Genomic DNA, 574,799 nt, shown 5'->3' with positions numbered 1-574,799 from the left:
CTGCCTGAAAATAAATTTGTATTTCTTTTCTTAGTGCCACTGAGTATCTTCTCAAATATATATATATATATATATATATATTTTTTTTTTTTTTTTTTTTTTTTTTGATACAGACTCTCACTTTGTCACCCTGACTGGAGTACAGTGGTGCAATCTCAGCTCACTGCTACCAACTTCCGCCTTCTGGGGTCAAGCAATTCTCCTGCCTCAGCCTCCCGAGTAGCTGGGATTACAGTCACCTGCCACCATGCCCAGCTAATTTTTGTATTTTTAGTAGAGACTGGGTTTAGCCATGTTGACCAGGCTGGTCTCAAACTCCTGACATGTTATCTGCCCACTTTGGCCTCCCAAAGTGCTGGGATTACAAGCGTGAGCCACCATGCCCATCCTTATGTGATTTAAGAACCACTTGGATGTGCTTTTCTGTGAATTATGTGCATGTTTTTGGTCTGTATTACATTGGAGTCTTTATTAGTTTGTAGAAGTGCCATTGAAGAAAGGATCCCTCTGTCTGCTGTTTATGTTGTAAATATCCTACTGTTTGTTATTTGGATTTTGACTAGGTTGGTAGTATTTTCAGCCATGGAGAAAGTGTTAGTCTTTATGTAACCAGATTTATAATTTTGTTTCTTTTATGTGTTCTGGATTTTGTGTCATACTTACAATTTCTTTCCCACCAAATGACTATTATAATGGATGGGTGAAGAGGGGATGACCAGAGTGAGCACAGGGGTCTTTATATACCTGTTATATCAAGCTCACTAATTGTATTATTCAAATCTTCTATACACTTACCAATGTTTTGATCTGATTGATCTCTATTAATTACCAAGAGAGAAATGTAAAAATCTTCCAATGTGATTATAAATTACCAATTTCTTCTTAAAGTGCTGTCCATTTTTGCTTATATATATGTATAAGCAAAATTGCATATATATAGGCCTGTTGCAGTGGCTTACACCTGTAATCCCAGTGCTTTGGGAGGCCAAAGCAGGTGGATCATTTGAGGTCAGGAGTTCAAGACCAGCCTGGCTGACAAGGCGAAACCCCATCTCTGCTAAAAATACAAAAATTAGCCAGGTGGTGATTGTGCATGCCTGCAATCCCAGCTACTCAGGAGGCTGAGGTGGGAGAATCACTTGAGCCTGGGAGGCAGAGGTTGCGTTAAGCCAAAATCATGCCACTGCACTCCAGTCTGGGCAACAGAGTGAGACCCTGTCTCAAAAAAAAAAAAAAAAAAAAAAATATATATATATATATATATATATATATATATATACACACACACACACACAAGCAAAATTATACATATATATGTATATATATATGTGTGTGTGTGTGTATACTTTTTTTGTAGAGGTGGGGTCTCACTATGTTGCCTAGGCTGGTCTCAAACTCTTGGGCTCAAGCAATCCTCCCAACTTGGTCTCCCAAAGTGCTGGGATTATAGGCATAAGCCACAACGCCCAGCCTCAAGTCTTTTCTTGATTTCCATGTCTGTCATAACACACATATTTACCTACACCAGCATTTTTTTGTTACTTAGTCTTTATTCATAATCATAAACTTAACTCAACTCTGCAATCCAGCTAGGCATGGAAGGGAACAAGGAAAACATGGAACCCAAAGGGAACTGCAGCAAGAGCACAAATTCTAGGATACTGCGAGCAAGTGGGGTAGAGGGCGCTCTCCTGAGCTACAGAAGGAATGGTCTGGTGGTTAAGATAAAACACTAGTCAAACTTATTCGAGTTGTCCACAATCAGCAATGATGATCTTCCTGCTGGCTTTGCCATTCCGGGACCCAAAGCAGTCCATGGCCTCCACAATATTCATGCCTTCTTTCACCTTGCCAAAGGCCACATGCTTGCCATCCAGCCACTTGTTCTTGGCAGTGCACATGAAAAACTGGGAACCCTTTGTGTTGGGTCCAGCATTTGCCATGGACAAGATGCCAGGACCTGTATGCTTTAGGATGAAGTTCTCATCATCACATTTCTCCCTATACATGGACTTGCCACCAGTGCCATTATGGCACGTGAAGTCACCACCCTGACACATACACCCTGGAATAATTCTGTGAAAGCAGGAACCCTTACAACCAAATCCTTTCTCTCCAGTGCCCAGAGCATGAAAGTTTTCTGCTGTCTGTGGAAACTTGTCTGCAAATAGCTCGAAGGAGACGCAGCCCAAGAGCTCGCCCTTGACGGCAATGTCGAAGAACACGGTGGGTTTGACCATGGCTGGTACTACAGGGCTCCAGGTGGCAGTGGCATCTGCAAAGCCTACATGAGGATTTTTATCCCTTTCCCAAATAATACTAGAATTTTAGCATTATAACTCGTCGTTCTTCCCATATTCAATGTAGGTGTCCAGAATCTAATCCCATCTCTTGTTACACCCCCAGAGTTAGTCATAATTGTTTTATTCAGTCAATGGGTGTTTTTCATATATAGTCTTCCCTATGTATCCACAGGGGACTGCTTCCAGGACTCCTCTGAATACCAAAATCTTCAGATGCTCAAGTCCCTGATATAAAATGGCATAATATTTGCATGTAACCTACACACAACCTCCTGTATACTTTAAAGCATCTCTAGATTACTTATAATAACTAATACAATGTAAATGTTATGTAAATAGTTGTTATACTGAACTTTTTAATGGAATTTTTAAGATAATTTTTATACAAATAAACATTACAATTATGAAAATTTTTTTTTAAATTTTGAAAGTTGCAGTTATAGGTAATAAAGGTTCTCAAAATACAACTACGATGATATTATTGAGTAAGGCATTTTGCTCTGGATTTTTTCCCCAGTGAGGATTGTGGATGAATTTGCACTGAGACAGCTATTCCACTTGTACATGACACACTATCTCTACAAAATAATCTGGGATTAGGACCAAGTCTTTAAAAGGGAGCTGTTCTTCCAGAAATCACTCGTGATTACAGATTACTTAGTACTTTGCTTCAAGGCCTTAGGCAAGCCAGGATGGATAACGGGTGTCACTTCCTTAAACATAATTATTATTTTTTATTTTTTACTTTTATTTCCATAGGTTATTGGGGGACAGGTGGTTTTTGGTTACTTGAGTAAGTTCTTCAGTGTTGATTGGTGAGATTTTGGTGCACCCATCACCCAAGCAATATACACTGCAGCCTATTTGTAGTCTTTTATCCCTCACTGCCTTCCCACTATTTCCCCCTAAGTCCCCAAATCCATTGTGTCATTCTTATGACTTTGTATCCTCATAGCTTAGCTCCCACTTCTGAGTGAGAACATACGATGTTTGGTTTCCCATTCCTGAGTTACTTCACTTAGAATAATAGTCTCCAATCTCATCCAGGTTGCTGCAAATGCCATTAATTCACCCTTTTTGTGGCTGAGTAGTATTCCATAATATATATACACCACAGTTTTTTTATCCACTCATTGATTGATGGGCATTTGGGTTGGTTCCACGTTTTTGCAATTGCAGGTTGTGCTGCTATAAATATGTGTCTGCAAGTATCTTTTTCATATAATGACTTCTTTCCCTCTGGGTACCCCATTGGTGGGATTGCTGGATCAAATGATAGTTCTACTTTTAGTTTTTTAAGAAACCTCCACACTGTTTTCCATAGTGGTTGTACTAGTTTATATTCCCAACAGCAGTGTAGAATTCACTGTTCACCACATCCATTGCCAACATCTACTATTTTTTTATTTTTTTAATATGGCCATTCTTGCAGAAGTAAGGTGGTATTGCATTATGGTTTTGATTTGCATTTCCCTGATTATTAGTGATGGGGAGCATCTTTTCATATGTTTGTGGCCATTTATATATCTTCCTTTGAGAGTTGTCTATTCATATCCTTAGCCCACTTTTTGATGGGATTGTTTGCTTTTTTTCTTGTTGATTTGTTTGAGTTCATTGTAGATTCTGGATATTCGCCTTTTGTCAGATGTACAGATTTTGAAGATTTTCTCCCACTCTGTGGGTTGTCTGTTGACTCTGCTGGCTGTTCCTTTTGCCATGCAAAAGTTCTTTAGTTTAATTAGATCCCAGCTATTTATCTTTGTTTTTATTGCACTTGCTTTGGGTTCTTGGTCATGAAATCCTTGCCCAAGCCAATGTCTAGAAGGGTTTTTACAATGTTATCATCTAGAATTTTTATAGTTTCAGGTCTTAGATTTAAATCTTTAATCCATCTTGAGTTGATTTTCATATGAAGTGAGTGATAAGGATCCAATCTCCAACATATGGCTAGGCAATTATTCCAGCACCATTTGTTGGAAAGGTTGTCCTTTCCCCACTTCACGTTTTTGTTGCTTTGTTGAAGATCAGTTGGCTGTAAGTATTTGGGTTTATTTCTGAGTTCTTTAATTTGTTCTGTTGGTCTATGTGCCCATTTTTATACCAGTGCCATGCTGTTTTGGTGACTATGGCCTTATAGTATAGTTTAAAATTAGGTAACATGATGCCTCCAGATTTGTTCTTTTTACTTAATCTTGCTTTGGCTATGTGGGTTCTTTTTGGGTTCCATATGAATTTTAGAATTGTTTTTTCTAATTGTGTGAAGAATGATGGTGGTATTCTGATGGGAATTGCACTGAATTTTAGATTGCTTTTGGCAGTATGGCTATTTTCACTTATTGATTCTACCCATCCATGATCATGGACTACATTTCCATTTGTGTCATCTACAATTTATTTCAGCAGTTTTGTCGTTTTCCTTACAAAGGTCTTTCATCTCCTTGGTTAAGTATATTCCTAAATGTTTTATTTATTTATTTTGCAGCTATTGTAAAAGGGGTTGAGTTCTTGATTTGATTCTCAGCTTGGTCATTGTTGGTATATAGAAGAGCTACTGATTTGTGTCTAGAAATTTTGCTGAATTCTTTTATCAGTTCTTGGAGCTTTCTGGAGGATTCTTTAGGGTTTCCTAGGTAAACAATCATACTATCAGCAAACAACAGTTTGACTTCCTCTTTTTCAATTTTGCTGCCCTTTATTTCTTTCTCTTGTCTGATTGCTCTGGCTAGGACTTCCAGGACTGTGTTGAAGAGGAGTAGTGAGAATGGGCATCCTTGTCTTGTTCCAGTTCTCAGAGGGAAGGCTTTCAACTTTTCCTCATTCAGTATTATGTTGGCTGTGTGTATGTTGTAGATGGTTTTTATTATATTGAGGTCTGTCCCTTGTGTGCCAATTTTGCTTAGAGGTTTAATAAAGGGATGTTGGATTTTGTCGAATGCATTTTCTGCATCTATTGAGATGATAATGTGATTTTTGTTTTTAATTCTGTTTATGTGTTGTATCACATTTATTAACTTGTGTTTGTTAAACCATCCCAGCATCCCTGATATAAAACCCACTTGATCGTGGTGGATTATCTTTCTGATATGTTACTGGATTCAGTTAGCTACCATTTTGTTAAGAATTTTAGCATCCATGTTCATCAGGGATATTGGTCTGTAGTTTTATTTTTTGGCTATTTCCTTTCCTGGTTTTGGTATTAAGGTGATACTGGCATCGTAGAATGATTTAGGAAGGATCCCTGCTTTCTCTATCTAATGGAATTGTGTCAGTAGGAAAAGTACAAATTCTTCTTTGAATGTCTGGTAGAATTCTGCTGTGAATCCATCTGGTCCTGGACTTATTTTGTTTGGGAATTTGTAAATTACCATTTCAATCTTGCTGCTTGATATTGGTCTGCTCAGGGTATTTAATTCTTCCTGACTAAGCTAGGAGGGTTGTACCTTTCCAGGCATTTATCCATCTTTTCTAGATTTTTCTAGTTTATGCATGTAGAGGTGTTCATAGTCACCTTGAATAATCTTTTGTATTGCTGTGGCGCCAGTTGTAATATCTCCCATTTTGTTTCTTATTGGGCTTATTTGGATTTTCTCTCTTTTCATGGTTAGTCTTGGTAATGGTCTGTTAATTTTATTTTTCTTTACAAAGAACCAGATTTTTGTTCCATCTATCTTTTGTATTGTTTTGTTTGTTTGTTTCAACTTCGTTTAGTTCTGCTCTGATCTTGATTATTTCCTTTCTCCTGCTGGGTTGGGTTTGATTTGTTTTTGTCTCTCTAGTTCCTTGAGGTGTGACCTTAGATTGTTCATTTGTGCATTTACAGACTTTTTGATGTAGGTGTTCAGGGCTAGGAACTTTCCTCTTCGCACCACCTTTGCTGTGCCTCAGAGGTTTGATAGTTGTGTCACTATTGTCGTTCAGTTCAAAGAATTTTTAAATTTCCATCTTGAGTTCATTTTTGACCCAGTGATGATTCAGGAGCAGATTATTTAATTTCCATGTATTTGCATGGTTTTGAAGTTTCCTTTTGGAGTTGATTTCCAGTTTTATTCCACTGTAGTCTGAGAGAGTGCTTGATATAATTTCAGTTACTTAAATTTATTGAGGCTCATTTTGTGGCCTATCATAAGGTCCATCTTAGAGAAAGTTCCATGCGCTGTTGAATAGAATGTATATTCTACAGTTGTTGGATGAAATGTTTTGTATATATCTGTTAAGTCCATTTGTTCCAGGGTATAGTTTAAATCCATTGTTTCTTTACTGACTTTCTGTCTTGATAACTGATAGCTAGTGCTATCAGTGGAGTATTGAAATCCTCCACTATTATTTTGTTGCTGTCTAGCTGATTTCTTAGGTCTACTAGGAATTGTTTTATAAATTTGGGAGCTCCAGTTTTAAATGTGGAACATTTAGGCCATTTACATTCAATGTTAAAATTGAGATGTGAGGTACCATTCCATTCATCATGCTATTTGTTGCCTACATACTTTGATTTTTTGTTTTTGTTTTTTTAATTAGATTTTTGTTTTATAGACCCTGTGGAATTTATGCTTTGAAAGGTTCTATTTCGATGTGTTTCCAGGATTTGTTTCAAGATTTAGAGCTCTTTTTGGTAGATCTTGTAGTGGTGGCTTGTTAATGGCAAATTCTCTCAGCATTTATTTGTCTGAAAAAGACTATCTTCCCTTCACATATGAAACTTAGTTTTGCTGAATACAAAATTCTTGGCTGATAATTGTTTTGTTAGAGGAAGCTGAAGATACAACTCCAATCCCTTCTGGCTTGTAGGGTTTCTGCTGAGAAATCTGTTAATCTGATAAGTTTTCCTTTATTTTTTTTTCCAAGAGACTTAAATCGTTTATTGATTACACATGATAATGGATGATACACAAGCTTCATTCTCATCTATAATTTTATCTGGTACCATTATTCAATTTAAATATATTGCATAGGATGTGCCAACAATCATCTTTATAACCAATAATTCCATGATTTTTGCTTGGGTAATTCCTTTTAATCATGAACTTCAGGTCACAACAGTAACTATTAGTTCAACTACACCAAGGTTTCTGAAGACATTGGCTTCTCCACCCAAGCATGTTGTATATAAATTCCAAATAGAACCTGGCATCACCCTGAAGAAATTCTAACTTCACACTGTTGGGGAAATTTACCAAGATGGCTTCAGAGTAGACTAACTTTACACAGCACATTAAAAAAAAGACATTTATTCAGCGTCACGATCAGACTATTACATTTAGCAATTAACAGCATGGGTGCAAAAAAAAAAAGAAAAAGAAAAAATCCACATTAAAACCCTTTGTTGGAATGCTTTACAGTTTCCACAGAACAGAAACTAAAATAACCTGTTATACAATTAGTCACAAATACAGTCCTCGAGTTTTTTGCCCATACACAGGAATATTTGTCTAAATCATGTCTTCTTTGTAGCAGCTAGGCCCTGCCACCACTGCGCTTGGCTGAGTTCACAAGTCCGCTGTAACCTGTAGCTTCCCTGTCACTTCTCTGGCTCTCCTCTCCTGCTAAGCTTTGTTTCCTAATTAAAATCTTCTGCCACTGCCATAGCTACTGCTGCTACTGGAACCGCCATAGCCACCTTGGTTTCATGGTTTGGCAAAGTATTGGCCGCCACCATCATAGGGGGCCAGAGCTTCTGCCTCCAAAGTTTCCTCCCTTCATGGGTCCAAAATTTGAAGACTGATTGTTGTAACTGCCAAAATCATTGTAGCTTCCACCACCTCCAAAATTGCCTCCGTCATTACCAAATCCATTATAGCCATCCCCACTGCCACCATATCCACCACCACCACGGCTGCCACCAAAGCCACCATGACCACTGAAATTTCCTCTACGACCAAAGTTGTCCTTCCCACCGAAACCACCTCCACGCCCACCACCAAAGTTTCCAGAACCACTTCGACCTCTTTGGCTGGATGAAGCACTAGCCATCTCTTGCTTTGACAGGGCTTTCCTAACTTCACAGTTGTGGCCATTCACAGTATGGGATTTCTGAATGACAGTCTTATCCACGGAGTCATGGTCGTCAAAGGTTACAAAGGCAAAGCCCCTTTTCTTGCCACCGCCTCTGTCCGTCATGATTTCAATCACTTCAATTTTTCCATACTGTTCAAAATAATCTCTTAGGTGATGTTCTTCAGTGTCTTCTTTAATGCCACCAACGAATATTTTTTTCACAGTTAAGTGGGCACCTGGTCTTTGAGAATCTTCTCTTGAGACAGCTCTCTTTGGTTCCACAACTCTTCCATCCACTTTGTGTGGCCTTGCATTCATGGCTGCATCCACCTTCTCCACAGCTGCATACGTGACGAACCCAAAGCCCCTGGAGCGCTTGGTGTTTGGATCTCTCATTACCACACAGTCTGTGAGCGTTCCCCATTGCTCAAAATGGCTCCTGAGGCTCTCATCGGTTGGTTCAAAGCTCAACCCTCCAATGAAGAGCTTCCTCAGCTGTTCTGGCTCTTTAGGAGACTCTGACTTAGACATGATCGCGGGGAGAAGAGAGACTTTAACGATGCTGCTTCGGCGGCGTCCACGGGCAGAAAGGAGCAAACTCAAGTTTTCCTTTATAGGTTACCTGGTGCTTTTGTCTCACAGCTCTTAAGACTCTTTCCTTCATCTTAACTTTAGATAACCTGATGACAATTTGCCTAGGCAATTATCTTTTTGCTATGAATTTCCCAGGTGTTCTCTCTGCTTCTTGCATTTAGATGTCTAGGTCTCTAGCAAGGTCGAGGAAGTTTTCTTTCATTATTCCCCCAAATATGTTTTCCAAACTTTTAGATTTCCCTTATTCCTCAAGAGCACTGATTATTCTTAGGTTTGGCCATTTAACATAATCTCAGACTTCTTGGAGGCTTTGTTCATAATTTCTTATTATTTTTTGTCTTTGTTGTATTAAGTCAAAGACCTTATCTTCAAGCTCTGAATGTCTTTCTTTTACTTGTTCAATTCTATTGCTGAGATGACTTTCCAGAGCATTTTGCATTTCTATTAAGTGTGTCCACTGTTTCCTGAAGTTTTTAATGTTTTTATTTATGCTATCCATGTCATTGACTATTTCTCCCTTCGCTTGTATCATTTTTTGGATTTCCTTACATTGGGCTTCACCTTCTCTGAAGCCCAGGATTCAGGTGCCTCCCTGAATTCTTTTTAATAATTCTGAACTTTAATTCTTTTTAAGGTAAATCAGGGATTTATTCTTGGTTTGGGTCCATTGCTGGTAAGATAGTGTGATTGTTGGGGAGGTGTTAAAGAATCTTGTTTTGTCATATTACCAGAGTTGGTTTTCAGGTTCCTTCTCATTTGGGTAGGTTCTGAGGGAGGGTCTACAGCTGAAAGCTATTGTGCAGGTTGTTTTGTCCCATGGGGTGTTTCTGGATGTAGTACTCTCCCCCTTTTCACCATGGATGTGGCTTCCTAAGAACCAAGCTGTAGTGATTGGTGTCTCTCTTCTGGATCTAGCCACCCAGAAAGTCTACCAGGCTCCAGGCTGGTACTGAGGGTTGTCTGCAGAGTCTTGTGATGTGAACCATCTTTGGGTCTCTTAACCATAGGTACCAGCATCTGTTCCAGTGGAGGTGGCAGGGGGTGAAAGGGACTCTGTGAGAGCTCTTAGCTTTGGAGGTTTAATGCACTATTTTTGTGCTGGTTGGTCTCCTGCCAGGAGCTGACATTTTCCAGAGAACATCAGCTGTGGTAGTATGGGGAGGAACAGCGAGTGGGCGAGGCCCTAGAACTCCCAAAAGTATATGCCTTTTGTCTTTAGTTACCAGGGTGGGTAGAGAAGGACCACTGGGAGGGGGCAGGGCTAGGCATGTCTGATCTCAGACTCTCCTTGGATAAGTCTTGCTGTAGCTGCTGTGGGGGATGGGGGTGAGGTTCCCAGGTCAATGGAGTTATGTTCCTTTGGATTATGACTGTCTCTATTGTGTCATGCAGGTTGTCATGGAAGTGGGGGAAAGCTGGCAGTCACAGGCCTCATCCAGTTCCCATGCAATCTGAAGGGCCAATCTCACTCCCTTCAGGGTGTGCACCCCTCAACAGCACCAAGTCTGTTTCCGGGGAGTGGGCAAGCAGGGCTGAGAACTTGCCCCAGGCTACCTGCCTCCCAGCTGCAAAAGCAAATATGGCTTTCCTTCTGCCTATGAAGTCTGCACACCAGATGCACACCCTCCCCCAAGTTCTGGGCAGGAGGCTTCTCAATCAGGTCAAATTGTTACAGAGTTCAGCTGGAGATTTCCCTCTCCCCACGGCCTTTTCCTAGCACCTCTGGCCACCCTCCGGAAGGACTCCTGTGAGGCCAGGCAAAACTGTCTTACTAGGAGACTCAGCAAGCTCCCAGGACTTTTCTCGCTGCTTCCTCTACCCCTGTATTTTTCTTGGCTCTCTAAAGTAACTCAGCTTCAGGTAAGTCAAAATATTCTCCTGTAACCTAGGCCTTCAGTTTCCTCAGTGGGAGTGTGTGTTCAAGGGCAGATGATCTCCCTTTTCCACTTCCACTGTTTGGGCACTCACAGTATTTGGAGTGTCTCCCGGGTCCTGCAGGAAAAATCCACTTCCTTCAGGGGGTCTGTGGTTTCCTCCCAGGTTTCCTGATTTATTCCTGCAGTCGTATTGGAGCAAAAATTCACACTGCTCTGTCTGTACAAGTCAGAACTGCAGTCTATCCCTAAATACACTAGATGAAAAAAAATAAAAATTAAATTAAAAAAAGAACTGCAATCTAATTTTGCCTCCCATCCACCATGATCTGACCATAATTATCTTTTATTGTTGTATTTTTTTGCATATTTTTTATCTACAATTAGTTAAATCCACAAATGCAGAATCCTCAGATACAAAGCGCTCAGCATTTGTTTATTGATTTCTTTGTTAATCATTTCTTCTTGCATCTTAATTCTTCCTTTTCAATTTTATTCTTCCTGAAGCATATCCTCTTTCAGTGAATGTGTTAGTGTCTCTCAGTCTTTGTTCTGAAAATGTTTTTTATTTTGCACTCACTCTTTTTTTTTTTTTCAGATGGCATTTCACTCTGTCACCCAGGCGGGAGTGCAGTGGCACGATCTTACCTCATTGCAACCTCCGCCTCCCAGGTTCAAGCAATTCTCCAGCCTCAGCCTCCCAAGTAGCTGGGATTACAGGTGCACAGAACCATGCCCAGCTAATTTTTGTATTTTTAGTAGATATGGGGCATGACCATGTTGGCCAGGCTGGTCTCAAACTCCTGGCCTCAAGTGATCCGCCTGCCTCAGCCTCCCAAAGTGCTGCTATTACAAGCATGAGCCAACATGCCTGGCCTGCACTCATTCTTAAATGATAGTTTAGCCAGGTATAAAAAGTTTTTTACCAGGATTCTGAACATTTGCTACGTGATTTTCAAGCTTCCATTATGACTTTGGGAAGTCTGATGATAGTCTAACTGTTCTCCCCTTATAGAGTGCTCTGGTTGCTTTTAAAACTTCCTTTTGGTCTCTGAGGTTCTGCATTTTGACTATAATGTATCTAGTTGTTATTTCATTTAACTTATTCTGCCTGAGACCCCTGTGATTTCTGAATCTATGACTAATGTCTCTCATCAACTCTGGAAAATTATCAGCAACTACCTCTTTAAATATTGACTTTGCCCCCACTGTTTTTATTTTTCTTTCTGGAAATTCCATTAGATACATAGCAAACATTTTTAGTCCATCCCTCATGTCTCCTAACATCTTTTTTACATTTATATATTTTTCGAACCTTTGTGATGAATTCTGGACAATTTCTTTAGCTCTAGATTTCAATTTATTTATTTTCTATTTTGTGTAAACATACTGTTTCATGCAATATTATACTTTAATTTTGGTACTTATATTTTTTATTTTATATGCCTGTCATTTTTTCACCATATTTTTCTTGAATTTTTTATTATTTCATTTATGTCTTCAATCTTTTTGAGCATATACTTTTATGAATTCCTATCTAGTAGTTCCATTCTCAGAAGTTATTAGTCATGGCCACTGACACACACTCATGATAGATTGTTTCCCAGTTAGTTTTAAATTTTGAGCCACATCCAGCAGAATCTCATCTGTGGAAATCCTTTAAAGCCAGGGATCAGGGTGTGTCCTTCCAGTGGGATTTTGTGTTTGCTGCTGCTCATCTCTCCAGGGCTGTCAGGAGTGTCAGCCTCAGGACACTTGAACATTAAAGTCTCAGCTGAAGGATTCCTGGACCACCCAGATAGTATAAATTAGAACCAAACTCAGCCAAGGTACAGGCTGTGACTACAAATTCTCAGGGGCTCCTTCTTCCCATCCAGACCCAAGTCATAGCAGATAGGCCTCTTTGCTATCACCTTCTGCTGGTGAATGGATGTACATTATTCCATTACTTTACTGTGCATGAGGCCTGCAAATGATTCTAACTTTAAGCAAGAGCCTTAGTTTCAACCCCTCTGCCTGAAGCAGGCCCAAGGCTGTGTCCCCTAGATGGTTCAGACCTAACCCCTGGCCATCACCAGGTCTGATAACAGGCCATGCTCCTACCAGGGCTGCCACAGTCTCTGACCACATTTTACAGTTTACTCTTTAATTTCGAACCTGGGAATTTGTTTTACTTTCTAACAAGTTCAGTTATATGTTTAAAGGTCTATTTGTTATATCATATTTAGGATTTCCGGTTGTTTTGTAGCAGAATTCCCAAATTATATTAGTTCACCATATTGACAAATTAATGTCTGATCCTCCACCAAATTAAAGGCCGAGGCAGGAGGATTGCCTGAAGCCAGGAGTTTGAGACCAACTTGGGCAACATAAGGAGTCCCTGTATTTACAAAAAAAATATATTAGCTGGGCATGATGGTGCATGCCTGTAGTCCTACCTGCTCAGGAGGCTGAGGAGAAAAGATCTCTTGAGCCCAGGAGGTCGAGGCTGCAGTGAGCTCTGATCATGCCACTGCACTCCAGCCTGGGAGAAAGAGTGAAACTGTGTCTAGAATGATTGAATAAATAAATGAATAAGCTTCCTCATTGTTCATTCAGACACTTCATGACCTCATATTAATAAGTTTATTGCCTCTCTGGGCAACGCGTCAGCCTCAGTTTCTTTCTGTTAAAACACTCCATTTTTAAAATTCAAATCTCTTGGAATAGGTACTTGATTGGACCAGCTCACCACATCTAGGCAGAGCTTCTCACCCCAAGACTCCCACAGGCCATAGGCAGCCCATGAGTTGGCTGCTTTTGAGTCAGGTCCAATCAAGTCCAGCTGAAGGAAGAATAAGTCCCATAGTGCAAAACACCGTGGCTAATGGTGCCTCCACCAGGACCATTTCCTTAGAAAGGTCTGTGGACACAGAAGGCACTGCCAGAGACAGTCCTCCTCCCAAGCACCACTGGGGAAAGATACCACCATCTCCTGAACAGCATAGATTTTATCCATGAACAAATGAATAAATGAACAAACAGCAAGTTGAACAGCCCATAGCCAATTGTGATGGTTTGTATAGGTTTCCGTTTGAAAAGCAGTCACTAATGAGCTGCTTGGTCAACATTTTTGTCAATTATTTAGACATAGAGATCAAAATCAGATTATAGGTTGGACACGGTGGCTCACAGCTATAATCCCAACACTTTGGGAGGCTGAGGTAGAAGAATTGCTTGAGCCCTAGAGTTCAAGACTGGCTTGAGCAACATAGGGAGACCCCATCTCTACAAAAAATAAATTAGTGAAGTGTGGTGGCCTGTGCCTGTAGGCCCAGCTACTTGGGAGGCTAAGGCAGGAGGATCGCTTGAGCCTGGGAGTTCAAGGCTGCAGTGAGCTATGATTGCATCACTGTGCTCCAGCCTGAGTAACAGAGTAAGACTCTGTCTCTAAAAAAAAATGTTTAAGAAAAAGAAAAAAAAAGTCAGTTTATACATTTGATGCATGACACAAAGTTGAAAGGGATAGATAATGCTTTCCAAAAATGAGGTTCAAATGGTTTTGGCTAATTACAATAAACAAGATTTAATTTAGTAAGAATTAGGGAAACTCCTAAAGTTATGTCCAAAATTCCAATGGTGAAGCACAGGATTGTTGTGTCCTGACTTGGCAGCAACTGATAGATCAAGAATCTGGGAGTTTTAGCGACTGTCATTTCAACCCAGTCCTGACTAGTCCTGCTCAACTCCTACCCAAATCCTCTGGGCCCTGGTGAGACACATGGGGCCCACAGAAAAAGAGCTCTCCATGGTGGCCCTGCCTCTGTGGGCTTCAATCCTAACTTACCTGTCTCATCAGCCTCACACTTAGCTCTGCCACTGCCCATTCTCTTCTGTACCCCAACATAGCCTCCTTAATTTTATGCACAATTTAGTTTTCTGGGCCCGTTTCTTATCTATCTGCTTGTTAGTCATTTTACTTACAGTCTTCTGGGTCTGCAATTCATACTAGGAACTTCAGAAGAAATGAAGGATACATTTCTCCTAGAGAAGAGACTATGGGAAGCATAATGAGGACCTTCAAATGAAAGAGAAGGTGGACAGGTCCTGCTTTGCTGCAACCAGCACTGTCAGAACTAGAAGGCAGAGAGTTGAAAGAATCAGATGTCTGTTCAATACAAGCTACTTGGCTGGGCACAGTGGCTCACATCTGTAAGTCCAGCACTTTGGGAGCCTGGGGTGGGAGGATCACCTGAGATCAGGAGCTCGAGACCAGCCTGACCAACATGGAGAAAGCCCAGTCTCTACTAAAAATACAAAATTAGCTGAGCGTGGTGGTGCATGCCTGTAATCCCAGCTACTCAGGAGAATGATGAAGGAGAATTGCTTGAACCCAGAAGGCAGAGGTTGCGGTGAGCTCGGATCATGCCACTGCACTCCAGCCTGGGTAACAGAGTAAAACTCTGTCTCCCAAAAAAAAACAAAAAAAATACAAGTCACTTATTGTTTCAGTCAACATGTGTGAGCACTTACTATCTGCATGGTGATAGATGGTTGGGGCCATCCAAAGGAAGGACTTGCCAACAGATGGAATGCATTCTGTTGCACCCTAGTGTGGAAGGGGGACCCCTGACCTACTATTGAGATGCTGCAGAGTTGATTTCTACATTGGTAAGGAGACTAGACTCACCCAGTGGCAAAATTCTGGATCTAAAATGCCATCTCCAAGCCAGGCCTTTCTCCCAGAAAGGCACTGACAAAAATGAATCCTTTTGAATGCAGAGGAAGTAACAGAGCACAGACTGTAATTTCAAAGGGGTCAGAATGACCTGCAGAAAAACCTGCAAATATTTCCCTACCTGTCTGTGTGCTTCTGACCCTTTAACTTGGCCAAACCCACTCCCAGGGTGTACCTGCAGAAGATGAAGGGTAGCTGAAAACAGCCACGGGTGTGCAGAGCAATTTCCCAGAACCTCCATTCTCTGATTTGGCTCAGATTTCATCTTAGCTTCCTCCAATCTCTGGGCTCTGACTTCGCCTTGGTTATTTGAAACTTGGCTTGACTTATCCTATAGACCAGAGAAGTTTTCAGACTTAAGCTAGCATCAGAATCACCTGTAGGACTTATTGAAGCCCAAGCTGCTCATCCCCAGAGGTTTTTTTTAATTTTTAATTTTTTTGAAGCAGGGTCTCATTCTTTTGCCCAGGTCACAGCACCCTGGACCTCCCAGGCTCAGGTAATCTTTCCACCTCAGCTTCCCAAGAAGCTGGGACTACAGGCACGCGCCACCATGCCTGGCTAATTTTTTTAAATTTGTTGTAGAGATGTTGTCTCACTATGTTGCCCAGGCTGGTCTCAAATTCCTGGGCTCAAGTGATCCTCCTGCCTCAACCTCTCAAAGTGCTGGGATTATAGGCGTGAGCCACCTTGCACAGCCCAGAGTTTCTAATTAGGTCAGTCTGGGATGAGCCCAAGAATTTGCAGCTCTAAGAAGTTCTCAGGTGAGATTGATGCTGCTGGCCTGGGACCAGACTTTGGAAACCACTCTAGACCCAGGTGCAGCTCTCTCCTCTGTGAGAACCTCTAGTCTAACCCAGCCCCGCAGAATACTAAGGAGACCTCTGTCTCCTAAGCTATCACAGCCCCAGCCATTGCTCCGGTGCCCAAGGGGGGACTTCGGATGCTAGCAATGAAACGATGCCTAAAGTTTCTCAGCATTTGATTCCTGAAATCCAGGGTTTCTTGATCTATTAATATGCAAGTGCCCCAGAAGGTACTTTGCCATGGTTTTATAGAGATAATAATTTAAAATCTTCTGGGAATGGTGTTCCCTCACTGAAAGTCAGCATGTAAAAAAAAAAAAACAACTCTCCCAAATCTTCCTAAATCACAGGGGACCCAGCTGGTGGCCTTAGAGTTGCAGACTGAAGTACTGAAGCATACAGCTGCAGGGAAACAGTCAGGGTCAAATATTAACAGCTAGCACTAACATAACTCATATTCTGTGCCAGGCTGTGTCATAAACACTTTATACATTAAATACATTTATTTATGTATTATTTAGTTCCTCATAACTTATAAAGAAGATTTTCTTATTATCCTCATTTCACAGATAAGAAAACTGGGGCACAGAGAGGTCAGCTAACTAGACTAAAGTCACACAGCTGGAATATGAGAGAGCCAGGACCAAGCCCGCAAGTGGAGCCTTCAGGTCTATGCCTTCCCCACTGCACCGCACAGCCTGGGGTAACTTACACAGACTCTGAAATCTGTGTTCTGGATCCAGCCCCCTTTTTCTGCTGAAGTATTTACCCCCTAGTTGGGATCCAATGTTCAGGTGCCTGAAGTCCCCCACCCTTTCCTTACCACCCCATTCAGCTTGAAAGAGAAGTGTTCCCTTGTCTAAGAATTTCATTTCAGGCATTGGCGATCAGAGAAATTTGCGAGAGTCACTGGGGAGGGCCCAGACCATACCAAATCTTAGCTGGCCGCAAACATACATCTGACTTTCATTAGGTTCTTGACTATTTTTCAGCAACTTAGTGGAGGTGGGATTGATGGGAGCAGTCCCCAGGGGCTGTCCCTTAAATGTGAGGCCCTTCTGGAAGTCATGGTAGGTCCAGGCCACTTCCAGGTTTTGAGAATATCTCCAAAAGAAGGGTTTATAATAAATGTGTATATTAAGCAAATAGACACATTTAACCCCCCCAAATAAATATAGTGAGAATATACAGTCGATCTTTAAACAACAAACGGGGTTGGGGCACTGACCCCTTCAGATTGAAACTCCTGATCAGGCAAAGTGGCTCACACCTGTATTCCCAATACTTCAAGAGGCCAAAGCAGGAGGGTTGCTTGGGCCAGGAGTTCAAGACCAGTCTGGGCAACATAGTGAGACCTCGTCTCTACTTTTTTAAATTATAAATTTAAAAATAAAAAATGAAAAGAGTCCTGTGAATTCAGTGCATCCCGCCGTGTGATGGCATGGCAGTCTGTCTTCTGAGGGCTGTGGAAGGAAAGTTTTCCCTGCCTTTTGGGAAGCTGGTGGCCCATCTGCAGAGAACACCCACGATCCAAAGCTGAGCATCCCCTATCTGGCCCAGGGGTCACCCCTTCCATCTGTGACAGGCCTTGCTGGAGGGGCCTAGCACTGGGGACCCTGGCTTCATCTCTGGTTTCTCCCAGAGCCCAGACTGGCCTGTCCAGCACTGTCTACCAACTGGAGGTCTCTCTCTGCCTTCTTGCTTCCTAAGCTCCAGCTGCATTCTCCCAGCCTCACTCACCGCTGCCCTAAAACTGAAAATTCGTAATATTCTGGCTCATTGACCAATATTTTAATAGGCATCTAATGGGTCTTTTGCTTCTAAAAATCCCTTACCTCATATCCTGGAGCACAGCTCTAAACCTCTATATCATTTCCACCTCTGGCTGTGGAACTTGACCAAATGCACAGAGTCCTTGGCCTGGTTCTGCTTTATTAAAAGAAGGGACATAGTTTTGTTTTAAGTTTGCCCCTTTAGCCTTTCAGAAGGGCTGTAGGTCCATGTAGACACCGTTCCCACCCTGTGTCCCTATGCAAGACAACTGTGGTACCAATACTGGGTTGCCTGGGCTCCATTTCGCTGCTGTAGCAACAGCCAAACATTCCCAAGAGTGGGTGCATCTCAGCGTAAAGATAGGGTAGGCAGATAAGATGCATGATGCCCAGTTAAATTTGAATTTCAGATAAACAACAAATACTTTTGTAGCATAAGTATAGCCCACTCAATTTGAGGGATATACTTACACTTAAAAAGTATTAGTTGGGCCAGGCACAGTGGTTTGCAATGTAATCCCAGCAATTTTGGAGCCCAAGGCAGGAGGATTGCTTGAGCCCAGGAGTTTGAGACCAGCCTGGGCAACATAGTAAGACCCCATCTCTCCAAAAAATGAAAAAATTAGCTGGGTGTGGTGTCTTGCACTTGTAGTTCTAGCTACTCAGGAGGCTGAGGCAGGAGGATGGCTTGAGCCCAGGAGGTCAAGGCTGCAGTGAGCTATGATCATGCCACTGCACTCCAGCCTGGGCAACAGAGCAAGACCTTATCTCTAAAAATTAAAAATTCAAATTATCAGTTCATTTGAAATTCAAATTTAACTGGGGTGCTGCATTTTTGTTCACTAAATTTGGTAATGCTAAGCTGGCATCAAATAATCCAGTTTAATAAGAGTTCTGTGAAAATGTTACCAGTAAGTACAGGCAGCCCAATGGCCTCACTAAACTCAAGGGCCCACTTTTTGCCTATGGACCAGCAGGCATCTGATTATTGATCAAAACTGACCCAGCGTCCAGTAGAAAATAGGTAATACCCCAAAAGATCATTGCAATGCTACTTGAAAAGAAAATGAATTGAAAATACTCCACAGTCAAAAGTTAACAAGGTCTACCATAATTAGCCTTTCTTTTTTTGATGGTGGGGGACAGAGTTTCACTCTTGTTGCCCAGGCTGGAGTGCAATGGTGCAATCTCAGCTCACCACAACCTCTGCCTCCTGGGTTCAAGCAATTCTCCTGCCTCAGTCTCCCGAGGAGCTGGGGTTACAGGCATGTACCACTGTGCCTGGCTAATTTTTTGTATTTTTAGTAGAGACAGGGTTTCTCCATGTTGATCAGGCTGGTCTCAAACTCCCGACCTCAGGTGATCTGCCCACCTTGGCCTCCCAAAGTGCTGGGATTACAGGCGTGAGCCACCACCCCCGGCCCATAGTTAGCCTTTCTAAGGATGATGCAGGGTGAGGTTGATAAAGATAGATCTCTCTTCAATCATAATTTTTCCAAAGGTACTAACCTAAAAAGCAAAAGGTCCTTGCCTTATTCCAGGACTGGTCGTTGTAAGACTGGGGATAAAGACCATGATAGCAACTTCCACCCCATCCTCAGTGCCTCAATTTCACCCTAGACACAAGCAGAGATCATCTGAAGGCACTCAGAAGAAAAGTATGGGATGGAGTCAAGGAAGTCTTCCGGCATTTGAATAAACAGCCACAGTGAGGTAGCTCTGCCCCTCCGATGAAAAGGGAGGAAAATTGCCTCATTAAAAAACATTTTCAATAAAAAATTTTCATCAGAAACATTCGCAAGAGGGTTTTGGTCAAATGACGCAATAATTTTCAGGCAATAATAACCATGCTTTTGAAAGTCAGTGCTGATTACCAGGTGTATTGAAAATGGCCTTGGGGAAATCTCTGTGCAAATATTTCCTTTCTAGTTTAATTTCAAAGACTACTTAAAAGAAGAAAGGGAGGATGTCTGCAGTAATAAAGGAGCAATCATTTGCACCTGGACAGGACTATGCTTCATCCCAGAATCTGGAGCGTTTTGTGTACAGACGGGAGAGCCCGGGTGTGCAGTGGAGGCTGCGGGGCTGGGAAGGGATATGGCAGAAAAACAAGGTACCTCTACCAAGGTCACACGGAAACACAGGTGGACTCGATAGCACGGCTCCCACCTGATTACAATCACACAGCTTCCCTGCTCTAAAGAGAACACCGATCACGTGATGGGAGGTCCCTCCTCGCTTCAAGATCAAAGCCTCTGCAGCTGCCATGAAGCTAATAAGGCCATGGCCAAGTTTACTGAGCATCTGTTACATACACAGCCCGTTAGGCACCACGGGAGAGAACGAAGAGGGATAGACCCTGATCCTGCCAGCAAGTGCCAGACGAGCTAAGGAGGCAAGACTGGCCTGCGCTGTGTGCAGAGTGGCATAGTACTCTCTTTACGGAGAGATGGTCTGTCTGTCAACGAGAGTGTAAGGGGGTTTATAGACCTTCCTCAAGCCTCCAAGCATAGGAGAGACTTCGAAATGTGGGACATTGCAAAATGTTTCCTAATGTCTTATAGTCTACCCCTCTCTACTAGAAAACTGGAGAGTGCCTGCCTTTTCCCAAAGAAATGCAAAATAGACTTCAGGCTGGTCCCAGGCTGTTTGCAGAAAACCAGACATTGAAGGTCTCTTCCAAGAAGTTCAAAAGGGGTTCTGGTTAGTGTGTCCCTTCTCTATTTGCGTTTTGCTGGTTTCCTGCCCCACCCAGTCCTTTATTTGCTCCTCTTTTCTTCTTTTCCTTCCCACAAAAGAAAAACTCGTAATGAGACCACAAGACAAGGACAACAGAGACACTCCTGGATTCTCACCCATTTTGCTGAACTCTTAGGGGAGCAATCGTTTCTTTTAGGGCTGAGCCATGGTCCAAGCTGGGAGGAGGGTCACACTGACTAGGACAGGACCACTGGTGGCCACACTCCCCCTATCCACTACATGCTTGCAGAATAAAGGATTAGACAGGTCAGCAGAGAGCCTCTTCCAGAGGGAGCCGCCGTCATTCACTACAAGACTGGCCACCAAGCAGCCTGGATGTTCTAGAATAGTTTCCATTTCAAATGATATATTGACCCTATAAATCATCCAAATGGCCTGGAAATTATAAGATTTCAGCATCTAAGCTACAATTTCAACAGTGCCCCCCCCCCCGCCCCCCGCCCCATTTGGAATCACTACAAAAATCTTCCATCAGCCCAGATTTCCTGGCTGGGTTTCAGAAACTAGGATCGCTGCTTCAGGCTGGTGGGAAAGTACGTGTATTCGGCCTTCATGATCCCCACACACCCTTTTAGCCACCTGTTCCCACGTGCTGTCCACCCAACTCCACCCTCCCTCTACCCCTTTTTGGTGAAAACCTGCCCCAATTAGCATCTGGCAAGCACACACCAGTGAAAAGACTGAGGAAGATGTTTGGATATTTGCATCCTCACAAGAGACAGTGTCTTGAGACAAAGGGATAAAATCCTAATAAGGAATTAGGGGGTATAAGCAAACTGTAAGAGAATACAAGAAAGGCTGGGCTTGGTGGCTCATGTAATCCCAGCACTTTGGGAGGCCAAGTTGGAAGGATCGCTTAAGCCCAGGAGTTCAAGAGTAGCCTGGGCAACATAGCAAGACCCTGTCTCTACAAAAAAAAATAGATTAAAAAATTTAGTCCAGGATGGTGCCACACTCCGGTAATCCCAGCTACTTGGGAGGCTGAGGTGGGAGGATCACACGAGCCCAGGAGTTGGAGATTGCAGTGAGCCATGATCGTGCCACTGCACTCCAGCTTGGGAGGCAGAGTGAGGCTCTCTCTCTCAAAAAAAAAAAAAAAAAAAGAGAGAGAGACAGATGAAGAAAGAGACTATAGGGGGAAGGAAAGTAAGGGATCTCTGTGGAACCCCTTAAAGCTGCCCTGCCTATTTGCCATGTTAAGTCTCCTGTGTCTGAATGGGGTGGGGAAAACAGCAACTGCTGTGATTGATGGGAATGGTAGGCACCAAGCAGGACTGAGAGCCCCTTCATGAGTGGCCAAAACTGGACACAGCCCAGTGGCTGCACACACTTCTGAAGAAGGGGCCACATGGCAGGAATAAGCTCCTTGATGACCTGACTACGAAGCCACTGGGCACTGGTTGGAAGTCTGGAGGTAAATCCTGTCTACTTTTTGCACTTCTGCATCCAGGATAACATGGACCCTGCTCAGTGCCATACGGTGGCTAATACCACATGAAGCACTTCGCTCACTGCTGTGGGAGGTGCTAGACTAGCCACTGTTGGTGGTCGCTATGTCCCAAGAGTCACAGCCCCTGGGGAGCCTGGGTCACATCTCAGCCAGAAATAGTGTGAAACAGAGGCTATTCTGGTCATCTGCAGAATGGGAGCCTGAATTCTGCCCCAAACATGGTCTCATCCAGCAGGGTGCATCTTGTCACAGCCCACCTAAAAGGCATACCCTAGGCTGCCCGGGTTGGTGGTCTATGTCCCCTGGGCTCACCTGTCTTCTCTCTGTTCCCTGGTGACCACTGTCTCCCTTCTTTTCCCTCCCACACCTACAGCGGGGACCTGACTGCTGCCTCCCCTGACTGAGGCCTGACTCTCAGCCTTCTTATATCTGATTCCTTGCCTTTTGCTGTGATACTTCCGTGGGCAGATCTCATTGTCATGACCATCTTTGGCAAGCCCTGGGACATACCTTCCCTATGTAGAATCCCCACAGGGAGGTGTGTGGGATGAGCCAAGAGACAATCCATGCTTGAAAAATCTCTCCTCTTTGTTCTTCCGGCCGCCTGCAGAAGATGGGTAAGCTTCGCCCTTTTCCAATCCTCTAATCAAAGAAGATGCGTGAAAGTCTTTAAAGAAAATCTCTGCAGAAGGCTGATTCACCCGCAATTTTTTTCTCCGCCTTCTCCTCCTATGGCCTGCAATTTCCACAATTAGAAATTAATTCCTTTGAAATTTTTTCTGCTAAAATACATATAAGCATGGGAAAGAAAACAGCAGTTGTATTCCAGAGCAAATGTACTTATTCTGAAAGAGTATTTTGATAAGAAGAGAAAGAATTTAAGAGTTCCTGGGAATGAAGGAGTTGGGAACACTTAAAAGGAGCCTCAAAGAAAGGAGCAACAACTTTGGAATGGAAAGATTCCGTCGGGAGGGGCCCAAGCCAAACTGTTCCTCTCTCAGAGCTTTGCACAAGCCAAGCAGGTCAGAACCAGGTCTCCAATCAGCAAAAAGGGGTAAAAGGTTGGGGAATATGGGAGCAAGTTCAGGTATTGGCTACAAAGGCTTCCTTGAGTCTAGGAATTGTGCAGGCACCAAGGGTGCAGTGAAAGGTAAGACCCAGCTCCTGCCCTCGGTGTAGAGTTCACAACGTAGTTGGGAGAAACACAAGGAAATCAGTACTCTTCAGTCGGGCTGAGGACCTTGGATGTTCTGGCCACACAGAGAGGAGGGCCACAGTTGACAGGCACCTGATGTAACCTGGGGAAAGGGGAGGATGGGACACATAGACTGGCTATAAAAAAAAAAAAAAGACAAGTTAGAAGTAGCCTAACCAGGTGGCTTACACCTGCAATTCCAGCATTTTGGGAGGCCAAGGCAGGAGGATCACTTGAGGCCAGAAGTTTGAGACCAGAATAGGCAACAAGACTCGACGAAAAACACCCAAAATTAGCCTGGTATGGACCTGTGGTCCCAGCTACTTGGGAGGCTGAGGTGGGAGGATCACCTGAACCAGGAGGTCAAGCCTGCAGTGAGCCATGATCACGCCACTGCACTTCAGCCTAGGTGACAGAGAGAGACCCCTGTCTTAAAAATTAAAAAAAAAAATTAGCTGAGCATAGTAGTATGCACTTTGAGTCCCAGATACTCAGGGGCTAAAGCAGGAGGATCACTTGAGCCCAGGAGTTTGAAGCTGCAGTGAGCCATGGTCACACCACTGCACTCCAGCCTGAGTGACAGAGCAATACACTGGCTCTAAAAATTAATAAAAATTTTTTAAAAAAGAAGTAGCCCACCAGGAGAAGGAAAGGCACACCCAGCAGAGGAAAGCACATAAGCAAAGGCTTGGGGGAAAGCACATTTTATGTGGTTGGAAATCTAAGTCCTTAAGGGGATGTGAGGGGATATGAGGCTGCAAAGGTGTTTGGCCATTAGAGCACTGGAGGTCATGTCGAGAAGTTTCAACTTCCTTAGGAAAGCAATCAAGAACTTCTGACTTGTAAGCAGAGGAACACATGGCAATTTGTATTTGCCTTGTTCACCCAGAAGGCAGGCAGATGATGGAACTGAGAGGAATGAGACTGGGGACAGGGGCGCCAGTTAGGAGCTGATGGTAATAGATTCAAGATGAAGGTCTCACCTGAAGCAGGTGCAGAGAGCATAGAGGAAGACCAGGAAGATCCGAGGACAAACATAGGGGCTGAGGGAATGTAAGAGGGTGATGACCAATCCTGGGACTGCCAGCAGGGCCACTGGGGAATGGCTAACTGCCCACTGAGAAAAGGAAGGCAGGGTTGTCACGCAGGGCTTAGGTTTGAAAGTTTGGATGAAAGTAAAATTTCATATGGCCAACATACACTTGAAAATCCCTTAAACTGGCCGAGCACAGTGGCTCATGCCTGTAATCCTAGCACTTTGGGAGGCTGAGGCGGGCAGATCACGAGGTCAGGAGTTTGAGACTAGCCTGGCCAACATGGTGCAACCCGTCTCTACTAAAGATACAAAAAAAAAAATTGCTGGGCATGGTGGCACACGCCTGTAATCCCAGCTGCTCAGGAGGTTGAGGGAGGAGAATCACTTGAACCCAGGAGGCAAAGGTTGCAGTGAGCTGAGATTGTACCATTGCACTCCAGCTGCCCAGGTGACAGGGTGAGACTCTATCTCAAAAAGAGAGAGAGAGAGAGAAAGAGGAAGGAAGGAAGGAAGGAAGGAAGGAAGGAAGGAAGGAAGGAAGGAAGGAAGGAAGGAAGGAAGGAAGGAAGGAAGGAAGGGGAAAGAAAGAAAGAAAAGAAAATCCCTTAAATTACCCATAATGTACATTAGAGATTATTATGGCTTTGGTTGAGTCAGATGAAGTTCCAAGGCCTTGTTAAATGTGAAATGCAGATTTTTTTCTAAGTCAGGGTCTTGCTCTGTCGCCCGGGATGGAATACAGTGGCATAATCATAGTTCACTGCAGCCTTGGATTCCTGGGCTCAAGTGATCCTCCTGCCTCAGCCTCCTAAATAGTTGGAGTTATAGGTGCGTGGCACTGCTCTCAGCTGAAATACAGATCGTAAACCCCAAAACTCATACTCAGCATGCAGAGACACTCATTGTGGGAAAAGCACAAGGAACTCCACAGAAGTAGAAGAGTCAGGTCTTCCACTCCTTCACCCCAGGGTTTCGACCATGGGTAGAATGACCAGCAGGAACTCCAAGCACTGTCTGAATCCATGATTCTCAACCTTGGCTGCACATTGGAATCACCTGGGGAGTTTGGAAAAATACAGATGCCTGGGTTTTACCCTCAGTGATTCTGATTCCACCCCTCTAGAGAATAGCTTGAGCATCTGAATTCTTAAAATCTCCTTAATGATTCTAAGGTGCAGACAAGGTTGAGACCTGGTGATTTAAGTTGTTCTCTCTCCTCACCCTTGCCTCATTTGAATTCCTATGAGTTAAAGGGCAAAGGCCAAGTTCAGTTTTGGGCTTATGGTGACTGTTGGAGATTCAAGCAAAGACACCCTCTTCCCTCCAGTAATGATCCCTCTAGGTCTTATAAATGTTTATCCAGGCAGCCCTGGGTTCAGCAACAGTTCCTGATTGATGGGTACAGTTGCTGGGATAGGGAAGAGGCTCTTCCAGACAGTAGTTCCAGACAGCTTGACTCTGAAGCACAAACAGAAAATAGTCACTCTGCCTCCCAACCTGTTCAGCACTGGGGAGGTGGCAGGGTGGGGATCAGGGGAAGATTTCAAACAAGGGCAACATTTACTAGGCTTTTCCAACCATGCTAGAATAGTTATTACTGCAAATAGCCATGTTGACTGCTACGAGTCTATAATTTTAACCTCTGAAGTAACATGTTCTCAGAGCTTCTGATATCTCGGTTTGTTGATGCAATGAGGAAAATCCAGGGATAGCACTTGGGTCCCCATGCCCCAGGTGCTAGTGCCCTAGTGAGAACCAGGCTCTGCAAGATCAGGCTCCAAGACCACGACAAGGAGCCTCCTTCAGAGTCTAGGTTAGGGCTGAGTTCTCCTTTTTCTTGCCATACTTGTAATCTGCACGCCCTCTCCTTAAAATGGTCCTTGTGTTACAGGAAAGTGGTCACAATCCAGATCCCAAGAGAGGGTTCTTGGATTTTGCACAAGAAAAAATTCAGGGAGAGTCCATAGAGTAAAGTGAAAACAAGTTTCCTAGGATAGTAAATGAAAGAATGGCTACTCTATAAACAGAGCAGCCCCAAGGGCTGCTGTTGCCCATTGTTATGGTTATTTCTTGATGATATGCTAAACAAGGGGTGGATTATTCATGACTCCCCCTTTCACACCATATGCTAACTTCCTGATGTTACCATGATATCTGTAAACTGTCATTGCGCTGGTGGGAGTGTAGCAGTGAGGATGACCAGAGGTCACTCTGGTGGCCATCTTGGTTTTGGTGGGCTTTGGCAGGCTTACTGCAGCCTGTTTTATCAGCAAGGTCTTTATGACCTGTGTCTTGTGCTGACCTCCCATCCCATCCTGTGACTTAGAATGCCTTCACTGGGAAAGCAGCCCAGTAGGTCTCAGCCTTATTTTACCCAGCCCCTATTCAAGATGGAGTTGCTCTAGTTTGCATGCCTCTGACAACTGTTTCTCCAGGCATCTTCCCTGGAGCATCTTTGAAACTCTAACTCCAGGAAATCCTGACCACCCCTCTCCCCAAGAGGCAATGAAGACCAAGTCAGTCTAACCTCGAGTCCATAGGATGGCGGCATAACTCAGTAACCAGAACGGAAGTGCTATGCCAGTCCAGAGTGGAGTCCTCCAAGCACAGCCAAAGGCTACCACCAGCCACTTTGCCTAAAACCACTGGACACTGATAGGACCTCCCCAAGAGGTCCCTGGGGAAAGAAGAGGTTCATATCAGTTCCAGCCTTTTGGGCATTCAAATTCAGTCAGTCTTCATCAAGCCCATGATGGAGGAGGCTAGACCATCACCTGAAGCCTAAGGGGAAATCCCAGGTTAGCCCTGATTTCCTGGAGCTAGTGCTTTAACACATCAAGAAGGCAGCTCTTCTGTGGAAGCCCCAGCCTAACCAGCGCACAGCAGCCAATCCAGGGCAGGCACTTCCAGTCCAGGGCAGGTCCAGTGGCCAATCCAAGGCAGGCACTTCCGTCAAGGGCAGGTCAGTCCCAGTGCTCAGCTGACATGTATTTTTTGGGTTACCCCCACCTAGGGGCCAAGAGAAACCCTTGGCCTTCTAAAGGTTCTCTGAAAAATAACTCAAGAAAAGGGATCACTTCATTCTCACTCTCCTTCTTGGACTCCCCCCAACTCTTCTCTCTAGTCTCCTAATTATGCCCTGTACGAGGGCACCAGAGTTCAAGCTTGTCTTTCACACACAACATGAAAGCAGGGTGGGCAAGATGGCACAGTCGTATAGACTATAGCCTTGTGCAGTCCCGCGTGGAGCAGAGAGAGTGCAGAGAGGCGAAGTGGAAGTTCAGAAGTAGAAGCAAGAGCCTGAGCTTTGGAGTTAGATTTCAACTGGAAAAAAGACATGTAAATTTATTTATTTTTTTTTTTTTTATTTTTTTTGAGATGGAGTTTCGCTCTTGTTACCCAGGCTGGAGTGCAATGGCACGATCTCGGCTCACTGCAACCTCCGCCTCCTGGGTTCAAGCAATTCTCCTGCCTCAGCCTCCCGAGTAGCTGGGATTACAGGCACGCACCACCATGCCCAGCTAATTTTTGTATTTTTAGTAGAGACGGGGTTTCACCTAGGATGGTCTCGATCTCTTGACCTCGTGATCCACCCGTCTCGGCCTCCCAAAGTGCTGGGATTACAGGCGTGAGCCACTGCGCCCAGCCTGTAAATTTATTTAATGTGTATATAAGGGACCCTTCAGAATGAAGACCCACAGATACAGGGGAAATTGTCCATTTTTATGCTTAGGTTCAACAAAGTATGGACAGTCAAGTAGAAATATGATTGGACTAAAAGGGAACGATCTAATGCTGATGGACTGAGTGGGGACACCCAGCAAGGTCTGTCTGTCTAGCGTCTTCTTGGCCTCTCTCAGTAACACTCCTTCCTTCTGGGTGTGGGCAGGACTCTCTCCCACAGTAGGAAATGCCCTACTGTCAAACAAGGTCGATCAGATAATTTTTCACTGTGAGTTTTTACACAGAAAAGCAGAGGAGACATTAGAGTAACATTTTTAAGTTTTATGGCTGGCTTTGGGGAAAAAGGGTCATAGTTTCTAATGACCCACCATGGAAAAGAGGGATTCTAGTTTCTCTGGCCAGCCTCAGGGGAGAATGAGAGACAGAGCCAGGAGGGCAGGAGAGGGCCAGAGGAAAACTTGTGCTTCTGAGGCCTTCAGTTTGGGGGTATTGTTTTCTGAGCCCCAGCACCCACCTTGGCTTACCCCAATCCTGCTAACAACACAGAAGACTGGGACAAGCATCTCCTAACCTGAGGGGAAGGGAGAGATTCCCATTCTCATCTTTGGAATTCCCCACATCTCTAGTGGCTTCAGTGGGTGGCTGTGAAATTCTTGAAACAAAAGCAATTCAAATTCATTTTCACTTAAAAAGAAATTAATGCAAAATCCTAGAGCACTTTGTGGGGGCTAAGAGGAAGGAAAAGATGTCACAAAATTGACAAATGTGTGTAATGTATTCATTCATCAACTCCCACCATCTGCCAAGTACTGTGCAACGTCCTGGCACTACATACATGAATGAGGCATGGCCCTGGCCCCAGCAAGGTCACGGTTTGGTTTAAGAAGTAGATGATTGTAATAGTCTGTGTTAACAGCAGCAGCAGAGGTGATGTGGCAGCCCACACGAAGTGTTGAACTCTGCCTGAAGGTGTCAGGAAAAAGTTGGGGAAGATTGGTAAGAAATCATCAGGACCTAAGAACAAGCAATGTAGGGAGAGATAGCACGTGTGAAGCCACAGAACTGTGTGAGAAGGTGGCACCTTCAGGAACCAACCTCCAAAGGCTGGGACCTCCACCTCTGTGTCCGGCCAAAGCTTTGCCTGACCAAGGAAGAGGGCTTTCGGCATCATCCTACTGAAGTATCTTCTTCACTGCACACTGGATCTTGTACATATGTCTTTTTAGCACGGGTCCAGATATGTGGCCTTGGAAGTCACATACGTCATCCTCTGCAGGATGCTAAAAATAACTAGGCCATCTGCTGCCTACTCTCACACCTGCCCAGACAGAAGTCAGCCAGGTAGGCCTTGCCAGAAACCAGGAATCAGCAGGGGAGGACTCTGGCAGTGTTGCACTTTAACTATTCACTGGTTTTCAACCATTTCAGGAGGCAAGATTTTTGCCACACAGATACACTGGACTGGCCTCTGAGAATCCCCTAAAGGGGAAGGAAGCCAGTTCTCTGGTTTTCTTTTCTTTCTTTTTTTTTTCTGAGGCAGGGTCTCACTCTGTCACTCCGTCTAGAGTGTAGTGACACAATCATGACTCACTGCAGCCTCCACCGCCCAGGCTTAAGCCTTGCAAGTAACTGGGGCTACAGGCATGTGACACCATGCCTGGCTAATTTTTAAAAAATTTTTTGTCTTGTACAGAGTCTCACTGTATTTGCCCAGGCTGGTCTTGAACTCCTGGGTTTGAGCAATCATCTCGTCTTGGCCTCCCAAAGTGCTGGCATTACAGTTGCGGGTCATAGCACCCAGCCAAGAGCCTGTTCCTGTTGAGTAGCCGCTCTCCACCAGACCGTGGGTCAGTTGCTTTGTATAAGTTGCTGTGATCTCTACTTAAAGAGGAAACTGAAGCTCTTGTGCCAGCACATAGTGAGAAGGGGTGAAGTCAAACACTACCCTAAGCCTCTATAGACCCCACAGCCATGCCTGTTTGTGCACACACATGCTCTTCCACACCTTCCCAGCAAAACCTTCCTCCAGCCAAGCCAAGGGCTTCCTTTCACCTCCATCCCCTGCCTACCGAGTTTCGAGTTTCAAGAGGCCTCTCTCCTGCACCATGATCCTTCCCTTCGGCACAACTCCTTCATCTGGGAACTGTCAGCAACAGCACACGCCGGGCAGTTTAACAGCAGGTGTTTTTAAACTTTCTGAACAATCTTTATTTTAAAAAAGTAATGGCTATATATGTATGGATCCCTGAACGGGAAGCCGATTTGTGTATTCCTTTCCTAATGAGGTCCTCGTTTGGATGCCATCAGAGAAAATGAGTAGTGACCAAAGAAACAGAAGAATCAAGCTCTGAATGAAATCTTGACAAGTCTGAGATGTAAAAATAATCCATTCATAACACCTTATTCTTCATGCAGATATCCTCGTGTGACCCTAGAGTTTGAGATCTTCCAGTGCTGGGGATGTGATATCACTAGACTCCAGCCTTGAATTCTTTCCGTCAGGGCCTCTGCCTGTCCTTGGTCTGCTGAGCACTCCCCTCCTCGGGGAACCCCTTATGTAACAGCACAATGCTACAGGACACCTGGTTTCCTTACCCACTCCCCACCTACCTGCTCTCTCCTAAAGCTGACACAGTGGGAGGCTCTTCAGAATCCAGTCCTCCAGTCTCCTGTTCCATTCAGGAAACACAGCCTTTCCCCCCATTTCCCCCAAATCTTCAGTGCCACAGAGGCTATTGTTCCTCTGGTTTTCAGAAGTCATAGCTCTCAAGCCATCACTTCATTCTCACTCTCCTTCTTGGACTCCCCTGGACTCTTCTCTCTAGTCTCCTAATTATACCTGTTCGAGGGCACCTGAGTTCACGCTGGTCTTTCACACGCAACGCGAAAGCAGGGTGCACAAGACGGCGTGATTGTATAGACTATAGCCTTGTGCAGTCACACGCAGTGTAAGGGGTGGGGCAGGAGGCACATTCAGGGGGCTGGATAGGAGAAAGTGTGGGTGACACCGTGAAGTTGGGATAGAGGTTGAAGTCGAAGTACAGAAGTAGAAGCAAGAGCTTGAGCTTTGGAGTCAGATTTCCCAACTTCTTCCTAAGCCACAGTTTCCCTTTCTGCAAAATGGGCACTATGATACTGAAATGAAAAAGTTTAATAAACAGACTAAATTTGATGCAAAGTGATTCACTTATATGACCTCGTACTGTTGTTATTCCTTTTTTTTTTTTCCAACAAGTGAAGAAATTAGAGCTTAATGCTTAAGTCACTTGCCCAAAAACACACCGTTTGCAAACAGCAGAGCCAGGAATCAGACCCCAGTTGGTCAGTCTTCATCACCTCTGCTTTTAGTCACCACGCTGCCTCACACGACCTCAGACACTCCATTTCCCAGCAGGACCACATCCTCACCTCAGAAATCACAGCTGCAGTGCCTCCAAGGAGTGAGATACTGCCCCATCCTAATCATCTCTAGGATAGGTATCCTCCTTACCAACACTGCCCCCACCTCGTCACTCTTGAGTCTGTGATAGGCTGGCCAGCAGCCTGCTATGTGAACTGCTGCCCTAACATTGCCAGCTCTGCCCACACCCTAGAAGTGGCTAGTTATAGACTCCTAGAGGCCAGCCATGCTTCTTTCCCTTCAGATCTATGTCCTCAGCTCAGTGAGACGTGTACTAAGCATCCAGTTAAATACCTGCTTGTTGATGTATGGGGTGAAAGTGTCTGCCGTTTCTAAGACAAGGACCTAGCAAAGCACTGGAGTGACACAGTTCTTGTGAGCCACCAGGCAACTGAGTTCACTGTGGGATCCGCCCTCTTGAAATGTGTCACTGGCAGACAGAGCCACTGAGCACCGTGTGAGTCCCAGATCCTGCTCAGCATCGACTTCACAGGGGACCTCGAGCCTAAAGCAGCCAGAGGGAGCCAGAGGGAGGAGCAACATGAATCATCCTCATAACATTTGTGTGAATATTATACATTTAACTTTACTCACAAGTTGTAGGCTTGATAGAAGCAATCTTTGAAAATACTGTACAGTGAATATAATTATTTTCTTACAATCCACATTAATTATGCCAACCATCAGGACACCTTCTCTTCCCTGGTACCTCTCTGTCACAATATTTACTCTCAAATCAGCTACTTTTCAAGTCATTTACTGATTTTTTTTCTCTCAAGCCCACAAGAAAGATGCAAGGATTTTTTTTTTCAAATATGAAATATCAGCTTTTTCTTGTAATAAAATTGATACCTTAAAAATTCATATAATAAAGAAATAGTACATTAAACATCCAATATCTACTCATAATCCCTTTCCCAAATATCACCATAATAGGCTGGTTTATAGCCTTCCACAGTTTCAATGTGTATGTAAATAACGTAATGTACATGAATTTGGTCATTCAAATATACTGTCCTGAAGCCCTCGTTTATCTTTGATAGTCTCTCACAGAATAACTGCTGATGGCTACACATGTAGATTTAAGCCATAATTTTAATAGCTGCTTTCTTAATATTTCATTGAATAAAACTTCCATTTTAAAAAATCAATACTATGTAAATGGATATTTAAGCTGTTTTCATGTCTTTGCTATTTTTAAACAAGTCAAAAACAGACCTTCTTCTCTGATTATTTTCTTAAGATAAATTCCCAGAAGTGGAGATGCCTGGGCAAAGGAGCTGCATAGTTTACATTTTAATGTCTATTTCTAGGCCACCTTCTAGAAAGAAGGCCTGTTGTGAAGATCCTGAATAAAGAAGTATCTTTCTTGAGTATTACAACTCTAAAGAGCTCAGAGGATGGCAAGGGGCTCCCCAGGCACCCCAGCACTCCCACTGGGAAGCATAAGTGGGAATGGCACATCTTTCCATGCCTTCTTATCTCTTACTGCAAGCAAAATCCAGGCAATTTTTAAAATTGCCTCAAATCAAGACAATTTTTTTAAATTCCTAGAGTCTTTTTCTTTCTTTCATTCTTTCTTACCTTTTTTTTTTTGAGACAGAGTCTTGCTCTGTTGCCCAGGCTGGAGTGCAGTGACACAATCTTGGCTCACTGCAACCTCCACCTCCCGGGTTCAAGGGATTCTCCTGCCTCAGCCTCCCAAGTAGCATCAGGTGGCAATACCACACCCAGCTAATTTTTGTATTTTTAGTAGAAACAGGGTTTTACCATGTTAGCCAGGTTGGTCTCGAACTCCTGACATCAGGTGATCCGTCCACCTCAGCCTCCCAAAGTGCTGGGATTGCAGGTGTGAGCCACGCACCTGACCTTGTTTTCCCATTTCTTTTCGTTTTGTTTGAGACGGCATTTCGCTCTTGTTGCCCAGGCTGGAGTGCAATGGCGCAATCTTGGCTCGCCACAACCTCTGTCTCCCAGGTTCAAGCAATTCTCCTGCCTCAGCCTCCTGAGTAGCTAGGACTACAGGCATGTGCCATCACACCTGGCTAATTTTTTGTATTTCTAGTAGGGACGGGGTTTCACTGTGTTGGCCAGGCTGGTCTCAAACTCCTGACCTCAGGTGATCCGCCCGCCTCAGCCTCCCAAAGTGCTGGGATTGTAGGTCTGAGTCACCTCACCCGGACTTTTTAATTTCTAATAATCCCTTTGCTCATACAGCCCAAAGATTTCCTGGTTATTTACAAAGTTAGATGACATTCATGACATCAGAAAATTTTTAAAATTAGAAGAAAGTGTACATTGCACACTAAGAGATACTATATATATATATATTCTTTTTTTGTATTTTCATATTTTTATGAAATACAATTTCATAAAGAGATGGGATTTTGCCATGTTGGCCAGCCTGGTCTCGAACTCCTGACCTCAAGCAATCCACCTGCCTCGTCCTCCCAAAGTGCTGGGATTACAGATGTGAGCCACCTCGCCCAGCTGAGACACTATATATATTCTAATATCAATGTGAGAATGACTTGACAGAACAAGTTACAAGAAAAGGAATAACCCTCCAAGCTCCCCAAGAGTCACTTCAGTCTTGTTAACTCCTCTTTCACAAAGCCTCGTTTTTCAAACCTGGCATTCAAGACCAATCTAGCCCCATCATAAACTGTAAAGCCTTCTATTCCCTAGACTCCATTTTTTTCTAGTATAGCAGAAATCACTGTCTTTCACTCAAACATATTGAGCTTTCCCGCTTTATGTCTTTGTAGTTAGTAATAAAAGATGTCACCCTTTACTGAGCATCCACTATATGCCACGGACCATACCATGCTGCTTTATGGGTAAGGACTCAGAAAACAATATCCCAAAATAAAGACCTAAAAAGTAAATATTTTTCTCTGATCTTCTGCTCTCCTGCCTCTTACTTAGTCCATTCCACCCTCAAAGCTAGCCATAGAAATTAAATTAGAACCTCTTTTCCCCAAAGCCAACCATAAAACCTAAAAACATTACACTAACTTTCCCTTCACCTTTCTATATAAAAACTGGCCATAAAGAAATTATCTGACCTACCTTGTTTGACTGTAGGTCATAAGACCTTCACTTTAGAGAAAGTCCTGCCCCATATCCAGAAGGAAAGAAAGCTGCTCAGAGAGACCAAGAAGAATCTAGACAGGCTTTGTCAGGTTTTCCCAGTCATAATAACTAATGTATCAGCATTAGATCAGCCTCTTCTTGTCCAATCATATTTCTGTTTATACTTCATTGAACCTAAGGATAAAAATAGACACTTAGCCCTGTATCCTTAGGTCTTCATCCTGAAAGCGCCCCTGAATACATGTCAGATACATTTGCATGCCTTTTCTCCAAGTCATCTACCTTTTATGAGTTGGATTTTCAGCAAAACTCTGTTTCCCCTACAGGGGATATTTTAGGTAAGACTTACAACAATCCTATGAAGTAGGTACCCCATTCATCCCCATCTTACATATGGAAAAATGAAGTTTAGAAAGGTTAAGTGACTTACACACAGCCACACAGCTGTTCAAAGTTGAGCCAGCATGGGAAACCCGGTCATCCTAACACTAACACGTCTGTCTCTCCAGCTCCTCACAATCCAAATCCTCAAGATGCAACTCGAAACCTATCTCTCTAATAGTGTCCCACTTTCTTCTTTTTTTATTGTTTTTTGAGACAAGGTCTCACTCTGTCACCCAGGCTGGATGGAGTGCAGTGGCGCCATCTCAGCTCACTGCAACCTCTACTCCTGGGTTCAAGTGATTATTGTGCTTCAGTCTCCCAAGTAACTAGGATTATAGGCACACGGCACCACGCCCAGCTATTTATTATTATTATTATTGGTAGAGAAAGAGTTTCACCATGTTGGCCAGGATGGTCTTGAACTCCTGACCTCAAGTAATCTGCCCACCTCAGTCTCACAACGTGCTAGGATTATAGGTATGAGCCACCATGCTGGCTTTTTTTTGGAAACAGAGTTTTACTCTGTCATCCAGGCTAGAGGGCAATGGCATGATCTTGGCTCTTGGCTCAGTGCAACCTCCACCTCCTGGGTTCAAGTAATTCTCATGCCTCAGCCTCCCAAGTAGCTGGAATTACAGGCACCCACCACCATACCTAGCTATTTTTTTTTTCAGTGCCCCACCTTCAACCAGCTGAATGCTCTCTTTCGTCATTCTTAATGTTACTGTCTGAACTCTGAAGAGCTTTTCATTTATACTCCTTGCCACCACTGTTTCAGTTTAATTCATTCAGTTGATCAGTCTTTCTTCAGTCTCATCCATGGGCCAAGACCTGCCAGGTGCCCGCAGCCCCAGTCCTCAAGGAGGTAAGGCCAATGGGGTTTCCCAACTAGATGGTGAGCTCACTGGAGGCAGTTCATTGGAGATGGGTACTTCTCTGCATCCTCTATGCACTGAGAGCCCAGGAGACCTGCAGCAAATATTTCTGGATTGATTGGTATTTTGGATGGTTGACAACTGTGCAGAGGGAGGGCTGCTTTTCTCCCCCAAAATCTTCGCATTCCCCAAGACCTGCCTGGTCTATGGATTCACCCCTTCCTGCTCGAGGCATTTCTCTTCTCACCAGGAGGCTGCTCAGGCCCGGTCATTTATCTCTGAGTCCTGCCTTCTTGGGAGAAGGACTACTCAGCAGGTGCCTGATAACAAGCCCATTAAACCTCCGACTCTGCTCTCAGCATGAGCACTCTTGCTCTCTGCAGTGTTTATCTTCCCTTCCAAGCAGCTGGGAGGATGAGCAGGGTCCACTGTTGAGAGGAGAAAGCAGGAAAGAGACTGTACCTGGAGCCGAGGGTCACGGGAACAACAAGAACTGCACGCAACAGCCCTCCCCGCACTGGGGCAGAGGTTAATAGAAAACCAAACTCCATCCCGTCCTTCCTCCTCCACCTGCTCCTCTGTCTCCAACACACACACACACCCTCCTTCCTTGCACCCTTGACATGAAAACCCAAAGCAGAATATAGGAAAGAGGAAAAGCAAAGGAAGCCACCTTTTACAGTGGGAGGTCCCTAGTCCCCAGGCTGCAATCAATTTGAGAGTATCAGGTGGGCCTAACTCCTCTGCTGCCTGTCACCAGGGCCTGAAAATTCCCATTTAGAGTTGTTCTCGTGATGGTCCCCCTTTGAGAAGTAAACACTGGGCAGCCAGGGCTGGCTCTGGGGCATTCAGAAGGGCCCCACACTCGGTTGAATGCTCTGCTGTTGCTATCTTGAGATTCTTAATTTTTTAAGGAGGAACCTTGTGTTTTCAATTTGTATTGGGCTTAGCAAATTATGTAGCTGGTCCTGTGGGCCACAGAGAGTAAGGGCCTTCAGGGACAGGATGAGGACGGAGCAGGATCTCCCTATGGGACTGTGGGCAGAGGCCGGTAAGCGCTGGCAGAGCTGTCCTGGGGTTGAGGGTCACTTCCCTCGCTGCACTCAGGCCATCGGAGCACAGGAGGCCACAGCCTGCAGCCGCTCAGGGAACCCACCTGGGGCCAGGCCAGATTCTAGGTTTTTTATCCCTCACCAGCCTTTTCCAAGTCACCATAGCCAGAGGAGCACAGAGCTGAGAGCTTCTGGGTCTCACTGTGTCTCAGGGAGGACATCAGAGGTCCCCCTGTCCCAGTTCTGAGCACACACAGGAGCCTGACGCTGGGTCAGTCCACCAGGCCCTGGGATCAACCTTCAGCCACAAATCCTTCCACATTTGCCAGAGCCCTGACAAGGCTGACTCTAAGAAAACTGGGAATGGGAACCCGCAGTTCATTAGGGCAAACCCACTCCAAAGGGAGCTCATCAGAGAGACCCTGAGAGAACAGAGTTCACTCCCCACGCCATCTCCAGCAGGGGCCCTGCTGCCTCCTCTGGGAAAAGCAGCTCTTTCTGCAGGGTTGGCAGAAGTGAGGCCTTCCTTCAGGCCAGGACTCCCTCTCTTTGCACCCGTGTCAAGCCCAGAGAAAGCGCTGAAAGAGAAATGGCGGGCGGCGGTGTGGGGGAGGATGGTGATCTAGGCATGAGTATTCAGAATGGAGCCTAGGAGACCCTCCTGTCTTCTGGTCTCCTCCAGAACAGCCTGTCGGATTCCACCAATAGGATTTCATTCCCTTTGCCTTTGGGGCTTGAGAAGCACTCATAAAATTCAGATGTCCTTGGAAATAGTCTTTCTGTGAGCTTTTTTCCATGGAGATGAAGGGTAGGTGCTTAGAGACAGTGAAGGCAGGAAGGAGGCAGGGAGGAGGGAGACAGCGAGGGAGGAAGGAGTCAGGGAGGGAGGAGGGGGAAGGAAAGGGATGACACATACAGCAGCTGCACCCGCGAGCCCTGGGCAGGAGCACAGCAGCTGCCAGAGTGGAGAGAGGCCCTGGGCGGTCACGGAGGCCACATCTGTGGTTGCTGGGCAGAGGGAGGCCGCTCCACGGGGCTCTGAGCTGCTGCTTGCTGACTTCTGCTTCTCCCAGGCTCCTTCCTGCCCCAGCTGTCTGCTGTCCTGGGCCGATGCCTCCTCACTTCCCAGGCGACCAGAAAGCAAGGCCTCCCTTGCACAGCGGGTGGGTGCACAGTGGGTCAGAGCCCCACCTCCTGGCCTCTCTTCCTTCCCCACCCCTGCCCCCAGGCCCTCTGAGCACCCTGCTGCTGAGGCTGAGGCTGCCCTGAGAAGCCTCCTGCCACATCTGACTGCAGAGCAAGGAGGAGCTGCTGAAGACGGGGGCTCTCAGACACTGAAAATCCCGAACGCAACCTCATTAAGACGGCCTGCTAGAGAGAGGATTAGGCATCACAGTGAGTCCCCATCACGTGGTTGTTATTATCAGTAGTTTCCATAATCATTGAGAACTCATAATTCAAAACTGGTGCCCTCTTGCCAGCCGCCGCTGCCCTGGGATCAGCTGATCAGAGCCCGGCTCCCCCACGCCTACATTCCCTCTTTGAACCCATAAGTACGTGGAAGTCTCAAGCACGCAGGCCTCCAGACCTGCCTAAAAGAAAGGGAGCGGCCCACCTCCTGATGGGAGTTGAGGGGAGGCACTGGTGGTCAGGGATGGCCTCGTGAGGGAGGCAGCACCAGGGCTTTGAATAGGGGAAGAGCAGAGAGGACAAACAGCTTCTCTCCTCCTTAAGCACCTGTCTCTGCTCCCCTGCTGGCACCCCTAATCATCTAGAAATTTCCCTGTATCTGTCCCAAAGGCAGATTCACTGCCCCAGAATTCTCCAGTGGACCTGGTAGTGAACCTGGTGGTGAGGAAAATAACTCCAGTTCCTCCTCACACCTGCAGCTGGTGCCAGGGACCTCCAGGGTCCTCACGGTCACTCCCTCCCACCTCAACCTGGTGAGGAGAGTCACTCCTTGCAATCATCTCCTGCAGTGACCCTAGGCATGGGAGAGCACCCCAGGAAGGCCTTAGATATTTTACAGTACCCCCCTACAGGGGAGGCTCAGCTCAGGCTGGGTGGGTTGCCACCCTCAAGACAAGGATGCCACTGCAGGGAGTGGGCTCCCAGGGCAGCACCCAGGCCCAAGCTCCAGTCCGCTCATTCCCTCATTCATTCTTTCATTCACTTGACTAACGTCCAGTTAACTCTTCCTACAGGCCAAGTGCTGAGCTGGGGACAGAGGTACAGAAGTAAGGTCCACATTGTCCTCCATGAGCTCACAGCTGGAGTGGCAGGAGGTAAAGGGTTGGCACTTTGAGGGTGGGACATCGCGGGGGAGGCTGGGGGTCTCTAGCCTCACCCTCAAAAATCTCACAGCCTCAAAACCTAACACAGGGTCAGCCACGAGAGGGGCAGCATAGAAGTCTCTCTGGACACAGGAGGGGCCCCCCAGCCTGGAAATAGCAAAAGCTCATCTGGAGAAAGGGGAGTGGGGAGGAGGAAAGCAAGCACTAAACACAGAGAGACAGCGAGGCAAAGGCCTGGAAGCAAGATCTAGAAACTTCCAGAAGGTTCTAGGGAACCCACCAAAGGGCTTCTGGCAGGGGCCATGAGTAGTCAGATGTATGTGGTAGAAAATGCCTGGCTATGGTGAGGGAGGTGACTGGAGGACACCATGTTGGAGGACCTGCCATTGTCTAGTGAGAGGTGATGGGCTTCTGAACCAAACCCGCAAAGGTGGGGATGGGACAGAGGAGCTTATCTGATGGGTTCAGGAAGGGGCATCGACAGGATGGGGTGACTGAGTGTGGAGGGCGTGCAAGAAGGAGAGTGATGCCCAGCCCCCGGCTCCAGCAGCAGGAAGGACTGCCGAGCTGTTCACAAAGGCAGGGAAGAGAAGACAAGGAGCAGGTTCACTGGGAATAATAAAACTGTTTAATTTTGAACTGGCTGAGTTTCCTGGGGGTTTTTTGTGTTGGGGGGGAACAAATAAGAGATGCTAGAAAGCTGTTAGAGGGCTGGGCATGGTGGTTCTCCCCCGTAATCCCAGCACTTTTAAGGGCAGAAGTGGGAGGATTGCTTGAGCGCAGGAGTTCGAGGCCACCCTGGGCAACATGGTGAAACCCCTCTTACACAAAAATAAAAAATTAGCCAGATATAATGGCACATGCCTGTAGTCTCAGCTACTCAGAAGGGTGAAGTAGGACAGGAGGTTAAGGCTGTAGCGACCCATGATCACAACACTGTACTCCAGTCTGAGTGACAAAGTGAGACCCTTTCTCAAAAGAAAAAAAGGAAGGGGAAGGAGGGAGGGAGGGAAGGAAGGAGAAAAGCAAAGAAGAAAAAAAGCTGTTAGATATTCCTGCCTAGACCTTGGATGTTACAGATTTGGAAGACAATGGCCAACTGCAGTCATAAATGAGGTCACCCAGTTTGTAATGAAAAGAAGGATAAGTCACAGAGGCACACCCTCATGTAACAGAAAGGGAAGGGGAAAGGAACAGTAAGAGAGAGAAGAGAAAATCAGGGCAGAAAAAGAGGGAGTACCTTAGGATTTTTCTGCATGTAACAACGAAGCCAATTCAAACTGACCTAAATAGTAAATAGATTTACAGGAACATGTGACTGACTGGAAACACACGGTCAGATCTGGCTTCAGGTTCGGTTTGATTCAATCACTCTACTAACGGCATCAAGGATCCAGCTTCTCTCTGTCCTTCAGCCCTGCCTTCTGCAGGATTAGCTTTATTATAATGCCAGTGACCAAAACACCCAGGTTTCTTACTTCCCCCTCCAAATCCAGGGGAGAGAGGCCATCATACCCAGAGACCTCCCAGTGCAGCAAGGAAATTCATCTTATCTAGAAACTGCCAATACATTTTTTCCCCAAACTGATTGTCTCAAATTCGGTAACATCTTCACCCCTGAATCAATTTCTATGGCTCTAATTGCTTATGTCAAAGCCATTTTCCCCAGACTTGGAGCACAGGATAGAGTCGATTTTCCATGAAGCACATAGACAGAGGAGTAGATTCCTTAAGTAAAAGCAGGGTAGAGGAGTTACCTTATTACCAACAGATAGAAAGACTGCGATGAGGGAGCCAATCACAATACAAGACACCACAGATGAAAGTTTTCAAGAAAGAGGAAGTAGACTACAGCAGCACAAACTAGAGAGGCCAAGGAACACCCAAATTGAATGCCTGTGTGAGGTGGGATGGGGGAGGTCCATGAGGAAATTCTTCCTGAAAAATTGCAATTCTTGAAGGGCATCAAACCATGCATAGACATCACATGTGTACATGCACATGTATGCATGCATAGGCTTTAGATAGGACACATGTGTGCATGCATAGGCATTAGAGAGGACACATGTATGCATTCACAGGCTTTAGATAGGATGTCTGTGTGCACATGTATGCATGCATGGGCTTTAGACAGGATGAGTATGATAGCATGCATGTGTTCTAGTGCATGCATCCACACCGCATACATTGGGAAGGAGGGATGCCCCCACAACAGGAGGGTCTTGTGCAGAGATCCGGAGGCAAGTCTGACAGCACAGTCTGAGAGGAAAAAGCAGGAATCCAGTGCAAGATGTGGAGGTGGCAGCTGAGGAGCCATGAGCTGAGGCCAAATCCCAGTGGCTTACAGCAGAGCCCCCCTCAGTCTCTTGGATACAGCCGTGAAGGTGGCAGAAACTGCAGGAGTGTTCCGAGCAGGGATGGCACAGCCACAGTGAAGTTTAGAAAAATCACTCTGACCTCAGAGCAGGGTGTAGTGAAGGAGCAAGAGAACATACGGGAAGAGCAATGGGAAGGTGATGGCAGGTGTCTGGGTGGCCTTGGCAAAGGTGGTGGGGGCAGGCAGTGATCAGAAGAGGACAAAGCGAGATACTTAAGAGAATGAGAGAGCCAGGCTGGGGAGTAATTGACGTGGAGGATGACGGAGAGGCACCGTGGATGTGAGAACAGGGCTGGACAGCCGCAGCCACCATCCACCAGGAGAAGGCCACCATCCACCAGGAAAAGGCCACCATCCACCAGGAGAAAGCCACTATCCACTGCAGCCACCATCCACCAGGAGAAGGGCCTGATGGAACTCTCTTTCCTCCTCCCTTCCCCCTCCCTTCATCCACCTCTGAGACACCAGTGATGTCACAATACACTCCCACAGTCAGGGTGACCACCTATGAATTATGAGAAGGAAATTGCAGGTACTCACGTGGGAAATGCTGCAGTATCCAGCTGGCTCCACAGGTGGTATGGGTGGGGAGGGGGCGCTTAAGGAGGAAGAAACTGAAGGGGAGAGAGATCTTGATGAAATGGAGATTGGCTTTTCATTTTTTTTTTTTTTAATGCAAGTGAAAAAGAATGCAGCTCCCAAGAGTTCAAGTCTCCTTGAAGGCAGCTCCCTTCATGTCTGGTAATTTTTCTTCTTTAAGGTGAAGGGTTTGTAGTCCCTGCTCCAAGAACTTAAACCTCATGTCTATTTCTTGTAGACTTTGGCTTTCATTGAATGGGAGATGCTGGAATCTTTCCTGCAGGAGACCAAAGCAAGTCATCTTCTTGGCTACACTTCCTTGGCCCTGGCTCTAGTTTTTGGGGGAAGAGGAGAGGGATGAGGAATTGATGGAGTGGAGATCGCACAGGGGGATGTGGGAGGAGGAATGGGGTTCCTCTTAAGGGCCCCTGGAAGGAAAGCCCGGAAGGAAGTGCTGGTGAAGCTGCCAATGCTCTTCCTCTGCCTTCCCACTCAGCATCTGCAGGCCTGGGGCCTGGGCTCTTGTCTGACCCCAGGGGAAGGGGAGGAGGAGGTGCTGATGCTGGAGCAGGTTTCCAAGATCTGCTCAGCCCAAATGAAAGCTACCAGTTTGGAAAACACAAGCCCCTCGCTGGCCACCACTGCCCCTGACTCCGTCCACCCAGGGAGAATTGCCCCACTCGCCTCCCCAGTACACTGTCCCCTCCAACACCAACCCACATCCGAGGGAATGAGCCGGGGACACTGCAGCCAACGGGATTAGCCATCGAGCGCCCGGGCTGGGGCTTTGGCCTTCTCTCCGTCCAAAAACTAGCAATTGAGTCCAGAAAGGGCCAAACTAGAGGCCCCCGTCTCTATTTTCAGAAGATGCTCAAGGAAATCTCTTCCTCAATCTTTAAATACCTCTCCACCCTATCGCCAGGAAGGCCACGGGGTCAAAAGCAGCAGTTTTGCTCACATCCCGCCCCTCCTTCCCCCTAGCTGAGCACCAAGAATAACTTCCTGCTGAGGATGAGGGTGGGTAAAAAAAGATTTAATTACAGCTTCTGTTTCTGACCTCGCTCCCCCACCCCTGGGAGCTGCCATGTTGCCCTGCCTGGCTGTGGTGTCACCAGGCGGACACTGGCCTGGGGACACCAACCACAGGCCAGAGAGAGCCTGGGGGCTGAGGGTGGGTTCCCTGAGCCGGCTCTGATGGTACCAGAAAACCCAGGGTTGGGCTACCAGCTAAGGCAGGGCTCCTACTGTAGCGGAGAGAGTGGGAACACCCAGAGCCAGGACGCAGAGTGGGGCTCCATGGATTGGGTTTTTTTTTTTTTTTTGAGACGAAGTCTCACACGGCTGCCGGGGCTGGAGTGCAGTGGCACGATCTCGGCTCACTGCAACTTCTGCCTTCTGGGTTCAAGCAATTCTCCTGCCTCAGCCTCCTGAGTAGCTGGGATTACAGGTGCCCACCACAACTCTTGGCTAATTTTTTGTATTTTTAGTAGAGACAGGGTTTCACTATGTTGGCCAGTCTGGTCTCAAACTCCTGACCTCGTGATTCACCCGTCTCAGCCTCCCAAAGTACTGAAATTATAGGCATGAGCCACCGCGCACGACATGGATTGTTTTAAGAAAATGGCAGGCCAAGCTCAGTGGCTCATGCCTATAATCCCAGTGCTTGGAGAGGCAGAAGTGGGAGGATTGCTTGAGGTCAGGAGTTCAAGACCAGCCTGGGCAACATAGTAAGACCCCATCAATACCAAATATAAAACATTAGCCAGGCATGGTGGTGCATGCTTATAGTCCCAAGTACGCAGCAGGCTGAGGCAGGAGGACCACTTGAGCTCAGGCATTGGAGACTACAGTGAGCTATGATCACACCTCTGCACTCTAGCATGGATGACAGAGCAAGATTTGTTTATTCACAAATAAACAAAATGACAAACTGGACATGGGAGAAATCGCTGGCTTCAGTGAGGCCAAGCTGAAGAAAAGAGAGATGCAGGAGGACACTGCCAACCAGAGACCACTGCTCTGGAGAAGTGAAGTGAAGTTTCCTAAGAGCCTGGAGAGTTCCCTACCCCCGTCATCCTCGAGCCCGTAGCGATGGTGGAGGAAGAGACCTCCGAAAGATGGGCTAGAGCCACAAGCTGCACTGTGAACCCAGGCACCCTGCACCCATGTACCAGCCTGTGGGTGTCTGAGGGGACCCCCAGTCAGACTGCCAAATTCTCCAGTGTGCCCTGGGATATGCTAAAAATTATTTCCATGATTATGAAAAACAAAACATGCCTTGTGCCCAAAGAAAAAAGTTCTAAGGCAAGATGGAAGATGCCTCTAAAAGACATGGTAATTTTCTCCCAGATGTTCTCAGGCCAGCTGTCCCCGCCTCCAATTTCCAGGTCTCACCCTCAGCCCCCACCGTATCATATTCTGGCTGCTCTGAGGCTGTTGGCCAGGATTACTTCACAGCCGTTGCTTTTTCTTTTTCAGAGACAGAGTCTTGCTCTGTCACCCAGGCTGGAGTGCAGCAGCACCATCTTGGCTCACTGCAGCCTCAACTCTCTGGGCTCAGGCAATCCTCCTGCCTCAGCCTCCCAAGTAGCTTAGGACTACAGATGTGCACCACCACGCCTGGCAATTTTTTTTTTTTTTTTTTGAAGACATGGAGTCTCCCTATCTTTCCCAGGCTGGTCTTGAATTCCTGGAGTCTAATGATCCTCCCACCTTGGCCTCCCAAAGTGCTGCAATTACAGGAGTGAGCCACAGCACCCAGTGGTCACTGCTTGTCCACATTTAGTGTTCAACAGCATCAAATAGGGCCTTGGAGTGCAGCCATCCCTCACTGTGAATGACCCTAGATGCATGACTTCTCTGGGCCCTCCACCCCCTCCCCCACCCACCCTGCCTCTGCCTTCCAACAGCCACCAAGCAAACATTTACAAGTCCATCTCTTCAGACCACAAGTGTTTAGCGATCTTCTTAAACTCTGATAAACAGGTGAGGAGGGCCTTTCTCCCCATGAAACCCCTTAAACTCCTCAGAGACCCCTTTTAATCTGGCCATCAGATGTTTTTGAAGACCAGTGCAGGGCCTGGGGGAACCATCCATGGAGCTATGTGAAAACTATCTCTCTGCTTTGGGACCTCACCCACCAGGATTCCGTTAACTGCCTTTGTTGTCCAAGAATGTGAGCTAGGAATCCCTCCAGGAGGTAGGAGGGGTGATTCCAGTGAAGAAGAGAATGAAAGCTTTTAGACGTGGTCCCTCCGTGCCAAGAACAGCTTTGGAGGTTTACAAGCGCACACAGGACCATCAAAGGGAGCCGGCGCTGATACCTCTGTTTGTTGACTAGGTGAAAATACTCTATCTCAGGGTTACTGCCATTGAAAACATCTCCTCTATCTGGAATCTTTTCTACACCAGGCATACAATTGCTGCATTCATCTCTTGGGAGGAATCTGTCACCAAATCCATAAGCTGCCTCCGCCAGCAGGCGGGGCAGGATACCAACTTGCCCGACCTCAGCCCACTGGGATGAGCCAGGATGCAGTTCCTGCACTAATAAAGCCCCAGATGTCTCTCCTACCCTGCAGCTGCACCCTCTTCCTCCCCCACCCCACCCCTCCCCGCTCACCTTCATAATCAAGGCAAGAGGAGAGGCGTGGAAGCAGGAATTTTCACCTCAGTCAATGTTTGGGGATATTTATGTAGACATAGGATGTGCTACTACATCCAAGAAAAGGAAAACTAGGCTGGGTACGGTGGCTCACACCTGTAACCCCAGCACTTTGGGAGGCCAAGGCAGCAAGGCAGGAGGATTGCTTGAGGCCAGGAGTTCAAGACCAGCATGGGTAAGAGAGTGAGATCTCGTCTCTACAAAAAATTAAAAACTAGCCAGGCATGGTGGTGAACATCTGCAGTCCTAGCTACTCAGGAGGCTGAGGCAGGAGGATCAATTGAGCCCAGGAATTGGAGGCTGCAGTGAGCTATAATTGTGCCATTGCATTCCAGCCTGGGCAACCGAGTGAGACCCTGTCTCTAAAACAAATAAACGATGCAATCCTAACACTTTAGGAGGCCGAGGTGGGTGAATCACCTGAGGTTAGGTTCGAGACCAGCCTGGCCAACAGGGTGAAACCCCATCTTTACTAAAAATACAAAAATTAGCTCGATGAGGTGGCGGGAGCCTATAATCCCAGCACTTCAGAAGGTTGAGGCAGGAGAATCACTTGAATCCAGGAGGCAAAGACTGCAGTTAGCTGAAATCGAACCACTGAACTCCAGCCTAGACAGCAGAGCAAGTCTCAGTCTCAAAAAATAATAATAATAATAATAAAATGAATAGAAGGAAAAAAGGAAGGAGGGAGGGAGGGAGGGAGGGAGGGAGGAAGGAAGGAAGGAAGGAAGGAAGGAAGGAAGGAAGGAAGGAAGGAAGGAAGGAAACAGACCTCGTATCATGCCCTCTACATGCCAGACACATGCTGTCACAAAATTGACCTGATAGTAACACACTGAGGTTGCTCTTTCATGGAGGAGAAAATTGTCCAAGGTCACAGTGGCAAAAGTGGGACTTGAACCTTAGTCCCACAAGCTGATGGCAAGAAAGTGGGCAAACCACTAAGCTGCTGAGCTTCAGGCCACCTGTCTCCACACTGGGAGTCACAATAGCACCTCCCTGACCCAGCTCCTAGCCCTGTGGGGACAGAAGACAAGTGCAAGTGCAAAGCTAATTCACAAGTGTCAGTGGGCTGGGAGGACCTGAGGACAGGGAGATCCTTCACTGTATCACAGTGTGCCCAGCACCCAGATCCACACTGGAACATCATAAGCTCTCTAACAAGTATCAGCCCTCTACCGGAGTGGAGTGAAGCCGTGCCCACACTGCGTCCCATGGAAAGCAAAGAACTCCTCTCGTGGTCCAGATGGGAGGAGTGGGGACAAGCAAGGCGTCCATCTCATGGCAGACCATGCTGAGCAGAGAACGAGCACACAGTTCTAGGGGTAGGAAGCAGATAAGGGGCCCCCCAAACTTCATCTTTTGGATCAACCAAATTCATGGCAGCCTAATCCAAAGAGCCATGTGGTCCTCTCACAAGAGCTAGGAGTTGAACTGAGGCCCACGGCACACCTCACTTTAATGTGACAGCTAAGCCCAGGTGTTGGTAATGGGGGCAGGGCAAAGGGGCTGATGGCTACCTGATGCCAACCTCAAAGAAACCACATGGCTCCTAACACAGGGGAAGACAAGCAAGGCGTGGTGGTTCTCACCTGTCATCTCAGCTACTCAGGAGGCGGAGGTGGGAGGACTGCATGAGCCCAGGAGTTTTAGACCAGCTTGGGCAACATAGCAAGACCCCATCTCAAAAACAAACAAAAAAAAAAGCAGGGTGTGTAGGGACAGACAAGACCTTGAGACCTGGGTTTGGCTAATCTAAGCGTAAAAAGGGGCCAGTGTGGTGGCTCACACCTGTAATCCCAACACTTTGGGAGGCCGAGGCAGGTGGGTCACAAGGTCAGGAGTTTGAGACCAGTTTGAGACCAATATGGTGAAGCCCTGTCTCTACTAAAAATACAAAAATTAGCCGGGTGTGGTGGTGGGCTCCTGTAATCCCAGCTACTCCGGAGGCTGAGGCAGGAGAAACACTTGAATCCAGGAGATGGAGGTTGGAGTGACTTGAGATGGTGCCACTGCACTCCATCTGGGGCGACAGAACGAGACGCTGTCCAAAAAAAAAAAGGAAAAAGGATAAAGTGCCCTCGTGATGGAGATGGCGATAAAACAAAGAATCTTCACAAAACCAAGCTAACCCCGTCGCTAGGGCATCTCCTGTCTTCTATCCTGATCAACATTAGCGTCACTTCCCCCTGGAAGCCTCCCCTGATTCTGCTGAGAGAGTTTTACACTCCCAGGGCACCTCATCGGTACCTGTGTTGCCACACTAACTGCATTCAGCCTTTTGTTGCAGGCATTTACATTCCTATCTCCTCTTCCTCTGGAACTAGGTGCAGGTTCGTTCTGGGGCAGCTATGACAGTGCCCCGGTGCCTGGGGAGTGCTGGACAGATTCAGGTTGAAGAAACAAAGGCAGGTGTAGGCAAGGAAGGGAATGAGGGGACAGAGGAAGGTCGGAATGGACCCACTGCTGTTACCCTACCCATATCCCCATCGTTCCCAGGTCCCAGCATGGCCCAGTGGGGTCCCAGACACATTGAGCGGGTGAGCAGTGGGCAGCGTTTCAGTCTAGGAGGAGGCCTTTTCCCGGGCCCTGTGGCCCCGCCCCACCGGCGGGAAGCGATATCTTGCCAAGTGATCCTGGCGATGGCATCTGCAGAACCACAATTGAGCCTCTCTCGGGTGATTCGTGTCTCAAAACCAAGCCAAGGCTGTAAATCAGGTGGTAGGAAGCTCTGTCTCCTGTTTTCCTGCTCAGCCAGACGGAGACAGAATGTGCTGCCACCGGCCCCCAAATCTGGAAAACCGAGTCTGATTTAAGACGAGATTTTTTAGCAGGCATTAGCTCGGGGCAGGGCTGGGAGCAGGGTCTCTGCCTCTCCTTCCCCGCTCCAAAGCAGAGAGAAACAGCCACCTCCTCCCTAGCTGGGGGCTGAGTGGGTGGAGAACCTGAGCGCCAGGTGCCTAACAAGCCCTGCGGTTCGGTAGCAGCTGCTTAGAGCTCCTCCCCGAGAGGCTCCGGAGGGGAATTTTCCACTGCCCGGTTCAGTTTAGCTCTGCTATACCGCGGCCTTGACTGTTTACAGTGGGGAGGGCAGGGCCGTGGAGGAGCCCTCTGAGAGTCCTCCGTGCCAGAGGGCTGCAGCCGGGATGGAAGGGTCTGCAGGGGGCCAGGTGTGGCGGAGTGGGCTTCAGGCGCAGGTTGTGCTTGTTTTCACCACGCTCCAGGTTCAGCTCACCGCCTGCACTCGGATGTTGGGGAAGTGCAGAGGCGCTGTGGGTGGGGACCAGACCCCTTTTTGGGTAGGGAGGGGAGGAGCAGGGCCCTGGCTGCGGGGAGTGGGGAGAGAAGCCGAGGCCCCCGCCTCTCTGTTCCTGCCTTTCTCAGGATGTCTGAGATGCCCGCTGTGGGTGAGTGCCCCCTCCCTCCCTGGCTCTGCTCCTCCCCGGCTCTGCTCCTCCCCCTCCCCGGAACTGCCACCCCCTCAGCCCTGAGCTGCGATGCCCTCGGGGTTCTGTTTTCATTCCATGCTGTGGATCCGGTCGTGGGAAGCAGGTAGGAAACCATGATTCTGGGGGTTAAATGAAGAAATATATTTAGTGCTCACAGAAAGCCAAATATTGGGTTAGCCGCCAGGAATGGAGAGGGAAAAAACCAAAGCAAACAGCAGAGGAAAGAAATTCCTACCAGACAAGGTCCTCATTCATCCTCCCAACCCCAGGTGCAGGGGCCTGCCCGGGAGAGACCCGCTGAACTTAAGATTCTGATCAAACCCCAAATTCGGATCCTAGGCTGCCCATGGGGCCGGCCGTCAATGTCTGGATTGGCAATAGCACCCTAGAGCTAACTAAGTTGACCCTAAAGCCCTTTGGGAGCCAGGGGTGGGGGTGGGGAAGGAATAACAAAGTAGAGTGTTCCTGGTTTGATCTGGAAAAATCAGTTTAACCTCTCTGGGCCTCATCTACGGAATGTCAGGGTTGGATTATGATTTCACGGGTCATAGCATCCTACTAGTCTGTTTCTGCCTAAAATAAGCAGCAATAAGAATGAGTGTGAGGAAGACCACAGCACCGGGACCTACCCGCTTCTGAGGCCTACGGAGATGCAGTGATAGATTTCAGCTTATTCCCCATTCTCAGGTTTCTGTACCTTGACCCTCCATTGAGTCAAATTCTTGGTTCTGAGCTGGCTCCTTGGAAACCCTAGACTCCAGGAGTGTGCTTCTAGAACCTACTCAGACTGCTACTCAGTTAACAGCCTGGCCCAGTAGGATGGCAACATCCAGCCTGGCTACCAGGCAAGCTGAAGAGGGCCTGACGATGATGTTTAGGGGTTAAGGGGTACATGGAGAGAAAGAAGGGTCAGAAACATCCTAGACCTCCTGGGATGCCTTCTGCAGGATCACAGAGAAGGTAAAATGTGTCCTCCTGACTCCAAGATGCCAAGACACATTTGTATGGAGCCACTGAATTCTCTAGCCCTCCTGTAGAGGTGACTGAGGAAGAGCAGCAGTAGCAGGCTGGGTCCTAAGTAATAAAGGATCTTTAGAAGCAGAAGGTATGGTCAGGCACGGGGGCTCACACCTGTAATTCCAGCACTTTAGGAGGCTGAAGTGGGAGGATCACGAGGTCAGGAGTTTGAGACCAACCTGACCAACATGGTGAAACAGCATCTCTAATAAAAATACAAAAATTAGCCAGACACAGTGGCACACACCTATAATCCCAGCTACTCAGGAGGCTGAGGCAGAGGTTGCAGTGAGCTGAGATCACACCATTGCACTCCAGCCTGGGCGACAGAGTGAGACTCCATCTTAAATAAAAAAAAAAGAAGAAGAAGGTGTTAGGGTGAGGACAAAGGACTGAACTCTGACCAACCAGAAGAAAGGAAAAACTGGAATTTCTTTTCCATAGGTCTGTCTTTCTCAGGGTCTCTATTTACTTGTCATGCACTTGACTGGGCTTCCCTCTCCCTCACTTCCACAAAGGGGCCCAAGCTTCAGGTGGATCTGGCACCCCCACACCTTGTGGGCAGGGAACCTGGGCATGGGCATTTCCTGTATGCTGATGAATGCCCACCGCAAAGAGCCCTGGCCTGAAGGTGGCCCTGTCTCCTGGTTATGTCCCTCCCCACCCTTATCTTCCCAGGCTCCAGCCTTCACCAGCAGGGACTCAACAAACAAGCATGTGTCTCATGAGTCATGGGACCAGAAGCTTAGAAGAAGACATGCAGAGCCAACCACGGACAAAACTGGCAAATGAAATAAATGCCCAGAAACATGCTCTGTCCCCTGCATTCCTTAAGTGTTATAAATTGCACCACGTTTCACCAGTTTTTCAGAAACTAAAAGTCATCCTTGACATCCGTCTAATCAGTCACCTCCTATTTATCTCCCAAATTCACTCTTATAATCTTGCCACCCCCATGACAACTGCGCTCATGGACTCTGGGCATGCCTCACCCAGATTACAGAAATTCCCTCCTAGCTGGTAAACCTGTTTGTGTGTGGCTCCCCTTCATTCCATCCTCCCTGGTTAGCCAGGGAAATAATTCTAAAATATACACATCCCAAAGCATCTTACTTTCCTGCATGCAATTTTTCATCATCCATTCACTACTTGGAGGGAAACATCTGAATTTATTTATTTTTGAGACGGAGTCTCGCTCTGTCGCCCAGGCTGGAGTGCAGTGGCGCACTCTCGGCTCACTGCAACCTCTGCGTCCCGGGTTCAAGCAATTCTCCTGCCTCAGTCTCCAGAGTAGCTGGAATTACAAGGCACACAGCACCATGCCTGGCTAATTTTTTTCATATTTTTAGCAGAGACTGGGTTTCACTTGTTGGTCAGGCTGGTCTCTAAACTCCTGACCTCGTGATCTACCGGCCTCGGCCTCCCAAAGTGATGGGATTACAGGCCCTAGCCACCTCACCCAGCCAACAGCTGAATTTATTAGTGAGCATACAAAGCCTTTTCATCCGCTGTACCCAGCCCATTTGCTAGCATTTCCCTGGTCTCCAGTTAGAACTAGTGACCGTCCCATAAACAGGTTCTGCTGGACTTCCAGTCAAGATGGAGTGGTGAGTTCCCTGTTCCAACCACAAAGCAGCAGTAAATAAAACATTTTCGCATATAACCCAACACACACACTGGGACTTAAAAACAAGACAAGCTTTCTGTGAACCAGAAGCAAGAACAGAGCCCAGAATCACTAAATAGGGCTGTGACCTACGTGCTGCTGGGCTCTGGGTCCCAAGGGGTTGTTAGAGAAGCCCGGAGTGCAGTTAACTTAGAAAGGACAGTGACTAAGATGAGTACCAGGGACCTTCTGGAGGCCAAGAATGTCCTTTACGTGCTCTGGGGGTTTATTACACAGGAGCATTCACTTTGCAAAAACTCATCGAGGTGCCCCTTTACAATTCATGTGCATTTCTGTATGTCTGTTATATTTCAATAGAAATGTTTACTTGAAAAATGTCCTGGCAGAAAGCCCAGAGGAAGACCCTGCACTTAGATGCTGGAGACCAGGGTAGGGTGAGGTAAGGTGGGGTGGAAATAGAGCACAGCCTCAAAGTGAGGACCTGTGCCAAGCCACCCACAGCTCCTCGTCTGGATTGGCATCATTCTGGCACAGAAGAAAGAACCAAGAAATAACACGTAAAAGCTGGCGCTGGAACAGGGGCTTAGGAAAACGGGTGGAGGCAACCACAAAACCATAAACTGTGCATTCAGAAAGAAGAAAAGACAAAAACAAAACAAAGGGGGGAAACTGCCACGAGAAATGGATCTGCAAATGAAAATTCCAAAACACGTTTTAACAATGAAAAGTCTAATACTAAGAAAGATGGTAAAATCAATAAACAACATGAATTTGTTCTAGTTGACATCAGTTTTATAGAGCAGAAGTTGTAAAATCTATCAATTTTATAGAGTAGCAGTAAAATCTACCAGTTTATAGAGGATAGGTTTTGAAGTATATATGCATTTACATTTCTCAAAGAAATCACAAAAACATGTCTTAACCATAAGCAAGAAATGTTAGATGAAAATAGGTAGAAATGGAGCAAGAACAAGTGGGACTAAAAGGGATTAGGAAAAGGCCAGGTGCAGTGGCTCATGCCTGTAATCCCAGCACTTTGGGAGGCCAAGGTGGATGGATCACCTGAGGTCAGGAGTTCGAGAGCAGCCTGGCCAGCATGGTGAAACCCTGTCTGTACTAAAAATACAAAAATTACCTGGGTGTGGTGCCGCATGCCTGTAATCCCAGCTACTCAGAAGGCTGAGGCAGGAGAATTTCTTGAACCCGGGAAGCGGAGCCTGGGCAAAAGAGTGTGAATCTTAAAAAAGAACAGACCGGAAATCTTAGACAAAATAGCCATTAAATTTTTTTAAGTCTCAATATTCGGGTTAAACTCTAGACTGAGTATAGACAGAGAAAAGATGATGAAATAAGAGCTAGTAAGCAAAAATTTATCCAAAATGAAGTATGAAGAGGCAAAGAAGGAAAAATATGAAAGACAAGACATAAGTAGATTAAGGGACTCTAGCCCGGAGAGATCTAGAAGAGAGTAGAGAAGCTGGCTTTGTGTGTTTATTTTTATTTTGTGTTTCTGTTTCTATTAGCATCTTGCTACTGCCTTCTAAACTTTTCTTTGTACCAGAGATTTGGAAGGGAGATTAGAGATGAATCATTTTCTTCCCCCAGCAGAGGCAGTGGGTGTCTAGACTCAGTCAGACATAGTTTATGTAGAGTCTGGCTAGACTTCATTACCCTGCCACCCATCAACCCCAGGGATGCAGGATAAGTATGATGACAGCAGAGATTTACTCCAGTTCTCTGACATCTATTAATAGATGATAATAGCAACTTCTAGACTCTCTGGACACTAGCTACAATTGTCAATCTGAAAGTTACAGGCATCCCCTGATTTTTCTGTCCTATGTTTTTGTTAGCACCCAATTCCCTATATTCAATCTTTTTCTGCTTGAAATACCTAGGGTAGTTTCTGCGTTCTTCACTGATAAAGGCATATTGGCGGTATTTGAAGATATACTACCCTTCCACATAAAATAGACCCCCCAAAAAAGAATTGTAAAACAGGAAGAAAAGATCAGAATATTAGAGAACAAGTTCAAGAGGCCCAACATTCAAATAATAGAAGTTCTAGAAACAGAACCTGGGGAAAAACTGAGGGAAGGAATTCAGAAGAAAAAAAAAAAAAGGCATTTCCAGAACAAAAGGACAGAAGTTTGTACATTAAAAGAGCCCACCTAGTGCACTGCACAAAGGATGAAAATGGATCCATCATGAAGCACATCATAATGAAATTTCAGGACATTAGGGATGAAAAGAGGATCCTATAAGCATCCAGAGATGGGGACAGTCATATGCTCAGAATCAAGAATCAGAATTCATTCAGACTTCACTCAAATGCAAAAATGGAATCTAAAAAATAATGAAGCAATGCCTTTGAAATTCTAAAGGAAGAATTATTTCTAACCTAAAATTTCACCCTCTGTCAAAGTTGTAATCAAATGTAAAGATAGAGAAAAAATATTTTTACATGTACTAATAATTTTTGTGATGTATTTCCTTAGTACCTGCTCTCAGAAAGTGACTGAAGGATGTGTTTTACCAAAAAAGAGGAAGCTATGGAATACAAAACCAAACCTGGAAAGAGCGGAAGAGAACTAAAGGGGACACCAGGATAAGAGCTGTATAATAAGTGTGGAAGGCAACCAGTCCAGATTACAGCAGATCAGAAGGCTCCAGGAAAGACTTCCTCAAGAAGATAAAAGTGATAAACTACTTAATGTTTGGGTGCACTGAAAGAAGATTTCTACATAGCCAGTCACAGTGGCCAGTAATCCCAGCATTTGGAGAGGCTGAGGTGGGCACATTACCTGAGGTCAAGATTTCAAGACCAGCTTGGGCAACTCGGTGAAACCCCATCTCTACCAAAAATACAAAAATTAGCCAGGTGTGGTGATGCATGTCTGTAGTCCCAGCTACTCAGGAGGCTTAGGTGGGAGAATCACTTGAACCCAGGAGGAGGAAGTTGCAGTGAGCTAAGATCACACCACTGCACTCCAGTCTGGGTGATTAAAAAAAAAAAAAAGGTTTATGTAACTTGGACTAAATTAGTAATAAGAATATAGAAAGTGAAGCAAATGAAAAAGAGAATTCGTGTTGCAATAGTCATAGTAATACAAATATTTGATATTGATCTCATCAAAATTATGGTATTGAAGGGATTAAGAGACAAAATAGTATGTGTGTGTAGTGGTGAAAAAGGGGGTGGAAGAGAGCTAAATCTTCTTTGTCTATAGAGGGAAGACCATAAGTAAAAGATAGTTGAAAAATAAACAAGCCAGGCGAGGTGGCTCACGCCTATAAACCCAGCACTTTGGGAGGCCGAGGCAGGCAGATCATGAAGTCAGGAATTTGAGACCAGCCTGGCCAACATGGTGAAACCCCATCTCTACTAAAAATTTTAAAAAGTAGCCAGATGTGGTGGCAGGCGCCTATAGCTCCAGCTACTCAGGAGGCTGAGGCAACAGAATCACTTGAACCCAGGAGGCAGAGATTGCAGTGAGCCAAGATCGCACCACTGCACTCCAGCCTGGGTGACAGTGAGACTCTGTCTCAAAAACTTAATTAAGTAACTAATTAAACAGGAATATAAGCATATTATTTACAGAGAAAGAGGTAAACAGCAAAAAAAAAAAAAAAAGAACTAGCTGAAAGAGTTTAAAAAGGAGGTGGGAGGAGCCCAGGAGCTCAAGGCTGCAGTGCACTATAATGCCTGTGTGTAGCCACTGCACCCCAACCTGGGCACCATAGCAAAACTCCGTTTCAATCAATCAATTGATCAATGAGTTGAAAAAGATTGCCTCTAAAGAAAGGGAAATGTGAGGCAAGGAGTAGGGGACTGCTGTTTTTCATAACAAGTCTTACAGACCAATTTAACTCTAATTTACATGTATGTGTGATTTCATATAAAGATAAAACTAAAACTAACATCAGAAATTAATGAAACAAAAAACAAACAATAGAAAAGATCAATGTAAAATGCTGGTCCTTGGGGGGAAATTAATAAACCAGACAAATCTCTAGCAAGCCTGGTCAATTTAAAAAAAAAAAAAAGAAAGAAAGGAGGCCAGGCATCATAGCTCACACCTGTAATCCCAGTACTTTGGGAGGTAGAGATGGGTGGATCACCTGAGGTCAGGAGTTTGAGACCAGCCTGGCCAACATGGTGAAACTGTCTCTACTAAAAATACAAAAATTAGCCAGGCATGGTGGCACATGCCTTTAGTCCCCTACCCCTCAGGAGGCTGAGGCAGGAGAATCACTTGAACCTAGGGGGCAGAGGCTGCAGTGAGCTGAGATCACACTACTGCACTTCAGCCTGGGCGACAGAGCAAGACTCTGCCTAAAAAAAAAAAAAAGAAAAGAAAAGAAGAGAAAATGATGCACTAATAAACAATATTAGGAGTAAAAAATTACTGTTTCCGCTTACACTGAAGATTTTAAATTTTGTGAACAGCTTTATGTTTTAAATTCTTCAGATGAAATGGATAATTTTCTAGACATAAATGGCCAAAATGGTGCAAAAATAAATAGAAAGCCTAACTAAACCAATTACCATCAAACTTTTTGAATTGGTAATCAAAAGTCTCTTGCCCCAGGCTGGGCACAGTGGCTCACACCTGTAATCCCAGCACTCTGTGAGGCCAGGCAGGTGGATCACGTGAGGTCAGGAGTTCCAGACCAGACTGGCCAAAACACGATGAAACCGTCTCCACTAAAAATACAAAAATTAGCTGGGCATGGTGGCGGGCACCTGTAATCCTAGCTATTCAGGAGGCTGAGGCAGGAGAATTACTTGAACCTAGGAGGTAAAGATTGTGGTGAGCCAATATTGCACCACTGCACTCCAGCCAGAGCAAGACTCTGACTCCAAAAAAGGCTCTTGCCCTAAATATCTGTCCCAGATGGTTTTAGAAACTCTTTTTCTTAAACTATTAAGGCACAAATAAACTGTTTGTTTTGAGACAGAGTTTCCCTCTATCACCCAGGCTGGAGTGCAGTGACGTGATCTTGGCTCACTGCAACCTCCGCCTCCTGGATTCAAGCCATTCTCCTATCTCAGCCTCCTGAGTAGCTGGGATTACATGCACACACCACCACATTCTGTCACCCTGGCTGGAGTGTAGTAGTACCATCATGGTACTACTGGCTAATTTTTGTATTTTTAGTAGAGATGGGATTTCACCATATTGGTCAGGCTGGTCTTGAACTCCTGACCTCAGGTAGTCCACCCGCCTCGGCCTCCCAAAGCACTAAGATTACAGTTGTGAGCCACCACACCCAGCCGCAAATAAACTCTTAAACAAATGTTTTCTGTTCCTGTGAAATTTGTCCTCCCAAATTCTTCTTCTGATAAGATTTTCTGTAGAGCACAGAATAGCCCGGCTACAGCCTGCATCTTCCAACCTTCCTTACAACTGAGATGTGTCTGACTAAATGCTCACCTTTGATGATGAGCAAATGTGCCATTTCTCCATCACTTGCTATGGAGAAATGGCATTTCCTAGGGTTGTGTAACAAAGTGTACAAACTGGGGGGTTAAACAACAGAAATGTATTCCCTCACAGTTCTGGAGGCTGGAAGTCCAAAATCAAGGTGTCAGTAGGGTTAGTTCCTTCTGATGATTGTGAGGGGAAGTCTGTTCCACCCTGTGTCCTAGCTTCAGGTGGTGCACTGGCAATCTGTGGCATTCCTTGGTGGCTCTCTGGCTTTGTGTTCACATGGAGTTCTTCCTCACGTGTGTCCAAATTCCCCTACCCCTCTTTTTTTTAAATTTGAGATGGGGTCACATTCTGTCACCCTGGCTGGAGTGTAGTAGTACCATCATGGTTCACTGCAGCCTCGACCAGGCTAAAGCAATTCTCCCACCTCAGCCTCCCAAGAACAGGTGTGTGCCACCATGCCCAGCTAATTTATTTTTATTTTAGTAAAGATGGGATCTTGTTCTGTTGCCCAGGCTGGTCTCCAACTCCTAGCAGCAAGTGATCCTCCCTCCTTGGCCTGGTAAAGTGCTGGGATTACAGGTGTGAGCCACTGTGCCTGGCCTATAATAAACTGTAAAACTTCAATTTAAGAGATAGGCCAAGTGCAGTGGCTCACACCTGTAATCCTAGCACTTTGGGTAGCTGAAGCGAGTATATTGCTTGTGTCCAGGAGACCAGCCTGGGCAACACGGCAAAACCCCATAAGTACAAAAAAATACAAAAATTAACTGGGAGTGGTGGCGTGTGCCTGTAGTTCCAGCTACTCAAGAAACTGAGCCCAGGAGGTCGAGGCTGCAGTGAGCCATGAAGGTGCCACTGCACTCCAGCCTGGGCAACAAAATAAGACCCTATCTCAAAAAATTATATGTACACACACACACACACACACACACACACGGAATAACTTACAAAAATTTAAAGACAAGACAAGGACTGGGAGAATATTTGTGCAATATACTCAATAACAAAGGGGTTAGCATCCTTATTTTATAAGGACCCCTTAAAGATCAATTTAAGAGATTGTCCAGTTCCAGCAAGATGGAGTAAGCATACACTGCCTTATCTGTCCCATGGAACACAACTATAAACCCTGGCCAGGCTGCATAGGGAGCAGCTAACTAAGCACACTAAAAAGTAAATGACAATAGGCCAACTGGGGAAGGCTACCAGAATTCAAAGTCCCACCAACCAGTGGTATGTTTACCGTTTGTTTTCCTTCAGTATCACACGGCCTGAAGGAAGCCCAAAATCCAGGAGCACACACCAGATGAGGACAGAAAGAAAAACCAAGAGAAACCTTCCTCTAGTGTGAGAAAAGATAAAAGAGAACCACTAAGAGTTAGAAAGAGTCCTCTATTTTGCTTTTGTTTTTTTCTTCTCTTTTTTTGTGCTCTCCCATTTCAGCCACCAGTTACTATCACAATAGAAGCACAATACTGGCAGGTGTCTAAAACTCAAAAGAAAACAGGGGAGCTGTGGTCTCCAAAATGTGGGGTATATTCCCATTGCTTATCACTCTCTGATCTGAATGACTGCAGATTTCTCATCAGAAACCATAGAAGGCAAAAGGGGGAGGAATAACGTTTTTACAGTGCTAAAAGGAAAAAAACTATGAACTGATAATATCCAGTTTAATGCAATTACTATGACTATTCCATCTGTACTTTTTGTGCAGAAATGGACAAGCTGATCCTAAAATGTGTGAAATTGCAAGGGACCTCAAATAGCCAAATCAATTTTGAAATTAAAAAACAAGCCAGAAGACACATATGTCCTGATTTCAAAACCTACTACAACATTACGGTAATCAAAATAGTGTAGTACTGGCATAAGGATAAACAGACAGATCAATGGACTAAAACCGAGAGTCCAGAAATGAACCCACATAGCCATAGTCAATAGATTTTTAACAGGGGTGTCAAGATCGTTCAATGGAAAAAAAATCACCCTCAACAAATGTTGCGAGGACAACTAGATAACCAGATGTAAAAGAATGGAGTTAAGCCCATACCTCACACCTAATACAAAAATTAATTCAAATTGGACCAAAGACCTAAATACAAGAGCTAGATCTATGCATCTCTTAGAATAAAACACAGCAATAAATCTTTGTGACCTTGGATTTCATATGTAGACTTTGATAGGACATTAAAAGCACAAGCAACAAAATTAAAAATTGGTAAACTGAATGATATTAAAATAAAAAACTTTTGTACATCAAAAGACACTAGATCAAGCCGGGTGTGGTGGCTCATGCCTGTAATCCCAGCACTTTGGGAGGTGGAGGTGGGCAGATCACCTGAGGTCAGGAGTTTGAGACCTGCATGGCCAAAGTGATGAAACCCCATCTCTGAAATACAAAAATTAGTTGGGTGTAGTGGCAAATGCCTATAGTCTCAGCTACTTGGGAGGCTGAGGCAGGAGAATCACTTAAACCCAGGAGGTAGAGAGCCAAGATCTCCCCACTGAGCTCCAGCCTGGGCAACAGAGTGAGACTCTATCACAAAAAAAAAAAAAAACTGTATCAAGAAAATAAAAATGCAGCCTACAGACTGGGAGAATAGAGCTAGATATGCGTTTATAAATCATATATCTAGTATTCAGGATATATAAGAACTCTTAAAACTCAACAATAGTTTGAGTGCAGTAGGTCATGCCTGTAATCACAACAGTTTGGGAAGCTGAGGCAGGAGGATCACTTGAGCCCAGAAGGTTTAGACAGCCTGGGCAACATAGGGAGATCCTACCTCTACAAAAATTTAAAATTAAAAGATAAAAATAAACCTCCACAACAAAAAAACAAATAATATCATTCAAAATTGGACAAAAGAGCCCAGGCATGGTGTCTCACATCTATAATCCCAACATTTTGGGAGGCCAAGGTAGGTGGATCACTTGAACCTAGGATTTTGAGACCAGCCTGGGCAACATGGTGAAACCCTGTCTCTACAAAAAAATACAAAATAAATTAACCAGGCATGGTGGCACACTGCCTGTGGTCCTAGATATTCAGGAGGCTGAGGTGGGAGGATCACCTGAGCCTGGGGAGATCTAGGATGCAGTGAGCCATGATTGTGCCACTGCACTCTAGCTTAGGCAACAGAGCCAGATCCTGTCTCAAAAAAAAAAAAAAAAAAAATTGGGCAAAAGACTTGAATAGACATTTCTCTAAGGAAGATATATAAATGAGGAATAAGCACATGAAAAGATGCTCAACATCATTAGTTATGGAAATGCAAATAAAAAAACAATAAAATACCACTTCACACCCCTTAGAACAGCTACAATCAAAAAACTTTGAGTATGTAGAGAAATTGAAACCATCATACATTGTTGGTGAGAATGTCAGATGGCGCAGCTGCTACAGAAAAGAGTTTGGGCCAGGCACGGTGGATCACGCCTATAATCCGAGGATGGAACACAAGGTCAAGAGATCGAGACCATTCTGGTCAACATGGTGAAATCCTGTCTCTACTAAAAATAGAAAAATTAGCTGGGCCTGGTGGCACACACCTGTAGTCCCAGCTACTCGGGAGGCTGAGGCTGGAGAATTGCCTGAACCCAGGGGGCAGAGGTTGCGGTGAGCTGAGATCGCGCCATTGCACTCCAGCCTGGGTAACAAGAGCAAAACTCCGTTTCAAAAAAAAAAAAAAAAGAGTTTGGTAGTTTCTCAAAAAGTTAAACCTAGGATGTTTGAAAATTTAAATGTATATGTGACCTAGCAATTCAACCCTAGGTATACAACCAAGAGAATTACAAACAGGTGTTCAAACAAAAACTTGTACAGGATTGCTCATGGTAGCATTATTTATAATAGTCAAAAGAAAGAAATTATTCACATGCGCATCAGCTGATGAATGGATAAACAAAATGTGGCATATTTCTACAATGGAATATTATTCATTCATAAAAAATGAGATGGTGTAAATGCACAACATGGATGAACCTTTAAAACATGCTAAGTGGCCGGGTGAGGTGGCTCATGTCTGTAATCCCAGTATGTTAGGGGTCAGAGATGGGTGGGTCACTTGAGTCTGGGAGGTCCAGGCTGCAGAGAGCTGAGATCGCACCACTGCATTCCAGCCTGGGTGACAGAGGAGACCCTGTCTCAAAAAAAAAAAGAAAAGAAAAGGAGAGGAGAGGAGAGGGAAGGAGGGGGGACAGGGGAGATAAGGACGAAGAAGGAGGGAGGGGAGGGGAGATAAGGGGGGAGGAGGGAGGGAACAGGAGATAGGGAGGGGGGAGGGAAAAGAGGGTGAAAAAAGGGGGGTGGGGAGAAAAGAACATACTAAGTGAAAGAAGCCAGACAAAAAAGGCAACCTATTGTATGATTCCATTTAATGAAATATCCAGAATAAACAAATCCATAGAAATGAAGAGCAGATGAGGGATTGCTGGGTTGGGGGAAGGGGGAAATCAGGAATGAATGATTCATGGGTACAGAGTTTTCAAGTGATGAAAATCTTCCAGAATTAGGTAATGGTGATGGTTGTACAACATTATGAAAATACTAAAAACCACTGAACTGCACACTTTAAAATGGTTAAAATGGTGAATTATATATTATGTGACTTTTTTTTTTTGAGACGCAGTCTCACTCTGTTGACCAGGCTGGAGTGCAATGGCGCAGTCTTGGTTTACTGCAACCTCCACCTTCTGGGTTCAAGCGATTCTTCTACCTCAGCCTCCTGAGTAGCTGGAATTATAGGCACCTACCACCATGCCTGGCTAATTTTTGTACTTTTAGTAGAGACAGGGTTTCACCATGTTGGCCAAGCTGGTCTCGAACTCCTGACCTAATGATCCACCCACCTTGGCCTTCCAAAGTGCTGGGATTACAGGCACGAGCCACCACACCCGGCCTATGTGACAATTTTTAAAAAGGATTTTATGTCCAGTGAAAATGTTATTCAAAAGTTAGGTGAAATAAAGGTGTTTTCAAGTGAAAAATTAAGAGAATTTGTCACTAGCAGACCTATTGAAAAATAAATACTAAAGAAGGTTCTCCAAATGGAAGAGAGGATATCTGAATGAAATTTAGAACATCAAGAATGAAGGCAGAGAAACAAAAAGGGTAAAAATATGCGTAAACATAATAGACTGTTTTTCTCTTAAATTCTTTAAAATATGTATACATTGGGGCTCAGAAAACAATACCCCAAAAGTATGGTGCTTTGGTATGCTGAACACTTTGAACTAAAATAGAAAGGACTTAGAATCAAGGCCTGTCTGGGCTCTCCTGTCTCTATGCCCCAAGCATAGGTAGAGACGTCCCCTAGAATTTCCTTATCTGACTGTCTTAAGACCCTCTTCCTAGGAATCTCATCAAATAATCAGAAAAGATTAACGACCAGAAAAGAAGAGACTAAAAGTTATCACCACTCTCACATAGACTTCTTTAGTGCTCTGAGGCAATGCCAAGAGATAACCTGGGAGGCTTTATCTCCCAGGCTAAATTTCACCCCTCACCTTCCAGTAACTTGCTGGTGTCATTTAGTTCCTAGGAGAATCATTTACAAGATAATGTCTGGGCCTCCTGGGCCCATTCATTTCCCCTAAAAATCATTAACATCCCTCAAACTGCCTACATTTTCCCCATCTCCCTCTTCCCTATGAAGAGGATCTATAAGCCTTAATCATCTGGCCCTCCTTGGGTCTCATATTTAATATTGCTCCCATGCTTTTGTATGTTAATAATTTTTATTTTATTTTATTTTGACTTTTTGAGACAGAGTCTTGCTCTGTTGCCCAGGCTGGAGTGCAATGGTGTGATCTCAGCTCACTGCAACCTCTGCCTCCCAGGTTCAAGTGATTCTCCTGCCTCAGCCTCCCAAGTAGCTGGGACTACAGGTGCATGCCACTACACCTGGCTAATTTTTTGTATTTTTAGTAGAGACTGGGTTTCACTGTGTTAACCAGGATGGTCTCCATCTCCTGACCTTGTGATCTGCCTGCCTCAGCCTCCCAAAGTGCTGGGATTATAGATGTGAACCACCACATCTGGCCCTGTATGTTAATAAATTTATAGGCCTTTTTCTCCTATTGATCTGTGTATTGTCAGTCATTTTAGCAAATCTTTAGAGAGAACAAAAGAGAAACTTTCCCTCTGCCCCTACATATGACAATTGAAAGCAAAAATTATATCATGAGACCACAAAAGCACAGGCAACCAAAGCAAAAGTGGACAAACTGGATCACATCAAGCTAAAAACCTTCTGTACAGTGAACAGTGAAGAGCACAGGAAACTAAATGAAGAGACAATCCACAAAATGATAGAAAATATTTGTGAACTACCCATCAGAAAAAGAATTAATAACCAGAATATATAAGGAGCTCAAACAACTCAACTGGAGAAAACAATCCAATTTTAGAATGAGCTAAACAAATGAACAGACTTTCTCAAATGTATGACCAACAGGCATAAGAAAAAATGTTCAACATCACTAATCATCAGAGAATTACAAATAAAACTACAATCTCACCCGAGTTAAAATGGCTTTTATCCAAAAGACAGGCAATAATTAATGCAAGCAAGGACATGGAGAAAGGGGAACCCTCCTACACTGTTGGTAGAAATGTAAAGTAGTACAGCCACTCTGGAGAATAGTTTAGAGGATCCTCAAAAAACTAAAAATAGGACTACCATATGATTCAGCAGTCTTATTGTTGAGTATCCAAAAGACACAAAGTCAGTATATTGAAGAGATACCTGCACTCCCATGGTTATTGCAGCACTACTCACAACAGCCAAGATACCAGATAGGGAAGCAACTTAAATGTCCACCAACAGATGAATAGATAAAGAAAATGTGGGCCAGTCATGGTGGCTCATACCTATAATCCCAGCACTTTCGGAGGCTGAAGAGGGAAGATTACTTGAGGTCAGGAGTTTGAGACCGGACTGGCCAATATGGTGAAACTTTGTCTCTACTAAAAATACAAAAATTAGCCAGGCATGGAAGCACATGCCTGTAATCCCAGCTACCTGGGAGGTTGAGGCGGGAAAATCACTTGAACCTGGGAGGCGGAGGTTGCAGTTAACCAAGATCGCTCCACAGTACTCCAACCTGGGTGACAGAGAAAGAAAATATGGCACATATATACAATGGAATATTATTCAGCAATAAAAAAATGAAATCTTGTCATTTTCAACAATGTGGATAAAACTGGAGGATACTACGTCAAGTGAAATAAGCCAGGCACAGATGGACAAATACCACATGTTCTCATACGTGAGAGGTTAAAAAAAAAAAAAAACTCAACAAATGGAGATAGAGGGTGAAAGGATAATGGGGAATGGAAGATAAGGCAGCCATGGTTAATGGGAGATAAGGCAGGGATGGTTAATGGGTATAAAAATACAGTTAGATAGAATGAATAAGATCTAGTATTTGGTAGCATAATAGGGTGATTCTAATTAACAATAATTTATTTTATATTCTTAAATAACAAAAAGTGAAATTGTAAAGTTTCTAACAAAAACAAATGATAAAGGCTTGATAGGATGGATACCCCATTTATCCTGATTTGATCATTATATATTGTATGCCTGTATGAAAACATTATATGTAGGCTGGGCACAGTGGCTTATCCCAGCAGTTTAGGAAGCCAAGGCAGGAGGATCACTTGAGGCCAGGAGTTCAAGACCAGCCTGGACAACATAATGACACACCGTCTCTACAAAAAAAATGTTAAAAATTAGCCAGCCAGGTATGATAGGGTGAGCCTATAGTCTCAGGTACTTGGAAGGCTGAGGCAGGAGGATCACTGAAGCCCAGGAATTTAAGGCTACAGTGAGTTGTAATCATGCCACTGCACTTCAGCCTGGGCAACAGAGCAAGACCCTATCTGTACAAAACAAAGTACTCCATAAATATATACAACTACTATGCACCTGTAATAGTTAAAAATAGGACTGGACGCAGTGGCTCATGCCTGTAACCCCAGCACTTTGGGAGGCCAAGACGGGCGGATCACAAGGTCAGGAGTTCAAGACCAGCCTGACCAACATGGTGAAAACCTATCTCCACTAAAAAGACTACAAAAATTAGCCAGGCATAGTGGTGTGTACCTGTCATTCCAGCTATTCAGGAGGCTGAGGCTGGAGAATTGCTTGAACACAGGAGGCGAAGGTTGCAATGAGTTGCCACTGCACTCCAGCCCAGGTGATAGAGCGAGACTCCATCTCAAAAATAATAATAATAACTAAAAATAAATTTTAAAAAATTATATCACGGCCAGGCATAGTGGCTCACACTTATATTCCCAGCATTTTGGGAGGCTGAAAATCACTTGAGCCTACGAATTTGAGACAAGCCTGGGCAACATAGTAAGGCCCCCCAAAAAGTTTTTTTAATTAGCTGGGTTTGGTGATGAATGCCTATTAATCCCAGCTACTTGGGAGGCTGAGGTGGGAGGATCACTTGAGCCTTAAAGGTAGAAAGGCTTCAGTGACCCATGACTGCACCACTGCACTCCAGCCTAGATGACAGAGGAAGATCCTGTCTCCAAAAAAAATAAGTATCTCATGCTTTAAAGAGTTTTTGAGAGGCCGGGCGCGATGGCTCACGCCTGTAATCCCAGCACTTTGGGAGGCCGAGGCAGGTGGATCACGAGGTCAACAGATCAAGACCATCCTGGTCAACATGGTGAAACCCCGCCTCTACTAAAATACAAAAAATTAGCTGGGCATGGTGGCACGTGCCTGTAATCCTAGCTACTCAGGAGGCTGAGGCAGGAGAATTGCCTGAACCCAGGAGGTGGAGGTTGCGGTGAGCCGAGATCATGCCATTGCACTCCAGCCTGGGTAACAAGAGTGAAAACTCCGTCAAAGAAAAAAAAAAAAAAAAAGATGGGTGGGGCAGAAGATGAGTAAAGACGGATGGGGCCAGAAGCATCAACATGATTAGGTGACTTCTTGGATGTAAATCCTCTTCCATGGCAAAGCTAAAAACAACCGTTTGTAGCCAGGCGCGGTGGCTTACACCTGTAATCCCAGCACTTTGGGAGGCTGAGGCGGGTGGATCACGAGGTTAAGAGATCGAGGCCATCCTGGTGAAACCCCATCTCTACTTAAAATACAAAAAAATTAGCTGGGCACGGTGGCACACGCCTGTAATCCTAGCTTCTCAGGAGGCTGAGGCAGGAGAATTGCCTGAACCCAGGAGGCGGAGGTTGCGGTGAGCCGAGATCGTGCCATTGCACTCCAGCCTGGGTAACAAGAGCAAAACTCTGACTCAAAAAAAAAAAAAGAGTTTTTGATGTATGTAGATATAGTTAACAATTACAAGCAGAAAGGAGGAGGGTAAAGAAACCCATGTGGTGGGAAGGTTCCTACATTCCACATGGAGGAGTAAAATAGGAATTCTAAGTAAACTGTGAAATATTAAGTATGTATATCATAATATAGAACAACCAATTTAAAAAAATTTTTTTGAGACAGGGTCTCACTCTGTTGGCCAGGCTGAAGTGCAGTGGCACAATCTTGGCTCACTGCAAACTCCTCCTCCTGAGTTCAAGCAATTCTCATACCTCAGCCTCCAGAATAGCTGGGACTATGGGCACATTCTACCAGGCCCACCTAATTTTTGTATTTTTTAGTAGAGACAGTGTTTTTCTATGTTGGCCAGACTGGTCTCGAACTCCTGGTGTCAAGCAATCCACCTACCTTGGCCTCCCAAAATGCTGGGATTGCAGATGTGAGCCACCACTCCCAGACAAAAAAAAAAAAAATTTATCTATACAGTAAGAGATACAGTCAAAACCCAACAGATAGCCAGGGGCAGTGGCTCACACCTATAACCCCAGCACTTTGGGAGGCCAAGGCGGATGGGTCATTTAAGCTTAGGAATTCAAGACCAGCCTGGGCAACATGATGCCATTCCATCTCTACTAAAAATTAGCCAAGTGTAGTGGTTCAGGCCTGTAGTCCCAGCTACTCAGTGGGCTGAGGTGGGAGAATCACCTGCCCCTGGGAAATGGAGGCTGCAGTGAGCTTTGATCATGCCACTGTACTCCAGCCTGGGTGATGAAAGACCTTGTCTCAAAGGGGGAAAAAAAACAGATAAATTAAAATTAAATGCAAAAAAAAATTCAAATAATCCAAAAGAAGACAAGAAAGAGGAAATAGGAATTTTAAAAACAGAAAACAAATACTAAAAAGGGAGACCTAATTGCAAACATATTGATACTTACATGAAATGAAATGACCCAAAATAGATTGTCAGATTGGATTTTATTGTATTTATTTTTTTGAGATGGAGTCATGCTCTGTCAACAGGCTGGAGTGCAGTAGCGCAATTGGGGCTCACTGCAACCTCCACCTCCCAAGTTCAAGCAATTCTCCTGCTTCAGCTTCCTGAGTAGCTGCTACTACAGGCGTGTGCCACCATGCCCAGCTAATTTTTATATTTTTAGTAGAGACATGGTTTTACCATGTTGGCCAGGGTGGTCTCGAGCTCCTGACCTTGTGATCTGCCCACCTTGGCCTCCCAAAGTCCTGGGATTACAGGCATGAGCCACTGTGCTCAGCCCAGACTGGATTTTAAAGCAAACAAAAACAGACCCAACTATTTACCATCTACAGTTTAATAACACAAAAACATTAAAAATAAAACAATGAGAAAAGATATACCAAGCAAGCACTAATCAAAAGAAAGTTGGAGTGGCTATATTAATATTAAACAAAAGAGACTACAGAACAAAGATAATTTCCAGAGATAGAGGCAATACATAGCAATAAAAGAATCAGCCGGCGCAGTGGCTCAGACCTGTGATCCCAGCACTTTGGGAGGCCTAAGCAGCTGGATCACCTGAGGTCAGGAGTTCAAGAACAGCCTAGCTAACATGGTGAAATGTGTTACTATCTCTACTAAAAATAAAAAGTTAGCCAGGTGTGGTGGTTGGCACCTGTAATCCCAGCTGCTCGGGAGGCTAAGGCAGGATAATCACTGTAACCTGGGAGGCAGAGGTTTCAGTGAACTGAGATCGTGCCACTGCACTCCAGCCTGGGTGACAGAGTAAGACTCCATCTCCAAAAAAAAACAGAGTCAGTTCCCCAAGAAGATGTAACAATTTTAGCTGTGTATGCACCTAACAAAAGAGTTTCAAACTACACACAGCAAAAGCTGATAGAATTGAAAGAACTGGACAAGTCCATAATTACAGTTAGAGATTTCAACACTCCTTTCTCTGTAATAGATAGGACAGGCCAACATAAAATCAGCACATATAAAGAACCAAATTATTCCATCAACCAACTAGATTCAATTGACATTTACAGAACACTACACCCACCCAACAAGAACAGAATATACATTCTTCTGAAATGCACATGGAACATTCACTATGATAGATACATCCAAGGTCATAAAACAAACCTGAATAAGCACAATAGCCTTGAAATCATACAAAGTATGTTCTAAGATCATAATAAAATTAAATTAGCAATCAATAACAAGAAGATAATTGGAAAATCCCAAATACTTGGAAATTAAACAACGTAATAATCCATTCGTCAAAGAGAAAGTCTCACGAGGAATTAGAAAATACTTTGAAGTGAATGAAAAATAAAATATAAAATTTGTGGGATGCAGCTAAGGCAGTGCTTAGAGAAAAATACACATTATTAAATGCTTTTTTGAAAAGAAAAAAATATTAAATCAATATTCTAAGCTTCCACATTAAGAAGCTAGAAAAACAAGTGCTCACCTCGACAGCACATATACTAAAAAAAGAAGCTAGAAAAACAAAACCAATATAAATAAACTCAAAACAATCAGAGGAAAGAATAAAGATAAGAGTGAAACCAATAAAATTCAAAACAAAAACAATGAAGAACATCAATAAAACCAAAGCTATTTCTTTGAAAATGTCCATAAAATTGATAATCCTCTAGCCAGATTAAAAAAAAAAAAAAAAGTGGGGAGAGGGAAACATATCATCTGTATCTGAAACAAAAGAGAGGACATCACCACAGACATTTAAAGAATAATAAGGCAATACTACAAACACTCTACACAAATACAAATTTGATGACTTACATAAAATAAACCAATTTCTTGAAAGCTGTAAAGCCAAAAACTTGAATTCATTTGTAATGAATGTTTAAAATATTCTGATAATTTCTTGGGGCAATAGAATTGTTCTGCATCCTGCTTGCTACAGTGGTGACATGAATCTACACATGCTAAACTCAGAACTAGGCCGGGAGCAGTGGTTCACACCTGCAATCTCAGCAATTTGGGAGGCTGAGGCAGGTGGATCACCTGAGGTCAGGAGTTTGAGATGAGCCTGGCCGACATAGTGCAACCCCATCTCTACTAAAAATACAAAAATTAGCCGGGGATGGTGGCACACACCTGTAACTCCAGCTACTCAGGAGGCTGAGATAGGAGAATTGCTTGAACCCGGGAGGTAGAGGTTGCCGTGAGCCCAGATCGCACCATTGCTCTTCAGCCTGGGCAACAAGAGCAAAACTCCATCTCAAAACAAAAACCAAAAACTAAAAAAAAAAACAACTCAGAGCTATACATACCCCTCCTTTAAAAAGTCAATTTTACTGTTAATTTTTTAAATTAAAAAAAATCAATTATGAAAAGTCCAAATCTATTAAGTGGACACAAGTAAACAGGACATTTCCAGAAGAAACAAACAAAACCTGTAACAATACTCAACTGTCCTAGTAATCAGGAAATGCAATGAAAATAACAATAAGAAATTATTTCAGACCCAAGCATTAAAAACAGCAAGTCTTGGGAAGATGTAGATTAACAGGACTTTCACACATTGCTCGTAGAAGTACAACTGGTCAATGCCTTTGGAGTGGAATTTAAGGAGATGATGCTGAAAATGGGCCTGCTCTTCACCCCAGCAATGCACCTTCTAAAACTTCTCTTAGGAGGCTGGGCATCGTGGCTCACAATTGTCATCCCAGAGCTTTGGGAGGCCAAGGCAGGAGGATACCTTGAGACCAGCCTGGGCAACATAGTAAGACCCCAACTCTACAAAAAATATTAATTAAAAAAAAAAGAGCAGAAGTGGGGGTGTGTCCCTGTAGTCCCACCTACTTGGGAGCTTGAGGCAGGTGGCTCGCTTGAGCCTCCCAAAGTGCTTGGATTACAGGGTCAAGCCACTGCACCTGTCCTGTTAATAATCTTTCAAATAAATGAATTTAGAATTATGTGGAATTAGGCCAGGCGCAGCAGCTCATGCCTGTAATCTTAGCACTTTGGGAGGCTGAGGTGGGTGGATCACTTGAGGTCAAGTGTTCGAGACGAGCCTGGTCAATATGGTGAAACCCCTCTCTAAAAATAAAAAAAAAAGAATTATGTAGAATTAACAAAGATAAAAATCTCAAAAATATAATGTGGAATATAAAAGCAAGCTGTAAAAATGACACTAGTTACACCAGTTTGAAACACGCAAAACACTGTTATATATTGTTAGACATCTACATATGCTTTAATAGTATAAATACATGCCTGGAAAACAGAAACAGGAATTCAAGATGGTTGTCTTGGGGTACAATACACACGGGAATTTCCACTGTGTCTGTAACTTCTTTTCTTTATAAGAAAAATGGGCTCAGCATGGTGCCTCACACCTGTAATCCCAGCACTTTGGGAGGCTGACCAATAACCTGATGTCAGGAGTTTGAGACCAGCCTGGCCAACATAGTGAAACCGCATCTCTACTAAAAATACAAAATTAGCCAGGCATGGTGGCAAGCACCTGTAATCCCAGCTACTTGGGAGGCTGAGGCGAAAGAATCACTTGAACCATGGAGATAGAGGTTGCAGTGAGCTGAGACCATGCCATTGCACCCCAGCCTGGGCAGCAAGAGTAAAACTCCATCTCAAAAAAAAAAAAAGAAAGAAAGAAAAGAAAAGAAAAATGAAGTAAGCAAGGCAAAATATAGAAATTTAGTGATGATTCATGGACCTTCATTATGTTATTCTTTGCATTTTTCTTGTTATTTTAAATATTTCATAGTCAAAACAAGAACTGCCTTTGTATACAAAAATACATCATAGTGGTTAAGACACTAACCACGAGCTCTGGAGCTGGAAAGCCTGGGTTTTTCTCCTATTTCCACCACTCGCTATCTGCTGGGCTTTAGCAAATTACCTCCCTGACTTCTATGAGCCTGTTCGTTATTCTGTAGAATAAGGATAGCAATAGCACTTTCCTTATATTTTTGTGAAGACTATGTGAGTTAAAATACAAGATGCTTAGTATTATATAATGTTGGGCACACAGCAAATACAAGTGTTAGGAATTTTTCTTGTTTTTTCTTTTCTTTTTTTTTAGATACAGGGTCTCCCTCTATCACCCAGGCTGGAGTGCAGTGGCACAATCATAGCTCACTGCAGCCTTGACCTCCTGGGCTCAAGCAATCCTCCCAGTCAGCTTCTGAGTAGCTGGGACTACAGGAGCCCACCACCACACCCAGCTAATTTTTAAATTTTTGTAGAAAGGAGGCTCACTATGTTGCCCAGGCTGGCCTGGAATTCTGGCCTCAAGCAATCCTCACACCTCAGCCTCCCACAGTACTAGGATTACAGACATGAGCTACTGCACCCAACCCTTTAAAAAATTGTTATTCTTTCTCATGCTTGGAAACTCCATTGGCAACTCCATGGTGCCTTCTCCAACACCGTCACCATATCTAATTGATTTAATTGGGCACCCCATCTGGACTTTTTACCTTGCTTAAGTGAGTAGCTTAAACATTGATCTGCCTTGATTGGCTTTTTTTTTTTTTTTTTTTTTTTTTTTTTTGAGACGGAGTTTCGCTCTTGTTACCCAGGCTGGAGTGCAATGGCGCAATCCCGGCTCACCGCAACCTCCGCCTCCTGGGCTCAGGCAATTCTCCTGCCTCAGCCTCCCGAGTAGCTGGGATTACAGGCACGCGCCACCATGCCCAGCTAATTTTTTGTATTTTTAGTAGAGACGGGGTTTCACCATGTTGGTCAGGCTGGTCTTGAACTCCTGACCTCAGGTAATCCAACCCCTAGGACTCCCAAAGTGCTGGGATTACAGGCGTGAGCCACTGCACTCTTAACTATCCTATTTTCTTATTTACCTTTATATTCCAAATGTCTGGCAATGGTAGGAATATGAGTCATTATTAACAAACAAGTGAAGAGGTGACTATCCCTCCTTTTTTTTTTTTTTAATACAGAGACAGGGTTTCATCAGGCTGGTCTCGAACTCCTGACCTCATTCCTCGGCTTCCCAAAGTGCTGGGATTACCAGCATGAGCCACCTCGCCTGGCTGACTATCCCTTCTTTCCCACAATAAACTTACCTGTGTTCTTTCTCCCCTTTCCCCCCTCCTCTTCCCAAGGCCCCAGTACTCTAACAGGCTGGCTTAAGCCCCACTAGTCATGGAAGATATACTTAGCAACACTCTTCTTGTATAATACAAGAAACCCATCTGTAGAAATCAAACTTGAAACAAAAGAAAGAGTCTCTAAGGGTGGAATCTTATATCCTAAGGCACAACGCCCACCCTGCCCTGCCCGGAATCTATTATCTCTCTCTGCTTAATGAGGGACCATCTCAACAAGTGAAAACACTGAAAGATAATGTGGGAACAGAGCTCTCAGGGAAAATGCCGCAAGTGTTCTCTTGAAAAGCTGTGAGCCACATTTTTAAAAACACAAATCATATTCTGAATGAGTAAAAGAATGTTTTTTATTTACTGGAGAAGCTGGCTTGTTAAATCCTATTGTGAATTCTTTCTTAAAACCAACGTAAGGAATTCCTTTGTTAAGTAAATATTCAAGCCCTTCCCTGCCAAAGAGCTTTTGAAATCTTCGCTGTAATAATGCTGATGTTTTCTGTGTTTATATGTCAAATGCCTGGAGCTTAATTGTTAATGGGTAAATAAGAGACGCCGCTAGGTCCCTGCCAAGAGAGGCCCAATAGCTGAAGTTGGGAGAACAATGGCTCATCGGGACTTCCCCAGGGAGGGGAGGGGGGAGAGTACGGTTAGGGAAAGAGTGGCTCCATTCTCTTGTAGACTGGGCTCTTGAAGGAGTCAAGGAAGAGACCAACCTGGGGGACGAGAACGCAGATGCACGTCCTGAGTGGAGCTGAGCCTGAACAAAGGCGTTGGGCAGAGTTCTGGCCTTGCTTCATTTCTCCTTCTTGCCAGTAGATCAGGAATTCCTGCTGCTCTCAAGAAAACCATCAGAAGCATATGGTGCTATTGGAATTACCACCCACCGGTGGGCAGAAGAAAGCTGGGGTCATAGGCTAATTTCCCCAGGCAGGGCCTGGGTTAAATTCTATGCCCATTATTGTAGGCAAATCTGCCCCGAGTCCTGCAAAGCAAAATGGGGTTGAGCGTGCCTACCCGGTAAGGGTTTTGTGAAAATTAATTCGTATTGTAGAAAAATGCTTAGAACCGTGTCTGATGCATAGTACATGCTATGTGTGTTAAATATTTAACTGAGAGTTAAGGGCAGGCACGGTGGCAAAGTAGCCTTAAATCCAAAAGCAGCAGACCAATTGTAAAGAAAGAACTAACTGGAAATTTTTGTAAGTCTGTTTGCTGAGGAAGCCTTTTCCAGATATTCCCGGGTTCAAACCATTCTCCTGCCTCAGCCTCCTGAGTAGCTGGAATTACAGGCACAAGCCACCACACCCAGCTAGTTTGTATATTTTTAGTAGAGATGGGGTTTCACCATGTGGTCTGGAACTCCTGACCTCAGGTGATCCACCCACCTCGGCCACCCAAAGTGCTGGGATTACGGGTGTGAGCCACGGTGCCCGGCGCCTTTTCCAGATTTGAAGTTGCAGGGAGAGCTGAGGATACTCACGGAGCAAGGACTTGAGGCAGGCAGACGAAGACTCAGGTCCGCTGAAGCAAGGTCATGCCTCTGGATTCTAACCCTTCAGATGTCTAGAATGAGGGCAAAGGTAAAGCTCCCACCCAAGTTGGAGGAAATAAATGCTCTCAAGGATTGCCAGACTCTAAAAGTGTCAGAGTTGAAAAGGGCATATAATCGAGCTATAAGCAGCCAGCCAGAAGTTCACAGTGTCCACATTTCTAGGCACAGGGTGTCTCAGTTCTTGGCATTGCTGGGCCAGCGTCTATACTTAGGGGAAATCCACATGGAAAGACCCCTTCTCCTCTCTCCAGGAAAACACTCAGCTCAATGCCATCTGGGTCCAGAGCTGGCTTGTTAAATCCTATTGTGAATTCTATTGTGAATATTGCTAGGGGCCTAGCAAGTCCTTGTCAGGGCCTCTTTGGTGCGGGAGTCAAGGAGGCCCTGTACCAGCTGTGGGGCTCCAGCAGGGACTTTACCCCATGTTCAGGAGAGGAATCTGCAGGTCTCCCTCAAAGACCCTCAGGCCCCACCGTGGACAGCCCCTCCACCATCTCCTCACTGCTGTTCAAATTTTCACTTTTATTTGTGTGTCACTTTTAATTTTGTCAAAGCACAGTTATGTCTACTAGCTCACCTGATCCGCGCCACCACATCTTCAGAGGACACAGAAAGGTGCTATTAAAACATGTGACAGCCAAGGAAGCAGAGACTCAAATGGTTCATGGCACGCCCAGGACCACAGAGCTACTAGCAGAGACCACCTACGCCTCTGCCCCTGGCCTGTGCTCTTCACAGCACACTCTGCCACACTCCCTCTCCTGTGTGAAGGCTCCCCCGGGAAAGAGGAAAAACAGGAGTTATTCTAGGCAAAGTAACCTTAAATCCGACAGCAGCAGATCAATTATAAGTAAGTGCAGCTCCAGGACGTGCTCCCCTATCTTCCCATCAGACCTCAGTCAGCAGCCATGGACATGGGCCTCTATCTCCTCCGAACTGCTTTCCCCACCCTAGTTCCCACTCTGGAATAGGTCCCCCCAAGAGCCAAGGCCCCCAGCCCATTATGGCATCTTTATTCTCTGTTTCTCTAGAAACAGCTGGTTCTGCTCAACTCCCAGAGATGATTTTCCAAAAACCCCAACACTTCCATTTGCCCGGGCTGCCAGAGAGAGAAAGGGCATCCTCAAAGACACTGAAGACCACCTTCTAGAAGCCACCTGCACTGTCTATCATGTGACTGGCTCTGGGTGCCCTCTGTCTTGCGAAAGGGGCTGGCTCAGATGGCAAAGATATTCCAGATCTTCCTGAAGAAGACAGAAAGAGATGCTCAGGTTGGGGAGGGAATGAGACCCCTGGGGAAGGGACTCCTCCCAGCTGAGGAGTTGATTAGAAGCAACCTTGGAGTTGGCAGGAGTCTCAGAGATTGCCTGAGTTAGTCCAAGAAGCAGGCTGAAGGAGTTTGGGAGCAAGAGACTAAAACCAGCCAAGTTTGGGACAGAAAGGAAGGAAAGGGTTGAGCGGTGAACAGAAAGACAAAGAACAGGCAGTTCCAAAGAGCCAAGAATGCAAATCATTTGCAGACGCCGCCAGCGAGAGCCTCCACCGAGGCTGCTGTGCCGGGGGTGCCTGACGCTGTGGGCACAGCCACTTCTACACGTCACGGTGAGCGTGAGTCCATGTGTGTGAGGTCCCCGCTGAGTCATCCCGCGTGTGTAATGATTGTATCAGTTGTGAGTCATCAACTGTCAATTGGGGCGGGGTGCGTGTGTGTGCTCAGTGCACAAGCGCGTGAGGGCTGCCTGTACCCAGAGTGACACTGGAATGTGAGCCAGAGAGCTTGGGGAGCTCGGAGCACTCCCAGGGGGAAGCTGTGTTTAAAGGGCACCACGCTTCATTCACACCGTACATCACACACCACATTTCTGAACACATTCCAGAGAAAGCCATCTGTGCCCGCTTCCTGCCGAAACCCCCTATGGAGCAGCAGTGCTGAATTCTTCAGGCTCACGGGGTTGTTCTCAGAGTCAGAGATGGCCACAATCTTGCAATCCTGCATTTCAAGCCCTCTGTTTTGCAGAGGGAGGAACTATGGCAGAGAAAGCTAACACAACGGTCCCAGAGTCACAGAGTGACTGGTAGAAAAGCCAGGTGTAGACCCAGGTATCTGTCGGAATTCCCTGCCCAGGACTCAGTGTGTCAGCACAGAGTGGGTCCTTTTTCCTTTTCTCAGCAGGGATGTGATGACATCACTTCTTTTAACCAAAATGTACCCAGATCCTCCCATAAAATGAAACCCTGACTTCACGTCCTAAAGGCTAGATTTGATGAATAGCCCAAAAGGAAAAGTTGGGGCATCTCTGGCCAGACGGTTCTAGACTGAGAGTCATTTGACCTATTTTCCTACAGCCTTGCCCCACCCAGTTCAGGAGGAATCCACAGGGAGACCTATTCTTAGGTCTCTAGGTCCAAAATTGGCCAGGTGCCTTGGCAGCCTTGATGCTGTGTGATTTAGAAGCTGCTTCTGAGATGTTTGCGGATGTCTCACACAGGACTCCTGACTCGTTCTCCTGCCACCTTCCTGATGGCCATTTCACAGCTCAATTTCATCTGCCCCACAACAATGAAAAAATAAATGAAAGGAGGTAATTTATTTTAGCAGTTCTCTAATTGAGTATCTCAAAGGGTTTAATAGGTAAAGAGCCTAACCCCATTAACTAGTAAGTTGAGGTTTGGGCATTATCGATGAATTTCAATTACCCATTCCATTCATTCTTCTCAGATGGCTCAAAGTCGACCTGAACTTCAAAGGGATCTCTTCAACCACCGGATTTATTGTTCTTATTTCATATTAAGTAGTTACTATATACACAGCACTGTTGCGGCCATTCAGTAGGCACAGACACTTCCCTTCATCCCTGGAGAGCAGAGATTTATTGTCTCATTTATGGGAACTTCAAAGCCCTTTCGCTCCAATTACAGCTTGTCACTGACCATGGAGGCAGCCGAGATGCTCAGGGCACATGAGGCCCGGAGAATGGGAGGGGCAGAGAAATCACTGATCCCGGCTAGATCTGGAATGAGGCTGGTCTTACATTTGGGTCCGGGTTCTACATTTATAAAGTGGTGCTTTTCCCAACAAGGCTCTGCTAAAAACATGCTGTGGGAAAGGGAGTTGAAAGGATGCCTTCTCATGTGGCAGACTGGCAGATAGAGTAAGGGTTGATGTAGTAGTGTCCTTCATATGTGACACATGAGCAAGGGAGTAGACTAACCAAATGTTTCCTTGATAAAAAAAAAATACATATTTGCAAGTGTATTTATGTCAGCATTATGTGTAATTACAAAAAGCTATTAAGGACCTGAAAAATCCATTGATAGGAGATCAGTTAAATAAATCAATCATGGTACAATCATACAATGGAAGGCAAGCAACTATGAAGAAGGAGTTAGATCTACCTACATTGACCCAAAAAGAGGCACAGGATTATTAGGTTTTAAAAAAAAGTAAAAGAAGTTGGGAAAAAGAGAGAGAGAGAAAGAGAGAGAGAAAAAGAAAGAAAAAGAAAAAAGGAAGGAACGAAGGAAGGATGGAAGGAAGGGCTCAAGGTACAGAATATGATCTTATTTTGCTTTAGAAAATTAAAAGGAGTATTCTATAAGTAAATATGTATGTTTATACATTTGCACATGTGAAAAAGAAAGTAGGAAAATGTATATAAGTGGAAAAATGTGGGAAAACATGTAGTATATAAAAAATGTAGAGGGATACACATGAAGCTGGCTATAGTGTTTACTTCAGAGGGTGGGGTTAAAATGGGAAGAACATTAATATTTTATATACTCTACATGTTTTGCCTTATCCATGTAAGTTACAAAAACTTATATGGATAAGTCAACACATATTTAAAGTTTATACATATAAACTTTGTGCTTTGTAAAGTTTATATTTACAAATATAAACATTAAATGTATTAATAAACGTATAAACATATTCATAACTTAAGAATAAATTTATTACAAATTATATTTGTATTACAAAAACAAAGAGAATAGACAAAATGGGCTTGCAGATGCTGACTGGCTGCAGTCATCCTTGGCACCTGCTCCCATGGAGGTCTCACCTACTGTGACACTTGGAGAGCTGGCAGTCATCACTCAAGAAATCAAGACACATTTGGCCTCTGCTGCAGCATCAGGGAACAAAACAAGGACTAAGGCTGTCGGCTTTCAAGAAAAATACTGATGTGCATAAACATATGTGACATAAATTTATTCAGTGACTTTGAGATATCTTACTCTAAACAGATAAAATTAATTAAAACTAGTGCAAATTTCTGCCAACGGTACTCCAACTCCCTATTATTTATCGAGGGCATTGAAAATTGGAACACATCATGGATCCTTAATTCATTTTCTGAATCAGGAGGAGAAAAGGGGAAGGAAGAGAGCACTCACAGTATGTGCCAGGCACTGGGCTGAGTGCTGTGTCTGCATTATCCCACTTGATGTTTGCCATAACCCTGCAAGGTAAGAGTAAAGGGAACACACACACATTTACACACATGCTCACACACACACATACACTCACACTCAAGCACACACTAGAAAATACAGAACAAAGCAAGCACTGGCAACGAATACAAGTATAGTACTGGCTAAGCACAGTGGCTCACATCTATAATCCCAGAGCTTTAGGCTAGGAGTTTCAGAACAGCCTGGGCAACATAGCAAGATGCCATCTCTACAAAACATTTTTTAAATAAAAATCTTCTATTTTTTTCAGACAAAGTCTCACTCTGTCGCCGTGGCTGGAGTGCAGTGGCCGATCTCAACTCACTGCAACCTCCACTTCCCAGGCTCAAGTGATTTGCATGCCTCAGCCTCCCAAGTAGCTAAGATTACAGGAGTGAGGCACCACACCCAGCTAATTTTATATTTTTAGTAGAGACAGAGTTTTGCCATGTTGGCCAGGCTAGTCTCAAACTACTTACCTCAAGTAATCTGCCTGCCTCGGCCTCCCAAAATGCTGGGATTACAGGTGTGAGCCACTACATCTGACCTAAATAAAAATCTTTTTTTTTTTTTGGAAATAATGTCTCACTCTGTCACCAGGCTGGAGTGCAGTATGCAATCTCAGCTCACTGCAACCTCCACCTCCTGGGTTCAAGCAATTCTCCTGCCTCAGCCTCCCAAGTAGCTGGGACAACAGGTGCCTACCATCAGGTCCAGCAAATTTTTGTATTTTTAGTAGAGACAGGGTTTCACCATATTGGCCAGGCTGGTATTGAACTCCTGACCTCAAGTGATCCACCCACCTCAGCCTCCCAAATGGCTGGGATTACAGGCATGAGCCACCATGCCCAGCCCTAAAAATTATTTTTTTAAAAAGAGATATAGTGCCTCAGGGCTCAGGGAAGCAATATCCCTATGGCTGCATGGTAAGCAGCAGGCAAGGCTACTATCAGACCAGGGTCGTAGTAATTCCAGGGTTCTCTGCACACACAGCCAGGAGACTGGCTAGCTCAGCACTGCCCGGGTTCACTTTACCCTTTTTACAGCGCTAAAGCTCTAGGAGGTGGGACCTAAGCCTAAAACAAAGGGACATGAGGCAGGACTCTCTTTACGGCAAGTGACTGAAACCTAACTCAATCCAGCAAGGCAGCGAATTATTTGGCTCTCATAACTAAAAATGTTCATGAGTAGATGGCTTCTGGCTCGATGGGATCAGGGGTCAGCTAATATCAACCAAGACTCATTCTGTTCCTTCATGTCTTCTGTGTTGGCTCCATTTTTCAGGCAGCCTATTTCAAGAGAGGAGCAAAGATGGCCCCAGAAATTCCATGTTACTTGCTGCCTTGCAAGTAGCTATTCCAATGAAAAGAAAGCACTTCATTTTCAGCAGTTTCAGCAAAAGTGCAGGGATGAGTTTCATGGGCCTAGGTTGGGTCACATGCCCATTTCTGATTTAACTACATGCTGATCTGATTGTCCAGGGTGGGTCAGCCTTTCCCAAATCACATGGACTAGAAATGGGGGAATAGTCCTCCCAAGAAAAAAAAAGGGGAGGAATAGTTTCAAATGAATATGGAAGGAGGCTGGGTGCGGTGCTCACTCCTGTAATCCCAGCATTTGGGGAGGCTGAGGTGAGTGGATCACAAGGTCAGGAGTTCAAGACCAACCTGGCCAACATAGTGAAACCCATATCTACTAAAAATACAATAAATTAGCTCACAATTACAGTTGAGCACCTGTAATCCCAGCTACTTGGGAAGCTGAGGCGGGAGAATCACTTGAACCCAGGAGGTGAAGGTTGCAGTGACCAGAGATTATGCCACTGTATTTCAGCCTGTGCAACAGAGTAAGACTCTATCTCAAAAAAAAAATAAAGGAATATGGGAGGGATGTTGAACAAGCAGATCACAGATGACCAACACAATGTCACATTGAATCCTACCAATAGGAGGACAAGGATGGTGACTCACACCTGTAATCCCTATGACTCAGGAGGCTAAGGAGAGAGGATTGCTTGAGGCCACGAGTTAGACAAGACCAGCCTGGGCAACATAGTGAGACCTCATCTCAATTAAAAATTAGCTGGGTGTGGTGGTGCATGCCTATGGTCTCACGTGCTCTAGAGGCTAAGGTAAAGGGATCGCTTGAGGCCAGGAGGTCGAGGCTGCAGTGAGTGCATTCTACCACTGCACTCCAACCTGGGCAATAGAGCAAGACCAAGAAAGAAGAAGAAGAAGAGAGAGAGAGAGAGAGTTGGAAACAGATGCTCAATGCTACAAAGAAAAATCAGCACTGAGACAAAGGATCTCTCAGCAAGGCAATTTTGCTTTCTGGAGAAATGGTGCTCCCATTAGCCATCTTGCCATGAGTACAACAAACAAAGGAAAAGCAGACATATTTATCCTTTACACATTTGAGATCATCCTTACTGCTGTGTCTGATCTCCATTGGTTGGAGCCAGACCTCACAATCTAAAACTGAATCTGATTGGCTAATAACTTAAAACTTTCTTGAATAGGTAAAGGCAATGGAGAACAAAAGGATAAGAGGAAGTCCAAATAAGGAAAGGACAGGAAGCTGCTTGCAAAAGGACTTAGAAAAGTAACAGCATAAATATCTTGGTTAAAGTACAAGGATGTAGAATGTACTACGTGCCTGTGAGCATGTCTAGCACAAATATCTTGGTTCAAGTACAAAGACATAGAATGTGCTATGTGCCTGTGAGCATGTCTGACAGCAGCATAGGTTAGGGCTTAACAAAGAGTTATTAGCAAAAAGCAAGAAGGCTTTGAAGAAAGTCTTTAAAACAAACTATTATTTCTAACACTTATGGTTTAGTCTTTAACAAGAAAGGAAACTTTGAAGAGGAACTTTTGTACTTACCACAGAAAGAAAGAAAGAGAGAGAGAGAGAGAGAGAAGAAAGAAAGAGAAAGAAGAAAGAAGGAAGGAAGGAAGGAAGGAAGGAAGGAAGGAAGGAAGGAAGGAAGGAAAGAGTGGGGGGAGGGAGGGAAGGAGGGAGGGAAGAAGGAAGGAAGGAAGGAGGGAGGGAGAGAGGGAGGGAGGGAAGGAAGAAAGGAAAAAAGAAAGAGAGAGGATGAACGGATGGATGGAGGGAGGGAGGAAGAGAAACCTACTAACAAATTGTAAACTGAGAATGTGAGAAGCTGGTAGGCATTAGTTTTTTGTCATTTCTTGGCCACCATAAGGCCCTAGAAAATTGTTAAACATGATAGAAGTTGTGAAGATCCTAAGAACTCTCTTTTCCCATTGCCAAGGTTAAGGATTCAGGGAGAATGTCCAAGAACTCTGTGAAAACTCTTGTCAATAAATACTGGAATCATCAGTTCCTGACACCCCACGCAGGACATGGGGACTTCCAGTTGCCTACAGAGCTGTGATAGCAGAAGCTTCTCAATGCTAAGGAGGCTAGAAATGACCTACCAGGAGCCAAGGACATAGGATTCAGCTCAAGCTCTGCCTCTAACAAGCCACATGACCTTGAAAACATGCTTAAGTGTTGAGGGGGGGTCAGAACTTTCATATGTAAAATAAAGAGTCTCGGGCAAAGCATCATGACATGTAAAGTTGTCTCCAGCTTTAAAACTCATTCTAAGTCAGAGTCACGAGTTGGAAAAGTTTATGGGTAAACTTTTACCCATAGGTAAATAACTAAATAAATAAATGAGATAACAGGAGGCAAAAAAAAAAAAAAAAAAAAAATCCACACCACACCAGCCAAATCTGACAATTTGAGAAATAAATAAATGCTAATAGTAATGGAGTATAACCCACTAATAAATAGTAATCTACAAGTTCATACTGATATCCATCCATCCATTTATGCATACATGAAAAGGTCAAGGAAAAGCTCTTCTTACAGTAAAATGTCAGCTAGTAAATTAACAAGGAATAATGACGTTAGAAAACCATCAATGGATATTTAAACCGGTGGTTAAAAGTTTGATGAGGAACAGAATATTTAAAGTCTCAAGGCATCTCCCATAAATTACTTATTAATTACAAAGAAGAAACACAATAACTTTACAGTGATTAAACCTGAAGGCTACTACCTTAACCAGTGATCAAAAGTTAACATCCGCTGGCTGAGGGCAGTGGCTCATGCCTGTAATCTCAACATTTTGGGAGGCCAAGGCAGGTGATCACCTGAGGTCAGGAGTTCTAGACCAGCCTGGCCAATATGGTAAGACCCCGTCTCTACTAAAACACAAAAAATTAACCAGGCATAGTGGCAGACACCTGTAATCCCAGCTACCCAGGAGGCTGAAGCAGGAGAATCACTTGAACCCCAGGAGGCGGAGGTTGCAGTGAGCCAAGATCGTCCCATTGCACTCCAGCCTAGACAACAAGACTAAAACTTCACTAAAAAAAAAAGCAGTTAATGTCCCCAGTGTTGAAATAGGCCAACCTTATGTGTATCTTTGATACAATGTTCTGAGAAGGTCATAACATCTCTTCTGTGTCCTGCCCAAAACCCATAACCTGAATTTTTTTTTAATGGAGTTGTGCTTTTATTGCCCAGTCTGCCAGGCTGGAACCACAACCTCTACCTCCCAGTTTCAAGCAATTCTTCTGCCTTAGCCTCCCAAGTAGCTAGGATTACAGGCATGTGCCACCACACCCAGCTAATTTTGTATTTTTAGTAGAGACGGGGTTTCTCCATGTTGGTCAGGCTTGTCTTGAACCCCTGACCTCAGGTGATTGGCCCGTCTCAGTCTCCCAAAGTGCTGGGATTACAGGCATGAGCCACTGTGCCTGGCCTAACCCAAATTTAATCACAAGAAATGTTACTTAACAATTGACCTGTACTATTTAAAATGTCAAGGTATAATTTGAACTTTTCTGTCACACACAAAAAAGTCAAGGTCATGACACACAAAGAAGGCTAAGGAATTGCCCGATTTAAGAGAGAATGAAGAGTCAATGACTATTAAATGCAATGTGTGATCCTGGATTAGATCCTGAATTGAGGGGAAAAAAAGTTGTCAAGGACATTACTGGGTGTAATTGATGAAACTGAATATGGATGATGACGTGAGCATGCATAGCAACCTGCCTGGAGCTACGGTGTGGGTAGTCCAGGGACACCAAGCCTCCAAGCTCCAACTAAGGCATTCACTCCCGAGCCTGGGGACTGTGGCACCCAGCCTCTGAAGCTTCACGGTACCAGGATTTCTTTCATCTTCTGCTGCTTTCCTCTTCAAGTTTTCTGATTCATTCATTGGCATAGTCTGCTGGGAGAGGGAGCAGGAATGTCTGAAAGAGTCTCCAGAGCCCCAACAATCTGCCACCCTCACCTCTCACATCTGCTTCAGCTCCAGTTCCCTCCCTGTCCCCACGGGGAGAGTCCTTCCTAAACAAAGAGTTGGTGACCTGATGTCCCTCAAGAACTCAGGACGTCCTGAGGCAGTGTGAGTTCAGGTCCCACTGGTACCCAAAGAGAACTTTCAACTGTGGAATCCTTTACATAGAAATATTTTGTGGAAACCACTCCTCTCCTCCCTGCTTCCTCCCATCCTGGCTTAGTGCCCAACCCTGGCTCCAGCACAGACCTCACCAGGAGGGAACACTCACCCAGTTCAAAGCAGCATATCTGCCCAAGAGAAAAAAGCCAAGTTGGCCAGGCGTGGTGGCTCACACCTGTAATCCCAGCACTTTGGGAGGCCAAGGCGGGTGGGTCACAAGTCCAGGAGATTGAGATCATCCTGGCCAACATGGTGAAACTCCATCCCGACTAAAAATACAAAAATTAGCTGGGCATGGTGGCACATACCTGTAATTTCAGCTACTCGGTAAACTGAGGCAAGAGAATTGTTTGAACCTGGGAGACAGAGGTTGCAGTGAGCAGAGATCACGCATTGCATTGCACTCCAGCCTGGGTGACAGTAGTGATCCACCTGCCTCAGCCTACCAAAGTGCTGGGATTACAGGTGTAAGCCACCAGGCCCGTTTTTTTTTTTTTTTTTTTAAGAGATGGAAATCTTGCTATGTTGCTCAGGCTTGATGTGAACTCCTGGCCTTAAGTGGTCCTCCCCACTCAGCTTTTCAAGTAGCTGGGACAACAAGTGCATGCCACCCCTCACAAACTAACAGTAGCCATTCACTGAGTACCAGCCCTGTTGTAGGCGTCATGCTGTAAGTTTTACAAATGTTTTCTTTCATCCTAAGGATGCCCAAGTTACAACGGAGGAAGCCCAAGCCTCAGAGAGATTTAAATACTTCTGCATACCTCCCACGAGATTTTAAAATGAAACCTAAATGGATTCACGATCTAACTATATTTTTCAATGAAGAAATGTAGAATATTTGTATAACTGCAGGAATTGGAGACCTGCACAGGCCAGACTCTGTATTAGAAGACATAAAAAACACAGATTTGACTATATAAAATGTAAAATACGGTAAAAGACACAATAAACAAAGCTAAAAGACAAAAAGAACTGGTAGCCCAGGCCGGGCACGGTGGCTCACGCCTGTAATCCTAGCACTTTGGGAGGCCGAGGTGGGTGGATCACCTGAGGTCAAGAGTTCAAGACCAGCCTGGCCATCATGGTGAAACTCTATCTTGAAAAAAAAAAAAAAAAAGAATTGGTAGCCCATAACATAAGAATTGATATAACAAGAATCAATATCCCTAATATGCAAAGATTGCCTACAAATTGATTAGAAAAAGACAATTCGAAAAAGAGGAGCCATGTACAGTGGCTCACACCTCTACCTCTAATCCCAGTACTTCGGGAGGCCAAGGCAGGAGGATCACTTGAGTCTAGGAGTTCAAGACCAGCCTGGGCAACACAATGAGACCCCCATCTCTACATAAATGTTTAAGGATTAGCCAAGGGTGGGGGCATGTACCTGTAGTTCCATCCACTCAAGAGACTGAGGGCCGGGCAAAGTGGCTCATGCCTGTAATCCCACCCAAGGCGGGTGGATCACAAGGTCAAGAGATCGAGACCATCCTGGTCAACATGGTGAAACCCCGTCTCTACTAAAAATACAAAAAATTAGCTGGGCACGGTGGCGTGTGCCTGTAATCCCAGCTACTCAGGAGGCTGAAGCAGGAGAATTGCCTGAACCCAGGAGGCAGAGGTTGCAGTGAGCTGAGATCGCGCCATTGCACTCCAGCCTGGGTAACAAGAACAAAACTCCGTCTCAAAAAAAAAAAAAGAGAGACTGAGGTGGGAGGATCGCTTAAGCTGAGGAGTTCAAGTCTGTAGTGAGTTATGATCGCACCACTGCACCCCAGTCTGGGCAACAGAGCAAGACCCTGTCTCTAAAAAACATTAAATTCAATTAAATGTAAATTTAAAATAAATTATGGTACAACTCTACTATGGAATATCATTCAGTTATCAAAAATATTAATGAACATGTCAATGTTTTGGCCTAGACCCTAGATTTCCACACTATACTCTTAAACTTTTAAAAAGTGCATAGGGCGGGGAATGATGGCTCACACCTATAATCCCAGTACCTTGGGAAGCTGAGGCACCTGGATGACCTGAGGTCAGGAGTTCAAGACCAGCCTGGCCAACATGGTAAAATGTCATCTCTACTAAAAATACAAAAATTGGCCAGGTGCAGTGGCATACGCCTATAGTCCCAGCACAGACCAAGGCAGGTGGATCACCTGAGGTCAGGAGTTCAAGACCATTCCGCCCGATATGGTGAAACCCTGTCTCTACTAAAAATATAAAAATTAGCTGGTCATGGTGGCACATGCCTATAGTCCCAGCTACTTGGGAGGCTGAGGCAGGAGAATCGCTTGAACTCAGAAGGCGGAGGTGGCAGTGTGTGGAGAGCGTGCCACAGTACTCCAGCCTGAAGACAGAGCAAGACTCTGTCTCAAAAAAAAAAAAAAAAATACAAATATTAGCTAGGTGTGGTGGCACGTGCCTATAGCCCCAGCTACTCAGAAACTGAGGCAGGAGAATCAATTTAAAGCTGGGAGGCGGAGGTTGCAGTGAGCCGAGATTGCACCACTGCCCTCCAGCCTGGTGCGAGAGCAAGACTCCTCAAAAAAAAAAAAAAAAAGAGAGAGAGAGAAAAATCAGCCAGGCGTGGTGGTACATGCCTGTAGTCCCAGCTACTCAGGAGGCTGAGACAGGAGAATTCCTTGAACCCAGGAGGCAGAGGTTGCAGTGAGCCAAGATTATGCCACTTCACTCCAGCCTGGGTGATTGAGACAGACTCCATCTCCAAATAATTAATTAATTAATTAATTATAAAAATTGAAAAGTACATATATAGTATGATTCAATTTTTGTTAAAACACTTGTTTAAAAGAGACAAAACTCATATACGTGTTCATATGTTTGCTTCTAATTTCCCTTATGACACATATTTAATCCCAGACCCTCTACTGGGATTACAAGTGTAAACCACTGCACCTGGCCAATTTTTGTATTTTTATTAGACATGGTATTTCACCATGTTGGCTAGGCTGGTCTCGAACTCCTGACCTCAGGTGATCCATGTGCCTCAGCCTCCCAAAGTGCTGAGATTACAGGCGTGAGGCAGGAGGCCGAGGCAGGTGGGTCACTTGAGCTCAGGAATTTGAGATGAGCCTGGGCAACATGACGAAACCCAGTCTTTACTAAAAATACAAAAATTAGGTGGGACGCAGCAGCTTACACCTATAATCCCAGCACTTTGGAAGGCTGAGGCAGGTGGATCATATGGTCAGGAGATTGAGACTATCCTGACCAACATGGTGAAACCCTGTCTCTACTAAAAATACAAAAATTAGCCGGGTGTGGTGGTGCGTGCCTGTAACCCCAGCTACTCAGTAGGCTGAGGCACAAGAATAGCTTGAACCCAGGAGGTAGAGGTTGCAGTGAGCCAAGATTTCAGCACTGCACTCCAGCCTGGGTGATAAAGCAAGACTCCATCTCAAAAAAAAAAAAAAAAAAAAAATGCCAGATATGGTGGCCTGTAGTCCCAGCTACTCAGGAGGCTGAGGTGGGAGGATCACCTGAGCCCAGGAGGTGGAGGCTGCAGTGAGCCATGACTGAACCACTGCACTCCAGCCTGGGCAACCAGAGTAAGATCCCGTCTCAAAAATAAACAAATATCTCACTGTTATACTGAAACTTACTTCATTTAATAAATAAATATAATACATAAATAAATAATACATTAAGGAACTTCTTCAAATTCAAGGATCACTTATACAGATGTTCAGGTTCAACACTGCACAAAGGATCCGGGGTGGAAGGCGTGTGTAGTATTCACATCGTACACATCGGGGAATGAAGGTATGTGTGGAGACAGCAGCCCAAGTTCCGAAGCTTCAGGGTAGAGTCCTCCCCTACTTAAAACCCACACCATACGATGGCTCACACACACACTCAGAAGAGCCTGTGTGCACATTGCTGACACTCTCATATGCACCACTGTGCCTCTCTCAGCCACACTTCAGGTGTCCCTACACTCTTGGAGACCCAATTCCTTACCCTTCCCCACTTTGAACCTGGTATAACCACTTTACTTAATGGAAGAATTCAGGTTAAAGCAAAGGTACAGGCTGCTGGGGGCATCCATGCCCTGGCATTGGAGGGCAGGGGTGGGTAGGGAGCATGAATGGTGAGAGTGTGGCATGTGTGCCCTCAGCCAGGATGACTGCAGTGCAGATGCTCAGGAAAGCTCTCTGCTGGGCACAGCCAGGATAAGGCTGCCACACACAGTTGTTCAAGCTATGCAGTAATATACTAAATTTAACACAATTTTACCTGAGCAAGGGACATTGTTTTCCAATTTGCACAGAGATGCCATATGGGCATACAGAAGCCCCACTAGTAATTGACAGAGACAGAATCCAACCCCAGGCCCTGCTCCATTATCAGCTGTATGACTTTGGAGATAAGAATTGGATCATGGATGTTATAGCACTTCTTGAAAAGTCATAAATATAAGATATCGTTATAAACAATTCTCCAGTTCTCCAGCCAACAGACTGCTGGAGATCATCTAATCTGTTCCCAATTTCTAGGCATATGAGAATACAGGCCACTGGGAGAGACTCACATCTATGGTTTCTTCAAAAACACTGCAGCCCACAGTGATCTCTCATTCTTCCATTTCTATCACATTTAGATCTGTACCAGGTATTTAGAAATCAGGGTAGTTGACTATGTCAGTAGTCTTTCTTCGAGTGGGTAAGGTTTATATGTGTGGGATATGTGTGTGTGCATGTGTGTGTCCTCAATAATACCTGAAACTCCCAGAAGACAGACATTACCCTTCTTTGCATCTCCTGTAGCACCTTACAGGTATTCATCAACTGTTTTCCCAGGTATCTTATTATTATTATTATTGAGACAGAGTCTCACTCTGTTGCCCAGACTGGAAAGCAGTGGTGTGATCTCAGCTCACTGTAACTTCTGCCTCCTGGATTCAAGCAACCCACCCACCTCAGCCTCCCCAGTAGCTGGGGCTACAGGCATGTGCCACCACCCCCAGTTAATGTTTGTACTTTCAATGGAGACAGAGTTTCGCCAGGTTGGCCAGACTTGTCTCAAACTCCTGACCTCAGGTGATCACCAGCCTCAGCCTCCCAAAGCGCTGAGATTACAGGTGTGAGCCACTGTTCCCAGCCTTCTAGGTGTCTTAACTGTGTTAAGATATCACTGCTCCTGTAGTCTAGATTTTAAAAAATGAAAGCTCTTCTAATAGAGATGAAATTAAATAACATATAGATGATGCCTAGAGAGTACGTGGTCTACGATAGATGCTTACAAATATTTATTTCTCTTTACCCTCCTATGATGCAGGAACAATAAGAACATTCATTCAAGGCCATTTGTTAAGTATCAGGCAATGTGCAGGGTATTGAGGATAAAATGATATGTAGAAGTCTTTTCTCGAGTCCTGTGGGTCATCTGGCCAGAAAAAAATGGCCTTGATTGTGAACTTCCACATTATGTGAAATTGTAAACAGGCCCTTTTGGATGGAGCACAATGAAGGGAAAATTGGATATGTTCATGATTTTCTAAGGTTGGAAGCGGATAGGAGGTGGCAGTTTGAAAGGTGATTTTTTTTTTTTTGTTTTTTGGTTTTTTTGTTTGTTTTTAGGAAAGGTGATGTTTGAACAGGTCTTGAAGGATAACTAGGAGTTCACAGAGCTGAAAAGCAACAAGAGCATTACAGATACAGGAAGCAGAATAAGAGAAGCCACTCTCAATTTTCAAAGTTACTTGGAAAATAACCACCTTCTTGAACAGAATTATGACTCAGTGCAATGCCAGGGAAATGACCCCAAATCAAAATCAGCTGAGTGGAAGAGAGAAAAGCACTTCAGACTCAGACCCTCCACCCACCATGCCACCATTATCCCACTCTTAGGTCTCTTCTGAGCCTGACACTAGCCTTTACCAACTTGTAATTTAAAGGTGTTTGTGGTTTTCTTTCTTTCTTTCTTTTTTAATGGAGTCTTGCTCTGTCACCCAGGCTGGAGTGCAGTGGCACAATCTCAGCTCACTGCAACCTGAGCTCAAGAGATTCTCCTGCCTCAGCCCCCTGGGTAGTGGGTATTACAGGCACCTGCCACCATGCCAGGCTAATTTTTGTATTTTTAATAGAGACGGGGCTTTCACCATGTTGGGCCAGCTGGTCTCGAACTCCTGACCTCAAGTGATCTGCCCACCTCAGCCTCCCAAAGTGCTGAGATTACAGGCGTGAGGCACCTTTGCCCGGTCATAAAGGTGTTTGTGGCTTTTTAAAGTATGCAAGTTATTATGTTCCTTTATCTAGAAAAGAACTGTGTTTAAAGCCGAAGACTAACAGTTACAAGCAGCCTCAGGGATTTATTTTAAAACAGAATTTTCCCGAGGCCTGGAATTTGATGTCTGGGTTCCAGACTTGGGGGTAATTGTTGGGCTCCCCTCTCAGACCCTGCCCTCCCACCCTGCACCATCTGTTCAGCAGGGCACAGCTTCCCAAAGCTGCCCAGTCCTCTCCTGGTAATCCTACCTGGGGAGAAAAGCTGCTCCTCTGACCCACCAGATCAAAGATAGAGCCCAAAGTGTTTACAGTATCAGCTTTCGCTCCCCAAAGGGAACGGCTGTATTTTTCTCTATGGCTACAAAACCTATGGTGGCTTTGTCAATGACCGGCCCTGTTGGCACCTCCAGGCACAGGAGCCCAGCTGCTGCCGCAGCCCAGAGGAGGGAGGCTGTGGACAGGACGTCCAACCCAAAAACAAAGCTATCAGCCCTATCTCTGCAGGGTACCAGCCTCGCCCTCACACCTGCCAGTCAGGGGGCCTTCTCTTTCTCAGTTAACTTCTTTGTCTGCCTGGTTCAGCACCAGGCACACTGGAGACTCCATGGGTTTGTGGTTTATTGGCAGTCTGGTTTTGTGACAAGACCTTGAGATCTGGCCTCAGGAGATCTAGGTCGAACTCTTCCTCCACCCGCGACCAGGTGCCTGTCTGAGCCTCAGTTTTCCCATCTTTAAATGATGGTGATCATCGTATCTAACCGGGCTGCCTTTCAAGGTTTTTCACTCACAAGGGCAGCATCGTGGGGCAGCAGAGGCAGCGCAGGGTGGAGGCTGAGGGCTCAGCTCGAGCTTAACAGGAGCCAGGCTGTTATTTCCTAGTTAGGTGACCCCAGGCAAGTTATGCAACCTCTCTGATGCCTCAGTGTTCCTCATCTGTAAAATGGGATTATAAGAGTTCCTGCTTCACAGGGTCATTAGGAGGATTAAATGAGATCATGTTTATAAAGAGCTTAGGACAGCATCTGGCGCATAATACAGCTTAAGCCAGCATCTACTCTGTGGAAGGTGTGTGGGGGGCAGGGGAAGGGGTTACAGAGATCAAAGACACTGAGCTCGCAGCATGGTGACCGCGAAGAGAATCAAATGAAATAACAATTGCAAAGGCAAATCAGGTCATTAACCCCGCACACACACCCAACTTCAAACATCGTGTGTGTGTCTCCACTGCATGCTGTGATACCTGCCTCTCTCTCCAGCCCCTCTGGGTCATTACCCTCCAGCCACACCAGACTCCTTTCTTGTCCTGGAACCTATCAGACTCTTTCCTGTCTCAAGCCTCTCCTGTCCTCTCTGCTTAAACAGTGGCTCCTGCAGAGAAGGCATCAGAATCTCCTGGGAGCTGATTGGAAATGCACATTCTCCAGCCCCTCCCAGACCTCCTGAATCAGAATCCCTGGGGTGGGCCCAGCAAGCCCGCTTTCTAGGGCTCAGGTGATTCTGATGTGTGCTGAAGTTTAAGAACCACTGGCCAAGAACACTCTGTAAGTTTGCTCTTCTTTTGCCTGGCCCCTCCTCATGGAGGAATTCCTTCTTATTCCTCTCTGAAGAGTGCCTGCTGCCAAAAAACGTTTGTGAGATGGCCTGGGTTTTCTTTGTTTATTTGTCATTTAGTTTGGAAGAAATTAGAAATCTCTTTAAGAAGCCAGTTTGAAACATCCGTCCCATGGGAACAGTTCTGGATGAAGTCAGAAGATCTAGAGGCAGCGCAGTGACACACATAGGTTTTTTCTCCATTCAGACATTTCAGAGAAAACAACGCACAGAGGCCTACAGCAGGTGAACTGGCTTCAGTAGAGCAAAACTAAGTCATTGGGGATATTTAGCACCTAATGTAAAGGCAGAAATGTCAAAGATGTAATTAGCAGTAATATTCTAATCTCAATAGTAGCTGAGTCCAGACTTAACCATAAGCCTGGATATAACAAAAGACCCCAGGAGAACCAAAGAAAATGTAGAAAGTTGCTGCTAAAAACATTTATGTTAGTGATACCTAGAAAGGTGGGTTTTTTCTTTCAACATGTCATCGTGATTTACAGACGACAAATGAAACTTCACCAATGTATGGCTGTTGCCTAAATAATTCGTAAACGCCTGTATATTGTAAATCGCAAGTATATTGCTAACATGTCTCAGTCTGCGTTGCCCTGGTGGACATCACCACACTCACCTGACAGGCAGCAGCTACCTTCCAGTAAAATCGAGGAATCTGAAAGGAATGGAAAAGGCTCTACACAGTGCCATTTTATAGAAGGAAATGCAACAAGGTCACAGACCAGGAGGAGAGCAGCGCAGGCTGGCTGGGCATGGAGGAAGGTCCAGGCTGTGGTTGTGCACAAACAGACCTCCTCATTCAGTGCGCCTCTGAAGACATAATGCAATTGTGCAGGGCAGAGGAGCCACAAATAGAACAAAGGGAGGAAAGGAAAAATCAATACGAAGTAAAGAGGAGCAATGGAGCCCGCCGCGATGTCTGAATCATGCTGGCAAGAAAAGGAAACAGGTGGTCTAAGTGGGCAGCCCTTCACCCCACACTGCAATGCCCAGGCATGGACCTGTTCCGTGGATCACTCACTGAGAAGTCTTCACAAAAACTCTCAACGGCAGACACTACTATCCATCTTCCACACGTTGGGGGACTGAGAGTCAGAAGCTTGTTCAAATTATTAAAAAAAGCACTGAGATTTGAGCCCAGGGTCCCAAGCTCTTTCTAAGCCACCATAGCTGCCTGATCTATGAGGCCACCCCCCGAATATGAGCCTCAGCAAGCTTGGGAGCAGATGGGACCATTTACCTGCGTTATGGAGTTGGTTTCCCCAGGCTGATCCACCTGGGAAACAGCCTCTGGGGAAACTTGACTCCTTCCCCTCCCTGCCCTGCACAAAGCGATGCTATCTCTGGAAGCAGTCAGTGGGAGAGCTGCAAGTGGCCTTCACCAGGGCCTCAGGAAAGGGACACCTTTCTCCTTAGCTCCCTGTTCCCCACTCTTCCTGGAGGGTGTGTTACAGAGAAAAGGGGCACTCCGAGAAGGAGGAAATGACAGCTTTGGGGGTGCCCAGCATTAGAATCTGCATTCATTCCTAGTTGGGACCTTCCCAGGGGAAAGTGGGGACTCCCTTTTATGGCTCCACACCCTGAGCCCCTGGGACCCAGTAGAGCCCCCCTCCCTCCTTTCCACCCTGCAGCATTTTTCACTGGAGAGTAAAACAGAACTCAATAAATCAAAGTGGTTTCCCCAGCAACCGTGGGAGAAACAGGTTTACTTACGCCAGGTAAATAATGCATGAGCTCGGGCTGAGAAATACAGTGACCAAGTTCATGTTACTAACGAGTTCACTGAACCTCCAGGCTGGGCTTCGGAGCTGCAGTCTCAGGGGATAAGGTTGCAGTTCCCCGCCAGGCCCTCCTCTCCAAAGGAATCCTTTCTGTATTCAGGCTTTTTGTTTTTTGGGTATTTTTTCCTTTTACCCTGGTCTCACTATGCTATATCCTCCTCCCTAAATCAGATTGTCTCTGCCTTCGACAGCCTAGAGACTAGGCACCCATTCTCTGAGAGGCTTCTCCTGCTTTAAAGACGGGATTTATGGGGAGAGGCTGGATTTAGCAAAGTCAGGCTGGCTCCCTTGTCTCCTTGGGTCTGTCAGAAGGTGGTTGGCTTCCAAATCCATTAGGTATACCTACCAGGTCAGCCAGGTCCCCATGCTCCCTGGCACAGATGGACTGCCAAGAAGAAATGTAAACTGAACCAAACTGTGAAACAACTTGTGTTAAAGACCGTGGGCTCCTCCCTACCCCCACGCCCCGACTGATACTGAATCTACATCTCTCTCCCCTCTCAGAGGTTTGCCTTTCTCTGATTTGTACTCTGAGAGTAAGTTCTTAAAAAAAAATCCTAAATACTAAATTATAGTATAGTGTAGAAAAATCTTTTTTCAAACTTCCCTCTCCCAATCTAACATGCCCCTGACCACGTCCCCACCCTAAAGAGAATCTCTCATTTTTAGATGACAGAAAAATTGACTGGGTGCAGTGGGTCACATCTGTAATCCCAGCACTTTGGGAGGCTAAGGCACGTGGACCACCTGCAGTCAGGAGTTTGAGACCAGCCTGGCCAACATGGTGAAACCCCATCTCTACTGAAAATACAAAAAGTAGCTGGTCGTGATGGTGCACACCTGTAGTCCCAGCTACTCAGGAGGCTGAGGCAGGATAATTGCTTGAATCCAGGAGGCGGAGGTTGCAGTGAGCTGAGATCACATCACTGCACTCCAGCCGGGGAGACAGAGCAAGATTCCATCTCAAGAAAAAAAGAAAAAAGGATCTAATTCCTATGGAGAAAAAAATTAAGAAGTTGCCTCAACACAAGCAATAAGATTTAGGCTTTTTATTCTGTCTATTCCAACATATTTATGGTATTTCAAAATGGTCTAAGAGCCGACCTTATATGCAGTATCAAAGTGTTAATGAGTAACTATCTCTGGAAATCCTCGGATTAAAAGCCTTCCTGTTCCTCAGGTGGAAAGGAAGTAATTCACATTGACAACAGATGCAGCCCCTGATGCAAAATGAGGCAAATCTTCAGGGAGTATCATAGCAACCTCATTGGTCTGTGAAAATTACAGCAGTTTCACACGAAAACCTGAAAACTGAACAGCCAAATCTGTTAGAAATGCTATAGGGGGGAAAAAGCCCCCCAATGAAATGCAAATAAGACAACTTAAAAAAACCTTCAGGTACCTGTTAAAGCAGCTTAGGTACAATCGTACGGATAAAACAAGGTCTAGCTTGTGACTGAAATAAAGTACGATGTTTGGTCAGGACTATATAGATGCTTAGTGGATTCGGGATCATGCATTCATACTAAACATTATGACAGGCCATAAGAAATGAACGTGCTCGGTAACAACCAACTGCCGAAATGACTGAAGAAATAATTGGAGGACGTGCCACCCTGTCTGCCACAGATCCTGCAAACAGGTATGTAATGATGACACAGCAGTAGTCAGCCATCAAATGTGGGCTGATAAATGGATTCACGCAATATGATAGCCCAACCTGAAGAATGCTTCAGAAAATCACCACCACAAAATGTACTGGGATTGAGTTGTAACAGCAGATCAGCAAATCCTGTCCCACTGAGCAAACAAGTCTGTTGGAGAATATGAATAATTACTGTGGAAGTTATCAACAGAAACACAAAAGTCTTATAGAACATCACAGAACTTTTTTTTTTTTTTTTTTTTTTCAAAAAATAAAACAATGCATGTCCCCAGCAGAACAGCCCTAGAGTAACTATGGAACCTGAGAAACTCTTGCAGTAAAATCTGCTATCCCTTTGGAAGCTGCAGAGGTTTCCAGACACTCACTGCCCATCTTTCGGGTATCAGGACCTAGCACATTTTGGCATCCATTCAAACGGCGGTACATCCAGACAACTGCCATATCAGCACGACATCCCTGTCCCAACACAGACTATTTCCACATTGTTAGCTATTAATCCCACACGGACAGTTACAAGTTATACAAAAACAATCACATTATACCTTAGAGTTTCACGGTATCTATAGTACTTTCAAAGCACGATTGCACTTTTATTAAACTTTTTTATCTGTTTCTTATTTTTTCTTAGAGTCAAGGGTTTCATTCTGTTGCCCAGGTTCGAGTGCAGTGCTGTGAACATGCCTCACTGCATATTTTTGTTTCTATGCTCTCATTTGACTACCCACAAGAAAACTGGGCTTGGCCAGATGCAGTGGCTCACGCCTATAATCCCAGCACATTGGGAGGCCGAGGCGGGTGGATCACCTGAGGTCGCGAGTTCGAGACCAGCCTGACCAACATGGAGAAATCCCATCTCTACTAAAAATACAAAATTAGCCAGGTGTGGTGGCTCATGCCTGTAATCCCAGCTACTCAGGAGGCTGAAGCAGGAGAATGGCTTGAACCCAGGAGGCAGAGGTTGCAGTGAGCCAAGATCGAGTCACTGCACTCCAGCCTGAGTGACAGAGCAAGACTTTGTCTCAAAACAAAAAGAGGAATCGCATGGGGCTCATAGACAGGCTCTGTCACAGCAACCCCTCCCCCAGGACAAACACATCCCTGTCTCAGTTGAGAACCAGGAGGAGACTACAAAGTCTAATGTGGGAGAATCGCTTGCTTGAGGCCAGGAATTTGAGACCACCTGGGCAACATAGCAAGACCCCATCTCTATGAAAATTAAAATATTAGCTGGGGATGGTGGCTCACACCTATAGTCCCAGCTACTCTGGAGGCTGAGGTGGGAAGATGGTTTAAGCCAAGGGGTTCAAGGTGGCAGTGAGCTATGATTGTGCCACTGCACTCCAGCTTAGGAGATAGAGCAAGACCCTGTCTCTAAAATATTAAAAATAAAATAATAATAATAATAAAACAAAAACAGAGGAAAACTTCTTTAAAGGCCAATGGGTATGGCCTGTGGCCCAAGCCTCTCAAGCGTTTTTAGGGGAGATGGGGAGGAAAAGTGGCCATCCCTGGTCACTGTCAGAGAGAATTGCCCACTCTGCTACACAGCCTCAGAGCTGGGCCCTTTCTCTACTGGGCAATCTTTGACCAGATTTCACCCACAGCCCCCAACCACCCAAGCCTGGCTCCTCTCCCAGTTTTTCCAGAAAGCTCTTAAAATATCACAAGCTTGGGAAAAAATGTTTGAAATCTACCCATCTGACAGAGGGCTAATTTCCAGAATCTACCAAGAACTAAAGCAGATTTACAAGAAAAAAACAAACCCATTCAAAAGTGGGAGAAGGATATGAACAGACACTTTTCAAAAGAAGACATTTATGTGGCCAAAAAACATGAAAAAATGCTCATCATCACTGGTCATTAGAGAAATGTAAATCAAAACCACATTGAGATACCATCTCATGCCAGTTAGAATGGCAATCTGGAAACGACAGATGCTGGAGAGGATGTGGAAAAATAGGAACACTTTTACACTTCTGGTGGGAGTGTAAATTAGTTCAACCATTATGGAAGACAGTGTGGCGATTCCTCAAGGATCTAGAAATAGACATTCCATTTGACCAGCAATCCCATTACTAGGTATCTACCCAAAGGATTATAAATCATTCTATTATAAAGACACATGCACACATATGTTCGTTGATAGACTGGACAGGGAAAATGTGGCACATACACACCATGGAATACTACGCAGTCATACAAAATGACGAGTTCATGTCCTTTGTAGAGACATGGATGAATCTAAAAACCATTATTCTCAGCAAACTGACACAAGAACAGAAAACCAAACACCACATGTTTTCACTCAGGCAGGTGATGAACAATGAGAACACTTGGGCACAGGGAAGGGAACAACACTCACTGGGCTAGGTAGGGGGTGGAGGGGAGGGTACGGGTGGGACAGCCAGGGGCAGGGAGGATGGGGAGGGATTATACTGGAAGAAATGCCTGATGTAGGCAATGGGGGTGGGAGTGGAGACAGCTAACCACCATGCCATGTATGTACCTATGCAACAATAGGATGCAGGATGTGCACATGTACTCCAGAGCCCAAAGTACAATTAAAACTACATATATATCTCACAAGCTCCAGTTCAGCTGTACTGACCCCCTGCTCAGATGCCTCCTCCCCAGACGGGCTCTGCCCCTGAAAGGAAAACCACATCATACTCTCAAACTAAGCCCCAACTTCTCAGAACCCTGCTGCCACACACTTAATCTGCCCGGCACCTAACCTGCCCCGCAGCCTTCATGGGGAGCCTGAAGCCTCTCCCAAGGCAGGAAGCAGAAGACAGAATCCTGGGCTCCAGGACCAGAAACTCTATTCTGTCTCCCCCTTGCCTTGCTTACCCCAAACATCAGTCTCACACCCGACCTCCACCTCCCACCCGGTCCCATCTCAGGGTCTGCCGAGCACCCTCCAAAGCACTGCAGCATCATCAAGGGGCCCTTCTCTTTGGACACCTTGCTTAGGTTTGTTGGAAACTGAGGCACACATTATTCTGCTCCCTATCCTTGACTTTCAGCACACAGTGACTATAAATGACAGCAGCCCAGGAAGTCAGGGATCTCCTTCCATCCTGCTTGTGAAGACCTGTGGGGGTTGGACAGGTGCCGTGGCTCACTCCTGTAGTCCCAGTACTTCGGGAGATGGAGGCAGGAGGACAGCGTGAGTTTAGGAGTTCAAGACCAACCTGGGCAACATAGTGAGACCTCGTTTTTAAAAAAATCATAAAAATTAGCTGGGTGTGGTGGTGCATGTCTGCAGTCCCAGCTACTCTGGAGGCTTTGGTGGGAGGATTAATGAAGCCCAGGAGTTCAAGGTTGCGGCGAGCCATGATCGCACCACAGCACTCCAGCCTGGGCCACAGAGAGATATTGACTCACAACTAAGGCAACAACAACAAAAAGCAAGAGCTGTGGAGGCAGTGGACAGGACCTGAACAGGCCAGAGGCAAGCCAGGGGCTCCTGAAACAGTACCAGGAGACAGTGCTGGGAGAACACAGCTCCACCCTCGACTGCATGTCCTACAGTTGGGCGCTGTGCCCGGCGGGTCAGCCTCTGATGGCACGGGTGCGTCCCTGCAACAAGTCCTCCTGAGGAAGGCTTGGGCTGCGTGTCTGGGCCTCCCGGCTTTCAGAGGCCTAATGGGATGCAAATTGGAATTTGCTCCCCTAATGATGTATTATGCATGGACTTCCTATTAGAGTTTGCTTGAAAACTCATCATCCATCACCCTGGCAGGGCCGAGACAGCCTTGGGCCTGTGTCAGCAGTTTCTTATCCTTTGGTGTCTGATGGTGAATTCATCTCCCTCAGCTGTGGGGTCCAGGAGACTCCAGAGGTTTCACACGTGGCCTGGGTGGAGCAGGAAACCACTTTCCAGCATCCTCTGAGGTTTCCTGCCCTTGCTGGAAGCGGGCAGGGTCAGAGTGGGAAGACGGAGACTGGCCTGTGGGCGCTGGACGACTTGACTTCTTACAAAGATGCCCTGGAGTTTGGAGATTCATTGGTGGAAGGAGGGAGAGGTGTGGCCTGGGAGGGAAGTGGGAGTGAGTGTTAGCACCAGGGATGGTCCCAGGACCACACTGTCTTCCACCCATGGGAGTAGGTACGGTCCTGAGTGTTCTCACAGGATCAGGCTGGGCACTTTCTTCCCTCTCACACACTCACTTGCACATGCACACACCCACATATCCACATGCAGCCCATGTCCCTGTACCCCTGCACAAACTCACACCTCCCACACAGGTTCACATATGCCTCATCCATACCCCTACACACACAGCGTACCCACCCACCCCTGCACACACCCCACTCGCATACCTACAATGCACAGACATACCCCACACACACATGCACACCACCCTCATACATGTACACTCACACGCACCCATATAACCCACACTTACACGGCACACACGGGTTTATATACATACGTAGACACTCATATCCACAGTCACATACATACCACACACAACACACACTCCTTCACACAGCCTCACTCATACACACAGGACAGACAGGCTTATACACACACATACCACATATGCACTCACACCCACACATAGCACACACATAACACACACACCCTCACTTACACACACATGCTCACACACTCATATATACACTCTCACATACATGCACACACATACACTCACACATTCTCATACACTCATACACTCACACACTATCACACTTTCACATACTCACATATACACACTCATTCTCACATACACTCACTATCACAAACACATACACTTACTACACTCACATCTCACATACACAATCACACTCACTCTTACACACCCATACACATACTCTCACATACACACTATTACACATACACACATTCATACACTCACATATACTCAAACACACACTATCACATTCATATTCACACACACTCACACAATCACACACACATACACTCTCGCACACTCATATATACACACTCTCACATGCACTCACACAATCACACACTCATACAGTCACACACACGCCAGTGTTGTCTCCCGCCACAGAGTGAGCTGCTCCTCACTCATTAAAGGCGGGGAGGAGCTCTCCAGAGTCTCTAGGATACAGACTATGTGGGCGTTTTTGGATCAATGATCAAGTTCCCTGTCGGTGTGAAGGTGGGAGTCGTGTTCCCTTCCGCAGCATCTTCCCACCGTGGAGAGGCGGCGGGGCATTCAGGATGAGCAACCTGACAGGAAGGCTCCCCTAGACTCGAGATGCAATAAACATGGGTCACCGGAGGCTTCAGCCCCTGGACTGTGGAGCTGAAATCCCATCAGCCATGGCTGCCTGAGCACCTGCAGGGGCCAGGACCAAGCCGGGGAGTCCAGGAGACCCAGGCCCCTTCCCAAGTGAGAACCCCTAACCCAGGGCAGTTTATGACCTGCCACACAAGGGCTTGCAAACCGTAAGTGCGAGTCTGGGCAGTTAGAAGACAACGTCACGGTAGGCTGGAGTGATCAGGGAAGGAGGAGAAGGAAAGAACATTCCAGATGGAGAGATTGCCGTGAACTAAGACCTAACGTAGGGTTTGGAAGGTGTGGAGAGAAGAGCCAGCCTTGAAAAATTGCATATTAAGGGTCTAGTCCCTGGGTTGCACTGAGGCTGGGAGCCTGGTTTTGAACTCACTATTGCCTCATCTGAGGAAGAAGAAAGACCTCCGCCTATCCTTCAGCCACGCTTCCACATTCACCTCTTCCACCAACCCACCCAAGAGCTCCCCTCCTCAAAGCCTGGCACATCTGTTGCCTCTAAGACTGTAATTTCTCGTGATCTCAGCCTTAGACCTGGGCAGCTCATAGTTAATGACTTTTTATGCTAACTCCCTGATATAAATGGCAGAATCTGCCTACCAGGGCAAGTCATTGAAGCTACCAGCAGCCTCACTGAGGCACATGCCCTATCTCAAACCAGAATATTAGAAGGGTTCAGAGGAGGAAGAGAAAACACCCAGATAGGCCTGTGAGGAAAGCCTGCATGGAGGAGGTGCTGTTCATGACAGGCTGGAAAGAACAGCCTGAATGTATCCCTCACCATGTGTTGACTTACAGCTGGTCTCCCACACTAGATTTCATTGATTATGGCTTATACCTGGTCATCCCTTATAATGCCTGGCACAGACATTATAGAAAAGTAGGGGTCCACAACCAGCCCACTCATTTCCAGGGAAGGTTGGAATGCTCCCCTGGGTAGCCCTGTGTCTGCCACCTTTACTCTGTAGGTCTGAGTGAGTAACAGAGTGTAATAAAGAACCTAGGAACCAGGACCTCAGAGCTACTGGTCTTTGTTTTGCTTTTAGAGCCAGGGGCTAGAGATTTTAAATAGATGTACAAAGTTCCAAAGATACTTCAATCAGATGAAACAAATCACACACTTGAAAGTGTACTTTCTAATGCCAGCACTTTGGGAGGCTGAGGCAGGTGGCTCACTTGCGCTTAGAAGTTCAAGGCCAGCCTGGGCAACATAGCAAGACCCCATCTCTATAAAAAAATTAAAAAATAAAAAATTAGCCAGGCATGGTGGTGTGCACCTGTAGTCCCAGCTTCTTGGGAGCTGAGGTGAGAGGATCTCTTGAGCCTGGGAGGTTGAGGCTGCAGTGAGCTGTGTTTGTGCCATTGGGTGACAGAGCAAGACCCTGTCTAAGATAGAAAGAAAGAAAGAGAGAGAAAGACAAAGAGAAAGAAAGAAAAGAAAAAAAGAAAAGTAAAGAAAATGTGTTTTGTAATTCACAGTCACAAAGAAATGGAATCCACCTAAGTTCTCATCAACAGATGAGTAGATAAAGAAAATGTGGTATATATACACAATGGAATACTACTCAGACATTAAAAAAGAATGAAATAATGTCTTTTGCAGCAACTTGGATAGAACTAAGGCTATTATCCTAAGTGAAGTAACTCAGGAACGGACAAGCAAAATACCTCATGTTCTCACTTGTAAGTGAGGGCTAAGCGAGGGGTATGCGAAGGCATACAGAGTGTATCACGCACATTGAAGACCCAGAAGCAGGGAGGGGTGGAGGGATTGAAAAATCACCTGCCAATCAGGTACACTGTACACTATTCGGGTAATGGGTGTACTCAAAGCTCAGGCTTCACCACTATACAATTTATCCATGTAACCAAAACCACTTATATCCCTAAAGCTAAAACAAAACAAAATCGGGCCAAGCATGGTGGCTCACATCTGTAATCCCAACACCTTCGGAAGCTGAGGCAGGCAGATCACGAGGTCAGGAGTTCGAGACCAGCCTGGCCAAGAGACCAGCCTGTCCAATATGATGAAACCTTGTCACTACTAAAAATACAAAAATTAGCCTGGTGTGGTGGCATACACCTGTAATCCCAGCTACTCGGGAGGCTGAGGGGGGAGAATTGCTTGAACCCAGGAGGCAGAGGTTGCAGTGTGCCATTGCACTCCAGCCTGGGCAACAGAGCAAGATGCTGACTCAAGAAAAGAAAAGAAAAGGAAAGAATCATGCTCTGAAATAACTTTACAGTGGAGAATCCTAACAAATGCTACGCCCTAGCCAGGTGACCCAGGTCTACATCAGCAGTGACAAGTTATGTTGACCGTCTTGGTATGACAGGCTGAAAACGGTTCTTGATACCTGCATTCCTTCTCTCCAAACCCGCAACTCCAGTCTAATTATGAGAAAAACATCAGAGATACTCAACCAACATGCCTCTAAACTATCACATTCATCAAAAACAAGGAAAGCCAGAGAAACTGTCACAGCCAAGAAGAGCCTGGGGGGACACGACAACTAAATGTAACATGGCATCCTGCAGTCAGAAAAAAAAAAGGACAAAGGGCTTAGGCCGGGCATAGTGACTCATGCCTGTAATCCTAGTGCTTTAGGAGGCCTAGGTGGGTGGATCATGAGGTCAAGAGTTCAGGACCAGCCTGCCCAAGACGCTGAAACCCCATCTTTACTAAAAACACAAAAATTAGCTGGGCATGGTGGCACACGCCTGTAATCCCAGCTACTCGGGAGGCTGAGTCAGGGGAATCACTTGAACACAGGAGGTGGAGGTTGCAGTGAGCCAAAATCATCACTGCACTCCAGTCTCAAAAGAGAAAAAAAAGACTAAGCGAAAACTAAGGATATCTGAATAAAATATGGGCTTTAGGTAATAACACTGTGTCCACATTGACTCACTAATTGTAACGAATGTACCTGTTCATGTAAGATGTTGATAATAGAGAAAATGGTGCAAGTAGGTGGGAACTCACCATTTTTGTAATTTTTCTGTAAATCTAAATGGTTCTAAAATAACATTTTTATTCAAAATAATTGTGCTTTTAAACAATAAGGGCATTCTGTCAATGTTAGTCATTACAAGTGTTTGGTTTTGGTTTGAGACAGGGTCTCCCTCTGTTGCCCAGGCTGGAGTGCAGTGACACGATCTTGACTCACTGACGATTCAACCTCCTGGGCTCAAGAGATTCTGATGCCTCAGCCTCTTTAGTAGCTGGGACTACAGGTGCACGCCACCATGCCTGGCTAGTTTTTGTATTTTTTGGCAGAGATGGGGTTTCACCATGTTGCCCAGGTTAGTCTTGAACTCCTGGGCTCAAGTGATCTGCTTGCCTCAGCCTTCCAAAGTGCTGGAACTACAGGTGAGACCTATTGTGACCAGCCTCTACAACAAATTTAAAAATTCACCAGGCGTGATGGCTTGTGGCTGTGGTTCCAGATGCTCTAGAGGCTGAAGTAGGAGGAGCCCATGAACCTGGGAGGTCGAGGCTGCAGTGAGCTATGATTGTGCCACTGAACTCCAGCCTGAGTGACAAAGTGAGATCCCCATCTCCTAAATTAACTAATTAATTTTAAAGGCTCTGGTCTGACTGCACCAGTGCTGGGTCTGATGTTTTGGCTTCAGGTCTTGTGGAGGATTTGGCCTCCCGCTAAGATGGCTCCAAGAGGGAGAGACTTGGCATGGGATTGGATATTCCAGAGGACTAGACTCTGTTTACATCTCTCCAGAGCCAATCCAAGGGATGGCTTCCTTCCTCCACAGCGGGCTTCAGTGGGTCCATGGGGACCGATGGCACTGTGGATGCTGGTGCCTTCAAGAAGTTGCCTTGACAACCCATCCTTCCAGGTGTGGCAGGGAGAGTGAGCGCCTGTGAGTTCTGAAAGGGACAGGATTGTAGGATGTTGAGCTGCCTCCAAGGGTGTTGTCATCTTGATGGGTACCTTCATTATATAATTTTCTAGGCTCGACCCTCCCTTGCCAGCCCCTCCTCTTAGGACTCAGCCTGGTGAGGGGGTGGCAGCAGCTGCTGGGCACTGGCCTGTGTGGGTTGGACAGAGCTGGCAGGCAAACACAGCACACTAAATTCAGGGGACCATTAGAGATGTCTAGACAGGAAGTCAGGCTGAGGCAAAAGCAAGGACACTCCCCTCACACTAGAGCCCAGGCAGGCTGTACCACCACTTCAGGACCCCAGAGGATCAGACCCCTGAGGTCTGGATGCCAGCCCACAGCAGGTCTTTTTTTTTCCCCTTCATTTTTTAGGGCCAGGGTCTCACTCTGTTGCCCAGGCTGGAGTGCAGTGGCACAATCGTAACTCATTGCAGCCTTGACCTCCCATGCTCAAGCAATCCACCTGCCTCCACCTTCCCAGCACCGAGACCACAGGCATGTACCGCCACATCCAGCTAATTTTTAAATTTTTTTGTAGAAACAGTGTCTTTTTATATTGCCCAGGCTGGTCTTGAACTCCAGGCCTCAAGCAATTCTCCTGCCTCAGCCTCCCAAAGTGCTGAGATTACAGGTGTGAGCCACCTCACCAGCCCCAGGGCAGATCTTTATGGAAATAAAGGGTATGTTTTGACCCAATCCCTGTACAACAAATGTGTGCAAGGTGGGGCAGGGAACTGTGGGTGGGTGGCATTCAGGTGAAAGCGGCTCACTATGGCCTTGAAGTTAAGGCCAGAAGAGTAGATCTGGCATCAGTGCTTCAGGCCTCCTCCCAGAGCCAGCATTGGGCGTGCTCTGAACATCACTTAACATCCAAGTTAAGTGTCAACAGGGAGGGCAGGGCCTCAGGGCTCTAGCTCAGCTTAGCCAGCGTCCAGCACTGGGACCTTGGACAATCAGTCTCTATCTGCCTCATGGGTTACTATGAGATGCAGATGAAACACCATGTGGAAAAGACCTATGTGAAGCGGTTGGCAGGCATGACTCTAAAGGGTGTTTACACTGTGAAGCTTTGAGGCTGCTGAGATATTCAGTTCCATTGAACTGGGAGACTCCGTTTCTTTTGGCTGTCAATGACTGAGTTGCTTAGGTTGGGAAGTCTTACAGGTCACTGAGCCCAATACGCCTGTGTTGTCCTTGAGAAAAGCTAGAGCATGTGATGCTGTGACCTCCCTTGTCCCAGAACAAGTTAGTATCTGAGGTGGGGCAGCAGCCCAGGACCCCTGATTCCCACATAGGGCTCCGTGGCTCATGCCACACGGTGTCCATGTCTGGCAGGGCCAATTCTCCTGGCGCTAAACACCTTCCTCTTGCCTTCCTCACTGAGAACCCAACAGCCATCATTTGCATTTTAGTGCACACCCGCTCCCTGCCAGCTTATCATATAACCAAAACCCATGCCAGGTTCTGGGATCTTTAAGGAAATACAAGAGTGAAAGACACAACAGAAAGATGATAACCAAGTGTTCCTTGGGCACTCTGCCAGTGTGGATCGGCAGTATGCCTGGAACTCCCGGCCTCAATCTGTTCACCAACCTGTTACTCTCCCTCATCCAAGCTGCTCCTGAAAGCCCATCTCCTCTGGGAAGTCTTCCCAGATCAACTAAGCAACTGGCAGCTTCTGTGGTTGGCTGGGTCTGAACCTCAAACTTCCCAGGGTGTCGTGCACCCGCCTTCCACCCCTGAGGGCATGTGGCCTTGTCCCCTCCTCCCAGCTGCTAGGCCCTTCCTGGCACCCTGGCAGAACGCTTCCCTTCCGGCACCCGCCAGCTCCCAGTCTGCCCTGATTCCGGTCTGGAGCTTGACATACATTTGAAGTTAGTACTTTTTCATCTCCTGCTATATTCTCCTCCTGCTTTCATTTAGTCATGAGTGCTCCCTCTCTTTGCTTCTTCACATCTATGTGGTTCATCGGAGACATTTGTAACTCAGGGAGGTCTCATTATCAAGAAAGGAGAATTGCCTACCTCTGCCCTTTGGTTGAGTCCAATGAGGGGATGAGTGGACTCTCATTTCTAGTGCTTTAAACAAATCCAAATTCTGTCTCCCCAGCTTCCACTAGCTAACTGCACTCCTGCTTCCCAGAAGTCTCTTTAACCATGAGCAACAATTCTTTGACTTTTTTTTTCATCCAAACTATGAGAGAGATAGACAAGTCCATTTATTTATCTATTTTTTTGAGACAGGGTCTTGCTCTGTCTCCCAGACTAGAGTGTGGTGGTATGATCACAGCTCACTGCAGCCTCAAACTCCTGGGCTCAAGTGATCTTCCCACCTCAGCCTTCTAAGGAGCTGGGACTACAGGTGCACACCACCACACCTGGCTAGTTTTTTAATTTTTTGTAGAGATGGGGTCTTGTTCTGTTGCCCAGGCTGGTCTCAAACTGCTGATCTTGATCTCTTCAGCTCAAGCAAGCCTCCCCAACTTCAGTCTCCCAAAGTGCTGGGATTACAGGCATGAGCCACCGCACCTGGCCTATTTTTCTTCCTCAGACTTTCTATTTACCCTGATAATTGGTTATCTGATGTAGTGTTGTTTAAGAGGGACCTGCAGAAATGCTACCATTTGTCTAAAAAGGAGGAGAGGCAGAATACACACACACACACACACACACACACACACAATCTACACATAAATATGTACGTACATATGTATGTATGTTTTTGCTGTCAAGTTTAACTTATATCGGAATGATATAAGTCTAAATTATCTCTGTAACTATATATTATCTCTGAATGAGGCACAAACATCTGAAAATATCAGCTGCCATTGGAGATTTTCATTACATGCCTTTAGAGCTTTTAAAACTTAAAAAATAATGAATTATTTAATGTATATGAAGCTTAATTAAAATGAATGTTTACCTTGAGATATAATAATAAATACTTTTTCCCCATGGAGCCACCAGCCATGCAGCTTAAGAAATGAAACCTCACCAGGTGTGGTGGCTCATGCCTGTAATCCCAGCACTTTGGGAAGCTGAGGTGGGCAGATTACCCGAAGTCGGGAGTTCAAGACCAGCCTGACCAACATGGAGAAAATCCATCTCTGCTAAAAATACAAATAATTAGCTAGGCATGGTGGTGCGTGCCTGTAATCCCAGCCTCGGGAGGCTGAGGCAGGAGAATCGCTTGAACCTGGGAGGCGGAGGTTGCAGTGAGCTGAGATCACGCCGTTGCACTCCAGCCTGGGACAAGAATGAAACATCTCAAAAAGAAAAAAAAGAAAAAGAAAAAGAAATGGAACCTCATCAGTGGTGCTGAATCTTCCTGCAGCCCCTCCCTGCTTCCACAGAGGGAACCACTGGCCTCAGTCCTATTTTCATGCTTTCTTGAAGTTTATCACAAATGTATATATTCCTAAGTAATATATCATTTTACTTTACTTGCTTTCAACTTTATAAAAATAATATTACACTGTGTGTATCTTTCTGTGACTTGCCAGTTGCTCTCATCATAGTGCTAAGATTCATCCACGTTGATGCTGGTAACTGTCTCACTCTGTTGTCCAGGCTGAAGTGCAATGGCACAATCTTGGCTCACTGCAGCCTCCACCTCCTGTGCTCAAGCAATCCTCCTGCCCCAGCCTCCCAAATAGCTGGGACTACAGGCATGTGCCATCATTCCCAGCTAATTTTTTTTTTTAAAACAGAGTCTCACCCTGTTGCCCAGGCTGGAGTGCAGTGATGTGATCTCAGCTCCCTGCAATCTCCATCTTCCAGGTTCAAGTGATTCTCCTGCCTCAGCCTCCTGAGTAGGTGGGATTACAGGCATGCCACTGTGCCTGGCTAATTTTTTGTGTTTTATTAGAAATGGGGTTTCACCATGTTGGCCAGTCTGGTCTCAAACTCCTGACTTCAGGTGATCTTTCCAAAGTGCTGGGATTACAGACATGAGCCACTGCGCTCAGCCGGCTGGCTAATTTTTGTATTTTTACTAGAGATGGGGTTTCACCATGTTGCTCAGACTGTTCTCAAACTCCTGAGCTCAAGTGATCTGCCCGCCTCTGCCTCCCAAAGTGGTGGGATTACAGGTGCGAGCTGCTGCACCTGACCTGGGAACTTTTATTCATGTGTTTTCATTGTTAACTAACATTTCATTGAGTGCATATACCCACTTTCTGGATCCATTTTCCTGATAATCCACAATGGGTTATTTCCCATCGGTGTGGCTGTGAAGTTCAATGTCTCTTCCTCTTGCTTCACACAGCCAAGAGTTCTCCAGGGTGGGCTCCAAGCAGTGGAACTGCCGGGCCAGCGGCTAGACAGACTTCCCGCTTTTGCCAAATGGCTTCCAATGTGGTTGTACCAATTCCCTCAAGCAGCATGAAAGGTTTTTTTTGCCATTTTCATCACTTGATATGAACAGACTTTAAATTTTTTGCCAATTCAGTGGGTGTAAAATGGTGCGATCTTATGAGCTTCATCCACATTTTTTTGGTTACTGCTAACATTGAAATCACCCTCTTCTGTTTATTGACATTCGTGTTTCATTTTCTATGACCCTTTGAATCCGAACCATGTAAATATATTACCTGTCCAAAATATTTCTTTATTAAAATGGGCCTGCAATGACTCATTTCTCATATACAAAGAGGCCTACCACTTTACATACAAATATCATCTCTGAACAGTGTCACAATAAATAAAATTGCTAACAATACACTGGCAAGTGTTATGAGTGTTTTGAGGAACTGTGTTCCTCAAACATTCATTTGTTAAAGCCTTAACCTCCAATACCTCAGAATGTAACCATATGTGGAGATAATGTCTTTTAAGAGGTGACTGAAGTTGAAATGAGGTCTTCAGGGGGGCCTAATCCCATCGGACTGGTGTCCTTATTAAAAAGAGGATGTGGCCAGCTGTGGTGGCTCACACCTGTAATCCCAGCACTTTGGGAAGCTGAAATGGATGTATTACAAGGTCAGGAGTTCAAGACCAGCCTGGCCAAGAGGGTGAAACCCTGTCTCTACTAAAAATATAAAAAAATTAGCCAGGTGTGGTGGCATGTGCCTGTAATCCCACCTATTCGGGAGGCTGAGGCAGAAAATTGCTTAAACCCGGGAGGTAGAGGGTGCAGTGAGCCAAGATCGTGCCACTGCACTCCAGCCTGGGCAACAGAGACAGACTCTTTAAAAAAAAAAGAAAAAAAGAAAGAAGAGGATGTTAGGACACGACACATGGACCAAAGGACAACCATGTGAAGACACAGGGAGAAGGGTCCCTCTGCAAGCTCAGAGAGAGGCCTGGGAAGAACCAACCTCACCAGCACCTTGATCTTAGACTTCCAGCCTCCAGACCCATGAGATGATACATGTCTATTGTTTCCACCACCCAGCCTGTGCATTCAGTACAGGGAGCACATTACGGTGTATGCAGTGCCTCCACGTCCTTATTTCAGTTACTTATTCCTCAACAAATTTTAACAGAGCACAGCCTGTGTCTAAGGGCACTTTTCATTGTTAAATCCTCACTGCAGTCTTTTAAGGCAGGAATAACTACTCCTGTTTTTAAAGTGAAGAAACTGGCTGGGTATAGTGGCTCATGTCTATAATCCCAGCACTTTGAGAGAGAGCACAAGGTGGGAGGCTTGCTTGAGCCCGGAAGTTTGAGACCAGCCTGGGCAACACACTGAGACCCCGTCTCTACAAAAAATTTAAAAACTAGCTGGGCATGGTGGTACATGCCTGTAGTCCTAGCTACTTGAGAGACAGAGGTGGGAGGATTGCTTCCGCCCAGGAGGCAGAGGTGGTATTGAGCCAAGATCACACCACTGCACTCCAGCCTGGGCCACAGAAGGAGACTCTGTCTCAAAAAAATAAATAAAATGAGAAAACCAAGGCTCACAATGTTTAAGTGAGTGCAAAGGAGAATAACCAGGATGACAAAGAAAGCGAAACCGCCATATAAGGGGCCAGAGAAAACTCAGGCAGATGTGGTCGTCATGTTTACATGAAGAAAGGCATCACCTGGGAGACAGCCCTTTATAGCCCTTCTTTATAGCCCTAAGGGATGGAACGATGGTGAACAGGAAGAAACCTCAAGCAGACAAATTTCACTTGAATAGGAAGAAAACCATTGTCACAGTCAGAATGGTCTAAATAGTGAGTCATCCTATAGAAACTGGACAGCCACTTAATTTGGGGTGATGTGTGTGTGTGTGTGTGTGTGTAGAGGGTGAGATTCAAGCTTCAGGTGTGAGGTTGGATGACATAACATCGACGACCTCTTCCTGTCCCAAGAGTTTGAGGCCAAGTGACAGGTAAGCAGTGGGCCAGAATCTGGACTCTGATTCCCAGGTCTCTCCACCGCACTGAGCTCCCTTTAAACAGATGAGTGGCTGGACAAAAGAGCTCCAAGGATGATAGTGCTCACTTAGCCGCCTGGGGATGGGGCACAGTGACAGGGAGTCTATACAGCTTTTGAAATGAGAGAACGAGGCTGAGAGTGGTGACTCATGCCTGTAATCCCCGCACTTTGGGAGGCCGAGGCGGTCGGATCGTGAGGTCAGGAGATTGAGACCATCCTGGCCAACATTGTGAAACCCCGACTCTATTAAAACTACAAAAAATTAGCTGGGCGTGGTGGCATGCACCTGTAGTCCCAGCTATTCGGGAGGCTGAGGCAAGGGAATCACTTGAACACAGGCAGCAGAGGTTGCAGTGAGCTGAGAAAAAAAAAGAAACGAGAGAATGAATTCCTACAGCTAGAAGCGGTAGGGAAGGAGTCGTGTTAAGAAGCCACCAAGCATCCCTGATATGCCTCCTCTTTAATTAATCTTCTGCATTCGACCCAGCTGTAAAATGACTTTTTCTATCCATTTTAGAGATGTGGAAACTGACATTCAAAGAGCCTATGGGGCAGGTACACAGTGGTTCACCCCTGTAATCCCAGCACTCGCGAAGGCCAAGGTTGGTGGATCACCTAGGTCAGGAGTTCAAGACCAGCCTAGCCAACATAGTGAAACCCCATCTGTATTAAAAATACAAAAATTAGCTAAGCATGGTGGCGGGCCCTTGTAATCCCAGCACTCAGGAGGCCGAGGCAGGAGAATCATTTGAACCCGGGAGGCAAGGTTGCAGTGAGCCAAGATTGTGCCACTGCACTCCAGCCTGGGTGATAGAGCAAGACTCCATCTCAAAAAAAAAAAAAAAAAAATGCTGGGATTATAGGCGTGAGCCACTGTCAGGCCTCCATTTTCACACCTTGCTGCCCAATGGCTAGCTGAATGCAAACAATTTGTTTTTTACTTCTGTAAATCCAGACTGCTATCCTTCAGTAAAAAGCCCAGGATAAGCAAGTTTTCTCAGAGAGGATTTATATGCCAGGAGGGGATAGGGCAGGGGCACTTCCTTCTTATTCTCTGACTCAGACAATTGACAGGTGAAGTGAATGCTTCCAACCCTGGATTCCGACCAGACGGCCGCCCTTGGGCTTCCCTCTAGTGAAATTCTCCAGGAAGAGAACTAATGCTTCTTTCTTCTGCGAATGTGGTCCTCTCTTCCTTCCTTCACTGAATACTTTTATTCCAGAATAGAGTAATGCTCCCTTCTAGCAGAATCTCAGCAGAGAAGGGAGTCTGCCCTGGCCACAGCACAGAGGCCTGAATGGGCTGGTTTCAGGCTGAATGATCTATTCAGCCTTCATTGATCTGCAGACTGGGCTGAGAGCCCTTTCAGCTGGCTAGGAACATGGCCTTGGAGCAGGGAGTGCTCTGTGCTCTTCTTCTCTACGTGTGTGTGTGTGTGTGTGTGTGTGTGTGTGTGTGTTTTGCAGGGAGAGGGGTGTGCGGTGTGCATGCACCCAAGGCAAAGTATAACTCCTATTTTAGTCTGAGCCCCACCCTCGTTGGTTAGGACACGTAAACATGGGGCTGGCAGCAGTTCTTCCAGACAGTAACAAGGCTGAGGGGGAGGATCAGGATCATTGTTTTTGCCTAAGAGCTGGAAGGCTGGATGCATCCACTCCCCAATTCAGCTGGTTCTGCCAGAGAGAGGAAGCTGGGAAGGTTCCAGAACAGGAAGGAACTTCTTCACTCTATCAGCTTTTCTTTGACTTCTGGGGGCTTCAAAGGCTTTCCTCCTCCTTCAGAGGTTGGAACCCAGGTCCTTCCCACTGCAATCCTGTCCCAAAACTGAAGAATGGGACATCTTTCAGCTCTGGGTAGGGCTGAGCTTTCCTCTCTCCTCTCAAACTGGGCCTCAAGAATTCCTCCCTCGACTGTCCCATTCCACCCCCTCCTGCACCCCTGACTTGTCTGCCATGTTATTCCCTGCGGCCAACCTTCTCAGAACTAGAACAGAGCACACTCCGTTGTTACAGATAACCCACCCAAAGGGGTGGAGCGCTAGGGAACAAAGAGAAGAAATAGTTTTTTCCCTCAGGAAGTTTAATTTAGATCAGGTGAGCACAAGGCTAAGCCACTTCAATACAAAATTTATGAGCCAGTGCCCAGCACAAAGCACATGTCTTGTGGGTCAGACCTGGGGACCGCTGCCGGGGATGGCTGGCTGGCTGGCTTGCTTTCTTTCTTTCTTTCTTTCTTTCTTTCTTTCTTTCTTTCTTTCTTTCTTTCTTTCCTTCCTTCCTTCCTTTCTCTTTCTTTCTTTCTTTATCTTTCTTTCTTTCTTTCTTTCTTTTTGAGATGGAGTTTTGCAATGTTGCCCAGGCTGGAGTACAATAGTGCAATCTTGGCTCACGGCAACCTCCGCCTCCTGAGTTCAAGCGATTCTCCGGTCTCAGCCTCCTGAGTAGCTGGGATTACAGGCGCCCACCACTACACCTAACGAATTTTTGGTGTTCTTAGTAGAGATTGGGTTTCACCATGTTGGCCAGGCTGGTCTTGGACTCCTGACCTCAGGAGATTGGCCCGCCTCGGCCTCCCAAAGTAATGGGATTACAGGGGTGAGCCACTGAGCCTGGCTGGAGATGGCTTTCATGGCTGTGTTTTAGGAATGACTTTGCAAAGGAGCCCAGAATCCACTGTCACAAAGGGGAATGCCAGGCTGCCATCAGGTTTACAGGGGGAGCCGTGGCGTGCCCAGCACTGGACGCTGTGCCCACTAAGCACAGGATCAAATGCAGAGAGTGACTGGCAGCTGGGTAGGGGGGAGGGACTCATGCCCTAATACCAGACACAGAGAGAGGAGAGGGAGGGAGAGGGAGGGAGAGGGAGGTCATCCCACTACCAAGGACCAGGTAGTGTGTGCCACATTCCACAGGCCCAGTGGCACAAAATCCCCAGAATGGGGAACGCAATGAAAATAGACACAGGCAGAGGCTGCTTACCTGCTGAGTGACCTCAAACAGCACTTGGAGCTGGCTAGGCCTCAGTTTTCTCACCTAGGTGAGGAAGGGGCTGGATTTGATCAGTGACTTCCTGAATTTTGGACCAGTCCAATTAGCTAAAAGTTTGGCGGACTAACTTTTCATACTGCCAAACAAGAATGGTTTTTAAAAAATCACCATCGGTATCAATTTTAAAAAGAAAGCACATTTCAGTACTAAAAAAGTACATGAGCCATCATCTTAGAATCCTAAGGAGAGGCCTTTAAAGACATTCAACTATATGGAAAAAACCACTACATGATTGTCCTTTTCTCATTTCATCAGAGATATTTGAAAGCTTCATTATAGAGGAAACCTGCTTCAAGAATTGGGGAACTACTAGATGATTCCAGTGGAGTTTCCTAGCTCCAAAGATTTCAAGATTTGAATTGCACCTGAGCAAATCACCTAACCAGCCTTTGAACTTCTATACAATGAGGACGGCTCAATGAGAGAATATAGATAGGGGCTGGGTGTTTTCCCAAGGCTGCAGTATAGTGATAATCCTCAGAGCGTGGTGACTGATATACTCTCTGCAGGTGATCCCTGACACCTGGAATGAAAGTTATCATTGCTCTTGTTAAGCTGTTCCAATTTCTCCTGTGTCCTGAGGCACCCAGGAAGCTTCCCCTAGGGATTTCCTGTTGCTGTGAAGGTCTAGGTAGGGTGCTACAGGCAGAAAGCTAGGAGATGCCCCCTACTTCTTGCACTGGAGGCAATAAATCACTGCGGAGGAGCCGCACCTCACCTTTGCAGCACTTGTAGGTAAAAGTCTTTTTTTTTTTTTTTTTTTTTTAAAGAAATTCGATGTTTATTTTCCATGAATCTTACATGTTGTTTAAGAGGTCACTTCAATAGGCCTGACACGGTGACTCATGCCTGTAATCCCAGCACTTTGGGACGCTTAGGGGGGATGTGGATCACTTGAGGTCAAGAGTTCGAGACCAGCCTGGCCAAGATGGTGCTATCCCATCTCTACTAAAAATACAAAAATTAGCCAGACATGGTGGCATGCGTCTGTAGTCCCCAGTTACACGGGAGGCTGAGGCAGGAGAATCACTTAAACTCAGGAGGCAGAGGTTTCAGTAAGCCAAAGATCTTGCCACTGCACTCCAACCTGGGCAACAGAGCGAGACTCCATCTCAAAAACAAAGTCTTTTAATCAACGTATGTTGGATTTCACTTCTATACTCTGAGGTCCAGAGATTCTATGCTCTACGCAAATGAAAGAGGCTGTACGTACACAGTTTTAATAGACTCTGCCCCAGGTTATGGGCTCTAGAATTTCACACCAGGTCAGCCAGGAAGGAAGGGAGGTATTCTTCCCTAGAGCTGTCATTGTGGTAACAGAAACAACTGGAGGAGCAGCTCCCCACCCAGCCCCAGGACCCAGTGGACCCAGAGACTCTGCCCTGGCTGCACAGACCACGATGGGACTGTCTGGTGAACTGTTGTCTGGAAACAATGCAGCCCATGTGATAGGCCCTAATGAGTCCCTTCTGAAATCCCACAATGGCCAAGTGGCATAGGCTGCCTGAATAGGCCGCTTTTTCAGCAGTGCCAGGGGCTATGTTGTGGCAACCTCCTCTCTTATTCAACCTCCGGCATCTCTCTTCTTTTCCTTTCGTTCTTACCTTTGTCTTTTGTCTACTTTAACTCTCCTGTTCCCTTTTGACCTCTTCCTTCTCCTCCACCCTCCCGATTTCTGTTATTTCTGTTGTTTCTTAGACTCAAAATCACCCTTCCGTTCTGCCCCGTGGTTGCCCCATTCCTGGATCACAGAGCTGAATGACTGCTGCGGCCTGTACCCCCTCTCATTCCCAGGTGTTGCTTTTATTTATTTATTTTTTTAATTTGTTTATTTGTTTGTATTTGAGATGGAGTTTCACTCTTGTTGCCCAGGCTGCGGTGCAATGACACAATCCTGGCTCACTGCAACCTTTGCCTCCTGGGGTTCAAGCAATTCTCCTGCCTCAGCCTCCCTAATAGCTGGGGTTACAGGCACCCACCACCATACCTGGCTAACTGTATTTTTAGTAGAGACGGGGTTTCTTCATGTTGGTCAGGCTGGTCTCGAACTCCTGACCTCAGATGATCAACCTGCCTCGGCCTCCCAAAGTCCTGGAATTACAGGTGTGAGCCCCAGGCCTCGCCTTTTTTTTGAGACAGAGTTTCACTCTTGTTGCCCAGGCTGGAGTGCAATGGTGCCATCTTGGCTCACTGGAACCTCCACCTCCCTGGTTTAAGTGATTCTCCTGCCTCAGCCTCCTGAGTAGCTGGAATTACAGGCTCCCACCACACACCTGGCTAATTTTTGTATTTTTAGTAGAGACGATGTTTCACCATGCTGGCCAGGCTGGTTTCAAACTCCCGATCTCAGGTGATCTGCCCTTCTCAGCCTCTCAAAGTGCTGGGATTTCAGGAGTGAGCCCCATTGCCTGGCCTGCAGGCTGCTGTTTAATCCGGCTTTCCCTGCCTCTGGGAGTGTGGAAGAGTCAGTGCATCTCTGTGACTGAAAGGAGAAGCTCCTGTTATATAAGTTGGTTGTGTGTGCTGCCCTGCCCCCAAGTTATTTTAAAGTTCTTTTAGCACCAGGAGGATGGCTTCTTTTTCTCTGCCATTATGGAGAATTTGAAAGTTCTGATCTATAAAGTGCGCAACTGAGTATGTTTGGCTTCCTGCTCTTCCTTCCTCGACTGGCAGTGACAGGAGCCATGGGCAGCAGAGGCTGAGCCAATCCTGGGCACCGGGGCCCCTCCCAGCCCAGGCCACACTTAGGGCGTCTCCTAGGCACCTTCCCTACAGCCTGGCTGGCTGGCTGGCTTCAGCGGCCAATCGGTCTGTAAGAAGCCCCATTGCTAGGTAGGGTCCCTTCTGCCACTGCAGGCTTTCCTTCACCATCCACTCGTCAGCCTGCACTCTCCACCCCTGCCCAACCTCTTTGGAACCAGAGCTGTGGAAAAATCAGCCTTGATGAATGGGGATCATGGGGCTCTGTGTGTTACAAGATGTGGTCAGGAAATGTTGAGGATCCTTCTGAGCTCACTAGTGGATTCCCTAGAGAAGGATAATGTAATTGAATAGGAATTAAAAAGAGCTTTCCAAAGAGAAAGAAGAAAGGCAGCAGTTTCTGTCCAGAAGGGGAGAAGTGGCAGAGGGCAGAAGCCAGGGCCGGAGCACTGCAGCCACTCCATCAATCTGCAGCTTTCCATCACTTCAGCCCTGGCAGTGACTCCGAGGGGAAGGGAAATCTGAGGCCAGAGAATGAGAGGCGGGAGAGCACAAGAGATTGCCAAGGAAGTTATTGAGAAAACGGGTTTGAGAATCACCAGTGTGTTTCAGGCTCCCGGATTGCTCACCCTTCTTTCTCAGCCTCAGTCATGTTTTCTTTGATATCTGTCCTTGTGAAACTCAGATGCCGGATGAAATGCTGAGTGAATGGTACAAAGGAAGACTGCTGATGAGAATAAGGAAGGCAAAGGGAGCAGGATCTCCCCACACCTCTTTTTATTTTGTATTTTGAGTGTAGTGGCGTGATCATAGCTCACCGCAGTCTTGACCTCCTGGGCTCAAGGGATTCTCTTGCCTCAGCCTCCCAAGTTGCTGGGACTATAGATACTACACACCACCCTGCCCAGCTAATTTTTTTTATTTTTTCTAGAGATGTGATCTCCAACTCCTGGCCTCAAGCAATCCTCCCACCTCCGCCTCCCAAGCACCGGGATCACAGGTATGAATCACTGTGCCTGGCCCCCACCTCTTTAGACCCAAACTGGCAGCAATCTGGGTGGCAGCTTCAGAATGGCTCTGTGGAGAGGTGAGCCTGGTACCACCCCCAAATGTCTGATCAATAAACTAGACAGTAGTTCAGGCCTTCTTGCCCATCGGTGACTCCTGCAGCTCAGGTAAAGGTGGTCCTCATCTATTACCAACCCAGCTAAAAATTCCTGAGCTTTACATTCTCATAACCTTACAAATCCATTTTACAGTTCAGGAGATTGAGGCACAGAGAGGCTTCTAAATTGGCCAGAGTGACAAAAGAAAAACTTTGTATATTGCACAGACCAATGCTTACCCAGCTCCTAAGATAATTTTGGAAAGTCAGTGAAGGAAAATGCTAAGGAGGGCTGCAGTTATTCTGTATATGTGATCAAGGAGAGAAAGATTCTCATTTAGATCCTCCAAAGGGCTTGAGAATTTAAATAAAAGGGCACCTGAAGCAGAAACAGGAATAGGAAGGTAGGAAGGAGATGTAACTGCTCTGCAGTCTCAGGACAAAGACCCCTCAGCCAGGGCCAGGGGAACAGGCCACACAGCTTTGTTTGGACAAAGTTTTGTGGGCATTTATTGTCCCAATATGTGCACCAGCGAGCCTCTGTCATCAACCCTGTTTTTGCTGCCACCAACACATGATAATCTAATCTGGAAGTTTTTTTAAAAAGGAGTGGAGTATCTGTAGAAACAAACATCATCAAACGTCCTGGCTGCCTTCCCAGGGCTTCAATAAAAATGCAGGAAGGAAGAAGCCACAAAGTGGAGTCCACGTCAGCAAGTACTTCCCGAATCTCCATTAAGTCGTTAGGAGAGGACTGTGCAGATTGCCAGGTGCTGCTGCGGAGGGGATCCTCCTGGTGAAGGAACAGGCTTCCGAATGAACAGGGGACACAGATATGTTGGGTATTTGTATTCCCGATTGTTCTCTTTTCTTTGCCCCCATATTCAACATTTTGCCATGACAGACTTTCTTCATGGCCAGGCACGATGGTTCACGCCTATAGTCCCAGCATTTTGGGAGGCTGAGGCAGGTGGATCACTTGAGATCAGGAGATTGAGACCAGCCTGGCCAACAGGTGAAATCCTGTTTCTACTTAAAAAATACAAAACAATTAGCCAGGCATGGTGGCAGGTGCCTGTAGTCCAAGGTACTTGGGAGGCTGAGGCAGGAGAATCACTTCAATCTGGGAGGTGAAGGTTGCAGTAAGCTGAGATCATGCTATTTCGCTCCAGCCTGGGGGAGAGAGCAAGACTCCACCCCACCCCACCCCAAAAAAGAAACTTTCTTCCTGATTGTTTTAATAATGTTCAGTGCATTTAAAACCTTGGTTTTGAATCAAGGTATGAAGTACAGCTCTAATTTGGGCAACTAGTGACCTGCGTTCTACCTGGGAAGCTGGGAGGTGGGGACAGGGGATCTTTCATAGAAGCAGGAAACATGACGACCAAAAAGAAAGTTTCTGTTGAGAATCTGACAGCAAAGTCAGAGACAAAACCGTTTATTTTTTTCTTTTACTTTTCTTTTTTTTTTTTTTGACATAGGGTCTCACTATGTTGCCCAAGCTAGTCTCCCACTCCTGGGCTCAAGTGATCTACCCTCCTTGGCCTCTCAAAGTGCTGGGATTATAGACATGAGCCACCATGCCCGATTAAAACCATTTCTTTAATCAGAAGACTACCTACCCCTTGCTCCTCTACTCAAAATTCTGAAAGATAGGCCTGGCATGGTGGTTCACACCTGTAATCCCAGAACTTTGGGAGGCCAAGGCAGGCGGATCATGAGTTCAAGAGATAGAGACTATCCTGGCCAACATGGTGAAACCCTGTCTCTATTAAAAATACAAAAATTAGCTGGGCGTGGTGGTGAGCGCCTATAGTCCCAGTTACTTGGGAGGCTGAAGCAGGAGAATCACTTGAACCTGGGAGGCAGAGATTGCAGTGAGCTGAGATGGCGCCACTGCACTCCAGCCTGGTGACAGAGCAAGACTCTGTTTCAAAAAAAAAAGAAAAATTCTGAAGACAGAAGGAGGGGAACTATGGGCAGAAGGCATGCAAAAAGATACAAATGAAAAATAAACTTGAAACATACCTAGCAGAAAGCACATTTGATTTGAAAGATTCTTTCCATCTCAATTCTTTGTGGGCCTATTCATAACACAGAAATACGGTTTCCTAAAATACAGTTTCTGTACGGATGGGTTGAGTCGCCCCCAAAATGCCCTCCATATCGTCACTGGCCCCAGCTTTAGCCTGAACTCAGAATTCCTGAACACCACCTCCAAGGGGGCTGATGGAACTGGAGCAGGCAGGGTGGTTCTGAAATTTAGGGACACCTCTAGTGACACTGAGATTTGGGTCCACAGGTGTCAGATTTCAGCTCTTTTTTTTTTCTATCATCCCACCTCCTCCCTCAACACACCCACACACACACACACACACACACACACACACACACACATTTTCTCTCTCTCTCTCTCTCTCTCTCTCTCCACAAGATCCTATGAGGTAGAACTGTTTTAGAAAAATGGCATTGGTGTTGATTCAAGCAGATTACTAACCAGTTCTCTTTAAAAATACATGCTTGGCTGGGCACAGTGTTACACACCTATAATCCCAGCACTTGGGGAGGCGGCCAGATCACCAGATCAAGAGATCAAGACTTCCCTGGCTAACATGGTGAAACCCCATCTCTGCTAAAAATATACAAATTAGCCTGGCGTGGTGGTGCATGCCTGTAGTCCCAGTTACTCAGGATTCTGAAGCAGGAAAATCACTTGAACCCGGGAGGCAAGGTTGCAGTGAGCCGAGACTGCACCACTGCACTCCAGCCCAAGCGACAGTGTGAGACTCCGTCTCAAAAAAAGAAAACACACTCAAACTGTTACAATTCTGTCTGGTGTGGTTTAAACTTTTTTAAAAAATAATTGAATTTTCAAAGAAAGAGCAGTTTTGAATTCCCTTCTGTAGACACTGTTAATCAAGAACAGCCTCTTTTCCCATGTGGACTGGCCGGCCGCGAAGGCTCTGGAGTCAGCCTGTCTGCTTGGTAGGTTTGCTTCCTTACGTAATGACCTGTGGAATTATGTAGCTTCAGTTTTCTCACCTGTGAAATGGGAGCTAACAATAGCATTTGTGAGGCTGAAATGTGTAAAAGCATTTACCGTAGTACCTGCTCATAGTAAGCATTCATTCAATAGTAGCTCTCATGACCTCAAAATAAAACATACCCCAAAAAAGGCTTATGTAGAGAGATCAAATCTAACACTGTGATTTGTATTTTATTTATTTTTATTTATTATTATTATTTTTTGAGACAGGATCTCCCTCTGTTACCCAGGCTAGAGTACAGTGGCATGAACACGGCTCACTGCAGCCTTGACCTCCTGTGCTCAAGTGATCCGCAGCCTCTCAAGGTGCTGAGATTATAGGCATGAGCCACCCACCACTCTGGGCCCACTATTTGTATTTTCTATACAGGCATACCTTGGAGATATTGCAGGTTCAATTACAGTCTACCACAGTAAAGCTAATGTTGCAATAAAGTGAGTCAAATTAATGTTTTGGTTTCACAGGGCATATAAAAGTTATGTTTGGCCGGGTGCAGTGGTTCACACCTGTAATCCCAGCACCCTGGGAGGCTGAGACGGGTGGATCACGTGAGGTCAGGAGTCTGAGACTAGCCTGGCTGACGTGGCGAAGCCCCATTTCTACTAAAAATACTAAACTTAGCAGGTCGTGGTGGTGTGTGCCTGTTGTCTCAGCTACTCGGGAGGCTGAGGCAGGAGAATTGCTTGAACGAAGTAGAGGTTTCAGTGAGCCAGGACTGTGCCACTGCACTCCAGGCTGGAAGACAGAGTAAGACTCAGCCTAAAAAAAAAAAGTTATGTTCACACTATATTGTAGTCCATTAACTTTGTAATGACATCATATCTAAAACAATGCTTCATCTTAATTTAAAAATACTAACAATCACCTGTCCCCTCAGTGACTTGTAATCTTTTTGCTGGCAGAGGGCCTTACCTTGTTGTTGATGGATACTGACTGATTAGGATGGTTGGTTGCTGAAGGTTTGGGTAGCTGTGGCAATTTCTTAGAATAAAACAACAGTGAATTCTGCTACATCAATTGACTATCCCTTTCACAAAAGACTTGTCTGTAGCATGTGATACTGTTTGATAGCATTTTATCTATGGCAGAACTTCTTTCAAAATTGGAGTAGATCCTCTCAAACTCTGTCATTGCTTTATCAATTAAGTTTATGGGATATTCTAAATCCTTTGCTGTCATTTCAACAGTGCTCACAGTATCTTCACCAAGAGAGTAGATTCCATCTCAATAAATCACTCTTGGCGGGGCGCTGTGGCTCATGCCTGTAATCCCAGCACTTTGGGAGGCCAAAGCAGGTACATCACCTGAGGTCAGGAATTCAAGACCAGCTTGGCCAACATGGTGAAACCTCATTGCTACTAAACATACAAAAATTAGCCAGATGTGGTGGCGCACACCTGTAGTCCCAGCTACCTGGGAAGCTGAATCAGGAGAATTGCTTGAACCCAGTGGGGGAGGTTGCAGTGAGCCAAGATCATGCCACTTTACTTCAGCCTGGGCAAAAGAGGGAAACTCTGATCCTGTCTCTACTAAAAATACAAAACTTAGCTGGTGTTGTGCACGCTTCTGATCCCAGCTCCTCGGGAGGCTGAGGCAGGAAAATCATTTGAACCTGGGAGGCAGCGAAGGTTGCAGTGAGCTGAGATCATACCACTGCACTCTAGCCTGAGCAACAGAACCAGACTCCATCTGAAAAAGAAAGAAAGAAACCACTCTCTTTGCTCATTCATAAGAAGCAACAAAGCAACTCCCCAGTCATTCACATTCGGTCATGAAATTGTAGCAATTCAATCACATCTTCAGGTTCCACTCCTAATTCTAGTTCTCTTGCTATTTCCACCACATCTGCAGTTACTTCCTTCACCGTAGTCTTGAACCCCTCAAAGTTATCCACGAGGGTTGGCATAAACTTCTTCCAAACTCCAATTAATGTGAATATTTTGACTTTCTCTTATGAATCACAAATGTTCTTAATGGCATCTAGAATGGTGAATTCTTTCCAGAAAGTTTTTCAGTTGACATTGCCCAGATCCATTAGAGGAATCACTATCTAACACAGATATAGCCTTATGAAATTCATTTCTTGAATACTAAGTTGTGAAAGTCAAAATTACTCCTTGATCCATGGGCTGCAGAATGGATGCTACGTTAGCAGGCATGAAAACAACATTTATCTCCTCGTACATCTCCATCAGAGCTTTTGGGTGACTGGTCCATTGTCAATGAGCAGTAATACTTTTAAAGGAATCTTTTTTTTCTAAGCAGTATGTCTCAGCAGTGGGCTTGGAATATTCAGTAAACTGCTGGGCACCATGGCTCGCGCCTGCAATCCCAGCACTTTGGGAGGCTGCAGTGGGTAGATCATGAGGTCAGGGGATTGAGACCATCCTGGTCAACATGGTGAAATCCCATCTCTACTAAAAATACAAAACTTAGCTTGGCATAATGGCGCTTGCCTATAATCCCAGCTACTTGGGAGGCTGAGGCAGGAGAATCGCTTAAACCAGCGAGTCCAGGGTTGCAGTGAGCCGAGATTGCACTCCAGTCTGGCAACAGAGTTAGACTCTTATCTAAAAAATAAAAAACTTCAGTAAATCACACTGTAAATAGATGTGCTATCATTTAGGCTTTGCTATGCCATTAACTGAACACAAGCAGAGTAGATTTAGCATAATTTCTAACAGCAATAGGATTTTTGAAATGGTAAATGAACACTGGCTTTCACTTAAAGTTCCCAGCTGCATTACCTCCTAACAAGAGTGTCAGCCTGTCCTTTGAAACTCTGAAGCCAGACATTGACTTACCTGCAGCTAGAAACGTCCTAGATTACATCTTCTTCTTCCAATAGAAAGCTGTTTTATCTACATTAAAAAATCAATGATCTTAGCTAATCTTCCGGATAACTTGCTGCGGCTTCTACATCAGCATTTGCTGCTTCACCTTGCACCTTTATGATATGGAGATGGCTTGTTTCCTCAAGTTGAAGCAGGCTCTGCTAGCTTCCAACTTTTCTTCTGCCATTTCCTCCCCACTCTCAGCCTTTATAGAATTGAAGAGAGTTAGGGCCTTTCTCTGGATTAGACTTTGGCTTAAGGGAATGTTATGGCTGGTTTGATCTTCTAACCAGATCACCCAAACTTTTTCCATATCAGCAATAATACTGTTTTGCTTTTTTATCATATGTATGTTCACTGGAGTAGCACTTTTAATATATATATTTTTTGACATGGAGCCCCACTCTTTCACCCAGGCTGGAGTGCAGTGGAGTGATCTTGGCTCACTGCAGCCCTCGACTCCTGGGTTTAAGCAATTCTCTTGCCTCAGCCTCCCAAGTAGCTGGGATTACAGGCAATCGCCACAACACCTAACTTTTTTTTTTTTTTTTTTTTTTTAGTAGAGACGGGGTTTCTCCATGTTGGCCAGGATGGTCTCAAACTCCTGACCTCAAGTGACCTGCCCATCTTGGCATCCCAAAGTGCTGGGATTACAGGCATGAGCCACTGAGTCCAGCCTTTTTTTTTTTTTTTTTTGACAGTCTCACTCTGTTACCCAGCCTGCAGTGCAATGATGTGGTCTCAGCTCACCGCCACCTCTTAGGTTCAAGTGATTCTCTCGCCTCAGCCTCCTGAGTAGCTGGGACTACAGGTGTGTACCACCACACCTGGCTAATTTATTATTTTTAGTAGAGATGGGGTTTTGCCATGTTGGCCAGGCTGGTCTTGAACTACTGACCTCAGGTGATCCAGCCACTTTGGTCTCCCAAAGTGCTGGGATGACAGGCATGAGCCACCTCGCCTGGCCTCACTTTTCATTTTTTTTAAGAACTTTTGGGTGTGGTGGCTCACACTTGTAATTCCAGCCCTTGAGAGGCCAAAGCAGGCAGATTACCTGAGGTCAGGAGTTCAAGACCGGCCTAGCCAACATGGCGAAACCCCGTCTCTACTAAAAATACAAAAATCAGTGGCTGGGCGTGGTGGTTCATGCCTATAACCCCAGTGCTTTGGGCGGCTGACACAGGCAGACTGCCTGAGGTCAGGAGTTTGAGACCAGCCTGGCCAGCATGGTGAAACTCCATCTCTACTAAAAATACAAAAATTAACCAGTCATGGTGGCAGGCGCCTGCAATCCCAGCTACTCAGGATGCTGAGGCAGGAGAATCACTTGAGACTGAGGTTGCAGTGAGCTGAGATCGTGCCATTGCATTCCAGCCTGGGCAACAGACCGAGACTCCAACTCAAAAAAAAAAAAAAAATTCTGGGCGCAGTGGCTCACGCTTGTAATCCTAGTACTTTGGGAGGCCAAGGCAGGTGGATCAAGAGGTCAGGAATCGGAGACCAGCCTGGCCAATATGGTGAAACCCTGCCTCTACTAAAAATACAAAAATTAGCTGGGCATGGCGGTGCACACCTGTAGTCCCAGCTGCTCCAGAGGCTGGGGCAAGAGAATCGCTTGAACCCAGGAGCGGAGGTTACAGTGAACCGAGATCACACCACTGTACTCTCGTCTGGTTGACAAAGCCAGACTCCGTCTCAAAAATAAAAAGAACTTTTCTTCTGCATTCGTAATTTAGCTAATCAGTTTGGCACAAGGGGCCTGGGTCTGGGACTATCTCAGTCTTTAACATGCCTTCCTCACTAAGCTCAATCATTTCTAGCTTTGGATTTAAAATGAGAGACATGGAATTCTTCCTTTCACTTGAACACCTAGAAGCCATCGTAGGATTATTAATTGACCTAATTTAATGTTGTGGTATCTCAAGGAATAGGTAGATCCAAGGAAAGGGAGGGATGGGGACAGCCAGTTGGCAGAGGAGTTGCAACATACATTTATTGATTCAGTTCACTGTTTCATATGGGGATGGTACGTGGTGCCCCAAAACAATTACAATAATCATGTCAAAGATCGCTGTTGACAGAGCACCACAACAGATATAATAATAATGAGAAAGTGTGAACTTTTGCCAAAGTTACCAAAACGTGACCCAAAGACATAAAAGTGAGCACAAGCTGCTGGAAAAATGGCACCGATGGCCTTGCTCGACCCAGCGTTGCCACAAACCTTCCATTCTTAAAAATTGCACTGTCTGGGAAATACAATAAAGCAAAGCAAGGCCCATCTGTCTCAGAAAATAAGCTCGCATGCTTGGAAACCTACCAGAACCAGACAAGCAGTGTTAGGAACACTAGCAAATTCTTGGCCTCTATCTAGTCTTAGCAAGAAACATCCTGGAAGAACTAAGGGGACTCAACACCTATGCAGATTACTTTCTAGATAGGCCCGAGAAATCCACCCTAGCTAACTCAGCGAAGAGATGCCTACAGACTCCCCTCAGCTGCTAACCAAAACCCTATATGGGCTACAGGGCAACGTCAGGGTATGTCTGGCTTCTCCTGGGCTGGGCAGGCCTCACAAAGGTGCACTCACTGGCATGGAGGAAACTAGGTTTTGGTGAAGACAGGCAGTCAGAGGCATCTCCAGCCCTTCCAGAACCTAAACCATTCTTTAGTCATCTGAGATATCAGGAGATTGGCTTTCATGTTGTCCCTCTTTCTCTTTGGATGACTGAAAAGGCTTATTTTCTTTCCTTTTTGTTTTTTTGAAATGGAGTCTCACTCTTGTCACCCAGGCTGGAGTGCAATGGTGTGATCTCGGCTCACTGCAACCTCTGCTTCCCATGTTCAAGCGAGTCTCCTACCTCAGCCTCCCAAGTAGCTGGTATTACAGGAGCGTGCCACCACGCCCAGCTAATTTTTGTATTTTCAGTAGAAATGGGGTTTCACCTTGTTGGCCAGGCTGGTCTCAAACTCTTGACCTCAGGTGATCCACCAGTCTCGGCCTCCCAAAGGGCTGGGATTACAGGCTTGAGCCACCACACACCGCCAGAAGGCTTATTTTCTGTAAGCCTATCTTATTTCCTGGGATGGCTAAGGTTGTGGTCACTATAGGTGAAGGATTAGGAGTGTCTTGGGAAGGCTTGAGAGTTCTCAGAGCAGCTTCAGCAAGTCAGGGGAGGGAAGGTCTTTATTGGGTTGGTGTTTTTGTAAATAACCCTTACTCTTTCCTGTTAAATGTTGTCTGAATGAACTTACATGCAGCAGGGCATTTTTTCATGACCTTTCTTCTTGCTGAAAGATAAAATCCTATTACCCCATATATGTTTGCTTTTTAAAAATACGTCATTACTATTATAATTATTTTGCTGATTAGAAAACTAGTGCATGTTCAGGGCCAGGGTGCCTTGGAGTAAGTTCAAAGGCCATTTCCTCTGGGCAGAGGCAGCCTGGCAGTAGCACACAGGATTCTAGCCCAGGACACAACCTGCTCAACCACATGGACAGGCCCATGAAAAAAACTCCTCTCAAAAAAGTCAAACAATGTAAAGGCACATAAAAAATGGGCCAGGCGCAGTGGCTCATATCTGTAATCCTAGAACTTTGGGAGGCCAAGGCAGGGAGATCACTTGAACCCAGGATTTCAAGATCAGCCTGGGCAACATAGCTAGACCCTGTCTCTACAAAAAATTAAAAATATTAAAATTGGCCAGCCATAGTAGCATGCACTGGTAGTCCCAGCTACTTGGGAGGCTGAGGCAGGAGGATTACTTGAGCCCAGGAGTTCAAGGCTGCAGTGAGCTGTGATCATACCATTTCACTCCAGCCTAGGCAACAGAGAGAGCTGGCTCAAAAAAATAGAGCCTGGCTCAAAAAAAACAAACCAAACCAAAGTATAAGCCTCTTATAAACACACTCCCAAAGAAAACCACTATTAAAAATTTGGATAGGCTGGGCGTGGTGGCTCACACCTGTAATCCCAGCACTTTGGGAGCCCGAGGCAGGTACATTACCTGAGGTCAGGAGTTTGAGAAACCAGCCTGGCCAACATAGTGAAACCTCGTCTCTACTAAAAATACAAAAATTAGCTGGGCATGGTGGCAGGCGCCTGTAATCCCAACTACTTGGGAGGCTGAGGCAGGAGAATCACTTGAACCCAGGATGCGGAAGTTACAGTGAGCCAAGATCATGCCATTGCACTCCAGCCTGGGCAACAACAGCAAAACTCTATCTCAAAAAAAAAAAAAAAAAAGGTTAATTACTTTGTTTTGTTTTGACAGGATAATAAAATTCATTTAGGGGGAAATGGGAGAACACTGTCTATTTTTAAATTCTCTTCCTCTCTGACCCTACCCAGCCCAGTACTACCAAAGGTTCATCACAACCCAGAAGTCAGCGGCAACTTTGCTAGCATATCCTTGGATGGAAGCCACTTCAAAGTTGAATCCTCAATTATCTCCGTCTAACCCTGATACTTTGATCTTTGTCCCTAGGCAGAGCAAAGCCTAAGGAACTGGGTCCCTCACTCCTGGGGGTGAAGGGAGGGGAAGAGGGGGCCTCAGAAATGTAAACTGTTCACTGTTCTGCCACTGCCTATCTGTCATCTCTCCAGACCCCAGCCCTTGCATGAGTGGCTTTAACTGGGAGAGGGTTTACAAGTCTGGGTCAGAAAGAGGAGAGCCTTGGGGAACCCTGAAGAAATGCAGAGGACAAAAGACCAGCTTGTTTGCAGTTAGTATTCTGGAGGGAGTCAGAATCCTAGACCAGTGACCATAGCTAGAAGGATTCTCGCTGAGGATTTACAGGCTCCCTTAGCTCCCCCATATGTGTTCTTGTTGTTTTTCTCTTATTTCACAGTAAAACCTAAAACAAAAGGGCTGTTTATCTTGGGGTGCAGCAAGGAAGAGGGAGATGAGGGTGAAAAATACATCCTTTTCTGCAGCTAGTGTTGGGGAACAGAGAATCTGAGGTGGAGGTGGGGGTAGAGGTGGTAGGTACATAGTAAAGCCACAAAGAAGGCTGGGTGCAGTGGCTCACACCTGTAATCCCTACACTTAGGGAGGCTGAGGCAAGTGAATGGCTTGAGCCCAAGAGTTCAAGACCAGCCTGAGCAACATAGGGAGACCATCACCTCCACAAAAAAATATAAAAACGAGCTTGGCATGGTGGTTCATGCCTGGAGTCCCAGTTGCTTGTAAGGCTGAGGTGGGAGGATTGCTTGAGCCCAGGAGGTCGAGACTGCAGTAAGTCAAGATTGCACCACTGCACTCCAGTCTGGGGAACAGAGCGAGGAACACTGTCTAAAAAGAAAAAGAAAAAAGCCACAAAGATACCCAGGCTCCAGAAGGTGTCTTCGGTCAAAGGAAAGTTCTTGGGCTTAGAAAACAACAACCACAACAACGACTACCATTTATTGAGCATTTACAATGTGCTGGGCGCTTTGCCAAGAGCATTACATGCATTTTCTCATTTAATCCTTTCAACGGTCCTGGGAAGAACAGTTAGCATTGTTATCTTCATTTCACCATTGAGCAAATGCAGTGGAGCTCACTAGCTTGCCCAGGATCACACAGCGAGCAGTAAGTGGCAGAATCGGGACCCATGCTCAAAACTGTTTGACCTCAGAGACTAAGTTCATCCCTCCAGAGCAAAATAATTCCATGCTTCAGTGACTACAACGGCCGACCCTCACCCCTACCCCTCGCCATGTACACTCCAGGCTTGCTTTCCTCAGTTATTCCAGATGAGTTTCTGGATTTTCACGTTGTTCTCGTTCAAGATTCAGGCATTGCTTCCCCTAAGTCATCTTCTTTCCTGGTCTCTCTTCCCACAGCACCCTGCAGATGGCCCTGGGTGGCACCACGTGTCATGTTTGGTCTCCCCTACAAGACAAGTGAGGTCCCCCAGGCTGTGCCCCCATCTCTTTCATCTTTGGATCCACTGTGCCTGACACAGCGCCTGACACACAAGAAGTGCTCCCTGGCACCCATGGGCTCCATAGAGCTGTGGCATTCAGGCCTGACAGAGCTGAGCTGCCATACAGCTCGCTCCCTTTCTCACTCCAAATTGGCAGGAGGGAGTGAATGTTATTTACAAAAACACCAAGCCAAACAAGACCCTCCCTTCCCTGACATGCTGAAGCTGCTCTAGGAACAGACAGGGGTCACCAAATGGTAGCCAGATGGTGACTGACTGCTGTTCCCTAACTCCAGGGGCCTGGGGCAAAAGGCTGGGCTGCCCACCTGCTCCCAGGACCTGTGAACGATCCACTTTGTAGAGAAAAACCCAGACAACTCCCTCCTCCCAAATCCCCTTCCACAACCAGCTCTCAGAGTGGAGACTCTGCCAGCTCTCACCACATCCTGGGGACTCTTAAAGCCTGGGCTGGAAGTTCTGCAACCTCACCCCATATCAATGGCACTTACCTGACCTGACTTCTTCCATAACAGGGAGGTGTTAATTCTGCAGTATCCATCCAGGGTAGTGGGGTGATTATCCCTGGTAAGCACAGCTGAGCCCTAAAATAACTGAACCCAGACAGAGCAGGGAAGACCTGGGGCAGAAGGAACATGGGGAGAACAGAAGAGAAGCTCCTTTTTCCCTGGGAAAACTCTGAGGACACAAGAAGCTGGAGAAGCAGGGAAGAGATTTCCTGCAGTGTTCCCAAACAAAGAGAGCTGGCCGGACTTTGGGGAGAGCTCCGTTTCCCTTCATTTCATTCAGCAGTGGTCTCCTCCTCCCACAGATGTGGGAGGCAACAGGCCCCCAACTGGTTATCAGGCCCTCCAGCATGAGGGCCTTTGTCTTCCTGTAGACATCTAGCTGGCAGGGCGAAGGGCTGACAAATCCTCCCTGACCCTCCCAGCTCTTTGTTATCTCAGAGGGAAGATTACATTTCTGTATGGGGAGGCAAGGTGCCAGGAGGCCTCGGCAGGACAGAGACAGGCAGAGCCACCGGCTGACCCCCCTTGCCTGGAGCAGCTCAGGGCTGTCCTGGGGACACTCTCCCTCCACTGGCCGGGGGCCCTTCCAGAAATGGGAGGGCTGCATTTCAGAAAGAGGCAGGTAGAGGAGTGGGACAGAAGGGGAGATGAGCTGGAAGGATAAAAGCAGCCAACTCTCAATTATTCAGAAGTGTGTCTGCGGTCTGTGGACAGCTTATGCCTTCGCTGAGTTTCTCACCTTCTCCATTCAGCTGCCATCAGCTCTTTCCTGAGAGTGGAGGAGGGAGCCCTGGCAAGTTGGCCACTTGCTTTCATTTTGGTTTCTTGATGAATCTACAGAGGATTTTTCAGCAGCAGGCCCATGTCCCTCAACACCAAACAGGCATTTAGATCATTCTCTTTCTGTTTAAATCAAGAACGCATTCTTTAGCCTCTTCTTTGGGGATCAAGATACTCCTATAATGGTTCCAAATCATAAGGAAAAGTGGCTTGATTTAAAACCCCTTGTTTTAAGCCAGATGTGGTTGCTCACACCTATAATCCCAGCACTTTGGGAGGTCGAGGCAGGCAGATCACCAGAGGTCAGGAGTTCGAGACCAGCCTGGCCAACATGCTGAAACCCAGTCTCTACTAAAAATATAAAAATTAGCTGGGCATAGTGGCAGGTGCCTGTAATCCCGGCTACTCGGGAGGCTGAGGTAGGAGAATTGCTTGAGCCCGGGAGGTGGAGGTGAGCTGAGTGAGCTGAGATGGTGCCACTGCACTACAGCCTGGGCAACAAGAGCAAGACTCCGTCACAAAAACAAAAGAAAAAAACACTTGTTTTAGAAGAATTACGGAGAGAAAGGGCGATACACACTCCTATAGGAATAAAGTGGGAAAATAGTAGCTGGGTATTAATATTAAATGCTGGCTTTTTTTCATGGTTTGCCTTCCCAATCATATTCCCTCAAATTATATTTCCTCCTCTGGTAACCCAGGTTTGCTACACTTAGCAAGTCCATCAACAGCAAAGATACATGGAAAACCTCCTGAGTGGCATTAGTCAGACGCCTAAATGAGATCCTTGCCATAAAGCGGTTTAGAAGCCAGCTAGAGAGAAAGCAGAGTAAGGAAAATCACTAACAAAGCTATGGTTAAGTATCAACTTGGCAGATAGCCAGAAAGTCAGTAGGGGATCCAGGGACTGACAAGGCTGGGATGGGCAAGGAAGGCCTCTTGGGGGTAGGGTGTGAGTTTGGCCTTCTTACAAGCCTGTGATGACGATTAATTAAAATGTAGGAGGCCTAATGGGCGGGCAGCATATATAGGAGTATAAACCAAGCCTGACCAGGAGCTTGGTTTAAAGGGTGAGGTTTAAAGGAGCTGATTAAAGGGTGGCTTGTAGGGGAAACCCCTATAAACAATGGCTGAAGTTCATTTATTTATTTATTTTTAGTAGAGGTGGAGTTTCACCATATTGGCCAAGACAGTCTTGATCTCTTAACCTCATGATCCGTCTGCCTTAGCCTCCCAAAGTGCTGGATTACAGGCATAAGCCACCATGCCCAGTCTAAAGTTCACTTATTCAACAAATATATGAGTTCCTGTTTCTAGTCTTTTCTTTTGTATTATTTTGTTTTGAGAAAGGGTCTTGCTCTGTTGCCCAGGCTGGAGTATAGTGGCTCGACTGCAGCTCACTGCAGCCTCAAACTCCTAGGCTCAAGCCATCCTCCTCTTCAGCCTCCAACTCCAGCTAATTTTTAAAATTTTTGCAGAAACAAGGGCTCACTTTGTTTTCCAGGCTGGTCTTGAACTCCTGGCTTCGAGTGATCCTCCTGCTTCCGCCACACAAAGTGCTGGGATTACAGGGGTGAGCTGTAATTTAGTTGTTTATTTATTCATTTGCTCAACAAATACTTATTGAATATTTGCTCTTTGGCCAGTCAAGGAATTTCATGAGCATCTACTATGTGAACAACACTGTATTGGTCACTAGTCTGTCACCTACTAGTAGATGAGAAAAATAGGCCAGGCACAGTGGCTCACGCCTGTAATCCCAGCACTTTGGGAGGTCGAGGCAAGCGAATCACGAGGTCAGGAAATTAAGGTCATCCTGGCCAACATGATGGCCGTCTCTACTAAAAATACAAAAATTAGCTGGGCATGGTGGCACTTGCCTATAATCCCAGCTACTCAGGAAGCTGAGGAGGAGACTCGCTTGAACTAGGGAGTGGAAGATTGCTGTGAGCTGGGATCGCACCACTGCACTCCAGCCTGGCGACAGAATGAGACTGTCTCCGAAAAAATAAAAAAGAGAAAAGAAGGGGGAAAAAAAGGAAAAATAATGTGAGGACCCATTTCTTAAATTAACAGGGGTGGGGTGGGGAGGAGCAGTGGGTGGGATGGGGGAGGAGTTGCGTGGGGGATCTCATTCAGTATTCAAACTCTTACAAATTTGGGGGTTGAGGTGGGTGATGGTGAGGGAACAGGCCCTGCCACTAACTTACATAGTGACATTTATTTGTGTAATATTTTTGGCACACTGATGCCTATTATTGTATTTGATTCTTATGACCATCTTGTGAAGGAGTAGCAACAGATACCCCTGTTTTGATTTTATCAGATGCATGACTTGTCCTGCATCAAACTTCATAAATGGACAGAATGGAGGAATCCTTCAGCCCTAGAGCTTCCTGCTTCCCACCCTAACAGTGGCCTCAGCCTGGGCTCACATCATAGGCCCCACGGAGCCTTGGAAAAAACATAGATTCTTGGCTCCTTCCTGGGACAGCGCGATTCCTCATGTCTGAGCAGGCCCATGAATTTGTATTTTTCAAGAGTTCTTTACAGGACCCGTGTCCATTTGGATTAGGGAACCACTAGATTATACCATTCCACGGAAGACTCAGGGGGAAGCATTTTAGCCACTTTCCCAGGTTCCATAGTATTGGAGGGTGTTCTGAGTGGGCTGTGATTAATTTCCAAACCAACCACACCTCTCCCCTCAACTCCCACTGCTTACTCTTTGCTTCCTAGACGTTCACTGCAGGCTGGAGACTTCCGGAGGCCAACAACATCGCTGAAGAATTTACAGAGTCCAGTTCCCGGTGGACCACAAAACCTAAATTATGTGGCTGGGGAAAGCTGAGATCCAAAGGAAGGGTTTGAGGAGGGGCTGACCTTCTCAAGAATAAAATCAGCTTGTATTTATTAAGTGTTAACTATGCGCCAGGCCCTCGTTGACGCCTCAACTCTATACGAAAAGCACTATTATTCCCCTTTTACAGATGGCAAAACCGAGATTAGAGCGCGAAAATCATTTCCCCAAGGCGCACAGACTCCAAAGGCCACGCTACCAGGTACAACCTCAGGGCTGCAGCGTCTCTTCACCTGGCCCCCCACGCGGCTGCTGTGTCTAGGGCCTGAAATCCCGGCGCCCTCTGGGACGTGCTCAGATGCAGCGGCGCGAGCGCCAGAGGAGACCAGGCTGCGGGAAGGGAAGGGCCGAGCGGAGGACAGCTTGGCCCGCTCCCCCTCCTCGGGGGCCGCGGCTCGGGAACTACAAGGCCCAGCAGGCAGCGGCAGAGGGCGGAGGCGGAGGAGGGACCAGCGCTGGTGGGAGTGAGAGGGCGAGCCCTCGCGCCTCGCCGGCGCACAGCGCTCGGAGCGCTCCTGCGGCCACAGGCTCGGCGGCCTCGGCGGCGGGCGGCAGGCAGCGGGAGCCGGGACGCCGGTGCAGCCGCAGGGCGCGGAGGAACCCGGGCAGTGCCAGGAGCTAGGCGGCCACGTCCGGACCGGACCGGACCGAGAGTCCGCGTAGCGCATTGCGGCGACCTCGCCTTCCCCGGCCGCGAGCGCGCCGCTGCTGGAAAAGCCGCGGAGCCCGAGGACTTTTCTCTGCTCCGAGCTCGGGGCGCCCCGCAGGACGCACGGTACCCGTGCTGCAGTCAGGCACGCCGCGGCGCCAGAGCCTCCGCGGGGCGATGGATCCTGGTCTGCAAGGAGCGTGAGGCGCCTCCGCTGCGTTCCGGAGAAGGGGGGCGCAGGGTCTGGAGACCCGGGCAGCGGACGGGAGCCCTCCCCCCGCCCCGCCTCCGGGGCACCAGCTCCGGCTCCATTGTTCCCGCTCGGGCTGGAGGCGCCGAGTACCGAGCGCTGCCGGGAGTCGAGCGCCGGCCGCGGGGCTTTCGCGACCCCGCCAGCACCCGAACAGAGCCCGGGGGCGGCGGGCCGGCGCCGGGGACGCGGGCACACGCCCTCTCGCACAAGCCACGGCAGACTCTCCCGAGGCCGAACCTCCACGCCGAGCGAGGTAAGAGCCGCGGCGCCCCCGATCCGGGGCGGACTAGCGTCCCGAGCAGCCCCAGGCGCCGGAGCCTTCCGGCTGCGCGCTTCGCCCGCCGCAGCCCAGCCGGGGCCGGCGCCTCCCTCCGCTCGCCGCCCGCCCCCTCCACCTCCCGGCTCCCTCCCCGGCAATCCGCGCCCCCCTTGGGTCTCCCCTCCCTTCCCTCCGCCCGCGTCGCCTTCTGCGCCCCCTCCCTGCGCTCGTCCCGCCGGTCTTCCCGCCGCCCAACTTTTCCGCCAACTCGCGCTCGGGAGCTGACGAGGCGGCGGCGGCGGCTACTCGGTGAGTCCCGGGAGGGACAGGGCTGGAGTGGGCGGCGAGGGGGGCGGTGTGTGTGTGTGTGTGTGTGTGTGTGTGTGTGTTGCATTCCGCTCCATCTCTTCTTAGTCCCCTTTTGGGGATTCACCCCAATTCAGCAGGTAGCTTTGGGCTCAACGCTAAAAATCCGTGACATTCCTAAGTCCTTTTCCACCCCCGGGAAAGTCTGGGGTCCGGGTGGGGGGCGAGTGGGCGGGGGGATGAAATGCGGAGGACGTGGAGAGCTAGGTTAGCTTCTCTTGGAATACGTTTTAAGGAGGTGTCGTCACCAAATGGCTGAATCTGCTTGAGCTGAAAGCGAAAAACGACTCCCCTTTCCAGAAGGGGTGATCTACTTGGACGGTCTCAGAAAGGGTCGGAAGTTTGGGGAACGGGAGGACGACCCGCGGTCGTTAAGCCGAGGTATGGGGCGGGGGCAGGGGCTGGGGCTGGGGCCGGGGCTGTTCCGTCCCAATCTGGTTCTTGGAGGTGGAGGAAGGGATGTGGGTTTTGTCCGGTGCGGTTCACTCGGCTGCGATGCGTGTGCTTGTCTAGCCCAGACCCCTCTGCGCTCCGCGTCCCCTCCCGTTATGTTTGGTGTTGGTAGAAAGGGAGGCTACGACCCACGTCGGCAGAGAAATTTGTGGACGTTGTAGATGGGGTTCATATAGAACACCCCCTGTGAGGCAGCCAGACACTTTGTGTGGTGGTGGTGGGGGAGGGAGGGTGAAGCCTGTTTCTTGTTCTGGGCCCAGAAGCTATCAGCCCGTTTGAAGAACATTTCCACGGTGCGGTTCTCCCCTAGCCCTCCCCCATCCCCATTTTCCAGATGTGGCGGCCGCATCTGGTTCCGTTTCACCCCACACGGGTACACCGCAGCCGCATTATTAACTTACCTCTTCCTCCCCTCCCCCTCCCCCAAATTAAAACTCGGATTCTTCAACTCGCCTTGACCACCTCTCTCCTCATCATTTCTGGAGACTTGGAGATGCGGCATTGAGATTCAGGGGAGAAAAGAAAGTTCCCTTGAATCCCGAGTTATTTAAGTTCCCACCAAGTTATTCGCCGCCGCTGGTGGGTGACGGCGGTCGGGGTGCTTTCTGGATTGCGCAGAAAAGAGGCATCTTGGGAGATGGGGCCAAGGTTTTAGGGGATAGCACTTGCGAACGGTTCATCCGCTAGACTAGGGGGGCTCTTTGGCCGTGCGTCTGGCCAGAAGTGGCCTTGACGATGGAAGTTTCTGGAACCAAAGCATTGCTTTCTTTCCCTTGAGTTACAGTTGGAGTTGCAGGAGCGCCTGCCCCGCCCGGAGCCCGCGGTCCCCTCTCGGCCGCCCCGCGGTGGCGTCACGCGCCCCTTCTTCCCCTCCCGGAGCGAGCCCGGTGCGCAGGGCCGGGGGGCGTGGGCGGCTGTTGCCAGAGGTGCTCTCTGTGTTTTTAAGGATTGATTTGGGCCACATCCCCGGAAGCTAAGTGGGACATTTTACCGTTTAAATAACGGCCACAGGTTTGAAAGCGGGGGTTGGATTGTCAAGTTGTGTTTGGTCATAGTCTTTGAGGCAGGAAAGCACCTTGTGGTCCAAAGTTGCAGGAGGGTGGGGAGAGTCGGGAGAGTCGGTCTCTCACCCGCTTCTTTCCAGTCTCTTTCAAATTGAAAACACTTCTCTGGTTTCCTTCTTTGGGCGGTAGTTTTGGAGGCTGTAATGAAATCGCACTTTCTCTAGACGTGGTAATTAAGGTGACTGTTTCCTCCGCAGATGTGCCCTGCCCTTTGCACCTCCGGACCAGCGCTTTTTTTGGAATACCACCTAAATGGGAAAACCTTAGCCTTGAGACTGTTGAGCAGAAAGTGGCCATTTTCCTCCCTTGGCTCGGGCTCCCGGTTTCCTCCCTGAGGCTTCTTTAAAAGCGAAGTAGCAGGGCCCTGTGGGACCCACGTTGGCCTGGGTCATCCACCGTTCTGTCAGAACCGAGGTCTAGCAGCCTCTGCCATTGCCGGCCGTCAGTCCCGATGACCTGCCTCCCTAATGACTTGTTTACATATCCTCCCCACAGTGGGTTAGGAGAAGCTTGGGGCTGCCTCTGACCCTTCCTCCGGGTGCAGGGTGTTTGGGGACAGGGAGGCTGCTGGGGCCTGACTCCAACTGGGAGGGTTGTGAACTGCATCAGTGACGAGCTCCTTGAAATATCTGTTGCATTTGCTGTTAGTCATAGCTGGGTGTCAGGTTTTTAATGAGGTTCGTCCAGATTGAGAGCCACTTGGACCGTGTACTTTCACTGCCTGCTTTTCCAAACATGCCTGCAGAAATGCTCATTTTCGAGGTATTTTTCCCAGTGGGGATTCGAGCCAGAGTGGGTACCACTTGGACAGTCTAAGCGTGCTTCTTTTCCTTGGCCTCTGGCCATGAGGATGTTAGAAGGTTCCATTGGGTGGCCCTTTGATAGCAAGGGAAGCAAAAGTTCAGGAAGAAATGGAGAAGTGACCCCACTCCCTGGGGGAAGAGGATTAGATACATTGGTACATCCCTCAGGCTGGGCTAGCTTTATTCCTAGTAGACTCCAGAGGGCAAGAAAATTTAATTGAACACTGGGTAGGCAGATTCAAGCCTTAGAGACCAAGGAAAACCCATGGGTTTTGCTTTTAGTGGTGTGCTCTTTGTTTTCAGTATTGACCTGAAACAAGACTCCTAAAATGGGAGCTTTGCTCGTGTGAACTTTGGGTTTTAGCAGCCGGTTCTCCAAAGGCTTTTTTCTTGCCTCTGTTTTTAAAATGTCTTTCATCAAAATGGCTGTCAGTTAAAGAGCATCCTAGCAAAGTTTGAGCCTGTGCTGCTGGTGGAAAAGAAGTTAGAATTGATTCGAATGTCTTGTTCTGAAAGGGCCTCACATCACTTGATGAGTTTAATTTCCTCCTGGGAAATTTGTATCTTGCTTTTGTCTTCCCCAGAGGTTGGTAAAAGGCCTGAACGCACCAGGGACTGGTGGGAGCCCAGATGCAGAGCTTTAGAGAAGATTCTGGTGTTTCTAGAGAGGATGAAATGTCAGACTTGGGCTAGGATATTTGTTTTCCCCTAAGAGTGCATCTACTTTAAACAAATTCTCTCCTCACCACCACCTCTCTCTCCCCTGTGATGAAAGAAACTATGTTTAGGGCCCTCTCCCCCATTAAATAGCACTCACCTAGATGAACCATTCCAAGTATTTGGTGGGGTTCCACTCGTAGTACATCCTGTCTCCAAGAGCAAGATTTTCTTTCTTTTCTTTTTTTTATGAGATGGAGTCTCATTCACCTCCTGAGTTCAAGCAATTCTCCCTAGTAGCTGGCATTACAGGTGCATGCCACCACGTCTGGCTAGTTTTTATATATTTTTTTAGTAGAGAGGGCTTTCACCATGTTGGCCAGGCTGATCTCGAACTCCTGACCTTGTCATCTATCCACCTTGGCCTCCCAAAGTTCTGGGATTACAGGTGTGAGTCACTGCAAGAGCAGCAGATTAATGTAGCAGTTCATGTTTCACTTATTGCTAATTTGTTTTTGTTTTTGTTTTGAAACGGAGTCTTGCTCTGTCGCCCTGGCCAGAATGCAATAGCATGATACTGGGTCACAGCAACATCTGCCTCCCCGGTTCAAGCGATTTTCCTGCCTCCGCCTCCTGAGTAGCTGGGATTACAAGCATGCATCACCACACCTGTCTAATTCTTTCTATCTTTAGTAGAAATGGGATTTCACCATGTTGGCCAAGGTGTTCTTGAACTCCTGACCTCAAGTGATCCACTGGCCTTGACCTCCCCAAATGCTGGGATTACAGGTGTGAGCCACCATGCCCAACCACTTACTGCTAATTTTTTACATACCTCTACTCCCAAGGACATTTGGACACCTTTTTTTTTAAACCGAGACTTAAAAGATTTGCATTTTCCTTGGACCAACTAAAATTTTGCAAGCTGAGCTGAATAACTTTCTCCATATGTTATTAAGTACTTGCCCCCTGCCCTCTCAACATGCGAGTAGAGAATGGGGAAAGCAACCATTTCTGCTAAGAAATAAGTCTTATTCCCATCTGAATGTTTTGGTGTTACTTCCTCAATTCTGAAGAACCAAGTTGTCTAGAAATTTTCTCAGTGTTCCTTGGACTAGAGTTTGGCTGGTTAACAAGAGGTACTAGCTAATTGCTTTTCTCTGATACTCTCAGCCTCTTTTCTGGAGGAGTATCTGTGTCAGTTTCTTCTCATCTGCCTTTTCTTTTTCTTCATTCACTTACTGATCCAGTTAACAAACATGTTGGCCTCTGCTGTGTACATACTAGGTGTCAAGCGTGTTAGTAAAGGTCAGGGAGGCACAAACCGTGCTCCAAAGGAGCCTGCAGTTTCATGGGGAGAGAAGAGAATGAACATAAATAACATGCATATAATATGACCTAAGCACCACGTGAGAGGGGCCAGTAATGTGGTTTGCAAATTGGAAAGAATGAAATCCTCCAGCTAGAAGGCCCAAGAAAGTTAAAGTGGGGTTCAGAGACAGGGGAAGACCTGGCATGTTGCAGAACAAGGAAGGGCAAAGAAGAAACTCTTGTATAGAGGCATGGAGGTTGCTTCAAGCTGTGCTGTCCTATAGAAATAGAACTCGAGTAGCTGGGCTTAGTGGCTCACGCCTGTAATCCCAGCACTTTGGGAAGCCAAGGCAGGCGGATTGCTTGAGCCCATGAGATGGAGACGAGCCTGGGCAACATGGTGAGACCCTGTCTCTACCAAAAAGTACACAAATTAGACAAGCATGCTAATTGTACTGGTAGTCCCAGCTATTCAGGAGGCTGAGATGGGAGGATCACTTGAGCCTAGTAAGCAGAGGCTGCAATGAGCTGTGATTGCATCACTACTCTCCAGCCTGGGGGACAGAGGAAGACCCTGTTTAAAAAAAAAAAAAAAAAAAGAAGCCAGGCTCAGTGGCTCTCGCCTATAATCCCAACACTTTGGGAGGTTGACGTGGGTGGATCTCCTGAGGTTGGGAGTTCAAGACCAGCCTGGCCAACATGATGAAACCCTGTCTCTACTAAATATACAAAAATTAGCCAGGCGTAGTGGCTCATGTCTGTAATCCCAGCTACTCAGGAGGCTAAAGCAGGAGAATCTCTTGAACCCGGGAGGCAGAGGTTGCAGTGAGCTGAAATTGCGCCACCTTACACCAGCCTGGGCAACAGAGCAAGACTTTGTCTCAAGGAAAAAAAGAAGAGAGAGAAAGAAATATAACATAACATTGAAAATGTGAAAGTTTTCACATTTTCTAGAAGCCACATTGGAAATTAAGTAAAAAGAAACAGGTAAAATTTGTTTTTTAATTAACTTGTTTCTTTAGATTTTAATTATTTAATATAACTATATTTCCAAAATATTATCATTCAAACATGTAATCAATATAGAAATTATTGAAGAGATACTTTATTTTTATTATTATTTTTTTTTTGAGACATAGCCCTACTCTGTCACCAGGCAGAGTGGTATAATCTTGGCTCACTTCAACCTCCGCCTCCCAGGTTCGGGTGATTCTCCTGCCTCAGCTTCCAGAGTAGCTGGGACTACAGGTGCACACCATTACACCCAGCTAATTTTTATATTGTTAGTTTGTTTTTTGTTTTTTGGTTTTTAAAATATTTTTAGTTTTTATTATTATTATTTTTAGATGGCGTCCTGTTCTGTCGCCCAGGCTGGAGTGCAATGACACAATCTCAGTTCACTGCAACCTCCAACTCCCTGGTTCAAGCAATTGATTCTCTTGCCTCACCCTCCTGAGTAGCTGGGATTACAGGCGACCACCACAATGCCTGGCTAATCCTTTCATATTTTTAGTAGAGACGGGGTTTCACCATGATGGTCAGGCTGGTCTCGAGCCCCTGACCTTAGATGATCCACCTGCCCCAGCCTCCCAAAGTGCTGGGATTACAGGCATAAGCCACCACACCCAGCCCGCATTTTTTTTTTTTCCAATAACAAGTTTTTAAGGTGCAATGTATACTTTTTACTTCTAGCATATCCATTAGCACCAGCCACATTTCACAGTTCACTAGCCACTGTATGGGCCACAAGTATAGAATATAAGACATGAAGATGGAGAGTGAGAACTGCCTTTGGAAAGTTTGGAAGTTCCTGTCTTCCTGCTACCAATTACCGAATCTCCTGAGAGTGCTATCAAGGAGTGACTCAAAGCACTATACAATGAGAATTATAAATATCTTAATATTATGTATGAAATACAAATATATAATTCTTTACATTTGGTTAGTACTTAGGAGAGAATGGGCACGTTAACCCACACCACCCATGTGAGCCTCATAACCACCTGTGATGTAGCTTCCTCTCAGTAGGAAACTGAGGCTCAGAATGGTTAAGTGACTGTCCCAGAGTACAGGATCATAAGTGGAAGGGCATGAATTCATACTGTCTCCAGCAGGCAAGAATAAAAAGACTCAGGCTGGGTTCGGTGGCTCATGCCTGTAATCCCAGCACTTTGGGAGGCCAAGGTGAGTGGATTGCTTAAGCTCAAGCGTTCAAGACCAACCTGGGAAACATGGTGAGACCCGTCTCTACTAAATATACAGAAAATTAGCCGGGCATGGTGGTACATGCCTGTGGTCCTAGCTACTTTGGAGGCTGAGGTGGGAGGATCACTTGAGCCTGGGGGATGGAGGTTGTAGTGAGTTGAGATTGTGCCATTGCACTCTAGCTTGGGTGACAAAGGAAAAGAATAAAAAGACTTGGCCAAGAATTCGTCAGCTAGTTTTCCTTACATGATTTTTGAACAAGATCTGACGTTCATAGAAGGTTTTTCTCTTAGAACTGGGCGAGCTGCAAGGTCACAAGGTCCATCCAGCCCCCGCTATCTCACCAGACACTGTCCACCCCTTATGTTGGATCAGTACTCCAGTGAGAAGACAGCAGGCACTTTCACCCATGCAGCCCATTCAGTCTTCATAACCACTGTGATGGAGGCAGGGCAAGTTTCAGCCCCCTCCAATGAGTGGGAAACTAAGATGTTACGCCCCCTCTCTGCTCCCCACCAAGGACCTCTGCATGCAGGCGTGAATCCCAGGAGCCTGGCTGATATTGGAGAAATGGGGCGGGGGGAACCAGCTGCAGGGTCTTGGCGGACGCTGCTGTGTACACCTGCAAGACTGCAGATCACATCTGTCAAGCAGTGAAGGAAGGAAGCTGTTCCTGAGGGATTGGAAAAATTCATTAATTAGTAGAATGAGAAACTGAGGTGACGGAGGCAGTGACAGGGTCCCAGACAGCATATGGACTAGTGGCCTGTGTCACTACGTTTTTTGCAGGCGGGTAGCATTGGGTGTGTGCCCACTTCTTATTCCGGAAGTTGGTACCAGGAGGCCAGGTTTCCTTAACATCCTTGTTTTACAGATGTCAAATGTGAGAGCCAGAGGAGTAGGAGAGGAAGAGACTTTTGCACCTTTTTTGGGAAAGAACAAGAGGGAAGCTGGCAGATGAATTTGAAGTGCATTGACCAGGGAGCTGAGAGGGGCGGTCTGCAGCCAGCCCACACCTGGGAGGAGGCGGCAGGCTTTTCTGGGGACAGAGTGGCCGAGTGGAAGCAACCTTAACCATCTCAACATGACACCACTCTTTCCTGTTGGAATCTGAGAACTCGTTCAGTACTCTGGCAGTTACCATGGGACCTGGGTTTTCTTGGTCAGGTATGCGTTTCTGGGTGACAGGCCTGCATCAAGTATATCTTTGGGATGTAGTAAGATGTGGAATGTGGCTTTAGGCATATCCTCCAGCAAGTACTGCTTCTATCCCAGATCTGTGAATGTGCCCCATGCAGTGTCGTAGATGGCCCATCTGTGGTCTGCTTCCAAGGGTCTTTCTTTTATTTATTTAGTTAGAGTTAGTTAGTTTTGAGTTATTGCACTCCTTTGGAGTGCAGTGATGCAATCTCAGCTGATTGCAACCTCCACCTCCTGGGTTCAAGCAGTCCTCGTGCCTCAGCCTCCTGAGTCGCTGGGATTACAGGCACGTGCCACCACACTCACTTAATTTTTGTATTTTCAGTAGAGACAGAATTTCACCATGTTGGCCAGGCTGATCTCGAACTCCCGACCTCAGGTGATCCACCCGCCTCAGCCTCCCAAAGTGTTGGGATTACAGGTGTGAGCCTCTGTGCCCTGGCACAAGGGTCTTTCTTTTGATCAACGGAATTGAAAATCAAGGCTCTCTTGTTACCGGAGATACCTTGGATTTGCCCTTATCTACTTGGTTTGGAGAAATTGAGTTTGCATCAGATAGAATCAGGTTTGGTCAACCCCTTATTTACTTCCTCCTCTAACATTCAAAACCCCCTTATTTACTGTCCTCTAATATCCAAAAGCCTCAAGGCACTATTACATGCTAGCTACATTTCCTTGGGTAAAGTACTTAACCTCTTTGAGCCTCAGTTTCTCCATTGCTTAAAAGGAATCATAATTCCTATCCCCCATAAGTTTCTAGTGAGGAATAAATGAAGCTTTATAGTTCTAAGTTAATTCTACCCAGGGCATCCTTGTTACATAGGGGGTTCAGTATTCATTCATTTTGTCTTTTCTAGTTCCTTTCCTAAATTTAGTAAAATGAAAGAGAAATGCTTACTTCTTTTTTGATTTGCAATCATTAAAACATTTCAGTAAGCCTTGGGAGGGAGCTAGTGGTATGGCATGCGTATCCTGCTGGCCAAGCACATGTGAATGAAGCCAAGAATCCAGGGGCTTTTCTGCCAGCCAGCACTGACTCACTCGTGAGGGGCCCTGCCTGGCCCCGGGGAGGCAGGGCTGAAGTACCACATTAGGGCATGTTCCGGGGAAGTGGATTCTCTGAATAACTTGGATGGCTCCCTGGAGCATTTAGGACAGAAGCCACCTGGAAGACAGAGATGGTCACCCCCACATAGCCCTGACAGTGCTCAGAAAGTCTTGTCACTTGGTAAATGTTAACAGCTATGATCCGTTCTTTAAGACCCTGGGGAGTTTTAAAATTTACCACTACAGACCAGAGAAGGGTAAAGGGCTGCAGATTCTGTTCTTTTAACTGGGGCCAGTGTGAGCCATCTTTGACTCGTGCTTGCAAGAGCCCTTGATTGCGCAGTGGGACCTCCCAGGCCCTCTTGCCCCCTGCAACTTCTGGCCTTATATCCGTCAGACATCACTTGTCACCTTCCAGCATCAGGGAGAACTGGCTCCCTCCTCGCTCTGAGGCTCTTTGTAAGTAGTTGGTGAGGGTTTTGTTCTCTCTGCGAGGGAGGCTGGTAGAACTACGGATGTGATTCATACAATTTTAGAGACAAAGAGAAAGTACCCACAAGGTCATTTATTTCAGCTGCTTCTTTGCACAGGTCGGGGAGTTCAGCATGGAGTCCAGCAGTTACTAACTAGTTATCTCTGTACTTGGCTTCTATTTCCTAGTCCTTAGCTTGTTCCACGATTCCCCGCCACCCCTTATTTCTCACCAGAGGGACTGGTTGGCCCTAGATGGATGGTCTTTTTTTTTTTTTAATTTTTAGAGACAAGAGTCTCGCTCTATCACCTAGCTTGGAGTGCAGTGCTGCAATCTTGGCTTAGACAGAGTGAAGTCTTATGCTGGGGGAGCCCAGCATGCTCAAGCCCCCTGCCATTGTAGCACACTTTGTAAAGCTGTTTCCCACAAAGGGGCAGAACTGTTTGGGACTTTGGTGAGACCATTCACTTTGTAACACACACTACCTTGAAGCTTACAGGAAAACCTTATGTTGGTATTCCTGGACTTGCAGATAATCTGCACTCGAAACATAACTGTAGAATTGAACTAAAGCATCCCTTTGTCCAATTAAGATCTATCACCTCTTTTTTTGAGACAGAGTCTTGCTCTGTTGCCCAGGTTGGAGTACAGTGGCGCAATCTTAGCTCACTGCAACCTTCGCCTCCCAGTTCCAAGTGATTTCTCCTGCCTCAGCACCCCCCAAGTAACTGGGACTACAGGCATGCCTGGCTAATTTTTGTATTTTTAGTAGAGATGGGGTTTTGCCATGGCAAGACTGGTCTCGAACTCCTGACCTCAAGTGATTCTCCTGCCTCAGCCTCCCAAAGTGCTGGGATTACAGGGTGTACCACTGTACCGGCCAGAACCTATAACCTCTAATTCCTTGTTTGGGTAGGGTCACAGTTTTCTTCTGGAGACCTTAAGGAGTAAGTCCATGCTTGAAGCAGCCACCACATGGCATGCTTTACCTTCTGTTTCTTCTTGCCCCTCCCCTACCCAAACCCTCCTAACTTTGGGGTTTTTTTCTTTCCCCAGGGTCAGCTTGAAAAGGAGGATCGAGCTCACGGTGGAGTATCCATGGAGGTGTGGAGCCTTGTCACTAACCTCTAATTGCAGAACTGGGATGTGGAGCTGGAAGTGCCTCCTCTTCTGGGCTGTGCTGGTCACAGCCACACTCTGCACTGCTAGGCCGGCCCCGACCTTGCCTGAACAAGGTAAGGTGCTGGCGGGGGGCAGCCTGGACTCCTGGGCCACGGGAACAGTGTGGGCTGGGAGGGAGGTGTTATGGTTGGAGATAATGTGGTCAGCAGGGAAGAAGGCTGCTTCCCAGGTGGAACAAAGGGCTCCCTTCCTGTAGGGGAGACTCTCAAAATACCTGAGCTGGTTCTGGCCTGGTTATAAACATAACTGACTTCATCAGAGGTTGTGAAGGCTGGTGACATCCATTTACCGGAGGTGATGTGTTTGGGGGTTATTTATGCTTTTCTCTTTCTGAAGAAAGAATATCTGATTGGGATCCTAGTGTCACTCTTTAACTTAGGTGATGTAGAAAATGCAGCTGGGTGGTGCAGTGGGGAGAGAATGACCTTTGAATTTGGGGGTAGAACTTGGGTCAGAGTAGAGGGGTTGGTATAGGAGATGGGAGCTTGCTAAAGACCTCTGGCTTCTAGAAAATCGTTCCAAAGCCACATCTTCTCTAGGCATGGTGGGGTCACACACGTAATCCCAGCCCTTTGCGAGACCAAGGCAAAAGGATCACTTGAGGCCAGGAGTTCAAGACCAGCCTAGGCAACATAGAGAGACCCTGTCTCTACAAAAAAGAAGTTAACTGGGTATGGTGATGCACGCCGCTAGTCCCAGCTACTTGCCACTCAGGGAGACTGAGACGGGAAGATCACATGATCCTAAGAGTTGAGGCTGTATGAGCTGTGATTGCACTACTGTGCTCCAACCTGGGTGAAAAAAAGGCACATCTTCTACAACGATTGGCAGTCATGGCTGCATGCCTGCATTTTCCAATCCTTAACTGTCTCACAGGCTCTGTTTGGGAGCCTGCTGAGCAGTTTGCTTTGGATAGGTACTGTTTGAGGGATTTTAAAGTGATTGAGACCAAGGAAGTGTAATGGGGTGTAGAGACCTATGGCGTATTAGAAATTTGGAGCCATCATCTGTAACAGGAAGAACTTTCCTGAGCATTCATGGGATTTGTGTAACCTGTGAAAAGGGTCTTGGAGATTGCAGGTACAGCATACCTGGTGGCTTTCAAGGGACTTTGAGAACTAATAAATGGGCATTTCTGCTGCCAGAGGATAGTGTGGTTTGTGACTCTGTGGCTGGTCATACAGAGAAGATTGACATGCAGTGGGTGGAAGGTTGGGAGTGCAAAAGGCTGCCATTGAGCTAGTCAGGGACCCGTTTGAATAATGAGTGATGGGTGAGACTATGTGTCCCTAGGTGGAGTTGGGGAGGGAACAGGGAAAGTTGTGTGAGACTTTCTAGAAGGTGCAGTGGTTAGAGCAGGCACATTCATGTTGCTGTCAGTAACAGAACTGAAGGCAAGATCTGAGCTGGAGCATGGTAGAGACCCAAAGTGGGAGAGACTGTCTGCCCACAGGGAGTTTATGGTCGGAAGGGGACAGGAAGTACAGGTATAAAGTAACACAAAGCAGACTGTTTAAACCACGCAGTGGAGTTACAACCAAAAGTGGTAGAAATGCAGAGGAAGAGGGGAGCAGAGAGCACCTGACATGGGCTTGAGTTTGGAAGGGGAAAATGAAGGGCCTTCCAGGTGGAACAGCATGAGTGTTCAGAGGTAGCACGTATATGGTTTATGGAGAATGGTTTGCCTGGTGAGTAGGAAGTTCTGAGAAGCAAAACCTGGAAAAATTGGATTGAGTTAGCATATAGGAGGCTTAATGCCCTGCTAAGGAAACTATACTTAGGCCAGGCGTGGGTTACGCTTGTAATCCCAGTACTCTGGGAGGCTGAGGCAGGAGGATTGCTTGAGCCAAGAAATTTGAGACCAGCCTGGGCAACATAGTGTCTATAAAAAAATAGAAAAATTAGCCAGGTGTGGTGGCACATGCCTGTAGTCCCATCTACTAGGGAGGCTGAGATAGGAGGATCACTTTGAGCCTGGAAGGTGGCGGTTGCAGTGAGCTATGATCACACCACTTCACTCTAACCTGGGTAACAGGGTGAGACTCTGTCTCAAAAAAAAAACAAAGAAAACTAGGCTTAATTGGGCAGATGCTGGGAAACTTGAAAAGTTTTGAGCAAGTAGTGACACGATCAGCTTTCAGAAAGTTAATTTGGCAGCTCAGTGTGGATGGCTGGGAGGAGAGTGAGGTGCACCTGTGTTTGCGCCCTGCTCTGCCATCTGATGGCTGCATTATTTACTTCAACAAACTACTCAAACATGGTACACCACAGTTTGCTCATCTGTAAAACAGAGACAAATACTAAAGGGTTATGTAAGATGTTAGTAGTTGTTACCGCTGCCACTGCTACTGCCAGGAGGATGAGGTTGAAGGTTCTTTTGAGTGCCTAGCTAGAGGAAGTGCGGGTACTGACCAGGGTGGGGACTGGGAGATGATAAAGGAAGGAAATAGTAGGAAAGACACTAAAGGAGTAGCATCTGTGTGTTTAAGTAGGTTGGGTGTCAACTGTGGGCGACTGGAGACAAAGATGAGATGAAAATGTAAAGGGAGTGAGTCAGAGTGGGAGGTTTGAGGGGAGTAGAGATTTGAATCCGCCAATTGTATACAGCGGGAAAGGAGTCTAAGAACAGTGAGGACCTGGTTGAGGTTTGAGAATGTGAATTTATGATGGACCCTAAAGTACTTTCTTTTTTTTTTCTTTAATTTGTTTTGGTTTTTTTTTTTCTGCAGCCCAAGAAGGGAGGTGTGGATCTTGGGCCTGGCTGCTTGTGAGCCAGTCCGATGGGATGCGGATAAGGAACTTTAGGGCCAGGATGGCAGTGCTAGTAGAGGAGGGGGTCACGGAAGCTGCTGGGACAGGAACCAGAGGCAGGGTGGAGGCTGGAACCTGGAGGCTGAAGGTCTTGATGAGGACGAAGCACAGGCCCAGTGAACAGAAGACAGGGAGTAGGAGAGGTGGATGGGGCTCTTAGGAGGCCATGTACCCAGGAAGACTGACATTAAGTGACCATTTTAAAAAAATCAACTTAATTGGCCAAGGCACAGCGGCTCACACCTGTAATGCCAGTACTTTGGAAGGCAGAGGCAAGAGGATCACTTGAGCCCAGGAGTTTAAGATCAACCTGGGCTGGGCACAGTGGCTCATGCCTATAATCCCAGCACTTTGAGAGGCTGAGACGGGTGGATCACGAGGCTAAGAGATCAAGACCATCCTGGTCAACATGGTGAAACCCCATCTCTACTGAAAATACAAAAATTAGCTGGGCAGGGTGGCGCACACCTATAGTCCCAGCTACTCGGGAGGCTGAAGCAGGAGAATTGCTTGAACACAAGAGGCAGAGCTTGCGGTGAGCTGAGATTGTGCCATTGTACTCCAGCCTGGGTAACAAGAGTGAAAGTCCGTCTCAAAAAAAAAAAAAAAAGATCAACCCGGGCAGCATAGCAAGACCTCATCTCTACAAGAAATAAAAAAAATAGCTGGTTATGGTGGTACATGATACTAGTCCCAGCTCTTCAGGAGGCTGAGGCAAGAGGATCACTTTAGCTCAGGAGTTTAAAGCTGTAGTGAGTTGTGATTGCTCCACTGCATTCTAGCCTGGGTGACAGAGCAAGACCCTATCTCTAAAAAAAGCTGAGTGTGTGTGTGTTGCGGGGAGGGGGGTTGTTTTTTCTTTGAGAGAGAGTTTTGCTCTGTTGCCCATGCTAGAGTACAATGTCATGATCTTGGTTCCCTGTAAACTCTGCCTCCTGGGTTCAAGCGATTCATCTGCCTCAGCCTCCTAAGTAGCTGGGATTAAAGGCGCCGGCCACTATGCCTGGCTAATTTTTATAGTTTTAGAAGAGATGGGTTTTGCCATGTTGGCCAGGCTGGCCTTGAACTCCTGACCTCAAGTGATCCGCCCACCTTGTCCTCCCTAAGTGTTGGAACTATAGGTGTGAGCCACCGGACCTGGCCAAACCAACTTAATTTAGGTATAACTTAATACCCACTGTAAAATGCAACTGTTTGAAGTGCATAGTTTGACGTGTTTTGATAAATGTCTACACCCCGTGTAACTATTACCCCAATCAAAAGATGAAACATTTTTATCACACCCAAAAATTTCCCTCAAGCACCTTTGTAGTCAGGCCCCTATTTGTTTGGGTCACCTGTATTTGGGTCATTAAGAATTCTGGCTGTTATTCAACTACTGTGAACCTTCATGTGCAGGCCTGTGTGGGCACACATTTTCCTTGGGACTGCCCTGGTTTTGATTTTGGCTCCCCACCTTACAGATTCTTGGCTCTTGGAAAAGTTCTTCTTTGTGCCTTTCTGTAAAATACATTGATAATGAATGTGTGCTCATTTTAAGGTCATTGTGAATATCAGATGAGAATGTCTGCAGAACTCACAGGACATTGCCTGCTCCATAGGCCATGAGCAGTCAGTGGCAGTTGCGGGTCCCTTTTCCAGAGACTCTAGGGGAGACAGCACATGGCGAGGGGCATGTTGTTTCATGGGACACAGCAGCAGAAAGCCTCTGCACTTGGAGAACAAGCCCCAGATCTCTGCTTGGTGGAGTAAGCACCTGTCTTAACGTGAGTGTGGTGCTTTTACATAGCCTGTCTCTCATGAGCTTTGTGACAGAACAGAGAACTGCTGGGCCCCGGACGTCTTAGGGGGAGATCTGGCTTCATGCTTTGTAAGCCGTAAGGAACCTTGTCAGCGTCAAGAATATTGCATAGTCTTGGGCCTGCTGATTATTAAATAATAATGTTGCTATTGTTTAAAAAAAAAAATAGGTTGAGCACAGTGGCTTACACCTTTAATCCCAGCACTTTGGGAGGCCAGGGCAGGAGGATTGATTGCATGAATCAATCAATGGAAGGAGTTCCAGACCAGGCTAAAAATTTTTTAAATTGGCTGGGTAGGCCGGGCGCAGTGGCTCACACCTGTAATACTAGCACTTTGGGAGGACGAGTCAGGTGGATGGCCTGAGCTTAGGAGTTCCAGACCAGCCTGGACCACATGGTGAAACCCCGTCTCTACTAAAATAAAAAAAATTAGCCAAGCGTAGTGGCGTGTGCCTGTAGTCCCAGATACTCGGGAGGCTGAGGCAGGGAATTGCGAGAACCTGGGATGCACAGGTTGCAGTGAACTGAGATTGCGCTATTGCTGGGCAACCGAACGAGACTCTGTCTCTTAAAAAAAAATTAGCTGGGTAACATGGCACACATCAGCAGTCCTAGGTGTTCAGGAGGCTGAGATGGGAGAATTGGTTGAACCCAGGACTTGGGGCTGCAATGAGCTATAATCAAGCCACTGCACTGCAGCTTGGATGACAGAGACCCTGTCTTTAAAAAAAGAAAAAACACATTACAATCTACATATAAATCTCTGTCCAAAAGGTGACAGCAAACCACCCAAAACCCTGTTCATGCTGAGTTTTCCCCATTTGAAAGGCCTTGCTGTGAATGTAATTGTGTGCGCGTGTGTGTGTGTGTGTGAGTGTGTGTGTGTGTGTGTGTGTCAGGAGCCCCTCCCCACCGAGCACAGTCTGCTAGTGCTCCTGAGGGATTGGGGAGGGCCTGGAGTTTCTGGCTGTCCTTGGAAAGTTGATTTAATAAGGGTTCCAGGAAAACCAGCCTCCCTCCCCTCTCCCTCTCCTTCCCCTCCTCTGGTTTGGGATCTTACACAGCCTCAGCTTGTTTCAGATCAGGCTCTGAGAGAGGTGAGGGAGTTGTGTGGAAAGACTGAAGCCGGTTTCAGATGATAAGCACCAACTTTCCGAGCTTGAGGAGGGTGCAATTGTCCATCTTTTGCAATAAGTCTCGGTGGGGAAAGCCAGCGCATGAGTGCCACACTCCTTGGGGGTCCTGCCCCCTTTTCAGCAGTACTGTAGGTTAAACACCCCAGGCCCCCTGCACTTCCCTCTGTGCTCAGAAAACCTGCAGCTCATAAGCGATTTAATGGCTGGGTTTTACAGCTCCTCCCACCCACCCAGATTTGAAGGAGTCTGGTGGCCTGTTAGAGGGGGGAGAGGTTGTACTTAATGGAAAAACCGCACATTTCCATTTCTGGCCTCAAGCCCCCTGGATGCCCTGTGTGTACCACAAAGCAGGGCTTTGTCTCTGTTTTGCAGAAATCTGCACCTATGGGGGAGAGGCTGTGCGTGGTGCCAGAGCCATTGCCAAACCTCAAATCACAGGGCCCTTGCAGCTCATGCATCCCTGGGCATCTGCAGCTGCCTTTGGCCCAAAGGGGTGTGCATTTCAGCCTAGCTGCAGGGAGGGTCTCAAATAGGTACTACATGTTCGGTAGTGGGACACCCTCTGTCCCGCCACCAGTCTAGCATCTACACTGGTCCAGTGTCCCAAGGCTGCCCTTGGACACAGGCAGGACCCTCCCCTACTCCCACCCCATCTCCAGCAGAATTTCTTCAGGTGAAAAGAACTTGTTTGCTTCTCATTCACACTGGATGGTAAGAGGAGTTTCTTCATCCCCTGCTGGAAGGTGAGTGGAATTCCATGGAGCAAAAGGTGATATCAGATGACCCACTTGAGAACAAGGGTGGAGGATTTAGGCCTCTAGAAATCTGCAAGGTGCTAAGCTAACAGCTTTCTCCAGAGGATCAGCTCTGTCCCACTTCCCCTGGAGAGGTGGTTCCAATGCCTTGGAAGGGATGTTTGCAAGTGTTTAGAGCCAGACAGGGAGGACCCAGCCCTCGGCCTGTGAGAGAATGTGAGGACGCTCACGTGGCTGGCTCTCTTAACCAAGCTGGGGCGAGCGCAGCAAAGCCACTCCGAGGCTGTGTTCTTGGCTCCAGCTTCTGCATTGCTACACCATTAGCTTCACTGATTTTCCACTCTGTCTCTGCCAGGCCCACTCCCTGAAGTCAGGCAGGAGGAATTTCTCAGGGAAGAACAAATGGCTGTCCAGAAAACTCGCTGCCAGTGGGGGAAGGGAGGGCTCCCAAACAAAGACGCTGTCTAGTTTCCATCACCTGGTTTCTGTGACTACCTGGAGTCGGGTCAGCAGGAACTGGAGAGGCGGTGTCAGGGATTCTTTGGGAGCCTGTGGCCCCAGCCCGGTGGGGTGTTTGCTCTGGGCCAGGCAGAAGCAGTGAGTGATGGCTTGTGTCTGGGCGGTGATGGATGGCCCTAGGAGAAGTGAGTGCTGGGGAGTCATTATCCTAGAGGGCGAGGTCTGGGGTCAGGGAGCCTGACCAGCAGCTGGCCCTGTTTTCACAATACCTCGTTCCTCCAGGGCCACTGGGGGCTCCAGCTCACCCTGTAGACACCGCCTTTGCCTCTTTCTTCCTTCCGTGAAGCTTGGAAATGAGACAACTGTTTCCCTGCTGACCGGGGAAGTCCAGCTGCTCTCATCCTCCTGGGCTCCTGAATGGGGTAGCCCAGGCCTTCCTCCTGAGTCCAGCTTGTTCACAGACTTGCAGGCACTGCTTCTCCCCACCCACCCTACTCCCTAGCCCCACTGCACCCTAAGTGATTAAGCTGAAAGCTTACTGCCCTACCTGGATCTCAAAGGCCTAGGCTAAATCCCAAACTGTTTCCTCCTAGGAGAAGCCTGCCGGAGTCTGGGCCACTTCTGGCCTTGGGTTTGCTCTGACTTCCAGCTGGTGGCAGCCAAGTAGCAGGGCCGATTGCCCAAACCTCTCCTCCCTGGTAGCGGGCCTGTTGCCTCCTAGCGTTGCCAGTGTGGCACCAAGAGACGTTGAACTTCGGCCCTCAGAGTTCCCTCCCTTCTCCTGTTTCTTGGCTCACAACAACTCTTGCCTTTCTGCTTGCCAAATGAGGTGCCCACTGCCTTCATGTAAAGGATTTGTGCCCTGCAAACTAGGGGCTGTGGGGTGACGGATCTATTTAGTTGGTTTCAGGCGCTGAGAAAGATCCACCCTGGCAGAACTTGAAACTCCCCACTCTCTTTCATATGTTGTGGTGTGGCTGAGCCTCCTGGAATGGGTTATGTAAAAGCAGGAGGATGGTGGGGTGGGGGCTGTGCCATTTGTGTTCCCAGGCCCTGGACATGGAGACAAAGGGAGCCTGAAGTGGGGAGAGGGTCAAGTTTTGCAAATACTGGACTTAGTAGTTATGAGCTTGGGCAGGGAAAGAGGTCAGAAACAGCAACACTGAGGTTTCAAAGAGTTAACCAACACTGAACATTGAATTCAGAGCTTGGCCCTTCCTCACTTTTCTGTAGGAGGAAAAACTAGCTCCTGGCTCACGGTCCATTCAGTCACCGATTTTTTTCACTCACTCATTTATTCATTCATCCAGTCAAGCAAATTTCTTCCTTTTTCCATAAATACAACATATACGTTATATATTGTTTATCCTGGTCCCTTAGCTGTAAATGTCTGTTCCATTCCTTTTCTTCCTTTTCACTTTTTATAATTCCTGCTCAAATCTTAGCTTGGGTTTCAATTAAGGCTTAACTTAAGGGCTACCTCCCTTTTGAAGCCTTCCCCTATCTCCAAATTAATCACCTCATTTTTTCTTTTCTATTTTTTATGTATGTATTTATTTATTTATTGAGACATAGTCTTACTCTGTCGCCCAGGCTGGAGTACAATGGCGAAATCATGGCTCACTGCAGCCTCCGCCTCCCAGGTTCTAGTGATTCTCCTCCTTCAGGCTTCCGAGTAGCTGAGACTATAGGTGTGTGCCACCATGCCCTGATAATTTTTTTTCTAAAATATATATATATATATTGGTAGAGCCAGGGTTTCATCATCCTGGCCAGGCTGGTCTTGAACTTCAAGTTATCTTAGAGAGTGAGTCTCACTCCGTTGCCCAGGCTGGTCTTGAACTTCAAGTTATCTTAGAGAGTGGGTCTCACACCGTTGCCCAGGCTGGTCTCGAACTGCTGATGTCAAGCAACCCTCTGGCCTCAGTCCCCTAAACTGTTGGGATTACAGGCGTGAGCCATTGCACCTGGCTGCTTTTTAACTTATATTCTAACACTTATTTTACTCTGCCTCACATTATGTGGAGTTTTTAATACATGTCTGTTTATTCCACTAGAGCAAAGTTCTGTATAGTCAGCAAGTATATCTTTATCTCTCTTTTTTAAAACATTAGTGTTTAGGCTGGGTGTGGTGGCTCATGACTGTAATTCCAGCACTTTGGGAAGCCCAGGCAGGTGGATCACCCAAGATCAGGAGTTCAAGACCAGCCTGGCCAACATGGCAAAACCCCATCTCTACTAAAAATATAAAAATTAGCTGGGCTTGATGTGGTGGCAAGCACCTCTACTTGGGAGGCTGAGGCAGGAAAATGGCTTGAACCTGGGAGACAGAGCAAGCTGAGATGGCACCACTTCACTCCAGCCTGGGCAAAAGAGCAAAATTCTGTCTCAGGAAAAAAATGGTGCTTGATATGTAGTCTGGGTTCATCTTTCAAACGTTAGAAAATTCAGACTTATAAAGAGGAAAAGGAAAACTCCTATATTTCTACCATGCAAAACTAATCACTGTTAATGGAATTTATTATTTTAGACTTTTTTCTTGCATTTATCTAAATCTGACTTTTTAGAATTGGGATTTATGCTGTATGTATGTTTTGTAACTGATGTCAGCATTTGTAGCCATACCAAGAATATATTTCATAATGCTTAAGAACTACATAATATTCCATTGTGTGGGTATAAAAAAAATTATCCAGTCCTTTACATTTGGGCATTTAGGTTATTTTCAATACTTTGCATTCAATAGAACGTACTCTTACAAATAAAATCTGTCCATGTATCCAAGGATAGTTACATTTTTTTTAAGTTTTGATTATATCACTATTATATCACTATACCAAATTGCCCCCAAAAGATTATACTAGTAAATGCCTTTTTTTCTTTGTTTGTATTTTTTGCTTTTTTTTTTTTTTGAGATAGAGTCTTGCTCTGTCACCAGGCTGGAGTGCAGTGGCGTGATCTCAGCTGACTGCAGCCTCTGCCTCCTGGGTTCAAGTGATTCTCCTGCCTCGCCTCCCTGCAACTGGGACTACAGGCACATGCCACCACACCCAGCTAATTTTTGTATTTTTAGTAGAGACAGGTTTTCATCATGTTGGCCAGGATGGTCATGATCTCTTGACCTTGTGATCTGCCTGCCTCAGCCTTCCAAAGTGCTGGGATTACAAGCTTGTCTGTTAAGTGTCTTTTAAAATAATAATAAATACCAGCCAGGCACCGTGGCTCACACCTGTAATCCCAGCACTTTGGGAGACTGAAGCAGGAAGAGCACTTGAGGTGAGAAGTTCAAGACCAGCCTTGGAAACATGGCAAAACCCCGTCTCTACTAAAAATACAAAAATTAGTCAGTCGTGGTGGTGGCCACCTGTAGTCCCAGCTACTCAGGAGGCTGAGGCAAGAGAATCGCTTAAACCTGGGAAGTGGAGGTTGCAGTAAGCTGAGATTGCACCATTGCACTCCAATCTGGGCAACAGAGCAAGGCTCTGTCTCCAAAGTAATAATAATAATAAATATCGTCACCACACTCTGCATGCTTGACATTTTCCCATTTTTACAATGATTCCACAGACATAGGTTTTATGACCGTAATCAGATGACTAAACTGAGGTTTTGGGGGGTTAAGTAACCTATCTAAGTTTATATAGTGTGTGAGGGGTAGAACTAGGATTTAAACTCAGGTGGTTCAGACTACAGTATTTTTTTCCCCTGTTGTATTGCACTAAGTTTCTATATCAAATTGGGTTTCCCCACAAAATCCATGTGGACCAACTTCTCAAGGTAAACATTGCTGACTCAGTCCCCTTTGTCTCACAGGAGTCTGGTGTCCCCTTTCTTTGTTGGGTTGTGTGTGTGTGTGTGTGTGTGTGTGTGTGTGTGTGCAGTAATGTCTCTTGTGGCATTCTGTAGGGAGGTTACACAGTAACAGGTCTGTGAGCTGCCTTAATGAACAAGGTCCCTTAGCCTAGAATAATCGGTGGAACAAAATCCCCATTGATGCTGCCATTTTCACTGTTGCCAGAGACCTACTTGGAGAAGGTCTAGGATCAGAGGTTGCCAGCATGTTAGATCCCACACCTGAGTTTTCTTCATAAGTCACAGTTAGCCTAGAATGTATGGCATGGGTATTGCCTGGACACATAAACTAGACTGCTTCTAATATGGTTATTGTCCGACAATGTCTGATGGTGGAATTAAACATATCAAAAGTTTTAGAGGCTGAAGCATTAACATTTTTTTTGAGGTTACTAGTGGGTTTTCTTTTTGTTTTTTTGAGACGAAGTCTTGCTCTGTCACCCAGGCTGGAGTGTAATGGCTCTATCTCAGCTCACTGCAACCTCCACCTCCCAGGTTCAAGCAATTCTCCTGCCTCAGCCTCCTGAGTAGCTGGAATTATAGGCACACGCCACCACGCCCGTTAATTTTTGTATTTTTAGTAGAGGTGGGGTTTCACCACATTGGCCAGACTGGTCTCGATCTCTTGACCTCAGGTGATCTGCCCACCTCGGCTTCCCAAAGTTCTGGGATTACAGGCCTGAGCCACAGCACCAGGCCGGTAGTGTATTTTTTAAATAAGAAGGGCCAGGCATGGCAGCTCACCCCTGTAATCCCAGAACTTTGGGAGGCTGAGGTGGGTAGATAGAGTGAGCTCAGGAGACCTGCTTGGGCAACATGGCGTAAACTCCTCTACCAAAAAAAAATTAGCTGGATGTGGTGGTGGGCGCCTGCAGTCCCAGCTACTCAGGAGGCTGAGGCAGGAGGATCACCTGAGCCTGAGGTAGAGGTTGCAGTGAGCTGAGATTGTGCCACTGCACTCCAGCCTGGGGAACAGAGTGAGATCCTGTCTCAAAAGGTAAAATATATAAATAATGAGGAAATGCAAAAACAGTAGGGAGTTCTGAAATTTTGTTTATCTTAGTGTTGAACAAATTAATGTTTTAAGCAAAAAATATATATATATTACAATGCAGTTGAGACAGGATTTCACTCACACTTGGGCCAGGCACAGAAGAGCTACACAGTTTGTAAAGTGTGTATTAAATCCGAGGTGTGGACTACCTGCAATGCCCCAAGAGCAGAATGCAGATCTACTGAAAGTCGTTGGGCTTTTCTTCCAGTTCTGTTCATTGACTTCGAGAGGAAAAACATCAAAAGTCTTGGAGGCCCCGCTTGAATGCTTGTATTCGGGGCCTAGGACAAATGCTGTTCTCCACCCTCTCACCACAGGTTAGGTCCAGCACTGGCCAGTGTTAAAGACATATGCAAACACAATAAATGACTCATTTAAGAAGTGTCATATAAGCACACAAAATCCAGGTTATGAGGACATCAGAAACCACAGGTGGGGGAAGGTGGGGTGAGGGATGAGAAATTAGTTAACAGGTAATTTTAAAATAATAATTTTATTTTAAAATAATATATATACCCAATATATCCATGTAGCTCCTACATTTATACTAATTAAAAAACAATTTTTTTTAAGGCCAGGCATGGTGACTCATGCTTATAATCCCAGCATTTTTCAAGGCCAAAGTGTACAGATCGCTTGAGCCCAGGAGTTTGAGACCAGCCTGGGCAACATGGCAAAACCCTGACTCCACAAAAAATAGCTGAGCATGTTGGTGGGCACCTACAGTCCCAGCTGCTGGAAGACAGGGTGGAGAATCACCTGAGCCCAGGAGGTCGAGGCTGCAGTGAGCTGTGATCGTGACAGTGCACTCCAGCCTAGGTGACAGAGTGAAACCCTGTCTCAAAAAATAATAATAATTTTTAAAAACCCACTGGTGATGGTTTTTTTTCCAAAGTGAGGGGACAGATTGATCATCATTTGTTGGGGCTACAATGCGTGTGTGTGTGTGTGTGTGTGTGTGTGTGTGTGTGTGTGTCCGTCCGTCCGTCCGTTACATATTATCTGCTCAATTAATACTTTTTTTTTTTTTTTTGGGAGACAGAGTTTCGCTCTGTAGCCAGGCTGCAGTGCAGTGGCGCAATCTCAGCTCACTGCAACCAACCTCCACCTCCCGGGTTCAAGCGATTCTCCTCCCTCAGCCTCACAAGTAGCTGAGACTACAGGCATGTGCCACCACACCCAGCTAATTTTTGTATTTTTAGTAGAGACAAGGTCTCACCACTTTGGCCAGGATGGTCTCGATCTCTTGACCTCGTGATCCACCTGCCTCAGCCTCTGAAAGTGCTGGGATTACAGGCGTGAGCCACCACGCCCAGCCAGTTTATATTTCTTGAATAAGTAAATTCACAGGTAAGTAACAATTCATTTTCTTTCTTTTTTTTTTTTAAGATACCTAATATTTCTAGCTTTAAAAAGGAAATGCAAGGAAGAGAACCTTTTTCAATAGGAAGGTAAGGAAGATAGGTGAGAAATCGTTATTTCTTTTTTTTTTTTTGAGACGGAGTTTCGCTCTTGTTACCCAGACTGGAGTGCAATGGCACGATCTCAGCTCACCGCAACCTCTGCCTCCTGGGTTCAAGCAATTCTCCTGCCTCAGTCTCCCGAGTAGCTGGGACTACAGGCGCACACCACCATGCCCAGCTAATTTTTATATTTTTAGTAGAGACGGGGTTTCACCTTATTGACCAGGTTGGTCTCGATCTCTTGACCTCGTGATCCACCCGCCTCAGCCTCCCAAAGTGCTGGGATTATAGGCGTGAGCCACCGCACCTGGCCGAGAAATAGTTATTTCTATCATGTATTGAGTATCTCATGCAGTGGCCCCAGGTTTCCATGGCTCAGTGTCACCTGGAGGGGTTATGAAAATGCCCAAGCTTGACAGTTCTAACAAGTTCCAAGGAATGCTGATGCTACCAGTCCAGGGACCACACTTTGAGAATATCTTGTATCAATTAATTCTCATCCCAAGAAAGTCTGTCAGACACTATTTCCATTTAACAGTTTAGAAAACTGGCTGACAGAGGTAAAACAAGCAAAAACTTGCCAAGGTACAATAGCTAATAAATGGTGGAGCCAAGTCTCAGGTTATCTAAACTCTAATCCCTGTCCTGGGTGAGGAGGATGGAATGTCAGAGTCTAGGAGAAGAAAGACAAAATAGGTGGGAAAGGGCTGAGTCCCTTTGCCTTGGAGGCATGAGGGAGGAGAAGGAGTGGGACAGGGAAGTGATCTAAGAGCTTTCCTAGGAAGGAAGGACACCCTTTTCCTGGCATGCTGGCCTGCTCTGCCACAGCTTCTGGTCAATTATCGCTGCCTTTACAATGCTGATCAGTGCTCCAGCCCTTCAGAAGTGTCCTTTCTCGCATTCAGAAAATTCTGCTCCTCTGTTGTCAAACTACAGAGTTTACTTTTAGAATTAAGGTTTATTTTCCTTAGGTTTTAGGAATTAGCTTTTGAACCTTAGAAGAATCAGATTCCTTTGCTAACTCCTGAATGAAGTTCTCCTTTAGACATTCAAAACTTGGAATGTCATGATTCAAGTGTCAGTTGTGGCCAGCCACTGGCTCACCTGTAATCCCAGCACTTTGGGAGGCTGAGGCAGGCGGATCACCTGAGGTCAGGCGTTCAAGACCAGCCTGGCAAACATAATGAGTGTCTCTACTAAAAAATATATTTTTAAAAAAATTAGCCAGGTGTGGTGGCAGGGCCTGTACTTCCAGCTATTCCAGAGACTGAGACAGGAGAATCACTTGAACCAGGAGGCAGCGGTTGCAGTGAGCTGAGACCCCACCACTGCACTCCAACCTGGGCAACAGAGTGAGACTCCATCGCCCCCAAAAATGAAGTGTCAATTGCATATGCTATGTGCAATCAAGGCTATGAATGCCTGACATGCACTTGAAGGTGACGTTTATTTTACAATTTTAGCCATTCTTCACTACCCCCAAATTCCCAATGCATTTAAAAAATGTACCTAGTCGTTCTGGGGTAATATATCATGACCATCAAAAGATGACAAAGTGAATCCTCCAAGTATAGCTGGGCTTTCTGCCAGTCTTAGATTCTCGAGAAGCACCCCAAGCCATGGAGAAGGGATGAAGAGGAGAAGCATTTATTGAAGGTGCTGGTGGCCAGAGCCCTGGGACCAACACAGAATCTTTTATTCTGAAAGACAGTTCAGTTGAGGACTCTTCACTTCCCTCACATCCGAGGGAGCTCTGTGCTCACAGTGGGCACGGGAAGGGATGTCAGCAAGCAATACCCCCTATCATCTCACAAGACCCAGCTGAAACAGGGGACATTGGTTAGGGCTGGAAGGGACACGGCCAGTCAGCCTTCTCATTTCACAGTGGAGGAAACCAAGGCCTGAAAGGGGAGGTGACTTGCCTGAGGTCACACAATAAGTGATCAGCTGTCACCTGAGTGGCTTCTTCAGGTGCTCTCTCTGGTAGTGCCCAGCCAGTGACATCACCTGTGGGACTAAATGGTTTTACAAGGACCTCAAAGTATATTCTCTCTCTTCCAGTAGAACATGGAGAACAGTGACTTTGCCAAGAGTAAGGCTCTTTCCCCAGGATTGTTCTAGATCCCCAGGTCACTGGAGCCCTAAGCATAGATACTAGGTTTTAGCTTCCTGGCTACCACAGAGCCACACCCTCTCAGGTAGAAAAATCTGAAACTGACTGGGCACCATGGCTCACGCCTATAATCAATCTTAGCACTTTAGAAGGCCCAGACGGGCAGATCATCTAGGTCAGGAATTCAAGACCAGCCTGGCCAACATGGTAAAACCTTGTCTCTACAAAAAAATTAGGCGTGGTGGCACCTTCTGTACTCCCAGCTACTTGGGGTCTGAGGTGGGAGGATCACTTAACCCAGGGAGGTGGAGGCTGTAGTAAACTGAAATTGTGTCACTGTTCTTCAGCCTGCATTACAGAGTGAGACCCTGTCTCAAAACAAAAAAATCCCCAAACCATGGTTTTTTTTTGAGATGGAGTTTCCCCTTGTTGCCTAGGCTGGAGTGCAGCGTCCCAATCCTGGCTCACCACAGCCTCTGCCACTTGGGTTCAAGCGATTCTCCTGCCTCAGCCTCCGGAGTAGCTGGGACTATAGGCACATGCCACCACGCCCAGCTAATTTTGTATTTTTAGTAGAGATGTGGTGTCACCATGTTAGCCAGATGGTCTCAATCTCCTGACCTCACGATCTGCCCACCTCAGCCTTCCAAAGTGCTGGGATTACAGGCTTGAGTCACCATGCCTGGCTTTTTTTTTTTTTTTTTTTTTTTTTAAGCTGGAGTCTCTCTCTGTTGCCCAGGCTGGAGTGCAGTGGTGCAGTCTCAGCTCACTGCAGCCTCCACCTCCCAGGTTCAAGCAGTTCTCTGCCTCAGCCTCCCGAGTAGCTGGGATTACAGGCCCCCGCCACCACAACCAACTAATTTTTGTATTTTTAGTAGAGATGGGGTTTCACCATGTTGGCCAAGCTGATCTTGAACTCCTGACCTCATGATCCACCCACCTCGGCCTCCCAAAGTGCTGGGATTAGAGGCATGAGCTACTCCACCTGCCCATGTTTTTAATTTTTTTAAACTGAGAGTACTAAATGCTCAGTATTCATACTGTGTGCATAAAAGCGAGACTGAAGGATGAATATGTGGTGTGTGGATGGATGGGATATGAATGAAGCAGTCTCTGGGTATGTGCTCTCCTGGAAATTCATGGAACAGACCATTGGTCCCAGATTTTTAGATTTCATGGGCCAGCAAAATTTCCCCCCAAATTTTTGGAACCAACAAAGGATTACCAACTTTTTTGCCAAGTAAGAACATTTAAAATAAACTAATGCTGCCTCCTACCATTGCCATCTAATTCTTTCATTGCAGTAAAATATATGTAACATAAAATTGACCATTTTTATTTTTTTAAGTTTATTGATTATTTTTTTGAGACAGGGTCTCACTTTGTCACCCAGGCTGGAGTGCAGTGTTGCACTCTCAGCTCACTGCAGCCTGACCTCCTGGGCTCAAGAGATCCTCCCACCTCAGCCTCCTGAGTATCTGGGACTACAGGTACATGCCACCATGCCTGGCTAATTTTGTGCTTTTTTGTTTTGTTTTTTATTTTTTTTTGGATATTTTTTGGTAGAGATGAGGTCTCACTTTGTTGCTCAAGCTGATCTCAAACTCCTGGACTCAGGTAATCCTCCCACCTCAGCCTCCCAAAGTATTAGAATTAGAGGTGTCAGCCACCATGCCTGACCAATTTTTAAATTTTTAATTGATGTATAATGGTTATGTATAATCGTGGGGTACAGTATGATGTTTTAATCCACACACGCGTTATATAATGACCAAATCAGGGTAATTGGCACATCTATCACTTTAAATATTCATCATTTCTTTGTGGTAGATTTTCACTATTTTTAAGTGTACAGCTCTGTGGCATTAAGAGGCACTAAGCTTATTCACACTGTTGTGCAGCCATTACCACCATCTATTTCCTGAACTTTTTTACCTTCCTTGATGCCCCACTCGTTAAATACTAACTCCCCCATCTCCCCTCTTCCGGCCCTTGGTATCCACTATTCTGTGCCTTTTCATTTTCAAAGGATTATTCATTGTCTCAGTCTCATCGTGTAAAACCATAAGAATTTCTTTACGGTGGAAAAAAGATAACTTTATGAAGCCCATTCCTTTCTCCACTCTGAGTGGGCTGTGACCCAGCTCCACCCTTGCAGGGATGAGATGGGATTGGGGGAGATGGCAGACGTTTGGAGCACTGAGAGTCCAGGTGAACTGTGGGCTCAGCCACCCATGGCAGGCTTGGGGGGCCAGAAGGCACATCCTGAAACAGATGAGGCCTCTACTAATTCATCAGCAAGTTTAGGGAGCAGCAACTTTTCCCTGCCCAGCTGCCCGCGTTTCCTTCCCCATACAATTTCTGCTGAGCTTGGGGGAGGGGAGGTTGTTCGAGAGGCCCAGGCCGGGTGAGGTGGGGGGAGGGTGATACATTCTTTTCTTTAAGGAACCTGACCGAACTTTAAGGTCAGAGCTCAGTGGAGAGTGGGAGCTGCAGGGTTACCTCTTTGCCATTGATTCATCTCTTTACCCTCCCCCGCTCTTAATGATCTTTCCATTACAGAACCCAGACCAGGAAGTACATGACAGGTCACAGCTGCAGACACATGGCTGGGAGGCCTGGGCTCTGGGCCAGTAGTGGGAGGGTCTGAACTCCCCTGCAGCAGTGGGACCCCTACACACACACACGCACACACACCACTTTAGCTAGCAACTTGGTGGAAATGTTCTTACGTGCTGTCACAGGTGATTTTGAGTTGGACTTTGCTTTGGGTTTAGGATGTGATTTATAATAAAGGCAGGAGAAGACCTCCCCAACCTAAGTGTTTAGATCCCCCCAACTTTCAGTCTACCTAAGTGGTCCTTACCAGATCCTGGGAGCTTTCTATCATTGTGCAGATGCCCCAGCTTATTTTCCCAAAATGGGACCCACCCAATATGGCCTTAGAAGCTTCGCAAGGTATCCGCGGCAGTTCCTAGTCACAGTCTTAATGCCTCCAAAATAGTATGTTTTCCTCTCTTTGGTTCTATTAAAATACCAGGCCCAAAACTTGTTTTTGGTGGAGGTCTGGATGCAACAGCACAGCCTTTGCAAACACAGATAGACGTGGGTTCAAGTCATAATGGATAAGTTGAGCCTCTTTCATTTTTCAGTCTTCACTGGGGATGGCTCTTTCCACTCACAAGTTGTTCAGGAAATGTTAATTGACCCTAAACTGTGTCCTAGGGGGCAGTTGTCACACAGGAGTTTCTGTCTCTACCGCCAGCTGTGTCATTGGCTCTCTTCCCTGAATCTGCCAAGGCTGGATTCTGGTGCCAAATGTGAAATGGTGACACAAACTTCTAGGAACTGTGAGCGTGGACCGCGCTCCTCCCATAGCTGCAGGGCGGCTACCTTTGCTCCTCTCGGATGAGTGAGTGAACTTCCCTCTTTCCAGAGCAGTGCTTTCCTCCTGGTTAGATTGGAGGGAGAGAAGCAAGGTGTGTTGGGAGGAGGTTGAGCGAATGGGTGTAGTAAGAGTTTTCGCTACAGCTCTGTTCTTAATGCATCAGTAAACAATGGGGTGAGAACTTTTGCTGGGGAGAGAGGAAGGAGGGAAGCTTCATTTAAGACAACTCTTGGGTGCATTCCTTTGTTAATCACGTAATTACAGTGCTTCTCCCAGCACAGGTGGGGAGGAGGTGGGGGTGCTGGTGCCCCTCGGTCATTGGAGAAAGGTGGCAAAATCCCTAGAGGAAAAAAGTACAGATTTGAAGGAGGCATCAGATGAACACGTGCACAGAAGCTCCAACCCCAAACTCAGTTCTGAGGCTCCTTAAGCACCCAGAGACCCTTGCCTCTTAAGATCCACACGGAGCTCTCCAGGCCGAGAGTGCTTTCCGCCTGGGGTTCCCAAGTGGGGTTCTACACGTGTCTTGTGGCTGAGCTAGGTGGGGGGTGACCTGTTTTTGGGGGGGTCTTGGGGCGGTCGCAGGGCCCGGGTTGTGACTTTGGCCAGCGCTGGCGGCTCCGCAGTAAATTACAGTGATGAGGTGGGACACACAAAAGGCCGAAATCTTTTTTTAATAAAAACAAAACAAAACTCCAGGCCCCAAGCCCCTGGGCTGCTGAATGGCCATGGCTTCCTGTCAGGATTAGCCAGGCTGCCTGGGCCTGTGTGCGCGGCCTTTCTCCTCAGGAAATACCTTTAGTAAGCCCCGGTGGGGTCCCCATGGCAACGCGAGGGGGGACCTGCTGGCAGGGGCCATTCAGCCCGCCATTGTCCCCCGGCCCCTTTGTTGTGAGCTTTATTGCCGGCCCTCTGGCAAACACAGCAGTTTGCACCGTTTTGTCAGGCTGAATGTGGAGTTTTTACATTTTAATAGGCTCTTCTGGCAGTGGCCCATTTGCATGCAAAATGTCCCTTCTTACTCTTTTCACTTTCTTCAATTTAAAAAAAAAAAGCACTTCTCCAAATCCCCCGGGTCGGGGCCTGGTGGACGCCAGTGGCCCTGGGTGTCAGGCCTCACTAATTGATTTGGTGCTCCCGGCTCTCCTTCCACACATACCTGTGCACCCCATTTTTGCAGCTTTCCTACTTGTGGACTCCATGAGTTGAGGGAAACACATGTTTCAGGCTCCTGTCTCCACCCCTGTAGGGTGGTGGCTGTGACCCAGGACTTGGCGAGATGCTTCTGCACTCTGGCCGGGTCCTGCCAGCCGAAGGTAAGTTTTCAGTTCCATTTCAAAGCCAAAATAAGGTAATAAAAAAACCTCTGCAGAGGGCCCCCGGAACCCTGCTGTGCCGTTCTGTGCTCCTTTTAAGTTGCTTTCAAAGCCACCCCGAGTTCCTCCCCCAGCCACAATTGCCCCCTCATTTATCTCTGGGGAGTTTGTACCAAGACTGTAAACATTCCTGGACCACCAGTTCCGCCATGTTGCTGAGGAGTTCAGCCTTTCTCTCCTAATTTTGTTAACCCAGAAATCCAGAAATCAAAAAGATGGAACAGGGGTGATAGAAATGGCTGCCCTGAGGCATCATGCTACTGGAGAGGATGCCTTGGTTTTGTTGGGGGCCAGTTATCGAAGCCCTAGGCCCTTTGGGGTACAGAACGTAGAGTAGGTAAGACAAAGACCTCCTGGCATTCCAGCAATACGAGGAAGTGCGAGACACGGCCACGGGCATGTTCAGGTCTAGGGGAAGGCACATTCAGGTTGCTGGGAGGTGGAGAATGTAGTTGGGCCAGTCTCAGAAGAGTGAGTTTTAAGGCCTAGGAAAGTGATGGAGATTATTGCTTGTTGGAGAGAGAGAAGGAGGAAGGCAATTAGGAGAAGAAAAGGGAAATCAAAGGGGCAGTAAGGATATTGGCTCCACCGGGGAGGTGGAACTAGGGCAGTGGCTCTACCAGGGGCAGAAGAGGAGATGATTGAGAGGCTCCAGACAACTTGGGGCTCTCATGGAGTGTTGGGGGGACAGGAGGCAGCAGGCAGGTCTGGAGCCATCAGGGCTTGAGAGCCGGGACCCCTGTGAGCTTGTGCGGTCCAGAGGATGTGGCCTAGGGGGAGGGTTGACCAGCTCCTTTGCCCAGCGTTCTTCATCTTCTCAGTGGTCATGAGGGGTCATCAGCTGTAATCTGTAATTAAGAGTGAGGGATTCAAGAAGAGAGAAGGTGTCAGGTGACTGCTGGGGATTGAGCTGAGGACAGGGGAGGCAGGGTACTGTCTCCTATGGCCCAGACAGAGCAGCACAGATGTGGAGTGGGCCACCCCTCATCACTCTGTGTGCTGTGACAGTGCTTGCTGGACTGAGCCCTGGGAGAGAAGCTGGACACAGTGGAGGGGACCAGGACTCAGCACATGCAGCCTCTAGAGCTTGTCCCCGTTTTGTGACTTCGTGAGCCATCTATCTCCCAAGCTCCATTTTTCCATGTTTAAATGGGAAGGAACATGAGTTACCTGGACATGAAGAAGCAGGCCCTATGAAATATTGAGTGCGATGCCAAAATGGGGCATTATTCCTGTTCCTGAGTCTGCTCCTATCACAATGAATAGCTCCCCCATTTCCTCCCCTGCTGCATTTGGACAGCTGAGCCTGCTGGACTCGCAGGGGCAGGAGAGTGTGTTTTATAATTAAAAGCACTCAACTGTAAGGTAATGATTGATGTAAGCTATGGGCTTGAGGAAATGAGGGAGGGAAGGGAGGATAAGGCCAAAGCAACCAACTTCAGAATCTCGCAGGAGGAGGTAGGTTGTAGAGGTGCCATTAGACAATCAAAGGGCTGAGCCAGAAGGGCTTCCTCACCTGGGGAGGTCACGACACCACGAAGGTTGAGGCTGCTTTGTAAAGCTGGACTCTGGATGTGTGTGGATTCTGGAGAACCAGGCTACCTGTGTTTGAATCCCAGCTCTGCTACTTACTACCTAGCTGAGCCTGGCTCTGTTGCCCAGGCTGGAGTGCAGTGGTGCAATCTTGGCTCACTGCAACCTCCACCTCCCAGGTTCAAGTGATTCTCCTGTCTCAGTGTCCCAAGTAGCTGGGAGTGCAGGCGTGCACCACCACACCTGGCAAATTTTTTGTATTTTTAGTAGAAACAGGGTTTCACCATGTTGGCCAGGCTGGTCTTGAACTCCTGGCCTCATGTTCCACCCACCTCAGTCTCCCAAAGTGTTAGAATTACAGGCATGAGCCCAGGCAGTGCGCCCAGCCTGAAGATAGTAATTCTAACTTTTTTTTTTGAGACAGGGTCTCACTCTGTTGCTTAGGCTGGAGTGCAGTGACACAATCTCAGCTCACTGCAACCTCTGACTCCTGGGTTCAAGCAATACTCCTACCTCAGCCTCAGCCTCCTGAGTAGCTGGGATCACAGGCACAGGTGTCCACCACCATGCCCAGGAAATTTTTGCTTTTTTTTTGAAACGGGGTCTTGTTTGCTGAGGTGCAGTAGCGCAACCTCAGCTCAATGCAACCTCCACTTCCTGGGTTCAAGTGATTCTCCTGCCTCAGCCTGCCGAGTAGCTGAGATTACAGGCGTGCGCCACCATGCCTGGCTAATTTTTGTATTTTTAGTAGAGACCAGGTTTCACCATGTTGGTCAGGCTGGTCTTGAACTCTTGTCCTCGTGATCCGCCCACCTCAGCCTCCCAAAGTGCTCAGATTACAGGCGTGAGCCACTGCACTTGGCCAAGAATTCTAACTATTAAATACTTCACAGGGTTTTAAGTTAACACATACTGAGAACTATGCTGGTGTGTAGTAAGCCTCCACATCATAGGATAGGAATCACAATAGGATCAATCTCATAAGGTTCCTCTGAGGATGAAACGGGAGGGTCTGTGTTCAAAGCTTTGCTCGGCCTATGGGATTTAGTGAGCATGCTGGAAATGTTGGCCAGTAGTAGTATTGCTGTTTACTCAGATGTTGATGGATCCCTAGATAATATATGGGAAGGCACCTGGTAAATTGCAGAGTGCTATGCAAATATGTTGTTATTCTTCACCCGGTTCCTGTTAAGTTGTGGGGTTTGGGGATGGATGACTTCCAGACCAGAGTGGCTGCCATGGGCCCAGGCTGGTGAAGTGATATTTCAGCATGCATTTTCAGGTGCATTTGTCCATGTGACATGAATGGCCTGCATTCATAGTCTCTGCAGAGAGGTGTGTTCCCTGGGGTATCTGGTGGCTCTGTTCTATCCCTCAAGTACAAATTGAAAACATTATTTGTTACTGTTTTCTCCCAGCCTGGCCTGGTTTCCCACTGCCCCTCAGACCAAGGCACAGCCATGCCTATAAGCACCTCATTCTCTTTCGTTCCCCACAGATGTTTTACTTCCCATCTAAATCCTCCCCCTCCCTTCCCTACCATTTTGTCCACCCTCTGCTCTCACTGCCAGTACTTTGTGTTTCATGACCTCAGAGCCTGTGCGGAACCTGCCTGTGCTTGGTCCTGACATTCTCCACTTGTCTTATAAAATCTTCATGCATATCAAGGCACTATGCAATTCTTAGTGCCCCGGTTAGGGCAAGATATATGTCTTCTGGGCCTTGCACAGTGACAAGGGCTCCCAGAATCACCTAATAGTAGCTGTGTTGAAGAAAGTTCCCTGTTTTTGCCTTAGATTTTTGAGAACTGGGGTCTCATTTTTTCCTAAGAATAGCAAGGTTTGTATGGGTTTGGGCTTCTTCATGGTTCCATTCCCACACGCTTTATAGAGCCCATGGCTGGTGGAAGACACAGATTTAGAATCAACTGGGAGGCCAAGATGGGCGGATCACTTAAGGTCAGGAGTTCAAGACCAGCCTGGCCAACAGAGCAAAACCACATCTCTACTAAAAATACAAAATTAGCTGGGCATGGTGGTGCTCATCTGTAGTCTCAGCTACTCAGGGGACTGAGGCATGAGAATCACTTGAACCTGGGAGGTGGAAGTTGCAGTGAGCCAGGATTGCTTTTTAAATGACTATGGGAGATTTTTGTCCAGTCCTGCCAGAAGCAAAATGCCGCACACATTGGGTTGTTGGGAGTTACAAGCCTGCAGTATTTGGGGGGAAAGTAGGAAGGGAAGAGGGCCTCATTATCATTCATCATGTTCCTTAACTTGAACACACCATGGGAAAGTCCCCTCCCATCCTGCCTCTGTCCTTTCTAGCTGCTTCATTGAGGATGAAAGGACCCAAAAAGTGTGGGTCTCTGGTGGGCTTCCAATTTCCTCTTAGGGTACAGAGGCACGTTAAAGAAGCAAGGTAGGTTTGATGTGTGAATCCCTGTCGCTTGCACTGAAAGGAGCACTGGTTGCAGCCTGCACAAATTCCCAAGGTCCACCCACCACCTGCCTTGACCCAGGAACCTGCATGGTAATGAGATCAGCACCTTGAGTCCTCTAACGATGTTCCAGTTAAACCCTAACCCTGACCTTCCCACTCCTATTGATGAGAACGCTGATTCTGTTCTATTGTCATGGAAGCATAAGGCACCTTTTTGTTGTTGTTGTTGTTGAGAGAAGGTCTCACTGTTGCCCAGGCTAGAGTAAAATGGCATGATCATAGCTCCTGCAGCCTTGAGCTCCTGGGTCACGGGATCCTCTCTCTTCAGCCTCCCAAGTACCAGGGACTACAGGCATGCACCACTATGCCTGGCTAATTTTTTTACTTTTCTCAGAGATGGGGTCTCGCTGTGTTGCCAAGGCAGGTCTTGAACTCCTAGTCTCAAGCAGTCCTCACACCTTGGCCTCCCAAGAGGCTGGGATTACAGGCATGAGCGTCTGCACCCAGCCCACAATGCACTATTAACACATGGCACCTAGAGCCTGTAATAGTGAACAGCCAGCCTTTTCCAGCCTCAGGCTAGGTCATGGGGAATCCAGATAGCAGATGCCCTCCAGCCTCCATTCCCCACCTTGTCTCTCAGGAAACAAGATGCATAAAATGCATAAAGCAAGTGTTTTGGTGCCGCTTCCCTCACAGCTTCCCCATTATGCATTTTGCGGACAACCTTTGTATCTGATTCCAATTAATCGGGTTCTCCAAGAGTTGAAATGTTGGTTTCAAGTGACTGAGCGATCAAGTGGCGTTATTTTCTTCATCTTTCTTGGGCAGCCCAATAAAAGTGTCAAGTAGCTTTACCCTTTGCTAATGGACACCTAACAACACCCTGGCCTATGGGTCTTGACCAGAGAAAGGCCGGCTCAGGGCAGCCGGAGCTGAAGATGCAAGGACCTTTCTAATGAAGACATAAGTGAGGGATGCTGGAAAGACCAAAAGAGAATGGAAAGTACTGACATGATAGTTGCAGGGTGCCAGTGCGCAGTCATGCCCCTGAATCAGCCACCTTACATAGCCCAGGGTCAGGACCACTGCACGGGGAGGGCCTGGTAAGCGTACAAGCAGTTGGTTCCATCTCTTCCTATAAGAAAGTGGCATCGGCCAGGCGTGGTGGCTCAAGCCTGTAATCCCAGCACTTTGGGAGGCCGAGGCGGGTGGATCATGAGGTCAAGAGATCGAGACCATACTGGTCAACATGTTGAAACCCCGTCTCTACTAAAAATACAAAAAATTAGCTGGGCATGGTAGCGCATGCCTATAATCCCAGCTATTCAGGAGGCTGAGGCAGGAGAATTGCTTGAACCCAGGAGGTGGAGGTTGCGGTGAGCCGAGATTGCGCCATTGTACTCCAGCCTGGGTAACAAGAGCGAAAGTCCGTCTCAAAAAAAAAAAAAAAAGAAAGAAAGTGGCATCATCCCTGCTTTGTAAACAGACCCTGACACACACCAAGGGCAACTCCTAGCCATGGGGAAAAGCCACTAGAACCCAAGGGTAGGCTGATTTTTGGTTCCTCTGAAAGTTAGCTTTTGCTGGACGCCAGTTTCAGTTCTGGCCTTATTCAGTAGTCTCTGGGTTTCTGACATTGTTAGGAACCAAGGGACAATTATGATAGGTACGTCTGCTCTGAGTTGCTTGCTAATTTCTAGGAGAGACTTGGACACTTTGGACAACAAAGAAGCAATACAGGCCGACAGTGGTGGCTCACATCTGTAATCCCAGCGCTTTGGGAGGCCAAGGTGGGTGGATCACCTGAGGTCAGGAGTTTGAGACCAGCCTGACCAACATGGTGAAACTCCATCCCTACTAAAAATACAAAATTAGCCGGGTGTGGTGGCACATGCCTGTAATCATAGCTACTTGGGAGGCTGAAGCAGGAGAATCACTTGAACCCAGGAGGCAAAGGTTGCAGTGAGCCGAGATCGTACCATTGCACTCCACCTGGGCAACTAGTTTGAAACTGTCCCTCAAACAAGAAGTAATCCAGTTCTTTAAGATGTGGTCATAGGTGGTGTGGAGCTGCAGTCTGCCTGCTCCTTCTCACTCAGCACTATTCCGAACAAGTCAGTCAGGAAGCCGCGCTGGAGCCATGGCTTTTAAGGATACCAAAAAACACGTGTGAAGCTGGAGGTGGCCATTCACCAAATTCGAATCTCTCTAATGAGCCGCAATATAAAATCCCTGGAGAAAGCGTGTGCTGACTTGATCAGAGGAACAAAGAGAAGGAATCTCAAGGTGAAGGGACCAGTTAGAATGCCTGCCAAGACTTTGAAAATCAGTATAAGAAAAACTTGTGGTGAAGGTTCTGAGACGTGGGATCATTTCCAGATGAAAATCCACAAGCAACCCACTGACTTACACAGTTCTTCTGAGATTGTTATGCAGTTGGTTTCCGTCAGTATTGAGCCAGGAATTGAGGCGGAAGTCACCATTGCAGATGCTCAAAGTCAACTATTTTAATAAATTGATTACCAGTTGTTAAAAGCAATATGGGCTAAGGGTGGTGGCTGACGCCTGTAATAGCAACACTTTGGGGAGGTCAAGGTGGGTGGGTTGCTTGAGTCCAGGGGTTCAAGACCAGCCTGGGCAACATAGTGAAACTTTATCTTATTTTTTTAAAAAAAGAGAGGAACAATACATCCAATGTCTGTCAATTGATGACTGCAGTGTGGTATGTCTATACAATGGAATAGGCCATTAATAAGAACAGAGTGCTTGACCGGGCGCGGTGGCTCACGCCTATAATCCCAGCACTTTGGGAGGCCGAGGCGGGTGGATCACGAGGTCAAGAGATCGAGACCATCCTGGCCAACAAGGTGAAACCCCATCTCTACTAAAAATACAAAAATTAGCTGGGCATGGTGGTGCGTACCTGTAGTCCCAGGTACTTGGGAGGCTGAGGCAGGAGAATTGCTTGATCCCAGGAGGTGGAGGTTGCAGTGAGCCGAGATCGTGCCATTGCACTCCAGCCTGGGTAACAACAGTGAAACTCCGTCTCAAAAGAAAAAAAAAAGAACAGAGTGCTGATTCCATGCTATAACATGAAGGAAGCTTGAACACATGCTAAGTGAAAGAAGCTAGTCACAAAAGATCACATATTGTAGGATTCCACTGATATGAAATATCCAGAATGCCTAAATCCATAGACAGCAGATCAGTGGTTGCTTAGACTGGGGATAATGGATGGAGGAGTGACTAGCATGGGTCAGGTTTTTTTTTTTTGGGAGGGTGGGGGGTTGAGGATGGTTAAAATGTTCTAAAGTTAGACTGTGATGAATGGTTGTACAACTCTGAATATACAGAAACCACTGAGTGGATGAATATTATAGCATGTGAATTACCTGTCTGCTGTCTAAAAAAATACAAAATGGAATGTAATCGAGTATGAATTTGTATGGTTTAGACGGTAACTGTTTTACAGAAAATTAGAGATGAGACATTGGTATAAACAAGGCTTCATAGTTTTTTTGTTTTGTTTTAAGACAGGGTCTGGGGTGCAGTGGCTCACACCTGTAAACCCAGCACTTTGGGAGGCCAAGGCAGGCGGATCACTTGAGGTCAGGAGTTCGAGACCAGCCTGGCCAACATGACAAAACCCTGTCTCTACTAAAATACAAAAATAAGCCAGGTGTTGTGGCACACACGTGAAGTCCCAGCTTCTCCAGAGGCTGAAGTGAGAGAATGGCTTGAACCTGGGAGGAGGAAGTTGCAGCAAGCTGAGATTGTGCCACTGTACTTCAGCCTGGGCAACAAAGCAAAACTTCATCTTAAAAAAAAAAAAGACAAGGTCTCTGTCATCCAGGATGGAGTGCAGTGGCATGATGGTAGCTCACTGTATCCTTCAACTCCTGGGCTTAAGTGAGCCTCCTGCCTCAGCATCCCAAAGTGCTGGGATTGCAGGCATAAGCCACTGCACCCAGCCCCTGGACATTTTGGATGGTGGAATTGGTTTGGGGCAGGAGGACGCTGGAATGGCACTGACAGTCCCCAGGAAAGGAGTAAGCTTTGCTATGCCAGGGAGGATGCAGTCGGGGCTGAAAGCATCCAGCTCGGGGAGGGACAGGCAAGCCCTGGTAGAAAAAACGGGTCTAGATGGAGAGAGTGGAAGCCAATTGCAGGGAGCCTTAAAGGTGAGGCAGGGATGTGGATTTTATTCTGTACACAGGGTAGATTTTGATTAGGAAAATAATGTAAAGCACATGACTACTTGGAAGCATCAGGGAAAGTCAGAACTGCAGCCCCAGGGAGGCCATTTAAAAGATTATCCCAGCTAGGCGCAGTGGCTCACGCCTGTAATCCTAACACTTTGGGAAGCCCAGGCAGGTGGATCACAAGGTCAGGAGTTTCCAGACCAGCCTGACCAATATGGTAAAACCCCATCTCTACTAAAAATACAAAAATTAGCTGGGTGTGGTGGCTTGTGCCTGTAATCCCTGCTACTCAGGAGACTGAGGCAGGAGAGTCGCTTGAACCCAGGAGGCTAAGGTTGCAGTGAGCCAAGATCGTACCACCACACTCCAGCCTGGGTGAGAGAGCAAGACTCCGTCTAAAAATAAAAATAAATTATATTGAGATGGTTCTGGGAAAGAGAGAGGACAGAGCATACCTGAGCCACATTTGGAAGGGAACCAGCATCTAAGCTTGCATCAGAGGCAAGCGAGCTGGCTCTTGAGGCTTTTGGAGATCACGTATGGTGGAGTTTTGTCTGCAGGTTCTGGTTGGGATGGGCAGAAGTTATGGATCCAAGCTGGTATCAGTTAGAGCGGGTCTCACCAGGGCCAGTGTTCCTTTGCTGTTTTCTCTTGGAGGGAAATAAATGCCCGGGGGTTCTCTGCTACATTTTTGTCTTTGGGGGCTGCTTTTTTTCTCTGGGAAAGGCTGCAATAGGCCTTGTGATGCCAGAGGGTAAAAATTCAGCTTGCACAGATCACAATCTGCGAAATAATTACTCAGGTCATTTGAGGGAAATGAGATTTGATCAATAGGAATGTCTGCTCTGTTCCTTAAGAGTTGAGTCTAAACTGCTTTTCTCCTACCTTCATTTGGCAAAACCACAGACCATTAAAAATGGAAAGAATAACTTTTTCTAAGGCCCACAAAAGCTTATTTTAATCGGTTGTGTGGTCTACTCACCTTTGTGGTGTTCCCCTTGACCGGACTCGCAAAAATAAACGTATGCAAGCCTAGTGGCTTCTGAGCTCTTTTAAAGCTGCCCTCCTATTTCTGATGACTCCTATTTAAGATAAAGCACATGGGTGGATGCGGGCTGGGCCTGCAACCTCGGTCCCCCCGAGGGAGAAACCACTGTCAGTCCCTGGTCACTTCTGATGCTCAGGACACCCATTTTCATTTTTACTGTTTCTAGTGGAAGCCTGTTGAGCACTTCCAAAAGACCTTTAAAATGATGGGGAGTGAAAGAGAAAAGGAAGACGAGAAAGGAAGGCAGTGAAGGGCTGAGGTGACTGCATGTGTGCTATTTATTGAGCAAGCATTTACTGAGCAACTCCTGAGTACCCGGCATCATAGCAGGTGCTGGGGATTTGAAGTACCGATGACACATCCCCATGCTCAGGTTCAGAAAGAGGACTGCCCTTCAGTATGACAGGAGGAGAGGGCACCAAACCCAGACTGGGAATCAGAACAGCCCTTGAGGAGAAGTCACCAACTAGGCTGAGACTGAAGAGTGAGTAGTGAGAGCTGGGCAGAAAAAATCAGCGGCCCTGTGGCTGCTGGGGCAGCTGTGAGCCACAGCAGGGGCTGAGGGAGAGCATGCTGTTTCAGAACTTTGTGCATCAGGAAGCAGCATTCGTTCCACAGAGTCTCTTAGGGCAAACAGATGGTGAGAACAGGCCTCTCCAAGGCTGCAGGCCGAATGTGGGTGGTAGGTGTGAGAGGTAGAAGATGTGAGGAGTACATTTGAACATCCTAAAAGGAAATAGAAACTTCATTTCCCCTGGTGAGTGCAAGGGGTGTATTCAGGAGGCGGGTAGCAGCCCAGGATGGTGGACTCAGGTGTGTCCGGGCACAGGCCTTCTTGAACGCGTGTGGGAAGAGGCACTGGTCAGGGTAGGGCACCTGTGGTATCAGATCTTGTGAGCTGCAGATACGCCCTGTGGGTCCAGTGCTCCCACCCAGAGACAGAGAAGGACAGGACACTGGGAGGAAAAGTGGATGGTGAAGGCCTGAGAGGGTGTGCCCAGGCAGAGGGCTGAGGAGAAAGGAGCTTTGTCTTCGACAGCTCCTGCTGCCAGAGCAAGTGTGGATTTTGTGGCAGCTGCGGCCTCCAGTCCTAATGTAGTCAACAGCTCCAAATCCCCTGGCCGGACACCTGCCAGTGAGAGGTTCCCTGAGCTGACCTCTCCTTGGGCTGCCCCCCCAACATGTGCATCTGACACATCGGGGGCCAGACCCCTACCCTCACCAAATCACACAAATCCTGGTCAGCCCCGTTGACAAATTGTCTTCTCTGGACCTGGGTGGGGGCTGCTGGGGTTTTGAGGGGTGGGGTTTGTTCAGCTGTTGCTAGGGAAGGGTGAGGTTGAGCTATCCCAAAGGAAATGGAGTGTTCCTCTGGCAAGTGGTGGTCTTGGCAAAGAACTGAGCGTCTAGGGAGGGGGCAACTCTGGACACAAGTCCTGGGGAGGGCGGACCTTTACCCTTAGGATGGAGGGAAATGAAACGCGATCTGCTTAATGCTGCTACAGCTGCTTCCTAACTTTGCCTCTTTCTTCCTTTGACTTTTGGAGGAGTGGGGTGGGAAAACATGGGGGTTCCCAGGCAGCTAGCCGTTTCCCCACTGACCCTTGCTCCAACTCCCGCCACCCCAGCTCAGTAGCCTCCAGTAAGTGATGCCCAGGACAGTGCGGCTGCGAGTGGCCAGCGTAATTCCCTTTGTCTCTCCCCTCCTCCCCTCTCCCTGTCTTCCTCTCTCGCCCCTTGGCTCCTCTTCCCGGCCCTGTGGTGGCTGCAGCCCAGCCCTGGGGAGCCCCTGTGGAAGTAGAGTCCTTCCTGGTCCACCCTGGTGACCTACTGCAGCTTCGCTGTCGGCTGCGTGACGATGTGCAGAGCATCGACTGGCTGCGGGACGGGGTGAAACTGGCAGAAAGCAACCGCACCCGCATCACAGGGGAGGAGGTGGAGGTGTGGGACTCCGTGCCCGCGGACTCCGGCCTCTATGCTTGCGTGACCAGCAGCCCTTTGGGCAGCGACACCACCTACTTCTCCGTCAATGTTTCAGGTTGGTAGCCAAGCCCCGCCCTCGCCTCTCCCTAGACCCACCCCCTCCAACGCTCTCTGCCAGTTTCAGGGGGAGGTGAACCTCCTCCCCTTCGTGATCCGCCCCCACTCTGCTTCAGAAACCGCTGCCCACTAACATTGCTCCCTGCCTGCCGCGTGGCTTGGCTCTCAGAGTTGTGACCAGGTTTGGTGGGCCCAGGCCGGAGATCTGGGGCTTCCAGGACCCATCTCGGAGGTGATTGCCAGGGATCTTGGGACGTTAAGGACCTGTGATGTTTCCCACCACAGCTTGCCCAGATCTCCAGGAGGCTAAGTGATGCTCGGCCAGCTTCTACCCCACCACTCCCTTGCCATTTGGACTTGGTACTTGGCTTAGTGATTAGAGCCCCTGAACAGGAGGTGGGATCCCTGCCGTGCTGGAGCGGGGAAATCAGGTGCACCGTAAGGGAGCAGTGCCAGGGCAGCCAGGGAACCCTGGCGCTCTGTGAATCCGGAACCTGCCACTCTTAGAATGTGACTTCCACAAAAGTAGGATTTGAGGAAGTGGAGCTGAAATTTTCTTTATGCCATGAATGCACCTCGGGGTGTGGACTTGGCACCAGATCCCCAAAGGTGATAGGAAGGACTGGAGAAAGATCTGGCATGAACCCCAATGGGTGACCACATGAGTATCAAGCCTGTTCTTACAAGAAATAAGTACTTATTGGGGAGAGGTGTTGGCAGCTGCCGGGGTGGTGGGTGCCCTATCTGCTCTGGTTAAGGAGGGCAGCCGCCAAACCTTAGTAGACATATGCCAGAAAAATTCTGACTGTGGGTGTTTGGCCCATCCTTTCGAAATTGCATCTAGCCACAGTGCATCTAGGCCTGCCTGGGTTTCCCTATAGTAGCCATCCAAAGAAGAATACAGGCTGCCTGGCTGCAAGTTGAGACCCAACACACCCAGGTGGCACCACAAGTTGAGAGAGAGCCTTTGAATGTAGGATGGAATTAAGTTAGAGAGGAACAGCTGACCCTGATGGAGCCACCCAGTGTGAAGGCTTCTAGGCAGTGCTTTGGAGAAGGAAGGAAACACAAACAGGAACTGTTCTTAAATAGTTCCCATCCCACTGAGAGATGGTCACTAAGGGAGAAGTGGGACTGGGATCCCCATGGGGAGGGTGTCCGTGTTATCTGGAACTGCACTAGCCTTAGTGAATGAAATCCAGGCATCCCTAGGAGGAACCTCAGTGCCCCCCTTCTTATTCCCATAGATGCTCTCCCCTCCTCGGAGGATGATGATGATGATGATGACTCCTCTTCAGAGGAGAAAGAGACAGATAACACCAAACCAAACCGTATGCGTGAGACACTTTCCTATCTTACTGCCCTGGGTGTTAGGTTAAAGAGGGGAGGAGAAGCCTGAATGGGGAGGAGGAAAGGGTACATGGGGTCATGTTGCCTGTTCTGCTAAGTGCTAGGTACTGCTCACGGTTGTTGGGCAGATCGACAAGGCACCCCAGGTCCTGACCTGGGCCCTGCTCCTGAGCCTGACAAGCTGCTCCTCCCACCCTGCCTGTCTCTCTTGGCTTTCCCTGGGCAGCTGTAGCTCCATATTGGACATCCCCAGAAAAGATGGAAAAGAAATTGCATGCGGTGCCAGCTGCCAAGACAGTGAAGTTCAAATGCCCTTCCAGTGGGACCCCAAACCCCACACTGCGCTGGTTGAAAAATGGCAAAGAATTCAAACCTGATCACAGGATTGGAGGCTACAAGGTATGTGTGTGTGCATGCGAAAGTTAGAGTAATGGCAACAGGAGAGGCCGAGTTAGGAAATCCTGATTATATGCTTTTAATTGTTTTAAGTAATCTTCCCCAACTATCCAGGTGATGCATTACAATTTTTAAATACAAACAAATGCAAATAAGGTTTAAAAATGTCTTCAGTCTTCTTTCTGTGTAATATGGTTTTTACATAGTAGATCGCATCATGTATGTAATTTTCTTGCCTTCTTATTTGTTAACATGAGTCTTTGTGTGATTTCTTTTCAAGCATGACTGTTTGAAACAATTTTTCATAACTGTGTAAGATTCCATTATTTTAAAATCCCATAATTTGGCTGGGCGCAGTGGCTCATGCCTGTGATCCTACCACTTTAGGAGGCCAAGGTGGGCGGATTGTCTGAGCTCAGGAGTTTGAAACCAGCCTGAGCAACATGGTGAAACCCCCTCTCTACTAAAAATACAAAAAATTAGCCAGACATGGTGGGAGGCTAAGGCAGGAGAATCGCTTGAACCCGGAAGCAGGGGTTGCAGTGAGCTGAGATCGCACCACTTCACTCTGGGTGACAGAGTGAGACTCTGTCTCCAAAAAACAACAATAAAACTCCCATAATTTAATGAACTATTGTGATATTAGGTATTTTCTAGTTTTCACCATAGTAAATAATGTTGCAGTGAATCTCTGTCAGCATTTTTAAGTGTGCTTCCTTAGGACAGATTATTATACGTGAAATTACCAAGTTAAAGGGTTGTAAGCATTTTTGAGCCTTTGATACATTACCAAATTACTTTCTTAAAAGGGAAAATTGATTCACCCTCCCATAGCAAGAGTATGAGAATGACAAATCCACTATACCTTGGCCAGCAAATTTGATAGGCAAAAACATAGCAGACCCCCTTGTCCCTGCTGTCATTGTCCGTGGTTTCATTACCACAGTCAACCAACAATTAAAAATAGATGAGACTGGTCATGGTGGCTCACACCTGTAATCCCAGCACTTTGGGAGGCTGAGGTGAGCGGATCACCTGAGGTCAGGAGTTCAAGACCAGCCTGGCCAACATGGTGAAACCCCATCTCTACTAAAAATACAAAAATCAGTTGGGCATGGTGGTAGGCGCCTATAATCCCAGCTACTTGGGAAGCTGAGGCAGGAGAATCACTTGAACCCAGGAGGTAGAGGTTGCAGTGAGCCAAGATCACACCATTGTGCTCCAGCCTGGGCAACAGGAGCAAGACTCTGTCTCAAAAAAAAGATGAGTACAGTATAAGTTATGTTGAGAGAGAGCGACCACATTCATAAAACTTTTATTATTTATTACAGTTGTTCTGTTATGTTGTTAATCTTGTGCTGTGCCTAACTTATACATTAAACTTTATCATGTGTGTGTCTGTATAGGAGAAACCAGTGCTATTATCTATGTAGGTTTTGGTACTTTTGCAGTTCCAGGCATCCACAGGGGGTCTTGGGACATATCCCCCACGGATCAGGGGGATGACTGTATTTATTTTATTATTCTCTTGTATATTATTTTGTTTATTAAAAAAGTTAGAATTTTCATATATTAGTAAGCAGTTTTCATTTCCTCTTCTGCAAACTGTCCGTCACAGCCTCGGCCCATCTGTATTTGTAGGAAGAACACCTTCCTTTAATTCCTCTTCAGAGTTTCTGGTCCTCCGTATAGTCCCATTTTTCTCTCATCTCACCTCTTATCTCGTTAATCACATGTAAGGAAAGCAGAGTATTTTCAGAAAGAATAGGGCAACTTTTTTTATTTGTTTGTTTTTTTGAGACAGAGTCTCACTCTGTCACCCAAGCTGGAGTGCAGTGGCATGGTCGTGGCTCACTGCAGCCTCTGCCTCCCAGGTTCAAGAAATTCTCCTGCCTCAGCCTCCCGACTACCTGGGATTACATGTGCGGGCCACCATGCTCAGCTAAGTTTTATATTTTTAGTAGAGATGGGGTTTCACCATGTGGGCCAGGATGGTCTTGAACTCCTGACCTCAAGTGATCTGTCCACCTCAGCCTCCCAAAGTGGTGGGATTACAGGCGTGAGCCACTGCGCACGGCCAGAAACATTTTAAATTAATTCACCATGCACTCACTACATGCAAGACACCATGCTATAAATGCTACAAGACAGCATTCCTGCCCATAAAAATTTTCTAGTCTGATATGAGGCAAATGTCATGAGCTGCTATTATAAAAAGCAGACTATGATCAGTGCTTCAGTAGACAAAGGGTAAGCACAGTTCTGGCCAAAGACGGGGTTGGAGGAAATTTTTTTTAATTTGTTTTGTTTTGAGACAGAGTCTCACTCTGTTGCCCAGGCTGGAATGCACTGGCACCAATCTCGGCTCAGTGCAACCTCCACCTCCTGGGTTCAGGTGATTCTTCTGCCTCAGCCTTCCAAGTAGCTGGGATTACAGGTGCTCACCACTACACCCAGCTAATTTTTTATATTTTTAGTAGAGATGGGATTTCACCAAGTTGGCCAGGCTGGTCTTGAACTCCTGACCTTGTGATTTTCCCACCTTAGCCTCCCAAAGAGGAGATGGCTTTTGAAATGAGCTGTCAAGGGCAGCGACGGCTAGTTTCTCGTCAAATAGAAGTGCACAGTTGGGAACATTCCTGGTGTATTTGGGAGTGTTTGCAGAAGACACATCTGTCCGCATCACGAATGACCTCGAATGTCACAGTGGAGACTTCCAGAATCTTCACACCCCATCTGCCAGCTTGTCTGCTGATGTGTTCTTTCAGAATGTGAATGGGCTGGTAGGAGGCACTCCATGCCTCATCCTAGCCGACCCTGCAGCCTGGGGCCCTGTGCCTCCAGGCTCTGATGTGGAGGGCAGGTGTCCCAGGGTTCGGACATTGTCATGGGGCTTCTGCCTGCGTTTTCTTCCAGACCCTCAATGTACCCCTTTGGCGTTTCCCCTCAGGTCCGTTATGCCACCTGGAGCATCATAATGGACTCCGTGGTGCCCTCTGACAAGGGCAACTACACCTGCATCGTGGAGAATGAGTACGGCAGCATCAACCACACCTACCAGCTTGATGTCGTGGGTAAGAGGGCAAAGGCGGCAGGAGGAACGAGTTTAGCAGGAAGAGTCGCTTGGAGAACACAGCCAGTGTCCAGGTTTCTTAGGGGACGAGTCAGGATAGCGGTTGGCACTTCTCGGCTTTGTCACCTTGAGCAGGTCACTTCTCTCTTTTGAGCCTCACTTTTCTTATCTGTGAAATGGAGTTAAGATCAGACAGTAACACATGTCAGAATTGGTTGTCACTGTGAAATGGAAGGTGCTGTTCAAGGTATGTCCTGAAAGAGGCACTGTTGGAGCATAATAGGAGCTGTGGCTTAATGCCAGGCTCCCTAAATACTTTCCCTGTAATGCGTGTGGCACACCTGCAAGGTTGGTGGTATTAATCTAGCTCTACACAGGAGCGCAGGGGCTGAGGCTCAGAGAGGTCAGACACCTTGCTAATGCAGAACTCCACGGCTTTGCCAACTCCAGGGCATCACAAGAGACTCTCGGAAGAACATCAAGCCTCTTGGCGCTATAAGTGCAGCCCTTTTCCTTCTAGGAGTTCGAAATTTACTCTCTAGAGGTCATTGTTTACAGAGTCTCATGGCCAGTGTTCTTGATTGTGACTATATGGTCTAAAAAGGAAACTGTGGCCAGGCACAGTGGCTTATGAGCTCCAGGTGGTGTGATGGGATTACTCACGTTTGTGATCGCATCACTTTAGAAGGCCAAGGCAGGAGGATTGCTTGAGGCCAGGAGTTTGAGACCAGCCTGGACAACACAGTGAGACCCTTTCTCTGTAAAAAATTTTAAAACTAGCCTAGTACAGTGGCATGTACTTGTAGTCCCAGCTGAGTAACTGAGGCTACTGAGGTGGGAGGATCACTTGAGCCCAGGAGTTCAAAACTGCAGTGAACTAGGATGACATCCCTGTGCTGCAATGTAGGTGACACACAGTGAGACCCTGCCTCTAAAGAAAGACAAAAAGGAGATTCTGATCCGAGAGATCGGAGTAAGATCTGAGATTCTGCATTTCTAACAAGCTCCTAGGGGATGCTGGTAGCACTGTTTGTGGACCATACTTTAAACAGCAGGCGTCAGGACTCTGGTTTTACTTAAGGAGAAGCAGGTTGTGCTGAGGCCTGGGGATGCAGCTGAGTTAGAACATTCTCCATGAAATCATGAGCGACTTACTGTGACTGTAAATATGATGCACCGCCTTGAGGAGGAGGATCCTGATGGCTTAGGGTCTGAAGAGAAAGTGTCCGTTTCCCTAGCTCTGGTTTGAGAGGCTTTGGCTCAGCAGAAGTGCTGGGAGATTTACAACCCATCACTGGGAAGCCAAGGGGGATGCAGGTGAGCACACTGATCTTTAGCCATGGCAGGGTCCCCATGACAAGCACCTCCTCTCCCATCTTCCACAGAGCGGTCCCCTCACCGGCCCATCCTGCAAGCAGGGTTGCCCGCCAACAAGACAGTGGCCCTGGGTAGCAACGTGGAGTTCATGTGTAAGGTGTACAGTGACCCACAACCACACATCCAGTGGCTAAAGCACATCGAGGTGAACGGGAGCAAGATTGGTCCAGACAACCTGCCTTATGTCCAGATCTTGAAGGTAATCATGGCCTCAGTCTTCATGGGCCAGTCTACTTGGGAAGGACACCAGTGCCCCCAGGGCTCAAGTTCCTGTGGGCAAGCTCAGTGCCCCCGAACAGGATCATTCCTTACCCTGCAGACACACACACTCCATCTTGGTAGGAATCTAGCCATATCCCCCAGGACTAGTGACAGAGGTTGCGAAGTGGAGGTGAGCTGGGAACAAGGGCTGCAGGGGTGGGTGATGCTGGTCTGTAATGAGCTTTGAGAGCAACATCGCTGGGGTTTTGGGGTCAGCCATGCAAGGAAGGCATTTGGACCCCTGCCTTTTCATTGCCTGAGACCAGAGCCTTTCCAGCAAGTGTTTCCCAGTTTTAGCTCTGCTTCCTGAGTTACGTACGATCTTTCTGGCCATTGGGGTGCATGATAAGACCATCTCTTATTAAGAGTTGGAAAAACAAAAGCCACCTATAAATTCTAAGCCATGCGAGGAGTAATGGCATTTTCTTCCTTTTTCTTCTTACTCCCAGACATTCACTGTCCCTGAATGCTCCATTAATCCAGGGAAGGTAATTGCCTAAATCTCCAGTGGATCTTGCAACAGGAAGGAACCAGAAGCTGGGAAAGTTGTTTACCTTCTTGTCCCAGAGTTAGACCTCATCCTCCCCTGGCTCAGCTGTCTCAGAGATATACTGGCCCTCCCTTCTTTTCGCCACTGGTGCTAAAACTGCTCTGTAGGACCTTGGTCACTGTCTCCACTCACAACCCCTGCTCCAGTCCTGGAGGGAGTGTGTTAAATACAAACAGAACATTCCATTTGAAGCAGTGATTCCCCTCCCCCGACAGTCAAATGCTTTGGATTTTTGAAGTCCATTTGTTCTGTCCTTGTAAAAGGGAAAGAAGGCTGGGCACTATGGCTCACGCATGTAATCCCAGCACTTTGGGAGGCTGAGGCCAGCAGATCACTTGTCAGGAGTTCGAGACCAGCCTGGCTAACGTGGTGAAACCCTGTCTCTACTAAAAATACAAAAATTCGCTGTGCGTGATGGTGGGCACCTGTAGTTCCAGCTACTCAGGAGGCTGAGGCAGGAGAACTGCTTGAACCCAGGAGGCGGACATTGCAGTGAGCTGAGATCACGCTACTGCACTCCAGCCTGGGTGAGAGTGAGTGAGACTCTGTCTCAAAAAAAAAAAAAAAACGAAAAACTAATAGAGAAGATAATCAATCTCACTTAGTATCTCCCTTCACTCCCTGGGCCTGCCTGAAAGTTAAACAGGAGCAACGTGCGTGGCCACATCCCAGCGTTTGCCCAACTGACTGGTGTGTCGTTGGTTTGTTCCAGCATTCGGGGATTAATAGCTCGGATGCGGAGGTGCTGACCCTGTTCAATGTGACAGAGGCCCAGAGCGGGGAGTATGTGTGTAAGGTTTCCAATTATATTGGTGAAGCTAACCAGTCTGCGTGGCTCACTGTCACCAGACCTGTGGCAAAAGGTAATGGGGAGATGGACGGGACCCTGTGCTGGGGATGTGATGTAGGCCTCAAGCTGCCGGGCAGGCGGGGAAGCCAGTGCTGGACTGTCCCTGTCACCCTACTGTATTTCTAGTGCCCAGAGCCATGGAAAAATACCCGGCCTGGGAGGCTGGTTTGGTTTGGTATTGTGTTGGTGTCTGCGGGCTCCCTCTCTGCCTTCTGTGTGTTCCTTGGCTGTGTGTTGATCCATGTGAGGACTCATGGGAATACAGTCTTGCTGCGTTACAAATGGTACTTCAGACAGAAGGTGTGAGTGGTGTTTAAGAGAAGGGGCTTTAGGCCAGGCACAGTGGTTCACACCTGTAATCCCAGCACTTCAGAAGACTGAGCTGGGAGGATCGCTTGAAACCAGGAGGTTGAGACCAACCTGGGCAACATAGCAAGACTCCGTCTCTATAAATAAAATAAATTGGCCAAGCAGGTAGCGTGTGCCTGTAGTCCCAGCTAGTCTGAAGTCTGAGGCAGGAGGATGAGGCTGCAGTGAGCTGTTTGTGCCACTGTACTCCAGCCTGGGTGACAGAGTGAGACCCCATCTCTAAAAACGAGAGAGGAGGGGCCAGGCATTCCCTTGCATACTCGTATCTGCAGGCTGTGTACGCACACATGCGTGTGTTTCTGTGTGTACGTGTGTGTGTGCATGTGTGTCTGCAGCCCCCGCCATCCCTCCTGTGTTCACCCTCTGGCTATCTTTACCTAAAACCAAACAGTCCCCGCCTGCCGGCCCCATTTCTCCATGCCGCTCACCGCCCGCATGCTCGGATGGGCCAGTGGCTGCCAGCGTCTGGTGAAGGGTCGTAACCAGCCATCGTCTTCTCAGGTCTGCCGGAGGTCCTCCCTCAGGGTCTTACCCTCTTCTTCTAACAGGTTTTGCTGCCTGGTGGTTTTCGTTTGTTCCTTGTTGCAAAGAAGACTCGGGGGAGCATTTCTTCCTCTGGTTCTCCCCTCCCCACCCGTCTCTCCCTCCCTCCCTTGCTCTGCATCTCTTAGAGGACTCATGTCCTGTGCTTGTCCATTTTGCTTCCGTTGTCTCTTTTAGACTGCTGGAGTGAATACCACCGACAAAGAGATGGAGGTGCTTCACTTAAGAAATGTCTCCTTTGAGGACGCAGGGGAGTATACGTGCTTGGCGGGTAACTCTATCGGACTCTCCCATCACTCTGCATGGTTGACCGTTCTGGAAGGTACACACTGTAACTTCTCCTCTCGATGTCCTGCCCTCGCCATGGGCACGGGGGGAGCATGCATTTCCAGGCTTGGGGAGACACAGAGGCAAGAGAGCTGGAAGAATGGGCTCCTGCCTGCCTGGTGCCATGTCCTGCCCCAGCTTTAAGGGCTGAATCCTCTCGCCTGAGAGAAGAGCTTCCCTAGTTTTGCAGGCACAGGGAAGCCTCCCACTTGTCCACCTGCCTCTGCTCTCCCGTGGCCAGTGCAATGCATGCCCGGGATCTGGGTTAACCCTGCAGCCGGCCTCCTCCACAGCAGGCTCCTTCCATCCTTGGCTCCAGCAGCCTTCCCTCCTCCTCTGGGTACTGAGCATCTGAAAAGTCTCAGATAGGGCCCCATGCCTCTTCTCCCTGCACTCAGGCGCTCAGCCCAGGGGGGCTTGCTGCTTGCAAAGAGTAGCCCACCCTCCTCCTGTCCTACCATCCTGTGCCTTTGGAGGAGGAGAAAGTCTGCCTGGTCATGTGAACTGAGCTGCCTTCAAAAAGGCCTGTCCTGGGCAGCCACAGCAAGCTTCATGATGTCCATGTATCCTCTTTGGCCGCTGCCATCTCTCATCTCCCGAGGGGAGGTCTGCATGTTGAGCTGGGGAGGAAGGAGCCTGCAGCTTGCTCAGGGTGGTGGCTGGTGACCCCGGGGCCAGGTCTTGCTGCTGTCTCTTGGAATGTCCTAGACGTGGGTCTGGGCACTGCTCTTGGTCCTGCTTGCACTGCCCTCTCCTCTCTTGCCTCCTTTCCCCCTCTGCCCTGCTTGCTCGTCAGGGTCTCCAGATGCCCCTGCTGGAGGCAAGAAGCGTTCTGTTTTTCTCATTGTCCCTGTCCTTGTCCTGTCTGTGCTCCCCGTGTGCTCCCAATCAGTTGTCTTTGTTCCTCAACACCAGGGAAAGAAAAAAACAGCAACACTTCTCCCTGTCGTCAGCTCTGCTGTCTCCTTAGCAGGCCTTGGATGTTCTCCTGGGCTCAGTCTGGGGTTGTGCCTCATGCCTTGCTGGGAGGGTTCTCAGGGGTGCCGCCTCTGAGGCTAGCTGATGGGTTTTAAAGGGGAAGGTTGGGAAGAGGCCTGTGGAAGGAGGAGGGCTGTCCACACCCGTGGGGCAAAGCACGTTCTGTGAAATCAGTGCTGCGTGAGCTGGGATGAGAGCCTTCCAGCCCCTTGTGCTGAAGGGAAGGGTGGACTGAACTGGCTTAGCTGCTGTGGCAATGGAGTGGGGGGGTGAATCCTAATCTGAAGGTGGGAGAAGAGAATAGTAAAATGTAGCCCCTGTCCCCCTGCCACCACATTTTCTTAAGTTTTAGTAGTTGAAGCCTGTAAGTAGAATTCGTAAGCACTACCAAAAAAAGCTTATTTTTGGAAATGAAGTCAGCTTTGCCTGTGGTTTGACTAGGTGTAAGTATTTACCTGTGTGACTCGACACAGATGACACAGACCCCAAGTGGGACATTGAGCAGGGTGCAGGCTGGTTCACCTCCTGTCCTCTGTCCTCATTCTGTGAGTGCCACCATCACCAGGTGCTGTGGCCTGCAAAAATAAATAAGGTACCAGCCCTGCCCTCAGGGACCCTGTGGCTTCTTAGGGACAGAGGACTCAAACACCTCTGTCCCTGTGTGTTACGTGCATGCACACAGAGCTGAGGCTCTGCAGAGAAGGGCCATGGCTCCCTGAGGAGACCAAGAAAGGCACACAGAAGTGACTTCTCAGCTGGCCCTTACAGAGTCCCTGGTTGCCTGTACCTGTCCAGTCCAGCTGAGCAAGGAGGCCCAGGAATGAATGAGGATGGGACTTGCATAGCATCATGGTTCCAGGCCACCCCTCTTCCATGGCTCCAGTCCACTGAAGGCAGCCTCTGAGATCAGGGGCTTGTCTCGATTCTCCTAGGGCCACAATCCTAGTCCTAGCTAGAACCTGACATGGTTCTTCTCCCTGAAAGTTCCCAGGGGACAGGAGATAGGTGTTGTTTTTCTAATGGGAGTGGAGCCTTGCATGGACAGGGCCCTCCAAACCTGCTAACACCCTGTTCGCACTGACTCAGCCCTGGAAGAGAGGCCAGCCGTGATGACCTCACCCTTGTACCTGGAGATCATCATCTATTGCACAGGGGCCTTCCTCATCTCCTGCATGGTGGGGTCGGTCATCATCTACAAGATGAAGAGCAGCACCAAGAAGAGTGACTTCCACAGCCAGATGGCCGTGCACAAGCTGGCCAAGAGCATCCCTCTGCGCAGACAGGTAACAGAAAGTAGATGGGGGATTTGCACACTCAGCACCATCTCTCTCTCTGGGCCTCTAATCCGCTGGCCTCTCCACTGTCCCTAATCTACAGCTTTGGGCTTGGCTTTGTGGCTTCTGAGCCAGGCACAGGAGAATGTCATGAACTAAGTGCTCCAGAGTCTGTTTTAAGCTAGTGTAGCCTGTGAATCTTCTGCACCCTTCATATCCCATTGAAAGTCCCCCAGACCCCTGGCACATGGATTGGGAGGAAGTCCTATCTGGATGGAATGTGCAGCCAATAGCATGCATTTGAACTGTCCCCAAGGGCTGCTTAGAAGTGCAGAGATGCAGGGTAGAGAAGAGGACCGTATGTATTAGTCAGTTTTCACACTGCTGATAAAGACATACCCAAGACTGGGCAATTTACAAAAGAAAAAGATTTAATAGACTCACAGGTTCCACATGGTTGGGGAGGCCTCACAATCATGGCAGAAGGCAAAAGGCGTGTCTTACATGGCAGCAGACAAGAAAAGAGAGCTTGTGTAGGGAAACTCCTAAAAACCATCAGATCTCGTGAGATTTATTCACCGTCACAAGAACAGCACGAGAAAGATCTACCCCATGAGTCAGTGACCTCCCACCAAAAACAGGTCCCTCCCACAACACGTGGGAATTCAGGATGAGATTTGGGTGGGGACACAGCAACCATATCAGCCATACCATACTATCCCCTTGTCCTCCTGTGTGCCCACCCTTCCCCATGGAAGGAAACTGTTAGGTACAGGTGTGTGCAAGAATGACCATTCCCTCAGAAGCCTATGCTCATTCTGGAAGGTGCTTTGGGAGTTTGGAGTCCATAAGCTAAGGCAAAGTATTTGCAGAGTTGTGAGAATAGAGTTGTTACTGCAGTGATCAGTAATAAAGTATCAAGCTGGAAGAGGTGCATTTGATCTGCTTATTTTAAAGGTCAGTGAAATCCAGAAAGGCCAGCCAGTGGCAGAAATAGGTCAGTCCTAGAAGTTGGGCCTCCTGTGGTCTTCGGACCACTCTGTATTGCTGAAAGAACATGAGATACACAGAAACGTGCCTCTGCCATTGTTGGGAAGCCCTGACTAGGAATGGAAAGGAGTCGCCCTTGTCCCCGCTCCTTGCTCTAGGGTGACCCCACTCTTCCTTGCAGGTGTCCGCTGACTCCAGTGCGTCCATGAACTCTGGGGTTCTTCTGGTTCGGCCATCACGGCTCTCCTCCAGTGGGACTCCCATGCTAGCAGGGGTCTCTGAGTATGAGCTTCCCGAAGACCCTCGCTGGGAGCTGCCTCGGGACAGGTAACAATGCTTTAACTCCTAACTTTTTGAAGGCATCCTTTGCTTGCTATTCTAGTGGTAGAAGGTGTGTATACTAACACCTTCAGGGCAGTGAAGGTGTGTGAAATGCCTGCAGAAACATTCATTTCCATTTTCTGCTCGAAGTTGGGTGAAATACAGAAGTGGAGATGGGGTGCCTCTCAAAGTTTGAACTTCACCAGCCCCAACTTAATGCCGCTGTCTGTTTTCCCTGAAAGACTGGTCTTAGGAAAACCCCTGGGAGAGGGCTGCTTTGGGCAGGTGGTATTGGCAGAGGCCATCGGACTGGACAAGGACAAACCCAGCCGTGTGACCAAGGTGGCTGTGAAGATGTTGAAGTGTAAGTGATGCTTCTGTCCTTGCAGAGACAATCTTGTCCCATTCCAAGCAAACAGCAAGCCTCAGGCCCAGCAGAGCAGCTTCTCTGGTGCTTTTGCTGCCCACACCTGCTCCCCTGCCTGCTTGGGGTTACCTGGGAGTGGAGGGGGTGTTCTGCACCCTGAGATTGTTCTGTGACCTCACTCTGTTTCTTGGCATCAACCTGGGCTATGGTTAGGTTTTTATCCTGGATCTATCAGTTGCTGACATTTCTCCCCACATCCCTCCCCGCTCACTACCACCTATTGCAACAACTCCCATGAGAGGGAAGGTGGAAGTGGGGAGGAGAGAATCAAGTCCAAGAGAAAAGCGGCCCCTCGGAACATACCCCTCTACCTTAGCCTTTCTCCTGCCCTCCTCCCTTCCAAAAGTAAATGAGTCTCAACATGTTCTTTAAAGCGGATGCAACAGAGAAAGACTTGTCAGACCTGATCTCAGAAATGGAGATGATGAAGATGATCGGGAAGCATAAGAACATCATCAACCTACTGGGGGCCTGCACGCAGGATGGTGGGTCCCGGCCAGGCTGGCCTTCCCTCCCCAGCAGGCAGAAGGTCTGAGCTGTTAGGGAAGGGGGTTGAGAGGCTGCTTTGGCAGAGGTTAAAATGTGTTTCTTGGGGTCTGGGCTCAGCCCATATGTGTTCATCGAAGAATACAGATACCTAGATTCACACACATGGTGTGTTAACAGAGACAGCTGAGTAATTATGGTCTAAATTAGGGTGCTCAGGCTGGGTACAGTGGCCATGCCTGTAATCACAGCACTTTGGGAAGCTGAGGTGGGAGGATCACTTGAGATCAGGAGTTTGAGACCAGCATGGCTAACAAGATCCCATCTCTACTAAAAATACAAGTTAGCCAGGCGGCATGGTGCATGACAGTAATCCCAGCTACTTGGGAGGCTGAGGCAGGAGAATCACTTGAATCTGTAAGGCGGAGGTTGCAGTGAGCCGAAAATTATACCACTGCACTCCAGCCTGGGTGACAGAGCGAGACTCCATCTCAAAAATAAATAAACAGGCTCTTATCCCAACATTGCTTGGGAAATTTCTGGACTATGCCAGGAATAACTATTTATCTGGTTTTCTTAGGGTGGTAGAATGGATTTCCCAGGTCCCCTAAAAGGAGGCAGGAGAGGGGAGGTTGGCTGGGGTGTGCTGCTGGGGGTGGGGTTTCCATGAGGTGATGCCAAACATGCTCACCTGCTGCCGGCTGCATGGCCTCTTCCTCCTATGTCCGCAGGTCCCTTGTATGTCATCGTGGAGTATGCCTCCAAAGGCAACCTGCGGGAGTACCTGCAGGCCCGGAGGCCCCCGGGGCTGGAATACTGCTACAACCCCAGCCACAACCCAGAGGAGCAGCTCTCCTCCAAGGACCTGGTGTCCTGCGCCTATCAGGTGGCCCGAGGCATGGAGTATCTGGCCTCCAAGAAGGTGTGGACCCTGAAAGCTCCCCTGGGTATTGCTGGGGTGGGAACAGAGCCCTCCCAGTCCTCCAGCCTGTGACTTGTCATCTTGTGGTGGCGTTGTGGATGCATTGAGCACGGGCCCTGTGCGTTGTCTTAGGCTCTCTGGCAACCAGAGTCAGGAGAACCAGTGTAGCCAAGTGGCCTTGGGGTCAGACTGCTGTAGGGTCAGATCTGTACACTGCCATTTTCTGTGTAGCCTCTTATAATTCTTCAAGTACAAAATAAGAATAACATCAGCTGGGTGCAGTGCCAAGGCAGGAGGATTGCTTGAGCTCAGGAGTTTGAGACAAGGTTGGACAACAACAGTGAGACCCTGTCTTTAAAAAAAAAATTTCAAAGTTAGCTGGGTGTGGTACTGTGTGCCAGTAGTCCCAGCTACTCCGGAGGCTGAGGTGGGAGGCTGACTTGATCCCAGGAGTTTGAGGCTGCATGAGCCATGATCATACCACTGCAGCAGAGCACGACTATGTCTCGGAGAAAAAAAAGTATAATAATACCTATGTTGTAGAATTGTTATGAGGATAAAATGAAACGATGAGCATTGAGTGCAGTGTTTGGTGTGTAAGCGCTAGCTTGATTTGAGCCCAGCTCAGTGTGGACTTGCTTTGCTGGGAGGCAAGACCTAGGAACCTGCGCAGTGTCAGACAAAGCAGAGGCATAAAGGGCCAGCCTTCGGGGAGGGAAGGGAGGAGCACTTGCTGTGATGATTGAGAAGCCTGGAGCTGGCAGAGAACATTCTAGAAGGGAAAGCAAAGGTTCGGGGCAGAATAGTGTAGGCAGAAGTCTGTGAGGCAAGTCGGCCAGTTGCACAGGTGGTGGCCCCCAGAGCCTTCCAGCTCCCTCACCTCCCTCCCCTCCCCCTGCTCTCCCTTCCTCCTTCCTCAGTGCATACACCGAGACCTGGCCGCCAGGAACGTCCTGGTGACAGAGGACAACGTGATGAAGATTGCAGACTTCGGCCTCGCACGGGACATTCACCACATCGACTACTATAAAAAGACAACCAACGTGAGTGCCAACAGGGCCGCCCCATGCTGGTGGTTTCATCTGAGAAGCGAAGGGTGGGTGGGATGGCTTGAAAACCCACCCCCAGTCCCTTCCCACCTGTGTCACGGCCCAGCCTGGGGCCACCCCAACCTCCCCGGTGCTGCTTGCAGGGCCGACTGCCTGTGAAGTGGATGGCACCCGAGGCATTGTTTGACCGGATCTACACCCACCAGAGTGATGTGTGAGTTTGCAATAAGCAGTTGCCAGGGAGGTGTGGGATAAAGAAAGGATAAAGAACTTCCACCACTGCAGAGTCCTGCATTCCCCCTGGACAGAGGAGTCCTTTCGCCCCAAGAGAAAAGCAAAACATTGTGGCCATTGCCTCTGCTCCAGATGTTGAAAGGATGATCTGTTCCCCACGCTGTCTCCTGGCACTGCCCTGGGTGGAGGATTTGTGCTGGAGGAGGGGAGGCAGAGAAGCTCTAACACCCATAGCTCTGCATCTGTCTGCAGGTGGTCTTTTGGGGTGCTCCTGTGGGAGATCTTCACTCTGGGCGGCTCCCCATACCCCGGTGTGCCTGTGGAGGAGCTTTTCAAGCTGCTGAAGGAGGGTCACCGCATGGACAAGCCCAGTAACTGCACCAACGAGCTGTAAGTCTGAGGAGATGTCGGAGGCCCCAAGCCAGGCCCTGGGGCAAGAATGGGCTTGAGGGGCAGGGGGCTATACTAAAGGGTGTCCATCTCCAGGAGGCAGCCTTTCCTCCCTGACCTTACAGTTCTGCCCCAGGTACATGATGATGCGGGACTGCTGGCATGCAGTGCCCTCGCAGAGACCCACCTTCAAGCAGCTGGTGGAAGATCTGGACCGCATAGTGGCCTTGACCTCCAACCAGGTAAGGCTACCTGTGCCAGAGCTCAGGCTGTCCCCACTGCGCGCATGCACCTCTCTGAGCAGGGAGGAGGGGCCGAGCCCATTGCTGCTTCCTCTCGCCCCTCACAGGAATACCTGGACCTGTCCATGCCCCTGGACCAGTACTCCCCCAGCTTTCCTGACACCCGGAGCTCTACGTGCTCCTCAGGGGAGGATTCCGTCTTTTCTCATGAGCCGCTGCCTGAGGAGCCCTGCCTGCCCCGACACCCAGCCCAGCTTGCCAATGGCGGACTCAAACGCCGCTGACTGCCACCCACCATCAGCTGTAATCCTCACCCACAGCCCCTGCCAGGCCCACCGCCCGTCCATCTCTGTCCCCTTTCCTGCTGGCAGGAGCTGGCTGTCTACCAGGGGCCTTCCTGTGTGGCCTGCCTTCACCTCGCTCAGCTTACCTCTTCCTCCTCCTCCTCTCCACCTGGCAGTGAGAGGTGCAAAGAGGCAGATCCTTGCTGCTGGCCACTTCGTCCCCTCCCAGATGTTGGACCAAGACCTCTCCCTGCCACCAGGTGCTGCCTGGAAAGTGGGGAGTGGGAGCCGATGAACAGGCATGCAAGTGAGAGCCCTCTGAGCTTTCTCATTTGGGTTTGGTGTGTTTCGCCTTTACCCAGAAGTCCCTAGCACTCTGGCGGCAGGTGCCTTGTCCTCAGGGCTACAGCAGTAGGGAGATCAGTACTTTGGGCCTCGATTGAAGGTGACCTCTGCTCCAGATAGGTGGTGCCAGTGGCTTATTAATTCTGATAGTTGCTTTACTGACCAAATGCATGGTACCAGAGGATGGTGAGGCAAAGGCCAGGTTGGGGGCAGTGTTGTGGCCCGGGGGCTCAGCCCCAAACTGGGGGCTCTGTACATAGCTATGAAGAAAACACAAAGTGTATAAATCTGAGTATATATTTACATGTCTTTTTAAAAGGGTCATTACCAGAGATTTACCCATCGGGTAAGATGCTCCAGGTGGCTGGGAGGCATCAGTTGCTATATATTAAAATCAAAGAAAAAAGAAAAAAAAAGAAAATGTTTTTAAAAAGGTCATATATTTTTTGCTACTTTTGCTGTTTTATTTTTTTAAATTATGTTCTAAACCTATTTTCAGTTTAGGTCCCTCAATAAAAATTGCTGCTGCTTCATTTTTCTATGGACTGTGTGAAAAGGGCAAGAATGTCCACTGGAAGAGGGACACTCACAGGCTCTGGGGCTGGCTCTGTCACAAGGGCACCGCACGCTCCCTGTGCAGGTTCCTTGTAACCTCTTCCTCCTAGGTCCCGCGCCCAGACCTCACGACACACCTCCTGCCTCTCAGATACTTTTGGAAAGTCAGGAAAAGAAGATGTCTGCATCAAGGGCAGGAACCCCCATCCATGCACTAGAGGCGCTGGGCAGAGGGCCAAGGCCCAGCAGCCATTGACCACAGATGGTTTCCTCTGAGGAAACCTGTGGGGTTGAGTTGGGGAGGGGGACACCTACCTAGGAATAGCGACACGGGGTAGAGCTAAAGTGATTAAGAGGAAGCTTCACACCTGTAATCCCAGCATTATGGGAGGCCGAGGTGGGCAGATAACTTGAGGTCAGGAGTTAAAGACCAGCCTGGCCAACATGGCAAAATCCCATCTTTACTAAAAATTCAAAAATTAGCCTGGCGTGGTAGGCATGTTATCCCAGTTAACTCAGGAGGCTGAGGCAGGAGAATCCCTTGAACTTGGGAGGCGAAGGTTGCAATGAGCCAAGATCACGCCATTGCACTCCAGCCTGGGCGACAGAGCGAGACTCCATCTCAAAAAAACAAAAAGGAAATCGAATGATGAAGGTCTGCCCCCCCTGTATGGGCGTGGTTTTGCTGGTGCTTCTAAGTGCAGGAGAACGTGTCACCTGAGGCTAGTTTCGCATTCAGGTCCCTGGCTTCTTTTTTTGTTGTTATTCCTCCCCAGATCGTCCTTCCTGTATCCATGTGACCAGACTGTATTTGTTGTGACTGTCACAGATCTTGGCTTCTTACAGTTCTTCCTGTCCAAACTCCACCCTGCCACTCAGGAAGGGGGGAAAATTCTCCGAATGTTTTTGGGCTTTGGCTGCTTGGAATTTACTTCTGCCACCTGCTGGTCATCACTGTCCTCACCAAGTGGATTCTGGCTCCCCAGTACCTCATGGCTCAAACTACCGCTCAGCCGCTATATTAAAGCTTACATTTGCTGGATTACTGCTAAATACAAAAGGAAGTTCAATATGCTTTCACTTCTGTAGGGAAAATAGGATTGCTGCTTTAAATTTCCACGCTAGGTATTTCTTGGCAGCTGCAGTGTTGGTCACTATTGTAAAATTATTTGTTTCTCTCTGTAAATAGGCACCTGCTTACATTACAATTTGTATTTATGTTTAAAGAAGGCATCATTTGGTGGACAGAGCCAGGAAATGAATTTTTAGCTCTTAAAATCATTTGCTTTGAGGCCGCACAGGAGTGTCTTTCCTTGTAAAATAGTGATGAATTTCTGTCTTGGCCCTACCTTGAAGCAATGTTGTGTGAAGGGATGAAGAATCTAAAAGGCTTCATAAGCCCTTGGGAGAGGTGCTAGAAAATATAAGGCACTATCATTATTACAGTGATGTCCTTGATGTTACTGCTAAAATCACCCATGAATTTCCCCAAAGACTGCATTAGCTGTCAAATAAAAGAGAATGAAATTGACCTGAGAGAAAATGAAATGGCCATTTTACTTAGAGGACCAGACTGGGTCTCCTGAGGAAAGGAATCCAGTTTATCCAATGAAGATGTGCTATCAAGGCACTGAGTCTCTCTGGTTTCCTCAGGGTTAAAAGATTAGGGCTGGATCACCACAGCATTAATCAATATTGCCTTTCTGTCTTTTCAAATTGCCATAGGCTGGGAATCATCGGTCCCTTGGCCTTGCTAATGTAATGTATTGATCTCAGGTAAGTAAGATTGAGCATCAAATGAGGCAAGGAATCTGTCTCAATGATAATGAGGTTGCTGTGCTTATTAGCCACCTCTGGATGGAGTCAGCGAACTAAAGTCTCAGTTGGCATTAGGTGACACACCAGTCTGCTCTCAAGTCACATTGGTCCAACTACTACCTGTTAGTATGTGCTGGTGGTGAGTGGGAAATCTTTAGCCTAGATTTGGCATCACAGAGCAATTGATTGGACAGCATGGATGTGGTTTTGAAATTAGACATGACACAGGTGCAAGGCCATAAGTGTCAGGCCACAGACTCTGTTGTAGCAGAATTCTGTGTGAGACACAGGCCACATCTAGCGTCACTGTGGTTGGGTTTTAGATAATGCCTAAAGTGGCCAGGCACAGTGGCTTATACCTGTAATCCCAGCACTTTTGGAGGCCGAGGTGGGCAGATCACCTGAGGTTGGGAGTTCAAGACCAGCCTGGCCAACATGACAAAACCCTGTCTCTACAAAAATACAAAAATTAGCTGGGCATGGAGGCACGTGCATGCCTGTAATCCCAGCTACTCCGGAGACTGAGGCAAAAGAATCACTTGAACCCAGGAAGTGGAGGTTGCAGTGAGCCAAGATCACACCACTGCACTCCAGCCTGGGTGACAGTGGAAGACTCTTTAAAAAAAAAAAAAAAAATTGTCTGAAGTCATACCCAATGAGATCATTAGTAGCAGGTATAGCCAAGGTATCTGCATCTACAGAGAAGGGAGCAGAGAGAAAAAGCTCTGAGGCGGCCGGCACAGCCTTCCATTCCCTCTGCTGAGGAGAGCCAGGGAAGAGGGCAGTCTGCAAGAACCCAACTACTAAGACTTAGTCTGGGTGGGTTCCCTCTAGGTGGATCCTCAAAAGTATTCAGGAACATTTCCACCATACTGCCCTACATGCCGGTCTTTGCACACAGAAGAGATCTATTTCATAAATATGCTAAAAGAGGTATAATTGTCTCTACCCTGGGAGGCTAGCAGCAATGTGAGCGGCTCTCTAGGAACATTGCACATCTCCTCTCAGCTCTGCACTGTCCATTGGTACCGCGGCAGTGGCTTGAATCAACATGGTGGGAGTACTTATATCACTGGAATAGGCAGATGCTATTTATCAGGGCTTTCCCCCCATCAAAGAGTTGGTGGCTAATGATTTACCAGAACGCCACTGGCTGGGGCTAGATATAAGTGTCACTGAGCCCAACAACCAAGCCCCCTAAGTGATGAGAACAATGAAACATCCCTGACTGCTGCTAACAGAAGAGTGGGAGGAGAGGTGTATCAGGTGGCTGGGGTTTCTTGACCGGGTGACTGCTCATTCCCACCCTGCTTGGAGGGAAAGCCAGAAGGAACTACAGGACAGCTCAACAGTATCTATGACTCACTCAGCTAAAACAGGGTTGAGCAAGTTAAGCTAATCCCTTTCCCATATTTAACACCTGCAATGTGACTAATTAAAACCCATCATTTTAAAAATGGGAAAATTTATTGTGAATCACCTCACTAGGCAGGATCCATGACTTGTATTTGCAAGGTAGGAATTCATTCCCTAAGAACTGGGCTTCATTAGTGGGACATGGGGCTCCTCTGATGGAGCAGGAGTTTAGAAAGCATTGTAGAGTGCATATTCTTTTTTTTTTTTTTTTTTTTTTTTTTTTGAGACCGAGTTTCACTCGTTACCCAAGCTGGAGTGCAATGGCGCAATCTCGGCTCACCGCAACCTCCGCCTCCTGGGTTCAGGCAATTCTCCTGCCTCAGCTTCCCGAGTAGCTGGGATTACAGGCATGCGCCACCATGCCCAGCATTTTTTGTATTTTTAGTAGAGACGGGGTTTCACCATGTTGACCAGGATGGTCTCGATCTCTTGACCTCGTGATCCACCCGCCTCGGCCTCCCAAAGTGCTGGGATTACAGGCTTGAGCCACCGCGCCCGGCCCCTGTAGAGTGGATATTCTTGAAGTGCTGGTGACATTCACATTTAGGTAATCCCAGACAGGACAGTTGAATTTCGTTTGAACTGACTGCCATCTAACCACGGCAAGTAAATCTAATTTTATCACCTACAGACTGAAAGTACCTTATGAGACGGGATGGATATACTCCTCAGTAAGATCTTTTCTGGATATAATGAAGAGAAGCTTCTTGCAGAAAATGGAGAGTTAAACATTGGCAAGCAGATGTTTCTAACCACTCCCCAAGGGAAGAAAACTCTTGGCTGCCTGGCAATCTGTCTGTTACGTAGTATTAGCAATCCTGAAAACACCAAACATAAGTTTCCTAATGTAATACTTGTTGCTGGGTAGTACAGGGATTATAGCAGACCTTTACAACCCCTATGACTAATAGTCTTGTTTGTGAAAGACAAACTAACCAGAAACACGCCCCCAACACAAACAAATGGTTAAGGTTTAAACCCTTAATTACGCTTCCTCGCAAAATGGTGGCTAATGAAAGCCATATGTGCTAGAAGAGTGGCTCAGATTCCTGCAGCCTCTGCAGGCCCAAGAGGAGGATGTCAGAACAACTAAGCAGCCATATCTTTTCTGCTTGCTAATGTTTAACTCTCCATTTTCTGCAAGAAGCTTCTCTTCATTATATCCAGAAAAGATCTTACTGAGGAGTATATCCATCCCATCTCATAAGGTACTTTGTTTCCAGGGTGCTGATCCTACTGATAGGTCATTCAGAAAGTTAATCAGGTGCTTTTAAAATGGTTTTTGGAGCTTCCAAGTTCTTACTTAGAATTCCAAGCCATAGGAGACAGAGAAATCTGATTCCATTATGCAAAAAAATTTCCTCTCTCAAAGGATGTACACAAGAAGCTGTTAAAAAACAAAATGGTGGGGGGTGGGCTTTACACAAGGTTGAGTGGGGTAGTAATGGTGCAGAGGAATGGGACTTTGCAATTATATTTTTCTAAATGATCTGAACTTGGTCTCACTACTCACATCACCTGGAATGGTTACAAGGCCTCAAAGGACTATCCCATGGGCTAAACGGCTGATCCTCACTCTGAAGCCAGAGTTTTAGCTGGGAGGTCCTTTAAAAATTCCACTGTTGAGGGCCAGAAGCTGGAGAGAGTGAGCTCCATCCTCAAGTAGTCCTTATGCTCCTTTGAACTAGCCTTGCTGTTCTGTCTTTTGTGATTTGGCCTGGAGTGTCTAGGCGTAAAAAACATAAGGACTGTAGGCATTAGTCACAATTAGACTTATAAATTCTTTAGGAGTGAATCCCTTTTTTGTTTTCTTAATCAAAATAGTGACAGACCACAAAGTCAAATCTCAGGACTATAATTTACCTTATAATCTCAGGATTATAATTTACCTTGATGATAAAAGATAAAGAGGATGTACAAAAAACAAGGTCTATGTGTGCCTTGGATGCTTTTCTGGGCTTACCCATTTGTGTCTTCATAGATTCTCTGTCCTACCCGGAGCGTCTTTGGTCTACAAGAGCCACTTCCCAATTCAGCTCTCCACAGTCTCCCTCCTCACTGTTTACTCTGTGCTCTGTGTCATGCCCTGTGCTCTTGCCCCAAATCCCTTCACACAAATGGGAAAACTGGATTCGATAAGTAATTTCTTATTTACATGCATTTCTCCTGAAATTTGCTTTCCTGCTAGTATTTCCTGACATCAGAAGCCTGTGTAAAATACACAACACATAGAAACTATTTCCATCTAGCACATTAAAAAAAGGGTCTGCCTATTATAATTGGCTTCTACGCTTGGCATGTTTTTGTCTGACCCACAATTGTATTGGTGGATTTTTTTTTTTCTGCTTTTGGATAGCTGAAATAAAAAACATAGTGGTTATAAGATGACTAAAGTTCGGCCTACAATTTCCTGTTTGGACAACAGGAAGAATTGTGCAGTGTTTTGCAATAGGACTAATTCTAGATTCTCACTACCCTTAAAGATAACTAGAGGGAAAGAGTTTTCTCTTTCTTTGTCTTTTATTAAAGATACTTACAGCTTCTTTAGAAGTAGTGATGGATCCTTTAGGTAATGAAAGAGGTGTTGATGGTGTTGTGGGTGATGATGTAACTGGTGGCGACTGTATAAAGTCTTCATCCTTAAACATCAGAACTTAGAGTTGGGTTACTGATTTAAAACAAAATGTGTATTAATCTACGGTCCACTGCCTTGACTACCAGGAACTTGTTACAACGACTTCATATCCTGGCACAGGATTCAAAAGGCAAAATCTGAGACCTATTACAGAATATTAAGCTTCCTTAGAAACCCATCAAACAGTACAATAAATGTTCCTTATTAAGGAACATTGTATTGAATTTCAATTTCATTAAGGGGATTAAAACAGGAGAAACTGACCTATTGCTATTTTCATTTTTTAGTCTAATTAACCAAATGGAAAGTAACCATCTAACAGTCCCCTTCAGTTGAGGTGCAAGATCCACCATGTTCTCTTTAGATTCAGTGAAAGTAGGTAATTCCACAAGAATATCTGTCTTTAAAGCCTGGGGAGAGAAACATTTTATATATCATAAGCTTTCTGCTCTTCCTAAAACTCAGAAACTCTTTTACGGTAGTCAGTACCCTTTTTAGCACAATTTGCTTTCCACTAAATCCCTAACTTCCTCCTCCAACTATACCCTTTATGAGTAACATAGGAAATATGCCCCTGACATAGCAACTTAGTATTATTTCACTGAGTCTTGAGTACTTTATATACAAAAGTTACACTCTCATTTCATTCTAGTATTTAAAATACTCATTCATTAGCAATCCACTAATTTGCCAATACTGATCCTGCTGTCGGCCTCAAAAATAAAAAGCCATTTCTCAGTTGTCATTTTATTTTATTTTTTTATTTTATTTTTTTTTTTTTAGAGACAAAGCCTCGCTCTGTCACCCAGGCTGGAGGGCAGTGGCATGATCTCAGCTCACTGCAACCTCCACCTCCTGGGTTCAAGCAATTATCCCTACCTCAGCCTCCTGAGTAGCTGGGATTACAAGCGCCCACCACCATGACCAGCTACTAATTTCTGTATTTTTAGTAGAGACGGTTGTTTACCATGTTGGCCAGCCTGGTCTTGAACTCCTGACCTCAGGTGATCCAACTGCCTCAGGCTCCCAAAGTGCTGGGATTACAGGTATGAGCCACCACCACACCTGGCCTCAATTATCATTTTCTAATAGCATTGATATAACTTGGTCTAAATTGCATCTATCATTTTTAGTATCTAATAATAAATGATAAAATTGCCTGACTTACTAAATCCTGTAACACAAGGAAGATGGGGAGAGGGGTGGTATTAAAATAGATAACGATCAGAATGGGGGTGGTGATAGAATAGGTAGCTATATTACAGTATATTCGATTTGATGTCTCTCTGTTCTTCACAGAACCTACCATGCTACTTGTTCTCATTTTGTATATCTACATGTAGAATAGAAGTTTAAATATTTGGGTGGGGAAAAAGCCAATAAAATGCTTAGGCGCTAATCATTTTGTCCTTAATTCCTTTTTCACCCATACCAGAAAGCAATATCTGGATAAAGAGTTTATGGCTCTCTAGAATAATTCTGAGAACCCAAATTTAGCTGAGACAACTCCTCCAAGATTTTATTGCCTCTAGAGCAATCTAAGAATGACAATTAATTTTGGTCTGTCTCGAATGAATGGATCCAAGAGTTGGACAGAGTAAGAACCCACTACCCTGCCTTTTAGAACATGGTCTATACTCTAAAACTGCTCCCAGTCTCCCTAGAATTTTTCCTGGACAAATCCCAAAATCAGATATGAAAATGGAAAGCAAGATGGTGTTTCCTGAAGTCGAGTTTTCATACTGGACTTCAAATAATTTTCCTTGGCTTGTCCAAGACTTGTCTCAATTACATCTAATTAAGATGTAAAATGGGCTGGGCACAGTGGCTCACGCCTATAATCCCAGCACTTTGGGAGGCCGAGGCGGGTGGATCACGAGGTCAAGAGATCAAGACCATCCTGGTCAACAAGGTGAAACCCTGTCTCTACTAAAAATACAAAAACTAGCTGGGCATGGTGGTGCGTGCCTGTAGTCCCAGCTATTCAGGAGGCTGAGGCAGGAGAATTGCTTGAACTCAGAAGGTGGAGGTTGCAGTGAGCCGAGATCGTGCCATTGCACTCCAGTCTGGGTAACAACAGCGAAACTCAGTCTCAAAAAAAAAAAAGATGTAAAATGACTGGTCCTCACTTAGCACTTGGACTGATCACCTAAACCACAGTGTAGCATCTTCTACAAGAGTCTTTCCTTTCCTACTCATGCAGGGTTCTGAGTCAGACAGGAAGCCACCAGCTAGAGAAGCAGGAGGCCCTTTCTGATGGGCCCAGAGCAAGATGCTGTAATGACTGGGCCAATCCTGTCCTCTTCCATACAACACCATGAAGGAAAATGATTAAGGAAGTGAGTCGAAGGACAATCTAGATTAGCCGATCAATGCTTAAATATTAATAGGAATCTGGACAAATGAAATAGAACAGGAACTGTTCAGTCTAAAAGGAGAAAGCAGCAGAAACACACAGACACACACAACCAGTCACACCAATCTGCTAATGAAGATTAGATAGATTAAGGAAAAGGAATAAACTACTCCTGGCTAGGTGTGCTGGCTCACACCTGTAATCCCAGCACTTTGGGAGGCTGACACAGGCGGATCACTTGAGGTCAGGAGTTTGAGACCAGCCTGACCAACATGGAGAAACCCCGTCTAAAAACACAAAAATTCTCCTGCTTCAGCCTCCCAAGTGGCTGGGATTATAGGTGTGCATCACCACACCCAGCTAATTTTTGTATTTTTAGTAGAGATGGGGTTTCACCATGTTGGTCAGGCTGGTCTCAAACTGCTGACCTCAGGTGATCCACCCGTCTCGGCCTCCCAAAGTGCTGGGATTACAGGTGCAAGCCACCACATCTAGCCTTTATTTTTGTTTTGTGTGTATTTTTGGGAATTTTTAAAACATAAACATATAAAGCTAGTTGGGCCAAATTCTAAAAGGCCAAAAGAAATGCCTGCTCTGACTGCAAGAGTACACCAAGCATTTATGGAGAGGCCTCAGTTGGATGGATGTCGAGGGTCCACATTAACCCAGGTACTCACCTTTCCACTGAGTGGTATCTCAATTGGCTTGGGCTTCACATCTATCAGGTAGAAGGTACGGGACAGGAGCAAAAGGGAAGGAGGGACGTTCTCCTTCAGGTGGAGGTCCTGCCACTGGAGAATGGGAGGGGAACAACATTGTGAGAATCACAGAACACCAGAGCCGGAGGAACCTGTGGTCATCTAGCGCCTCCCTCAGTGATAGCTTCCCATCGCCTCCATTCCCCCAGCCCATGATTTCCAAGCCACACCATGGCGGCTATCCTAACACCATCTGCACGTACTTCATGGAATTTTTAACAATGATAGGAATGAAATGTAATAGGAGTTACTCCTTTGTTTTAAAGCATTGATGTTCTTACTTAAAATATAAATATGCTATCTGAGGAAAAATATTAAACGGGTTACCACAGCGTGTGTTGGTTTGGGGCACTAATTGAAAAACAGCCCCAGGTGGGCCACCAGGCAAAGTGGGGACCCCCAGACAGATTCACACAGATGACAGGCCTTGAACTGAAATTTTTGCCAGGACCCTTTCTTTATACTACGTGGAGTAGGTAAAATTCTAAGGTGGCCCCAAGACACCTTGTCCCTGGGGTACCCACACCCTCTAGTTACTCAACAGTATTCTGGGCACTGTATGAAAGGATTTTACAGATGTAATTGAGGTCCCAAGTCGGTTGACCTTAAGAGAGGGAGATTATTTGGATGGGCCTCACCTAATCACATGAGACCATAAATTTGGGGCTAGAGGTCAAACACGGTGGAAACTGGAGATTTCAAGCACGAGGAGGCTCTGGCATGTGAGAAGTCCTCTGATGCCAGCTTTGCAGATGGAGGGGGCCAAGAAGCAAGGAATACAGGTGGTCGCTAGGAGCTGAGAGTAGCCTGGGGCTCACAGCCAGCTGTGAAACAAAGACCTCAATCCGACAGCTGCAAGGAACTAAGTTCAGCCAACAAGCAAAGAACGTGGAAGCAGGTTGTTTCCCACAGCCTCCAAAGGAATACAGCCTACACTTCTGACCTACCAACTGTGAGCTAATACACTGATTTTAAGCCACCAAGTTCATGGTTCTTAGGCAGCAATAGAAAACTGATAGAGTACCTGATCTCAATCAAAGGGAAAAAATCAACCTAGTTCTTCAGTATCCCACTGCTCAATGAAATAAGGCAAATCATGTAAGATGGTTCACTGGCAAAAGAGAAATCACATGAAGAGGTTTGCATATTGTAGGGGGGAGCGTTCTGGGGAAGAGGGTCCTGGAGGGGTGCTGCTACTTGCCTCTGTGAGCTGTTGTCGCAATTGTTCCTCCGTGAGACCCAGTGATCTCATCCCTCGGGCTCTACAGGCAGCCTGTAGTTCTGATACACTCAATGCCTTCACCCCTTCCTTGGCAATTATCTGAAAGAAATGTAAGGGATGGAGTTGGAGCTTTTGATTCCAATTTTACATAATCCCTAAATTCCAGCAAATCAGTGGGAACAGAGTTGGAGGCTTGGATACTTCATCCTCTGCACTGGCTGTTGCTGCAAAGGCGAAGTAGGGAGGTAGCAGTTGAAATAATGGGAATCCTGCCAACAGGTATTAGCAACATCAGAGATATTTATACAACTCCTCCCCAACATTCTGTCATCAGAGTAATTATTTCCCCTCTTGATCTGCATTTTGTCTGGTTGTGGCATACCTACTTTTCTCTTCATGGCAGTTTTATGGTTCATCAGAAAAAAGTAGTTCACTTGAAAAGCTTACAATATACCATTTGTTGCATGTCCCTGTAGTGGTCTCCCCTGCTGCCCTCCCATCAACCCCAGAAATGGCCCTGACACACTGGTTCATAAAACTCCCTCAGTATATACTACAGTTTATGTCAGGTCTCCATATGCAAGCCTGGAGCCCAAAAATCTGAAGTCCTGCCTGCCCCAGCTGATGTCTCCCACCCCTGCCTGAGTTCGCCATTGTCCCTGATCACTTCCATAGACAAGCCCCTCACCCAATCCTGCCATCTTAACTGTTCTTATGAGAATGTAAATACCTCTCACCCAACCCTGCCATTGTAACTGAACCTGTGGTCATGTATACTCCTTTGCCCCTACCCCCCACCACTATAACTGATCTTATTCTGCAACACCCCCACTCCCCAAAAAACTACCCAAACCTATAAAACCAACTCCTATCCCACTGCCCTTTGCTAATGCCCTTTCCTGCCTTAGCCCGCCTGCACCCAGGTGAATAAACAGCCATGTTGCTCACACAAAGCCTGTTTGGAATGTCTCTTCATTCAAAGCGCATGTTTTTTCAACAGTTTCTGCTTGGCATAACCCAACATGATGGTATTTCTGGGGCCAGTATTTATTCCAAAGTTCTAAGAGCAACAACTGAAATCTAAATGGGGCCAAAGGGATCATGTGTTCTCAGTTCTGGGAAACCTGCTCCCCCGGGCAAAATGCTTTTAAATCAGCTGATTCTGAGTCAAGAAACATTCCGTCCATTTTTTTAAAAAGCCTAATTAGTAGTTATAGTCCAAGGATGCCTTTCTTCTACAAGGTGTTGAGGCTCTGCTTTTCCTCCCAGCATTATGCTTTGCATACCAAGCCAACTACCCCTTCTTGGCAGGCCAATGCACCAGGCAGAATATTGACTTTGGCACCAGCTTCCCAGTATGAAAGCAGAAGTGTGGGAGCAGAGATTTGTCAGGAATCTACTGAGCTGTTATTTCCTTCCCAGCAGAACCTAACTGCTCTAGATGAGTCTCTGCTAAGATATCCAAATTGCTAACTGCTTATGATGGCCTTCTCAAGAAAATGAGGAAGAGGATGACAACTCCTCAAATGAATAATCAAGGTTCAAGTTGTCATAGTTATAGTTGTTTAAACCACTAATTTTGCTAGAACTCAACATGACTAGACCCAACAGAAAATACTGCACTTCTGGCCAGGCGCAGTGGCTCACGCCTGTCATCCCAGCTCTTTGGGAGGCCGAGACGGGTGGATCACCTGAGGCCAGGAGTTTAAGACCAACCTGGCCAACATAGTGAAACTCCCATCTCTACTAAAAATACAAAAATTAGTCGGGTGTGGTGGTGCATGCCTGAACTCCCAGATACTTGGGAGGCTGAGGCAGGAGAATTGCTTGAACCTGGGAGGTGGAGGTTGCAATCAGCTAAGATTGCGCCACTGCAGCCTGGGCGACAGAGTGAGACTTCGCCTCAAAAACAAAAACAAAAAATACTGCACACTTCATCCCATAGGCACCCTAAGGTATCTCCTAAAACCTTGCTAATTCCCTAGAGCTATGGTTAAGTTCTTACTTCATCATCTGCTTTTATAGACTTCAGTTTCATCAGGAGCTGAAAGCGTAGCAGGTTGTTGGTTCCAAAAGTCTGCAATTCCAGCAGTTTGCAAAGGGCAACCAGCTGAGGGCGATCTAGGTGCTCCAGGGCTAGCTGGTCCTCAAATAGTTTGGAAAATTGAACTATCTCCTTTGTGCTGGGCTTGTGGCCTGTCTGGACCTAGGCAGTGGGACAAAGAGGCCAATTAAAATGTGTTTCCTACTTAATTTAACTTTCCCACTAGGCTATTTGAAAGAGACGTCAAAGCATTTATGGGACTCTGTCTGATATGGAAATGGGCCTCATAGTATACAGAAAAGATATCTGTCTGAAGTCAAACTATATCAGCTGAAGAATCAGTAGTTCAGAAGTTTAACTCGAAATCTACTGTTGTTTCCAAGAAGTTATCAAGGTCTTCAACATGTTGATTACTTTAAGGCAGGCTTATCTGCAAACTACTATCAATGTTTATAATATTACATGTTTACAATAACTAATTATGTTCATAATTTAGATATTTGCAATTTCAAAGATGGTGAACAATTTGGGAAATCCATGAGGACATGTGTTTTTGATATAACTCCCAGCCCCGAAGTTGTTTGGCATTACATAAAAGATGGACACCTGCTTCACGTAGGATGAGAGCCGTGTAGAAGCATCATTCATCTTGGCTCTGTTCCTCCTTGCCATTTCTGTCATGGTTTCTTGAAGAAATTTTGCTATTTCCAACTTTGCAGCCATTTTCTTTTTCTGTTTTTCTTCCTTAATGGTAGAAGAGTAAAAGTTACTCAAGCCTTCATGATTGCAAATTGGTAGATAAAGATGGGAGAAAAATCGCTGTCTCCTTGTTATTGCTCATCCCTACATCATGTAGTCACATGATGCTCAGGCTTAGCTGAATGGGTTGGTGAGACCAGAGCAAGTAAAAAGAAGCCTCTATTTGGAAGTTGTCTCCTTACATTTTGTAATCATAAGCATGTAATAGATCCAAAATGTTCACCCATTGGGAGGCTTTATCTTTATCATTATTTAGAATGAGATACTATACATACATATATATATATTTTTTTTTTGAGACAAAGTCCCACTCTGTCACCCAGGCTGGAGTGCAGTGGCAACAATCTTGGCTCACCACAACCCCCACCTCCTGGGCTCAAACAATTCTCCTGCCTTAGCCTCCTGAATAGCTGGGATTATAGGTGTGTGCTACCACACCTGGCTAATTTTTTTTTTTTTGAGACAGAGTTTCACTCTTGTTGCCCAGGCTGGAGTGCAATGGTGCAACTTGGCTCAACACAACCTCCGCCTCCCAGATTCAAGCAATTCTTCTGCCTCAGCCTCCCAAGTAGCTGGGATTACAAGCATGCACCACCACACCCGGCTAATTTTTTGTATTTTTAGTAGAGATGGGGTTTCTCCATCTTGGTCAGGCTGATCTTGAACTCCTGACTTCAGGTGATCCACCTCGGCCTCCTAAAGTGCTGGGATTACAGGCATGAGTCACCATGCCCGGCCTTTGTTGTTGTTGTTGTTTGGGAGGAGTTTTGCTCTATCACCCAGGGTGGAGTGCAGAGGTCATCTCAACTCACTGCAATCTCCGCCTCCTGGTTCAAGCAATTCTCCTGCCTTAGCCTCCCGAATAGCTGGGATCACAAGTGCGCACCATCACAAGTGCGCACCACCACAGTCGGCTAATTTTTGCATTTTTAGTAGAGAAGGGTTTCACCATTTTGGCCAGGCTGGTCTTAAACTCCTGACCTCAAGTGATCCGCCCATCTCAGCCTCCCAAAGTACTGTGATTACAGGCTTGAGCCACAGCGCCCAGACAAGAATGAGATACTATCTTTAACCTGGTGCAAACCATCCAGGCTGCCAGTTGAGCCAACTCCTTGTTTGAGTGGCCCTGGGTTTTGCTTTACAAAGAAAACTAAAAAATGGACTGTACACTAATGTGGCTTATAGTTTAACTAGAAAACAGACATAAGTAATTACAATACAGTAAGTTAAGTGCTCTAACAGACATAAACAACACTACACAGAAGAAAAGTAAATGGACACTCGTAGGACACTGTTGACTAGTATGTCTTAATCCTTGTTCATCATCAGAAATGTAGTATGGTAGCATTTTCAAAATAACCACAGTCAGGACTCATGGCAGTAAAGAACAGGAATCTGTGTATATTTTTAAGTTGCCTAGGAGATTCTAATGATCAGCCAGTCATAGGAATCACTGATTTTTGGATAGATCTTAAAGGATGTAGACCAAAAAAAAAAAAAAAAAAAAAAAAAAAAAAAATCACACAATGGCAATACCATGGTTGGAAACCACTCAGTGGCCAGGAGCAGTGGCTTACGCCTGTAATCCCAGCACTTTGGGAAGCTGAGGTTGGTGGATCACCTGAGGTCAGGAGTTTAAGACCAGACTGGCCAACATGGTGAAACCCCATCTCTACTAAAAATACAAACATTAACCGGGCATGGTGGCACATGCCTGTAATTCCAGTTACTCAGGAGGCTGAGGAGAATCGCTTAAACCTGGGAGGACAGAGAGCCAAGATCAAACCACTGGACTCCAGCCTGGGCAACAAGAGTGAAACTCCATCTCAAAAAAAAAAAAAAGAATTCCTGCCCTCATGGAACTTTTAGTGTAGTGGGAGAGACAAACATTAGTGACTAATGAATGATAATCCAGTAATTCCTCATATTAATAGAGAAGCATAATGGGTAAGTGCTATGAAAGAGAAATGCCTGGTACTGTGATCTGATATAAACAGAAAGCTCCTCTCTCCATGAAACAAAGCAAACAAGAATTTTCTAAGACTGTGGCTATGATGTAGACATATTTGTATGTTTTAGGGAATAAGTGGTGTTCAGGAAAGAGGTAACGTTTAAATAAATCACTTCCTCTATTCCTGTCTTCCTGAATTCACTGATATTTTTCCTTGAAATGTTATGGCATTAATTCTAGATGCTGATACTTTTTTTTTTTTTAAAGATGGGGTTTCACCATGATGGCCAGGCTGGTCTTGAACTCCTGACTTTAGGTGATCCACCCACTTCGGCCTCCCAAAGTGCTAGGAGTACAGGCATGAGCCACCGTGCCCAGCCTAGATGCTGGTTATTTTACATGTAAGCAAATTAAACCATTGCCAGGCAGTCAAATATTATAATTTGATTTTATCTTGTGTAGGCATCCCAAATTTATCTTCAAGTCTTTTTTTTTTAAGATGGGATCTCACTCTGTCACCTGGGCTGGAGTGCAGTGGCATGATCTCGGCTTATAGCAACCTCCACTTCCTGGATCCAAATGATTCTACCGTCTCAGCCTCCCAAGTAGCTGGAACTACAGGTGTGTGCCACTATGCCCAGCTAATTTTTGTACTTTTAGTAGAGACGAGGTTTAACCATGTTGGCCAGGCTCATACTGAGCTCCTAACCTTAAATGATCCACCCGACTCTGCCTCCCAAAGTCAGGAGCCACCGCACCCGGCCTTGAAATCTTTATTCTTATTGTCAATTTCATAATGTAGTCTCTGCCACCTCTCTCTTGGGCTATGATTCCAGCTGGTTTCCCTTCCTTGGCTCTGCCCTCTGCTGCCAGCAAAATTATTCTTCCAAAACACAGATCTAATCATGTCATCTACCCAGCTACCCTGCTTCAAATTTCCCTTTCTATTATTCACCATGAGAAAGCCTAAATTCCTTAAGCAGGTGGATGCCTTCCAACCTGATCCCAACACATCACTTTGTCTGTTTCCTGTCACTGACACCATGGAACTGCCTACTTCAACCGCAAATAACCAACCAGTGGTCTCTGACTACATTATACTCTCTTATGCCACTGAGCCATGTTAAATGCTATTTCTTTTATCCAGAATACCTTTCCCAGACTGTGGTAAAATCCCACTTACTCTTTAAGTCTCAGTTCCAAAGTTACCTTTTCTGTGAAAAATTTCCCAACCTTACTGATGTAAAAGTTGCCCTCTTTGTCCTCTCGTAATGTTTTGTTCACACCTCCTTACCATACGCTATCTAGTAGAGTGGCACAGAAGGATGAGAAGGAAGGAGCTGCCTCTGTTTTCTCACCTGCACAGTGACTGCCACACTCAATGAAGGCTCATTCTTCTCAGGGGCTGCTGAACGGTCTGTTGGGCTAAATCAAACCTCGTCACTGTGGTAACAATGGACTTCTGTTTTCTTTATTCTTTTTATTTTATTTATTTATTTTTTTAACTCCTGCCCAGGCTGGAGTGCAGTGCAGTGGCATGATCTCAGTTCACTGCAGCCTCCTGGGCTCAAGCAATCCTCCCACCTCAGCCTCCCAAGTAGCTGGGAATACAGGTACATGCTACCACACCTGGTTAATTTGTTTTAAATTTTTTTGTAGAGAGGAATCTCGCTATATTGCCCAGGGTGGTCTTGAACTCTTGGGTTCACCCAATCCTCCCACCTTGGCCTCCCGAAGTGCTGGGATTACAGGGATGAGCCACAGCATCCAGCCTGTTCTCTTTATTCTTTTAACAGTTAAAATCAAGTTAGAATTTAGTGAAGAAGAGAAAATCTTTTCAACTAATGGTGCTACAAAAGCTAGATATCCACATTAAAAAAAAAGAAAAAAAAAAAAAAAAACAGAGAAATAAGGCTGGGCACGGTGGCTCATGCCTGTAATCCCAGCACTTTGGGAGGCTGAGGCAGGTGGATCATGAGGTCAGAAGATTGAGACCATCCTGGCTAACACAGTGAAACCCTGTCTGTACTAAAAATACAAAAAATTACCCAGGCACGGTGGCACGTGCTTGTAGTCCCAGCTACCTGGGAGACTCAGGCAGGAGCATCACTTGAACCCGGGAGGCAGAGGTTGCAGTGAGCCAAGATGGCACCACTGCACTCTAGCCTGGTGTCTCAAAAAAAAAAAAAAAAAAAAGAGAGAGAGAGAGAGAGATGAATCTAGATACTGACATTACACTTTTTATAAAAATTAACTCAGCTGGGCACAGTGGTTCACATCTGTTATCTTAGCACTTTGAGAGGCCAAGGCGGGCAGATCATCTGAGGTCAGGAAATCGAGACCAGCCTGGCCAACATGGTGAAACTCTGCCTCTACTAAAAATACAAAACTTAGCTGGGTGTGATGGTGGACACCTCTAATCCCAGCTACTCGGGAGGCTGACACAGGAGAATCACTTGAGCCTGGGAAGCAGAGGCTGCAGTGAGCTGAGATTGTACCACTGCACTCTAGCTTGGGTGACAGAGTGAGACTCATTCTCAAAAAAAAAAAAAAAAAAAAGTCAACCAAAGATATAAACAGATACCTCCCCGAAGAAGATACACAGATGGTAAATAAGCACAGGAAAGATACTCAACATCATATGACATCAGGAGATTACAAATTAAAACAATGAGATACCACTACACATCTATTTCGTAGCAAATGTCTAGAGCACTGACATCAAATGCTGGTGAAGATGTGGAACCACAGGAACTCTCATTCATTGCTGGTGAGAATATAGAATAATATAGCCACTTCAGGAGACAGTTTAACAATTTCTTAAAAGCTAAACATAGTCTTGCTGTACAATCCACCAATTACTCTCCTAGGCATTTATGCCAGTGAGTTGAAAGCTTACATCTACACAGAAAAGCTGTACATAAGGCCAGGCGCAGTGGCTCACATCTGTACTCCCAGCACTTTGGGAGGCCCAGGCGAGCAGATCACCTGAAGTTGGGAGTTTGAGACCAGCCTGAGCAACATGGAGAAACCCTGTCTTTATTAAAAATACAAAATTAGCTGGGTGTGGTGGTGCATGCCTGTAATCCCAGCTACTTGAGAGGCTGAGGCAGGAGAATCACTTGAACCTGGGAGGCAGAGGTTGTGGTAAGCCGAGTTTGCACCATTGCACTCCAGCCTGGGCAACAAAAGCAAAACTCTGTCTCAAACAACAACAAAAAAACCCTGTACATAGTGTTTACAGAACTTTTATTCATAATTGCCAAAAACTAGAAGCAATCAAGGTGTCCTTTCATAGGAGAATGGATAAACAAACTGTGTTACAGCCGTAACAATGGACTATCATTCAGTGATAAAAAGAATTGAGCCATGAAAAGAACTTGAAATGTATATTGCTAGGTGAAGGAAGCCAATCTAAAATGGCTACACACTGTGTGATCCCAACTATATGACATTCTGGAAAAGGCAAAACTACAGAGACAAAAAAAAGATCAGTGGCTGCCCTGAGTTGGGGAGGAAGAGGGAGGGACAAATAGGTGGAGCATGGGGATGTTTTTTTAAGACAGGGTCCTCCTCTGTTTCCCAGGCTGGAGTGCAGTGGCACTATCATAGGTCATTGCAGCCTCGACCTCCTGGACTCAAGTGATCCTCTTGCTCCAGCCTCCCAAGGAACCGGGACCACAGGTATGACCTATCATGCCTAACTAGTTTTTTTGTTTTTTGTGGAAATTGAGTCTCTCTATGGTGCCCAGGATGGTCTCAAACTCCTGGGCTCAGGCAATCTACCTGCCTCAGCCTCCCAAAGTGCTGGAATTACAGACATAAGCTTCTGTGCCTAGAGCAGTGAAACTATTGAGTATGATACTGTGACGGTGGATACATGACCTTATGCATTTGCAAAGCCCACAGAACTGTTTCAACATAAAGAGTGAACCCTAAAGTATGAGCTTTAATAATAAAATATCAGTCTTGGTTCTTTAATTGTTACAAATATGCCACACTAATTCAAGATATTAATTACCAGAGAAATTGTGACAGGGTAGGGTGGGGAGAAGTAGTACTTTCTGCCCAATTTTTCTGTAAACCTAAAAACTCCTCTAATAAAGGTTATTAAATTTTGTTAAAGTTAAAAAATCCTACATACCTTTTTGGATTCACTTTCAAAAGTTGATGGCAACATCTCTGGGAAGAGTTTCAGAAACACTGGTAATAAGAATTCCATGAAGGGTACAATTATGAACACCATAAATGGAACCAGGCGGAAGAAATCAACACAAGTTCTCAACAGCTATAGAATTAAATGCACATGCAATATTCATTATTTTAGGGCACACCAAAAACAAAAATCAAAAACAAACAAAAACCTGTTTTGGTTCATCTTTCTTTCTTTCTTTCTTTCAAGAGAGTGTTGCATTATGTTGCCCAGTCTGGCCTTAAACTCCTGGGCTCAAAAAATCCTCCCACCTCCCAAGGAGCTGGGATTACAGGCATATGTGCCATGCTCAGATTGGTTCTTAAAGTGTTAAAACCCCAAGACAGGTTTTCTGCAACTGTTTATAAAATGAAAAGGCAGGGTTTTCCTGTTTACCATAGCTCTGAATTTATTTTTATTGGATATCTTGAAGGAAATCTATGATAATAAAAATATTATTGGCATCTCCTAGACTTTATTACGTTAGAGGGTCCATACTTTAATAGCATAGTACCACTTCAAATTGGGGTGTTGTTTGTTTTTTGTTTTGTTTTGTTTGAGACGGAGTTCCGCTCTTGTTACCCAGGCTGGAGTGCAATGGCGTGATCTCGGCTCACCGCAACCTCCGCCTCCTGGGTTCAGGCAATTCTCCTGCCTCAGCCTCCTGAGTAGCTGGGATTACAGGCACACGCCACCATGCCCAGCTAATTTTTTGTATTTTTAGTAGAGATGGGGTTTCACCATGTTGACCAGGATGGTCTCGATCTCTTGACCTCGTGATCCACCCGCCTCAGCCTCCCAAAGCGCTGGGATTACAGGCTTGAGCCACCGCGCCCGGCCCCTGTTTGTTTTTTTGAGACACAGTCTCATTCTGTCTCCCAGGCTGGAGTACAGTGGAACAATCCCAGCTCACTGCAAGCTCTGCCTCCCAGGTTCAAGCCATTCTTCTACCTCAGCCTCCTGGGTAGATGGGACTATAGGCACATGCCACCATGCCTGGCTAATGTCTGTATTTTTAGGAGACAAGGTTTCACCATGTTGGCCAGTCTGGTCTCGAACATTTGACTTCAAGTGATCTGCCCACCCTTGCCTCCCAAAGTGCTGAGATTACAGGTGTGAGTCATTATGCCCTCCCAAAATTGGGTTTTAAAATGCATATGCTTAATAATTAACAATACTTCAAACATGAAGCCTCTCAACTTCTTGGAGAGATTAAAAAACACAATTATAACCATTCTACAAACATGTATATGTACCCCTGAACCTAAAATAAAAGTTTGTTAAAAAAAAAACCATTCTACAGGCCGTAGCTCATGCCTATAATCCCAGCACTTTGGGAGGGTGAGGTGGGTAGATCACCTGAGGTCAGGAGTTCAAGACCAGAGTGGCAAACATGGTGAAACCCTGTCTCTACTAAAAAATACAAAAATTAGCTGGGCATGGTGGCTTGTGCCTGTAATCCCAGCTACTTGGGAGGCTGAGGTAGGAGAATTGCTTGAACCAGGACCTGGGAGGCTGAGATAGGAGAATTGCTTGAACCAGGACCTGGGAGGCTGAGATAGGAGAATTGCTTGAACCGGGACCCGGGAGGCTGAGATAGAATTGCTTGAGCTGGGACCCGGGAGGCTGAGGTAGGAGAATTGCTTGAACCGGGACCGGGGAGGCCTCCCAAGTAGCTGGGATTACAGGAGCCCACTACCATGTCTGGCTATTTTCTTTTTTTTTTTTGTATTTTTAGTAGAGACAGGGTTTCACTATGTTGGCCAGACTGGTCTTGAACCCCTGACCTCATGATCTGCCCACCTTGGATTCCCAAAGTGCTGGGATTGCAGGCGTGAGCCACTGTGCCTGGCCTAGTCTGAGATTTTTTTTTTTTTTTTGAAAGGGAGTCTCTCTCTGTCACCCAGGCTGGAGTGCAGTAGCGTGATCTCGGCTCACTGCAACCTTCACCTCCCTGGTTTAAGTGATTCTCCTGCCTCAGCCTCCTGAGTAACTGGGATTACAGGTGCATGCCACAATTCCCAGCTAATTTTTGTATTTTTAGTAGAGAGGGGTTTCACCATGTTGGTCAAGCTGATCTCAAACTCCTGATCTTATGATCTGCCCACCTCAGCCTCCTGAGTACAGGGATTACAGGCGTGAGCCACCACGCCCAGCCACCTACTCTGGAATATTTAAGAGGAAGTTTATGTTGAATTTAGAGCTCCCAATAGTTCATTTTAATTTCACATTTTTTTTCTCAAATATGATTCTTGCCTACCCTTCGTCTCTCTCGTCTGGTCAGGACCTGTCCATGCAATAGCCTCCAAACCATTCTGGCAGCAACTTTGGTGTCAATCCAAAGTAAGTGGAATCCATTGTAATAATATTTAAGTTCATCCATGATTTTTTGTCTATAAGATTGCTCGCCTTCTTTAATCTTTGCGCCAGTTTCTTTTGTGGCCTGAGGGCTTGTCACCTGTGGATCTTTTGTGGCTTGCTCCAGCTGAGGTTTGCCAGGAACCTCTCGCAGCCAGCAAGTGGATGTGTGTAGCTTTTGTATTAGTCTAGTTCGTGAGTGAAGTATGGTATTGCCTGGATGACTAGGATCTGAGTACTTCTTGCTCCCATAGTTCTCCAGACATGTCTTATTTAAATGGGAATCTGGCAAGTGAAGAAATGCACATGATGGGGAATAAAAAGAGCAGATAGGATGGACAAAATGGCTGGAGAATCTGGAATGAAGAGCAACATCCTCTGAGTTAAATACATACTATTACAAAGCACACACTATCACAAAGCACATACTATTAAAGAAATAGGTAGTACAGCTGGTCAAAATAAAATAGCTTTTTTTTTTTTTTTTTCAGTTCCGTCATCCACACTGGAGTGCAGTGGCGCGAATTCAGCTCACAACAACCTCTGCCTCCTGGGCCTAAGGAATTCTCCTGTCTCAGCCTTCTGAGTAGCTAGCCTGGCTCATTTTTGAGTTTTTAGTAGAGACAGGGTTTCACCAAGATGGCCAGGCTAGTCTCAAACGCCTGACCTCCTGCCTTGGGCTCCCAAAGTGCTGAGATTACAGGCGTGAGCCACCATGTCTGGCCAAGGAATACTGTTTCAAAAAAACATTTGATGGTTGCTGAAGGGATCAGCCAAGCACGTAATACTGCCTTGTCTATTTAGTGTCTTTGAACCCCTCAAATGAGAGGCACTTACAGCTAAAATACCCTTCACCTAAATTCTACATGAACATTAGGGCTGGGTGCAGTGACTCACGCCTGTAATCCCAGCACTTTGGGAAGCTGAAGCAGGTGGATCACCTGAGGTCAGGAGTTCAAGACCAGCCTGGCCAACATGGTGAAACCCCATCTCTACTAAAAATACAAAAATTAGCCAGGCGTGGTATCATGCATCTGTAATCCAAGCTATTAGGGACACTGAGGCAGGAGAATTGCTTGAACCCAAGAAGTGAAGATGCAGTGAGACGAGATTGTGCCACTGCACTCCAGCCTGGGGGACAGAGCGAGACTCCATCTCAAAAAAGAAAAAAAATTAGGATTGGGCACCCCAATTAAGGATCTCTACATTCTGGTATTGCAACAGCCCACAGTCTGCAGTTAAACTGCCATATCAGATTGTTTGAAAATCAAAGTATGACAGACATAAGCAAACAAAGTGACTGGAAAAGAGATGGCTTTTTCCATTCTTTCAGTTGTTTGTTTGTTTTGAGACACGCATGGTCCTCCCTCTGTCACCCAGGGTCCCAGGCTGGAGGGCTGGAGTACAGTGGCATAATCACAGCTCACTGCAGCCATGACCTCCCAGGCTCATGTGGGAGAACACAAGTTCTCAACAGCCTACAGAATTAAATGCATATGCAATATTCATTATTTTGGAACATGCCAAAAACAAAAGCAAAGAAAATTTGTTTTGTTTTGTCTTGTTTTTTGAGCTATTGTCTTGTTCTGTTGCCCAAGCGAGAGTGCAGTGGCGTGATCCAGGCTCACTGTAACCTCTGCCTCCTCAGTTCAAGTGATTCTCCTGCCTCAGCCTCCTGAGTAGTTGGGACTACATGCACCCACCACCACATCCGGCTAATTTTGGTATTTTTAGTAGAGATGGGGTTTCACCATGTTTGCCAGTCTGGTCTCGAACTCCTGACCTCAGGTGATCTGCCTCCCTCAGTCTCTCAAAGTGCTGGGATTACAGGCATGATCCACCACACCTGGCTCTTTTTTTTTTTCTTTCTGTTTAAAAGACAGGGTCTTGCTATGTTGCCCAGGCTGGCCTCAAACCCCTGGGCTCAAGCAATTCTCCCACTTCAGCCTTCCAAGGAGCTGAGATTACAGGCACATGTACCATGCCTGGCTTGGTTCTTAAAGTGTTAAAAACCCAGGCTGGAGTACAGTAGTGTGATCACAGCTCACTGCAGCCTTGACCTCCCAGGCTCAGCATCCTGAGTAGCTGGGACTAAAGGCCCACAACACCACACCCAGATAGTTTTTTAAATTTTTGCAGAGATAAGGTCTCACTATGTTGTCCAGGCTGTTCTTGAACTCCTGGGCTCAAGCTGCCTTTCTGCTTAGACTTCCCAAAGTGCTGAGATTATAGGTGTAAGCCACTGCAGCCAGCCTCAGACTACTTTTTTTTTTTTTTTTCTGCTCCAGTCAACCAAAGGGACATTTTATTGAGGCTCCAGGGCCATGGGGCCTGGGCAGGAGGCTGCCCTTCCCAGAAGGAAGAGGCTTATTTGACCTTCTTCTTGGGGCGCAGGTTGTTGGGTGTGGCCACACTTCTTGCGTCAATTGACAGTACGGGGGTGCTGGCGAACATAGCACTTGGGGCAGATCATCTTGTTGCAGTTGTATTTCTGGGCGAGCTGTCGAAGGGAAGGTTCAATAATGCCACCTCACAGGTGCAGAACCAGGTGCAGAACCAGGTGCAGGGTGGACGCTTTCTGGATGTTGTAGTCTGAGAGAGTGCAGCCATCCTCCAGTTGTTTGCCAGCAAATATCAGACACTGCTGGTCAAGAGGGATACCCTCCTTGTCTTGAATTTTGGCTGTGACATTCTCAATGGTGTCACCAGTCTCAACCTCAAGGGTGATGCTCTTGCCCATGAGAGTCTTCAGAAAGATCTACATCTCTGCGTCTGCAACTCAGCCGCCTCGCTCCAGCCTCAGACTATTTTTAAAGCATGCCAAGATAAAACACTCTTTGAATGGCCAAAAAGGGAAAAGTGCTCAGTGAATAGTTTTTATTTAGTCTCAGTGAATAAATAAATGGTAACAGACCTTAATGGGATAGAAATATGCCCTAAGACTGGCTTGTCCATCAGCCATTTTACTCCCTTTATATCTAAGGACCTCATGTGACATCCATCAATTAAAGATACGTCACTCTAAAACCATTACATCTTCTGGCCACGCACAGTGGTTCATGCCTGTAATCCCAGAACTCTGGGAAGCTGAGGCTGGTGGATCGCCTGAGGTTAGAAGTTCAAGACCAGCCTGGCCAACATGGCAAAACCCCATCTGTACTAAAAATACAAAAATTAGCCAGTGTGGTGGTGCTTGCTTGTAATTCTAGCTACTTGGAAGGCTGAGGCAGGAAAATTTCTTAAACCTGGAAAGTGGAGGTTGCAGTGTGTCAAGATATCATGCCACTGTACTCCAGACTGCATGACAGAGCGAGACTCTGTCTCAAAAAATAAAAATAAAGAAAAAAAATTACATCTTCTATCTTAACCTGTACCACACATCTACAAAATTACTCTGCCTGAGTTCTAAAGCACGTAGAAAATTTGCTGTAAGTTTAAATACATTAAGATGTCAACATCCTAAAAACCAAGTTTTTGTTTTTTGTTATTCTTTTTTGAGACAGAGTTTTAATCTTGTCACCCAGGCTGGAGTGCAATGGAGCAATCTCAGCTTACTGCAACCTGCAACCTCTGCATCCCAGGTTCAAGCCCAGTCTCCAAGCAAGTTTTAATTGTGTATGAAGCCAATCCCTTTATACATATCCTTTCCATCTAGAAGGATGAAGTTCAGGCTGGGCAAGGTGACTCACGCCTGTAATCCCAGTACATTGGGAGCCAAAGGCAGACGGATCACCTGAGGTCAGGAGTTCCAGACCAGCCTGGCCAACATGGTGAATCCCGGTCTCTACTAAAAATACAAAGATTAGTCGGGCATGGTGGCAAACACCTGTAATCTCAGCTACTCCGGGGCTGAGGCGGGAGAATCAATTGAACCCATCAGACAGAGGCTGCAGTGAGCAGAGATCGCACCACTACACTCCAGCCTGGGTGACAGAGTGAGACTCCATCTCAAATTAAAAAATGAAGTTCATATGGGGGGGGGTCGTAACACCAATGCTTACCTTGTTCGAGCAATAGCTAAGACTGAATTATAACTGTAGAAGGCCATATTTATTTTTGTCTCAACTAGTTAACATAGGGACCTAGGCAAAAGGAGTAAGTAAACAATTTAGTATTTTAAAAACACAACAATTAACATACATCAGGATTTAAGTGTTTTTAACTATTGCAAAGGTAGAACATTTATAGGCAAGGTACAAAATCTCCTTCAAGCTAATTTCCAACAACCGTAGATATTTTCTTAGCTCTGGACTTGAGAATGGTACTTTGAGATCCCAACAAATGGTAATGATCTCTAAGATGATGACGTTCATGAAGATGGTACGGTCCTCAGACATTTTGATTTCTGGTCAATAGTATCTAGTAATGCAACTTCAATGATTGTCAAGTACTTAAAAAGTGGAGCAAGACACACCTATTTGTAGCCTTAAAATATAGGTAGAAAGTAAATATCCCGGATTTCTTTTCAGTTAGCATTGTTCTATATTTAGGCAAGCCGTCCCAAACCCTGAAGATTGGAAGTACCCACAAATCTAATTTAGGTAGCAGTGAATGAAGGTAGACATGGAACCTACTATTCCCTCAAGTGGAGGTAAAACTGTTTCCCTTGCTAGTGATTCTCCAGAGCCCAAACTGAGTTTTGAATATGTAGATAACCTTCACCAAAACCATTCTCCATCCAGGGGCGCTTTTCTGCTAAGGGCGGCGAAGGGCAGCAGAAGAGCTGGCATCTCCCAATGGCAGCTCTGCTCTCTTTCGGCTGGGAAGGGAGTTCCAAGGGCTGTACTGGAGAGAAACCTCAAGGACAGAGCTGACACTTTGAACAGGCGCTTGGAACCTCTGGACCCATACTAACGGTAGGTGGCATTTCGCTGGCGGGAGACGAGACCCGAGGCGGCGGTTAATCCGCTCGGGCCCGGGCTCTCCCGGGCGGCGGACACCACTCGCACTCACATTGGCACTGCCCCACGCCCGCTGCTCCCGGGCTCCCTCGGCTTTGCCCCTTACGACACTGGAGCAAAACGCGCCCTCGGCTTCCTCCGCCGGCGGCCTCGGCGCGCGTGGTGTGCGCGCGGCCTGCATGCGGCGGGGTCTGAGGGATTTGCTTTGGTTTTTTGGTGCGGGGGTGGGACAGGCACCGGAACGACGACCCTGGTGGACGATTGGGGTTGTTGGAAATGAAGCCGAGGAGAAGCAGGGCCCGGGACAGAAAGAAGGAGCGCGTTGTGTGGGGGAGGGGAGACCGAGCTTCAAGAGTCTGGGACGCGGGCGGGGATGAGGTCGGGAGCCTAGGAGTGAGCGGTGGGAACTGGAAGTTGTCAGGGAGCCTGAATCGGGCGCTGACGGAGCGGGCTCCCGAGGAAAAAAAGGCAGCGCGGCCCACCAGGTCGTGGCCTGAGGGTTGGGCCTGCCCACCCCTACCTCCTCGGCCGGGCTCCGCGGAACGGCCGCCGAGGTCCTCCTAGTTCCTTCCCGAGTCCTCCAAGGTACCTCCATGCTAGAAGGGCCCGAAGCCAAGTCTCTACGGCTCCGTCTCTTTTCTCGCCCCTGACGTTAATCTGAGTGACGACATCATCAACCAATAAGCTCTCAAGTTCTGGGGAGGGCGGGCGTCCTTCACCGTAGCGGCCCAGGAAGCCGCAAAGTCACGTTCCCATCAACGAAATGACTTCTCTGTGGGGCTTGGTTTAAGGAGCGTTGGTGCTGGGGGGCCCCAAGGTGACATTTTGCTGCCAGTACACAATCTGCAGGCTGTGGTTAACCCCTGAGGAAACCCTTGACTGAAGACTGGATTAAACAGGTTCTTACCCTACTGACAGGGTAATATGTCCGGCAGTCGCTATGGTAACCATCTCTGGAGTCACGAATGACATCACTTTGATGTATTCTCCTTCGGCCCCCGCATTTCCGGAACTGCCTCGGGGACTAGGGGAGGACTTGATGGTGTCGCAGAAAGGGCGGGAATCGGAAGGAACGCATCCCTCTCCCTTCCTCTCCAGAGGCTGGAATACTGTGAAATCTTGTATGGAAATCTGTATTCTACTAAAGATATTTGCTTTCCAAATGTTCCCTTAACAAGTGTTGTTTATGATTAGTAGTTTGTGTAGAAATCTCAACATATAAAATGTATGTTATAGTAACTGTTAAATGAGACACTGCAGGTTTGAGGGCACTTCAGTTCCTAGGATGGGCAACTGAGCCATGTTGGGAAAATAAAAGATCAAGAAATATTCTCGTTCCCCAGTTATCTTTTCCCATCCATTTTATCTGGCTACAGAAGGAAGATTTTAAAAAACTTTTTTTAGGCCGGGCCTGGTGACTCAACGCCTGTAATCCCAGCACTTTGGGAGGCCGAGGCGGGCAGATCACAGGGTCAGGAGATCGAGAACATCTTGACCAACATGATGAAACCCCGTCTTTACTAAAAATACGAAAATTAGCGGGGCGTGGTGGTTATGCGCCTGTAGTACCGGCTACTCTGGAGGCGAAGGCAGGATAATCGCTTGAACCCGGGAGGCGGAGGTTGCAGTGAGCCGAGATCGCGCCACTGCACTGCAGCCTGGGCGACAAGAGGGAAACTCCATCTAAAAAAAAAAAAAAAAAAAAATTTTAAGTGGCTCTACACCACCATACGGCAAGGAGAATCGCTTTCTTACGGAGAATACGTCTCCTAACATGTAGGCTGACCAGACGTTACTCATCTGGGCTGCACATTTTTAAGAATGGAAGATGGCGGGTATTAAACGTCAGTAAAAAAAATGCAGACTGCTTTTAATCCACAAAGGATTTTTCAGCTAATAACCAAATAGATCAACTTTAAGTAGGCAAACTTTTCAGTTTGGCCACTAGAGGTCTCTTTGTGCACGTCTGATGTTGAACTTTGCACATAAAGGTTTCACTTCACGTTCTGTTTACTAGAATTAAAATCTACAAAGCTTTTCCCTCACTGAAAATTCCCGGTGGTCAAATTTTGAGCTCTAAAAAGTAGGAGTAGTTTCTACACTGATTTCATAATTGCATTACCATGTACTGGTACTTTTATGGAAAAGATCATAAAGGATGCAAAAATATTCTCAGTTCCCTGGGAGACATTTTATACGGGGAAATATTCATGCATTGTATTCACTTACAACGAGGCACAGTGAATATCATTAAGTATTCATAAACCAGATGAACGATTCCATGCCCAGTATTTGAAAGATGAGCTAGGTTTTCTACAACGGCCATATGTCAGCAATCTTATCCTAAAAAAAAGAAGGGTTACGAACCCTTCTTATTGAAATCTATTTGTTGAAAGCATTGTCTGCCTTCCCCTGTTATGAGACTTGGCAATTTCTTTGACTTTCAGGATAAGTGATTTATCATGTAAGGAGTTTCTGTATATACTCTTCAGAAAAGAAATTTTTTTAAAAATATTTTTTCTTCCATGACTCTGGCCCTGAGAATTGTGTTAGATTGCTGTCTTAATGAGCTGCTTGCTCATTTTCCGTGGTGAAAAGTAGGCACGGTCTAAAACTTAGAAGACATTAGATACTGAAAATGTTAATTTTTATTTTTAATGGCTATTTTCCTAAATATGGCACTAGATCAAATATTACTAACTGTATTTTGTAATGTTTTGCAGGAAAAGACTGTGCATCTACTTCACATAATTTTAAACTCTTGCTGCCTCATAGCATAGCTATTAAAACAGGCTAATATAAGATCCCTGGGGACAATTTAACAGATTCTCAAGGAAGAAACCCAGGGGCCGGGTCAAGACAACAGTTTCTCAACAAAGCAAGGAAGACACAGGAGGAAGAAAAAGAAGAACGGAGGTAGAAAGGCTCATAGAAAAGCAAAATACTAATTTAATTAATCCCTCTTTCCTGGAGATAGAATTAAGCTAGACTTGGTGGCCCACTTTGGCCATTTCTGTTTTAAAAAGCCATATCACAAATTAAAAGTGTGGTTTTACTGATAGCTTTAACTTGTGGTACTACTTAAAGGATACGTTTAAAAATACTTAATGATTAATAGTAATGAAAACTCTTAATTCTCAGTATCATCCTTAGAATTAACCGGGTTACGTTTTTGTTGTTTTTTTAAGTGGATCATAACTAGCGCCCATTCAAATAACTGATCTGTAGGAATCTTTTAATTTCCTGTTTACGTGGTAAAATTACAGATACCTAATTTCTTGTAATAGTACCAAAGGCATCCAGCACTGTAACGTCTACAGAGTATGACGTCTAGCAGTGAAATGGCTTTATTATTCTCAGAACAGACAGTATCGGTTTCCTTATTTGCTTGCTGCCTGTGTTTCCTTTTTAAGTTCCCGTCTCTGTGCTGTAACCTTCTAAGTCCTTATCACCAGGCCCCAGGAAATATCACCTGATCGGCACACTCCTGCGGGGCTAGATCACTGGTGCAGACATCTAACCTTCCATTGTTTTCTATACATTTCCTAGGATCCGGGGGGCTAGAAGATGACGGAGAATTGCTTCCTAGTTCCTCCTCTGGTTCTTGCCTGGGCCGTCTAGGACAAATATCCCTCACGTCCCTGGATGCGAAGGTCTGGCAGCGAGCAGCCGCGGGCCCCGGCACGTGACGGACAAGGAGCCGTCGCGGTATCCCGCGGCCGGGGGGCACCAGGGGATGCGGTGGGCGCTGACGTCCTCCCGGTTACCCACAAGCCTCCGGGCCGCAGCTGAGCAGGAAGAGATGCGCGGGACCGACGCCTGCCGGGGAAGTTGGGACGCTTCCTCAGCGGGACTGTGCCACCGGCCCGGCCTCCTGCGGCTGGCAACCGGGGGAGGGGGACCATCGACAACCCAGCCGGGGCTGAGAGGGAAACCGCCCCCAAGGCGGTCTTGCATCGCCCCCGGCATTCCAAATGCAGACCCTCCTGGAATGGGACCCCTTCCCTGACAGCTGTGGGATGGGAGATGGCCAAGGGGTCGCCTGGACTGCCCTGCCCTCGCGCAGTCGCGAGGGACCGGGGACCGTGCGAGTACGAGGGTCGCTTCTAACCCCGAAGAGCGCCTTATGGCCCTGAATGCACGCTGTTCTTTAATCAGCTTCACAGAACGCGCCGAGCCCAGTTTTACCTCCCGGGCCCCACCTTTCCCCGCCTCCTCCAGGTTCCCGGGGTGTTTTGTGTGTCACTCTCCCTCACACCGTCCCTCCCCGTCCCTCGGCCCTCTCGCCCAGTCTCCCGGGTCGTCCAGACGCTAGCGGCCGCGGGCGTTCCTGGTTTGCGCTCCCGCCCCCTTCGCCCAGCAGACTCGCAGCTTCCTCCTGGGCCCCTAGCGCCCCGAACCCGGGACTGCATTTCCCGGCAGGCACCGCGGCCCGCGGCCAATGAGGGGCTGAGGATTTGGCGGCGGCGGCGCCCCGAGAGTCGGGGTGGGGGGGCTTTGTGCGCGGCGGCGGCGGCGGGAGAAGCGGCGGCGGCGGCCAGCACGGAGGCGGAGGCCGAGGGGGCTGTGCACAGGTCGCCGCGGAGAGGCGTGCGAATTCGGAGCCGAGCGCTCAGGACCCTGCTGCCCAGGCCGGGCCGCCAGCCTTAGGCTCCTCTCTGGCGGCGTCGGCAGCGGGGCGACCCCAGTCCCTCGGCCTCCCCTTCCCTCCCCACCTTCCGAGCCTTCCTTCTCCTGCGGCACGCCCGGCCCGGCCCGGCCCGGCCGTGGCCCTCCTCGGTGCCGGCCGCCATGGCAGAGGCGTCCGGTGCGGGGAAAATCTAGCTCGGGGATTTCATGCGGCCTAGCTCGGTTCCGCCTCCTCCCCGCGCGGCCCCGGCGGCTGCCCGCACCCCAGCCCCACTCCGGGCCTCCGTGTCTCTCCTGTGATCGCACTGACACGGCCGGGGGGTTAGAATGGAACAAACTGAAGGTAAAGTGCGTGTGTGTGTGTGTGTGTGTGTGTGTCCACGCGCGCGCGCGTGTAGTGCAAGGAAGGGCTGAGGAGGGAACGGCTGGGAGGGGGCGACCTAAGGCTGGGGCACCAGACCCCAGAAGGAATGGAAGGGGAAGCTGGTGGCCTGAACGGGCTCGAGGGGAGTCCTGACGGAAGAGCAGATGGCCAGGTGGGGGGTGTGGAGGGAATTGGGGGGTGGGGTGGGGAGGTGGGAGTGGGATCGGAGTCGGAGTGGCGCTGAGCTGGGAATTGGGAGTAGAAGTGGGATGGGGGCGGGGATAAGGATGGGATGGGGAGGGGCAGGGAAAGGGGTGAAGAGTTGCACGGAGATTAGAGACCTGGGTGGACTCAGATAAACAGGGAGGTTTGGGGATGGAGTGTGGGAAGCAGAGGAGTCTAGGGGAAGGGGATAAATTTGCTGGAGAAATGGGGCATTTTATGTTAATGAAGGAAGAAACGAGGAATGAAAGTGAAGGAAAAGGTGGATTAGGAAAAGGGATGAGGCAGGCTGCAATAGGAGGATGGGAAATAGACGCAGGAAACTGGAAGACAGGATTGGGCTAGGGAAGGAAATTAACTGAATGATGACAGGGATGAGAACGATCCGCTTAGCGTCAGAGTGGGAGGCAAAGAAGAGGATGGGGGTCGTTAAAGTGTTAGGAAGGGAAGCCTTTTGTTCCTATATTTGTGTGTATTCTGTGCCTTTCTTTCAAGCAAGAGAATAGAGAAGCTAGTGGTTATGGGATTGTGATTGTTGTGAAATGGGGAGGTGTGGGTTTTACTGTTTTGAGGGAGGAGGCGATGTGTTTGTGTTATGGTCGGGAGGCAGGGAGAGACATGGCCATAATTTGACGGCTTGGGGGAGGGAGTGAAGATTATTTCGATTTAAAGGGGGCAGGGGCAGCCATGTTTGCTGCCAGGCACTGCAGTGTAAATAAATTCCTTTTCCTCTCCAGCATCAGTATGAATCTGGAAGAGGCCAGTTCAGAATGTTAGCCCCATTCTTTCTGTTCATGAACTATTTTACCCTTACATCTTGGGTCATTTAAATTATTCATAACAGCCAAAGGAGGTAGTGTGATGTTTTCCATTTTGTGTGTTTTTGCTGCTTTTCTCCCTCTCTTTACCCTCTTCCTTCTGGTTGCAAACAAGGCATGCTGATGAGCTGCAGTGTAAATTTAGCCCTTTTAATCAATATAAAACTAGATTTTTACTAGCTGAAGGAATCATTACTACGCTTACATATAAAACATGATCATGAAGTATTTTACGTATTGAAAATTCGTTTGTTTCAGAAGCCCCAGAAGCAGTCAGCATGTTTTCTGCAATGCTTTAAGTAAACAAGGAAATTGCATCGGTTATTTTAGTTGGGCCTGTGCTCTTGGCAAAGCGCTGTGTCCGGGTGAAAGGGGTAGGAAGATCTGCTTGTGGTAGATTATCTGCTTGCTGTATTTTGAATGTTGAAAAATTAGAAATGTATATTTTTAAAATAGCATTTCTGATAGCTCTTGCTTATAGGTGATGAGTTCTTTCTTGCTTATAGGCGTTAAGAGTGATCAGTGTGTTAAGAATAGTATTTTCTTTTTAAAATAAACTCTTTCCCCATCTCTTCCTTTTGCCTTCACGTAGCTAGCTCAATACAGTCTCCAGATGCCAGTTCAGCACAGTGCAATAATCTATGAAGTAGGCACGCAGTTTTTAGAGTCTTATTGAGATGCCAGGATTTTGTTGTTGTTGTTTTGTTAGTTTTTTGATGGGAACTTCAGGCGACTCTCAGGAAAGCTACAGTAATTTTAATATGTTAAGCTGTAACTACTTGTACAATTTGAAATAATTACTATTCTAAGGTTTAATTCTGAAAAATTTACAGTAGATACAGTGGTGTTAGGAGAGCCTGTTTTATTTCATATTGAAAATGATTAAATGTGTGTGTGACTGTTTGTTTTTATTATAGCAGTTGGAGTAATCCAAACTTTAACCTATCACATTGATATTGAAACTGTTCTCTAATACCAAGAAGACCTGTTAGCATTGTAATAGGGAAGACTCAAACCAGTTGAACTGCGTTTATTCTACCTAAATGGCAACATCCTTTCAGTTATTATATAGAAGCTTAGGATATATTCTTGGTTTGTTAGAAAAATTAAAATGACTATCATTAAAGTGGTACTTTGAGAGGGTCTTTTAGTATAAAAGCCAGATTTACAACATGGAGTATTTTAATTTGATAATATTCAGCCTGAATTTGTTTGAAATTCTGTGAGGAAAAGTTGCATTAAAAAAAAAAATTCAGCATGCTTTTTTTTGGAATTTATTTTTATGGCGGTTTCAGTTTTATAGTTCCTACTCAATTGACATATTATTTGTAATTAGCTGGTAAATTGTATGCATGAACTATCATGATGTAAATTTTTAGGAAAATAAGCAATCATTAAATAGAAAATTTTGTGTTGGAAGCTTTCATTGCTTAAACAAAAAAAAAGGTTTATTTTTATGTATTCAGCATCCTTTAAAGAACAGGGTTCCTGCCCAACTGTCATAAGTATCCTGGTTCCTTGGACAGGTATTCATATACAAAGAAGCCTACTCTTGTTAAGTAATACTTAAAATCCAAACTCTGATTAATATGTCCATCAGCCCACCTGTTACCTGTGATGGCTTTTTTTTAACCTTAAATTAACAAATGGCCTCTCTTGTACTGATCAGATTGAATGAGCTTTGGATAAAAGAAACTGATTGTCTTTGAGATTGATGATTGTTGAGTGAACTGTCAAATCTGATTATAATAACAGCAGTTTCTGGAATTTATAATAATATTCATAATAATTCCAGTAATATCTGCTCACAGTTGTCCTCACACTATGCTATGCTGAGTGTCTCACATGCATGATTTCCTAATTTTCTTTTATCCTTCCAACAGTTTGTGAAGTTAGTACTTTTTTTTTTTTTTTGAGGCTTTCATGGCAACCTCCACCTCCTGGGTTCAAGCAATTCTCTGCCTCAGTTTTTTTGAGACGGAGTCTTGCTCTGTCACCCAGGCTGGAGTGCAGTGGAACAATCTCAGCTGACTGCTACCTCCCCCTCCCAGGTTCAAGCAGTTCTCCTGCCTCAGCCTCCCGAGTAGCTGGGATTACAGGCACCTGCTGCCATGCCCAGCTAATTTTTGTATTCTTTGGTAGAGATGGGGTTTCACCATATTGGCCAGGCTGGTCTTGAACTCCTGACCTTGTGATCCACCCGCCTCACCTTCCCAAAGTGCTGGGATTACAGGTGTGAGCCACTGTACCCAGCTGAGACAGAGGCTTTTGTTTGTTTTGAGACGGAGGTTCGCTCTTATTGCCCAGGTTGGAGTATCTCAAAAAGAAAAAAGAGAGAATAAAAAAAAAAGAAGCCGGGCATGATGGCTCACGCCTGTAATCCCAGAGCTTTGGTAGGCCAAGGCAGGCAGATCACGAGGTCATGTATTCGAGACCAGCCTGGCCAACATGGTGAAACTCTATCTTAACTTAAAAATACAAAAAATTAGCCATGTGTGGTGGTGTACACCGGTAATCCTAGCTACTTGGGAGGCTGAGGCAGGAGAATTGCTGGGAGTCGGAGGTTGCAGTGAACCAAGAGCACTCCAGCCTGGGTAACTAGAGTGAAACTTGAGAGAGAGAGAGAGAGAGAGAGAGAGAGAGAGAGAGAGAGAGAGAGAGAGAGAGAGAGAGGAAGAAGAAGAAGAAGAAGAAGAAGAAGAAGAAGAAGAAGAAGAAGAAGAAGAAGAAGAAGAAGAGAAGGAAAGGAAGGGTTCACATATCTTAGAAGGCTAAAGTTAGCATTCTTCATTCTCTACTGATAACTTATAAACTTGAAGTTTCTTTTATGTCCTTCTAAGAAAACTTCTGTGCATGTATGTGTATATCTCTCAAAGTACTTACAAATGGGTCATACTATCTGCATTTTGTTTTTCCGGTGCGATGTGGTGGTGGTTGTTTTTTGTTTGTTTGGTTGGTTTGTTTTTGTTTTTGTTTTGAGACAGAGTTTCATTCTTGTTGCCCAGTCTGGATTACAATGATGCGATCGATCTCGGCTCACTGCATCCTTCACTTCCTGGGTTCAAGTGATTTTCCTGTCTCAGCCTCCCTAGTATCTGGGATTACAGGCATGTGCCACCACGCCTAATTTTTGTATTTTTAGTAGAGACAGGGTTTCACCATGTTGGTCACTCCTGACCTCAGGTGATTTCCCCCGCCTCAGCCTCCCAAAGTGCTGGGAGTACAGGTATGAGCCACTGCACTTGGCCGCTCTTTCTTTTTAACAGGCCATCTGGGACACCTTTTTAAATCAGTACGTGTGGATCCACGGCCGGGTACAGTGGCTCACGCTTGTAATCCCAGAATTTTGGGAGGGAAACTGAGGCAGTTGGCTTGCTTGAGGTCAGGAGTTTGAGACCGTCATGGCCAACATGATGAAACCCTCACCTCTACCAAAATAACAAAAATTAGCTGGGTATGGTGGCTGGTGCCTGTAATCCCAGCTACTCCAGAGACTGAGATGGGAGAATCACTTGAACCCCGAGGGGGAAGCTGCTGTGAGCCGAGATTGCACTGCACTCCAGCCTGAGTGACAGAGTGAGATTCCATCTCAAAAACAAAACAAGTCTGGGCATGGTGGCTCACGCCTGTAATCCCAGCACTTTGGGAGGCCGAGGCAGGCAGATCACTTGATGTCAGGAATTCGAGACCAGCCTGGCCAGCATGGCGAAACCCTCCCCCACCACCCCGTCTCTACTAAAACTACAAAAATTAGCTGAGCATGGTGGTGTATGCCTGTAATCCCAGCTACTGGGGAGGCTGAGACAGGCAAATCGCTTGAACCCGGGAGGCAGAGATTGCAGTGAGCTGAGATTGTGCCTCTGCACTCCAGCCTGGGAGACAAATTGAGACTCTGTCTCAAAAAACAAAACAAAGCAAAAAACCAAAACAATAAAAATTAGTACATACAGATCCACAGCTTTTTTAAAGCGTCTTAGAAGTTTTCCGTTGTTTGAAACAGTAACATTTAGTTTGTTAGCGTGTTTTGCTATTATAAGTAAATAATAGTTGGTCCTGAATTAAGTTCCTAATAGCCTGTTAAATGGATGAGAGATAGTCCAGCTACTTTATTTTACAAGAGAGAAAACAGGCCTATACAAGTGAAGTCCAGCGCTTTTGTGACAAACCCGTTACTTGGTTCTTTACAGCACAACCTATTAACTTCCTTACTATGAAAGTATTGGAGCTACCTGGCCAGCATGGTGGCTCATGCCTGTAATCCCAACACTTTGGGAGGTCCAGGTGGGTAGATCTCCTGAGGTCAGGAGTTCAAGACCAGCCTAGCCAATGTAGTGAAACCCCATCTCTACTAAAAATACAAAAAATTAGCCAGGCCTGGTGTTGTGCACCTGTAATCCCAGCTACCCTGGAGGCTGGGGCAGGAGAATTGCTTGAAGCTGGGAGGCAGAGGTTGCAGTGAGGTGAGGTCGCACTGTTGCACTCTAGCCTGGGCAATAAGAGCAAAACTTCCATCTCAAGAAAAAGAAAGAAAGAATTAGAGCTGCCTATGAAAGCTGAAGGTGAGGGGGCAAACTTAAGGTTAGGTATATTTAGTATAATGAGTTAGAGACAAGCTGCAGGGAGTCAAGAGATGTTGCTTGTTGTTTTTTTTTTTCATATTTTATTCACCATGTAAAGATACAATATATGCACAAAATATTTCACATGCAAAACCGAATTGTGTCTAAGTTATCTTGAAGTGTGTGTTTTTGTATGTGACTTTTTCCTGTTTGAACAAAATTATCGATAAAATAAAGTAGCAATGAAATGAAAAAAAATTAGAGGTCCATCGTGGTCTTGGAAAAGGACCTAGAAAGAAAATTGAGACATTGGTAAAATTTTTAAAGTGAGCTAAAAATCCCTAATTGAAAACAAGTTGAAAATCTTGGCAGGCACTGTTGATTACTTTAATTTTTTTTTCTATTAAGAAGAAAATGGGTTATTCATTGGGATCTTTTAAACCAAAAAGATAGTCTTGTCTTTAATTTTAAGAAATTAAAATCATTAAAGCTTTAGACTTGGCATCTGTCCATAAAAATCTGTTTTTCAGTGCAATTCTGTTTTTAGCTTTACTTTTTTTAAAAAAAGCAGTTTATTTTTGAAAGAGCAACTAAGATGATGTGTTAACCAACATGTCCAGTGTTTGAGTTTTTTGTTTGTTTGCTTGTTGTTTGAGACAGAGTTCTAGCTCTGTCACCCAGGCTGGAGTGCAATGGCACGATATTGGCTCACTGCAACCTCTGCCTCCTGAGTTCAGACGATTCTACTGCCTCAGCCTCCTGAGCAGCTAGGATTACAGGTGCACACCACCACACCTGGCAAATTTTTGTATTTTTATTAGAGATGGGGTTTCACCATGTTGGCCAGGATGGTCTTCAATGGAGAGCTTTTTTTCTGCAGGCCATTCTTTTTATAAATTATAAATAATATTTATAATTTTATAAATTTTATTAAGAACAAATTTAAGAAGTTTATTATAATAACATTACCTAACCTTTTTTAAAAAAGCTTAAAGTTTTGTTTTCATTTTTACTGTTCCTTTTAGTAAATATGTAATAAAGACTTAAAATACTTCTGTGTTTATACTTACACTTCTGTAGTATGTTATACCTGCATTGTGTAGCATGAAAAGAAGGTAAGGGATATTTTAAATTTTGTGGATTTAGAGAATTTTCAGTTTTCACCACATGGATGTGTTGTTACTCCTAAAGCACATCTTTATTGATAAGATTTTGAATTTGAAAAATCTCTTTGAAAAACGATTCTTAGCTTGTTTTTTCAGATGTGGATCTTCATCATCATTAACTGACCTACAGTGATAACTTTTTTTCTCTTCTTACTGGGTTTTTCTTTTTTCCCGTGTATATTTAGGGCTACTTAGAGAAAGTGACTAGGAAAATGAAAATTGTTGATATTCATACTGTTTCAATTTCAGCCATGCGTAGCATGGAAAGATAAAACATGAATAATACCTTACATTTATATGGCATTTTCTGAGGTATTTGATAGAATTCCTACAAATAACTTGGCTTTTTAAAAATGTTAAGTTGGAAAGCACAAGAATTATTTAACTCAATCCAAAGATGGGAAAATTAAGATTTCAGAGACCCTTTCAGGCTAAATCAACTGTCATGTTACAGAGAATAAAGTTTTCAGATTTCAGTATAATTAATCTTTTCTCTTTTGTTGTGAGACCGAGTCTGGCTGTGTTGCCTCTGCTGGACTCAAACTCTTGGGCTCAAACAGTCTTCATGCCTCAGCTTCTCTGGTAGCTGGGACACAGGCAGGTGCCACTGCACCTGGCTCTGTATGACTACTTTAAAAAAATTGTTAAGAGTGTATGTGTTCTGATTTTTCTTCATAGCTTGTATCATCTACATTCTAATAGATAATTAAATATTAAATAAGTATTTTTCTACTATAGATGTACGTTTTCTTATTTTGTTGTAAGTTATATAGGTATTTCCTAAGATATATAAGAGGTTTTAGAGACAGGGTCTTCTTGTTCTGTTTGTTGCCCAGGCTGGAGTGCAGTGACATGATCCTAGCTTACTGCAGTCTTGAACTCCTTGAATCAAGCAGTTCTCCTGGCCTCAGCCTCTGGAGTGGTTATGACTACACATGTGTGCCACTCTGCTCAACTAATTTTTTTTTTTCTTTGAGACAGGGTCTTACTGTATCACCTAGGCTGGAGTGCAGTGGCACAATCATGGCTCCCTGAACCCTCAACTTCCCAAGCTCAGGTGATCTACCTCAGCCTCCCAATTAGCTGGGACTACAGGTGTGTGCCACCACACCCAGCTGGGTTTTTTAAATTATTTTTTTGGTAGAAACAGGGTTTTGACAAGTCGCCCAGGCTGGTTCTGAGCTCCTGGGCTCAAGCAATCTTCCCACCTTGGCCTCCTAAAGTGTTGGAATAATAGGCGTGAGCCACTGGGCTGGTCCCTCCAGCTTTTTTTTTTTTGTAAATTTTTTTTGTAGAGTTGGAGTCTTACTTTGTTGCCTGGCTAGTCTTGAACACTTGGCCTCAAGTGATCCTTGTAGGGAGGCATTTAAATTTAAGAATGGGTAGCTTCCTGGGATTTCATGGGTTAAAAAAATTAGTTTATCAAATTGATTTGAGATTAAGAAGATCAGATGGAGATGTTCCTAGTGGCATTTGGAGCATAGCCAAGATAATATATTGTCTCTTGAATCTTATGTTATCTAACCTATCTTAGCTGCGGAGTCTGAAGAAAGCTATATGTTTAGGAGGCCAAGGCAGGAGGATCACAAGGTCAGGAGTTCGAGACCAGCCTGGCCAATGTGGTGAAACCCCATCTCTGCTAAACATACATACATGCACATACACACACACACACACACACACACACACTCAAATTAGCCAGGCGTGGGTGGTGGGCACCTGTAGTCCCAGCTACACAGGAGGCTGAGGCAGGAGAAACGCTTGAACCCGGGAAGCAAAGTTGCAGTGAGCCAAGATGGCGCCACTACACTTCAGCCTGGGCAACAAAGCAAGACTCCGTCTCAAAAAAAAAAAAAAAGAGAGAGAAAAGAAATCTATATGTAAAAACAAAAACTTTTTTTAAAAAAGGCATTTTAAAGCCTTTAAGTTATGAAATGTGAAATATAAAAGCATATAAAACTTGAATGTACAGTATACAAATAATTAGGTAGTGAAAATACAAAAATTAGCCAGGCATGGTGACACACTCCTGTAATTCCAGCTACTTGGGAGGCTGAGGTAGGAGACTTACTTGAACCCGGGAGGCAGAGGTTGTAGTGAGCCAAGATCGCGCCACTGTACCTCAGTTTGGGCAACAAAGCAAGACTCTCTTGTCTCAAAAAAAAAGGAAGTGAACATCATATAACTATTCTGTAGGTAATAAGCCTTTCGAGAAAAGCTGCGGCGGGGCGCGGTGGCTCACGCCTGTAATCCCAGCACTTTGGGAGGCCGAGGCGGGTGGATCACGAGGTCAAGAGATCGAGACTATCCTGGTCAACATGGTGAAACCCCGTCTCTACTAAAAAATACAAAAAATTAGCTGGGCATGGTGGCGGGTGCCTGTAATCCCAGCTATTTAGGAGGCTGAGGCAGGAGAATTGCCTGTTCCCAGGAGGTGGAGGTTGCGGTGAGCCGAGATCGCGCCATTGCACTCCAGCCTGGGTAAGGAGCGAAACCCCGTCTCAAAAAAAAAAAAGAAAGAAAAAAAGAAAAGCTGCAGAGACGGTCTCATTGGTTTGGCTGGTATTGCTTTGGTGGTAGTTGGACTTTAAGGATAAAAATGTATTGATGTCCTTACTTGGTGGTTTTTTGTTTTGTTTTGTTTTTAATATAATCGTAAGAACCTGAGGCCAGGGCGCGGTGTCACGCCTGCAATCCCAGCCCTTTGGAAGGCGGGAGGCGGGAGGCGGGAGGCGGGAGGCTCACCTGAGGTCAGGAGTTGGAGACCAGCCTGGCCAACATGGTGAAACTCTGTATCTACCAAAACTACAGAAGTTAGCTGGGCTTCGTGGTGGATGCCTATAATCCCAGCTACTAGGAAGGCTGAGGCAGGAGAATCTCTTGAACCCGGGAGGTGAAGTTGCAGTGAGCCGAGATTGGGCCACTTCACTCCTGCCTGGGCGAAGGAGCGAAACTCCTCAAAAAATAAAAACAAAAAAACCCGAAAAATTCATAACAATGAGAGGTCAACGAATATGAAAACTTAACCAGTTTTCATTTGGGACTATAGGTGGGACTAATAGGTGGGACTACATGTGCCCACCTCTTATTGTCAGAAGAAGTATCTGAACAATTTTTTTGAAAGCAGCTTTCTAACATTTATTGACACTGTTTAGTGATTTGAAATCTTAGTACCTTACCGACGAATAACAAAAACTAATACTGAATCCTGTAAGGAAGTGCCATTTTATACAAAGTGTTGTTTATTTAGAGTTCATCTCTGTTGCACTTTTTGGTAAGATTCAATGATTAGGTTTTAAATTAATATGCAAACTCAAATGATTGCTTAGGAAATGTTGATTTGTCTACATTGTTAATTTCTTAGCTTAACTATCTTATTTAACAAAAACGAGTTTGACACTCTTGCTTTTGCAGTGTTGGAACCATTCAAGAAGTATTAACATAAGAAGTAATCATTGATGACAATCTGTGTTTGACCCTTCATCCTTGGTGCTTCTTGAATTTTACCTTTTCTTTAATTTGGCCAAGAGAACCAAATTTCTTTTGAAACTAGAGAAACTGCATTATGCTTTCCTGGCCTTCAAGACTATTTTCTTAGGTATTTGGAAAGGTTAAGTGTTAATTTTTGAGGATTAGGATAGCAGAAAAAGTTGAATGCTTTTTTCCCTCTGAGTACCTGCAGAATACAGTCTATTTGCATACAACTCTGCAATGTGAACTTTGAGAAAGACATTTTTATAAATTAAAGCCTTTATTTGGTTATTATAATTTTGTCACTCTAAGCGGTCTCCTTTTGTATAACCTCTGCAAGATTTAAATGCATCAGAATATAGTATTTCATATTAGACTATGGTGAGAAACTTCTTGATTTGCTTTATTGTATCCCTTGAATTCTTTTCTGTAGTGCAATAGAATGTCATTCTTTTTTACTCCCATTGAAGGTTAAATATATTTCTTGCTAATTTTTCCCTTGCATGGGTGATAGCGATTTTAAATCTTGGACATATATGTTGAGTTTTCCTAGTTGTGGAAGTAAACATATTTGATATTTTTAAAAAGGATAAATTAGGTAATTTGGCTTTGAGTATGAAGTAGAGTTAATATACTTTTATTTACCTCATGGTCTCTGTGTCATTACCACTTGTTAGTTTTTATTTTTTAATGGAAAACTTGAACTTCTCCAAAGTGGCTACTAGTTTTAAAATAACATTTATGTAAGGATTGTTTATTACAGAGAAATTGAAAACCAGAAAGTATAAAGAAAATTAAATTTATCTAAAATTCTACTGGCTAGAAGTAACTACTATTAATATTTTGTTCTGTATCCTTCCAATATTTTTTCTTATGTATTTTTTTACATAATTGGAATGGGTGCTGCCATATTATTATATTATGAAATATGTTTGTGATTTTAAAAATCTATATAGAATTTTATTGTATGGGTGCACTTTTATCTACCATTCTGTGTTGAAGGTCGTTTCAGTAATTTGCAATTTTGGGATATTTTAAGTTGATGGACATCTTTATACATTTTTAAAAAATTATATGATTGATTGTTTCATTACAATAAATTCCTAGAAGTAGAGTTACTTAAAAGATATAAACATTTGAAAGCTTTTGATACATATTTCCAAACCGTTCTCTTGAAAGATTTTTTTAAGTAATGGTTTTATTGAGAAATAATTCACATGTAAAATCACCCATTTAGGCCAGGCGCGGTGGCTCACGCCTGTAATTCCAGCACTTTGGGAGGCCGAGCCTGGTGGATCACAAGGTCAAGAGATCGAGACCATCCTGGTCAACATGGTGAAACCCCGTCTCTACTAAAAATACAAAAAATTAGCTGGGCATGGTGGCGTGTGCCTGTAATCCCAGCTACTCAGGAGGCTGAAGCAGGAGAATTGCCTGAACCCAGGAGGCAGTGGTTGCGGTGAGCCGAGATCACGCCATTACACTCCAGCCTGGGTAACAGGAGTGAAACTCCATCTCAAAAAAAAAAAATCACCCATTTAAAGTATACGATGCAGTGGCTTTTAGTATGTCCACAGGGTTGTATAACCATCACCACAATCAATTTTAGAACATTTCCAGAAAGGTTTGAACCAGTTTAAATCCAACAACATCGTAAAGTTTTGTTTTAAAAATAGCATTTATTCATAACATTTAAAATGTAGTACAGTATACAGGAACACAACAGCTTGTGTGATATGTACTTTATATGCATTTGAGTGAGATTTTAGAAAGCCCTGCATGTAAAGATGATGCACCTATGTCCCGTTTTAAGAAAACCTGACATATAAAGTTTAAGCTGATGAAACAAAATATGAGGTATATTTTTTAAATTATAAAATTATTCTCCTGGACAGTCAGAATGTCTTTATTAAGAGAGTAGTATGTATGATTCAACATGTTTTTTCAAAGATTCAAATTTGATTTAGAAGTACCTTATTTTAGAAAACATCTATGGAAAGTGTGTCTTATCTATACAGTTAACTGTAGCAAACTTACTACCGTATAGAAAATACGGTTTTCTTTTTATTAAGAGGGGTTTGCTTTGTTCTAACTGAACTTCACCCATGAAAGTTGTTCTTTTGTCTTGTTTGCTTAAGCCATTTAACAAAACATTTTTTAAAAACTGGGTGAGCTGGCTGGACGCGGAGGCTCATGCCTGTAACCCCAGCACTTTGGGAGGCTGAGGTGAGCAGATCACAAGGTCAAGAGATCGAGACCATCTTGGCCAGCATGGTGAAACCTCATCTCTACTAAAAATGCAAAAATTAGCTGGGCATTGTGGCATGTACCTGTATTCCCAGCTACTCAGGAGTCTAAGGCAGGGGAATTGCTTGAACCTGGGAGGCGGAGGTTGCAGTGAACCAAGATTGTCCCACTGCACTCCAACCTGGCAACAGAGCAAGACTCTGTCTCAAAAAAAAAAAAAAAAAAAAAAAAAACTGGGTGGGCTGGCTGGGTGTGGTGGCTCACGCCTGTAATCCCACCACTTTGGGAGTCAGAGGCGGGTAGACCAACAGGTTGGGAGTTTGAGGCCAGCCTGGCCAACATGGTGAACCCTGTCTCTGCTAAAAATTCAAAAATTAGCTAGCATCATGGCGCATGCCTGTAGATCCAGCAACTCGGGAGGCTGAGGCAGGAGAATTGCTTGAACCCAGGAGGTGAGGTTCAGTGAGCTGAGATCATACCACTGCACCCCAGCCTGGGCAACAGAGCAAGACTCTGTCTCAAAACAAAAAAAAGCCCCAAAAACTGGGTGGGCAGTGAATTATAGGGCAAGAGTCAAGGAGGTCTGAGTTCCTATCCCCACTTCAGTTTACCACTAAGATCAGTGTTCTTATGTCTAAAAGTGCAAATGAAAATATATTCTTGGAGTATGGGGATTCAAATTGGAAGTACTAGAGTGTGCCTAGAACTGTACCAGATATATAGTTGTTAATTAATAGCTTTTTTAATAGAAGAAAGATCATGTACACAGAATGAGCTAGTCTTTAGTCACATGTTTAATGAAAGAAGAAATGAACTCAGTTGGCCTAAATTCACTTCATAGAAGTTAAAAGTTGAACATTAACTAATACCTGAACAGAATCTTTGCATGGGTTATATGGGTGTTTCTTAATTGGTAAGAGAATTCATGCTGGTTCAAGTTTGAACATGAAGTTTACTTCCCAGTCCAATTTTACTTCCACTGTTGTTATTAAAACTTCATGATGGCTATAGCTCCACCAAAGCTTGGTGCTCTGATTAAACAAATAGGTAATGTAAAATTTGGATGTATAATATGTAGTTCCTAATTTTCTAACTTTTATTGCTATTTTGAAAACTACATGTTGAATACAGTTGAACCTAAAATACTAAAATGATAAAACAAACAAAACCCAAACTGGTCTTTATAGAAAAGATAAACTTAGTAAATTACCATTTTAGATATAGTAAATTGCTTAGTGCTTTAAAAACTATGTATCATTTTTGGCATACCTTCTCTTTTGCCTTTTTGTGGGGAATGGAGAATACAAGGTAAAATAAAGTAAATTTGAATGTTTTCAAAATGTTAAGAACCAATCTCAAACTATTTTACTGTAATTTAAAAGTTTGTTCAGTAAATAGGTAGGAAAATATGTGGATGAACTTGTTAGTTTACTAGATTTCATAGTGAATGGAACAAGATGACTGATGAAAGTTGTTTGTAGTAATTTTCATTGTGAGCAACTACCCTTGCTGTAAAGGATTGGAAAATAATGTAATTTCCTTGAAGTGGTAATACTGTGTCTGTCTTTGCCATGTGTGGTCAACAACAAAGTGAAGACAGTTGAGGTTAAACTAGATAGATAAGGGAAACAGGGTGTTTTACTAGTAAGGCTGATATTGGTAAAAGGCAGTTCAATAGTAATGTGGTTTAGTCAGGAAAAAAATATGAACTACAAATCAACCTAAAATATTGTATAACTTAATGGAATCATAGTCAAGTGAAAACTGTATGATTGAGTTTAATGACAGGGTTTAATGGTTAAATGGAATACTTTGTTGTTGTTGTTTGTATTTTGTTAACTATATTCTACTTCATGTGGGTCACTTCCTAATTCAGGATATTTTAACGTCTTTAATCATCGTCCTTCTCTAAATTTTTAGTGGAAAATTTAAAGTGAACACATTTTAGAAAATATTTGAGGTGACTACACTAAAGCTAAACAGATTTTGGAGTAGTACTGTTATACTTTAAAAATATTTTGCAGCCCAGCGCGGTGTCTCACGGCTGTAATCCCAGTACTTTGGGAGGCGTGTGGATCACCTGAGGTCAGGAGTTCAAGACCAGTCTGACTAACATGGTGTAACCCCATCTCTACTAAAAATACAAAAATTAACTGGGCGTGGTAGTGCATGCCTGTAATTTCAGCTACTTGGGAGGCAGAGGCAGGAGAATCACTTGAACCTGGGAGGCAGAGGTTGCAGTGAGCCAAGATCGCCCCACTATACTCCAGTGTGGGCAACAAGAGCCAAACTCTGTCTCAAAAAAAAAAAAAAAGATACTTTGCTCTATTAGTAGTTTAAACTCAGAAAAGTTAAAACAAATTAAAAAAAACGTACAACTTCTCAAATACACCTTGATTTCTTACTAGAATTTTGTAAAGGGAATCATGGTGGTCATTCTGATTTTACCCCCTAAAATTCCAGGGTTGTGAATTTCATGTAACGGTTTGATATTACAAATAGTGGTTGTCTTAAAGTTAAGGTGGTAGATAAGCTTTAAAGTTAGTGTTTTTTTGTTTGTTTTTTTGAGACGGAGTCTCATTCTGTTGCCCAGGCTGGAGTGCAATGGCACAGTTTCGGCTCACTGCAACTTCCATCTCCCGGGTTCAAGTGATTCTTCTGCCTCAACTGGGACCATAGGCATGCAACACCACGGCAGCTCATTATTGTATTTTTAGTAGAGACCAGGTTTCACCTTGTTGGCGAGACTGATCTTGAACTCCTGACTACTAATAGAGCAAGTGATCCATCTGCCTTGGCCTCCCAAAGTGCTGGGATTACAGGCATGAGCCACCACGCCTGGCCAAAAGTTAGTATTTTAACCACATATATTCTTGTCAGAATGAAAATTCAAGCCCTACTTTTATGTATTGATAACTAGGAGGAATCACAGCTCATTTTCCCATTTTTTCATGTTCCTTTTATATATGTGGATAACCTGATCCAACCTTTTTATGATGTTAAATGAAAACCCAAAGATAATGTCTGTCTTCAGAATTTATGCAGCTAAGTTAGAGGTAGAAGCAGAACTAAAGTTCAAGTCTCATGACTATAAGACTGATTTTAGAGTACATCTTCTACTTTGTGGACATTTCATTTGACCCTAGATACATGAAATTTTTTTTGTTTCTTTTTTGAGACAGAGTCTCATACTATTGCCCAGGATGTAGTGCAGTGGCCTGATCTTGGGTCACTGCAACCTCCGCCTCCCAGATTAAAGCAGTTCTCCTTCCTTGGCCTCCCAAGTAGCCGGGACTGCAGGTGTGTGCCACCATGCCCAACCAATTTTTTTTGCATTTTTAGTAGAGATGGGGTTTCACCATGTTGGCCAGGATGGTCTCGATCTCCTGACCTTGTGATCCACCCTCCTTGGCCTCCCAAAGTGCTGGGATTACCTGGCATGAATTTTTCCTACTCTGGTGTAGAGATCTATTTGTTGAACTTCTCTTATGTGACTTCTTTATAGCATCACAGTAATATTAACAGATTTCTTCAAAAATTTATAGTTAATCTCGTTTTATTAAGCTTTTAAAGGATGTTTTTGTTAAGGTAAAATTTGAAAAATAAGAACCGGGCGCAGTGGCTCACGCCTATAATCCCAGCACTTTGGGAGGCTGAGGCGGGTGGATCACGAGGTCGAGAGATCGAGACCATCCTGGTCAACATGGTGAAACCCCGTCTCTACTAAAAATACGAAAATTAGCTGGGCATGGTGGTGCGTGCCTGTACTCCCAGCTACTCAGAAGGCTGAGGCAGGAGAATTGCTTGAACCCAGGAGGTGGAGGTTGTGGTGAGCCGAGATGGTACCATTGCACTCCAGTCTGGGTAACAACAGCGAAACTCCGTCTCAAAAAAAAAAAAAAAAAAAAGGCCTGGCGCGGTGGCTCAAGCCTGTAATCCCAGCACTTTGGGAGGCCAAGGCGGGTGGATCACAAGGTCAAGAGATCGAGACCATCCTGGTCAACATGGTGAAACCCTGTCTCTACTAAAAATACAAAAAACTAGCTGGGCATGGTGGCGCGTGCCTGTAATCCCAGCTACTCAGGAGGCTGAGGCAGGAGAATTGCCTGAACCCAGGAGGCGGAGGTTGCAGTGAGCCAAGATCGCGCCATTACTCCAGCCTGGGTAACAAGAGCGAAACTCCGTCTCAAAAAAAAGAAATTGAAAAATAATGTAGATAAGCACAGACTAATAGAATTTTCTGTGATGATGGAAATACTCTGTATCTGCACTGACCAATATGGTAACCCTAGCTACATGTTGATATTGAATGCTTAAAATATGGCCAGTGTAACGGAGGAACTAGTTGTTTATATTTAAATAGCTACATGTGGCTAGCCCAGAATCAGATAGTCTTAGTGAAGGGAAAGAATTAAGTAGATGTGGACATAATTTTACATTGTTTGCTCTTGTGATTACTATATTTGTGTCTTTTTGTGGACTGGATGTTTAAAATCTCATTTTTCCAATGTGCTTGCTATGTTAGGTAAATAAGTTCTTCATGGGAAAGAAAGATAACTATAACTTACCAATAATAGTTGCTTGAAAGCTGGAGTATTTTAAAACATTCTTTTAATCAATGCAGTTATTAACAGACTACAGATTGCTGACCAACAAAATGATGTAAATACAGACTGCATTGCCTTTCATTTCAGCTATTTATTTATTTATTTATTTATTTATTTATTTATTTATTTTTGAGATAGTGTCACACTGTTGCCCAGACTGGAGTGCAGTGGTGCGATCTTGTCCCACTGCAACCTTTGCCTCCCGGGTTCAAACGATTCTCATGTCTCAGCCTCCTGAGAGTTGCATTTTAGCATATTTTGGACTAGTTATATTTACATAACATTTAAGATTTAAACTTTATATTATATAGAATACTTGAGTAAACCATAATTTAAATCTTTTTACAATTGCCATAACTCAGAAGCCTCAGAAACAAAGTGAACTTCAAAGGAAATAAAAGATAATACCTGATGATCATCTTTTTCCTTGTCTTCTTTCAGCTTCTCTATATGATTGATTCCTGGTTTTGGTTTCATTCGTTTTTTAAATAAGAATCTAGGCCAGGTGCGATGGCTCACACCTGTAATCCCAGCATTTTGGGAGGCCAAGGCAGGTGGATCACTTGAGGTCGGGAGTTCAAGACCAGCCTGGTCAAAATGGTGAAACCCCATCTCTACTAAAAGTACAGAAATTAGCTGAGCATGATGGCGTACACCTGTAATCCCAGCTACTTGGGAGACTGAGGCAGAAGAATCGCTTAAACCTGGGAGGTTGCAGTGAGCCAAGATTGTGCCTCTGTACTCTAGCTTGGGTGACAGAATGAGACTCCGTCTCCAAAAAAAGGAATTTAGCCTCCGTCCCTGTATTGTATTACTCTGTTTTGTAGTAGCATATCACTCTCTGAAATTTCCTTGTTTATTTTAGCTCCATGACACCTGAATCTTATTTCTTTGGATTTCTCAAGATCTAGAACAGGGTCTGATACATAGTTGGTATTCAGTAATGGCCCACATCACAGACAAAAACAAAAATAGGACTCTACAAGGAGAAGGATGTATAACATGGCACTTGGAGTCTGGAAATAGGCAAGGTGAGACTCAGCTTTTACTTATGTTGGTAGTGTTGATGTGGGTAATTCAAGCTGGTTAGTTTAATTTTGTATAGAAATGTCTCTCTAGGAACTCAATTAAAAACAAACTTTTGTCCAGATATACAAAATAAATTCTATCCACCTTATAGAGCTGGAAAATGGAAGCAAACATGAGAAAATATTTCCATGGTCAGTGTTTGACTAGTCAGTCTAATTTCTTTGGGAAAACAGAGGTTGTGGGATTTACTCAAAGTCATTTGTATGCCACTGGTGGAATGGAGAGGAGGATTGCCAACCCCTAATTTTCCAGTGTGTTGTTTTGACTTATGATCCATGAATGAACGTCACTGTGTAGCAGACATAGGCACTTTGACATAAGCAGAACTTAGCTGATGCTGGTTTGTGTTATCTGTGAGTGGAGACCAAACATTCTCTTACAGTAAATTAGGTGATTTAATTTCCAATTTTTAAATGCCAACATGATAAATGTGGAAAGGGTTTTGGTTTTATTCAACTATTCCTATACCTGTTCTTGAGTAGTGTTTTAAAATCTGAATTAAAGCATGTTTATTTAGGAAACTTGCACATTATTTATCTTTACAAAATAAATTTCTACTTAGTGGTTATTCTTTAGAAAAAATGTTGGATTAATATAATTCTTTGATGGCTATGAGGGGCTTTTTAAAAAACTGTGATCATTATATGTTTAACAAGACTTTAAAAAATGATTCTTAGTATAGTGCTATCTTTGTTACTATGAGTTTTCTTTCTCCCTATATATTTTTATGAAAATCAGCCACAAAATTCAGTGTGGCCCAGAGATTTTGGTTGTCAGAAATTGAAAATCTTAAGTAGGTAAGTGTTTCAGTAGTAAAAGGTAAAAAGTAGCATTTTATTACATCATACCTAGTAATTGCTTGACTGCCATTTTGTTATTTGTATCAGATCTACCTCTGGAATGAGAGTAAACTCCACAGAGCATAGAAAGCTGTGGCAGCTGTGCCAATGAAATGGGAGAAATCATTTCCATTTCTTGTGGATGGGTGAGAGGTGACAGCAACACCCTACCAGCAATTAAAATCTTATGGCTTTTCCTGGTTGTCCAAGGACAAATTATAGGTCACATTATCATGACTGTATCTATAGGTAGAACTGTTTATGTTGTGATGGGGGAAGACTTCTTTCATTGTTGTTGTTGCTGTTGCTCTTGTTGTTTGAGACAGAGTCTCAGTCTGTTGCCCAGGCTGGAGTGCTGTGGCGCAATCTTGACTCACTGTAACCTCCACCTCCCAGGTTCAAGCCATTCTCCCACCTCAGCCTCCTGAGTAGTTGGGACTACAGATGTGTGCCATCATGCCCAGCTAATTTTTTGTGTGTATGTATTTTTAGTAAACACAGTGTTTCACCATGTTGGCCAGGCTGGTCTTGAACTCCTGACTTCAAGTGATCCACCTGCCTTGGCCTCCCAAAGTGCTGAGATTATAGGTGTGAGCCACTGTGCCTAGTCTAAGACTTCTTTTTTAAGTGATATTTCTATTTTGGGTACCCCAAATCTTAGGTTAATGAATCTAAGAGGATTCCTTTCCTTCTCATTTATAGGGATGCTCAGGAAACTGAAGATGACCAAGTGAGTGGAAAGGCTTTCAGAAAAACCCTTGTTGCTGCTGTAGCAAATTACAACAAACCTAATGGCTTAAAACAACACAGATTTATTTTTTTACATTTCTTGATTTCAGAAGTCTGACATGGGACTAAAATCAAGGTGTTGGCAGAGCTGCATTCCTTCTGGAGGCTTTAGGAGAGAAACTGTTACCTTGATTTATCTAGCTACTTCCTTTTTTTTTGTTTTTTTTTTTTTTTTTGAGATGGAGTCTTACTCTGTTGCCAGGCTGGAGTGCAGTGGCACAATCTCAGCTCATGGCATCCTCTGCCTCCTGGGTTCATGCGATTCTGCCTCAGCCTCCCTAGTAGCTGGGATTACAGGCATGCGCCATCATGCCCAGCTAATTTTTGTATTTTTAGTAGAGACAGAGTCTCACCATGTTGGCCAGGCTGCTCTCAAAATCCTGACCTCAAGGGATCTGCCTGCCTGTGCCTCCCAATGTGCTGGGATTACAGGCGTGAGCCACCATGCTCGGTCCTCTTCCTCCATTTTCAGTCAGCAGTCTTTAAATCTCTCTCTGACTCTTGATCCTTCCCACCAAAAGGATGATAAGGGTCCTTGTGATTATGTTGGTCCCACCTGAATGGTATAGGCCCACTTTGTGGCATTGTGTTTGCTGCCATTCCTATATTCATTTAGCAGCTTTCTTTCCTCACATACTAGGGGATAGGGATACAGCAGTGAGCAAGATGTAGAAGTACCCAACATCTTCATTAACATGGAAATAGTTTTGTTTTGTTTTGTTTTTTGTTTTTCTTTCCATGATGGAAGCCACTACTATACTTTGCTTTGGAAACTAAAGATAAATCTGAACTTCAGTTATCAGCACACATTTGGCAATTCTCTGATTACTGAAGTTGCTCAGAGACACCTAAATATCTCATGACATTCTAAAATAAATTGATTTTATGTTGAGCACAGGTTTTGTATTAGTCTATAAATGATACAAAAAAGGAGGTCATTTTATTAGAGTTTCAGATTCTCATAATGAGTTAAGTTCTACAGTGATGATGCTGTGATAGTTTCTGTTATCCTATTCATCATGAATGTAGGTTTTATATATTGATACAAAGACAAAGCTTCATGTCATAACATACCCACTGTTTAGGAAAATATGAATCATAATATGTTGTCAATTGTTTATATATGCTTGTAGAATTATTATTACATTCATGGAAGAGCACATCATATTAAATGTGGTTATGTAAATGTTTAAAGTTTCTTGGAAAAAAATTCTTGTCAGGTTATGACTCTTGGATGATGTGTTTACACTCTGTATTTTCAGCACTTAATAAAATATCCTCTAATTTAAATTTTCTGCTGAAAAGATTACTTGCTAAAATTTAAAAAAATTATGTACTAAACTTTTTTAAAAGTTTAAAAATAATTGGGGCAAAATTTTTTTGTGTTTTCGTCTGAGTGTCGATACATTCATGAGGCCTTAAGAAGTAAAAAGCAAATCTACGCTCAATTCAAAATGCATGATATTAAAAAACAGCCTGTGATATTTCAATAATACTAGTTACTTAATGGTATTAGCACATATTAAGCTATCTAAATGGTTACTCTGATCTTGTGCCCTCCCCCTTACTGTGATACTCTCTACTGTTAGGATTGATTTGTTTATTGATAATGTGCCAGGCACTATAGTCAGCTCTGGGGATTCAAGAATGAACTAGTTTCATGTCCTCAAACTTTCAGTCTGTCCATATTCTGTAGCATTTAAGTTGTTTTTATTTCCTGGAATTTTATAGTGTGCTTTCATTAAATACTTATAATTTGGTTTTGTAACATATCAAGAAAAGCCCTTCTAAAAATCTAGATCATTTAAAACCTGTCATATTAAGAAGCCAAAAAGGTTCTCAGTGGAAAGTCTTTTAGGTACTGGTTTATTGTAGGTCTTTGGAAAGGAGCTTCTCTCTCCTCCACTACAGGTTGGAACTTGTTTCTTAAGCCAGAAATGTCTGAGGTCCCCTGCTCCCTCTCTCCCCATCCCCACACCCCCAGCTTCTCAACTCTGGATATTTCCCTTTGTCATCCAGGGCACTTGTCCCTTTCTGTCATTAGGGATCAGAAAACAAAGATTTGTTCTCTGACACCCAGGACTTGACATCATGCAGGTACTCAGTATGAAATCAGTAAATGCATCTCACAAAAGGTAATTTCCAAGCCTCATCTCCAGCACTTTCCTTTCTGTCTCCATCTCTTCCATATGGTGATGTAAGCTGTATGGCTGCAAGGACCTTGTCTGAATTTTCATCCATATAACTTTAGTGCTTAGCTCAGTGTCTGGTCAATAGGTGCTCAATAAATATTTGTTTCATTAGAGAAGCCTGTGTAGGTTGGGGTGGGGACAACTGGCTATAACTTTTGGTCACCTTCCTATTGTACCAGCAGCAGAGTGGGAAGGAAGGAGCTTTTGACCTGAATCTCGGCACAGCCTTGTCTCAACATACAGAGGGCAGTTAACAAACAGCAGCTGGTGTCCAGAATTTCTATAATAAAGTAGTTTACTATTCTTTCTTACACATATATTTTGAGGTCACATTCACTTATTCACACACCCTTTCTGTATGTAAAGATGGCCCTGTAGAATGTGTTTAGCGCTCTGACTATAGTAGGATGCCATGCCAGCAAAAGGGAGTATGCGACCTGGCTTGAGAGGGTGTGTGGTATGTGAGGATGTTCTGGAAAAACTTCTTGGAGTATTTTCACACTTCTGAATAGAATCTTTAAGGATGAGTGAGAGATGAGAGAAGAAAAGCTAGGAAGGTAGAGGGCAAGATGGTAAGGCCAAAGCGTCAGGAGAGGTAGCCAGACAGAGAAGCAGGAGCCACACGTTATGAAGGGTTTTTGGATCTTATGCTGAGGCATGAAGAGCCATGGGATGTTACTAAATTTAAATGGTTTGGAGTTTTGTTCTTAAGTACTGTCAATATTGTAGAGGGTGGATTGGAGGTAGACAAGATTGGACTCAAGAAGAATAATAAGATATTGTTCAAATGCAGATGAGAAATGATAAGACACAGCCAATGAACATAGCAAGAATCGGGCAGATCTGGAAGAAAGTTGAAAGGTAGAACTGAGCTTTAATTTATGCATTGCAGCTATCTTTTTCACCATGTTGGCCAGGATGGTCTCAATTTCTTGACCTTGTGATCAGCCTGCCTTGGCCTCCTAAAGTGCCGGAATTACAGGCATGAGCCATCATGCCAGGCCTAGTTTTTCTTAAAAGTTTTAAAGATGTACTGTGTATATGAGGTCTTTAATCCATCTGGGGTTGGTTTGGTATATTATGTGGGGAGGATGTAAATTTTTTTTCTCTGTGGATAAGCAGTTGTCCCAGGACCAATCTTTGAATCTTTTATTGTTTCCTTACTATGCAGTGCTGCTTCTGTCATGTCACATTCCCATAGAATGGTTCTATGTTTAGGATCTTACTCTGTTTCATTGTCCCTCTTTTGCTAGTACCTTACCTTCTAATTACTGTAGCTTAATAATAAAAATAAAGCTTTTCATTTTAAGCATATTTAATATGTATATAAATCAGTAATTCTTTGGGTATTGGAAACTTTATTATTGAGAAACATACATAAATGCTTTGTTGATTTTTTTAAGAGCATTTTTTTGTCGAGATATAATTTACGTTGCATAAAATTCATACTTTTAAAGTATACAATTTAGTGATCTCTAGTATATTCCCAAGGTTGTGTAATCATCACCACTGTCTAATTCCAGAACCTTCCATCATCCCAAAAAGAGACCCTGTATATCCATTAGCAGTCACCCTCCATTCCTTCCCTCCTCCCAAATTCTGGGAATCACCAATCATGTTTCCTTCTATGTAGATTTGCCTCTTCTGGACATTTCATGTAAATTGAATTGTATGTGAATTTTAAATTTTTATTTAAATTGAGTAAATTTGATAGATTAACAGGGCATTATATAGGAATATTACTGTGTGTATAAGAAAATAGTACAATTCAGGTGCATTAGCGGGCACCATTAGTCCCAGCTGCTGGAAGGAAGATCACTTGAGCCCAGGAGTTCAAGTCTGCAGGACACTATGATTCCGTGTGTGAATAGCCACTGCACTCCAGCCTGGGCAACATAGTGAGACCCCAAAAAAGAAAGACAAAAATACCATATCTTAGTGAGGAGGAAGAAGAGAAAATCACAAATATTTATTTCTGTTTTGTTGTTATTGTTCAATTATCAAACGTAATTTATTTCTGGCCAGGAGCAGTGCCTATAAGCCCAGCACTTTGTGAGGCCGAGACAGGTGGATCACTTGATGTCAGGAGTTCGAGACCAGCCTGGCCAACATGGTGAAACTCCATCTCTACTAAAAATACAAAAATTAGCTGGGCGTGGTGGCGTGTGTCTGTAATCCCAGCTACTCAGGAAGCCGAGACTGGAGAATTGCTTAAACTTGGGAGGCGGAGGTTGCAGTAAGCTGAGATCACGCCGTTGCACTCCAGCCTGTGTGACAGAGTGAGACTCTGACTCAAAAAAAAAAAAAATCTCCTTCATTTATTGAAAAGAGTGGTCCTTCTTATGCGTTTGCTTAGTAATTTAATGACTAAATGTCATATAGCAAATCCTGTTCTAGAAGGGTAACTTCTGTTGATCCATCTTGGGTTTATTATATATAGATGGAGCTAGACTACTTTGTTTTGGATACATGTTGTTAGTAATTATACAAATATGACATGATTTGTTTCATGTCTTGGAGAAAAGTGAGTAAAATTACATGAAAATATAAAGGGAATGTATTTTTCCCGAACTGTTTATTTTTAAAGCAAGCAGAGTTTCCAGTTTAACCCAGAAATTAGTCAGCAGCTTAGTTCTTTCTAAAAGGCTACAGCGGAAAGTACCTTTAAGTCAAGATATACAGATAAGGTTTACTAATATAGAACATTTGTTTCACATACTAAAATGCTGTAAGTCCTTTGAAGAATTGATGTTTTATTAGTAGAACTGTTGAAAAGTAGTGCAGAAAAAAAAAAGTAGTGCAGGAAAATGTTTTCCCCTAAATCATAGCCTTAAACTTTGAGTCAGCCTCAACCAGAATGGTAGTAAACTTCTTTAAATGATTCAGAATTTGACCAGCAGTCTTTTCAAACCTCATAATTTTGACATCCTCAAGTTTTCATTAAAAAAGCCATAGGAGAACTAAAAATGTGTTAAGTGCCTGTAAAATTAATATATAATGGCCTTGGAGTCTGAGAAGTCCCAGTATATGCATTACCATGGGAATTTAAGAAATTGTTTGGGCTGGCACAGTGGCTCATGGCTGTAAGCCCAGCCAAAGTAGGATGATTGCTTGAGTCCAGGAGTTCAAGACCAGCCTGGGTGACATAGCAAAACCCTGTCTCTACAAAAAAATTTAAAAATTAGCCAGGCATGGTGATGTATGCCTATAGTTCCAGCTACTTGGGAGGCTGAGGTGGGGGAATCACCTGAGCTCAGGAAGTCGAGGCTGCCATGAGCTGTGATTGCGCCACTGCACTCTAGCCTCAGTGACAGAGACTGTCTCAGAAAAATAAAAAATTGTTTGAGAGGAAATACCCACAGTTTAGTCAGAAATAATTTGCATCTGTACTATCGTGGTTCAAACTTTTTGGATAACTATAATTGCCAACTGTGTAACACTTGGATGCCCTTAAAAACACTGCATTTTGTTTGTGGATAAAATAGTGAGCTCTATTTTATAGATAGTGTTTGTTCCCTCAAAGGCTAAAATAATCTAAAGACAAATGGAACAGTCACTTGGATTTGTTTTTCATTTTTATTTCCTTGACAACACATTTTCAACCAGGATCCATTTTGTTTGAAAGTTAACATTGAGTTGTATAGTCACTGTACCAAATTTGGTTATTGCTTTTGTCTGTAATGAGGGCTAGATTAGATCCTATCGATTCTAGCTGCTTTTCGTGAATAAAAGATAAACATTGTTGTTCATTTCCTTTTTGGTACCATAGGGGTGTGGTCAAGTTCTTAGAACCAGGTGGTTGGTTTTTACTTTTTGTTTCCTCTGTAAGTCCCCACCCCCATCTCCGCTTTTGCTTTTGTACATGTAGGGTGAGGGTGAAGTTAAAATGTGATTAGAAAGGACTCATGGCTTGCAAAGGAAGAGTATTGATTTTTAGTGTAATTTGTGTCCTGTCCAGAGGGTAGAAATTGACTTTTGCTTCTGTTCATACTTCACAGCCATTTGATTTTGCTGATTTTTAAAGGTATGTGTTTGGGTTCTTTAAAAATATGTATGTTTTACTTCAAATAGGGATGAGGGGCTTTTAGTTTTACAAGAAATAGCATTAAAAATATACCTCCATTATTTTTAAACAATACATATTTGTTACTATATTACCAAAAATTTTTAAATTATGAAAGTCAAAATGGGCAATACCAGAATTTATATCTTACAGTCAAAGGATCACTCTGATCATATACTTAGATTAAAATATTAGTAAAACACAGAACCAGAAATAATGGAGTCTTTATAAAAAACCTGGCATTAGAGATTTTTAGCATCTTTTTATATGTAAGCATTTTTTCTTTGTGTAGAGTTCTTGGTTTCACTCTAGCAAACCCATGTACTGAAAATAATGGAGCATATTTTTAAAAAAATGGACTTTTTTTTGTTTGTTTTTTTTTTTGGTCTTGCATTGGAAAAAAATGAACTGTTTCTTTCCCCCCATTTTCTTCTTGGTGTTAGTTTGGGGAAAAAATTGTAAAATGAGAATCTCCCTTGATTTTGTCACCCAGAGATCTTCATATTCTGATTAAGTGTGAGTCATATTCAGATGTTTTTAGGGGGGCTTTGCATATATGTACATATTAAATTGATTTCAAAGACAGGATCCAAATACAGGATCACTGAAACATTAAGTGATCATTCAGTTTGAAATTAGTATATGAATATATTTGATAGTTCTCACTTCATACTTCACAGAATCTATGCTTAAGCTTGTCTTTATGTACTGCATTTCAGTCTTTTGATTTTAAAACGAAATGACCCTCTAGTTTTTCAACATTATGTATCTTTTTTTTTTTTTTTTTCCCCGAGAAGGCGTCTTGCTCTGTCGCCCAGGCTGGAGTACAGTGGCATGATCTTGGCTCACTGCAACCTCTGCCTGCTGGGTTCAAGCAATTCTCCTGCCTCAGCCTCCTGAGTAGCTCGGATATAGGCACGCCCAGCTAATTTTTTTGTATATTTAGTAGAAATGGGTTTTCACCATGTTGGCTAGGCTGGTCTCAAATGTTTGATCTTGTGATCCGCTCACCTCAGCCTCCCAAAGTACTGGGATTACAGGTGAGAGCCACCACGCCCTGCCAACATTATGTGTCTTTACTTTTTTTTTTTTTTTTTTTTTTTTTGAGACAGAGTCTTGCTGTCCTCCAGGCTGGAGTGCAGTGGCACAATTTCAACTCATTGCAGCTTCCGCCTCCCAGGTTCAAGTGATTCTTCTGCCTCAGCCTCCCGAGTAGTTGGGACTACAGGTGCCCACCACCACACCCAGCTAATTTTCGTATTTTTGGTAGAGACGGTGTTTCACCATATTGACCAGGTTGGCCTTGAACTGACCTCGTGATCTGCCCACCTCGACCTCCCAAAGTGCTAGAATTACAGGCGTAAGCCACTTAGCCTGGCCAAAAGTTTTTTTTTTTGTTTTTTTTTGTTTTTTTAAATAATGTTCTTGCTGCAGAAATTGCCAAACAGTGAAAATGCCAGGTTTTCAAGAACCAGCATAGCTGGTTCATTACTGTAGACTGTCTGCATGCACTCCATTCCTGTTACTATGGAAACACATTGAGTGTTGATTTATCATAAACCTTGAGAAATATTCCTTGCAGCAGTTCACATAAAGAAACATCTGGATCCTTTGTTTATCCTGGGGTTAAGAAAGACCACCCTCTTCCTCTGTGTTGTGAAAATCATATTCTACTACTATTTTTTAGCTGTAAAATTCTAATGTAGATCTATCAAGTACACTTTGTTTTATAGTATGATTGATTATGTTTACTAGAACAGCTTTGGAAAACAGATTATTTTCATGTTGATTCAATTAACTACAACTATGACAATTGTATTTTGAGAGCTTCTACATTCTGAATTTCAGATCTACATTATTAATAAGGTTTTAAATGGATACATTCATATGAGCTTCTTTTTTTATATATCTTGGTCTTCAGTTGGGTTAACACTCCCTCTGAAAGTTTATTTGACTTCATGCCAGCCTGTTGGAACTTTAAACCTTCATGAAAGTTAAGCCCAGAACTAAAGAGAATCTCAGTGGCATCTAAGTAAGCAGTTGTTAGTCACATTTTACCAAGGATATTTACCTGAGGAGATGGTAACTGCTTTTATATTCTGTTACTACCTCCATGCAAAGACGCACAGCAGCTCTGTGAAGCATTTCATTTATATGAAATAACTCTTAAGTTTATGCAGTTGAGTAAAAGATTCATTGAAGCCCCTCCTCTGGGCCTTTGAGTTTGGTTCCAAGAGCATATATGGGAATAACATTACTTCCTGCTCTTAAGAAAACTCACATAAACAAATTGTTTTATGATTAATTCTAAGAGGCACTCGTAGAATATCTTAGAACATAGAGAAAAGTTACTCAGACTAACTTAGAGCTTAAGTGACTACTTCTTGGAAATGACATTCTGAGCTCAAAAGATAGTTAAGAGTCAAGCAAAAAAATTAAAAAGTAAAAGGGTGTATTATGATAGGAGATACCGTTAGTAAAGGCCCAGAGAAGTGAAATCATAGTGTGCACAGAAATTTCCAGTGATTTTATATTACTAGGGTACAAAATTGACTTGGAGATGAAGAGGTAGCTTAGAAACCTTGCTTGGAGGGCCTTACATGATCTGTCGGTCTAGGTGCTTTGCCTTTTTCTGGGCAATGGGAAACCAGTGAAGGATTTTAATCAGGAGAGTGATGCGTTAGATTTACAAATTAACCTAGGAATGTATTTGTAGAGTAGCTAGTTCTGAAAACAGAATTAGGCAACTTATATGACATCTTAAAACCACTTCTAATTCCAAAAGGCTTAAATAATGATATCAATGTAAGGAATTTGTGGTGGTGGTGGTGATGGCGGTGGTGGTGTTTGAAATGGAGTCTCACTCTGTTACCCAGGCTCCAGTGCAGTGGCATGATCTCGGCTCACTGCAACTTCTGCCTCCCGGGTTCAAGCAATTCTCCTGCCTCAGCTTCTGAGTAGCTGGGATTATAGGTGCAGCACCACCACACCTGGCTCATTTTTGTATTTTTAGTAGAAACGGGGTTTTGCCATGTTGGCCAGGCTGGTCTCAAACTCGTGACCTTAGGTGATCCACCCACCTCAGCCTCCCAAAGTGCTGGGATTATAAGTGTGAGCCACTGCTCTGGGCCTAAGGAATTTTGAAGTATAAAACAAAACAAAAAGTTTCTATTATTGAGAAGCAATTGGCATTTTAAACATAGAAAAGAATGAATATATGCAGCACAACATGTAATTCTGTAAAGTGGAATCTAGCAATACATTCCACAAAAATAATTGTTTATGAATTTGTTATAGTCACTTAAACTCTAAATTTAGCATATTATGAATACTTAATTGACATTTATAGGCTGAAGTTGTTCATCTGAAACATATAACATGATTTATTTCTTTCTCCCTCTTGCCCTTTTTCTTATTTTAGAGAAAGGGTTTTACTGTGTTGCCCAGGCTGGTATTGAATGCCTGACCTCAAACAGTCCCCCTCCTTCAGCCTCCTAAGTAGCTGGGATTGCAGGCATGAGCCACTATGCCTGGCTTGATTTCTTTTCCTGTTTTTGTTTTTTGTTTATTTTTAAACTCTGTGTCTGTGATTTGGCTTAAGGATTCTATAAACATTTCTATTATCACACCACCCCCCCCACCACCACGAATAAGTTGGTAAATAACAAATAAAAGCACTAAAGCTTTTATTGATAATTTTCAACTTTTTTTCCCTTATTTAAAACTGTATAGTTTCAACAAAATAAGATGCATTCATTGATTGATTTATCTTTTTTAAAAAATTAGTGTAGAAACATTCTTCAGAGGAAAAATTGATCAGAAATGGTTTTATGTGGTGATTTCATTTTCTTGAAAGTACATAATAGAATGGATAGATTAGTACAATTATTTAGTCTCCTACCAAATTGTTAGTTAACTTTGGGGAATGGGAGTGGCAAAGTGTGAAGTGAGGTTCTGTTGTTGTTATTGTTGTTTACTTTACATATTTAGGGATCGTGGGAAGTAAACTTACTTGTTAAGAGCCAATGCTGTAGAACAGTGTGTGTTTGAATCCTCCGTTTACTTGATCTGGACTATGGGCAAGTTATTTAATCATACTGGCCTTGATTTTTCATTTGTAAAATGGGATAGTAATGGTATTTCCTCAAAGGGGTGTTCCTCGAAATAAAATAATATAACAAATGTAAAATGTTTAGGATAGTATTGACACTAAGCTCTCAAATGTTAGCCATTAATATTATTGCCTTAAAAATAAATTGAACATACTGTCTTTATCAGGGATTTATTAAGGACAAAGGTGTAAGAATTCTTGCTGGCCTGTACCAAGTAGCTTTAAAAGCAGTGTGTGAAGAACACCTTACTTCCACATCCTGCTTGTTTCTCATGCCCTAAATGCCTCCTTGCCCAGCATTGTTCTTCTCCCCAAATGTCTGTTATAATTGTAGTAGTAATACAATTTCAATTCTTAGTCACCTTCTGTTTCACATTGTTTGCTACTATTTTACATGTCTTACTTAGAAAATCATACATGTCTTACTAAAGAGATTGAAAGTGCTTTTAGGTCAATGATTTTTTTTTTCCCCCAATTCTGTGTTCCCAGCATTGCAATGAATGATAATAAAGAGCCAACAAGTGGCCAGACTCTGACTGTATGCCAGGCACTGTCTTAAGTGCTGTTCATGGATTAACTCTTAATTGTTACAGCAACCCTATACAAGGTACACAATTACAGGTATCCACAATTTCTGGCTAAGGAAACTGAGGATTAGGGATACTGAAAAAGTCGCCTAAAGTCACACAGTCAGCAGGACTTGGTATGCTTTTGAACTTAGTTTGATTCTGAACTTGTACTCTCAAGCATGGTGTTGAGTAGAGCCTCCTAATTTAGTGAGGTCTTAACCATTGTATTAGTTGGTGTGTCCACTTTTTGAAGGCTGGCCACCAGACTCCACTACACATAAAAATCAACTATGTAAAGAAATTTAGATGTGGTTCCCAAATATCCGTTTTTATAAACTACCAAAACTGCTTTCTTGATTGCATTATTGTATTATTTGGAGGCAGAGTATGAAGAAGTATGGTCCTCTTCATGCTTAGGATTTCTAGAAAATGTAACAATGTGGCCCATTTAGTTTGTTTGCTCAGAACATGGCACCAGAATTTAATGGAGGTTCATACCACCTTAGGGACCTGTAGCTTTTTATTTTTAGTACTTCTTCTAAACACTAGCCAAATTATTTGTCGTTCCCCCGACCCCTTGCAACTTTTCCATTTTAAAATTTTCAAACCTTTAGAAAAGTTGAAAGAATATTTCATTCAACATCTAGATTTGTCAATTGTTAACATTTTGTCTCATTTGCTTTACTCTAGGTTTATGTACCTTTTTTAAAATCCTGAACCATTTGAAAGTTGTAGATATCATGACACTATGTATTTCAGCATAGCTCTCCTAAGAATGAGAACATTCTCGTATATAAACAGAATAGCATTATCAGGCTGGTGAAATTAATAGCTCCATTGTTTAAAGACAGTTCATATTTAAAATTCTCTAGTTGTCTCCACAATATCTGTTTAATCTGTGTGTTTGTATTTAAATACAGGATTTATTCAAAGTGCTTGCGTTGTATTGGGTTGATAAATCTTTTTTAATCTAGAATAGTCTTTCCACCTTTTGTTTGTTTTAGACATTAGCTTTTTTGAAGAGCCCAGGCCAGTTGTCTAGGAGAATATCCCCCATTTTGGATTTGTCTGCTTATTCCCTCACTTTAGATTCAATTGAAGCACTGGGAAGAATACTTCAAAGGAAGAAAATGCAAGATTTGCTAAATGACTAGTTTTATGGCTTAAGAAAGAGGGAACAATCACCTATGAGCCTGAGATTTCTAGTCTGAGAAGCTAGAAAAGTGGTGGAAGCAATGACAGACTGGGGTAGTCTGAAGGGGACATTGAACTAGGAAAAGGACAGTGCAATCAGTTTTGAACTAATGACTTTTAAGAGTTTAGTGTAGTTGTACTTAAGTAGTTGATTATTCTCTGGCAGTGGGATATTGTGAAAAATAGTACAGGATTAAATATCAGGAGACTGATTATTTTTCAAGCTTAATCACTAATTAGCTTTGTGATCTTGGGAAAGTCAGTATCTTGAGATGTTCAATGTAGTTACCTAAAAAAATGAAGCTAATACACACCTTGCCCTGTCAGCCTTACAGAGTTGTTTTGAGGATCAAATACAAATGTATATGAAAACACTCTGTGATATGAATGCATGTGAGTTCACTCTGTGGACTCCTATGTAATTGTAAGAAGGTAATGTTATTTTCTGAGTTAAGACTAAAATAAAATATTTGGAGTTAGGGCTAAAGAAGACAGGAAAAGAGGAAAATCTAAAACTTCTTTTGTTTGAAACTCAATTAAAAGCATCAGAAATCTGTCTCTGAATACATATGCTGAAAAACCCTGAAGACTATAATTTGGGAGACTAATCTGGATGTTGATCTTGTATACGAGTTACAAGAACCAAAAACACAGGTTGCATTTTGTTAGATGTCATTATTTGACTTCAAGTTGGAAGTATAAATGAGAACTTTTGAATCCTGCCCATGTAGTTGTTCCATGGTTGTTTACAGAATTTTTAAACATTTCCTTCTTATGTCTGTTGCTGTGAGCTATACATTTTTGCCAAGGGTTAAATTAAGGTAATGTTTTAGTTCTTAAACATTGTCAGTAAGTATGATATGCTAATCAGGAGCACAGACCCTGGAAGGAGACTGCGTGGGTTGACTCTTAGCCCTGTCAATTAATTCCTAGCCATGTGCACTTGAGCAAGTCATTTAACTTCTCTGTGCCTCTATTTCCCTATCTATGGTAAAATATAATATCTACATGAAGGTTGTTGGGAGGATTAAACGTAGTACTTATGTAAAGCACTTGAAATGGTGCCTGGCACATACAAAGTGCTATGTAAGTGATAATGATAGTTGTTAGAGTATTGTAATTTTGGTAGTGACCAAGAAATAAAGTACCTGAACAAAAGAATTCTTTTCCCAGAACTGATAGCTGAAGGAAACAGAAGTGATACAGTAGTAAAAATCATGGACATCAGGAGCTTGAGATCAGCCTGGGCAACATACTGAAACTCCAAAAAATACAAAAAAAATTAGCCAGGTGTGGTGCGTGCCTGTAGTCCCAGCTACTTGGGAGCCTGAGTTGAGAGAATCACCTGAGTCCAGGAAGTCAAGGCTACAGTGAGCTGTGGTTGCATGTTATCTGCACTCCAGCCTGGGCAACAGAATGATACCCTATCTCAAAAACACACACACACACACACAAAAACATGGGCTTCAGAGTCAGACATACCTAGATCCAAATTCAAGTTCTCCCCCTTTGCTTTGTGATTTAAGCAGGCCATCTAACCTCTCTGAAGCTCACTTTCTTTTAGCTCTGAACCAGAAATCACAATCCCTATCTTGCAGAGTTGTTGTGATGATTAAATGAGCTGATATGTAAAGTGCCTGACCCAGAGGAGACACTAAGAAAATGAGAGTGCTCCATCCAGATCCTTCCCACCCCCAGCCAATGTAAAGCAGTACACACAGTTAAATTTCTTGTGTTCACTTATTCATTTGTTTGTAATTTTAGAACTTCCAAAATGATTTCCATTTGCTAACAAACAGTGGCTATATAATTGGATATAACTTGAAAAGTGTGTTGCTAGCTTTGTTTCCCTCTTCCATTTGCTGTTTTGGGTTATTTGTTTTATTATAACACCAAATCCTACTAGAACCAAGATGGTAGACACTGTTAATCAGTCTGTTATTAATCTATTAATAATAGGCATTGTTAATGATTACCTCAGGATCTTTCTTCATAGTATTCCAGGCAGCTACAAGCAGTTAATCAGAATTGGTAGAGTTGTGAAAACTGATTTGTTCTCCCTGCTTTAGAACTTTCTAGAAGAAGTCTTTATGGGATTATCAAAATAATCTACTATGATGTGCACTTGTCAAACCTTATGACAAGGCTGGGTGGTCTTGTAGCATTTTCTAACAGATGCTTATCTATATTGTAACATTATTTCATAATGTAGGCCTCTTCAGGCACCTACTAGAGGAGATGCAATAATTGTAAGATTATAATGCAATGATCCAACCAAGAGTATGCATCAGAATTAATGGGGATATAGTGTTAAAAAACTTATGCCCAGGACCCCACCCCAGATTTATTCAATTGGAATCTTCAGAAGATAGACCCTGACACATGCATTTTGTATAAGTACCCCAGATGCTTCTGCTGTATCTACCACTTGTTAAAAACAGTTAGATACTGGCAAGAGTATAGAGAAACACACACTATTGGTATGAGAGTTAATTGACATAGTATAACCTATATAACAATTTTATGATATCTATCAAAATTTCAAATCTGTTCTATAGAAATATGTATGTGCACAAAAATATAGTTTCAAGAATGTTTCAGACCAGGAATGGTGACTCACGCCTATAATTTCAGCATTTTGGGAGGCTGAAGCAGGAGGATTACTTGAGTCCAGGAATTTGAGAACTGCCTGGGCAACATAGCAAGACCCTGTCTCTATTTGAAAAAAAGGAAAAAGAAAAGAAAAATAAATAAAAATGAAAGATGTTTTCTGCAGACGTATTTATTACATCAAACAATTGAAACTGATTATCAGTATACAAATGGTTAAATACATTATGGTAAATACCACATTTGTTTACTGTGCAGCCATTTAAAGGATGAATATGTATGAAAATTGTCTATTCATGCCGATATAGAAGTATATCTAGAATATATTAAGTTAAATAAGCAAGTCACAGAATAAGCCCTATTTAAAAATTTTTATATGTAAAAATTTAGAGAAAGATGTGAAAGAATACCCATCATAGTGTTTATAGTGGTTGTCTTGGCATAGAAGAGTGGGAATGATGAAGTGTTGAGAGGAACAGGCCTTTTCGCTTTGATGTTTAAAATATTTGCAGGCCGAGCATGGTGGCTGATGCCTATAATCCCAGCACTTTGGGAGGCTGAGGCAGGCAGATTGCTTGAGCCCAAGAGGTCAAGACCAGCTTGGGCAACATGGTAAAACCCTGCTTACAAAAATTACAAAACTTTGCTGGGTGCGTTGATGCATACCTGAATCCCAGCTACTGGGGAAGCTGAGATGGGAGGATCACCTGAGCCTGAGAGGTTGAGGCTGTAGTGAGCCATGATTGCACCACTGCATTCAAGCCTAGGTGACAGAGTGAGATTCTGTCTCAAAAAAAAAAAAATTGCAAAAGGTTTTTTTATTTTTGTAATAATAAAAACAACTTCTGGACAAAATATGAATGATTTTAAAGGAAGCTCTTATGGAAATAGATTGATATGTGTCAGGATACTGCTTATTTTGCAAACACCAGTTTTAACCTGAGACTTACCATCTAAACTTGGGAAGCAAAAAGGAATGTCAAAACTATTTTATGTATTGGCGATCACGATAAAATCTTGTTGCCACACTTGTTGTGAAAGTAATCGGGAGTGTCAAACAGATAAGCATTGAAGATAAAAGGTATTTGCCCTGTGTCAGAATTATATTGGTTATCTGTTATAGAAATATTTAATGTCTAGGCATATCTGGATATGAAAATTGAGTTCAAAACATTTTAGTTTAATCCTTTTTCAGTTGATTAGCTTCTAGCCTATGATAATATTAACACCTTGTAATTCCCTTTTATAATTCTAGGCCCGATGAGAGAAAGGGAAAGTTAAGGATGCTGGAGCAGAACAATGGATTTCTCTTTCTCTTTCATGCAAGGGATCATGGGAAACACAATTCAGCAACCACCTCAACTCATTGACTCCGCCAATATCCGTCAGGAGGATGCCTTTGATAACAACAGTGACATTGCTGAAGATGGTGGCCAGACACCATATGAAGCTACCTTGCAGCAAGGCTTTCAGTACCCATCTACAACAGAAGATCTTCCTCCACTCACAAATGGCTATCCATCATCAATCAGCATGTATGAACCTCAAACCAAATACCAGTCGTATAATCAATATCCTAATGGGTCAGCCAATGGCTTTGGTGCAGTTAGAAACTTTAGCCCCACTGACTATTACCATTCGGAAATTCCAAACACAAGACCACATGAAATTCTGGAAAAACCTTCCCCTCCACAGCCACCACCTCCTCCTTCGGTACCACAAACTGTGATTCCAAAGAAGACTGGCTCACCTGAAATTAAACTAAAAATAACCAAAACTATCCAGAATGGCAGGGAATTGTTTGAGTCTTCCCTTTGTGGAGACCTTTTAAATGAAGTACAGGCAAGTGAGCACACGAAGTCAAAGCATGAAAGCAGAAAAGAAAAGAGAAAAAAAAGCAACAAGCATGACTCATCGAGATCTGAAGAGCGCAAGTCACACAAAATCCCCAAATTAGAACCAGAGGAACAAAATGTAAGTTGAAAAGTCTTTTTGAAAAATGTTGGGCCAGGCGCGGTGGCTGAAGCCTGTAATCCCAGCACTTTGGGAGGCCGAGGCGGGCGGATCACCAGGTCAAGAGATCGAGACCATCCTGGCCAACATGGTGAAACCCCGTCTCTACTAAAAATACAAAAATTAGCTGGGTGTGGTGGCGTGCACCTGTAGTCCCAGCTACTCGGGAGGCTGAGTCAGGAGAATTGCTTGAACCCGGGAGGAGGAGGTTGCAGTGAGCCGAGATTGTGCCACTGCACTCCAGCCTGGTGCCTGGCAACAGAGTGAGACTGTCTCAAAAAAAAAAAAAAATTGTGTTATATTTCACATTTACTGGAAGTTCAAGAGATCTTTTTGGTTTTTAGCTGTTTAAATATAAATATGAATCTTTCTGATAGCTTTGTTTTTCTAATCACTAGCAAAGTGCTTGGAATATTACAATAGGTGCTGAGTATTTGTTGAATATATGAATGGACATGATTAGTTAAGAAATATTTTTAAAACGTGAAACAAATCTTTCTACTTATGTTTCTTTGCCCTAATGGCCTTGGTTATTTTTATTTGCTTATAATAGACTGTTGGTTTTTAAAAATGAAGAGGAAACGAAAAGAGAAGATAGTTAATTATATTGGATTTTTATTATTTTAGACCAACTTTTGCCAGCAGAGCTTAGATTTAACTCATTGCTAATATGTTTGCTACAAAATCGCCTGAAATAATAGAAATCTTTTAATTAAAGTCAGAATTAGTATTAATGCATACTGATTAAAACTTCAGGTGAGTTTTCATAAAAATCATCCTTTATAGCTAACTTAAGCTACATGCTGCTGAATTTTTTAATATCTGAGGTTTTTTTATTTGCTTAGCAATAATGAATTTGCTTAGCAATAATATAATAATAATAATTATGTAACAAATAATTAGGCTTAAATGAAGAGTTCATAATATGAATTGCAAATGTTTTCTAAACTTTGACTTGGGAAAACTATTTTTGTGACAGCTGTCTGCTTTTATATGTGTCATGCCTGAATAAGTTCATTTATTGTCTGTTCAAAGAAATGTTTATTTCTTACCAACTCATCTTTTCTTTGGTAGCTGGCTTCTCTTACTTCATACAACTCATATGATGATTTTCTGGAGTAAAGGTCACAGTGGTTCTAGACTCTCACAAGTCCACATGTGACATTTCAACATGTTCCCTCATTTTTCTATAGTTTTCTTATTTATTCATTAACAAATATTAGTGAAATACTTCTCCTACTGTGTGCTAGGCAATGCTCTAAGAATTGAAGGTATGGCAGTGAATGAAAAGTAGAGATGCCTGCTGTCATCAGTGATGTTTCTAGTAGTCATTTTGCAATGAGATTCTAAAACCAGTTCTGTCTTTGTTGGATATCTGCTATACCTAGTTCTTTGTATCACCTAAACCTTCAGTTAACTGTTACAGCTAAGGATTAGGATGTTTAGATTTTAATTTAAGGGTTTTAGTTCATTTTCTTTTTCATTGACTCATGATGACCAAAATTTACTATTTGATTATTTAGGATCTTACAATACCTTGGGGTAAAGGAACATCAATTTTGACTAAAAGTATAGCTATAGAGAGTGGCATTGACTGCCTGGAATGTTACTTTGAACTGCCTGAAAGTTGAGTCTTGGGGGGAAATCCAGGTTTTTTTTTCTTGTTCATTCTCTCTCTCGCTCTCCCTCGCTCCCTTTTCCTCTCCCTCCCTCTCCCCTTCTCCCCTCTCTGACCCATTCCTACCTCTCTCCATCCCTCACCCACCTCCTGTCTCTTCCATCTTTCATTCCTCCCTTCTTTCCCTTTCTTCTCTCTCTCTCCCCTTCTTTCTTCTCTCTCGCTCCCCCTCTCTCTTCTCTCTGTCTCCCTCTGCCTCCCTTTCTTCCTCCTTCTCTCTTCCCTTTCTTCAAAGAAGAGAAGAGGTAAGTTTTTGTTAGTTGAATTTTAATTAATTGGGTAGTATCACACAAGGAGGCAATTATAGAAGTTGTACTCCAGGGCCAGGCGCAGTGGCTCAAGCCTGTAATCTCAGCACTTTGGGAGGCCGAGGCGGGTGGATCACGAAGTCAAGAGATCGAGACCATCTTGGTCAACATGGTGAAACCCCGTCTCTACTAAAAATACAAAAAATTAGCTGGGCCTGGTGGCGCGTGCCTGTAATCCCAGCTACTCAGGAGGCTGAGGCAGGAGAATTGCCTAAACCCAGGAGGCGGAGGTTGCGGTGAGCCGAGATCGTGCCATTGCACTCCAGCCTGGGTAACAAGAGTGAAACTTTGTATCAAAAAAAAAAAAAAGAAGTTGTACTCCATTCTGACCATAGACCTTCAAAGCCAGAGCTCCCATGTCTCTTGCCTATCGTTAATGTCATGGTTTTGCTAAGCTAGAGATGCGTGTAAATTAATGTTTCATTACTGCTTATGTTTTTAAATTAGATTTCCTTAACTTGAACATCTACAGTGCTTCCTTCAGTGCAGTTGTTTTCAGTGTTTTAATCTTCAATATCCTATGCCTGCTGGTTGTCCATAGGGGTCCCAGACCTTGGTGTTTAGCATTGTAGAGGACTGAGAAGTGAAAAGGAAGCTCAAAGAAGAGCCCACTGACTTCACTGAACAGCTTCCCTCCCCCAGATGCCCCAGAGAGACATAATGAAAACTGTATTCCTGGAGAAGAGCCTGATATAATTATCCTGGAGCTGGATTTGCTTCTATGTAGATTTTTTTATTTTACTTTACTTTGTTATTGTTCCTTAAAAGCCCACTCATAGGTTCTTTTTTGAGCAAACAAAACCTCATATAGTTGAGTTCCATGTTTAAGTCCAGGTGTGGTGGCTCACTCTGTAATATCAGCATTTTGGGAGGCTGAGGCAGGAGATCACTTTAGGTCAGGAGTTCGAAACCAGCTTGGCAAACATGGTGAAACCCCGTCTCTACTAAAAATACAAAAAAATTAGCTGGGTGTGGTGGCGGGTGCCTATAATCCCAGCTACTTGGGAGGCCGAGACATAGGAATCGCTTGAACCTGGGAGGTGGGGGTTGCAGTGAGCCAAGATCGTACCACTGTACTCCAGCCTGGGTGACAGAGTGAGACTGTCTCAAAAACAAAAAACACAATATTTTAAGATTTCACCTGCTACTTTCTTCTTAGTACTTGATGTGTAAGTGTTTCTCCTTAATTCTGAGCTGTTTAGCCTTCTGAAGAGTGGCTGTTATTTGAAACAACCTAAGTGTATCTTCTCAACTATGAAAATGTGTCCAAACATCTAGGCAGCAGGAGACCTGGGATCACTACTGAAATTGTATATTTAAAAAATCTTCGTGAGCTGTTTTTCCTCCCGCCAAATCAGAAACATGTGGCAATGTTTCTGCATGTCTTCCTCCTTGGCAGGTGGAATACCTCAGGCATGTGAGCGTAGGCCCTATTATTCAAACAGTCATTGGTCTCCCATCAGCACCTCTGTGGGCTAATCCACCAAGGCAGAGTCTTATTAACCCTTAGCTTGCCATTTCTACTTATAAAAAGCAGAGTGAGCTGGGCGCAGTGGCTCACACCTGTAATCCCAGCACTTTGGGAGGCTGAGGTGGGCGGATCATGAGATCAGGAGATCGAGATCATCCTAGTCAACATGGTAAAATCCTGTCTCTACTAAACAGTACAAAAAAATTAGCCAGGATGGTGGCACACGCCTCTAGTCCCAGCTACTCGGGAGGCTGAGGCAGGGGAATCACTTGAACCTGGGAGGCGTAGGTTGCAGTGAGCCGAGATCGCACCACTGTCCTCCCGCCTGGCCACAGAGTGAGAATTCGTCTCAAAAATTAAAAAAAAAAAGGCAGAGTGACTGGATCAGTCTCATTAACACTAAGGTAGCAGGTTTGGTTCTTTAGCCTCAAAGCATTAGGCCTTAAAATTCTTAGAAACTCTTTATATGCAAAATATTCTCTTTGTACACATTTTCTATTTTTATTTATTTATTTTTTGAGACAGAATCTCACTCCGTCACCCATGCTGTAGTGCAGTGGCACAATCTCCGCTCCCTGTAACCTCCGGCTCCTGGATTCAATCGATTCTCCTGCCTCAGTCTCCCGAGTAGCTGGGATTACAGGCATGTGCCACCATGCCCAGCTAATTTTTGTATTTTTAGTAGAGACGAGGTTTCACGATGTTGGCCAGGCTGGTCTCAAACCCCTGACCTTAGGTGATCCACCCACCTCAGCCTCCCAAAGTGCTAGGATTACAGGTGTGAGCCACTGTGCCCAGCCCACAATTTTTTTATTTTTAAGGTTATGAACTTAAGTCATTCAGAAAGTAAAATAAAAATACACAATTTATTACCTTAAAATTTTCTTTCCAACTTTAATGTTAACATTAGTCTTTTGTTCTTTTAGGGACTATGATTTTACTCGATGTCTTTGAAATTTATTTAGGTAATATTATTAAGGGTTTGAAATTCTGACAGATTTGATGTGTATTACTAATCTTTTTTCTTTTCTTTTTTTCTTTTTTCTTTTTTTTTTTTTGAGGCAGAGTCTCTGTCACCCAGGCTGGAGTGCAGTGGCACGATCTCAGCTCACTGCAACCTCTGACCTCTTGGGTTCAAGCGATTCCTGTGCCTCAGCCTTGAAGTAGCTGGGATTACAGGTGTGCACCACCACACTCAGCTAATTTTTTTTTTTTTTTGTATTTTTAGTAGAGACCGTGTTTTGCCATGTTGGCCAGGCTAGTCTCAAACTCCTGACCTTGAGTGATCCACCCACCTCGGCCTCCCAGAGTGCTGGAATTACAGGTCTGAGCCACTGTACCTGGCCTGTAATTACTCATCTTAATGAATCTCTTGGGTTTTAATAAAAGTACTATGCTAAAAGTTTTAAAGGAATGTTTAGGATAATGTAACTTATTTTAGCCACTCTTAACATAATTTTTAGGTGTTTCTATGTGGTATATACCCACAAAATCATAAATTTAAAATCTTAATTTAAATGAACTGAACATTAAGGAGCGGTAACTCACTGTCATCTTTTTCTCTGATGCTTTCTCTTTCTGACAAAGCAACAGAGTTAGTACTCACAGATGATATCTCTGTCTCTACTTAATTTTAATGTCTTAGACTTGTCTCTGTCTCTACATGCCTACTAGGTGTATCTGTTTTGCTCAAGCATTAGGGCATTTTAAAATGGATACTCCTTCTCTATCATTGCAGATCCTTACTTGGCTTCTTTTTCCTTCTCTTATCTATATAGTCTTGAAAGCTTAGAATAAATCCTTTTGGGCATCCTTCGCTCCCTAGCCACTTCTTTCTTTTAAAATGACTGTGTAAAAAAATTTAATTCTTTGAAAGTGATTTTGATGGTGTATCAAACCAGCCTGAAGGAAACACTAACAATCTGGAAGAAATTGAAAAATTTTAAAAGATAAGACATTTGAATTATAAGGTTTGGAAGGAAATCGTTTTTTATTTTATTTATTTATTTATTTATTTATTTTCTGGAGACAGGGTCTCACTCTGTCACCCAGGCTGGAGTGCAGTGATGTGATCGTAACTCACACAGCGTCAAACTCCTGGGCTCAAGCAATTCTTCCACCTTAGCCTCTGGAGTGGCTGGGACTATATAGGTACACATCACTATGCCTGGCTCTTTTTTTTGTAGAGATAAGGTCTCGCCATGTTGCCCAGGCTGATCTTGAATTCCCAGGCTCAAGTAATCCACCTGCCTCAGCCACTCAGAGTGCTGGGATTATGGGTGTGAGCCACTGTGCCCAGCTGATACCATTTTTAACCTCACTCAGGTATCTCACACATGCTACTCCTTCTTCCTGGAATGTTCTTTCCTCCATGTTTTACTAAGCTAATTCTTCTTCCTTTGATTTTTAGATTGTAATTTATTTTCATAGAGAGGCTTTTCCTGACCTTCATATCTGAAAATACATATATACTTACACGCTATTGTATATCTTTCTCTTCCAAGCACTTACTTTGTTTGTTTGTTTGTTGTTTTAAGAGAAGAGTTTCACTGTTACCCAGGCTGGATTACAGTGGCAGTCATAGCCCACTGAAGCCCTGAACTCTGGAGCATAAGCGATTCTCCTGCCTTAGCCCCCTAGAGTAGCTGGGACTACAGACATTTGTCGTTTTTAGATACTGGGTCTCACTGTGTTGCCCAGGCTGGTCTTGAACTCATGGCCTCAGGAGATCCTTCCACCTTGGCCTCCCAAAGTGCTGACAGGTGTGAGTCATACCATGCCCAGTCATAGCACTTATTTATAACTGGATGTTTGTGTTTCTGTTTTTTAATGTCAGTCTCTCCTGTCCAACTATAAACTCCTTGGAGTCAGGAATCACATCTGTTTGTTTCTCCATTATATATAGCCTATAAGCTTCTAAAACTGGTCTTGGAATGTCCTAGGCACTGTGAAATGAATGATTGATACTTGAGTTTGGAGACGTTAGTCTGGCTTATAGAACATATCGTTTTCCTAAAACTTAAAAACTTTTTTAGGCCAGATGCATTGGCTCATGGCTGTAATCCCAGCACTTTGGGAGGCTAAGGTGGGTGGATCACCTGAGGTTAAGAGTTTGAGACCAGCCTGGCCAACATGGAGAAACCTCGTCTCTACTAAAAATACAAAAACTAGCCAGATGTGGTGGCACAGGCCTGTAATCCCAGCTCCTCAGGAGGCTGAGGGAGGAGAATCACTTGGACCCAGGAGGCAGAGGTTGCAATGAGCTGAGATTGCACCACTGCATCCAGCCTAGGCAGCAGAGCAAGACTCTGTCTCAAAAAAACAAAATTTTTTTATACTTTTTTTTAAATTTAATAAAACTTTGTTTTCACAACAGTATCTTTAAATGTATTGAAACAATAGAATGAGAATTTTAAATAGCTTTTAGAATTAATCATATTCTTTTAATGAAGTTAAGACCTACTTTAATGGATATACCTTCTTTTTAAGCCATCTAAATTAAATTCTGTTCTCTAACAAGTAAGACATTTTTAAAAATCTTTTAAATTCTAGAAGTAATTTGGATCTTTGTTTTTACAGAAAAGACAATACAAAGGTATAGAAGATCTTTCTTCACCATTTCCCTAATGTCATTCCCAAAAGATAATTACTAGTATCAATTTTGTTTACAGTGTACCAAATATTTTCAAGGCATGTATAGATTACATGTTTTTAATAAGTTGGAAGATATTGGTAGACATGCAAATTACTGACACGAAATAATACTGTAGTTACCATTCCTCTGCTTAGATTTTCATATTTTTTCAGAATAAATTTCTAAAATGTAATTGCTAAAGAGTATACATATTTTGAATTTTGATAGCTACTTCCAAATTGCCTCGCCAAAGAGTTTTAGAAACTAGTTTTTAAAAAACATATTTGTGGGTTTTATGATTAGAAAAGTAACATAATGTTTATTATAGACAATTTGACAAATACAGAAAAGCACCAGCTGGACACGGTGGCTCACACCTGTAATCCCAGCACTTTGGGAGGCCAAGGTAGGAGAATCGCTTGACCCTGGTAGTTTGAAACCAGCCTGAGTAATAGCAAGACCCTATTTCAACAACAACAACAGCAGCTTCGCTGAGTGTGGTGGCATGTGTCTGTAGTTCCAACTACTCAGGAGGCTGAGGTAGGAAGACTTCTTGAGCCCAGGAGGTTGTGACATTGAGAGTACAGTGAGCCATGATCACGCCACTGCACTCCATCTGGGCAACAGAGCAAGACTCTGTCTCAAAAGAAAAAAAAAAAAAAAAAAAAAAAGGAAAGCGCCCAACCCACACCAAAAAAAAATTGCTTATTACCTGGTGGTAACCTTTCAGATCCTTTTAGTCTTTTTTCTGTGCACATAAAAATAATTATTAAGACTTGAATCATATTATTCAAACTGCTTTGTGATGTACTGTTTTAAAATAACATTGTAATTATTGTTATTTTAAAATATGTTCTACTTAGCTATACTATATTCTAGATGTTTGGACATCCAGATTATTTCTAATACTTAGCTCTTATAAGTAGCACTGGTATGCATATCTTCATACTTATCCATATTTTTTACATCTCTCAGTGCTTTTCAAATACACATTCTTAGAAGTAGATTTGCAAGGTCAGAGTCTGAGAATTTAATGCTTTTCATATATACAGCCAAATTGCTTTCCAGAAAAGTTTCAAGTTACATCTTACTAGAAATCTTAGAGTGCCTATTTTGTCTAGAATCTGAACGTTAAAGAAAAATTATCAGTTTATTTAGAAATTAAGTTTTTAAAGTAACAAAATAAGAAAAAAGAGATAAAGCTATGGCATGGGATGGAAAATGGATGTTGAGACAGCATTATGTCTGATTAAGTTGTATTGTTACTCCTTACATTGTTCATTTAATAAATGCCCTTTATTCTCTTTATTTAGTTTTCTTTGATTCTTTTTCTGTATGTCATTGTTTTTGTTTTTTGTATGTGTAATGCCATTTTATTCAACTTATCTATACCTTTTCACCTAGAGACCAAATGAGAGGGTTGACAGTGTAGCAGAAAAACCAAGGGAAGATCCAGTACTAAAAGAGGAAGCCCCGGTAAGTTGCTTTACTGAATACTGTCTAATCAAATATGGTGGAAGAAGGTGAAACACAGTGATTGAATTGCAACACATTTTATTATGGTAATATGCTTCTTAATTTCAGAAATTATATTGAAATAAATCATGGAGCTAGTTTGAGAGGTGGATATTTTCAGTGAATTATTTTCCTTTTCAAAACTATGATCTGGTTTTTTTTAAATTTATCATGTGTATTCTTAACATGCCTTGTTAATAATTTGGCAACAGAGGCCAGGCCCAGTGGCTTACACCTGTAATCCCAGCACTTTGGGAGGCTGAGGCGGGCAGATCACAAGGTCAAGAGATTAAGACCATCCTGGCTAACATGGTGAAACCCCATCTCTACCAAAATACAGAAATTAGCTGGGCATGGTGGTGCACGCCTGTATTTCTAACTACTCGGGAGGCTGAGGCCGGAGAATTGCTTGAACCCAGGAGACGGAGGTTGCAGTGAGCTGAGATCGCACCACTGCACTCCAGCCTGTGGCTGGCAACAGAGCAAGACTGTCTCAAAAAAAAAAAAAATTTTTTTTGGCAACAGAAACCATCAATCCTATTTTCAGTATTTGGGGTAGGGCTTAATAATATTTTTCCTCCTTCCGTTTTGCTAGTTTTAGGTAGGAGATATCAGAGAAAAGTATAATTGATGATAAATTTACATTGTTAGCATTTTAATATATTGTATACATATACAATATATTTAATATAATATATTTTTTTGATTTTGTGATGAAGTTTTTGACCCTTTCTTGTATCAGAAAAGTATAATTGAAGGTAAGTTTACAATGTTAGCATTTTTAATGTACTTTATACATAGTTTCTTCTTTTGAATTTCTGATGAAGTTTTTGATCCTTTCCTGTAGGTTCAGCCAATACTATCTTCTGTTCCAACAACAGAAGTGTCCACTGGTGTTAAGTTTCAGGTTGGTGATCTTGTGTGGTCCAAGGTGGGAACCTATCCTTGGTGGCCTTGTATGGTTTCAAGTGATCCCCAGCTTGAGGTTCATACCAAAATTAACACAAGAGGTAAGCAAAGGTATAAACAGATGTTAAGTAAAAGGTTGGAAATAGAAGTGACTTTTAAATGTTGTATGTGAATATAAGAATACACATGTAATATATAATCTGATACAAAAATGTACATGTCTATATCAGTTTTGTGGGTTTTTGTTTTGCTTTGTTTTGAGACCGAGTTTTTTCTCTGTCACCTAGGCTGGAGTGCAGTGGTGTGATCTTGGGTCACTGCAGCCTCCACCTCCTAGGTTCAAGCAATTCTCCAGCCTCAGCCTCTGGAGTAACTGGGATTACAGGCGCCTGCTACCAGTCCCAACTAATTTTTGTATTTTTAGTAGAGACCATATTTCATCATGTTGGCCAGGCTGGTCTTGATCTCTTGACCTCAGGTGATCCACCTGCCTTGGCTTCCCAAAGTGGTAAGATTACAGGCGTGAACCACTGCACCTGGCCTCTGTATCCGTTTTTAAAACCAGTGAAATACTGATGGTCATATTAACTGGCACAGTGCCTCTATGGCTGATGCAGTCCTTGTTTCCCTTATGACATCCAACATTTGCTTATAATTTTTTTTACACTTGCTTTTTTTTAAAGACCTGAATCTGACTGACAATATGACCTCACATTTCCTAAAGAAAGCATAGATAAGTTATCAGATGTTTTATATGAGCTTAATGAGCGTTTGGGCCAAGCCTTCTTTGAACATTTTTATTTTATCATTGATTGCTATGGATAGTAATTTTTCACCGAGACAAATTTTGTAGGATGGTTTTTTTCCTCTACACTCCATTCTTAAATCTGTAAGTTTACTGAGGCATCCCTATAAATTTGATATGACATGGAATTGTAGCCTGAAGCTAGCTATATAATATAGAATCCTACCTTAGGAATGCTAATAAAAATTAAGAAAGACATATTCTAACTTCTTTCTCTTCCTTTTCTGGGATTCGACCAAAGAGTGATGTGGATTAGATTGATGAGATTCTAGCATTTGCAATGAACTTGCTTAGTAGCCAAAGAAAGGTTTGAGCTTAGAACTTATTTCTGGATGTTAACTTTGTGAATTGACTCTTGTTAGAGTTCCTCATTGTTTGTGACAAGTTTGTACCTGTTTCTTTTACTTTAAACCGTCTGTCTTGGTCTTTGTTCACTATTGTGAAGGGAAAAAAGTCTGTTTATGTCTGGCAAGGCAGATATATGACAGGATCAACCATATCTGTAATTCTTATGCTCCATAACCAAGAATCTCTCCCAGTGTAGAAGGCCATCTGGCTCAACTATGTTTCATCTTGTCAATGTGACCTGCTGATTAACGGCTAGGAGAGTGTATATATCAGAGAGGCAGAAGTGATAAACCAACATTATTGGCTGTCTGCTTTAGTGCAAGGTCTTGTATTCAGCAGTTATCTTATATATTTTCTTATACAATCCTTGTAGCAGCAACACAATGAAATAGGTACTATTATTATCCCTTGTTTCAAATAAGTAAATAGAATCTCAAAGAAATCTTAATTTCATAACCTGTCATCTTAAACACTGTCTTATATTACAGGGAAAGCAGTTAAATTCACCCAGTCATCATTTACAGAGGTTGGGGGAGGCAGTCTTATAGTTCCTTCATTTATATAAGAAGAGTATTGGACTATTCATCTCTGAAGTACCCTGCCTATCTCATAATCTATGGTTATATGAGTGGGAAAAGAAAAGACAAGGATTTTCCAAGAAGACCATGCTTTCTTAAATAAAACAATTGATGTTCACGTCTGGGTCTCCAGAGCTCTCTAAGAAATTACATCATGTCAGAATTGTGGTTCTTCAGTTCTCTCCCCTGAGGAAAGCATACTATTGAGCTTATGGAGAGTTTTATATTCAATTACTTTATGAAAACCTGCCGTTTTCAGCTTTTTTCAAGATATAAATGAAAGCACAATTTATGTCTCATCTGTATTTCAAAGGAAGTATTTACATTTAATTTTAGTAATTAACCTAATCTTGGCAGGTCTGCATGCCTCATGCCTATAATCCCAGCACTTTGGGAGGCTGAGGTGGATGGATCACCTGAGGTTTGGAGTTTAAGACCAGCCTGGCCAATATGATGAAACCCTATCTCTACTAAAAATACAAAAATTAGCCAGGTGTCGTGGTGTACACCTGTAATCCCAGCTACTGAGGAGACTGAGAGAGGAGAATCACTTGAACCCAGGAGATGGAGGTTGCAGTGAGCCAAGATTGCACCACCGCACTCCAGTCTGGGTGACAGAATGAGACTTGGTCTCAAAAAAAAAAAAAATTATCTCTAGCCTGGTACCCACTAGGCAGTCTCCTACTTTGGTGCACCCAATATTGCATTCCCCCAGATAAATAATATGAGCTTCTAACTTCTTTCCCCATCTTTTCTACTCCTGCTTGCCTCCTGAATAGAAGTTGGCATGGGAACCGGCTGAACAGTTTATGCCCCAGTAGCAGGAAACCTAGCACAGGCAGGAGCCTCTGTGGATCTGACCATCTTCTCGCTCCCCTTAGCAGGTGCTTCTTCTATTTTAGAGGCCATTAATTTTGTTACCACAATTATTAACATAAAACCCCCAGCCATATCCCAGTATCAGACACCCCTTTTTGTCGGATCAGTCCTCATTATAGCAGTCCTTCTACTTCTTTGCCTCCCAGTCCTACCCACGGGCATTGCTATACTATTGACTGATCATACCCTCAACACAACTTTTTTTGACCCTTCTGGCGGGAGTGACCCTATCTTGTACCAACATTTATTCTGATTCTTTGGTCCCCCCGAAATCTGTATCCTTATCCTACCAGGCTTCGGGATAATCTCTCACATGGTAATGTATTATTCTGGAAAAAAGGAACCATTTGTGTACATGAGCATAGTGTGAGCCATGTTATCAATTGGCTTCTTACGGTTTATTGTATGGGCTCACCATACAGTAGGAAAAGACGTAGACACACAAGCATACTTCACCTCTGCTACCATAATTATTGCTATCCCTACTGGTGTCAGGATCTTCAGCTGATTAGCTACATTGCACCGTGGTAACATCAAATGATCTCCTGCAATATTCTGAGCCCTAGGTTTCATTTTCCTTTTCACAGTAGGGGGTTTAACTGGCATCATACTAGCTAACTCATCATTAGATATTGTCTTACATGACACATATTGTAGCCCATTTCTACTACGTCCTATCAATCAGTAAGAGCGGTATTTGCTATTAAGGGAGGCTTTGTCCACTGATTCCCCCTATTTTCAGGCTACACAATCAGACCTACAATAAAATCCACTTCACTATTATATTCATAGCTGTTAATTTAACCTTTTTTCCACAGCACTTCCTTGGCCTATCCAGTATGCCTTGACGTTACTCAAATTATCCTGATGCACACATCACATGAAATATCATCCCATCTGTAGGCTCATTTATCTCACAGCAGTTAGACTAATAATCTTTATGATCTGAGAAGTCTTTGCTTTAAAACAAAAATTACTAACAATTGAATAATCATCTACTAATTTAGAGTGACTTTTCTGCTTTCAACGTTTTGAAGAGCCAACCTACGTGAAAACCTAAGTGAGAAAGGAAGGAATCAAATCTCCAGAAACTAGTTTCAAGCCAATCCCATAACCTCTATGACTCTCTAAATAAGATATTAGGAAAATTATTACATAACTTTGCCAAAGTTAATTTAAAGGGTAAACACTATATATCTTAATGGTTCATCCAGTTCAGTTAGGCCTTTAAGATGCTACATCCACTATTATAAAAGAATTACTCACTTTCCATTACCACATTCTTGTAATTATTTATCTAATTCGTTCCCTAATCCTGTGTATTATTTCTCTAATACTCACAACAAAATTAACTCATATGAGCACCATAGATGCCCAACAAACCAATTTTGTTTATATTACTACCAGAAATCTGAAATTTTAGGTTAAAAAAATGTGTATTTTGATAAAAATTTAAATTGTTCTATTTTCTATAGTGGTTTAAAAAACTTCAATGAAATATAATTCTCATTTCATAAAATTAACCGTTCCTTTTTTTTTTTTTGAGATGGAATCTCACATGGTTGCCCAGGCTGTAGTGCATTTGCACGATCTCTGCTCACTGCGATCTCTGCTCACTACAATCTCTGCCTCCCGGGTTCAAGCGAGTATCCTGCCTCAGCCTCCCAAGTAGCTGGGATTACAGGCGCCCACCACCATGCCTGGCTAATTTGTGTGTGCGTGCGTGCATGCGTGCGTGTGTGTGTGTATGTTTTTAGTAGAGATTGGATTTCACTTTGTTGGCCAAGCTGGTTAAACTCCTAACCTCATGATCCGCCCACCTTAGCCTCTCAAAGTGCTGGGATTACAGGCCTGAGCCACTGTGCCTGGCCAATTTACCCTTTTTTTCTTTTTTGAAACAGAGGCTTGCTCTGTCACCAGACTGGAGTGCCGTGGTGCAATCTCGGGTCACTGCAACCTCTGCCTCCTGGGTTCAAGTGATTCTCCTGCCTCAGCCTCCCAAGTAGCTGGGATTACAGGCACCCGCCACCACGCCCAGCTAATTTTTCAATTTTTTTAGTAGAGACGGGGTTTCACCATGTTGGCCAGGATGAAAAATACCTAGTACAAGATCCTTGATCATGTGTCTACATATCATAACAATGTCAAACTCGATCTCTTGACCCTGTGATCCGCCCGCCTCGGCCTCCCAAAGTTCTGGGATTATAAGCATGAGCCACCGCGTCTGGCTCAATTCACCCTTTTAAAATGTGCACTTCATTGATTTAAAAATCTATAAATTGATTGATAAAAAATCTATACATTGACAGAGTTGTGCAACCATCACCACAATGTATTTTAGAACATGTTCATCAACCCCAAAAAATCCTGTATCTATTAGCAGTCACCCCTATTTCCACCCACTAAGCAGCCAGTAACTACTTTCTGTCTCTGTAGACTTACCTATTTATTTGACTTCATTCACTTACCATAATGTTTTTGAGGTTCATCCATGTTTTAGCATGGTATCAGTGCTTTATTCCTTTTTATTGCCAAATCATATTCCATTTATGGCTATATAGTATAGTTTTAAATGCAGTAGTTTTTTTTTCTGACAGTTTTTCTTTTTATTTTTTGTTTTTCTAAAAATCAAAAACATAGACTAAAAATTTTATTAATTATGTTCCACCCATGATGCCTATTAAGCATTTTATGCTGCTTATTATTTTTTTAATAGCACATAATACGGCATGAATACACGAGAGATATCTAGAGAAATGAGTGAATCTCCTGTCTTGCTTTCTATCTAAGCAACTTTGTGAAATTTATCTTCATCATATATAGTAATCACTGGTTTCCATATTGTTATTAGTCAGTATTTTTATTAGATTCTTAGCATTGGAAAATGTACTTAATAGTTTTTCACACATAAAGATGTGCTAATTCTTTGTAAGAGCATGTTGAAAGATGTTTGGATCACAGTTCTATTTTAAGTTGTATTTTATTATTTAGGTCTCATTAAAAATGTAGCTCTTCATTCAGTCAAAGATAGATGTGCTTGTTTCTTTACTTTTCAGGTCTTTAGCTTTGTATTTCAGTCTTATTTTATAGTTTTCCATGTATCAGGAAACAAAGTGCTAACAAATAGACAAAATGTTTGTCTTGTTTCTTCTCTAGTAAATAATTTAATGCAGGAAGAAATTGAAAATACAGATTAAAATGAAATTGTGTTATCTATAAATTTCAGTTTTTGTCTTAAGTCCTTTGGGATTATCTGTTTATAGCTGAAGAAATAACATTGATGTTTGGAAACATTATGTACTATGTTTTTTTAATCCCAGTACCTGTACCCACTACCCTGACCATGAAGTTCCCCTATTAGTTTAGGTTATATTTCTGTTCCCCCACCCTCCAAAAAAAAATCTTTGGATTTCAGAAAAATCTTCTTTGATTAATTTGTAATTAGATTTGTGCTTGGGTCTTTATTCTCAGATGAGATGATGTGGAAATCTGAGTTCACTGTTGCCTTTCTCTTCTACCTAATTACCTTGGGTTCTCTGAAAAGATCAGTTTCTGCATTTCTCCATTGATCTAATATGTTTTCTCTAGAACAGCATTTTTCAGACTATTTTTGGTAAAAGATCAGTTTTTATTTTTTCAATTTTTTAGTCTACTATAAACTAATACCTCTGTAAAATGCAACCAAACTTAATTATTTTTAAAAAAAATGAATGCCCTTCCCCTTAAAAAATTGATCATGTGTCTAGATATCATAACAATGTCAAATTGTTGTCAGAGCTTCTCAATGCCAACTCAGCTTCTCTACTTAGTCACAGACTGGCTTGTTGGTCAAACAACTTTCAGAGTAGCATTGCCCTTAATCAGCAGTTCTCAGATGTTTTGGTCCCAGGACCCCTTTTAATCCTAAAATTTGAGGACTCAAAAAGGCATTTGTTTATGTTGGTTATATCTAATGTTATTTAAATTTAGAAATTAAAACTGAGATGCCAGGTGCAGTGGCTCATGCCTGTAATTCTAACACTTTGGAAGGCTGAAACAAGAGGACTGCGTGATCCCAGGAGGTCAAGACCAGCCTGGGCAACATAGCAAGACCCCATCTTAGTTAAAAAAAATTAAAGCTGAGAAAATTTCAAAATATTTATTGATTTATTTAAAAATAAGAACCTATCATAGGCTGGGGCCACTGGCTCATGCCTGTAATCTCAGCGCTTTGGGAGGCTGAAGCAGGAGGATCACTTGAAACCAAGAGTTTGAGACCAGCCTGAGCAACATAGTAAGACTCCCATCTCCTCCAAAAATTAAAAAAAAAAATTATTAATAAACATCATGGTGGCATGTGCCTGTAGTCTTGCCTGCTCAAGAGACTAAGACACCGAATTGCCTGAGCCCAGGAGTTTGAGGCTGCAGTGAGCTAGGATCATGCCACTGCTGTCCAGCCTGGGCCACAGAGTGAAAGAAACCATGTCTCTAAAAACAAGAACCACTAACATACTATCATTAATTATATTTTTATGAAAAATGACTATTTCGTTAAAAAATTGAGAAGAAAGTTGTGTTACATTTTTGTAAATCTCTCTTTTTTTTTTGAGACAGAGTCTTGCTCTGTCACTAAGTCTGGATTCCAGTGGTGCAGTCACTTAATTATTTGTGGTGACTTTTACAGTAGCTATTAGTTCTATAACTGGTGGGTATTGTAACATATCTTTGGACAATCCTAACATACAAGTTTTAATGAGAGTTATATTGAAGAACCTGGGTTAGATTCCCATCTTTGGCAAAATAGATATGGATGCTCATGTCCTGAAATGGTTAATAAGAATTTTTACTTACAGGTGCACGAGAATATCATGTCCAGTTTTTTAGCAACCAGCCAGAGAGAGCGTGGGTTCATGAAAAACGGGTACGGGAGTATAAAGGTCATAAACAGTATGAAGAATTACTGGCTGAGGCAACCAAACAAGCCAGCAATCACTCTGAGAAACAAAAGGTAACTAACATATTAATATTATTTACCTAGTATGGGTTTTAAAGAACTTAGGAGAATTTTTCATACTTGAATTCAGTCAATTACTAGAATCCTTTTTTAAAACCCCTTTCAGCTCAGTATTAATCATAATGGTAAATGTCTAGTAAGTTTTTAAGTACACCAGTGAGTTTTATATGTCATACAAGGTATTATTAAAAACTTTAGCTACTTGCTTAATACAATATTGGCTTCTATTGTGTTTCATTAATGTGCATAAATGTACTAGATGCTAGTGAAATGTGGATTTTGCCAGGGATTTTTACTCTTTTTTCAATTTCAGCACCTTTCCATAATTTCTTTTCATTCTTATTTAGCAGAATTATTTTATGAAAGTGAAGTTTTAAAAATATTTAGTGAGTACCTGCCATGAAACAGCTATTGTTTTAAACAATATATATATATATATACACACTCACTTATTATTCGTAACAACCTATAGGAGGTAGATACTATTATTCCCCTTTTTACAGATGAAGAAATTGAGGCACAGTTTATGTAACTGGTTTAACCAAGATCACACAAGTGATGGAATCAGGAAATATGTTTGATGTGGTGGTGGATATTTTAGAATTTTGACATGAACTCTTGGTAATCTGGTTAAGATTTTAAACTCAACTAATTTTAGTGTGGGTCTCTGATTTAGAAATTTGTCATTTTTTTACACTTGAAAAACTAAATTTTATCACAGAATTGTGATTAATTTTATGAGACTTATATTTTACAGATTTATATATCAGTATTTGACATATACTATCTCATAGTTTTAACTGATTTCATCAGTCTAGCCACCTGGATAATTCCTAATTGCTTTGGCCATCTCACACATCTTTATTCAAAATATTTCTATCTCTCTTGCCAATCCAAAGTCTTCTGATCAACTCTGGACCTAGAGACCTATAGAGACTATAACTGAGGTCTACACCTTTTTTTCTCATCCATGCCTCTTTCCTTTGTCTTGTCAACTTTCATTTGTTCCTTGGAGCTCTGTCTTTTCACTTCATTCTGTCCCTGCTTGCATTGTGATTCAGACTCTGCTAGTAGCATTGTTCTGATCTCTGTAGCACCCCTGACTTGCCCTCTAGCCTAGATATGGGGGAGAAATGGGAATTTCAGGCTATCATTTTTATTGTTCATTTTATTTTATTAGCCACTGAAAATAATCATTTCTGTAATCATTGTTCTCATTTCCTTTCTTATCACTAGCTTTTTATGTATATGAGAGGAGAAGGATGTCTCCCTCTTTGGGGGCCTTGTCCAGCAGAGTGATCAGCAAAGGAATGATATAAAGGAGAGTAGATCCTCATGTTACCTAATATCTATTTTTCAGAATTATGGAGATAGAACATTCCACTTGTTTGACCAAAGAACCTCAAGATATTTATGTAGACCTGAAAAGATAACAGGACCATATGGGAAATACATATCGATTTTAATATATTTATTAGAGTAAAGCATGTCTGATAATCTCTATCTTTTTTAAAGATTCGGAAACCCAGACCTCAGAGAGAACGTGCTCAGTGGGATATTGGCATTGCCCATGCAGAGAAAGCATTGAAAATGACTCGAGAAGAAAGAATAGAACAGTATACTTTTATCTATATTGATAAACAGCCTGAAGAGGCTTTATCCCAAGCAAAAAAGAATGTTGCCTCCAAAACTGAAGTTAAAAAAACCCGACGACCAAGATCTGTGCTGAATACTCAACCAGAACAGACCAATGCAGGGGAGGTGGCCTCCTCACTCTCAAGTACTGAAATTCGGAGACATAGCCAGAGGCGGCACACAAGTGTGGAAGAGGAAGAGCCACCTCCTGTTAAAATAGCCTGGAAAACTGCAGCAGCAAGGAAATCCTTACCAGCTTCCATTACAATGCACAAAGGGAGCCTGGATTTGCAGAAGTGTAACATGTCTCCAGTTGTGAAAATTGAACAAGTGTTTGCTCTTCAGAATGCTACAGGGGATGGGAAATTTATCGATCAATTTGTTTATTCAACAAAGGTACCTCCTTTTTTCGTGGCGTTTTTTGGGGGATGGTATTTTAAAAGTGGCCAATATTGGCATTTAAAAAAACAACCTTGGCAACATTTAAATACCCTTTCTACCCACTGAATTTGAAACGTATAGTCATTGTACTCTGTGGGCAAAAAAAGACAGGCAAAAAGGCTATGTTTTTCTTCTTTTCTTCCTCCTCCTTTTGTGTTATTCCCATCTGTAGTAGATTAGTCTTTAGCTGTGCAGCCAAAATTGAGCTTAGCTTTCTAAAATCATGGGAAAAAACTGGGCACTTCGCCTGTTTCTAGTTTGTGTAGTTAGCTTTTCTTAGTTGCAAAGTGTGCTTCTTATTAAAATCATTTTCCTTAATTATATGACCATTGTTATAAAAGCCACTGTAATAATTGTACCTGCTGAGCTGTTTGGTTCCACCAGCAATTTTGTTAGATTCTTATTGGCTTGGGATATGTAACTGCATTTCACAGAAATCCCAGGACTTTGTTCTGTAACAATTAGCTGTGACAATAACTTGGGTAATGGGCTAAAAACAGCCTCTACAAACTGTGTGCCTTCATCAGTTTGTCCTGGGCCTCCATTTAGGGCACTATACTTCAGCTCGAAGATTTTAAAACTCTTCCATAACATTGGTAGTATTTATTCCATGTACCTTTTCACTACCATCCCATCCCATACCATAGTGTCGAGTTTGGGATTTTGATTTAGTTCTGTTTCATTCGTGTGTATGAAAGAAGTCTATGCTTTTTTTTCCCCTAATATAGTCATATACAGTATAATAAGTTAAACACAGGTATGCTTCATTAGTTACACATCTTCCTAGAGAAACGTTAGAGATGCTCTTTTAACTGGCTCTACCTGTAAGTTCAGCTGATTTCAGTTAAGGCCAAGCTACCTAGAAAAACATGAGTTGCAGTCTCCACTTGGTTATCTTGATAGCAAATGAGTATTTTTCATCTTTCAAATAGCAGATGAGTATGTTGCATCTTTTTTGAGTACAAATTGGTTTTATTCTTGGAGCTAGTTTTACTGCTTCTGGATGTACAAGTCAAACTGTCACCACCACCTCCAAGAATGCTATTTAAAGGAATTCAAGATAAAACTGATCTTTCAAAATGAAGTCTTTAAAAATACACGTGTGTGTGTGTGTATATTAATTTTTAAGAGATGAGGTCTTACTCTGTGGCCCAAGCTGGAGTACAGTGGTCGATCGTAGCTCACTGCAGCCCCAAGGGATCTTCTGCTTTGGCCTCCCACAGCACTGAAATTACAGGCATGAGCCACTGTGTGCCTGGCCTTTTAAAAATTGTTTGTAGAGACAAGGTTTTACTATGGTGCCCAGGCTGGTATCAAACTCCTGCCCTCAAGCTATTCTCCTGCCTCAGCCTCCCAAAGTGTTGAGATTACAGGCAGGAGCTATGGTGCCTGGCCATATATATTTATTTATAAATCACTTCTTTACTTCTATTGCATTGCATTAAGAATACCTAAAATGAAACCTGAGTTATTTATACCTGCCATCTTTCTGCTCCAGGTTATTTATTGGGTTACATTTTGGTCACCGTGAGTGACATATTTCTGTATCTAGGAATATTCCTGTCTGTTAAGACATGTTGGCATTTTTTTCTGTGTAATAGAGCACTTTGCCAAATGAAAATGACTTGGAGTTCTCTTACTGTGATATGTATAAAGACCAGAACATATTTTGTTTTGATAGAAAATTGAGTGATACGGGTGTATTTTTTCAGTGATGTTTATCACCTGGACTTAGACAAATACTCTTCCTTGTGCGATCTTATTGTACTTTTTGAAATATATATTGGACTTAGCTGGGCATGGTGGCATGCACCTGCAGTTTCAGCTACTCAGGGAGGCTGAGGCAGGAGAATTGCTCGAACCCAGGAGGCAGATGTTGCAGTGGGCCAAGATCGCACCACTGCAGACCAGCCTGGGCGACAGAGGGAGGAGACTCCATCTCCAAAAAAAAAGTCTTTTTAATTAAAAAAAAACATACCTTGGTCACTTAATCAAATTTCTGATAAAAGCTAAGATAATAATTTAATTGCAATCAAAGATCATATAAAATTTAAGCAAATTATGATCATTTGAAGCCATCTTTATAAGCCCATGATGCCACTTGCCTGGTAATCACCTGTTTTGTTGTTTTTTCTTTTGCCTTATTTTAAAGGGAATTGGTAATAAAACAGAAATAAGTGTCAGGGGGCAAGACAGGCTTATAATTTCTACACCAAACCAGAGAAATGAAAAGCCAACGCAGAGTGTATCATCTCCTGAAGCAACATCTGGTTCTACAGGTTGGTATGAGTGAAGAGTTTATATAGGTCAATTTTGAGAAGTCTTTGTTCTATTCTGCTATAATATGGTAGCTGTGTTCCTAAGAAACTCTCAGTTATCAAAAGTAAATTATATTTAAAAACCAAATAATAAAAGCAGTTATTTTAATAGGAAAGAATGGGCTAGGGGCTATAGAACTTTATTCATAGCCAGTTATTTTTTGTACAAGAATTAATAAGAGAGTTCTATAATTAAAAGTGTATACCTATAAAAATCTATACATATCTGAGTAAATACACCATTGATTATCTCTTTTTGCATAATAACAGCTTTACTTTTCCCACTCTGTTAACACACACTACTATTTTCTCCTTTACCTCTGTTGGAAACAAATTGGCAGATGTCAGAGCTCTTGTCATTATTCTTAGATGTGCTAGATACTAGTAGCTGAGGGGCCTAGAGCCCAATTGTCTTAATGTAACCTGTTTTCTGATTAACAGATACCATGAATTGAAAATCAAGCCATGTTATTCTTGCTTAAAGGAGAAATGACTGTATTAAGTAAGACTGGTGACTTTGGAATGTTTATTTATTTATTTAATTTTTTTTTTGAGTCACGGTCTCACTCTGTCATACAGAGTGGAGTACAATGGTACGATCATGGCTCACTGCAACCTCAACCTCCCAGGCTCAGGTGATCCTCCCACCTTAGCCTCCCAGGTAGCTGGGACCATAAGCACATACCACCATACCCGGCTAAGTTTTTGTATTTTTTGTAGAGATGAGGTTTTGCCATGTTGGCCAGGCTGGTCTCGAACTCCTGGGCTCAAGTGATCCACCCACCTCGGCCTCCCAATGTGCTGGGATTATAGCCATGAGCCACTGCACCCAGCCAACATATTTTTTTTTTTTTTTTTTTTTTGAGACTAGCTTACTAAGGATTTTAGAGTTTTAATTGAACATTTGGTGGGTTTGGTTTATATAACAGTATTATATCAGTAGTATTTCTGTAATACTTCTTGCTTCAGATAGCTGTCAAGAAAAGAGTTAAGTATTAACTAGCTTGTTCATTTGGAATCTTGGTTTAGGAGAAGGGAGTCTGTTTCATTTCATTTCCTTTTTTTTTTGAGATAGAGTCTCACCCTGTCACTCAGGCTGGAGCGCAGTGGCGCAGTCTCAGCTCACTGCAATCACTGCCTCCTGGGTTCAGGTGATTCTCCTGCCTCAGCCTCCCAAGTAGCTAGGATTACAGTCGCCTGCCACTATGCCCGGCTAATTTTTGTATTTTTAGTAGAGTCGTGATTTTACCCATATTGACCAGGCTGGCCTCAAACTTCTGACCTTGTGATCCGCCTGCTTCGGCCTCCCAAAGTGCTGGGATTACAGGCATGAGCCACTGCACCTGGCCTCATTTTGTTCTTAAAATTTTTTTTTGAATCTAAGAATCGAGTATAGTAAAAAAAAAAAGATAAACTGTTTTCTGAACATACTTACTGATTCAGATATGCTTCCCCCTCCCCGCTGCCGCAACATTGACCAATTCTCCATCTCCAGCTGGGTGTCCTATGATCCAATTCAGTTCTCACACTGTCTCCCTGGTGTTAGAGTCTGATCCCTCAGATTAAGGGCTCAGCCCTATAAGACTGCCCCCAGTTCAGATTCCAGTTGCAAGTCTGGGGCTTCAGAACTTCTGACTGACCAGCTATAAATTGGAGGTTCTCATAACTCCCCTCCTTGGTTTAGTCATTTGCTAGAGCATCTCACATAACTCATTTCTGGTTCATGATAAAGGCTGTGGATGGCAAAGGATACAGATGAAGAGCCAGTTGGAAGAGATGCACAGGGCAAGATACATAGAAAGGCCTGTGGAGCTTCCATGCCCTCTCTTGCCATGCCACCCTACAGGTACCTTCATGTGTTTAGCAACCTGGAGTTTCTCCAAATTCTGTAGCTCAGGGATTTTAATGGAGACTTTATCATGTAGGCACGATCAATTATTAACTCAGTCTTCAGCCCATCTCCCCTTCTGGGATAATGAGAGGGGCGGAGATTAAAGCATCTAATCATGGCTTGGTCTTGTGAGTTCACTAAGAGTTGCCTCTTTAGAACAGAAAACACTCACCTTACCCAGGAAATTCCAAGGGATTAGGAGCTCTGTGCCAGGAACCAGGGGCAGAGATCAAATATATATTTCTTCTATCACAGTATCACAGTGACCAAGTAATTTTCTAGATGGATCAAAGTCTTAAGACCTGAAGTAGTAATCGTGAATCAATAGTAACTCAGGCAAACCTGTGACTGACTGGCATAAAGGGTGAATATTTTTGTAAAGAAAATATTTAAGATTTGAATTATTTTATAATAATTCTATTATTAGCAAAATAAAAACAATCACTGTTCACAAAAGTACTTGGGCTAGCTTTCTTAAAATAATGGGAGCTGCAGGACAGGGAGAGGTAATGCTAGTGGAGATGGGGTACATGTTGGATGGGGCATTTTATTTTTAAACAGCCTTTTTTTTCTTGAGACGGAGTCTTGCTCTGTCGCCCAGGCTGTAGTGCAGTGGCACGATCTCGGCTCACGGCAACCTCTGCATCCTGGGGTCAAGTAATTCTTCTGCCTCAGCCTCTCACATAGCTGGGACTACAGGTGCGTGTCACCACGCCCAGCTATTTTTATATTTTTAGTAGAGACAGGGTTTCACCATATTGGCCAGGGTTGTCTCCAACTCCTGACCTCATGATCTGCCTGCCTCGGCCTCCTAAAGTGACTGGGATGACAGGCATGAGCCACCACACCTGGCCTAAACAGCCTTTTTCAGTATGGAGTTGGGAAAGAAAGTTGAGTTAAAGGAGGGCGTGAAAAGCAAAGTCCAGTACTACATTTGCAACTTGTATCATTTCAAAATACTTTATAAAAAGATGAACTTACAATGTCAAAGGAATGAGTAGATGGACTTAGAAGATTTCACATTAGTCATAATTGAGAACGTTCCTTTTCTTTGAATATTAAAAGAATCTTTTGACCTTCACTTTCCATAATTAGGTACGTCAGTTTTGTTACCTCTTTACACTAAATGATTAGTAATTTGTCTGAATTTAAGTGGGGGATCTTTATTTGACATCAGCATTTTCCTAAGGAGAAAGTAAATTCTTCCTGTATTAGACTGATCTTAACTCAAATATTAGGCTTTTATTTTGGATACAGCTTGTTTTTCTTCTTCCTCTCAGTTACTGAAATTTTATTTTGTTTTGTTTTGTTTTTTGAGACAGGGTTTTGCACCCAAGTTGGATTGCAGTGGTGTGATCCTAGCTCACTGTAACCTTAAACTCCTGGGCTCCTGCAATCCTCCTGCCTCAGGCTCATGGAGTAGCTGAGACTATTTGTGCTGGCCACCATGCTTGGCTAATTTATTTTATTTTTATTTTTTATAGAGATGGGGTCTCACCTTGTTCTCTAGGCTGGTCTCGAATTCCTGGGCTCAAGCAATCCTCCCGTCTTGCCCTCCTGAAGTGTTGGGATTACAGGTGTGAGTTGCTTTGCCCAGCCTGAACATTTTCTTTTTATATAGTCTTTCATTTTAAGATTTAAGTTCTGCTATGCATTTTTCCTTTTCTTATTTAAGTGGAAGGTTATACTTCTTTATATCCAGAAAAAGGCAGTATTGTTTTTTGCTTAATCAGCCACATAGAATTTAGGTTGTAAATTAAGATTGAAGACTTAATTTAGGGCCAGGCGTGGCAGCTCAAGCCTTTAATCCCAACACTTTGGGAGGCCAAGGTGGGCAGATCATGAGGTCAGGAGTTTGAGGCCAGCCTAGCCAACATGGTGAAACCCTGTCTCTACAAAGGTACACACACAAAAAATTAGCTGGGGGTGGTGGTGCCTGCCTGTAATCCCATCTACTTGAGAGGCTGAGGCAGGAGAATCGCTTGAACCCGGGAGGCAGAGGTTGCAGTGAGCCAAGAGGGCGCCACTGCACTCTAGCCTGAGCGACAGGGCGAGACTCCGTCTCAAGAAAGAAAAAAAGAAAAGAAAACTTAATTTAGGGACTGGTGCTCTAAAGCTTTGATCTTGGTTGAAGTTTGGTTACCAGCTGTGGCTGATAAGCTTACTTTGTCTTTTTAAATAATCATTTTGCTTTTGGTGAAAATAACTTCAGTAGTTGAAAAGTCAGAATAGAGACTTGTTCATCTTTGAGAAACCAATTGCATCATCTCAGCTGGAGTTAACTACTTAAGGAAACTCTTGAGCCTTTTCCTAGTAAATTTCAGTGATACATAAAATGTGTGGCACTGTCACATTTTTGTCATTTGAGGAATTGTACTTGTATTCACACTAGTTTTCAAAGCTATTTTCCAAACCCAGAAATGCTCGCCTCCTCTTTCTTAGAACATTAACATAATACTCTTCAATGGTTTTAAATGTACGTGTTCTTTGGGTAATTTTGAGAATAATTTTAAGAAATCATGTTGCTTTATCCTCTGTAAGACAGTAAATCAAATCTTATCTGTTCTTCACGGTGTGATTATATTACCCTCAACACAACTAAAGATTTTTTTGTTTGTTTTTAAGCAATTCCATTTTCATTTTTGCTCTCCCTAGAGTAGAACTTGAATATTGACACTTATACTAAAGTATAGATCCCTGGGATTCTCAGGTCAGTCTGGAAGGGTAGCATATCTGTTGTCTTAGGAAACATTTTCGTCAGTGTAAGGCGAAGACAGTTAAAATAAGGAGCAGGCCAGGTGTGGTGGCTCACGTCTATAATACCAGCACTTTAGGAGGCTGAGGCAGGCAGATCACGAGGTCAGGAGATAAGACCAGCTTGGCTAACACGGTGAAACCCCATCTCTACTAAAATTACAAAATATTAGCAGGGTGTGGTGATATGCACTTGTAGTCCTAGCTACTCGGGAGGCTGAGGCATGAGAATCACTTGAACCCAGGAGGCAGAGGTTGCAGTGAGCTGAGATTGCACCACTACACTCCAGCCTGGGCAAAAGAGTGAAACTCCATCTCAAAAAGAAAAATAAAGAGCCAATACTTTTATTTGTGATTACTATAAATTGATTAACCACAGCTCCAAAACAATGTATTATCATCAGACTACCCACTCCTTCCCAAAAACAAAACAAAGTAGTGGGATCCTTCATTTTGGATTTGAACTAAAGTGAGGGGGAAGTCATTTATACATAGCCAAGAGCAATGAAACCAGAAAATATAAAGTTTATATGAAAGGCTTTATAGATGTAGCTTCTGTCTGATTTTATAGGTCTTAGTGGCTTCTTCCTATGGCAAGTGAGAGGTGATTATGATTTAGGAAGGAACATGTAGGTGTCCAAGCAGTGAAAACACAGAGAACAGCTGCACTGCAGGTATTATTCCTTCTCAGGCTCACAGATTAAAATCATTCCTTAGTTTCTTTCAAGTTGTGTTCTTCAATTTCAGTTTTATCCTTTCCAAACATGGGGTCCATGTGAGTTTTCTTCAATTTGCTTTTAAAGAATTGTATTCTCTAAAAATCTTAATAGTTTGTTTTAACATGAAAAAGCCTGATAATTTGTTTCAAATTGTTTTCCACAACTAATTATTTCCAAAGTATAACATTCCTTGATAGTCAAAGTAATGATTAGGTTCACATTTTTGTGCTTTTCCAGCTTTTGTTGTTAATAACAATAGCAAAATTTATATAGGTGCAACAAGCCTTGATAACTATTTTACATATAGAATTAATTAAACTCATTTGTTAAAATGCAAAATGATTGAATTTTTGAACCAGTAATTCCTAATATCAAGTGGATAATAAAGACGTGTTTATGCATCCCTTCAGTCCCTTCATTCCTCAATTATATTTACCTAAAGAGGTTTATGTGACTTTAAAACTAAGCTATGTCTCTGCTGTTTTAGTTTGACTTTTTAATTTTTAAAAAACCAATCCCTGTTTATTTGTGTAATTTAAGAACCTTTATGAATCCCAGTCTGAGCTCATCAGCCTTTACAATTTGTTCTGTTAAATAATTTATATGCTCCTGAGTATTTAACAGCCTTTAATGATTTTAATTAAAATTCCAAAACTAATGGATAAGAAAAGCAAGGAATTTGGTCGTATCTTAATTACATAGATGTCAAGATATCCTTAAATGAGTTTTTGTTTGTGTGTTTAAATCATTTCTTAGGCTCAGTAGAAAAGAAGCAACAGAGAAGATCGATTAGAACTCGTTCTGAATCAGAGAAATCCACTGAGGTCGTGCCAAAGAAGAAGATCAAAAAGGAGCAGGTTGGCTTCCTACATGTAGAGAGTTAAAACATTGTATTTGTAAATGTTGTGGCTTACATTCCTATCTTAAAAGAAAGAGAAACTTTCCCCCACACTGGGTTTCCTTTCTGGACTATCTTACACTTCTGTCCTGGTGGGTTCCAGTGCTCAATTTTAATACAGCCATTCCTGTGATTCTGCTTCAAGCATTTTCACAGAAAACAGGCTTCAGGAGATGGGAAGCCAATGGTGCAAGACTCTTAAAAAATCCTTCACATTTATTTAGAAGTTTCGGTTGTCAGCAAAATGATATCATGTTTTTATAATTTTTATTTGGAACCATCCTTGAGTTCCCTTTTTTTTTTTAATTTTGATTTTTGGTTTAAGCTGCTGGTATGTATTTGTTTTTTATTTTTTAAACAAATCAATTAATTTATATTCTTATATTTAAGAAGCAGATAATCATAGATGATCTGGTTTTTCTGTTTATATCGCAGATTTTTTGGAATGTTATTTTCCCAGTGGAATATTCACCTGGTATCAGGTTGTCAGATAAATAATATTTAGTTAAAAAAAAAGGCGAGGGGGGTTGCATTTTGACTGAAGTATATTAAACCAGTGTAATCAATATAGTAAGATACATTTAAATGACCTTTTCAAAGAAAATTTTAGAAACCATTCTTTTTTAAATTAAACTCACAATCAGATTTTTTTAAAAAAATTTAGTGAAAGAGTATCCATTCTTACAGCCTAAACACCGGCTAGTAAAGAAAACAAATTTTGAATAAAATTAGTTTCAATAAGTTTTGTATTTTTTAAACCATTTAATATGGAAGAGTGTGGGCTTTTCTATTTAAAATATGTCCTTCATCATTTTAAACTTCCAAATTTAAAAGCTAACCTTGTACGTGCTCTGTGGTATCACCAAGCAAGTGAAACAGTTTTTCCAGAATATTTAACTAAAATTTAAATAGTATACTAATTTGTCATTCATTTATCATATTAACTTTCATATTTCATACTTAGGAAATTATATTCCAAAAAATCTTTCTAAGCTCTTGAAGATCTATAGTATTCATTACCAAAATAAAGTTGTGATTTTGCCAGCTGGTTCCCAAATTCAGTCTGTGACCAGTCAGTTTAAAACGAATATGCAGAATGAGTACAAAAAGCAGGACAAATTGTTAATGCCACTGTGTTATAGTTAGAAATAGGGCAATGCCAGTGATTGTTTAGAAGATTTTATATTTGTATTACTAATTGTATCTTATAAAAGCTTTTCTGTTGTATGTTTTTTTACCTGTTGTAAAAAATAAAAATAAAAAATTTTTTAAAAAGCTTAGAACAATCCTTAAATATTTACAAAATGTGTTTCAACATTCATATTTCACCACATCTTAAAGAAACATGAAATTCAATTCATAGCTTAAACAGGAACTCCTCCAAACAGCATCCTTTCTCTAATTCCAATGGTTCAATCCTCAAATTACCACGTGTTTTACATATACATTGGCAGAATAACTTCTGATCTCGCTCTCCTGATGTAGGATCAAGACACTGTTCATAAGACACTCAAGAAAGTGCTTTTGCAATATCACAAACTTATTTTCTTAAGTTTGTACTAGCAGCAAAAGTATTGAGCTTCCAGCTGTATGGAGCCCTGTAGCACTCTCTACAGAGAGGGTCCTGATTCCCAGCAACTTAGCTGTGAGTGCAGGCGCGGAAGGGTCTTAAAGTGGCGTGAGTTACATTAACCTGAGTATCATAGTAAGTAAAAATTTATCCTAACGTCTTTGGGGCGGGAGGGGTTTATAGCAACATTGGGGCTGGTTGTAGAAACAACCCCTCTCCTGCCTTCCAGACACTGAGGAAAGTATTCTTGTTCTCTTTATATACCAAGGGAATGGTGGGAAAAGTCTTTGCTAGAGAGCATGTGGCTGTGTGTTGTCACTTGGTATTCAGGACAGGCAGCTAGGATTTAAACCCTCCCTGATCTTGAGACAGAGAACTTTACCCAGAAGATGGGACTGAGTTCAGATTTCAGATACATTAATCACTCATCATTACTTAGATTGATGAAAGTATCTTTTCCCTCTGTTAATAATTAAAAGGGAAAAAAAATCCCTGTTAATGCTGTGGTTTTCTGTCCAAACAGGTTGAAACAGTTCCTCAGGCTACAGTGAAGACTGGATTACAGAAAGGTGAGTTAATATTATAATGTTGCTTTGCATTTCCTTGATTAAAAACAGTTTTTAAGAATTACTTATTTGTACTTCATGTATTTTTGTCTGTCTCTGTAAATTGTTGTTGCTCTTCAGTGTGAAATTGCAGTATTCCCTGGTGTTTGTGTGTGTGTGTGTGTGTGTGTGTGTGTGTGTGACTTTTAGAGTTGATCTTATTCTGTACTTCCAAGGGAAAGTCTTACTTGTTTTGGTAAATTGGAGAACACCACGTAGACTTGATACTGTTTCCAACTTTTCTCCATAAGACTCTGGGGTTTCACTGGCTTATAAACTAGGGATGTGACGAATCCACTTTTTTTGGTATTCGACTGAATACCGAATAGTAGCTATTCATGTTTGTCAAACATGGACAAATTCAGACAAGACAACCTGATTGAAAAAATCTTGCCACATTTATTTTTACAGTGCTGTAAAATCTTTTTGTAAATTAAAATGATTCATAGTATATTTATGGCCACTATTAGATGACCTTATGCGAATCTATTTGAGATATGCACAAAGTTTAAAAAAGCTTAAACTTATATCTGTATTTTCTGTGTGCAATTTGACTACAGTGCAAACTCCATAGCATGATTCGTGCGTTTTTGGTGAGATCAAACTGTATTTAATACCTGTAGTTTACTCTGGGCAAATTGCATTATTTAAAAATAAAATAAAATAAAACAACAGCCTCTCTGCATTCTCGGGGAGAAGTCTGCAGCGATGGTCTCCGTGGAGATCCTCAGCAGAACTGAACAGCCTCTCGGAGGGAACACTGCTTGGCGGAGCTCCAAGAAAAGACATCGCGATCGCTGCGAGATTAGGAGGCCTGATTGCGTTGTGTTTCCACCATTCCACAGGGTCGGCGGACCGGGGAGTGCAGGGCTCTGTCAGATTCAGTGACAGCTCCGTCTCCGCAGCGATTGAGGAAACTGTGGACTGAGATTCCTGTACAATTTCATCCCAGAAACTCCAGACTTGTAGTCTCCATGCAAGATTTCTTTGTCGGCGGCTCGATAAACAGTTTCTTTGTTTTCGATTTTGATTTTGCCAATCATCATTATTGGCATTTTCCTGCCTGGTTTCTTCTTCAAGACTCTGAACAATTGCTTTAACATTCAAATGATTTTTTTTTTTTTCGGTTTGAGCTGGATGGGTACAGCTTAAATCATGGGTCCAGCCTAAAAACCACCATTTAACTTACACTGATCAATTTCAACATGGACTGTTTTTGTTCTTTTTGTTTTTAAATAAAGCATCATTAATGCACATCTGCAGGGTTTCGCCAAACAGCCCAAACTGTATACATTACAATCATTAAAAGTTCTTATTTTTTTTAATATTAGTGCCGTTATCATGGAGAACAGCATGACAGCTGTCTTTGGCAGTCTGTCATTTTTCTAGCATTTTCAGAAACTCATCGGAAATGGCGGTACCTGTGTTTCCCTTCGAAAGCCTCTCAGTACAGCACTCCTGTTCCTCTGTTAAAACTCCTTGTTAATCCAGTGATCTTTTAGGCCAAGGAAATATTTTGTGGTGGTGTTCTGGGTCCATACACCAGCAATGAAGGAGATAGATTTGTGTACTTGTGTTTTTTAATCAGCATTAACATGGGCAGGCACCCTCATTTATAGATGTCAGGAAGCATTCAGTGAAAAACTTGTAGAATGGGATGTGATAACGAGGTTCCAGTAATCTGAGCAGTCTAACGAGGCCCACCTCCTCCACCTCAGAACGTGGCTATGTTCCAAGTGCTACTCTCACTCAGGCTGTTGCGGATCTTCATGGCCTCAGGAGACTTGTTTCTCCATGGGCTCTTCTGGACTGCACACTTCCACCATAGCTTGCTGGGCTGATCTAGATGTCTGTTTGTTGTATGGAAATTTTGGGGGAAAAACATCCAAAACACAAACTGTGGGTTGAAATATTAACCGTCTCCCTGGTTCCTTGGTATTCACCGTGCCTGATCTGCACATTTCATCGTGGCTGTTTCTGTATAGCCTATACTGCATTAGCCCAAGAGATTGTTGCTTTGTAACTTTTTGCACTATTGTTTTGGCTGGATTTGTATTACACACAGTTTTAAAAAAAAAAATTCCACACTATTCTCTGCCTTTTTTTTCCTATTTATTTCTTCCCGCACAAATTCCACATAGAGGCCTCCCATCCAGCTCTACGTGATTTGGCTGCACTTGAACACTGATTGTCCATTTACAACCCTCAGCAGTATGCCTCCTAAATGGCATGACATATGTAGATGTGCTGCAGCGCTTGTTAATGGTCACAATAAATGCCACTTCACCAAGGAAGTCTCAGATGAACAATTATGAACATCCAAATTTTATTGGGGGGCAATAATCAACTGAATTGCAAAATTAAGGGGAAAATGGCACTATCCGTGTACGAATCGAATACAAATCAAAGATTTGTCACATCCCTAATAAAAACAAGATGGAGATGTCTCTGCGACCATATTTGTAAGCTACACAGTATGTTGGGTTTTATGTCTTCCCCCTCCAAATTGAATGGTTCTTTGAATTGCTCCAGATCATCAGCTATCCTGCAGTTTTGATAGAATTGATTTTTAGGTTGGAACGTGGGCTCTGCTGACTGAAAATAGCTTTAGAGGAGGAGAACTGAATTAAATGTTTTGATAGAGTGGTTGTAAGTTAAATCAATCACTACCAGGAAGGTCAAAGTTCTGAAATTTTGACTCATTATTTCATTGTTAACAAAGAGAGCTGTGCTTTTTCCACACTAAAGATGAGTTTGGGAAAAGAACGTATTCTCCCACACACAAAAAAATTAAACCTTACATACTATTTTAGGATTAATTTCAGTGTGTTGTATTAAGGTGCCAGCGAGATTTCAGATTCCTGTAAACCTCTAAAGAAAAGGAGTCGCGCCTCAACTGACGTAGAAATGACTAGTTCAGCATACAGAGACACATCTGACTCCGATTCTAGAGGACTGAGTGACCTGCAGGTAAATATGTGCAAGGCTCTGGATGAAGTGCCCTTTCTTGAACATAATGCTTTTTCCTCATTTATTTGGGGAAATCAGGAAAATTTTTTAAATACTCATAGAAAAAAAATCACTTTGGTTATTTTGTAACTTACGAGCATCTTAATTTTTTGGCACTCATGTTATATGACAAAACTATAGTTTGTAATTTTAACTACAATTTTTCCCAGAACAGCAGACCTATGGGATTTGTGGATTTTAGAGAGAAAGGAAGGAAAGAAGAGGTTGTTGTGTCAAGATCTAATGTTTGAGCAAGTCTTACTAGGATTTTCATAGCATCTAACTTTGGGGGACGTTTTGTTCTGTTTTTCTTAAAAATACTATGTTTTCTTTGTAGGTAGGCTTTGGAAAGCAAGTAGACAGCCCTTCAGCTACTGCAGATGCAGACATTTCTGATGTGCAGTCCATGGATTCAAGTTTGTCAAGAAGAGGCACTGGAATGAGTAAGAAGGACACTGTATGTCAGGTAGGCAGGTAACCGGTGCGATGGCTTGAAACAATTGCTATTATATTCTGCCAATAATAGACTTAACTCCTGTTGAAGAGGGTAATATGTTTCTAAATTATTGTAATATTATTACTTTAAAGCTACGGATCTAAAACCTCTTTCTGGTTCTTTTTTTCCCCTTTCTGAGTTGGAATGCTTACCCACATGCCAATCTCTAGTGTAATATATTATTATTAATTGGAAGTAAATGGCAGATGACTGATTGGAAAAACTTTCTTAAATTCAAAATTTTAAAGTAATAACTTTCTCACTGTATTTTTACTGCTCTTGAAAAATACTGCTTTGCCCTGTGAAGAAAAGTTACATATGCAGATCCCAAAGAAGGAATCATAAAAGATCAAGTATGACTTTAAACTTTATACCATATTGGATCTGGAAATACTGTAATTGTCTAGTTCTCTGGTTCTCAAAGTGGAGGCCAAAAACAAACAACATCAGCATCTTCTGGATACAGGGGCCCCCACCAGAACTACTGAATCACAATCTGTGGGTGAGGGACCCAGTAATTTGTGTTGTAACAAGCCCCCCATGTGGTCCTGATGTTTGCCAAAAGTTTGAACCACTGCTTTTTGCCATATTACAGATTTGTGAAAGCTCTGGCGACTCTCTGATTGCTTGTGAGGGAGAGTGCTGCAGACACTTTCACCTGGAGTGCCTGGGACTGACATCACTCCCTGATAGCAGGTTCATCTGCATGGAATGTAAAACCGGTAAGATGACTTGCTTCGATAGTCATGAAAAGATGAATGGGATTGTGCCAGGAATATGCACTGGCAACCTCTCCTGGGACATTTTGTTCTCATCACTTTTTTTAGCCCTCCTCCCCTCTTCCCACAGGTCTTTCAACAAATTAAGATTCAGCTTGAAGATTAAAAGAATAGTTAAATGTCCTCCTACTGGTGCCTTCTGCCATAAAATCTGCCAAATTACCAAGATCAATTTGTGTTTTATCTAAAGAGTTATACAAAGTTTTTTTGTTTTGTTTTGTTTTTGAGACAGAGTCTTGCTCTGTTGCCAGGCGCCAGGCTGGAGTGCAGTGGCACAATCTCGGCTCACTGCAACCTCCGCCTCCCAGGTTCAAGCAATTCTCCTGCCTCAGCCTCCCAAGTAGCTGGGACTACAGGCGCACGCCACCACACCCAGCTAATTTTTGTATTTTTAGTGGAGACGGGGTTTCACCATATTGGCCAAGATTGTCTCGATCTCTTGACCTCGTGATCCACCCACCTTGGCCTCCCAAAGTGCTGGGATTACAGGCCTGAGCCACCACGTCCGGCCCAAAGTATGTTAATTGAGTTATTTTTCAGATGGGTTTGAGATTTTGGGGGCTAAATAAATTGGTTTAAAGTTCTTTAACTTTAATAGACTGTAGTACAAGTATCATTGCATAACTACAGTGACTATATTTTTAGTTGAAATTTGGAGCTACTAGAAATCATTTTTTAAACTTGGGATTCATCATTTATTTCTTATCTCACTATGCATAGACTACCACCTACCAAAGTAATTTGTAGAGAAATATATATGCTAGTTTGTATTTCTTCTCTCTGTAGCCATAATTCTGGTTAATATGAAAAGCAAGTAGTAGTTGTTAAACCTGTAACGACATGGCAAATAAAAAATAACTGGGATGACATGGTGGTGCTTCTAGGAACCATTCACATTTTTTTTTTATTTGCTTTGCTTTGTTTTAGCTATAAGGAACTAAGCCGATTGGATAGCAAATATATATGATATGCTGATCTTACCTTTAACTCTTTATTGTTTTTCTACTTCTTTCCCTTTTATTTGGATGTGACTCTTTATTATTTTTCTTACCTTTAACTCTATTATTTTTCTACTGCTTTTCCTTTTGGATTCTTACCAATGTTTATTTTATCTTTCCTTATTTGCTTGTATGCCTCCTAAAGTCTTTATTTTATTTTTTTACTGAACACTGACTTATTAAATACCAGGTGCTATGAGTACTAAGCATTTTCTCCTGCTATTTCATTTGATCCGTGTTGAGATAGGTACCATTATGATTTCCATTATACAGAAGGTGAAACTGAGGGTTAGAGAGTTTAGTACTTTGCCCAGAGTCACAGAGGTAGCCCCTGATGACTCTGGGATTTAAACCCAGCAGCTTGACTCCAGATTTTTTTTTTCTTTACCATGGTCTTCTACTCTACTGTCCTAGTGAGTAGGATGGACATCACAAGTCATATGTCATATCCTAATATACACTCATTCACATAAACACACACACACACACACACACCACACATACACAAACTAAGCTATAGAAGCTGTTTAGAATATATAACTTAAAATTTATCCCTTATAAAATATTTTATTTATCACATTTAGACTCTACAGTAAAACTTGTGAACAGTTTGCCAACAGGCAGTCCGTGGGTCATATTATCTGCACACCATTGTGTTTGGCTTTCAGAATGCATTTTCATTTTTGAACATGGATAGAGTATGTAATCCTGGCTCCTCACATTCCCCATTATTCCTTTTTCTAAAACTCTGTCATTCCAGTCACTTATATATCCTGCCTGGCCCCTTTAAGCATTCAAGCATTAGGCAGTTCTTGTATTGTTATAAAGAAATACCTGAGACTGGATAATTTATAAAGAAAAGAGGTTTAAATGGTTCACAGTTCTGCAGGCTGTACAGGAAGGATGGTGCCAGCCTCTGCTGGGCTTCTGGGGAGGTCTCAGGAAACTTACAATCATGGCAGAAGGCAGAGTGGGAGCAGGCACTTCAAATGGCAAAAGCAGGAGCAAGAGAGAGAGAGAGTTGAGGGAGAGGGCCACACGTTTTTAAATGACCAGATTTCACAAGCACTCACTCACTGTCACAAAGACAGCACCAAGTCATGAGGGATCCACCTTCATGATCCAAAGACCTCCCAGCAGACCTTACCTCCACCACTGGGGATTATATTTCAACAGGAGATTTGGGTAGGGACAAATTTCCAAACTATATCAAGTATTCAATTCCTGATTTAAGATATTGATAGGAAGGACCAGGTATCTCAGTATTAAAACACTTTTTTTTTTTTTTGAGATGGAGTCTTGCTCTGTTGCCCAGGCTGGAGTGCAGTGGCATGATCTCGACTCACTGCAATCTCCACCTCCTGGGAGATTCAAGAAATTCCCTGCCTCAGCCTCCTCAGTAGCTGGGATTACAGGCACCTGCTACCACACCCGACTAATTTTTGTATTTTTAGTAGAGATGGGGTCTCACCATCTGGGCCAGGCTGGTCTTAAACTCCTGACCTTGTGATCCACCCACCTTGGCCTCCCAAAATGCTGGGATTACAGGCATGAGCCACTGCACCTGGCATAAAACACTCTTAGGGCTTCTTTTCTAACTCTAGAATCCAGGAGAATTCTTCTAACAGAGGTTAGGTATATTTAATTTGGTACACATTATTAGAAAATGTAAGAGGGAAATTTGCTTAAAAAACAGTTAAGTATGGGATGTTGTCAGCATGAAAACAAAATTTTCAAAAAAAACCGGTTGGGTAGAACAAAGTCAGAAGACTCACATTTCCTCATTTCAAAGTATACTACAAAGCTATAGTAGTCAAAATCGCCTGATATTGGCATAAAGACAGACATATACACCAATGGCCTAGAAAGCCTAGAAATAAGCCCTTGCATATATGATCAACTGATTTTTGATAAGGGTGTGAAGACTAGTCAGTAGAAAAAAAGACAGTCTTTGCAACAAATGATGCTGGAAAAGCTGGATATATTCCTGTAAAAGAAGGAAGTTGGACCCCTTACCCAACAGCATAAACAAAATTAATTCAAGATGAATGAAAGACTAAGACATAAAAGCTAAAAGTATAAACCCCTTAGAAGTAAACATAGCAGAGAGGAAAAGCTTCATGACAATGGATTTGGCTGTGATTTCATATGTGTGACACTGAAGGCACAGGCAACGAAAGGAAAAACAGATAAATTTCACTTCATGAAAATTAACAACTTTTATACACCAAAGTGTCTTATCAACAGAATGTAAAGGCAGCCCACAGAATGGGAGAAAATATTTGCAAATTACATATCTGATAAATGATTAATACCTAGAATATATAGAGAACGCCTTCAAGTCAGCAATAAAAAAAACTAAACAACCCAATTCAAAATTGGTCAAAGATCATGAGCAGATAGTTCTCCAAAGAAGATATGCAAATCGCCGATACGCACATGAAAATATGCTCAACATAATGAGTACTCAGGGCCAGGGGCAGTGGCTCATGCCTGTAATCCTAGCACATTGGGAGGCCAAAGCAGGTGGATCTATGAGCTCAAAGGTTTGAAACCAGCCTGGGTAACATGGTGAAACCCTGTCTCTATTTAAAAAAAAACAAAACAAAAAAAAACAGTAATTAGGAAAATGCAATTAAAACCTCAATGAGATGCTACTTGATACCCATTAAAATAACTGGTATCAAAAAAATAAAAAGAAAACATGTTGGCTTAACTGTGGAGAAATTGGAATACTTATGTATTGTTGGTGGGAATGTAAAAGGTATAGTGGCTGTTGAAAATCTGATGACAGTTTCTTGAAAAATTAAACAGAATAACAAATGATCAAGCAATTTAACTCTGGATATATATCCAAAAGAACTGAAAGAAAGGGCCAGGCACAGTGTCTCACGCCTGTGAGCAAGCCAGACTTCAGTTTCTGATCTGTAAAAATGAAATAAAAATAGTTGCCTTGAGTAAGTAACTTTTATATTGGAATGAAGCATCAAATAAAATCATGTAAATGAAAGTGATTTGTAAACTGTAAAGTGAAATGTGTGAGAGAGATACAAGCTAATTTTACCACAGCTCCTGTCAAATGCTAACAGCCCAACCCTGCAGAGATAGAAAAGAAGAATATGTCAGTGTTTTTAAAATGGTAATCTGAGCACTTTGGGAGGCCAAGAGGAGTGGATTGCTTGAGTGTAAGATTTTGAGAGCAGCCTAGGCAACATGGTGAAATCCCATCTCTCCTAAAAATCGAAAAACAAAAAAAAAATTAGCCTGGCATGGTGGCACATTCCCATAGTCCCAGATACTCAAGAGGCTGAGACGAGAGAATCACCTGAGCCCAGGAAGTCTACAGTGAGCTATAATTGCGCCACATTACTCCAGCCTGGGCAACCAAAGTGAGACTCTCTCAAAAAAAAAAAAAAAAAAGAACTCCAACAGATATTTGTACACTCATGTTCATAGCAACATATTCACAGTAGTCAAAAGGTAGAAACCACTCAAATGTCTATTGATGGATGAATAAACAAAACGTAGTATATACCTACAATGGAATATTATTGAGCCTTAAAAAGAAATTCTGATACATGCCACAACATGAACGAACCTTGAGGACATTATGCTGAGTGAAATAAGCCAGGTATAAAAGGCCAACAAATATTGTATGATCCATTTATATGGATTACTTGGAATAGTCAAATTCTTAGAGACAGAAAGTAGAACAGTATTCACCAGGGTTGTTGGGGAGGGTGAGATGAGGAGTTCTTTAATGAGTGCAGAGTTTCAGTATGGGATGATGAAAATGTTCTGGAGACAGATAGTGGTAACAGTGTGAATGTACTTAATACTACTGAACTGTACACTTAAAAATCATTAAAGTGTTAAATTGTATGTTGTGTATATTTTACCACAATTATTTTAAAAAGTGCTTTTTATTTACTTATGACATGAAAATTAGTTAGGTACCTATTTGGTACACTTCTAATGTGTCATAAGTGGGAACTCTGATTCTTCAAACCATTGTTTAAGGTCATTTAGGCCTTTGTCAAAAAATAAACACTTCACATGTAAGAAGTGTTACAGGTACATACTACTACTTTCTATTGTTAAGACGGATGTGATTTCTGGAAAGAAAGCATTTTTATTTGGCTTTTTGAATAAAATGTATATTAGAATAAGGTTCCAAAAAGAGTTCTGTAACAGAGAGTTTTACTTACTCTTTTTTTCCCCACTTCCCCCATGGTCCTTGACTCTGGCCTGATGGACTGACTTCTGACTTATTCTTTTTTTTTTTTTTTTTTTTGGTCCTGTTGCCCAGGCTGGTGTGCAATGGTACAATCTCGGCTCCCTGCAGCCTTGACCTTCCAGGCTCAGGTGATCCTCCCACCTCAGCCTCCTGATTAGCTACAGGGACTACAGGCCTGCACCACCATGCCCAGCTAGCTTTTTTATTTTTTATTTCATTATTGAGACAGATTTTTGCTCTTTTGCCCTGGCTAGAGTGCAGTGGTGTAATCTCAGCTCACTGCAACGTCCACCTCCCAGGTTCAAGTGATTCTTGTGCCTCAGCCTCCCAAGTAGCTGGGATTACAGCTACTTGGTTAATTTTTGTGTTTTTAGTAGAGCCAGGGTTTTGCCATGTTGGCCAGGGTGGTCTTGAACTCCTGACCTCAAGTGATTTACCTCCCTTGGCCTCCCAAAGTGCTAGGATTATAGGTGTGAGCCACCATGCCCGGCCACCAGCTAGTTTTTTTGTTTTTGTTTTGTTTTGTTTTGTTTTTTTGTTTTTTTTTTTTAGTAGAGAGACAGGTTTTACCATATTGCCCATGCTGGTCTTGAACTCCCAGACTCAAGCAATTCGCCCACCTTGGCCTCCCAAAGTGCTGGGATTACAGGTGTGAGCCACCATGGCTGGTTCCTGACACTGAATCTTAAAGAAGACCATTTCCTAGTGAAAAGGAAGAATTTGGAAAGCACTCACATGTTAGAGCCCTAACCTAAGTCTTAAAGAAGTTTGATAGTTCAGCTCTCTGTTAGTATAACACTTGTACTAGTTTTAACTATTTTCATTTATATTAGGCTTATTTTGATAATTACATAAATGAAAGCTTATTTTATTTTATTTTAGATTTTCTTGAGATAGGTTCTTGCTCTGTCACCCAGACTGGAGTGCAGTGGCGTGATCATAGCTCACTGCAGCCTCAACCTCGCATGCTCAATCCTCCTACCTCAGCCTTCTGAGTAGGTGGAACCACAGGCACATACCACCACACCTGGCTAATTTTTAATTTTTTTGTAGAGATGAGGTCTCACTGTGTTGCCCAGGCTGGTCTTGAACTTCTGTGTTCAAGCGATCCTCCCACCTCGGCCTCCCAAATGGCTGGAATTATAGGCATGAGCTACCGTGCCCAGCTGAAGGCCTATTTTATTTATTTATTTTCTTTTTTCTTTTTTTGAGACAGAGTTTTGCTCTTGTTGCCCAAGCTGGAATGCAATGGCACAATCTCAGCTCACTACAACCTCTGCCACCTGAGTTCAGGTGATTCTCGTGGCCTCAGCCTCCCAAGTAGCTGGGATTACAGGCATGCACCACCACGCCCGGCTAATTTTGTATTTTTAGTAGAGATGGGGTTTCACCATATTGTCCAGACTACTCTCGAACTCTTGACCTCAGGTGATCCACCTGCTTCAGCCTCCCAAAGTGCTAGGATTATAGGCATGAGCCACTGTGCCTGGCAGCCTATTTTAGTTTTACATAGAGCAGTTTATGCATTGGGCAAATCTGTGAAGTCTAACTTCCTACCTTTAAAATATATATATTTTTAATGTTTAACACTTCTAAAAGTTATTTTAAAAAATACAATTACCTTCATATCTATATACATGGTAAATATACTTTATTGGCCTTAAACATGGTGGTGAAAAAATGTACTTTGAAATTGTGTCTATACAATGGAACAAAAAAAAATCTTACTGTACTTTATTTCTGAGTGAAAGGTAATTTAACAAGTGAGCATCACAGTTTTTTGGGTTTTTTTTTTTTTTTTTTTTTTTTTGAGATGGAGTTTCACTCTTGTTACCCAGCCTGGAGTACAATGGTGCGATCTCTGCTCACCGCAACCTCCGCCTCCTGGGGTCAGGCAATTCTCCTGCCTCAGCCTCCTGAGTAGCTGGGATTACAGGCACGCACCACCATACCCAGCTAATTTTTTGTATTTTTAGTAGAGATGGGGTTTCACCATGTTGACCAGGTTGGTCCCGATCTCTTGACCTCATGATCCACCCGTCTCGGCCTCCCAAAGTGCTGGGATTACAGGCTTGAGCCACCGCACCCGGCCGGAACATCAGTTTTAACTACTCATTTATAATTCAGCCAATTTGTAAGGATTAGGTACTTCCAGAATCAAAGAACAATAATTGGTTCATCTAACTTTCTGTAAAAAGACAAAGCTGTTCCTTCTCAGCAAACTGACACAAGAACCAGAAAATCAAACACCACATGATATCACTCATAGGCGAGTGTTGAACGATTAGAACACATGGACACAGGGAAGGGAGCATCACACACTGTGGTCAATTGCAGGGGTCTAGGGAACAGACAGTGGGGGGTGGGGAGGGATAACGTGGGGAGAAATACCAGCTATAGGTGATGGGGGAGGAAGGCAGCAAACCACATTGCCATGTAGGTACCTATGCAACAATCCTGCATGATCTGCACATGTACCCCAGAACCTAAAGTACAATTTAAAAAAACAAAGCTATTCCTTACATTTTTCCTTCAGATTTTTAATAGACTTTACAAGAAAAGTGGACAAAAGACTTGAACACTTTTCAAAGATGATATCCAGATGGCCAATAAACATTTGACAAGTTTGTTGTTATAATCTATCTGCAGTTCTTGGCTTAAACATTTCTTTCTGTTATCTTTATTTACTTTTGTAAATTATCTATGTCTCTTATTCATTTGTTTTGTGGTGTTAGAATGTTATTTGTTAATATTTTAAATTTATTTATAATTACACAAGTAAAATATAACCACATTGTTATGAAAATATTATAATTACTGTTCTAGCTGATGTCACCCTTGATCATCAGTCTTAATCCTAGCCCCTTACTTAGTTCCAGTTCCAACAGCCATTGTCAGTTTGATGTGTAGCCCTGCAAATGTTTGTGTGTGTCTGTGTGTGCTTGTGTGTCTGTTTGTAGGACAAATCTATCATAGCATTGTTCTACTAGAGCTCTTTTTATGTCAGTATAGATGCATTCTATTTAATTGCTGCCTAGTGCCCTAGTATACATATAATCAGTTTATTTAACTCGTCCCCTATCGAAGGACACTTGAGTTACTTTCACTTGTTTGCCATTACAACATTTCAGGCAACATCCTTCTACATTTACTCTGTCTTCCCTAATGTAGTTAATGAGAAATTGAATTTCTAGGCAGAAAGTGAATGTACTTTTATTTTAATGGATATTGCCCAGTTGCCTTCTAAGGTTGTTCCTTCCAACTTAAACTCCTACGAGCCCTCTATACCCTCATCAATAATTGGTATTATCACTGTAGTCCCAGTTACTCAGGAGACTGGGGCACGAGAATCACTTGAACCCAGGAGGCAGAGGTTGCAATGAGCCAAGATCACACTACTGTACTCCAGCCTGGGCAACAGAGTGAGACTCTGTCTGAAAAATAATAATAATTGATATTATCAAACTCTTTAAGTTTTTTTCTACTTTATAACTGGTTTCAGTTAGCATTTATCCGATTACTAGTGAAGATGAACATATTTTAATGTTCTTTTGGCTGTCTTTTTGTAAATTGCCTACTTAAATCTTCTGCCCACTTTTACATTAGGCTGCTTTGGTTGTTTTCTATATTGTTTTATAGTTTGTAAGTCTTATTCCATTATCTTTGCTTATATATGTTGTGTGTATTTTCTCCATATGCAAACTGTTTATACAACAAAACATAATCTTTTATCATTTTTGTTGTGTATTTCCCTATATCTGTTTGTCTTTTGCTTGTTTCTCCCCCTTTTCCTGTTTAACTTTTTCATATTTGGCATTATTTTCTTCCTTGAATGTCTGCCATATTCACCAGTGGAGCCATTTGGGCCTAAATTTTTTGTTGTTGTTGAAAGATTTCCAATTATAGCTTCAATTTCTTTTAATAGTTTACAGAACTATTCATGTTTCCTGTTTTTGTGCCAGTGTTGATAAGTTCTTTTTTTCTAGGAATCTCTCCATTCATCTAAATGTTCAAATTTATTAGCAAAAGTATAATGATATCCTTTTACTATCTTATTAATGTTTGTAGGATTTGTAGTGATGTTCCATTTTTCATTTCTGATATTAATACTAGGACTTTTTTCCTTTTTTTATTAGTTATTCTTACCAGATGTATCAGTTTTATTATCCTTTTTCAAAGAACTAGGTTTTGTTAATTCTTCCCAGTGAATGTTGATTTCACTTCATTCTTAAAGAATATTTTCAATGGATATAGAATGCTGGTTTGTTAATTATTTTCTTTCAGCCCTTTGAAGATAGCATTCTATCGTTTTTTGGCTTCTATATTTTTCTTTCAGTCAGCTCTGTTTGAAAATAATTGTCTTTCCTGTGGATAATTTGAATATTTTCTTTGTCTTTGATTTTCTGTAGTTTAAATAAGATATGTCTAGCTGTAATTTTTTTTTTTATTAGGATTGTAAGTTTTCATTTTATGTCTGTTTTGCACATAGAAATAATCAGTGATTAGCTAATGGAATCTGTCATTCCTTTGGTAATTTATTTATTCTCTGTGGGGAAGACTTTGCTTCTCTCTGCTACCAGATGTTAAACAAATTCTCTTTTGGATTTTCTATGGAATCAGTTTTGGAGATCTAAATTGTTTTTAGTATTTTGTCTCTGAATTGATAATCAATTATTCTAGCAAAATTTAAAATATAACTTTTTTTTTTTTTTTTTTGAGACAGTGTCTCACTTCTCACTCTGTCGCCCAGGCTAGAGTGCAGTGGCATGATCTTGGCTCACTGCAGCCTCCACTCCTGGGCTCAAGCGATTCTCCTGCCTCAGCCTCCTGAGTAGCTGAGACTACAGGCCCTTGCCACCAATCCCCGCTAAGTTTTTGTATTTTTAGTAGAGACAGAGTTTCACTGTGTTAGCCAGGATGGTCTCAATCTCCTGACCTTGTGATCTGCCTGCCTCAGCCTCCCAAAGTGCTGGGATTACAGGCGTGAGCCACTGCACCTGGCCTAAAACATACTTTTAATTTAGCATTTATTTTAAATGCTTTGTTGTGTATTAAATTCTTACATATGGTAATAGAGTCTGTTTTAGGAGTAGCTGTTTGATGTCTATAGCTGGTTCTACTTGAATATGCTTTAGTCCATTTTATTTAATTTGTATTCCTCACTAATTTTCCAGGGCAGCACCCATGTTTTTCATGTAAAGTGTCTGGTAAAGATGTGAAGCGTTGTTCTGTTGGTGCTTGTGGGAAATTTTATCATGAAGCCTGTGTCCGCAAATTCCCCACTGCCATCTTTGAATCAAAAGGATTCCGCTGTCCTCAGCACTGCTGCTCTACCTGCTCTATGGAGAAAGACATCCACAAAGCAAGTAAAGGTAAAATAGCTGAAGAAGGAGTCAAAGATTGTTGTTTTAAGTGCAGTGGCAAATAACATCAAGCATATATTTCAAACAACACAGGGCATTCTCCCTCTGTATAGCTCTAGCTTTAACAGTTCAGCCACAGTACATAGCATGTTAAGTAGAAATTACATTCTATATTCAGACCATGAGAAGAAAATTCCATGTGTTCCAAATACCCTCGAAATCTTTATGTAGGTGCCATATTGGATACCACCATCTCTGCAGCATTGGAACAAATAATTTTTTTTTTTGGATGATCTCTAAGTGACTATTAGGCTTACATTTAGGGGCTGTGTAGCATAGAATGACAGAGCCAGACTAGGGAAGACAAAATGCTTTTTATCTTACTATAGCTAGCATCGAATGGGAACCCAAAAAAGCCCAACTCCAGAAACTTCATTGTATGCCCCACTGATGCCTTATTAGATTCCTCTTTGACTTGTCTTTAAACAGGCCGCATGATGAGATGTTTGAGATGTCCAGTTGCCTATCACACTGGAGATGCTTGCATTGCGGCCGGAAGCATGTTAGTATCCTCCTACATTCTCATCTGTAGTAATCATTCCAAACGGAGCAGTAATTCTTCTTCTGCTGTAAATGTAGGCTTTTGTTTCGTTTGTGCCAGAGGTGAGTGTCTTAACTTTTCTCTTCATTTATTTTTGAGGTCATTGGCATATTTCTCCATTAACATACAGTCTCAGCATTGGGAAAGGACTCAGGCCATCTAGTACAATCTCCTACCCAGTGCAAAATTCCCCTGTAATATATCCCTGAGAGAGATGAACATTTCCAGTAACTTTTATGATGCTAGATGTCCAATGTGTTAAAATATTAATTTTTCCATATGTTAAGCTAAAATCTGCATTTCTAAAAATAACAGAATTATAGTTCTTAGTTTTTCTGTTCAGAGCATGAAAAGATTAATTTTTTCCCTTCTACAATTCTTCTATTCAAAGTAGGTCCTTCCCATGTCATAATCTTAAAACAGACCTTTCAACCGACTAAGACTTCACTTGGAAGGCAAGACTAGCACATTTATTTTTCCGTTGTTTATGTTGTGTTTTATCATAATGTTTTGGTCTGGCATTGAGGAAGGCCTGATGAGACACAACCAAGGCAGCATATGTAGTGGTATTAGTTCAGAGCCAGCCATGTGGGCTTTCTCACTGCCAGCTGTTGATATTTAAGTATGCCAAGAGATTGATCAACTAAAAACAATACTGTGCCCCTGTGGGGGCCAGTGAACTTGTGTTTGTGATAAATCTAAAATGGGACTGCTTTAGTTGATGTTACACAGAATATCTGGCTTTATCTCAGCTATATTAAAATAAAACTTTTTTGGTACGTAGTAAGCATTATAAAAACCAACTAATTGTTTTTGTTTTGTTTTTAATTTAAGAGCTAAGTTTTCTGACCTTCCCTCGGTGTGAACTATTCTCAAGGCCTCTAAGGCCCATTATGCCCATTAGATTCTATATAGACCATATTAAAGATGAAAGTGGTTTTTGTTTGGTTGATTCTGCTTTAGGAGACAGTTATTTTAATTTGGTGAAAGTACCATAACAACTTTTTAAAAGAGTTTAGGTAGAATGATAGATCTTAGATGGTTTTGCTTTTGTATCTCTCATTATGAAAAAATTACCTGGAGGTAGGCAGTAAAAGATTAAATAATGGTAGTCCTTTGTGGAGTAGCCAACAAGTTTTATAGTAGACACTACTTTTTGTTTGCCTGTTTTATAAGCACATGTGACTGTCTGCCTTTGGAGCAGGAAGCACTGTGTCTTTCCTAAGTAAAGCAGTGACAACCGTATCCTGCTCTGAAACCTGGCTGGCATCATGGAGGAGTAGGTCTGAAATGCTTCCTGCCATATTTTAATAGGTGGGCAAATAATAAATAAAAAGTTGTCACTCATTGCCTTTCTCATCTCTGCATCCTAAGAAAGTAATGATTAGAAGACATTATTATATTATCAGTTGTATGTTTAGCTTTAGAGTCTTTTAAACAGATGAATGGCAGTGATAACAAAGTCCTCTTACTGTTTTTGCAAACTCTATTCTACCATTTCTAGGCACTAACATTTCCTGTCAGTGTATAAGCATGCATAATTTAGCCAGCATTTTAATATCAAGTTTATAACTATTATGTTGGGGCACATTCTGAATCAAATGCCATCAGTAGATTAATCAATATTCTCTTTTGCTCTACTTCATTCAATAATTGGGATACCTTTAAAGTAGGTATTTTCATGCTGGGCATAGTAATTCATGCCTGTAATCCCATACTTTGGGAGGCTGAGGCGGGTGGATTGCTTAAGGCCCAGGAGTTCAGGACTAGCCTAGGCAACATAGCAAGACCTCATCTCTACAAAAAATAAAAGAATTAGCCAAGCATGGTAGTGTGTGCCTATGATTCCAGCACGTCAAGAGGCTGAGGAGGGAGGATCACTTGAGCCCAGGAGTTCGAGGCTACAGTAAGCAGTGAAACAAAATACAGCATTTTCAATTTAGGACAGCTGGAAAATGGTCCGCTTATATAGAAACTCTATAACCATTTTGTTAAATTTGACTTACATGAGTAGATTAAAATTCTGAGAATAATGTAAGTGGATGGAAAATTCATGTTTGAACAACAGAATCTGTATTTACATCTTATCAATTTGACAGTTATTCTGGAAGATTTACTGAATTAAAATGCCTATTTAAGCAAAATTATTTAATTCCCAAATATTTTAATGGTAAAACCTTGTATGGTAAACAGAAACCTTCATTTTATTTTCTAGCATTTGACAAAGACTTACTGTAAATAGATCAGATGTTGGGAAGTCTTAAATCAGAAGTAAATAATATGTGTTCTTTTATAAGTATTTATAAAGGTCACCTTTTTTAAGGAGACATAACCGTAATAACACAGAAAGAAACACTTTAATCATTTATATTTGGTTATTAGAAAACTTAACTTGTTTTGCTTGTTTCTTGCATCGCAGAATTTTTCCCTCCACATAGATTTTCTCTTAGTTCTTGGTTATTGGGTGTTTCAGATAATCAAGCTACTTCTTAAGGACTGCAATATCTGGAAATATTTTTTTAAATGTTTCAGGGTTTGGAGGAACATTGCTCCTCTTCTAACTCCCACCTAATTATGGAGTTACAAGAAGTGTGCAGACATTTTTCAGTGTAGTGTATATTCTTTAGCATCTCCTTTTATCTAGAGGGTTGTATAAAATAAGTTACTTAGCATTCTTTGCCTTTCTTTGTAATGGTAATAATGTTAAATGGATAATGTAGGCTGGAGTTTTCATTTTAACAGGAAATACAGCAATTTATTTTGCATATGTAAGTCAAACTTTACTAAACACCATCTGAATGAATTGCCACAGTTTCCCTAAGAAGTTCTCTCTCCATGGTATACAGATGAGAACACTGAAACCCAGATTAAATAATTTACCTAAGGTCACACAAATTGTTAAATGGAGGGACCAGTGTTTGTACTTGATCATTCTTATTTCAAAGCCCATATTCTTTTACACTACACCATCTCCCTCTAGTAAATGTATGAAGTTCATTTCAACATTATATAACTTTTGGGGTTTTTTTGCAATGGAATTTCACTCTTGTTACCCAGGCTGGAGTGCAATGGTGCAATCTTGGCTCACTGCAACCTCCGCCTCCCCGGTTCAAGCGACTCTCCTGCCTCAGCCTCCCGAGTAGCTGGGATTACATGTATGCACTACCACACCCAACTAATTTTTTTGTATTTTTAGTAGAGACAAGTTTTCTTCATGTTGGTCAGGCTGGTCTCAAACTCCCAACCTCAGGTGATTCACCTGCCTCAGCCTCCCAAAGTGCTGGAATTATAGGCATGAGCCACTGTGCCCAGCCTATATAACTTTTATTAGCGGATTCTGGCTGAGCACTATGGCTCACGCCTGTAATTCCAACATTTTGAGATGCCAGGGTGGGAGGATTGTTTGAACCCAGGAATCCAACACCAGCCTGGGCCACACAGCAAGACCTCGTCTCTGCCAAAAAAAAAATCAAAAACTTAGCCAGGCATGGTAGCATGCACCTGTAGTCCTAGCTACTCTGGAGGTTGAGGTGGTAGGATCACTTGAGCCCAGGAGGTCAAACTGTAGTGAGCTGTGTTTCTGCCACTGGACTCTAGCCTGGGTGACAGAGCGAGACCCTGTCTCAAAAAGAAACAAAACAAAAAGAAGATTGTCATATTGTTAGTAATTTCAGGTTCCATTCTGTCTTCTAGGTCAGAGATATTTCTCGAATGCATCTCAGTGTAGGGTAGCATCAAATGAAGATAATGCCCACAGAAAAAAGTAAATGGTAACTTCCCTTCCCTTCAAAATGATCTCTAAATAAAACTGCTGCCATAATTTGTGTTGTAAAATCCTACATCATTATACACTGACCAGTAACCAAGACAGAGGATAGAGAAATGTCCCATGGTCTCACAGTTGCCTAGGTTTAGGAGTGGCTTATAGCTACATCATGAATTAACTGGAGGAAGGGGAAGGGAAAGAAGAGGGAACCTCAGGTAGCTTTAGTATTTTCCTCTAAGTAGCATAGCTATAATTGGTAGATCAAAAGGATTACTTTTATTAACCCTTAAGTTGGTAATCACTTTATATTGTAGCAGGGAAAAAATGTTTGCACTACCTTAGTAAAGTTCAGGAAATCATGGCTCCTTTAAAATCATGTACCAGGCCTGGCACAGTGGCTCATGCCTGTAATCCCAATGTTTTGTAAGGTCAAGGTGGGAGGATTACTTAAGGCCACAAGTTAGAGACCAGCCTGGGCACAAAAGCTATTATAGACCCCATCTCTACAAAAAAATTTAAAAATTAGCCTGGTGTGGTAACACATACCTATAATCCCAGCTACTTGAGAGGCTGAGGCCAGAGGATCACTAGAGCCCAGAAATTCAAAGTTTCAGTGAGCCACAATCACACCACTACCCTCCAGCCTGGGTGACAGAGCAAGACTCTGTCTCAAAAAAATATAATATAATTCCCTACCCTTCAGCCTGGGTGATAGGGCAAAAGGCTGTCTCAAAAAAAAAAAATATATATATATATATATATATGTATGTTTGTGTATACACACACAATATAAATGAAATAAAACATGTACCATATTGATAGAGAAGAGTTTCATTATCTGGCAGAGAAAGTTAGGATTTCTTTGAGTATGTCTGAAGATGTGAATAGAGAAAAGGAGAGACTCCATTCTGCCTTAAAGCACTACTTGATATATTGAAGGTAGATAGGGTCTGCTTACATTAAGTAAATGATTCTGATTTCTATCTCATTACGTGATAAATAATATCATGTCGTTCTTTGGGTTATCGTCATTGTACATCCAAATATGCAGCAGTGTAGCTTTGTTTTTCTTAAGGGGTTTTCAGTATGATGTCAAGTGTTGTTTATATCTTCAAATTATTTGAAGTTTTCTTCTGCAGTATATAGGTTTCTATAATATATAGGGATAAGGAATTGAGTAGTTCAGACTCCCTTTGAAAACTGTAGAAAACCTTTCTGTCAGATCTTTCTTTTTTCTTCATATTCTCATTTTCACCCTCCCCACCCCAACTTTGAAGCATACATAATAGGTGTTGGTTTATTTTTTCCTCATGGAATCATGGGTAGTTTCATTGCAGCTCATCTCTTTCTGTTTGTTTCGTATAGGGCTGATAGTTCAGGACCATTCAGACCCCATGTTCAGTTCATATGCCTATAAGTCCCACTACCTACTGAATGAATCAAATCGTGCTGAGTTGATGAAATTACCTATGATTCCTTCTTCGTCAGCTTCCAAAAAGAAATGTGAGAAAGGTAATAATCAAAATAGTTTCTCTTGCTTTTATTTTTGCATTTCCTATTTTTTTTCTCTTTCAATGTAGGGGGGAAATGTATGCCTGTCAAGCACCATCTGTTGCTTTTGGTAAATTCTACCTTGGTGGTTGTGACTGTGTCTTCATATGGCTGCACAATTATTAAAAAGGGCTTAAAATAATTCCATTATTGCAAATTTTTACTTATTCTTCCCTTGAATAAATTTTCACACATTCCATATGTATAAGTTATTAAAATAGGAAGACTAGGATTTTGGTCAGTATAAATATAGAATCATATTCTAAATGTTCTTTCTCTTTTTCCTGGTGTGAAACTATCATTCAAGTTGAAATAGAAAAGATAGGTTATAATTTGTTACTAACTTGCAACTAAATAACAAGGTAGGTTATTAAAAGAAGGAAACTAAGATGCTGATACTTAAAGATTGCTTTTAGAATACATTCTGTCATTGTGCTTCTTAGATGTTTGGTTAAGAGGCTATGAAAACTAGTTGCCCTTCCCTTATGAAACATTGGTGGGAACCTGATGGGGGAGAATACCCCTAATACTGGATGCTGGAAGGTAGCCCAGCTGAATTGTTGTTGGATAATTATCCACACAGTACCAAGAGTTAAATGTATATTTCTGTTCTCCCAGTTAATTTAATCTATGGAAGAAAACTTTATATTCTGTTTAGTTTTCCATAACCTACCTGTTATAAAAATGATTTAACAAAGATGTATTATTTGGGGAGTTATTATCCCACAGGGAAAAATAAATGAGCTTGAAAGGTGAGGGCCTTTCCTATATACATTCCAATTATGATCTGGGACCAGGTTCAGAATCTTTAAAGAAAACTTCATTCGTAACTAAACACACACACACACACACACACACACACACACACACACGGTGTATTTGAAATGGGCTTTTGAAAAAGTTGTGTTGCCTGTTTGATGTATCTTTGCTCTTTGTCACACATCTGAAGTGGCAACTCATGACTAAAAGAAAGGACAACTAAGCAAGGTGCATTGAACATACTAGAAGTATTGATGAGAGTATTGGCTTTTTTGGTTTTTTCCCCAGATTATATTACCTTATGGATGATACTTCCAAAACAAAATGAACATAGGTTTGACTTACTCCATAGTTAGTTATTCTGCCTGAGACATTTTAGGAAATGCTTTATTTCCCTACTGGTATCTGTATAAAATTAGATTAATTCAGTTGTTGCTTACTTTGTTTTCAGTACTCAGTATTAACTTTGACATGAATTGAAATTATTTTGAGCCCTCTGTTTGCCTAGCTTGAACCATATCTTACTTCTCCTGCATCCTAGTTTTCTTGCATAGCACCAAGGTGGACCATTCATATTTTTTTTTTATTTCCCTTGTGTATTTTAAACATTTTTATCATGTTGATTTTTCTCTGATGATTCTGGCTCTGTATTTCCTCTGAAATAAGACTTCAAATTAAGAAACATTCCATCATATTAAAAATGGCTGGCCTGACTTTTCTACATCAGTGCTAATAATCACATGTCCTCTAAAGCTGTTTGCAGACTTTTCTTCCTACTGGTCATTCCGTTCTGATGCAAAAAAAAAAAAAAGGAATAATCTCTGCTCGTGAAAATGCTGACAAAAAACAAGAAAAAAAATGAATAATCTCATTTTACTTTAAATTTATAAGAAAATTCCCTACCTAAGTTTAGAGCACTTGAGCATCTGATCTCTAGGTTGGTGAATTGAACCGGTTAATCCATATTGAGATGTAATCCAAGGGAAAAAAAATCCTGATGATTGAAGTAAAAGCTTTTAAGCAGAGGAAATATAGCAGTTTAATTCATTGTGGGTTGTATATGGATTTTCTTTTTGGTTTTATGTTAATCAGAAGTTTGAAAATATAGGAAGACAAGATTTTCTGGAAAATTGGTAGCAAGCCCTCAGAAGGTTGCAGCATGTGATTTGATAAAGTTGTATAGAGGGCTCTTACCTTTTTACTTATGAGACTTTAAATCTCTGTACACTCTTGGGTTATAGACCTGATTTTCCAATGAAAAGATCCTTTTTTTGCAGTAAATGTCTATATTATATTTCATCTTCAGTGGTTAACCACATTCTCTCTCACATATTAAAAACATTAGAAATACCCAATTTACTCCCAGAGTTTCATATTTCTTAGCATTTCAAACTATTTTGTTTGCTGCACTTGTTTTGGTCTCAATCCAGAGAGTATTTTATGTATCTAAAAGGAAAGAGTTTTGATAGGGAACTTGGAGGGAGCTCCTTGCATATGATACTTCATTCTATACTGATAACTACTTAATTTTATGCTATAAAGCAGTGGTTCTCAATATAAAGTCAGAAGAGACTTATGTAAACAAAATTTTTAAACTGTGTTTGATATTTCAGAAAATCTAACAGAATTACACATTTGTACAGAATCAGGGTGTATGAGTTTTTAAAATTTGGCTATGATTTTAACAATTTAATGTGATAATACTAGTTTTGTTATTGGAATCAGAATCTCTGACTGGCAGTTTTATATTTCTTTGGCTAATAAAAATTGGAGAAATTGTTACTTTTAAAATGCAGATTTTAGCCGGGCATGGTGGCTCACGCCTGTAATCCCAGCACTTTGGGAGGCTGAGGCAGGAGGATTGCTTGAAGCCAGGAGTTCAAGACCAGCCTGGGCAAGATAGTGAGAGCCTGTCTCAAGATATAATCTCTATATAGAGAGAGTATACACACACACACACACACAGGTGTTTTGGTTGTTGAAAAATACTTGAAATCATGTGGGTTCATGAGGAGGGAAAGGGGGATCCTTGGTGATGAAAAAATTGCAAACCACTGCTGTATAGCCTGTATATCTTCATCAAAAGGTAATGATAACATAATCACTGATTTGAGATTCTATGTTCCTTTTGCTTTTTCTTTATGGAAAGAGAAAAATACTGATCAATCTATTGGCCGTTTTCTTTATTGATAATTATATTGTAAAGGGATTTAGTTAACCATGGCACTGGATTAAAATACAATGATGACTTGCTTTCTTACCTCTGAAGGAGAAAAGAAAGTTGCTACTTACATGTTTGAAAAACCTACTATCAAATCTACTTAGTCAAAGATTTTATGCATCAATTTGGTCATATTTTAGGAGTTTAGCTTCTAAACTGATACCTCAATATCCCATAGTTTAAAGGAGTAAAGAGTACATATGTGCTTTTGATACTACTCAGTAGCTCTGAGTTTCTGGCCTCTGAAACCCTGAAAAGTAGCTAAATATGTTGGTTTGCTATTTTAATCCATCACTGTAGATATGATTCAGTCCCTTTGTTATTTCCCCCCAATTTGAATCAAATTTAATGTGCAGAAAAGGTAACTTTCTCCTTTTTCTTTCTTTTTCTCTCTCCTCTTTTCTCAGTTATTAAGACTGTTTATTTGTTTCAAGGTGGAAGATTGCTCTGCTGTGAATCGTGCCCAGCTTCCTTCCACCCGGAATGCCTGAGCATAGAAATGCCAGAAGGCTGCTGGAATTGTAATGACTGTAAAGCTGGCAAGAAACTACATTACAAGCAGATTGTTTGGGTCAAATTGGGAAATTACAGGCAAGTTTTTCCAAGGACAAAGAGGAAGTATTCAGTCATTTATGCAGACCAGTTTCATACTCTGGATGTGGAGTGACTTGGAGATAGATTAGGTAGACAGCATGGACCTACTTCCTTGAAAAAGAAAGAAAAGCACCATGTTTGAGTCTGGGTTTTTAAGGGGTTGGGAAGGTTATGTTCCTAATTCATTATTGATTTTCGTTTTATTTTTCTTTGGGATTGGTGCATTGGCTGTTGTTTGTTTGTTTGTTTGTTTGTTTGTTTGTTTGAGCCAAGGCTGGAGTGCAGTGGTGTGATCTCAGCTTACTGCACCCTCCACCTGCTGACTCAAGCCATCCTCCCACCTCAGTCTCCAGAGTAGCTGGGATTACAAGCATACACGACCACGCCTGGCAGGTTTTTTTGTATTTTTAGTAGACACGATGATGTTTCACCATATTGCCCAGTCTGGTCTCAAACTCATGAGTCAAGCTCTGTCTGCCTCAGCCTCCCAAAGTGCTAAGATTATGGGCGTGAGCCACCATGCCCACCAATGTTTGTTTTGAAGTTCTGAAAGTTGTTTTATACTAATGAACTATGTACTACTAGATTTTTGGAATAAAAGGTCTTATGTGGACAGTGGAGATAATTTTTTTTATTTAAATTAAATAAATGTAGTGAGATGGGGGGTGGTCTCATTATATTGCCCAGGCTGGTCTCAAACTCCTAGGCTCAAGTGATCCTCCTGCCTGAGCCTCCCAAAGTGCTAGGATTATGGGAATGAGCCACCACACTTGGCCTGAGATGGTCTTTTCTTTGTGTCTTAGTTAGATATATGTTGATTTCTTATTTCTAATAAAATCAAGTTTATATTCTGGCCAAAATAGCTCTTTGCCCCTGAATCTGGTCCATTTTGTTCTAGCCGAAAGCCCTAACCCGTCTGTAAAGAGAAAACATTTTAGAATTTAAGGGAGATTATTCCATTAAAAGGCTTAAGGGAATGAAGCAGGAAGTGAGTGAGTACCATTATTTTAATAATACTTTCTCCTTTAAGGATTTTAATGAGCCTTCACTGGACAGATATACTGATACAGTTTTAAAACTTGGCCAGGTACAGTGGTTTGTGCCTGTAATCCTAGCACTGTAGGAGGCTGGAGCGGTTAGATTGTTTGAGCTGAGGAGTTCAAGACCAGCCTGGGCAACATGACAAAACCATGTCTCTACAAAATATATAAATATAGCTGGGCATAATGGCATGCCAGGTGTGGTAGCATCCTAGCTATTTGGGAGACTGAGTCTGGAGGATTGATGGAGCCCAGGAAGTTAAGGCTGCAGTGAGCCATGATTGTGCCACTGCACTCCAGGCTGGGCAACAGAGCAAGACCCGGTCTCAAAAAAAAAAACTTGAAAACTCTACATTTTGAGGCATATATTTATCATTTTATTAAGAAAATAGATACTTTTCAAGATAGCACAATAGAGTTCTGCTTTTCAGTTAGAATCCTAGGTAAAATATATTTCTTTGTTTGTTTGCTTGTTGAGACAGAGTCTCGCTCTGTCACTCAGGCTGGAGTGATCTTGGCTCACTGCACCTCCACCTCCCAGGTTCAAGCGATTCTCCTGCCTCAGCCTCCCAAGTAGCCGGGATTACAGGTGCCTGATACCACACCTGACTAATTTTTGTATTTTTAGTACAGATGGGTTTCATCTATGTTGGCCAGGCTCGTCTCAAACTCCTGATCTCAACTGATCCACCCGCCTCAGCCTCCCAAAGTGCTGGGATTACAGGTGTGAGCTACCACATCTGGCTGTAAAATATATTTCTAGAATTTCAAACATATTGTAATTCTTTCAGCAAGAGCTATGTTCTCTCTCCCCATTTTTTTTTTTTTTGAGATGGAGTCTAGCTCTGTCACCAGGCTGGAATGCAGTGGCATGATCTTGGCTCACCGCAACCTCTGCCTCAGCCTCCTGAGTAGCTGGGACTAGGATTGTGCCACCACACCCAGCTAATTTTTGTATTTTTAGTAGGATGGGATTTCACCATGTTGGTCAGGATGGTCTTCATCTCTTGACCTCGTGATCTGCCCACCTTGGCCTACCAAAGTGCTGGGATTATAGGCGTGAGCCACCGCGCCTGGCCTGTTCTCTCTCTTTTAAATATACTACATGTTTACCTATTTAAATTTTGGAACTTCATTTTTAGCTGGGATCTGGGGTATTAAGATCAAAAGATCAAACCTCCCCCGTTTTTCTTGCTTTTGGGTTTTTGTTTTTGTTTTTTTGAGATGGAATCTCGCTCTATCCCAGCCTGGAGTGCAGTGGCATGATCTCAGCTTACTGCAACCTCTGCCTCCCAGCTTCAAGCAATTCTCCTGCTTAAGCCTTCCAAGTAGCTGGGATTACAGGCGTGCACCATCATGCCTGGCTAATTTTTCTATTTTTGATAGAGACAGGGTTTTACCATGTTGACCAGGCTGGTCTTGAACTCCTGACCTCATGATCTGCCAGTCTTAGCCTCCCAAAGTGCTGGGATTACAGGTGTAAACCACCAAGCCCGGCCTTTGTTGTATATTTTTCAATATACAACAAAAACCTTCTAAGTCCTTTTTTAAAATTGACAATTTGAATACATAAATAATTTTATACTTTCTGGCAAAAGATATCATAAAATGTTAAAAGGTTACTGTCAAACTGGAGGAAGATACTCGCTTTTCTACATTCAATAAGAAAACCCAAAACCTCATTAGAAAAAAGGACACAGAGAGAAAGAGCCAATTTGTAAAAGATAGTAAATAAAGATGGGAAAATGCTCAGCCTTACTAACAACAATAAATGCACATTAATACAGAGAAGTTTTTTTTCCCAATTCACAGATTGGCAAAGGTTTAGAAGATTAATAATTTTGTGGTCAGTAAGGGCATGGAGATTTAAACGACTTCTCTAGGGCAGTTGGACATCACATATCAATACTATAACTGTGTATACCTTTTGACCTAGCGCTTCCACTGAAATAAATTTATTTTAAAAAATGAATAATCAGGCAAAAATGTGTTTATAATGGTATTTATTGCAGTATTATTTCAATACAAATATTTAAGTAATCCAAATAGTAGAGGATTTGTCAGATAATCATAGTGTATCCATGTTGTAGAATACTGTGAAGCCAATACAAGGATAATGCATGTCTATACAGTAACATGAAAAGCCATCCGTGATACATAATGTGTTAATACATTTTTTTTAAATTGTAGATGTACATACATCATTGTTGTTTTCAGGGTGTGTGTGTGTGTGTGTGTGTGTGTGTGTGTGTGTGTTTTGAGACGAGTCTTGCTGTGTCACCCAGGCTGCAGTGCAGTGGCATAATCTCAGCTCACTGCAACCTCCTCCTCTCAGATTCAAGAGATTCTCCTGTCTCAGCCTCCCAAGTAGCTGGGATTACAGGCACATGCCATGATGCACGGCTAACCTTTGAATTTTTAGTAGAGACAGGGTTTCACCATGTTTCCAGGCTGGTCTTGAACTCCTGACTTCAAGTGATCTGTCCGACACAGCCTCCTAAAGTGCTGGGATTACAGGCCTGATATATGTGTTTTTAATACCTGGAAAGAAATACAACTAATGTTAATAGTGTCAAGGATGAGATTACAAGGAGAAGCATTTACACTTTTCTCTTACACATTTCTGGATTGTTTTAATTTTTTAAAAGAACCTTATGCTGCTTTCATAGTTGAAAAACATTTATCTTTCTGGTGTGGAAAAGGGTGCACAGTTTGAAAATTAATACATTTAAGACTTTCCTAGATAAGAAATATCTTAAAAAATGTAAGAAGCCTTCAGATCATCAAATAAACTTCAGAGTAATTTTTTTAAAGTTATGAATATGAAAATATCTTTGACTTATTTTAATACTTAAATTTTAATTATACTTTTTAAAAAAAAAACAAAACAGTGCTCCAATTAAATTCACAGTCCAATGAGATTTTATATCTAGGTCAGATTCTTCTTTATGTTTTGGAAAAACTTCCATCCATGAACTAATTCTTTTATTTTTATTTTTGAGACTGAATAAAACTCTTGTTGCCCAGGATGGAATGCAGTGGCACAGTCTCAGCTCACCACAACTTCTGCCTCCTGGGTTCAATCGATTTCTCCAGCCTCAGCCTCCCGAGTAGCTGGGATTACAGGCATGCGCCACCATGCCCAGCTAATTTTGTATTTTTGATACAGATGGGGGTTTCTCCATGTTTGTCAGACTGGTCTTGAACTCCCGACCTCAGGTGATCTGCCCGTCTTGGCCTCCCAAAGTGCTGGGATTACAGGCATCAGCCACTGCACCCAGCCCATGAACTAATAATCTTAATGTATTTATTTCCAGTCAGGCCCAGTGGGCCGCATGAAGCTGTTTATTTTCAATAACTGGTTACTCCAATATGTTGCTTCATGGCAGAAAATATGAGGACCTGGAACAAACCCTGGCAGAATGTTTGCCTCTTCCTAACTGACGTTAGTGAGGGCAGTAATTGTATATATATTTAATTCCCTTAAAATGGTTTAGATGTAAATAGAGCCTGCCCTGAGAATGAACCATATTGATCACAGAAAATCTGTTTTTGTTTGGTTTACAATTTGAACATGGATTCTTACCTGTGTTTTTAATTCTTTTTTTTTTTTTTTTTGAGATGGAATTTCGCTGCAGGGCAATGGCACAATGTCGGCTTACCACAACCTCCGCCTCCTGGATTCAGGCAATTCTCCTGCCTCAGCCTCCCGAGTAGCTGGGATTACAGGCGTGTACCACCATGCCCAGCTAATTTTTTGTATTTTTAGTAGAGACGGGGTTTCACCATGTTGACCAGAATGGTCTCGATCTCTTGATCTCGTGATCCACCTGCCTCGGACTCCCAAAGTGCTAGGATTACAGGCTTGAGCCACCGCCGTGTTTTTAATTCTTAGATGAACAGCAGGGTACCTTCAGGTGACACTGACCAAGTTTTGTAATATAAATATGGGAATGCAATCATGTCATCCTGTGTCTTCTCAATAATACAGTTATGTGTTAAAAATTGTTTTATTAGGCATATCTAAAATAAGAGATTAAAAAGTCTATATATATATTTACTGCAAAAGCCCATGAGTTTGGCCTCATTTTCTGACCGTTAGCTTCATTATTCAGATCTTGATTTGTCTGCTTGCTAGAAACTATCAGATTTCCTGGCTCATGTCCGTAATCCCAGCACTTTGGGAGGCCAAGGCGGGTAGATCACAAGGTCAAGAGATCAAGACCATCCTGGTCAACATGGTGAAACCCCGTCTCTACTAAAAATACAAAAAATTAGCTGGGCATGGTGGCGCGTGCCTGTAATCCCGGCTACTCGGGAGGCTGAAGCAGGAGAATTGCCTGAAACCAAGAGGCGGAGGTTGCGGTGAGCCGAGATTGTGCCATTGCACTCCAGCCTGGGTAACAAGAGCGAAACTCTGTCTCAAAAAAAAAAACTATCAGATTTCCTCACAGGTAGTTTCATTTAGTGACTGCTCTAGTATTCAGTTATCATAGCCTAAAACAGTTATATTTTCATTCTGTCCTCTGTTCCATGTCTATTATGATCTAAGATGGATTAAATTCTGAAATACAAACTGATACAAAACCTAGTACATTTGACCGAGAGGTGACTAGAGACTGAATGCTGATTTGAATGGGAGTGGTCATTCTTTACTACAGCATCAGTTTGTTCTCAAAATGATTCCACTGACTACTAGAAATCAACTGTTATACCTTGAAGGATAATCTTAGTATTAAGTTTGGGGGTGAAACCTGACTTTTCTTTTTTTTTTTTTTTAACCCCACCCATCGAAATGTAAATTTTCTAGGATTGAAATTAGGTTTGGAATATCACTGGGTAGTAGGTTCAGTATTATTTTATTATTACATTTTAGAACATATTTTCATGATATGAATTTTATAAATACGAAATAATTTTTAAAAGAAAGTAGATCAGGTGTTTAAGGCCTAATTTCTGTAGTCTGTGTGCACTATTTCATTCATTAATTTGTTAATTTTTTAATGATATGTGACATTTTATGTTCTTAGAATCTGAATGAAAATTACAAAACACAAAATCTTTTTTCCCTTCTGCCAACCTTGTAAATAGTGTGATTTCTTTTTTTGCCTTGATCTAAAATTGCTTTTGTTTTCAGATGGTGGCCAGCAGAGATCTGCAACCCCAGGTCTGTGCCACTGAACATCCAGGGCCTTAAACATGACTTGGGGGACTTCCCTGTGTTCTTCTTTGGTTCTCATGACTACTACTGGGTACACCAGGGTAGAGTGTTCCCTTATGTTGAAGGAGACAAAAGCTTTGCTGAGGGGCAGACTAGTATTAACAAGACCTTCAAAAAAGGTAAGCTGGATGACGTTTACAGTGACTCAAAACTGCAGCTTTAGCATTGGTTTCTCAACAACTTCTCACCTCTCTTTTCTGGTATTAGAGAATTTTCACTAGGCATCATGATCCTCTGTCCATAAGCTTCCAGTCACATTAGAACCAGGTTTGAAATACATTTCAATATTGTAGACTGTGCTGTGTATTTGAAAGGAATTTCTTCAGTGATCTTTATAAATACAGATTATTCTAGGAATAATCTTTTTTTTTTTAAAGTCAGGGTCTCAGTCTGTTGTCCAGGCTGGAATGCAGTGGCACAGCTCACTGCACCCTTGAACTTCGGGGTAAACCAATTCTCTTGCCTCAGCCTCCCAAGTAGCTGGGCTACAGGTCCCCGCCATCATGCCTGGCTAACTTTTGTATTTTTTATAGAGACAGGGTTTCACCATATTGACCAGGATGGTCTCGAACTCCTGGGTTCAAGTGATCTGCCCGCCTCAGCCTTCCAAAGTGCTGGGATTACAGCAATGAGCCACCAAACTCAGCCTGAGAATAATCTTTTTAATCAAGTGAAGTTCCTTTGCCACAAAAGAGTACTAAAGACTTCCATGAAAAGCCTTACAACTGCTTTTGCAATTGTAAAATTTGCCAGCAAGTTTGGCTTTCTGGTAAGAGTAAAATGAATTTAAATCTAGTACAAGGAAAAGCTGCTCTTAGGGTCACTTGGAGACCTCTGATCACTGAAGTGGAGCCTCTTCCCTGAGGCAGCAGCATGCACAGAGCATAGTGTTCAGTGAGTTATATCCTATTTCATTGTTACCCAATCCTGGTGGTAAACAGTAAAATAATTTTAAAAAGAAAATCTCAGGCCAGATGTAAAGCATTGGGAAGGCAGTGTAAAACGACTATCCCATCAATTTTCGTTTGGTTTTTGGTATTTACATACTTTGCATTGTCTTATTGGCAGCACTGGAAGAGGCTGCAAAACGTTTCCAGGAATTGAAAGCACAAAGAGAAAGTAAAGAAGCCCTAGAGATTGAAAAAAACTCAAGAAAACCTCCTCCCTACAAACACATCAAAGTAAGTCTTTATCTGCGGCCTGGGACTGCCAAATAAAATAAGAAAGTCTTTACTATGCAAACATTGGTATTTAATAGCTGAGATGAAATGCATTGCTCTCTTAGTGGTTAAAGACCCTTTGTGACTTGTACAAACTTTTGCTAATTGTCAGTCTTCTGTAAAACAGAGCTCCTTTTGGAAGCATCAAATGGGAGCCATAGCTATTATAGCTGTGAAATCCTGTTCTTGTTCTACCAGGTTACCTTGCCACCAAACGAGAATATAGGTGTTTACTCCCTTTATTTCAGAGAACCAACAGACAAGCGTATTTTCTCTGGTTTTCAGTTATGAAATTTCCATCTAATGAAAGTAGAAATACCCAGGATAAATATGTGAAAATTCACGAGACTTTGATATTTTGTCAACGAAATGGCAAGAGATGGTTATTAATCTCAGCTTATTCATGGTGAAAGATAAAGAGCCTTTCTCATAGTTGCACCACGAGGTAGTATCGTGGATGTTTTAGATGTTCCTGTTCATGTTGCCAGATAACTTACCTGCTGCCTCCCTCTTGTTTATGATTTTGTTTTCTAGGCTAACAAAGTAATAGGAAAGGTGCAGATCCAGGTTGCTGACCTGTCAGAGATTCCCCGCTGTAACTGCAAGCCAGCTGATGAAAACCCTTGTGGCTTGGAATCAGAGTGTCTGAACAGAATGTTGCAGTACGAATGCCACCCACAGGTGTGCCCAGCTGGAGATCGTTGTCAGAACCAGTGCTTTACAAAGAGGCTGTACCCTGATGCAGAGATCATCAAAACAGAGCGGAGAGGCTGGGGCCTCAGGACCAAAAGGAGCATTAAGAAGGTAGCACAGATTACCTGCAAAAAAAAAAAAAAGAAAAAAAGAAGGTAGCATGGGATGGGGTTGTGGGGCGCGGAAGAGACCAGAACCTGAGCCTTTTAGGAATGCTTCAATAGGGTGTAGTTCTAGGGATAAAATAAACAGGGATTTATGGTAAAATTTTAGAACTTCCCATGTTGAGAATTTGGTACTTCTTGAGCAGAAAGGAGTGTAAGACAAGAAGACAGTCTTATCACTGTCATAAGAAGACAGTGATAAAATGTACTTAAACTCTGAGTATTTGACCAGTGGCTCGTCATAAAAAGGAGAGAGCGGGCCAGGCGCCATGGCTCATGCCTGTAATCCAAACATCTTGGGAGGCCAAGGTGGGCAGATCACCTGAGGTCAGGAGTTCAAGACCAGCCTGGCCAACATGGTGAAACCCCATCTCTACTACAAATACAAAAATTTAGCTGGGCATGGTGGTGGGCAGCTGTAATTCCAGCTATTCGGGAGGCTGAGGCAGGAGAATCACTTGAAAGTGAAGGTTGCAGTAAGCCGAGATGTGCCATTGCACTCCAGCCTGGGCAACAAGAGCAAAACTCTTGTCTCCAAAGAAAAAAGTGGGAGGGGGAGGAAAGAGGGAACACTGGTAATTTCTATGTAAAACAGTTTTTACTTGTCTTTTTATTGTTTTAAAAACAGGGCCCCAATTCTGTTACCCATGCTGGAGTACAGTGGTGTGTTCATAGCTCACTCAAGCCTTGAACTCCTGGGCTCAAGGTATCCTCCCACTTCAGCATCCCAAGTAGCTGGAGAGGGTCTCACTATGTTGCCCAGGCTAGTCTCAAACTCTTGGACTCAAGTGATTCTTCTGCCTTGGCCTCCCAAACTGCAGGAATTATAGGCATGAGCCACTGTGTCCAAACTAAAATTACTCTTGACATTTTTCTACCTTTTAAAAAAAATCAGCTTTGTAATTTAAAAATACTATCTAATGCAGTAAAATCATACAGTACAATACAAAAAAGATAGCAGAGTGAAATTCTTCCTTCATCCCTTCAGTTCTTCATTTCCTCATCAAAGATAACTTGTTAATAGTTTGATGGGTAATCTTGCAGAACTTTTTCTATATAGTTATAAACAAACATATATAAAAATACAGAGTTTTTTTAGTGTTTTCTAAACATAAATATGATCAGACTTTGTTTTCTTTCCATTCACACACTGTATCATAAATACATTTGTGGCAGTACATATAGATTTTACTTCATTCTTTATAACAGTCTCACTTCAATCACAGTAAAATGTACCATATTTATTTAACCTGTTTGCCAATAAGTAAATAAATAATTTAACCTATTTCCCAATAAATAAATAATTTAACCTATTTCTCAATAAATAAATAAATATTTTTAGATTTCATAATGAATGTTCTTGGTCATCTACCTTTGTGCACCTATTTCTGTAGGTCAGATTGCTTGAAGTGAATTCACTTATTCGGTACATGTTTATTAAGCTGCTTCCTATGTGGCAGGTACTATTCTCAGCACTTGGAAAACAATAGTGAACAAGGCTCATGAAGCCCTTACCTTACTGGATCTGCTTGAGGAGACAGATAATAAACGTATATATATATAATGCCGAGTGCCGCTAACTGCTGTAAATAAAAATAAAGCTGGAAAAGGGGCTAGCTGGTGACAGGGATTGCCCTTTTCAATTGATTGGCTCAGGGAGGCCTGAGGAGGCGCCATTTGCCCTGTGTGTAGTAGAAAGCCTCGCAGGTGTGTGCAGGAGAAGAGTAAGTCAGACTGGAGGCAGACAGCTGTAAAGGCTGCAGCATGCTCCAAGAACAGCAAGGGAGCTCTGTACCTGGGGAGGAGTCACAGGAGAGGAGAGAGAGGAGCTTCGGGGAGAAGGGCAGCCACTGTGGCTAGATAAGATGGGGCTTTACTGGCCATATCCGCCATGGGATGGGGAATGTCTGGAGGATTTTACTAGGGAGTGACTTGATCTGATTTGATCTATTAGTTTTCTATTGCCACATACAAATATTACCACAAAGTTAGCAAATTAAGACACAACACACATTTTATTATCTCTCAGTTAATATAGGTCGGAAATCCAGGCAATCCTTAACTAGGTCCTCTACTAAAGGTCTCACCAAGTAGCAGTTAAGGTGCTGACTGTGGCTGGGTTCTCCTCTGTGGCTGGACTAGGGAAGGATCTGCTTCCCTGCTTACACCGTTGTTGGCAGAACTCCATTCTCTAGCTATAGGGCTGAGAGACTCCAGTTGTTTTTGTTTTGGAGTGTGTTTGTTTGTTTTGTTGTTGGCCAGGAGCTGCTCTCAGCCTCCAGAGGCTGCCCACAGTTCCTTGCCACATGGGATTCCCAGCATGGCCACTTGCATCTTTACAGCCAGCAGGGGTGAGACACTACAGGAAGATAGACACTAAAGTCTTAGGTCATAAAGTCACATAATCACCCCCACACCCACGCCATATTCTTTTGGTTAGAAGCTAATCACAGGTTCTGCTCACACTCAGCAAGGGAGGGGGCAACACAATGGCATGAACACCAGCAGGCAGTGTTGCAGGGGCCACCTGAGAGTCTGTGTGCCACACTTGGGTTTTGAAAGGATAACTGTGGCTGTGCTATGGAGAACTTATGATACAGAGGAAAGAGTGATGAAAGGGAGACCATTAGAGTCACCCAGGAGAAAGACGATGGTGATGTGGAAACACTGGGGTTGTAGTTGAGCCAGGAGGGAAGTGGTTGGATTTCTGACATTTTGAATATAGAGCCAACAGGATTTGCTGATGTATTGATATGTGGATTGGGCTGCTTGGTCAACGGCCAACTACATCTAAAACATCACTGTATAATGCAAAATGTTTTATATAAATTCAGTGCCATGTTGTCATATATACAATTTTTTGCCTATGATTTCATAGGAGTTCATGGGGCCATCCTGAAATCCATCCACTTTAATATTGTGTTAACACCTTTTAATAGTAGTTGCACTTATTCTAAAATGTGTTGTAAGATAACATTAAATTAATAATATAATCAAGAGAATAAAATACAATCTTGATTTTCCTGCTCTTTAGCACCTGAGGGATTGCTGATGTAAGACAATTTGTCTTTTACAAAATAGCTAGAAATATACAGTCATTGAAAAGTGTAATCATAAAGACATTATAGCAACATGAAAAAGCTATTTGGTGCATTTACAGGAAAGAAGCCCAATATGAAATGGAATGTATGTGTCAGTCCCCTTCTTTCTACATAGAACAGATTCCTGAAAATGTAGGCCAGTCAAACTCGGGACTTCTTGTTAGGAAATTGTTTCTTTCTCAGAAAAAAATTTAAGGTATTAAATATTCAGTTACAACCTTTTTGCTGCAGTCTTCAAGGACAAATCTGTAGCATTTTTTAAGTTATTGAATTTGTTACAATTTTTTGTTCACAATTGAATTCACAATTAATGGTTTTTAAGTCTAGTAAGCAACTCTTTGAGGCTAAAGATCTGTCACTTTTAGGTCATCTGAAACATTTCCATCTTTACAGTGATAACAAGTTTGAGACTTGCTCTCCTCATATTTGATAATAGCACTTAATTTTTCTGTATTTACTCATTTTCATAGACTAGTAAGTATAAACCATAATAAATCATGATTAAGCTTTTAAAGTCACAAAACTATTTCTTCAAATTAAATCTTACCTTGAATTCCAATGTGTGAAAAAAGAAGTAGTAGAGCTGATGTAGTTGAAATTCTCCTCTAGTTTCCACTAAAGAAAATTTGCCCTAAGCCAGGTGGAGTGGCTCACTAATTCTAGCACTTTGGGAGGCCGAGGTGGGTGGATCACTTGAGGTCCGGAGATCGATCAAGACTAGCTTGAGCAACGTGGTGAAACACCATCTCTACTAAAAACTTAAAATTTGGGAGGCTGAGACAGGAGAATCGCTTGAACTCAGGAGGTGGAGGTTTCAGTGAGCCAAGATCGTGCCATTGCACTCCAGCCTGGACAACAAGAGTGAAACTCCATCAAAAAAGAAAAAGAAGGCCAGGCATGGTGGCTCATGCCTGTAATCTAAGCACTTTGGAGGCCAAGGCGGGCAGATCACCCGAGGTCGGGAGTTCAAGACCAGCCTGACCAACATAGTGAAACCCCATCTTTGAAAAAAAAGAAAAAGCCCAGGCATAGTGGCTCACACCTGTAATCCCAGCACTTTGGGAGGCCAAGGTGGGCAGATCACAAGGTCAGGAGTTTGAGACCAGCCTTGCCAACATGGTGAAATTCGTCTCTACTAAAAATATTTTTTTTTAAATTAGCCAGGCATGGTGGCATGCACCTGTAATCCCAGCTACTCGGGAGACTGAGGCAGAAGAATTACCTGACCCGTGGAAGTAGAGGTTGCAGTGAGCAGAGATCGTGCCATTGCATTCCAGCCTGGGTAACAAAGCATGACTTCATCTCAAAAAAATTTTTAAAAAAGGGAAAAAAAAGAAGAAAATTAGCCCTAACATCATCAAGTATAGTAACAGTAGGTGCAGCCAAGATGGCAGTACCCCTCTGCTACCCTTCAGTATCATATCACAGTGCAAAATGATGCTCATCAGTTGATGGCAAAATCCAAACTAGATACAGGAAAAGCCATTTGAGGCTGATAGGTGCAAAATGTCCATGTCCTTTGTGAGAAAGGACTGGAAGGAAAAGGTGAAAGAAATTAACTTTGTGGTGCTGCAGTTACAGATGAATTTTATTTTTTTTCCCTTGAAACAGAGTCTTGCTCTGTCACCCAGGCTGGAGTGCAGTCAGCGCTCGCTGCAGCCTTGAACTCTTGGGCTCAAGTGATCCTCCTGCCTCAGCATCCCGAGTAGTTGGGACCACAGATATGTACCACCATACCTGGCTGATATTTTTTATTTTTTGTAGAGATGGGGTCTTGCTGTGTTGCCCAGGCTGATCTCAAACTCCTGGCTCAAGCAGTGCTCCTGCCTCAGCCTCCTAAAGTGCTAGGATTATAGGTGTGAACTGCCACACCTGTCCTGTTTTTGTTCTTCTAACTGAATTCCTTGTCATAGTTTATACAGTAGATAGGAGAGAGAAAAAGCCGGAGGTCACCTGTGGTGGTGACTGCTCTACAGCTGAAACGGTATGTAGCTTCATGAAGTAAACCAGTGCTCCTCACAGAGCTCATTCTCCCCATGCTGCCAAGGAAGAGGCAGGGAAGTTTGGGCCCTTCTAGTTTAACCATTCATTTCTTTTCTCTTTATTATAGAGTAATATTTATTTATCAATAGAAAAAGATTCAATATTTTAAAAATCATTGGCTTATGTTCTAAATAATTTTCCACAATCAGAAAAAGTGATGCAGTACTTCTCTTCAGATATTGACTACCAATAGTTCTGTAATACTAAGAGCTGTGAGAAAGGCTAGTGGAAATTTGTGAGGTCGTGGGGGGGGAGAATGGGACAGAAATCTGATAAAATAAGCCAATTCATTTTTGTTTTTCAAGACATTTATTTTCCTCTAAAGTATATTAGTAAGACTGGCAAATCCTTATAGAGAATGTTGACCTAAATTAAATCAGCAAAACTTCTGATGTGAAAGGTTAATGATAATGTAATTATAAACACAAAATGTTGAGTGTACAATATTTACTCTTATTTTAAAAGGAGCTTATCACTGTTATCACTGTATGCCTGTTAGAACAGCTAAAATGATAAATAGTGGCTCCCAGATGCAGGCAGGGACATGGAGAAAGTGGATTTCATGAACTGCTAGTGGGAGCATCTGACAGGACAGCAACTCTGGACAGTAGTTTGGCAGTTTCCTTAATAAGGAAACATACACTCACCATTTGGTGCAGCAGACACACTCCTGGCCATTTATCCAGAAAGATGAAAATCTATGTCCACAAAAACTTTCAACAGAATGTTCATGGCAGCTTTATTTGTAAAGCCAAAATCTGGGAACAGTCAAATGTTCTTCCATGGTGAATGGCTAAACAAACAGCAGTGATACATCCACACTGTGGAACACGACTGAGACAGAAAAAGAACAGACTGTTGATATACTCAGTACCTTGGGTGGATCTCAAGGGAATTTGCCTGAGTTTTTTTCTTTAAAGCCAAGCTCAAAAGGTTCTGTACTATATCATTCCATTATAAAACATTCTTGAAATAACAAAATTCTAGAGATGGAGAACAGATGAGTGATTGCCAGGAGTTAGGATGGGATGAGTGGAGGAAGGATGGAGAAAGGGTGTGATCATAAAGGAGTGAGTGTCACAAGGAATCTCTGTGGTGAGGCACCAGTTCTGTATCTGGACTGCAATGATTACATGATTCTATGCCTGCTAAAACTGCATAGAACTATATATACACACAAATGCATGCATATAATTTTGGTAGTCTGGATTAGACCAAGTCAGATTTCTGGCTTTGATATTGTACTGTAGTTATGTCAGATGTTACCATTGGGAGAAACAAGTGAATATTACCAAGATTTCCCATATACTATTTTTGTCACTTCCTCTGAATGTCAGTAATGACTTCAAAAGAAGCTTAAAAACAGAAACAGAGCTCACTTGTTTCAGATTCAGATCTCTTCCAGGTCTTACCCCAAAACCTGCATAGCCATAAACTAGTAAATACTGTTATAATATAGCTTCAAAGGCTAGGGCTAGCTTTATCCCTAAACCCAGCGATGCACCACATGTTGTCACTTGGACTATAAAAGGAGTATTGTCAGCACAAAAAGGCAAGCAGATTGTCACCTTATGAAGCACTTATACCAGAAAAATAACGCCACTTGAATGCCCATGAATAAATAGCTATTTCTTTCTAGGGTTGAAGTTGTATTTTTAGGGTTCTCTTTAATTATCTTGGGTTATACATGTGTTGTTAAGCAATGCTTTATATAATACACTGATTTTAAGTTACATATTGCACATTTCTCTCCAGGGTGAATTTGTAAATGAATACGTCGGTGAATTAATTGATGAAGAAGAATGCAGATTGCGAATCAAGCGAGCCCACGAGAACAGTGTAACTAATTTTTATATGTTAACTGTTACCAAGGTAAAATTGCTTTTTTTTTTTTGTAAGAAAAAGGGATTTTTGTTTTTGTTTCATAATCTTAATTTGAACTCAGTTTCTTTTAATTTGATTTTTCTTCAGGCAGAGCATAATGATTTTGCAGTAGCTAGTGTTGTGCCTACTATAATGTGCTAATTACACCAGAGTAGAAAATGAATGATTACTGAAGCATTGTACATGTCATGTGAGAACCCCCCATAGTGAAAATAAAACCAGGAGCAGGGTTAGCATATCTGGATTTAGTCTGAACTCTTTGTCAAAAACTTCCTGAGCGTTAGTTTCTTTATTACTGAAGTAGAGAATCAACTCTCTGATTCTAAGTTATAAACGACCATTACTAAAGTTCTGTGGTAGCCAAAACTCCAAACTGTTCTGTATATTAACACTTTTTGGTGGTGCATGGTGGCTCATGCCTGTAATCCCAATACTTTGGGAAGCTGAGATCACATGAGCCCAGGAGTTTGAGACCAGCCTGTGCGACACAGGAAGACCCTGCCTCTACAAAAAGTAAAAATAAAGCTAGCCAGGCATGGTGGCATGTGCCTGTGGTCCCAGCGCCTCAGGAGGCCAAGGTGGGAGGATCACTTGAGCCCAGAAGGTCAAGGCTGTAGTAAGCTATGATCATACCACTGCATTCCCGCTTGGGCAACAGAGCAAGACCCTGTCCCAAAAAAAAAAAGAAAGAGGAAAATAATGAGTGTTGTCATAAGAAAAATGACAGTATTTATCAGCAGCATGAAGAAGAAAAAAAAAAGAAAAATGACAGTAAAACTGCTAGTTTAATCCCTACAGTCATAAGACCTATTTGATACACATTACATCCATCAGTTAATTTTGTCGTCAGTTCTCTGATTTACAGAAGACGAGAAACTGATGTCCAGCCATGATAAGTGATTTGTTGACTATTTTGTTAAGTTTAAGAACCAATACTAGTACCCATATTTCCTGTGTTCCAGGCTATCACATCTCTAAAACAGATTCAGAATATCATTAAAGTAAGAAATAGAGCTTAAAAGTATTTTAACTGATATTTCATTGTTTGAAAGTTTTACAGCTTTCATAAACATGTTTCATAAACATCAGTTAAAATACCATTCTTTATGAATACTGGGATCTGGCTCCTTCAACCCTATCCTCCCTGCTAGTGGCCCCTCTAGCCTTCTTGACAGCACTTAAGCTCAGTTCTCTGGAGTGTATCAAGAGTATTAGAGTTCAAATTAAGGAAACTTAAATATTCAGCTTTTCAATGTATTTTGAACTTATATAAGTAAAAACAGAGTAAACAGATAACCACTGGAGAATATAGCCAAACAGTGTCCCTCCATCAAACAGATCTCCAAGTTTTGTTTCTCCATTTTCTTTCTTCTTTCTGGCCTAAGCTCTCACATATCCCCTCCTCTACTAACTTTACTTCCTGCTTGGAGCGGGAAAGGAGGGCTGACAGCAAAACACCAGAGTAGTTATCAGTACTTGGAGCTCTCTAATCAGAAAATGCCATTCCTAAACCTCTGGCCCACTAATCTTCTAAATAGCATTATTCCGTGGTCTATTTGTTTCTAGACGCAAACTTAAAAAGCAGCTAAATCCCACTTTATCCTAATTACTTGACTTTGACCTGAAGGTCATCAAATAAAGGAGAGAACTTTGTGAATTGCCCAGGTGGCCTTACATTTCCTGATTTGTCAGTTGTCAAACACCAGATGGTAGCAAAATGCTGCTGCCTGTGATCCTTGACTGAGTTGGATGTTTCTGGCAGAGACTTTATTTACATAAAAGGCACCTTTCTTTTCTTTCTGAAGGACCGTATAATTGATGCCGGCCCAAAAGGAAATTATTCTCGCTTCATGAACCACAGTTGTAACCCTAACTGTGAAACACAAAAGTGGACAGTGAACGGAGATGTTCGAGTCGGACTGTTTGCTCTCTGTGATATTCCTGCAGGTAAAAAGTGACTTGTTAGCCATGGTTACCTCCCTAGGAAGAAACAAGATCATTTAGAGCCAGGACATGGCTCTTCAAGGCTTGATGCCCAAGAACTTATGCAAATTAGACGAAGGTTATATTTAGAAAACTTATTCAAATAAGAGGAAGGTTATATTTAGAACTTAGTGTTGGCTGCCAATGAGAGGTAAACATCTATATGCTCAAAAGGAAACTTAGAGAGAACTTTTATGTAAGAGTGGGTATGACAGGATATTGTGTCCACAGTCCTGCTGAATGAATTCTCCAAGTCAGCTGCTGTCTGTACAGTGCAGCCAGATGTTTTAGCTGTTGTTTTCTTTTTAAAACATATTAACAGTAATTAGCTTATGTTAACAGCAATTGATTCTTTAGTTGCTGGTGTTTTTTGTTGTTTTCACTTTGAAAGATCATTCTGTTTCAAATTGGACATAAAAGCCTCTGAAGCAAGAGCTGCTCCTTTCATTTTTTTTAATCCATCCAGTATCTGAACAATAAAACTTGGTTTCTCCTTTGTTTAGTTTGTAGAAAAATAGGTGAGAAGAGAAATGCTCTAGCTAAAACAGATTTAAACTATGTTTCTAGAACCCACTGTGGATTGTTCAAGCCCAGCTAGAAGAAAGCTTAGGAGGCCCTAGTTTGAGTCCCTGGATCTTTGGTGTATGCAGTAAACCTTCTTTTTGGATCTTTAGTTGATCATAATATAAGGCATTAATTACTGGAAATAGTGTTGTCACAATTCCATGGTCATATTGTTCATTTAGAAACAAGTATGAGTTATCTATAGAAAAGAAGGCTGGCCGGGCATAGTGGCTCACGCCTGTAATCTCAGCACTTTGGGAGGCTGAGGCGGGTGGATCAAAAGGGCAAGAAATCGAGACCATCCTGGCCAACATGGTGAAACCCGGTCACTACTAAAAAAATTAAAAATTAGCTGGGTGTGGTGGCAGGCACCTGTAGTCTCAGCTACTTGGGAGGCTGAGGGAGGAGAATTGCTTGAACCCAGGAGGCAGAGGTTGCAGTGAGCCGGGATTGCGCCACTGCACTCCAGCCTGGTAACAGAGCAAGACTCCATCTCAAAACAAAAGAAAGAAAAAGAAAAGCAGGCTGAGCTGGAACCTATTCTCCTGAGCACAGATTGCAGATTGTTAAACCCTATCACATTGGTTTTGACCACTTCTATGAAAAGGACATGACTCTTTAGGACATGTAGTGTTGCTGTCATTGTCCATGGGTGAGCATGTTTTCCTTCTGTTTTTCTCCTTTTCTTTTTTTTTACCGTCATTGTTATCCATGAGGTAGAACACTGGGAAGGGAAACGCCTTCATGCCAGAATGATGTCTCTTTTTTCACTAGCAGAGTGTGCCTATGACAGCATTTCTCTTCCCCATGACTCAAGTATGAATAATTATTTCTCCTGTGTTTCAGGGATGGAGTTAACATTTAATTATAACCTAGATTGTCTGGGCAACGGCAGAACGGAGTGCCACTGCGGGGCAGATAACTGCAGTGGATTTCTAGGAGTGCGGCCAAAGGTCAGTCTTGCAGGGGAGCGCCCCCAGCCAACAGCAGATAAGGAGTAGGGCTGTTGAAGAAGGCTGTTTATGACCATCTCAGGAACCTGCTGGCATTTGAACACCTGGATTAGTTTGTGGGTCATCAGCCGGGCTTACCAAACATTTAGACTGTGACTTTCCAAGGAAGCTTATTTCAGTAAGGACTGTTAGGTTCTGAAAATGTATTTATAGGCTGGGCTCGGTGGCTCACGCCTGTAATCCCAACACTTTGGGAGACCGAGGTGGGTGGATCGCCTGAGGTCAGCAGTTCGAGACCAACCTGGCCAACATGGTGAAAACCCCCGTCTATATTTAAAAACAAAAAGAAAATGTATTTATATGTCTGGTTGAATATGAAATTAACAAAGAACTAATTTAAAACTTTAAAAAATCCACAAAATACTATAGGCCACTGAATTATACACTTTAAAATGGTTAATTTTGTGGTATGTCAATGATATTGCAATGAAAAAATTAATAGTTTGTCTAAAAGTTGCTTGGATTTACCACTACCCTTGCAATTAAAATTAAAAAGCTACCCTATTCAAAAGTCAGTGAAGGCACAGTTGCTTATGCCTGTAATCCTGGCACTTTGGGAGGCCAAGGCAGGTGGATTCCCTGAGCTTAGGAGTTTGAGACCAGCCTAGGCAACACAGTGAAACCCACTTTCTAATGATATACAGAAGATTAGCCAGGTGTGGTGGCACGTACCTATAGTCCCAGGTACTCAAGAGACTGAGGCAGAATTGCTTGAACCTGGGAAGCAAAGGTTGCATTGAGCCAAGATCACGCCACTGCATTCCAGCCTGGACAACACAATGAGACTGAGTCTCAAAAAAAAAAAAAAAGGCCAGGCAGGAGAATTGTCTGAACCCAGGAGGCGGAGGTTGTGGTGAGCCGAGATCGCGCCATTGCACTCCAGCCTGGGTAACGAGCAAAACTCCATCTCAAAAAAAAAAAAAAAATACAAAATTAGCCGGGCATGGTGGTGCATGCTTGTAATCTCAGCTACTCAGGAGGCTGAGGCAGGAGAGTCACTTAAACCTGGGAGGTAGAGGTTGCAATAAGCCACAATCGCACCATTGCAGTCCAGCCTGGACAACAAGAGTGAAACTCCATCTAAAAAAAAAAAAGTCAGTGAAAGGCTGAGGCAGGAGGATCACCTGAGCCCAGAAGTTTGAGACCAGCCTGGGCAACATAGCAAGACCCTGTTTCTTAAAAAAAAAAAAAAAAATACAAAAATTAGCCAGGCATGATGGCATGCACGTGTAGTCCTAACTACTTGGGAGGTTGAGACAAGAGGAATGCTTGAGCCAAGATTGCAACACTGCACTCCAGCCTAGGGAACAAAGCAAGACCCCCATCTCAAAAAAAATAATTTTTAAGTCAGTGAAAACAAAGTTTTATTTTTGTTATAGTATTTGTTGCAGGATAAGGCCTTCTGATGTTTTTAGGTAATTGTACACCACATGAATTTAAATGAATGTGAGGTTGCAGGGTTTTTCCATCTGTGTCCAGCTTCATGCACTGTCTGTGATCTTTGAAACTATGATCCTTTTTCTCCTGCCAGTCGGCATGTGCGTCAACAACTGAAGAGAAGGCAAAAAATGCTAAGTTGAAGCAGAAGAGACGAAAGATCAAAACAGAACCAAAGCAGATGCATGAAGATTACTGTTTTCAATGTGGAGATGGTGGAGAGCTGGTCATGTGTGACAAAAAAGACTGTCCCAAAGCATACCACCTCCTATGCCTTAACCTGACTCAGCCACCATATGGTAAGCTGGACCTTCAGGACCCTTTCCCATAGTCTTTGCCAACTGTGTGTAACTCAGAATATATTCCATGCCATGGAATAGGAAATGTTGAATAGAACAAACAATAGCAAAAAAATATGCTGGCAAAAAATCTTTCCCCTTATACATTTGGGATATCCTGTGGGCCATCAAGGATTGGTTTCTTGGATACCGTTCCCACAGGTGGGTCGTTGGTACCTATGGCATTGGGTTTTGGCCAGTAGCTCACATCCATCCTAAATACTACACCCATATCTGTGTTTGGTTGAAATTTGGAGTTGTAATCAATTGAATTCTATCTCCAATCAGAGAAGAAGGAACTTGGGTTTTTCACAGGTAATCAAGACAGGCACTAATTTGGGCACTTCTCCTCCCTCCCCTTCTTCCCGACTCAGGAAAGTGGGAGTGTCCATGGCATCAGTGCGATGAGTGCAGCAGTGCAGCTGTTTCCTTCTGTGAGTTCTGTCCACATTCATTTTGTAAAGATCATGAAAAGGGGGCCCTGGTTCCCTCCGCACTGGAAGGCCGCCTCTGCTGCTCAGAACACGACCCCATGTCTCCTGTGTCACCAGAATACTGGAGCAAGATAAAATGTAAATGGGAATCACAAGATCATGGAGAAGAAGTAAAAGAATAAATGTGTGGTGTCCCCTCCTTTCTATTTCAGTGAAAAAAGCAAATAGATCATGCATTTAAAAAGAAGAGACTGCTACAGTGCATACAGCCTTTGCCATCGGAACTGCCTTACTAAAGCGAAAGTGGGAAGCCAGTTCATGCAGGCAGAAGCAGTTGGTGGTTTCTGGTTTTGTTTTGTTTGGTTGGTTTAGGGATTCTTTTGTGGAGGGTTAAATTCTCTTGGTCTTTTCTTGCCTTTTATTGTGCTTCAATGCCATTGCAGCTTGAAAAAGAAAAGTTTTTGCTTTTAAAATAAGAACAAAGAGAAAAGAAAGTTTTGCTAATGAGATAAATTTAAAGTCTAAGATGTGTTCCTTGGTTGTATAAAGCAAAAGTAGCCATCATTCCTTTATTTATTTTCATTTTTAGGAATTTCAAGAAGTGTAGTTCAATAGTCTAATCAAGTGTATGTGTGTGTTTTAAGTAGGAATCTGAGAAAGCCCTCTAGGAAAGGGTATGATAAGCTTTATATACCTCTACTAAGCGGTAGGTAGACTCACTTCTCTTTCCCTTCAAAATGCTTTTCACAGGCTTAGAGAAGAGCTCTATGGAAGCAGGAAATCTGGCCTCTTGAAAATAATGCCTCGGTGGATTTTACCTCTGTGGTCTTAAATGAGGTGGGCTTTGTGCTATGGTAACTTTACGTAGAAAGGTATATAGTGTGTTTTTTTGGAGGAAGGAAAAAGAGGAATGTATGTGCTCACTGATTTTTGAAACGTTTTCCATTGACATGGATGGTTTGGGTTTGGATGAAGTGCGTTTCTGTGGATCTGAAGCATAGTTGGAATGGTCACTCCTCTTTTCCTGACACTGATAAAGGCAGCTAAAGGGGGATGAAGGCACAAACCAAAAGTTGGATCATATAAGCACCATTTTCTGTCCAATTTTAATGTGGACCCTGGTCTAAACTGGAGAGAAGTACAGGCATTTTATTTTTTGTCTCTGTTTTCCTCTCCTAATCAAACATTTCTTTTGTCAGCTGACCATTCAGTCATGTTTCCTGGTAAAAACCACACAAGTGAGTTTGAATTGTATTTGAATAGATGTTTTTGGGTGAGTTCCTAATTTGGTGGGTAAAAGTAGTAGGGGCATCCCCACGTTACATATAAATAATTTCTATTATCCAGTACTTTACATTGCTCCCATTGTGGGGAAGAACTGCTTTTACAGGATACATAAGAGCCACACAAACACACTTCATCTTAGGAAGCACTTGGAGAAAATGCCCAAGAAAGTCAGTGTTAGCAAAAATGGTTGACAGTGACGCTTGACTCATAAAGATGCAAGTATACCAAGATGTCTGCTCACGAAACTCACTTGCTTTTAATGCTTAGGAATATATATATTCCAGAATTCCTTGTATGAAATAATTAGTAATGTCAGACATTGTTGTAACACTGTACTAAGTAGAAGTCTAGGGTTAGCTTGAATGAACGTTAACTTTCTCTGTGAATTTTGACTGCTTACAGTTGCTGGTACCTGGTAGCATTTATTTTCCCTTAAGTACCTAGAAACCTTATGAAGGTAGGGAGGGTAGGTGCTCCACCACATTCCTTCAGCGGTATTCTATTTGCTTATCAACTTAAGAGCTCTTCTATGGAAAGAGGGAAAAAAGCTGTTTTGTGCCTCTTTTTTTGTATGTAAATGTGCAATTATACTGGATTTTCTCTTGTAAAAAACAACACTACATTCTTTTACTGAAGCTCCTAAACTGCCATTTGCCTAACTCCAGCAATTAATTCTACGGTGACTCACTGGGCTTCCAATACTTCTGTTGATTAGATATGGTCCCAAAAGAAAGAGCAAACTGGAAAATGCAATCCATGTCACCAAATATAATTGCTACAAGTAACATGAAATACAGCTCACCAAAACACTAAACGTTGCTTTTGAGCAATTATATAGTTGGATGTCCTTTTAAAAAATAATTTAAGAAAAGCTAGGTTTTATCATACTAAAATTTTATTTTGTATATGATGTTTGGTTTTTTAAACTTACTAACAACATAAGGATTTCCTTTAATATTCCAAATACAGTTCTTGTTGAAACAGTATCCAACATGAAATCTTATCTCCTTGCTTTTAGACTTAATGCTATTTACTATCTAATGACTTTTATATGGTAAGCCAGGGTACATCCTATATACTAAGATACCTTAGGTTTCAGTATTTTTATGCAGCTTCTTCATTGTGTCACATTTTATTTTCATATCTGTAACACAGCTCTGCTGAAATTTTTAAAAATTTTTTTTATGATTAATAGGATTGTTTCACCATTTCAGAAGTCAGAGTAGAAAACAAAATAGCTGTTGGGCATGGTGGCTCGTGCCTGTAATCCCAGAACTTTTGGGAGGCCGAGGCGGGCAGATCACAAGGTCAGGAGTTTGAGACCAGCCTGGACAATATGGTGAAACCCCGTCTCTACTAAAAATACAAAAATTAGCTGGCATGGTGGCACAAGCCTGTAATCCCAGCTACTCGGGAGGCTGAGCCAGAAGAATCGCTTGAACCCAGGAGGCAGAGTTTGTAGTAAACCAAGATCAGCCATGCCCCACTGCACTCCAACCTGGGCAACAGAGCAAGACTCTGTCTTAAAAAAAAAAAAAAAAAAAAAAACATAGTTCTGAAGTCTTTGGCCATGAGTGTTCTTTAATGGTCTAAAAAGTGGTTTTAGTCATGCCAGTACCAAGGAGCTCTCCTCACATCTCCGTAGCGTGAATGTTGACCTGTTTGGTATATTTTTAAGTTGCAGATTATAGATGCAGAAAGATAAAATTGTCCTTTATGTGTGCTTGAGTATACATGCACTGCGCCCATGCTACACCAATGAAATAGTCCAAAAGACATATTGCTCACTCATTGTCTAAAGTTGGTATTTGTTAACTTTTAAATCTGTATGTGGTCAAGGTGTAAGTAGTTGGTTTTTATTCTTGTCCAACAATGAAATAACTTAAAGCAGCATGGGCTAATGGTAGATTTTTTAAACATGTTAATTCATTGAAAGAAGTGAACATAAGATTTTTGATAATCAGCCTAAAGCTTCAGAAACTGGATCAGTAAGAGCTAAAGATGAAGTCCTGGGAAACCTTCCCAGGCACTGTGCAGGGGAGGGAGTGGCTGGACCACCACTGCTGCTAGGGAGGAATCAGAAGAGCTGCCCATGGCTGGCTGGGAAGGGCAGGGTGGATGGCCCTTCATTCCTGGAAGGCTGAAGCAGCCAGAGGCAGTGATTCACTTCTTTAATGTCTAATCAGGGACAGAGATAGGAGTGAGGTAGGTTTATTTTCATTTTTGCCACTCTAAATTCTCAAAAATGATCTGCCCTAATCTATAGAACTGGTTGAGTTTGGGAATCATTTAAAATTTGGAATTTTCTGTATGTTCAATTCAGGAACATATCTGAAAACTAAAAAAGCAATGGAGGTGGATGGGCTGCTCCCAGCTCCCTTCTGCCATTTACACAAAATATTTGAAAACATGTCTGTAAATAATGTTTTAGAATTGAGATATTGAGTATCTAATCATGTAAAGGACCCTCAGATAAGACAGGCTGTTGGACAACTTTCCTAGTTCATGAAGTGGAATTTCCTTTTTGAGTAGTTTCTTGCATGGTATATTCCAGTAGGTCAAACCCAGACCTACAGTTTGCAGACAGGCCATCTGTAGAGAATATAATCTCTGGACTGCCCAGGACTTGTTGCTTGTTTTTCATTTCATTTTTAAATACAAAGCTCTTCCTTTAGCATTCAGCTTAAAGTCAAGGTGCTGGCTGCTACATGCCATGTCCTCTAACAGGATAAGAAAACAAGTTACTATGGAGCCCTCACGGCTTGGGAAGCTTACATTTGATGTACTTCCACATGAGATACAAGGACATTGGAAAGTTGCTTTATTTCTGGGCAGTGTAGACTAAAGTTACTTTTCATAAGGCTGAGGCATCCAGCCACCCCCCAATTGTCCAAGTTGGTGCAGACATGAATTGATCAAATGAAACACTTTCCTTTGGCCTAGGGCTACCTAGAATAATTGGTTTTTGGTTATTTGTAAAACAAAAAGTAGAACTTGCTTCCATTTTCAGATGGACTAGGGAGTAGTATAATTAGACAGCTTTGCAATGAAATTAACAAATACTGAAAAGTTGGAAATGTGTATATACTGAAATCTCACCAACTTTTACCTGGAGTGGGGTACCAGGAGAAAGGGGGGTTAAATAGGGTAAGTGGGGGGGATCATAATGTTTACCACAGGTACGACGTAGTCACTTTAACATTGAGACCTCTGCCTCATTGAATTCAGGTTTTTTAAGTACTTGAAACTCTTCAGATTCTCCTTATTTTACAGTTTCTTTTTAAATTTATGAAGTAGAAAGCATTGTTTTGTAAACTGTTCTGAAAATAAATCGCCTAGTCTCTTATCCTCTTTAGTGTGGATTAAAGGCGAAGTTCTGCAAATGGGAGCGTGTTCACAGTAGATAGCTCAGATTGATTGAACACACTTGAGGAAGAGACTCCTGCATGAGATACCAGCATTTTTACGAATATTTCCTATGTATGTTATTTTGTCATTTTGTCACCCTGTCCCCAAGCACATCTTCTTTCCTTTTACTATGTCTATGTAGAGAAAAAAATTAAAAATTGCACTTAATGTCACACTCCCCAAATGTGGGTAATCTGTGTCTTTCAAAAACCATTTCTGTTTTTTGTTTTGTTTTGGTCAGTCCATTGCATAAGTGACAAGTGTGGGTGCTTGTGGCACGTATGTATGAAGGGGGGGATGAGAGTTACCTGTCCTTCAGTAGGCTGTAAAAGTAATTTATGTGTAAGTAAAAAGGGAAAATAGAACAGATGCCAAAGTCCTTTTTTCAGTCCTTAGTTTTCTTATGTGGCATTATTGCATCTGCTAGTTACTGAGAAAGCACCCTCAGCTTTTACTCCTCCCTTCCCTGCCTGCCAACACAGTTGATATGTGCAAATAGCCCTCAAGTATCTGTCAGATTACCTATATAAGGTATTGATAAGGTATTCTTGTCAGTTTAGAAATGGACTGGATAAAACTTTGTTGTCATTATTTTATCTCATTTGTCCTGTTACATACCCTATGTTAAGAAAATTATATTGCCACTAATAAGATGCTAAATGAGTATTACAACTGGCTAGTATCATTTTTTATATACAAGGGTGTGTGTATATTTGGAAATGATGAGAAATTCATTTGTACCCATTTGAGTGATATTGCACAACACACACAGATACCTACAGACTGTTTTCATTTTCTCGTGTTCTTTATGATAATCTTTGTAGATTATTTCTGTACTTTATCTGTAATAAACTTTGTAGATCCTGTGAACCGTTATTTTGCCTAAATCACTTGAGACTTGAGTCTTTAATAACAAAGCATCAATATTCACTAAAGTCAATCTCTTTTGAGTTTCTGTGACTTGGCTAGATGCTCTTGACACTAAGGGATTAGTGTTAATTTTCCCTGGGGTGTTCCACTAGGGCATTACTGTATAATGACTTGATGTTGCCACATAGACTTCAAGATATATGATATTTTGAGGATTTTGTTGATTGGCCTATGTTTTATTGCATAGTGTGAAATGTGTAAAGCTTGGTTAACCTGTATATAGATAGCTTATTGTTGACTAGTTACAGTGTATTTAGGATTGCCTGTAATATTTAAGCTTCTTACTGATGTGTGTGCTGGTAGGAACATATAATTTTTGTACATTATATTTACTGAGATGTTGCCTTTTTTATTTTACAAATACTTTGGAATTCCAATGTGTTTTTTTTTTTTCCTTCCATGAGGATTAATTTGGAAAGGTTTTTAATGACATTCCACTGATTTCGGATTTTGCTTGAGATTGACTTCAATAAATTGTCCTGTATGTTCCAAATTAAATGTGGGCTTGTTCTTTGCCAGATAGTTTTGCTACAACTCACGGGACAGGAGGCCATCCTGGGTGGGAAGAGTAAATGACACAATCTAGCCAACCTCACTCAGTCAGTATAGCTTCCTGCAGAATGCCGCTGTGTTGCTAAGGAACGAGGCTGTAGGGTTTTACATTTAGAGGCGAAAGCCCGGGGGAAGGCTGCTCCCCGCGGTGGTGTGGAGAGGAGCTGCTCATCATGGCTGCAACTGGAACGCTGGCTCCCTGCTGAATGCACTGGAGGGCAGGTCCGTTGGCCTTACGTCCCCTTTGCCAGCCGATGCCCACTGCACAGCCGCCAGTCCGGCTTCCTGGGAGCCGCCAGAGCGCGGGCGGCCGGGAAAAGGGGGTGGTGCGTGGTTCCCCGCCCGGTCCTCCCCGCGGAGGCGGCCACGCCAGCGCGACGTCGTCAGGGTCTCGCGGCCGGATGGGGAAGGCGGCAGCGGCCTTTGGGGCCGAAGTGGGGGTGCGGCTCGCGCTGTTTTCGGCCTTCCTGTAAGATCCGCAGCCGGGCCCGAGCAGCCCCGCTTCCCAGGCGGGCAGGCGGCAGAGGGCGGTGGGCCGGACAGCGGAAGGGAAACCAGACGACCTGCTCTGCGCTTCTTTGTTCTCTAGGGTGACGGAGCTGCTCCCCCCGTTCCAGAGGCTTATCCAGCCGGAGGAGATGTGGCTTTATCGGAACCCCTACGTGGAGGCGGAGTATTTCCCCACCAAGCCGATGTTTGTGCGTGGACAAAAATCGACCCTCCTCCCTCCCCGTGACCGGGCTTCCCACGGGCACATGTCCTTTATCCACCCCGAGGCGGCCTGTGTAGCGACCCACTGCCCCCTCCGCTGCTGTGCGCCGGGTTCCGCCTCAGCCTGAGGTACCGGGCCGAGCACCACGGGCACTGCACTGGTGGTGCTGCCTGGCGCCCAGCTACCCCCCAGAGGAAGCATACTCAGAGACCTTGTGTTAGCACTAGTGAGTCCTGCTGTGTCATGTCCATCCCTTTTCCCTGTAGGAGCTGCTTTAAACACGAGTGTGGCTTTTTTTGGATTTTTTTAACCTCTGACATTCCAATTCAGGTTATTGCATTTCTCTCTCCACTGTCTCTGATCTTCCTGGCCAAATTTCTCAAGAAGGCAGACACAAGAGACAGCAGACAAGCCTGCCTGGGTGAGCACCAGCCCTTTGCAGCCGGTTTCTTCGTGCTAGAAACCTAAGAAGTCTTTGTGGGGTTCAGCCACCGGAAGCCTGTGTGGAGACCACACAGTTCTGAATTCCTAAAGGAACTCTATCCCCGCAGGAGAAGCAAATAGCACTGCAGGGACTTGGCTACGCAGGCTACACCGCAGGCATCCCTGTGCCTAATGCACTGGGTTATTTGTACCTCAGAAATGTCTTTGGCCTAGTATAGAAGTTCTCCGCTACAACAGAGTGATCACTGAGGACCATAATTAATTTTGTGCCCAGGCCTGGATTCTGTCCATCTCAGAAACAGCATGGCTGCTCGCTCAATGAGGCCATGACCATGCCTTTCTTCCTAGACAGACCCCACTAACTAGTTGCTTTGCTTTGCAGCAGCCAGCCTTGCCCTGGCTCTGAATGGCGTCTTTACCAACACAATAAAACTGATCGTAGGGAGGTAAGTGACAAGAGCCAACCACCCCAGCATCTGCCTCAGCCGTTACCCACCAGGACAGAGAGGTAATGGTGTCCACCACAAGTCTGTCTTTATCCTTTTCCCCTTTATCTTCACTCTGCTTTCTTTTCTCATTCAATGCTTACTCCCTTCCCAGTACCTCAGTCCTCGAGGTGACACTTGGGCTCTTTTCTGCCCTGAACAGCATTTCCCAACAGCCACAGCAGAGTGGGTCAGTGACCTCTTGAGCATCTCCTGAAGCTGCAGTGTCATTGGCTGTTTGCCCTAAAAAGTAATCATGGGCTGGAGTGGGGCTTATTCTCCTGACTTAACTGCTGACCTTGGAAGCAAGGCTTTTCTCTCAGCGGTGACTATACTAATCCAGTTACCTTATTTTGGCTGGGGCATTATTTGACCAGTAATTCACAGGATTATTAATGTCTGCTACAACTGAAAAATAATTTCTGGAGTTAGTGATTTACATTCCAACCATGCTTCTTTCTTCCAGGCCACGCCCAGATTTCTTCTACCGCTGCTTCCCTGATGGGCTAGCCCATTCTGACTTGATGTGTACAGGGGATAAGGACGTGGTGAATGAGGGCCGAAAGAGCTTCCCTAGTGGACATTCTTCCTGTATGACCATCATATGCACTCTACCCCTATGCTTGTTTTCACGTCACTGAATTTAACTTAGAACGTTAGTAGGGATTGGAAAATCTGACTACTCTTGTTGTTTCTAGAATTTGGAAAATCTCCCTTCTTTAGTAACTCCACAGTTTAACATAAAGTCTGAGCCTTGACTATTATAAATGAGGAAACTAAGGCATCAACAAGTTAATTCAGATAGCCAGTATTCCAAAAACTATTCTCAGATAAAACATTAACTTCGGCACACTGAATCCTTTATTTTTCTTTTTGTTTCCTTTTCCTTCACAATGATTTACACTAGACATATACACAAAAAAGGATTAAAACATGCTCATGGCCAGACGTAGTGGCTCAGGCCTGTAATCCCAGCAATTGGGAGGCCAAGGCATGCAGATCACTTGAGGCCAGGAGTTCAAGACCAGCCTGGCCAACATGGTGAAATTCTGTCTCTACTAAAAGTATAAAAATTAGGCCGGGCACAGTGACTCATGCCTGTAATCCCAGCACTTTGGGAGGCTGAGGCGGGTGGATCATGAGGTCAGGAGATCAAGACCATCCTGGATAACACAGTGAAACCTCATCTCTACTAAAAACAAAAAATTAGGCTTGGTGGTGGGCACCTGTAGTCCCAGCTACTCAGGAGGCTGAGGCAGGAGAATCGCTTGAGCCCAGATGATGGAGGATGCAGTGAGCTGAGATGGTTCTACTGCACTGCAACCTGGGTGACAGAGCAAGACTCTGTCTCTAAAAATAAAAATATGCTCATGCTCCCTAGCCTCCTATGTGGAGATGAATGAGGTAGCTTCCTTTAAAAGATACACACTTAAAAGTTTTTCTTATTCTAGTTGCATTTGCTGGTCTGGCCTTTGCTTCCTTCTACCTGGCAGGGAAGTTACACTGCTTCACACCACAAGGCCGTGGGAAATCTTGGAGGTTCTGTGCCTTTCTGTCACCTCTACTTTTTGCAGCTGTGATTGCACTGTCCCGCACCTGTGACTACAAGCATCACTGGCAAGGTAAGCAAAGCATTCATGCCATGGAAGCGTGCATATTTCATTCATTTTATTCCCAGAACCTAGCACAGAGGAGATGCTTACTAAATGTCTGCTGAATAAACAAATTAATGAGTATGGAATGGTCTGGGTTCTGTACTAAGAATATGCTTTCAAAATTGTAGGAAGAATGAGAAAAAAAGTTTACCAAAGATAAATGTCCTAATTTTTCCATTATTTGAAGCACTGTAAGTTCAAGTTGAACTGAATCTATAGGAAATTTAAAACCTCAAGGTTCAGTTTACTCTCTTAAAAATCAGGTTCGCTGGGCGCAGTAATTCATGCCTGTAATCCTAGCACTTTGGGAGGCCGAGTTGGGTAGATCAGCTGAGGTCGGGAGTTTGAGACCAGCCTGAGCAACATAGTGAAACTCCATCTCTACTGAAAATACAAAATTAGCCAGCATGGTGGTACGTGCCTGTAATCCCAGCTACTTGGGAGGCTGAGGCTGGAGAATAGCTTGAACCTGGAGGTGGAGGTTGCAGGATGAGCCAAGATCACACCAATGCACTCCAGCCTGGGCAAAAAGAGTGAAACTCTGTCTCAAAAAAAAAAAAATCAGGTTCATTGTCAAAGGACGTTTGTTCAGAAACAAGTAAAATTCAAGAAAACATATAATTAAACAAATTTAAGCTGAATACTATAGTAAGTAAAATATCCAATTTATAGAATACCTGGCTGGATGTGGTGGCTCACACCTGTAATTCCAGCACTTTGGGAGGCCCAGGCAGGAAGATCACCTGAAGTCAGGAGTTCAAGACCAGCCTGGCCAACAGAGTAAAATCCCATCTCTACTAAAAATACATTAGTTGAGGCCAGGTGCAGTGGCTCATGCCTGTAATCCCAGCACTCTGGGAGGCCAAGGTGGGTGGATCACCTGAGGTCAGGAGTTCAAGACCAGCCTGACCAACAGAGTGAAACCCTATCTCTACTAAAAATACAAAATTAGCTAGGCGTGTTGGCACATGTCTATAATTCAAGCTACTTAGGAGGCTGAGGCAGAAGAATCACTTGAACCTGGGAAGTGGAGGTTGCAGTGAGCTGAGATCACGCCACTGCACTCCAGTCTGGGCAATAAGAGCAAAACTCTGTCTCAAAAATAAATAAATAAAAATACAAATAGAAAAATCAGCCAGACATGGTGGCACATGCCTGTAGTCCCAGCTACTCAGGAGGCTGAGGCAGAAGAATCCCTTGAACCTGAGAGGTGGAGGTTGCAGTGAGCTGAGATCATGCCACTGTACTCCAGCCCAAATGACTGAGACCGTACCTTTAAAAAATATATGTATATAGAATACCTTCAAAGCCACAATTCCAAAAAAACATTGATAGTATTGCCCACAGATCTTCAGGAACCATATTTTAAATAAACTAGTTTTTTTGCAAAGAGAAGCAACTCTTTTTTTTTTTTTTTTTTTTTTTGAGACAGAGTTTCGTTCGTTACCCAGGCTGGAATGCCATGGCGCTATCTCGGCTCACCGCAACCTCCGCCTCCTGGGTTTAGGCAATTCTCCTGTCTCAGCATCCTGAGTAGCTGGGATTACAGGCACGCGCCACCATGCCCAGCTAATTTTTTGTATTTGTAGTAGAGACGGGGTTTCACCATGTTGACCAGGATGGTCTCGATCTCTTGACCTCGTGATCCACCCGCCTCGGCCTCCCAAAGTGCTGGGATTACAGGCGTGAGCCACTGCGCCCAGCAAGAAGCAACTCTTAAAAAGACTGTATTCTTTCCTCTAGGACCCTTTAAATGGTGAAGATGGGTAGATGAATAGCATTAAGTGGACTTTTATTATTCTGAGTTAAAAAAAATTATAATTTAATACGCTCTGAACAAGCTTATTGTATTTTCTTAAGATTTTGAAGGGCCAGGTGCCATGGCTCACATCTGTAATCCCAGCACTTTGGGAGGCCAAGGCAGGTAGATCACAAGGTCAAGAGATCGAGACCAACCTGGCCAACATGGTGAAACCCCATCTCTACTAAAAATACAAAAATTAGCTGGGTGTCGTGGCTCGTACCTGTAGTCCCAGCTACTTGGAAGCGTGAGGTAGGAGAATCACTTGAACCCAGAAAGCAGAGGTTGCAGTGAGCTGAGATCACACCACTGCACACCAGCCTGATGAAAGAGAGAAACTCCGTCTTAAAAAAAAAAAAAAAAAGATGTGTTTTCATTTGGTGTTCAGAGAGCAACCTGACAATGATAATCCTGTAACTATGATAAAATTGAGAAAGCCTAACGAAACCATAAATCTGTAATTGAGACTTTAGCCCCATAGTAAAGTATCCTGGAGGGACAGGTCCTCTATGCTATACACTAAAAGGATTTAAGAGCCTAATATTAAGAGAAGACCTTGTTTCTCCTCTCTTCAGATGTACTCGTTGGCTCCATGATTGGAATGACATTTGCCTATGTCTGCTACCGGCAGTATTATCCTCCTCTGACTGATGCAGAATGCCATAAACCATTTCAGGACAAACTTGCACTTTCTACTGCACTGAAGCAGCCTGGGGATTCTTATTGTTTTGATATCTAAAAATTGAATCTGGCCGGGCACAGTGACTCACGCCTATAATCCCAGCACTTCTTTGGGAGGCCTAGAAGGATGGATCACCTGAGGTCAGGAGTTCGGGACCAGCCTGGCCAACATGATGAAACCATGTCTCTACTAAAAGTACAAAAATTACCCAGGAGTGGTGGTACACCTGTAACTCCCAGCTACTTGAGAGGCTGAGGTGGGAGATTTGCATGAACCTGGGAGGCAGAGGCTGCAGTGAGCCGCACTACACTCCAGCCTAGGCAACAGAGTGACCCCATCTCAAAAAAAAAAAAATGAATTTACCTCCATGAAGAACAGGTGAACTAGCCCTCCAAACTGGACGATGCACAAGACAAAAAATTATGGCCTTTTTTTCCCCTTCCAAGGTACAAGTGAGGACATAAGCCACACTATATTCTGCCTTCAAATGATTACGCACTTTTGCCCCTGCTCACACAGCTCTAGGAGTCACAGCTCTTGTCAACTACTATATGCCACATATTCTAGTAAAGGGATATTTCTTTTTTTTTGAGTTGGAGTTTCACTTGTTAACCAGGCTGGAGTACAATGGTGCGATCTCGGCTCACCGCAACCTCCGCCTCCTGAGTTCAAGCAATTCTCCTGCCTCAACCTCCCGAGTAGCTGGGATTACAGGCGCACGCCACCATGCCCGGCTAATTTTTGTATTTTTAGTAGAGACGGGGTTTCACCTTGTTGACCAGAATGGTCTTGATCTCTTGACCTCGTGATCCACCCGCCTCGGCCTCCCAAAGTGCTGGGATTATAGGCGTGAGTTACCACGCCCAGCCAGTAAAGGGATATTTCAAAGGTATCTAACAGCTTATGAATCTGGTCTATCAGATTGATATCCAAAGATCTACATAGTTTTAAATTTAATTTCCATTTTGTAAAGCTCAAAATCTTAAAATCTAAGGCATGACCAACTAAATTACTTTGATTCTGTTTATCTTCTCTGATGACAATTCCATCAAGCGTTAAATAGGAAAATGTCAAATCTGGGGTAATTTATCACTTCTGTGTGTATCTTGTTGGAGTCCAGCCATCTGGTACTGCTGCACATTTTGAACACCATGGGCATAAACAGTGTGTTGAATTATGAAGTAAACACCATGATAAAGAAGAAAATGGTCAGGAGTATGGTTTCAGTACTAACAGATGATTGTTTCTACCTCATTTGACCATAACTGTGCTCATGAGCTTCTCTCCTTCCATTCATAAATGAAGATGTGCTCAAATGCACCAACACTGCCAAGTGACAAAGAAAAGAAAAATTAAGGCCAGGCGTGGTGGCTCATGCCTGTGATCCCAGCACTTTGGGAGGCCGAGGCGGGTGGATCACGAGGTCAAGAGATCAAGACCATCCTGGTCAACATGGTGAAACCCCGTCTCTACTATAAATACAAAAAATTAGCTGGGCATGGTGATACGTGCCTGTAATCCCAGCTACTCAGGAGCCTGAGGCAGGAGAATTGCCTGAACCCAGGAGGCAGAGGTTGCGGTGAGCCAAGATCACACCATTGCACTCCAGCCTGGGTAACAAGAGTGAAACTCCATCTCAAAAAAAAGAAAAGAAGAATTACAGACATCACCACCTGAAGGACAGATGAATTTTTTTCTGCCTCTTCTTCACAATGGGATATAAGGAACAATTACAGTGTGTCATCAGAACTGATGCCTACAGCTCTCTTTATCATGATTATACTTTAAATATGACCTTGTCTTTTATCTGTATCTTCCTATATTTTCAATATATCTTTTTCCTTCAGTAAACCTGATATTCAAATAAAATGGTAAATTTGTGCTTTTTTTAATATTTAAAGTACCATTAAGGGGCTGGAACTTTAATAAAGCAAAATACTGAATTCCCCATCCACCATAAGTGATTCAAATGCTGTTACCTATGGTACTGGCTAATATTTATAAATACCAAAGAAAAGTATCCATATTTATCTTATAATTGCCATGCTTTAACTTCTGAACTACATCTGCCTATGACAATGAAAACACTAATCAAGGGGAAAGAACTTACATGTTAGTTCTTTGTCTAAAACTTTATTTTTTTTGTTTTAGTAATACATAAAGAAGGAAATCGTTGATTTTTCTATATTGATTTTCTTTACTTTGTGACAGATGAGTCCAGGTAAAAGTAGGCAACTAGTCAATATGGTTTGATTTCGGTATTTACTAAAGTTTTAAATATAATCACATAAAAAAACAAACATTTCAAAAGTGAAAAATATTAAAAATCTAATCAGTGCTATTAATCTTTCCATGCAAACAATCTCTTTTGCTGAGATAAGTGATACTAATTCTGCAGCTGGGAATATGTACAAAATGATGCTGTACCAGAGTTTAAAAATAGGCTTGGTCTACAGATTGCACATGATACAAAGGAAAGCAGTGCAAATAATATATGACTAAATACAGGATTTCAATCAAGCTTATTATCCTGGGAATATACAGATATAATACCATGAATAGACAAGATATAAAGCTCTTTCACAGTTACCCACCCTCTCACCACTAGGAAAGAAACATTTCTTAATACAAAGAGTGGTTTATCTGGCTATCCAGGGCTATGTTTTCCATCTTTGGTTACAGGGACTCACTCTTGCTTGTCCTTTGGTTTACTCTTAAATAGCACCTATTCTGCCAATAGGAAGAGAAAACATAAATTTGAAGACTGCAACTTGGCAAAAGCTTCCCCTTAATATACAGTGAATGCTTCTTAATTCTCAATAACTCAGAGTTTATATACTTTTTAAAAAATAAAGTATTCCATAAATCCGAAACTTAGTGGCCTACTTAGTATTAGGCCATAAGCACATGATAAGGAAAGGCCTGACATACACCCCAACCTTACCTCTACAATCTCCACAGCAATAGTAATTACCCTTCATTTTCCATTTTTCTCCAGAAAAGGAATAAAGACCACTGCTGTCTAAGGAATGGCTTCAATAAATATTAAATGCAGTGGCTTCAGATACCATAACATTTACAAAAAATTTTATAAACAATAAACCACAGCTGACCTGCCTTTGCCACTCTATAAACAGAGGCCTGTGGAATCTGAGAGCAAGTATAAAGGACTGTCATAAAGATAACTGCAAAGACAATGACAAACTCTGACCAGTGAAAAAGAAAAATCTACAGCAAAGTAGTGAAAAGATGCCTTGACAAAATTAGTGTGCAGTCACTTATGTTCTTAGAAGTAAACCCCACTTCCTATGTTCCAGACTTAGCTGACACTGACTCTGCAATAGCTATTTCTTGGACCCTACAGGCATAAGTTTTTCTTTCAGAATAAGTTAAACATTTCCCCCTAGCCAAACCTACCTGCTCAACCAATGCTGCCCATGCCAAGAGCCTTTTATTTTTATTTTTATTTATTTATTTATTTATTTTTAAAGAGACGGGGTTTCACTGTTGGTCAGGCTGGTCTCGAACCCCTGACGTTGTGATCCACCCACCTCGGCCTCCCAAAGTACTGGGATTACAGACATGAGCCACCACACCTGGCCTTGCCAAGAGCCTTTTATATATGCTTTGTGGATTATGGATACCCAAAAAGGAAAGAGGATACACAATACCACCTTTGCCCAAGTAGAAATGGCAAGTAGGGCCAGACGCGGTGGCTCACACCTGTAATCCCAGCACTTTGGGAGGCCAAGGCAGGTGGATAACCTGAGGTTGAGATCAGCCTGACCAACATGGAGAAACCCCGTCTCTACTAAAAATACAAAAAATTAGCTGGGCGTGGTGGTGCATGCCTGTAATCCCAGCTACTCGGAAGGCTAAGGCAGAAGAATCGCTTGAACCTGGGAGGCGGAGGTTGCAGTGAGCCGAGATCGCGCCATTGCACTCCAGCCTGGGCAACAAGAACAAAACTCCGTCTCAAAAATAAAAAAAAAAAGAAAGGGCAGGTGACAAATTGTTTCACCATAAAGGCAACACTGAGAGATTTATTTAGAACCTAAGCAGCCTGTAAAGGCTACATAATTTCAGGTTCATCAGCTTTTATAACTACTCTCAACATAACAATAGAAGCTATTATCAAATTACTTCTATCAAATATAAAAGGGAGGCCTACAATATATAACATCTTTGCTTTATAAAGATGCACTTAACATGAACTTGTCAACTTTAGACTCAAAGCAGCTCAAACAATTGCAAAAACAATGAACATCAGTAATTTCTAGCAATAAGTGTGTCAGTCAGTTCTGAGAGTAAACAATTCCTTAAAGCTACATCCTAGTCCTCCTTCATACAGTACACATAGGAAAGAAATGCTAGTTCAAAAATAAATCACTCAAAAGCCATTTTCCATATCGACTGAGACTTAGCCTTCAGTTCAAGACAAACAAGAGATGAGAGTACTCTAAAATGCCTTCTAAATCTCAAGAATCTGTTTCCAAACTAGAACATTTTCTAAAGATAAGCAATAGATTCCTTTAAAAAATGTCTACTTCACTCAAAACAAATCAAACCCAAAATAGGCTTTACATCAAGAACTAATCAATAAACTGTGGCACCTAATAAACTACCATCAAAGAATTAAAGATACAAACCACCCCCAGCTATAAAGAAAAGATGGCAAGTGTTTATATGAAGCCAATGGTTAAAAGTAGCAGGGTATTCCTTTTGCTTTTCCATTCATTTCCAAAGAAGAAGATTATCTTCCAAAGACCCCAGTGGTGAGTAAGTGGCAGGCAACATGCAGGAAATGACGCAGCTGAGGAGGGGAAAATTGCAGCAACAAACAGGTGGATTTTCTGGGGAAGGATCCCTCAATGTCCATCTAGGGAAGAGAGTGGGAGAAGAGCTGCAGTCACAACTGGAAGGCAACCACAGAGAATGCCAGAGTCAAATATACAGACTGTATAGTTTAACATCTAAAAAGCTGAGTAATTTATATCTCAGATGGGCAGTTTGTAATTAAAATCATAACTGTTGCCATGGTAATTCTTAATCAGAACCATTAAGATTCTGAGTTTAGATACTAAAAAATGACAGGTGTCATTGGACAAAATCTCTAGGAAAACAGACTTTTTCCCCCCATGAATTTCTACGAGTCCTTCTAAAAATGAATAGCAGCCTAGATCCTGGTGATAGGTAACAGTATATTTATAAACAGCCTGAGGCTCTATAGTTCGTTATAATCTGTTAACATGTAAGAATTACACTGCATACATGACATTTTAAAACTTACATTAAGCAGCCATAGATGGGTGACTTTTACTGTAAAGGCTGATCAAGGAAGATACCCTGGGTTTGGTAGATCTCTTTGAGGACCAGCAATACTGTATCTTCAGACTCCCTATAAAGAAAAAATTATATTGAGAAAAGGAACTAACATTTGTGCCAAATGTTTTACATATATTATTTAATCCATACAGCCATTTTGCAAGTTTTTTACTTCTCCAAAGAAATGAGATACCGAGGTAACGTAATTGGCAGTGGTTTGGAAGGTGACCTGGCAAAGAACTCTAGCATTAAGTCTAGTATTATAAAAAAACTAGTAAGAGAGGCTGGGTACAGTGGCTCATGCCTGTAATCCTAGCAATCTGGGAGGCTGAGGTGGGCAAATCACTAAAGGTCAGGAGTTTGAGCTAGCCTGGCCAACATGGTGAAACCTGTTTCCACTAAAAATACAAAAACTAGGGCCAGGCACGGTGGCTCACGATTGTAATCTCAGCACTTTGGGAGACCAAGGTGGGTGGATCACGAGGTCAGGAGTTCGAGAACAGTCTAGCCAGTATGGTGAAACCCCACCCCTACTAAAAATACAAAAATTAGCCAGGCATGGTGGTATGTAGGCCCAGCTATTCGGGAGGCAGAGGGGTGTAGTGAGCGAAGATCATGCCATTTCACTCCAGCCTGGGCAAGAGGGCAAAACTCCATCTCAAAAAAAAAAAAAAGAAAAAAAATAGCCAGGTGTGGTGGCAAGAGGTGAAGGTTGCAGTGAGCCAAGACTGCACCACCGCATTCCAGCCTGGGTGACAGAGTGAGACTCCATCTGAAAAAAAAAAAAAAAAAAAGCCAGAAAGTAACCAAGAACTATTCTTTTTCCACAGAAATAATTCTAGAGATACTACTGAAGAGTTATCCAGTTGGTCACCTTAATTTTTAAAATATTATGCACTTTTTGGAAAAGGTAATACAATCAATCATATTGTTCCAAATTCCAAAAACGTAAGAAAGAAATGAAGTCTCCCTCCCACCTTTGTTCCTGAACCACCACCAGTTCATCATCTGACAATCAATGTTATCAATTTCTCATGCATTTTCCAGGTTATTTTATGTATGCACAATTTCTTATATCTACAGTTTTAACAAAATTTGATTACCAAAGATAACATTCATGAGGGACTGTCTTAAGGATATAAGGCTCTAACATTCTTCTAAATCTGTGGTTCAACATTTATTGAGTCATGCATCCTTTTGAGAATCTAATGAAATTATGGATTTCTCCCCAGAAAGAATCACAATGTAACCACAACTATAAACCTATATTTCACTAGATTCATATACATCCCCCATCTCCCACAGACTCCATATACACCGACCCCAGCTTAAGAGATTCCTATATCAACAAGTGGGAATTAGCTCTATCAGATATTAAAATGGTACATAAATAAGCAGATGAATAAATAATAAAAGCTGAGAAACAGTCCCAATTATGAATAGAAACTTAATTAAGTTGCCAGGCACAGTGGCTCACACCTATAATCCTAGCACTCTGGGAGTCAAGGCAGGCAGATCACCTGAGGTCAGGAGTTCGAGACCAGCCTGGCCAACACAGTGAGACTCTATCTCTACTAAAAATACAAAAAATAGCTGGGCATGATGGCACACACCTATACTCCCAGCTACTCAAGAAGCTGAGGCAGAAGAATCACTTGAACCCAGGAAGAGGAGGTTGCAGTGAGCCTCGATCGTACTACTGCACTTCAGCCTGGGCAACAGAGTGAGACTCTGTCTCAAAAACAAAAAAAAAGAATTTAATTAAGTTATAACCTCAAATCTATTAATAGTGTTGAGACATGAAGGACCTGAATCTGTATCAAAGATTTATAGGTAAAAATGAGATGATAGGCCGGGCGCGGTGGCTCAAGCCTGTAATCCCAGCACTTTGGGAGGCAGAGACGGGTGGATCATGAGGTCAAGAGATCGAGACCATCCTGGTCAACATGGTGAAACCCCGTCTCTACTAAAAATACAAAAAATTAGCTGGGCAAGGTGGCGCATGCCTGTAATCCCAGCTACTCGGGAGGCTGAGACAGGAGAATTGCCTGAACCCAGGAGGCGGAGGTTGCGGTGAGCCGAGATCGCGCCATTGCACTCCAGCCTGGGTAACAAGAGCGAAACTCCATCTCAAAAAAAAAAAAAGAAATGAGATGATAAAATATTAGAATAGCCAGGCATGGTGTTGTATACCTGCAGTCTCAGCTACTCAGGAGGCCAATGTAAGAGGATTGCTTGAGCCCAGGAATTCAAGGGTCTAGGGCACTAAGATTATGCCTCTGAAAAGCCACTGCATTCCAGCCTAGGCAATATGGCAAAATCCTGCTTCTAAAATATATATATATATATGAATATATATACTTATATAAGTATTCTTTTATATACATATATATGTGTATGTATATATAAGTATATATATTCTTATATATGTATGTATATAAAAGAATACAGGCCAGGTGTGGTGGCTCACACCTATAATCCCAGCACTTTAGGAGGGCAAAGTCAGGTGTTCGACACCAGTCTGACCAACATGGAGAAACCCTGTCTCTACTAAAAATACAAAATTATCCAGGCATGGTGGCACATGCCTGTAATCCCAGCTACTCAGGAGGCTGAGGCAGAAAAATCGCCTGAACCCAAGAGACAGAGGTTGCAATGAGCCAAGATTACACCACTGCACTCCAGCCTAGGCAACAAGAATGAAACTCCGTCACCAAAATATACTGTGATGCCGGGTGCAGTGGCTCACACCTATAATCCCAGCATTTGGGAGGCCGAGACGGGTGGATCACTTGAGGTCAGGAGTTTGAGACCAGCCTGACCAACATGGTGATACCTTGTCTCTACTAAAAAGACAAAATTAGCCAGGTGTAGTGATGCACACCTGTAATCTCAGCTACTTGGGACGCTGAGGCAGGATAATCATTTGAACCCAGGAGGCAGAGGTTGCAGTGAGCCGAGATCACACCATTGCATTCCAGTCTAGGCAACAAGAGCAAAACTCCAACTCAAAAAAAAAAAAAAAGAAAGAAAGAAAGAAAATACTGTGTAAGAAATTTTTTTGGAAAGTAAGGAAGATCTAAGTATGACACAAATTCCAGAAACCAAAAAGCAAATGTCAAGAAATTTGATTACATAAAAATAAAAAATTTGACTCGCTGCAGTGGCTCATGCCTGCAATCCCAGCACTTTGGGAGGAAGGAGCGGGCGGATCACCTGAGGTCAGGAGTTTGAGACCAGTCTGACCAACATGGTGAAACCCTGTCTTTACTAAAAATATAAAAATTACAAAAAATAATAATAAATAAATAATAAAAATATAAAAATTAGCTGGGCATGGTGGTACATGCCTATAATCCTAGCTACTCAGGAAGCTGAGGCAGAGGAATCGCTTGAACCCTGGAGGCGAGGTTGCAGTGAGCCAAGATTCTGTCATTCCACTCCAGCCTGGGTGATGAACTAAGACTCCATCTCAAAAATAAAAATAAATAAAAATTTTTTACTCACCAAAAACCAACATAAGCAATATCAAAAGACAAAATGGGGAAAAGTTATCTGTAACTCATATTACAGACTATCAATACAAAAAAAGTCAACATTTCAATATAAAGGGGAGTAAGGAGTATAGATAACTCCCAGAAAAGGAAATAAAAATAGCCCTTAGTAAATGTTAAGATGTTCAACCTATTCTTAATAGGAATTTTAAAATGCACTGTGTGGTGGGCTACTGTGGCTCACACTTATAATCCCAGCACTTTGGGAGGCCAAAGTGGGAGAAACACTGGAGGCCATGAGTCTGAGAACAGCCTGTGCAACATAGCAAGACCTCATCTCCAATTTAAAAATTACAAAAGAAAAGTAAAACTGTAACTGTGCACAGTACATATAATGAAAACTATAAAACACTGCTGAGAGAACTTAGAGACCACCTACATAAACTGAAAAATACCATGTTCATGGACCAGAAGATTCAATATTATTAAAATGTTGATTCTCTAGAAATAAAATGCAATCTACGTTCATTTATAGATAAAATTGATCTTGATAAAGAGCAACCACAAAGTCGCAGCAAACATCTTCGTAGAAATTAAGAAGCTGATTCTAAACCATATGTGGAAATACAACAGACCTACAATAGCCAAAATAACTTTGAATAAGAACAAAATTGGGAGTCTCGTGCTACCTGATTTTGAGACTTATAAAACTACCTTAAGTGTTTTCCTGGCATCAAGACAAAGAGATGCCAGGATGTCAAATAGTCCAGAATAAAGTCCAGAAACAGAAACACATATATAAGGTCAATTGATTTTTACCATGGTATCAAGGCAATTCAATAGTTACTTCATCTGGATAAACATTTCAACAAATGCTGCTAGAATAGCTGGATAGCCATATGTAAAAATTAGCTTCCAGCCTGGGTGATTATAGATGAGTGAGACTCTCTCTCAAAAAAAAAATGTTGATGTGGAGCAACTGGAACTCTCAAACATTGCTGATGGAGATGTAATCTGCTGGTGACAAAACAGTTCAGCATTTTCTTTTAAAGATACATTTCCATATGGCATCCACCCATTCTGTTCCTAAGTATTTACCCAAGTGAAATTAAAGAATATGTCCACGCAAAGTCTTATACATGAATGTTCCTGGCAGCTTTGTTCGTTAATAGCCAAAACTGGAAACTATCCAAATATCCATCAACAGGTGAATGGATAAACTGTGATATATCCATATAAAGGAATACTACTCAGCAATAAAAAGGAACAAACTATTGATATACACAACATGAATGAATCTCAAAATAATTATGTTATTTTGAGATCACATCTATAATCCCAACAGCTTGGGAGGCCAAAGCAAGAGGAATGCCTGAAGCCAGGAGTTTGACACCAATGGGGGCAACATAGTGAGACACCATCTCTACAAAAACAAATTAAAAACAAAAATTAGGCAGGCCCAGTGGCACATGCCTGCAGTCCCAGCTATTCAGGAGGTTGGGATGGGAGGATCCCTTGAGCCCAGAGATCTAGGCAACAGTGAGCTATGATTGTGTCACTGCACTCCAGCCTAGATGACAGAACAAGACTCTGTCTCAAAAAAAAAAAAAATATACACACACACACACACACACACACACAAACACAAACACACACTGTATGATTCCAAATACAAGTCATAAGCAAACACATCTATAGTGACAGAACAGACCAGTGGCTCCCTGGAAATTAGGAAGAGCGGTGAAAAGAAAAGGGAGGGATTACAAAGAAACAAGAAAACTTGTTAGAGTGAAGAATATGTTCATTAAGTTGATTGTGGTGATGGCTTCACAGGTATATGCATGTCAAAACTCATCAAATGTGTATTATTTAAATATGTGGAGTATAATGTAGATTTTTGACCCAACAAATTGGCAAAGATTTAAAATTAACACACAAGGTGTGTGTAAAGGAAAAGGAAACTTCAAAGTCCACAAGTAGAGAACTGGATACATAAATTATGGTGTATTTAGACAATGGAAGACTATGCAGATAAAAAAATGGGAAACTACATATAAGGGTTAAAAAATGCCAATGTATACTAGTAGAAAAAACAAGGCACAGTACATTGCCTTTAATATGATACTATCTATATTTTTAAAAGAAGGGAAAGAATATATTCACACACATATATTTATTATGGAGGCATAAAATAGATGGCTGGAAGATATCTTACATTAGTTGTATATGGGGAAGAAACTAGTTCGCAAGGAACAAAATAAAAAAGAGGCTTTTCATTATCTTTATTTGAATTTCAAACCATATAAATGTACTGCCCACACAGAAATATTAAAAGAACTCTTCTATCAAGCCCGATCAGCAAAGATCATTCTTAGCATTATTTTAGCCCCTTACAAGATTGCTTTTAATGAACTGCACTTTGATTTTATGTCATGGCCTCTATTGTATTTATTATATACAAATGATAGTGATTACATCAGATGATAATTCCTTATCAGAATTCAAAAGAAAAATTATTAGGACCCTTGAGCTTTCTCTTTTTTTGAGACAGAGTCTCTCTCAGTCACCCAGGCTGGAGTCCAGTGGCGCAATCTCACCTCACTGCACCTCTGCCTCCTGGGTTCAAACAATTGTCCTGTCTCAGTCTCCCTAGTAGCTGGGTCTACAGGCAAGCACCACCACACCCAGCTAACTGTACGTTTAGTAGAGATGGGATTTCGCCACGTTGGCTAGGCTGGTCTGAGCTTTCATTTTAAAACACTTACCTCTGACCCATCCTATTTTCCTTGCTTTATTTTTCTTTATGTTTTTCTTAATTCTTTAGTAATTAATTGGTATTCTTTTATACTATTTGTTTTTTCAGACATGGTCTCACTCTGTCACTCAGGCTCATTACTCACTGCAGCCTTTAATACCTGGCCTCAAGCAATCATCCTTCCTCGGCCTCCCAAAGTGCTGGGATGATAGGCATGAGCCATCATACCTGGCCTGAATTTCAGTAAGTGTCTTTAACCCATTCCACAATCCATCAGGTAACCAATTATATTTAATAATTATTCTGGCTGGGCACGGTGGCTCACGCCTGTAATCCCAGCACTTCGCGACACTGAAGTGGGCAGATCACAAGGTCAGGAGTTTGAGACCAGCCTGACCAACATGGTGAAACCCTGTCTCTACTAAAAATACAAAAATTAGCCGGGTGTGGTGGCACGCACCTGTAGTCCCAGGTTCTCGGGAGGCTGAGACAAGAAGAATTGCTTGTACCCAGAGATGGAGGTTGCAGTTAACCAAGATCGTGCCACTGCACTCCAGCCTGGGCAACAAGAGCAAAACTCCCTCTCAAGTAATAATAATAATAATAATAATAATTCTGTCCAGGCATGGTGGCTCATGCCTGTAATTCCAGCACTTTGGAAGGCCAGGGCAGGTTGATTGCTTGATGTCTGAGACCAGCCTGGCCAACATGGAGAAACCCTGTCTCTACAAAAATTAACAAAAATTGGCCAGGTGTGGTGGCTCATGCCTGTAATCCCAGCACTTTGGGAGGCCAAGATGAGGGGATCACAAAGTCAAGAGACTGAAATCATCCTGGCCAACACAGTGAAACCCCATCTCTACTAAAAATACAAAAATTAGCCGGGCATCATAGTGGACACCTGTAATCCCAGCTACTAGGGAGGCTGTGGCAGGAAAGTCACTTGAACCTGGGAAGTGGAGGTTGCAGTGAGCTGAGATCGCGCCACTGCACTCCAGCCTGGCAACAGAGCAAGACTCCGTCTCAAAAAAAAAAAAAAAAATTACAAAAATTAGCTGGGCATAGTGGTGCACAACTGCCATCCTACTAACTAGGGAGAGACTGAGTTGGGAGGATCACTTGAGCCCAGGAGGTCAGGGCTGCAGTGAACCATGAGCATGCCACTGCCTTCCAGCCTGGGTGATACAGCAAGACCCTGACTCAAATAATGATACAATAATAATAATTCTGATCTAGCTACCATAAATGCTTTCAAATGGGGTCGCTTTAATACTTCCAACAACAGTAATGGTCCTTGTTCCAGTTCACTCATATGTACCTAAATGGCCGAAAGACACATTTTTAACACCAAGCTAACTAAACTTATGGTTGTTGGCATCATTAGCCTCATCCATGTTCTACCCAGCTGCAAAATAAAACAACGGTGTGTTTAAACTAGATTCTTGAAATGGCATGATTGTGCTGTCTAAAATGAGAAGTAATTTTAATCCCAAAGGTACACAGGTCTATCCTTTTTTTTTTTTTTTTTTGAGACAGGGTCTTGCTCTGTCACCCAGGCTAGGGTGCAGTGGTGTGATCATAGCTCACTGCAGCCTCGAGCTCCTGGGCTCAAATAAGCCTCCTGCCTCAGCCTCCTGAGTAGCTGGGACTACAGGCGCATACCACCATGCCCCGCTACTTTGTTTTTTGTAGAGATAAGGTCTTGCTATGTTGCCCAGGCTGGTCTCGAACTCCTGAACTCAACCAGTCCTCCACCTTGGCCTCCCAAAGTGCTGAAATTGCAAGCCTGACCCAGCCAACATCTATCCTCCTTTTTCTACATCTATCAAATATCTATGAAACAGATAAACAAAACAGAAACAAAAATAAACAACACTTACCAGTAGCACAGATGGCTTTGTAAAGCAAATAAATACTCATTAAAACTTTCAATAGGCTTCTCCTGTAGCACATAGTCAATGCGTTGGCCTCCATTTAGCATCCCCACATTGATAGGCAGGACTTCTTCTTTAACTACCACAGAGGTCTCTTCTGTGTTAACATCTGGATATGGAAAAACCATAGTAAGAATCTAAAACCTTTTGGCCTTCAGGGTTATCCTGTTAAGTTCTCCTCACACTCCAAGTTTACTGCAGAATCAGCTACTTTCCGTTCAGATAGCGCTCTCCCATCTTCCTCCTCTCAATCTCCTTAAAGCTCCTTCTCAGGTCACACTAATTTTGTCCAATCCTCTTTTTTGCTTTTGCTCAACACATCTCATTACTGTACCTTTTATAGCTAGGTCATCTGCCTTGGGTTTATACTAAATGAAAGCAGGGATAGAGCTCTTTGAAGTTGAAAATTAAAGCAAAAGAATGTGATTTTAACTGTGAAATTAACTATGAAAAATGCCACACCATGGCATCCCTCTTATCTGGCAGCTGGTCAGTGTGTACAGTGTCACTGACCACTAGACTTCTCTGAAGTTGATTCAGGTTCTGCTTCAGTTTCTTCTGCAGTTTCTGAAGCTTGTAAGGCAGGGTATGGAGCTCTGGTAAAAGACTTCCAGGCCATCCGCAGCGAACCTAGCAAGTTGTTCTTAAGGTCCATACTCATCCTGGTCAAGCCCTCTCTCAGTTCTGAAACACATAAAGAACATTAAATGATTTACAAAGAGTTTAGGGTCCAGCACAGCTGAACAGAGTGAATGACGCCCTTTGCACTGGCCAAAAGGTCTAGAATTATCAAGTTCTATGCTCAGGCTTACCTAAGTGCATCCGCTTCCTGCCTTTATGATGTGGGATCAGCATTGGATCAAATTCCACTCCTGGGACTACCATTGGTTCAATCCTATAGGCCACAGGATCAAACTACATAGAAAAAACAAGAGCTACATTTACCTCTGCTGAACACAGAAAATCTGGAAACTATATAATCTTTTTTTTTTTTTTTCTCGCTCTGTCACCCAGGCTGAAGTGCAGTGGTAAAACCATGGCTCACTACAACCTTCAACTCCTGGGCTCAAGCAATCCTCCTGCCTCGGCCTCCCAAAGTGCTAGGATTATAAGTATCTGGTTGTGCCACCATGCGCAACCAGAACTATATATTTTAAGAATAATAAGTTCATTTTTTAAAAATGTACAGTACTTCCCCATAACTTCCAAAGCAATACTATTATAAGTTGTCTCATTGCTAGAGAATGTAACAGGAAAAAAAACAAATTAACACAACAGAAAATCGTATGCTCTTTACGTAAGCCCTAATACTTAAGTAAAACCACAATGGCTATACAATGCTTACAGGGTGGTAAATATTGAAGAAACCTTTGCATGTTGGAAATCTGTAGTTGGGATCAATCCTTTTTAGTCCTCGGACAGTAAGGAACATTCCAATGGGAGATCCAAAGGCAAAGAATATTTCTGGTTTATAGATGAGCCGAGGGTATTTCACAGACACCTCGAAGAAGGAAAATAAAACCATCTCTTATTAATAATAAAAGTTACATCTGTTTCTACCATACCAATAGCAGGTGATAAAATGATCAAAGAGAATTAGTTACCTGCCCAATGCCAACATCCAGATAGTCATCATTTCTAGTACTACTCCTACTGCAGAACTCAGATTCTTTGCCGATGTTTGCCCCTGAAGCAGACTGTGGGGCTGGTCTATTAATACCCTAAAAAATAAAAAATAGTTATGTGGAGAAACTGGACATGGCAGCATGCACCTGTAGTCCCAGCTACTGAGGATGCTGAGGGACGAGGATTGTTTAAGCCCAAGAGTCCAAGTCCAACCTGGGCAACATAGTCACTATTTAAAAAAAAAAGTTATGGGGAGCTACTATATAGTAAAAGCATAGTCAAAGGATTATATAGTTTTCTACTGGTTTGAAAGGTTGCTTGGGAAAGTTCTGAAATGGCAGCCAAAAATTCTAGGAAGATTCCCTCAGAAAACAACATTAAACCATTCCCTGAAATTGTTAACTGACATTCCTACATGCTCTAAAATGATGAAAGTTGTATACAGCCATTTCAGCAGCAGTTGAAACTTTAGGCAACAACCATAAGAGAAAACAATAGCAGGGCACTGTGGGAAGATAATGCTGAGAATCACTAGAGTTCTATTAAGCAGTGTGCCTCTGCAATCAAGGCAAGTAGGATGTCTATGGGTGTAGAATACAATACACAGACTGGGCCAAGAACTGAGTCTTAAAAAAAGGACTGAGCCACCTGTAAAAAGTTGGAAAAGAACTAACTACTGGTCGGGCATGGCGGCTTATGCCTGTATTCCCAGAACTTTGGGAGGCTGAGGTGGGCAGATCACTTGAGGTCAGGAGCTCAAGACCAGCCTGGCCAACATGGTGAAACCCCATCTCTACTAAAAATACAAAAATCATCTTGGCGTGGTGTCGTATACCTGTAATCCCAGCTACTCAGGAAGCTGAAGCAGGAGAATCACTTGAACCCAGGAGGTGGAGGTTGCAAATGAACCAAGGTTGTACAACTGCACTCCAGCCTGGGCAACAGAGCAAGCCTCTGTTCCAAAAAAAAAAAGAACTACTAAGATACAAAAAGGAATTCAGTGACCAGAAAAACCAAAGTGGAAGTACTGTTACAACATAGGTCAACTTGAGAACATTATGCTAAGTGAAAGACGCCATTCACAAAAGGCCACATATCATACAACCCCATTTATATGGAATGTCCAAAATAAGCAAATCTGTAGAAACAGAAAGTAGATTAGTGGTTAGCAGAGGCTGGGGGAAGAGCACAATGGGGGGGTGACAGCAAATGGGTATGGGGTTTCCCTGAGAGAATGGAAATGTGCTGGAATTGGACGGTGGTAATAGATACATAACTCTATGAATATACTAAAAACCATTAAATCGTAAACTTTAAAAGGGTGAATTTTATGGTATGTGATGTGGATTATGTATCAGTAAAGCTCTCATGAAAAGAAAAAAGCAAAATAAATAAATATATGGTAGGAGAATCTCAGAGGAAAGATGATTTCTGAAGCTAATAATACTTTTAAGGATATAAAAAAAGGAAGAGCCAGGAGTGGTGATTCACATCTGTAATCCCAGCACTTTGGGAGGCTGAGGCAGGTGGGTCACCTGAGGTCAGGAGTTCAAGACTAGCAGGCCAACATAGTGAAAGCCCATCTCTACTAAAAATACAAAAAGTTAGCTAGACATGGTGGTGTGTGCCTGGAATCTCAGCTACTCAAGAGGCTGAGGCAGGAGAATCCCTCGAACTCAGGAGGTGGAGGATGCAGTGAGCCAAGATTGCCCCATTGTACAATAGCCTGGGCAACAGAGTGAGACTTCATTTAAAAAAAAAAAAAAGGATGTAAAAAACAAACTGTGTTTAATTTCTAAAAAGAGAGCCAAAGATTGGCCACAGGGTGCAGTGGCTCACGCCTGTAATCCAAACACTTTGGGAGGCAGAGGCAGGTGGATGACAAGGTCAGGAGTTTGAGACCAGCCTGGCCAATATGGTGAAACCCCATCTCTATGAAAAATAGAAAAATCAGCCAGGCATGGTGGCAGGCACCTGTAGTTCCAGCTACTCAGAGGCTGAGGCAGAAGAAGTGCTTGAACCTGGGAGGCAGAGGGTGCAGTGAGCTGAGATCACACCACTGTACTCATCTAGGTGACAGAGTGAGACTCCATCTCAAAAAAAAAAAAAAAAAAGAGAGAGAGCACACCAAAGATCAATTACCAAAAAACTGCTTAGCTCCCCAGAATAAACATCTTACAAAGCACAAGAATACACTATGGATATCAAAGAATTGCTTAGTCCAACAAGTTGTATTAGGTACATACCACTGAGTTTTTTCTGGTGCTGAAATAGTTTAATATCTTCTTCCTTGGTCCTAAAGGAATTCCCATTTCCTGAAGATCTCTGTCTGTACATAAAGCCTAAGCATAGAAAACCAAGTCTTTCTTATTTCTAGACAAAATAAAATCAATCCCATAGCGTAAGAGGAATAACACGTAGGCACTCTGTTGTTGCCTGTCTCTAGCAGTAAAATATCATTAATAACTTCCAGAGAAAAAGGCCCGTTTTATTCATGAAACAGCCTAAAATAGAAAATATCAATACTTATCAATGTTACAATAATACAGACAACATTGTGTTATTGTCAAAAAAAAAAAAAAAAAACCTAGAGAAGTTGGCATTCTAAGGACTTTGGGACATAAAAATCTTCCTTGATTTCTATATTGACTTAGATATCACATGCCTGACAAGAATTGTACTCCTGCTCATGAATGAAAGCACTGAGAACAAATAGCAAACACACAAGTATGGAACAGACTAACAATCAAGATCTCAAGTGTCACTCATATTTAGGGAAGACTTCCTGCACTTTCTGACACCAGGTTAATTCTTATAACATGGTGTACTTTTCCTACTTAGTTCTTATCATAATCCAATGATGTGTGTGATTCCCCACTAAACTATTAACATTATGAGGTCAGAGACCATATCTAATGTACCAGTCTATCCAGTACTTGGTATAGTAAGCTTTACTAAATATCTGTTAAATGAGTGAATGTATCACAAATCAGAAAAAGGCACAAAAAAAGTGGGAAAAAACAAACAAGCAGGCTGGGTGTGGTGGCTCACGCCTGTAATCCTACTTTGAAAGGCCAAGGCGGGCAGATATCGAGGTCAGGAGCTCGAGACCAGCTTGGCCAAGAGACCAGCTTGGCCAATATGGTAAAACCCCATCTCTACTAAAAATACAAAAATTAGCCAGGTGTGGTGGCAGGCACCTGTAATCCCAGCTACTCGGGAGGCTAAGGCAGAAGAATTGTTTGAACCCAGGAGGTGGACAGTACAGTAAGCCAAAGATCGTGCCATTGCACTCCAGCGAGGGCAACAGAGTGACACTCCATCAAAAATTAAAAAATTAAAAATAAACATGCAAATAACTGTAGAGCTCTTGAAAGTACAACAGAAAATTAGAGTTGGAATAGCTGTTAGTTTAGGTGTTTGTTCTTGCAATCATGTTTTCTGTGAGCTGTACTGGTTAGTCTGCTCCACTGCTCTACGATTATCAACATGGCCATTTGAACTGTGGACTTCCATAAAGCAGAGGTCACTTGATATGACAAAAAGCAGATAAATAACACTAAAGAACATTATTAATAATAAAGTATTTATGACTAAAAAGTATCTAAAGGGTAGGCTTTTAGTAAACATGAAGATAAACAATAAAAATACTGAAAATGGCATAAAGTTTTAAAAGATCATTTTTACCAGAGCTTCCTTATCTACTTTCTCCTTCTTAAAGATATCAAAGAATTCAGAGAGATGAAGTTTCTTCAAATCTTCCTCTATGGATGGTGTATCTCCTTGATCCATTACAATATTTAGCGAATCCTAAAATTAAATTATAAAGCTTATATTCTTGAAATTTATTTAGTTCCCTTTATTAATACTATTTTATGGTAAAGAAATACATAGATTTCCACAGCAAAGTATCTTGACTTTAAGAAACTGTCATTTATGCAAGATATAAATTAAGAGGTCCAAAGTTTTGCAACTTCAACTAAAAATATGTTTTTAAAGAAATGAGCAAAATACTCATCATCAACAAACATTTGCTGAGTTTTAAGGGAGCTCAGTGCTTAAGAAATTAGGGAAACAGTGCTTAAGTAATAAAACAGTCAAAGACAAAAGTTCTGCTCTGGAAGAACTCATGATCCAACAGGAGAAACAGCACACTTATACAAAAAGATTTAAAAAATATAAAATAATATATGCTAAGTACCAAATCAATCCTATAGGTAACACGTAGTCATAGGACTTTTTACTAAAATAATGTTTAATCAAGTCCCCAAATACTTTTGAACAGTTTCTATAAATCATATCAATTTGTAGCCAATTCATTCATTTGTTCATAAGCAAACTTCATTTAGCTCAATGATTCTGTAACTCTATTAACAGATCAGCAGTGCTTATTGATTGACTGATTGAGACGGAGTCTCACTCTGTTGCCCAGGCTGGAGTGCAGAGGCACATGATGTCGGCTCAATGCAACCTCCGTCTCCCAGGTTCAAGCAAAAGTAGCTGGGATTACAGGTATGCACCACCATGCCTTGCTAATTTTTGTATTTTTAGTAGAGATGGGGTTTCACCATGTTGGCCAAGCTGGTCTGGAACTCCTGACCTCAGGTGATCCGCCCGCCTCGGCCTCCCAAAGTGCTGGGATTACAGGCGTGAGCCACCACGTCCAGCCAGCAGTGCATATTCACACACACAAAATAAGATACCTATGGTTATTTTAGAATATAACAATTATTATTTGTAGAAGCATATTACTATCTTGCTTCTATCATCCAAGAATGACAGAGATAATTAAAAGTCTGTTAAAATGGGTGTAAACATAATGTCATGGCACACAACTAAACTCAGCTAAAAACAAAAAATAAATCTAAAATCTATAAATCCTTACTAAAGAAAACTACATAAAAACCTATCTGAACATCTAAATTACCTTTTCACTGTCAATATCCCCCAAAGAATCTTTCTGATTTGTTAGGATATCAAACAATATAAGCGAACCTATAAGTAAAATAGAAGAAGGGACAATTTCTAAGAATTAGCACTAAATGGCTGTCTGTTATACAAAAAAGTCATAAGCCAATTACACACGTAAGCAAATCTACACAGGAAGCAGTCTTTCCTTCCAATTTACCACCACCCTTCCAACCCCTTCCAAATTTCTTGATGATAGGCTACTTCAAACCTCTGAATTTCATACTGATAAAAGACACTGTGCTTCAAAAACAGGTGTCTTCAAAATGTGACAGTCTTCTCCTGTCACAGAGAATTCATTTGTTACCTAAACTATGACCAGCAATGGATACACCCCCTTTGAAATCAGGGTTCCTCTGCAGAAAAAGTGTATATATTCGGTTCATTTCAGAAGCAACTGTGTCCACAATAGTCTGACAGTAGGTGGGGCTATTGTAGAAGAAGACATCCAGAATCGTGTCATTGGTGAAGTGCCTGAGGCGGTTAATGCTGGGCAGGGTTATTCGCTGCAGATCTCTGAAAAAAGGAAAGATAATTTAAGCAGGAATTTTAAATACATTTCATAGCCACTTGCAATTTTAAGCCTTCAAGCTTAAACATTTTATAAGAAACAATTGTCAATTCATAGGGAAAAACAAAAAGAAGATGAAGGGGCCAGGCACGGTGGCTCACACCAGCAATCCCAGCACATCGAGGTGGTTGGATCACAAGGTCAAGAGATTGAGACCATCCTGGCCAATGTGGTGAAACCCCATCTCTACTAAAAATAGCAAAAATTAGTTGGGCGTGGTGGCATGTGCCTGTAATCCCAGCTACTTGGGAGGCTGAAGCAGAAGAATTGCTTGAACCAAAAAGTCAGAGGTTGCAATGAGCCTAGATTGTGTCACTGCACTCCAGCCTGGCGACAGAGCAAGACTCAGTCTCAAAAATATAAAATAAACAGAACAAAGCAACATGTTTAATCAAGCCAGAGCGATGTGATCAGCAAAATTCAGAGTGTAAGAAACCCTGCAAGTCAAACCCATTTCTTCTATATGTTAACTGCAAGAAAACCATAGATGCAGACAGAGAGGTAATCCAAGAAATTGAGACTTTTTTTTTTAAACAGTCTTGCTCTGTTGTCCAGGCTGGAGGGCAGTGGCACAATCTTGGCTTACTGTAACTTCTGCCTCCCAGATTCAAGCAATTCTCCTGCCTCAGCCTCCCAAATAGCTGGAATTATAGGCATGTGCCACCACACCCAGCTAATTTTTGTATTTTTAGTAGTGATGGGATTTTGCCATGTTGGCCAGGCTGGTCTCAAACTCCTGACTTCAGGTGATCCACCTGCCTCAGCTTCCCAAAGTGCTGGGGTTACTGGTGTGAACCACCACACCCAGCCCAAGAGAGACTTAAAATAAAAGGCATATCAACTAATTACAATGTATGGACTTTATTTGGATTCCAGTTTAAAACAGGTGTTTGTAATTTTATAAATAGGTATATGAAAATTATAATAGATAACTGGAAATTTGAACAGTGACTAGGTATTTGATGATATTAAGACATTTTTAAGTGTGATAATAGTGTTACGGTTCTTTGTTTTTTAAGTCCTTTAAAATATACTGTTCAGGCTGGGAGCAGTGGTTCACATCTGTAATACTATCACTTTGGGAGGCGGAGGCGGGCAGATCACAAGGTCAGGAGTTCAAGAACAGCTGGCCAATATGGTGAAACCCTATTTCTACTAAAAAAATACAAAAATTAGCCAAGCATGGTGGCGCACACCTGTAGTACCAGCCACACAGGAGGCCGAGGCAGGAGAATCACTGGAACCCAGGAGGTGGAGGATGCAATGAGCCAAGATCATGCCACTGCAGTGCAGCCTGGGCAACAGAGCAAGACTCCGTCTCTAAAATAAAATAAGATAAATAAAATAAATAAATATATACTGTTCAGGCCAGGTGCTGTGGCTAACATCTGTAATCCCAGCACTTTCAGAGGCCAAGGCAAACAGATTGCTTGAGACCAGGAGTTTAAGACCAGTTTGGCCAACATGGTAAAAGCCCATTTCTACAAAAAATAGAAATATTAGCTGGGAGTGGTGCCTACAGTATTTGGGAGGCTGAGGTAGGAGAATCACCTGAGCCCGAGGAGGTCCAGGCTGCAGTGAGCTGTGATCATACCACGGCACTACAACAACAACAAAAAAAGGTACAAACTGAAACATATACAGATGAAATTACGAGATGTCTAAGATAAAAATAATATGGTGATGAAGGGGCAGTAGATAGGGTATGAAGATATGGATGAGGCAGAACCAGCCATGTGTTGAGGCTTGTTGGGGCTGGGTAATCAATACACAAGGATTCATCATATATATTACTTCTGTCAACAAAATTCTCTCTAATAAAAGAAGTTTTCTAAAAAGACAAAACAAAAAATGTAAAAGGTTTTTCCCAGAATTCTCAGCAGTAAGGTTTTTTTTTTTTTATCACATGTCAAAAGATAAAGAGATCAGCTAGCTCCATCTCTCAATGCACAATTTCTTTTTTTTTTTTTTTGAGACGGAGTTTCACTCTTGTTACCCAGGCTGGAGTGCAATGGAGTGCGGTGAGTCTCTGCTCACCGCAACCTCCGCCTCCTGGGTTCAGGCAATTCTCCTGCCTCAGCCTCCTGAGTAGCTGGGATTACAGGCATGTCCCACCATGCCCAGCTAATTTTTTGTATTTTTAGTAGAGATGGGGTTTCACCATGTTGACCAGGATGGTCTCGATCTCTTCACCTCGTGATCCACCCGCCTCGGCCTCCCAAAGTGCTGGGATTACAGGCTTGAGCCACCGCGCCCGGCCCAATGCACAATTTCTAAATGCAGAAAAAGGTGTGAATACCATGTGCTAAAAGCAAACAGAACTCATATCTGTCAGAGGAAGACTATGCTGACAAAATCTAAATCAACATCCAGTTAAAGGTTTCTTAAAATTCCCAGAAAGATTCCTCATGTACTCAACTGCTTCTGCAATTTATAAGGGCTGTGTGCCCTTAGTAACCTCTTAGCATCTGCTCAAATATTAAAGAATTCAAACTCCACCACAGTGAAGTGTTTGGCAAATGGAATATACTCAAATCATAGGGTACTGAGAACTGAGAGACACAGAATCAGAAAACTCATTTCCAAGACCAGCATGGAAACAATGCTACTTCCTGCATCTCCTGGTTCTATTCTAGAACTATATTAGAAACATACTACTTGCTGGAGGACCCATAGCTAGATATCCTCAATTTAAGCAACCTTCTCTGTCATTACCATAAAATTTACAAACAAAACTACAGGCTTGTACCTTAGGAAAGCTATCACTTAAAAGTCACTGTACCAATTAGAGCTCAAGTTTTAAATGCTAATAGTTTAATATTTGAGAATTCCTTTTTTCTAAATTTGGACAAATACTATTTAAATATAATAACAGCCTTCCCAGGTGGCTAGTGAAGATGGTAGAGGTGCAGGTCCTGGTGCTTGATGGTCGAAACCATCTCCTGGGCCGCCTGGAGGCCATCATGGGTAAGCAGGTACTGCTGGGCAGGAAGGTGGTGGTCGTATGCTGTGAGGGCATCAACATTTCTAGAAATTTCTACAGAAATGAGTTGAAGTATCTGGCTTTCCTCTGCAAGCAGATGAACACCAACCCTTTCCAAGGCCCCTACCACTTCCAGGCCCCTAGCCGCATCTTCTGGCCAACAGTGCAAGGCATGCTTTCCCAGAAGACCAAGGGAGGCCAGGCCACCCTGGACTGCCTTAAGGTTTGATGGCATCCCACTGCCCTACGATGAGAAAAAGCGGATGGTGGTTCCTGCTGCCCTCAAGGTTGTGTGCCTGAAGCCTACAAGAAAGTTTGCCTATCTGGGGCGGCAAGCTTATGAGATTGGCTGGAAGTACCAGGCAGTGACAGCCACCCTGGAGGAGAAGAGAAAGGAGAAGGCCAAGATCCATTACCAGAAGAAGAAACAGCTCAGGAGGCTATAGAAACAGGCCGAGAAGAACGTGGAGAAGAAAACTGACAAACACACAGAGGTCCTCAAGATCCATGGACTCCTGCTCTGAGCCCAATAAAGACTGTTAATTCCTCAAATAAATAAATAAAATAGATCAATAAATAAATATAATGACAAAAGGAACAAAAAAATACTTTGTACATCTTAGGGTATGGTTGGCTTTTGACATCAGATGGAAATGGTCATATGCTATGAGAAGATAGCAATATTTGGCTTTAATGCTAAAGACACAATAAAGCTATAATAGTAAATATTAGTGAGCCAGTACACACCGAAGATACACACAGCTCTCTACTCCTAACCAGGGCTAATTAAACCAAGGGACTGATCAACATTTAAGAGCATATCTGTAAGAAATTTTAAATATTCAGTCAACTGTGGCATAAAAATGTCCCTAAGCATAGCAATAATCAGAAAATACAATCACAGCTAACAACTCAAAGTTATAAAGTATTACTCACACATCCACACCAGTAGAATGCAAAGGACTGTGCCAGTTGACTGGAAGAAATTCTACCCTCCCAATCTGCTGATTTTCTTGGGCTTTCTTAAAATGTGTCTGTAGCAAGTTCAAGGAAACACTGCGAAAATCATTAACTGGAAAAGAAAATTAATTTATGCATCCACAATGAAGTACAAATCTGTAGAATTAGGATGTAACAAGTCATGTAGTTATACTCTAACTATATTTGCATAGAACACATATTAACGTCCATCAAAAATAAAGTGGTATTCAGGAAAAATTATAAATGCATACAGGAAAAGATGTTTCTTTAACAACTTTTTTTTTTTGAGATGGAGTACTGCTCTGTCACCCACTGGAGTGCAGTGGTGAGACGTCGCCTCACTGTAGCCTCCACTTCCCAGGTTTGAGCAATTATCCTGCCTCAGCCTCCACAGTAGCCGGGATTACAGGTGCATACCACCACGCCCAGCTAATTTTTGTATTTTTAGTAGAGATGGGGTTTTGCCATATTGGCCAGGCTGGTCTTGAACTCCTGACCTCAGGTGATCTGCCTCGACATCCCAAAGTGCTGGGGTTACAGGCGTAAGCCACCGCGTCCGGTCTAACTACTTGCTTTTACCACATAAAATATTTCATCAAAAGAAGGCTAACTTCAGGCTGAGAGGAGTGGCTCATGCCTTGTAATCCCAGCACTTTGGGAGGCTGAGGTAAGCAGATCATATGAGGCCAGGAGTTCGAGACCAGCCTGGCTAACATGGCAAAACCCTCATCTACTATACAAACAAAAATTAGCTAGGCATGGTGGCAGGCACCTGTAATCGCAGCTACTTGGGAAACTGAGGCAGGAGAATTGCTTGAACCTGGGAGGCAGACGTTGCAGTGAGCTGAGATTATGCCACTACACTCCAGCCTGGGTGACAGAGCAAGATCTCTGTCTCAGGAAGAAGAAAGTATATTTATTTAAAAAAAAAAAAAAAAAAGGCTGGCTGGGTACAGAGGCTCACACCTGTAATCCCAGCACTTTGGGAGGACAAGGTGGGCAAATCGCCTGAGGTCAAGAGTTCAAGACCAGCCTGACCAACATGGAGAAACCCCATCTCTACTAAAAATATAAAATTAGCCAGGTGTGGTAGTGCCCACCTGTAATCCCAGCTACTCAGGAGGCTGAAGCAGGAGAATCACTTAACCTAGGAGGCAAAGGTTGGGGTGGGCCAAGATCACTCTACTGCACTCCAGCCTGAGCAATAAGAGTGAAACTCTGGGCAAGGCGCGGTGGCTCACGCCTGTAATCCCAGCACTTTGGGAGGCCAAGGTGAGTGGATCACGAGGTCAAGAGATCGAGACCATCCTGGTCAACATGGTGAAACCCCATCTCTACTAAAAATACAAAAAATTAGCTGGGCTTGGTGGTGCATGCCTGTAATCCCAGCTACTCGGGAGGCCGAGGCAGGAGAATCAGAATTGCCTGAACCCAGGAGGCGGAGGTTGCGGTGAGCTGAGATCGCGCCATTGCACTCCAGCCTGGGTAACAACAGCAAAACTCCGTCTCAAAAAAAAAAAAGAGAGTGAAACTCTGTCTCAAAAAACAAAAAGGAAAGGGAAAAAAAAAAGGAGGCTAACTTCAAAACATGAGCATCATGGGAACGGTTTCCATTTTTTTTAAATCACATGACCATACATCAACAGTCTTGCAGTTGAATTCCTATCCTTACTTTCTGGTTCTTATGAATAAGCACCATCCAATACTTTAAAGAAAAAAATACGCTGCTGTTTGAAATTCATATCAATCTCAACCTTCCACAACACTAGTTTATGTTTAGGACCATTAGCCAGTAGAATAAGACACCCTAATTGGAACAATTAAACTTTGAATACTATCAGGTTTTAGAGGACACCTTTCAAAATCTAGCTATACTGATGACTTAAATCCCCCAACTGCAGTATCAAGAGGTTTATCACAGTTTGAATTACAAAATGATTGAAGCTTCTGTTATTTATTAAATCCTATCATCTTTATGGTTCCCTTTAAACTCGAAATAGGTAGAAATAGGACCATCATATCATAAAATAACTTTATAGGGATTAAGTGCTTGTTCATTCAAGAATATTATAAGAGTATAAACTATTAGCCTTAGGAAATTCCTAGCACTTCAGGTCTAAGCTGAGAAGCTTTACTACCTTGCCAACTGTCTTTAACTCAAAATCTTCTTATGCAGCTAAGACAATAGACCAAAGACAAGGCTTTACCTCAGCTCACAAGAGTAAGGATTAAATTCTCCTTAAATGATCTAATCTCACATGCTTTGCAAACCTACCACACTGTACAATGCTTCGGAAGCGGAGATCACAAGCTGGTCCAATTCCATGTACTACAAAAACCAAGTGATCTATTTGTAAAGGTTCTCCTATAAATGAAATTAAAAAGAAAATTATTCTGTATAGTCATGTATTCTAGTATCATTCACTATGAAAAGATTATAAATATGAGCAAGTTAAAATATGAACACATAATTTAAAAGATACAAAATAGTCCTTTAAGTACTTAGCAAAAATACACTGATTTTACTTGGTTTCTAATGTATCTTGAAATAAGTCTGTAAAATTTTTTTCAGGTTTTTTTCTTTTTTCTGATCTCTGAAAAAGAAACTCATTTTTATTTTCAGGTTTTAAAAACTTTTTTGGTTTTTTAAGAAGAGATCTCACGCTGTTGCCCAGGCTGGAGTGCAGTTGTGCAATCACCACTCACTGCAGCCTCAAACTTGTGGGTTCAAGTGATCCTCTTGCCTCAGCCTCCCAAGTAGCTGAGACTACATACAGATGTGTGCTAGCATGCCCAGTTAATTTTGTATTTTTTGTAGAGACGGGGTTTCTTTTTTTTTTTTCTTGCATGTCACATGGCAGAGACAGGGTTTCACCATATCACCCAGGCTGTTCTTGAACTCCTGGGCTCAAGTGATCCTTCTACCTTGGCATCCCCAACTGCTGGGATTACAAGCATGAGCCACCATGCCCAGCCAGGTTTGTAAAAGTTTTTTATATGCCAGGTGCAGTGGCTCACACCTGTAATCCCAGCACTTTGAGAGATCAAGGCTGGCAAATCATGAGGTCAGGAGTTCGAGACCAGGCTGGCCAATATAGTGAAGCCCTGTCTTTACTAAAATTATAAAAAATTAGCTGGGTGTGGTGGTGGGCATCTGTAATCCCAGCTACTTGGGAGGTTGAGGCGGGACAATCGCTTGAACCTGGGAGGCGGAGGTTGCAGTGAGCTGAGATCGTGCCACTGCACTCCAGCCTGGGTGACAATATAAGATTCCATCTCAAAAAAATAAATAAATAAATAAAAATAACACAAAAAGAACTTTTTACTTTTGAGTAACTGCAAATACATCACCAGGCTGCATACACCACACCTCTTTAACCCTTTAATATCGTACCGTGTATTTCCTAAGTGTATTCTCTTACATAATCACAGTACAGTTATTGAATCCAGGCAACTGAACACTGATAAAATACTTTTATCTAATATTTCACTTTTATCAATGTCTGATGTTTTTAAAGCCTGAAGTTTTTTATACATATATATATATATATATATACACACACACACACACACACACACACATATTTTTTTTTAATTGCACTTTTGGTTCTGGGGTACATGTGCAGAACACTAAAGCCTGAAATCTTAAACTCTTTTTTTTTTTTTGAGATAGAGTCACTCTCTGTCCCCAGGTCGCCAGGCTGGAGTGGGAGTGCAAGTGACGCGATCTCAACTCACTGCAACCTCTGCCTCCCAGGTTCAAGTGATTCTCCTGCCTCGGCCTCCTGAGAAGCTGGGACTACAGGCATGTGCCACCACGCCCAGCTGATTTTTGCATTTTTAGTAGAGACAGGGTTTCACCAAGTTGGCCAGGATGGTCTTGATCTCTTGACCTCGTGATCCATCCACCTCGGCCTCCCAAAGTGCTGGGATTACAGGCACAAGTCACCTCGACCGGCCTAAACTCATCTTTTTAAATTACAGTAAAGCTACGATTTTGTCTAAGAGACAAGTCATCTCCTCTCCAAAAAAAAAAAGGAATTTTATAATTCAATTAAATATATTATAAAACCATAAATGATCCCACCTACATGGCAGTGGACAATCAGGTCCTACTGAAAAATGGTTTTCCTTAGCTGAAAATCTTCAAGGACAAGGAGTTACCCAGAATGAAATTTCTAGTCAAATAAGTGGAATCACACTTCCTAGAATTAGGACTAAATCAGTTCATCTGTATTTAGTGACTTCCTGGGTAGTATTGCCAAATTTTACCCATCCTACCATACGTACTGAGCAGCTTTGAAAGAGATTTTTACATCTATTATGATTCTTAGTAAATGAAGTGATGCTAATCTCAACTTGGAATAAACCCATATGATTAAAGATTATTTTTAAGCCTTGAGGTAATCCAAATCCACAGAAAAACATCACAATTTAAGGAGTAAACAAATATATCAGAAGATAAGAAAAAATAAATGATTAACATTACCACAATGAATGTCAACAGAGATGTTCTCAACTCCTCTCTTCACAGTTCTTGGTCGACCTTGCTCTGTGGGCGTTGAACCCCATTCATCAGACCCTGCAACTGGCTGGTAATGCACCATAAGCTTAAACAGAACAGACCAGAGCAATAAAGATATTCTACAATACAGTCATCTCTACACAATGCATTTTTAAGTGTAGAATAATGTCTTTCAAACCATACAGTCAAATCTGAACTGGAGTTTTGATATACAACTCATACAGCTTGAAATTCAAACCCTGAAAATATATTAGGCTAACAGATCTGTCAATAATACCCTTCTACACAGAAGACACACTCACATAATATGTCAGTGATTTTCTTATTCTACAGTGGCATAATTTCCCTAAGAAAATTATTTTGTATAAGTTGAGTTGGGTAAATAACAGTAGTGGCTACAAGTTTTTAAGTTTCATAACTGTGAATTCAATATAAAATTTGATAAACATTATCCGACATAGAGTGTTTAGTAAAATAAACCAATTTAGTTCTCCCTAATAGTGCAATTAACTTTTTATCCCAACAAAAGAAATGCTTTGTTTTACCTTTGGATTGTGTAAAATAATAATTTCTCTGTTGGGAGATTCCAGTTTCTTTTTCCATTCATCCAAAGTTACAGCAAGCATGTAAGTTTCCTTAAAAGAAAACACATTTCATTAGAGTTTTCTAATAACCTTCCTATTAAAACCAAACTTATTCACAAGACTACTACTTTATTAACAAGTTTCAATAAGAATATCATACTCCAATTCATCAAGTTTATTTTTAAATTCTTTTGAACTTACAACAGATAGTATAGCACCAGGACGAAGGGGAAAAAAAACACTCCTAATTCCACCTTCTACCACTAGATAATTACTGTTCCCATTTTAATATATTTGTTAATATTAATGTTCTAGATTGGGTGTGGTTGCTCATGCCTATAATCCCAACACTTTGGGAGGTCAAGGTGGGAGGATCACCTGAGGTCAGGCATTTGAGACCAGCCTGGCCAACATGGCAAAACCCCATCTCTACCAAAAATACAAAAATTTGCCAGTGTGGTGAGGTGCACCTGTAACCCCCAGCTACTTGGGGGGTGAGGCAGGAAAACTGCTTGAACCCAGGAGGCAGAGGTTACAGTGAGCAGAGATCACAGCACTGGACTCCAGCCTGGGCAACATGGTAAGACTCTGTCTCAAAAAGAAAAAAAGACCAGGAGGCTGAGGCAGGAGAATTGCCTGAACCCAGGAGGCGGAGGTTGTGATGAGCCGAGATCGCGCCATTGCACTCCAGCCTGGGTAACGAGCGAAACTCTGTCTCCAAAAAAAAAAAAAAAAAAAGAAAGCAAATATTAATGTTCTACTCCAATTTAAAGGAAAAATTTCAGTTTTCAGAGGAAGAAAAACAAAAGCTAAAAAAGATCAATCCTGTGACCATAAGTTTAAATATTAACAATGGACATTAGGGGAAAATATTAAAATTTAAATAAAAGACATAATATAGTTTGCATTTTGTGCTTATGCGTATGTGTGCACCTTTTTTGTTTTTTTTTTAGTGGTGGGGTCTTGCTTTGTTGCCCAGTGTTCAAACTCCTGGGCTCAAGGGATCCTCTTTCCTCGGCCTCCCAAAGTGCTGGGATTACAGGCGAGAGCCACCGTGCCCACCAGTATTTTTTTTTTAACTCCTTAAAACACCACAATCATTTCCGTCATATTTTAAATATGAAAAAGGCCCGGCATAGTGGCTCAAGCCTGTAATCCCAGCACTTTCAGAGGCCAGCAGATCATTTGAGGTCCAGAGTTCGAGACCGGCCTAGCCAACCTGGCGAAACCCCATCTCTAATAAAAAACAAAACAAATTAGCCAGGTGTGGTGGCAGACACCTATAATCCCGGCTACTTGGGAGGCTGAGGCAAGAGAATCACTTGAATCCAGGAGGCGGAGGTTGCAGTGAGCCAAGATCACGCCATTGCTCTCCAGCCTGGGCAATAGAGCAAGACTCCATCTCAAAAAACAAAACGAAACATAATCTGAAAATAAGACTACCTTATTCTGAAACTTGCTTGTAAATAGAAATGCTTTATTATATTTTATAATGTGATGCAGACAGAACCAAACGCTTTCTAGAAATTTCACAAAATAAGTTACAAGAGAAAGAAAAGATTATTAAATAAGAGAAGGGAAAAAATGATGGGTAAAAAAAGAGTCAAAGGAATACCTCTAAAACTTGGCTGAAGCTCTCCGAGTAGGGAACATACTTATTGTCTTTGTCCCCCTTGTAAAACCATGTACATCGTCTCACTTCCGATGCTAGTTCATCCCAGTATACAGCATACCGCATCCTCTCCCCTAAATGAACATCATATCTGCCCCCATCAGTAGGAACAACTCTCCCATTACAATCTTTTCCTATTAAGGATTGAAAAGAGGAAAAGAAGTCCATATTTCAAAATAAATCTCCTAACATACAATTCTGACTTATACGCTAAATAATGTTATGAAACACATGAATAAACAGTTTCTACTTGGCTAAACACCAAACAAAATAAAATTTAATTCTTATCTTTTTCACTACCTACTTTACAAACCATCAAAATCATTCCTGATTTTAATGAAACATGAAAAAAAAATACTTCCTTTTCTGAGGAAAGACAGCAGTGTTCCTTTAAAAAAAAAAGTATATAATGTGAATTTTCTGAATGTTTTTGCTTGAGGAACCATAAGGTAAATTAATAACCATCATGATGATTCAGAATAACTAGAATTATTCTTGTTTTATAAAAGTGACAAGTTAGAGAGTTCATTCCTCTGCACTGTGATTCCCCCAACCCCTTGCCCACAACATACACATACTTTATTTTTTTCTTTTGAGACAAGTTTCACTGTGTCATCCAGGCTGGAGTGTAGTGGCACAATCTTGGCTCACAGCAACCTCCACCTCCCGGGTTCAAGCGATTCTTCTGCCTCAGCCTCCAAGCAGCTGAGACTATCGGCACATACCACCATGCCTGGCTAATTTTTGTATTTTCAGTAGAGAAGGGGTTTCACCATGTTGGCCAGGATGGTCTCGATATCCTGACCTCAAGTGATCTGCCTGCCTTGGCCTCCCAAAGTGCTGGGATTACAGGCGTGAGCTACTGCACCCAGCCTTACACATTCTTAATAAAATAATCTAAAACATAAGTTAGAACATTAAAGATATTATTATTGGGGGGCCAGGAACAGGGTGTTAACACACTTGCAATCCCAGAAGGACTGCTTGAGCCTAGGATTTCAAGACCAGCCTGGACAATATAATTAGACGACCACCTCTAAGAAAAAAAAAATTATTGGATAACTATGCAGAAATAATAGATATTGTTTTCAAAATACAGACCGAATTCTTGAATATTATTGATTGGCTAGGTACTAGTACAGAAGTTCTATATAAAATGCTGTAAGAAATTATTTAACTAGAAGAATCTAAAATTTAGTTTTCACAGTACTCAATACAAGGACCATTATATTATAGTTTGAAGAGGGAAAAGTCTTTGTCTATTCCAGGTCATAATTTTCACCTACCAGAGCTATATGCCTCTTCTAGCTGCTGTGAATCCTCAGAGTTGAAAGGAATCCATGTCTCCTTAGAATCTATTATCTTACAATAAAACCAATGGGGAGAAACTGGTTCATACAAGCTGCCAGCATCCATGTCTATTAGCTCAAAGGAACTACATGAGTTTGGTGACGGGGATGGATCTGACTGGGACAACTGCTCCTGTTGTGATTGCACTGATGACATTTCGCTCTCTAAAGACAAAAAAAAAACTATCAGGAAAATGATCTTCTCTTAACTGTGTAACTGTTGACCCACATACACATGCACAAAACTAATTTTATGGAGCCATTTCTGCAACAACAAAAAAATCTACATAATTTAAAAGAGAAATAACAATTTAACAGCTGGATGGGGGGGAGCTTTAAATAAAATGCTTCCATTAGATCAACCACTGCACGAGTTCCAAATACCCTCGGAAAACTATGGTTTTACTCAGTCTGTAAGTTATAAAACAAACCCAGAATCACAGGACTCCCTGCTCGAAACCTGATGGCAACAAAAACATTTCACCCCAATTTCCAATCTAAATGTAGTTAAAGGCAGAAAATTTACTTCAACGAAGTCAGCTGGGTCATGCGCTGTGCTAACAACGCCTGGGTTTTGGCCTCCAGGCCCCTATCATTATACGACTAATGGAATCTTAAAATACGGAAAATAAAACTCATCGCTTAGGAACTAATTATTTTTGACTGATGCTTGAAGTCGCTTAATGGGCGGTGGTACAAATTCCGAAAAGATGAAACCTCGCCCCGGGCCACGGCGCGCACGCGCACGCCCACTCGCATCGCCCGAGTCTCAGGAGAAAGGTACCAAGCGACCTCAAAAGCCTCCTCCCACGGAGGCGGCTGTGACCAGCTGTTTCTGCATCTCCAACACCCCTTCCACTCGGCAATGACCAGCGCCGCAGGCACCAGAAGGGCACTTCTAAGCTGCCCTGTGGGGCGGGAGTCAGGAGGGCATCTCGCGCGTGCCCGAGGGACTGCAGACGCCGGCGTTCGGCCCCACAGTCCTTTCGCACCTACCCACCCCTAGCCCCACAGACGTACCTCAGGCACCTTGGCGCCTCCCTGACCCTCGTGACCCTAGGCCCTGGCGCCCCGCTCCGGATCTTCGGAGCTCCGTCTCAGGTCGCCCGCCCGCAGCCCCGCGACAGCAGCAGGGACGCCAAATGTAGACCACAGGGTTCACAGGGTTTCCCCGGGCTCGGGGCTTCCCAGGAGCTGGGGTCCCCCCGCCCCGCATCGCCGGCACCCGGCCGGGCCTCCCTCGGCCCAGCAGACCGCCGGACGTGGACTCACCTGGCGGCCCAGCCGCTCCTTACGCCCTCCTGCCCTAGCTGATGGGGGCACGGCATGGCCCGGCCGCGGCCTTTACCCAAGCCCGGGCGGGGCGCGGCGGAGCAGGGCGGAGCCTGCGGCCCCGCCGGGCTCGTGCAGAACACACGGCACCACTGCGCTCCCAGCGGGCGTAGCGGGTCCGACTGCCGGGCGAAAAGGTAAAGCAACTAACAGCGTGGCGCGCGAGCGCCGGTCGGGTGCGCAGGGCCTCGGGGCACTGGCAGCAAGTGTCGCGAGAGGTGGAGAGGAGTCGCGCGAGACGTGGCTCCTCCTGCGGGCAGGGAGGTCCAGTACCGGACGGCTGGCGGTGGACCCTCACTTAGAGGGTGTGGCTCAGTTCTAACCGCGAGGAAGAGTTTTGAGTTTCCGTGGTGGAAGGGGGCTTCGAGATCAGTTTTGAGTGTCCGTGGCGGAAAGGGCTTGGAAGCAGCCAGTCACGTATGTGGGGCGGGAAAGTCGACCTGATCTCGGGATACGCTGCAGACCCTACTAGTGCGCCAGGAGCGGCGCAGGGACGCCGCGGCCCTAAGAGCAGCCGCCCCGCTCCCGGCCTCCATTTCTGGGGGCTGAGGAACAGGTGTCACTGGCGTTTGCCAGGAAAAAAGGCTTTGGGAGCTGAGGAACAGGTGTCACTGGAGTTTGCCAGGAAAAAAGACTTTGGCCCCTCCTCCGTGCAATTATTATGATTTAGAGGTCACCGAAAAGGAATCCCTAAAAAATGTAGAGGTACCAGGCGTGGTGTCAGCGCCTTGCTCAGAGCTACTTAGGAGGCTGAGGCTGGAGGACCGCTCGAGCAGGTTGGTGGATGCTGCATGAGCCCAGATGGCACCACTGCACTCCAGCCTGGGTAACACTTCCACTCGTCTCTAAACAAACAAAAGTAATAATTTTTTTTTTCTTTTTCTCATGTAGAGGCGAGCTTAACAGGATTTAAAAGATGCCAGGAAGTTGGGAGGCGAGGTACTGTTGCCCAAACAGGAAGACATAACAGGTGAAAACTTGAAAGGGGCCGGGTGCAGTGGCTCATGCCTGTAATCCCAACACCTTGGGAGGTCAGAGTGGGTGGATCACTTGAGGCCAGGAGTTCAAGAGGAGCCTGGCCAACATGGTGAAACGCCATCTCTACTAAAAATACAAAAATTAGTCTGTTTTGGCGGCACGTGCCTGTAATTCCAGTTACTCGGGAGGCTGAAGTGGGAGAATCGCTTGAACCCGGAAGACAGAGATTGCAGTAAACCAAAATCATGGCCACTGCACTCCAGCCTGGGTGACAGAGAGAGACTTCATCTCAAAAGGAGCCGAATGCGGTGGCTCATGCCTATAATCCCAGCACTTTGGGAGGCCAAGGCGGGTGGATCACAAGATCAGGAGTTCCAGACCAGCCTGGCCAATATGGTGAAACCCTGTCTCTACTAAAAATGCAAAAATTAGCCGGGTGGCACGCGCCTGTAGTCCCAGCTACTCGGGAGGCTGAGGCGGAAGAATCACTTGAACCCAGGCGGAGGTTGCAGTGAGCCGTGATTGTGCCACTGCACTCCAACTTGGCGACAGAGTAAGGCTCCATCTCAAAAAAATAAAATAAAAATTAGCTGGGCGTGGTATTTCGGTTTTTTCTTCAAAAACAGAAAAAGAAAACAAATTTTTTTGTTTTTTGGTTTTTGGTTTTTTTTGAGACGGAGTTTCGCTGTTGTTACCCAGACTGGAGTGCAATGGCACAATCTCGGCTCACCGTAACCTCCGCCTTCTGGGTTCAAGCAATTCTCCTGCCTCAGCCTCCCAGGTAGCTGGGACTACAGGCCCGCACCACCATGCCCAGCTAATTTTTGTATTTTTAGTAGAGACGGGGTTTCACCTTGTTGACCAGGATGGTCTCAATCTCTTAAACTCGTGATCCACACACCTCGGCCTCCCAAAGTGCTGGGATTTTAGGCATGAGCCACCACTCCCGGCCCGAAAACAAATTTTTATAACAAATTTATTTTCTCTACAACTTAACGGCCACACATAAATATCCCCAAGTTAACTTATACCTTCCCTTTAAATTTATGACATGTAAAATAGCTTCTGCAAGGCCGGTGCAGTGGCTAACGCCTGTAATCTCAACACTTGGGGAGGCCCAGGCAGGCCTGTTTACCAAGGGGTGGAGCTAAAATCATGAGCCCACACAGTGTGACTTCAGACTCTGCACCTAAATAACTGGCCTAAAATCAGTCAGGTAAGTGACAGAACTGGAACTTGAATTTAGGTTCTCTATCTTCAAATCCTGCTGTAGCCTCTATACCAGCTTTGGGGGTATAGAGGCAATTTGGCGGGCTGTCTCAAAAAAAGTGGATTGCAATGTATAGTCTGAAAATATTGTAAACTTTTCATATTCTGATACCATTAAAATCCATTGGTCTGTCTTGCACTTTGTTTTGAGTAAAGTGAAAGCAAGTTTATTAAGAAAATAAGAGTAGGGCCGGGCACAGTGGCTCAAGCCTGTAATCCCAGCACTTTGGGAGGCCGAGGCAGGTGGATCACTAGGTCAAGAGATCGAGACCATCCTGATCAACAGGGTGAAATCCCGTCTCTACTAAAATACAAAAAAAATTAGCTGGGCATGGTGGCACGTGCCTGTAGTCCTAGCTACTCGGGAGGCTGAGGCAGGAGAATTGCCTGAACCCAGGAGGCAGAGGTTGCGGTGAGCCAAGATCGCGCCATTGCACTCCAGCCTGGGTAACAAGAGTGAAACTCTGTCTCAAAAAAAAAAAAAAAAAGAAAGTAAAAGAGTAAAAGAATGGCTCTGCCAAGATAGGCAGAGCAGCCTATCTTGCACTTTGAATGGATCTTTTACCCATATGTGACTTATATTGGTCATCTGGGAAAATATCAGTTCACTGAGATATGCAGATCTTCCAAATGTTAATATATTTTATTATACCTTTTTTTCTTTTTTTTTTTGAGACAGAGTCTTGCTCTGTCGCCCAGTGGCATGATCTCAGCTCACTGCAACCTCCGCCTCCTGGGTTAAAGCGATTCTCCTGCCTCAGCTTCCTGAGTGGCTGGGATTACAGGCACACAAGACCATGCCCAGCTAATTTTTGTATTTTTAGTAGAGATGGGGTTTCACCATGTTGACCAACCTGGTCTTGAACTCCTGACCTCATGATCCGCCTGCCTTGGCCTCCCAATGTGCTTGGATTACAGGTGTGAGCCACAACGCCCAGCCTTATAGTTTTTTTTTTTTTAATTACCGATCTCAGAAAAATCTTTAATGTTGGGAAGCTGTCAAGCTCAGAGTAGCAGGTACAAGTTTTCCAATATTCTGCTTTTTTCTTGAAAGATCAAATTGTATCATTGGCAACAAAGGATAAATTGTCTTCCTTGAAGTGACAAGCCTCTTTTGTTTTCAAGTAAAGTTCTGCCAAATACTTATATACAAATAGCCATAGTTTGTCCATTGTACTTTCAAATAAAAATGATGGCTGAGCGCAGTGGCTCACATCTATAATCCCAGCACTTTAGGAGGCCGAGGCAGGCGGATCACAAGTTCGAGACCAGCCTAACCAACATGGTGAAACCCTGTCTCTACTAAAAATAGAAAAATTAGACGAGCGTGGTGACATGTGCCTATAATCCCAGCTACTCAGGAGGCTGAGGCAGGAGAATCACTTGAACCCAGGAGGCAGAGGTTGCAGTGAGCCAAGGTACTGCCACTGCACTACAGCCTGGGCAACAGTGAGACTGTCTCAGGAAAAAAAAAAAATGTTGCATGAAAAAAGAGCATCTGTTGCAGCTTCCAATTCAAATAATCACTCAAGTTTGTTTTCTTCAAGAGACCACCATCTTACTTTTGGTATTTAACAAAATGGTTTTATGGGCCGCAGTGGCTTATGCCTGTAATCAGGCACTTTGGGAAGCTGAGTTGGGCAGATTGCTAAGTCCAGAAGTTTGAGACCAGTCTGAGCAATATGACGATACCCATCTCACCCGTCTCTAAAAACAAACAAACAAAAACATTAGCTGAGCATGGTGGTACAGACCTGTAGTCCCAACTACTCAGGATGGGAGAAGAGCTTGAGCCCAGGAAGGGGAGGTTGCAGTGAGCCGTAATCAATGTCACTGTACTCCAGGATAGGCAACAGAGCCTGACCCTGTCTGAAAAACAACAGGTTTTATTCATACTAACCAGTTTGTCACACAGAATATGAAAAAGATGTAAACTAATGAGTTAAGAGTTAACAAGCCAGGCGCTGTGGCACGTGCCTGTAGTCCCAGCTACTCAGGAGGCTGAGGCTGGAGGATCGCTTGAGTCCAGGAGTTCTGGGCTATAGTGCGCTATGCTGATTGGTGTCCACACTAAGTCTGGCATCAGTGTGGTGACCAACCAGAAGCAGGGCACCACCAGGTTGCCTAAGGAGGGGTGAACCGGCCCAGGTCAGAAACGGAGCAGGTCAAAACTCCTGTGCTGATCAGTAGTGGGATCGTGCCTGTGAATAACCACTGCACTCCATCCTGGGCAACATAGCGAGACCCTGTCTCTTAAAAAAAAAAAGGGTTGGCTGGGCGCGGTGGCTCAAGCCTGTAATCCCAGCACTTTGGGAGGCCAAGGCGGGTGGATCACGAGGTCAAGAGATCGAGACCATCCTGGTCAACATGGTGAAACCCCATCTCTACTAAAAATACAAAAAATTAGCTGGGCACGTTGGCACATGCCTGTAATCCCAGCTACTCAGGAGGCTGAAGCAGGAGAATTGCCTGAACCCAGGAGGCGGAGGTTGCAATGAGCCGAGATCGCGCCATTGCACTCCAGCCTGGGTAACGAGCGAAACTCAAAAGGGTTAACAAAAGTAATAATTTTTACTGAAAAAATATGAAGGCTATTCTTAAGCAAAACTGGCACTATTATCATTAATGCATGGCAGTCAAGAATACTGACAGTGTAATTTATTTCTACTGCTTTAATTCATGTTAGGATGTCAGCACTCTTAGCATTGCTTTTATGTGAATAGTCAAATGTCAACCCAGAAAAAATGCAAATCATGTCTTAGTATTATGATGAAAATAGTTTCAGGCCAGGCACAGTGGCTCACACCTGTAATCCCAGCACTTTGGGAGGCTGAGGCAGGCGGATCACTTGAGGTCAGGAGTCTGAGACCAGCCTGGCCAACTAAAAATATAAAAATTTTAGGGAAACCCCATCTCTACTAAAAATATAAAAGTAGCTGGGCGTGGTGGTGGGCAACTGTAATCACAGCTACTTGGGAGGCTGTGGCAGAATTGCTTCGAGGCAGAAGTTCCAGTGAGCCAAGAATGTGCCACTGCACTCTAGCCTGGGCAACCTCTGCCTCCCAGGTTCAAGTGATTCTCCTGCCTTAGCCTCCCAAATAGTTGGGACTACAAGCACCCACCACTATGCCTGGCTAATTTTTATATTTTTAGTAGAGACAGGGTTTCACTATGTTGGCCGGGCTGGTCTCAAACTCCTGACCTCATGATCCACCCACCTTGGCCTCCCAAAGTGCTGGGATTACAGGCCTGAGCCACCACACCCAGCCACACCTTGTTAATTTTTTGTTTGTTTGTTTTATACCTGGTTAATTTTTAAATTTTTTGTAGAGACAGGGTCTCACTACATTGTACAGTCTGGTCTTGAACTCCTGGACTCAAGTCATCCACCCACTTCAGTCTCCTAAAATGCTGGGATCTGCATTTTAAATAGTTATCTCACATGATCTGGATGCAAGTATTTGGAATCCACATAGTATAAATTTTAGGTTCCTCAATAGTCTGCGTAGATAGGTAGTTTCAGGCAAATAGAATATCTTACTGTGCCCCTTAAAAATAAAAATATGGCCAGGCACGATGACTCACACCTGTAATCCCAGCACTTTGGGAGGCCACGATCAGGAGGTCAAGAGATTGAGACCATCCTGGCCAACATGGTGAAACCCCGTCTCTACTAAAAATACAAAAATTAGCTGGGCATGGTGGCGTGTGCCTGTAGTCCCAGCTACTTGGGAGGCTGAGGCAGGAGGATTGCTTGACTTCAGGAGGCAGAAGTTGCAGTGAGTCAAGATCATGCCAGCCTGGCAACAGAGAGAGACTCCGTCTCAAAAATAAAAATAATTTTTAAACCCACTTAATTTTACTGGCTATGGTTTGTGGTTGTATATCAGCCTTTTACCAGAAAGCCTTAATGGTAAAATGTAAAACAGTCTCTACTTTTTCCCTTTCAATGTTCTAGTGCAATAGGCAGCAAACTTTTTTTCTGTAAAGGGCCAGATAACTTCTTTAGGTTCTGTAGGCCATAAGGCTCTGTCACAACTAATCACTTCTCCTGTTGCAGCACTAAAGCAACCAGAGAGGAGCTGTAAACTGAGGAGTGTGGCTGTGTCCCAGTAAAGTTGTATTTACAAAAGCAGGCAGGCGTTTAATTTTATCTCAGGGAGTAGTTTGCTGACCCCATGCTCCTAGTGCAGAAAATAATGCTAATGGCCAGTGAGTTGTCTAAAGAGCAAAAGGTAATCCCAGCACTTTGGGAGGCCCGAGGCGGGTGGATCACGAGGTCAAGAGATCGAGACCATCTTGGTCAACAAGGTGAAACCCCGTCTCTACTAAAAAAAAAATACAAAAATTAGCTGGGCATGGTGGTGCACGCCTATAGTCCCAGCTACTCGGAAGGCTGAGGCAGGAGAATTGCTTGAACCCAGAAGGTGGAGGTTGCGGTGAGCCGAGATCGTGCCATTGCACTCCAGTCTGGGTAACAACAGCGAAACTCCTCCAACTCAAAAAAAAAAAAAAAAGAGCAAAAGCAAGAATGTAGGGGTCATAAACAACTGGATCTTATATCCAAAGCTGGAATCATTGTTTTTGGAGGCAGAACTCCTCAATCCCAGATGGACACCTAGGCATCCAGAGTGAAGAAAACTTCACAGTTGTCTCTGATGCTGATTATAAAATCAGCTTTGGGCTCTGACAGTTATTTTCAAGCTTTCACCGATCACTGCAGCTTCGACCTCCCAGGCTCAAATGATCTTGCCACCTCAGCCTTCCAAGTAGCTGAGACCACAGGTATACACCACCATATCCAGCGATTATTTTTTTATTTGTAGAGACAGGGTCTTCCTATGTTGCCCAGGCTGGTCTCCAACTCCTGGGCTCAAGCGATCCTCTCACTTTGGCCTCCCAAAGTGCTGGGATTACAGGCATGAGCCACCATGCCCAGCCCTAAATAGGTTCTTAAAATGTAGATTTTCAGGTACAACACCATCTGAAATGTAGATTCAGAAAAGTAAAACATTTTCAGAATCCAACAAGATTCTGATTGACTAAAACATTTAATCAGAGGCGTCCATATTGTGATGGTTAATTTTAGATGTCAGCTTGATTAGATTTAGGAATACCTAGAGAACTGGTAAAACATTACTTCTGGGCATGTCTGTGATGTGTCTGTGAGGCTGTTTCCAGAAGAGACCTCTCTGAGGGGGCAGAAGATGTGAAGATAAATTTGTGTCCCGTGTGAATCCTCCCCAAAGGGTGACCTCAGCAGAAGAGGATTTTAATAACCAAGTAGAAAGGATGACCTATTCTGTGGGTACTAGTCAGCCTCTGGCCCCTGCCACCCCTGTCATTGCCCAGTCACCCATCATTGCTCATGAAGAAATTGGCCATGGCAGCAGGCATAAATGTCTTGCATGGCTCAGCAACATGGACTCCCACTCACCAAGGCTGTCCTGGCTATGGCTACCTCCGAGTGCTCAATCTGACAGTAACAAAGACCAGCGCTGAGCCCGATCGTGGCACCATTACTTGGAGTGATCAGCCAGCCACCCAGTGGCAGGCTGATTACACTGATGGCTTTCATCACAGAAGAAGCAATGTTTTGTTCTTACTGGAATAGACACTGGATAGGATTTGCTTTCCCTGCTCATAATGCTTCTGCCAAAACCATCATCCTTAGATTTACAGAATGCTTATCCACTGTCATCGTATTCTATACAGCAGTGCTCTGACCCAGGAACTCACTTCACAGCCAAGGAAGTGTAGCAATGGGCTCATGCTCATGGAATTCACTGGTCTTGCCATGTTCCCCACCATCCTGAAGCAGCTGGCTTGACAGAGTGGTGAAATGGTCTTTTGAAATCACAGTTACAGCACCAGCTAGGTGGTAATACTTGGCAGGATTGGAACAATCTGTAGGTGCTCTGAATCGGCATCCAACATATGGAACTGTTTTTCCCATAGCCAGGATTCATGTGTCCAGGAATCAAGGGGCGGAAATGGGAGTGGCACCACTCACCATCCCTAGTGACCCACTAGCAAAATTTTTGCTGCCTATTCCCAAGATTTTATGCTCTGCTGGCCTAAAGGTCTTAGTTCCACAAGGAGAAATGCTGCCACCAGGAGCCGCAATAATGATTCCACTGAACTGGAAATTACGACTGACACCCAGCCACTTTGGGCTTCTCATGCATCTGAGTCAAAAGGCCAAGAAGTGAATTACTATGTTGGCTGGGGTGACTGATCCAGACTACCAAGGAGAAATTGGCCAACTACCCCCAGTGAAGGTAAGGAAGAGTAAGTGTGCAATACAAGAGATGGCTTAGGGCATGTCTCAGTACTACCATGCTCCGCAACTAAGGTCAGTAGAAAACTACAACAACCCAATCTAGGCAGGACCACAAATGGCCCAGATTCTTCAGGAATGGAGGTTTGGGTCACCCTGCCAGGTAAGAACTACAACAACCAGCTAAGGTGCTTGCTGAAGGCAAAGGGAATACAGAGTAAGGATTTTAGCTGGTATTTATAACTGACTTATTCTACAAATGGGTAGTAGAAGTTATAAATACCAACTAAAACCATGTTACAGAAACAAAGAGTGTTTCATTAAGAAGCAGTCTCATATAGGCTGGGTGTGGTGGCTCATGCCTGTAATCCTAACACTTGGAGGCCAAATCAGATCACTTGAGGCCAGGAGTTCAAGACCAGTCTGGCCAACATGGCAAAACCCTGTCTCTACTAAAAAAAAAAAGAAGCCTGGTGTGGTGGCACACACCTGTAATCCAAGCTAGTAGGGAGGCTGGGGCAGGAAAATCACTGGAACCTGGGAGGTAGAGGTTGCAGTCCGCCAAGATCATGCCACTGTAATTCGGCCTGGGTGATAGACTAAGACCATGTATATTAGCCTGTTCTCATACTGCTCATAAAACATACTGGAGACTGGGTAATTTATAAAGGAAAGCAGTTTAATTGACTCACAGTTCAGCATGGCTGGGGAGGCCTCAGAAAACTTCCCATTGCGGCAGAAGGGGAAGCAAATACATCTTATTTACATGGCAGCAGCAAAAAGTGCCAAGCAAAAGGAGTAAAAGCCCCATACAGAACCATCAGATGTTGTGAGAATTTGCTATCACAAGGGTAACTGCCCCCATGATTCAATTACCTCCCACCGGGTCCCTCTTACAACACATAAAAATTATGGGAACCACAATTCAAGATTTGGGTGACTACACAGCCAAAACATATTGCCCTGTCTCAAAAAAAAGTCATATGTATATATTTATTTATATATACACACACACATATACACTTTTTTTTTTTTAGGCTAGTCAAGTAAAGCAGTGGGTGTGGAGAAGGAACAAAGAAATCCATAACTGGTGGTGATCAATCAGTTGTAAACACCACTGCCCTCAGACCAGCCTACACTTTATTTTTTGAGACAGAATCTCACTCTGTCACCCAGGCTGCAGTGTAGTAGCATGATCACAGCTCAATGCAGACTTGACCTCCTGGGCACAAGAGATCCTCCCACCTCAGCCTCCCAAAGTGCTGGGAGTACAGGCGTGAGCCACTGTACCCAGCCTGCACGCATATATTGAGCAAATATCTGTTTTCTTTCCTTATTTCTTTATAATACAACATAAGGTATATTGACTTTACATCAATATTTAAGTATTGCTAATTTTACATCATAGTATTTAAGTTATGGGATATCAGGAGAAGAGTAAACATCACCCAAGAACTTCACCTCTTCTAGGGATGGAATTAATGCATTTCTGATTGTACATGGGATAGTTGCATCATGGTAGGCAGAAATAATACCTAGCTATTATCTTTATTTTGAGATTAAATATAGGTTTAAAGAGATGCATATGGGTGCCAAGTTGATAGGAGGTGAACTTGTGATGCTTAATTTTAGGTATCAACTTGACCGGATTAAGGAATACCTATAGAACGTGAAACATCACTTCTGGGTGTGTTCATAAGGGAGGATGTTTCTGGAGGAGATTGGAATGTGAGTCTGTGCACTGGGTGGAGAAGATCAGTGTGGGAAGGCACCATCCCATCAGCTAGGGTCTCAGAACAGAGAAGACAGAGAAAAGGGCCAGGCTCAGTGGCTCATACCTGTAATCCCAGCACTTTGGGAGGCTGAGGTGGGTGGAGCATGAGGTCAGGAGTTTGAGACCAGCCTGACCAACATGGTGAAACCCTGTCTCTACTAAATACAAAAATTAGCTGGGTGTAGTGGCGCGTGCCTGTAATCCCAGCTACTCAAGAGACTGAGGCAAGAGAATTGCTTAAACCTGGGAGGCAGAGAGTGCAATGAGGCGAGATGGCACCACTGCACTCCAGCCTGGACAAGAGCGAGACTCCGTCTCAAACAAAAAGAGAGAAAAGGCAATTTCTTAATTTCTTCTCTTTCTCTTCTGGAGCTTGAGACACTCTTCTGACCTGGACATTAGAACTCCAGGCTTGCCAGGCTTTGGACTCCAGGACGTGCACCAGCAGTCTCATGTGTTCTTGGGCCTTTGGCCTCCGATAGAATTACACCATTGGCGTCCCTGGTTCTGAGGCTTTCACACTTGGATAGAGTCACACTACTGGCATCCCCGGGTCTCCAGCTTGCAGATGGCCTGGCCTGGGACTTCTCAGCCTCCATAATCACATAAGCTAATTCCCTAATAAATCCCCTGTCATCTATCTATACTATTAGTCCTGTCTCTCTGGAGAACTCTAATTAATAAAATGAATCTATACTTTAATCAAGAATATGCAGGCTACAGCTGTGAGGCAAGATGCTTTGAATCAGGAAACAAGAAGACTTAAGGTATAATTTCAGCTCTACCCCTTGCTAATAACGTAAGAATGTTAGAATTAGAAGAAACATTAGTGACATCCAGAGTGATGTTATCTTCCAGCCCAAACTCAGTGGTCTTTATAAGCTCATAAACCAGTCATGAAAATGCATTTTGTTACTTTACAGCCACAACTGAAAACCTCCTGCCCTCAATGTGAATAATTTCTCTTAGACATTTCACTTTGAGGAAAGTGGCAAATCAGCAAATGAAAAGACGTTCAAAATCATTAACCATTAGAGAAATGCAACTTAAACCAATGACATAGCAAAACACAACTATCATTATGTACAAAATAAAAAATAATGACAATACCAAATACTGGCAAGGATACAGCGAATCTCATATATTGCCTGTGAGAATGTAAAATGGTCTAGCCACTACAGAAAGATTTGGCAGTTTCTTTAAAGATTGTATGTATAGATGGGTGTGGTGGCTGACTCCTGTAATCCCAGCACTTTGGGAGGCCAAGGCGGGTGGATCAACGAGGTCAGGAGATCGAGACCATTCTGGCCAACATGGTGAAACCCCGTCTCTACTAAAAATACAAAAAATTAGCTGGGCATGTTGGTGCACACCTGTAGTCCCAGCTACTTGGGAGGCTGAGGTAGGAGAATTGCTTGAACCCAGGAGGCGGAGATTGCAGTGAGCTGAGATCATGCCACTGCACTACAGCCTAGGTGACAGTGCAAGACTGTGTCTCAAAAAAAAAAGATTATATGTGCAACTAAAATATGACCTAGAATTGCACTCCTAGGCATTATTTCATTTTGTAAAAAATAAAAACTTTCCCAACATTTTTTTGAGACAGAGTCTTACTCTGTCACCAGGCTGGAGTACAGTGGCACAATCTCAACTTACTGCAACCTCTGACTCCCTGGCTCAAGTGATTCTCCTACCTCGTAGCAGGGGATTACAGGCATGTGCCATCATGTCCAGCTAATTTTTGTATTTTTAGTAGAGACAGGGTTTCATCACGTTGGCCAGGATGGTCTTGATCTCCTGATCTTGTGATCTGTCCACCTTGGCCTCCCAAAGTGCTGGGATTACAAGCATGAGCCACCGGTACCCGGCCAAGAAATAAAAATTTATATGAACACAAAAACCTGTACAAGAATGTACACAGAAGCTTCATTCAATAGCCAAAACCTGGAAACAACCCACATGTCCTTCAACAGGTGGATGCTTTAATTATAGCACATCCATTATATAGCAATAATCAAAAAACAATTGGCTGCACACAGTGGCTCATGCCTGTAATCTCAGTATATTGGAGGCCAGGATGGGAGGATCCTTGAGCCCAGGAGTTTGAGACCAGCCTGGGCAACATAGTGAGGCCACCAAATCTGTAAAAAAAATTAGCCAGGAGTAGTGGTGCACACCTGTAGTCCCAGCTATTCGGGAAGATGAGGCGGGAGCATCACTTGACCCCAGAAGTTCAAGACCACCCTGGGCAACATGGTGAGATATCAAGCCTACAAAAAAAAGTGAAAAATTAGCCAGGAGTGGTGGTGCACGCCCGTAGTCCTGCCTATTCTGGAGGCTGTGGTGGGAGGACTAATTGGGCCCAAGAGGTCAAGTCTGCAGTGAGCTGAGATCACAACATGGCATTCCAGCTGGGATGACAGAGCAAGACTATCTCAAAAAAAAAAAAAAAGAAAAAGAAAAAAGATTTATACAGAAAACAACTTGGATGAATCTCTACAGAATTGTGCTGATCGAAAAAAAAAAAAAAAGCCAGTCTCTAAAGGCTTACATACTGTATGACTCTACTTATGTAACATTCCTATAATGACAAAATTTAGAAATGAAGAACAGATTAGTAGTTGCCAGGGTTTTAGTGTGGGGGGAGAAGGGAATCATGTAGTTATAAAAAGGTCAACAGGAGAGATAAACGGCAGTGATGGAACTCTGTATCTTCATTACATCAATTTCAGTATCCTGGTTGTAAGTTTGCAGTAAAATTTTACATTTTACCCACCGAGGGAAATTGGGTAAAGGGTACATGAAATCTCCGTAGTACTATTTTATTTATTTATTTATTTTTGGGACAGTTGCCCAGGCTGGAGGGCAGTGTCACAATCATGACTCTGTAACCTTGCACTCCTGGGCTTAAATGATACTCCTTCCAGTCTCCTGAGTAGCTGGGACTACAGGGACATGCCATGTAATGCCTGGCTAATTTTTTAATTGTTTTGTACAGATGGGGTCTCACTATGTTGCTCACACATGTAAGTCACTGTACCTGCCTCTGTATTATTTTGTAAGAGTGCATGTAAATCTACAAGTACCTCAAAATAAAAACTGTAATTTAAAAAATACTGCGAGGTGCAGTGGCTCACACCTGTAATTCCAGGACTTTGGGAGGCTGAGGTGAGTGAATTCCTTGAGTTCAAGAATTCGAGACCAGCCAGGGTAACATGGCAAAACCTGTCTCTACAAAAAAGTACAAAAATTAGCCAGACATGGCGGCATGCACCTGTAGTCCCAGTCACTTACACAATTGAGGAGGGAGGATTGCTTGAGCCTTCGAGGTGGAGCTTGCAGTGAATTGAGATCATGCCACTGCACTACAGCCTGGGTCATAGAGCGAGATTCTGTCTCAAACAAACAAACAAACAAACAAAATAGTACTCCTAGTTTAATTTGAATTTCACATAAACAAATCATCTTTTAGTCTAAGTATTTTCCAAACATTGCTTGGATCATATTGATACTAAAAATGATTGTCTGAAATTCAAGTTTAACTGGGAATTCTGTATTTCATCTGTCAATTCTACTCTTGGCCTTAGCAAAATAAAAGGACATTTAAGGATTGGCTGAGAGAAAATGTGCCATGATCCCAGAAGCACCTAAATACTCTCTCAGCTGTTTCATTTCTATCTCCTACTTCATCATGACAAATGTGGTCACTACTCCCCATGAGAAAAGCCAGAGTGTAAAACCTTCCTGTTTTCACACAAGAGTGAAATTCATGCAGATAGCCTCCTCTTCCCAATTTCAGATTTAAAATACCTTAAAATATACTTAAAATCTGCTCCAAGAAAGATTATAAAAAAGTAAACAGAACAGTCAAGAAACATTTTCTAAAGATAATTTTGGTACCTGTAATGCCAGAACTTTGGGAGGCTGAAGCGGGAGGATCATTTGAAGCCAGGAATTCGAGCCAGCCCAACCAATATGACAAAACCCTGTCTCTACTAAAAATACAAAAATTAGGTGGGCACGATGTCACATGCCTGTAATCCCAACTAAGAACGAAGCTGAGGCACAAGAAATGCTTGAACCCAGGAGGTGGAGGTTGCAGTGAGCCAAGATTGCACCACTATATTCCAGCCTGGGTGATATAGAAGGACTGTGTCTCAAAAAAAATAAAATAATAAAAATAATTTTGGGTTTCCAGGGCAATAAAACCATATTTCAAAGAATACAAAGCTAGGCATGGTGCCTTATGCCTGGAATCCCAGTGCTTTGAGAGGCTGAGATGGGAGGACCGCTTGAGCCCAGGAGTTCAAGACCAGCCTGGGCAACAGGGCGAAACCTCATCTCTATAAAAAATAGAAAAATTAGCTGGGTGTGATAGTGCGTGGCTGTAGTTCCAGCTACTCAGCAGGATAAGGTGCGATCGATTGGGCCTGGGACATTGAGGCTGAAGCAAGCTAGGATCACACCATCGCATTCTAGCCTGGGCTACGGTGTAAAATCCTGTCTCCAAAATAATACAGAAATACATTTTGTAAAAACTCAATTCAAGCTGGTTGAGGTGGTCCATGCCTGTGGTCCCAGCTACTCAGGAGGCTAAGGCGGGAGGATCATTTGAGCCCAGGAGTTTAAAGCCCAGCAAGGCTCTGTCTCTAAAAACAAAATTTTTTGATTAATAAAAGAAAAACTCAATTCAAAGTGGTTACCTTTAGAGAAGGAAAAATGGGAGTGGGATCAGGTGAATGCTGCTTTCACAGAACTGACTTTTTAAACTCCTAACTTCTATGAATTGAGGTAAACTCCTTTTTTTTAAAGTAAAGTTGTAAAAGAAAAGCTCCATCAACTATCCATCCCCAAAAAACTTTTTATTTAATGCCCATTTAATCTACATTCTTTTTTTTTTTTTTTGAGACAGTCTTGCTGTGTTGTCAGGAGCCAGGCTGGAGTGCAGTGGCACGATCTCGGCTCACTGCAACTTCTGCCTCCGAGGTTCAAGCAATTCTCCTGCCTCAGCCTCCCAAGTAGCTGGGACTATAGGCACATGCCACCATGCCCAGCTAACTTTTGTATTTTTAGTAGAGACAGCGTTTCACCTAGTTGGCCAGGATGCTCTCCATCTCTTGACCTTGTGATCTACCCACCTCGGCCTCCCAAAGTGCTGGGATTACAGGTGTGGGCCACTGCGCCCAGCCTTTATAATCTACATTCTTTAACTTTTTTTTAAACCTGTCTACCTTTAATGGTATTACTGACATTAACCAACTAAAGAACTGTTTTCAAAACTCCATTTTTAAAAGCATTTAAAAGAATTCTACACCAACATGTAGAGACACATATAATCCAACCCCCATATACTTCATTAGGGCTTGTTTAAACAGTTATATTGGCATTCATACTTGGAACAATAGAGGGTTATGATAAAGAAATCATAGTTGTGTTTATCATGCCAGGACTGGGTAACTTTATTCAAGACTTTGACAAAACGATCCCCAAAGTAATATAAATGTAGACACTTTAAAAAGTCCAGATGTGAAATGTCAAGAAAACTTTGAATTCAGTCCAAAGTCAATATTAAGTCAAAAGTTGAACCAATTCTACAAACCATAAATACTATTTTCCTTCTTAAGTTCATTATATCTTCTGAGATAGATTACCAACTTAGTTTTCTTTGATATTGATATTTGGAATAATTTTAACATGATTTAACATCTTTAAGTTCTAAATCTATACTTATCCTGAATATCTTAATTAAAAATATAAATCCAGAAGTGACAACTCTTCCTTACAGAAGAATTCCAATTAATAAACGTAGAAGGATTGAGAGAAATAGAAAATCACCATTAGAACACCACAGTAGTAATTGCCACAAGCAAGATCTGCCAATGGGTAGTAAAATGAGCAAAAGTTTAAGCAGAAACAGGACATTTGCATAGTCTCAGGGTATCTCCAGCAAATATTCAATAATTACAAGGAAAACACAGTAAGTTTACAATAGCGAATCCTAGCAGACACCACCTTAGCAGAGTGATCAAGGTTAACAACACCGGAAATAACATTACAACATCAGGTATCCCGTTATGATACATAGTCATAGACTGGAGGACACAACATAGACATTACAGCTAAATGCAAGGCTGGGTCTTGGAACAATAAAAGGACATTAGTGAAAAGACTAAAATCTCTACTTTTTAAACTTTCTACTTTAGTTAATAGTATTAAGGTTAATTTCTTAATTTTGACAAATGTTCTATTGTTACATAAGATGTTAACATAAGGGCAAGGTGGGTGCAGAGTATACAAGAACTCTACTATTTTTACAACTCCTCTGTAAGTCTAAAATCATCTCAAAAACTTAAAAAATAACTGTTAAAAACCACACACATATATGTATATATGTGCATAACATGTACATATATATAAATCAAGACTTCATGGAAATTGGCATCTTGGGCACTCAGTCAGTAAAAGAGTAGTGTTCTCTTCTGATTATTCATTGTCTTACTGGTAACTTAGCTTTAAGGTTCTCCCCCTTCTAGATTTCTAATCTCAAGTATAAATTTCTAATTTTCATAGAAAAGCCTTTTTTAAACACTCCTATATTAGGCCAAAAATAAAATCCTAGAATAAAATATCACCATATTATCTTATAAAATCACTCATCCCAACCATAAGACCCAGCCAGTATTTTCACTACTTTCCTCTCCTCATCTAATATGTTTGTACTGGTTTGGTTTGGTTTTGTTTATGAGTGGAGACAGCTAATAGATTTAGTATTACTCATAGGCCTGACAGTCTAGGGGGAAAAATTATAACTTGGGTATCTGATGAAGAAACAGCTATTTTTCCAAGAACCAATGTTGTGTACTCGCCTCAGACAGGAAAAGTTACTTACGTAAGTCTCTTCTATAATAGCATAGAGATACCCAAGCAAGGCCAACAGAGACCCTTTCAACATCCTTTTCTTAAATTCGGCTCTAAAATAACTGTTTATAATGGTAATAAATGTCTTTTTATTATAATTGTATTTTACGCAATTTAGAGAAAGATAAACATAAAATCTACCTTTAAATGAAGAAAATAATAATTTACCATTCTTACTATGGCTGATTCATTCCCTGAGCATGAATACCCTTTTACCCTCATTGTTTTTAAACTATAAACAGAGCTAAAATCTGCTCATAGGTGAAACTAATATTTTAAATGGAGAATTATATTACCAAATAATAATATTTATTACTTTTCATAGTCATTATTTCTACTCACTGTGGCATTTAATGTTTCATCTGTATCTCTCTATCACAATGCCCTCTATGGAAGCAGCAATAGTGAAAACATAATTACACTTTGGGAAAATAAAAAACAGGTAATTTTTAGATGGATCTTTATCCAAATACAATAAAAAAGCAAAAAAGAAAAATGTCCATAAACATTTTCATTTTATGTCAATGCCATTTCCAAATTTACCTTCTACTACTACCATGAACAGTAGAAGTGGTTAAAAAAAAAACTCTAACCTAATGATCTATACAAAGAAGGGAAACAAATTACTCACTACACATTACAGTATATTCAAGTGGTGAAAAGATAAAAATTCTTTCAGAACTGCCATACTGGCTGTCAATATAGTCTCTTGAATAATTATATTAAACAGATTACTACAAAATGTACCAAGAAGTAGAGAATACTATATTTGTGAACTGCAAATAACAAAACAGAGCTAAGTCCAAGAAGGCTAAAGTCTAAGCTATAATTTACACATGAAGTGTATGTTGAAAGTAGTCACAATGTACAAAAATGTGACAAGATATCCAGATGTTTAAAAAAACAGATCCTGTTTGTCTCAGATTATATCCAGTTTCATCTGGTAGGTTTCTGATAAGCCTGTTACTTAAAGTGTGTTTCCCTCCTGCTGTTAAGAAGCAGCTCGCAGATATCCATAAATTTCTTAAGGAGTGAGTCCACTTGGCAATACTGATAACTCCATAGTTTTCTATTACATTCATTCGTCTGAAAACTGAAAACAACTCATGACTAAAATATTATTCCATCCCTCTGCCAGTTTTTCAAGTTTAAATCAAAGGAAAGTTGGAATGTATTGCTTCTTGTCATCAACAGGCATTTCAAAAAGAGGGTAATTAACCAAATCAAGTGTTCTTTGGTCAAGTTAGTAACAGGCTTCCACTTTGTTCTAAATCACTTCATAATCCTTTCTTTTCTAATTTTTCCAGTATGGCCTGGATCTTACAAACAGCCTCTTTTCTGGCCTGCCGTACGGAGTCCTGGCCCCCAGTTTCAACTGAATCCAGTTCCAAAAGTTCCTTGGTTAGCATTTCTTCCAGAAGCCAGTATGCTTTGTCTGTTTTTTTTCCTACAAATTCTTCTACTTCTTGTTCAAGATACTGGACCTTTTCCAGCACATGAATGATTTTTTTAATACTCGGAGGAGTACTTTCATCAGAAGGTACACATTCTTCAGGAAGACTGTTACTTTGATCTTGATTGTTGGGATGGTCACTGGTGGCATTGCCATACAGCTGAGGCTCAGCACTATACTGGACCTGGGAATCCAAAAGATCTGAATCATCATTGTTCACTGTCCCCGAGGATTCGTACTGATGAACACTGCAAGGAAAGTTGTGCCGATTCATGCTTTGATCTGATTGGCTATAGGGATATGAAGAATCCTTGGAGAGAGCAAAAAAGAGGAAAAAAGCTGTTTTAATGGGAATCCATCAATATCAAATTTGTTAGCCCACATCTTTCACTTGACCAGAGAGGTACATGAAAAGATTCCCTACCAATAAAACTGGATCTCTCTCCTTAATCATTTGCAAAAAACACAGTCCTAAGAAGGTAAAAGGGAGTGCCATGTCAGACCAAAGACACAGAATTTCTGAGTTACAATGGCTGGAACCTGCCCTGTGGCAGATCCATCACCATGAGGACCTCATAATCTATCCTGTGACTTAAGAATTAGTTTTTCCTCTAAAAGATGAAAACCTCAAGCAAGGTCTTGAATAGGAACACAGCCACAAGTGATAATGTTCAAGTCTGGTTTAAATACAAGCTCACACTGCAGATATTTCACATTGGTTTTTTTGTCTTCTGTCCATGATTATTTGAAGTCGTCAAACACAGTCTTTACATTTAACATTTAGAAGAATCACAAGAGAAAATGTGTATTTTTCTGTCTCTTAGAATCTAAATCTTCTCTAAAGTCTACTAAAAAAAAAAAGGAAATTGAGCTGAGGTAAAGCTATAGATAGTAATTTCACTCTGTCGCCAGGCTGGAGTACAGTGGTGGGATCTCCACTCACTGCAACCTCTGCCTCCTAGGTTCAAGCAATTCTTCTGCCTCATCCTCCCGAGTAGCTGGGACTCTAGGACTGCATCACCATGCCCAGCTAATTTTTGTATTTTTAGTAGAGATGGGGTTTCAACATATTGGCCAGGATGGTCTCAATCTCTTGCCCTCTTGATCTGCCTGCCTCAGCCTCCCAAAGTGCTGGAATTACAGGCATGAGCCACTGCACCTGACCGTCACCAACTTTTTGCAATTAGTCCCCATTTAACACAAACCAATACAGAAACTATATAAACAATGTTATGTTCTCTTAATTACACACACATCAAAGGAAAAATGTTTAGGTCTCCTACCTTGGGCTGCTGGAGTGGGGGTGAAGAGGGTGACTGGGGAGAGCCACTGCTAGGCCATGGTGAAGTATTTTCAGTCATGTAAAGATTGCCAGGTGGTGCTGAGGGTGCTGACGAAGGCCAGGGATAACGGACACCCATTCCATAAGCACCAGGAGAAGCCCATGCATCCTCTTGTGGTCGTATAGTTGGTCCTGATTGTGGAACACTACGATTACCATCTCCATAAGGATAATGGGGCAGGGTCATTCCAGGGTTCTAGATTGAGAGGAAGAAATATACTAGTCATTGTTTAAAACTTGTAATAAAAATATTCTACTATAAGCAGATTCTGAGATGCTTCCTCTCTTCTTAACAGAGTATGCATTAGCTGCTACTGGACCAAACTCTCATAACTCTAATTAATCAGTTCCAGTAATTTTTCCAAGCCTCAAAAAGTTAGTTCCAAAGATACCAGGGATACATTTAATGAAAATAAAACTCAGAAGGAATAGGCCTAAAAATTTAATGGATGAAGCCTAAGTCTGTCCCATAGATACTATAAACAAATGGACCTATATGCTATAAGGAAGCACAAATAGGGCCGGGCGCGGTGGCTCACACCTGTAATCCCAGCACTTTGGGAGGCCAAGGTGGGTGGATCACAAGGTCAAGAGATTGAGACCATCTCATGGTCAACATGGTGAAACCCCGTCTCTACTAATACAAAGAAATTAGCTGGGCATTGTAATCCCAGCTACTCAGGAGGCTGAGGCAGGAGAATTGCCTGAACCCAGGAGGCGGAGGTTGCAGTGAGCCGAGATTGTGCCATTGCACTCCAGCCTGGGTAACAAGAGCGAAACTGCCATCTCAAAAAAAAAAAAGGAAGCACAAATAAAGACATGTTAGAACTCCTCTTGAAGCGAACAGAGAAATAAACATAGTTATCATGCACAGAATATTAAAAAATATACACACCTACAGGGTGCTAAAAAAGGCTAAGATAGGGAAACTTTCAAGCAGCAACTCTAAAGATTACTTTCAGTATAAAAATTTTATGATTATGACAGCTTTAAAGTATCTTCAGCCAAAGTCCACTTACTGCAATAGTTGCTACAAGTGAGAAAGGCATCACCATAAAAGCCTCCCCAATCTAGAAGTGTCTTATTAAATCAGCACTAGTACAAACAGATGCCTTTCCACTATTTACAAGAGGCAGAGACTTTGAATTCATTTTTTCCCCAACAGAAAACAACTCACCTGTGAAGTTGGATATCCTGGAACCTGCCCCCTAAGAGGGGGTGCTTCAGTCTGACAGTCCTGCTGGGGATAGATCCAACGAGAGACTGGAGTTGGGCTGTTGCCAGGTGAACGGTAAGTGCTTGGAACTTCAGTGGAGTAACTGGTCTGAGTATAACCAGGTGCATAATAAGCCCCCGAGTATGAGGCAGTATTTGCCCCAGGGCCTGGGGGGTATGTTGGACCATATGCTCCATTTGTATAGGAATTCAAACTCTGAAAAAAAGCAAGTTGAGAGAAAAAAAGATGAATTAGTAGAAGAGCAGAAATGCCCTGACTTAATGCCTAAACTTGAAAACTTTGAGAAGATATTGATCACAAATGCAGGCCAGGCACAGTGGCTCACACCTATAATACCAGCACTTTGGGAGGCCAAGGTGGGGGGATCATTTGAGGTCAGGAGTTTGAGACCAGCCTGGGAAACATAGTGAGACCTGGTTTCCACAAAAAAAAATTTAAAAATTAGCCAGGTGTGGTGGCTCACACCTGGAATCTCAGCACTTTGGGAGGCCGAGGTGGGTGGATTGCCTGAGGTCAGGAGTTTGAGACCAATATGGCGAGACCCCATCTCTACTAAAAATACAAAAAATTAGTCAGGCATGGTGGCAGGCACCTATAATCCCAGGTACTCAGGAGGCTGAGGTAGGAGAATCGCTTGAATCCGGGAGGTGGAGGTTGCAGTGAGCCGAGACTGTGCCGTTGCACTCCAGCCTGGGCAACAAGAGTGAAACTCTGCTTCAAAAAAAATTAATAATAAAAAAAATTAGCCAAGCATCATGGTGCACTTCTGTAGTTCCAGCTATTCAGGAGGCTGAGGTGGGAAGCATTGCTTGAGCCCAGGAGGCCAAGGCTGCAGTGAATCATGGGTGTAACACTGCACTCCTGCCTGGGCAACAGAGTGAGACCCTGTCACAAAAAGTATATGAAAATTTAAAAAAAATTTTTTTAAAGACTATAGAGATATAGCTAGCTCTGCTATAGACTTTGTATTTAACCTCCCCTAACTTCAGTTTCTCCATCAGAAAAATGAAGATCACAAATTTATCTTGACTTATCTGTCAAAATAAGATGACATATATAAAAGGTTTAGCATAGTGTCCTGAACATAATATGCTCAAAAAATGGTAATTATTTGCATTATCACTGTTAGTATTACTATGGCTGGGTCATGAAATGAACCCAGATCTGACTCTTGAGTCCATGTTCTTTGTATTATACCATCACTCTGTATCCCAGATATCATTCCAAATAATACCAACAACAGAAAACAGAGACAAACTCCTCATATATTGCTCATTGTAGTTTAAAATCACTTATTCAGACTCTTGCCCATACCCAGAATTCTCTGTTCAATAATCCAAACAAGATTCAAGCTAGGCAAGTACACTGGCTCATGCCTGTAATCCCAGCACTTTGGGAGGCCAAGGCAGGCAGATCATGAGGTCAGATCAAGACCATCCTAGCCAACATGGTCAAATCCTGTCTCTACTAAAAATATAAAAAGTAGCTGGGCATAGGCTCCTGGCTGTAGTCCCAGCTACTCAGGAGGCTAAGGCAGGAGAATCGTTTGAACCCAGGAGGCAGAGGTTGCAGTGAGCCAAGATCATGACACTGTACTCCAGCCTGGCACCAGAGCAAGACTCCGTCTTAAAAAAAAAAAAAAAAAGATTCAAGCTTAATGCTAAATTTCAATTATTACCTTAATGTTTTCCATTGATTTCTACTTTACCCTTTAAAAACAGTAAAAAACACAGAATCAAGTTTTCCTATACTTATCTGTATCTCCAAGAGTATATCATCTTTTCCACTTTAGGTATGAGGATACCCATGACTAAAGAATTCCATGCAGGACGAGGTGCAATAAACAGTCAGCAATGCGTTCCCTGAGCAGAAGACCATGAACCACCACTTGGTTATACTAAGAGGTTGTGAAGGTCTTCAGGCATAAACAAAGAACTCCTTAATAAATTGGAGACTTAATAAAACATTATGTGACGTTTTATACTGTTATTCAACTTGTAGAAATCCTAAGGAAATTATTCAACTACAGAAAAAGTTATAGGCATGATATTCTTCATTGCAGCATTATTTATAATCGCACAAAATTGTAAACAACCTAAATGTTCTATAGTAATGGAATCTTTAAGTAGATTAAGGACTACTAATTAAAAACATTTAATTCAGTCGCCAAATTTTACTGTTAAGGCCAGTCACAGGGACTCATGCCTTTAAAAGTCCCAGCATTTTGGGAAGCCAAGGCAGGAGGATTGCTTGAGTCCAGGAGTTTGGGACCTGCCTGGGCAAACAGCAAGACCTTGTCTCTACCAAAAAAAAAAAAAAATTAATTAGCTGGGTGTAGAGGCAGGGGGATCACTTGAACCCAGGAGGTAGAGGCTGCAGTGAGCTGAGATCACACCACTGCACTTCAGCCTGGGCAACAAGAGTGAAACTCTGTCTCAGAAAAAAAAACCCTACCAAATAGAAGAATGACCATGTGGCAAGGCTAACCCAAGGAGGTAGCCAGAAGGCAAAGAGATGATACTGCTTAATGTTTTTAAAAGGAAACCAGTCATATCTATGTACCATTATAGGAGTCTACTTTGGATAGAAGCTAGGCCAAGTGCAGTGGCTCATGCCTATAATCCCAGCACTTTGGGATGATGAGGTAGGAGGATCACCTGAGCCCAGGAGTTCAAGACCAAGACTAGCCTAGGCAGCATAGCGAGACCCCATCTCTACAAAATATTTCAAAATTAGCCGGGCATGGTTGCACACACCTGTACTTAGGAGGCTGAGGCAGGAGGATCACTTGAGCCTAGGAGTTCAAGGTTACAGTGAGCTATGATTGTGGCACTGCAATGAACTGGGTGATGGAGCAAGACTCTATCTCAAGAAACAACAACAAAAATATGGCTGGGCACAGTGGCTCATGCCTGTAATCCCAGCACTTTGGGAGGCTGAGGTGGATGGATCACCTGAGGTTGGGAGTTTGAGACCAACCTGGTCAACATGGTAAAACCCTGTCTCTACTAAAAATACAAAAAATAGCTGGACATGGTGGTGCATGCCTGTAATCCCAGCTACTCGGGAGGCTGAGGCAGGAGAATCACTTGAGCCCAAGAAGCAGAGGTTGCAGTGAGCCAAGATTGTCCCATTGCACTCCAGCCTGGGCAACAAAAGCAAAACTCCGACTCAAAAAAAAAAAACAAAAGCAAAGATGATAAATGTATAATCTCCATGTGACGTTTCACCAGAAAATACATATGCGCTCACCCCAAAAAGGTTTTATCTAGATACCTGTGGGTTATTTTAAATACAACAACTTGTATGTTGTATCTAAAAACACTTGCACATTATTACTGTTGCTTTAAAAAAGTTACTACTAAATTATGAGTTAATCTTTCTTGAACCTATATATGAATGTAATAAATACTTTTACCTAAGGGGGAAACATCATGAGAAAAAGCAATCTTTATCAGTAAGATCAATCAGTAAAATCAGAAAAATTAACATTAACTTGTAATTCATGTCTTTGGGGGGTGTTGTCTCCCTTTTACATTAACTATAAGTACACATGCTACTCTCCAAACTGATCTATGATGCAATCTCAATGGAAATCTCAGCTGCCTTGTTTGCATGAGTTGAAAAGCTGATCCTAAAATTCTTATGAAAATGCAAGAGACCTAGCATAGCCAAAAACATATGGAAAAAGAAAAAGAAAAAAGAGATTGAGAGTCCATGTCTTTGAAGAGACTCACACTTCTGGATTTCAAACTTACTTCAGAGCCATAGTAATCAAAACAGTTTGGTACTGGCTTAAGGACAGACATATAGATCAATGGGACAGAACTGAGAATCTGGAAATAAAACCTTACATTTATGATTTTTAAGAAGGGTACCAAAGCCAGGCATGGTGGCTCACACCTCTAATTCCAGCACTTTGGGAGTCCAAGGCAGGTAGGTGGATCACCAGAGGTCAGGAGATTGAGATCAGCCTGTGCAACATGGTGAAACCCCGTCTCTACTAATAATACAAAAAAAATTAGCTGGGCATGGTGGTGGGCACCTGTAATCCTAGCTACTTGGGAGGCTGAGGCAAGAGACTCACTTGAACCTGGGAGGTGGAGGCTGCAGTGAGCCTAGATCGCACCACTACACTCCATCCTTGGAGACAGAGTGAGACTCCTTCTTGAAAAAAACAAAAGGGTACCAAGATAATTCAGTGATGAAAGAATAGTTTTGGTGGTGCTGAGACATAACTATCCACATGTAAAGCAGTGAACTTGGGCCTTATTTCACACCATATTGCAAAAATTAACTAAAATGGGTCATAGACCTAAATGTGAGAGTTAAAACTATAAAAAATTCTTAGAAGAAATCATTGGAATAAATCTTTATGACCTCTGGTTAGACAAAGTCTTCTTAGATAAGACACCAAAAGCAGGAGTAACAAAAGAACAGATATAAATTGCACTTCATCAAAATTAAAAGCTTTTGTGCTTCAAAGGACACCATCAAAGTGCGAAAAGACAACCCACAGAATGGGAGAAACTATTTGCAAATCATATACAATCATGCACTGCATAATGATGTTTTAGTCAGTGGTGGAGTGCATACATAACAGTGGTCCCATAGGACTATAATGGAGCCAAATAATTTTATTGCCTAGCGACAGTGTAGCTGTCATATGTGACGGCACAATGCATTACTCACCTGCTTATGGTGATGCTGGGGTAAACAAACTTGCTGTGTGCCAGTTGTATATAAGTATAGTACATACAATTATATATAATACATAATACTTAGCGATGATAACTGACTATGTTACTAGTTTATGTATTTACTATATACCATATTCGTTATCATTATCTTAGCGTGTACTCCTTCTAATGGTACATTTTTTAAAGGTTAACCATAAAACAGCCTCAAGGAGGTCCTTTGGGAGGTATTCCAGAACAAGTCATAATCAAAGGAAATGACAACTCCCATGTGTCTTATTGCCCCAAGATATGGAGGTGAAAGACAGTGATATTGATGATCCTCACCCTAGGTTGGCTTATGCTAATGTGTTTGTGCCTTCGTTTTTAACAAAACAGTTTTTAAAAAAACAAGAACTTAAAAACAGGAAAAAACTTAACAGAATATGGATATAAAGAAAGAAAACATTTTTATACCACTGTACAGTGTGTTTGTATTTTAAGTAAAGTATTACTACAAAACAGTCAAACTGTTTTAAAATTTAAAAGTTTATAAGGCCAGGTACAGTGGCTCATGCCTGTAATCCCAGCACTTTGGGAAACTGAGGCAAGACAGATCACCTGAGGTCAGGAGTTCAGGACCAGCTTGGCCAACATAGTGAAACCCTGTCTCTGCTAAAAATACAAAAATTAGCCAGGTGTGGTGGCACATGCCTGTAGTCCCAGCTACTATGAAGGCTGAGGCGGGAGGATCACTTAAACCCAGGAAGTGGAGGTTACAGTGAGCCGAGATCACAACACTGCACTCCATCCTGGGTGACAGAGCGACACCCCATCTCAAAGAAATAACTTACCTAAACTGGTTATTCTAGTTAGAAAAAAATAAAAGAATAAAAATAAAAAGTTACAGTATCTAAGGTTAATTTATTGAAGAAAGAAAAGTACTGTTTGACAACTGTATGGTAAACTAAGTGTACAGTGTTTATAAAGCCTACAATAGTGCACAGTAACATCCCAGGCCTTCATATTCACTCACCACTCACTGATTCACTCACCCAGAGCAAGTTCCAGTCCTGCAAGTTCCATTCAGGGTAAGTGCCCTGTACAGCCATAATATTTTGAATCTTTTATCTGTATTTTTACTGTATCTTTACTATGTTTACATGTGTTTAGATACACCGATGCTTACCATGGTGTTACAATTGCTTACAGTATTCAGTACAGTAACATGCTGTACAGGTTTGTAGCCTAGAAGCAATAGGCTATACCATATAGCCTAGGTATGTAGTAAGCTATACCATCTAGGCTTGTGTAAGTACACTCTATAATGTTTGCACAGTGACGAAATTGCCTCATGATACATTTCTCAGAAATATCCCCCTTATTAAGCAATGAATGACTGTATTTGATAAGAAACTTGTATCTAGAATGTATAAAGAATGCTTAAAACTCAACAATAAAAAGACAACCCAATTTTAAAATAGTCAAAGAATCTAGTCTCACTCTGTCACCCAGGCTGGAGTGCAATGGTGCAGTCTCATCTTGGCTCACTGCAACATCCACCTCCTGGGTTCAAGAAATTCTCCTTACTCAGCCTCCCAAGTAGCTGGGATTACAGGCACCTGCCACCATGCCCAGCTAATTTTTGTATTTTAAGCAAAGTATTACTACAGAAATGGGGTTTCACCATGTTGGCCAGGTTGGTCTCTAACTCCTCAGGCTGGTCTCTAGCCTCAAGTGATCTGCCCACCTCTGCCTCCCAAAGTGCTGGGATTACAGGTGTGAGCCACCACACCCAGCCCAAAGAATCTGAATAGACATTTCTCCAAACAAGATATATAAATGGCTAAAAGCACATGAAAAGATGCTCAAATCATTAGTCATCAGAGAACTGCAAATCAAAACCACAATGAGATATCACTTCACACCCACTAAGATGGCCATAATTTGTGGGGTTTTTTTTGTGATGGAGTCTCACTCTGTAGCCCATACTGGAGTGCAGTGGTGCAATCTCAGCTGACTGCAACCTCCGCCTCCCAGATTCTGGTTCAAGCAATTCTCCTACCTCAGCCTCCCAAGTAGCTGGGATTATAGGCATGAGCCACCATGCCCAGCTAATTTTTGTATTTTTTAGTAGAGATGGGGTTTCACCAGTTGGCCAGTCTGGTCTTAAACTCCTGACCTCATGATGTACCTGCCTTGGCCTCCCAAAGTGCTGGGATTACAGACATGAGCCACCACACCCAGCCGGCTGTAATTTTTTTTTTAAAGGAAAACAAGTATTGGTAAGGATGTGGAGAAATCAGAGCCCTCGTACATTGCTGCTGGGAATATAAAATGGTACAGTACCTTTGAAGAACAGTTTGCCAGTTCCTCAAATTGACAAATATAGGGTTACTCTATGACCCAGCAATTCCACGTCTAGGTATAGACCAAAGAGAACTAAAAACATATTTCCACATAAAAACCTGTACATGAGGCCAGGCGCGGTGGCTCACGCCTGTAATCCCAGCACTTTGGGAGGCCTAGGCAGGTGGATCACGAGATCAAGAGATCGAGACCATCCTGGTCAACATGGTGAAACCCCGTCTCTACTAAAAATACAAAAACTTAGCTGGGCACAGTGGCGCATGCCTGTAATCCCAGCTACTCAGGAGGCTGAGGCAGGAGAATTGCCTGAACCCAGGAGGCGGAGGTTGCGGTGAGCCGAGATCGCGCCATTGCACTCCAGCCTGGGTAACAAGAATGAAACTCCGTTTCAAAAAAAAAAAACCTGTACATGAATGTAGTAGCAGCATCACTTACAATAGAAAAAAAAAAGAAAGACACCCCAAATATCTATCAATTGATGAAATTTGGTATATCCTCACAATATGGAGAAACTTGAAAACATTACATAGTGACAGAAGCCAGAAACAAAAGGCCACATACTGTATAATTCCATATAAAATGTCCGGTTAGACAAATCCTAAGAGTTAAAAAGTAGATTACAGGTTGCCAAGAGCTGGGGGGAGGGAGTAATGACATATTAAGTACAGGGTTTCTATTTGGGGTGAGGACAATGTTCCAGAATTCGACAGTGATAATGGGTAAACTTTATGAATATACTAAAAACCACTGAACTGTACACTTTGAAGGGTGGATTTTATAATATGTGGTCAAACTACAACTATGTAATGTTTATCAATAATAATAACTACTCAATTTCAGTCAAGGATGAGGCTGATACAAGTAAAATGAAACTCTGTGATAAGTACTAACATGATCTTTTATTTTGCATTCCATTATCTCTGATCAACCTCATCCTGAGGTTCACATAAATATGTTCATTATAGGTGAGGCACAGGGGCTCACACCTCTAACCCCAGTGCTTTGAAAGGTCAATTTGGGAAGACAGGTTGAGGCTAGAGGTTTAAAATCAGCCTAGGCAACACAGCAAGACCCTGTTTCTGCAAAAAACAAACAAATTAGCAAGGCATGGTGACATACACCCATAGTCCCAGCTACTTGAGAAGCTGAAGTGGGAAGATCTCTTGAGCCCAGGATTGGGAAACCAGCCTGGGTAACATGGCAAAACCTTAACTATACAAAAAATTTTAAAAATTAGCTGGACATGGTAGTGTGCACCTGTAGTCCCAGCTACTCAGGAGGCTGAAGTGGGAAGATCACTTGAGGCCAAGAGGTTGAGGCTGCAGTGAGCTGCCATCATGCCAGCCTGGGATACAGAGCAAGACCCTGTCTCAAAAACAAACAAACAAACAGAAAAAGCAGAAATATGGCTAGATAGAAAAAAATATGGAAATATGCAAATATGACAATTACTCCTTTGTTAGTACAACCATTTTGAAGAGTAATTGGCTATATCTAATGAAAACGTACACACCTAAACCCAAAAATTCCATACCCTAGGGAAATTCTTATCCCATATGTATATAATGGAAAGATGAAAACCAACAATGAGCAAAAGAAGCAAACTGCAGGAGTGTGTTTGTTAGTATGAAATCACACATAACAAGTTTAAAGACATGTTAAATAAAAGTATATAAAGTTTATGGATATATATACACATTGTAAAGGCATAAAAACACAAATGGAATAACAAATATAACATTAGGCCAGGCGTGACGGCTCACACCTGTAATCCCAGCACTTCAGGAGGCCAAGGCCAGCAAATCACCCGAGGTCAGGAGTTGGAGACCAGCCTGGTCAACATGGTGAAACCTGTCTCTACTAAAAATCTTAAAATTTACTGGGTTTGGTGGTGCATGCCTGTAGTTCCAGCTACTCAGGAGGCTGAGGCAGAAGAATCATCTGAACCTGTGAGGAGGAGGTTGTAGTGAGCTGAGATTACACCACTGTACTCCAGCCTATTTTAAATAAATAAATAAAACTTCAGTAAATGAAAAGAAGTGTCATTGGGCTTCCATTGTATTTGTTTTACTTCTTTTTTGAAAATCAGAAACAAATGTGGCAAAGAAAAAATGACAAATCTGCATGCTAGATTTGTTTGTTTTTGAAGTTTTTTTTGTTTTTGTTTTTGTTTTTAAGACAGAGTCTCACTCTGTCACCCAGGCTGGAGTGCAGTGGTGTGATCTCAGCTCACTGTAACCTCTGCCTCCTGGGTTCAGGCAATTCTCCCACCTCAGCCTCCCAAGTAGCTGGGATTACAGGTGCCTGCCACCACGCCCAGCTAATTTTTGTATTTTTAATAGAGATGGGGTTTCACCATGTTGGCAGGCTGTCCTCAAACTCCTGACCTCAGGTGATCTGCCCACCTCAGCTTCCCAAAGTGCTAGTATTACAGGCGTGAGTCACCACACCCAGCCCTGCAAGCCAGATTTAAAATGTACGTATTTTTTGTACTTTTTATATGCTTAAAATATTTTAAATTAAATGTCTATAAGTCAAATGTTCAAAAATAAGTACGTTTTGTTTGTTGCTTCTGGGTCCTGAAAAATAATTTACTATGCCTCAAGCTATAGGTAATATTTGCCTAGATATTTATCTCTGAGCTAAAAACATTAAGATGAGATTGATGGAGCCCATTAAAACAAAGGAAAAAAAACATACTCATCACTACTCTGAAATCTACACAGGTTTTGAAAATAAATCTATTCATTAAGAAAAAGTTCAGAAAGTCTCTGTTTTTAAACCATACCTGGCCTTGCAATTCTGGTCTTACAGGATATGTACTTGGGTAAGGAGCCCTAGATCTTGCAGAAGAATTCCAATAGTTAGAATTGTAGCTAGGATATGGTGGCTGCTCCTAAGAAAAAAAGAAAAACAAATTCACTCTTAATAACATTCATACATCATTTTGAGATAGATTGATAAAGGCAGGTTATAAGGATTTTAAAAAAAGCAATAGACAAAAAGCAATAAGCTGGGCACAGTGGCACATGCTTGTTGTTCCATACAGCAGAGCTGACGTGGGTGGATCCCTTGAGCCCAGATGATTGAGTCTAGTCTGGTCAACAGAGACTCTGTCTCTTTAAAACAAAAAAAGAAAAGAAAAAAGGCAATAGAACCCCACTATAAAACCATTCATTACTCAATGCATGGTAAAGCACATGCTCTAGGACAAAATAATTATTAGCTAGTTAAAAAGCTGCTCTTATGCATTTCACCAATGCCACCACACCAAATGCTATATAAAGGAATTCTATTATATCAAGATAATTAGCAAAATCAGACATTAGATCACCTTTATCCCTCTCCAGTCACTAATCCTCAGGACTACTAATTTAATTAGTGCAACAAAATGGTTATTTGCTACTGTTATACTTACCGATAACTTGGGAACATGAAGACTTCACTACTAGAGTTTAGCTCAAGCACACATACATCTTTAATCTCCAACTTCTTTGCCTTGCCACACCCTAGTTTTTTTCATATTCTTCTACTCTCTGCTACGGCTAAGCTTTCTGCTGGCAGCCTCAGTTTCAGGCATTGGTGCAGAACATTTACCAATCCAAAGAGAAAATCTAGCTACAACAATCATTTCATCAGCCTTTCTCTCCAACTCAAAAAGTTAATGCAATGATTTACAATAAGCCAAAAAACTTTGATAAAATACCAAATAGATTCAAAACTTCTCAGAGCACTTATTATCTGGTTTATTACATACATTTATTATCCTATGAGTTATTTTGCTTTGAACTGTATAGATTAAGTATAGTTTTAAACTTGAACAAGACCTTCCATATGATTTTACAAAGAAATTCATTGGCATCTGAAATAACTGAGATTATTCCTGTTAGCAACTGCACTACTTATCAAATTCATAATACTTTGTTTTCAGTAATACTTTGAATTTTTTTCAGCAATCGTAAAAAATTAAAGTATAATCATAATAATTATCAGCACTCTTTTTAAAAAAAATTAAAAATTTTTTTTTTAAAGATGGAGTTTCACCATGATAGCCAGGCTGGTCTTGAACTCCTGACCTCAGGTGATCCACCCACTTTGGCCTCCCAAAGTGCTAGGATTACAGGCATGAGCCACCGTGCTCGGCTAACACTTTTGGTACTATTATCTTGATACTGTGTATGCTGGTATTATAGTTGCAAATGAATACGTACATTGGTATTGCTGGGAATCAGTATTTTCACAATGGGAGATAGGAGATACAGATATAATAATGAAACTTAAAACCTTATAATCCTTAATTTGAATTGTAAATATCAGTATGAATTCAAACTGTATTTTGTCTTCTTAAAAAACCACCAACTTGGCTGGGCGCAGTGGCTGATGCCTGTAATCCCAGCACTTTGAGAGGCCGAGGCAGGTAGATCACGAGGTAAGGAGTTCAAGACTCAGCCTGGCCAAGATGGTGAAACCCCGTCTCTACTAAAAATACAGAAATTAGCTGGGCATGGTGGTGGGCACCTGTAATACCAGCTACTTGGGAGACTGAGGCATAGAATTGCTTGAACCCAGGAGGCAGAGGTTGCAGTGAATCGAGATCATACCACTGCATTCCAGCCTGGGCGACAGAGCAAGACTCCATCCCAAAAAAACAAAAATTAGCTGGGCACGGTGGCAGGTGCCCATAATCCCATCTACTCAGGAGGCTGAGGCAAGAGAATCACTTGATCCCGAGAGGGGGAGGTTGCAGTGAGCTGAGATTGTGCCACTGTACTCCAGCCTGGGCAACAGAGTGAGAATCTGTCTCAAAACAGAACAAAACAAAACACTAACTTGTGCAGGACGCAGTGGCTCAATCTGTAATCCCGGCACTTTGGGTAGGTGAGGCAAGAAGATTGTTTGAGGCCAGAGGCCAGGAATTCAAGACCGGCATGGAAAATAGTGAGACTTGGTCTCTACTCAAAAAGAAAAAAAAAAAATCAGGTGGGCATGATAGTGGGTGCCTATAGTCCCAGCTACTCAGGAAGCTGAGAAGCAGAAGCAGAGTCCAGGAATTCAAGGTTACAGTGAGCTATAATCTATGACTGTGCTACTGTACTCCAGCCTGGGCAACAGAGTAAGACCCCATCTTTAAAAAGAAAAAAACTACCAACTTGATAACCACACAGAGAAAATAATTCAAATAACTTGAACAGTTTTTTGAATGAGCATCCTTAGTGGTACATATTCTAAAGGCAAAAGAAATTCAAAAATATATTAAACTTTTCATAGAAAGTTATTAGTAGTGATATTATCTTAATTTTCAAACCATTTTGTGTGTATTGTAGAATAGAATAAATACATACAGTAGTGTTCTTGGGAACTGATACTTTCACGAGGACAAGGAAAGATAAAATACAGAATAAGGCAAGATGAGGAAGAACTGGATGATAGTGAATGTGGTGGTGTCAATACAAACTCAAATAAGTAAAAAATGTAATTTAACCTTTTATAGAAAACCAATAGATATGGGTAAAAGTGACAGTGTGTCAGTCCACCCAGAGGATTTGGGGGTCGCTGCAAATTCTAGGAACCCTCTTGTATTCCTGTGCCCTCAACAAGACCTACATTATCTTATATAGGACCTGTGTTTTCAACTGAAGTCCCAGGATGGGAAGACACAGGTAGGCCTGAACTCAACCTGGGCCCTAGAGTAGAACCACTGCAGTGGACTCAGAACCTAAGCAAGAAATAAATGTTTATCATTGTAAGCTACTAAAATCCTGGAATAATTGTTTTAGTATAGGAAAAGTCAATTAATGCAATAACTAAATATCAAGTTGGTAACATAACCACAGAGAAAAAATAATTACTTCAAATTACTTTTAGCTCACATTATTTTGACTATATGTCCTCAGTGGAATTTATTCTCTAAGGACAAACTGAACTGCAAAGAAACCTAAACTGCATCCAACAGTTAATTGTTAGTCATAAAACTGGTATTCTTATTAACAGTTTTACTCACTACCATACAATTCACCTATTTAAAGTGTACAATTCAGTCTGGGCATGGTGGGTCACGCCTGTAATCCCAACACTTTGGGAGGCCAAGGTGGGTGGATCACTTGAGGTCAGGAGTTCAAGACCAGCCTGGCCTACACGATGAAACACAAAATAAAAAAATTAGCTGGGCATGGTGGCGGGCACCTGTAATCCCAACTACTCGGGAGGCTGAGGCACAAGAATTGCTTGAACCTGGGAGGCAGAAGTTGTAGTGAGCTAAGATCATGCCATTGCACTCCAGCCTGGGCGAAGAAGGAGACTCCAGCTCAAAACAAACAAAACAAAAAAAAAAATTAGCCAGGCATGGTGGCACACACCTGTAGTCCTAGCTACTTGGGAGGCTGAGGCAGGAGAATCACTTGAACCTGGGACGTAGAGGTTGCAGTGAGCCATGATCGTGCCACTGCACTCTAGCCTGGGTGACAGAGCAAGACTCCATCTCAAAAAGTAAAATAAAATATATTTGGTCTGATATTAATATAGCCACTCCAGCTTTCTCATAGTTGGTGTTTGCATATTTCATATGTATGTGTGTGTGTGTGTGTGTGTGTGTGTGTGTGTGTGTGTATAAAATTAATATATAAAGGTAGTACATATTTTGGGTATACATGTGATATTATGATACATGTATACAAAGTGTAATGATCAAAATAGGGTAACTGGGATACCTGACACCTCAAACATTTATCTTTTCTTTTTTTTTTTTTATTGCATTTTAGGTTTTGGGGTACATGTGCAGAGCATGCAATACAGTTGCATAGGTACACACATGGCAGTGTGTTTTGTTTGCTTTCTCCCCTTCACCCACATTTGGCATTTCTCCCCAGGCTATCCCTCCCCACCTCCCCCTCCCACTGGCCCTCCCCTTTTCCCCCCAGTAGACCCCAGTGTTTAGTACTCCCCTCTCTCTGTCCATGTGTTCTCATCTTTCATCACCCGCCTATGAGTAAGAATATACGGTGTTTCATTTTCTGTTCTTATGTCAGTTTGCTGAGAATGATGTTCTCCAGATTCATCCATGTCCCTACAAACGACATGAACTCATCATTTCTGATTGCTGCATAATATTCCATGGTGTATATGTGCCACATTTTCCCAAACCAGTCTATCATCAATGGGCATTTGGGTTGATTCCAGGTCTTTGCTATTGTAAACAGTGCTGCAATGAACATTCGTGTGCATGTGTCCTTATAGTAGAACGATTTATAGTCCTTTGGGTATATACCCAGTAATGGGATTGCTGGGTCAAATGGAATTTCTATTTCTAAGGCCTTGAGGAATCGCCACACTGTCTTCCACAATGATTGGACTAATTTACACTCCCACCAACAGTGTAAAAGTGTTCCTTTTTCTCCACATCCTCTCCAGCATCTGTTGTCTCCAGATTTTTTAATGATCGCCATTCTAACTGGCGTGAGATGGTATCTCAATGTGGTTTTGATTTGCATCTCTCTGATGACCAGTGACAATAAGCATTTTTTCATATGATTGTTGGCCTCATATATGTCTTCTTTCATAAAGTGTCTGTTCATATCCTTTGCCCACTTTTGAATAGGCTTGTTTTTTTCCTGTAAATCTGTTTGAGTTCTTTGTAAATTCTGGATATCAGCCCTTTGTCAGATGGGTAAACTGCAAACCTTTTTTCCCATTCTGTTGGTTGCCAATTCACTCTAGTGACTGTTTCTTTTGCCATGCAGAAGCTGTGGAGTTTGATTAGGTCCCATTTGTCTATTTTGGCTTTTGTTGCCAATGCTTTTGGAGTTTTGTTCATGAAGTCCTTGCCTACTCCTATGTCCTGGATAGTTTTGCCTAGATTTCCTTCTAGGGTTTTTATCGTGCCAGGTCTTATGTTTACGTCTTTAATCCATCTGGAGTTAATTTTAGTGTAAGGTGTCAGGAAGGGGTCCAGTTTCTGCTTTCTGCACATGGCTAGCCAGTTTTCCCAACACCATTTGTTAAATAGGGAATCCTTTCCCCATTGCTTTTGTCAGGTTTATCAAAGATTGTATAGTTGTAGATATGTTGTGTTGCCTCCGGTGCCTCTGTTTTGTTCCATTGGTCTATATCTCTGTTTTGGTACCAGTACCATGCTGTTTTGATTACTGTAGCCTTGTAGTATAGTTTGAAATCCGGTAGTGTGATGCCCCCCGCTGTGTTCTTTTTGCTTAGAATTGATTTGGCTATGTGGGCTCTCTTTTGGTTCCATATGAAGTTCATGGTGGTTTTTTCCAGTTCTGTGAAGAAAGTCAATGGTAGCTTGATGGGGATAGTGTTGATTCTGTAAATTACTTTGGGCAGTATAGCCATTTTCACGATATTAATTCTTCCTAACCATGAACATGGAATGTTTCTCCATCTGTTTGTGTCCTCTCTGATTTCGTTGAGCAGTGGTTTGTAGTTCTCCTTGAAGAGGTCTCTTACGTTCCTTGTGAATTGTATTCCAAGGTATTTTATTCTTTTGTAGCAATTGTGAATGGCAGTTCATTCTTGATTTGGCTTTCTTTAAGTCTGTTATTGGTGTAGATGAATGCTTGTGATTTTTGCACATTGATTTTATATCCTGAGACTTTGCTGAAGTTGCTTATCAGTTTCAGGAGTTTTTGGGCTGAGGCAATGGGGTCTTCTAGGTATACTATCATGTCGTCTGCAAATAGAGACAATTTGGCTTCCACCTTTCCTATTTGAATACCCTTTATTTCTTTTTCTTGCCTGATTGCTCTGGCTAGAACTTCCAGTACTATATTGAATAGGAGTGGTGAAAGAGGGCATTCTTGTCTAGTGCCGGATTTCAAAGGGAATGCTTCCAGTTTTTGCCCATTCAGTATGATATTGGCTGTTGGTTTGTCATAAATAGCTTTTATTACTTTGAGATACGTTCCATCGATCCCGAGTTTATTGAGGGTTTTTAGCATAAAGGGCTGTTGAATTTTGTCAAATGCCTTCTCTGCGTCAATTGAGATAATCATGTGGTTTTTGGTTTTGGTTCTGTTTATGTGGTGAATTACGTTGATAGACTTGCGTATGTTGAACCAGCCTTGCATCCCCGGGATGAATCCTACTTGATCATGATGAATAAGTTTTTTGATTTGCTGTTGCAATCGGCTTGCCAATATTTTATTGAAGATTTTTGCATCTATTTTCATCATGGATATTGGCCGGAAGTTTTCTTTTCTTGTTGGGTCTCTGCTGGGTTTTGGTATCAGGATGATGTTGGTCTCATAAAATTATTTGGGAAGGATTCCCTCTTTTTGGATTATTTGGAATAGTTTTAGAAGGAATGGTACCAGCTCCTCTTTGTGTGTCTGGTAGAATTCGGCTGTGAACCCATCTGGACCTGGGCTTTTTTTGTGTGGTAGGCTCTTAATTGCTTCCTCAACTTCTGACCTTGTTATTGGTCTATTCATAGTTTCAGCTACCTCCTGGTTTAGGCTTGGGAGGACACAGGAGTCCAGGAATTTATCCATTTCTTCCAGGTTTACTAGTTTATGTGCATAGGGTTGTTTGTAATATTCTCTGAATTTCTGGTGATTTCCCCTTTATCATTTTTTATTGCATCTATTTGGTTGTTCTCTCTTTTATTTTTAATCAATCTGACTAGTGGTCTGTCTATTTTGTTGATTTTTTCAAAAAACCAGCTCTTGGATTTATTGATTTTTTGAAGGGTTTTTCGTGTCTCAATCTCCTTCAATTCAGCTCTGATCTTAGTTATTTCTTGTCTTCTGCTGGGTTTTGAGTTTTTTTTATCTTGCTCCTCTAGCTCTTTCAATTTTGATGATAGGGTGTCAATTTTGGATCTCTCCATTCTCCTCATATGGGCACTTATTGCTATACACTTTCCTCTAGAGACTGCTTTAAATGTGTCCCAGAGATTCTGGCATGTTGTGTCTTAGTTCTCATTGGTTTAGAAGAACTTCTTTATTTCTGCCTTCATTTCATTGTTTACCCAGTCAACATTCAAGAGCCAGTTGTTCAGTTTCCATGAAGCTGTGCGGTTCTGGGTTGGTTTCTGAATTCTGAGTTCTAACTTGATTGCACTATGGTCTGAGAGGCTGTTTGTTATGATTTCAGTTGTTTTGCATTTGCTGAGCAGTGCTTTACTTCCAATTGTGTGGTCAATTTTAAAGTTGGTATGATGTGGTGCTGAGAAGAATGTATATTCTGTGGATTTGGGGTGGAGAGTTCTGTAAATGTCTATCAGGTTTGCTTGCTCCAGGTCTCAGTTCAAGCCCTGGATATCCTTGTTGATTTTCTGTCTGGTTGATCTGTCTAATATTGACAGTGGAATGTTAAAGTCTCCCACTATTATTGTGTGGGAGTCTAAGTCTCTTTGTAAGTCATTAAGAACTTGCCTTATGTATCTGAGTGCTCCTGTATTGGGTCCATATATGTTTAGGATCGTTAGCTCTTCTTGTTGTATCGATCCTTTTACCATTATGTAATGGCCTTCTTTGTCTCTTTTGATCTTTGTTGCTTTAAAGTCTATTTTATCAGAGATGAGAATTGCAACTCCTGCTTTTTTTTGCTCTCCATTTGCTTGGTAAGTCTTCCTCCATCCCTTTATTTTGAGTCTTTGTGTATCCTTGCATGTGAGATGGGTTTCCTGAATACAGCACACTGATGGGTTTTGGATTTTTATCCAATTTGCCAGCCTGTGTCTTTTCACTGGTGCATTTAGTCCATTTACATTTAGGGTTAATATTGTTATGTGTGAATTTGATACTGCCATTTTGATGCTAAGTGGCCGTTTTGCCCATTAGTTGTTGTAGATTCTTCATTATGTTGATGCTCCTTAGCATTTAGTGTGATTTTGGAATGGCTGGTACTGGTTGTTCCTTTCTATGTGTAGTGCCTCTTTTAGGAGCTCTTGTAAAGCAGGCCTGGTGGTGACAAAATCTCTGAGTACTTGCTTGTTCGCAAAGGATTTTATTTTTCCTTCACTTATGAAGCTCAGTTTGGCTGGATATGAAATTCTGGGTTGAAAGTTCTTTTCTTTAAGAATGTATTTTTCCTTCACTTATGAAGCTCAGTTTGGCTGGATATGAAATTCTGGGTTGAAAGTTCTTTTCTTTAAGAATGTTGAATATTGGCACCCACTCTCTTCTGGCTTGTAGTGTTTCTGCCAAGAGATCTGCTGTGAGTCTGATGGCCTTCCCTTTGTGGATGACCTGACCTTTCTCTCTGGCTGCCCTTAGTATTTTCTCCTTCATTTCAACCTTGTTGAATCTGACGATTATGTGCCTTGGGGTTGCTCTTCTTGTGGAATATCTTTGTGGTGTTCTCTATATTTCCTGCATTTGAGTGTTGACTTGTCTTGCTAGGTGGGGGAAATTTTCCTGGATGATGTCCTGAAGAGTATTTTCCAGCTTGGATTTATTCTCTTCATCACATTCTGGTACACCTATCAAATGTAGGTTAGGTCTTTTCACATAGTCCCACATTTCTTGGAGACTTTGTTCATTCCTTTTTGCACTTTTTTCTCTGATCTTGGTTTCTCGTTTTATTTCATTGAGTTGATCTTCGAATTCAGATATTCTTTCTTCTGCTTGGTCAATTCGGCTATTGAAACTTCTGCATGCTTCGCGAAGTTCTCGTATTGTGTTTTTCAGCTCCTTTAATTCATTCATATTCCTCTCTAAGTTATCCATTCTTGTCAACATTTCCTCAAATCTTTTTTCATATCTTTTTTCAAGGTTCTTAGTTTCTTTCGATTTAACACATGTTCTTTTAGCTCACAAAAGTTTCTCATTATCCACCTTCTGAAGTCTAATTCCGTCATTTCATCACAGTCATTCTCCGTCCAGCTTTGTTCCCTTGCTGGTGAGGAGTTTTGGTCCTTTCTAGGAGGCGAGGTGTTCTGGTTTCGGGTGTTTTCCTCCTTTTTGTGCTGGTTTCTTCCCATCTTTGTGGATTTATCCGCTTGTCGTCTGCGTAGTTGCTGACTTTTCGATTGGGTCTCTTAGTGGACACCCAGATTGTTGCTGATGAAGTATTTCTGTTACTTGGTTTTCCTTCTACCAGTCTAGCCCCTTTGCTGTACGACTGCTGAGGTCCACTCCAGGCCCTGCTTGTCTGGGGTGCACCTATAGCAGCTGCAGAACAGTGAGGGATGCTACCAGTTTCTTTTTCTGCTATCTTTGTCCCAGGATGATGCCTGCCAAATGTCAGTCTTTTGGATATAGAGGGGTCAGGGAGCTGCTTGAGGAGACAGTCTGTACTTTATAGGAGCTCAATTGCTGAGCTGTGAGCTCTGTTGTTCATTCAGGGCTGTTAGGCTGCTATGTTTGATTTTGCTGCAACAGAGTTCATTTAAAAACCCCTTTTTTTCTCAAATGCTCTGTCTTGGGGGGTTGGGGCTTTGTTTTTGGATGTCTGTTGAGGTGTCCTGCCCAGCTAGGAGGCAGTCTAATCACTATTTGACTGCCGAGGCTCCGCCCTGCTGTTGTGAGGTTCGCCCTGTTGCTCCAGGTTCTTGCTCTTCTGCTGCGGTCTCCACCACAGGCTACGCCCCGCAGCGGAGTCTCTCTGTTGTAGCGGGTTGCCTCGGCAATGGCAGGCTGCGTCAGCAGTGGGCGTGTATCTCAGTAGGGGCGGGTTGCCTCGGCAACTGCAGGCTGCGTCAGCAGTGGGCGTGTGTCTCAGTCGGGGCGGGTTGCCTCAGTAATGGTGGACGCCCCTCCCCCATGGAGCGTCTCAGTGACCGTCTCCACGGCGAGCATTTGGAATCACCGTTTTGTTTCTCCCACTGCGCTATCCCAAACGCTGTGTCCCTGCCATCCCCTGGGCTGGCCCACTGCCCAAGTCCCTTTCAGTCTCAAGTTCAGCCCTCTCAAGTCTCAGGTTGCCATTTCAACAGGGCATCCGGACAGGCGCTCCCTGTGGGGATCGCTGGGTAGGGCCGGCCGCCACCACCCCAGCTGCCGGCTTCTCCAGGCAGAGCCTCTGCCTGGTGTCCTGCGTCTCCTTTATACTTGGGAATTTCCCCGTTCTGTGGGCAAGAAAGATCAGTCTGAAAATGCAGCTCTGACTCACCTCTCCACGGATTAACCGAGAGCTTCAATCCTGGGTTGTTCTCACAGCACCATCTTGAGTTCCTCCCTCCCACATTTATCTTTTCTTTATTGCATTATATTTCTTTTTCCATCCATTTACTTTCAAACTATTTGGTTTTAGTTTTTGTTTGTTTTGAAACAGTCTCACTCTTTTCCCCAGCCTGAAATGCAATAGTGTGATCTTGGCTCACTGCAACCTCCACCTCCTAAGTAGCTGGGATTACAGGCGCATGCTACCACACCCGGCTAATTTTTGTATTTTTAGTAGAAACGCGGTTTCACCATATTGATCAGGCTGATCTCTAACTCCTGAGCTTGTCATCTGCCCACTTTGGCCTCATATTTCTATCTTTAAACCTTTACTGTGCTACCTTTAGACACCATATAGTTGGATCTTGTTTTTTTTTTTTTTTTTAAATCCAGTCCGTCTTTTGATTAGATTGTTTAATCCATGCACATTTAATGTTATTGATATAGCTGGATTTACATGTATTTTTTTTTACTTTTTGTCTTTTAAATGTCTACTTTTACTTTTTGTTTTTTAAATGTCTCATGTGTTTTTGTCCTTTATTCTACCTTTACTGCTTTCTTCTGCCTTAAGTATTTTCAAATGCAGCATTATAATTTAATGGTTATACTTTTTTTTTTCTTTAGAGGTTACTCTTGGGCTAACAATATATTTATCAGAATCAGCTTCTGATTTATACCAACTTAGTTCCAGTGAGATACAGAAATGTTACTCCTATATAAGTCTATTTCCTTTTCTCCTTTTTTGTGACTTTATTGTCATCCACATTATGCCTACAAATGTTACAAATTCAACATTGTATTGTTATACTTATTACTTTAATATAATGTCTTTTAAAGAATCTGAGAGAAGAAAAGAGCATATTTGTATCTTTTGTTATATTAACCTTGTTACTACTCATTTCTGATATGTTGGTGTGTTCAATGGTGTTTGACATTTCTTCAACAATTCAGTCTTTTTTCTCTCCTTCATATTGCATAATCTGTATTGATCTTTCTTCAAGTTCACGAATTCTTTCTGTCAGTTCAAGCCTACTGAACTCCTCTAGTTAATTTTTCATTTTAGTTATTGTACTTTTCAATTCCAGGATTTCTACTTGGTTCTTTTTTTAATATATAATTGCTATCTCTTATTCCCTATTTGATGTGACATTATCACACATCTTTCTTTGCTTCTTTAATTATAGTGGTTTGGTTTTGTTTGTTTTTAAGACGGAGTCTCGCTTAGCCACCTAGGCTGGAGTGCAATGGCCCATATTCAGCTCACTGCAACTCCTGCCACTCAGGTTCAACAGATTCTCCAGCCTCAGCCTCAGCCTCCTGAGTAGCTGAGATTACAGGAACTGGCCACCACTCCCAGCTAATTTTTATATTTTTAGTAGATATGGGTTTTCACCATGTTGGCCAGGCTGGTCTCAAACTCCTGACCTCAGGTGATCTGCCTGCCTGGGCCTCAAAGTGCTAGGATTATAGGTGTGAGCCACCGTGCCTGGCCTAAGTATAGTTTTTTTAGTTATTTGAACATATATAATGGCTACTTTGAAGTCTTTGTCTATTAAATGTGATATATGGTCACTTTCACAATCGGTTTCTGATACCTGCTTTTTTTTTCCAGTGTTTGGGTCATACTTTCCTGTTTCTTTGCATAGCTCATATTTTTTTGTTGGAAAGTAGACATTTTAGCAACTCTGAGTACTACTGGTCCCACCTACTCCACCTCAGATGTGTTATTGTCATTTGCTTGTTTGCTTAGTAACTAGCTGGATTATTTTTGTAAAGTCTAATTGCCCCCAAACTTCAGGTTTTTGCAAGCTTTCTCTTTAAGTGTATCTTTCCTTGACTGCATCTAGTTGTTAAAGCTTCACTAGTTTCCAGCTGATTGCTCTACTGGTTTTAACACCCTGGGGCATAAATTGCTCCACAGACTGAGTAGATCAAATTTGGGTCTCTCTCAAGGGACAGTTCCCAAGGTCAGTGTCAGAGTTGTCCTGATGTCAAAGGACTCCTCCTAGCTTCTTCTTTTCCTGGTTCTCGCCCACAAACTAGCTGGCCTACAGTTTATCCTCCATCTCCAATGAATTTAGCCAGTCTCTTACCTATTGCCTTGTACAACAACCTCCAGTTTTTTTGAGTTTCTTCATACTCTTGAGCTTCCCCATACTTTGTTCCTTTGGGAAAAAGATTAGGAGCTATCTGTTTTACAGCATGCTTTTGCTTCCAGATAAAACATCTGAGCTACTCTCTACAGCTAGAGTGGAGACAATGGTGTGTTTATCTGAATGGCATCCCTGCTTTAGGAAGTGGAGCACCCAGGGGAAGGGAGGCTGTAGACTTCGGTCTTCTCGTCTTGCCAAGCACAGGTAAGGGTGATCAGAGACCCAGTATGCTCAGCAGTGCCTTGCCGAAGTTCAAGTCTCCATCCTAGGAGTAGGGACTGGGTAAAAGAAAGGATCTACCACCACTCAGTCACAATTACCTAGAATTTTGCCTCAGTGACAGGCACCTGGGGCAAAATGAGAAATGTTGGTAGCTACTCCTTGTAGGAAGAAAACCTTCTTACTGAGGCAATCAAATGGAAACATGGAGCCCTGTGTTCTTGGCTATACCCTCTAGAGTGAAGTTGTTGTCTCACTAGCTGGGAAAAGGAGGGGGTTTTACTTCAAATATCACAGATCCAATGTTCTTACTGAGTTTTGTAGATTTTCTTGAACAAATGTTTCTTCATTTGCTATATTCCCTAGGACCATTTCCAGAAACTGTAATTTGTCGTTTTTTAAAATTAATGTTCACCAGTTTCACTGGGGACCGGGTCCACAGAATTCCTTATGCTGTTACACCAGAACTGGAACCTGTCATTATTTTGAACTTATTTTATACATTATTGTTAAATTGTGCAAATATTTATAATTATTTTAAGTTAGGAATCAAGATTTTTTTCATATAAAATATACACACAAGTTGAAATTCCTACATTAAATTTGAATATAAGTATAAATTCATTTATTTTTCTATTTTAAAATACTTATTTTATAATTCTGCGCTTAGGAAAGGTCTAGAAGCAACAACAACACAATAACAATTAATATATATACCAGGAACCCAACTGTAATTTCTGTACTAAGTATTAAGGTATTGCCCTTCAGCTCCAAACACAGCATTCTACATATGGCTCTGTGATGCAAGGCTGGAAGTCTACAAACATTTCTCCCTCACCAGCTTGCTTGCTGTTTCTGCCAACACAGTGCACTACTCTAGAGGAGGAGACAGTGGACTTGCTTCTTCCTGTCCGTTTGCTCTTTCGGTCAGTGCCAGCCAGACAATGCCATTAGACCAGTACGCAGCAGTCAACAGCACTCTCCAACCCGAATGCCCTCAGAGGTACCTGCATCAGGTAGGCAGCGCCACCTCTTGGATTCCAGCTCCACCAGGCCACTCTTCCAAATTTCTAGGTTCTTTTATTTTAATTAATTTATTTATTTGAGACAGGGTCTCACTCTGTCACCCAGGCTGGAGTGCAGTGGCACAATCACAATTCATCACACTCTCGACCTCCTGGGCTCAAGTGATCCTCCCACCTCAGCCTCCTGAGTAGCTAGGACTACAAGGGCCCACTACCATGACTGGCTAATTCTTGTAATTTTTTGTAAAGACGAGATTTTGCCATGTTGCCCAGGCTGATCTTTAACTCCTGGGCTCAAGCAATCTGCCTGCCTCAGCCTCCCAAAGTGCTAGGATTACAGGCATGAGCCACTATGCCCAGCCATTCTCCCAAGTTTCCTGGTTCTAATCATCCCAACCTCTTCCCTTTATTCCCCAGCCCTAGGAATAGTAGCTGCTTCCTTCACTTACTGTCTTGTTACTTCTGTGTTCTCCTTTTCCCTTTCAGAACTCCAATAACCTGTTTAACTAATTTCCTAAGTCAAATTCCAACTATTGTGGTTTCTGTTTTCCTGCTCAGATCCTGACTTAATGGTTTCTAAAGGTAATTCTCCTCTTGGGAGAAAAATACAACCAAGTTCTTAAGGAATGGCTAATTATGTGTCTTGGGAGAAAATATACACAAAGCCTGAGACATCTTGTTGTACCAGAAATCAAGGAAGCTATCAAAAATCAGTGGGTCATGCTGGGCGCAGCAGCTCACGCCTGTAATCCCAGCACTTAGGAAGGCAGAGGCAGGAGGGTAGCTTGAGCCTAGGAGTTTGAGACCTCCCTGGGCAATATAGCAAGACCCTGTTCTCCAAAAATGAAAAAGAAAAAAAAAAAAAAATCAATGAGTCATGTCCAAAGGAATCAGAAGTCAAGAAAAAGGGACTCCCATTGACATAATATGGTATCATTTAAGCATCAAAAAGAATGACTGCTATTTGCTAAGGTTTCCGGTACAGATGCTAAGAAAAGTGTCCTAGCGCTTTCCATCTGTCTAATTGTGGCAACTGAGCTTAAACAGAGGAATACAAGGAAACTCCAGAATAACCCTGAGAACAGTGAAGAGCCTGTTTTACTCTAAAGAACCTCACATTTGAGTTTGCAGAAGTTTTAGGGAATGGTCCCGACCACCTTTACCTAGCTGATTACACCTGTAAAAGCTTAAAGGTTAAAGCTAATTAAAAGCAAGCCAATGACTCTTTGGTCCATTTGGGGGAAGAAAAAAAAAAGGACTGCAACTGACTGAAACACACTCAATATACTGAATGTACATGTGCATGTATATGCACACATACATATATATGTTATACAAACAAGTTCATAGTGCTACTTTTAAAAAATGAGGGTGGAGATTAAACATTTAAAATGAGAAATACAATTCCTTTTCTGTAATTTTAAAAGGGTTTAGAGATGGGTAAAAATTAAATCTTCTTAAATTCTTACCCTAGAATTCCTGTTTAAAAGATGGATCAATATGTATAGCTCAGTTGTGGTGGGGGTGGTGGTGGTTACATAATTGCATGCTTTTATCAAAACTCACAGAACTATACCCTAAAGAGAGTGAAATTTTATTTTATGTAAATTATGCCATAATTTTTTTAATGGCTAAAATGTATAATTTTATTGTCAATAAAAAAAAAAAGAATGTCTTTGTCTTATTTTTCCTCCTTTTGGACAAAAATGGGACAAATCTAAAAATATCTCCAGTAACAGTGAAAGCCTGTAGCTCATGTCCCAATATGATACTAATTCTATGAAATAGCATTTGATTTCACAGGAAACTGGCTGAAGCTGAACTCTATAAACTAAGTTACCAATTTTATCATGTGCCTAACTCTTTCCAAACTTTTTATTTGTTGAATGAAATACAAACTAAAACAAAGGTAATAAAATGTTTTCACGGCAGGGCGCGGTGGCTCACGCCTATAATCCCAGCACTTCGGGAGGCCCAGGAGGGTGGATCCCAAGGTCAAGAGATGGAGACCATCCTGGTCAACAAGGTGAAACACTGTCTACTAAAAATACAAAAATTAGCTGGGCATGGTGGTGCGCACCTGTAGTCCCAGCTACTCAGGAGGCTGAGGCAGGAGAACTGCTTGAACCCAGGAGGTGGAGGCTGCAGTGAGCCGAGATCGTGCCATTGCACTCCAGTCTGGGTAACAACAGCGAAACTCCGTCTCAGAAAAAAAAAAAAGGAAATTAAAAAAAAAAAAAATAGGGACTGGTAGACATTGAATTTTTTCCCTGCCATATTTAAATGTGTTAATATAGCCAAATCTGTGTTATAGTTCAGTGTGACATCATCTCAGTATAACCAATTCTACAGAGCAATGCTTCTCAAATATAAACGTGCCTATGAATCACCTGGGGACCTTACTAAATTGCAGCAGTAAGTCTGGAAGAGGAGAGATTGTCGCATTTCTATTAGCCTCACAAACAACACTGAGGCTCCTAGTCCATGGACCACACTTTGAGTAGCAAGGTCAAATAAAAGGTTCCTATGCTGTTTGTTTGATTTGACAGATTTATAATATAAAAATGCAAAACATAAAAAAAAAATCAAAAGAACAAATCCAGAAAAACATTGCAACATTTGTAACATGCATATCTTTTGTATTACTTTCTATTGCTGCAGAAAAGTTACCATCTTATACTTTTATAGTTTCAGAATCATCATTCCGAAAGACAGCACAAACTCTTAAAATGGTTTACAAAGGCCCATTACACATTTCCACCTTTATCTCTAACTACTTCAGCACCATTACCCACCCTATGGGTACAAGTGTACTCAAACCACACCTGACAACTCTTTACACAATGCTAAAATCTTAACTTCTGTAGTCTATCCAACTCTCCCTAACTCTATCCCAGAAACTTTGGTTTTGATAACACAGCAGGCCCAGTAGAAGTCAGTCATCAGCTGAGGGCTCCTCTCCTCTTTCCCCATTTCAACTGATTTTTGGTCTAATTTGGCCAAGCATTTCATCCCTCTATAAAGTTCCATGACCTACGTATTCCATATTTAGGCAGTGAAAATATGGATTTTTTTTTTTTTTTTGAGATGGAGTTTCGCTCTTGTATCCCAGGCTAGAGTGCAATGGTGTGATCTTGGCTCACTGCAACCTCTGCCTCCCAGATTCAAGCAATCCTCCTGCCTCAGCCTCCCAAGTAACTGGGATTATAAGCACCTGCCACCATACCCAGCTAAGTTTTTTATTTTAGTAGAGACAGGGTGTCCCTGTGTGGGCCATGCTGGTCTCAAACTCGTGACCTCAGGAGATCTACTCACCACGGCCTCCCAAAGTGCTGGGATTACAGGCATGAGCCAAAGTGTCTGGCCAAGATTAATTATAAATTAAAGAAAGGGCCGGGCGCGGTGGCTCACGCCTATAATCCCAGCACTTTAGGAGGCCGAGGCGGGTGGATCACGAGGTCAAGAGATCAAGACCATCCTGGTCAGCATGGTGAAACCCCGTCTCTACTAAAAATACAAAAATTAGCTGGGCATGGTGGCGCATGCCTGTAGTCCCAGCTACTCGGGAGGCTGAGGTAGGAGAATTGCTTGTACCCAGGAGGCGGAGGTTGCGGTGAGCCAAGATCATGCCATTGCACTCCTGCCTGAGTAACAAGCGAAACTCCATCTCAAAAAATAATAATAAAATAAAATAGATTAAAGAAAGATCTGACATGGTGGCTCACACGCTGAAACCCCATCTCTACTAAAATTACATAAATTAGCCAGGCGTGGTGGTGGGCACCCATAATCCCACCTATTTGGGAGGCTGAGGCAGGAGAATCGCTAGAACTCGGGAGGCAGAGGTTGCAGTAAGCCAAGATTGTGCCACTGCACTCCAGCTTGGGTGACAGAGCAAGACTCCATCTCAAAAAATAATTAATCTCTCACTGATACATGTTTTTCTCATACAATTGTTTAAATTGTGATATAATCAACATGCTATAAACACTATCCTTTTAAAATATATAATTCGGAGTTTTTAGTATATTCAGAGTTGTGCAATGCAACCATCACCACTGATTTTAGAACATTTCTTATTTTTTATTTTTCTTTAGAGACGAGGTCTTACTATGTTTCCCAGGCTGGTCTCAAACTCATGGGCTCAAGCGATCCTCCTGCCTCAGCCACCCAAAGTGCTGGGATTACAGGTGTGCGCCACCTCACCTGGCCCTGATTTAAAACATTTCATCAACCCAAAAAGAATATTCTCAATATTCTCACCTACACCTCCAGTCCCCCAACCTCTGGCAAACCATTAAGCTTTCTGTCGCTATAGATTTGCCTACTCTGGGTATTTCACATAAATGGAATCACACAATATGCAGTCTTTCTGACTCTGCTCACGTAGTGTGATGTTTTCAACGTTCATTCATATTGCAGCACACACCAGTACTTCACTCCTTTCTATGGCCAAATAATATTTCATTGTATGAATATATTAACACCATATTTTGTTTAGCGATACATCAGTCGTTATATCCTTACAACATTCCAGTATTCTAATAAAGAACCAGGGCTCTGAGAAGTTCACTAACTTAACTCAAATGATAAAATGATATTTGGGGCTGAGCGCAGTGGCTCACGCCTGTAATCCCAGCATTTCTGGAGGCTCAGCAGGAAAATCACTTGAACCCGAGAGGCGGAGGCTGCAGTGAGCCAAGATCGCACCATTGCACTCCGGCCTGGGCAACAGAGCAAGACTCCATCACAAAAAACAAAAAGACATTTCTACTTTTTGGTGATTATGAACAATGATACTATAAACATAGGTATACAAGTTTTATGTGAACATGTTTTCAGTTTTCTTTGGTATATACAGGAGTGGGCTTGCTGGGTCATATACTAACTCTATGCTTAATGTTTTGAGAACTACCAAACTATTTTCCACCATTTTACATCCCCACCAGCAATGTTCGAGAATCACATTATTACATTTTCAACAAATGAGGATAATTCTTGAAGGAAAAGAGAGGTGTGCCGCCACCGTAGAACGATAACCCCCTACCCAGAAGACTGCATTCACAACGCAGAAGTATATTTCCAGTAGGAAAACAGAATAAAATGTTACAGGTCCAAGTGTATTAGGCAAGTGAGTTAACCTCGCAGAGCCCCGGTCCCTTATTGGAAAAAAAGGGCTGCTGTCATGACATTTTACCTCGCAGTCGCTGTGAAAATTATATCAGTCAATCCGCGTAAAGGTGCTTTACAGCACTGATTATTCACGATTTGATCCCAGTCAAGGCATTAGGGGCAAACGGCTAAATGCCCAGATCCTTCCCGTTCGCACAGTTTCCTTCTACGCGGAAGGGTCGCTGAGCGACGTCAGGGGCTGCAGCCGCTTCCCTTCCCGGGAGAGCCGGCCTGCCAGCCACGCAGGATAAATTGCTAGAGCTCGAGCAGCAGAGCCGTGCCACCCCTGCCCAGCACCGCTCCCAGGAGAGATCTGCAGCCTGCTGCTAAGCTTAGTAAGTCCGCTCAGGACCTTTCTTCCTTTTTAAATGGTAATAAACATCTTTTTTGTGGTCGAAGCAGAAAAGAAGGGGCAAAGGGAACACAAGCATATCCCCCCCACCTCTGATCCCAGTCTCGGTCTCTCCAACACCCCCCAACCCTCCTCCACATAAGGAAAACAAATATGAAACCCGATTCATTACGAACCCCAGTCCCAAGGGCCCTCACCTCCTCGCGAGGACAGAGGCTGCAAAGCTTACCTGGTGGCTTCCTCCGGCTCGACCTGGCTCCGGCCAGGCGCCTCCAGAGGGATAGTAGCCATCGCCTCCTCCGCCTTCTCCCAGCCAGGTGGTCTCCGCCGGGCCGCCCCCGCGCATCCGCCAGGAAATAGGAGGCTGGGGAGGTTCTGGGCGAAGAGGATATAAGGGCGGAGGTGGGTGCACCGGCACATCTCCACCCCCAGGCCCGTAGTAGCGGCCGTAGGACGGACCGTCACTGGGGCCGTAGCCCGAGCGCCTCAGGGCCGACATGGGCTCCGCTGCCCTGAAGCGCTTCCCGCCCCCCACGGCCGACCCATAGCGCAGGCGCCCGCGGGTGATTGCGAATGGAGAGCAGAGAAGGGGGTCAGACAACGCCAGCCAATCCCAGGTCCGGTTCCGCCCCTTCTGCTGCCGAGCCCCGAGAACTGAGGGACGGATGTCCGTGACTCTGGGGTCTTGGGAACCCGGAGAAGGGGAAGGAGACACCGTGTTCCTTAAGAGGGAGGATACGTTTCCTCACCATCTATCCAATGAAGATTCCTCTTCCCTACTTAACAGGAACAGGGAAAGGGTGTCCCTGGACCGTACGGCGGCCCCGCCTCTTCCTGGGGTGGGGGCCGGCACGTGCACCGGAAGTGGGTGGATATAATATGGAGGAACTTCCGGCAGTCCCGGCTGAAAGCCGGGGCAGAGGTGCTGGTCTGGGTCGGGGTTCCGGGCTCTGTCCCGCCGAGGCGGCGACTTCGGTAGGAGGGCGGAGGTTTTGGACGCGCTGGCCCCCACCGCTGTGCAGAGTTATTTCCCTTCAAAATGAACTATATGCCCGGCACCGCCAGCCTCATCGAGGACATTGATAGTGAGTAGTTCATCTCCACCCTGTGGAGCCTGGGGGAGACCCTTCCTCCCCGGCGGACGCCTCTTCTGAAGAAGATGGTAGAATAAGTCCCGGGCGGGGACTCTGTGTTCTGAGCTCAATCCGGGTGTTCCGCGTTGATGTCCTTCACAGCTCCGGGACACACTGCTTGCCCACCCAGTAGCCTGCTACTTCTTGTTCTGCTCCTCGCAGCCTCTGCCAGCCCCCGGGCTGGTGAGCTCCAGGCGATGGAATTCATTATTGCTTCCCTGGGTCGCCGCAGCAGAGGGCCTAACACGGAAGAAGCCCAAGAGGGCTTCTCTCCCGTCCACTCCCACCTGCAGTATTTCGAAGTATTCGCGTGTTACGGGTGGATGAATCTGAATACCTAGAGAAAGCATTCATTAAGCGAAAATATTAAGACAGTGGTAGTTGTATTTAATTGGCAGTAAACATAGGCTTTCTACGGTGTGGCCATTTACTAGCTTCTTTTACTATGAGGGTAATTAGCACCTTCAGGTTATTGTAAAGACCACTGCTAGACATGGTATCGACTTTTCCGGAAAGACCAAGTCACTTCCAGCCACTGATTTTCTATTAGACAATTTACTTTTGCCTTTACTAAGAAGACCTCCCTTATTCCTATTTTTGGTCCGGAGGAGGAGCTCAGTCCTATACAAAAGCAGAAAGAACCACTGGAGTTGTCCTGGCCTTCCTTTTTTCTAAGTTCTATCTGCATTATTCCTCAAGCAACATTTTTTATTGTTTCAATCGTGATCTTTCTCACTAACTTCTTGTTGCAAGATGATTTACACATAGTTTTTAAACAAGTTGCAGTCGCCTCAGTTACTCTGTGAATATGCAACTTAGAATCTGTGATTAAAATTTCATTTTATGGGCCAAGCACGGTAGCTCACGCCTGTAATCCCAGCACTTTGGGAGGCGGATGCAGGCACATCACCCGAGGTCGGGAGTTCAAGACCAGCCCGGCCAACATGGTGAAACCCCTACAATTAGCTGGGTACTGTGGCGGGTGCCTGTAATCCCAGCTTCTCGGGAAGCTGAGGCGGGAGAATCGCTTAAACTGGAGAGGAGGAGGCTGCAGTGAGCCGAGATCGCACCATTGCACTTTCAGTAGAGCCGAGGTTTCGCCATGTTGGCCAGGCTGGTCTCGAACTCCTGATCTCAGATGATCCACCCACCTCGGCCTCCCAGAGTGCTGGGATTACAGGTGTGACCCACCGCACCCAGCCAACATATAATTTTTTGAAACTCAAATTACTTACTTTGCTATATAAGGGAAACGAAGTGTAATTGGACTAAATACATATATATTAACATCTGTATGAACCTGTTACCTGTAACAAGATGTTTTCGTTGCTTGAGGATGTCCTTCTGCTCTCATCTCTCCTTATATATCCCCTAACACATCCTGCCATTTTACTAAAAATCAGTTTTGTTCTTCAGCCCTCTAACCCCTACCTCTTTGTAGATTCCAGACCCCCTACTTTATGAAAACTTTGAAACCATTTGATAGGCACCCTTTGCTCCCCGCCCTAACACTCAGTTTCTTCTCTTAGTCTTTCAGTATTTTCACCCATCCTCTAATTTGAGTAGGAAGGATTCCTCCCTTTTTGTTTGTTACTACTGTCTCTTCTCACTGCTTCTGGAACCTTTTTCATTGTTATCCTTTTTCTTTCATATCCTCTGTGTTCTTCCCTTCATATGTATTATTGTCTGTCCATCTCAAATATTTTCTCAGTTTTGTCTCATCATACTCCCATCCCTTTTTTCATCTTTATCCCAAAATCTCGAGTCATTTTCATTTTGACACTTGTGTTTCCTGATCACCTTCAATAGACCACTTATATTACTCCTGCAATCTAATTTTTATCCTGTACACTACTCAAGGTGCATTCTTCAAAGTTAATCATCTAAGGCATTCTTCTGTGTTCCCTCCCTTCTGCAGCATTGTGATATTGTCCCTACCAGATTCTTTAATTCTCTTCTCTTGATTTCTCTAACAATTGGTACTTGGTGATTTTCTTATCTCTTTGGCTCTTACTGTTCTCCAAAATAGATGGTCACTTAGATTCCATGTGGCCCACTTCTTTAAATCTTCAGTAGATCTCTGGTACTTCAGTAATTTCGTATCACCTCTTTGTAGATTTATCCAGAATTACTTTCTCTAATTTTGATGTCTTTGGCTTTCGAGTCTTGTTTCCAGCTGTCTGCATGTGTTTCTATGTAAGTGTCCTGATAGCACTTTAGAACCACAAAGAGCTAATAACCTTCACCTTGAGCTTGCTGCTTTTATTTACAACTCTTGGTAAATAGTTTTGTGATGTCTCATAAAACTGTTAACATCTGTGTGCGGTGGTGTGTGCCTGTAGTCCCAGCTACTTGGGAGGCTGAGGTGGGAGGATCACTTGAGTCCAGAAGTTCTGTGCTGTAGTCCGCTATGCCGATCGGGTGTCCGCCCTAAGTTTGGCATCAGTATGGTGACCTCCAGGGAGCAGGGGACCACCAGGTTGCCTAAGGAGGGGTGAACTGGCCCAGGTCAGAAACGGAGCAGGTCAAAACTCCTGTGCTGAACAGTAGTGGGATCGTGCCTGTGGATAGCCACTGCACTCCAGCCTGGGCAATATAGCGAGACCCCATCTCTTAAAAAAAAAAAAGAAAAATTAAAAAGAAAAAAAGCTCTTACATCTTGTTTACCTCACATCTTCAGCACCCCACCCTCTCATACATACCCACATATACAAACTCAGTTAACAGACTCCATCACCTAATGTTTTCTTGTTCCTTATGAGGTCAAATCCAAATGCAGCCTGTGCCTAGTACTTTTCTGACTTTATCTACTGTACTTTCCCTTCACACCCTCAGCTTTTAGCCAAACATGGATATATAGCCCTTTTTTTCCTCCTCCTCAATTTACAGATTTCCTTCTACCACCTCTTCCTATTACTCTTCCCTTGCCCAAAAATTATCTACCTTTCAAGGTCCAACTCTGATACCTCCTCCAGAAACATAACTTCTCTCTCTGTAGTCTCATATAATTAAGATTTGCTTTCTATGATACTTACATATAGCCCAAGGAAGAGTATAAATTCCTTCAGGGCACAGTCACTGTCTTTTTTCTTTTTCCTTGTTGTGCATCTACAAAGTACTTTAGGCGTGGCATTAATGAAATGAATGAAAGAAATTTTGCTGGGTGTGCTAGTAATTGGCTTATTCTCATTCTTCAATGTCAGCTCAAAGTCACTTCTTCAGAGACGCTTTCCCTTGCCATCCTTCCTTCTGTGACCACTTCTCTCCTTTCATCATACTGTCTTGCTAGCTTGTTATTCCATTGTCCTAATCACAATAGGTAATTTTCTTATTTATTTGTCCTCATCCACCATGAATATAAATTCATAAGGTTGGTGACTTTCTAAGTCTCATTCTCTACTATATATCTAGACCCAAGAATAGCATATGCCTGTCAATAAACATTGAATTTCTGCTCTAGCTTATTATTAGTCTTCATTTTAAATGCCTGAAGCAGTGAGCTTTTATTTAAAGCCTTCCCTGGTTACAAACAAATGTGAGATAGAAGCTCTTCCTTTTAAGTTAAGGACAAAATAATTCTATAAATAAGACCGTAAGAATCATCTTGACTAAATGTGTCCGTTTACAGATATAAAAACTGACACGACACTGAGACAGTTTAAGTGTTAAACATAAGGGTCTTTGGGTTGGGCGCCATGGCTCACTCCTGTAATCCTAGCACTTTGGGAGGCCAAAGTGGGCAGATCATATGAAATCAGGAGTTCAAGACCAGCCTGACCAACATAATGAAACCCCCTCTCTACTAAAAATACAAATGTTAGCCAGGCATGGTGGCATATTCCTATAGTACCAGCTACTTAGGAGGCTGAGGCTGGAGGATTGCTTGAACCTGGGAGGCTGTAGTGAGCCAGTACACTCCAGCCTCGGTGACAGAGTGAGACTGTCTCAATAAATGAATGAATGAATGAATGAATGAATGTGTGTGTGTATGTATGTATGTATGTATGTATGTCTAGAGCCAGCCAGTCAGGCTTCCTGAAGCCATACCTTGTCCTTGTCCCATTCTGCCACACTGCTCTGATTCTTTTCACAACTGATGTTCTCATCTGAATCACGGCCTGCTGTGGTTTTCCCTCCAGTTCTCCAGTGAACTTGAACTTCACCTTAAATACATTGGCAGAGGAAGTGATACAGTTTAAACTGTTATTAACTTTATTTTATTATCTTAAAAACTCACTGAACTTGTCTGGTTTTGTTTAAAAGATTTTTTTCCCCTCTCCCCAGAAAAGCACTTGGTCCTGCTTCGAGATGGAAGGACACTTATAGGCTTTTTAAGAAGCATTGATCAATTTGGTATGTATTAATTTATGGATGTCTCTTATACTCTGGGTAACAGCTGCCCATTGCAATTTTTTTTATTTCATATTGAAATTTATCTGCAACTTTTTCTTGTGTGTAGCATAGTGGAACTGATTTTATTGAGTACATCATTGTTTTCTGTACATTCAGATTAGGTGGTTCAAAGCTGATATATGTTTACAAGCTCATGTTTCTAAAACTGGCTTTCACTAGAATCCCCATTATGGGGAGCCAAATCATAGAAATAAACTCAGTCCACTGAAGAGGCTGCTCACCTTTTTTTCATTTTGTTTTGTTTTTTTGAGACGGGGTCTTGCTCTGTCTCAAAGCCGAGGCTAAAGTGCAGTGACACGGTGTCGGCTCACTGCAACCTCCACCTCCCAGGTTCAAGCGATTGTTGTGCATCACTCAGCCTCCCAAGTAGCTGGGATTACAGGCTCCAGCCACCATACTAAGCTAATTTTTGTATTTTTAGTAGAGACGGGGTTTCACCATGTTGGCCAGGCTGGTCTTGAACTCCTGACCTCAGGTGATCCACCCGCCTCAGCCTCCCAAAGTGCTGGGATTACAGGCGTGAGCCACTGTGCCCACCTAAGGCTGTTCATTTCTACATTGGCTGGGTATAATGACTTCAGAGCAGTTCTTGAAGTGAAGTTAATCGCTCCCTAGCCAATGAAAATTGGGTAGAAGGCATTTCCTGAAGTGTTTTAAGGGCCCCGAACATTAAACTTAATACTTTACATATAGGGATACATTAGAATCAGAAGTCTCTGTCTTTGTTTTGCATCATGCATTTTTCTAAAGTTAAAAGATTATGTTTCCTTCTGTTTCAAGGAACTTCATGTTCATGCTAACATTTATTGGATATCTGTGAAATCACTGGATTTGAGCATGAGGAAGAAACATAATTAAAACACAAGAATTACAGAAGATATGAACATAGATTTCTCCTTTACTTCAAACAGGACAAGTAGTACTAATTGAAAGAAGAAAAATAATTATGGTTAACAAATTGAAGTTCTGATCCTTAAGTCAGATTCATCAGAGTACTTTGAGGGAAAGGTAGTGAATAGTAAGTTAACTTTTAGATTACAAAGTATAGTTATCTGTCAGGGTGAAAAAACAGGTTTTTCTGTATGATAACCAATGGATACCTGCATTGGGTTAAATGAATCCTAAGTACTGAAACAAAGTTAAATCTTCAGCAGATCATCACATACACATACCCAAACACACAAAAAAGCTGTTCCTTTCCAGAAAACAAAGTTTTGATCTTTGTGGTTGTTTAGGCCCGTTTTCCAAGTTCCTTATTCATTTATAGTTTCCTATGGCTTTATTAGCAATTAACTAATAAAGGAATTTACTTCTCTTATTTCTACCATCATTCAGGTATCAGCCCAATATAATCCCAGGCGTCTCCTAAGTGGTATGTCATAGTCAGTGAAATTGTAGAAGATTATTTGAAATGTTAGCCTTCCTCAGAATTAGAAAGTTTGGAAATCATGTTTAGCTAAATCTTTTCTATTCAAAATAACTGATTAATTGAGTTATGGGCCTTTACCCAATAACTTAAACTAAATATTTTTGTTTCTTCCCTATACACTTATAGCAAACTTAGTGCTACATCAGACTGTGGAGCGTATTCATGTGGGCAAAAAATACGGTGATATTCCTCGAGGGATTTTTGTGGTCAGAGGAGAAAATGTGGTCCTACTAGGAGAAATAGTAAGTGAAAATTGTTAAGCTGCTGTAGATGTTTATTCATGCTAGTTAGATTTCTTTTTTTGTCTTTTCAAGAGAGAATAAAAATATTTTCCACATTTCATCTGGCTTCTCACGGGCAACTACCAAATTAGTTTAGGGAAGCTACAGAGAATACTTAACTTTGTTTCAGTGCCTTTTAGCATTTTAAAGATTTTTGATCCCACTGGCAGCAAAATATCTTAACTTTTACCTGATACCATAAAAAAATACTATTCTATAAAAAATGGTCCTGACAGACCAAGGCCTCCACCTGCTTCTCAAAAAAAAAAAAAAAAGCTCCAGCCTGGGTGACAAGAAATACTATTCTGTAACAAATATTATTCTATAACAAATGTGTTCATTAACATATTTATTTGTTTAATAGCAGAAAATTGAAAAAGCTTGATTTATATATGCTGGGCAAGGCATGATTTATATATGTTGAAATATTTTGCAGTCATTTAAACAGTTGGTTACAAGTAGTTTTTCATGACATAAAACTAATACACAGTGTTTGAGGGAAGCACACATTGCTTTTGCAGTGCAATGTGATATCCATATCAGTAAAGGGAGAAATGGGAAAGAGTGGCTATAGGAAAAGCTTTTCTGTTACCTAGTCCTAGAATGGAGTTCAGTCTCACTTGGATCCTTTGCTCACAGCCAGGAAGAGGGTATTTTGGTGGTATCTGTGCCAGAAAGATCAGCTGGTAGGTGAAACGTTAAATCAGATTTTCTTAGGTGGTGTTGCTGTAGGTCTTTGTGTGTGCAGACATACACACACACACACACACACACACACACCCCTACTAGAAGTACTCAGATTTTTTTTAAGTACCTTATTTAAAATCTTTGATTTCATCTTGCTACTTTTTTTTTTTTTTTTTTTTTCTTTAAGATGGGGCTTCACCATGTTGGTCAGGCTGGTCTAGAACTCCTGACCTCAGGTGATCCACCCACCTCAGCCTCCCAAAGTGCTAGGATTACAGGCGTGAGCCACCGTGCCCGGCCCATCTTGCTACTTCTGATTATTGGGTTTGCAGCGAAAATCAAAATATAAATCCCTTCAAGACTAGTTGAAATTAAGGGCTGAACCAGTGCTGTTTTCTTTTCTCTTACCAAAAACTATGGTGTTTGCCTAATTTTTAAAGTTTTTCATTGTGTTTTCTAACTAGCCACGTCTTAAATCAACTTGCAGAGGTCTTGAGAGTGGTTTGGTTTGTAGCCATTTTTAATAGCTATTTGAGAAAGCAAGGACATAATTCTGCCAAGGTTGAGTTGGTTCAGAGACCACATTTTGGAAATAGCTAGAAATGACTAATCCATACTATCAGTACTGTCCAAATGCTGCTGTGAAGTATATGAAATATCATATTCTAACTTATAAAATATTTTTGAGGTTTTTACTTTTAGTTAAGTTTATCATTTCTTGCATGTTTAAGTAACAGAAATTGTTACCTTCTTATGTAAAGGCTGAAACCAAGCACCTAATACCCATGGGGAGATACTAAATGACTATAAAGTAGTCTGCCAGTATTTTTTTTTCTTCCAGAGATGTTGCCCAGGCTAGAATCAAACTCCTAGGCTCAGGCAATCCTCCTGTCTCAGCCTTCCAAGTCACTGGGACTATAAAATGCCACCATGCTTGGTACTGCCAGTATATAGGGGAGCTGACCAATCTCTGCATGGTGGGGTCATAGAGGATTTTTTTAAATACTTTTTTGAATTTAACTTTAAGGAGGCAACATATCAGAGAAAAAGACTTAGGTTAAAATATTGGGTGGGTACAGTGGCTCACATCTGTAATCCCAGTACTTTGAGAGGCCAAAGCAGGCAAATCACTTAAGTCCCAAGAGACCAGCCTGGGCAACATGGCCAAAGTGTGTCTCTACAAAAAAATACAAAAATTAGCCAGGGATGATGATGCATACCACCATTCCCAGCTACTCAGGAGGCTGAGGTGGGAGATTCACCTGAGTCAAGGCCACAGAGCCATGATTATACTACTGCACTCCAACCTGAATGACAGAGCAAGATCCTGTCTCAAAAAAATATTGACAGATACTATGCTGCTGTTTTATAGTAGTAAACACAGCAAACATGCTCTTTATACCAGTTACATTGGCACAAAGGTACATCTGAGTAGATGTGTGTGTGTACAGAGAAAGAAGTGAACATGTTTGTTCTCGAAGTTTTGTTGTTTCCTTGGATCCCTTTTGTGAGGAAAAGTTCCCTTTTTTAAAAAAAGTATGTTATAGTTTGGATGCTGCAGAAGTTTTACAGGTGTACCACTGGAGAAACATGGTCCCAGGAATGCCTACATGGTTATATCAATCAACAGTCAGGAGAAATTATGTTTCAACCCCAGAGGAATTCATATGTAGAAATCACTTAGTTTCTTTTTTTTTTTTGAGACGGAGTTTCGCTCTTGTTACCCAGGCTGGAGTGCAATGGCGCGATCTTGGCTCACTGCAACCTCTACCTCCTGGGTTCAAGCAATTCTCCTGCCTCAGCCTCCCGAGTAGCTGGGATTACAGGCGCGCACCACCATGCCCAGCTAATTTTTGTATTTTTAGTAGAGACGGGGTTTCACCATGTTGCCCAGGATGGTCTCGATCTGTTGACCTCGTGACCCACCTGCCTCGGCCTCCCAAAGTGCTGGGATTATAGGCGGAGCCACCGCGTCCGGCCAGAAATCACTTAGTTTCTATAAACACTACATTGGTTAAGAAATCCCTGAATTCTGCGTCAAGGACGATGATGATGACACAGCATTAAGAAATAAGACTGTTGGGAAGAAGCAGCCGCAGCATGAATTGCTCAGTGAGTAACATACTGAAAAGCCCCAGAGGCAGTGCATAAGCTGAGAACACTGTCCTCCCTTTAGCTGCTACTTACCGGTTGGGAGGGTAGGTGTTATGTGGTAATATATACTTTGCTGGGTGCTGTTAACTTTGGACCCGGACCAGGGCTTGCTTATGTAATTTGTGTGGCTTTCATTGTAATTTCTGTGGCAAGAGTCCTCTCGCTATCTGATAATGCCACTGCCTGTGGGTTCTGAGACCTTGGCAGCATGTAGTGATAATATACAGCCTAGTGCATCTGGAGAAGTTGTGTGTCAATACCTTCCCAACCTTTGTCATTGAAAGTCATAGAGGAGGATAAAAAACAGGAATACTTTGTATAGGTTTTCCATCTTACAAAAACATAGAATAATACCTGTGCATTCATTTTAAGGACATTAAACTGAATCTGTGGATAGTGAGATACTTTTTTAGCAAGGTTCTAATGCATTATGACATTGGTTATTAAATGTTTATAAGGGCTAGGCACAGTGGCTCACCCTTTGGGAGGCCAAGACAAGAAGATAGCTTGAGGCCAGGAGTTTGAGACCAGCCTGGGCAATATAGCAAGACCCCGTCTCTACAAAAAGGAAAAAAAATTTAGCCAGATGTGGTGGCACACACCTGTAGTTCCAGCTACTTAGGAGGCTGAGGCAGGAGGATCACTTCAGCCCAAGAGTTTCAGATCACAGAGAGCTGTGATCGTGCCACTGCATTCCACCTTGGGCAACAGAGCAAGATCCTGTCTCTAAAAAAAATGAAAAATGTTGCCAGGCGTGGTGGCTTACGCCTGTAATCCCAGCACTTTGGGAGGCCGAGGTGGGTGGATTGCCTGAGGTCAGGTGTTTGAGACCAGCCCGGTCAACATGGTGAAACCCTGACTCTATTAAAAATATATAAAATGAAAAATGTTGTGCTTGCTTTGGCAGAGCATATACTAAAATTGGAACAACACAGAGAAGATTAGCATGGCTCCTGCATAAGGATGACATGCAAATTTATGAAGCCTTCCATATTTTTAAAAGTAAATAACATGAAAAATGTTTATAAAGCATTCAAAAATAAAAATATTAAGCATACTGTGCCACATGTAAATGAAAATGAATTACAGTCAGTATTTGCATTGTGGGTTTTTGGGTGAGAGGGGGTTGTTTTTAAGACAGAGTCTCACTCTTATCCAGGCTAACTGCAGTGGTGTGATCGTGGCTCACTGCAGCCTCAAACTGCTGGCCTCAAGTGATCCTCCCCCCTCAGCCTCCTGAGTAGCTGGGATTACAGGTACATATCACCATGCCCAGCTAATTTTTTTTTTTTTTCCTCTTCAAACAGATTCTTACTCAGTCGCCCAGGCTAGAGTGCAGTGGTGTGATCTTGGCACACTGCAACCTCTGCCTCCTGGGTTCAAGTGATTCTCTTGCCTCAGCTTCCTGAGTAGTTGGGATTACAAGTGTAAGCCACCACGCCTGGCTGGGGTTTTTTTTAGTCAGTATATACATAGAAAAATTGTAGGGATATTAACCAAAAATGTTAATTCTCCGTATTGGAATTATGGATGATTTTTTAATTTTTCCTATTTGTCTTTTCTATATTATCTGCAATGAGCATGTACTTTTTAAATAAGGAAAAGGAATTTTTTATTAGGCAACAATTTTTTTAATAGTGGAGAAAAATATTGGGACCAAATTGGTTTAGTAACCTCAATGGTCTGCTGAGGTTTTCTCTAGAATACTTCTTGCCATAAAGGAAAAAAAGAGTCTTGTGTTATAGTTTAGAGACTACAGAGCCGGTGCGATGGCATATACCTGTAGTTCCAGGCATATACCTATAGTACTTGGGAGGTGAAAGCAAGAGGATCCCTTTTATTTTTGCCTTTTTATTTATTTATTTATTTTTGAGACAGAGTCTTGCTCTGTTGCCCAGGCTGGAGTGCAGTGACATGTTCATGGCTCACTGCAGCCTTGACCTCCAACTTCCCAGGCTCAGGCAGTCCTTCCACCTCAGCCTCTTGAATAGCTGGAACTGTAGGTGCACACCACCACATCTGCTTTTTTGTGTGTGTGTATGGAGTTGGGGTCTCACTGTATTGCCCAGGCTGGTCTCGAACTCCTAGGCCCAAGTGATCCTTCCACCTCAGTCTCCCAAAGTGCTGGAATTACAAGCATGAGCCACCCCACCCATCCTTAAAATAATTTTTTAAAAAATTTTTCTAAGGCCACACTGCCTCAATAACCTCCCTCTTGGATTCTCTACAGCCGGGGAGATAGCTGTCTATAAGCAGCCCTAATTTTTTTTTTAAGGAGATTAATCCTTGACTAATAGAAAATGAATCCTAATATGGGATTTTGGATCATATAAAGCTTTGTTATAGAAATACTGATCACTGTAACCACATTCATCGTAAGTATGTATCTTATCGTAGTGTTGTCAGGCACTTCTTTGAAAAACTTACCTGTCCCTAGGAGAAGGATATTTCAGTCCTGTCACAGTTATGAAAAATAATTCGAGCCTGATACAGGAATCCATCTGCCTTTAGATCGGTAATGTTTTCTATTCTTGGTCTTCAGGTGAAGTTTTCAAACCTGTCTCTTTTGTAGGACTTGGAAAAGGAGAGTGACACACCCCTCCAGCAAGTATCCATTGAAGAAATTCTAGAAGAGCAAAGGGTGGAACAGCAGACCAAGTTGGAGGCAGAGAAGCTGAAAGTGCAGGCCCTGAAGGACCGAGGTCTTTCCATTCCTCGAGCAGATACTCTGGAGGAGTACTAAGTCTTGCCCAGAGGCTGTTGCTCTTGAAGAGTAGGGGCTGTCACTGAGTGAAAGTGACATCCTGGCCACCTCACACAGTTGATCAGAGACTGTAGAGTTTTGAAAAATCACTCTTATTTTTCATTCTTTTACACATGAAACATGAATAAATCATGTAGGTGGGTTTTTTTTTTTAAATAGCAAAATCATTGTTTCAAGAAACAGTGGCATAGACTCCTTCACATGTCACTGGCACCAGCAACTACTTTATATTGTTCTTTGTGTCCCGAATTAGAGTTTACAGGGACATTCTTCATTTACTTGTAAATAAAATATGAATCTCAAAAGTGTCATGTTATTTCCAAGTTTGAGTTGCCTCTAATGAATAGAAAAAATGAAGTTTCTGTTCTCAAAGGTATTAGAATCCACATACTGGAATTTTCCCCCTTCAGTCACAGTTTCAAGTAACTGGCTACTTAGGAAGGAATACTTTTATTCTGATCATCTCAAGGGTCCTCTCCTCTTTTCATGTTTGTATCTGATAAGAAATACAAATTTTCAGCCTTGAGGAGGGAGCTTTCAGCTGAGTTTCCCAGTTACTGGCTACTGCAGAAGACTCATGTTTGAGAAACAACATCAACTGTTGCTCTTGCTCCTGCTTCACCCATGGCTGATCTAAACTAAGTCCCCATGAGACCTAACATGTTCTTAAGGTGCTTGGTTCTTCAGATTTTCTGCTAATTTAATTAGGTTTTCTAGTCCTTTGAATTGAGTCTTGAGTCTCTTATGTTCTTATCAAAAAGGAACATAAATGGAATTTTAGTGACCGAAAGCCCATAGTGATGGCATTTTGTGTGATTGTTGAAAAGTAATGATTGCATAAAAAGCTTAACAGATTTGTACTTCAAGGATGCTGGGTGCGGTGGCTCACGCCTATAATCCCAGCACTTTGGGAGGCTGAGGTGGGCAGATCGCCCGAAGTCAGGAGTTCAAGGCTAGCTTGGACAACATGGTGAAACCCCATTTCTACTAAGAATGCAAAAATTAGCCGGGTGTGGTGGTGCTCACCTATAGTCCCAGCTACTTGGGAGGCTGAGGCAAGAGAATCACTTGAACCCAGGAGGCAGATGTTGCAGTGAGCTGAGATCGCACCACTTCATTCCATCCTGGGCAACAGGGCAAGAATCCATCTCAAATAAATAACAGAAGGAAGCATGGGTTGTTAGACAGTAGGCCCAACTAGGCGGAGACATGGTATAAAATTGGCTTATTGGCCGGGCGCGGTGGCTCACACCTGTAATCCCAGCACTTTGGGAGGCCAAGGTGGGTGGATCAAGAGATCGAGACCATCCGGGTCAACATGGTGAAACCCCATCTCTACTAAAAATACAAAAAATTAGCTGGGTATGGTGGCACGTGCCTGTAATCCCAGCTACTCAGGAGGCTGAGGCAGGAGAATTGCCTGAACCTAGGAGGCGGAGGTTGCGGTGAGCCGAGATCGCGCCATTGCACTCCAGCCTGGGTAACGAGCAAAACTCCATCTCAAAAAAAAAAAAATGGCTTATTAGGTTAGTCGAATAAGTCTTCCTCTGACTCTCATTAATTTTAGGAAAACTATGATTATTCCAGGTAGTCCCTTTTATTATCTGTTAAGCAAAGAGAGAAGGTTTTATATCTAATTTGTATGTGTGTGATTTTATTTTATTTTTTTTTTAGACAGAGTCTTGCTCTGTCGCTCAGGCTTAAGTGCAGAGGTGTGATCTTGGCTCACTGCAACCTGCGCCTCCCTGGTTCCGAGTACCTGAGATTATAGACACGCACCATCACACCCTGGCTAATTTTTGTATTCTTAGTAGAGATGGGGTTCCACTATATTGGCCAGGCTGGTTCTCAAACTCCTGGCAAGTGATGCACCAGCCTTGGCCTCCCAAAGTTCTGGGATTACAGGCATGAGCCACCATGCTCGGCCTTTATGTGTGTGAATTATTTTATAGTATTAAATAAACAACATTTTATGAGCTCAGGTGGTTTTAAAACTGCCCAAGATGCCTATAAACCATTAGACTTCTGAACTATTAATCACTGGGCTAATTTTACAATAGGTAATTTATGAAGAAACAATTGCACTAATCTAATATTTTGCCCATAATCTTACGGTTTAATAGAATGTACTATTAACTACCCACATGAAGAAAGAAGTGCCAACTTTGGAAAAACATGTCTATCTGACTACCATGAGACTCTGAAGTTCAGCAGAATGACATCTGTTTTTCAGAGCTCCACTGCTTCAAAACATGTGACACCTCCAAGAAATGTGAATTCATTACAGTTATCTTGTGTTTTCAACATCTATCAAGTCCCACTGTAATGGCAAGAGTTATGATTTACGTTAAACCAGTGGAAATGGGACTTAGCCACAATAATGCAAGAATCTTTAAATTCCAAGAATTTCCTATAATCCCAGCATTTTGGGAGGCCAAGGCAGGTGGATCACAAGGTCAGGAGTTCAAGACCAGCCTGACCAACATGGTTAAACCCTATCTCTACTAAAAATACAAAAAGCAGCTGGGTGTGGTGGTGCATGCCGTAATCCCAGCTACTCGGGAGGCTGAGGCAAGAGAATTGCTTGAACCTGGGAGGTGAAGGTTGCTGTGAGCTGAGATCACGCCATTGCACTCCAGCTGGAGTAACAAGTGCGAAACTCCATCTCAAAAAAAAAAATTTCCAAGCCATAGCAGGTTTCAGTCATTGTGTGTAATGTCTTGCTTTAGACCTTTATCATACAGCCAGCGGCCAAGACTTGGACCTAAAGGATAAAACTCTCCAGACTATCTGCTGCCTTCTTAGTTCTCTGACTGCCCAGTGCAATGGTTTGCCCTCAGCTTACCCAAGCCAGTCTTCGCAGATACTGAAGTCCAGTTGCTTTCTTCCCCAACCATTACTGGACTCTTGTATTATTAGGCTTCAGGATCAGTCTCATTTCATACTTCTGTTTGGTCTTTATTAGTTTCTTCCAGGCCAGTGGCTCACACCTGTAATCCCAGCACTTTGGGAGGCCAAGGTGGGTAGATTGCTTGAGGTCAGGAGTTCAAAAACCAGCCTGGCCAATATGGTGAAAGCAAGTTGTTTTTTTTTTTTTATTTTTTTAAGTCTATGTCCATTTTTATATCTTTCTTTTCAACTCCTGAAAATCACCTGTGCCCCTGATGGGACTGAATCTCTATGCTATTCCCAGAAATCTGCATGAGTCCTTCTCTCACTATCTTCAGATCTCTGTCACATTTCCCCTTCCTTGACTGCCTCTTCTGTCTCAAAAACTAAAATAAAATAAAATAGCACCCCTGGCTCGGTGTGGTGACTCACTCCTGTAATCCTAACCCAAACTGCTGGGATTACAGGCATGAGCCACTGTGCTGGGCAAGAGACTGCTTTTTTTGGTTTGTTTGTTTGTTTGTTTTGACGGAGTCTCTCTCTCTCACCACACTGGAATGCAGTGACACAATCTCGGCTCACTGCAACCTCCCTCTGCCAGATTCAAGTGATTCTCCTGCCTCAGCCTCCGGAATAGCTGGGATTACAGGTGCACACCACCACACCCAGCTAATTTTTGTATTTTTAGTAGAGACAGGGTTTCACCATGTTGGCCAGGATGGTCTCGATCTCCTGACCACATGATTCACCCACCTCAGCCTCCCAAAGTGCTGAGATTACAGGCATGAGCCACCCAGCCAAGAGACTGCTTTAAGGGTGTTTGCTTTTACCAATTAAGCTGGTCTTGTGTTTATCTAAGTGGCCAAAGATCAAAAGTGAATTTTGTGGCCTAGCACAGTGGCTCATGTCTATAATCCCAGCACTTTGAAAAGCCAAGGTGGACAGATCACATGAGGCCAGGAGTTCGCAACAGCCTTAGCAACATGGTAAAACCCTGTCTACTAAAAAACACAAAAATTAGCTGGACATAATGGCGCATGTCTGTAATTCCAGCTACTCGGGAGGCTGAGTCTGGAGAATTCTTTGAAACCAGTAGGTGGATGTTGAAGTGAGCCCAGATTGCACCACTGCACTCCAGCCTGGGCGACAGAACAAGACTCTGTCTCAAAAAAAAAAAAAAGGAAATTTTTCTACCTTGAAAGAACTGGAAAACAAGCCTAGAAAATAGAGCGTATCAGCTGGGCGTGGTAGCTCACGCCTGTAATTCCTGCACTTTGGGAGGCCAAGGTGGGCAGATCACCTGAGGTCAGGAGTTCGAGACTAGCCTGGCCAACATGGCAAAACCCTGTCTCTAATAAAAATACAAAAATTCGGCATGGTGCCACAAACCTGTAGTCTCAGCTACTCAGAAGGCTGAGACAGGAAAATTGCTTGAACTCAGGAGGTGGAGGTTGCTGTGAGCTGAGATCTCGCCACTGCATTCTAGTTTGGGCAATAGAGTAAGACTGTCTCAAAAAAATAAAAATAAAGAAAATGGAGCATATCTGTTGCTTGCCTGTCCCAAAGCGCTGGCTCAGTCCACCTTGGCCAGGGCTGCCCTGCCTATCTAATCCCCACACTCTACCAGGGCTATTTGGAAACAGAATAAAATCAGGTGCTGCCTGCCTTTTCTCCCGTCCAGATTAATTGCTGTGCCTCTCTATTCCCCCTCTCGGCCTCCTATTTTCTACCCATTCTCCTTTATCCCCTTTCCCCCTGACTTCAGCAACTCAGCAGTGGTTGCTGCCACTTGGCCAGATTCAGGAGTAGAAAAAGGGCCTCAAAGCCTGTTTCTTTGGAAACCCAGAGAACTGAGTAGTGTCAGGGCCCAAGTCCGTAGCTGGGGCCAATAGGAAGAGAGAGCGCTCACTGCTAGGCAGACTTCAAGGTCAGGAACCCAGAATGCCTGGGAATCCATCACCAAGACACAATTTTTTTCTGGTCAGTTTTACTGAGGTGTAATTTATATAAAATAAAATTCACCCTTTTTGGTGTAGACTTCTATAAGTTTTAACAACTACGCATAGTCATGTAACCACTATCATGATCAAAATACAGAATATTTTCATCACTCCTGACCCTTTTATTTAACTCCTTCCTCCTTTCCGGCCCCTGGATAACACTGTTCAGTCTTCTGTCCCTATAGGTCACAGTGGCAACGAATTCAAAACGTTCTTAAAATGGTGCATAGGTCAAATTAAATATTGTGAAGGTTAAATTCAGTTTGTTCTTCGGGTTTAGGTGACTACAAAAGACCAAAAGGTCTATGTTCTCTGCCAAAATTCCTGTGAAACAGCATCGAAAGTCTGGCTTGCATCCTTGAAATGGTGGGTCGTGGGGGGAAACAAGGGACTCCAACAGAATTTAAAGTTATATAAGCATCCATCACCCTAAAATTTATTTCGAGACTGCTAGATGCCAGCCAGGCATATGCTATGAGATGCAATTATTAGCCCCCCTTTTCTTTTTTTGTTGTTTTTTGACAGAGTCTCACTCTGTCGCCAGGCTGGAGTGCAGTGGCACAATCTCGGCTCATGCAACCTCTGCCCCCTGGGTTCAAGTGATTCTCCTGCCTCAGCCTCCCGAGTAGCTGGGACGACAGGCTCCCACCACCACGCCCTGCTAATTTTTTGTATTTTAGTAGAGACGGGGTTTCACCATGTTGGCCAGGATGGTCTCAATATGTTTAACTCATGATCACTTGGCCTCCCAAAGTGCTGGGATTACAGGTGTGAGCCACTGTGCCCGGCCTTAGCCCCACTTTTCACAGAGAGACAGGAGATTTTTTTTTTTTTGAGCTGGAGTTTCACTGTTGTTACCCAGACTGGAGTGCAATGGCACGATCTCAGCTCACCGCAACCTCCGCCTTCTGGGTTCAAGCAATTAGAGACAGGAGATTTTTAAAAGTTAAGCAGGCAAGGCCCGGTGGCTCACGCCTGTAATCCCAGCACTTTGGGAGGCTGAGGCAAGAGAATTGCTTGAGCCCAGAAGTTCAAGATCAGCCAGGGCAACATAGTGAGATCCTGTCTCTACAAAATATAAATAACAAAATTAGCTGGGCATGGAGGTGCGCATCTATAGTCTCAGCTACCTGGGAGACTCAGGTGGGATGCTCCCTTGGACCTGGGAGATTCAGTGAACTGGGATTACACTACTGTGCTCCAGCCAAGGCGACAGAGCAAAACCTTGTCTCAAAAAAAAAAAAAAAAAAAAAAGGTTGGGTGTGGTGTCTGACGCCTGTAATCCCAGCACTTTGGGAGGCCAAGGCAGGTAGATCACCTGAAGTCAGGAGTTCAAGACAAGTCTGGCCAACATGGTGAAAGTAAAAATACAAAACTTAGCCAAGTGTGGTGGTGTGTGCCTATAATCCCAGCTGCTCAGGAGGCTCAGGCAGGAGAATCCCTTGAACCTGGGAGGCAGAGGTTGCAGTGAGCTGAGATGGTGCCATTGCACTCTAGCCTGGGTGACAGAGCGAGACTCTGTCTAAAAAAAAAAAAAAAAAAAGATGTAAAACAAGGGGAAATTGGCAAGAATCTTATTGATGCTGTGATAAACATTATCAAGATGGGGCTAAAAGGTAAAATATTGGATTTTTTTTTTAGATGGAATCTCGCTCTGTTGCCCAGGCTGCAATGCCACGTAGCCCTATCTCAGCTCACTGAAACTTCTGTCTCCCAGGTTAAAGTGAGTCTCCTGTCTCAGCCTCCTGAGTAGCTGGGATTACAAGCATGTGCCACCACACCTGGCTAATTTTTATATTTTCAGTAAAGATGAGGTTTCGCCATGTTGGACAGGCTGGCCTTGAACTCCTGATCTCAAGTGATCCACCTGCCTTGGCCTCCCAAAGTGCTGGGATAACAGGCGTGATCCACCGTGCCTGGCCAAAATATTGAATTCTAATTAAAGAGTAGGGTGACGAGGGACACAGAGGACAGCCTTGAGGGGAGACCGCACTGCGAGCATCCCTGGAGTGAAGAAGGTATGCACCAGACAGATGGCAGCACGTGCCATAGGGGGAGCTGAGCGCTGCTGGAAGGGATCCAGGTGAGTACTGGGATGGTCAAATTGGAATTGTGCTAAGAATTCTGGACTTTATCTTGTGAGCTATTGATGTATTTGTTACCTCATTTAAACCTTATAACTAACCTGGGAGGATTAAGAAAAGAAAAATCATGTGTGGTGGTTCATATCTGTAATATCAATACTTCGGGAGGTTGAGGTGGGAGGTCACAGAGACCAGCTTGGGCAACATAACAAGACCCCATCTCTACGAAAAATAAAAAGCATATCCATATATATATATATATTTAAAAATGGGGTTTCACCATGATGACCAGGCTGGTCTTGAACTCCTGACCTCAGGTGATCCACCCACTTCGGCCTCCCAAAGCGCTAGGAATACAGGCATAAGCAACCACACCTGGCCAATTTTCTTTTCTTTTTTTGAGACTTAGTCTCACTTGTTTCCCAGGCTAGCATGCAGTGGTGCAATCCTGTCTCACTGCAATCTCCACCTCCTGGGTTCAAGTGATTCTTGTGCCTCAGACTCTCAAGTAACTGGGATTATAGGTGGGCTCCATCATGCCCGGCAATTTTTTTTTTTTTGAGTCTTGCACTGTCGCCCAGGCTGTAGTGCAGTGGCATGATCTCAGCTCACTGCAATCTCTGCCTCCTAAATTCAAACAATTCTCCTGCCTCAGCCTCCCAAGTAGCTAGGACTACCGGGCACACCACCACACCCAGCTAATTTTTTTTTTTTTTTTTGAGACGGAGTTTCGCTCTTGTTACCCAGGCTGGAGTGCAATGGCGTGATCTTGGCTCACCGCAACCTCTGCCTCCTAGGTTCAGGCAATTCTCCTGCCTCAGCCTCCTGAATAGCTGGGATTACAGGTATGCGCCACCACGCCCAGCTAATTTTTTGTATTTTCAGTAGAGACAGGGTTTCACCATGTTGACCAGGATAGTCTCGATTTCTTGACCTCGTGATCCACCCGCCTTGGCCTCCCAAAGTGCTAGGATTACAGACATGAGTCATCACGCCCGGCCTAATTTTTGTATTTTTAGTTGAGATGGGGTATCGCCATGTTGGCCAGGCTGGTATTAAACTCCTGACCTCAAGTGATCTGCCTGCCTCAGCCTCCCAAAGCGCTGGGAAAACGGGCATGAGCCACCATGCTCTGCATATATCCCTATTTTACAGGTAAGAAAGTTCAGATTAAAGAAACAGCACTTTGGGATGCCAAGGTGATGGACAGATGACTTGAGGCCAGAAGTTCGAGACAAGCCTGGCCAACATGGCGAAACCCCATCTCTACTAAACATACAAAAAATTAGCCAGGTACAGTGGCGCATGTCTATAATCCCAGCTACTCAGGAGGCTGAGGCAGAAGAATCACGTGAATCCGTGAGGTGGAGGTGGCAGTGAAACAAGATTGTTCTACTGCACTCCAGCCTGGGTGACAAAGCAAGACTGTCTCAAAAAGAAAAGAAAACAAAGAACTGAGCTGCTAACAATCAAAAAGTTAGAGGTGGGAGCATGACTGGGGGTCATTTGAACACAAACCCTACGCATCCCCAACTCTGCCTGACATTCTCAGGGCACTAAAGCCATAGGTAGGAGCTGCTTGCACCTTCTCTGAGCTGGAGCCCAGACAAGCTCATCCCCCTCCCCGACCTCAGCCTCTGCCTCCTGGGAACCTGAAGAGGAATCCTCCCATTCCCACCCTACATACTCTGACCTCTTCCTCTTTCCAGTCTTCAGCTCTCATCGCACCCCTCCAACATCCGCAATCCCCACAGCCATGCCACGTGGAATGGCCCAAGCTCCCCTGACAGCCAGCTCACAGCCCTCAGAGCCTCCTCCAAGCTGCTGGCCAACTGCTCTACCTTGGAAACCCTTGCCCCATCACCTCTCTATTTTCAATCCCTTCCATAAACCTAGCTGACTCTCAATTGTAATTTCCAGAAGTCTTCCATAACACTCCTTCTTCCCTCCCCTCTAGAATTAGGGGTTCCATCATCTCTACTTCCAAAACACCTCATCTGCCCTATGACTGTCCATACTGGGTCATATAGTTGAATTCATATCATCCTAGCTTTACAGCCATATAGGGACATTCTGGAAATGATTGTTGAATAAATGGAAGAAAGAAGAAACAAAGGAGGGAGGGAGGGAGAGAGGAAGGGAAGAAGGCAAGGAGGGAAGGAGGCAGGAAAGAAAGGGAGGGAGAGAGGAAGGGAAGAAGGCAGGGAGGGAAGAAGGGAGGAAAGAAAGGGAGGGAGGGAGGAAAGGAAGGAAGAAAAAGGAGGGCGGGATGAAAGGGAAGGAGGGAGGGAGGGAGAGAAGATAGGAAAGAAAGGAAGAAAGGAAGGAAGGGAGAGAGGAAGGAAGGAAGGAAGGCAGGAAGGAAGGAAGGAACGAAGGAAGGAAAGGAAGGAAGGAAGGGAGGAAGGGAGGGAGGGAGAGAGGAAGGGAGGGATTGGAATCCCCTTGTCTGCTCCAAAGCCCTGGCTCTCTCCCCTGGACTGGGGCCTTCTTCTCCAGCATGGCACACCCACACCACCTGAGGGCCCCAGGCTATCCTCCCCCATGGTCTACTGTGGCCATCTGGCCTCCTTTCTTGGAAGCTCTGCCCTCATCAAAAAGCAGAGCCAGATACAGATGGTCCAAAACCAGAGGAAATTCCCAGACCGCTCTTGCCACCTTACTGCTCAGAGGGATGGCAAGAGTTAACAAGTCATTCTGCCTGGAAAGAATGAGGAAGAGAGCCTTGGCCCTTGCGGAGGTCACTCAGCACCACCTCCCAATCCCCCTCCGGAGTCAGTGGCAGCCTCTGACATCAGCCATGGCCATAGGCTGGATCCTCCCACCTCCTCCCCTCTCAGAATAGCCATAATTCTCCTCAGAAAGGCAGCAGCAGGGCCTTGATGATCATCTGCATGGCATGTCCCATAATAACCGCCTCCCGCCTCCCCCCACCCCACCGTGCCGAGGCAGGCCTGCAGGCACACATGTGCGGGAGGGACACATGCCCCAGATCAGAGGGAGGAGGTGGGGGAGCTGGTGCTTGGCCTGCCCAGCCCATCCACTGCACCTCCTCTCTGAAAGGGCCTAGGCACAGGCTGGCCAAGGGGAAGAGGCCCTTCTGTCCTCCTGGGGACTCTCTGAGGGCTGGAAACAATGCTTTCAGGCAGGTTTCCTGAGTCTAAGGATGTACCTGCGCCCCTAGCTGCTTTCCCAGTTGGTCACTCAATAGAGGAGGAGCACACCAGGCGCAGTGGCTCACTTTGGGAGACCGAGGCAGGGGGATGGCTTGACCCCAGGAGTTCAAGACCAGCCTAGGCAACATAGCAAGACCCGATCTCTATTTAAAGAAAAATTTAATAGAGAAGGAGCAGAAGTCCCCTGTGTCTCTGATGGAGCTGAGGGCTGAGGGTGGGGCAGCATTTAAGGGGGGAGGTGGACCCAGCACCTGCCTTGGGGGGATAATTCCACAGAAGAGATAAGCAAACAGACACAAACCAGTCAACAAATCAGGACCAGAGCTGACCATAAGGGTGTGGTGGGAGGAACCAGCCATTCCAGAAGACGGGAGTGGTCTAGGAAGGCTTCCCGGAGGAGAAGGACTTGAGGAAGGGGCTGGGTGCCTCCGGGCAGCCTCTGCTCACAAGATTCCGGCGACTGCCTCACGAAGGTGGAAATCAGGGGTTGGGGGAATGACTCCCCAGTTCTGTTTGGGCTCCAGGACCCCACCCACTGCCTCACCAGGGTGGAAATTGGGTCAGGAGGACCACTCCCCTGTTCTGTATGGGCTCCAGGTGCCAGGCCTGGCTCTGAGCAGATCCTGTCCCTTTCACCCTATCTGGAGTGGGGAAGACAGTGCGAGTGTGTGGGGCCCTGGTACTGCTCCCCATTTTTAGGGCTCCCCTCGGCCTCCCTGAGGTGGTGGGAGGACACAGAACCCCCTCACACAGGGAGCAGGGCCCTGGCTAGAGGCAGTTCCAGTGCAAGTCTTTCCACTCCCAATATTCTTGCCCAGTGAATCAATCTGGCTTAAAAGCAGCCTCAAGGTCACCATAAAGGGAAGAGATTCCGTCAAGCCCAGCACGTGCTGTGCCTGGGTGAGGGTGAGTGGGAAATGCAGAGAACTCCCAGGGCCTTGCTTAGCCTGACAGGGCCCCTAAAGTGCAAAGACTAGGGTGAATACCCCGATGCCCTGTCTTTCCAAGCTTCTGCACATACCAAGACCCTCAGCTCAGCTCATCCAGCCAAAGCTACTGGGGGAAAAGTGTGAGAAAGGGTGTGGGCATGGCCTAGGCCCACGTCTTCTCACTACTATAGGCTGATAAGGCTGCACCCCCAACTCAGCCATGAGAGGTAATTCTTGCTCCAGCACAAACCCAAGAGGAACCCTCACTCAGAACAGGGCTTTCGGAAAGGTTGTTTCTATAAATGGATGAGTAAATAAATGGACAGCTGAACATACCAAGTGTCCTGGGGACTGCAGGAGGAACCGTGCAGATGGCCTGAAGGCCAGAGGCTTGGGTTGTTGTTCTGGCCCTGCCCCTAGCCAGCTGTTTGACCTTGAACAAGTCAATTCCACTCTCTGGACTTCAGGGTCCTCACCCAGAACAGCAGCCGGATGGTCTCTACTGCCTGTTAAACACCCTGGTTCACTCGCCTGAGACGGTGGTTCTCAAAGTGTAGTGTGTACACACAACACATGCATTGCAACCACTGGGAAGTTATTTATGCATGCATGTATATACATATGAAGACGGAGTCTCACTCTTGCCCAGGCTGGAATGCAGTCGTGCGATCTTGGCTCACTGCAACCTCTGCCTCCTGGGTTCAGGTGATTCTTGTGCCTCAGCCTCTCGAGTAGCTGGGACTACAGGTGCACGCCACACACCTGACTAATTTTTTGCATTTTTAGTAGAGATGGTGTTTCCCATGTTGGCCAGGCTGGTCTTCAACTCCTGACCTCAAGTGATCTGCCTACCTCAGCCAAAGGGCTGGGATTACAGGTGTAAGCCACTGCGCCTGGCCAAGGGAAGTTTTTTCTTCTTTTTTAATGCAGGTTTCTGAGCCTCAATTCCAGATCAGCTGAGCCTGGAGTTTCTGACGACAAGGGCTAGAAATCTGCACTATAAACTCCTGAGAACTACTGTGTGCCTTCATCTAAATTGCCCCCATCCCAGCGGCTGCTGCTTCTCTCCCCTCCATCTCTCCAGCCTGGCCCTGGCCTCCCCACTCCCCGCTACACCCTCCCCCCACGCTCTCCACAAATGGCCAAAGCAGCAGTGTGAGGCAATCGTTCTATCCTTGACCCTTTCCTTTGCACAGTGAGTGATGGCGTTTTTATCTCCTGATGATGATGCACAGCCTTCAGCGGGGGGTATTTAAGATACAGAACACCAGGTCCAGGCTGCAGCTGCGGCACTCAGAGGTGAAGCTTGAGGGGCTCCAGAAGGACAAAGAACCACTCTTGAGAGAAGCAGCAGCAGCAGCGGCCCCACCACTGCCACATCTGCCAGGAAACAATGCTGCTAGCAACATTCAAGCTGTGTGCTGGGAGCTCCTATAGACACATGCGCAACATGAAGGGTGAGCGCTGCGGGAAGGAGGCAATGAGGGGTTGGCCAAGAGCTCTCAGCGAATGAGGCTCAGGCCACCCAATTATTATCCTAGTTGTGCCTCTTACTAGGTGAACCTGGGCAAGTTTCTTCTCGTCTGAATCTCAGTTATCCCTTCCGAAGAAGTGGGCTGGTTATTAAGATGTATCCCATCCAGGTTCTATAATTTCTGGTCTCCCCTCTAGAACTCCAGTCTTTTTTTCTCCTTTTCTTTCTTTTATCTTCCCTCCCTCTGTCCCTTTCTTCCTTCCCTTGTTCTTTTTTTCTTCTAGCTTTTGTTTGTTTGAATCAAGGTCTCTGTCACAGAGGCTGGAGTACAGTGGAATAGCAGCTCACTGCAGCCTCAAACTCCTGGGCTCAAGCCATCCTCCCATCTCAGCCTCTTGAGTAGCTGGGACTATAGGCATGCACCACCACACCCAGCTAATTTTTTGTTTTTTTGGTAGCGACAGTCTTGCTATATTGCTCAGGCTGGTCTTGAACTCCTGGGCTCAAGGGATTCTCTCACCTTGGCCCCCCAAAGTGCTGGGATTACAGGTGTGAGCCACCAGGCCTGGCCTATTTTATTTATTTGAGATGGAGTCTCGCTATATTGCCCAGCCTTGATCACAGTGGCACGATCTCGGCTCACTGCAACTTCCACCTCCCGGGTCCAAGCGATCTCCTGCCTCAGCTTCCTGAGGAGCTGGGATTACAGGTCCACACCATCATGCCTGGATAATTTTTGTATTTTAAGTAGAGATAGGGTTTTGCCATGTTGACCAGGCTGGTCTTAAACTCCTGACCTCAGGTGATCTGCCCAATTCTGCCTCCCAAAGTGCTGGGATTATAGGTGTGAGCCACAGCGCTCAGCCTATTTTATTTTTGAGGCAGTCTGCTCTGTCACCCAGGCTGGAGTGCAGTGGTGCTATCTTGGCTCACTACAGCCTCCCGGGTTCAAATAATTCTCCTGCCTCAGCCTCCTGAGTAGCTGGGACCACAGACATGCACCACCATGCCCGGACATCTCTTTGAAGTATTTCTGACTTTGCCTTTTTTTTACTGCTGGACAAGGCTTGTAGCAGGGATATCAAGAAAGTCTTGCCCACAGTGGCAGAGTAAATACTAGACTCAACTCCCACAGGCAAGAAAAGATGGAGAAGAGAGACAGGGGAGTAAGACAGGAGGGCAAGGTAAAGAGAAGACGGCCGGGTGCGGTGGCTCACGCCTGCAATCCCAGCACTTTGGGAGGCCGAGGCAGGTGGATCACGAGGTCAAGGGTCGAGACCATCCTTACAACATGGTAAAACCCCGTCTATACTAAAAATACAAAAATTAGCTGGGCATGGTGGCGTGCGCTTGCAGTCCCAGCTATTTGAGAGGCTGAGGCAGGAGAACTGCTTGAACCTAGGAGGTGGAAGTTGCAGTGAGCCGAGATCAAGTCACTGCATTCCAGCTGCACAACAGAGCAAGACTCCATCTGAAAAAAAAAAAGAGAGAAGACAGTGGGGCTGGGAAGACTGGTTGCCACTGAATAGCCAGGAAGAGGCAGGAACCAGCTACAAAAGGCCACTTTTATAGAGCTGAGTAGCACCCAAGGTCATTTGAATCAATCTCCTGCTGCCACTGAAGGCTACCCAAGTCAATCTAGACACAATCTTTCCAATTACACTGAATTGAATTAGCTACTGTTAGAGCCAGAAGCCATGCTTAGATCTGTAGCCAGCAGTGAGGTAGTCCTCACTAGATGGATAGGACTTGTCTGGCTCAGAATCCAGGGGCACATGGAGCAGATTACACATGCAAGCACACAGACTCATGCAAGCACAGATACATGCGAGCACACAGACTCATGCAAGTATAGATACATGCAAGCACACAGACTCATGCAAGCACAGATACATGCGAGCACACAGACTCATGCAAGTATAGATACATGCGAGCACACAGACTCATGCAAGTATAGATACATGCAAGCACACAGACTCATGCAAGCACACAGACTCATGCAAGCACACAGACTTGTGCAAGCACAGACTCATGTAAACACACAGACCTCATGCAAGCACATATACATGCAAGCACACAGACTCATGCAAGTATAGATACATGCAAGCACACAGACTCATGCAAGCATGCAGATTCATGCAAGCACACGGACTCATGCAAGCACAGATACATGCAAGCACACAGACTCATGCAAGCACAGACTCATGTAAACACACAGACCTCATACAAGCACAGATACATGCAAGCACACGGACTCATGCAAGCACAGATACATGCAAGCACATGGACTCATGCAAGCACAGATACATGCAAGCACATGGACTCATGCAAGCACAGATACATGCAAGCACATAGACTCATGCAAGCACACGGACTCATGCAAGCACACAGACCTCATGTAAGCACAGATGCATGCAAGCACACAGACCTCAAGGGTTGTATTCTCCTTCTGAAGTAGGATTTTTCTGGTTGTTTGAACACAGCTTCTTCCCCTTTAGGGACAGAAATCCAGCAGGCTCTGGTACATCCCGTCTCCAGGCAGGGCCAGGCCTGACCACCCTAGATGGAAGTTAGATTTCTGTACCCTGGAGCACTGCAGTGGGAGTTGGGGGCCTGGGTCTAGTTCAGGTCCCTGCTAGAGTCCTGTGTGCTCCTGAGCAAGTCACTTCCCTCTCCAAGCCAACTTCTTCATTTGTGACAAGATGAGGAGGTAAATGGTCCATCTCTAAGGGGCTTTCTAGCTCCTAGAAAAGGGTTCTTCCTTCCCTGCAGGGCTGAGGCAACAGGCTGTGATGGCCATTGGCCAGGAGTTGAACCGGAGGGCCCTGGGGGACCCCACCCCTAGTGCATGGATTAACCAGGTTCGGCGGCGGAGCTCTTTGCTTGGTAAGTGCTGAGGCTTCTGGGCTCCCGGTGCTGGCAGGAAGCTCCTGGGAGGGTGATGTAGCGCATGTGGCTTTGGCTCCCCTCCTGCCCTTCTTTCATTTTGACAGAACATTCCCAGCTAGAGTTCCTCAAGGTCAGATCCCCCTCAGGTCACCTGTGGTGGCTGTGTCTAACTCGACCAGCAGGCTGGCCCCTATGGCTTTAATCCTGGCTCTTCAGAGGAAAGAGCAGACGCAGAGTTCCAGGGATGAGAGCTGGTGGAGGCTGGGAGATGAAGGAAGCTCTGTCTCTCTTCGGCTGTGTACACCAGGTTCTCGGCTGGAAGAGACTCTCTACAGTGACCAGGAGCTGGCTTATCTCCGACAGGGGGAGGAAGCCATGCAGAAAGCCTTGGGCATCCTTAGCAACCAGGAGGGCTGGAAGAAGGAGAGCCAGCAGGTAAGCATGGGGGAGAGGCCTGTGGTTCCTCCTTTGCTCCACTGCCATCCTCAAGGCCAGCTGGGGGTACTGTTCTTCCCAGAATTCCTGTCTCGCATCAGTCACTGGGCAGCCAGTGGTTCTAACTTGAGAACTCGCCCAAGAATATATTCTCAGATTAATGCTTTTCCCCCATAGAAGGCACCCTGGAGAGTCCTGTTGGAGAAACACTATTCCTGTGTCCTTAGCTACAGGATAGGATTGCATTGTGGACCCACTTGGCAGGGACCATGCAAGGGGGACTCCTAAGTGCACACGAGTCCTCATCGCCCTGGGTCAGGTCTCCTAAAGACACCAAAGTGCACTGTCTTGTCCTGTCAGCCCACCTGTGGCGGGGTTTGCAGGGGTGACGTGGGCTCACCCTGCAACAGGCATGGACTAGAACACAGAGTGGCCCACGGCGTTCTGGGGTTCTCTGCGCTTGAGCATTGCCCCATCACTGGGGACAGTAACCAGGTTCACAGTAAATGCTGGTGGCTCTGTTACGGAGACTTTGGTGGCTTTACCTTCATCAAAAGCTGAAATGCTGCCCACTACCCAAGTTCAGGTAGAACCCCTCCTTCCCTAAGTTCTCAGAGTAATGGAGTTACCAGACTACTCATTTGGGAGTCAAGGAACCCGGGACTTAGGCCAGCACTACTCTTAGCTAAGGGTTCCTTGGCCAATCACTGGCCTTCTCTGGCCCCACGTTCTTCTGGTGTGGAACGAGGCACTGAACTAAAACAAATTTTTAAGATCTCATCAACATTCCATGTTAAGCTAATGTAAACCATTTTTCCCACTCCCAGGTTTCTCTCTTGGGATCCTTGAGCTTCTGAAGTCAAGTAAGGGTCTTTTCAGTTGGACCTGCCCATACCACCATCATTCGCCACCAAAACAAAGGGTCCAGGGGGGCTGGGCACAGTGGCTTATGCCAGGAGGCTGAGACAGGAGGACTGCTTGAACCTAGGAGTTTGAGACCAGCCTGAGCAACACAAGATCTCTATAAAAAATAAAAAATAAAAAAAATGCAAGCCTGTAGTCCCAACTACTTGGGAGACTCAACTAAAAGGATTACTTGAGCCCAGGAGGTTGAGATTATGTCACTGCACATGATTGTAATGCACTCCAGCCTGGACAACAACAGAGTGAGACTCTGTCTCAAAAAAACAAGAAAAAAATGTAAAAAAGGGCCCAGTGACAGCAGGTAATCTCCAGTCATCAGCAGACGCACAAGGCCATGGCAACAATGATTACCAACTCTATCTTAGGACAGATCCAGGCTTCCTCGTGCTCAGCTTAAAGTTCCTTTGCTGTTCCCCTTCCCATCTTGCCTGGTATCATCTATGAGACCTAGGCTAAAAAAATATGTATATATATATATATATGTTGTTGTTTGTTTGTTTTTGAGATGGAGTCTAAGTCACCCAGGCGGGAGTGCAGTGGTGCGATCTCGGCTCACTGCAACCTCTGCCACCCGGTTCAAGCAATTCGTCTGCCTCAGCCTCTTGAGTAGCTGGGATTACAAGTGCCCACCACCGTGCCTGGCTGATTTTTGTAGTTTTAATAGAAACGAGGTTTCACCATCTTGGCCAGGCTCGTCTTGAACTCTTGAGTTTGTGATCCACTGGCCTCGGTCTCCCAAAATGCTGGGATTACAGGCGTGAACCACTGTAGCCAGCCAAGAATATTTTTGTCTAACCCTCTTCTGGGGGCTCCCTTCTCTGACAGGACAATGGGGACAAAGTGATGAGTAAAGTGGTCCCAGATGTGGGCAAGGTGTTCCGGCTGGAGGTTGTGGTGGACCAGCCCATGGAGAGGCTCTATGAAGAGCTCGTGGAGCGCATGGAGGCAATGGGGGAGTGGAACCCCAGTGTCAAGGAGATCAAGGTAAGCAAAGTCCAGGTGTGGGTGGCAGGGGCCCACGAGAGCCCAGTGGAAATGGTGGATCAAAGATGGGACCCCTAGCTATGGGGGGTGTTTAGCTCAACACGGGCTGAGTTGTGATTCTGGTTCCCCATGGCCTGGTAGGTCCTGCAGAAGATTGGAAAAGATACAGTCATTACCCATGAGCTGGCTGCAGAGGCAGCAGGAAACCTGGTGGGGCCTCGTGACTTTGTGAGCGTGCGCTGTGCCAAGCGCCGAGGCTCTACCTGTGTGCTGGCTGGCATGGCCACAGAGTTCGGGAACATGCCTGAGCAGAAGGGTGTCATCAGGTAATATGGGTGGTAGGCTCCCAAACCCCTCTTCCAACATAGGCCTGCAGGTATGCACCCAAACATGTGGACTGCATCCCCAGCTCCAAGAAATCAACCCTTGATCCCCAACCAGGGCTTCCTTGTGCAAAAGAAGATACTTATTTACCAAAGCAGGGGACAAGGACAAGATAGGCCCTACCTGGCCAGCCAGACAGCTCCCAGAAAGTTTAAGAACCTTAAACTTGCCCTGAACCTCCCAGAAAGTTTAAGAACCTTAAACTTGCCCTGACCCTCCCAGAAAGTTTAGGAACCTTTATTATTTTCTGAAGGATGGGGCAGGGCTGAGGTTCAGCTAGTATGCTCAGGCACAGCTGTAATGTTGACTAAAATATTGAAATAAACCATACCACTTAGAACATCATGGCCTCCTGAATTTCACAAGGCCCCAGCCCAGCCACCAGCCTGAATCCTTTCCTTGACCTGCCTGTAATCCAGCAACTAAAGGGCACGAGCAGCCTCAGGGGCCGCTCCAGCTACAAGCAGGCTTTATTCTCATGAGGTGGTAACCGTGCCAACTGCCAAATAATTACCCTTGGCAAAGGGTACTTCCCTGATGAGACTTAGAAATGACAAGTTACCCTAGAAACGTGTATCTACGGTACTGGTGTAACAAGCCAGTGCAAGAGAGAACTCAGCTCACAACTGTCCTCCTGACTTGACTTCTCCATTTGCCAGGGCGGAACATGGTCCCACTTGTATGGTGCTTCACCCGCTGGCGGGAACTCCCTCCAAGACCAAACTCACGTGGTTGCTCAGCATCGACCTCAAGGTGAAGGGCATGGGAGATGGCTCCGGGGGGGCAGGTGGTAGTGAGAAAAACAGGCTCTTCCCCTCCCCCAGGCAGCATAAAGAATCCTCTTCCATTCTGATAGAATCATAGGCTGTAAGAAAAGGAAGGGCCGTGAGTGATGGCCTAATTGCTACTCTACCATCTCCAAAGCCTGTGATGGCTCCCTCTTTTTTTTTTTTGAGACGAGGTCTTGCTCTGTTGTCCAGGCTGGAGTGCAGTGGTACAATCTCGGCTCGCTACAACCTCCACTTCCCAGGTTCAAGTGATTCTCCTGCTTCAGCCTCCTGAGTAAGCTGGGGCTACAGGCACACATCACCATCGCTGGCTAAATTTTGTATTTTTAGTAGAGATGGGGTTTCACTATGTTGGCCTGGGTGGTCTCAAACTCCTGACTTTGTGATCTGCCTGCCTCGACCTCCCAAAGTGCTGGGATTACAGGCACTGCCTGGCCTTTTTTTTTTTTTTTTTTTTTTGAGATGTAGTCTCACTCTGTCACCTAGGCTGGAGAACAATGACATGGTCTCAGCTCACTGCAACTTCTGCCTCCTGAGTTCAAGTGATTCTCCCACCTCACCCTCCTGAGTAGCTGGGACTATAGGTGTGTGCCACCACACCTGTCTAATTTTGTATTTTTAGTAGAGACAGGGTTTTACTATGTTGGCCAGGCTGTCTCGAACTCCTGACAAGTGATCCGCCCACTTCAGCTTTCCAAAGTGTTGGGATTACAGGTGTGAGCCACTGTGCCCGGCCTTCTTCTGTCTCATAGCAAAGTTCAACTCTATATGTAGTTATCATTTTGGAAAGGAGAAAACTTAGGTCCAGAGATCTGAAGCATGAAAAAGGTGACATACTTGTTCAGGGTCACACAACTGGGAAGACCAGGCTGAAACGTTGGCCAGTCTTTGTGCTTCTGAAAGTCACGACAGCAGGGCAGCAAGGCAGTCCTCTGGCCCCTGACCTGGCCAATTCAAAGGCTGTACCTATTAACAGAGCTTGAAGACCAAGCCCCTGGCAGCCTGTTTATGATAGGGTACAGAGGGTCTATATGGGCCATCACCCACAAGATGGCCAAATTCTCCTACCTTCTACTGCAGGGGTGGCTGCCCAAGAGCATCATCAACCAGGTTCTGTCCCAGACCCAGGTGGATTTTGCCAACCACCTGCGCAAGCGCCTCGAGTCCTACCCTGCCTCTGAAGCCAGGTGTTGAAGACCAGCCTGCTGTTCCCAGTTGTGCCCAGCTGCACTGGTGTGGACGCTCATTAGAAGAATCCCGCTGGAAGCCTGCAAGTCTAAGATCTCCATCGGGCGACAGTGGGATGGGTGGGGTTAGTGTTCAGAGTACGACACTAGGATTCAGATTGTTAAAGTTTTTAGTACCAAGAAAACAGGGATGAGGTTCTTGGATTAAAAGGTAACATCATTCACTGATTAACTATGACATGAAGTAATTGTAAAACTTTTTTCTGGGTCCTTACGTGCCCACCTAAAACCATCTTTAAAATGCTAGTGGCTGATATGGGTGCAGGGGATACTAACCACAGGGCCCAGGAAGTCTTCCTTTATAGGCTCAAGAATGCCATGCCCTGCAGGCAGCGTGAGTGCACAAAGCAGAATCTCAGAGGGTCTCCGGCAGCCCTCCACTGCTCCCAGTTGCTGCACGGCAACACCACAGAACAAGCAGCACCCCACAGTGGGTGCCTTCCAGAAATATAGTCCAAGCTTTCTCTATGGAAAAAGACAAAACTAGATAGGTTTCCCTATTGCTTCTGCAGGCACCAGTCAGAATAAAGAATCCTAATTCATACAAAAACATCAGTTTGTATGTTTTAATATTGTATTTTTAAAAATCTATACTAGATTACAACTTCACATTAGAGAAGTCTGAGACAAAGCTTTTAATTAGTTAAACTAAATTAGTCAGGCTCATTAAAAGGAAAGGAACTACTGGGAATTTATGCAATTCAGTTATTTAGACTCTGTTACCAGGATCTTTCATAAAAACGTAATTTCCATGATAAGCACAACCTAAATGAGTTCTTAAAGAACTTAAGCAATAGCTGATTAACGGGCCCTGGAAGACGGTTATAACTGAGAATGTTTATTTACCTAATTAAAAGGAAAGACAGTGCCAAACATGAGAGAATAATCAGTATTAGGTAACATTTCTGTTACTTATGATGCCAATTAGTAGCTGAGAGAATTCCACAGCTGTCGACTTGATTTGGGGCTGCTAATCTCTCTGCTTAAATAGACTAAAAGTTAGTATTTTGGGAGAAGTGACTGGATGAAGGGGTAATATGGTGAAAGCAAATTCCCTTTCCCAGGAATCAGAGAATTTAAGCTTTAAAAATATATATTGGGGCTGGGCGTGGTGGCTCATGCCTGTAAAACCAGCACTTTCAGAGGCTAAGGTGTGCAGATCACTTGAGGTCAGGAGTTCAAGACCATCCTGGCCAACATGGCGAAACCCTGTCTCTACTAAAAATAGAAAAATTAGCTAGGTGTGATGGCACATGCCTGTAATTCCAGCTACTCACGAGGCTGAGGCAGGAGAATCACTTGAATGTGGAGGCAGAGGTTGCAGTGAGCCAAGATGGATCCACTGCAATTCAGCCTGGGTGATTAAGTGAGACAGTCTCAAAAAAAAAAAAAAAAAAAATCACACACACACACAGAGGGATGAGAGTATAGGGGAGGATGAAAAAAATCACCATTACCACCTGAAGCTTTTCCATTCTTGTTTTAATAGCACTGATGATTTGCACCATTTGGAAATAGAGCTCTGGCTTATATATTATAAAACAGGAGCTGGGCATGGTGGTGCCTACCCACAATGCCAGCTACTCTGAAGGATGAGATGGGAGGACTGCTGGAGAGCAGTTCGAGACCAGTCTGGGCAAGATAGTGAGACTCCATCTAAAAAAAAAGAAGACAAAGGAGTAGATGAAACCAAATTATGACAAACTAAATTAAAAAATTTTTAAAAAGCATTAGTGGGAACACTGTGGCATTTACTGAGGTGTTAAAATTTTACAACTAGTAGAGGTATTTATTATAATTTATTCTGATTGTTTCTTAGTTTATTTTTGGCATGGATAAAATTATTGTTTATCTAGGAGCCTCTGAGTCGAGAGAGGACAGTTGTAGAGAAGTATTTCTAAAAGGGAATTATCATCCACTACCAGCTAAGAGAAAATGGTTACTTGTTTATAGATACCTTAAAGCAACATATATTCTAGTTTCAAGAAAAAGGCTGACAGTCGAGAAATGGGCTTTTTAACAAACACACTGGTTTGCTGGATTCTAATTGCCTCCTTCAAACTATGTAATTGTGTCTTTGTGGTCTCCGTGGATATCTTCCCACTTGTTTAATTTTACACTGGAATAAAAAAGTTATCACTGTTGACCTGATTACAGAAACTATTTTATACAGGACTATGTGAAAAGTAGACATTCTCTGAGCCCTTCAAATGAACACACACACACTTTTGAAGTTTGAGAAGAACATTATTACCTGTAACCTTTGATTTGTGAAAATCAAATATATACAAAAGCTAATTTTGTAATTTAGATGGAGAGTGGGTATACAACTTATATGTGGTAATTTATATTACAAATAGTTAACATTCAGCTTCCTCTAAATAGTACCACCCTCATTTTCTTCGAGTCCTTCAAAGGACTCCTTCCGATGACCCAGAAGCTTTATAACCAGGTCTGCCCTTGAACAGCTCATGCATTAATAGGTGTCTAGGGCTGAAGCTCAGCCTCCAATCACACTCCATCTATAAGAGCTTTCCTGTTCAGAGATATGGAGTGGCCAAATCAAAGTGTCTGAGTGATTCATCAGGAGACAAATATGTTAGTCAATGCTACTATGTTAAAACACCAATATTCTCTTCAAGTGTGGGAACTCAAACAGGAAAATAACAAGATATTCACAAGAGCTAGAGGCCTAACAGGGTGACTCTGCAGCAGCATGTCACCCACCACATGGTGAGCCACTCTACCTATTAACTGAGGTAGAGAGGTAAATGCAGAAGTCTTTGGGCAATCCTGAGAGGGCTGCCTTTGCTCTTATACGACTGACATATTTGAAAAGTTAGACCAGGGAACTATAAAGGAATACAAAAGGAAGACTTTTTTTTTTTTGATACAAGGTCTTGCTCTGTCACCTAAGCTGGAGTGCAGTGGGGCAAGCATGGCTCACTGCAGCCTCGAACTCCTGGGCCCAAGTGATCCTCCCATCTCAGCCTCCAAAGTAGCTGGGACTACTGGCATGTGCCATCATGTCTCGCTAATTTTTTATAGAAAAGGGGTCTTGGTATGTTGCCTAGGCTGGTCTTAAACTCCTCATCTTGAGCAATCTTTCTGCCTTGATGTCCCAAAATGCTGATTATAGGCGTGGGCCTGCATGTCTGGAAGGCTTTTTCTTTTTTTTGAGACGGAGTTTCGCTCTTGTTACCCAGGCTGGAGTGCAGTGGCACGATCTCGGCTCACCACAACCTCTGCCTCCTGGGTTCAAGCCTGCCTCAGCCTCCTGAGTAGCTGGGACTACAGGCATGCGCCACCATGCCCAGCTAATTTTTGTATTTTTAGTAGAGACGGGGTTTCACCATGTTGACCAGGATGGTCTCGATCTCTTGACCTCATGATCCACCTGCCTCAGCCTCCCACTGTGCTGGGATTATAGGCGTGAGCCACTGCGCCTGGCCTCTTTTTTTCTTTTTTGAGAGTCTGGTTCTGTTGCCCAGGATGGAGTGCAATGGTACCATCTCAGCTCACTACAACCTCTGCCTCCTGGGTCCAAGTGATTCTCTGCCTCAGCTTCCCGAGTAGCTGGGATTACAGGTACGTGCCATTACACCCGGCTAATTTTTGTATTTTTAGTAGAGACGGGGTTTCACTATGTTGGCCAGGCTGGTCTCGAACTCCTGACTTCAAGTGATCCACCTGCCTCGGCCTCCTAAAGTGCTGGGATTACAGGCATGCACCACCAAGGCTGGAAGGCTCATTCTTACATTTCAGTCTTTAATAGTCTGGAAGTTGCCATTTAGCCATCAGCTAAGGGCAAAGGAAGACAAGTAAGACAGAAAACCATCTGCATATATCAACATCCGCAGCTCATAATAAGGGAGGAGCTGGAGGGAGACCATTAGCTCTTTGGAATTCTTGTTCCAGGGGCCAGGCATGGTGGCTCACGCCTGTAATCCCAGCACTTTGGAAGGCTGAGGCAGGTGAATCACCTGAGGTCAGGAGTTTGAGACCAGCCTGGCCAACATGGTAAAACCCCGTCTCTATGAAAAATACAAGTTAGCTGGGCATGGTGGCATGTGCCTGTAATGCCAGCTACTCGAGAAGCTGAGGTAGGAGAATTGCTTGAACCGGGAGCCGAGATGGCACCACTAGCCTGTCCTCCAGCCTGGGTGACAAGAAAGAAACTCCGTCTCAAACCCTTGTTCCTCTCCTCAAGGTGGCAGATTTTCACAGGTAAGTGGGTGGCTGATTGGCAAGAATGGGAGCAACAGGAAAGCAGCCAAGACATAAGTCAGAAACCCAGCTCTTCTTCCCAGTGCCAGCTCCCTTCCTCATGCTGCCCACATTTCTGAACACTGTCACGAAGAGGCACTCAACCTGCAGGGAAGCAAAGTGTCACACAAACTTCAAAACACATTTTATTTGGTAAGTTTCTCATTTTGTTAAAATTGCAAGCAAGTTTCTTTCACAATTACACTTCTGGAGATCTAGTAGCTTCAGGGATCTCAGTTTTCAAAAGTGTATTTCAAAACGAACAACAAAACCAAACCCGCACCAAAAGGAAATAGCTTTTAGATTGGTTTGAAATGTACAGCCATTGATTTCATGTGTTCTCATAAACAGGTTACCATTTCCTTGGAAAACAGGTGAGATGGAATCAATGCCCACAGAAGGAAATGTCTTAAATAAGTTAGTTACTCAGACAAGATTATTCACTCCTTAGAAAATACAGTAGGATAACAAGTCCCAGCTGGCAGGGTATGTGGTACAGCACCAATTTCACAGGGGCTTACGCAATCCTGGAGTCAGCAGTTGTTGGCACACAAAATAAGAGCAGTTACTGGAAGTGGGGAGAAAATGGTGAAGGGCAGGCAGCCTCCCGCAGTCCTACCCAGCCTTTTAACTTGCTACCAGGACAGGCTGTGTTCTGTAGTATCTTTAGGAGAACATCTGAGACAGTTCTACAATGAAAACATAACCCCCAGTATTATTCCCTAGAAAGTCCTCGTTTGAAAAGAAAAAGGGACCTGGTCAGGGTTCCCACGGGGGGCTGCGCCTCCCATCCACTTCTGTCTCCACGTGATACAAGACGTCAGCAAGGGTGTGCTCTACCACGGCACCCCAGCCCATGTCACTCATCTGCAGGAGGAATGAGAAACGGAACAGTGACTAGAGCAGCCACGGCGAGAGCCAAGGATGCTGAGGACGAAAGCGGGCATTTGTAAGTTACTCACAGGGCGGTAAGTGAGATCCTTCGGAGGATACTTGAAGCATGGTCCAAAGTTAATGGAAACCTGGAGAGAATTTAATTCAAGTAGGCGTGGAAAAAACAGACAAAAAATATTGGAAAAGTTAATTTGACATAGGAAATTTTCATTTTAAACATGGCTGTAATATTTGGGGGATAAGTGGAACAAATGATATATATATATATTAAATATTACTAAAAGTGGTCAACATCCTGATGTCCGTTAAGGATTCGATAACTAAAATAGGTCTGTGTTGATTTCTGTTGTCAAAGAAAAATAAAAAGTCAGGATCCCAATTTGCTGTCAAAAGGAAAAAATTAAGCTGAAAGCTGAGTTATGCAAGAAACTGCCTTTCCTTTGTTCCTAAGCAGATACCTATGGATAAAGGTTAAATATCCCCATAGGTAGCCACTTTATGTTCACCTTATCTTATGTAAAGTGCCGACTTACTGAGCACAAGATGAAAACATGATTGACTGTTCCCCTATCTGCTCCTTTTCTCTTGCAACAAGTGGATGACCATACCTTCCCACTTTCCTCTACAGGCCTCATTTCCCCTTTATTTTACTTTTTATTATTATTATTTATTTGTTATTTTCCGAGATGGAGTCTTGCTCTGTCACTCAGGCTGTACAGCAGTGACATGATCTTGGCTCACTGCAACCTCCACCTTCCGGGTTCAAGCAATTCTCTTGCCTCAGCCTCATGAGTAGCTGGGATTACAGGTGTCAGCCACCAAGCTCAGCTAATTTTTTGTATTTTTAGTAGAAATGGATTTTCACCATGTTGGCCAGGCTGGTCTTAACTCCCGACCTTGTGATCTGCCCACCCTGGACTCCCAAAGTGCTGGGATTATAGGCATGAGCCACCGTGTTGGGCCTACTTTGTATTTTTTTTGAGACAATGTCTGACTCTGTTGTCCAGGCTGGAGTGCAACAGTGTGATCAAGGCTCACTGTAGCCTTGACCTTCTGGGCTCAGGTGATCCTCCCAACATAGCCTCCCATGTAGCTGGGACTTCTGACATGTACCACCATGCCTGGCTAATTTTTTGTAGAGACAGGATTTTGCTATGTTTCCCAGGCTGGTCTTGAGCTCCTGGGCTCAATTGATTCTCTTACATTGGCCTCCCAAATCTTTGGGATTACCGGCGTGAGCCACTCCCCCTAGCGCCTTTTCTCCTTTCAATATTTAAGTCCTCGAATTCATCCTTGGAGAAAGACACAGACCTATGGAGGCTGAGGTGGGAGGATCACCTGCGCCCAGGAGGTCAAGGACCTCCTGGACTGTTTCTGTGATTCTGTGTTTTTTTCTTATGGGCAGGTCCTTAACCTTGGCAAAATGAACTTCTAAATTGATTGAGATCTGTCTCAGTTTTTGGTTTACACTGTTTGCAAACTAAAGATTTCCTTCTTTTAACCTGCTTCAATGGTGCCTACTGACAGACTAAAAATACATGGAAATCTCCATGCATTAACTTTTCTTTCTTTCAATTCTTCTGCCTCAGCTTCCTGAGTAGCACTCGCTACCACGCCTGGTTAATTTTTATATTTTTAGTAGACAGGGTTTCACCATGTTGGCCATGGTCTTGAACTCCAGACCTTGTGAACCGTCTACCTCGGCCTCCCAAAGCACTGGGATTACAAGCATGAGCCAACCTGCCTGGCCAACTTTTATATATATATATATATATATGTACACACACACATATATCCACACACAACACCAACAGGCTCTAATGATAATCCCCTTCTTCATGTTGGATATTACAAAAAAAAAAAAAATTGCCAGACATGGTAGCTCATGTCTGTCTAATCCTAGCACTTTGGGAGGCTGAGCTGGGAGAACTGCTTGAGCACATGAATTTGAGACCAGCCAGGGAAATATAGTGAGATCTTGTCTCTACAAAAACAAAAACCAAAAAATCAGCACTCCCTTAGTCCCAGCTATTATGGAGGCTGGGGTGGGAGGATCACTTGTGCCCAGGAGATCAAAGCTATGGTGAGCCTATGGAACAGAATGAGACCCTGTCTCAAAAAAACAAATAAATAAATGCAACAATGATTAATAATGGTTGGTTAGCATGACATCCCACCAGGAGGATTTGTGTATGTGTATTCTTATTCTTCCCATTGAACAATAACACCACACCACACACACAAGGGAAAAGTAACGCACACATTAATTGCAGCACCTTTTTCTACCCAGCAAATACTTCTTAAGCCACCCAAGTGTTTTTGGACTGAACAGTAATGGTAGCAACACATGCGCATGCCAATCTGAGGCTGCCTGGATTTCTTTCCAGCACCCAGTAACTTTGTCATCATGACCCATTCATCTGCTTCCCTCCAGTTTTGTTCATGGGATGTAAATATGTACATACCGTGCAGCTCTTGTACAGTGAGATGGCTGGAAAGTAAACTCCCTCAAAAATATCTTTGTAAGCCACACCTTGATTGACACCATTTTTATAAAATATTATCTGAAACAAAAACCATGATTTTACTTCACAATTGTAAAAAAGAACAAAAAGAGGAACTCTCCAGGAAAATACCTTAGAAGTGCTACTGCAAGACTGGTAATAACATACCCAAGAACAGTACATAACTGTGTAACAAGAACATCTTCAATTTATATAATACCTTAGATTTTTCAAAGGACATTAATATGCACTATTCAGGCTTCTTTTTTTTTTGAGACAGGGCCTCGCTCTGTCACCCATGCTGGAGTGCAGTGGTGTGATCTTGGCTCACTGTGGCCTCAACTTCCTGGGATCAAGTGGTCCTCCATAGCACACTCCCAAGTAGCTGGGACTACAGGTGTACACCACCACATCCAGCTAATTGTAAAATTTTCTTGTAGAGACGTGATCTCACTATATTGCCCAGGCTGGTCTCAAACTCCTGGGTGTTGTTTTCTGAATTTCTGTGCTACATATACCAAATGGTTCTATATTTTATTATTCATTGCATTGTATTTATAAAAGTAAGCTGGGAGGCTGAGGAGAGAGGATTACTTGAGGCCAGGAGTTCAAGACTAGCCTGGGCAACATAGTGAGACCCCCATCTCTACAATTATTTTTTTTAAGTAAGCTGGCCTTCCATGGACTCTCTGGGACCACACCTGTTTAAGAATGCTTATTCATCTATCAATCCCTTTCCTTTCGTCAGTTCTCACTTCTGCTTTTTAACTTTGGAGTTCTCTAAGACTCTCTTTTTTTTTTTTTGAGATGGAGTTTCGCTCTTGTTACCCAGGCTGGAGTGCAATGGCACGATCTCAGCTCACCGCAACCTCTGCCTTCTGGGTTCAAGCAATTCTCCTGCCTCAGCCTCCCGAGTAGCTGGGACTACAAGCACGCACCACCGTGCCCAGCTAATTTTTTGTATTTTTAGTAGAGACGGGGTTTCACCTCGTTGACCAGGATGGTCTCAATCTCTTGACCTCATGATCCACCCGCCTCGGCCTCCCAAAGTGCTGGGATTATAGGCGTGAGCCACCGTGCCTGGCTCTAAGACTCTTATGTCATATCTCTGAACCCTATTTGTCCTTTCTCTTCCAGAATTACACTGAATATTCTCTCTTGACCACTGTATGTGTTCTTCAGAAAAGATTCCCTTCTCTTCTTAGCAAGAGGGGCCTTCAATATTCTCAGGTTATTGCATCTTTAGATCTAGTAACTGTTTCTCTTTAGTATTTCTTTCCCAAAAATAGCTGAAACTCTAGTTTCTTTATTTCACCTACATGTCCTTCTATTAGTGTCCTGGGTGGATTCACAGCATTAGCATTTTTATGAAAAAAATATTTCCAGCTCTTAACTTTCTTCCTCTCCACCCCATTTCCTTTTTTACTTTTGGCCCTTGTGGCTGGCCCAGATATGCCAGCCTTTCTCTTACTGTGCTCTGACCTTGGGTAGGCATGTTCTCAGCAACCCGGGAAGAGGAGGCAGGAGAGTTCTGAAGGACACTGAGTGAGCCATTACACCCTAGTGCCCTGGGCCATACCACAGGGTCTACTCTCCCACTCGAGTTTCCCTGTCTTTGGACTTAATACCTTCCCTCTGATAAAGAACAAAGACACTGGACTTGCTTCCTCAGTCTCCTGTAGATTCCCCATCAGGCCACTGTTTTATTTTGATTTTTTTTCCGAGACGGTGTCTTACTTTGTCACCCAGGCTGGAGTGTAGTGGCGCAATCTTGGCTCACTGCAACCTCCACCTGCCGGGCTCAAGCAATTCACCTACTTTAGCCTCCCAAGTAGCTGGGACTAGAGGGCTACACCACCACATCGGGCTAATTTTTGTATTTTTAGTAGAGATAGGGTTTGACCATGTTGGCCAGGCTGGTCTCAAACTCCTGACCTTGTGATTCGCCATGACTGGCCAGGCCACTGTTTTTATACATTTTACAGAGTGATCCGGAAAGAACAGGATCATGCCTCTAACAGCAAAGCACAATAAGCAGAGGGTAAGCTTGCTGCTGGCCAGTGGGGCTACCGGATGCCCCTTTGTTCCCCTCTGGGCCTCATCCTCACTTTCATAATGAAGGAATGAGTCTTAACCCTCAAGGCCTTATGATTCTAATGTTCTTATGGCCATGACTTACCTCACTATGCGGAGTCTGTTTCAGGCTCTTCTCTGCTTTATCCACAAAGTCTTTTTCCTCAAAATACAAATAACTCTTGAATTTTATCAAAGCCTTGAAAACCAAGAAAGAGAAAAAGGCACAATGAAGTATCAGCTCCATTATCATGAAAAAACCCCATCTGCACACATATAGCATTAACCCCTTGAGGTCTACAACAGACATTAAAAAAATCTCTGCAGTTTAATTTTGCTAGATTTTGAACTATTATATACTTCCTAAAAAACACCAGATGGCACATGTTTGTTAAAACATTTTCAGAGGCCTTTAGTAAGAAACATGAGAAAATACATCCATATAAATATATACACACTTAACACAACAAAAAAACCCATAAAAGTGGCTAAATTCACACATCTTTTCCAATAATCTCACTGAAAGAAAGGACAACGTTTATTGAGTCTACAATCTCTTATTCTTCTTGGTTTCTTTTTGAGACAGAATCTCACTTTGTTGCCCAGGCTGGAGTGCAGCAGTGCAATCTTGGCTCACTGCAACCGCTGCCTCCCAGGTTCAAGCGATTCTCCTATCTGTCTCCCAAGTAGCTGGAATTACAGGCACATGCCACCATACCTGGCTAATGCTTGTATTTTTAGTAGAGATGAGGTTCTACCATGTTGTCCAGACTGGTCTCAAACTCCTGACCTCAGGTGATCCACCTGCCCTGGCCTCCCAAAGTGCTGGGATTATAGGTGTGAACCACTGTACCTTGTTGACAATCCCTTATTCTATGAAAACAGTTTGAAGGTCACCTTCTTCCCCATCCTAGTTTCCCATCTGTTCCCACAGGTGGTCTCTGGGTCGCCTCTTTCTTACTGGTTAAGAGTGTATTGAATTATTCACTCCGAGAGAAACAGATGACATCAATTTAAAAATTTTCAATTTCTTAACATATATATGTGTTAAGAATGGTTAGAAAAAAATAATTCCCAAGATAGACAAGCATGTAAAATTAAGTCTCTCTCACTATGTTCCATATCCCCAGTTTTGTTTGCAAAAAGTAATCACTATTCCAGTGTAGCGGTATCCTTCCAGAGCATCTAGAAATATTCTGTCTTCAAAATTAAAAAACACACATGTGGCCAAGGGCTGTGGCTCACGCTTGTAATCCTAGCACTTTGGGAGGACAAAGAGGGCGGATCACAACATCAGGAGATCAAGATCATCCTGGCCAACATGGTGAAACCCCATCTCTACTAAAAATACAAAAATTAGCCGGGCATGGCAACGAGCACCTGTAATCTCAGCTACTTGGGAGGCTGAGGCAGGAGAACTGCTTGAACCCGGGAGATGGAGGTTGCAGTGAGCTGAGGTTGTACCACTGTACTCCTGCCTAAGTGACAAAGTGAGACTCCATCTCAAAAAAAAAAAAAAAAAAAAAAAAACCATATGTATATTTATCTGACAATGAACTGTACTCCAGAATATATAAAGAACTCCTATCACCAATAACAAATACATAACCCATATTAAAAAACAGGCAAAATATATAAAGAGAAACTTCACAAAAAAATAGATGAGTGACTGAAAAGCACATGAAAAATGCCCAATATCAGTCATCAAAGAAATGCTAATTTAACTCACGAGTTACCACTACACACCCATCGAAATGGCTAAAATTAAGTTGATGATCATAAATGTCAGCAACTAAAACTCTCATACGTGGTGGGAACACTTTGGCAATTTCTTATGAAATTAAATATGCAACTATCCTATGATCCAGAAAGACCTATACAAGAATATTCATAGCATCTTGTTCATAACAGATGAACAACCTGAGACAGCCCGAGTCTGTCAGTAGGAAAATGGATAAATACACTGGGACACATTCAAGCAATGGAGTACTACCCTGTACTGAAAAGGACCCACAGATATACACAGCAACATGGATAAGTCTCAAAAGCCAGACATAAAAGACCACAAATTGCATGAACCCATTTAAATAAGTTCAAGAAGAGGCAAAAACTGAAGTACATGGGAAAGAAAGTTAAAACAGTGGTTGCCTCTGTGGGTATGTGGACTCACTGGGAAAAGGCATGAGGAAACTTCCTGAGTGATGGTAAGAGTGTACATCTCTTTTTTTTTTTTTGGAGTGCAATGATGTTACTGCAGCTCACTGTAACCTTGAACTCCTGAGCTGAATGATCCTCCCATCTCAGCTTTTCAAGTAGCTGAAACTATAGGCACCGATTGCCATGTCCTACTAATTTTTTTAGTCTTTTGTAGAGATGCGGTCTTGTGATATCACCCAGGCTGGTCTTGAACTCCTGGGCTCAAGCAATCCTCCCAGCTTGGACTTTCAAAGTGTTTGGATTATAGGTATGAATCATCATGCCTAGCGGAAGCCTACATTTCAATAGGGGTTTAGGTCAGATTCAAAAGTCAGTGAATGTACACTTAAAATTTGTATACCTCATTTTATTTTATTTTACTATTTATTTATTTATTTATTTTTGAGATGGAGTTTCGCTCTTGTTACCCAGGCTGGAGTGCAATGGCACGATCTCGGCTCACTGCAACCTCCACCTCCTGGGTTCAGGCAATTCTCCTGCCTCAGCCTCCTGAGTAGCTGGGATCACAGGCACGCGCCACCATGCCCAGCTAATTTTTTTTTGTATTTTTTTTTTTTGGTAGAGACGGGGTTTCACCATGTTGACCAGGATGGTCTTGATCTCTTCACCTAGTGATCCACCCGCCTCGGCCTCCCAAAGTGCTGGGATTACAGGCTTGAGCCACCGTGCCTGGCCACTATTTATTTATTTTTGACACAGAGTTTCACTCGTCACCCAGGCTGGAGTGCAATGGTATGATCTCGGCTCAATGCAACCTCTGCCTCCCAGGTTCAAGTGATCCTCCTAAGTAGCTGGGATTATAGGTGCCTACCACCACACTCAGCTAATTTTTATATTTTTAGTAGCAATGGGGTTTCAACTTGTTAGCCAGGCTGGTCTTGAACTGCTGACCTCAGGTGATCCACCAGCTTTAGCCTCCCTAAGTACTGGGATTACAGGTGTGAGCCACTGTGGCTGGCCATACTTTGTTTTTTTCTTATTTATTTACTTATTTTTAAAGAGATGGGGGTCTCACTATGTTGCCCAGGTTGGAGTGCAGTGGCTATTCACAGGTGTGAACCCACTACTGATCAGCACGGGAGTTTTGACCTACTCCTTTTCCGACCTGGGCTGGTTCACCCCTCCTCAGGCAACCTGGTGGTCCCTCGCTCCTGGGAGGTCACCATATTGATGCCGAACTTAATGTGGACACCTGATGAGCATGGCACACTATAGCCCAGAACTCCTGGGCTCAAGCGATCCTCCCACCTCAGGCTCCGGAGTAGCTGGGACTACAGGCACGTACCACCGCACCCAGCCATACTTCATTTTATATAAATTTTGTTATCAAAAGAATGAATTAAACAGGTTGAACTCTAGCTTATGTATCCTGAAGTACTTAGTGGGAAAATGTCCTGATGTCTGCCATTTTCTCTGTAGTGCGCTTAAAAAAAAAAAAAAAAACAACAAATGATACAGGGGTAGAAGAATGAATGTATAACTATTTGGGCACTGACTGTTACTGTTATTCTGAAAATGTTATAACAACAGGTTAGGAAAAAACGTGAGCCATGGGTCAGTTCATGAGAGAACACATAAGCTGCAGCGACAGGCACTGGCTGCCACAGGTCTTCACAGCCAGAAATCTGCTGGGAGAGGACAAACTCACCTTATCTTTGTATGTATCTGGCAATGACTTGGCTGTCTCTGTGTCTTCAGGAAGATTAATATAAAATCCCAGGACATCTCCCTGTCCATAGCCAGAAGAGTAGTGTTTGCCAATGGACTGGTGGAACTTGGTTCCCTTTTTGCTCCGCCAAGAATAGCTAAATTTATCGTAACCTAAAGGAGCTTGAAGGTTACCTGTCCCAATAAAAAGATATACAGTAAGTCAGAAGATTGCAAGTCAAATCTAGTTTGCTGAAGGAAAAAAGATTCTATTCCTTTTTGTTTCTTGGTCAATTTTGTAAAATTGCTTAAAAACTTTCTCACAAGTAAAGAATACAAAAATATCCCGGGAATTGCAAACCAGTTCAACCCTTAGGAAATGAATTCTATGCCCGCAATCTGGTCAACCCAACGCCTTGAAGCCTTAGACCTTAGCCAGATAGTCTGTCCTCTCTATCTGCGGTGACGTCCATATTAAGGCCCCAGCTTACCTAGGGGCTGGGACCAACCCAGTCTGGCAGCAGTATCTGGTGGCATCTCATCCACGGTGATTTCAAAGTACCAGGCACCTTTCCGTACGCCATGAGAGGCCCTCACCATAGAGTAGCCCTTCTCACCAACCACAGTTAGCCGGTCATCTGAGATCTTTAACTGGGGAGCTACAGTGACAGAGATTAAAACAGAGGCCTGCAACTTATTTGAGGTTTTTGGGGCCAATTGCCACAAAAACAAGAGTCCCTTATACTCCAGTAAAACAATTTTTTTTTCCTCCTATGGAGTCTTGCTCTTGTTGCCCAGGCTGGAGTGCAACAGCACGATCTTGGCTCACTGTAACCTCTGCCTCCTGGGTTCAAGTGATTCTCCTGCTTCAGCCTCCCAAGTAATTGGGATTACAGGTGCCCGCCACCACGCCCAGCTAATTTTTGTATTTTTAGTAGAGATAGGGTTTTGTCATATTGGCTAGGCTGGTCTTGAACTCCTCCTTACCATGTGATCCATCTGCCTAGCCCTCCCAAAGTGCTGGGATTACAGGCATGAGCCACTGCACCCAGCCAAAACAAAATTTAAAAATCACAAATATCAGGTAAGCTGTCTGAAGTATTAATTGAGGAGTTTAAAAATCTCAACATAAGATACTGGCAAAGAATGAGAAAGGAACAAAAAAGAGAAAGTTGTTAGGTTACCTAGTTTTTATTATATGTGATTATCTTTTTTTTTTTGAGACTCACTGTCACCCAGGCTAGAGTTCATTGGTTTGATCTTGGCTCACTGGAACCTCAGTCTCCTGGGTTCAAGCAATCCACCTGTCTCAGCCTCCCGAGTAGTTGGGATTACAGGTGCCGGCCACTTTGCCTGGCTAATTTTCATATTTTTAGTAGAGATGGGGTTTCACCATATTGGTCAGGCTGGTCTTGAACTCCTGACCTCAGGTGATCCACCTGCCTTAGCCTCCCAAAGTGCCGGGATTATAGGAGTGAGTCACCACACCCAGCCTATGTGTGATTATCTTTAAGATATCTGATTAATTATACTGCATATTCCCTAAAATATAATGAACCAATGGTTATGAGTTTGGAACTTAATTTAAATGAATTTTCCTTTAAAAGATTTAAGTTTTGTTCTCCTGATCATAGTTTAAAAAAACAAAAAGGATTTAAGTTTTGTTCTTTTTTTTTTTGAGACAGAGATTTCACTCTATTACCTGGGCTGGAGTGCAGCCTCCCAAGCAGCTGGGACTATAGGCACGTGCCACCATGCCCAGTTACATTCTGTATTTTATTTTTCTGGTAGGGATGGGGTTTTGCCATGTTGCCCAGGCTGGTGTTAAACTCCTGGATCTGCCCGCCTTGGCCTCTCAAAGTGCTGGAATTACAGGTGTGAGCCACCACACCCATCCTTCTATTTTTTTTTTAGAACCAGGGTCTTGCTCTCTTACTCAGTCTGGAGTGTAGTGGTACAACCACAGCTCACCACAGCCTTAAACTCCTGGCCTCAGGCGATCCTCTTGTGTTGGCCCCCCAAGTACCAGGATAACAGGAATGAGCCATTGTGCCTAGCCTCTTACCTAGTTTTTTTTTCCCCCCTTGAGAGGTCTCACGCTGTTGCTTAGTCTGCAATGCAGTGGCGTGATCTTGACTCACTACAGTCTTGACTTCCTGGGCTTAAACAATCCTCCTGCCTCAGCCCCGTAGATGGGACTACAAGCACTACCACACCCAGCTAATTTTTTGTAGAGACAGGGTTTGGCTAAGTTGCTCAGGCTGGTCTCAAACTCCTGGACTAAAGCAATCCATCCTCCTTGGCTTCCGGAAGTTCTGGGATTACAGGCATGATCCACTGCACCTGGCCTTAACTGTTTTAAAACAATTTCAGACTTCCAAAAAATGATGGAGTCCTAGTGTGTACTTCAGTTTTCCCAAATGTTAACATCATGTATAGCCATAACATAATCATCAAAACCAGAAGATTAATAACATAATACTATTAAATAATCCATAGATCTTCCTAAAATTAAGCCAATTATCCAAGTAATATCCCCTTTTCTGGGCCAGGTTCTAATCCTAGAGTCTATGTTTCATTTACTTGTCATGTCTCCTTAGTCTCTTCCAATTTCAAACAGTTCCCCAACCTTTCATAAGCTTGATACTTTGAAGAATATTGGTCACTTTAGTTTGTAGAATGTCCCTCAATTACATTTGTCTGGTTCAACCTCTGCCTCCTGGGTTCAAGTGATTTTCCCGCCTCAGCCTCCTGAGTAGCTGGGATTACAGGCACATGCCATCATGCTTAACTAATTTTTGTAGGAAAGGGATTTCATCATGTTGACCGGGCTGGCCTTTAACTCCTGACCTCCAGGTGACCCACATGCCTTGACCTCCCAAAGTGCTGGGATTACAGGTGTGACTCTGGCCTGGTGTTTCCTCATTTTAAGGTCCAGGTCATTGTTATTTTTACTCAGGAACTCCAATGAGGTACTGTTGTGCCCCTCAGGGCATCACACATGCTATCAAAATAGTGATTTCACTCGCCTGCCAGGTTTCTCCATTGCAATGGAATGACTTAGGAAGGAATACTTTTATGCTGATCATCTCAAGGGTCCTCTCCTCTTTTCATGTTTGTATCTGATAAGAAATACAAATTTTCAGCCTTGAGGAGGGAGCTTTCAGCTGAGTTTCCCAGTTACTGGCTACTGCAGAAGACTCATGTTTGAGAAACAACATCAACTGTTGCTCTTGCTCCTGCTTCACCCATGGCTGATCTAAACTAAGTCCCCATGAGACCCAACGTGTTCTTAAGGTGCTTGGTTCTCCAGGTTTTCTGCTACTTTAATTAGGTTTTCTAGTCCTTTGAATTGAGTCTTGAGTCTCTTATGTTCTTATCAAAAAGGAACATAAATGGAATTTTAGTGACCGAAAGCCCATAGTGATGGCATTTTGTGTGATTGTTGAAAAGTAATGATTGCATAAAAAGCTTAACAGATTTGTACTTCAAGGATGCTGGGTGCGGTGGCTCACCCCTATAATCCCAGCACTTTGGGAGGCTGAGGTGGGCAGATCGCCCGAAGTCAGGAGTTCAAGGCTAGCTTGGACAACACGGTGAAACCCCATTTCTACTAAGAATGCAAAAATTAGCCGGGTGTGGTGGTGCTCACCTATAGTCCCAGCTACTTGGGAGGCTGAGGCAAGAGAATCACTTGAACCCAGGAGGCAGATGTTGCAGTGAGCTGAGATCGCACCACTTCATTCCAACCTGGGCAACAGGGCAAGAATCCATCTCAAAAAAATAACAGAAGGGGCTGGGCGAGGTGGCTCACTCCTGTAATCTCAGCACTTTGGGAGGCCGAGGCGGGCAGATCACCTGAGGTCAGAAGTTCGAGACCAGTCTGGTCAACATGGTGAAACCCTGTCTTAAATAAATAAATAACAGAAGGAAGCATGGGCTGCTAGACAGTGGGCTCCATTTTGCAATGGAATAACAATTTTCCTTTTGTAATTAATAAACATCTCAGGGAGATGAATAGGTATTTAAGACAATCAAGGAAATCTGACTATAAACTAAATCCAGATGATAGCAAGGAATTATTACGGTTATAAAAGAAAAAATCCACATACTTTAAAAGACACATAGTTTTTAGAGTATGTAGGATGATGTGGATTTTTTTAATTCAGAAAAAGAGGGCAAGACAAAGAAATAAAGAAACAGATAAAGCAAACATGACAAAATCTTGATCTGTTAAAAGCTGGGTGAATGGTATATAGGTATCACTATAGTTTGGCTAAGTGTGGGCTGAAATTTGATCCCAATGTTGGAGGTGGGGTGTAATGGGAAGTATTTGGGTCATGAGGGTAGATCTCTCAAGAGCAGATTGATGTGGACTGTGGGGGGGTGTGACTCAGTTTTCACTCTATTAGTTTCAGAGGGAGTTGGTTGTTAAAAAGAGCATAGCATCTCCCTCCTTGTCTTGCTTCCTCTCTTGCCATCTAATGCCTGCTCCACTTTGCCTTCTGCCATGAGTGGACATGCCTGGGATCCTCACCAGAAGCAGGTGCTAGTCCCATGCTTCTTATACAGGCTGCAGAACTGTGTGAGCCAAAGAGATAAGGGGCAATTTAAATAATCGGGAGGACCCCATGACTTTCACACAAAGAAAAAATGGCAAAAGGTCAGAGTGAATTTGAGGCTTTGTAGGCTGATTTTATCAGGGAAGACTGAGGCTGCAGTGAGCTGTCATTGCAAAGCCTACACTCCAGCCTGGGTGGTAGAGTGAGATCCCATCTTGAAAACAGACAAACAAATGAACAAATAAACAATGAAGCCAGATGCAATGGCTCATGCCTGTAATCCCAGAACTCTGGGAGGTTAAGGAAGGAGGGTCACCTGAGATCAGCAGTTTAAGACCATCCTGGGCAACACAGTGAATGAGACTTTGTCCCTACAAAAAATGACTAAAATTTAGCTGGGTGCAGTGATGTATGCCTGTAGTCCCAGCTACTTGGGAGGCTAAGATGGGAAGACCACTTGAGCCAGGACGTTGAAGCTGCAGTGACCTGAGATTGCACCACTGCACTCCAGCCTGGGTGACAGAGCAAGACCCTTTCTCTAAATAAATAAATAAATAGGTAGGTAGGTAGGTCAGATGTGGTGGCTCGTGCTTGTAATCCCAGCACGTTGGGAGGTCGAGGTGGGCGAATCATGAGGTCAGGAGTTGAGACCAGCCTGGGCAACATGGTAAAAACCCACCTCTACTAAATATATAAAAATTAGCTGGGCGTGGCAGTGCATGCCTATAATCCCTGCTACTTGGGAGGCTGAGGCAGGAGGAATTGCTTGAATCTGGGAGGCTGAGTTTGCAGTGAGCTGAGATCACATCACTGCACTCTAGCCTGGGCAATAGAGTGAGACTCCATCTCAAATAAATAAATAAATAAATAAATAAATAAAATAATAATTGCATGGGGCAAAGACTATAGCATGCTGCTATTCGTGTATAAAAAAGGAGATAAGGCTGGATGTAGTGGCTCCTGCCTGTAATCCCAGCACTTTGGGAGGCTGAGATGGGCAGATCCTCTGAGGTCAGGAGTTCAAGACTAGCCTGGCCAACATGGCAAAACCCCGTCTCTACTAGAAATACAAAAATCAGCCAGGGGTGGTGGCACAGACCTGTAGTCCCAGCTATTCAGGAGGCTTCAGGATGAGAACTGCTTGAGCCAGGGATGTGGAAGCTACAGTGTGCCAAGATCATGCCACTACCTTGCAGCTTCAAAAAAACAAATCAAACCCCCCAAAACCCAAAAACAAACAAAGAAAAAAGAAGAAACAATAAAATATACATGTACTGTATCTGCTCATTTGTGAAGAAGAAATACAGGAAGGATAAACTAGAAACTAAGGTGTGGAAGACGGTGGAAAAAAAGAGAATGAGAAGGGCATTGTAGAGGTGATGAGGGAGTGACATTTTGTAAACCTTTCTGAACAACTCTGACTCCCAGAACCATAGTCATGTTTCACATCCTCATTCCAAACATATATACACACACAATCAGTCAAGATGTGGGAGAATCCAAAATGGCATCAAACATTAGCAAATGAACCTAACTTAATTGGACATGATCACACTGAAGGAGGTGGGGAAGAAAAGAACTAATCTAAGTTACCAGTATCTTGGACTAGGTACTGCAAGGCTAAAGACAAAAAGAGCTATACATAAATGCTATGATCTACTTAGCAAATGTTTCTCCCAGGGGTTAGAAATTCTGAAACGACTTTATGTGCACATTACGTATGAACAAGACCAAGCATAGTGGCTCACTCCCAAGGCTCTAAGAGGCTGAGGCAGGATGACTGTTTGAGCCCAGGAGTTTGAGACCAGCCTAGGTAACCTACAAAGACCCCACCTCTAAAAAATTAAAAAACAAAACAATCGGCTAGGTGTGGTGGCGTGTGCCTGTGGTCCCAGCTACTCGGGAGGCTGAAGCAGGAGGATCAGTTGAGCCCAGGAGGCTGAGGCTGCAGTGACCATGACTGCATCACTGCATACCAGCTTGAGTGAGACCCTGATCTCTATAAAAAATAAAGTATAATGTGAAATAAAGTACATATATTGTAGATAATTATCTATCTAATTATTCACATTTCCCACTCTTGGAGAAAGATGTTACAAATAAGGAAAGGAAAGAAGGCTGTCATCCCAGGTACCAATATAAATTCAGTTATGTGTGTACATGCGGGTTTGTACAAACTCACACATGCATTTCCTACCTCTGACCACTGAGAGAGTCTAGAAGCAATGATACCTAGTAACAGTACACCTAACACCTAGATATTGATTACTATTTATTACTTAAAAAAATATATGGAATGCTTCCTGAATTTGTGTGTCACTCTTGCACAGAGGCATGCTAATCTTCTCTGTGTCGTTCCAATTTTGGTATACGTGCTACGGAAATGAGCGTCTAGATGTTAACTTCTAAACAACATGCTCCAATCAAAGGAACCAGGGCTCAGTGAAGAAGTAGGCCTGAGGTATAGAAAATATAAGATTAGCCAGGAATACCTTTTGATGCCTCAAAGTAAGTATTTAAAAAAACAAAAAAGATGCAGTTTATCAAAAGAACACAAGAACCAACTTTTTGAAAAAGCTCCTACTGGCCAAAGCTGGAAAATTAAGCAACAAAATAATCAAAGTACTGGATTATACTCCCTGGAATCAAATAAGTACCTGTGAGTCCATACTGATATAAATAACCAATTAAATAAATGGAAAAGGGAAAGAGGAAACAGAAAATCACCAAACAACACAGTAATAATTGTGGCAGACAATATCCACTGATGGGTGCTAAAATCAGTAGATATTAAGTTTAAAAACAAACAAGATATTTGTATAGATAGACTTAATGTATTTTGCCTAAGACATTTATTAACTATAAAGGGAAAGACAGTAGCTTTTTACAGTGGAGAAAGCCAGCATAATTGCCTTAACCAAATGATCATGGTCAACGTAACCAATAAGACCTACTAACATCATGAATCCTATGACTGATACTATAAGACATCATGTCTGTGTTATTCTTCCCCAAACTGTATAACTTCAGTCTGATCATGAGAAAACATCAAGCAAATCCTCACTGAGGAATATTCAACAAAATAACTGATTAAAACACTTAAAAAATATCATGGTCGTGAAAGATAAGCAATGGCTTTGGAACTAATAAAGACTACAACAGACTAAGGAGAAATAATTAAGTGTGAGTGGAAAATTGATAAAATTTGAAGAAGGTCTTTCTTTAGTTGTGTTGATAATATTTACCAACATTAATTTCCCAGTTTTGGTAACCGTACTATGGTTTTCTAAGATATTATCATAAGGGAAAGCTTTATGAGAAAAAAAACCGTATTTTGGGCAACTTTACTGCAAGTTTAAAATTAGTTCAAAATAGAAAAATGAAAAAACCATACATATGTATATAAAATGGCTGGAGCTTATAGGAAGGAACAGAAAAGGAGGTTATTTCTTGTACATTCTGGATGAATCTAGTTAGAGATGGGGTGAGGCAGCGGTAAAAGACTGAGATGTACCCCTAGTTCTAGATTGACAAGGTTGATGATGGCAGTTCAAAGTAACCCTGCATCCATATGATCCCTAATACTTTACATACCTCGATCATGTAGAGCTAACAAAACGCGTTCATACAAGCAGGCTCTGTAGAGGTCTCCAGGAATAGGTTTTCCTGCCCAGCAGTCAAGTTCCAGCTTCTCGGGGTCAGGGGCGTGGGGATCAGGCTCAGCTAGAATATACCGATAGCCATCTTTGTTAAATGGGTGTTCCAAGGGGTAGCCATGAGGGGGTAGGCGCTGAGCAGAAAACAAAGGGTCACTGCAGAAAGGAAAAAATAAAATCAAGAAACTAAAACCCGCTCTAGCTCAACTGCATACAACTGTGCAAGAAAGGCCTCTGGTTTATCTGATTTCAGCTAGAACACATGCAACTTCACAGCAAATACTTGTCATTACTCAAATAGATCACTCTGCCCTCTTCAGGCAAAACAGGGAAGTGATTAGCTTTATTGCGCAAGGTAGTTTTGGTTAAATTACTTGTAGCCTGTGGGGATCTTCCTGTTGGTCTTTAAGCATGAATTGAGGTCTATGAAACTGAGCTGGTACATCCTAGCGGGGTGAAGGAGAAGAGGAATGGGGGTGATTAGGGTGATATTGTTCAGTATATTGATTATTATAAAGTAATGAATAGAAGCTCAGAGACCTAAGCACTTGCTATCTTGCTAATCTACATAAGTAACTAGTGCAGTGAGTTGAGATTCTGCCACTGCACTCCAGCCTGGGTGACAGAGAACTCTATCTCACAAAAATAAGTAAGTAAGTAAGTAACCTAGATTTCATCAACTCAGCATTAGACAAAGGGAAGGGAAAAGGCATGAGAAGGAAGAGGCAGAAAGTGAAGGTGCTAACATTCAACACTGGTTTTACTCCCTTCCCACCTGTCCTTTCTCAAGTTGCCTTAACAGAACTTCACTTCCTAGGTTTCCCAGGCTTATCACCAGAAGATGCTGTCCTTGTTACTATTATAAATTTTGTACTAACAAATTTATAAAACATGATACTTAAACTTGGGATTGTTTTGTTTTCCTGAGATGGAGTTTCATTCTTGTCACCCAGGCTGGAGTCTAACAGTGCAATCTCAGCTCACTGCAACCTCTTCTTCCTGGGTTCAAGTGCTCCTCTTGCCTCAGCCTCCTGAGTAGCTGGGATTATAAGCATGTACTGCCAGGCTCAGCTAATTTTTTTTTTTTTAGTAGAGACAGGGTTTCGCCACGTTGGCCAGGCTGGTCTTGAACTCCTGACCTCAGGTGATGCACCTGTCTCAGCCTCCCAAAGTGCTGAGATTATAGCACCCGGCCTTCGGTTATTTTGTTTTGTTTTTGAGACAGAGTTTCACTCTGTTGCCCAGGCTGGAATGCAGTGGCATGATCTTGTTTGACTGCAACCTGCCTCCCAGGTTCAAGTGATTCTTTTGTTGGAGCCTCCCAAGTAGCAGGGATTACAGGTGCTCACCACTATACCTGCCTAATTTCGTATTTTTAGTGGAGATGGGGTTTTGCCATGGTCAGGTTGGTCTCAAACTCCTGCCCTAAGTGATCCATCCAACCACTTCAGCCTCCCAAAGTGCTGGGATTACAGGTGTGAGACCCCGCACCCGGCCTCCAACCTGGGGTTATTCTGTCCCTCAGAATGCTCAAGGTTTGGAAATAATGGACAGGCTTTTTAACCTCAGACCCGTGACCTCTTTTCCCTCTGCTGGACTTTCCCAGAACCAAGTAATACTTAAATAGTGAGGTGGGACAGGGTGGGCACTCTCCCCACCTCCGGGCCTTCTTGGTGGTCCCTGTGGTCCCTCCATCCTGCTGTTTGCGCTTGGCTCCTCGTCCTTTTCCGCTACTTCCTGCCGCAATTCCCCCTTTGAAGAGAAGGCAGATCACTTTCAATGAGCCATGAGAGAAGCACCATGTGGATACTGAAATTCCATGAGGGCCACACACCCAATGTGCATTTGCGTAACACCACAGGAGGATTTCCTTCCAAAATCATATTGGATTTCACCCTGGTTTTGAAAGAATCTACTAAGCCTCTCACAGCCCAGGAACACTGGGTTCTGGCAATAAGCTCAAATGAATCCAGCACTAGTGATGGTTGGGTTACAATTTTAACCTTTGTTCCTAATGAACTGCAACTATTAGTATATTTTCTGAGGGTGTGACACAATGCATTTTCACTCATTCAGATCCCAAACACTCACAGAAAAAAAGAAGGAAAATAACTGTATGGGTACAGTTTTTTTTTTTCCCCACCCAAATTAATACAAACACCCATAAAGAGAGAATATCCTCATTGGAAGTCGATGTTCACTTGCTTGAACTATACAATATAGTCCATAAACATCATAAAGGCACAATATCTGCTAAAGCATTGAAGTTGAATATCCAACAAGACAACATATATACAACATGGAAAACAGAAACAGAAGTACTAAAAAGGTGTTTCTCTCCAGTAGTGCTAGATCTCCATTGTGGTTGCACATGACACAAATAAGAAAGAAGGCTTTCAATTTGGTAGGCAATTTTTAGTTCCATACCCATTTGTCATACAACATTAAGACTGTGCCAATGCACAAAATTCAGGTTAGACTAACTTGGCTTGTGGAACTAAAAGCAATTAATATGAATAGACAATTTACATATTTTATATGAAAAATTTAGCTACATACTGAGGTCACAAGGAATGTATTTCTGAAATAGGTACTTTTGAAATTTTTGTTCAGTTCTATCATTTCTCTCAATTAGTTTTGCTTTTCTCTCTTCCAGAAAACATCCCTGAACTGCAGGAAAACACCTTTACATAACAACTGCAGAGGACTACATCTTAATTTGGGGCAAGCTTGGGAATTACTAGCAATTCTGCTGCAATGAAAAGGATCAAGACATTGAATGAAGGTAGGTCATATTCTGCATATACAGGACCAGATTTACGCAGAATTTCCTTTGGTGAACACCTCAGACATTGTTCCTATTTTTCATAAAGGTTTAATGTTAAACTACTGCAATGTCCACTCTAGTTTAAGTCACTGTAATCCAAAAACAATTACTTTTTTGTTTTTTTGAGTTGGAGTCATGCTGTCACCCAGGCTGGAGTGCACTGGCACAATCTTGGCTCACTGCAACCTCTGCCTTCTGGGTTCAAGCGATTCTCCTGCCTCAGCCTCCCAAGCAGCTGGGATTACACGTGCCTGCCACCACGCCTGGCTGATTTTTTTGCATTTTAGTAGAGCTGGGGTTTCGCCATGTTGGCCGGGCTGGTCTCAAACTCCTGGCCTCGGGTGATCTGCCCATCTCAGCCTCCCAAAGTGCTGGGATTATAGGAGTGAGCCACTGTGCCCAGTCACAATTACATTTTTTTATTGTCATTTACGTTTTAATTATTTTAAGAAGTTTCAGATCCATCTAAAACAGGGCAAACAATATAAAAGGGGGGTGGCTGGCCATGTTAGGCAGAATATAGCAACATACAAGCTTTTAAATACTAACATTAAACTCAACTACTGTTTCATATTAAGTGCTATTGCCGCCATTTTCACAGTGCTTTAAAATTATTTGGTTTTAACTACTACCACAGCTCAGCAAAAAGCATTTTCCAAACCACAAAATACTTAAGTCTGAGAGGCTGAAAGAAGACAGTGGAGGAATTCACCTCCAAAAGTGGCTCCACCTGTAAGAACAGAAGTGGTACCATGTATTTGTCAAATTTTAACAATTAAAAGGGGGAAATATGTTGTAAAAAGATAAACAACACACCTCGCTATTTCCAACCCATCTTAGAATATTAGTAACAGTAGAAATGATCAGATATTTAAGATGCTACCACTCCAAAAGACAGGTTAATGATGCCATGTATCAGACGAAAACATCTCTCAGCCACCCCAACTTTTATTAAATAACCATTAGTAACAAAGGGTTTTCCTGCTATTAGATGGGTTAACAGAAAAACAAGCTGCATGGGTGGTTAACACAGAAATGCTATCATATGAATTAGCTGAAGTTTCAGGCAAGAAAAATTAGAAGATGGGCACAGGAAGTCTGTTAAAAGTAACAGCTGAATTACAGAAAAAGAGTGGAGAGCAGCCGAATCTTTCTAAATTAAATGTTAGTTATAAGGATACAGATACAAACACGGCAAATCTGACCTTGAAATGGTTCCCTGTTTCATGCTAAGCCTGTCTCACTCAACACCAAACTGTGTTGTAAAGTGACAAAAAGTCCTCCTCTATTACCATCTGCCAAACCCTTGGCTAGCTCCTAAAACTTGAGTTTGGACTATAAAAGCATCTTAGTAAGTATCCGGGTTAAGGGCCAACACAAAGAATGGCCAATTCTAGGCACAACTGGATTCAATAGCTTCAAAATATTTGAGCGATGAGATATGTCAACACTTACCATTTAGATTCCCACTAGTAGACACAGCACTGCTCTGTTTTTGGTTGTCATAAGCAGGACCAATGTTACTAAGGTCCTGCAAAAATATTACCCAATTAAAAAATGAGTCTACATAAGGCAGTCAATCTGCATGCTCATAAAACAGGAGTAACAAAATGGGAACTAAAATTGACAATTATTATTATTATTTTTTTGAGTCAGAGTCTTACTCTGTTGCCCAGGCTGCAGTGCAGTGGTACGATCTCAGCTTACTCAAACCTCTGCCTCTCAGATGCAAGTGATTCTCTTGCCTCAGCCTCTAGAGTAGCTGGGATTACAGGTGCATGCCACCATATTCGGCTAATTTTTTTTTTTAAGACAGAGTTTTGCTCTTGTCGCCCAGGCTGGAATGCAATGGTGTGATCTCGGCTCACTGCAACCTCTGCCTCCTAGGTTCAAGCGATTCTCCTGCCTCAGCCTCCAAATTAGCTGGGATTACTGGCGCTTGCTGCCACACCCAGCTAATTTTTTAGCAAAGATGGGTTTCACCATGTTGGCTAGGCTGGTCTCAAACTCCTGACTTCAGGTGATCCACCTGCCTTGGCCTCCCAAAGTACTGAGATTACAGGTGTGAGCCACGGTACCTGACCTAATTTTTGTATTTTCAGTAGAGACATGGTTTTGCCCCGTTAGCCAGGCTGGTCTCATACTCCTGATCTCTAGTGATCCGCCCGCCTCAGCCTCCCAAAGTGCTGGGATTATAGGCATGAGCCACTACGCCTGGCCTGAAATGGACAATTTTAAACAATGAAGCTTGTAGGGTCCCAAACTTGGGTGCGTTATGGATCAGCAAGCACCCTTGCAAGTACATGCGAGGCAGGCCAACTGGAAGGATCAGAGTAGTTTCTGAATGGTGATAAATGGCAATTAATCAACCTGGGTAGAGGCAGGAGAGGGCACAGGAGTGCCTAAGCCCCATTTACTCAGCTCCTATGGGAATTCAGGCCCCATGTAGTCAGATATCTTCATTTTACAAAAGAGAAATCTAAATTTCTATGTGAAATCTTGCATTTTCTTTTTTGAGAGATGGGGTCTTGCTGTATTGTCCAGGCTGGTCTCGAACTCCTGGGCTCAAGCAATCCTCCTGCCTCAGTCTCCCAAAGTGCTGGGATTATAGGCATGAGCCACTGTACCGGGCCAAATCTTGCATCTTCAAAGCTGGCAAATCAAACATGTAAAGGTACAGCTTTAAGATGTGATATTCTCACTTGCCAAATGTGACCCCCGCTGTTCAACAAAAAGCGGCAATTTTCGTTTTCCTGTTATGTTAGATATGCAACACAAATTTTTCATAACAAATTCTTTTCACAACAAAGAATGTTTTTAAGAGCAAATTTAAGATGGCAGGAAGAGGGGCCGGGCGCGGTGGCTCAAGCCTGTAATCCCAGCACTTTGGGAGGCCGAGGCGGGTGGATCACGAGGTCAAGAGATCGAGGCCATCCTGGTCAATTTGGTGAAACCCTGTCTCTACTAAAAATGCAAAAAACTAGCTGGGCATGGTGGTGCGTGCCTGTAATCCCAGCTACTCAGGAGGCTGAGACAGGAGAATTGCTTGAACCCAGGAGGTGGAGGTTGCGGTGAGCCGAGATTGCGCCATTGCACTCCGGCCTGGGCAACAAGAGCGAAACTCCGTTTCAAAAAAAAAAAAAAAAGATGGCAGGAAGATTAGAAGTAATTGGAAATACCATTTTTACATGTTGCAAATAAGAAAACTAAAGTCAAAAAAAAGTGATTTGAAGAAATTCCTAACATTTTGGGGGAAGACCCACAACTAAAACACTGGTCTCCTAGATGAAGGTGGGCACTCTTCTATTGGTCACTGTTTTTTGAGTCCACCATGCTATGAGCATGTAATGGCAGTGTGTTATGTGGGAAATATACAAATGTAAACAGAATCTGATTTGCTATCCCCAAGTAACTTAAAATCAAAAAGAAAATATAAAACATATTAATGTACCTGATCCAAAAGTCCAAATTTGGGGTAATCTTCTTCTGGGTCTTTACTCCCTGGATCTGGGTGTTCCTTTACCAAGAATACATCTCTTTCTTTACTCTGAAATGAAGCAGTGTTTTACTATTAATAAACATTTTATACTTAGAAGTATGGAATGGATAATCAACCACCAACTCCAAAAGTCAATTCCTAGGTGTAGTCTTCAAAAAAGACAGTATTGTTTTTCCTTCTAAGAGACAATACATGACCATCAAAAAATTCAAACAACAGAGAAATAGGAAGAGTGTCCAACTGTTTCATAATCCTCACCTATCCTTCTACCCCACAGAGATAAGCACTGTTAACAGCTTGCTGTTGACTTCTCCCTGGGTGCTCTCTTTAAGTTTAAGGACAATATGGCTTAGAACAATTTTTTTTAATAGAATAAAAAAAAGTGGTCTCAATTCAATATAAAATTGTTCTTGCAAAATACAGTGGACGAAAGTTTCAATACATAAAACCAGGGTTATGTGGGCAATGTTCACATAAGACACAATATGCATTTCACTGATTGTGTGAAAACTATTAAAATTCACAATTAGCTGTATCTCACACTCAAAAGTTTAACATTAAGTTCTCATTTTCTCATTTCACAATAAGCTGAAATGTTATTTCTTACAAAGAATTAATGTTTTTTTAAATGTCAAGTCTAATCAATTTTAGTCTACTTACCATTGTTTTAACAATGTTATTTGGCCAAGTCATTTTCCCAGGTCTCTGTCTGGTTGTCATGCACTCCCAGTATTTATCAATAAATGGTATAATATCCTAATTTTTAAAATAAAATATATTAAGACTATTACTGCTACAGTCAAAGGTATGCTGACAAAGAAAGAAAACAGCATTTTTCAAGGACCTTGTTAGAATCAAGAGAAAAATCATGTTAGCTCCCCCCCAATACTGTTATGCAAGGTTTACATTATCTTTTAATCACTGAATACTTCATTGCATGCACATGATATACAGATTATGGGGATTTCCACAAGTATAAACAAATCTAAGCCATGTAGGTCTTATACTCCAGTTGGAAGAAAAAGCTGTCACGGTCCCTTAGTTGTCAATTAGAAGATGACTCCCAAATTATTCTCTTGAACTCCTATTTCTACCTGCTGAGACATCTCCACCTGGACATCCTAAAGGCATCTCTAACTTCTTGTGACTGAAATGGAACTTGGTATCTTACCTCATAAATCTGCTTTTCAGATTTCTATTCTTGCTCCTGATACTTAGAACCAGTGATCACCCAGAATAAGCTAGACACAATGGAGTTGTCCTTGACTCTTGTCTGACAATTTTTACACCTAAATGGTCACCAAATAAATTTTAAAATTTCAGAAATGTCACTCTATTCTGGTCTCCCTTCTATCCGCACTGCTGTGACTGTGGCTCTCACCAACTCCTGCTTGCATGACTGAAACGAATTTTGACCTTCATCTTCTGACCTCCTATTTAGATTATCTTCTAAAGTACCACCACCAGAGTTAGCTCCATGAAAACTAAATCTTTAATAAAAGGAACCACGGGAAGTAAGCCTGGAATATTCTGTTATTCCAGAAAGTAAGGAAGAGTTCAAAAACGGATGGGGGCATATCAAAGAGTTTCAGGAATCAGCCAGATAGGGAATCGGGTTTTGTTTACAATAGTTGAATCTGGGACAATCTGAGGGTCAGAAATAAAAAATTCAACAATGGCCGGGCACAGTGGCTTATATTTGTAATCCCAGCAATTTAGGAATCCGAGGTGAGCAGATCACTTGAGACCAGCCTGGTCAACATGGTGAAACCCTATCTCTACCAAAGAATACAAAAACACAAAAATTAGCTGGGCATGGTGGCATATGCCTGTAGTCCTAGCCACTCAGGAGGCTGAGGCAGAACTGCGTGAACCCAGGAGGAAGAAGTTGCAGTGAGCCAAGACACCACACCACTCCACTCCACTCCACCCTTGGTGACAGAGCCAGACTCTGTCTCAAAAACAAAAACAAAAAAAAACACCAAAAAAAACCCAACAATGGACTATAAAACATTGACTTTTTAAAGAAAAATTCATTGATATTTAAAAGGAAAAAAAAAGAATGAGGGAAAATTATTTACAGAAGACTTACAACCAACGAATATCTTCTGATTTACAACCACTATTCTATCAACTGATTCAGGGTTGGATAATCAATGGTGGCTAAAAATCACTGGTTGAAAGGAGTAGGAGAACAAGGTACTCACATAATCTCCATAATCCTTTGTGATAAGGATTACTTATCACAAAGATAAAAATGCTCCCTCCTTAACCAACTAGTTCAATTCAGGATCCCTAATAGTAAAACAAACCAATACCTTATATATCTACTGATGTGATAGTCTAAAAAAGAAACAATACCAATGGCCGGGGGGTGGGGGTGGCTCACGCCTATAATCCCAGCACTTTGGGAGGCCGAGGCGTGTGGATCAAGAGGTCAAGAGATTGAGACCATCCTGGTCGACAAGGTGAAACCCCGTCTCTACTAAAAATACAAAAATTAGCTGGGCATGGTGGTGCGCGCCTGTAGTCCTGAACCCAGAAGGCGGAGGTTACGGTGAGCCGAGATCGTGCCATTGCACTCCAGTCTGGGTGCTAACAGCGAAACTCCGTCTCAAAAAAAAAAAAAAAAAAAAAAAGAAACAATACCTATGTAATAGTCTTGCCAAAAATGTGTAACACATGGCCAGGCACGGTGGCTCACAACTGTAATCTCAGCACCTTGGGAGGCCAAGGCCAGTGGATTACTTGAGCCCAGGAGTATAAGACCAGCCTGAGCAACATAGTGAGGCCTGTCCCTATTAAAGAAAAAAAAAAAAGTTTAACCTGAACCTAATCATGAGAAAACAATCAAATGCAAATTGAGGAATATCATGCCAAACAACTGCCTAAGCACTTACAAATATTTACTTTACTAAATACATAAATAAAGGAGCCCCTTTATTTATTTGTTTTATTTATTTATTTATTAGGCTGGTTCATGCCTGTATTCCCAGAGCTTTGGGAGGCCAAGGCAAGAGGATCACTTGAGCCCAAGAGGTTGAAACTAGCTGGGCAACATAGTGAGACTGCATCTCTACAAAAAAATTTTTTTAATTAGCTGGGTATGGCAGCATGAGCCTAGAATCCCAGCTACTCGGGAGGCTGAGAAGGGAGAATAGCTTGAACCCAGGAGGTCAAGGCTTCAGTGAACCCTCACTGTGCCACTGCATTCCATGCTGAGCAATAGAGCAAGACAATGTCTCAAAAACAAAAAAAAATTTTTTTGAATAAAGGAATAGTTTTTCTGGGTGGGGCGTGGTGGCTCATGCCTATAATCCAAGCCCTTTGGAGGCCAAGGCAGGTGGATCACCTGAGGTTTGGAGTTCAAGACCAGCCTGACCAACATGGAGAAACCCCATCTTTAAAAAAATAATTAAAAAAAAGTAAAAGGAATAGTGTTATTAATAGACTAGAAACAAAAGAGTCATTACAACTAACTGCAATGAGTGATCCTAACCAGATCCTGGATGGAGGAAAAAGCTATGAAGGAGAATATTCTGAACACAGTAATAATCCTGAGAAACTACAAATATGAATTGTAAATCAGCAGTACTGCACCAATGTTAAATTTTTCTATTATGATAATTGCATTGTGGTTGTATAACAGAATACTGGGTAAAGTACATCTACAATGTTGCCTCATACAGCTTAAGGGAAAAATAGAGATATGGGGAGATAAAACAAATGTAGATTAAAAAAAAAAAAAAAGGTTAACTGGCAAATCTAGGAAGAAATGGGCTGGGCACAGTAGCTCACACCTGTAATCCCAGCACCCTGGGAGGCCAAGACGGGCAGATCACTTGAATACAGGAGTTCGAGATCAGCCTGGGCAATGTGGTAAAACCTTGTCTCTACAAAAAACACCACAAAAATTAGCTGGGTATGGTGGTGTGCATCTGTAGTCCCGGCTACTTGACAGGCTGAGGTGGGAGGATTAGATTGAGCTGAGGTGGGAGGTCAAGGCTTCAGTGAGCCATGATGGTGCCACTACATTCCACCTTGAAAATTTTCAAAGTATGCCAGGTGCGGTGGCTCATGTCTGTAATCCCAGCACTCTCAGAGACCGAGGTGGGCATATCACCTGAGGTCGGGAGTTCGAGACTGGCCTGAACAACATGGAGAAACCCTATCTCTAATAAATATACAAAATTAACCGGGCGTGGTGGCACACACCTGTAATCCCAGCTACTTGGGAGGCTGAGTTAGGAGAAGTGCTTGAACCCGGGAGGCGGGAGGTTGCAGTGAGCCAAGAGCACACCGTTACACTCTAGCCTGGGCAACAAGAGCAAAACTCCAACTCAGAAAAGAAAAGAAAACTTTCAAAGTGATTTGTGAAAAATAAACTAAAAATGGGCCATGTGCAGTGGCTCATGCCTGTAATCCCAGCACTTTGAGAGGCTAAGGAAGGTGGACTGCTTTAGTGAGCCATGATTACACCACTGCAATTCAGCCTGGGTGACAGAGACCCTCTCTCAAAAAAATAAAACAGGCCAGGCACAGTGGCTCACGTCTGTAATCCCCACACTTTGGAAGCCAAGGCAGGTGGACTATGAGGTCAGGAGTTCAAGACCCTGTCTCTACTGAAAACACAAAAAATTAGCCAGGCGTGGTGATGCACACTTGTAATCCCAGCTACTCAGGAAGCTGAGGCAGGAGAATTGCTTGAACCCGGGAGGCAGAGGTCGCAGTGAGCTGAGATATCGTCATTGCACTCTAGCCTGGATGACAGAGCAAGACTCCATCTTAAAAAAAAAAAAAAAATAGAAAAACGTAATCACTGAATCCACTGTCATATAGTCATAAAAACCGGGAAGAAAGTACTTGTTAAAGAATGTATTTAGATGTTCCTCCTAACTCCTTAGTATAAATGCAATTACATTAATTCCACCTCTACCTTATCTTTGGAGAACATTGTCTTCGGATGTTCATCCTGCGTTCGGGACTGCCATGTCAGGTTGGCCAAAGCACTAAGGCACATTTCCTTCAAGTCTATCAAAAATAAAAAGGTAAAAATAGTTATCTATAATACTACATCTCTATTCCCAAGGGAATACTCAATAAGTGATATAGAAAATAACAATAATAGCAACAAAATGGAGTCGTTACATGACCTGAAATGGGCAACTGCAATTATTCAGAGCTAAACTCCAACTTAACTTATACCAGTTATTAGGCAAAGGACTCCTGATTCTGCTAAGCCCAGATCCCTTTTCTTTTCCAGTGGATAATCATCTTCAAATACTCGAGTTTGTTCTTACTTGCTTGTTTCCGGAGGAAATAGGTATTCCCACTGTGATGGCAGACATTGCAATGAAAACTGTAGTTGGTCATGAAAGGTAGACAGGATCTGCAGAAGAGCCAAATTGTACAAATTAGTGAACTTGTGAACACACACCGGCTTTTTTTTTTTTTTTTAAATGACAGGGTCTCACTCTGTTGCCCAGGCTGGAGTGCAGCGGTACAATCATAGCTCACTACAAACTCGACCTTCCCTGGCTCAGGTGATTCTCCCACTTCAGCCCCCCAAGTAGCTTGGACTACAAGCATAAGCCACCATGCCCAGCTAATTTTTCTATTTTTTTAATGGAGTCAGGCTTTTGCCATGTTGTCCAAGCTGTATATCATGAGAAGTAAGTTAACATGAATCCATTCCCATCAGTGACAGGTAAATTAAAATGTTAAAAATGTTCATATGTTAACATATTCTTAGAATGTAAAAAAGTCGTCAGCCGGATGTGGTGGCTCACACCTGTAAGCCCAGCACTTTGGGAGGCCGAGGCGGGTGGATCACGAGGTCAAGAGATAGGGACCATCCTGGTCAACTTGGTGAAACCCCGTCTCTACTAAAAATACAAAAACTTAGCTGGGCATGGTGGCGCGTGCCTGTAATCCCATCTATTCAGGAGGGTGAGGCAGGAGAATTGCCTGAACCCAGGAGGCAGAAGTTGTGGTGAGCCGAGATCGCACCATTGCACTCCAGCCTGAGTAACAAGAGTGAAACTCCGTCTCAAAAAAAAAACAAAAAAAAAAATACAAAACAATGTAAAAAGGCCATCAAAACCAAAACAGGCTCATATTCTTTTTTTTTTTTTTGAGACGGAGTTTTGCTCTTATTGCCCAGGCTGGAGTGCAATGGCACAATCTCGGCTCATCACAACCTCCTGGATTCAAGTGTTTCTCCGAGTAGCTGGGATGACAGGCGTGTGCCACCACACCTGGCTACTTTTGTACTTTTAGTAGAGATGGAGTTTCTCCATGTTGGTTAGGCTGGTCTCAAACTCCTGACCCGAGGTGATCTGCCTGCCTTGGCCTCCCAAAGTGTTGGGATTACAGGCGTGAGCCACCGCGCCCAGCACATGGCTCATATTCTTATAAACACCCGGATTTTTCTGTCACAATAGTAAGACCTTAACCATTATACTGGACAATTAAGCATCTAGAAGGTTCTCACTGGTACCTTATTAGTTTATTTTCTGAGCACCTAAAAAGAATATGCCAGGCCAGCTGTAGAAGAGGACAAATACTCTATCTCTACAGTATCAATAATGTGGTTGGAAAGGGCAGGCAGAATGTATGAAAAAATAAACAGAAAATGTAAACAATTAGGCCAGGCAAGGTGGCTTACGCTTGTAATTCCAGCACCTTGGGAGGCCGAGGTGGGTGAATCACTTGATGTCAAGAGAAGACTTGCCTGTTTAAAGGCAAGAAAGGAAGAGGTCTGCAGGGGAATGGCAGAGACTGGATGCAACAGAGGAACCAACGCATTTAAGAAGAGAAACATGGTATTGACGGCACAGGATGACAGGAAAAGGACGGGACAGCTTAGTCTTGCAAAAGGCAAAGTAACAGAAGAACAGAAGACCTTTAGTATAAATGGCTTCAGCTAAAAGAGAAAAATCAGAACAAAAGTTTATCTTGGACTCTGAAATAGCTTAGAGTATCCTCAGAGAAGACTACCAAGCATTTTACCAACTATTGCCACCCTAATGGAATTAAAAAGCATTCTTAAAAATGTTAACGCTGAGTTCCCTTACCTTCACTTCTCTGTAGAACCTCTTCTGTTAAACAGTCTATATGATAAGCTCATTGACAGAAGGCAAAGCCTCATACTAAAGATAGGTAGGTAGGCTGGGTGCGGTGGCTCACGCCTGTAATCCCAGCACTTTGGGAGGCCGAAGCAGTGGATCACAAGGTCAGGAGATGGAAACTATCCTGGCCAGCAGGGTGAAACCCCGTCTCTACTAAAAATACAAAAAATTAGTTGCATGTGGTGGCACATGCCTGTAGTCTCAGCTACTTGGGAGGCTGAAGCAGGGGAATTGCTTGAACTGGGGAGGTAGAGGTTGCAGTGAGTCGAGATCGTGCCATTGCATTCCAGCCTGGCAAGAGAGTAAGACTCTGTCTTGAAAAGGAAAAAAGAAAAAGAAAAAGGCTGCGCTTCACACCTGTTTGTATTTGAATTCAAATAACTATTTATCTACTTTTTTTTTTTTTTTTTTTTGAGACAGAGTCTCACTCTGTCACCCAGGCTAGAGTGCAGCGACACAATCATGGCTCACTGCAGCCTCAACCTCCAGGGCTTAAGTAATCCTCCTGCAAAAAGTTCCCAAGTAACTGGTACTTCAGGTGTGCACCACCAAACCCAGCTAATTTTTTCTATTTTTCATAGAGACAAGGCCTCACTATGTTGCCTAGGCTGGTCTTGAACTCCTGGTTCAAGTGATCCTCCCCTCCTCAAGTGCTGGGATTACAGATGTGAGCCACCAGGGCTGGCTTTTTTTTTAAAACTTGATACACGGATAGGACCTAACTGGGCTTTAGATACAACTTTTGAAATTCAGTTAAAAACTGTTCTCTCCAAAGCTATCAAAACTTTAATTGTGATTTGATTATTTCCTGAATTCCTCCCAGTTATCTCTCTAGTAAATTTCCTTTCCTAAATTCTGTCAATCCAAACAAATAATTCTGGCTGAAATAGCCCTATCTTAGGCCTCTCTAAGTGACCAGTCTTGCTTAGCTAGTGTTTTCTGAGCAGATCTTGCTACCAAGATCAATTATTTCTTCCTGATCCTTCAGTATTTTTCTTTCTTTTTTAAAACACTCTTCCCTAAATCACAAGTCACATGTTAATTGAGACATCAGCATTTCTAAAACCCACTTAACTTTTTAACTAGGAAGCATACAACAGATTATAAAAGAAAACGGGGTATGATGGCTCAAGCCAGTAATCCCAACACTTTGGGGAAGGGTGAGGCAGGAGAATCCCTTGAGCCCAGAAATTTGAGGCTGCAGCAAGCTGTGATCCAGCCATTGCACTCCAGCATGGGTGACAGAGCAAACCCTGGTCTCAAGAAAACAACAAGCAAACATATATATATATATATATATATATATGTGTCTTCCCAATCTTACCCAAGGTGGATTAATTTTAGAATGCAACCTTACTTTTAGATAGTCTTATATAAATATATTAGTATAATATAGACCATAACGAACATTACAGAGAGCGAGCAGCACAATAGACAGTGAGTCAGTATAAGGTAAAAATTTCATTCTCAATCACAGTATGATTTTAATACACTAGAAGAGGTACACAATTGGAAATAGGTTTGCTGAGGAGAGCTGACAAGATACTTCAAGGAATGAGTCAGCGGCAATGAAAAATAAAAAAAGGATGGTTCAGGCATAAAGAGCATGGGTTGTCTCAAATTTTGGACAACAGGCTTTGTCCACATATACCCTAATCCTTTCTGAAAAATCCAAGACCCCCCACACAAAGTTTATATTGTCCCAAATTTGTTTATATAACACTTTGTAATTGCATTTTTTTGGTCTCCAAACCGGGTTGTAAACTCAAAAGGTGGGACAATACTCACCATTGTATCTATCAGGGCTGTGCCCTCAGTAAGCAAATAACACACTAAGGGAATTAAACAATTCCTGATTCAACATCCTAGTTGTTGAATAGGGGTTAGAAGACATAGGAAATCCTTTGCATTTATTTTGCCCACAAACTAACTGTTGAGCGTCCTGAGATTTATTTTACCGAACAATTCTTACAAAAACTAAGAAAAGTACTCACGACGTATCTATGCCAAATGTGTCAGCCGTGAACCATTTTGTACAAATCCCACATTGCAGCTCTACCTCTCCCAACTGTCGGCCATTCTCTTCATCCACGGAGCCCGCCTGAGTATCCATCACCTCTGATGTATCCCCAGCACCTTCCTGTGTTCACAGAGCAATTCAAAAATCAAATCAGTTGAAGTGAACGTATTTTACTTTTATTTTTTTTAAGTGACGAGAGTCTCTCTATGTTGCCAAGGCTGGTCTCAAATGATCCTCAGGCCTCAGCCTTTCAAAGTGTTGGGATTACAGGCATGAGCCACCGTGCCTGACCTGAATGCATTTTTTTTTGGAGACAGTGTCTCGCTTTGTCACCCAGGCTGGAGTGCAATGGTGCCGTCTCGGCTCACTGCAACCTCCACCTCCTGGGTTCAAGTGATTCTCCTGCCTCAGCCTCCAGAGTAGCTGCGATTACAGGCTCCCACCACCACCCTCGGCTAATTTTTGCATTTTTCAGTAGAGACGGGGTTTCACCATGTTGGCCTGGCTGGTCTCGAACTCCTGGCCTCATGATCCAACTGCCTCGGCCTCCCAAAATTCTGGGACTACCGGCTTCAGCCACCGTGCTCTGCCGAATGTATTTTTTTTTTTTTTGAGACGTTGTTTTGCTCTTGTTGCTCAGGCTGGAGTGCAATGGCGTGCTCTCGGCACACGGAAACCTCCGCCTTCCAGGTTCAAGCGATTCAGGAATGCGCCACCACCCCCAGCTAATTTTGTATTTTTAGTAGAGACGGGTTTCTCCGTGTTGATCAGGGCTGGTCTCCAACTCCTGACCTCAGGTGATCTGCCTGCCTCAGCCTCCCAAAGTGCTGGGATTACAGGCATGAGCCACTGTGCCTGGCCTGAATGTATTTTTTTCTTTGAGACAGAGTTTCGCTTTTGCTTTCCAGGCTGGAGTGCAATGGCGGGCTCTCGGCTCACTGCAACCTCCGCCTTCCGGGTTCAAGCGATTCAGGCACCCGCCACCTCGCCCGATTAATTTTTTTTTTAGTAGAGACGGGTTTCTCCAAGTTGATCAGGGCTGGTCTCCAATTCCCGACCTCAGGTGATCCGCCTGCCTCGGCTTCCCAAAATGCTGGGATTACAGGCGTGAGCCACCGCGCCCGGCCCTGTTTTTGATTTGCTCAAAAATTTAAAAGCGATGGTTTTGCCTTGCAAACAACTAAAAAGAAATACTTACTATTGTATCTTTTCCATTAGATGATTCTGTCTCCAAGCCACCACTTACATCGACCAAGTTTGCATCCCTGCAAGATAATGAAAGCGCTCAATTAAGAATTTTCAAGAGAAACAAACCTCAAAATGCCTATTTCCAAAGATGATGATCAAATTACAACCGAACTTCACACTCCTACAGCTTTTCAGCTAAGCCTGTTCTCAGACTGGATGCCCAAGGTACTGTTAGGATATTGAGAAGAAGGTGGACAAGACAGTCGGTGGACCTAGGGAGCAGAGGGAAGCCTAATCGACCTTTACAGACAAATCTACCTGGGTTAGAGTTGATCCTGGGAGAGGTTCAAAGAGAGGCAGCTCTCCCACCCTGTTTTCAGAGTGACTGTTACTTCTTCCAGTCTGGCACTGCAAAGTGGTTTCTTTTCTGGGACATGTGAAGGGCTCCCGTTAGAAGAGTGGGCTACCAGCTTCCTGCCGGAATGCAAGAGTCAGAGATAACGACAGGATCCTCGGCCCCCACCGCCCGAGAAAGGTGCGGAAGGGGCGTTACCGAGATATATTAGAGAGGGGACGGGCCAAGCAGCGCAGGGGCAGGGCGAGCCGTTGGCGGCGGGGCCTAGGATCGCAGGGGGCGGGCAGGGCTCCAGGAGCCGCAGGATTCGGGAGGGACTGGCCTCGCTCCCGCGTCCTCCTCGGCCCCAGGACCTCTTACCCGCTTTCAGCCTCCCCTGAACTGGGCTCAGCTGTCGGAGCAGCAGAGGCCCCCTCTCCACCAGGAGCGGCTGCTCCCACTGCCATCGGCTTCGTCTCCCCCTCTTCTGAGGCTGCTGCATTTGCGGCCGCTCCAGGGCCAGGCCCGGCACCTGCTTCCGGGCCGGGTCCTGCTCCCGCCGCCGCCATCACGGCCACCACTGGACTTATCGCGAGAAGTCCTTTCGACTCGCGCGAGTTGCTGTGTGACGCTGTTATCTTCAAACAGGAAAGGCCCGCGGTGGGTCCCCAGTCTGCCTGAGAAAGCCCAACTCCACGCCCGCCTTAAGGTCAGGCGCGCAGGCAGAGGTGGGCTGGGCCCCCGCGCCTGCCCTGTTTGGGGGAAGGCGGAGGAAGCTGGGTGGTTAGTGGGGCTCCCTCGAGGTCTACCCTTCGAGCCAGGGACGGACGCGACGTGTTTTCGAGGCTACTACTGGCTATCCCCGCGCAGAGGATCCTCGAGAGCGCTGGCTGTGCCGCAAACGCTCCTCACTACCGACGTGGGAAACGTCTTCCTTCGAGACTATCACTCCCTGCCCGCCCCGGATGGAATTTGGTTTTCTACGCAGTGTCGCGCCTTCGAGCCCGTTTCCAAATGACCTTCAGAGGGAAGGGAATTAGGGAGGCCGATTCCAGGGGCGAGGATGGAGGACCCAGGCGGGGCAGCCGAGGAGCGGCGTGGGCACCAGAAGTGGCTAGTGGCTTCCTAGTGTGGGGCGGAAAGCGAAGCCCGGGGCGGGGGGTGGGGTGGGGCTGCCGGGGCACTCCAAGTGTAGGCAAGTGTGGTGCCCAACGAAAGGAAGAAGTGTGGACTGAAAGTACGAACTTTCGAAGTCACCGACAGTAGTTGGTTGCTGGCATCACTGGAGTGAGTGGAGTCTTTAAAAGCCATGGTCTCCGAACTCGAGAATGCAAATCTCTCAGTGTTGCAGCCAGAAACGTTTTCAGGACACCAGTGTTGATCCTATATCCTACAAAGTTGTCTAATGAGCAGGGCGCGGTGGCTCATGCTTGTAATCCTAGAACTTTGGGAGGACGAGGTGGGCGGTTCACCTGAGGTTAGGAGTTCTAAACCAACCTGACCAACATGGATAAACCCCGTCTCTACTAAAAATACAAAAATAGCCAGATGTGGTGGTGCATGTCTGTAATCCCAGCTACTCGGGAGGCTGAGGCAGGAGAATCGCTTGAACCCGGGAGATGGAGGTTTCGGAGAGCTGAGATGGCGCGATTTCACTCCAACCTGGGCAAGGAGAGCGAAAGTCCGCCTCAGAAAAAAAAAAAAAAATTGCCTAACGATTCACTCTTCTTCCGCTTTACACAAGAACGGCGCATCCCTCGCCAATCCTCAGTCTAATCTTACTTGATGTATCCAGGGATAGTATAGGAACCTCTAGGCCACTGGATGCCATGGAAAATATGTAGGTACTGATTTCTCAATTGGTTCTAATGACTTGTTTTCAACAAAATTAAAGAAGGACCTAACTGAGTTGTCAGAGAAATACAATGACCCAGTATACACATGATTTCTTTTTTATTTTTTTGAGACGGAGTTTCGCTCGTTTACCCAGGCTGGAGTGCAGTGGCGCTATCTCGGCTCACCGCAACCTCCGCCTCCTGGGTTCAGGCAATTCTTCTGCCTCAGCCTCCTGAGTAGCTGGGATTACAGGCATGCGCCACCATGTCCAGCTAATTTTTTGTATTTTTAGTAGAGACGGGGTTTCACCATATTGACCAGGATGGTCTCGATCTCTTGACCTCGTGATCCACCCGCCTCGGCCTCCCAAAGTGCTGGGATTTCAGGCGTGAGCCACCGCCCCCGGCTACACATGATTTCTAATTGAAGGAAAAGATTTATGAAACATTCTGGACTTTGTATTATGTCTTTTTTTCATGCTATTAGTGACGTACTAAATGGATTTGATGACCCCAGCAATATGAAACACATTTGTCACACTGCTTTCAAATGCCAGTGGTCTGGGGATTGAACCCTGAGTGGTACCTACATGTTTTTTTTTGAAGTCACCTGGTTTCACTCTGTTACCCAGGCTGGACTTGTACTCCTGGGCTCAAGGCTCCTGCAACCTCAGCCTCCTAAGTAGCTGGTACTACTAGCTCATGTCACTGTGCTAGCTTGGCACTTAAACCTCAGCCTCCCAAGTAGCTGGTACTGCTAGTTCATGGCACTGTGCTAGCTTGGCGTTTAATTTTTTTTTTTTGAAATGGAGTCTCACTCTTGTTCCCCAGGCTGGAGTGCAATGGCGTGGTCTTGGCTCACTGCAACCTCCATCTCCTGGGTTCAAGGGATTCTCCTGCCTCAGCCTCCTGAATAGCTGGAATTGTAGGCACCTGCCACCATGCCCAGCTAATTTTTGTATTTTCAGTAGAGATGGGGTTTCACCATGTTGGCCAGGCTGGTCTTGAACTCCTGACCTCAGGTGATCCGCCAGCCTTGGCCTCCCAAAGTGTTGGGATTACAGGTGTGAGCCACTGCGCCCCGCCCTGACGTAGCATTTTGAAGGAGCTCAAAGAGTTGAGTTCCATTGCTTCAGTAAATCATGGGTGGGGAGATGCTAATTTATGTAAACAAAACTTGTCTGCTCTTACATCTATAAAAATGAAATATGCTGGATGTGGTGATGCATGCCCGTCCCAGCTATTTGGGATAGGTGAAGTGAGGATCTTGAGTCCAAGAGTTAGAGGCGAGCCTGGGCAACGTTACTGCAAGCAACATGGTGAGAACAAGTCTCTTAAAGAAAATGAAAAATAGTAACAGTTGATGCTAAATCTCTCATTCTAGCAATAACAATATTCATTCATGAACAGATTAATTAATTGAAAAAATAAATGCTCAGTCCCATTAAAAATTATACCTTCAGCTGGGTGCGGTGGCTCACGCCTGTAATCCCAGCACTTTGGGAGACTGAGGTGGGTGGATCATCTGAGGTTGGGAGTTCAAGACCGTCTTGACCAACATGGAGAAACCCCGTCTCTACTAAAAATACAAATTAGCTGGGTGTGTGGCACATGCCTGTAATCCCAGCTTCTCGGGAGGCTGAGGCAGGAGAATTGCTTGAGCCCAGGAGGCAGAGGTTGTGGTGAGCCGAGATCGTGCCATTGCACTTCAGACTGGGCAAAAAAGCAAAACCCTGTCTCAAAAAAAAAAAATTATGCCTTCAATAAAATTTTGATTTTTATGTTTATTAATATATATACTACCTTTGATTAATTGTATACTAATAATTATATTGCCAGACAGACAGTGGCTCCTGACTGTAATCCCAGCACTTTGGGAGGCCGAGGCAGGAAGACTGCTTGAGCTGAGGAGTTAGAGACCAGCCTGGGAAATATAGCAAGACCCTCATCTCTACAAAAAACAAAATACTAGCAGGGTGTTGTGGCACACACCTTTAGTCCCAGCTATTTGGGAGGATTACCTAAGCCCAAATGGGTCAAGCTATAATTGCACTACTGCTCTCCAGCCTGAGCAACAGAGCAAGGCCCTACTTCAAAAAAAAAAGAAAAGAAAAAAAACTTGCTCATTTTTTTTTTATTTTTTGAGACAGGGTTTGCTCTATTATCCTGTCTGGAGTGCTCTGGCACGATCACAGCTCACTACAGCCTCAACCTCCCCAGGGTCAGGTGCTCTGCCCACCTCAGCCTCCCAAGTAGCTGGGACTGCAGATGTGCACTACTACAACTGGCTAATTTTTCCATTTTTTGAAGAGATGGGGTTTCCCCATGTTGCCCAGGCTAGTCTCAAATTCCTAGACGGGGAGATATGCCCACCTTGGCCTCCCAAAGTGCTGGGATTACAGGTATGAGCCACTGTGACTGACTTATGTATTTTTTGAATGAATGATGACAGACCTAGAAATCACTACATAGAGATACTTTTAAGAGTTTTATTTAATATGCTAATGTTTACAATTCATATGAAATCCTTTGCAACTAAAAATGATAAACATGAAAACAAAGTTCGAAGACCATTAATTTAGAACAATGTCTTTAAAATGTTTTAGCCACAACTCACCTAAGAAATACATTTTGCAGGCCAGGTACAATGGCTCATGCCTGTAATCCCAGCACTTTGGGAGGCCAGGCGGGCAGATGACCTGAGGTCAAGAGTTCGAGACCAGTCTGACCAATATGATGAAACCCCATCTCTACTAAAAATACAAAAATTAGCCAGAGTGCTGGCATGCACCTGTAATCCCAGCTAGTCGGGAGGGTGAGATGGGAGAATCACTTGAACCTGGGAGGTGGAGGTTGCGGTGAACCAAGATCCCGCCACTGCACTCCAGCCTGGGTGACAAGAGCAAAACTCTGTCTCAAAAAAAAAAACAAAAGAAAAATGTAAAGAAAAAAACGGAAAAATACACAAAATTGCTGAGAATAAAATTCAAATGTTCTCACTACAAAAACTGATATGTAAACCTGGGCAACATGGCAAGAGTCCGTCTCTACAAAATAAAATAGAAAACTTAGGCAGGGGCAGTGGTACATGCCTGTATCCCACCTACAAGGGAGGCTGAGGCAAGAGGATTGTTTGACCCAGCAAGGTGAGGCTACAGGGAACTCTGTTCACATCATTGCATTCCAGCCTGGGTGACGAGTGAGACCCCATCTCAAAAAAGAAAAAAAAAATAAACATTTGAGGTGCTGCATAGGTTAAATAGCTTGATTTAATCAGTCCGCACTGTATACACATAGCATAACATCACTTTATATCTCATAAATGTATATAATTATAATTTGTCAATTTATAATAAAAAAATTTAAAATTGGCCAGGCACAGTGGCTCATACCTGTAATCCCAGCACTTAGGGAGGCCAAGGTGGGTGGATCACGAGGTCAAAAGCTCTGAACCATCCTGGCCAACATGGTGAAACCCTGTCTCTACTAAAAATACAAAAATTAGCTGGGTGTGGTGGCAGATGCCTGTAATCCCAGCTACTTGGGAGGCTGAGGCAGGAGAATTGCAGTGAGTCGAAATCGTGCCATTGCACTCTAGCCTGGTGACAGAGCAAGAGTTCGTCTCAAACAAAAAAAAAACGCTGGGTGTGGTGGCTCACGCCTGTAGTCCAAGCACTTTGGAGGCCAAGGCAGGTGGATCACCTGAGGTTGGGAGTTCAAAACCAGCCTGACCAACATGGTGAAACCCCATCTTTAAAAAGAAAAAAAAAACCGTTAAAAATTACATTAAAAATTTTTTAAAGTAGTAGGGTATCAGTGTTTTTTTGTAGGTCATCAGAGCTTTCCCCTATGCTGTGGATAACCCTCACTGGAGTTAAGAGGCTGGGGAGCTGTGAATGGGTTTCTTGGTTGGTTCCTGAAAGGTTCAGAAGCTGAAACTAGGCCAGCCGTGGTAGTTCACGCCTGTAATTCCAGTACTTTAGGAGGCTGAAGGGGGCGGATCGCCTGAGGTCTGGAGTTCAAGGCCAGCCTGGCCACCATGGTGAAACCCCGTCTCCACTAAAAATGTGAAAATCAGTTGGGTGTGGTAGCAGGAGCCTGTAATCCCAGCTACTTGGGAGGCTAAGGCAGGAGAATCACTTTAAGGGGAGACAGAGGTTGCAGTGATAGTGCCATTGCACTTAATTTTTTGAGACAAGAGTTTCACTCTTGTCTCAAAAAATTAAGTAAATGAAATGAAGCTGAAACTGTCCCAAGAGTTGGACGAGTTACCTGAGTGATGGCTATGTATATCCATGATCCTACACAAATCTGAAACCTATCCTATAGAGGCTAGGGAAGAAGTTTTGAACAGCGCAGTCCTGACTTCCTTTGGAAGGTAGTGCAGTCCCTAGAAAAAGGTTCAAATGCAACCTCATAGTGGAAGCTTGGGTTGAGAAATGCCAGATGAGAGTAAACTGTGTTCCTGGCTGGAATTCCTTGGCAGATAGAGCCAGCTGGCTGCTGCTGGCCAGAGAGGTGGGTCGAGGATCAAAGGGCAGTATGGCCACATGCATGGCTGCTTTTGGTAGAAGGGAGGAAGCAGGGCCATAACTAGCTTGTCCCAAACAGGTCTGGGCAGCGTGGCACATTCTGTTCTACCTCTGGTTCTGCCCCACAGCACAATCCTGGCTGCTTTCTCTGGAAAACTTTTCCCTTAGTATTCCTTTCAGAAAATGAAGATTCAGCTGCATGATCTCGGTTGAAAAAATGTGGAGAAATGTGCTTAGATCCGTTTTTTTTTTTTTTTTTTGAGATGGAGTCTCTGTTGCCCAGTCTGGAGTGCAGTGGCGTGATCTTGGCTCACTGCTCCTGAGTAGCTGGGACTACAGGTGCGCACAACCACGCCTGGCTAATTTTTATATTTTTAGTTGAGACGGGGTTTCACCATCTTGGCCAGGATGGTGATCTCCTGACCTTGTGATCCGCCTGCCTTGGCCTCCCAAAGTGTTGGGATTACAGGCATGAGCCACTGCGCCCAGCCTGGTCTTAAGTACATGTGGCATCCTCACTTTTCTTCATCTAATGGAGTTCAATAACCGTTTCCTAGACGTACCCTGCCTTCCTTGCTTTAATGAACTCTTCCAGCAGGCAGCAGCACAAAGGCGAGGATTGCAACATTGTTCCTCCTCAGAACCTAAGAGTAAGGAACAAACAAAGATGGCTCTAAGGCTCCTCCACAGGAAAAAGGCTTCCCACGCGGTTTTGCATAGGAAATGGCATCTGATTTGCAGCCGGGGGTTGGAGGGATTTACCTTCACTTTGCTGTAAGAGCCCTTCCTTACTCTCCCTGCTGCATACTCTTTGGAGTGTGTTAAGCTAAACAAAACCAAATTCTTAGGGGTTGCACTTTCCCCCATGGTTAACCTGCAGAAAGCGGGTTCCTTGCCTTTTCCTGCTGACAAGAAACAGGGCTTTGTTCAGTTATTTCCATCTATGGTCTGTCACTGGGGTGCTGGCTCCTCCATACAGGCCTAATTGTCTCACAGCAAGGACCACATGTCCTTTGCTTGCAGGGAGGGAAGGTCGGACAGGCTCAGTTCTGCACCTTATTTCGAGGAGGCCAAGTTTGTGATGTCCACAGTGAAAGCCAGGTGCACACACGGCTGTTGCATCATTGGAAGGTCTGCTCCTTGAAGGTAGGGCTTTGTGTTCTCCACTCTACCCCAGTGCTTAGAACAGTGCCTGGCACACAGTAGGCACTCAACAAATAGCCCTTGAGTAAATGAGAAAAGGCTGTCAATCTTACACTCTTTTTTTTTTCTTTTTGAGACAGAGTCTTGCTCTGTCACCAGGCTGGAGTGCAATAGTGCAGTCTCGGCTCACTGCAACCTCCACCTCCCAGGTTCAAGGGATTCTCCTGCCTCAGCCTCCCAAGTAGCTAGAACTACAGGTGCACACCACCATGCCTGGCTAATTTTTGTATTTTTAGTAGAATCAGGGTTTCACCATGTTAGCCAGGATGGTCTCGATCTCTTGACATCCTGATCCACTCACCTCAGCCTGCCAAGGGCTAGGATTACAGGCATGAGCCAGCCACTGTAACTGGCCATACTCCTTAACACTACCTCATTCCCCTAAACCCATGAATTCTAAGCAACCACCAAACACCTGAATGACTTCCTGGCTCCAGGTCTCACCTCCGCCTGCTTTACCTTGACACCCACCTGTCACTGCCCCTGTTCTGACACCTCTAATCAGTATCCCAGTTGCCTATAGCTCAGTCAGAACAGCCCAGACTTCAGTTCTATTCACAGTGTGGCATTAAGGGCATAGGTTTTGGAGGGCTGGGTGTGGTGGTTGGGCTTGGAACAGTGGCTCACACGCCTGTAACCCCTATAAATAGAGTTAGGCTTATTTGGGAGGCCGAGGTGGGCAGATCACCTGAAGTCGGGAGCTCAAGACCAGCTTGGCCAACATGGTGAAACCCTGTCTCTACTAAAAATACACAAATTATCTGCGTGTGGCGGCAGGTGCCTGTAATCCCAGCTACTTGGGAGGCTGAGGCAGGAGAACTGCTTGAACCCGGGAGGTGGAGGTTGCAGTGAGCTAAGATCTCACCCTTGCACTCAAACCTAGGCAACAGGAGTGAAACTCTGTCTCAAAAAAAAAGGTGGGGCACGGTGGCTCGTGCCTGTAATCCCAGCATTTTGGGAGGCTGAGGTGGGCAGATTATGATGTCAGGAGTTCAAGACCAGCCTGACCAACATGGTGAAACCCCATCTCTACTAAAAAATACAAAAAATTAGCCAGGCGTGGTGGCATGTGCCGGTAGTCCCAGCTACTCAGGAGGGTGCGGCAGGAGAATGGCTTGAACCCGGGAGGTGGAGGTTGCAGTGAGCCAAGATTGAGCCATTGCACTCCAGCCGGAGTGACAGAGTGAGACTCCATCTCAAAAGAAAAAAAAAAAAAGCATAGGTTTTAGAGGCTGGGCACGGTGGCTTATGCCTGTAATCATAACACTTTGGGAGGCTGAAGCAGGACAATCACTTGAGGCCAGGAATCCAAGACCTCCCTGTTGCTAAAACAAGACAAAAACCCATAGGTTTGGGGACTGAAAAGACAGGAGTTGGATTTCTAATTCTGGCCCTCACTAGCCATGATCATGTGTAAAACAGGAATAAAAATACTAACCTCATAAATTATGAAGATCCTAAATAAGATAGTAGTGAAGCTCCAGACAGCCAGAAGACATTCCATTCTTTGACATTCCATTCATTTTTTTTTTTTTTTGGTTCCAACAATTAAATCCCATGCTATCTAGGCCTACCACGTGCCACCCAACACACCAACACCCACCTGCCTAACAGTATCCTAACATCTTACACATGCTGGATTCTTTCCAGACACACTTTTGCTAATGCCATGCTTCTTTTTTTTGAGACAGTCTCACTCTGTCGCCCAGGCTGGAGTGCAGTGGTGCGATCTTGGCTCACTGCAACCTCTACCTTCTGGGTTCAAGTGACTATCCTGTATCAGCTTCCTGAGTAGCTGGGACTATAGGCACCCACCACCATGCTTGGCTAATTTTTGTATTTCTATATATATTTTTTGAGACAGAGTTTCGCTTTTGTTGCCTAGGCTGGAGTGCAGTCGCGCGATGTACCGCAACATCCACCCCCCAGGTTCAAGTGATTCTCTTGCCTCCCGAGTAGCTGGGATTATAGGCATGTGTCACCAGGCCTGGCTAATTTTTTGTATTTTTAGTAGAGACAGGGTTTCTCCATGTTGGTCAGGCTGGTCTCGAACGCCCTACCTCAGGTGATCCACCTGCCGGCCTCCCAAAGCAGTGGCATTACAGGCGTGACCTACCGTGCCTGGCCTAAGTTTTGAATTTTTAGTGGAGACAGGGTTTCACCATTGACCAGGCTGATCTTGAACTCCTGGCCTCAAGTAATCACCCTCACCTCAGCCTCCCAAAGTGCTGGGATTTCAGGCATGAACCACCATGCCCAGCTTCAATTTCTTCTATAGCCTATATATCCTTCTCACTGTCACCAATTATCCCTGTCTTGCTTGCTTGTCCATTTATTTGTACTTAATCGTGCCTCTTTGGATCATTTCATATTTTGTCAGGCGTTTGTTTTAAAATTCTCTTATATTGCCTCAAGGTCTAGCATTTACTAGACACTTAGTAATGCTTGTTAAATCAGAGTTCTGTTGGGGCCTGAGCAGGGGCTCATGCCTTTAATTCCAGCACTTTGGGAGGCTGAGGAGGGCGGCAATCACTTGAGGCTGGGAGTTCAAGACCCAGCCAGGCCAACGTGGCGAAACCCTCTCTACTAAAAATACAAAAACTAGCTGGGCGTGGTAGCACATGCCTGTAGTCCCAGCTACTCGGGAGGCTGAGACAGGAGAATTGCTTGAACCTGGGAGGCTGAGGTTGCAGGGAGCCAAGATCACACCTTTGTACTCCAGCCTGGGTGACAGAGCCAGACTCTGTCTCAAAAAAAAAAAAAAAAATCAGAGGTTGAATTTAGCTGGAAAAGACCACTTGGAGTCTTTTACTGAATCCCAGCCTTCTGGAAGTGCTGGTTTTCAGGTGGCAAGACTATGAGCCTTCTTTTTTTTTGAGATGGAGTTTCGCTCTTGTTGCCCAGGCTGGAGTGCAATGGCACAATCTCAGCTCATCGCAACCTCCGCCTCCTGGGCTCAAGTGTTTCTCCTGTCTCAGTCTTCTGAGTAGCTGGGATTACAGGCATGAGCTACTATGCCTGGCTAATTTTGTATTTTTAGTAGAGACGGGGTTTCTCTCCGTGTTGGCCAGGCTGGTGTCAAACTCCTCACCTCAGGTGATCTGCCTGCCTCGGCCTCCCAAAGTGCTGGAATTACAAGCATGAGCCACTGTGCCCAGCCGACGATGAGCCTTCTTGATTGGTCACATGTCCTTAGGCTTTTCCTTGAGTCATCTTGATGAATGTCACACTGAAGGGTGCCAGGAGAAAGACAGCCTGGTGTTACCTGTCTGGCTACCTGGGAGTTGGAGCGACGCCCACAGCTGTGTCAAACAGCAGTCTGGAGGTTGGAAAATCACCAGTTCAGCTCTCCACACTCCACTCATGCTCACTGGGAACATTACCTGCGGTTCCATCTTTGGCCTCCTTGCTGTTCACTCTGCCTAATTCCTAAACCAGCAATTCCTTTCTGACCTCTTGCCTGGGTCTCCTGGACCAGAAACCTTCAACACATCCCTCCTCCTTCTACCACACCTAAGGGTGTCAAGCTTCCTTCCCAATACACCCCATTCCCATCTCGACTGCCAGGCCAGCCTCTTCTTTCATGCATAGAAAGCCTAACAGCGTCCACATTTCTCCAGTTGAACTGTTCCTAGGGGCTCCTGTACCTTAGGCCATTTGTGACACAGGAATCCTACCAGTCCTATTAAGCCACACCTCCATGAAGGCTTCTCAAACCTCAGATTCCTCCAACTTGGGGCAGGCACAGCCTCCCCTCCATTCACTGGGCAAGCAACTAAGTATTGCTTTATATTTCCTTGTTTTCTCTTTTTTCTTTTTACGTTTTTTTCTTACACCCTGCCACAAAGATGTATCCAAATTGCTTCATATTTTCAATGATCATTTACTACTTGGAGGACTTCTCATCTCTTGATCAGGTTGGAAGTGCTTTGAGAAAACACACCCAGCGCTAAAAACACTCATTTGTTTCTCCTGGGTCATGGCATGTGGCGTCTGTCCAGCAGTTCTCGGGGGGTTCCCCAATGGCAGAAACAGTGGTTTTGGTGATGTTGGGGGGTGGCAGCGCCAGACTGTGATGGTCCCCTAGAGTGAGCATCTCTGTAGAAGCTTTGGGGCTCAGTGCACACACATGTTCAGATGGACCACAATAGTCTCACTTTCCCCAGGATTTTAACTTCCTTGAGGACAAGAACTGTGTTGTGGATTGTGGTCATTCCATAGCACCCAGCCAGAACTGACACTCAGAACATACCTGGGCCCTCGGGAGGATGCTTATGCTCAGTGGGAAAGATGCACACTTCTTTTATTTCTTTTCTTTGTCTCTTTTTCAGAGATGGGGAGATCTTGCCATGTTGCCCAGGCTGGTCTCCAACTCCTGGCCTCAAGGGATGCCTTCCAAAATGCTGGATTACATGCATGAGCCACCATGCCCAGCCTGAACAATTATCTTACTGCCCCTGAACTATCAGATAAATCATTTTTTTAAACCCCGTCTCTTAGACCTTGAGACATAAGACCAAGAAGGGAAATGGAGCTATAGGCTGGCAACACCTCTGGTGGAATGTCAGAGTGAGTTTTTTTTGTTGTTTGTGAGACAGAGTCTCACTGGAGTGCACTGGTGCGATCTCGGCTCACTGCAACCTTCGCCTCGGTTTGGGCAATTCTCATGCCTCAGCCTCCCGAGTAGCTGGGATTACAGGTGTACACTACCATGCCTGGCTAATTTTTGTATTTTTAGTAGAGAAGGGGTTTTGTCACGTTGGCCAGGCTGATTTCAAACTCCTGACCTCAGGTGATCTGCCCAAGTCAGCCTCCCAAAGTGCTGGGATTACAGGCATGAGCCACCTCACCTGGCCCTTTTTTTAGAGACAAGGTCTTGTTCTGTCGCTCAGACTGTAGTGCAGTAGTATGATCATAACTCACAACAGTCTCGATCTCCTGAGCTAAAGTGATCCTCCCTCCTCAGCCTCCCAAGCAGCTGGGACTACGGGTGTGTGCCATCGTGTCTGGTTAATTTTTAATTTTTTTTGGTAGTAGAGATAGGGGTCTCACTATGTTGCCCAGGCTGGTATCAAACTCCTGGCCTCAAGTGATTCTCCCACCTTAACCTCCGAAAAGCACTGAGATTACAGTCAGGAACCACTGCACCTGGCCTTGGAGCAAGATGCTTTTATCTGAAAGCTAAGGAACTGGGAAGTCTGAGCCAATCTCTCCTTTGAGCCTACTTGAAGCTTTCATTGTTCTTTGCACTGGTGGTGGCCCATCCTTAGCGTCTCTTTTCCATCAATATGGATATTTGCTGTGTGCTTGGAGGCAGTGCGCCAAAGGCCAGGCCTGCCACACATCACCATGTACCTGGACTCAGCTGCTTTCAGTCCTTGTGAGGGAAGGGGGCTCCAACCCAAATATAGAAAAGGCCAGGCAAGCAACATGGCCACTGATCATTTGCTGCTCTCCAAATGGCAGGTGGACAAGTACCATGTACCTGGAGCTTAAGTAAATGCCAGCCACTGCCTCTGTTCACAGGCCATCCATCCACCCTCCAGCATATCCTGTAATGAGAAATACCTATTGCTTCTCAGCAAAGATCTCTGCCTAGCATTCAAGACCTTCAGACACCTCACCCTTCTTTGGCCATTTGTAAAAGTCATTCTCACCCACCCAAACCGCCTGCTCTGACCAAAGCAGGCTATTTGATGTCCCATCTCTGAACACCCCAGCTCCCCAAGACCATCTGAGCTTGGAAACACGGGGCCTTTGCCTCCCCCAACCCACTCATTCCCAGGCTGGAGCTGTAGCATCACCTCTATGAAGCCTCAACTCTGTCACTGGAGTGCAGTGGCACAATCGTGGCTCACTGCAGCTTTGAACTCCTGGGCTCAAGTGTTCCTCCCACCTCAGCCTCCCGAGCAGCTACGACCACAGGTATGCACCACCATGTCTGGCTATTTAAACATTTTTCTATAGAGATGGGGTCTTACTGCATTGCCCAGACTGGTCTCAAACTCCTGGCCTCAATCAATCCTCCCACCTCAGCCTCCCAGAATGCTGGGATTACAGGCTTGAGCCACTGTGCCCAGCCTATGCTATCTTTACTTTTGGACAAATCTTTTTTTTTTTTTTTGTGAGACAGTCTCACTCTGTTACCCAGACTGGAGTGCAGTGGCATGATCTTGGCTCGCTGCAACCTCCACCTCCCAGGTTAAAGCGATTCTTCTGTCTCAGTCTCCCGAGTAGCTGGGACTAGAGGCGAGTGCCACCAGGCCCAGGTAATTTTTGTATTTTCAGTAGAGACAGGGTTTCACCATATTGGCCAGGCTGGTCTCGAACTCCTGACCTTGTGATCTGCCCACCTTGGCCTCCCAAGGTGCTAAGATTATAGGCATGAGCCACTGCGCCTGGCCCACTTTTGGGCAAATCTTACATTTCAATGAAAATCTTTAAGGCAGAGAGCCTGTCTGTGTTTGTGCCACTCATGACAGCTCACACAAAGTGATCACTTGGCAAAGGTCGAGTGCCTGTGGATCAGATGACACACTGGCCAAGGCAGGGTCTCTTCCCTTTGATTCTGGCATGGAATGGACCTTGAGGGGAAGGTGACAAACTTGACAGGCTTGGGTTTGAGAGAAGGGGGAGAACGCCCAGAAGCAAGGCAGCTGCCTTGCTGCTGAAAAACAAAAGATCAAGAATAGCAGGGCATGGGTTGGGTGTGGTGGCTCACATGTGTCATCCCAACACTTTGGGATGCTGAGGATCACTTGAGCCCAGGAATTTAAGACCAGCCTGGGCAACATAGCAAGACCTTATCTCTACACAGAAAAAACTTAGCCAGGCATCACAATGTGAACCTGTAGTCTCAGCTGCTCAGGAGGCTGAGGCAGGAGGATCATTTGAACCCAGGAGTTTGAGGCTGCAGTGAGCTAGGACTGCACTGCCACTGTACTCCTGCCTGGATGATACAGCAAGACCTCATCTCAAAAAAAAAAAAAGTAGTAGGACTCCAACCAGGTCCCATGTGCCACTCAGCAGCTGTGCAATTTTATTTTACCTGTTCTTGTGCCAGTCTTCTCACCTGTAAAGTGAGGATAACAGTTTTTCTACTTACCCACAGGATCAGAGTCAGATTCAAATAAGGATAGCCTCACACTTCAGAAGCACTGGACAAGGCCGGGCGTGGTGGCTCATGCCTGTAATCCCAGCACTTTGGGAGGCCGAGAGGTGGATCACCTGAGGTCAGAAGTTCAAGACCAGCATGGCCAACATGGTGAACTCTGTCTCTACGATAAATACAAAAAACACTAGCTGATTGTGGTGGCAGGCGCCTGTAATCCCAGCTACTTGAGAGGCTGGAGGCAGAGGCAGGAGAATCGCTTGAACCAGGAGGTGGAGGATGCAGTGAGCCGAGATCGTCCCATTGCACTCCGGCCTGGGCAACAAGAGTGAACCTCCGTCTCAAAAAAACAAAAGCAGCACTGTACAGATAGCAGCTGGTGTTAGTTACCATACAGAGTTGAAAAAAGCTCAGACAGGGCCCAACTCTCGGCCCTAGGGCGAAGGTGGCTTTTATTTCCTCTCTTGGGGAAGGAGGGGGAAGGGAGCTTTCCCAGGCACATCACTAAGGAAGGGGTGGTTGCACCCTCAGCAGTGAGGGTCTGGAGGAGCCGATCATTCGGAAGGAAGGGCTCGTTCTTGTCCACTTCCTGGCCCTTGGCTGCAGTGTGTGCTGGCTGGCAAGGGTCATTCCCCTTGGGGCGGCAGCTCCCGCATCAGTGGAGGCACAAGGAGGTATCTGCTGGTGTTCACAAAGAGGAGGGGCAGGTGCCCTGAGTGAGGGAGAGAGGGCTGGGGTGGCCGACCCCACGCCGACACCTGCTCAGGATGATCACTGTTATAAGGCCTGGCTGGTGGGACTCCTCCCGGGAAGGGCCTGAGTGGCTCCTTGGCAGCGCTCCATGCGATGGCTGGTGCTTTAAATGTCCATTTCAAACTGTGACTCTTCACCTGGGGAGAGAGGGGACAGAGGGCCAGGTCAACAATGGGTGAATGCTTAGTATATGAGGCTGTTCTTTCATTGCTATAAAGAAATATCTGAGGTTGGGTAATTTATAAAGAAAAAAGTTGTGTTTTTTTTTTTTTTTTTTGAGATAGTCTCCTCCCAGGCTGGAGTGTAGTGGCCCAATCTCGACTCACTGCAACCTCTGCCTCCTCCTGAGTTCAAGAGATTCTCCTGCCTCAGCCTCCTGAGTAGCTGGGATTACAGGCGCCCACCACCACACCCAGCTAATTTTTGTATTTTTAGTAGACACAGGGTTTCACCATGTTGGTCAGGCTGGTCTTGAACTCCTGACCTCAGGTGATCTGCCCACCTCGGCCTTCCCAAGTGCTGGGATTACAGGCATGAACCACTGCGCCCAGCCAAGAAAAGAGGTTTAACTGGCTCCTGGTTCTGCAGGCTGTGCAAGCATGACGCCAGCTTCTGCTTGGCTTCTGGGGAGCCTCAGGGAGCTTTTACTCAGGGTGAAAAGCAAAGTGGAAGCAGGCATGTGACATGGAGGAAGAAGGAGCAAGAGAGAGGGTGGGGTGGCACTGCCACACTGTGCAACAACTAGATCTCACGAGAATTCATTCACTATCATGAGGACAACACCAAGTTGTGAGGGATCTGTCCCTATGAACCAAACATGTCCCACCAGGCCCCACCTCCAACACTGGGGATTACAATGTAACATGAGATTTGGGCAGGGACAAATATCCAAACTATATCACTTGGGCTGAATTTTTTGTTCTTTTTGCTTTTTTCTTTAGAGACAGGGTCTTACTCTGTTGGCCAGGCAGGAGTGCGGTTAGTTATGCAGTCATAGCTCACTATAGCTTTGACCTTCTGGGCTCAAGTGATCCTCCTGCCTCAGCCTCCTGAGTAGCTGGGACTATAGCCATGGACCACCATGCCTGGCTAATTTTAAAATTTTGTGTAGAGATGGGGTCTCACTTTGTTGCCCAGGCTGGTATTGAACTTCTGGCCTCAAGTATTCCTCCTGCCTCAGTCTCCCAGAGTGCTGAGGTTTAGGGCATGAGCCACTGTGCCTGGCCGCCAGCTGATGTTTTAGGGGCCAGGAAGAGCCCCTAAGTTTTTGAAAGTGGATAACTTGTTTAGTTTCACAGTCTCACAGCTGGAAGGGAATTAAGCTTGGGACGAATCATGCTGAGTCTCATCTGATTCAGATGAAACTCTGGACTTTGAGCTTTTGAGCTGGGGCTGGAATGTGTTAAGTCTTTGGGGATAGGGAGATCAACTAAAATATATTTGTTGTATATGAGAAGAACATGAATTTTGGGGGTACAGGGCTGGACTGCTATGGTTTGAGATTCATATAGAAACTTAATCCCCAATGTAAAGAGGTGGGGCTGTTAAGAGGTAATTGGGTCATGAGGGCTCCGTCCATATGAATGGATTAACTCATTTCTAGATTAATGGATTACCACAGGAGTGGGCTAGTTATTGCAAGAGTGTAACAAAAAGCTAGCTTGGTTCTCTCTCCTGTGCCCCGCTTGCCCTGTGATGCCTTCTGCCACGTTGTGATGCAGCAGGAGGCCCTCAACAGAAGCCAAGCAGATGCAGCCACCATGCCCTTGGCCTTCCCAGCCTCTAGAACTGTAAGAAATAAACCACTTTTCTTATAAATTACCCAGTCTCAGGTATTCGGTTACAGCCAGAAAAAACAGACTAAGACACAGGCAATTCCTGTCTGTCTTGAACTGTGAGGTTCCCAAGATAATTATGAATCATGTCCTGTGGGCCCTGGGGAGATGAATTCAGCTGCTGTCAGCAGGGCAAGCCCAGCTGAGGTTCCTGCTGCTCCCTGTCTGGGCCTGGTGTATGGCCTTCCGGGTGAAGGATCAGTGGGTTCCAGACTGACTATAGTTGCCTGGAAGTGCTTACGAGAACTCAGACACTCTCTCAGCAGAGAACTTCAACACTCTGCCAAGCCAGTCAGGGTGCCACAAAGAGTACATTCACTGACACCACCACCAGAGTGGCTGCCCTGATTACTCGGGAGGTGGGGACACCAGGAAGAACCTGGCTACCAAAGGTCAAATCGGCAGAGACAACTGGCTGCATTGTTTTTACCTGTCTTCATAAAGATTCACTAGGGACCAGCAGCCCAACAGGAGGCATCCCGGATGTATTTCTTATCTTGTAGACATGTAATTTCCCAAAGGACAAGTACACTGTGTCTTTGATAACTTGTCTCTTGCACCACAAACATCATGGGTGTGTTCCAAGTGGAAATGCTTCAGGAACAATTACATAGAGGGGGATGCTTATGAAAGTTGCTGGCCGGGCGCGGTGGCTCATGCCTGTAATCCCAGCACTTTGGGAGGCCGAGGCGGGTGGATCACGAGGTCAAGATATCGAGACCATCCTGGTCAACGTGGTGAAACCCCATCTCTACTAAACATACAAAAAATTAGCTGGGCATGGTGGCGCGTGCCTGTAATCCCAGCTACTCAGGAGGCTGAGGCAGAAGAATTGCCTGAACCCAGGAGGCGGAGGTTGCAGTGAGCCGAGATCACGCCATTGCACTCCAGCCTGGGTAACGAGTGAAACTCTGTCTTAAAAAAAAAAAAAGAAAGTTGCTGTGTGCAGCCACTGCCATTTCAAACAAGCTCTGCACTAATTACATGACCAAATGGTGCCAGATCATCTTTCCTGAGGTGCACGGGCCCCTTTCAGGGTGAAAGTTGCTACCAACAAAGAGTTCAACCTCCCCACCCCTACTCTCGCCCTCTGAGGTCTGAGCTGCCCCCTTAGAGGGTAGGGCCGAGGCCCTGTTGTTCCTCCTCCCTGGAATTCCTCCCAGTGGACAGACTCCAGGAGACTCATACATTCTCTTTCCCAAGGGCCAAGCCCCGCCACTCACTGCCTGCCCGCTTATCTTCTGGGCTATTTCGCAGGTGACTCTGGCTGGCTTCCGTGGGGGGCTCATCACCGGCAGGGCTGGTGACCCCAGGAATGGCAGGCAGATCCCTTGGGGGTGTTTTGGTCACAGGTGAGTTCCGACACTCCATCAAGAATTTCCGGTCGTAGATGATCCTGGTACCTAGAAGGGCACAAAAAATGGTGAAGCCACCTGCAACCTCCTGCCTGTTGATTTTTCCACTTTTTAAAGGCGTGGCTCCAGCATAGGCAGCAGATTATCCTGAAAAAGCCAGAGGAGTCCAGATGCGATGGCTCACGCCTGTAATCCCAGCACTTTGGGGACTGAGGCTGAGGCGGGCAGGATCACCTGAGGTCAGGAGTTTGAGACCAGTCTGGCCAACATGGTGAAACCCTGTCTCTACTAAAAATACAAAGATTAGCCGGGCGTGGTGGCGGGAGCCTGTAATCTCAGCTACTTGGGAGGCTGAGGCAGGAGAATCACTTGAACCTGGGAGGTGGAGGTTGCAGTGAGCCAACTGTGCCACTGCACTCCAACCTGGGTGACAGAGTGAGATTCTGTCTCAAAAAAAAAAAAGGAAAAGAAAAAGAAAAAAGCCAGAGTAGTGAGGCTTATTTGGAGGCCTGGCTGCCACCCAGAACTCTGCTACCTCCAAACGGACCTGACTCCCCCTTCACATGGAATGACCCAATGGAAGGGGCCTACAGGCCACCCACTGCACCTGTGTCTTCCCAGAGCTCCGAGCACCCTGTGCTCCCTAAAGCCCCTCAGCTCACCAGAGCTCAGTGTTAATTACTCATGACAATCACATATCACGTTGGAAAAAATACACTTCTATTCATTGTTCAGTCCTGTCCTTATAGCACGCCCGTGGGATAATCAGAATAGGTATCTTCAGCTGCATTTTACAAATGACCAAACAGAAAATTAAGTGATTCAACCAGACTAGTAAAAATAAGAACTTTTGCTGGGTGTGGTGGCTCATGCCTATAATCCCAGCACTTTGGGAGGCCAAGGTGGGAGGACTTCTTGAGCCCAGGAGCTTGAGACCAGTTTGAACAACTTAGTGAGAGCCCCCCACTCCACTTTTTTTTTTTTTTTTTTGAGATGCAGTTTCCCTCTTGTTGTCCAGGCTGGAGTGCAACAGTGAGATCTCGGCTGACTGCAACCTCCGCCTCCCGGATTCAAGTAATTCTCCTGCCCCAGCCTCCCTAGTAGCTGAGATTACAGGCTCCTGCCACCACGCCTGGCTAATTTTTGTATTTTTAGTAGATATAGGGTTTTTCCATGTTGGCCAGGCCAGTCTCGAACTCCCAACCTCAGGTGATCTGCCCACTTTGGCCTCCCAAAGTGCTGGGATTACAGATGCGAGCCACCATGCCCGGCTGTGAGATCCATCTCTACAAAAAAGCTAAAATGAGCTGGGCATGGTGGTACGTGCTTGTAGTCCCAGCTACTTGGGAAGTGGAAGGAGATGCATTGCTTGAGCCCAGGGGGTCCAGGCTGCAGCGAGACCCTAATTCAAAGACAGCCAAAAAAAAAAAAAAAAAAAAAAAAAAAAAAGAATGCCTGGGCTTTGCGGGGAAGAATGGGAGGCAGGAGTGAAGGGTGGGCTCTCCTTGCACCCAAAGGCTCACTCCTGCTGAGCCCCTCTCCTCAGCAAGGCCCCAATGTGTCCTGCCAGTGTGTGACTGTGTCACTGAACTTCCCGGTTGCTCCACAGCCTGCATACTATTCATTCTCTTCTCAGTCTCCTTTCACAAGTGTTAGTCTTACTTACACTTCTTACTTAAACTCTAGGAGCCTGTCTCATTCGATTATTCACTATCCTCAAACCACAGCCAGGCCCCAGCCCATGTGCAGTTGGCCGAGTGATACCCTATATGTATAAGAGAGTTTTTTCTCCAAACGGCCCCAACTCCCTCTTCACATGGAATGATCCGATGGAAGGGGTCTACAGACCACCAACTGCATCTGTGTCTTCCCAGAGCTCTGTGCACTCTGTGCTCTGTCCCTAAAGCCCCTCAGCTCACCAGGGCTCACTGTTAATTACTCATGACAATCACATATCACATTGGAAAAAATGCACTTCTATTCATTGTTCAGTACTGTCCGCATGGCAGGTTTAAAAAAAAAAAAATTTGCTCCCCAGGCACAGTGGCTCACACCTGTAATCCCAGCACTTTGGGAGACTGAGGCAGGTGGATTACCTGAGGTCAGGAGTTTGAGACCAGCCTGGCCAACATGGTGAAACTCCATCTCTACTAAAGTAACAAAATTTAGCTGGGCTTGGTAGTAGCATCCGTAATCCCAGCTTCTCAAGAGGCTGAGGCAGGAGAATCACTTGAATCTGGGAGGCAGAGGTTGTAGTGAGCCCAGATCACGCCACTGAACTCCAGCCTGGGCAACAAGAGCAAAACTCTGTTTAAAAAAAAAAAAAAAAAAAAAAAAAAATCTTTTAAAATTCACTACTGTACTAACAAGGAAAAGGAGTCTTTTTCGCAAAGTAGAGGACCCAAAATCTTTGCAGGCCTATCTGATCTATCATATAGCAGTGAATAGTGAGGAGGTTATTATAATTTTTTGAGACTGAGTTCTACTCTATTGCCCAGGCTGGAGTGCAATGGCGGGATCTTGGCTCACTGCAACCTCTGTCTCCCGGGTTCAAGCAATTCTCCTGCCTCAGCCTCCCAAGTAGCTGGGATTACAGGTGCCCATTGCCATGCCCGGCTAATTTTTGTATTTTTAGTAGAGATGGGTTTCACCATGCTAGTCAGTCTGATCTTGAATTCCTGATTCAGGTGATTCGACCGCCTCGGGCTCCCAAAGTGCTGGGATTACAGGCATGAGACACTGTGCCTGACCCTTATTTTAAAAACAGGGTCTCACTCTGTCTCCCAGGCTGCCATGCAGTGGCATGATCTCGGTTCACTGCAAACTCCACCACCTGGGCTCAAGTGATCCTCCTGCCTCAGCCTCCCATGTAGCTGGGTCTAAAGGCCAACATGCCTGGCTAATTTTTGTATTTTTACTAGAGATGGCGTTTTACCATGTTGGCCAGGGCTGGTCTCGAACTCCTGGGCTCAAGGGATCCACCTGCCTCAGCCTCCCAAACTGTTGGGATTATAGGTGTGAGCCACCATGCCCGACAAGGAGGTTATTCTTCTTTGGCTCTGATTGTCTTCAAAGCAGCTGTATGGCACTGATCATCTCCAACACCTTGACTGCATTTGCTGACGGCTCCCTTTTCAACAAAGAGCAGGCTTCAGGCTCAAAGCCTTCAGCGGGCAGTGGAATCTAGTAAGAATGTTAAAACTGTCTGCTGTCATGATTATTTCTTTTTATAGCTACCTTCTATTTATGGCAAGTGAATCTGGTTTTCCATATATAGTGGTGACAGCAATTCCTTTTAATATTACTATTTAACATCAATAATATGTGATAGATTCTATAAAATAATGTAAATTAAATTCAAAATCTAAGGTGATATAAAGAAATATTAAATATCTATACAAATGGAATGCAAAGTATGGTAATAATTGAGCTGATGAAATATGAATAACCCAAGGTTTGGAACCATGATTTGAGGACTTCAGGAATGCACTTCCCTATCAATAACCTTGAAATCTCTCCCTCACTTACGGGTTATGATGAGTGGCATTCCAGCAGATAAGATTCTTTTTTTTTGACATGGAGTCTTGCTCTGTCGCCCAGGCTGGAGTGTAGAGGCGCCAGCTTAGCTCACTGCAACCTCCGCCTCCTGGGTTCAAGCAATTCTCCTGCCTCAGCTTCCTGAGTAGCTGGGATTACAGACCTGAATCACCACGCCTGGCTAATTTTGTATTTTTAGAGACGAAGTTTCACCATATTGGCCAGGCTGGTCTCAAACTCCTGACCTCAGGCGATATGCCTGCCTCAGCCTACCAAAGTGTTGGGATTACAGGCGTATGCCACCGCACACGGCCAAGATTCATTTCTTATGCTTCATTTTACTTTTGTGATTTTTAATTTTTATGGATACATAATATTTGTACATTCTGAGATTCATTTCTTGATGCTCAGCACTGGACTCTCCGTAAACTCCTGGAAAGGCACCACTTTCCATCTCGGAGACTGAGCATGAATTCATGAAACGTAGCTCCATGCTGAGGAGGACCTAAGATGCTGAAGGGCAGAGGAATGCAGAGAAATACCTAAAGAGAAAGTTCACCTGCTGGCCGCGTTCCTCCAGTGTCTGGCTGTGCCCCCTCCAGGCAGTCACTGGTCTTACTCTCCTGTTCCCCTGCAGGAGAGGCAGTGATGCTGAAGTTGACAGCCCTGCTCATTGCCTGGGGAATTCCAGCGCACAGCTGTTTCTTAGGAGGAGGGTTGTAAAGGAAAGAGCCAGACTGCACTTTGGGCTCCGTTCCCAGCCACTGTGTGACCCTATGCATGTTACTCCTTGCACCCCCTGCTTTGGGCCGCTGTCTCCTCACCTGTAAAAATAAAGACCCATGCACCTTCTAGGTCTGAGTGCCTGTGAGCCCAGTAGATTACAAATGGTGAGTGGTGGTGTCCTCTTTTTGCAGGGCAGGGTCAGGTGTGAAGGGAGGAAAGGGAAGACCAATGTCTAACTCTCTTTTTAAAAAAGTGACCCAGGCCGGGCACAGTGGCTCACACTTGTAATCCCAGCACTTTGGGAGGCCAGGGTGAGTGGATCACAAGGTCAGGAGATAGAGACCATCCTGGCTAACATGGTGAAACCCTGTCTCTACTAAAAATACAAAAAATTAGCTGGGTATGGTGGTGGGCACCTGTAGACCGGGCTACTCTTGAGGCTGAGGCAGGACAATCACTTGAACCTGGGAGGCGGAGGTTGCAGTGAGCTGAGATCGCACCACTGCACTCCAGCCTGGGCAAGAGCAAGATTCTGTCTCAAAAAAAAAATTATTAAAAAAGTGACCCAGATTTGTTTCGGTTCTAGAGGCCAGATGTGGTATTGCTCCACTCTGCAAGGCTTGGGGCTGTACAATCATCCTCTCCCCAGAGACCCCAGCGTTCAGGCAGCGGGGTGGGGACTCAGTGGACAAGTGGCTGGACATCTTGGCTCCAGATGGGACCACTTTTTTTCTGTTGTTTCTTAATCTGTGACACTTGGCAGGAGTCTCCCTGCTTCTTATTTTCCCCCAACTTTGCTTTTTGATTGCTTTGAGATGGAGTCTCACTCTGTCACCCAGGCTGGAATGCAGTGGCGCGATCTTGGCTTCCTGCAACCTTGGCCTCCTGGGTTCTAGCAATTCTCCCATCTCAGCCTCCTCAGTAGCTGGGACAACAGGCATGTGCTATCATGCCCGAATAATTTTCGTATTTTTTGGTAGAGATGGTTTCACCATGTTGGCCAGGCTGGTCTTGAACTCCTGACCTCAAGTGATCCACTGGCTTCGGCCTCCTGAAGTGCTGGGGTTACAGGCAGGAGCCAACATGCTTTTTATTATTATTATTATTATTGGTTTGTTTACCATAGAATGAAACCTAAGAGTTAAAGATTAAATAGTCTTAAAGAAGAGCCCAGAGGCCAGCCATCGTCTGAAGAGCCTCTTTAAAATCAACAGCCCCCTCAAGCCTGTAATCCCAGCACTTTGGGAGGCCGAGGCAGGTGGATCACGAGGTCGGCAGATCGAGACCAACCAGGTCAACATGGTGAAACCCCGTCTCTACTTAAAATTACAAAAAAAAAAAATTAGCTGGGCACAGTGGCGCGTGCCTGTAATCCCAGCTACTCAGGAGGCTGAGGCAGGAGAATTGCCTGAACCCAGGGGGCGGAGGTTGAGGTGAGCCGAGATCGGGCCATTGCACTCCAGCCTGGGTAACAAGAGCGAAACTCCGTCTCAAAAAAAAAAAAATCAACAGCCCCTAGTGATTTTTTAAAAATTGTGGTTAAGTACACATAATATTCATCATCTTAAACATTTTAAGGGTACAGTCCAGTAGTGTTAAATAAATTATCAGTGCTGTGCTACCGTCACTGCCATTCATCTCCAAAATGTTTTCATCATGCAAAACTGAAGCTCTACACCCATGAAATAACAACTCCCAGCCAGGTGTGGTGGCTCATGCCTGCAATCCCAGCACTTTGGGAGGCTGAGGCAGGCGGATCACAAGGTCAAGAGACCAAGATCATCCAACATGGTGAAATCTACCTCATCTACTAAAAATAAGAAAATTAGCCGAGCGTGGTGGGGCATGCCTGTAGTCCCAGCTACTTGGGAGGCTGAGGCAGGAGGATCCCTGGAACCCGGGAGGCGGAAGTTGCAGTGAGCTGAGATGGCCCCATTGCATTCCAGCCTGGCGACAGAGCAAGACTCCATCTCAAAAACAACAACAACAATAACAAAACCCAACTCCCATTCCCCTCTTCCTTGAGGCCCTGGCAACCAGGGAACCACTTTCTGTCTCTCTGAATTTGACCACTCTAGGCATCTTATATAAGTGGAATCATATAGGATTTGCCTTTTCATGGCTAGCTTATTTCACTTAGCATGATGTCCTCAAAGCCGCTCCACACTGTAGCCTGTGGTAAGATTTCCTTCCAGCTGAAGGCTGAATAACACCCCAGAGTGAGCGTGTGTTCATCATGCTTATTCTCTCCTCCAAGTGATGGACACTGGGCTGCTTCTACTTCTCAGTTACCATGAATAGTGCTGCTATCAATGTGGGAGGACAAATACCTCTTCAAGATCTTGCTTTCACCAGCCTGGCCGACATGGTGAAACCCTGTCTCTACCAAAAATACAAGAATTAGCTGGTGTGGTGGCACACACCTGTAATCCCAGCTACTCTGGACTCAGGCAGGAGAATCGCTTGAATCTGGGAGGCAGAGGCTGCAGTGAGCTGAGATCGCACCACTGCACTCCAGCCTGGGCAACAGAGCAATACTCCATTTCAAAAAGAAAATTAAAAAAAAAAATCATTAATTATACTTAAAAGAGAGAAAGAAAAAGTCTCTGTGCCCTTTGTCCTATGGCTACTGCACTTACTTAAAAATAAGAATTCTGGCCGGGTGCGGTGGCTCAAGCCTGTAATCCCAGCACTTTGGGAGGCCAAGGCAGGTGGATCATGAGATCAAGAGATCGAGACCATCCTGGCCAACATGGTGAAACCCCGTCTCTACTAAAAATGCAAAAATTAGCTGGGCATGGTGGCATGCGCCTGTAGTCCCAGCTACTTGGGAGGCTGAGGCAGGAGAATTGCTTGAACCCAGGAGGCGGAGGTTGTAGTGAGCCGAGATTGTGCCACTGCACTCCAGCCTGGTGCCTGGCACCTGGCAACAAAGTGAGACTCTGTCTTAAAAAAAAAAAACAGAATTCCAATTTTACCTAATAAAATCAGAGTATTTGCTGGGTGCAGTGGCTCACGCCTGTAATCCCAGCACTTTGGGAGGCTGAGGTGAGTGGATCACAAGGCTAAGAGTTCAAGTCCAGCCTGGCCAACATGGTGACACCCCATCTCTACTAAAAATACAAAAACAATCAGCTGGGCGTGGTGGCACATGCCTGTAATCCCAGCTACTGAGGAGGCTGAGGCAGGAGAATCAGTTCAAGCTGGGTGGCAAATCTTGCAGCAAGCCAAGATTGTGCTGCTGCACTCTAGCCTGGATGATGGAGCAAGACACCATCTCAAATAAACAAACAAATAAATACATAAATAAAATCAGAGTATTTCAGTTGGAGAGGGGGCTGTGAAGAGTAAACAGCAGTGTTCAGAAAGTCAGCTGAAGGCCAGGTGAGGTGGCTCACATCTGCAAGCCCAGCACTTTGGGAGGCTGAGGTGGGAGGATCACTTGAGCCCAGGAGTTCAAGAGCAGCCTGAGCAACATAGCAAGACCTGTATCTATAGATTTTCTCTCTCTTTTTTTTTTTTTTTTTGAGACGGAGTCTCATTCTGTTGCCCAGGCTGGAGTGCAGTGGTGCGATCTTGGCTCACTGCAACCTCCTCCTGGATTCAAGCAATCTCCCTGCCTCAGTCTCTCTGCCTCCCTGCCTCAGTGGCCATGAGCCACTGCGCCCGGCCTACAAAAATTTTTTAAAAATTAGCCAGGATGATGGCATGCATTTAAGAGTCCTAGCTACTTAGGAGGCTGAGCTGAGAGGATTGCCTGAGCTCAGGAGATTGAGGATGCAGTGAGTGGTGATTGCACCACTGTACTCCAGTCTGGGAGCCAGAGCGAGATCCGTCTCAAAAAAAAAAAAAAAAAAAAGACAAACTTCAAAGCCTTGGCTCAAGACACTGCTGCAGAGCCTCTTGGTGCTGGGCACACTTGGCCCATGTACAAGGTCAGGAAATGAAAACAGGGTGGGCGGGATGGATGCCAAGATCCCCTCAGGGCTGCTGGTCAGGTGTGGTCTGACAGTCACCTCTGTGTATGTGTTCCGCAGGTGAAGTGGCATCAGACCAGGGTGGCTTCCACATAAAACTCTTCAGCCAAAGGTGGGGGCTATGACTGGGCGCACTGACTCACATCTGTAAATCCCGACACTTTGGGAGGCCAAGGTTAGAGGATCACTTGAGGTTGGGAGTTCCAGACCAGCTTGGCCAACAAAGCGAGACCTCATTTTTAAAAGCAAAATAGGCCGGGTGCGTTGGCTCATGCCTGTAATCCTAGCACTCTGGGAGGCTGAGGCAGGTGGATAACCTGAGGTCAGGAGTTCAAGACTAGCCTAGCCAACATGGTGAAATCCTGCCTCTACTAAAAATACAAAAATTAGCTAGGCGTGGCAGCACACACCTAATCCCAGCTACTTGGGAGGCTGATGCGGGAGAATCACTTGAACCTGGGAGGTGGAGGTTACAATGAGATCATGCCATTGTACTCTGGCCTGGGAGACAGAGCAAGACTCCATCACACACAAAAAATAAATAAATAAAAGCAAAACAAAACCTCTTTAGCTGAGGTTCTGTTTCCTCAATGAGCCTGTCTTGGACCCCTCTCTACACTGGGGTAAATGACCCACCTCCACTAGGTCACTACAAAGAGTATGAAGTACTTTTGAGGATCAAGGTGACTGCAAGATGGCAGAGCCATGACATTTTTCTCCTACTCCTTATCTCATGCCAAACACCAAGAATGAGAAGAACAAGCGTGCTTTCCAACCTGAATGCAGAGAGAGCTCCAACTGTCACCCCAAATCACAACAGGTAAAGACAGGCAAGTGCACCCGTGGCCAACAATCTCACAGGGAGGAAGTGGGTGACACGGATATGCAGGGAGGTGGAGGAGGAGCAAGTTCTCCATTTACCCCAGAGAACTCTAGGAAGGTTCAGGAGTTAGGGACAGCGTGGAATCTGGAGCTGGCGGCTGATAACAGGGAGACTGCTTGTAAGTCTGCATGGAAAATGGAAATCCCAGGTTCTTAGCAGTGTCTGGCAGCTGCCCCGAGGCTTACTCTCTCAAGCAACCTTACCAGAGGGGTGCCAGATGTCCCTTACCCCAAGGAGGGGGGTGATAGGAAATTTCAAGTTGACCTCCCCTCTCTCCTGCTTCAGAATAAAGAGTGAAGATAAAGACCTCAAGAAACTGATTTTGGCACAGGGGTCTGCAGTGAAAAAAACTGGTGAGGGCTGGGCACAGTGGCTCATGCCTTTAATCCCAGCACTTTGGGAGGCTGAGGTGGGCAGATCATGAGGTTAGGAGTTCAAGACCAGCCTGGCCAATATGGTGGGCTACAAAAATTAGCCGGGTGTGGTGGTGTTTGCACCTGTATTCCCAGCTACTTGGGAGGCTGAGGCAGAAGAATTGCTTGAACCAGGGAGGCAGATGTTGCAGTGAGCCAAGATTTCGCCACTGCACCCCAGCCTGGGCAACAGAGCAAGATTCTGCCTCAAAAAACAAACAAACACAAACAAGCAAACAAACTAACAACTCTTCATCTATCAAAAAAGTGATTCAGGCTGGGTGTGGTGGCTCATGCTTGTAATCCCAGTGCTTTGGGAGGGTAAGGTGGGTGGGTTGCCTGAGGTCAGGAGTTTGCTACCAGCCTGGCCAACATGGCGAAACCCTGTCTTTACTAAAAATACAAAAATTAGTTGGGCATGTTGGCATGCACCCATAATTCCAGCTAGTTGGGAGTCTGAGGAAGGAAAACTGCTTGAACCTGGGCGGATGTTGCAGTGAGCCAAGACTGGCCATTGCACTCCAGCCTCAGTGACAGAGTGAGACTCCATCTCAAAAACAAAAACAAAATCTACACTACACCTTAACTCCATGAACCGTATTCAAGTATAGAGACTACTGTCGTCCAGGGACAAAAGTATTAATCTCACCCACAAATTTGCTAGTCTTTGCTCAATCCTTTTTCCTGAAAGTAGGTATGCTGGTCTCATTTATTTACTCACTGAACCTCTAATTTGTCCCAGTACCATGCTAGGCACTAGGGATATAAAAAAGTCAGATGTAGTGAAAGCACCTAGATCTAAACCTTATCTAATTGAGTCAAGAAAGACCTGTAGACAAGTGATTACAGCCAAGCATAGCCACAGACAGGCCTAAGGGGAGACCACAGAGGGACACAAATCCCAAGCCCATCTTCCTGCTTCCAGGCAGCCTGACCCTAAACCCTTGGCCCAGAGAAACGTCCATCTCACCCAGTTCTGTGGCGCCCAAGGGGTGAGGAAGGTGGGCTAAGGCTGATCTCTATTGCCAACCTGAAGATGCACAGCAGGGAAATCCAGAACCCTGCCCCCCAGCAGGGCAGGAGAAGAGAGGAGCACTCCTGCCCTATGCCTCAAACCATCTGTGTAGCTGGGATCCAGCCCCTGTCGCGTGCTGAGGGTAGAGTTCAAGGTTCGGTCTTGAACTATCTGTGGGCAGTAACTGAGGCTCCTATCAGAAAGCCTTTGGAAACCCAGCTCTGTCATTCCATTTACCAGCTCTCATGACTCTGGGCAAGTTATGACTTAAGCTCTTTGTGCCTCAGTTTCTGCTTCTGCAAGAATGGCGATGATGATGATGATGATGATGATGATGATGATGATGATAGTCCCAACTGCATAGCGTTACTGGATGGATTTGAACAGTGGCTGACGCAATGTAAGCCCCATACAATTCTAGCTATTATCATGACCTGCATGGGTCCAGGTGACATATTTCACTATTTATTCAGTCTCATCCATACCAGGAACTAATTATCAGTCAAAGGGACAAATCACAGGACAGGTAAGCAACCCAGGACAGAGACTTGGAGGGGACAGGGTGAGGGCGTCCTCCATCCTTTTTAGGTCCACGGAAACCAAGAACCATCATGAACTTCAGCATGTTTGCTAGGCAGCATCCTTTGGGATTTTAAACTCCAGATGTGCACTAAATATAGGAATCATACATGTTTTTTTTCAAGGCATGCTTTGTGGTGACAGCAGTTTGCTTTCGACGTATAAAGAAACAAAGGGGTTCGAGACCAGCATGGATAACAAAGTGCGCTCCCATCTCTACAAAGTTAAAAATTAGCCAGGCGTAGGCCAGGTGTGGTGGTTCATGCCTGAAATCCCAGTACTTTGGGAGGCCCAGGCAGGTGGATCACCTGAGGTCACGAGATTGAGACCAGCCTGATCAACGTGGTAAAACCCTATCTCTACTAAAAATACAAAAATTAGCTGGATGTGGTGGCACATGCCTGTGATCCCAGGTACTTGGAAGGCTGAGGCAGGAGAATTGCTTGAAGCTGGGAGGCAGAGGTTGCAGTGAGCTGAGATCACACCATTGCACTCCAGCTTGGGTGACAGAATGAGACTTCATCTCAAAAAAAAAAAAAAAAAATTAGCCAGGTATAGTGGTGTATTCCTGCAGTCCCAGCTACTTAGGAGGCTGAGGCAGGAGGATGGCTTGAACCAGAATTCAAGGCTGCAGGGAGCTACAATTGTACCATTGCACAGTAGCCTGGGAGATAGAACAAGATCTCTCTCTAAAAATAAGTAAATAAATATTTTAATTAATTAATTATCATTATTATTATTTTTTGAGATAGCATCTTGCTCTGTTGCCCAGGCTGGAGTGTGATCTAGGCTCACTGCAACTTCTGCCTCCTGGGCTCAAGTGATCCTCTTGCCTCAGCCTCCCAAGTAGCTGGGCCTACAGGCATGCACCACCATGCCCAGCTAATTTATTTATTTATTTATTTATTGTAGATGAGGTTTTGTCATGCTGCCTTGGTCGGTTTTGAACTTGTGGGCTTGAGCAATCCACCCACCTTGGCCTCCCAAAGTTCTGGGATTACAATAAATAAAGCCACAGAGACATTCCCCTTAGGTTCTAGTTTCTTTACTTGTAAAACAAGGGCACTATACTAGGCTCATTCAAACTATTTTAAAGCACCAGGCATGTGCCATTTATTTTTAGGATCTCCTTGTTGGCAGGTACTCACTGTACAAATAGCACAGTGCTTGGAGGCAGGCATTCTGGGCTCAGACCTGGGCTTGCCACATACCAGTCCCTGAACTGCAAGTTGCTCTTTCATTCCTCAGCTTAAGAGGGAGGGAATCACAAAATCCACACCTCAAAGGAATATCGTGAAGATTAAATAAAATAAAGAACATCAAAGTTCTTTGTATGAGAATACAGTGACACTCACGTAATTGCTGTTAAAAAGAAAATCACTTGGGAGAACATATACAACCAAAGAAAGATGTCATAAGCCGGGAACAGGGAGCATTTTTTTGGAGGCCAAGGAGCACTGAAGTGCTGCATGATAAAGGCTTAGTGTTTTCTTTTTTTGAGACAGAGTCTTACTCTGTTGCCCAGGCTGGAGTGTAGTGGCTCGATCTTGGCTCACTGCAAACTCCGACTCCCTAGTTCAAGTGATTCCCCTGCCTCAGCCTCCTGAGTAGCTGGGATTATAGGTGTGTGCCACCATGCCCAGCTGCTACTTTTTGTATTTTTAGTAGAGGTAGGTTTCACTCTGTTGGCCAGCATGATCTCGATCTCTTGATCTCGTGATCTGCTCACTTTGGTCTCCCAGAGTGTTGGGATTATAGGTGTGGCGCCTGGCCAAGGCTCAGATTTTCAGGTGAGGTGTATATAGCAATCCTGGTTGCCATCCATCATCCCCTCTGGTCTGTGCTCACAGTCTGACATGCTAGGTCTCAGTTCCCCCTGCAACTGCCCATGGAGGAGCCTCGCCTTCCAGAAAGGAAACTGAGACCCAGAAAGGCTGTCCCCTCACAGCCATCCAGAGTCCAACCTAACCTCCATTGACTCCAATCCTAAATGCCTTCTACTATTTAAAATCAGCAAGGCTGACTAGGTGCAGTGGCTCATGCCTGCAATCATAGAGTTTTGGGAGGACGAGGCACATGGATTGCTTGAGGCCAGGAGTTTGAGACCAGCCTGGGCAATATAGTGAGACCCTCGTTGCTACAAAAAACTTAAAAAGTAGCCTGTCAAGATGGTGTGTGCCTATGGTCTCAGCTACTCCAGAGGCCGAGGCAGGAGGATCGCTTTAGCCTAGGAGTTCAAGGCTGCAGTGAGCTGGGATCATGCTACTGTACTCCAGCCTGGTTGACAAAGTGAGACCCTGTCTCTACAAAATAAAACGAAATTAGTAAGGCAGACCAGGCTACCAGCCCTTAGCTAACACTCTTGGCTGGAAAAATTAAGAGGTCTTAGACTTCTGGGTGCTTGTCAGAACAGGATGTTCCCTGCCTTGAATGCTTCCCCACAGCCCTCCAGTGCCCATACTCCACAGCTAGACAGGACTTCTGTAAACTGAGCCGTACATGTCCCTCACTTTCCCCTGGGGTTTCTTTGGCAGAAGCGTTCTTTCCCTGGATGGGGGGATGTGAGGCTTAGTGAGAGTACGAGGATGGAATTCCTAGAACTGCTGTTCCCATTCCAGGGAGAGAGACAGCATTTCACAACAGGGCCGGGATGGGGGAGGTCCTAATGCTTGTGCTCCGTTCCAAGCCAACAGCCAGTGAGCAGAACACCCTGGACAATCTGAACTCCAGGTCTGGGCAGCAGCTCCCTGTTAACCCGGAGGTAAATACACCGCCATGCCAGAATTTCCGTCTTCCCTCCCTCCTCGCCACAGTCTGGGGAGGAATCGCATGTGTTTGGGCGGCTTTTCTGGCTGGATGGTTTATTTAACAAGCAGGACAGAACTGGCAGAGGGGGAAATCTTGGTGAAAGACGCAGAGCACTCTCGGTCCAAGGCTTTTCTTTACCTCTGCCCCTCAACCACCCACCTCCGCAAAGAGAACCAAGACCCCGACATTTCTCAGGGACCAGGGGTTTATGAAGCTGCGGGATACCAGATGGGGACAATCGGCAGCGTCTCCCTCCAAGGCCCTGGCACCGACGGAATGTCAGTTTCTTTGAAAATTGGCTTTGGGCCAGGCACAGTGGCTCATGCCTGTAATCTCAGCACTTTGGGAAGCCAATGCAGATGGATCTTCTGAGGTCAGGAGTTCAAGACCAGCTTGGCCAACATAGTGAAACCCCGTCTCTACTAAAAATAGAAAAATTAGCCAGGTGTGATTGCGCACACCTGTGGTCCCAGCTACTCAGGAGGCTGAGGCAAGAGAATCGCTTGAACCCAGGAGGCGGAGTTTGCAGTGAGCTGAGATTGCGCCACTGCACTCCAGCCCAGGCAACAGAGCAAGACTACGCCTCAAAAAAAAAAAAAGAGAAGAAGAAAAGAAAAAGAAAATTGGCTTCGACAGAGACTTTCAGAACAAAATAGCTGAGCTAATTATTCTGATTGCTGGCCAACCTCCTCCCCTTCCTTTGTCTCCTCCCAAACACTTCAAATGCACCTAGTGGTGAAACTGTCTCTGAAATTCATTACCATTAGGGAATGGTCTTCTGAAATGTCTCCCATTACAAACAGCAGTGATTGCTGACCCACTTGGAAAGGAGAATGGCCCTGTTATGAGCTGAATAGCATCTCCCCCAAAAACTTTTTTTTTATTGAGATGGGGTCCCGCTCTGTCATCCAGGCTGGAGTGCAGTGGCATGATCTCAGTTCACTGAAGCCTCTGCCTCCCAGGTTCTAGAGATTCTCCTGCTTTAGCCTCCTCCTGGTAGCTGGGATTACAGGCATGAGCCACCATGCTCGGCTTGCCCTCCAAACTCTTATGTTGAAGCCCAACCCCCAGTATCTCAAAATATAACTATATTTGGAGGGATGATTAAATTAAAATGAGTTTGTTAGGGTAGGGCCCCAATCAAATCTGACTGAGGTCATTATGAGAACAGACTTGGATACAGACAGAGGAAGGCCCATGTGCAGACACAGGGAGAAGGTGGCCATCTGCAAGTCAAGGAGAAAGGCCTCAAAACCCAACCCTGCTGGCGCTCTGATCTTGGACTTCCAGCCTCCAGAACTGGGAGATAATTTTTTTTTTTTTTTTTGAGACAGTCTTGTTCTGTCACCCATGATGGAGTGCAATGGCACAGTCTTGGCTCACTGCAACCTCTGCCTCCTGGGTTCAAGCTGAGTCTCCTGACTCAGCTTCCCAGGTAGCTGGAACTATAGGCACACACCACCACACCCGGCTAATTTTTATATTTTTTAGTAGAGATTGGATTTCACTATATTGGCCAGGCTGGTCTCAAACTCCTGACCTTGTGATCCGCCCGCCTAGGCCTTCCAAAGTGCTGGGATTACAGGTGCCCAGCCTCATTTTGTTTAAACCATCCAATCTTTGGTATTTTGTTATGGCAGCCACAGTAACCTAATGCAGGCCCACTCTACCCTTGCGTTCAGAAGGGCAGAATAGAGAAATCTGTTTACACCACACACTCCTTAAGGCAAGAGACTTCCATACTGTTGACCCGACTGCACCCTCTGCTACTCTCATTCTTGTCTGGTTTTGTACTGCTGGGCACAGATACAGAAGTCCATTCTATCGCAAGTACTCCAGAAAGTTAAGGATGTTCATATGGGAGTGCTGGGTAGGGCAGAGCAGGTATGGGCTCCTCCAAGGCGTGTTCCCAAAGCCTGGCCTGTAGGACACTTGGAGGCGGAAGAGATGGTTTGGGTGGTGGCTTGCAATGAAAGCACGACACAGAGAGGAATATATTGCTTAGTAGTCCAGCATCAGGGCCACCTGTGTGGTTTGCTTTTTTGTTTTTCTTTCTGAGACAGGGTCTCACTCTGTCACACAGGCTAGAGTGCAGTGGCGTGATCATAGCTCACTGTAACCTCAAATTCCTGGGCTCCACTGATCCTCCTGCCTCAGCTTCCCAAGTAGCTAGGACTACAGGTACATGCCACTATGCCTGGCTAGTTTGTAAATTTTTTTGTAAAGACAGGGTCTCACTATGTTGGCCAAGCTGGTCTCGAACTCCTGTTCTCAAGCAATCCACCCGCCTTGGCCTCACAGTGCTGGGATTACAGGCATGAGCTACTGTACCCGACCCTGTATGGTTTGCTTTGTGGAGCTGAATGTAAGGCCTTGAAGACAGAGTATGGGATCTATGAGTCAGTACCTTCAGGAAGGTGTCCTTTGTTCTTAAACTAACCGTGATTCACAGGGTTGTGATTCCAGTCCGCTTCCACACCTGGTCCTGGTTATGCTGGCCACACATCAGGATGGGCAGCAAGTTCCCTCCAAGGCCCATTCTTTGAGGTCTGGCTCTTGTGGAAGATTATTAGAAAATGTGGCTCCTACAACTCCTCCATTCCTATTTGTGCATGTAACTTCTCTCATTAAAAGGCATGTATTTCCTGCCAGGCGTGGTGGCTCACACCTGTAATCCCAGTGCTTTGAGAGGCCAAGGCAGGCAGATCACCTGAGGTCAGGAATTAGAGACCAGCCTGGCCAACATGGTGAGACCCCCATCTCTACTAAAAATATAAAAATTAGCCGGGCATGGTGGCAGGCACCTGTAGTCCCAGCTACTTGGGAGGCTGAAGCAAGAGAAGCACTTGAACATGAGAGATGGAGGTTGTAGTTAGTTGACATCATGCCACTGCACTCTGGCCTGAGGGACAGAATGAGACTCTGTCTCAAACAAACAGACAAATAAAAAAGGCCAGTCATGGTGGCTCACATCTGTAATCCCAGCACTTTGGGAGGCTAAGGCAGGTGGATCACCTGAGCTCAGGAGTTAAAGACCAGCATGGGCAATGTAGCAAAACCCTGTCTCTACTAAAAATACACAAATTAGCCGGCTGGACCCGGTAGCTCACGCCTGTAATCCCAGCACTTTGGGAAGCTACAGCAGACGAATCAGACCAATGGATCAATTCCTGATCCATCAGACCAGCCTGGCCAACATGGTGAAACCCTGTCTCTACTAAAAATTCAAAAAAATTAGCCAGGCGTGGTAGTGGGTACCGGTAATCCCAGCTACTGGGAGGCTAAGGCAGGAGAATCACTTGAACCCAAGAGGCAGAGGTTGCAGTGAGCCAAGATCACGCCACTGCACTCCATCGTGGTGACAGAGTGAGACTCCTCTTAAAAAAAAAAAAAAATTAGCCGGGCGTGGTGGTGCAGGCTTGTAATCCCAGCTACTTGGGAGGCTGAGGCAAGAGAATCACCTGAACCCGGAAGGCAGAGGTTTCCGTGAGCCAAGATCCGGCCACAACACTCCAGACTGGGCGACAGAGGAAGACTCCATCTTAAAAAAAAAAAAGGCATTTACTTCCTGTTTCCCTGAATCTGGGCTGGCCCTGTGACTTACTTTGACTGATGAAATACTTGGTAAGTGATGTTATGGGACTTCTGAGGCTAGGCCTTAAGTGGCCTTGGAAACTACCATGTAAATAGAACTGAAGCTAGACTACTGAGTGATCAGAATGTTGAGAGACCAAGAGGATAGAGTGAACTCCCAGGCTTCTGGCTGTCCCCAGCAGTGGCCCAGTTATGTGGATAAGACCATCTTGGAGCTTCCACCCCGGGACAATCCAGCTGTCAACTGTATGCAGCCATATGAGTAAGCTCAGGCAAGATCTGCAAAGAACCCAACCAGCCCAAAGGATGGAGAGAAATGACAAATTGCTGCTGCTTAGTTACTGTTTGGGAATGGCTTGTTATACAGCAATAGCTAACTGATACAACCATTTTCACAAAGTGTCCCTGGGCAGCTAAGAAACCCTGATCCTCTGAGGCTCGTATCTGAGCTCTCTTCATGAGCTTTCATGGGTATAACAGTAAGATTATAAGAAGCCCTTTGCTGTCCATGCCCTTGAGCGCCCAAATGCCAGTGGGCAGAAGTTATCTACTCTTGTCTTGTCAGCAATACTGGATGCAAACAGATAAATAAATATCATCAGTCCCAGCGTCTGAGACCCTGGCCTCAAAACTGTTTTGTTCAGTATAAGAAAAAGTAACCAGGTACATTGGCTCACATCTGTAATCCCAATGCTTTGTGAGGTTGAGGCTGGAGGATTGCTTGAGGTCAGGAGTTCAAGACTAGCTTGGGCAACAAAGAGAGAGCTCATCTGTACAAAAAAATAAAAATTAGCCAGGTATGGTAGCGTGTGCCTGTAGTCCCAGCTACTCGGGAAGTTGAGGCAGGAAGATTGCTTGAGCCCAGGAGCTCAAAGTTATAGTGAGTGGTGATCGTGCCACTGCACGCCAGCCCATAGGCACTCCCGCCCGGGCCACAGACGGGAGACCCTATCTGTAAAAAGTTAAAAAAGAAAAGAAAAGAATGGAAAATCAAATAAAAAGTAATATCCACTCCCTGTTCAGTAATACTGGAAAAAGTAATATCATCAATACTGCTATCTGTAATACAAATGTTCCTTGACTTACACTGAAGTATGTCCCAATAAATCCAGCATATGTAGAAAATATCACTGCCAGGTGCGGTGGTTCACACCTATAACCCCAGCACTTTCAGAGGCTGAGGCGGGCAGATCACTAGAGGTCAGGAGTTCAAGATCAGCCTGGCCAACATGGTGAAAACCCACCTATGCTAAAAATACAAAATTAGCCAGGGTGGTGGCGCATGCCTGTAATTTCAGCAACTCAGGCGGCTGAAGCAGGAGAATTGCTTGAAGCAGGAGGTGGAGATTGCAGTGAGCAGAGATTGCACCACTGCTCTCCAGCTTGGGCGACAGAATGAGACTCTATCTCAAAAAAAAAAAAAAAAAGCATTTAGTATACCTAACCTACCGAACATCATAGCTTAGCCTTCCCTACCTTAAATGTGCTGAGAACACTTACATTAGCCTGCAGTTGGGCAAAATCATCTAGTAACACAGCACACTAGACTCTAGTCTTGCACCACACATAAAATACAATAACACTGGCCAGGCGAGGTGGCTCATGCCTATAATCCCAGCACTTTCAGAGGCTGAGGTGGGCAGATCACCTGAGGTCAGGAGCTCGAGACCAGCCTGACCAACATGGAGAAACCCTGTTACTACAAAATTAGCTGGGCATGGTGGCAGATGGCTGCAATCCCAGCTATTTGGGAGGCTGAGGCAGAAGAATTGCTTAAACCTGGGAGGTGAAGATTGCGATGATTGTGCCATTGCACTCCAGCCTGGGCAACCAGAGTGAAACTCCGTCTCAAAAAAAAAAAAAAAAAAAAAAAAACGCTAACACTAACAATAGCTGATGAGGTTAAAAAAAAGAAAAAGAGGCCAGGCACGGTGGCTCACGCCTATAATCCCAGCACTTTGGGAGGCTGAGGTGGGTGGATCACGAGGTCAAGAGATCGAGACCATCCTGGTCAACATGGTGAAACCCCGTCTCTACTAAAAATACAAAAATTAGCTGGGCATGGTGGTGTGCGCCTATAATCCCAGCTACTCCGCGGTTGCGGTGAGCTGAGATCCCGCCATTGCACTCCAGTCTGGGTAACAAGAGCAAAACTCTGTCTCCAAAAAATAAAAAAAAAGAAAAAGAAATCTCAAAATGTTTTAAGGAAGTTAACGGACTTGTATTGGGCCTCATTCAAAGCCATCCAGGGCCACACGTGGCCCGAGGGCCTCAGGTTGGACAAGCTTGTAATTGGCCGTTTGTCCTCACGTTTGCAGGGCTGAATGGGAGCTGCAAATAAAAATGTTCACTTCCCTGCTGAGCGTCACGTTTAACAGTTTTAAATAAAAATGTTCTCTTGTATGCACATAAATTCTTGCCTGTGCCAACAAACCCATGAAAAACCTGTTTCTTTCTGGTCTGACTTAGACCCGTGCCTGGGGTCTTTCTTCATTATGATTCACAGCGAATGAATCACACTATTTATTTACGTGTTTGTTCCCTAGGTTAGCCAGGAAAGTTTTTTTTCCCTCACTGTCCCTGCCGAGCGTCTCGAGAGTATATACCTCATATTGCTGGCCCAGAAACAGATCAAAATTCAAAATTCAATGTACAATTTCTAGGCCAGGTGTGGTGGCGCACAACTGTAGCCCCAGCTACTTGGGAGGCTGAGGTGGGAGAATTGCTTGAGCCTGAGAGGCAGAGGTTGCAGTGAGCAGAGATCATGCCACTGCACTCTAGCATGGGTAATAGAACGAGAGTCTTGTCTCAAAAACAATTTTAAAAAGTACAATTCCTACTGAATGCATATCACGTTCACACCATTGTAAAGTCAAAAATTGTAGTCACACCATCATACGCGGGGACCATCTGTATGAGGATAAGTAGTAAGGTTCAGAGAAAATTATTCTCTGGCTGGTTCAGTGGCTCATGCCTGTAATCCCGGTGCTTTGGGAGGCTGAGGTGGTGGATCACTTAAGTCCAGGAGTTCCAGATGAGCCTGGGCAACACGGCAAAACTCTGTCTCTACTAAAAAATTTAAAGATTAGCCAGGCGTGGCAGCGTGTGCTTATAGTCCCAGCTACTGGGGAGGCTCAGGCAAGAGAATCACCTGAGCTCAGGGGACCAAGGCTGCAGTGAGCCATGATCATGCCACTGCACTCCAACTTGCAACAGAGTAAGACCTTGTCTCAAAAAAACAAACAAAAAAACAAACAACAACATCAAAACAGAGAAAGTTAATTTCTATCCCTGGAACATTCTGAGATAAACACTTATACCCTGCAACTGAAAGGACAGAAAAGGAAATTTAAACATCATCATTAAACCCGTGGAGACCCAGGCCTGATGGTAAGAAAACTAGGCTATCCTGAGAGGAACGCTTTATTCTAGCCTTCTTTCCAACTCTTCACTTTCCAAATACTAGGCCTGGCATTAGGTCATGTGGATACAAAGATGAGTAAGACTGCCTGAAAAAACTTCCTGGCTAACCTAGGGAATAAACACGTAAACAAATAGTGTGATTCATTCGCTGTGAATCATAATGAAGAGAAACCCCAGGCACGGGTCTAAGTCAGACCAGAAATAAACAGGTTTTTTCATGGGTTTGTTGGCACAAGCAAGAATTTATGTGCATATAAGTGAACATTTTTATTTAAAAACTCACCTAAGAAAGCAACGTTCCTTTTTTTCAGTATTGCTGTGCCTTCTCAGGTCAGGCGCGGTGGCACCTGCCAATAATCCCAGAACTTTGGGAGGCCAAGGCAGGTGGATTAGCTCACGAGTTTGAGACCAGCGTAGGCAACATGGCGAAACCCCAACTCTACCAAAAAATACAAAAATTAGCCAGGCATAGTAGTGCACGCCTGTAGTCCCAGCCCTTTGGGAGGCTGAGATGGGAGGATCGCTTGAGCCCGGGAGGTCGAGGCTGCTACTGCACTCCAGCCTGACTGACAAAGCAAGACCCTGTCTCAAATAACAAAACCAAAACAAAAAAAAAGAACAGAAAATGTTGCCGTGCCTTCCTAACTCATCTTCCAGAACATTAAAATAAAGGTCCATATGAGGAAATGCCTCACTACTTTATGCCAATGGATAAATATGGCACTGCTCTGCCGACTTTTTCCCAAAATTTGGTAATTGAAGGGCTTTTTTTGCTCTTTTAGGAAGAAAAAAAAAAAAATCAAACTCTTCCTTTTTTTTTTTTTTGAGACAAAATTTCACTCTTGTCACCCAGGCTGGAGTACAATGGCATGATCTCGACTCACTGCAACCTCCGCCTACCATGTTGAAGTGATTCTTGTGCCTCAGCCTCCTGAGTAGGTGGGATTACAGGCTCCTGCTGCCAGGCCTGGCTATTTTTTTGTGTGTTTTTAGTAGATACACAGTTTCACCATGTTGGCCAAGGTGGTCTCGAATTCATGACCTCAGGTATCTGTCTGCCTCGGCCTCCCAAAGTGCTGGGATTACAGGTGTGAGCCACTGCACCTGGCTTCTCCTTTCAAATAATAAAGAAATAGAGGGCCAGGCATGGTGGCTCATGGCTATAGTCCTAGCACTTTGGGAAGCTGAATTGCTTTGAACTCAGGAGGCAGAGGTTGCAGTGAGCCAAGATCATGCCATTAAAGGCCAGGCACGGTGGCTCATGCCTCTAATCCCAACACTTTGGGAGGCGGAGGTGGGTGGATCATTAGGTCAGGAGATTGAGACCATCCTGGCCAACATGGTGAAATCCCATCTTTACTAAAATACAAAAAATCAGCTGGGTGTGGTGGTGCGTGCCTGTAGTCCCAGCTACTTGGGAGGTGGAGGCAGGGAAATAGCTTGAACCTGGGAAGTGGAGGTTGCAGTAAGCTGAGATTTTGCCACTGTACTCCAGCCTGGCAACAGAGCAAGACTCCATCTCAAAAAAAAAAAAAAAACACTAAAAAACAAAGCAAAACAAGATCACACCATTGTACTCCAGCCTGGGTGACGGGACAAGATTCTGTCTCAAAAAATAAAAATAAAAACAAAAACAAGGAGCCTGGCCAGATGTGGTGGCTTATGCTTGTAATCCCAGCACTTTGGGAGGTTGAGGTGGGTGGATCACTTAAGGCCAGGAGTTTGAGACAAAGCTTGCCAACATGGTGAAATGCTGTCTTTACTAAAAATACAAAAATGTAGCTGGGTATGTGGTCCCAGCTACTTGGGAGGCTGAGGCAGGAGAATTGCTTGAACCTAGCAGGCAGATGCTGCAGTGTGTCGAGATGGTGCCACTGCACTCCAACCTGGGTGACAGAACAAGACTCTACCTCAAAAAGAAAATAAAATAGGTTGGGCGAAGTGGCTCATGCCTGTAATCCCAGCACTTGGGGAGCCTGAGGTGGGCGGATCACAAGGTCAGGAGTTTGAGACCAGCCTAACCAACATGGAGAAACCCCATCTCTACTAAAAATGCAAAACATTAGCTGGTCATGGTTGTGTGCACCTCTAATCCCAGCTACTTGGCAGGCTGAGGCAGGAGAATTGCTTGAACCCAGGAGGCAGAGGTTGCAGTGAGCTGAGATTGTACCATTGCACTCCAGCCTGAGCAACAGAGCAAGACTCTGTCTCGAGGGAAAAAAAAAAATCATCTGGGCATGGTGGTATGTGCCTGTCATCCCAGCTACCCAGGAGGCTGAGGCAGGAGAATCAACCTGAACCTGGGAGGTGGAGGCTGCAGTGAGCTGAGATCATGCCACTGCACTCTAGCCTGGGCAACAGAGTGAGACTCGGCCTCAAAAATAAACTAAAATAGTAAAATAGTAAGGCTGGGGATGGTGACTCATGCCTGTAATCCCAAAACTTTGGGAGGCCGAGGCGGGTAGATCACCTGAGGTCAGGAGTTGGAGACCAGCCTGACTAACATGGTAAAACCTGTCTCTAATCAAAATACAAAAAGTAGCTGGGCATGGTGTATATGCCTGTAATCCCAGCTAGCCAGGAGGCTGAGGCAGGAGAATCATTTGAACCCAGGAGGCATAGGTTGCAGTGACCAAGATTGTGGCACTGCCCTCCAGCCTGGGCAACAAGAGTAAAACTCCATCTAAAAATAAACAAACATCGAGACCATCCTGGTCAACATGGTGAAACCCCGTCTCTACTAAAAATACAAAAAATTAGCTGGGCATGGTGGTGCACGCCTGTAATCCCAGCTACTTGGGAGGCTGAGGCAGGAGAATTGCCTGAACCCAGGAGGCGGAGGTTGCGGTGAGCTGAGATAGCGCCATTGCACTCCAGCCTGGGTAACAAGAGCAAAATTCTGCCTCAAAAAAAAAAAAAACAAGGAGTCTGAGCACTGGAGGGAGTTTGGGATGCTCTACACCAGGAACCCCCCACCAAATGTTTAATTAGGGACACAGTGTGGAATGCTTCCAACACTTAAAAAAATTTTATTTATTTAATTTACACAGACAGAGTCTCACTATGTTACTCAGGCTGGTCTCAAACTCCTGGCCTCAAGTAATGTTCCTGCTTCAGCCTTCCTAGTAGCTGGGATTACAGGAGCGAGCCACTGCACCCAGCTCCCTCAAACACTTTAAAAGGAAGCTCAGGTCAATGTGAGAAGAGGGCCCATTGTTTCTCCCTCACTGCATTTAATGTCCAGACTCTTTTAACCGATCCTTAATAATAACTTCTTCCCTCTTTTAACCGATCCTTAATAATAACTTCCTCTATGTGACTACGGCCTCAGGACATGGGCTGTGCTGTGGCTTTGGGGCCCAGTCTACGTCCCCCTCTTCCCAGCACTGTTTCATGTCCAAAGACCTGGGAGCTGTTCCAAGGTAAGCTTCCTGGGCACAGACCTTGTTTGCTTAACCAAACAGGGTGCCATTAACACCTGCAGCCCTACCTGCTCACCTCTGATTCACCTTATCCAGGCATAGGTCTTAGGCAGGACTGCCATCCAACCCTGTTTGTAGGCTTCGGAGGCAAAGAGGTAACGTGGAGCTGGGAATGGGGAGACTGATGAGGGAAGGTTTCTTTCTGACCCACTCAAAGGTTCTACTGGCTAATGGGCAGTTTACGGTATTGCTGGATATTTCCAAGACTCCACAGACTCAAATATTCATACATGACACTCCCTTTGGCAAAATTCTCTTAAGTACTCCAGACAGCTAACCTCAGAGCAGGGCCTCAGTGTGCAAATGGTTAATGACCATGAAAAGCAAACTGGAGGCCAGGAGAAGTGACTCATCCCTGTAATTCCAGCAGTTTGGGAGGCCGAGGTGGGAGGACTGGTTGAGCCCAGGAGTTTGAAACCAGCCTGAGCAACACAGAGAGATCCCCCCTCTACAAAAAAATTTAAAATTTAGCAGGGCATGGTGGCACGTGCCAATAGTCCCAGCTACTTACAAGGCTGAGGCAGGAGGATCACTTGAGCCCAGGAGTTTGAGACTGTAGTGAGCTAGGATCATGCCACTGTACTCTAGCCTGGGTGACAGGGTAAGACCTTATCTCAGGTTAAAAAAAAAAAACAAAACAGAAAGCAAACTGGAGTTATAGAAATGGGGATAGTTCAACCCAACGCCTGCTTCTTTCCACCCACGGACAATCACTTGAGGGCTATTCCCAGCAGGAGTGATTGGTGGGCATTTACTCCATTCCTGAGAAGCTGACAGTCCCTCTAAGTAAGCAGGTGCAGACACTCTATCAAAAGCCCAGCTTTCCACACCATGATTTAGAGATGGATGCTGAACCCAACTTCAAAATTTATCTCAAATGGAACCATCTTTTTTCCCCCCAGACTCCAGAGATCTGAAAGGTAAGGGAAGTGATGTTCCACTAATTCCTGAGTACTCAGAGTGTGGTATGTGCACTACTCACTGAGAGCTAGTTAGAAATGCTGACTCTAGGCTGGGCATGGTGACTCACGCCTGTAATCCCAGCACTTTGGGAGGCAGAGGCGGGCAGATCACTTGAGGTCAGAAGTTGAAGACCAGCCTGCCCAACATGGTGTAACATCCGTCTCTACCAAAAAATACAAAAATTAGCCAGCATGGGTGGCATGTGCCTGTTGTCCCAGGTATCAGGGAGGTGAGGTGGGAGGATCGCTTAAACCCAGGAGGTGGAGGTTGCTGTGAGCCAAGATCGCACCACAGCATTCCAGCCTGGGCGACAGAGGAGACCCTGTCTCAAAAAAAAAAAAAAAAAAGAAAGGAAGGAAGGAAGAAAGAAAAGAAAGAAAGAAAGAAAAGAAATGCTGAATCTAGTCCCCACCCCCACCTACAGAATCAGAATATACCTTAAATGAAGACCCCAGTTATCCTTATGCACCTGGAAGAGTGAGAGGCAGTATTCTGGTCTGGAGCCAAAGGGTCCCAGGATGTGACCATTTCAGCTTCTCTGCCCTGGCAGAAGTGGGCTAAGGTGGGCTTTGGAGGAAGAGTCCACACCTTGGCTAATCGAGGCTGACCAGGCTTGCTTGACTTTAGTAGAAGTAAGCCGGATTTCCCTGGCTTAGGGACTGGGAGCTGTACCTGCTCCACAGGCCGCCCCAAAGAGTGAGCTGGCTTTAGGTTCCTGGCACTGCTAGCTTCTTCCAGTAATCTCAGAAACATATGCCATGTCCCAATGCAGAAGCCCCTTCTCCCTTCCTGCTACTGCTAAAGACCTTCAAAGTGAGTGGGATTTGCTGTCAGCCCCCTGACTACTCTCCACTTCCCAATCCAAAGTGAAAAGTGGATTCAAAGTTCCTATATTTTACATTTATTATTTATTTTAGAGATAAGGTCTGCAGTGGTCAATCATAGCTCACCACAGCCTCCAATTCCTGGCCTCAAGCGATCCTCTGGCCTCAGCCTCTGGAGTAGCTAGGACAACATTCTTTTTGTTGTTGTTTGTTTTTTTTTTGTAGAGATGGCATCTCACTATGTTGCCCAGGCTGGTCTTGAACTCCTGGCCTAAAGCAATTCTCCTGCCTTGGCTCCTCCCCAAAATGCTGGGATTACAGGCATGAATCTTGGTACCTCGGCCAGAAGTGCCTATAAACAGTATCCCTGGCTTCTAATTTGACCCAACAATCCAGCAACAAAGGGTGCAAAAAGAGGCTCCCTGTTCCTTCAGGCCAGCCTCAGGGCCCACCCTGAACGAATCCAGCAGACACTTACCCCCTCAGTTGAAAGAACTCCAAAAGTGTCAGGAATTGGCCTGGTAGACCATTGTGACAGAGACAAAGGAGAACAGCATGGACTACAAGTGAAAGAGGATGAGTCGGGAGTGGCAACAAGAGCGCCTGCAAGCTTCTCCTCGGATCATTTCTAACAGAAGAGGAAGCATTCCTCCTTTCTCTGCCTGGTTGCTATTTCTTGCCCAATCTGGGAAAACGGTGTGACAATGGACACGTGTTCCAGCTCTGAGGCCTCAGTGCCTGGCTCTGTAGAACAGGCGGCAGAGTTGGACAAGATCCCTAACCGTTCTAACAGTGTATGTTTTGGATCGAACGGCAGAGGACCTCGGATCCGGCTGTGCTTGCTGCCGGTGGGGCAGAATCTGCCTGAGAAAATAAGCATTTGGCCCCCACCGCCACCGAGCCAAGCGCCGGGATCTGTCGCGTTTTCCAGTAGTTTGGAAAGCAGCGTGGAGGAGGATGGAGGCAGAGGAGCAAAAGGAGTGGGGGCAGTGCAAGGATGGGACCGAAGTGGTGAGCCACGAGGATTTATTTCATCATGCAAACAGGAGCGTAGGTTTCATCAGCGCCTGTGCGCTGCGGCTCCGGGGCTGGGAGGGAATGCCAGGTTCCTGAGGGCAGCCCGAGGCTGTCCACCCCACCCGTGCCAGCTCAGCTTCCTCTTCCTCATCCTCTCCCAGGGAGGTCACACGGTGCCTCCTCCTCCCCCCGGACAGAAGAACGTGCTTTTCTGCACAGCCCGGCCCGTGGCGACAGGCCCCTCCGCGGAGATCTCACTTGCATAAATGGGGAACGTGCCACAGGTGCCCGGGAGGTGCTGCTGGAGCAGGGGAGCACCCGCAGACCCAAACCTCCGTCAGAGCGCGAGTGTCCAACGCAAAACTAGGGGTGCCTCGGGAAAAAATCAGGGCCCTGTAGAAATCATTTATCCCAACAGATAAATAATAAATTTATCCCAACTCATCCCATAAAAACACCAGGCCGAGCCTTTCTTGGATCGTGGGCCACACTGACCCCGCCCTATCCCGCCTGGGGAGCGCCCCCAACATCCACAAGGGGCAGCACAGCTCGGCACGTGGCAGTCCTGGAGGCGTGCTTGTTAGTTAGGTGTCAGCTGTCTGACACCTAACAGAAAGAGGAAACGAACGGGGCAGTTTGCAGCTCCGGTCTGGACGACGCACTCGGAGGACAGCCGGGCGGTCACTTCCATGACCCTCGCTGTCTCCCCGACGCCCCTTCTCCGTTCTTCCCAGCCACAGCACCCTTTAGCCTGGACGCCCGGTCCGATCCGCGATTCCCAATCCTCCCGCCCTCCCGGGAGCCGGCACGCGGCGTCCCCGAGCCAGCGCCTACCTCCCGGGGTGGTGCTGAAGAGCGTGCCTCCGGGGGTCGTACTGTAGTCCCCGGGCGGGAGCTGCACGCCGTCGCCGAGCACCACCCGGCGAGTGGCGGGGATGGCTCGGCTTGGGGTCTGGCTGCAGCTGCTGCCCCCGGACATGGTCTCCTGTGCGCTGCAACCGCGAACCTCTCCCTGCCCTCCCGCGCCTGCAGCCTCGCTCCGCCTCGCCCCGGCCCGCCCCGCCCCAGGACGCCCCTTCCGCCTCTCCAGGCCCACGCCCCTGGGATTTGTAGTCCGCGCCGCAGCCCCACCCAGCTCCAGGCCGCTGCTTGCACGTGGATTCTCCTGCCGCCCCCCGATCCACGCCCGCCTGCTCACGGGCTCCTCCATACCGCCCCCCAGCGACTGCTCCTCCGCTCTCGGGTCCCTCGGCGCCACTCTGGCAGGGACCCGGGTTGGGTGGCGGGCGGAATAGCTCGCCTATGTTAATCCTTGTCTGGGTTGGGGGCGGTGACTCAGGACCGCGCGGAGATCCGAGCTGACCCGGCCCACTGCAGGAAGGCCCGGTTTCTGCATTAAGACTTCAGGCCGGGTGTACCCTTTGGCACTCCCTGTTCGTTGCCTCAGTTCCTCAGATGAGAAAGTGGGATTGACTGGTCATGCTCACCCCACCTCAATTTCTTGACCTTGATGGGGATGGGTGTGGAGGGACTAACAATTCCGCTCCTGGCCTTTAGAGAGGAAGAGAAGGGGTGGGAGGAGTGAACCAACCAGCAGCGTCCTGGGAGCTAAATTTAGAGTTGGGGGCGGCCGGGAGGGGGGACGCGTAGGGGAGGAGTAATAGTTTGTCCAAAAGGTTTCCCGATAGCCCCTGAATTGGGTCCAATACCCACGCCACTGCCTGAGGTTTAGTAGGTACTTCTTGGTTGAATTGACGGATGTTTAGTAGGTACTCTTTGCTGGATGAATGGATGCATGCATGGATGATGTTCAAGGGGAGAGAGAAAAATGCAAGAAGGACCGAGGATGGAAAAACTTGTTGGGTTTGAGAAGTTCCTATCATTGTGTGCACATGTTGTGGGGAAGAGGGTGAAGAAGAGAGGACGGTTCGAAAGGGAAATTGGGTGATGCACCTGTAATCCCAGCTGCTTAGGAAGCTGAGGCTGGAGGATTGCTTGAGCCCAGAAGTTGGAGGCTCCCGTGAGCTGTGATCACACCACTACACTCCTCCTTGGACAGAGACCTTATCTCTAAAAAATACGTAATAATTTTTCAAAAAGGAAATTGGGGTCAGGTCGTTGAGTTTTTCAAATCATGTCAAAGTGCTTGGACGTTGTCTTAGAGAGGCAGGAGACATCAGAACTCTTTTAAGCGGGGGAATGACATGATTAGAGTTGTTTTTTTGGAACGATAACTAGTGGCCATTGGAGTTTTGGGATGGGCCAAGGAGGGCAAGGTCCGAGATGGGGAGAGCTGTTGAGTTTGGTCTCACTTTTTTTTTTTTTTTTTTTTAGACGGAGCCTTGCTCTGTTGCCCAGGCTGGAGCGCAGTGGTACAATCTCGGCTCACTGCAATCTCTGCCTCCTGGGTTCAAGTGATTCTCCTGCCTCAGCCTCCTGAATAGCTGGGACTACCAGTGCCTGCCACCTAATTTTTTTAATTTTTAGTAGCGATGGGGTTTCACTGTTAACCAGGATGGTCTCGATCTTCTGACCTCGTGATCCACATGCCTCAGCCTCCCAAAGTGCTAGGATTATAGGCATGAGCCACCGCGCCTCTGTCACTCTTGAGCTAAACTTTGACCTACAGTGGCTAACACAGTAGCCATTAGCCACAGGTACACACTGAGCACTCCAAAGGTGGCCAGTCCAAACTGCCACAAGTTTAACATACACAATATTTCAAAGATTTAGCGTGAAAAAAAAAATGTAGAATACCTGAATAATTTGTTTCTATATTGATTATATGTTGAACTGATAATATTTTGAGTATACTGGGTTAAGAAAAATACATTATAGGCCAGGCACGGTGGCTCATGCCTGTAATCCCAGCACTTTGGGAAGCCGATGGGGGGTGGATCATGAGGTCAGGAGTTCAAGACTGGTCTGGCTAAGATGGTGAAACCCTGTCTCTATTAAAAATACAAAAATTAGCCAGGTTAAAAAAAAAAGGGCAGGTAACTCGATACAAAAGCCAGCAGGTTAAGATCTGAGAGGAACTTGTCTGTTTACCCTTTGGGGTTCCATAAGGAAAAACAGGGGCTTCTCCTAAAAAGAAGTCTGGCATCTTCTCTGTTTTCTTTAAGGACTCCCAAGCTGTTTGAAATTTATTATTATTATTATTATTTTTTGAGATGGAGTCTGGCTCTGTTGCCCAGGCTGGATTGCAGTGGTGCGATCTCGGCTCACTGCTATCTTTTCCTCCCGTGTTGAAGCGATTCTTCTGCCTCAGCCTCTCAAGTTGCTGGGACTACAGGCACCCGCCAGCACGCCGGCTAATTTTTGTATTTTTGGTAGAGATGGGGTTTCACCATATTGGCCAGAGTGTTCTTGAACTCCTGCCCTTGTGATCGACCCACCTTGGCCTCCCAAAAGGCTAGGATTACAGGTGTAAGCCACTGTACCTGGCTGTTAGAAATATTTAACATCCCTCAGGCAGCAGAGGGTGACAAGAGGAAGGAGAGACGGACAGAAACACATGAAGAAAACAGAATTCAGAGAGAAAAACACCTAAAGACCTTTTAAATATATATCTAGGCCAGGCGCGGTGACTCATGCCTGTAATCCCAGATCTTTAGGAGGCTGAGGCAAGAGGATTGCTTGGGCCCAGAACTTTGAGGCCAGTCTGGGCAACATGGGGAAACCCATCTCCTAACCTCATGATCTGACCACCTTGGCATCCCAAAATGCTGGGATTACAGGTGTGAGCCACCGTGCCCGGCCTGAATTTTCTTAAAAATCTTTAGAACCCTCCTAAAATCATCCACACTTCCCCACTTCCCTTTCCCCTAACAAAAAGGCTGTATAACTGTTGGGTTCACTCAGGGTGGTTGGCAAAATATTAAGGGAAATATTAGGGAAGTTCTAAGATTATAGTCTTGGCTGGGTGCGGTGGCTCACGCCTGTAATCCCAGCACTTTGGGAGGCCTAGACGAGCGGACCACGAGGTCAAGAGATCAAGACCATCCTGGCCAACATGGTGAAACCCCATCTCTACTAAAAATGCAAAAGTTAGCTGGGCATGGTGGTGCACACCTGTAGTCCCAGCTACTCAGGAGGCTGAGGCAGGAGAATCATTTGAACCCAGGAGGCGAATGTTGCAGTGAGCTGAGATCGCACCATTACACTCAAGCCTGGCAACGAAGACTCTGTCTCAAAAAAAAAAAAAGACTATAGTCTCAAACCTTTTGGAAGGCGGAAAGGTTTTCAGTAACTTGTAATAATGGGACAGACTGAAGGCAGCTAGCTGGTCCTTACCTTAGAGCATTAGGTCATAGGGTGAAGATTAGTGATAATAGAAGCTTCCCCAGTTAAGTCGGTTTACCTCACATTCCTTTGTCTCTACTCTAAATAGTTGATTACTCATGTAAACTTTGTCCCACATGGCCCTCTGGGGGCCGGGCGGGGAAGGGGGATTACTCATTAATGGTGTTTGTTCTGGGCCTAGGAACCAAAGCTTTTTTTTTTTTTTTTTTTTTTTTTTGAGACGGAGTTTCACTCTTGTTACCCAGGCTGGAGTGCAATGGCACGATCTCGGCTCACTGCAACCTCCACCTCCTGGGATCAAGCAATTCTCCTGCCTCAGCCTCCCGAGTAGCTGGGACTACAGGCACGCACCACCATGCCCAGCTAATTTTTGTATTTTTAGTAGAGACAGGGTTTCACCTTGTTGACCAGGATGGTCTTGATCTCTTGACCTCGTGATCCACCTGCCTCGGCCTCCCAAAGTGCTGGGATTATAGGCATGAGCCACCGCGTCCCGCCTCAAGCAATTCTTTTGCCTCAACCTCCCGAGTAGCTGGGACTACAGGCATGCGCCACCATGCCCAGCTATTTTTTTTGCATTTTTAGTAGAGACAGAGTTTCACTATGTTGGCCAGGATAGTCTCGATCTTCTGACCTCATGATCCGCCCGCCTCCGCCTTCCAAAGTGCTGGGATTACAGGCGTGAGCCATGGCGCCCGGCCTTTTTTTTTTTTTTTTTAAGACAGAGTCTTGCTCTATCACCCAGGCTGGAGTGGGGTGATCTTGGTTCACTGCAGCCTCCACCTTTTTTGCCTGATAAGTGAACACCAACCACAAACCTCGTTCCTCAGCCTCCCAGGTAGCTGAGATTACAGGTATGTGCCACCATGCCAGGCTAATTTTTGGTGTTTTTAGTAGAGATACCTCAGAAAAGGGAATTCAGAGGGTAGAGGGAGGGAGACAATCAAGAAGAATAGCTAATGGATGCTGGGCTTAATAGCTATGTGATGGAATGATCTGTGCAGAAAACCACCATAGTACATGCTTACCTATGTAACAAACCTTCGCATCCTGCACATGTATTCCTAAATTTAAAAGTCGAAAAAAAAGGAATATAAAGTCATAAAAACAGAAAGAATTTGAGGGGCATAAGGCAGAAAAAGAGACCAAGGCAAGTTTCAGAGCAGGAGTGGAAGTTTATTTAAAATGGCTTTACACAATTATCAGCATAAAGGAGGTTTTTTTTTTTTTTTTGAGACGGAGTTTCGCGCTTGTTACCCAGGCTGGAGTGCAATGGCGCCATCTCGGCTCACCGCGGCCTCCGCCTCCTGGGTTCAGGCAATTCTCCTGCCTCAGCCTCCTGAGTAGCTGGGATTAGAGGCATGCGCCACCATGCCCAGCTGATTTTCTGTATTTTTTTTGGTAGAGACGGGGTTTCACCATGTTGACCAGGATGGTCTCAATCTCTTGACCTCGTGATACACCCACCTCAGCCTCCCAAAGTGCTGGGATTACAGGCGTGAGCCACCGCGCCCGGCCCCTAAAAGAGGTTTTTAATACCTACTTTTAGATTGCATTCCAGACTGGGCAATAGAGCAAGACTCCTTTTCTCTCTCCCTCTTTTCTCTTTCACTTTCTTTCTTTCTTTCATTAAAAAAAAATCCAAAGCTACTAAGGAGAGATGCTGTTCATAAGGATTTCTTGCAGTGTGAAAAACTGACCATTGTCAGAGGGGAAGGGGAACTATTTCAGTAGGGAGAGATTTCTGACCATAAAAGCATCAAAAGTTTCAAGCATTAGGCAAAAAAGGGTGGGGGTTTATTTTAGGGGTGAGTAAGCCTAAAATCCTTTTTGGGGAAGTGGAAAGAAAGGAAAAAAAAATGGCTTTAGAACAGGAGAGAGAGAGAGACTGGGAGAGACTCAAGTGGGTGAATTGAAGAACAAGCATGGTGTTTAACCTTGATCCTAGGACTTCATAGGCCCTTTCCCATGATTCTTCCCTTAGGGTGGGCTGCCTGCAAGCACAGTGCCCTCCTTACCCTGGGGAAGTGAGCATGCGCAGTGTATTTAGGAAGTTGTACACATGTCCATCTGAGGCTTTCTTCCTTTTTCTGGTGGAGTACTCCTGGAAGGTCATATTCCACCTTTTTTTTTTTTTCGAAGGGAGTCTCACTGTTGTCAGCCTGGGCTGGAGTGTAACGGCTCAATCTCAACTCACTGCAACCTCTACTTCTTAGGTTCCAGCAATTCTCCTGCCTCGGCCTCCTGAGTAGCTGGGATTACAGGCATGCACCACCACACCCAGCTAACTTTTGTATTTTTAGTAGAGATGGGGTTTCACTCTGTTGGCCAAGCTGGTCTCGAACTCCTGACCTCAGGTGACCCACCTGCCTCAGTCTCCCAAAGTGCTGGGATTATAGGCATGAGCCACTGCGCCTGGCCCCACCATTTTTTCTCTTAGTGTGCATGCTCAGGAAGTTGCTTTTCCCTGACCTCTGCATTCCATTACACTTTAGTGCCACAGGTGTGAGTGATCAGGAAATGTCCTCTCCCTGGTGCTGGCTGCCAGTTTATCATTCTAGAGAGGCAATGTGATAATTGCCAAACCATCACCCTACATTCCTAGTGGGTAGGGAGAGAGAGAGCCCTCTCCTGCCCCGCTCATGCCTGCCTAGCTACCTGTAACAGCTCCATGGGCTCAAGGCTTTACATAAAATCTAGTGGCTCAGAGTAGGGTCTGCAATTTTTACCACATCCTAGGCTTAATATTCTTTTTTTTTTTTTTTTTGACAGAGTTTCACTCTGTTGCCCAGGCTGGAGTGCAATGGTGAGATCTTGGCTCACCACAACCTCCCCTTCCCAGGTTCAAGCGATTCTCCTGCCTCAGCCTCCCAAGTAGCTGGGACTACAGATGCCTACCACCACGCCTGGCTAATTTTTTGTATTTTTAGTAGAGATGGAGTTTCACCATGTTGGCCAGGCTGGTCTCAAACTTCTGACCTCAGGTGATCTACCGCCTTGGCCTCCCAAAGTGCTGGGATTACAGGTGTGAGCCACTGTGCTCAGTCTTTAATATTCTTTTGAATTATCTCCTTCCCACTGCAATAGTTTGGACAACTACCAACTGCTCTAGGATTTTTTTTCATCTCCTCCAAGAGAAGACCCATTCTATATGAGCAAGGACTTCAAAGGGTAGAACAGCTCTTGGCACATAGTAGCTGAGAAATAAATGAAACTTTTTGGTTGGGAGCGGTGGCTCATGCCTATAATCCCAGCACTTTGGGAGGCTGTGTCGGGGAGATCGCTTGAGCCCAGGAGTTCAAGACCTGCCTACACAATATAGTAAGATCCTGTCTCTACAAAAACCATAAAAAAAATTAGATGGGTATGGTGGTGCATGCCTATAGTTCCAGCTACTAGGGAAGCTGAGTCAGGAGCATCAGCTGAGCCCAAGGAGATCGAGGCTGTAAGTGTGCCACTGCCTGAGTGACAGAGTGAGACCCTTTCTCAAAAAAAAAGAGAAGAAAAGAAAAGAAAAAAGAAATAAAAGGAACTTTTTTTGATCCAGCCCAGAGAGGCATTGCAATCCAACAGCAGCCACATCTCCCTCCACCCCATGAGCTGAGTAACTACCTCTCTGAGCCACTCATTATGTGAGCTCTAGACCAGCTGATACCAAGCAAACATAAAATTCACCTGAAAGTGCCATATGCTGGACACCGTGACTCATACCCTATAGCTCTGCAATGTATAGCCAATCACTAACCAGTTATTTGTGTAAACAAATAAAAATTCCTGTTAAAGAACTCTACATCAGCCTCACTCCTTCCCTTTTGCCTTTAAAAATCTACCTGTGGCGGTGGCTCACACCTGTAATCCCAGCACTTTGGGAGGCCGAGGTGAGCAGATCACGAGGTCAGGAGTTCGAGACCAGCCTGGCCAACATGGTGAAACCACTTCTTTACTAAAAATACAGGAGAATTGCTTGAACTTGGGAGGTGGAGGTTGGGGTGAGCTGAGATCGCACCACTGCACTCGAGCCTGGGCAACAGAGCGAGACTCTGTCTCAAAAAAAAAAAAATCTTCTTGTGGTTGAAGATAGTGGTTCACACCTGTAATCCTAACACTTTGGGAGATTGAGGCAGGAGAATTGCTTGAGCCCAGGAGTTTTCAGACAATCCTGTGTGACATAGCAAGATCCCATCTCTAAAATAAAAAAAAAAAAAAAAATTAGCCAGGCACATGCCATGGCAGCACATGCATGTAATCCCAGCTACTTGGGATGCTGAAGCCCAAGAGGATCACTTGAGTCCAGGAGACCACAGTGAGCTATGATTCCACCATTGCAGTCCAGCCTGAGTGACAGAGTGAGACCCTGTGTCTAATAAAAACAAAACAAAACAAAAACAACAACTTACTTGTAACAAAAGCCAAGCAGAGCACTTTCCCAAAGCAACTTTGAAGTGTTTCCTGGGCAGCTGTTCTCACTTTGGCTCAAGAAAACTCTTTTTTTTGGAGACAGAGCAAAACTTTGTCACCCAGGCTGGAGTGCAGTGGCTTGATCTTGGCTCACTACAACCTCCACCCTCCGAGTTCAACTGATTCTCCTTCCTCAGCCTCCTGAGTAGCTGGGATTATAGGCGCGTGCCACCACACCCGCTAATTTTTATATTTTTAGTAGAGGCGGGGTTTCCCCATGTTGGCCAGGCTGGTCTCGAACTCCTGACCTCAAGTGATCCGCCCACCTCGGCCTCCCAAAGTGTTGGGATTACAGGCGTGAGCCACCATGCTCAGCCAAGAAAACTTTTAAAAATTATGTTTGTGCCTCATCTTCTTCCTTTAGATCAGCATACCTGCTCAATAAACACCTGTTGCAGGAGTTAACTGTAACATCGGAATGCATGCAAATATTAAATAACTTTACTGTGCTGTGTGTGCAGTGCATTTGCCCATAAGCAGTTTTCTTTGCTTCATGGGCATCAGCACAGTGGTGTAAGAAGATCACATGTAATATCAGCACAGGATGAGACCTCAAGTCTGGAGCTGCAGAAACAGGAGAAGCCAGACATGCCCTTGGGCCTGCCCAGCCACACATTAATATATAGATCCAGGCCAGGTGCAGTGGCTCATGCCTGTAATCCCAACACTTTGGAAGGCTGAGGTGGGCGGATCACCTGAGGTTAGGAGTTGGAGACCAGCCTGGCTAACATGGTGAAACCTTGTCTCTACTAAAAATGCAAATATTAATCAGGTGTGGTGGTGCATGCCTGTAATCCCAGCTGCTTGGGAGGCTGAGGAACAAAAATTGCTTGCACTCGAGTAGCTGGGATTATGGGCGCCCACCACCACACCCAGGTAATTTTTATATTTTTAGTAAAGTTAGGGTTTCATTCTGTTGGTCAGGTTAGTCTTGAATTCCTGACCTCAGGTGATCTGTCCACCTCGGCCTCCCAAATTTCTGGGACTACAGGTGTGAGTCACCGAACCACCTGGCCTGGAGTAGCCATTCTTTCTTTCTTTCTTTTTTCAAGACGAGTCTTGTTCTGTCACCCAGGCTGGAGTGCAGTGGTGCGATCTTGGCTCACTGTAACCTCTGTCCCCTGGGTTCAAACAGTTCTCCTGCCTCGGCCTCCCAAGTAGCTGGGATTACAGGTGCCCGCCACTACGCCTGGCTAATTTTTTTGTTGTTGTATTTTTAGTAGAGATGGGGTTTCATGGTGTTGGCCAGGCTGGTCTCAAACTCCTGACCTCATGATCAGCCTGCCTTGGCCTCCCAAAGTTCTATGATTACACGTGTGAGCCATTGTGACTGGCCTATTCCTTTACTTTCTTAATAAACTTGTTAATTCTATGGACTCACCTGGAATTCTTTCTACTGTAAGATCCAAGAACCCTCTCTTGGGGTCTGGATCAGGACCTCTTTCTGGTAACGATCCTAGTTACGATCAGCTTCAGGACAAATTGTAAGGCCTTCCGGTGGTCTCAGGTGGCCTCCACTCCTCTGGTCCAGCTCGCTGGAACCTCTCAGATGGCTTATTTCTCCTTCACGATGCCCTGGTTTTATCTGAACATAGTTTTACCCACACCGTGGTTTTGGAGAGTGGAGGAAGTGGCCACAGGGTAGTCTGCCTGGGGTTTTTCTCCTGCAGTGACCTTGGGTGTGTCCCCTGGAGTTGGTTCAGGCTTAGAGATACTGTGTGTTGTCGGTCAGGAGAGGCAACAAAGCAGGGGGAGACCTTGGCGGCAGCTGAAGAACAGCGACACTGTCATCTTCAGTGACAGGCAGGGGACCAGGAAGGGGCTGGCCACGTGGACCTAGTGGTCCTCCGGGATCTATCAGTCAGGGTCATCCAAACTGGGTCATCTGAGGAGAGTTTAATTAAGGGATGATTTACAATGGGATGGGCTGGAGATGGGGAAAGAGAAAGGAAACTGCAAGGAAGTGATGACTGGAATCCAAAGAGCGAGTAAGCCACACAGAGGCTTCCACCTTCAGGCCTGGGCCGTGCATAGGGAGGGAGCTGGGACACAGGCACCCACACCTCACTGCCTCCTGCCCTCAGATGTCCTGCCAGTTCCCTGATCCAGCTGGGAGACAAAGGACAAGGCAGCCCATTGATGTGTCCCTTAGGTCAACATCCTGGGGCTCAGAGCAGAGTGGGAAAGAGTGGAGAGTAAACCTGAAAGGGCAACAGAAGATTCCAGCACAGTGAAGTAGAGGACAAACAGGGAGGGGGTGTGCAGAGCACTCCAGAAAGCAAATCCTGGCCAGGCATGTTAGCTCACACCTGTAATCCCAGCACTTTGAGAGGCCGAGGCAGGTGGATCAATTGAGGTCAGGAGTTTGAGACCAGCCTGGCCAACATGGTGAAACCCCATCTCTACTAAAAATACAAAACATTAGCTGGGTGTGGTGGCGGGTGCCTGTAGGCCCAGCTACTAGGAAGGCTGAGGCAGGCAGGCTGGTCTCAAACTCCCAACTTTGTGATCTGCCTGCTGTGGCCCCGCAAAGTGCTGGGATTACAGGCGGAGCCACTGTGCTCCACTCTTTTCACCAAGTTTCTGCAAAACTGTAAACATGTCCTTGGCATCTGAGTTTGTAGAAGGAAGAAAGGAAACACGTTCCGGAGCTCTTACCCAGTGCCCGCGCTGCACAAGGTTTCACATGGATGGAATCACTGAAACGTCCTCACAACCTTATAGGAAAAGTACTAGTATCTTCATTTCACACACAAGGGAAAGGAGGTTTGGGGCCGGGGGTGGGGGGTTAGCCTGGCCATACCCAAAGCCTTTTTTTTTTTTTTTTTGAGACAAAATCTTGCTCTGTGGCTCAGGCTGGGGTGCAGTGGTGCAATGATGGCTCCCTGCAGCCTCCACCTCCTGGGCTCAAGTGATCCTCCCACCTCGGCCTTGGGAGTAGCCAGGACAAAAGGTGTGCACCACCATGCCCACCTAATTTTTCTTTTCTTTCTTTCTTTCTTTTTTTTTTTATTTCTTATAGAGACTGGGTCTCACTAAGTTGCCCAGGCTCCAGATTTAAGTATTTGCATAATGTATTTAATCCAAAGCTCATACACTTAACCACTCCACCAATGATTCCCCACTTAAGAGTATCACATCAGCTGAGGAGCTTATGAAATAGGTGGAATCTTTAGCTGAGAGCAGGTTCTACTGGGAGAAGGGGAAAACCATCTTAAAGAAGAAAGAGGCGAGGACAGCATGTTTGTCTGCTTGAGCAGCTGTAATAAAATAGCATAAACTCAGCGGCTGAGGCAACAGAAACGTATTTTTCACATTTCTGGAGTCTAGAAGTCCAAGATCAAGGTGCTGGATCAGGATATTCTTAGGCACTGTGGATGTAGCAGTGAACAAAATTCCTGTCCCTGGGTGTTCTTTCTTTCAACTCACTCTATACTGGGTTAGTGAGTCTCATTTGAACCCCCAGTCTGTGATTTGCTGCTTTTTTATTGTCATAAGTGAATTTTTTAAATTAATTTTTTTATTTTTATAGAAATGAGGTCGAGGCCAGGCACGGTGGCTCACGCCTGTAATTCCAGCACTTTGGGAGGCTGAGGTGGGTTGATCACGAGGTCAGGAGTTCAAGACCAGCCTGACCAAGATGGTGAAACTCCGTCTCTACTGAAAATACAAAAATTAGTTAGGTGTGGTGGCAGTTGCCTATAATCCCAGCTACTTGGGAGGCTGAGGCAGAGAATTGCTTGAGTCTGGGAGATGGAGGTTTTGTGCCATTGCACTCCAGCCTGGGCAAAAGAGCAAGACTCCATCTCAAAAAAAAAAAAAAAAAAAAAAAGACGTCTCATTATGTTGCCCAGGCTGGTCTCCTGAGCTCAAGTGGTCATCCTGCCTCAGTCTCCAAAAGTGCTGGGATTACAGGCATGAGCCATCATGCCAGGCTGAAAGTGAATTTTAAAATTATCATGCACAGAGCCCAAATAAAATGAAAACAGAGCATCTTGTCACATTGGTGCAAATTTAAGGATTGAGGCATTTGGCTCAATTTTATTTTATGTATTTGTTTTTTAGAGATAGGGTGTTGTTCCGTCACCCTGACTGGACTTCAGTCATAGCTCACTGTAGCCTTGAACTCCTGGGCTCAAGCAATCCTTCCACCTCAGCCTCCTGAGTAGCTAGGACCACAGGTGCATGCCACCAGGCCTAACTAATTTTTAAAATTATTTTTGTTTTTTTTTTTTGCAGAGACAAGGGTCTCACTATGTTGCCCAGGCTGCTCTTGAACTTCTGGATTCAAGTGATTCTCCTGCTTCAGCCCCGTAAAGTGTTGGGATTACAGATAGGAGCCACTGCTCTTGACCTTGGTTCAATTTTAAGCAAATTATTGTGTCTTAGTGACTTTTTTCTTTACTATAGATTTTTCTTCTTCTTTTTTTTTTTTTTGAGATGAAGTCTCACTTTGTTGCCCAGGCTGGAATGCAATGGTGCGATCTTGGCTCACTGCAACCTCCACCTCCCGGTTCAAATGATTTTCCCGCCTCGGCCTCCCAAGTAGCTGGGATTACAGGCACCTGCCATCATGCCTGGCTAATTTTTGTATTTTTAGTTGAGATGGGTTTTCACCATGTTAGCCAGGCTGGTCTTGAACTCCTGACCTCAGGTGATCCACCTGCCTTGGCCTCCCAAAGTGCTGGGATTACAGGCGTCAGCCACCAAGCCCGGCCTTTATTCTGATTTTCGTATGCTTTTTTGTTTGTTGATGAGTGCAATGACCACTTCTATGAATTCTTCTAGTCCTCCATTTTCAAATCCAGTAACCACCATTCATTTACAGCTATTCATATTTAAACTTACTGTAATTAAATTAGGCCAGGTGCAGTGGCTCACACCTGTAATCCTGCACTTTGGGAGGCCGAGGAAGGCGAATCACTTGAGCTCAGGAGTTTGAGACCAGCGTGGGCAACATGACAAAACACTGTCTCTACAAAAAATACAAAAATTAGCTAGGCATGGTGGCACACACCTGTGGTCCCAGCCACTCTGGAGGCTGAGGTGGGAGGATCACTTGAGCTCAGGAGGTGGAGGTGGCAGTGAGCTGAGGTCATGTCACTGAACTTCAACCTGAGCAACAGAGCCAGACCTTGTCTCAAAACAAACAAAACCTAATCATAATTAAATCAAATGTAAAATTCAGTTCCTTAGTCACACTATTTATATTTTCAGTATTCGATACCCACATGACTAGCAGCTATCTCGTTGGACAGTACAGATACATACATAATGTTTCCATCTCCGAAGATTCCGTCAGCCTACACTGTACGTCAGCCTACACTGTAAGCAAAGCTTGTCCAACCTGCAGTCTGGGGGCTGCATGTGGCACAGGACAGCTTTTCATGTGGCCCAGCACAAATTTGTAAACTTTCTTAAAACATTATGAATTTTTTGTGATTTTTTTTTTTAGCTCATCAACTATCATTAGTGCTAGCGTATTTTTAAACATTTTTATTGATTTTTATTTTTTACTTTTTCTGAGGGAGGTGGAGTCTTGCTCTGTTGCCCAGACTGGAGTGCAGCGGCACGATCTTGGCTCTCTGCAAACTCCACCTCCCAGGCTCAAGCAGTTCTCTTGCCTCAGCCTCCTAGGTAGCTGGGACTTACAGGCATCTGCCACCAGACCCAGCTAATTTTTGTATTTTTAGTAGAGATGGAGTTTTGCTTTGTTGGCCAAGCTGGTCTCGAACTCTTGACCTCAAGTGACCCACCTGCCTCAGCCTCCCAAACTGCTGGGATTACAGGCTTGAGCCACTGTGCTCAGTCAGTGTTAGTATATTTTATGTGTAGCCCAAGACGATTCTTCCAATGTGGCCCAGGGAAGCCAAAAGATCAGACCCCACTGTGTAAGCGATGGTGAAGACCTGCCTGTGGGAATGTCCTGTTACTTTGGCGTGGAGGTGTAATCCATACATTTTATTCTTCACCTTCTTATCTGCAGTTTGGAAAGTGGCCTCTGGCTGGTGCCATAAGGAACACAGGGAGGGTGTACACATTGGAAGACTTAACTTCCTACTCTTCACTAAGCATGTTGGGACAAGTGCCTGCTTTCTCAGGTCCCCTTTAGCCCAGTTTCTCATCCAAATGCCCATCAGACCAGCAGAGGGAGCTAGTCCCCAAACTGACCCACCCTGCGATTTTCTTCCTTGGGAGATTTTGGTTGTCGAAGCTTTTCCCCTGCGGCCCTGGGTGGCCAGCTCTTCTCTTGCCCTCTGCCTTATGCCTGTAATCCTAGCACTTTAGGAGGCCAAGGTAGGTGGATCACTTTAACCCAAGAATTTGAGACCAGCCTGGGCAACATGGTGAAACTCCATCTCTACAAAAAATAGAAAAATTAGCCAGGCATGGTAGTGCGTGCCTGTAGTCCCAGCTACTCTGGAGGCTGAGGTGGGAGGATCACCTGAACCTGGAGAGGTCAAGGCTGCAGTGAGCTCTAATCATGCCACTGCACTCCAGCCTAAGTGACAGAGTGAGACTCTGTCTCAAAAAAACAAAAAGGGAATTATTAATATAAATATAAAAGTAATTATATACTGTGACCAAGTAGGATTTATTCCCGCTATATGGGATGGTTCAACAATCAATAGTATTCCATATCAAGAAAGGAAGGTTAAAAAAAACAAGTCTTCCATATCAAGAGATCAATAGAATTTAGACAGGCCGGGCATGGTGGCTCACATCCATAATCCAAGCACTTTGGAGGCCAAGGTGGGCGGATCACCTGAGGCTGGGAGTTTTCAAGACCAGCCTGACCAACATGGTGAAACCCTGTCTTAAAAAAAAAAATAGAGCTTAGATATTTAAAAAGCCCACCATATAAACATGCTAAAGAAAAAAATCATATAATCATACAAGTTGGTGCAGAAAAAGCACTAGACAGAATGTAACACCCATTTATTATAAAAACTCTCAGCAAGTTAGGAATAGAGGGTAACTACCTCAACTAGATATAGAGCATCTACAAAGAACCTGACAGCTAACCTCATTGTGAATGGTGAAAGACTGAATGCTTTCTCCCTAAGACTGGGAACAAGATAAGGATGGCTGCTCTCCCCTCTCTTTTTCACCCTAGTTCTGAAAATTATAGCCACTGCAATAAGGTAGTGGATTCAGATCCATCTTGGGACCCTCCAAGCTTTTACAAGTTTTGTTTCTTTTTCGTTTATTTTTGAAAAAGAATAAGCTTCACTATGTTGCCCAGGCTGGAGTGCAATGGCACAATCACAGCTCACTGCAACCTCCACCTCCTAGGTTCAAGTGATTCTCCTGCCTCAGCCTCCCGAGTAGCTGGGATTACAGGCCCCCACCACCATGCCTGGCTAATTTTTTGCATTTTTAGTAGAGATGGGGTTTCACCATGTTGGCCAGGCTGGTCTCGAACTCCTGACCTCAGGTGGTCCACCTGCCTTGGCCTCCCAAAGTGCTGGAATTACAGGCATGAGTCACTGCACCTGGCCTTATTTATTTTTATAGAGACTGGGTCTTACTCTGTTGCCCAGGCTGGTCTTAATCTCCTGGGCTGAAGCATTTCTCCTGCCTTGATTTCCTGAAGTGCTGGAATTACAGGCATGAGCCAGCGTGCCCTGCCCTTCAAGCTTTGAAGGCTGCTTGGCTGCAAACTTAACCTGTGCCACGACCACTGTGGTGTGAAAGCAGCTGTAAGTCGTAGGGCAGCTGTGTTCCAATACAACTGTACGTATGAATACTTAAATTTGAGTTTCACATGGTTTTCATGTGTCAAGAAATCCTATTTTTGGCACTGTATAGTGGCTCACACCTGAAATCCTGGCACTCTGGGAGGCCAAGGTGGGAGGATTGCTTGAACCTAGGAGTTCAAGACCAGCCTGGGCAATATGGCAAAACCCTATCTCTACTAAAATACAAAATTAGCAGGGTGTGGTGGCGAGTGCCTGTAGTCCTAGCTACTCCAAAGGCTGAGGCGGGAGGATCACCTGAGCCTGGGGAAGTTGAGGCTTCATTGGGCCATGATTGTGCCACTGCACTCCAGCCTGGTAGGCAGAGATCCTTTTTTTCTCAAAGAAAAGAAAAAACCTTGAGCCTTCCATGGTAAGCCCATGTCGTATGTTTATAGGCAAGGTGAATGTAGATCAAAATAAACAGTGGCTGGCTTTAGAAGTGAAAAGGGGGCCAGACACAGTGGCTCATGCCTGTAATCCTAGCACTTTGGGAGGCCGAAGTGGGAAGATCACCAGGTTAGGAGTTTGAGACCAGCCTGACTAACATGGCGAAACCCTGTCTCTACTAAAAATACAAAAATTAGCTGGGTGTGGTAGGGCACGCCTGTAATCCCAGCTACTCGGGAGACTGAGGCAGGAGAATGACTTGAACCCAGGAGGCAGAGGTTGCAGTGAGCCAAAATCGGCCACTGCACTCCAGCCTGGGTGACAGAGCCAGACTCTGTTTTGGAAAAAAAAAAAAAGTATAAAAGGATCAAACACATGCTGCAGCCTGTGGAAGGAGAGCGGTGTGCATGTCAGCAGCAAACTGCTGCCATGAAGCCTGTGTTTGCACCTGTGGTGAAGGGACCGGCTTCTATTTCTCCAGGGATCCTGCTTTCTGTCTGCCCATCCTGAAGGAACTGGCTGCACCCCTGCACTGCCCTCATCCGGATATTCCCACGTAAAGCTGTCTGGCTGGAATAAAACCTCTCGTCCTTTTAACTCAGTTGCAATACCATCATGACCGGAGGTTGTGACTTTACTTTTCATTATAAAACATTTCAGATATAAACGAAAGTAGACAGAATAGTATTTCCCCTCATCACCCCACTTCTATGATGATCAATATACAGTCAATCTTGTTTCATACATACATATGTTGGATCATTTTATTTATTTATTTTGAGACTGCATCCTGCTCTGTCGCCCAGGCTGGAGTGCAGCGTGGCTTTATTTAGCTTACCACAACCTCTGCCTCCCGGGTTCAAGCAATTTTCCTGCCTCAGCCTTCGAGTGGCTGGGATTACAAGTGCCTGCCATCATCCCGAGATAATTTTTGTGTTTTTAGTAGAGATGGGGTTTCGTCATGTTGGCCAGGCTGGTCTCGAACTCCTGACCTCAGGTGATCCACCGACCTTGGCCTTCCAAAGTGCTGGGATTATAGACATGAGCCACTGTGCCTGGCCACCACCGGATCATTTTAAACAGAGTCCCAGTGAGCCCATTATTTCATCTTTAATTACACAATCTAGCCGGGGGCGGTGGCTCACGCCTGTAATCCCAGCACTTTGGGAGGCTGAGGCGGGTGGATCACGAGGTCAAGAGATCGAGACCATCCTCGTCTCTACTAAAAATACAACAAAAAATTTAGCTGGGCATGGTGGCGCGTGCCTGTACTCCCAGCTACTCGGGAGCCTGAGGCAGGAGAATTGCTTGAACCCAGGAGGTGGAGGTTGCAGTGAGCCGAGATCGCGTCATTGCACTCCAGCCTGGGTAACAAGAGCGAAACTAAGTCTCAAAAAAAAAAAAAAATTACACAATCTAGATCGCTAACAGATAAAGGCTTTTATTATTTTTTTTTTCCAGACATGAGTTTGTTCTTTCGCCCAGACTCAAGTGTGGTGGTGTAATCTCAGTTGACTGTAAACCTCCACCTCCCTGGCTCAAGCGATCCTTCCACCTCAGCCTCCAAGAGTGCTACAAGTGCATGCTACCACATCTGGCTGATTTTTTTTTGTAAAAAAAAATTGTATTACTATATTGTCCAGACTGGTTTTGAACTCCTGGGCTCAAGTAAGGCTCAAGTTCAAGACCAGGCATAGCCTCCCAAAGTGCTGGGATTACAGGCGTGAGCCACCGCACCTGGCCCTGTTTATTATTATTTTTTGAATTGGGTCTCACTGTGTCACCCAGGCTGGTCTTGAACTCATGAGTTCAAGCAAGCCTCCCTCCTTGGCCTTCCAAAGAGCTGGAATTACAGGTGTAAGTCATTGCGCCTGGCCAAGGGCTGTTTATTTAAACACATAACCACAATAACAACTTAAGTACACTTACTTATAGTATGCTTTCTCCTTTTTTCTTTTTGAGATGGAGTTTCGCTCTTGTTGCCCAAGCTGGAGTGCAATGGCACGATCTTGGCTTACTGCAACCTCAGTCCCCTTGGTTCAAGCGATTCACCTGCCTCAGCTTCCCGAGTAGCTGGGATTACAGGCGCACACCACCGTGCCCAGCCAGTCTTTTATACTTTTAGTAGTTTCACCATGTTAGCCAGGCTGGTCTCGAACTCCTGACTTCAGGTGATCTGTCCACTTCAGCCTCCAAAGCGCTGGGATTACAGACGTGAGCCACTGCACCTGGCCTCTCCTTTTTTCTTAATCAAAGTGCAATGCACTTTTATTGCATTACATTAGGAGCATGTAAAGTCTGGCCATCTCTCTTTTGGCGATTTTAAAATTGATTATTGGGGTTCCGGTGTTGTCAGCTGGATGCATTCATTATTATTATTATTTTTTGCATTCATTATTAAACAACTCCCCTGCAGCCTTTACCTAGATGGTTTTGGCAGCTATTGATGATGATGTCTACACCCATTATTTCACAGCGGGATACTAGAGGTTTAAAGAGGAACATATTCTTTCTTCCTTTCCCCTTCCCTTCCCTTCCCTCCCTTTCCCTCCCCTCCCCTCCCTTTCCCTTCCCTTCCTGAATCACCTGATCTGCGGAGGTTGAGGCTGTGGAGAGCCAAAATTGCACCACTGGACTCCAGCCTGGGTAACCAGAGTGAGTCCCTGTCTCAAAAAAAAAAAAAAAAAACCTTATTGTTCCTTTAAACTTCAGTCATCAAAAATAGGATATTGAATAACATGATCTATTGTGATGGTTAATTTTATGTCCATTTGACTGGGCTAAGGGATGCCCAGGTTGCTGCTAAAACATTATTTCTGGGTGTGCGTGAGGGCATTTCTGGAGGAGACTAGTATTTGAGTCAGTAGACTGAGTAAAGATGTGTGCTCAGCCACGTGGGAGGGCATCATCCAATCCATCGAGCCTGGATACAACAGAAAGGCAGAGGAAGAGAGAGTTCTCTCTCTCTCTCTCTCTCTGTTTGAGCTGGACATGTCTCTTCTCCTGCCTCAGACATTGCAGCTTCTGGTTATCAGGCCTTTGGACTCCAGGACTTACATTAATGGATCCTCTGGTTCTCAGGCCTTCAGACTCAGACTGAACTGTACCACCAGTTTGCAGACAGCAGAACTTCCTAACCCATAATTGCATGAGCCAATTCCTGTAATAAATGGGAAATATTTATATCTCATTCTCAAATGGGAAATATTTATTTCACAATAAATTATCTCTCTCTACACACACACACACACACACACACACACAGAGTCATGTGCCACTTAACTACCAGGATACATTCAGAGAAATGCATCATTTAGGTAATTTAACATTGTGAGAACATCATGGACTGTACTCATACAAATCTAGATGGTATCGCCTACTCCACACCTAGGTTACATGGTATGGTCTATTGCTCCTAGGCTACAAACCTGTACAGATGCTACTATCCTAAATACTGTAGGCAATTGTAACACAGTGGTCAGTATTTGTTATTTAAACATACCTAGGCTGGGCACGGATGCTCATACCTATAAGCCCAGCATCTTGGGAGGCTGAGGCAAGAGGATCACTTGAGCCCAGGAATTCGAGACCAGCCTGGAAAATATGGAGAGACCTGATCTCTACAAAAGTAAAAAATTAGTCAGATGTAGTGGCGTGTACCTGCGGTCCCAGCTACTCTGGAGGCCGAGATGGGAGAATCACTTGAGCCCAAGATGGTGAGGCTGTAGTAAGCTAGATTGTGTCACTGCACTCCAGCCTGGGCAACAGAGTGAGACTCTGTCTCAAAAAAATAAACAAATAAATTTTATTTTTAAATTAAATTAAAATTTTTTTTTGCTGGGAGCGGTCGGTGGCTCAAGCCTGTAATCCCAGCACTTTGGGAGGCTGAGGCGGGTGGGTCACAAGGTCAAGAGATCGATACCATCCTGATCAACATGGTGAAACCCCGTCTCTACTAAAAATACAAAAAATTAGCTGGGCGTGGTGGCGCGTGCCTGTAATCCCAGCTACTAAGGAGGCTGAGGCAGGAGAATTGCCTGAACCCAGGAGGCGGAGGTTGCGGTGAGCCAAGATCGCGCCATTGCACTCCAGCCTGGGTAACAAGAGTGAAATTCCGTCTCAAAATAATAATAAATAAATAAATAGTTCTCTTGGCCGGGTGTGGTGGCTCATGCCTATAATCTATGATCCCAGCACTTTGGGAGGCCGAGGTGGGTGGATCATGAGGTCAAGAGATCGAGACCATCCTGGTCAACAAGGTGAAACCCTGTCTCTACTAAACATACAAAAATTAGCTGGGCATGGTGGTGTGTGCCTGTAGTCCCAGCTACTCGGGAGGCTGAGGCAGGAGAATTGCTTGAACCCAGAGGTGGAGGTTGTGGTGAGCTGAGATCGTACCATTGCACTCCAGTCTGGGTAACAAGAGCGAAACTCCGTCTCAAAAAAAAAAAAAAAATTTTTTTTTTTTGAGACAGAATTTAACTCTGTTGCCCAGGCTAGAGTGCAGTGGTGCGATTGCAGCTCACCGCAGTCTCTGCCTCCTGGGTTCAAGCAATTCTCCTGCTTCAGCCTCCCGAATAGTTGGGATTACAGGCACTCACCACCATACCCAGCTAATTTTTATATTTTTAGTGGAGGTGGATTTCCACCATGTTGGCCAGGCTGGTCTTGAACTCCTGACTTCAAGTGATCCACCCACCTTGGCCTCCCAAAATGCTAGCATTATAGGCATGAGCCACTGTGCCAGGCCCAAATAAATTTTTTTTTTTTTTAGATGGAGTCTTGCTCTGTCTCCCAGGTTGGAGTGCAGTGGTGTGATCTTGGCTCACTGCAAGCCTTCGCCTCCTGGGTTCAACTGATTCTCCTGTCTCAGCCTCCTGAGTAGCTGGGATTATAGGCGCACACCACCACACCTGGCTAATTTTTATATTTTTAGTAAAGACGGTGTTTCGCCGTGTTGGCCAGGCTCGCCTCGAACTCCTGACCTCAGGTGATCTGCCCTCCTTTCGGCCTCCCAAATTGCTGGGATTACAGGTGTGAGCCACAGTGCCTGGCCCCAAGTATATGTTAAAAAGGAACACATCTAAACCTATAAAAGGTACAGTAAAAATGTGTTACAAATGATTAAAAGATGGTCTACCTGCATAGGGCACTTAGCATAAATGGAGCTTGCAGGACACGAAGTGGCTCTAAATGAGTCAGTGAGTGAGTGGTGCGTGAATGTGAAGGCCTAGGACATTACACTATTGTAGGCTTTATAAACACTGAACACTGAGGCTGCACTAAATTTATTAAAGATATTTTTCTTTCTTCAGTAAATTAAATTTAGCTTACTGTAACTTTTTTACTTTATAAAATTTTTATTGGTTATCAAATAATCCTT

General features: G+C 44.0%; 10 protein-coding genes, 4 long non-coding RNA genes, 3 other non-coding genes and 3 pseudogenes across 100 annotated transcripts; 12 read left to right on the top strand and 8 right to left on the bottom strand.

Annotated features, from left to right (window-relative positions):
- The first annotated feature begins 10,325 nt into the window (after positions 1-10,325).
- On the top strand, positions 10,326-20,518 carry LOC118146791 (uncharacterized). Of its 3 annotated transcripts, none has more exons than XR_013525296.1 (4): positions 10,326-10,748; positions 14,728-14,953; positions 16,855-16,988; positions 19,678-20,518. It is a non-coding gene; the product is annotated as an uncharacterized LOC118146791 (long non-coding RNA). The 3 variants fall into 3 exon arrangements; XR_013525297.1 differs by having other exon boundaries at positions 14,754-14,953; positions 16,855-16,953; positions 19,678-19,976; XR_008475951.2 differs by having other exon boundaries at positions 14,754-14,953; positions 19,678-19,976.
- Positions 20,519-49,386: 28,868 nt separating this feature from the next.
- LOC144578967 (uncharacterized) lies at positions 49,387-60,622 on the top strand. The gene is made up of 2 exons (XR_013525622.1): positions 49,387-49,455; positions 54,495-60,622. It is a non-coding gene; the product is annotated as an uncharacterized LOC144578967 (long non-coding RNA).
- Positions 60,623-75,241: 14,619 nt separating this feature from the next.
- Positions 75,242-92,087, top strand: C13H8orf86 (uncharacterized protein LINC03042). Its single transcript, XR_144387.6, has 3 exons — positions 75,242-75,977; positions 88,839-88,941; positions 91,835-92,087. It is a non-coding gene; the product is annotated as an uncharacterized protein LINC03042 (transcript).
- Positions 92,088-121,230: 29,143 nt separating this feature from the next.
- On the bottom strand, positions 121,231-130,742 carry LOC144578966 (uncharacterized). The gene is made up of 2 exons (XR_013525621.1): positions 130,319-130,742; positions 121,231-123,632 (listed from the first exon to the last, which is right to left on the bottom strand). It is a non-coding gene; the product is annotated as an uncharacterized LOC144578966 (long non-coding RNA).
- A 3,729-nt stretch (positions 130,743-134,471) lies between these two features.
- Positions 134,472-194,945, top strand: FGFR1 (fibroblast growth factor receptor 1). 39 transcript variants are annotated; one of them, XM_078347492.1, is made up of 18 exons: positions 134,472-135,131; positions 145,772-145,950; positions 177,106-177,372; positions 178,622-178,705; positions 178,951-179,123; positions 182,071-182,194; positions 183,579-183,769; positions 186,321-186,465; positions 188,535-188,731; positions 189,894-190,039; positions 190,276-190,397; positions 190,835-190,945; positions 191,678-191,868; positions 192,789-192,911; positions 193,061-193,131; positions 193,404-193,541; positions 193,678-193,783; positions 193,891-194,945. In XM_078347492.1, exons 2-18 carry the CDS (start codon positions 145,860-145,862, stop codon positions 194,065-194,067), a joined length of 2,457 nt encoding a protein of 818 aa, XP_078203618.1. In that variant the 5' UTR covers positions 134,472-135,131; positions 145,772-145,859; the 3' UTR covers positions 194,068-194,945. The 39 variants fall into 39 exon arrangements, with proteins under 39 accessions (XP_078203618.1, XP_078203614.1, XP_078203617.1 ...); XM_078347488.1 differs by having other exon boundaries at positions 188,535-188,738; positions 189,895-190,039; XM_078347491.1 differs by lacking the exon at positions 186,321-186,465 and adding an exon at positions 185,094-185,244.
- On the top strand, positions 172,225-172,741 carry LOC144578965 (small ribosomal subunit protein uS10 pseudogene; annotated as a pseudogene).
- On the bottom strand, positions 194,696-222,001 carry LETM2 (leucine zipper and EF-hand containing transmembrane protein 2). 10 transcript variants are annotated; one of them, XM_078347517.1, is made up of 12 exons: positions 221,898-222,001; positions 220,478-220,558; positions 218,630-219,280; positions 216,379-216,832; positions 214,071-214,214; positions 207,823-207,960; positions 207,178-207,378; positions 205,152-205,271; positions 203,870-203,983; positions 200,739-200,840; positions 198,844-199,927; positions 194,696-194,793 (listed from the first exon to the last, which is right to left on the bottom strand). In XM_078347517.1, the coding sequence occupies exons 4-11, from the start codon at positions 216,499-216,501 to the stop codon at positions 199,886-199,888; spliced, it is 984 nt and encodes a 327-aa protein (XP_078203643.1). In that variant the 5' UTR covers positions 216,502-216,832; positions 218,630-219,280; positions 220,478-220,558; positions 221,898-222,001; the 3' UTR covers positions 194,696-194,793; positions 198,844-199,885. The 10 variants fall into 10 exon arrangements, with proteins under 10 accessions (XP_078203643.1, XP_078203644.1, XP_078203640.1 ...); XM_078347518.1 differs by lacking the exon at positions 218,630-219,280 and adding an exon at positions 201,157-201,246; XM_078347514.1 differs by lacking the exon at positions 218,630-219,280 and having other exon boundaries at positions 198,844-198,904; positions 200,735-200,840.
- LOC103787513 (ubiquitin-ribosomal protein eL40 fusion protein pseudogene) lies at positions 218,702-219,267 on the bottom strand (annotated as a pseudogene).
- NSD3 (nuclear receptor binding SET domain protein 3) lies at positions 221,163-344,510 on the top strand. 10 transcript variants are annotated; one of them, XM_008979339.5, is made up of 25 exons: positions 225,877-226,349; positions 244,326-244,491; positions 262,172-262,890; positions 271,425-271,496; positions 272,383-272,545; positions 279,887-280,041; positions 281,563-282,078; positions 284,276-284,402; positions 290,562-290,662; positions 292,797-292,842; positions 295,718-295,848; positions 296,225-296,353; positions 296,979-297,105; positions 307,572-307,769; positions 308,250-308,423; positions 313,493-313,639; positions 317,066-317,249; positions 323,430-323,632; positions 324,582-324,694; positions 325,268-325,537; positions 332,490-332,606; positions 334,424-334,565; positions 336,012-336,118; positions 337,710-337,914; positions 338,328-344,510. In XM_008979339.5, exons 3-25 carry the CDS (start codon positions 262,216-262,218, stop codon positions 338,567-338,569), a joined length of 4,344 nt encoding a protein of 1,447 aa, XP_008977587.1. In that variant the 5' UTR covers positions 225,877-226,349; positions 244,326-244,491; positions 262,172-262,215; the 3' UTR covers positions 338,570-344,510. The 10 variants fall into 10 exon arrangements, with proteins under 10 accessions (XP_017819268.1, XP_008977587.1, XP_002757007.1 ...); XM_017963779.4 differs by lacking the exons at positions 225,877-226,349; positions 244,326-244,491 and adding an exon at positions 221,163-221,332; XM_002756961.5 differs by lacking the exon at positions 244,326-244,491 and having other exon boundaries at positions 317,093-317,249; positions 332,490-332,573.
- Positions 344,511-344,711: 201 nt separating this feature from the next.
- On the top strand, positions 344,712-352,212 carry PLPP5 (phospholipid phosphatase 5). Of its 14 annotated transcripts, none has more exons than XM_035270297.3 (7): positions 344,712-344,786; positions 345,154-345,262; positions 345,607-345,697; positions 346,103-346,166; positions 346,672-346,796; positions 347,657-347,827; positions 350,237-352,212. In XM_035270297.3, exons 2-7 carry the CDS (start codon positions 345,203-345,205, stop codon positions 350,398-350,400), a joined length of 675 nt encoding a protein of 224 aa, XP_035126188.1. In that variant the 5' UTR covers positions 344,712-344,786; positions 345,154-345,202; the 3' UTR covers positions 350,401-352,212. The 14 variants fall into 14 exon arrangements, with proteins under 14 accessions (XP_035126188.1, XP_035126192.1, XP_035126196.1 ...); XM_035270301.3 differs by having other exon boundaries at positions 346,103-346,228; XM_078347520.1 differs by lacking the exon at positions 344,712-344,786 and adding an exon at positions 344,944-345,033 and having other exon boundaries at positions 346,106-346,166; positions 351,649-352,212.
- DDHD2 (DDHD domain containing 2) lies at positions 347,857-384,640 on the bottom strand. Of its 5 annotated transcripts, none has more exons than XM_078347505.1 (18): positions 384,383-384,640; positions 383,048-383,275; positions 381,705-381,895; positions 380,051-380,140; positions 379,470-379,590; positions 377,256-377,345; positions 374,936-375,071; positions 370,753-370,961; positions 370,405-370,472; positions 369,165-369,287; positions 367,724-367,819; positions 365,456-365,572; positions 365,197-365,352; positions 364,664-364,766; positions 364,365-364,535; positions 363,798-363,960; positions 355,634-355,741; positions 347,857-348,401 (listed from the first exon to the last, which is right to left on the bottom strand). In XM_078347505.1, exons 2-17 carry the CDS (start codon positions 383,265-383,267, stop codon positions 355,660-355,662), a joined length of 2,136 nt encoding a protein of 711 aa, XP_078203631.1. In that variant the 5' UTR covers positions 383,268-383,275; positions 384,383-384,640; the 3' UTR covers positions 347,857-348,401; positions 355,634-355,659. The 5 variants fall into 5 exon arrangements, with proteins under 5 accessions (XP_078203631.1, XP_008977581.1, XP_008977579.1 ...); XM_008979333.5 differs by lacking the exon at positions 347,857-348,401 and adding an exon at positions 352,457-355,258; XM_008979331.5 differs by lacking the exon at positions 347,857-348,401 and adding an exon at positions 352,457-355,222.
- Positions 373,854-374,523, top strand: LOC103787511 (large ribosomal subunit protein uL13 pseudogene; annotated as a pseudogene).
- Positions 384,641-385,078: 438 nt separating the features above from the next.
- LOC103787512 (uncharacterized) lies at positions 385,079-405,747 on the top strand. The gene is made up of 3 exons (XR_013525620.1): positions 385,079-385,218; positions 385,334-385,412; positions 405,622-405,747. It is a non-coding gene; the product is annotated as an uncharacterized LOC103787512 (long non-coding RNA).
- On the bottom strand, positions 400,178-435,304 carry BAG4 (BAG cochaperone 4). The gene is made up of 5 exons (XM_002756958.7): positions 435,008-435,304; positions 415,528-415,635; positions 405,634-405,888; positions 404,398-404,652; positions 400,178-403,424 (listed from the first exon to the last, which is right to left on the bottom strand). The coding sequence occupies exons 1-5, from the start codon at positions 435,275-435,277 to the stop codon at positions 402,939-402,941; spliced, it is 1,374 nt and encodes a 457-aa protein (XP_002757004.1). The 5' UTR covers positions 435,278-435,304; the 3' UTR covers positions 400,178-402,938.
- Positions 435,305-435,657: 353 nt separating this feature from the next.
- On the top strand, positions 435,658-447,944 carry LSM1 (LSM1 homolog, mRNA degradation associated). Its single transcript, XM_002756959.7, has 4 exons — positions 435,658-435,863; positions 440,196-440,264; positions 441,880-441,995; positions 447,448-447,944. The coding sequence occupies exons 1-4, from the start codon at positions 435,818-435,820 to the stop codon at positions 447,616-447,618; spliced, it is 402 nt and encodes a 133-aa protein (XP_002757005.1). The 5' UTR covers positions 435,658-435,817; the 3' UTR covers positions 447,619-447,944.
- On the top strand, positions 445,769-445,873 carry LOC118146986 (U6 spliceosomal RNA). The gene has a single exon (XR_004733169.1). It is a non-coding gene; the product is annotated as a U6 spliceosomal RNA (small nuclear RNA).
- A 12,053-nt stretch (positions 447,945-459,997) lies between the features above and the next one.
- STAR (steroidogenic acute regulatory protein) lies at positions 459,998-469,986 on the top strand. The gene is made up of 7 exons (XM_002756956.6): positions 459,998-460,174; positions 462,964-463,077; positions 463,388-463,515; positions 465,265-465,423; positions 465,565-465,749; positions 466,467-466,560; positions 467,676-469,986. The coding sequence occupies exons 1-7, from the start codon at positions 460,111-460,113 to the stop codon at positions 467,787-467,789; spliced, it is 858 nt and encodes a 285-aa protein (XP_002757002.1). The 5' UTR covers positions 459,998-460,110; the 3' UTR covers positions 467,790-469,986.
- ASH2L (ASH2 like, histone lysine methyltransferase complex subunit) lies at positions 469,308-507,241 on the bottom strand. Of its 9 annotated transcripts, XM_078347509.1 has the most exons (19): positions 506,879-507,241; positions 506,644-506,799; positions 506,336-506,402; positions 505,112-505,257; positions 501,288-501,376; positions 500,924-501,018; positions 496,648-496,743; positions 495,940-496,035; positions 493,944-494,019; positions 493,201-493,218; positions 491,320-491,413; positions 489,600-489,817; positions 481,935-482,102; positions 481,445-481,638; positions 477,686-477,778; positions 475,468-475,566; positions 473,071-473,130; positions 472,864-472,975; positions 469,308-469,498 (listed from the first exon to the last, which is right to left on the bottom strand). In XM_078347509.1, the coding sequence occupies exons 4-18, from the start codon at positions 505,228-505,230 to the stop codon at positions 472,868-472,870; spliced, it is 1,623 nt and encodes a 540-aa protein (XP_078203635.1). In that variant the 5' UTR covers positions 505,231-505,257; positions 506,336-506,402; positions 506,644-506,799; positions 506,879-507,241; the 3' UTR covers positions 469,308-469,498; positions 472,864-472,867. The 9 variants fall into 9 exon arrangements, with proteins under 9 accessions (XP_078203635.1, XP_008977577.1, XP_008977576.1 ...); XM_008979329.4 differs by having other exon boundaries at positions 506,644-507,241; XM_008979328.4 differs by lacking the exon at positions 506,644-506,799 and having other exon boundaries at positions 507,041-507,241.
- Positions 488,291-488,396, bottom strand: LOC118147015 (U6 spliceosomal RNA). Its single transcript, XR_004733196.1, has one exon. It is a non-coding gene; the product is annotated as a U6 spliceosomal RNA (small nuclear RNA).
- A 14,525-nt stretch (positions 507,242-521,766) lies between the features above and the next one.
- Positions 521,767-553,565, bottom strand: EIF4EBP1 (eukaryotic translation initiation factor 4E binding protein 1). Its single transcript, XM_002756954.7, has 3 exons — positions 553,359-553,565; positions 525,152-525,331; positions 521,767-522,230 (listed from the first exon to the last, which is right to left on the bottom strand). The coding sequence occupies exons 1-3, from the start codon at positions 553,501-553,503 to the stop codon at positions 522,199-522,201; spliced, it is 357 nt and encodes a 118-aa protein (XP_002757000.1). The 5' UTR covers positions 553,504-553,565; the 3' UTR covers positions 521,767-522,198.
- Positions 553,566-574,799: the final 21,234 nt, after the last annotated feature.

The sequence above is a fragment of the Callithrix jacchus genome, chromosome 13 (assembly GCF_049354715.1).
Source record: "Callithrix jacchus isolate 240 chromosome 13, calJac240_pri, whole genome shotgun sequence".
Classification (NCBI taxonomy): Eukaryota; Metazoa; Chordata; class Mammalia; order Primates; family Cebidae; genus Callithrix; species Callithrix jacchus.
This window is presented reverse-complemented; position numbering and strand designations above follow the sequence as displayed.

What these genes read in the sequence shown, in the direction of transcription:
- FGFR1 (XM_054243839.2), top strand. Translation starts at nt 145,860, where the DNA reads ATGTGGAGCTGGAAGTGCCTCCTCTTCTGGGCTGTGCTGGTCACAGCC. An exon ending in CTTCTCCGTCAATGTTTCAG is followed by an intron (nt 177,373 to 178,621) that starts GTTGGTAGCCAA and finishes TTATTCCCATAG; the next exon opens with ATGCTCTCCCCTCCTCGGAG. An exon ending in TGGCCTTGACCTCCAACCAG is followed by an intron (nt 193,784 to 193,890) that starts GTAAGGCTACCT and finishes CGCCCCTCACAG; the next exon opens with GAATACCTGGACCTGTCCAT.
- LETM2 (XM_078347518.1), bottom strand. Translation starts at nt 220,524, where the DNA reads ATGGCCTTCTACAGTTATAATTCAGTCTTAGCTATTGCTCGAACAAG. An exon ending in TTGAAAGTGAATCCAAAAAG is followed by an intron (nt 207,961 to 214,070) that starts GTATGTAGGATT and finishes TCTACCATTAAG; the next exon opens with GAAGAAAAACAGAAAAAGAA. An exon ending in TGCGACAACAGCTCACAGAG is followed by an intron (nt 203,984 to 205,151) that starts GCAAGTAGCAGC and finishes CCCATTCTCCAG; the next exon opens with TGGCAGGACCTCCACCTGAA.
- LSM1 (XM_002756959.7), top strand. Translation starts at nt 435,818, where the DNA reads ATGAACTATATGCCCGGCACCGCCAGCCTCATCGAGGACATTGATA. An exon ending in CCTCATCGAGGACATTGATA is followed by an intron (nt 435,864 to 440,195) that starts GTGAGTAGTTCA and finishes CCCTCTCCCCAG; the next exon opens with AAAAGCACTTGGTCCTGCTT. An exon ending in AAGAAGCATTGATCAATTTG is followed by an intron (nt 440,265 to 441,879) that starts GTATGTATTAAT and finishes ATACACTTATAG; the next exon opens with CAAACTTAGTGCTACATCAG.
- NSD3 (XM_017963779.4), top strand. Translation starts at nt 262,216, where the DNA reads ATGGATTTCTCTTTCTCTTTCATGCAAGGGATCATGGGAAACACAATT. An exon ending in CTCCCTACAAACACATCAAA is followed by an intron (nt 324,695 to 325,267) that starts GTAAGTCTTTAT and finishes TTTGTTTTCTAG; the next exon opens with GCTAACAAAGTAATAGGAAA. An exon ending in CCAAAAGGAGCATTAAGAAG is followed by an intron (nt 325,538 to 332,489) that starts GTAGCACAGATT and finishes ATTTCTCTCCAG; the next exon opens with GGTGAATTTGTAAATGAATA.
- BAG4 (XM_002756958.7), bottom strand. Translation starts at nt 435,277, where the DNA reads ATGTCGGCCCTGAGGCGCTCGGGCTACGGCCCCAGTGACGGTCCGTCC. An exon ending in GACCAGAATTGCAAGGCCAG is followed by an intron (nt 405,889 to 415,527) that starts GTATGGTTTAAA and finishes GCTTTTTTTCAG; the next exon opens with AGTTTGAATTCCTATACAAA. An exon ending in CCCCACTCCAGCAGCCCAAG is followed by an intron (nt 403,425 to 404,397) that starts GTAGGAGACCTA and finishes GCTCTCTCCAAG; the next exon opens with GATTCTTCATATCCCTATAG.
- PLPP5 (XM_035270306.3), top strand. Translation starts at nt 344,966, where the DNA reads ATGGGGAAGGCGGCAGCGGCCTTTGGGGCCGAAGTGGGGGTGCGGCTC. An exon ending in CAGCAGACAAGCCTGCCTGG is followed by an intron (nt 345,698 to 346,102) that starts GTGAGCACCAGC and finishes TTTGCTTTGCAG; the next exon opens with CAGCCAGCCTTGCCCTGGCT. An exon ending in CCCTAGTGGACATTCTTCCT is followed by an intron (nt 346,797 to 347,656) that starts GTATGACCATCA and finishes TTCTTATTCTAG; the next exon opens with TTGCATTTGCTGGTCTGGCC.
- DDHD2 (XM_078347505.1), bottom strand. Translation starts at nt 383,267, where the DNA reads ATGTCATCAGTGCAATCACAACAGGAGCAGTTGTCCCAGTCAGATCCA. An exon ending in AGAAGAGGCATATAGCTCTG is followed by an intron (nt 381,896 to 383,047) that starts GTAGGTGAAAAT and finishes AATCCTTAATAG; the next exon opens with GAAAAGATTGTAATGGGAGA. An exon ending in CAGGAAGCGGATGCACTTAG is followed by an intron (nt 364,536 to 364,663) that starts GTAAGCCTGAGC and finishes TATGTGTTTCAG; the next exon opens with AACTGAGAGAGGGCTTGACC.
- EIF4EBP1 (XM_002756954.7), bottom strand. Translation starts at nt 553,503, where the DNA reads ATGTCCGGGGGCAGCAGCTGCAGCCAGACCCCAAGCCGAGCCATCCCC. An exon ending in CTTCAGCACCACCCCGGGAG is followed by an intron (nt 525,332 to 553,358) that starts GTAGGCGCTGGC and finishes GTGCCCTTCTAG; the next exon opens with GTACCAGGATCATCTACGAC. An exon ending in AGAAGATAAGCGGGCAGGCA is followed by an intron (nt 522,231 to 525,151) that starts GTGAGTGGCGGG and finishes CTCTCTCCCCAG; the next exon opens with GTGAAGAGTCACAGTTTGAA.
- ASH2L (XM_008979328.4), bottom strand. Translation starts at nt 507,228, where the DNA reads ATGGCGGCGGCGGGAGCAGGACCCGGCCCGGAAGCAGGTGCCGGGCCT. An exon ending in CTAATGGAAAAGATACAATA is followed by an intron (nt 505,258 to 506,335) that starts GTAAGTATTTCT and finishes CTGTGAACACAG; the next exon opens with GAAGGTGCTGGGGATACATC. An exon ending in AGGATCTCACTTACCGCCCT is followed by an intron (nt 472,976 to 473,070) that starts GTGAGTAACTTA and finishes TTCCTCCTGCAG; the next exon opens with ATGAGTGACATGGGCTGGGG.
- STAR (XM_002756956.6), top strand. Translation starts at nt 460,111, where the DNA reads ATGCTGCTAGCAACATTCAAGCTGTGTGCTGGGAGCTCCTATAGACAC. An exon ending in GCGGCGGAGCTCTTTGCTTG is followed by an intron (nt 463,078 to 463,387) that starts GTAAGTGCTGAG and finishes TGTGTACACCAG; the next exon opens with GTTCTCGGCTGGAAGAGACT. An exon ending in GGAAGAAGGAGAGCCAGCAG is followed by an intron (nt 463,516 to 465,264) that starts GTAAGCATGGGG and finishes CTTCTCTGACAG; the next exon opens with GACAATGGGGACAAAGTGAT.